At 35.6% G+C, this 506,483-nt stretch overlaps 2 protein-coding genes and 1 pseudogene across 7 annotated transcripts; 2 read left to right on the top strand and 1 right to left on the bottom strand.

Annotated features, from left to right (window-relative positions):
- Positions 1-24,740: 24,740 nt before the first annotated feature.
- On the bottom strand, positions 24,741-34,622 carry FPGT (fucose-1-phosphate guanylyltransferase). 3 transcript variants are annotated; one of them, XM_063624035.1, is made up of 5 exons: positions 34,468-34,617; positions 32,887-33,054; positions 31,314-31,406; positions 27,523-27,588; positions 24,741-26,760 (listed from the first exon to the last, which is right to left on the bottom strand). In XM_063624035.1, the coding sequence occupies exons 1-5, from the start codon at positions 34,547-34,549 to the stop codon at positions 26,147-26,149; spliced, it is 1,023 nt and encodes a 340-aa protein (XP_063480105.1). In that variant the 5' UTR covers positions 34,550-34,617; the 3' UTR covers positions 24,741-26,146. The 3 variants fall into 3 exon arrangements, with proteins under 3 accessions (XP_063480105.1, XP_063480104.1, XP_063480106.1); XM_063624034.1 differs by having other exon boundaries at positions 24,741-27,588; positions 34,468-34,622; XM_063624036.1 differs by lacking the exon at positions 27,523-27,588 and having other exon boundaries at positions 24,741-26,771; positions 34,468-34,600.
- Positions 34,623-34,644: 22 nt separating this feature from the next.
- LRRIQ3 (leucine rich repeats and IQ motif containing 3) lies at positions 34,645-450,932 on the top strand. Of its 4 annotated transcripts, none has more exons than XR_010117296.1 (9): positions 34,677-34,832; positions 49,151-49,399; positions 49,974-50,297; positions 77,348-77,481; positions 124,650-124,806; positions 160,677-160,806; positions 193,417-194,137; positions 194,997-195,112; positions 450,920-450,932. XR_010117296.1 is itself a non-coding variant. In XM_063624032.1 (9 exons), exons 2-9 carry the CDS (start codon positions 49,151-49,153, stop codon positions 261,554-261,556), a joined length of 1,797 nt encoding a protein of 598 aa, XP_063480102.1. In that variant the 5' UTR covers positions 34,677-34,832; the 3' UTR covers positions 261,557-261,571. The 4 variants fall into 4 exon arrangements, 3 of the variants coding, with proteins under 3 accessions (XP_063480101.1, XP_063480102.1, XP_063480103.1); XM_063624032.1 differs by lacking the exons at positions 194,997-195,112; positions 450,920-450,932 and adding exons at positions 240,554-240,586; positions 261,508-261,571; XM_063624031.1 differs by lacking the exons at positions 194,997-195,112; positions 450,920-450,932 and adding an exon at positions 213,346-213,522 and having other exon boundaries at positions 34,645-34,832.
- On the top strand, positions 52,835-52,913 carry LOC134734938 (uncharacterized; annotated as a pseudogene).
- Positions 450,933-506,483: the final 55,551 nt, after the last annotated feature.

Raw genomic sequence — 506,483 nt, 5'->3', positions numbered from 1 at the left:
ACATAGAATCAAAAAATATTTTCCCTAATACTCAGTACATTTCTGTAAAAAGTACTTCTTTCTAATAAAGAGTTGGCCACATACTCTAAGTTGAATCCTGCTCTCCCCAGTCCTGAGACATCCAAAAGTCGAGAAAGCATGTTATATTATACATTATCAAAAACACAACTCGATTACAAAAGTAGTCTGCTTTCAAAGTTTAGTGAGGGTAGGCAACATGAGGAGCTTTGTTTAAAAAAACAGAAACCTGGGCTCCATCCCCAGAAATTCCGATTCAGTAGATCAAGAGTAGAGCCCAGGAATCTGAACTTTAACAAGTAACTCTGATGATTCTAATGTAGACGCTACTTGGAGCATCATTTAAGAAGCACTATTTTAAGGTTGCTTAAAGTGAGATGCCTACTTAGAAATTTTTTTACCTTTGAATTTCATGCAAGAGAAAAGAGATAAGTAGAATAAAAACAAAAGAAAGATTACTTCAGATTATCAAAGAGTTCTATCCTGTGGTAATTCCTGGGGCAATACATGATTTGGCTATGCAAGTATAGTCTCGTATTTTAAAAGTGATTCACAAAAATTGAAACAACCAAGATATTCCTTAATAAGTGAATGGAGAAACAAACAGTGGTATATCCAGAATATGGAAGATTATTCAGCAATGAAAGGAAAGGAGCCATGAAAAGTCATGGAGGAACTTTAAATGTATATCACTAAGTGAAATAAGCCAGTCTGATAAGGCTACATACTGTGTGATTTCAACTATATGACATTTTGGAAAAGGCAAAACTATAGAAACCATAAAAAGATCAGTGGTTACGGGGGTAGAGGAGAGAGAGGAAGAGATGAGTAGGTGGAGCACAGGAAATCTTTAGAGTAGAGAAATATTCTGTATGATACTCTAATGGTGGATACATGATATTATCCATTTGGCAAAACTCATAGAACTACACAACACTAACATAAACTATGGACTTTAGTTAAAAATCATGTATCAATATTGGTTCGTTAATGTTAACAAATATACTATATAAGATGTTAATAAGAAAAATTGTGTGTGTGTAGGGGGAGTATATAGTAACTCTGTACTTTCTGATCCATTGTTTTGTAAACTTAAAACAATTCTAACAAAATATTAATTTAAAAAATTATGGAAAAATATAAAACAAATGATGCAAAAAATAATAATTCCTTAAAAAGAGCATTTGAAGTATTCAAGGAAATTTAATAATTTATAAAGAAAAGCCAACTCAAATACATGATTAATAGTAAGGTTTCTTTTATGCTTGCTCATTTCTTCATTAGAAAATGTCAGAACACATTTAGTAAATATTATTTCTTCAACTACTTTGTTTCAACTAAGTTTGATATTCTACTGAATTGCCTAAATCTAGTTTTAATGCCTCTGTCTTTTCAACTGATTTATCAGACCACTTCCACATACAAATAGTTATATTCTAATACTTCTTCAATAAGCCTACTTACGTTCTTTCTGCATTACTTTATTTGGGGTTCATATGATTTATTTATCCCAATCTACACTTACGCATCTGCTATTTATATTTATTTTATACTGATTTCTTTATAAAGATTTAAAAGGATGCTTTCAAAATGAAAAACGTAAAAATTGACCTTGACACTTCTACCTTTATGGTTCCAACAGAGAAATGATAAAGAAAATGTATCCCATGAAATCAAACTAATGCACTTGGAACAATTGTTATCACATTTAGAAGTTGAATTAATTTATACTTTGATAATTTCTTCATTGTATATGAGTCCCTATTAATATATTTCCATGTTTTGGGGAAGCATAGAGTTTCAATGTGTTGCATCTGGTTGGCGAATTAATCATTGCTTTAAATATAAGAAACTGGAATTACTAGTTAGTTTATATTTTGTTTTTTACCTTTACTTTTAATAAAGATTAAATAATTTGTGTTGAAATAAAATTATTTTAAAAATAAATTGACCATTGCCTAAGATGCATACAACTATTCAAGTGCACACAATTATTTGATTAATTTTCTCTTAAATAATGTGTTTCTGCATTTAAACAGGCATAATTTGTAAGAGTCTTATTTATCAAACAATTTTCTTTCTTTTTCACTAGAATATCTAAGTTTTTAGTATGTTGGATGATTTATAAATCACCATCATCAATCTGAACATGTTGAGTTAATATTCAGATTAATCCTCAAAAATGAGTGAGACTTGAGAATACATTAAAACGAATATATATTTATAATATGAAGAAAACAATGTCACAGTAATTTAAATATGTGTTCTCAGTATCTTTAACTGCCAGAGTATATTTTAAAAAGGAATAAACAATATTGCTATTTCTGTGTCCAATAAAGTATAACAGCAAATGCAAAAATCATAGTTTATCCTGTGACTTCCTTTGTTGGTGGGTAAACATGAAACAAAGTTGATGAAATAATCTAGATTAAATATAGGTAAGAGTCACATTTCTGTAACTGGCTAAAATTTCTTTTCCAAATTTATATGACTTCTTTGAATTGTCAGTCTAGCTCTCTTTACGAATTGATCAGTCCATTTATCCATTCAAAAAATATGTACTGTACCAAGAAATCCGCAGATCTCATGGGGCCAGAGATGCATGAGTAAACAGGTAACTGCAATGCAGTATTTGTTCTATGATGAGATATACATGATTGGCATGAGAAAGTCCATCTATTAAGGCCTAAATTTCAATCAGAAAAAGTTTCTTTGAGGAATTAAAATCATCAGAATAATCTAAACTTCATGACTCAGGCCACTTCCATTCCTTCTTAATTCTTTCTTCACTCCTCCTAAGAGTTAATTAACCAGCTTGAAAATGATAGTGTGTGATAATTATAGTTCAATTAATAACTAATTATTGTTTTGGACAATAACATTTTTAAAAATGTTATTTAGAATCTAATGTAATCAACTTTATGTTTGTTTGTTTTAAGAATTAGAGGTTTCTTTAATTAGAGTTTTCTAAATCGTATAATAGACAAACATAAAAAATTGGGAGGAGGGAAACCAAAATAATAGTTCTACTTATATGAGAGTTTTCTTTTCTTTTCTCAATTTTTCTTTTCTTTTTTTAATCTTTCAATTTTAATTTTTGTGGGTATATAGCAGATATATATATATTTAAGGGCCACATGAGATATATTGATAGAGGCATACAGTGCATAATAATCACATCAGGGCAAATAGGGTATCCATCACATCAAGCATTTATCTGTTTTGTTGCAAACAATCAAATTAGAAACTTTTAGTTATTTTCAAATGTAAAATTAAATTATTTTTGACTATAGTCACCCTGTTGTGCTAACAAACACTAGGTCTTATTCATTCTTTTGAACTATTTTTTGTATCCCTTAACCATCCCCACCCCCCACCACCCACTACCATTCCCAGCTTCTGGTAGCCACTCTTGTATTCTCTATCTCCTTGAGTTCAATTGCTTTTATTTTTAGCTCCCATAAATAAATGAGAATATGCAAAATTTGTCTTTCTGTGTGTGGCTTATTTCACTTCACATAATGATCTCCAGTACCATCTATGTTGTTGCAAATCACAGGATCTCATTCTTTTTTATGGCTGAATAGTACTCCATTGCATATATGTACCACATTTTCTTTATCCATTCATCTGTTGGTGGACACTTACGTTGCTTTCAGATATTAGCTATTGTGAACAATGATGCCACAAACATAGGAGTGAAGTTATCTCTTTGATACACTGATTTCTTTTCTTTAGTATATGTAATTCAGCAGTGGGATTGTAATTCAGCAGTGGGATTACTGGATTATATGACAGCTCAATTTTTAGTTTTTTGAGGAACCTACAAGCTGTTCTCCATAGTGGTTGTATTCATTTTCATTCATACTAACAGTGCACAAGAATTCCCTTTTCTGCACATTCTTGCCAGCATTTGCTATTGCCTTTTTGATATAAGCCATTTTAACTGAGGTGAGAAGATATCTCATTGTAGTATTGATTTGCATTTTCCTGATTATAAATGATGTTGAGCACCTTTTCATATGCCTCCTTGTCATTTGTATGTCTTCTGAGAAATATCTTTTCAAATATTTTGCACATTTTTAAATAAGATTATTAGATGTTTTTCCTATAAACTTGTCTGAGCTCTTTATAAAATTCTGGATATTAATGAATCCCTATCAGATGGGTAGTTGGCAAATATTTTCATCCATTTTGTGTGTTTTCTTCACATTGTTGATTGTTTCTTTTCTGTGCAGAAGCTCTGTAACTTGATGTGATCCCATTTGTCCATTTCTGCTTCGGTTGCCTGTGCTCATTTGCCCAGTTCAATGTCCCGGAGAGTTTCCCCAATGTTTTCTTTTAGTAGTTTCATAGTTTGAGGTCTTGTAGTTAAGTCTTTAATCCATTTGGATGTAATTTTTCTATATGGCAAGAGATAGAGGTCTAGTTTCTTTCTTTTGCATACAGATACTGAGTTTTCCCAGCACCATTTATTGAAGACACTGTCCTTTTCCCAACGTATGTGCTTGGCATCCTTGTCAAAAATGAGTTCGTTGTAGATGTATGAATTTACTCTGGGTTGTCTATTCTGTTCCATTCATCTATGTGTCTGTTTTTATGCCAGTATTATGCCATTTTGGATGCTGTAGCTCTGTAGAATAACTTAAAGTCAAGTAGTGTGATTCCTCCAGTTTTGTTCTTTTTGCGTAGGATAGCTTTGGCTACTCTGGGTCTTTTGTGGTTCCATATATATTTTAAAATTGTTTTTTTCTATTTCACTGAATAATGTCATTGGTATTTTGATAGGGATTGCATTGAGTCTGTAGATTGCTTTGGGTAGTATGAACATTTTAACAATATTAATTTTTCCAATTCACAAACATGGACAATTTTTTCATTTTTGTGTGTCTTCAATTTCCTTCATCAATGTTTTTTAGTTTTTACTGTAGAGGTCTTTCAACTTTTTGGTTAATTCCTAGATATTTAATTTTATTTGTAGCTACTGTAAGAGGGATTAATTTCTTGATTTCTTTTTCAGATTGTTTGCTGTTGGCATATAGAAATGCTACTGATTTTTGTGTATGTTAATTTTGTATCCTGCAACTTTACTAAATTGTTCAATTCAAGTCGTTTTCTTGTGGAGTCTTTAGGTTTTTCCAAATATAAGATCATATCATCTGTAAATAAGGATAATTTGACTTGCTTCTTTTCAATTTCGATGTCCTTTTTTCCCTCTTCTCTGATTGCTCTAGCTAGGAGTTCCAGTGCTATGTTGAATAACAGTGGTGAAAAATGGGCATCCTTGTGTTCCAGATCTTAGAGGAAAGCCTATCATTTAAAATGATACTAGCTATGAGTTTGTCATAGATGGATTTTATTGTGTTCAAGTATGTTTCTTCCATATCCAGTTTTATGATTTTTATCACGAAAAGATGTTGAATTTTAGCAAATGGTTTTTCACCACCAATTGAAATGTCCACGTGATTTTCGTATGTCATTTGGTAGATACAATGTAGTACATTAATTGATTTGCATATGTTGAACCATTCTCGCATCCCTAAGATAAATCCTACTTGGTCATGATGGTGACCTTTTCAATGTGTTGTTGCATTTGGATTGCTCGTATTTTATTGAAGGTTTTTGCATCAATATTCATCAGTGATACTGGCATATAGTTTTCATTTTTTGATGGGTCTTTGGTTTTAGTATCAGGGTACTCTTGGCCTCATGGATTGAGTTTGGAGTATTCCTTCCTTTTCCATTATTCTGAACAGTTAGAGTAAGATTGGTATTATTTCTTTTTTAAAATGTTTGGTAGAATTAAGCAATGAAACCATTGAGTCCAGGCTTTTCTTTGCTGGGAGGTGCTTTTTATTATTGCTTTGGTCTCTTGTTATTCGTCTGTTTAGGTTTTGGATTTCCTCATGGTTAAATTTTGGTAGGTTGTATGTGTCTTGAAATTGATTCACTTCTTCTATATTTTCCAATTTACTGGCATATAGTTGCTCATAGTAGCCAATAATGATCCTCTGAATTTCTGTGGCAACAGTTGTATTGTTTCCTTTTTCATTTTTTATTTGGATCATTTCTCTTTTTTTCTTAGTCTGGCTAAAGGTTTGTACATTTTGTTTATCTTTTCAAGAAAAACGCTTTTTGTTTCATTGACATTTTGTTTTGTTTTATTTCAAATTCATTTTTTTCTGCCCTAGTCTTTATTATTTTTTTTCTACTAATTTTGGGTTTGGCTTGGTTTTGCTTCTCTAGTCCTTTAAGGTATATCATTAGGTTGTGTATTTGAAGTTTTTCTACTTTTCTGATATAGGCACTTATCGCTATAAACTTCCTTCTTGTTCTGCTTTTGCTGTATCCCAAAAATTTTGGTATATTTTGTTTCCACTAACATTTGTTTCAAGAAATCTTTCAATTTCCTTCTTAATTCTACATTGACCCACTGGTCAATTCAGGAGCATATTGTTTAATTTCCTTGTGTTTGTATAGTTTCCAGAATTTCTCATGCTGATTTCTAGTTTTATTCCATTGTGGCCAGAGAAGATCCCTGATATTATTTCAATTTTTGTGAATGTTTCAAGACATGTTTTTTAACCTAACATATGGTCTGTCCTTGAGAATGACCCAAGTGCTGAGGGAAAAAATGGGTATTCCAAAGCCATTTGATGAAATGTTCTGTAAATATCTATTTCGTCTACTTGGTGCATAGTGCAGATAAAGTCCAATATTTCTTTGTTGATTTCCTGTCTAGACAATCTATCTAGTGCTGAAAAGTCGGGCGTTGAAGTCTCCAGCTATTATTGTATTAGGGCCTATCTCTCTCTTTACTTCTAACAAAATTTGTTTTATATATCTGAGTGCTCCAGTGTTGGGTGCATATATATTTAGAATTGTTATATCCTCTTGCTGAATTGACCCCTCTACCATTATGTAATGACTTCTTTGACTCTTTTTTTAGCTGTTGTATTGAAATCTATTTTTTTCTGATATAAGTATAGCTACTCATGCTCTTTTTTGGTTTCCACTGGCATAGAATATCTTTTTTCATCCCTTTATTTTCAGCCTATATGTATCTTTATAGACGAAGTATGTTTCTTGTAGGCAACAGATTATTGAGTCTTTTTTTTTTCCATTCATTCAGCCAGTCTATGTCTTTTAATTTGAAAGTTTACCCCATTTACATTCAATATTATTATTGATAAGTAGGGACTTAGTTCCTGCTATTTTGTTATTTATTTTCTAGTTGTTTTGTGATTTTTCTCTTCCTATTGTCCTTCCTGCCTCCCTTTCAGTGAAGGTGATTTTCTTTGGTGGTATGATTTGTTTTCTTGCTTTTTATTTTTTGTGTATCTGCCACATGTTTTTTGATTTGAGGTTACCATGAGGCTTGCAAATGCTATCTTATAACCCATTATTTTAAGCTGATAACAACTTAACACTGTTTGCATAAACAAATAAGCATAGAGAAAACAAATAAAAACTCTACACCTTAACTTGTGCCCCCACTTTTAAGTTTTTGTTGTTTCCATTTATATCTTAATGCACTATCTATGTCTTAAAAATTTGTTGTTGCAGTTATTTTTGATTGGCTCGTCTTTTAGTCTTTCTACTTAAGAGTGGTTTACATACCACAGTTACAGTGTTATAATATTCTGTGTTTTTACTTACTATTACCAGTGAGTTTTGTACTTTCAGATGATTTCTTACTGCTCATTAACTCCCTTTTATTTCTGATTGAAGTACTTCCTTTAGCAGTTATTATAGAACAGGTCTCGTGTTGATGAAATTCCTCAGCTTTAGTGTGTCTGAGAAAGTATTTCTCCTTCAAGTTTGAAGAATATTTTCACCAGATATACTATGCTAAAGTAACAGTTTTTTTTTTTTTCTTCAGAACTTTAAATATATTATGCCACTCTCTTCTGACCTGTAAGGTTTCCACTGAAAAGTCTTCAGCCAATGCACTGGAGCTCCATTATATGTTATTTATTTCCTCTCTCTTGCTGCTTTTAGGATTTTTTTCCTTATCCTTGACTTTGGGTGTTTGATTGTTAAATGCTTGAGGTAGTCTTCTTTGGGTTAAATCTGCTTGGTGTTCTATAGCCTTCTTGTATTTGGATATCGATGTGTTTCTCTAGATTTGGGAAGTTCTCTGTTATTATCCCTTTGGATAAAGTTTTTATCACTATCTCCTTCTCTACCTCCTCTTTAAGGCCATTAACTCTGAGATTTTTCCTTTTGAGGCTATTTTCTAGATCATGTAGGCATGCTTCATTCTTTTTTATTCTTTTTTCTTTTGTCTCCTCTGTGTATTTTCAAATAGCCTGTCTTCAAGCTCATTAATTCTTTTTTCTGTTTGACCAGTTCTGCTGTTAAGACTCTCATGCATTCTTCAATATGTCAATTGCATTTCTAAACTCCATAATTTCTGCTTGATTTTTAAAAAATTATTTCAATCTCTTTGTTAAATTTATCTGAATGAATTCTGAGTTCTTGAATTTCTTTGAGTTTCCTCAAAACAGCTTCTTTAAATTCTCTGAAAACTTAAATATCTCTGTCTCTGCAGGATTGGTAACTCGTGTCTTATTTAGTTAATTTGGCAACATCATGTTTTCCCAAAAAGCCTTGATGTTTGTGGATATTCATCTTTGGGCATTGAAGAGTTAGGTGTTTATTGTAATCTTTGCTGTCTGGGTTTGTTCGTATTTGTTCTTCTTGGGAAGACTTTCCAGGTATTCCAAAGTACTTGGGTGTTGTTGTCTAAGCCATATCTGCATTCAGGGGCATCCCAAGCCTATTAATGCTATAGCTGTTGCAGACTTGTGGAGGTATTATCTTGATAGTCTTGGATAAGATCTGGAAGAATTCTCTGAATTTTTAGGCAGAGACTCTTGTTCTCTTCCCTTACTTTCTCACAAACTAACAAAATCTTTCTCTCTGTTCTGAGCTGCCTGAAACTGGAAGTGGGATGACACAAGCACCCCTGTGTCCACCACCACTGGGGCTTCACACTGGGTCTCACTCAAGAGCCACTGTAACCTCTACCTGGCTACCGCCTATGTTCACTCAAGGCTCTGGGCTCTATAATCAGCAGGGGGAGGGGAAAGCCAATCAGGTTTGTGTCCTACTTTTCAGGATGGCAAGATTTTCCAGGTCCTAGGCAGGTCCAGAGGTGCCATCTTGGAGCCAGGTACTAAAGTCAAAACCTTGGAAGTCTACCTGGTGTTTTATTGTACTTTGGCTGAGCTGGCACCCAAACAATGAGACAGTCTTTTCCACTCTTCTCTCCCCTTTCCATAGGCAGAGGAACGTCACACAGTGACCACCACCATCACTGGCCCATGGGGAGTACAGCCAGACTACTGCCAATGTTTCTTTAAGATCCAAGGGCTGTTAAGTCAGCTTGTGGTGAATGCCACCTGGCCCAGGATTCAACTTTCAGGGCAATGGTCTCACCTCTAGCCCAGGGCAGGTCTCAAAATGCTGTCCAAGAGCCAAGGCCTGGAATTAGGGACCTTAAGAGCTTGGTGCTCTTCCTGACTGTGGCTGAGCTGATACCTAAGCTGCAAGACAAAGTCCCGTTTATTTTCTCTCTGCTTTTCTCAAGTAGAAGGTGTCTCTCCCTGTAGCTACCACAGCTGGAAAAGTGCTGAGTCTCATCTGAATCCAGCAAGTCTCAGAGTCTCACCCAAAGCGCACAGCATACAACCTAAGTATCACTGCCGGTTATTCAGGGCCCAAAGGCTGTTTAGTCAGCAGGTGATGGGTCCTGCCAAAACTTGGTCCTTCCCTTCAGGGCAGCAGGTTCCTTTCTGGCCCAGGCTACGTTTAGAAATGTTGTCCTGAAGCTAAAGCCTAGAAGGGGTACCTCCTGACTGACTGGTGCCCTATTCTACCATGACTGAGCTGGTATTGAAGATGGAAGACCAAGTCCTCTTTACTCTTTCCTCTTTTTTTTGAGAGTTTTCTTTTCACTTGTCAATTATCTACCTGTGGCTGTTCCTCAAAGTGAAAAGAAATATATTTTGATATAGGCAGGACAAATTATTTAAAGATTTGAAAAGTGGGACTATATAATGTGGTTGTTAGATAATCCATAGATATGTAGCTATTATGTAGCAAAATTAAATAAACAAGTTTGTGTGGTTCCCCCTTGTTGACTCAGTGACTAATTCCCTGTTGCTTACTGCAGCAGACTCCAGTGATAGAGAAAGCAGGAAGCTGCTGTGTCTGCTACACTGTGGCCACTCAAAATTAAAATCGGTCCTGGTAGCTCTTCAACTCTAAGGGAAATGCCATGCCTGGGCCGAGATCGTGCCACTGCACTCCAGCCTGGGCAACAAGAGTGAAACCCTGTCTCAAAAAAAAAGAAAAAAAAAGTTGAAGGCCCTGAGACAGAAGAGCATTATCTAAGGACCATGTCTCTTGGTTTATGTAAGATCTTTGAGTTAGCATGACGAGTGACTCCATAGGACCAGTTCTTTGCTTATTCCCTCCAAGCAGAGAAAGTCTCAGTAAGCTCTCTGTCTGTAGTTACCATTATTTTTGTTACATCTTCTCCTATATCTTCTTAATGCCAGAATGGTGATTGTAGTTATCATGTACTATGTTTTTTAACCCCCTTGTCACCATTCTCTATAACAGTGGCAGAAATAGCATTAGCAATTTGTGTGTACGCAAAGATTCATGATCTTCCTTCATCACATTGGCAAGCTCAGCACTCCACCAATCAGAACTAACTTTGGTTCAATTGTATTTTGTTTCTATACATTGTATATTTAGTTGTGGAGCTAGACTGGCTCTTTTCATAGTTGAAACTTCACATATATAATCTTTAATATCTTGCATAAAATTTAAAGGATTGCTAGGAGTTAGTATAATGCTGTTGGGGTACAAAAAACTCAGCTTTCATTCATAACCCCATCAGTGGATCAACACATTTCATTTGGTGAATTAACAGAAAGTTGCAGTTTGTATGGTCACACAGATTTCTGATTTCTTTTTGCAGAGTCTATTGTCTCTGAAGCCAATTATTTAGGGACTTGTTATAGCAAGTAATATTTGAGTGCATCCTTAATGCCAGGCAGACTTTTAATAATAAACCCAAGTTAAGTGCTTCCAATTCAACATATGTCCTCATAGATTTATATCTCATTTTATTGGCATCCAAATAATATACCCTTCCCAACCAGAGTTCAAGTTTAGTATCTAAGTATATACAAAAAGATTTGCATTTTAATTACAATTTGTGAAAAACTTCATGTTTTCCTTACAACTGTACTCCCCTTCTTCAATATGGATTATCAAGAGTAGACTATACTTATTATGAATTTCAAGACCACTTGTTTTCACGGAAAGCCATTTTTAGGAGTTCCCACTACTAGTAAGCCTAAATTGTACTTCCTTATAATATGGAAAGTGATTGCTCTAGTATTCTTGCCTTTATCTCCAGGAAAGTCGTATTCCTGCTTCAAAATGTCAGCTCTTCTGAGGAGTCTTTACCAACTTCACAAAACATTTTGGCCATGTTGTACTTGTTGCTCCCATTGTATCTCGTACCCTGCTTTGTCTCTTAAACCCATAATTTGGTCACATGAAGTTCACACTAATGGAGAAGAAAAATTGTGAATTAATGGACTTAAGCTCAAGCTAGAAACTTTAAAAATGAAGTTGTCATCAATACTAAGAGGCATGTTCTGAATTACATAAGGAAATTGTACATGCAAAGGTGTTAGAAGCAACTCTGTGTTGTCCGGGGGTCTCATTCTTCCTGTACCAGTAACTTTATAATTTAAGGTCACCCCCTCTGGAGGTCCAAAGCAAATGACGCGAAGACAATTCTAACTGTGGTGTTTCTGAGGCCTAGGTTTATTAAATCGTAATAGAATATACTGGATTTGATTACAAGTCTTGAGTCTATTTGGTTAAGTTGGCTCACCATGTGTTATCATTTCCTAACTGCTGGCCGGAGTTTCCCAGGTTGAGGTCTAAGTCTGATTACACAAATAGTTACCTAAAGTTATCACCCATATTTCTCTAGTTCATATATACAGCCAGAGAATAAATGATAGGGCCTGTGGTAAAGGGTAACAAGGCATTTGGAAATTGTGTAGGCCTTAAGCATATCAGAACGAGAGATAAATGCATATTATCACGTTGGAGTGTTCACAAATTAACTCCATCATTATCTTTCTGAAACTCTCATTGCCCATGATGCTCAGTGCAGCTATATAACAGTTAACCTATTAGTGAACTACAATAGTTATGTTTGGGTCCTCTAAAGACTATATATTCTCTCTTTGACTTATTATATAAAACTCATTTCTTCTATAGAGTATGGACATGTACTAACTTACAAAGTCACCTTGAGATGATCTATCAGGGCTGCACCTTTAATGTTACTAAAGATGGCTGTTAGTAACTATTTCATTTTGAAGACTAAACATATTTATATTTGTTAAGTTTATACTATAATTTTATATGTGTGCATATATATGTAATACACATGTATACATTACATAAATATATATACATATATACAATACATGCATGTAGTTTAAGAGTAGGCAAGAAATTAAACACATTTAAATCCTACTCTAAGTTGCTATCCATGCAGCATCTGCTTCTATTAAGGGATTTATTACAGAATATAGAATTAATGCTTTTATCCCTCCTCCTAGGCAATAAGTAACTTGAATGCAGGCATCTTTGCATTTGAAATAGCCCAACACAGTTTCTTATAAGTATAGACATAAATTTAATTGTTTTGGAATGAATTGAACTGAATAAAATTGAACTGAGCTGAAAGGGATTGAACCAATTGAATTGGATAGAATCCATTCCTTCAGTAAGAGGAATATTGCTAAGGTTGGAAAAGAGGTAAAGTGAAAATAGAGTAGGCCATTGCAATTCTACAGACTAAATACTACAGCCTTTTGAAATTCTATTCAAGGAAAATTCACACAAATATTAGTCTCTTTGTTTTCCTCATCTTCCCGTATACGTAATCCTTAAGAGGTTTTTGCATTAGTTGGAGTTGCTAGCATTAGTAATTTATACAAGGGATTTGATGCTCTAGCAATAACTTACAAACCAGACTTTCAGGGAGATTTTACAAACTACAATTACAAGAACCTACCATAATCAACTAAATCAGAATCTGCTGAGGTTAGGTCCTTGAATTAGAAGTAAAATAAAACTCCAAAAAGTGGTTTGACACAGCTTATCTATAAGGAAGTATAAGGCAGGGCCCTTGCTTACAGAGTTTATAACCTAATTTGACATTCAAAAATCTAACTAACTTATTTTACAAAATAGCTTTTGACGAGTACCAAAAAAAAAAAAAAAACCTCCACATGCTATGAAAGATGAAGAAAGGGTTAATTGGGCTACTACAGAAGGATTTTTGAATCTGGCATGATTTGCAATAAGTCTTGCTACTTGTAGATTTTTAAAAATCTTAGACAGTGGGAAAATAAATAACAATTTAATATGTAAAATATAATAAATCGAGAGTCTGGACACAATTCAGATTATATCACATCAGAGAATTCAGAAAAATTATTAAGATGATGTTCATTAAAATCTCTATTATTGTTTTACACAGTAAACAAATTAAACAAAATTGATGGGACCAAAGTAATTTAAATTTCATCTTGGAGTTTTTTTGGGGACTAAAAATTGATGAGGCTAAATTAGGCAAAGTGATAGATATCAAATGACAGAGAAATTATATAAAGTAGCAGCAATGGTAGAAACTATGAACAGAAAAGATAAAAAGAGTTACAAAAAGAAACACATAATCAAACCAAAAGAACTTAGAAAAGCTAAAAAAAAGAACCCCACAAAAACACAATATAATTATTGGAGGAGAGAAGTACCTGAAGAGTGGTATAAGCCAGTGTTCTGTAAGTGGGAGAAATACACAAATTATATATGAATTCATGGTATGTTGAAGAAAGTGAGTGGTTTAAACAGAGGCATCATTTTATAAAGAATAACATAAAAAATTTGCTTGTTGCAAGTCTGTTGGGATTACATTTGAAATGTAATGTTCAATCCTGTACACATCTACCTCATTATCATGAAAGAAAGATCAAAGAAATAAAACTGCTCTTGGAAATGAAGAAATCGGTTATGAAATATATCTGTCCCATCTAAAGAAAGTAATTGCACATATTCTGTAAGTGCTCCTTTAATAATTCCTTTAAATTTTCTTAGATATCATAACTGAATAGGAGGCATATTTTCACCTGTCGGGAAGGTTTTTTTTTTCTTTTCCTTTAAATTTCAAAACACTTTCTAGCACACCATTTCAGACTCGCAATGCCCAGTGGCCCTTGCTGTTCACATATTTGACTTTTGGTTTAATGAATATCACGGTGAGTTAATAGCAGTGCTAGGAACAAAGCTAAAATGTTGTTTCATTTTTATACATTTCCTTTGTTGAGCTTTATGCTTAACTAGAAAGTTATATTTTGTTTTTATGCAATAAAAATCTTTGAAGACTGTTTTGTTGGTTTAGCTAATGTCTGACTATGGAATATAAAATGTGCATTTGTGTACATATTTTGGTTGTTGCTGTTGTTATTTTTCTACTAAGAGCCATGAAAAAACAGTTTATGCAGTGTAGTTTACTCCATAAACACCTTCTTTTAGCTCTTTAAATCAGACTGATATAATAATATCATATGTGGTGTCATTTCTATACTGTATCAATAAAAAAGCCAGCTGTATACTGAATTCTTAGCTCAGCACAGATAAGGATAAACTTTTATAAAGACAAAAGTACCTACTCATGTCTAAACAAAAACATTTCCAAGAAATATGTGTTTTAATGAGAATATAAAATATAGGATTAAACACTAAGGTTTTGAAATCTAATTTAAGTTTTATCAGGTTCAAAGTAAATAAACTTCTGTACAGTATTTGTACTATGTTAATTCATTTGTGAAGTTTCTCTTTTCCAGTTCTCTCGTTTCAGTTCTACACAGTTCAAAAAGTGCTGCTTATCGTTAAGCAAAGCTATCACATAAATCACCATACCCTTTAATTTACAGTGTTTTATTAGGAAGTGATCTGTGGGAAGACATTAATTATTATTATTATTTGTTTCCCTATTCGTTACTATTCATCAATGTCTAAAGTCAATTTTGTCATCTGGTAGCCAAATGCTGGGACTATCACTCCCATATTACATACACACATAAACATATACAACTTTCTCTCTTCTTTCCTCTTCTTTGAAATAAATTGTTAATCATAATTTGGTCAGAGGTTTAATTTCTAAGGTACCTGCGTATTTATATAAAATACTATAAATGTATCAAGTTTAGACCTTTCCCAAGCCACTCTACACTTCCATGTCATTTCTGAAGTGACACACTACACTTCGACTGGGTTTCTTTCAGACCTTGCTATGCACCGAGCACTCTCGCCTACCAAACTAAGAGATCTTTCCTCATCACGTAGCTTTTGTTAGTTTCTTTGGCTGACTATTCAAAAGCCTTACTTATGGTAGCTCTAGCTAGGAATTACTGCAATTATTTATTTTTCCTATCTTATCCTCAACTAAACTGGAAGAACCCTGAGGCTGAGGCAGGAGAATGGTGTGAACCCAGGAGGCGGAGCTTGCAGTGAGCCAAGATTGCGCCACTGCACTCCAGCCTGGGTGACAGAGCAAGACTCCGTCTCAAAAAAAAAAAAAAATATATATATATATATATATATTCTTAGTGCTGATCAAATATCCTGGCACATAATTAACTTCAAATTGCGATAATTTGAAGTCAAAGAGGGTCTAACACTGGTCTATGTGTTTTATCTACTATAAATGGTAACTTTTTTAAAGGAAATTTTGTAGGCTTATTTCCTGTTTCAAAAAGTATACATTCAACCTACTTTTGTCTACTTATGTTTATTCTGACCTGCTCTGTAAAAGATTTAACATGGTTTATCATCTCATAGCAGGCATCATGCTAGGTGCTGAGCTGTCTACTCCATCATGTGGCTTATGGGATGGGGGATAAAAGGGATAAGGGTATAAATATTTATTTTATTCTCCGTTTTTTCTTCATATGTTTAGCATTTTCATGATCGTTACATTCCATGACTGTAACATTCATTATAAAAATATATCATCTACTAGTACTATCCCCTCCACTAACATACCATACCCTCTACTAACAAATATATCACTAGTGAAAATGTTGGATAATAAGTCAATAAGATAATACAGAATTAGAGTAATGTTTCACATAACTGAGAATAATGGACTGATTTTAAATGCTAAGTATAAAAGTCAAAATCGCAAAAAACAATGGGGAACTAAAAACAATAAAGTTGTATACACAAACCATTTCAGGAAAATGCTTAAACCCAGAAATAGAAGTGGGTATTTCTTTGTATAAGAAATATAGATCATATGGAGTAAGTTTTTGCCCTGAGGAATTCGCCAAAAGCGCACATTTAAACTTAGGTTCTAAGGAACCAGAGGGTAGCCCAGGGTTTCCTCAGGTCGGAAATTCTTAGAGGGTGTCTTTGACACCCTAATAAGCTAAAGCCTCCCAAAAATATGCCTTTGGAGAAGAATCAACTAGAAGTAAATATGTCCTCCTTTATTCCAAACCAAAGAATTGTCAAGCAGCTTGCCTTGCTGTTAAGCAGAGCAGAAGAAATTTAAAAAAAGAAGAAGAAAGGAAAAAAGAGAAGGAAAAGAAAGTAAAATAAGGTTCCTGAGAAATTATTGCTACAAAAATATTCACTTTGGATTTACACAGAGCCTAGTAAGTCAGAGAAGCTCACTCTTGAACTTAATCTGAGGTTGCTCTTAAGTGGCAATGCTTCTCTGGTCTCCTGATAGAAGCAAATGCAAAGCATCTACAGGAGAGTCCATTCATCTTAGGCCATGGGAAACCTCTGCAAATACTTTGCTAAGGACAATGACCAACAAACAAAGTCAATCAGATATACATGAAAGCATAGCAACATAACACCGAACAAGGATCAGAAGCATATCCACTCTGACTTCAGATAGTAGAATTATTAGATATGGTTTACAAAACAACAGTGATTACCACATTTGAAGGAAAAAAACCGAAGATGGAAGGTGGGGACAGCAATGACGATAGATGTCCAGAGAACAGGAAACTTTAAAAAGGGACATAGCAGACAGAAATGAAAGGAAAACTCTCAGAATTAAAAAAGAAAAAAATACTATTTTCATTTATTCTCTCCCCAAACATGTTGGAGAAAAAGCTTTTAATGATTAAGTTATATTTTCACTTCAAATTCACATCTGTGATTTTAACCTGAAAAAAGTACCCCTAAAAACATACTGATAGACTTGACAAAAATGGTTAATACTTTGTGTTGTACATTTGAATATTTTAGAGAACTAAGCAAATTATTAAAAAGTTATGCTAGCCACGTTAAATCCTTTTTTCCAAAATGCTAGTCATTCTTTCTGAACCTTATTTCAGATTCCTGATATTTCAGAGACTAATAGAAAATAACTATATTGAGTCTGCTGTAATTCTCAAATATACATAGAATCATGGTTCAGTGCGAAATACAGTTAGCATTGGACACCTGTTATTCCTTGACTCCTTTTTGAACAAACTTATCAGGAGCCTCTGCTATGATGATGGTATATTTTGTGCACTTCTTGGAATAAATAATGTACAGGAATCATTCAAATGCATATTCAGTGGGAAGCCATCTGGCTTCATGTGAATTTATGAATATTTTAGCTTGCTCAGCTAGTCAAAAGTAAAATCTGGCACTAGGGATTATCATGTAGATTTGTGACAGTATTACAAAAAAAAAGCTTCTGTAAATCAATGATTGACATATCTACTAAAGTATAGTTTCTTCTTGGATTGGGTACACTTAAAATATGTACAATACTGCATGATTAGTTTGGAAGTCATAATTCAACTTGAATTAAAACATAACAATGTTTCATTAAAATAGTTACATATAGAAATCGAATCTTGGTATTGAGTTGGACTTCATAATGTTATCGTGGTGGACACTGTGATGGCACCCATAACACTTCTTCAATGAAGGGCTTGTTACCTCAGCTACTCCAAGTGCTGTCAGTAGACAGCTTTCATCGGTCAGCCCCCTTTCACAGATTGGCTTATTCCTGAAGAGATATCTTGTCCATTGTCTTCCTTAACAATTGGGCACCTGAGAAAAGATAATTGATGTGTGGTATAAATCCTGGCCAATCAGGTTCAACTTGGGAAACACTGAAGTGCTATTCTAGTATCCAGAACTCCTCTTGGGATTAGCCAATTAAGGCTGTCTTTGGGATTGCATCTCAGCTTCACTTCTTCTCTGTTTTGCTCTCTCCCCTTCCTTGTACAAGTATTAATCCCACAGGCCCTCCTTAAAAATATTTTGCATTCTAAAGTACATCTCCGATTCTGGTTTTCAGGAAATCCAACCCACAGTCATTATCTAATCCTGTTACCGGTGGACAGTGACCACGTTCTTGGCATTTTGAACAAAGAATTGGACAAAACACACAAAGCGAAGAAAGAATGAAGAACTTTATTCAAAATGAAAGTACACTCTACAGTGTGGGAGTGGGCCCGAGCATAGAGGCTCAAGGACGCCATTACAGAATTTGTAGAGGTTTAAATACCCTCTAGAGATTTCCACTGGTTACTTGGTGTATGCCATATGTAAATGGAGAGGATGAAGTAAAGTTACAAAGTCGTTTACTCTGCATACGCCCTATGAAAAGGATATTTCCTGTCATAGCTGAAGTGTGAATCGGCCTTATGTTCCCTGCCTCCAGGCCCTATTTTCCTGCCTCAATCCTACCTCTTATCTAAAATAAGAACTTCTTGAGAAAATTCTTGCTAAATTGTCTTTTGGACTTTTTGCTTAAGCCTATTATCCCATAAGAAAATGTACTCTATTATTGGAAAAAATTCTTCATAATGTTATATGTAAATTTTCTTCCTTGTAGCATCTGGAACAATATAAGAATCAACTTCATAATCCTGCTGGCTTCCTCATTAATTAAATTCTGACCCATGTTCACAATTTATGGATTCATATTTTAACAATTTGAGAGTTACATTTTGATAATGAGAAATATGGATTTGAGAATTGATAACACATAGATGCTATGAGAATGGATGGTATTTCAAAGGAGTGAATGCGGATACAGAAATTCAAACACAAATATCTGTGACCTTCTAGTGATATGAGGTGAGGAAGATGAGGAGAAATCAGTTAAAGAGACTTAAAAAGCGTGACCAGTAAGTTAGAAAAAGAACCAGTAATGTGGGGTTCCTTGCATCCAGGTAAAGAATGCAAGTCAAAGAAGTAATCAATTGAGATAAATGCTGTTTAAAGGGCAAGAAGATGAGACCAAGAATGACCCCTGGATTTAGCAAAGTCGAGAGCGCTGGAAATCTTCAGAAGAACAAGTTTAATGGAGTAGTGGTGATGGAGAGGGGTGCTAAAAGCCTGAATTGGGTTCAAGAGTAAATAGGAAGATGGGAACTGAAGAATAGAAGAACAATGTATTCTAAAAATTTTAGTGTAAAAGGAGCAAGCAAATAAAGTAATACCTGATGGAAATGTAGTGAAGGGTTTTTTTTTAATTGGAAAACTCACAGAATATTTGTGTACTGATGAGAATAATCCATTAAAGGAAGAAAACTAATGACACAAGAGAAAGAAGAGATAAATGCTACATGTCTACAATGTAAACAATGTGTGCTCATCTCGTAAGGGGATGGAAGAAGTTGGTCTGAGGAGGAGAAAAAAAGTTAGACATAATTTTGGATTATAAAAAAAATAGCTAGTGAAGAAAGTCCTGGTGATGAAGATGCCAAAGGATTTCTAAGAACAATTATTACTTAATGCTGTGCTCTGATATGTATCCTTCGCTTTCCTTCTAGCACCTTCCTCCCTAGCTCCAATGATTCAGATAAATTTGCTACACATAAAATTTGTGTGAGAAGGCCTTTTTCTGGAGAGGATATGGTGATGCCCTAATTGCGGGAAAGAGGAAAATTTGAGACTCACATCGTGAAAAATAGGCGCTCAGCTCATAGAATTGTGAGAAAATCACATGCAAGCCCAAACAGAACTAACTCACCAGAAACAGAACCTTACAGTCCAAAGTAATTATGGAGATATATGATCTTCAGGAATTTCACAGATATTTGAGAGAAGTTTTTGACATCTCTGGGGTTTAGAATAGAGGTTCAACTAATGTTGCCTACATCTAAAGGGAAAGCAAATTTCCAGCTGACATCTGATTACACATAGCAAATATGAAAAAGGTAAAAAACAACAATGTGGGTGGTAAAGAGATTGCAGACTATCACCAGGCAAAACTTCATGGAGAAAATAAAGTGTAGAATGTTAGAAAGTAGTATGAATCTTTGTCCTAAAAGGTAGTCTTCAGGGGAGCAAAATGGGATACAAAAACAGTACCAAATTAGCGAAGTAAGGTTGAGATGGCCACAGTATTCCTTTTTCTTTCAATGCCTCATACACCCCAATGCCAATCTTTTAAATCTTTCCTTTGCAGGCTTTCTGCAACTTTGCATTCATGTGCAATTATAAGTCAGATCATTGTTATTACTGCATACAAGGCATTGTGGGATGTAAAAAAAAAAAAAAAAAAACTATTGCATTAGTCTAGAAAACAGTGGTAGCTCAACAAGTTGAGAGAGGTGGATGGATTTTGGTTGTGTTTTTCATATATAGACTTCACTTGTTGAAAACAGGATGAAAAGGATGAGGGGAAGTACCTGAAGAGTCATGGAAAATTTCCAGGTTTTTTCCTTGAGCAATTTGGTGAATGGCTGTGTCATTTATCCAGATGAAAAAGATTATCTTAATTGATAGAAGATTAGAGCTCTCCAAATAGAGATGCCTATGTATTTTTTTCCAGTAAGGGAGGGATACGAAGCAGGGAGGTACATATCTGAATCTAGAATTCAGTGTTGGGTATGATGGCTAGTACAACTTCGGTTTCATTGTAGATGAAACTAGGCTGACTATATCCTGATGAAATAATATGGCTAAGAGAAGTATTGTTTTTATTTTTGCTTATTTTTATGTTATGGAAAATTCCAGCACGTTTGTAGTCTAGAGATACATACTCAAAGACACTAGAAACATGGCTAATTTTGTAAATTGCTTCTTCTCACTGAACTCATGGTAAATATTTCTTTTGTATTGAAGAATCAGCTGTTGCAACAAGTAAAAAAGAATTACTCTAAAACTTTTTCCTTCCTTCCTCACAGGCTAGCTTCCATAGACAGCTCTTTATTTGACTGGATAATGCTTCATTAGAAGCTCTATCAACTTTAACCAGTCATAATGAGTGATCTTTCTTATTCAATTTCATTAAAGATTGATCCCAGTGATAAATAATTGGTGCATTTTTAATTTATGACTTTGTCAGTGTGCCTGTACATTTAAAATCTGCTCTTGGGCCACCTGATATAATCACAATTATTTCTTTGTGTAGTCCAAGTTTTCTAGTTCTAGAAATATTTGAAACTTCTCTAAAGTACAGCATATTGATGGGCATAATTTACTTTCTCAAACCCCAAGGCTAAAAATAATAGGAAAGAAACCACTCACGTAAAACTTCATTAAGCAGTGTAACATTTCTAAACCTGCAAATGAAATGAACACTTACTTGATTTCTACATAGTTGTATTTTAAAAGATTTTTTTGCCTCAAGATGTAAATGCTTTAATTCTATTCTGGGCGATGTGACACTCTCCTACAAGGAAGTGGTAAATTAAAACTCACTTGAACCATCTGAATGTGCTGCAGAGAGAAAAGAGTGGATACTGGTAAGAAAAGAAATTTAAAAAAGTCATTCACACGTGCAGATTACTTAGCTACGATGTGTTGGTTGTAACAAAGATTTTAAAAAGCATTTAAGGAGGTTGGAGATTCAACAAGCATATCAGTAACACATCATAAGCCAGTGGCCAAAGAATATAGACATTTTAGTTTAGATTGTTTCAGAAATGCACTGAAGCACAATTGAAGGAGTATAATTCTGGCACAGATAGCTAGGAAACGACACTAGCAGATGGATTGCACTAGTCTACAGCAATCAGAAATGAATTGCTCAGTGTGAATGGTTGAAATTTATATGTGCGATGGCTAAGAGATCCCTGCAGCCAGAGGCTTCAAAAAGATAGACTTTTTGTCCAAGCAGCCCAAAATAAAATGTTAACTCTGTATCAATCAGTTACTTGCATGCACAATAATACTCTTGGGATGAACATCTTTAAACGTAAGTGTCAACAATCAAGCTGATGTGCAGGTAGTTGATAAGTGACTCATTGACAGGCATCTTCCCTCTACACCTCCAATCCTAGAAGTAGCAATACAGTAGGAAAATCAGCAGCTTTTATTATTCCATTTCCCCAAATATTAACCTGACTCAAAGTTGTCATCTACTAAACTACAGCCAAATTGGCAAATTTGAATGATGTGGCAAGTTTGGTTTGTTGTGGCTCATGTAGACAGCTCTTCCAGGGACAGAACTAGTATTCTTCAACCAAACTGGTATGACTAGACTTCCTTTATATATAAAAAAAACCTAAGCAGAAGTTTCTGTATATACAGATAAATGGGAGCATCAAAAATGCTATTATGTTACAGAATTTGGCACACTAGTATTGGAGGAAGGAAAATATGACAAACTTAAATGCAAGGAATGTTAATAATTTTACTAAGTATTAGAATTGTGTTCCTCAACCTCAATAGAAATAGGCTTTGTCTAAACAAAATTTTAGAGGCACAGAAGACTCAAGTTAACTAGATATATGGTTGCTATTATTTTTCTTGCACTAAGCAAATTAAAAAGGTCTTTAACAATTTAGTTCTTGACACAGATGAAGACTTGATTTAGATGAACAAGAAAAAGAGCATCTGAAATCCTTTAGCTTGTTTTGAGCTACTAATGAGTTTTCACTTCTCTCCATTGTAACTCTGCTAGGCTAGACTGAGGTGCCTTAATCCTGAGCCTCCAAGGTGGTCAAGTCCAGACAGCATCATGATGTATGTAAACAGCAACTCTGATTTTGTGTAGTTTACTTAACAGCTATATGTGACAGAAGGCGGTTTTGATTTTGGCTTTATTGCTGAATTTGGTAATCTTAACATTAGGAGTACTATGTAGCTACAGAAGATGACTAGATCATCACAGGTTATGGGAATTAATCCTGGATTCATGCCATCAAACTTTTGACAATTTCAGAGTATCACTTGGATTTTTAAAGCTTTATTTCAATCAGTACACACTGATACATATCCTTTATTTCTGCTTTGCTTAGAGTATAAATGCCTACGGTAAAAGATTATTATCAAATGTTGAATTTTTCCCATGCCCTTGTTGATAGTTATTAAATCATCAGTAAGTTTATGGATTATAGTTACAAATAGCAGGCTTTCACACCTGAGTATATGATGTAAGTGCCATGATTTTATAAAAATAAAAATTATAAAATGAGACAAAATGTTTAATTTCAAACTTATCCATGTACGTCTTATTTTTCTACTGCTGATAAAATTCAGAAAAAAATTATCTTTATTGGGAGACTAAATGAAAAGCCTGAAAAATTAAGATTGTCACAAAATTTAGTCACTTCTTATAAAAAATACACTTCTCCTCTATCATCATGTACACTACATTATTCAGGGATGAAATTTAGGAGTGACTTACTTTTTTTTTTTTTTTTTGCCTAGATCCTTTTATTAAAACACACACTTAGGTTAGAATCATTCCTAATTCATCTTTTTTTCTCCACATTTCGACACCCCGGAAAACAGAATGTGCCTTACAAATGATAGTATAATAGCTATTAGCCAGGCAGCAATAGTCATGGAGTGGTTACTTGCTCACATGTGAACTTGGTCATATCTGCGTATATGACTGTCACTTCAGTTGAATTAGGTACATTATTGGTGGTATGTTTGTGCTACTACACACCAAGCAATACATCTCAAAGCAAGAGACACTGATAAGTCCTTTGAACAGAACCATTTCAAAGCAACTAGAATCCATGCATTGTGCAGGATTATGATTAAAATTCAGATTAGGTAAAATACAGTATTGAGCACTTAATAAACATATAACATCCTCTGAACGCTCTGTAAGTAGATAAATGTTAAACAACAGCTACCACATATTTTCTTTAAAAAGAATCTTGAAAAAGAAAAAATAAACACACAAATACCACAATTGAGGGCTTCAGACAGGTCACTTCTGGTTTACCAAATAATAATTTTCATATTAACATGTTAATATGACATCAATTTGTGAGAAATCTCTTTTTGACTTTGAATAGAATCACAGGTCCAATCTTCTAAGGACCTGTGATTAAACTGAAACAAAGGTGAAACTGAGCTTTGTCAAATAGAAGGGTATCAAAGCTTGCAGGAGTGTGGGTCTGCAGCTGGGTAAAAAAATCCAGACGTAAGTTTGGTAGAGCACTCAGGAAATGCAGCCTTACCAACAACTCTGAAAGCACAGAAGATGGTACTAGGTGGACATATGCATATCAACAGCTCTGAAAGTGCTGAAGAGTTTGAATGTGAAGCTGTAGAAATTTCTTGATGATATCTCAATATTTTACTTTTCTGTTACTTTATATGTATATGCAAGAGGGTTAAATAAAAATCTGTATTTAAAAACATCTAAAAGAGATCTCCAATAAATATGAAAATTTCAATAAAAAAAGCATTGTGTCATGTTTTATTGTGTGTTTCTTAATGGAACATAAAATAATGGTGATTCTTATAACTGATGGCACTTCAGATTTGGTAAAACTACAATTTTGAACATTTAATGAATGACAAACATGTAACATCCTCTGAAAAATCTGCAAGTAAATCAATCATTTTTAAACAATAGCTACCATATATTTGTATCTTCTCCTTGGGAAAAACTTTGGAAAAAAAAAACACGCACACAAGTATCATAACTGAGGGTTGTGGACAAGTTACTTCTAGTTTGCCAATTTTTATATTGACATAAAGTAGCACAGACTAGTTATTTCATCTAAAAAAACAACGCTGACAAATCTTTTCTCTATTACACTTATAAGACTTTTCACTTATATGCTTATACCAATATAGAAACACGTAGCTTGAGATTCTAGCCAATTTTTATTTTCTTGAAACTGTTTATCATGTGTGTATTATCTCAGTTTTTCCATTTTCCTGCCTGCTTCTTGATGTCTGCATTTGGGCCAATTATTGTTTCTCAGCATCACCAGCATATGGACAAAAAATAAGATGAAAAGTAAAGTCAGTTCATTTGGTAATTTAAGTTTTGTTAGAAGGACTGACGGGAGATAATGCAAGTAATGTCTACAGTGAAATTATATGATTATTGATGAATCTCAATTATTACTACCACTTTTCCCACAGATAACTGAGTTTTGTGTGCATATGTGTTTTCCTATGGAATGGAACATAAAGGAAAACTTTAAAGATACACAAACACATGTTCAAGTGTATAATACATATGTACTTTTAGTTTCATTTTGATAAAATTAATGAGATACAAATTTTATCATCAATTTCAGAGGTCTTTGTATCTAGTTCTTTATCAACTAAAATAATCACAATATATTGGGCACTAAGTGAATTTCTCAGCTATGGATTTGTTTCTGAAAAATATTTCTACAGTATTCCTACACTACTCTGAAGACCCTACAGTATGTCATTTTTATTATTCAAAATAGAATTACAGTTGAGGAGAGAAGTGCCAGTGAATACTTAGAACTTCACTGGATCAAAAGCCTCAAAAAAGATGGAAAAATTCCAAAGGTATGCTTAAAAATTACCTTTAAAACTCATTATGTGAAAAAACAATGCTCCACAAATCAATCATTATTAAAAAACAAAAATACTGATATACATCCAAAATAGTATCTCTTTTCTCAACTTAGTCTTGAAATATTTTTCATCAAAATGATTTATACGTACTTTTGCGCTATTAATATTATGCTACAGCAATTATGTTAATACAGTTTTCATTAATTGAGTTCAGTGAAACAGCCTACAGAAAATACCTATCTCTGGAATGTTACTCAAAAAGGCAAAGTGTACAATATTTAAAATATCTCTAAATCAAATTGCTTTTGAAACTGATTTCTAGAAAAATTTGTTCCCTGTAAGCTATCATATCTTCTACATCTTTGTAGATAAGCATTTCTTCAATGGACAGCAACTTATAGCTATTCAGGCTGAATGCTGACTTGTTCTTAACAGCATTTAACATCTTTAGGGATGTTGTAACTGAGTCACTCAAAGAAGAACAAACTGGGAAAATGCGTGCAGTCCACAAACTCAGACACGTGTTGTTACCAGAGAACAGTTCCTCTGTAACTTTAAGATTCCAAACATCTAAGCATGACAGGAAACAGACTCCAAAGAATTGAAGTAACTTTATATCTGACAATGTTTTCACACTCTTTTTCAAGTTGTCTTCCACTCCAAATGCCATAGTTGCATACTTCAAGCATCTATTCATCTTTAAGCTTAAGGAACACACAAAAGAATGTGCAGGGAGGGCAGCTTTTGTTAGGATGTAAGAACCACTAATAATGCAGTTTTCCCCAACTGAAACATCAGGCCCCAATCTGGAATACTCTACAACTGAGCCAGGTGCCACAGAACATCTTGAATCCAGTATGCTTTGAATGATACAGGATGCTTTGCCAGGGCATTCTGGTATGTCTGGAAAGATACTAAAAGTTATGGACTGTAAGCCGAGCTCTGACTTTAAACTGTTATCCGAGGTAAAGTAAAACAAATATTCTTTGGTTGTTCCAATGTGATAAAATTTGGAGTTATTAAGAACAACAATATTTAGTGATGTTCCTTTAAGAAGATGAAATATTCTCTGCCTCATTTCTACCAACTCTGACTCTTCTTTAATGACATTTGATGTGTTTCTGGTGTATTCCACAGTTGCTCCAGGTCCCAAAGCCTGCAGAAAGTCACCATAGGCATCTATTTCACAGCTCAGTGTGCCTATTTTTTCATAAAAAGCAAGTAACATTTTTGCGGATTTATGATCCATATAAAATAGGCTATCTGTGTAGACATAGTCAGAGTCTAATTTAAGATCAGCAATGTCACCCCCAGCAAAGTCCTGTTGACAAAAATTTCCAGGCCTACACACAGCATTAAATTGATACATCTTTTCTATGCTGGGCTTATGAAGGAAACGATGGCAAGACCTGTATTCAAGGTCTCTACGTTTTAAATCATCAAAAGGATCTAAGACAAATACTCCATGTGTGGTACCTATCGTCAAACTGGAAGGATGAGCTAAAGCAGTAAAGCCAGGTTTGTCAAACCTAATAAACTCAAATTCTCCAATACTATAAAGTTCAATATCATCTGCACAGGTAACCAGAATTCCAGGATTCATATTTAAGGGGAAATCAATGTACATGGCTAGTTTTAATTCTAGCATCTGATAAATGGGGTTACCAAGAGGTAAAGCAGTGAAAATTTTTCCCAGAGCACTTGCATTTGGAAGTCGTTGACTGTAGCCACCTATAAAATTAAAACGAAATAACCATTTAAAAATGAAGTATTATTTATAAAATTTTGAAAACCCCGGGGTTTTATAACCCATAAGTTACAAATCAAAATATCTTTAAAGATATTTAATATATACCACTTATTACTGCAAATCAGGAAAGAATAATGAAATCCAGATTAAAAATTCGCAGAGAAATTATCTTGTTGCCATTTGACAGAAGACAATTTTAAAAACTGTAGGTCAGGAAAAAATTTAAATATACTGTAGAATCTGTGAAATGTTTCGAATTACATGTATAACAAATAAGAAGGACCACGGCCCAAAACATGATGTTGCATCTACATTTTTTTTTTTTTTTTTCTGAGATGAAGTCTTACTGTCACCCAGGCTGGAGTGCAGTGGTGCGCGATCTTGGCTCACTGCAACCTCTGTGTCCCAGGTTCAAGCGATTCTCCTGCCTCAGCCTCCCGCGTAGCTGGGATTACAGGTGCCTGCCACCACGCCTGGCTAATTTTTGTATTTTTAGTAGAGATGAAGTTTCACCATGCTGGCCAGGCTGGTCTCAAACTGCTGACCTCAGGTGATTCACCCGCTTCGGCCTCCCAAAGTGCTGGGATTACAGGCCTGAGCCACTGCACCCAGCCTGTATCTACGTTTTAAACAACAAATTTCAACCATGTTTAGACTTCTAATTAAAAATCTACTTCACAGAAGGCCAGGCGCGGTGGCTCAAGCCTGTAATCTCAGCACTTTGGGAGGCTGAGGTGGGCGGATCACGAGGTCAGGAGATCCAGACCATCCTGGCTAACATGGTGAAACCCCATCTCTACTAAAAATACAAAGGTAACAAACCTGCACATTGTGCACATGTACCCTAAAACTTAAAGTACAATAAAAAAAAAAAAGTCAGGAAACAACAGGTGCAGGAGAGGATGTGGAGAAACAGGAACACTTTTACACTATTGGTGGGACTGTATACTAGTTCAACCATTGTGGAAGTCAGTGTGGCGATTCCTCAGGGATCTAGAATTAGAAATACCATTTGACCCAGCCATCTCATTACTGGGTATATACCCAAAGGATTATAAATCATGCTGCTATAAAGACACATGCACACGTATGTTTATTGCGGCACTATTCACAATAGCAAAGACTTGGAACCAACCCAAATGTCCAACAACGATAGACTGGATTAGGAAAATGTGGCACATATACACCATGGAATACTATGCAGCCATAAAAAACGAAAAGTTCATGTCCTTTTTAGGGACATGGATGAAACTGGAAACCATCATTCTCAGTAAACTATCACAAGGACAAAAAACCAAACACCACATGTTCTCACTCATAGGTGGGAATTGAACAATGAGAACTCATGGACACAGGAAGGGGAACATCACACTCCAGGGACTGTTGTGGGGTGGGGGGAGCGGGGAGGGACAGCATTAGGAGATATACCTAATGCTAAATAACGAGTTAATGGGTGTAGCACACCAACATGGCGCATGTATACATATGTAACAAACCTGCACATTGTGCACATGTTCCCTAAAACTTAAAGTATAATAATAAAAAAAAAAAAAAAAATTAGCTGGGCGTGGTGACAGGCCCCTGTGGTCCCAGCTACTCTGGAGGCTGAGGCAGGAAAATGGCGTGAACCTGGGAGGCGAAGCTTGCAGCAGTGAGCGGAGATCACGTCACTGCACTCCAGCCTGGGCGACAGAGCCAGACTCCGTCTCAAAAAAAAAAAAAAAATCTACTTCACAGAAAATAAAAGTTATAGAAAACTAATATACTAATGCTAAAATACTTGCTTCTTTACAACATTTCACTCAATGATGGACAGCATATACACAGGTTGTCCCATAAGATCATAATGGAGCTGAGAAACTCCTATCACCTAGTGATGGTGGAGCCATTGTCAAGTCCTTGCACAACGCACCACTCAAGTGTTCGTGGTGATGCTGGTATAAACAAACCTACTGTGCTGCCAGTTGACTAAACTATAGAACATACAATTACGTATAGTCTATAATAATTGGTAATAAATGACTAGTTTACTGGTTTATGTATTTACTATACTATACTTTGTTATTTTAGAATAAATTCATATTATACATACAAAAAAAAGTTAAGCATAAAACGGCCTCAGGCAGGTCCTTCGGGAGGTATTTCAGAAGGCCGCATTGTTATCATAGGAGATGACAGCTCCTGAACTTCAGCAGGACTACAGAAGTAGAAGACAGTGATACTGATGATCCCGACCCAGTGTAGGCCTAAGCTAATATGTTTGTGTCTTCATTTCTAACCAAAAGATTTAAAAAGTAAAAATAAAAACAACAAAATAAACCCTAACGATATAAAGAAAATATTTTTGTACAGTTGTACAGTGTTTGTGTTTTAAGCTGAGTGTTATTACAAGAGAGTCAAAAAAATTAAGAAGTTTATAAAGTAAAAATGTTACAGTAAGCTAAGGTTAATTTATCACTGAAGATCAATAATACCTGTAAAGCACTTGGCAGCACACAGTACATTGTTTATCAAAAGAGAGCTAATAAATTTCTGTTTTTTTCTTTTTTCAAAGAGCAGCCAATAGTAAAGTTTAGCACTAAGAATTATCTATTTCCAAAAAATAAAAATAAAAAATTATCTAACTATGCATTTCCTGGGATATAATTTAATTTTTACTAAACTGATAATTATTTTCTTAAAATTGTAAATTAGATTTTTTTTACACATTTTTAGGCTTCAAACCAGAACTTGGATGCTTTACTTTGACATCATCTTTACAAAGAATCATTGTTTTGTATGTAAATCATAAGAATGAGAAAGTGCCTTGGAAGCCATGTAGATGAACAATTCTAAAATACCTGTCCCTGGACTAGTGTCAGTTCATGACAGTTTTCATTAGCCCCTTAACATACATAGAAAAACAACAAAGGTTTTCATGTAACCAAAATTTTCGCCCAACTAAATGTATTCAATTTAAAAAGCTATTCTTTATTCTGAGACTATGTGCTTCCTACTTTTCTGTTTTAAAATGTCTTATTTTGTGTGTGTGATTTCTCTTTTATATATTTACTTGTCCACTCTGTGTCTTGTCACATTTTCCTTTTATTTTTAAGCATTGTGGCCTCTGGCTACCAATAATCACACAAAAATGCAAGATAAAAAGTACTGACAAAAGTCTAGTAACGACAGTGTTAAACCAGCCTTCCCTCAAAGCAAGAATCCCCATTAAGGGAGAAAGAGCGTTAGGAAAAATAGCTAATGCATGCTGGCTTAATACCTAGGTGATGGGTTGATTAGGTGCAGCAACCAACCATGGCACACGTTTACCTATGTAACAAACCTGCACATGGACCCTGGAACTTAAAATACAAATTAAGATTAAAAGAAAAATCCCCACTAAAGTATTCCTGAGAACTATTCATATTTGAATGAGTTGTCTTAGGAAAATAATTTTCTATATACATACCCAAAACAAAACAATATTCATAAAAGGTTGACGAGATACATGATCTACAATTTTACGAGTAAAATTTGTGAAAATCACTATACTACTTACAACCTAAAAAAAGTCATGAAAATCATGAAGTATTTGTTTTCAAAGCAGAATAACTTCAAAGATTCTTTTAAAAAAGAAGGAAAATGTTTGCAAGAAAGAAAAAAGTCTCTAAAGTATTAAACGTGGAAGACTAAAAAGAAAATGTAAATTAGTAAAGTATAACGTTACCAGAGTGAATTAATAAGATGGTAAAAGAATTCCATTTATCTCCATAGAGCTTTTCCAAACATTGAAGGGCACAAAGTGTTGATCCTCCATTTCCTTAAAAACAAAGTTAAAAAAGCACAATTTATTTAATAGAAACCTACTAAAACTTTGTCATGACGGTAAATTTAGGTGTTATATAACTTTAAGGATTTGCCTTTCAGGAATAATTAAATAGATGGACATCAAAGGTATTGGCAATAGAACAAAATTAAAAACATCTCATAGCAAACAACCAATCAATAAATTAGCAATGAAACCCAGACAACAACCCTCAGTAATAAATGATGAGGTAATATTCTCCCCAAAATAGTAATTATAAGAAAGAAGAAATAATAAATTACACAATCTGTGACACTAGAAGACTGATAAATATAAACATTCATACAGAGTTACAAATCACAAAGCCCATTTAAATAATTCTCCCAAATGACACAATCAAAAACACAAGTTAGAGTTCCTTTCGAAAAAAGATTTTTAGAACTTTGATTCCCAAAAAAAATCTTAAATATAGCTACCACACTAGTTATCTTGGGCCAGTTACTTAACTCTGAGTACCTCAGATTCTCATCTATGGAAATAATATCACGCCTTTAATCCCAGCACTTTGGGAGGCCGAGGCAGGAGGATCATGAGGTCAGGAGACAGAGCCCATCCTGGCTAACACAGTGAAACCCCGTCTCTACTAAAAAAAATACAAAAAAAAAATTAGCCGGGCGTGGTGGCAGTCACCTGTAGTCCCAGCTACTCGGGAGGCTGAGGCAGGAGAATGGCGTGAACCCGGGAGGCAGAGCTTGCAGTGAGCTAAGATCACACCACTGCACTCCAGCCTGGGCAACAGAGTAAGACTCTGTCTCAAAAAAAAAAAAAAAAGAAACAATAACAGTACTGACGTCATAGTTGTAAGGATTAAAATAACGTTGGCTAATTAGAATAATGCTTATGTTATATTAATGTCATATACAGCTATCCTGTCTCTGGTATCAAGGGGCTTCAACTTTAAGTATCACATAGAAAAGAGCCTTCAGAAAAACAGCTTTTATTTCTATTTGCAATGGAAGGTCAATGGGCAATGTTGACCTAAACTAGGGTTTTCAAATATATGTATTATATTTAAGCCATGTGACAGTGTTCTTTTGCATTCTGCATTATGACCCCAAAAGGCCAAGAGTATTTTTTCCCACTAATTTGCTTTCTTCATGTAAATTGCTGGAGAACTCTGGACTGGAGAGGACCTCAAGGGTTCTACTGATAAGGTCCAAGAGTATTCCTATCTGAATAGTGTGAATTTCATTAAAACTAATAAAATTATCTTTTAAGTAACATTCTGGAAGTTTTTCAAGGTAAGTCATAATGGGTAAGAACAGTTGCTATTCCTTTTATCTTTCTAAAAAAAGTCAATTTGTGTTCAAATTTGAAAGTTTGTAAAGCTGTGGGTAGAGATATGCAGCTTACAAACTGTAAGTCACAGAAACCTTTTCTTCAGTGATTATTCTGCTTAGGACCTATATTATAAACCTGACCATAAAGCGCGTACCAATTTTGGCTCCGGCAGGATCTACAAAAACGTGATATTGAACTCCAAGGGGTAACTCCTTTCTTTTCAGCTTTTCTGACAGCTGTTGGTTGTAAGCAAGTTCCTGTTTTTCATCAGCCGCTGTTATTGCAACTATGTCCCAGAATTCTCCAGGTGCTACAAGTTTGCCTATTTGGAAAAAGCAAGGAAATGACAACAAAAATTATCAGAATTTTCTAGTTGCCACAGGTTTGCCTATTCAGAAAGAAGAAAAAGAAGGTAACATCCATTATCATCTTCCGAAACATATATTCGGCTTTTGAAAGTTAGGGAATAATTAGTGGTGCATTAATATGATTCAAAATAGTTATAATGAGGACTGTTCACAAGTTCCTTTTTTTTCTTTTAGATCACTCCCTCCTTTTACGGTCTGCAAGCCAATTTAATTATAAATTCTGAATGACATAATGTTTCTTAAGAGAGCGACTTTTAACTTGCCAAAGACTATTGCCTCAATTCTTCAATAAGAAGAGACAAACATAAATAAATCTCCAGCTTTGCAAATCAATTCTTACGTATCAGGGACACCTGGTGTTAAGTGACTAAGAAAGACACAACCCAAAGATCCCTTCCCTCAATTTTGCTGTTTATAAATGTGGGTACTTTATTTTCTATTACTTTAAGATGAACCATGCAAACTTACATAGGCTGTTAGAATATAACATAAAATTCTGGATAACAGAAGGTCCCAACTCTCTGATACCATCTTTAAAAGACAGTCTGCACTTTTAGTAGACAGTTGGAATCTCTTTATTGATAAACAAAATGATTTAGCGTTTTAATTAACAAACAACTTGTCAGCTAGACTCTAATAGTCCTGAATGTTTTCTGTTATCCAGGAATTAGTCCTAGTATTTTTTAAGCAGTCACTGCAACACAAATATAACCACTTTTATTTGATGGTTGTACAGGGATTAAGTGGCATAACCAATTTTTTGAGAACAAATTTCTTCCTTTTAATTTTTAATCCATAATTCCTCCATGTTCTGTTACTCCCTCAACAAACGTTTACATTCCAGAAGTAGATGAACGTAATGTAAAGCGTGAAGTAGATAGGGGGCTGGCATCTACTCATAAAGGTCAAAATACTGTGCTTCACATCTTTTAGATTTATTTAATTTTTTTTTTTTTTGAGACAGAGTCTCGCTGTCGCCCAGGCTGGAGTGCAGTGGCGCGATCTCGGCTCACTGCAGACTCCGACCCCTGGAGTTCACGCCATTCTCCTGCCTCAGCCTTAAAGTAACTTTTATTAATGAGCTAATCAATGCATAACTTCACTAGTCAGATTTTCTTTCTTCTTCTTCCTCCGCCCTCATTTTCAATATCTATACTACTAAGAATAAAGTAAGCAACAAGCATGTCAAGCAGGGACAGTGAAAAGAATAAAAAACTCAAAAGGAGTATTAGCTAGCTACTCCTGGGGAGCGCCATAGGCCTGCAGATGAGAAGTAAACGGGAAGTGACAGTCCAGCAAACCTCCTGGCACGCAAAAGCACCCTCCCTCTGCATTGCCCAGGAGAACTCGGGTGCCTTCTCTGGTACCTCTTAGCTCGGAAAACCTCCGCAATTTTCGCTGGGTGGCTTCTCGCAGCGATACTTCCGGAGGGTCCCTAGCAGCTGCCATAGCCCCCACCTTCCCTGAGACCGCGCCGCACAGCACGCATGCGCCCTGGGGTGCGCCTCTGTCCGGTTGTTTCTGACCCGCCCCCTCCGTGCGTCGCTCACGTAACCACGCCCCGGAGCGCCTTGGCTGGCTCCCGGAAAACCATGATGTGGAGAATTTGGATGTTGTCTTGTTTCTCTAGCAACGGTCTCAGGAACAGATGGCCACCCAGCGATTTGTCTGACTGTGTTGGGGCTGGGCCACTTGTCTCCAGTTCATAAGGGCTTGCAGCCCAGTTGACCCGGTGAGTGGTTCAGGTTGGGTGACAAAATTGTCAGAACCGACCCGCTAAGTATAAGGCGAAACTACAATCTGGCTTCCCAGCTTTCACATCAAAGGCGATTCGTCGTAACTGGTGGTTTGTTGCAGCCTGGAGCAGTTCCCCAGGATAGCCTGATAGAAGATCTCCGCCATCTCTCCTTTCTCCCGCCACCCCAGGTCATCTGGAGCCATCTGCCCCCAACCCTGGGTCATGATGCATACACAGTCTGAATATTTAAAATCTCTGTTCTTTTTAGGTACCTTAAGTTTGTGGTTCCTGGAGAGCGAGCCACCCCACCCCTCTGTTTTTTCTTAGTAGGCTACACACGACAGCCTCTCAGATAGTGTCTTTGGAAGTTGTATAAAATTCAGTCCGCAACCAGGCTCCAAATATTTTTGGTATTTTGGTTTCTTCTCTGTCATTCTTTTGTATATGCAGATTAATCTAGAATGTTCAATAACATTCTTAGGAATAAGTCAGCCTTTTTAGGTGTATTTTGGGTAACTATATAGAGGTGTTCCTGTTACAGAACACCAGGTTTCTTAGTTTTACAGACCACACTTCATCTTTACACAGAAGAAAACTGAATCAGATAATAGTGACTTAGTCAAGGTATCACAATTAGTAAGTAATAAAAGATTTAAGAAATATATTTCAATCCCAAACCCAGAACTTGTGCTATTACACCATACCGTTTGATTTTTTGAGAAGATTTCTCTGTATCAACGTCTTCATTAGGTGCGTAGACATTCAGGGCACCATAAACTCTTGTCATAAATTTACTTAGTTTTTCTTCTTAGACTTGTTATACAATCGTGTTCTAATAGTGGAAGCATTTGGATAAAATGGCAGATTAGATTACTCTTTCATAGTTTTATCATTTAAAGCTTTTCATTAATTAAAAAAAACAGTATCTTATTGAAAAACATTTAGAAAATACAGAGACTTGAGTGAAAGTAACCAAAGGAGAAAGTAGCGAGAGAAGGTCAGAGAGGGAAGAAAGGGCCATAGAAAGAATTTTGGTTTTTACTCTTAAGGGAAACAAAGCCATTTGTTTTGAACTGACTTGCTTTGTGTTTAAAGAGATCACTCAGAGATAGGAGGATAGATTATAATGGGGGATGAGGCAATGATAGAAGCAGGGAGACTTCTTTGGAGGCTACTGCAATATTGCAGGTGAGAGTTGGGGAAGGTTTGACCAGGATGGTAGCAGTGGGAATGGTGAGAAGTTGGTCAGATTCTGGATATATTTTTAAGACAAAAACAATAAAATGTGCTGGTGGAATTAATGGGTGTGGACTGTAAGAGAAAAAGAGGAGTCAAAATGACTGCCTTGGGATGGATTGGCCATCAATTAAGATGGGTAAGTTTCTGACTGAGGAAGGTTGTTGGGGTAATAGAGTCTAGAATTTGATTTTGGACATGTGGAATAAAGAGACGTGTATGCAGTGAATATGTAATGGAAGTTTGTGTGTGTATGTGTCTGTATGCATTATACATATGAGTCTAGAATTCAGGAGAGAGGTCTGGGCTAGAAATACAATTTTGGGAATTGTCAGCAAGAAGATAGAATTAATTTTAACTGTGGAACTAGGTGAGGACCCAAGGGAGTGCAGGTCAGCAGAGCCTATATGTTTGGGGTCTGTATATTCTAATAAGGTGAAATAAACAAGGAAGAAGTAACCAAATAAAAAAATCCAGTGGTAACAATTGTAAGGAGACAAACAGAGTGATGTGTTAGATTCTATCATACAGAATATTAAATAGAGTATTTCTTGGATCTGGGATGGTATCATACAGAATATTAGAGTATTTCTTGGATCTGAGAAGGATGGCCATAGAAATGGGATATTATTTTTTCTCAATATGACTATATCATGCAATCAAAATTTGCTGGAAATAAATATACCATATTATCAGCTATGGCTTCTGTTTTCTTTCTTTTCTCAAATTTTCATTAATATTAATTTTTAAGTAAAAAAAATTAAGAAATACTATATATATGAGTAGGAGTAAATTTCCGTGGCAGTTGATTGTTGGGGGCAAAAAAAAGTTTAGGGATTTTATTTAAGTTCATATTCAGTATAATAAAACAGTGTGATATGACTGTTTAACATCTTAAGCTACCAGAGTATTATTTTACTAGAGAATTCACCACAGAGTTTTTCCAGGTATTTATCAGAATATTATTTTACCAGAGTAAAATATATCAATCCAGCCAAGCTGTAAGCCCATTAATTCTGCACAAATCAAACACACAGGAAATAATCTGTTTAGTTTTGGATTCCACATTTTTAAAAAGATGTTGAACATACTAGACTATAATAAATTGAAAAATTATATTCTGTGGAGGCATTTGGGCTTTTTATTTCTAGGAGGAGAGTAGAGACTATCTGAAGAGCTGCCATAAGGAAGAATGAGATAGATATTTTAAAACAACTTTATTGAGGTACAGGTTTAGAACATTTTCATTCCCCCATTAAAATGTCTTCTAACCCATTTACAGTTAATGCCAGTTACGTTGTTTTTTTATTACTACAGGCATAACTATGACTGTTGTGTGGAAATTATAGAGAAGCATGTTTTAATTTTCCCCCCTTCTTTATCTTAGGAAGTTGAAGCCAAATGAATAGGGTCCTGGATTGTATACTGTGGAGCTCATAGTGCATGCTGTGGTCAGGCCAAGCTAGGGCTGTACTTGTTTCCAGTCCTTGTGCTTCATGGCTCTGTTTAACCACTGTTTCCTCCTGTTACCCTTCCTGACATGCAACAAAAGCAAAAATTCTCTTTTTGCAGTTTGTTTTATTTCAATTTATTTACTCAGCTAGCCTGTTCTCAATTTATTTCTTAAATATTTTTTTTCTCACTATGCCCTGTTGGAGGAACCCTCACACCCCTCAACTTTCTGTAGTGCAGAGCAACATTCTCCCACCCCTGAACTTTTATTATACTTCCTCCCTTAGTATTTTGTAGATTTTTTTTCCAAATGGAGTTCCCCAGTAGTGTAATCATAATCTACTTTGTCCAAATACCAGGATGAGGTTTCGGGGAGGGGAAAGGGATAGGGAGAGGGCAAGTGGTTGAGGAATATAAATTAGTAGAGTCAAGAATTAAATTTTAATTAATGTAATACAATATTTATGACACTTAAGAGAAAGGTATTAATGGCTTAATTTTAGGAGATCCAAAATCTGTTCTATGAAAGCTTACCAAGGAGTGTTTTGGGCTAGAAGAAATATTTGTTGTGCTAATTTCTTTATTAAGAGGTTGTGATTTCTGTGCAGATTATTTTCTGTGAATGTTTTTATTAGTTTTGGCTGTTTAATACCCATCTTTTGGCTCACCACCTTTTAGTTTTTTCAGGCTTATGCTTTTGCAGTCTCCAAGTTGGAATAAAAATAAAAATTGAAAAATGATGTCTCACAAAAGCTTTTTTTCTGAACGGAAGTATATAACCTTCTAAAATTTAAAAAGCCAATATATTTAAAGAAAAAAATGTTATAATTACAAATGAATTCTGATTCCTTGTTCTGAATGACTTTTCATGTCATTTGAAAACATATAGAATATGCCATGAAAATATAATGTTTTGTTCTATCAAGGTTATTTATATTAAGTTATAAATGCACTATATTCTGTGTTCATTTTCCAGGACACATGTACTGGTCTGACTGTTCTACTAGACTCTCCCCTTCTTAATTTTTAAAATATATTTTTTCTGTGATATAAAATCATGGCAATTCTTTTATATTTTTCGAGACAGGATTTTTATTTTTAGAGACAGCCTTTCACCTAGGCTGGAGTGCAATGGCAGATCATAGCTCACTCCTGGACTCAAGCATTCTCTTGCCTTGGCCCCTCAAAGTTCTGGGATTATATAGGCATGAGTCAGTGCACCGGCCCATGGCAATTCTTTATTAAAACAGTCGTTACTTAACAAATCTGTTATCCAAATAAAAAGTATTTAAAAAATATAATTTCTTTATTTTGTTAATAGAGATGCACTTAATATGTTGCAGACATTCTAAGCTAAAGTTTGTAATCACAATATGTATAAAATATTACTGATTAGAATCCTTACAATTAGATTTTCTAAAAACTAAAACTTTTTATTCTTTTTTTATGATTTGATTTTATATGCAGATAACAGCTGTTGCGATAATTTTGGAGTCTAGAGTATTCAGATTTCCATCTAATATTATAGTTCATGCTTATAAAATGAATTACTTTCATGTAGACCATCAAATCTAATATTTTAATATATTACTTAAAACATGATGATCTGTCTTCCAAGTATCTAAAAGCTTCAGTGAATAAGTGTTAAGTCTAAAGGTAGTTGGTACACTCAGCAAAGACTTTCTTTGAAAACTTTCTTTCCAATATTTATTACGTATCACATTTGGAAAAGAAATAAATATACAAAATAAATTTTTTTACTTCTTAATATTTAATTTAGATATTCATGAGTTATAACCTTGCATAGTTACACTTAATGTGTCTGCCATCAAAGGTGGGAGTAAAGATGAGATATAACTGATGTGCATTTTATTTTATAGACATGGTTTATATAGTGTGATTAAAATGTATGATAATTTTTAAATTAGTACTTTAGTTGATACAAACTAAGGAAAGGTTTACTGATAATGGTACTGATTTATTTTTAACTGCAGAATTTCTTTGAAACTGTAGTTGGAGCCTTGATACTTTCTGTAATGTGTTGCTATACTTAACTTGCCTTTGAACATTATATTATTATTTGAACTTGATAATTTACAAATGTGTATATACATTTCACAAAATAGTTATAAAATTATCAAAGTCTAAAATGAATGAAAGTGACTAGATTCCTCCTCTATGTGCATATTTTAAATTTGCAACAAGTGGTAAGGGGCTTCTAACTTGGTAGAGGAGGAGATATCAATTGTAGTGGTTTTTAGCTTCCCTTGGTAGGCAATAGAATCATATGGGCCCATAGCTGCAATGATATGATTCAGGGGATATGCTCTGGGGCCTGGTCATTTGAGTTATTCCAGTTTTCAGATGTACAATATAAATAAACAATGAGAAACAAAACTGAAATGCTGCATGCGGTAGTTAAAACAAAATATGAAAAATCCCCACTTTTCCATAATGATTGGAAAGTTGACAGAATATGTAGCTGAATAATATAAATAACTGACACATATGTTATATTCTGAATATAGAATACTAGTTTTTTCTGTAATTTATTAATCATGTTAATCTTTCCTTTTAATAGCAATAACCAGGTATTATTATGTTCTGTTTTGTAATTTTTAAAAATATTAAGGTTGTTTATATACTGGCAAATACATATTGTTGGCAGAGGTGAATATTAATAGAGAAAATGAATGTAAATTAATATAGTGTATGGGGAAGACTGCTTATAAGACTAAATTATATTAGTGTTCATATCACATCAACTAAAAAGAAACCAGTTGAGAAGATTTTAAAATATTGAATACATATAAAACAAAAATCAGTTAAGAGGAACTGAAAAATATGTTTTTAGACACCTGGGATAAGATTTGGTATTTGAGAGGAATACAAGAATTGGGAGAGAGGATGACAGATAAGGGTTGAAAAAAAGCTACCTGTTGGGTGCTATTCTTACTTCTTGGGTGACAAATTCATTCATACTCCAAATGGCAGCATTATGCAATATACTTTTGTAACAAACCTGCACATGTACTCCCTGATTCTAAAATAAAAGTTAGAAAAAAATTAACTCTGAATGTCCTAACAGATAAGGAAAGGATACATTTTGGAGTAAGATTTATTATTGCATGGTAAAAGTAACCACAGAGAGTATATGGGAAGACCTCCCCACTGTTCACTAAAGGTTAATGATTAGATGGTTTATATTATAGAAGAACCTACGTATAATCTGAGTAGAGTATTTATTTTTTATAGAGACTATAGATCTTTATAGAGTCTTCTGGAATGAGATAATGATAAAATATGCCCCTTCTCCCATATAATTAAGAATTAAAATTTTCTTGAAAACGAACTTACTATATTTGTTACTTTTCTTGTATTTACTTTGGATTAAATTTGCTGCCTTTTTTCAAGTTCTAGAAATGGCAGCTTATATGATTCATTTTAGATCTTTGCTCTTTTCTAATATATGTATTCAGTGCTATGAATTTCCTTTTAAGCACTGCTTTTACTATATCCCACAAATTTTGCTAAATTTTACATTTTATTTTCATTAGTTCAAAATATCTTTAAATTTTTATTGATCTATGTGTTACTTAGAAGTGTGTTGTTTATAAATCTCCCAAGTATTTTGGAATTTTCCAGCTGTTTTCCTGTTATTGATATCTAGTTTAATTCCATTGTGGTCTGAGAAGACGTTGCATGGCTTCTGTTCTTTTGAATTTGATAAGGCATGTTTTATGGCCCAGAATGTAGTCTGTCTTGGTGAATGAATGCTCCATGTGAGCTTGAAAATAATGTATATTCTGCTGTTGTTGGATTAATTAAAATAAAACTAGTTGCTATTATTATTTTGGACAAATTATTCAACTAAGAATAAGAAAAATAAGGGATTTTTATTTTATCCTCACTTGTTCCTTTCCCAACATTCTTTCTTAACATAGATATGAGTATCTGACCTATATCATTTTTCTTCTCTCAGAACTTCTTTTAACATTTCTTACAAGGCAGGTCTACCAACAACAAATTACTTCAGTATTTATCTAACAGAATTTATTTCTTTTTCACTTTTAAAGAATAATTTTGCACAATACAGTGTCCTTGATATATTTTTTGAAGCATATATTTTATCTTGAATTGTTAATGGAACTAGGCATTCAATTAATTTTGTAGAGCTTACTGTATTAGTCTGTTTTCATGCTGCTGATAAAGACACACTCAACACTGGGTAATTTATAAAGAAAAAGAGGTTTAGTGGACTCACAGTTCCATGTGGCTGGGGAGACCTCAGAATCATGACAGAAGGTGGAAGGCACATCTTACATGGTGGCAGATGAGAGAATGATAACCAAGTGAAAGGGGTTTCCCCTTATAAGTTCTAGGTCAGTGAGGTTTTTTTCTCTTAACACTTTAAATATTTCACTCCACTATCTTCTGCCTGCATGGTTTCTGATAAGTCAAATGTCGTTATTATCTGTGATCCTTTATAAGTAAGATTTAAAAAAAATTCTTTGGCTTTTTCCAAGATTTTTTTTTTTACCTTTGATTTTCTGAAGTTTGTATATTAAATGTCTAGGTGTGAGGTTTTTTTAAATTTTCTTACATTTATCCTACACGATGTTCTCTGTTTCTTGAATCTGTGGCTTAGTGTCCGATGTTAGAGTAAATTCTCATTCATTATTGTTTTAAATACTGCTTTTATTCCTTTCTATTTTTCCTTTTTTGGCATTTTTATTACACGTACATTACACCTTTAGAAGTCCCACACTTCTGGAATATTATGCTTTTTTTCAGTATTTTTTTTCTCTTTGTTTTTTAGTTTTAAATGTTTTTGTTGACATATCCTCAAAGTCAGAGATTGTTTTATCAGTCATGTCCAGTCTACTAATGAGCCCTTCAAAGGTATTCTTCATTTCTGTTACAATGTTTTTGGTCTCTACCATTTCTTTTTTATTCTTTCTTAGAATATCTGTCTCTCTACCTACATTATCCATCTGTTCTTGTATGTTGCCTACTTTTTCTATCAGAGCCATTAGCGTATTAATCCTAGTTGTTTTCAGTTCCATCTGATATTTCCAACATCCCTGACATCTGTGTGTCTGTTCCTGATGAGTTTCTGTACTGTCTATCTGTTGCTCCAGTTTAGGGGTCAGCAGTTTACCCTATGACCTTACTTTGTGTAGCTGAGAAGAGTTGTTGATTTTTAGTTTGTTGAGCTTTTTAATGTGTTATTAGGATGGAGTGACTACTCCAAGCTCCTTACATGCCATACTGGAAACTGCAGGTCCCTTGATACACTTTTTGAAGCATATATTTTATCTTGAATTGTTAATGGAACTAGGCATTCAATTAATTTTGTAGTGCTTACTGTATTAGTCTGTTTTCATGCTGCTGATAAAGACACAGTCAACACCGGGTAGTTTATAAAGAAAAAGAGGTTTAGTGGACTCACAGTTCCATGTGGCTGGGGAGGCCTCAGAATCATGGTGGAAGGTGGAAGTCACATCTTACATGGCAGCAGACAAGAGAGAATGAGAACCAAGAAAAAGGGGTTTCCCCTTATAAAACCATCAGCTCTCATGAGACTTATTCACTACCACAAGAACGGTATGGAGAAAACTGCCACCATCATTCAATTATCTCCCACTGGGTCTCTCCCACAGCAAGTGGAAATTATGGGAGCTACAATGAAGGTGAGATTTGGGTGGGGACACAGCCCAACCATATCATTAAGTGCCAAACACTGTTCTAAACCCTTCACGTTGACTCATTTCGTCCTCATAACAATTCTATGGGCTGTTATTATCTTCTTTTTACAGATGAGGAAACTGAGGCACAGGATACATAACTTACTTGAGATCACCAATCTCAGAACAACTTATATTTCATTTCTTTTTTCTGTACTTAGTTTATAGGGGGCTTGAAAAATAAAATGAACTTGTCGTATCCAGTAGAATGTGGCTGAGGAGATGCTTCAGTTGAACCTAAGCCTTATGAAGTTTGGACAGGTTCTGCTTTTATGCTTTGGGAACCCTTAAGCATGTAGAAAGTCTGGCTACTCTATTTCAGACACACATGGATAGATAACGTTGAGAGGACAGGTCAAGATAGGGAGGTCCTGAGACAGTATGGAAAGAAAGACTGGTTCATCTCCGCATTCCAGCTGAACCTAACCTTCCAGCAGTTCACTGGAGGAGTGAACTGACTGATGCTTCAGCCACTGTCAGTTGGAGAACTGCTTACTTCAACTGAGTCAACACAGAATCTTCAGAGTAACAAAATGGTGGTTATTTTAAGCCAATAAATTTTGGAGTGATTTGTTACACTACATAAATAATTGAAAAATAAACCTTTTTTGTTATTTTGCAAGAGATTATTGGCTGTGGATAATTAAAAATAAAGGAATTTACAATAGATTTCTACCGAAATGGGAGAGACTTTATCATTTGTACTTAGAAGCCTTTTAAAGATTCCTTCCCCATAGTTTGCTATTTCTCTGAGGAAAGGAAAAGACAGATGCGTATGAAAGAGACATTTATTGAAACCTGGCTCAGTTCTAGTTCAGGTCCTATGCAAAAATTTGAAAAACTACCTACCATAAAACAAGTTTTCTGTTCACAGGGTACATATAATTTAGTGGAAAACAGGGCCATTAAATAATAACATATAAATATGTAATCACTAACTTGGGGATGTGGGGATGGAATCAGAGTCTAAATAATGACTAGACAATAATTTGCCAAAGAAGGTTACACTGAGAGAGAAGTGTGACATCCTACAATAGCAGGTTAGCACATTTCATTAACTAAGAAGCCAGGATTCTTAATAGTTTGGACTTGTTAAATGTTTGCCTTAAGTTCAGGGATAGATGTACAGGTTTGTTACATAGGTAAACTTGTTTCAGGGTAGTTTGTTGTACAATTGATTTAGTCACCCAGGTGTTAAGCTTAGTGCCCATTAGTTATTTTTCTTAATCCTCTCCCTCCTCCCACTCTCCTCCCTCCAGTAGGCCCCAGTGTGTTATTCCCATTTATGTGTCCATGTGTTATCATCATTTAGCTTCCACATATAAGGGAGAAAATGCAGTATTTCGTTTTCTATCCCTGCATTTTTTTTTTTTGCTAAGGATAATGTCCTCCAGCTTCATCCGTGTTCCTGTAAAGGACATGATCTCATTCTTTTTATGGTTGTATAGTATTCCACGGTGTAAATGTACCACATTTTCTTTATCCAGTCTACCATTTATGGGCATTTATGTTGATTTCATGTCTTTGCTGTTGTGAATAGTGGTGCAGTGAACATACGTATGCATGTCTCTTTATAATAGAACAAGTTTTATTGCTTTAGATGTATACCCAGTAATGGGATTGCTGGGTCAAATGTTATTTCTGTTTTTAGGTCTTTGGGAAATTGCCACATTGTTTTCCACAATGGTTGAACTAATTTACACTCCCACCAACAATGTATAAGCGTTCGTTTTTCTCCACAACTTCACCAGCATCTGTTATTTTTTGACTTTTTTTGTTGTTTTTTAATTTTTATTTCAATAGTTGTTGGGGTACAGGTGCTATTTTGTTACATGGATAGGTTATTTAGTGACGATTTCTGAGATTTGAGTGTACTTGTCACCCCAGCAGTGTACACTGTACCCAGTATGTAGTCTTCTATACCTCGTGACCCTCCCAACCTTCACCCTTGAGTCCTCAAAGTACATTATATCATTCTTAGGCCTTTGCATCCTCAAAGCTTAGCTCACACTTACATGTGAGAACTTATGAATTTGGTTTTCCATTTCTGAGTCACTTCACTTTGAATAATAGCCTTCTGGGCTCCATCCAAGTTGCTGCAGAAGACATTGTTTTGTTCCTTTTTGTGGCTGAGTGGTATTCCATGGTTGTGTGTGTGTGTGTGTGTGTGTGTGTGTATAAAAACATATATATATCTATATATATCTCTCACATTTTTTTAATCCACTAATTGGTTGATAGGTACTTAGGTTTGTTCCATATCTTTGCAATTGTGAGTTGTGCTGCTATAAACATGTATGTGCATGTGTCTTTTTTATATAATGAATTCTTTTCCTTTGGATAGATACCCAGTAGTGGGATTGCTGGATCAAATGGTAGTTCTACCTTTAGTTCCTTAAGGAATTTCCATACTGTTTTCCATAGTGGTTATACTAGTTTACATTTCCACCAGCAATATTCCCTTTTCACCACATCCACGACAACATCTATTGTTTTTTGACTTTTTAATTATGGCCATTCTTGCAGGAGTAAGGTTTTAATTTACATTTGCCTGATGATTAGTGATTTTTTTTTTTTTTTGCTTATAATAGTCATTGATTAAAGCTAAAAAGTAGGCAGTTGAACAAAATGGGGGAAAAGACATTGCATTAAGTAATATCAAAAAGATCTCAAATTTAAATTTAATATATCCTTAATTACACTAGTACTTAATTCTTACAATTTTTTTCTAATAGACATGTTTTTGATTGAAACTGAGAAGTAGACTGTTGTACAAAATGGAAAAAAAAAGGCATTGAATTAAGTAATATCATGAGCATTATCCCAAATTTGGATTTGCGTGAACCAATATTTCATTTCTTCCTCAAACTCTATGTCTTATTTACAAGAAGTTTTCAAGTGAGGCAAGAGTGCCAATCAAACCAATTCCCTTATTATATATTACAAATTTTATGTAGAAAAATATTTGAACATATTTAAGAATTTTGGTGGGAGGGGACGATGTTATTTTATCAGGTTCATTACAACAGTATTTGTTAATGTCACAAAGCTACTAACAAAGTTAGTCAACTAATAGCTAAAATTTGAATATTTCACATAAGTGTAGAACCTCTCATTTTGGAAAATTATCTAGTATATCTGAGATCAGTAAGGAAAATAGAAAAAACTCCACTTTGGAATAATACCATTAGTAGTTCATTGGCATGTTCAAATGACATATAGATAGCATTAATGCAGAAGGTTTAAAATAAACAATTATTCCTGGTGGATGAATCTATAGACATTACTAACTATATTTGATTAATAGCACTGTTGAGAATCCCTGAAAATAAATGCCAGGAAGAAGATAATATCTTCATAAGGAAATTTCAAAATAGACTGTTAGAGATGGAATAATCAATGTGAGAAATAAATCCTTTGAAATAAAATACTTATATATATATTTATATACCTATATATTAAATATAATTATATATATAATTTTGTGTACATATATATAATTTGTGTACCAATGCCATGATTAACAGTATAAAGCCACCTTTAGCATTATGTGAAGAAATGAGATCTCTGAGGTTCCATGTTGATGGGTGTTGGTTTTTCAAGGACTTTTTTTTTTTTTTTTTTCAGACGGAGTCTTGCTCTGTCGCCCAGGCTGGAGTGCAGTGGCGCGATCTCCGCTCACTGCAAGTTCCACCTCCTGGGTTCACACCGTTCTCCTGCCTCAGCCACGAGAGTAGCTGGGACCACAGGTGCCCGCCACCACGCCCGGCTAATTTTTTGTGTTTTTAGTAGAGATGGGGTTTCACCGTGTTAGCCAGGATGGTCTTGATCTCCTGATCTGGTGATCCGCCCGCTTCAGCCTCCCAAAGTGCTGGGATTACAGGCGTGAGCCACCGCGCCCGGCCCTTTCAAGGATTTTTTATGCATTTGTGAGCTAAAAAAGAAATGAAAATTAAGAAAATGAAAAGGCAAGCCACAGAATGGGAAAAAAAATCTTTGGAAAACACATATCTGACAAAGGATTGGTATCTGAAATAATACAAAGAACTCAAACTAACAATAACACAATACCACAATCAAAATATAATGGACAAAAGATCTGAACAGATACCTCACCAAGGAAGATATACATGTGGCTAATAAGCATATGGAAGACGCTCAACATCATATATCATTAGGGAATTGCAAATTAAAACAATGAGATACCATTATTCACCTATTAAAATGACCAAAATCAAAACATGGACAACATTATATACTGGTGAGGTTGTGGAGCAATAAAATCTCTCATTCATTGCTGGCGGGAGTCCAAATGGTACAACTGCATTGGAAGACAGTAGCAGTTTTTTACAAAATGAAATATATGATTCAGCAAACGAACTCCTTGGTATTTATCCAAGTAAGTTGAAAACATATCCACACAAAAACCTGCACATAAATTTTTATAGCACTTTTATTCGTAATTGTGTAAAGTTGGAAGCAGCCAAGACATTTTCAGTAGGTGAATGGATAAATAAACCAAATCATAGTTCATCCATGCGATGGAGTGTTATTCAGTACTTTAAAAAATGAGTTATTTTTCTAAAGACTTGGAGGAACCTTAAATTTAAGCTTTCTTTAAATGAGGAAAGGCTTATATCTTTTCTATTTTGGAAGTCCAAATGATGGATGCAATGTGAATATTATCCTACATCCCAGCACCAATAGAGCTTCATGAGCTTAATTTGTAAAGGTTTATTTATATCTGTCTATTCCATATCCGACTCTATATTTTTAAGAATGGTTTACTTGTAGTTGAGGCTAATCTTTCGTAAGGTGTTCGTCGATCACCTGTTAACATTATTCCTATACCCTTAGCCCAGAAATTCTGATATAGTACATATGAGATGGGGCCCATGAATTTGCCTTCTAATTAATTCATTGACACTTAGAGCTGGAGGATTCTACTTTTAGGGCTTGGTTATGATATATAAAGTAACCAGTGTCTTGCAAGAGTACAGGAGTGTATCTGGATTTTCACATTTATTCTCATTTGAATCACACTTATTTAGTTTATCTGCACATTGTAGAAATCAATTCTTCCATGGGGAATGTTGTTGATCTTAAAACATACTTCCAAATAGACCACTTGAGCTCATACATTCTCTTCTCACCTATCACTGACTACCTTTTATGAAAGCTGAAATTACTCTTAATAAGTGAAAATTCACATATATGAGAAATACTGTATAAAATTATATTAAAAACCATTTATCCAAACATTTTAGATAAATTTAAGTAGTCAAAATTTAAAGCTATTAGAATTCTGAGCCTAATTTCCTAATTGAATTGAATGTAAATATTGTGACAACAAATTTTCTCTTTAAGACACGAATATTGTTGATAACATTTGAAGGCCTGTATAGCACCTTAATTTTATCTGGCTGCATTGTTCAGCCTCTTTCACAAAGATTATCACCCTCCTGACTTGTTTATTATTCAGTGTATTTCTTTAACAATATATTGTAACAAAAATGATCATACGAGTTATATAAAGTATGGTTTCATTTGTTTGTTGTTAGTTGCCTAGAAGGGATGATTTTATCTCAGTTTCTTCACTGAATTTTTAAAATATTCTATGAAAATGGAAGTTTGTCTTCCTCTTGCTAATTAGTTCGTTCACTGGTGAGGGCAGTGATAACATTCTGATTAGCTGTTATTGAAATGTTAGGTATTTAAGTTATTTTGGGATAGAAAGTTCTATAAGAATTAGTTTTTTTAAATTTTAACTTTAATAACACTTTCTACTTGCACTGTTTCTTGGCAAAATTTTGTTTGTTTTCAGGTAAATTTTTGAAAGTGGAAAAAAAAATCAAAGCACTTTCTTATCTTTCCTAGATGTTTCATGGAACAATCACAGAAGAGTTAACCAGTCATGAAGAATGGAGTCACTATAATGAAAACATAAGAGAAGATCAAAAAGATTTTGTTTTTGTAAAGTTCAATGGCCTTCATTTAAAGTCTATGGAAAATTTGCAGTCTTGCATCTCTCTTAGAGTATGCATCTTCTCAAACAATTTTATTACAGATATTCATCCACTTCAAAGTTGTATAAAATTAATCAAACTTGATCTCCATGGAAATCAGGTAAGCAATAGCCATTTCAGATATTTGCATATAAATGAAATTTCAATTTTATAATAAGTACTTATGTTACCTATCCACAGTATTTCTTCAAGATGGTCTTTTGTCTAAAATATAAACAAAAATTTAACAATAAATTAAAGGCATGTAAGATGTATATAAATACAGACACTTTGATGTAAATGAAAATACATAAATAGTGTGTAATCTGGTATGTTTCACTTCTTAAATCTATAGCCTGGATTAAGAATGCCTCATGATTCCTTAATTTTCCTTAGGTAAGGAAAGTATTTTAGAAAAGTTTAAAGAGTCAACCTATTACAAAGAAATTTTCATTGAACAAAAAAGTATGGTTATGTATTTTACTATGCTAATAATAATAAATTATCTCAGATGCCTAGTGTATTATGGTTTTCAACTGGCCATCATTGGATAATTATAAATACTCTGTTTGCTTATTAATTAGAAACTTGCTATTTGGGGAATATTGAATTTTATATGTGTAATATTTTACCATTTTCTGTGCTACTCAAAAAAAGTAATTTTGGAATTTAAAATATTTTTAATAATATTTCAGATAAAGAGTCTACCAAATACCAAATTTTGGAATGGATTGAAGAACCTAAAACTCCTCTATCTTCATGACAATGGGTTTGCAAAGTTAAAGAATATATGTGTATTATCTGCCTGTCCAACCCTCATGGCCCTCACTATGTTTGATTGTCCAGTAAGCCTTAAAAGAGGATATAGACATGTTCTTGTTAACAGTATATGGCCTCTCAAAGCACTGGATCATCATGTGATTTCTGATGAAGAAATAATTCAGAACTGGCATCTTCCTGAAAGATTCAAAGCATGTAACCATCGACTTTTCTTTAATTTCTGCCCAGCTTTGAGAAAGGTAATTGGCTTCTTTATGGTTTCATTTTAATTAAATGTATAAAAGGAGAATTTTAGCTTCTGAGTTCTAGATCTAAATTATACAAACTTTTTAATATTTTTGCATCATTTATATAAAATAATATAAACCAGTGAATATATTTTAATGTCTTTCTATCTGAAACTTTATAAAAGTTTGTATGCCAACTACATAAAAAAGCCTGAAATGATCAAATTGTAGAGAAACAAATTTTTGTTTTTTAAAATGAAAGTAAATCTCTAATTTATTCAGGATTTGGTATATGAAAGACTCCATTGGGAAATACTTAATGTTTTTTGAGAGCGTTAAAGGACAACTTAGATTATTATTAGAAGATAAAATATTTAATTCTTACACAATTAATTTGGTTATTTAACAAGATAAAACCATCATTATCTGTTGATTTATAAATTGTTAGAAGAAGTGATTGTGAAAAGTTGATACCTAGTTAATGGATACAGACTACTTAAGTGGATTTACAAAAACATAAGGAAACATTCTTTATAACACATGAATGAGTATTAGAACAAATCATTTAAGAGTTCAAAAGAGGGGGTTAAATTAGGTACAATATATAGTAACAATGTAAGTTGCAGGAAATGTTTATAATATGTTCTAAAGATATGTGAAGTCACATATATGTGTGTAGAAATTTTGAGGAAGAATAGAACATCATTTTGAACAGTGAGTATATCTAAAAGAATATATAAACATCGAACAGTGATTATGCATGGAAAAACTGAAAATTACAAAGTTGGAAGAATTTTATTACTGCATATAATTTTTTTAATTAGGGGTATATTAGTGATTTTGTAATAGTTTTAAAAATTTAGGATTTTGATAATAATTTTGTACTAATAGTTAAAAATATAAAAAACAAGGTAATATTTAAGTCTGATATCTTAACCTGGGCCCTAAATAAAGAATTTCACTTAGGTACTTCAGTTGTGTAGTATGGCATAATCAAAGGTGGCAACATGCATGACCCTTTTAAGGATAATCAAAGTGATTGAGATTCATTTAAGGAAGTAATGGAAAGTTGGGCAGTGGGCATTGAGAAAGAACTTGGATGACCTACTAAAGAGCTTAGACTTGATGAATATAATGAAGATTAATTGAAATTATTTGAGTAGGAAAATTAGGGTAGTCCCTCATAGTAAGTGCTCTATGAATAAATGGTATTGACAAGGTTTTTAAAAGGTGATCAACCCACCATTTTGCTAGCAGGTTAATGGAGGATAGAAGCCAAATGAGGGCAAGGGGATCAATTACTGTAGGTTCAAAATGATGTGATTAGGATTGATATAGGCGGATACCAGTAATAAAGAAGAAAGAACACAGTGTAGAGGACAGACACATATTCAGTGAATGCCATTGTGGTAGGTGCTTTATACATTTTATTTCTTCATTCTTTCACCAAGTATATACTGAGTACCTAATATATGAAAAGGACTGTCTAGGACTTGGAGATTTAGTGGTAAATAATACTGACAAAATTCTTGTCCTCATTAAGTCCAAGGGAAAGGCATAGAGAATAGACAAATCTGGAAACAAAAATGAAACAAAACAACCATAAAATGTCAGCTAGTGTTAATTGCTAAAGAAAAGAAAGTAAGGCATTAACACAGACTGAAAGGGGTAGAGATTTGGGCTACATTAGCTAGGGTGGATGGGGAAGGCCTTTTTGAAAAATATTTATTCCTCATTGTTTCCTTGGATGTGGAAAAGTATTAGTCTTATTTTACGGGAGAAAATGAAGCATAGTGAGGTTTAGGAACTTACCCAATATTGGGCAGAAAATGAGTCAGGAGCTGGGATTTCAACAAGTCTACACAGTCAACATTGCATCACAAATGACAGACAGTGCAGAGATTTGAGTGTACTTTTCACACCGAATGTGGAAAGAGGAGAAGAATAAGTGTAGAAATACTCCTCTACTATTTTGAAGCTGGATAACTGGGACAGAAAAGAACTTATTTAACAGAAATGGCAGCACTTAAAGACTTTTGGTAAACAGATAAGTTTGGTCATACTTATTTGAGGCAGGATATTAAAGAAGAAATATTAACTAGACATTGGAAATGAAAAACAAAAATTCAGAAATAGTGTTCTGGACTTGAGTGTAAATTCAGGAGTATTTGCTTGGGGTCATAGTTAAAGCCTAGTTCTCTCAGGTAAGTACAGGGATCAATAAAGGCTGAAAACTGAGGATACAACCTTGGGGCACTGTCTCATTTTGTGGGTAGAAAGCAGTGTAACCAATGAAAATAAAGGATAGTTGATCTCAGCAGGTAAGAGAAAAAAAAAAGTTAAATAGAAAAGAAAAAAAAGCATATTGGAAGAATTTTTGATGGTAAAGAGCATGTTGCGTCTTCGGAATTTCAATAGCTTGCAGTTGTTGGACATGAAATTGCAATGGGTTATATATAATTGCCAAGTATAGAACCTTTACTGAGAATATTTTGGACAGAAAAAAAAATAAAACTTAAACTATAGGAAATAGAATTTATGAAAGATTTATCGCTTCTCGGCCTTTTGGCTAAGATCAAGTGTAGAATTTATGAAAGATTTATTAAAGTGAAGTGGTACTTACCTCACTTTAACTTACCAAATATATAACTTACCATATTTATAAACTGAGGATAAATGAGTTTTGATTAGAAAGAGAAAGAGACTGAAAATGTCATAAATGAGGAAATAATTGGAGAAAATCATTGTGAAGAAGTATGAATGGACAGCAACACAAATGGAGTAAGACTTAGATATAGGCATACCAAATGCTGACTTGATTTTTATGAGTTGTGAAGATTTAAAGACATCTGTTTGAATAACAATTTTTGAGGCTACCTGTAAATTTGTGTTCATTACTTCCACTAAGCAAGGTTCTTTTGATTATTCTTTGATCATTGAAATGTTTTGTATTTTATTTAATTTACAGCAACAAAAATAACTCTTGAGAAGGAATAAATGTGAACCTATGGAGATAATTATTTAGTAATGTTTGAAATATATGTTTTAGAACATTGCACTTATTAATGAGTATAAGAATATTATGAAAACAGAAAAATAATGAGTGTTGTAAGAGTTCACACAATTATTTTATATAATTGGTATTCTACATTCAAGGAGAGCTTGAATGTAGAAATTAAAGAAGCATATGCTCATTTGAAAAGAGACAAATCTAGTAGTGTAATTAAAGCTTGTGCCTTATAACACAACAAAAATATCCAGAAGGATTTTATCCTTAATTGTGACATAAAATGATTTCTAACCTTTATTTTTTGAGTCAGAAAAAAACGAGGAAGCATGGGTTCTTCTTTGCTATATGAAATCAAAGTAACTTTACAAATTTGAAGTGCTTAGTTATCTAAAATCATATCATAGTAGGATATATATTTATATTTTGATTGTTGTATATATGTAACTTTTTAAAGATCAGAGTGATCTGGGCAAGAAACCAGTGCTATCAGCCAGTATTGCATTTTGTTTATATGTAATAGAAATCCATCTAAACAAGGATTTTATTTTCATCATGTTACAGAAAGTTAGGATACAGGAAGTCCTTCCTTGTAGTTGCTCAAGGAAATCATGAAGGACCAAGTTTATTCTAGCTTCCTGCTCTGCCACCTTTAGCAAGCGGACAGTCCCCCTACCTCTCACAGGCAATGAACTTTTTCACATCCAAGAATGTGCTTAGGGCAGAAAAAAGGGATTGGTGAGAACAAAAATCACATGCCAGTGAAGTCTGTTCATTTTATATTAGGAAATAATAGCTCCTGCAAATGTCTTACTTGATAGGCTTCTACCACTGGAACTGCCTCACATGACTACCACTAGATAGAATGGAATCTGGTTTGATGAGTATTTTTAAGTGGACACATTTACTTCCTAAACAAAACCAATATTCTATTAATAAAAAAGAAGAAAGATTTTTGTAAGGCAGCTAATATTTCTGTCACACAGAGAAAAACAAATTGATAATGCAGTACAAGGTTGATATTTTAAGGTAGAGATTTTTAGCTTGAGCATTTAGCATCCATTTGTTCTTTTAATGTAAATGTCAAACAAAATATAAAAATTGTATGTATAATTACCAAAAACTATTTAAAAGTAAATTTATAATTCACTCAATAGAGTAATATAGATTAAATAATTTTTGTAAAATTTAACGTATTTTTGCTTTCAAAAAATACAAAAGATAAAAAAGAATATACAGTTAAACAGTCTATATGAAAAAAACCATAAAAGTGTCAAAAGTAAGATTATGGCTTATGAAAATTACATGTTTACATTTATGGATGTGACCTGAATGTAAATATAAGTAAATTGCAAGTGTATTATAAATGAATGTAAAAACTGAAGTAAAGTTGTTTATTGGCAAGATTGATTCCAAAAACCAAAGTAATGGTGAACAGATCAACATAAAATGCTAAGCAAATATATACTAAGTAGAACAAAGCAAATACTTAACATTAGTTTCAAACAATGTAGAATTCAGTATATAAAGCATGAAATGGCATAGATAGGAACTCTTTCATTGATATAAAAAGTAACAGCCACAATAATATTTTAGTTCTGACCATTAATATGCACAATAGTATTATGCAAAAACATATACCATAATTACTTTGATAAATATAAGAATAAATCGATAGAAAATATTATAGTGGAAGGAAAACATAACATTTTTATGTCAACAAATTATGTGTGGAAAAATAAGCACATAGGGCTTCCATTTCTAAGAAGATAGAGTAGATATTCCTCTAGCTAAGTACAATTAAATATCCTGGACATTATATAGTAGTAATTACTATGTATTACATAATTAAATTATATGATCTGTAATAAACATATTAATTCCCTAAAACATTAAAATACATGTTCCTTAAAACATATAATGTAAAACATATAATTCCTTAAGATATTATATGTAATAAGCATATTAATATCTTAAAAATTATACACAAAACAAACATCAAGAGACTAAAAAGGTAAAGAGAAGAGGCAGACTGGATAGAACAATTGAAACCCAAGGAATGACACAGTGGTAAGTTCTTCATTTTGCTGATTTGTTTTTCTTCTTCTTTATTAGTCATGGTTCCCCAGAGGGACAGAACTAATAGGATAGATATATAAAGAGGAGTTTATTAAGTATTAACTTACATGATCACAAGGTCCCACAATAGGCTGTCTGCAAGCTTGAGGAGCAAGGAGAGCCAGTCTGAGTCTCAAAACTGAAGAACTTGGAGTCCAATGTTTGAGGGCAGGAAGCATCCAGCACAGGAGAAAGATGTAGGCTGGGAGGCTAAGCCAGTCATTTCCCCAGTGCCAGACTGCATAATTGCATAATACTTAGCAGCTGAAAGAACCCCCTACACTTTCATATATCCAAACCTGAAGCTGACAAAGCCAGCAACACAGAAGGGACAAAGGGTGCAAACAAAAAAATACATATTAAAAAAGTAACAGAAGCTTGCTGTCTCTATCTAAATGAACAGGAAAGGATCAACCTAGCAAGACTGATAACTTTTAGAAAATAACCACTCTACTGCAGTCAAAGTACAGAAAAATCTGTGGTCTCACATTCGCCCGTGCAGCAAAGTCTGGGTGGGGAGTTTAGACCTCTACCTTTTTGAGACTCAAGCAACCCAACACCCTGTAGGGTGATGTCAAAGGAGGCCAAGTAAGGAACAGGGATTTCATTTCTGTTGGCCAGTTATAAGCCCTTACTAACCCATTGTTGTACAACATTCCTGCCCCTCCCTGCTGAGGTGATGTCGGAGGAGAACTAATGGAGATCAAGACTTTTACCACTGCTGGGTGATAACAAGGCTACCCCTGAAGCTGTGCCAATTAAGACCACACAGGAGCTATAACACCTACAATATAAACAACAGAAAAAAAATACTGAAAAATGAACATAGCTTCAGGTGTCCATGGAATTATAATAAAAGATATAACTTTCATGTCATCGGAGTCTCAAGAGAAAACAGAGTGCAGCACTGAAAAGGTGCTTGATTAAGAAATAATGGCTAAAAACTTCCCAAATGTTGCAATAGACATAAATCTGCAGATTTAAGAAGCTGAGAAAACCCCAAATCATCCCAAAGAAATCCAATGCCAAAAAATATGTTAATTAAACTTCTTAAAACTGAAGACAAAGGAAAAAAATGTGGAAAACAAAGAAGAAAGAACACTTTACCTATAGGTGAAAAACAATGAGAATGACAGAAAATTTTGCGCCAAAAACCGTAAAGAATATAAGCAAGTTGCAAAATATTTTTCAAGCTCAGAAAGAAAATAACACTATCAAACCATAATTCTATGGCAATGAAAATATTCCTCAGGAATGAAGAAGGAATTAATATATACTCAGATAGAGGAAAACTAGGAGAATCTATTACTAGCGTACCTCCCCTAAAATAATAGCTAAAGGAAGCTCTCTACGTAGAAAGAAAGTGATAAAAGAAGGCTGTGGAATATCAGGAAGGAAGAAAGAACATGGTAAGCAAAAATATGGGTAAATGAAATACACTTTCTTTCTCTTGAGTATTATAAATACTGTGTAAGCAAAAATTATAACACTGTCTCAGGTTGTTCTAAATAGATATAGAATGTATACTTAAGAATTATAAACAGGAGTGTAAAGGGATGTTAAGAGGGATAAGGTTTCCATACTTCACCTGATCTGGTAAATTGGTGACATTAGATGGTTGTGACATTAGTTGACTGTGGTATGTTAAAGCATCTACTAAGAAAGCTGTACGAAGAGATAGACAAAAACAACATATAGAGAGGAGTGTGATGTCAGCAAGATGGAAGAATAGGAGATTCCCAGTTCTAGCCCTCCCTCAGAAGCACCAATTTAGTAACTATTCATAGATAATAATGCCTTTGTGAGAATTCCGGAACCCGGGGGAGAGGTTACAGCACCCAGTAGAGTGCAAAATCTGGGGAAGAATGTTAAAAGGATAAAAGAAACAATTTTACTTTACTTGTGTCACCCTTTCCCCAAGCTAGCAGAGCATCACAGTGAGAAGGATCTTTTTGGCCTCCCATTTATCCAGTGGGGGAAGGAGAGTCTGAGATGAATGTTCATTTTCCTCAGCATTTCAGGGTGTTGCCTGAGAAGTGCACTTCTATCTTGCCTCAGTCAGAATATGGGAGAATTAGCACAGCTAAATCATCAGGGACAACTAGGAACAACAACAACAAAAAAAAGGGGAAGGGCAGGGCTCTTAGTGGTGGGCAAACAGATGTTGGCAGTAGCCCCATAGCCCCTACCATTGGCCCTGACTGACTGTAGACCTGTCAGCATCTTCACCTAACAACATCTTCTTCCATTTGGCCCCAGCAGACCAGCTGGCCTCGCCTGACATTGGACCCCATTGGCCTCATCTGACTTTAGAGCCAGTATACACTGGTCAGCAGGCTTCACCAACCATAGACACTAGTCAGAGCCCCAGAATCCCAGGGTGCACTGACTGGTGAAGACCTTTAATTCCTAAAGCCAGCCTATGAAGATGAGAAGATTGTTTTAGATGTAACTGCTTCTTCAAATGCACAAGCACCAACATAAGTATATAAAGACAATGAATAATAAGGGAAACATTCTACCATCAAAGGAAACTAAAGTAATAAAGCTCTCTCTAGCAACCAAACCTAAAGAAATGGAAATCTGCAAACTGCCTCACAAAGAATTCAAAATAATATTCTTAAAGAATCTTAGTGAACTACAAAAGAACATTGACAAATAACTAAATGAAATTAGAAAAACAATACATAAAAAATGGGATGTTAAAGAAATAGAAACCATTAACCAACAAGAAATAGAAAACATTAACCAAAATGAAATTATAGGCTGGGCACAGTGGCTCATGCCTGTAATCCCAGCACTTTCAGAGGCCAAGGCAGGTGGATCACCCGAGGTCAGAAGTTCAAGACCAGCCTGGTTAACATGGCAAAACTCTGTCTCTACTAAAAATACAAAAACAAAAAAAAAAATAGCCAGGCGTGTTGGCAGGTGCCTGTAATCCCAGCTACTTGGGAGGCTGAGGCAGGAGAATTGCTTGAACCTGGGAGACAGAGGTTACAGTGAGCTGAGATCACACCATTGCACTGCAGCCTGGGCAACGAGAGTGAAACTCCTGTCAAAAACAGGAAGGAAGGAAGGAAGGAAGGAAGGAAGGAAGGAAGGAAGGAAAGAAGGAAGGAAGGAAGGATGGAAGGAAGGGGGGAAGGGGGATTATAGAGTGCAGTGTTATAATGAATTAACTGAAAAATTCAGTAGAGAGTTTCAACAGTAGACTCAGTCAAGCAGAAGAAAGAATTAGTGAAATTAAAGACAGGTCATTTGAAAGTGTCCAGTCAGAGAGACAAAAAGAAAAAAAAAGTGTGAAGAAACTCTATGGGACTGATGAGACACCATCAAGTAAAACAATATAACACATTGTAGATATCTCACAAAGTTAAGAGAGACAGACAGAGAGACAAGAAGGAAGAAAGTGTATAAAATAATGACTGAACACTTCACAAATCTGGAGAAAGAAACAGATACCTATACTTAGGAAGCCCAAAATCTGCACATAGATAGAAATGAAAGAAATTTACATCAAGACACATCAGAAACCTTGTGGGCTGGAAGAAAATGAGATGGTATATTCAGAATACTAAATAAACAACAACAAAAAACCCAAAATGTGCCAACCAAAAATACTATGCCTAGCAAAATGCTTATTCAAAAAATAAAAGAGAGATAAAGACATTTACAGATAAACAAAAATTGAAGGAGTTCATCACCACTAGGCCTACCTTACAAGAAGTGCTAAAGGAAGTTTTTTGAATTGAAACAAAAATTATTCTATTATTATTATTTTTTATTATTGTTTGAATTGAAACAAAACATTAAGTCTAAACAAAATGTGTTACTGAATATACAATATGAAAAGTGTGATATCAGTGACAAAATATGGGAGGGGACAGTAAAAGTGCAGAAATGTACGTGTGTTTGAGAATAATTTATACCAGCTTAAAATAGACTTTATTAAGAGGTTTGATACAAACCTCATGATAACAAAGAAAAAACCTATGATAGATACACAAAAGATAAAATAGCATCAAAGCATAGCAGTATAAAAATTATCAAGCCACAAAGAAAGACTGCAAGAGAAGAACAAGAGAACTACAAAACAGAAAACAATAAAATGGTAATAATTAGCCTTACTATTAATAATTATTTTAAGTGTAAATGGATTAAGCTCACCAGTTAAAAGATAAGGAGGGATTGAATGGATTTTTTTTTTTTTTTTTGAGGCGGAATCTCGCTCTGTCACCCAGGCTGAAGTGCAATGGCACAATCTTGGCTCACTGCAAGCTCCACCTCCCGGGTTCATGCCATTCTCCTGCCTCAGCCTCTGAAGTAGCTGCAACTGTAGGCACCTGCTACCACGCCTGGCTAATTTTTTGTATTTTTAGTAGAGACGGGGTTTCACCATGTTGGCCAGCATGGTCTCAATCTCTTGACCTCGTGATCCACCTGCCTCGGCCTCCCAAAGTGCTGGGATTACAGGCATGAGCCACCGCACCCGGCCTGAATGGATTTTTAAAAAACTGAGACCCAACTATATGCTGTCTGCAAGAGATTTTCCTTGGATTTAAATCCTCACATATTGGTGAAGGGAAAGAAATGGAAAAACATATTTCTTGCTAATCATAACCAAAGGATACCAGGAGTGTCTACATTTATTTAAAAAGTAGGCTTTAATTAAAAAACTTACAAAAGACAAAGGAGGTCATCAAATAATGATAAAAGGGTTAATCCAACAAGAAGCTATAACAAATATAAATATATTTGCAAATTATGTAATATATGAAGCAACATTAGCAGTTATTAGGAGAAAACAGAAACACAATAATACAATACTTCAATACCCCACTTTCAACAATTGATAGATCATCCAGAAAGTAAATTGATAGGGAACAGCAGGTTTGAATGACACTGGGGGCCAAATATACCTAACAGACATGTACACAGAATCCAGCAGTAATATAATATACATTCCTTTCAAGCACACACAGAACCTTCTTTAGAATAAATTACATGGTCACATATAGGTATTAAGAAATTTAAAATGATTGAATTTATTCCAAGAATATTTTCTAAGCACAATGGAATAAAACTACATATAATTAACAAAAGGAAATTGGGAAAATTCACAAATGCAAGGAAATTAAACAACTATTGACTCAAAAGAGAAATAAAAAGAAATTATAAAACACTGATACAAGTGAAAATGAACTTACTAAAATTTGTGAAAACACAACCTACCAAAACTTACAGGATAAAGTAAAAGCAGTATGATAAGGGAAGTTTATAGTGAAATCTATTTTAAAAAAGAAAAAATGATCTCAACAAACTGTACACCTGAAGGAACTAGAAAATTAACAAACTAAACCTAAAATTGGCAGAAATAAATAAAGATCAGGGCAGAAATAAATGAAATACAGAATAGCAAAGAAATTCAACAAAATTCAGTTGGTTTTTTTAAAAGACAAACAAGATAGACAAACTCAGCAATAATAACACAGAAAAAAAGAAGACTTGAATAAAATCAGAAATGAAAGAAGAGACATTACAATTAATGCCAGAGATATAAAAAAGATTTTGAGACTCATTTAAAACATACTCCAACAAAGTGGACAACTTAGAAGAAATAAATAAATTCCCAGAAACAACCTCCCAAGAATAAATCAAGAAAAAATAGAATGCTTGAACATACCTATAACAAATAAGGAGGTTGATTATGTAATCAAATTCCTCCCTAATGAGAAAAGCCCAGGGTCAGATGGCTTTATATATGAATTTTAAAGCATTAATACCAATTATTTTTAAATTCTGCCCCCCAAAAAGAAGAGCAAACACTTCTAAACTCATGTTACAAGTCCAGCATTACACTGCTACCAAAGCCAGGCAAAAAAACACAAGAAAACTACAGGTCAATATCTGTGATGAACATGGATACAGCAATTTTCACCAAAGTATTAAGAAACTGAATCCAACAGCACATTGAAAGGATCACACACTATGACTGAGAGAGATTTATCTCTGGGAGCCATGGATGGTTCAACCTATGCAAATCATCAATGTGATGCACCACATTAACAGAATGAATAATAAAAATCACACAATTATCTCCATAGATGCAGAAAAACATTTGACAAAAATTCAACACCTTTTATGATGAAAAAGGCTCTCAACAATTATGTATAGAAAGAGTTTCCCTTAATGCAATATAAGGACTATGTATAAAAAGCCCACAGTTAACATCATACTCAACAGTGAAAAACTTTTAAGTTTTTTTTCCTAAGATATGGAACAAGGTAACGATGCCTCTATTCAACATAGTATTGGAAGTCCAAGCCAAAGCAACTGGACTAAACAAATAAATAAATGCCATGAAAGTTAGGATGGAAGAAGTACAATTATCTCTACTTGCAGGTGTCATGGTCTTATATGTTGAAAACCTTAAAACATGCTACAAGAATACTGTTAGAATTAATAAATGAATTTAGTAAAGTTACACATAACTCAGTTACATTTTTATACATTAATAATAAAAAATCTGAAAAGGAAATTAAGAAAGCAATCCCATTTAAAATAGCACCAGAAAGAATAAAATACGTAAGAATAAACCTATCCAAGGAGGTGAAAACGTGTACGCTGAAAACTATAAAACACTAGTGGAAAAACTAAAGTAGACATAAATAAGTTGGAAGGTATCCCAGGTTGATGGACTAAAAAATTAGTATTGTTAAAATGTCTGTCCCACCCAAAGCAATGTACAGATTTGATCAATTCCTATCAAAATACCTAAGTAATTTTTTACAGAAATGGAAAAAATCCTAAAATTAATATGGCACCACAAAAGATCCTGAATAGCCAAAACAATCTTAAGCAAAACAAACAAAAACCAAATAAAGCTGGAGTCATCACACTTACTGGTTTCAAAATACGTTACAAATCTGTAGTAATTAAAACAGTGTAGTACTGGCATACAAATAGACGTATAGAACAACAGAACAGAATACAGAACCTAGAAATAAACCCATGGATATATGTTCAACTAATTTTCAGCAAGGGTGCCAAGAATACACAACAGAGAAAAGATATTCTCTTCAATAGATGATGTTGAGAAAACTGGATATCCACATCAAAAAGAATGAAATTGGAACTTTGTCTTACACTATACTCAAAAAGAATTAAAATCTTAAAGGTAAGATCTGAATCTATACAACTTCTAGAAGGAAACAGGGGAAAACCTTCTTGACATCAGTCTTGGCAATGGTTTCTCCAATATCCCACTAAAAACACAATCAACAAAAGCAAAAACAGTCAATTAAGACTACATCAAACTAAAAAGCTGCTACACAGCAAGGGAAATAACAGAGTGAAATGGCAACCTATAGACTAGGAGAAAATATTGGCAAATCATTTATTTAATGAGGGGTAAATTTCTAAATTATATAAGGAACTCTTATACCTTAATAGCAAAGACAAACAAACAAAAAATAACCCGAATAAGGAATGGTTAACAGACTTGAATAGACATTTCTCCAAAGAATACATAAAAATGAATACATAAAAAAGATATACGAAAAGATACTCAACATTACTAATCATCTGAGAAATGAAAATCAAAGAATGAGGAGATACCATTGCATACTTCCTAGGATGGCTATTATTAAAACACAACAAAGCAGCCGTAATTCCAGTGTTTTGGGAGGCTGAGGCAGAAGGATCACTTGAGGCCAGAAGTTCAAGACTAACCTGGACAACATAACAAGACCCTGTCTCTACAAAAAATTAAGAAATTAACCAGGTGTGGTGGCGTGCACTTGTAGTCTCAGCTATTTGGGAGGCTAAGGTGAGAGGATTGCTTGAGTCCAGGATTTTAAGGCTGCAATGAGCTACAATTGTGCCAATGGCACACCAGCCTGGGTGACAGAGCAAGACCCTGTCTCTTAAAAAAAAAAAGTGTTGGAGAAATTGAAACCTTTGTACACTGTTGGTGGCAATGTAAAATGGTGCAGCTGTTATGGAAACATTATGGAGGTTTCTCAACAAAGTACAAATAGAGCTATCATAAGATCCAGCATTTCTACTTCTGGGTCTATATAAGAAACAATTAAAATCAGGATCTTGAACAGTATTCCATGTTCATTGTAACATTATTCATAATGGCCAAGAGACAGAAACAGCCTGCATGTTCACGGAGAGATGAAAACAGAAATAAACTATACATACACAATTGAATATTGTTTAGCCTTAAAAAAAGAAGGAAATCCTACCATTTGTGACAATATGGATGGACCTGAAAGATGCTATGCAATGTAAAACAGGTCAGTCGTGGAAGGACAAATACTGGATGATTTCTCCTATGTGAAGCATCTAACATAGTCAAATTTACAACAGTAGATAATCAAATCATGTTTACCGGGGATAGAGAGGACACCATGGGAAGTGTTGTTCAAGGTTTAAAAATACCCAGTTATGCAAGATGAGGAAGTTCCTGCAAATTGTGGTACAACATAGAGCCTAAATCTTGCAATAATGTATTGTAAACTTAAAAGTTTATTAAGTGAGTAGATCTCATGTTAAGTGTTCTTACCACAAACAAACAAAAGAAAATAAAAGTGACACAAGAGAACCAAAAGAACTTTTAGAGGTGATGCATATGTTTATTACCTTGATTGTGGACATAGTAACACAAGTAATACATATGTCCACACTCACATTAATTATGTTTAGGCTTTTTGTGTATACTAATTACATGTTAGGAAAGCTGGGGGAGAAAACCTCACTATAGATAAATCTAAATGTAATTCCAAAAATGTTTAAGTAACCCATAGGAAATCAAGAGAAGAAAACAATGAAAGAAAAAAACAGAGGAATCTAACAGAAAACAAAAAATAAAATGGTAGTCTTAAGCATTAACCTGTCTACATTAAAATTTACAGTAAATGGTCTAAATATGCCAATTATAAGAAAGAGATTGGCAAATTGGGCTTCAAGACATATTCAGCTATGTGTTGTTAACAATAAACTAATTTCAAATTGAATGTTATAGGCAGATTGAAAATAAAATGATGGAAAAATATGTATCATACAAAAATTAATTAAAGAAAAGTAGGATTAAGTAGCTGTATGAATATCTGATAAAGGAAATTTCAGCACAAAGGGAATTATCAGAGGTGGAGAGAGATGTTATATCATGATAAAAGGTTCAATCCACTAATAAGGCATAGCCATTCTAAATGGGGATGCATTAAACAATAAAGCAACAAAATATATGGACAGAAAACTGAAATGAGAAATAGGCAAATCTACAAATATAGTTGGAGATGTCAATACTTTATCAACTAGACAGGAAATCAGAACTAGATATGAAATTAGGATATATATAGAAAGTATGAGCATCCTATTAACCAATAGTATGTGATTGACATTTATAGAACACCACCCAACAACAGCAAAATATACATTCTTTTCAAGTGTACATGAAAGTCTATATAGACTATATCCTTAAATCAAATATCAGCAACTATCCCTAAAACAAATATCAATAAATTTAATAGAATTTAAATCATACAGGGTGTGCTATCTGATGACAGAAAGATAAGAGGAAAATCTCCAAACACTTGGAAACTATTACACATTTCTAATAAATCCATTAGTCAAGGAGGAAGTCTTTCGTGTGTGTGTGTTTTTGTATTTTATGTTTTTAATTGTACAATTCAGTGGTTTTTAGTGTATTTTATCATTTCAATAGGTTTTTGTGGAACAGGTGGTGTTTGGTTGCATGAATAAGTTCTTTAGTGGTGATTTCTGAGATTTTGGTGCTACCATCACCAGAGCAATGTACACTATATCCAGTGTGTAGTCTTTTATCCTTCAACCCCTACCACCCCTTTCCCCAAGTCCCCAAAGTCCATTGTATCATTCTTTAAAAAAAATGTGGAAGTTTAGAGTGTCATATTTTTTAATTTTTATTTTTATTTTAAGTTCTGGGGTACATGTACAGAATGTGCAGGTTTGTTACATAGTTAAACATGTGCCACGGTGGTTTGCTGCAGCTATGAACCTATCACCTTCTTATGCCTTTGAGTCCTCATAGCTTAGCTCCCACTGTGAGTGAGAACATACGATATTTGGTTTTCCATTCCTGAGTTACTTCACTTAGAATAATGGTCTCCAATTTCATCCAGGTTGCTGCAAATGCCATTATTTCATTCCTTTTTATGGCTGAGTCGTATTCCATGGTATATGTATACCACATTTTCTTTATCCTCTCGTTGATTGATGGGCATTTGGGCTGGTTCCATATTTTTTCAATTCCAAATTGTGCTGCTACAAACATCTGTGTGCAAGTGCAAGTATCTTTTTTATATAATGACTTCTTTTCCTCTGGGTAGATACCCAGGAGTGGGATGGCTGGATCTAATGGTAGATCTACTTTCAGTTATTTAAATAATCTCTACACTGTTTTCCATGGTGGTTGTAATAGTTTACATTTTCACCAATAGTGTAAAAGTGTTCCCTTTTCACCACATCCATGCCAGCGTCTATTATTATTATTTTTTTATTATGGCCATTCTTGCAGGAGTAAGATGATATCACCTTGTGGTTTTGATTTGTGTTTTCCTGACAATTAGTGATGTTAAGCATTTTTTTCATATGTTTGTTGGCCATTTGTATATCTTCTTTTGAGAATTCTCTATTCATGTCCTTAGCCCAAAAGAGGATGGTGTAAAAGAAGTAAAGAAATGGTTAACTGAATAAAAATAAAAATACAAAGTATTAGGAGTTGTGGGACACAGCTAAGGCAATGCTTAGAGGAAAATTTATAGCACCAAATTGGAAAAGAGGGAAAATATCATATCAGTGATCTATGCTTCCCACTCAAGAACTAGAAAAAGAAGAGCAAAATTAACCCAAAGCCAGCAGAAGGAACAAAATGATAAAGAGTGAATATTAGTGAAACTGAAAAACCAAAGGAGTTGAGAAAATTAGGAAAACAAGCATCTGGTTCTTTGAAAAAGTGAATAAAATTGACAAACCTGTCAAGACTGACAAAGGAAAAGGGAGAAACAAATTATCAACGTCATGCATGAAACCAGGGAGATCACAGGCCTTGCAAATGTTAACAGAATAATAATACTAAATATTCTACACACGTAAACTAGACAGTCTGGATGAAATGAAACACTTCTACAGAAAAAGAACACAAACTACAAAAATTCACCCAACATGAAATAGATAATTTCAATAATTATATAACTACTAAGGAAATTGATTTCATAGTTTTAAAATTCACAAAAGAGAAACATACAAGCCTAGATTTCTTCACTGGAGAATTATCCTGAACATGTAAAAGTAACACCAATTCTGTACAATATATTCCAAAAAATAAAAATAAAAAAGGAACACCTCCTAATTTATATTATGAAGCTAAAATTATCTGGATACCAAAATGAAAGACAGCACAAGAAAGGAAAACCACAGATCAATATTCCTTAAGATTATAAGCATAGAAATCTTTAAAAATATTAGTGAATACAATTCAGCAGTATATAAAAATATATACTATGACCAAGTGGGACCAAGTATAGGGATGTATAGGGATTCAAGGATGGTTCAACATTCTAAACCAATGAACGCCATCCACCTTATTAAAAGACTAAAGAAGAGATGTCATACCAATTCATGCAGAAAAAAACATTTGACAAATTTCAACATCTATTTGTGACAAAAACTCTCAGAAAAATATGTCTAGAAGGCAACTTCCTCAACTTGAGGAAAAACATCAAGAAAATACCTACAACTAACATTATGCTTAATGGTGAAAGAATGCTTTTCCCACATTATTGGGAATAAAGCATGGATGTCCACCATCACTTCTCTTTTCAACATAGTGCCAGAAAATAGCCAGTACAACAAGGTGGTAAAAGGAGACAAAAGGAATAGAAATTGGAAAAGAGGAAATACAACTCTATTTGCAGATCAAATGATCACCTATGTAAAAAATCCTCAAGAATCTACAAAGAATATATTAGAACTAATAAGTAAGGTTAGCATTGTCTCAGTATGCCAGATAAACATTCAAGACTTAATTATATTTCTATATACTAGCAATGAACACATGGAAGTCAAAATTTGAAATACAATTTATCATCATTCAAAGAAATGAAATACTTAATATATAAATCTAACAATACATGTGCAGTACTGCTGTGCTGAAAACTATATAACACTGATTTAAAAAATAAAAATAAAGACCTCAATTCTACTGAAATTTATCTACAGCTTCAATGCAATTCCTATCAAAATTCCATGGGATTGTAGATGTAGTCAAGATTATACTGAATTTTATATGGAAATATAAACAAGCTAGAATTGCTAAAAGAACTTAGAAAAACAAGAAAAAAAGTGGGATGCATCAGTTCCCTTATTTTTAGACACGTGTAGCTATCGTAATCAAGACTGTGGTGGTATTGGCCGGGCGCGGTGGCTCACGCTTGTAATCCCAGCACTTTGGGAGGCCGAGGCGGGCGGATCACGAGGTCAGGAGGTCGAGACCACGGTGAAACCCCGTCTCTACTAAAAATACAAAAAAATTAGCCGGGTGTGGTGGCGGGCGCCTGTAGTCCCAGCTACTCAGAGAGGCTGAGGCAGGAGAATGGCGTGAACCCGGGAGGCGGAGCTTGCAGTGAGCCGAGATTGCGCCACTGCACTCCAGCCTGGGCGACAGAGCGAGACTCCGTCTCAAAAAAAAAAAAAAAAAAAAAAAAAAAAAAAGACTGTGGTGGTATTGATAACACATGGGCACATAGATCAATAGAACAGAAAATAAAACCTAAAAATAGGTTCATGCAATATGTCCAAATGAATTTTGGCAAAGGTACAAATGTAATTTGATGAAGTAAAAAAGTCTTTTCCATAAATGGTCCTGGAGCAATTGGGTATCCATAGCCAAACACCAATAACATCAAAAACCCTCAGTCTAAGTTTCATACTTTATACAAAAATTAACTCAAAATAGGTCAAGCAGTTGTGTAAGATGTAAAGTTACAGAATTTTAGAAAAGTATTACTTTTGGGGATCTAGGACTAGACAGAGTTCTTAGACCTGACATCAAAAGCATACTTTGTAAAAGGAATAAATGATAAAATGCACGTAATCAATTTTTTTTCAAAAATTTTGCTCTATGAAAGACCTTGTTAAGAGAATGAAAAGATAAGCTACAGATTTAGGGCAAGTATTTGCAAACTCTGTGTAATTTGTTTGCTAGGGCTGCCATAACAAAGTACCACTAGGTAGCTTAAAGAGACATGTATTTATTTATTTACAATTCTGGAGGCTAGAAGTCCAAGATTGAGGCATCTGCAAAGTTGATTTCTTCTGAAGACTCTCTCATTGGCTTGTAGATGCTCTTCTTCTCCCTGTCTTTACATGGTGTTTCCTCTGTGAAAGTGTTTGTGTCCAAATTTCTTAACACCAGTCATACTGTATTAGAGCCCATCCATGTGGTCTTATTTTAACTTATTTACCTCTTAGAACCCTATCTCCAAATACAGTCACATTCTGAGTTATTGGGGGTTAGGAATTCAGTATATGAATTTGAGGGGAAACGATTCAGCCTATAACACCATGTATCTGAAAAAGGACTAGTATATAGAAAATGTATACAACTCTCAAGCCTTAACACACACACACACACAGACGCACATACACACACACATCAAAAACATATGAAACAATCTAATTAAAAATTGAACAAAATCCAGGAGAGGAATTTCACCAAAGGGTATATACAGATGGCAAAGTAATTACATGAAAAAATATTCAATATCATTAGCTGTTAGGGAAATGGAAATTAAAACCACAATGAGATATTACTACATAGTATTCAGAATGGCTAAAATTAAAAAAAAGGAGTGACAATAAATTCTAGCGTGTATGCAGAGAAACTGGTAGGAAAATAAAATAGTATGGCCACTCTGGAAAATATTTTGTCATTTTCTGAAAAAACTAAACATGGAATAATCATATGATTCAGCAATTGCAATACTGAGAATTTATTCCAGAGAAATGAAGGCTTATGTTCACATAAAAGCTTGCACATGAGTGTTTAAAGCAGTTTTATTGGTAATGGCCCCAAACTGGAAAATACCTAGATGTCCTTCAGTGAGTGAATGGTTAAATGAATTGACACATCCCTACCAGGATATAGTACTCAACCAGAAATATTAACAAGTTATTGATATACATGCAGCAATCTGTATGAATGTCCATAGAATAATGCTATTTATGTAGAATTATTTCAACAATAGAAAAATTATATTTTCACTGCCTAGCACACTTAGAGTACTCACTTTTATTATATAACTACTATGTACTATGTTACAGTTTTGTTCTATGCCCTGGGTTTACAGTTAACAAAACACAGCCCTCTTGTACCTCAGTGTTTACCAAGTGATCCTTAGAAATACTGATTTAAATAATACAAAAGCTTCCATGCTAGTGTGGGGAGTTTCACACAAATTTTTTACCATTTTGTGGGACTATTAAAGTGAACATAACATTAAAAGAGTAAATAAAAAGGTAAAAATGATATGATTTTTCTTTATTTGAAATAAATACTTATGGGATTGGTATGTTTTACACTTTTCAAATATGCTGAGAAAATGTGTGCCAAATTTGGATTTTTGAAAAATTATTAACTGATATAATTGTATATATTTATGGCATTTATGGTGTTTCAAAATATATAGTGTATAGTGATCCAATCAGCATAGTTAGCATATTCATCATCTCAAACATTTATCATTTCTTTGTGTTGGGAACATTCACTATCTTCCTTCTAGCTATCTAAAACTATATAATATGTTATTATTAACTATAGTCATTCTGCAGTGATACAAACACTAGAACCTATTCCTCCTATCTACATGTAATTTTCTCTTCTGACAAATCTTTTCCTATCTCTTCTTTCCCTCTACCCTTCCCAGCCTCTAGTATCCTCTGTTCTACATTTTACTTCTATGAGATCAAATATTCTTATGGAAAATATTCACAAATAAAATAGAAAAAGATAAACTTTATGGACTAGATTGTAGAACTAAAAACATGGAAGTAGGAAAGATAAAAATTACATAAGTACAATAGGCATTTAGAATGTCAAATTAATTGGGAAATTGTTTTGCATCATTTTATACAGGGTGACTAGAATATAGTTTTAGAATTAGTTTTTAAACAACTCTTACTGTCAACATGCAAAACACTTTCATCCATATGAGTCATAATTATAAAATTCCTTAATATTCTTTTGCATGTCTCACCCTACTTTGTTCCAGGATTAGTAATAGCCCCTGTTTCATTTCAGGCAAGTAGTATAGAATTTCTATTATTCTACCAATCATTTTATTGATTGTTGATAGTTTTTTGCCTAAGCATCTTTTGTTCTTTGCTAAGCCTTTACTATAATTCCTTTGATTGGATTGAAAACATTTGGAGTGATTATCTTTTATAGTTTGTTGATTTCATAATTTTACATTATATTAGTTTGGATAAATTAATTAGTACGTGTCTCTTTTTAGATAAAATTTTGTAAGTATCAAATATAATAATGTATGTGGAAGTCCCTTATAAACCCTAAAACACTATATTATTTTAAATATTGCTATAAAACTGTTGAAAGATAACATTGTTTGCATGCTTAAAACCTCACAACAACCCAGTGAGTTGTACCATCGTTATCTCCATTTTACAAATGATGAAAACATGAGACAGATAGGTTATTTACCCTATAATACACAGCTAGCAAGTGGTAGAACTAGGATTTAAACAAATGTAGTTTTTCTTCAGAGCCATCACTTCTTTAATGGAGGGAATGCATTATTATTATTATTATTTTAGAAAGAGGGTTCCTTCATCTTCAGACATCAAATAGTTTATGGCATTTGTAAAATTTTGCAGGATCTTTATTGCTACTTTTCAAGATCATTGTTTTATGACATCAGAAAGCTTAAATATTGTCTGGAGGTTACTTGTTCTCTGGAAGGGACACTCATACTACCCATAGCTGATGAATATTCTGTTTATTTCTTTAATGAGAAGGAATTGGTCATGACTCAGTAAGAAGCAGGACTCTGATGTAAACTGCAGTATGAGCTTAATGGTTCTCTACTGATGAGAACTGCTTCTGACCAGGGCTTCTTGGCTCTAATCATCTAAATTCTCTCCTGTATTCTTTCTGCTTCTCCAACACTTCTACCCCCATCCCCTTGCCACCACTTATGCACTTTTACGTCATTACACTCAACCCCTTTAATCCTAAGCCACAAGTGGCATCATGAGCACAAATGTAATTAACAAAGAAACATAAAGATTTGTGGAAGTCACATCTATACTAGAAACTAGTAAAAGATAATATTCTTACAAAATATTATTAGCTCTGGATAATTCTAGACATAGCAAAGACTTTTTGTCAGATACAACGAAGATAAGACTGCTATGGTCTAAATGTGGCCAGTCCAAAATTTATATGCTAAAATCTAATCTCCAATGCGATGGTATTTGGAGGTGGAGAATATTGGAGGTGATTAGGTCATGAGGGTAGAACCCTCATAAATAGGATTCGTGTTCTTTGTAAAGAGGCCCCAGAGAGATCCGTCCCCTTCCCATTACGTGAGGACACAGTGGAAAGGTACCATCTATGGACCAGGAAATGGGCCTTAATCCAACACTAAAACTGCCAGTGGCTTTATCTTGAAGTTCCCAGCCTCCAGAACTGATAGAAATAAGTTTCTGTTGTTTATAAGCTACCCAGTCTATGTATTTTGTTATAGCTACCCAGATGGACTAAGACATAACTGAATCAAAAGAAGAAACTAAGATAGCCTGACTTTAAGCTATTCTTCTTGAAAAATATTATAAAATCACAGGAACTAGAAGAAATTCTGCAAAACCCTCTATGTTGCAGGGTGATGATAGAACAAGTGACAGGATCCATTACTACAGAATAGGTTTCATGGAGAGATTCAAATACAGTCAGGGTTACAATAAGTATCAAATGGTATATGACAGGACTCGTCTGAGAGCAGTTAGGAGCTTCAGAAAAGAACTTAGACTCTGCCACATAACTGAAATAGTTGATAAGCTAAATCAAAAATTCAATATGAGAAACTGACCTTTGACAGAATGGCTTCACCAAAATGAGAATAAATATATAAAGTTATGAGAAAAAATGTAGACATTCATGTAATATTTATGAATAGGATGGAATTACAGTACAGAAAATTAAAGCAAATAAAGGAGAAGCAATAATCAAGGAAATAATGGATAAAACATCATGAATCTGAGTACTGGGAAAAATTCTGTGAGCAAAGTACATATATTTTCTTTAAAAATCTTTGAAGTTCAATTCTCTAATCACAGGAAAAAAATGCAGAAGTATTTATATTTCTGATGAATTTTTTTGAATGTAAGAAATCACTAGGCAAATAGAGGTGTTGGCATGAGTGAAGAGCCTGTGAGGCAGAGTGGAAAGCATTTGCAAAGGCACAGAGGTATTGATAGAGCTTGGCACATGCAAGTGACAACAAGTAGTTTCGTGTTCTTGGAGTTTGGAGGATATGTTTGAGCATGTCAAATGATGCTGGAGACAAAAACGGGATTAAAATAGCAAATGGTGTTATATGTAATACTAAGGAGACAGGACTTTATCTTGCAAGATCTTGGGGAAACATTTCAGGCATTTATATGACCTGATTTTTATTCTAGAAAAATCATCCTGTATTCTGTAATTTTGGAGTGGAGGGAAATTGAATATAAGGGAATTAGGAGTCTATTATAATGGCTTAGGTATAGCATATAAGGAACAGATTGAAGGGCTATTTGATAGAATTTAGTGATTTATTGAATGGAAAAGGGTGCGAGAGAAAGAGGAATATGGGTTTATTACTTGGTTGACAAGATGAAGAATCGTTTTTATGACTATATAGATAATACAATGTGAGTGTGGATTGATTCAAGTTAGGGAGATAATTATTTATGGTTTTGACATGAAAGTAAATAAATGGAATTGGAAGTTTATTTTATATGCCTGTAATTTAAGAAAGAATGTCTGACAGGAGATTACAGCTATGTGGATAATCTAGGTATGCGAGGCAGTAAGATATAACAAGGAAGGTGATCACTTGAGAAGAGTTAGCCAAGAATGATGAAAAAGAATGAAAATCTGAGTTAAATCAAATATTTAAATGTTTGCAGAAGAAAATGAACCAGCAAAACAGACTAAGAAAAGTTTAAAAGGGAGAAAAAGAGTGTGATGTCTTTGTAGCCATGCAAAATAATTGAGTTACAAGAATAAATTGATTGACATTGTTAAGTCAATCTTGGAGGCCAACAATGATGATTACTTAGTATTTTAACAGTCAATTGATAATCAAATGCCAGTTATAGACCAGATATCTCAGTTAGTCCAGATATGTAGGATGAAGAGTTGTTAAATTTGGTGAGCTTATATGAAGATATACCAGTGATTGCATTAAAGAATAATTTGTCAGCTAAAAACATCAGGATTAATAAATAGAGACCTTATTCAAAAAGCTGATTGCACGTGGGGGAGAGGAACTATTGCAATAGGCAGAGTGGGATTATTACAATATGGAGAATGTTCTGACCATAAGATCTGCAAAAGTCATAATGGTTAGGCAAAAGAATTTCTCATTTATAAGGAGGAACAAACAAGACTGTAAATAAATGAATGTGGGAAAGTGGAATGAAGAAAAGTGGTATGGTCTGACCTTAGAGCACAGACTGTTTTACCCTGAGACAAACCTATTCTTAGGAGGGGCTGTTAAAGGGAGACTGTGTGCTGGCTAGGGCTGATGGTAGCCCAAAGTTCAGGGGCCCAGAGGAAGGAAATAATCTCAACTAAAGTTTGGCTAACAAATATTTTATTCCAATTGATCGGTAGGGACAAAACCTTTCAGCTAATTGTTAAAGAAGGGAAGAATGGGAATTTGGAAGGTCTGTGGTCAGGTCTTGTTATAAACAAACAAGAAAGGCATCCAAGAGTATTATTTAAGTCAGTCATAAAGAGCAGGGTGCTTCTTTTCAGTAAGCCATTTCCTGAAACAAAGGACTGAGGAGATTTCTTAACTTTCATTGTTTTCCAAGAACACGGGTCAGGTAAAACTCAACATTGTCGAGAGTGGCAAGTGAATTATTTCACAGGACACAGGATAATATTGTATAAAGACACTGAATGCAGATCAACATCAAGAAAGTCTTCTTGGGGGAAGGAACTGAGTCTCCCAAAGACTAAAATTGTGAAACAAATCATTGAAAAAGGCAGTTTAAGAAATACAGATGGCATTTGTAAAAAGCATTTAAGTTTGATTATCAGGTAATTCTATGTAGGATAAATGGAGATGAGATTAAGGAGCTAGGATGGGACTAAATCAAGAAGGACTTTGTGTGGCAAACCAAGACATTTGTAATTTGTCTTTCATTGCTAAGCCAATAAATATATTAATCTAGAATGTCATATGATAAGATTTGCATTTTGGAATGCTCCATCTAGCAATAGTGCATTTTATGGTTTGGAGGAAGTGAGGGAACAGGAATTAATGAAAATATAAGTTAGGAGAATTTTAGTAAGTTAGGGAAGTGGTGTTAAAGACATGGGAAAAGCAATGGCAGAAAATAGAAGAAAAAAAGAGGTAAGACTGATATTTGGGATGTTGAATGTACTGCATCTAGTAACATTTGCATGCCAGGAAGCATAAAAAAAGAGAGAACCTAGGATGGTTCCAGGGTTTCTGGTTTAGGTAACTGTGGGCAGTGGTACCATTTACTAAGGTAGTGTATATGAGAAAGCAGGTTGGGAAAGAAGATTCATATTTGGGAAAGTTGTATTTAGTTAGATATCAGTTTGACTATATTGTTACATAGCTCAGGAGAGAGGTCAGGCCTAAACATAGACATCTGAGAGTCTGTAGCACAAAGGTGAGTGTTCAAGCTATGAACTTAGAAGTGGTCATTTGGAGGATGTGTAGAGATTAAAAAGCGACATAGAGAAAATTCTTTCAATGTAACAATGAAGTGATAAACATGGTATATATAGTTTTTTTTTAAAGTGCAGAAGTAAACAAGATTTAGAGGAAAACTGAAAGGAGTGTAGTACAGAATCTAATTTCAAGGAGGCAATGTCCAATGTTAACTCTAAAAAAGTGCCCTTGGATGATAGGGATAGAAGCCAGTGGAATGAGATACAGAAAAAAAAAAAAGTGGGAGAAACAAATGTGGAATTCTGTTTCTAGATTTTGGACTCTTAATGAAAGTTAGATATAAAGGATTGAGAGTTAGGATTTAAGGATAGGTAAAGTTAGATCATCTTTATATATGAACAGATAGTGCTAGCAGAGGGAGAGCCTTAGAAAATAGATAATGAGACTCATAACAGTGACAGAGTGCCAATCTTAGACAAAAAGAGAGATACTTCTTGTTTTAAGTTTGAGTAGAAGGCACTTCTACTCAGTATAGATAGGAATATAGTTAAATTTACAGAGAATGGAGGGGAGTTAATTAATGGAGTTCAGACTTGATGGCTCTAGTTTCTCTGTGAAAAAAGAAGCAGAGTGTTTAGGAACCTCCAGGGAATGGACTGGAAGAGTATTGAATAGTGTCAAAGGTTTTCAGTAGCTAATGTTGGGAATGGAATAAAGACAGAGCCAAGGAAATAAGTTTATAATTAGCAATGAGTGTTTGAAAGTATAAATTGGAAGCAGCACTAATCTGCAAGGTGTTGTGATTTTTTTTTTGTTTCCTGTAAACTTTTTTATTGAGTTCATATGCAGAAAGGGTGTATGTTTTAAGTGTAATAGGGTTGATATCTTCAGAAGAGGTGCTTCATAAACAATGCAATTGTCAGTATTTTTAATGCATTATCTTACATTCAAAACATAAATAGTGACCTTATTTCTAACCAGTCAAGTTGTCAATGAAATATACTGAGCCTACGATCTCAAATCTAAAAATTTTCAGGAAAGGAGATCTTTCTCAAAGCCAATACAGGATCTTTTCCAAGATAATTTGCTGCGTTCCAATAAAAGTGTCCAACATTCTAGTTAAGCTACAACAAAATTTTTACTATACATTATTTTATGAATCAAAGTATATCAATTTTCTTTATGGGGGCTGACAGAGTATTTGCAGTTTCATTGGACACCTGTTTGTGCCACTACCATTTAGAGAGCAGAATGATTATGGTTAAAATTTTATACGTATATTATCAGATTGGGAAAAGAATCTTTAATGGAAAAAGTTGTCATCATGAATCTTACGTTTTGTGTAGAGAATTGAAATTATCTGATGCTACTAATTACTGTTCTTTTACTCTAATAATAAAAATGTATTTATTATTTTTATTACTCAGTTTCATTGCTATAAAGAAATACCTGAGGCTGGGTAATTTATAAAGAAAAGAGGTTTATTTTGGCCCATGGTTCTATAGGTTATATAGGAAGTACGGTGCTGGCATCTGCTTCTGGTGAGGGCCTCAGGAAGCCTACAATCATGGTAGAAGGTGAATGGGAGGCAGGCAAGTCACATGGTGAGAGAGGGAGCAGGAGACAGAAGGGGTGGTCCCACAACCAGATTGCATGTGAACTATATGAGCAAGAAGTCACTCATCATCAAAAGGATGACACTAAGCCATTCAGGAGGGAACAGCCCCCATGATCCAATACCTCCCATAAGCCCCTATCTCTAGCATTGGGGATTGCATTTCAACATAAGATTTAGAGGGCACAAACATCCAACCATATCATAATTTAACTATAATGCCTGTAAGACCTTGTGAACATTTTGTTAGTTTATTTAAACCAATAGATTACCAAATTTAAAATATCTTTTGGAAATACTTTCATGAAAGATAAAAATTATTAATTATATTTTCTTTATACAGGGAACAACCTATGAAGAGGAAATTAATAATATTAAACATATTACTTCAAAAATTAATGCAATTCTGGCTCATAATTCACCAGTTTTGATTGTTCAAAGATGGATACGTGGTTTCTTAGTTAGAAAAAATTTGAGGTATGTTTTGTTTTACCATTTGAATATTGAAATAAGAATGTGAAGAAATAAATGATAAGGAGTCAATTCTCCAATAATTTGCATTTTTGTATTCTCTATCATCAAAATGGTGTAGTCTGTTTAACCTAACTTTAAGAAAAATACCACAGACTCTATAGTAATATAATATTTGACATAATCAACATTTGATATTTTATTTTTTCTTTTCAATTTACCATACAAATACAAATGTAAGCCATGGATTATATAATGGGATACAATAGAAATATAAAACATGGAACATATACGGAAGATTTTATATTTTGTTTCGATGCAAATACAATTTTGCTGACACATCTGCTACCACATCAATCTATATTGTCCTTTATTTAGTTGTCTTTTCCTCTTTTCTTGTTCCTTGCATTCCTTTGCAGTAGCTAAGCTTTGCAAATAAATGGAAACCTTTTTGCTAGAATTTCTCAACATTGTACTTACAGAGATAAGATAGGATACTCTGTCATAAATTTATAGTATTGGTCATACCAAACGTAAAACATATGAAAAACTAAATGAAAATATTCATATAGCTTATTCTAGTTGGTAAAGTTCAGAAGAGGCCCTGAAATATAGATAGGATTAACGTAGATCTGGAATAAGAAAACAGACATTTGTTGATAAAGCAAGATTAGGAAGTTTCACTGAAATGAGATTCAACATTCTGTGGTAAGATAGATACAATGAGATACAATGCCTTCCAGCACAAGCCAATATATGCTAAATCATAGATGGCAATAGTCCTGATAAAGAGAAACAAGTATGAGGGATAAGTAGTGAAACTGACCATAAATACAGTGCCTCCAACTTCTGAGGAAGTGGTTCCACATAATTTTCCACACTGAGGTCAAAATATGAGAGAACATCATCTCACATTGGAGACAAGTCAAATTATCTGAGTAAAGGAGGTGCAAAAGAATCAATCAGGCAGTTGCTGAAAAGTGCATACTTATTTAAAATATTAATTCTGTCTTTATTTTGCATTTAAATTTAATGTGCTCTTTATATTAAATACAGATCTAATTAAAGGGTCTTGTTTTTAGTTTATTCCCCAGGGATTTTTTTCTCTGGTAGAATGAAGGTTCTTACTGACGCTCATGTAACATGGGATGAAAACTTTGTTCATGGAAACAATCTTTAAAAACTAAGCCTGTATGAATAGAGAGTTTTGCAGGAAGAGATTTCATTAATAATATATGGCAGTGTTCAAGACAAAATGATTTGTATTTTCTCTCTCTTTAAAGCTCTGTTCCATTAGTTACATTACTTACCTATGCTGGGCTTGAATTTCTTTATCTGTAAAGTTGTAAAGAACAGGGGATAATAAAAGTACTTATTTCTATTTGCTTGTGGGAATTGAGATGATCAATATAGTGCTCTTAGCACCTGACAAAAGTAGATACTACATTCTTTTTTTTTTTTGAGACGGAGTCTTGCCCTGTCACCCAGGCTGGAGTGCAGTGGCATGATCTCGGCTCGCTGCAACCTCTGACTTCTGGGTTCATGCCATTCTCCTGTCTCAGCCTCCCCAGTAGCTGGGACTACAGGCTTCCGCCGCCACGACCGGCTAATTTTTTATATTTTTAGTAGAGACGGGGTTTCACCGTGTTAGCCATGATGGTCTCACTCTCCTGACCTTGTGATCCGCCCGCCTCAGCCTCCCAAAGTGCTGGGATTACAGGCGTGAGCCACCGCACCCAGCCAAAAGTAGATATTACATTCTTATTAGCTATTATTTAATTTTTTTCTTTTTTCTTTTTTTTTTTTGAGATGGAGTCTCACTCTGTTGCCCAGGCTGGAGTGCAGTGGTGCGATCTCGGCTCACTGCAAGCTCCGCCTCCTGCGTTCACTCCATTCTCCTGCCTCAGCCTCCTAGGTAGCTGGGATTACAGGCACTGGCCACCATGCCCGGCTAATTTTTTTTGTATTTTTGGTAGAGACGGGATTTCACTGTGTTAGCCAGGATGGTCTCGATCTCCTGACCTCATGATCCGCCCGCCTCAGCCTCCCAAAGTGCTGGGATTACAAGTGTGAACCACCGTGCCCGGCCTTAAAAATTTAATTATTATTGTTGTTGTTATATTTAGTGCTCTCTGTGTTATTTGGCCCCATGGGAAATTTTCCTTGGATTTCTTGCTCCCTTCCAGCATGCAGACAGTAATCTTTCACAAATACAAATTTAATCATTTTATTCACCAAGTTAAAGTCCTCCAGTGACTTTCAATTTGTTTAGGACAAATGTTTGGGATATTGCCTCTTTGATGTGTTTCACATACTTTTATTATCACAAGCTCTTACCATACTGTATTATAGTCATCTCTATAGTTATTTATATCTCCAGATTTACTACAAACTCTATGAGATTGTATCTCTGTTTTCCACTCTGTATCTTTAATATGTAACAGAAGGCCTGACACATGTTAGGTGCTCAAAAATATTTTCTGAATTGATTAATACATCAATAAATGGAGAGACAGTGGGAGGTGAAATCAGATCTGGATTCATTCATGGAAAGGTGAAAGTAAGAATTAGGAAATATGAAGAGCTCCCCTGAGAGGCAACTGTAGATTCCCACAACCTAGGGTCCGAGTGATTAGTCCTCTTGTGTCTCTATTTCTAGGCATGAGAAATGTCTCCTCACGCCCAAATATTTTGCACTTTGAAATTTTTAACTTTAAGTACTTGAAATAGATATGGCCAAAATTTATAAAATTATTATTATTAATGCTTTTGTCTTTTAGAGTGGTAGTATTTCTAGTACGGGTGATAGAATATAAGGAAAGCATACTTTTATTCTTAGAATGAAATGTTGTAATTACATTGATAGCCTCCTAAACCTACGTAAAGGCAGCTATACTGAGATCATGGGGAGGATTATTGGTGGTGTTGATGGGTTGTAAAAAAGGAAAAAGAATGGAAAAGAATATAGGAAACAAACATTTATTGAATGTGCAATATATGTAAAGCACCATGTTAGGTACATTAATCCATTATATTATTTAATAAAACAAAGCTTTTGAGTCTTTCTGTATTTTCTGTTTTACAGATGAAACATTAAGAGTTTAAACTTGGTGGGGAGGCTAAGATATGAATCAATATTAGAAAGCCATTTTGTGCTGGTCATTTGTGGTCAGTTATGAAAAGATGAAACTGCGTGTAAATAAATACCAGGTTCCGGTGTTTAACATATTCCAAATTTCATGCTCCTTCTACTTTTCCAACAACACCCCTGAAGTCAGCTTTTCCAAACAGCTCTAGTCCTTTCAGTAAGGAATGGTATTTGGAAAGTAAGATCTAGAAACTAGATGTATTCATTGCTATTGGGGTGCCATTATTCCTAGCCCATTTCAGCAGACGGAATATGGATTATTCTGTCCATCATAATTTCATGTTAACACCCCAAATGTTAATCCAACACAGAGGGTTCTTCACTCCTTTCATTCAACGTTATACTTCCCTTCGAATTTTGGTTGCCAACATTATTAATTTTACTCATTAGCTTAATCCTACAATATACACAAAATAGTTTCATAATTGCTATTACACGCTACTATCAACAACATATTTAATACAATTCAAGATTTGTTGCAGGATTTTTTTAATCATTAGACTGGAGATATATTGTTGAAATAGTTTGTTGAATAGTTACTCATATTTATTTATCATAGTGATGGTAGTTCTTTTCCTACTGATTTTCTTTTTAATTTTAAAAATATTTCTTATTTTAGTCTATTTCACTTAGGAAATTTTTTGTTGTTTTCATTTAAAATTATAATCCTTCTGGTTTAGTCTTTATATATAGAATGAGTTTTTAAATACTTTTTTTCTCATTTCTATCGCTGCATTTCTAAATTTGCTCTTACATGTCTTATATAATTTTCTTGCTATCTTTTTGTTCACTTTGAAATAATAGGTGTAATTTTATTTTTATTTTTTATAAGCTTCACTTTCTGGCCTGCTTCCATTGTCTACAATGATATTGTTATGCTCTTTATTTTCTTCTTATTGTAATTCTCTAAAGGACGAGATAGTGATTTTTCTGCATTGCTGTTTCCATAAAATTAGTTTTTCTTAACTTTAAGGAGAAGCTTTTCTTATTTCAGTATTTAAAACTACTCCTATTGTGTTTGTGTAGCATCCACAGTATCATGGTTCTCTTTCTGATATCTCTGGCTCTGGTTTCTATTACCTCCTTGTTAATATGGATATTTTTCTCTCTCTTTTCACTGTTTTTCTCTGCTACTCAATTGCTATTCTTTTCCCAGGAAATTCTCCTCACTTTGGGCTTTGACCTGTAAGAGAGTTTTGGCTGGTTAGTTTTGGGGGTTTAGAGTCCCGGAATGCTTCAGATCCTTTAGATCTTACCATAGATTTTTTTATTTATTGTATTCACACACTAATGCCCATCCCCCCCACTCCGGATTTAGCTTCTCTTCTATTTGTTTTGTTTCTGTCCATCAAATGCCTCATTACTTTTGTCTGTTTCCTCCTGAATAATTGCTAACACAGCGGTGGGCTTACAATTGTCAATGATTTTTCCCCATTCATTCACATTTTAGATTTCCCGAGGATACCTTGTCACATAGTACCGTTGTAGATATTTTAAAAAATTTGCCTTCTAGTTGTTATGTTTGTTTCTATGAAGGAATCTGGAGAAATTAGAAAACTATGTCACTGCCATAACTATTATCCCACAGTGCCTTTAAAAAGTAGTGTTTACATGTTAAAAGCATCATTCAGGCTGAGGTGGGCAGGTCACGAGGTCAAGAGATGGAGAGCATTCTGGCCAACATGGTGAAACCCCGTCTTTACTAAAAATACAAAAATTAGCTGAGCGTGGTGGTGCATACCTGTAGTCCCAGCTATTCAGGAGGCTGAGGCAGGAGAATTGCTTGAACCCAGGAGGCGGAGGTTGTAGTGGGCCGAGATCGCGCCACTGCCCTCCAGCCTGGTGACAGAGCAAGCTCCATCTAAAAAGAAAAAAAAACAAAACAAAGTGTCATTCAATAACTATTTCTGGCAAACTAAATTTCTGTGACTTTCACATTTTAGGTGATATTTATTAAATAAATACTTATTTCTTAAAACATAAAGTGGAGAGAAATGAAATATCCTGTAGTCATATCATGAGAGGTATGATTAGGGGAACTTGGATATATAAGTATCACAAGAGTAAATTGAAGGCAATTCAAATAATTGACCTCAAATTGTTGAATATTTTCTGTAAGTCAAATAGATAAAAGAATCAGGTATATTGAGTGAAAGTTTTAGAAAGACAAATTTCAGCTTATTTTCCAAGAAAAATGTTTAACTCTGATTGTCTGATTGTATGGTTGCAAATTTCTTTTTGCAGGTAGTGTTAATGTAGGAACCATCTAAATGCTAGGGCTATAATAAACTAGGTTTTAGTAGAAGCGAGAAAAGTCTAAGATACTTAGACTGCATTTTCCAGTAAATATGATTAAAGTACATTAATATACATATTGGAAAAGAACAGCAAAATAGTATGTTATCTTATCCAATGAGGAGCAAGATAAGGAGGCCCATAATCATCACTATATATTACAATTTCCTGAAAGCTTTAGTAAATTTGATAATTAAAAAAAGAATAAATAATATATTTGTATGTTTTACTAATTCAATTCAGTTCTATGTAAGAGGGATCCCCAATATCTTGGCTTAAACTAGGCAGAAATTTTGTTTTTTATATGAGAAGAGTCTACGGTTCAAGAAGTCCAGGCCTGTGATACTGCACAAAATCAAGGGCCCAACCTTCCTCTAACTTTTCAATCTACGTTTCTAATTTGTGTGTTTTATCTTCAAGGTCATTTATGGTCAACATGGCTGCCAGAGTTCCAATCTTTACATCTGATTTTATGCTGGAAGACAGGCAATACTGAATGGCAGAAAGGGGCACATCTCCCGATTATAACAGCAATTTTAATCACCCTTATTGGATATACTGCATTTCCCTTTTCCTACATTTCGTTGGCCAGAATTCCCCTTTCCTACATTTCTTTGGCCAGAATTTAGTTGTATGGGTACACTGGCAGCTAAGAAATAGGGTCTTTTATCTGATCACTTTGTCACCTGTATGAAATTTTGCTACTGTTATACGGATTAAAAAGAGAATTGGAATTGAGTGGTGTCAGGCAGTTTCTGCCACAGAATATTTGAAAGCAAAAGACAAAATAATAATTATTGCCTAGCAGCTACAAATGCTTGTATGAACAAAGGAGAGAGGCTAGAATATCAAGAATCTAAGCATCTGTCTCATGAAGATAGAAAAAAAGCAGAAGTTATACTCAAACAGAGTAAAGGGGAATAAGAAAAGTAGTATCAGAAATGAATGAAATGGAATACAAATATACAATAAACATGAGAAAATGCACATGAAAAAATTAATATATTTAAGAACTCATTATTTGTGGAGAGAAATTGATAGTACTCCAGCAAGACTGATAAAGCAAAGAGTAATTACCAACGTAAAGAATTTAAAAAGCCACATTGCTGTAGGTCTATAGATATTAAAGTAAGAACAACTTTATACCAAAAATTACAATTTTTTTATGTGATATGAAAAAATTCTGTGAAGAAACAATTTTCAAGCTGACAAAGGAAGAAATAAAAATACTAAATAGTTGTACATACATTAAAAAATTGAACACATTCTTGAAGTCCTTTTCAGAAAGAGACATTGAGCCTGGATGAATTTACTGATGAATGATTCTATACATAAGGAAAATATAATGCCATCTTACATAAATTTCCCAGAGAGTAAAAGAAAACACTTTACATATTATTTTGAGAGATCAACAAAACCTTAATACCAAAATCTTACAAAGACGTTACAAGAAAGAAAATTTCAGGTCAGTGTCATGAATACAGATGTAAAAAATCATGAATACAATATTAGAAAATTAGATCCAATGATATAGAAAAAATAATACCTTATAATCAATATAATTTATTCCAGGAATACAAGGTTAGTTTAACATTAGAAAATCACTTATGTTAACAGAATAAAAGAGGAAAATAACACCATGGGCATTCCTCACTTTTGCCCCAAACCATGTTGACTAAAATGTGTGCCTATTATAAGCCAATTGTGTCCTTACTTTGCATGGTTTCAAGGTAAGTAAGATTTGATCTTATTTAATCTCCTCTCACATGTGGTAGGCAGAATTCCTAGGTGACCTACATGGCTTTTGTTCCCTGGTGTTACTCGCATGATCATGTTATGTTCCAGGACAAATGATATTACGCAGATGTAATTAAGATGACTTACTGATAGTTGACCTTAAGAGAGATTATCTAGATGGATCTAACGTTATCTCATGAGTACTTTAAAAACAGAATTTTCACTGAATAACTGAACAAGTGAAGATTCCTCAAGGAAAGCTCCATGCTTCTTCCCCCACAACACACCCTATGCATCTCTTTATCTGTATCTTTTATAATTACAACATCCTTGAGGCCCAAGGACTGGCCTAACCACAACCATAACTACTGCCACCCATGTAGGCCATGTGGAGGCCTAAGGACCAGCATGTCTAGCCCACCATTGCCACAACTGGTGACTGAGGACTGGCCTGACTGGTGTCTCTGTCACCAGCAAAGTCTTGCTACAGCCTCTACCAACAACTGCAGCCTCAGGCACTGAAGAACTCACAGATACTTCTGATGCTAATTCTGGTCAAATAAATTATGCTGAGACTACTCCACTACATCCACCAGATTCAAAGTCAAAGCATCCTATCCAACCAACACTGTAGATACATCTATAACAAAAAGTACTTCCTTACAAAAAATTGGAAAAAGCAACTGTTAACACCAGATGTACAGATGTCAATGTAAGGACACAAGAAACATGAAAAAGCAGGAAACATAATGCCTCCAAAGAAACACAATAATTCTCTATAAACAGATTCCAGAGGAAAAAGTATATTTGAAATGGCTGGAAAAAATTTTTAATGATTTTAAAGGAACTCAATGAAATATAAAGGAACACAGTTAAACAATACAAAGATATCCGAAAAGCAATTCATGACTTGTTGAATGAGAAATTTAAAGTGACCAAATTCTCACATTTTGAAAGACCCAGAAGGAGAAGAGATGGACAGAGATGTAGAAAACCTATTTAATGAAATAATAGCTGAAAACATCTTAAGTCCTGCAAAACATATAGACCCACATACAGAAAGCTTAAAAGTCCTCAAAAAGATTCAACCCCAAAGGGTCTTCTCAGTGGCACATTATAGTTAAACTGACAAAAGACAAAAGCAGAGAGAATGCTAGAGATAGCAAGAGAAAGGCCTCAAGTCACATATAAGGAAATCCCCCTCAGACTAACAGTTAAAACTGTATCCAAAACATGTTTTTATCAATAATGCATGCCTTTTAAATTTTTAAGATTTCTGACACTTTCACTTTATTTTATGGGCATTGTGTTGATATTGGAAAGTGCTCCTGAAATTATTAGCATTTTGACATAAAATCATTATTCTCTACTATGATTGTCAGGGTAGCAACCTATGTTATCAAATATCAAATTAATTGGGTTTGAAAAATACCTTAAAATGTTTTTATTTATCATGAGTTAGAATCTTTCATGGTTGACCAAAGAAAAAGAGTAGATAAAAAGAGAAAAATTTATTTATTTCATATGGAGTTTTTTTAGAATTTTCTTGCTGCCTAGAAAGTTTTAGAGATTAAGTGTACCAAATTAAATTTGCTTTTTAATTTTTATTGTTCGTAGGCAACTCTTTTCTTTTGATACAGAGTCTCACCTGTAGTCCAGGATGGAGTGCACTGTAGTCCAGGATGGAGTGCAGTGGCGTTATCTAAGCTCACTATAACCTCCACCTTCTTGGGCTCAAGCGATTCTTCTACCTCAGCCTCCCGAGTGGCTGGGACCACAGGCACGCATTGCCATGCCTGGCTCATTTTTGTATTTTTTATAGAGATGGAGTTTTGTAATGTTGCCCAGGCTGGTCTCCAACTCCTGGGCTCAAGCAGTCTGCCTGCCTTGTCCTCCTAAAGTGCTGGGATTACAAATGTGAGCTGCCTTGGCTGACCAATCATAGGGAATTCTTATAAAGACTATTTTATTTATTATAAAACAATATAAACTATTTAGGTCTAATCAACTATCCTACTTACTGTGAATTTTTTGGTGTTATTCAAAGTTGACAGTGGATTAGAATCATCAGATAATTTATTCAAGTTCTGGCTTGGCATTGTATGCCAGACATTTTATGTAATTTACTTCATTTGATCCTATAAACAATCCCAAATAACTTGCCTGAGGTTTCAAAACTTGTAAGTTATAGACACAGGACTCAGGCCCATATTTCATGGGTCGTAACCAAATAAAATAAAATAAAATAACTTGTATTATTCTGCTAGCACTTGCTAGATCTTGGGAAAATATTATTTCTTAATTAAATTTTCATAGCAAAGTTATGAAATTTATACAAATGTGCACTACTTGCCTTATAGGCGTGATATAATTATTAATTTTTATCGATCAGTTCATTCTACAAGTATTTATTGAGTGCCTACCATAAGTTAGGCCCTTTCTAGGTGCTGAAGATACAACAGTGGACAAAACATTTAAATTCACTGCCTTTGTGGAGTTTATATTTTAATAGAATTACTATTTTCACATATATAGTGGCATATCATGGAATATATATAATGGTATACTAACATTGTATATGATTTTGCATTATAAATAGCAATTATTTTATTCCTAATAGATTATTTTTGCTGAAATACAGTCAAGCATTGCTTAATGACAAGGATACATTCTGAGAAATGTGTTGTTAGGTGATTTTGTCATTGTGTGAACCCATAGAGAGTACTTTGACAAACTTAGGTTGTATAGCCTACTACACTTAGACAAACTTAGGTGGTATAGCCTATTTGTAGCCTAGGCCACAAATCTGTACAGCATATTACGATACTAAATTTTATAGGCAATTGTAACATAATGATAAATATTTGTGTATCTAAATATAGAAAAGAGAATAAAAGTATGGTAGTATAATTTCATGGGGACTACCAGTGTATATGCAGTTTGTCATTGACTGGAACATCATTATATGGCATAACTATATACTTTGTGAGAAGTTTTAGATGTACACTTGTCTTTATTAACTCATTTGATCCTCACAGCAGTTCTGTCAGGTAAATATAATTACTTCATAGATATGATAGAGAAAATTGAGGATTTATTTTTAAAAGTAGATAAAAAGAAGAGAAATACTACATTTAAATACTTAATACAAATATAATTAAGAAAAAACTAAGTAATTCCTTATATTTCACATTATATTATTGTGAAATATTTTACAAAACTCTTCAAATTTAGATTGTAGGCCTAGTAAACTTGTGATGTTTTTCTGATTATTTGGTTGATGAGTAGTTAATGAGTTATTTCTTTCATAATTGATTAAAGCAAGTAATTTTTTTAATCCTTCTCACATAAAAGTTTAGAAGATTAGATTATGTAGTATCTAGAGTTCTTACTTGCAAACAGCGGAAGCTAACTGTAAATGACTTAGACAATAATAGAATTTGTTAGAGGTTTTTCAGGAAGCTCACGAAAAATTCAGGAAGACACAGTAACTGGCTTTGGAAAATGAACAGCAGTGAGAAGCATGGCAGAGCCGACTCCACCAGAGAGCGTTCCTAGTTTTCTGTTATTATTGGCTACTTGTCTCCCCATTATTCTGTTGCAGCTGTCATGAATACCCTTTTGTTGTCCTTGTGCTTTTGGATTGTCCCTGACAAGTAAAAATCCAGGGAGAAAGCACTGAATTGGTTAAGCTAAGTCATATGACTGTGGCCTTAGCTCTTAGGAAAATGGAAAATGGAATTTGTTTTCTTAAGTCATTCATACGCTAGTGATAACAACATTAGTAGAGGTACCCAAAATGGAAGGATTTTCAGGTGTTGTATACCACTACTAAATGTACATTAAATTATTTTTGTATGCATAGACCATATTATCATAATAAGCAAGATTGATATGGGGTCTCTATTTCTGTAGGTAAAAATATTTTAAATTTAATTTAAAATTGTGTATGTATATGTATATGTATATGTGTGTGTATGTGCATTTATTTTTTATTTTTCCTCAAAAATTTCTAAGGCAATATGGGAGAAAAATGTGTGTGTGTATGTGTGTGTGTGTGTACACATACATGTATGAATTAGGATAAAATATAGATATAAGGTTGGGAAACTATAGTCCGCAGGAAAAATCTGATATCGCCTGTGCATAAGGAATAATGGTTTTTATAACTTAAAAGGATTGTTAGAAAAAAAGAAAAATATGCACTAGAACATATGTACACTCCAAAGCCTACATATTTACTAATTAGCTTTTTATAGAAAAAGTTTGTTAACCCTGACTGATACATAAGATACAATGGAGATAATTTGGTAAATTGTTTTTTTTGCTGGTTTTTTTTTTTTTTTTTTTTTACGGACTGTTACAGTCCTCTGAATTTAAGGATGGCTTGAAGCTGTGTCCAAGAAAGTGAAAAAAAAACCTTTTTTTTCTAATTTTTAAGTTGATAGAAAAATATTAATCTAGTTTCCTTGAAATATAAAATCTATTGAAAATAAAGGAATGTTTCATGTTAAACTGGACTATAGAAATTTGTTCTAGATTAGGTTTCCATATGATAACTAACTTAGAAATCTGCATTGTTTATTACTTGGGCAGTATTTGATATGTGGAGATCCTGGGATCATGCCAAATATGGTTGCAAAGAAGACTCCTTGTCAAATGAAGGGACACTGATTGTAATCTAGGAAATTAGACCAAAGGTCAGGACTAGGAAGTTAGCTAATTTGTCTGTCAAATTTAAGGGCACATTGTTAAGGAGAAAAGAGAAAATACAAGAGCTACTAACTGAAAGGTGCCCAAATAGGTAAAGAATAAATGGATCATAGTTGATTCTGAGGTCAAAACTTTAAACACCAACATCTATTTATGCATTTTAAATGTACATCGTTAATGCTTCACTGTTCTTAAAGGAATATAAATTATTATAATACTCAAAATAGCATTATCACAACTTATATGAATCAGGAAATGATTAGTCTCATTTAAAATTACTCACTTTAAAGATTTACTTTAAGTATAAAACATTTATAATGTACTTAATATAATTTGTTAATATGAAAGCATTATACGCAACTTTTTAGTAATACATCTAATATACCAAGAGTAGTTACCTTAGCTACCTGAGTTTTGAGACTTCATTTTGGAATTATGAGATAAAAAGTTATATAATACATAATAGATTATTATAACTTTTTATAGTAAATTATGTAATTCTGAATGCTGAGTGTGTTCAACAATGATTATGTTACTTATGTATAATGAAGATTAGGTTAATTCCTACCTTAAAAGTTAGGTATATTGAAGATACCAGTAGCACAAGTTTCTTAAAGAAAATTATATTTTAAATAATAAATTTATGCCAACATTTGCATGAAACATGTTTAATAAAGTGAATTTCCTGGATATATACAATGATTTAAAATATTGTCTAGCTTTGCATATGGTAGGGATTGTTAACCATCTGTTAAGACAAAGTGCAGATTCAAGGCCATACTATCTAAAATTTGCATCTTCAAAATTTACCTTACTTCATTTAATGCTATCTTGGAACACAGATGTGCTTTCTTCTACTACTTGTCAACCAAAAACTATCTTTATTAAAATGCTATTAAAGAATCGATAACATTTTATGACTGGGTAAACAATTTTAATAATTAAATATTATCCATAAAATAGTGTCTCCCATTCATCTTACCCAGTTGAATAATGGCTCTGCTGAAGTTGTCAGAATTGGACTGAATTGTTTCCTTATTTTATTTAAAGTTTACTTCAAATAATTGTAATTGCACTAATACTTTGCAAAATATTTTGACTCCTTTGAAACTCAGAATAAAAAATAGATGTTTATATTAGTCTTATTAGAAAGTAGTTTTCCATTTTTCAGAAGTGGTGCTAGGAGCAGAATATTTTGTGTGTTTGCTTTCTTTCAAAATGAATGGGCTTCTACATAGATACACATGCAAGACAGCTGTATTGCTATCTTCTTGTCCTCATTAGACTTACTGGAAGACTGGTGTCATAAAAAGGTGGGTGGGCTCATTTCAATAATCTGTGGGTCTTCGTGCACTTAAGGCAAGAATAGTACATCCATCAGCAAGTTTCAGGAGCTGCAAAAATAAGGGGCATGGCCTTGATGCATGCCCTGATGATTCAAGCTGTAACAGCACGATTGCCTGTCTGCTTCTTTATGGGTTCAGATGAATATACCCCTGCCTCTTTTAAGCAAGCATTTGTGCCCATTCCAGGAATAAGTACCCTTTAAAAATACAAAATTCTTGTGAAATTGTATATAATACATGACACTGAAATTTAAGCTACTTTAACAGTCAACTTATATCTGTGACCTTTACATAGGCTTTGGCTACCTACTCTAAGAATGGTTTGGGTGCCTAACTTGCAAAGTCAGAAAGTCACATTACAATGCAGTATTTCCTTGGTTGAAGTGGACTGGGTGTGGTGTGATTAATTCCGCTTTGGGAAAATAGGTAAACACTATTAGGAGGAGAATATGCTAAAATTGAAGCTTTAACAATTCCTGAGTAGTATGTGGATTTCATTATCTCATTTGATGGGATAATTAATAATTTGAGAAGCAGTATTTTTAGTAAAGTGGAAGTACTGGCGATACTATCAGTGTGAATAGAAACTGGTACAGCTACTGTGGGAAAAATATGGAGGTTCCTAAAGTAACTTAAAATAGTACTACCATATGATGCAACAATTCAACCCCAGTCTTTCGAACTCAAAGGAAATGAAATCACCAACTTGTAAAGATATCTGCACTCCCACGTTCATTGCAACATTATTCACAATAGCCAAGATACAGAATCAATGCAAATGTCCATCAAGGAATAAACAGATAAAGAAATTGTTATATATGTTTGTGTAATATGTGTTTGTGTATGTGTGTGTGTGTGTGTGTGTATGTGTGTGTGTATAAATGGAACATTATTCAGAATAATATTATTCAGCGCCTTTAAAAAGAATGAGAATTCTGTAGGGGAAGAAGTGGTAACTCTCAGTTTAATGTCTCCAGGATTAAATTATGAAACTGCTTTTCAGTTGATACTCCAGTTATCTTTTAATAGTGGAAAACAAAAGTGGACTAGGAAAATTTTTCATAAAGCAACAAAATGAGTCCAGTATTTTACCAAAATAATATTGTTTGTGTTTTTTTCTTAGTTTTATATAACTCATAATTTTGGATAAAAGTGACATAAAATTGTTGTAAAAATTAGAAGAACATTTTTTATCAAACAAAATATGTATCTAATACATATTTAGAAATTAAAAGTATTGAGTTAAATTATCTGCATCTTAAAAATACCAGATGTTAATAATTATTGAATAAGTTAATGTCTACATTGGTGTGTTCAAAACATTTAGAAATTTTAAAATTTTTAGAAACAATTCAAACAATATATCTGTCCATTCATATTTTCTAGCTACTGTTTTTGTGGCAATACAGGCAAACTGATTTTTTTTTTCTTGAATAAGCCATAGTTATACTTTTGTGTAAAATATTAGCTCAAACTGTGTTTTATAGATGCAACATTGCCATCTAACCATGCTTATTTTTAGAATCATCAGCTTGTTTGTATTTTGAATTGATAATCTGTCATGTACTATTAAGAAACTGAAGTATATTTTTAAAAATTTACTATTGGAGATATAAATTAGAATAGACAACAAGAATTGAGCTACAAATTTAGTTTTGAATATCTTGGCAGCCAAAGAAAACCTAGTTCCATGATGTTAGTATATTAGTTGCCTGCTGTGTCTTAAGTGCTTTAGGTGTTGAGAATACAAAAAGACGCAAATTTGGTTCCTAATCATAAGAAGATAATAGTTCAGTTATACAGACAAACAAACACAGTATTTTATCTACTATGATAAATATTACAGTAGACAAATATTTAGCCAACTTTATGGGTATACAATTAATTCTGATTGGGTGAGGTTGTCAAGAAAGACTTCATAGAGCTTATATTACATGAATTTTTTCAAAAATTTAAAAATTTCAGCAAGTATGGAATATATGTATGTTTTTATATTGGAAGGGATGTGGTGCCAGAAGAGTGGGATTAGTTGTAAAGGGTTTAATTCTAGTCAAACGGTAGGATGTGTAAAGTTATTGAGGTAGGGAAGGACATTTCACATTGATATGATAATAACTTATTTGGTGTGAATATATCTAGTTCAGGGGAAACAAGCTTAATTGCCTTGTAGTAGGAAATCCTGTCCTATATGATTTCAGTCCTTTGACTTTGAATTTCATTGAGATTTGCTTATGGCCCACGCTTTTCATGTGTGCTTAAAAAAAGTGTCCTCTATAGTTATTGGCTAGGATATTTTTTGTATTTCTATTAGGTCACTGGTTAGGTGGTGTTCAACTATTCTATTCCTTATTAATTTTGGGATTACTAGTTTTATCAGTCACTGGGAGAAGTGAACTTACATCTCTCACTGTGATTGTAGATGTATTATTATTATTTCATTATAGTTAGGTCAAATTTTGTTTTACATATTTTGAACTATGTTATTAGTTGCATAAAAATTAAAAATCATTATGTCAATCAGTCAATTGAACCTTTTATCTTTATGAAATGACTCTCAATTCATCTAGTAATCTTTATGGCTTAAAGTTTACTTTATCAGATATATTTATACTGGCTTGTTTTGTATTTAGTTTTTGCATATTTATTTTCTATCCATTTGGTTATAATCTTTCTGCATATTTATCTTTATCTGTCTATCTAGCTCATAAATAACAGAGTTTGGTTTTTTAAACCCCGTCTGACAATTTTCATATTAACTATCATATTTGGACTATTTACATTAAATGTTATTCCTGATGTTTGGGGTATTAAATACATTGTGTTATTTTTGCTTTTTGCTTTTCTCTCCTGTTCTGTAAATTTTCTCTCTCATATTTTCTGCCTTCTTTGGAATTTAGTTTTTATTGTTGTATGTTTTCCCCCTCTACTATTTTGGAAGATACACTCTATATTTCCAATTTTGAAGAATCAGCAATCCTGGTAAATAAAATATGCTTATTTACTTTAATATATCTTCATTTAATTAGTACCTTTACTCTTCTTCTTGACCATATAAAAATTTTAGAACTCTATTTTCATTATATCTCCTTTTCAACTTTCATGCTATTTTGACATGTACTATAATTTTATCTATGGGTTATAATAAGACATTAATATTGTTATTTTTATATAGTTAGTATTTATATCAAGAAATGTTATCCTTTGTTATAAGTAGTGGCAAGCCACTACAAGTGTTTAAGCACAGAAGAGATGTCATGAGATGTTACTCAACAGTTATGTGGAATAAAAGTTTTAATGAGGGAAGACTAAAGCCATCAATCCTAGGTTACTAAAATAGTTTGGGTGAGTCATAAGGGCCTGGAATAAAATATGGATGTAGGGATTGGATAAAGGTATTTATGAGTACAATACAGAGAATTAGAGAATTTGGTGAGCAAATGGGTAGTGGTTGTTATGGTGAGTAAAAGAAGCATATGATGGATGACACTAAAAATTTTGGTGTATGCAATCGCATGGGTAGCGGCCAGTCCTCACTACTTCCCTTCCTAGCCTCTCACTTTTTCCTTCCCTCCCTCCCTCCCTCCCTCCTTCCTTCCTTTCTCCCTTCCTTCTTTCCACTGAAGAGTTTGAAGTCAAATTATACATTTTATTTCCTCAAAGCCATCATATTTTCATCATTTACAGCCTAACATTTTACATTTATGAATGTGTGTGTATATACACACACACACATATATGTATGTATATATATACACATAAATACATTTTTTTGTGTTTGTGTTTTATTTATTTATTTTTTGTACAGACAGGGTCTTGTTATGTTGTTCAGTCTGGTCTCAAACTCCTGGCCTCAAGTGTTGGCCTCCCAAAGTGTCATATTACAGGCATGAGCCACCATGCCCAGCCACTCTCATATTTTCTATGATAAGTGTACTGGGGGCTGTATTGGAGAGGAAGGGAAGGTGCTAGGAGAGGAACAGATATATCATAGATAATTGAATTTCATATGTAACCTAGTTACATCCGGGAGCCCATGTTGTCCTGGGAGTTATGAAATGTGATTTCAGTATAAACATGATCATCTTTAAAATGAAAAATACTCCTATTACAAGTTACAACTGGCAACATGTTCTGAGTCCAAAAATGTAGTTTCTCAGTCCACTTGTTTTGAAACAGTCTTCGCTGGCTGCTTTCAAGAAAGCAGCCATAAGAGAGGATTTTTCTTTAAACAAAGGCCATTTCACTCTCCTGAAGAGTTCCACTTGCAGTTTTTCTACTTTTGTTTCTCATATTGAGACAGCAGACATTCAACTTGACATGCCTAGCTGAACTCTGGGTCAGACCCTGCCCATGGGACACCAAAAAGTAAGTATATAAATCTGGTAATGGATTGAAGGATATTTGGAGACAGTCTGGGCATTTTGGCCCCAGTTTACTGAGAAGGAATAGCTGAAAGTAGACTTTTTGTGAGCTGGCATAATTATGAACTGTGATTTGGCTATAAACATGATCGTCTTTAAAGTGAAAAATGCTAAAGGTCTTTATGCTTATCTGTACTGGCCTCTACCCCTAACTTGTAATCATACATCCAGGTCACATTACCATTAAATAAAGTCAGGGCCTTGTTTTTTTTGTTTTGTTTTGTTTTGTTTTGTTTTTTTAACGGAAGCAAAAGAGCCAGGATATTTATTTCTTTTCTTCTTCCTTTTTTTTTTTTTTTAATTATACTTTAAGCTCTGGGATACATGTGCAGAACATGCAGGTTTGTTATATAGGTATATACGTGCCATGGTGGTTTGCTGCACCCATCAACCCATCATCTACATTAGGTATTTCTCCTGATGCTATCCCTTCCCTACCCTCCCAACCCATGACAGGCCCAGATGTGTGATGTTCCCCTCCCTGTGTCCTGTGTTCTCATTGTTCAACTCCAACATATGAGTGAGAACATGCGGTGTTTTGTTTACTGCTCTTGTGTTAGTTTGCTGAGAATGATAGTTTCCAGCTTCATCCATGTGCCTGCAAAGGACATGAACTCATCCTTTTTTATGGCTGAATAGTATTCCATGTTGTATATGTGCCACATTTTCTTTATCCAGTCTATCACTGATGGACATTTGGGTTGGTTCCAAGTCTTTGCTATTGTGGATAGTGCTGCAATAAACATACCTGTGCATTTGTCTTTACGGTAGAATGATTTCTAATCCTTTGGGTATATACCCAGTAATGGGATTGCTAGGTCAAATGGTATTTCTGGTTCTCAACCCTTGAGGAATTGCCACACTGTCTTCCACAATGGTTGAACTAATTTACAGTCCCAGCAACAGTGTAAAAGTGTTCCTATTTCTCCACAGCCTCACCAGCATCTGTTGCTTCCTGACTTTTTAAAGACTACCATTCTAACTGGCCTGAGATGGTATCTCATTGTGGTTTTGATTTGCATTTATCTAATGACCAGTGATGATGAGCTTTTTTTCATATGTATTTTGGCTGCATAAATGTCTTCTTTTGAGAAGTGTCTGTTCATATCTATTTTTATAGTATATAGAAAGATGTTAGTTATTTAAAATCTGCAGTAGCAATTTAGGTTGATCGTTTAATTTTAAAAAGTGTTGCAAATAAAATGGGAGTGGATTTTAAAAATTTAAAGAGGAGATGCTTTTCCCCCTGTAATTATACTGGATATATTGTCTGTTAGCTATATATGATTTTTATTTAGATCATTGTAAAGGCATGTCTCCTGCCCCTTAGGAACCAAAAGTTGAAAACAAAAGCAATCATGAATGCAAGAAATAGACACAAATATTATACTCGTAAAATACTTAACATGTTTTTAACAAACAGCAGTAAAATAATAAACTTAATTCAGGGCTTGAAGAGATAAATAAAGAACCGTTATGAGGTTCAGCAAATAAGGCTCTGAAAGTTTTCTACTTCAACTGTTTATGGTTTGAGTTGCAGTATAAAATGAATCAAAATGGTTTTCCCTTCAGCCTTAATAATTTCTACTGAATAATAGTGAAGAGAGTGGAAAGAACGAAGGTGGCTAAGGAAATTTTGCATTTACAGTTAGCAAAATAATTACTAAGAACAGGCTTCCCAATTTGCCTCTGAGAGATTGATTGGAATAACCAAAGTAATAGAAAAATTTTGAATGGTGGATAAGAAGGTAGATAAAACTCATTAATGCTCACATTAAGGAATAATTCCAACAACAAAATCAAAGTCTCTGATGATTTTTTGCTATTTCTAATATATATATAATTAGATCTATTTCTTCTTTACGGATTCTTGAACGATACTTTATTCTTGAAATTGCCATTAAGCTGCTCAGTAGGGTTCCAGAGAGGTACCTTGGAATGATGCTCACTGCTGTGCTAAGAAACTTTCTGTGTAGCCACCATCTGGAATGATGGCAAAACACCGTGGCCTTACAGGATTAATTGGGATGTGTTTCCTTCTCTATTTCTGGAGGAGTATGTAAAAGATTGGTATTATTTCTATCTTAAATGTTTAGTAGAATTCACCAGTGAAGCCATCTGTGCCTTGGATTTTATCTATGGGAACGTTTTAAATTGTGAATTCAATTTATTTACTTGTTACAGATCTATCTAGGTTTTCTATTTCTTCTCAAGTTAGTTTTGGTAATCAGTGCCTTTTAAGGAATTCATCCATTTCATCTACATTTTCCAATTTGTTGGCATAATACTATTTCTCATATTTTCTTTTGATATTTTTAATTTCTGTAAGGTCATTAGTAATGCAGTCTCTTTTTTATTTTCGTAATATATGCCTTCTTTTGTTTTACTTAGCTAGCTTACCTAGAGGTTTGCCATTTTATTGATATTTTCAAAGAATCAATGATTTTATTAATTTTCTCTACTATTTTTCTAGTTTTTTATTTCACCGATTTCCTCTCTCATATTTATTCCTTCAATCTTGCTTGCTATGGGATTCCTTTACTCTCCCTCCTTCCACACTCCACCTCAAACTTTTCAAGTGGAAGTTTGGATTTTGATTTGAGACATTTCTTATTTTCTGATATAGGCATTTACAGCTGTGTTTTCATCTAAGCACTGCTTTAGCTACATCTCATAATGTTTCATATGTTGTGTTTTCATTCAGCTCAAATAATTTATAATTGCTTTGGTGATTTATTCCTGTTCCCATGGTTATTGAGAAATAATAAATTTATTTCCAGATATATTTGAATTTCCAAAATTTTCTTCTGTTGTTGATTTCTTATTTAATTTTACCATGATTACTGAACATACTTTGTTGATTTCAATTATTTTAAATTTATTGAGACTTATTTATAGCCTTGTTATGAGATATATCCTGGAGAATGTTTCATATGATTGAGAAGAAATTTCATTCTATTATTGGGTGAATTGTTCCATAAACATCCGTTAAGTAAAGTTGGTTGATAGAGTTCCTATAATTTGCTATATGTTTGTTGATTTATTGTGTTGTCATTCTATTATTTAGAGTGTGGCATTAAAGTCCACAACTCTTAACTGTTGAATTGTGTAATTCTTCCTTCAATTGTGCCACTTTTTACATCATGTATTTTGGTCTCATTTTTGTTGGGTACATACACATTTAGAATTGTTATGTATACCTGATGAATTGACATTTCCAACACTGTAAAATTTTTGTCTTTGTTTCAGTAACATATTTTATCTTTAAGTCTATTTTGTCTAATAGTAGGATAGCCACTCCAGCTTCTTATAGTCACTCTTATTATGGTATTTTTGCATTATTTTACTTTTGGCTGATTCGCATCTCTGAATTTTAAAGTTTCTTTTGTAGACAGATTGTAGTTAGAACTTACGTTTTGCTATTTTTAAGTTAATCTGAAAACATTTGTCTTTTAATTGGAATATTTAATCCATTCTCATTTAAAATTATTATTTATATAGCTGGACTTACATCCACCATTTTTCCTTTGGGTTTTTATATATCACATGTATTTCCCTGTATTTCTCCTTTACCACATTCTTTTATATTAAACAGGTATTTTCTAGTGTATCATTTGATTTCTTTCTTGCTTTTTACTGTATTTTTTGTTATTTTCTCAGTGGTTGCTCTATGTACTACAATATATATCTTATCACATTTTACTTCAAATTAATACTACCTTTATTTCAGTAAAATATAGAACTTTGCTCTAGTATAACTTAAATCCTTCGACCTTCCTTTGCCCTACTGTTGCTCCATATTGCATCTATATATGGTAATTTAAACCAAACATAATAGTGTTATAGTTACTGCTTTTAAAGATATTAAGAGGGAATATATACTTATAGGCTCTTTGAAATTAACGTATATATTTATAATTTCTATTACTCATGTTTATTCCTGTGAATTGAAGTTACTGTCTGATGTCACTTCAATCTGCTCTCAGTCTGCTATGCCATAGTAGTACCTTTGCACCATGTAGGTAGAAGTGGTAGGGGTTATGGGGGGGCTATTGGTAGCAGGAGCAGCACCAGGCTAAAATGCTACAAACTCCCCAGTGTTCTTATTTATATTTGTTATCATTTCATCAATAAATGCTTTTCATTTGGTTGTATGCCTTTAGTCAATTTCTAGTCTTAAAATGGTAATTTTTGGAAATTTTTTTCAGTTTTACAATTACTCTTTGGAGAGAGGAGTTGCCAAGTCCCTCAGTCAGCCATTACAGAAGAACTCTATTTTTTAAGAAATAATTTTTGAAGATCAAATACTCTTAGTCCAATAATGTTAGAAATGAGTAATAAAAATGTCAGAATTTCCTGGGAATCAAAAAATACTCTCATAAATAATACTTGAATCAAATAAAAATTCAAATATAAAGTTAAAAAAAGCATTGAGTGTCATTTCATATAAGACAAATAAAATACAGCTGAAATAATACTTATAAGGAAATTTAGAGATTTTTTTGGGTAGGATTATGTGCTTTGTCTTTTTTTATTATTATACTTTAAATTCTAGGGTACATGGGTACATGTGCACAACGTGCAGTTTTGTTACATATGTATCCATGTGCCATGTTGGTGTGCTGCACCCATTAACTCGTCATTTACATTAGATATATCTCCTAATGCTATCCCTCCCCCCTCCCCCCACCCCAGGACAGGCCCTGGTGTGTGATACTCCCTTCCTGTGTCCAAGTGTTCTCATTGTTCAATTCCTACCTATGATTAAGAATATGCGGTGTTTGGTTTTTTGTCCTTGCGATAGTTTGCTGAGAATGATGGTTTCCAGCTTCATCCTTGTCCCTAAAAAGGACATGAACTCATCATTTTTTACGGCTGCATAGTATTCCATGGTATATATGTGCCACATTTTCTTAATCCAGTCTATCATTGTTGGACATTTGGGTTGGTTCCAAGTCTTTGCTATTGTGAATAGTGCCACAATAAACATACATGTGTATGTGTCTTTATAGCAGCATGATTTATAATCCTTTGGGTATACACCCAGTAATGGGATGGCTGGGTCAAATGGTATTTCTAGTTCTAGATCCTTGAGGAATTGCCACACTGTCTTCCACAATGGATGAACTTGTTTACAGTCCCACCAACAGTATAAAAGTGTTCCTATTTCTCCACATTCTCTCCAGCACCTGTTGTTTCCTGACTTTTTAATGATTGCCATTCTAACTGGTGTGAGATGGTATCTCATTTTGTTTTTGATTTGCATTTCTCTGATGGCCAGTGATGATGAGCATTTTTTCCTGTGTCCCTTGGCTGCATAAATGTCTTCTTTTGAGAAGTGTCTGTTCATATTCTTTGCCCACTTTTTGATGGGGTTGTTCATTTTTTTCTTATAAATTTATTTAAGTTCTTTGTAGATTCTGGATATTAGCCCTTTGTCAGATGAGTAGATTGCAAAATTTTTCTCCCATTCTGTAGGTTGCCTGTTCACTCTGATGGTAGTTTCTTTTGCTGTGCAGAAGTTCTTTAGTTTAATTAGATCCCATTTGTCAATTTTGGCTTTTGTTGCCATTGCTTTTGATGTTTTAAACATGAAGTCCTTGCCTATGTCTATGTCCTGAATGGTATTGCCCAGGTTTTCTTTGAGGGTTTTTATGGTTTTAGGTCTAAAATTTAAGGCTTTAATCCATCTTGAATTAATTTTTATATAAGGTGTCAGGAAGGCATCCAGTTTTAGCTTTCTACATATGGCTAGCCAGTTTCCCCAGCACCATTTATTAAATAGGGAATCTTTTCCCCATTTCTTGTTTTTGTCAGGTTTGTCAAAGATCAGATGGTTGTAGATGTGTGGTATTATTTCTTTTTTTTTTTTTTTTTTTTTGAGACGGAGTCTCGCTCTATCGCCCAGGCTGGAGTGCAGTGGCGCAATCTCGGCTCACTGCAAGCTCTGCCTCCCGGGTTCACGCCATTCTCCTGCCTCAGCCTCTCCGAGTAGCTGGGACTATAGGCGACCGCCACCACGCCTGGCTAATTTTTTTGTATTTTTTAGTAGAGACGGGGTTTCACCGTGGTCTCGATCTCCTGACCTCGTGATCCACCCGCCTCGCTTCTGAGGGCTCTGTTCTGTTACATTGGTCTATATCTCTGTTTTGGTACCAGTACCATGCTCTTTTGGTTACTGTAGCCTTATAGTATAGTTTGAAGTCAGGTAGCATGATGCCTCCAGCTTTGTTCTTTTGGCTTAGGATTGACTTGGCAATGTGAGCTCTGTTTTGGTTCCATATGAACTTTCAAGTAGTTTTTTCCAATTCTGTGAAGAAAGCCATTGGTAGCTTGATGGGGATGGCATTGAATCTATAAATTACCTTGGGCAATATGGCCATTTTCACAATATTGATTCTTCCTATCTATGAGAATGGAATGTTCTTCCATTTGTTTGTGTCCTCTTTTATTTCATTGATCAGTGGTTTGTAGTTCTCCTTGAAGAGGTCCTTCATATCCTTTGTAAGTTGGATTCCTAGGTATTTTATTCTCTTTGGAGCAATTGTGAATGGGAGTTCAGTCATAATTTGGCTCTCTGTTTGTCTGTTATTGGTGCATAAGAACGCTTGTGATTTTTGCACATTGATTTTGTATCCTGAGACTTTGCTGAAGTTGCTTATCAGCTTAAGGAGATTTTGGGCTGAGACGATGGGGTTTTCTAAATATACAACCATGTCATCTGCAAACAGGAACAATTTGACTTCCTTTTTTCCTAATTGAATCCCCTTTATTTCTTTCTCCTGCCTGATTGCCCTGGCCAGAACTTCCAACACTATGTTAAATAGGAGTGGTGAGAGAGGGCGTCCCTGTCTTGTGCCAGTTTTCAAAGGGAATGCTTCCAGTTTGGGCCCATTCAGTATGATATTGGTTGTGGGTTTGCCATAAATAGCTCTTATTATTTTGAGATATGTCCCATTAATATCTAATTTATTGAGAGTTTTTAGCATGAAGGGCTGTTGAATTTTGTCAAAGGCCTTTTCTGCATCTATTGAGATAATCATGTGGTTTTTGTCTTTGGTTCTGTTTATATGCTGGATTACATTTATTGATTTGCATATGTTGGACCAGCCTTGCATCCCAGGGAAGAAGCCCACTTGATCATGGTGGATAAGCTTTTTGATGTGCTGCTGGACTCAGTTTGCCAGTATTTTATTGATGAATTTTGCATCGATGTTCATCAGGGATATTGGTCTAAAATTCTCTTTTTTTGTTGTGGCTCTGCCAGGCTTTGGTATCAGGATGATGCTGGCCTCATAGAATGAGTTAGGGAGGATTCCCTCTTTTTCTATTGATTGGAATAGTTTCAGAGGAATGGTACCAGCTCCTCCTTGTACATGTAGTAGAATTTGACTGTGAATCCATCTGGTCCTGGCCTTTTTTTGGTCTGTAGGCTATTAATTATTACCTCAATTTCAGAGACTGTTATTGGTCTATTCAGGGATTCAGCTTCTTCCTGGTTTAGTCTTGGGAGGGTGTATGTGTCCAGGAATTTATCCATTTCTTCTAGATTTTCTAGTTTATTTGCGTAGAGGTGTTTACAGTATTCTCTGATGGTAGTTTGTATTTCTGTGGTGGTGATATCTCCTTTATCATTTTTTATTGTGTCTGTTTGATTATTCTCCCTTTTCTTTTTTATTAGTCTTGCTAGTGGTCTATCAATTTTGTTGATCTTTTCCAAAAACCAGCTCTTGGATTCATTGATTTTTTGAAGGGTTTTTTGTGTCTCTATCTCCTTCAGTTCTGCTTTGATCTTAGTTATTTCTTGCCTTCTGCTAGCTTTTGAATGTGTTTGCTCTTGCTTGTCTAGTTCTTTTAATTGTGATGTTAGGGTGTCAATCTTAGATCTTTCCTGCTTTCTCTTGTGGGCATTTAGAGATTTTTATTTAAAAACAAACAACAATACTTCTTAAAAGTGGAAATACTGATTGAAAGAGGTAACACACCGTAGCAGAATAGAAACCTCTACTGATCATCCTCCTTGCAGAAGCACCAAATTAAAGAACTAACGGCACAAACAAATCACATTTCTAAGAACAAAAATCAAGTGAGTAATCACTATATTTGGTTTTATCTTCGTATCAATGAAGGAGCCACTCAAGAGGGTAGGAAAGCCAGTCCTTAATTGCCAACGTCACCCATCCCCCACACTCTGGCAGTGGCCACATGGCGTGGAAAGAGAATCTTCACTTGGGAGAGAGTGAGAACGCAGTAATTGTGGAACTTTGCATTGAAATTTAGTGCTGCCCTGTTACAGTGGAAAGTGGCACTGGGTGGAACTCAGCCAGTGCTCATGGAATGTGCATTGAGACCAGCCATAGCCATAGGGAAGTTGCTCATCCCAGTGGTCAGAGCCTGAGTTCTAACAAGCCTCACCACCTTACCCAGGGCTAAAGTGCTCTGGGGAGGCCTACATTAACTTGAAAGGCAGTCTAGATCACAAGGTCTGCAATCTGTGGACAAGTCCTGGTGCTGGGCTGGCTCAGAGTCAGTGGAGTTGACAGGGGAGCATAACCAAATGAGATGCCAGAGAAGCAGCCAAGGGAGGGTTTGCATCACCCCTCACCCAACACTAGACAACATAGCTTGCAACTCCAAGAGAGACTTCTGCCTTCTATTTGAAGGGAAGAGAGAGACAAGTAAGGAGGGCTTATTTTATTTTTTTGGCAACTTTGATGCATGTTTACCCACAGTAGAAGTGGGCATGAGGTAGCGTCCTGAGGCCCCTATTCCAGGACCTAGCTCTTGGACAACATTTCCAGACATACCCTGGGCCAGAAAAGAATCTACTATCTTGAAGAGAAAGACCCAGTCCTGGCAGGATTCATTATCTGCTAGCTAAAGATCCCTTAGGTACTGAATAATCAGCAGTGGTACCCAGGCAGTACTCATGGTGGGCCTTGGTTGAGACTGAGAGACATACTGGCTTCAGATGTGACCCAGCACATTTCCAGCTGTGGTGGCTATGGCTAGGGACTCCTTCTTCTTGAGGAAAAATGGAGGAAGAGAAAAGGTGACTTCATCTTGCGGATTAGGTACCAGCTTGGCCCCAACAGGGTAGAGCACCAAGGATTCTCAGATTCCAGGCTTTGGTCTTGGCTCTGAGATGGCATTAGTGTACCATCCCTGGTCCAGAGGGGAGCTCACTTCACTGAAGGGAGAGTCCTAGGCCTGGCAGCATTTACCACAAGCTAACTAAAGAGCCCTGGGTCCTTGAATAAACATCAGAGGTAACCAGATAATACTCACCACATAACCGGGGTGGTGATAGTTATGGGGAGAGACTTCTCTACTTGTGGGTAGACGAGGGAAGTAGGGAAGGACTTTGTTTTGTGGCTTGAGTGACAGGTAGATTCCTAAAGTAACTGACTCAAGGTGCTGGCTGTTGGATGGCATCTCTTGACCTACCTGGGACCAAGGGGAACTTGCCACACTGAAGAAAAGAAAACAAGCCTGGTTGGCTTCACCACCTGCTGATTTTAAAGCTCTGCAGGCTCCAGTGAACATAGACAATAGCAAGCCAGTGGTTACTGAAAGACTTGGTTGAGATCCAGTTCTGTGCTGGCTTTAGATCTGACCTAGCACAGTTCAAGTGGTGGTGGCCACAGGGATGCTTATGCCACCCTTCCTCAACTATATGTAGCTCATCACAGAGAGAGACTGTGTATCCAGGGGAAAGTAGGAAGAGAACAAGCGCTTTTGCTTTGCAATCCAGATAATTCTTCCAGATCTATCCAAGAAGAATTTTGTGGAAGTACCTGCATGAATCTTAAGAGCCACGGCATTACTGGGCTTGGGTTGCCCCCTAATGTATATATGACTACAGTGATCAAAAACTTAGATCACAACACCCAAATTCCTTTAAGTATCTGAAAAACCTTCCCAAGAAGCACACATACAAACAACCTCAGACTGCAAAGAGTCCAATAAATACCCAATTCTTCAGTGGCCAGACAATGATAAACATTCACAAGCATCAAGACTATCCAGGAAAACATGACCTCACCAAACAAACTAAATAATGAACCAGGGACTAATCCTGTTGAGAGAGACATATGTGAACTTTCAGACAGATTTAAAATAGCTGTCTTGAGGAAACTGAAAGATATTCAAGATAACATAGAGATGGAGTCCAGAATCCTATGAGATCAATTTAGCAAACAGATCGAATAATTAAAAAAAAATGAAGCAAAACTCTGGAGTTGAAAAATACAATTGAGATACTGAAGAGTAAATCGGTCTCTTACCAGCAGCATTAATGAAGTGGAAGTAAGAATTAGTGAGCTTTAAGACATGCCATCACAAAACATACAGAGGAGACAAAAAAAAAGATATAATAACAGAGAACTTCCCAAACCTGGAGAAAGATGTCAATATCTAAGTACAAGAAGGCTATTGTACACCAAAGAGATTTAACCCAAAGAAGACAACTTCAAGGTATTTAATAATCAAACACCTAAAAGTCAAAGATAAAGAAAAATTCTTGAAAGCAGCAAGAGAAAAGAAACAATTAACATACATGGAGCTCCAATATATCTGGCAACAGACTTCGCAGTGGAAAACTTTTAGGCCAGGAGAGAATGGCATGACATATTTAAAGTGCTGAAGGAAAAAAAGCTGTATCCTAGAATAGTATGTCCAGTAAAAATATCCTTCATATAGGAAGAAGATATAATTTCCCATACAAACAAAAACTGAGGGATTTCATCAATACCAGACTTGCCTACCAGAACTGCTAAAAGGAGTACTTCAACCAGAAAGAAAAGGAAGTTAATGAGCAATAAGAAATCATCTGATGATACAAAACTCAGTGGTAATAGTAAATACACAGAAAAACACAGAATATTTTAACACTGTAATTGTGGTGTCTAAACTAGTCATATCTTGAGTAAAAACAACCTAGAAGATAACTATTCAAAAATAATAACTACAACAACTTTTCAAGACATAGACAGCATATTAAGATGTAAACAGAAGCAACAAAAAGCTAAAAAGCAGGAGGATGAAGTTCAATGTCGAATTTTTATTACAATTCTCTTTTTTTGTTTATACAATCATTGTTAAGTCATCAGTTTAAAATAATGAGTTATAGAATATTATTTGCAAAGGTCATGGTATCTTCAAATAAAAAAAAATACAGCAGATACACACACAAAAAGCAAGAAATTAAAACATACCACTAAAAGGAAGACAGGAAAGAAAGAAGAGAAGATCACAAATCAACTAGAAAACAAATAACAAAATGGCAAGAGTAAGATCTTACCTGTCAACAATAACATTAAATGTAAATAGACTAACCTCTCCAATCAAAAGCATAGAGTGGCTGAATGGATGAAAAAACAAGACTCAATGATTGGTTACCAGTAAGAAATACACTTCACCTATAAAGACACACATGGACTGAAAATAAGGAATGGAAAAAGATATTCCATGCCAATGGAAACTAAAAAGGAGCAGGAATACTTATACCAGACATGATACATTTCAATACAAAAACTATAAACGGAGACAAAGAAGGTTATTATATAATGGTACAGAGGTCAATTCAGCAAGGGGATATAACAATTTTAAATATATATGCACCCAACACTGGAGCACCCAAATATATAAAGCAATTATTATTAGAGAAAAAGAGGGAGATAGACCACAAAAAAAAAATAGCTGGAGACCTCAACACCCCACTTTCAGTACTGGAGAGATCACCCAGACAAAAAATCAACAAAGAAACACTGGACTTAGACTGCATTATAGACCAAATAGACCTAATAGATATTTACAGAGCATTTCATCCAATGCTGAATACACATGCTTCTTCTCAGCACATAGGTCATTCTCAGGGATAGACCATATATTAGACAACAAAACAATTCTTAAAATTTTTTTTAATAATTGAAATTATATCAAGTGTCTCCTCTGATGACAATGGAATAAAACTAGAAATCAACAACGAGGAATTTTGGAAACTATACAAACACATGGAAATTAAACAATATGATCCTGAATGACCAGTGGGTCAATGAGCAGATTATGAAGGAAATTTAAAAATTTCTTTAAACTAATGATAATGGAAGCAGAACCTACCAAATATTATAAAATACAGTGAAAGCACTACTAAGAGGTAAATTTATAGCTGTAAGCACCAATATCAGATATATTAAAAAATCTTTAAATAACCTAACAATGCATCTTAAAGAACTAGAAAAGCAAAAGCAAATGGAACCCAAAATTAGTAGAAGACAAGGTCATAATAAAGATCAGAGCAGAAATAAATGAAATTGAAATGTGGTGAATAATACAAAAGACCAATGAAATGAAAAATTGGTGTTTAAAAGATAAATATAGTCAACAAACCTTTAGCCAGATTATCCAAGAAAAAAAGAGAGAAGACCCAAATCAGCAAAATCAGAGATGATAGTAGAGACATCACAAGCAATACCGCAGAAATCCAAAAGATTACTAGATGATACTATGAGAAACTATATGCAAATAAATTGGAAAACCTAGAAGAAATGAATAAATCCTTATACACATACAACCTACTAAGATTGAACCATGAAACGATCCAAAACCTGAACAGAGCAATAACAAGTAATAAGATCGAAGCTGTAATAGGAAGTCTCCTAGCAAAGAAAACATCAGGACCTGATGGCTTCACTGATGAGTTTTACTAAACATTTAAAGAAGAACTAACACCAATTCTATTCAAACTATTCCCAAAAATAGAGGAGTAAGGAATACTTCCAATCTCATTCTACAAGGCCAGTATTATCCTGATAAAAGAATCAGAAAAAAATGGCCGGGCGCGGTGGCTCACGCTTGTAATCCCAGCACTTTGGGAGGCCGAGGCGGGCGGATCACGAGGTCAGGAGATCGAGACCACGGTGAAACCCCGTCTCTACTAAAAATACAAAAAAAAATTAGCCGGGCGTGGTGGCGGGCACCTGTAGTCCCAGCTACTCGGAGAGGCTGAGGCAGGAGAATGGCGTGAACCCGGGAGGCGGAGCTTGCAGTGAGCCGAGACTGCGCCACTGCACTCCAGCCTGGGTGACAGAGCAAGACTCCGTCTCAAAAAAAAAAAAAAAAAAAAAATCAGAAAAAGACAGGTCAAAAAAAGAAAACTATATTCCAGTATCCCTGATAAACATTGATGCAAAAATCCTCAACAGAATAACAGCAAACCGAAATCAAAAACACATTAAAAAGAGCAATCATCACCACCAAGTGGAATTTATCCCAGGAATGCAAAGATGGTTCAGCCTACATAAATCAATCAATGTGGTGCATTATATTAACAGAATTGAAGGACAAAAATTATATAATTATTTTAATTGATACTGAAAAAGCATTTGACACAATCCAATATCCCTTTATGATAAAAACCTAAATAAACTAGGTATAGAATGAACATACCTCAACAAAATAAAAGCTGTGTACTAAAGACCCACAGCTAGATTCAGACTGAATAGGAAAAAACTGTCTTTTCTCTAAGATCTGGAACACGACAAGGATGTCCACTTTCATCACTGTTATTCAACATAGTACTCAAAGTCCTAGCTAGGGCAATCAGGCAGAAGAAAGAAAGGGCATTTAAATTGGAAAGGAATAAGTCAAATTATCTTTGTTTGCAGATGGTATAATCTTATATTTGAAAACACCCAAAAATCCCACCAAAAAAATTGAGAACAGATAAATAAATTCAGTATAGTTGCAGGATACAAAATCAACATAGAAAAACCAGTAGCATTTCTGTATGCCAACAGTGAACAATCTGAAAAATAAATCAAGAAATTAATCCCATTAACAATAGCTAGAAATAAAATTAGATACCTAGGAATTAACTTAACCAAAGAAGTGAACAATCTCTACAATGAAAACTTAAAACATTGATGAAAGAAATTGAAGAAGATACAAAAAAATGGAAATACATATGTTCCTGGATTAGAAGAATTAATATTTTTTAAATGTCCATACTACTCAAAGCAATCTGTAGATTCAATGCAATCCCTACCAAAATATCAATGGCATTCTTCACAGAAATAGAAAAAACAGTCCTAAAATTTTTATGGAACCACAAAAGACCCAGAATAGCCAAAATCAGCTTGAGCAAAAAGAACAAAACAGGAGGAATCATATTACCTGACTTCAAATTATACTACAGAGATATAGTAATCAAAATAACATAGTACTGTCATAAAAACAGACATATAGAACAATGGAATAGAATAGAGAACCCAGAACCAAATCTATATATCTACAGTGAACTCATTTTTGATAAAGGTGCCAAGAATATGCATTGGAGAAAGACAGTCTCTTCAGTAAGTGGTGTTGGGAAAGTTGGGTATCTGCAGTCAGAGCAATGATACTGGACCACCATCTCTCACCATATAGAAAAATCACATCAAAATGGATTTACAGCTTAATGCTAATACCTCAAACTATGAAACTACTATAAGAAAATGTTGGAGAAATTCTCCAGGACATTGGACTGTGAAACAAGTTTTGAGTAATACTCCACAAGCACAGGCAACCAAACAAAATTGGACAAATGGGATCACATCAAGTTAAAGAGCTTCCGCACAGCAAAGGAAACAATCAATAAAGTGAAGAGACAATCTGCAGAAATTGATAATATATTTGCAAAATATCCATGTGACAATGAATTAATAGCTACAATAAATAAAGAGCTCAAACAACTCTATAGGAAAAAACCTAATAATTTGATTAGAAACTGGGTAAAAGTTCTGAATGAACATTTCTCAAAAGAAGACATATACATGGAAAACATATATATGAAAAGGTGCTCAACATAATTTATCATCAGAGAAACGTAAATCAAAACTACATTGAGATACCATCTCACCCTAGTTAAAATGGCTATTATCAAAGAGACAGGCAAAAACAAATGCTGGCACAGATGTAGAGACATCTGTAGATGTCTGTTTTTATGACAGTACTATGTTGTTTTGGTTACTATATCTCTGTAGTATAATTTGACATTGACATTGTTGGTAGGAATGTAGATTAGGACAACCACTATGGACAACAGCTTGGATGTTCCTCAAAAATCTACAAAAACTACCATGTGATCCAGCATTCCTACTGCTAAGGACATACCCAAAGTAAAGGCAATCAGTCTATTGAAGATATATCTGTGCTCCTGTGTTTATTGTGGCAGTATTCACCATAGCCAAGATTTGAAAGTAACTTAAGTGTCCATCAACGAATGAATGAATAAAGAAAATGTGCTACATATACACAATGAAATACTATTCGGCCACAAAAAAAGAATGCGATCCTGTCATTTGCAACAACATGGCTGGAATTGGAAGTCATTATGTTAAGTGAAATAAGGCAGACACAGAAAGACAAACTTTGCTTATTCTCACTGATTTATAGGAGCTGAAAATTAAAACAGTTGAATTCATGGAAGTAGAGATAGAATGATGGTTACCAGAAGCTGGGAAGGGTAGTAGGGTGGGTGGAGTGGGGACAGCTAATGGGCATAAAAATTTAGTTAGATGTAATGAATAAGATCTAGTATTTATAGCACACCAGAGTGACTATAGTTAAGAATAATTTATTGTACATTATAAAATAACTGAAAGAATATGTGTGGATTGTTTGTAAAACAAAGAAACGATAAATGCTTGAGGTGATGGATACCCCATTAATCCTGATGACATTATTATGCATTATAGGCCTGTATCAAAATATCTCATGTACCCCATAACTATATACACCTCCTGTGTACCTACAAAAATGAAAAAATTAAAAATAAGTAAATAAAAATTGGAATGGAAAATTAACACAGAAATTGAACAAAAAAACTAGAGTTAGGAAATAATGCTTTCAATTTTTAGCTCCAACAAATGAGTGAGGACTAAATGTTTATTCTCTCAAAAGACTAATGAAATAGATAGGCCCAGGCCAGGAAAAATATTTTAGAAAAGGAATGAGAAGTTCATTGTAGATTCTGGATATTAGCCCTTTGTCAGATGAGTAGATTGCAAAAATTTTCTCCCATTCTGTAGGTTGCGTGTTCACTCTGATGGTAGTTTCTTTTGCTGTGCAGAAGTTCTTTAGTTTAATTAGATCCCATTTGTCAATTTTGGCTTTTGTTGCCATTGCTTTTGGTGTTTTAGGCATGAAGTCCTTGCCCATGCCTATGTCCTGAATGGTATTGCCTAGGTTTTCTTCTAGGGTTTTTATGGTTTTAGGTCTAACATGTAAGTCTTTAATCCATCTTGAATTAATTTTTGTATAAGGTGTAAGGAAGGGATCCAGTTTCAGCTTTCTACATATGGCTAGCCAGTTTTCCCAGCACCATTTATTAAATAGGGAATCCTTTCCCCATTTCTTGTTTTTGTCAGGTTTGTCAAAGATCAGATGGTTGTAGATGTGTGGTATTATTTCTGAGGGCTCTGTTCTGTTCCATTGGTCCGTATCTCTGTTTTGGTACCAGTACCATGGAACTCCAACAAATTTACAAGAAAAAAACAGACAACCCCATCAACAAGTGGGCGAAGGACATGAACAGACACTTCTCAAAAGAAGACATTTATGCAGCCAAAAGACACATGAAAAAATGTTCATCATCATTGGCCATCAGAGAAACGCAAATCAAAACTACAATGAGATACCATCTCACACCAATTAGAATGGCGATCATTAAAAAGTCAGGAAACAACAGCTGCTGGAGAGGACGTGGAGAAATAGGAACACCTTTACATTGTTGGTGGGACTGTAAACTAGTCCAACCATTGTGGAAGTCAGTGTGGCGATTCCTCAGGGATCTAGAACTAGAAATACCATTTGACCCACCCATCCCATTACTGGGTATATACCCAAAGGATTATAAATCATGCTGCTATAAAGATACATGCACATGTCTGTTTATTGCGGCACTATTCACAACAGCAAATACTTGGAACCAAGCCAAATGTCCAACACTAATAGACTTGTTAAGAAACTGTGGCACATATACACAATGGAATACTATGCAGCTGTAAAAAAGGATGAGTTCATGTCCTTTGTAGGGACATGGATGAAGCTGGGAACCATCATTCTCAGCAAACTATCACAAGGACAAAAAACCAAACACCGCATGTTCTCACTCATAAGTGGGAATTGAACAATGAGAACACATGGACACAGGAAGGGGAACATCACACACCGGGGCCTGTTATGGGGTGGTGGGGAGGGGGAGGGATAGCATTTGGAGATATATGTAATGTTAAATGACGAGTTACTGGGTGCAGCACACCAACATGGCACATGTATACATATGTAACTAACCTGCACGTTGTGCACATGTACCCTAAAACTTAAAGTATAATAAAAAAAGAAAAATAATGAGAAGATCTATAACCAGAATTACTAATAAGATTAAAATTATATAAATGACTAGCATACAAAACTATGAAATATTAAAGTCTAGAGAAAAACTTCTCACCGGCTTACTGTGCCACATAGACATGCCCATAAGGGGTTATGGTTCAGCAATCAGCACAAGCCTAGGGCAGCTATAATCCTCTGCACCTTTTTGGCAGGTCCCTTCCAGCCACAAGTTACTTGGTTTGTTTTCAATAATAAACAAATAATATCATTTTCTTTGTTTGCCATGACATGGAAAAGTTGGATGGCAATTATCTGCCAAAATAATAATGATATCTAGCAAATACGAACCATCAAAATGGACTCAAGGTGAGTATAATATCTCTATAGACCAATAAGCAAACAATAAAATAATGAATGAACATTGACAAAGACACTATTCTCAAGTGGTTTTATTTCTGTGTTCCACATAATCTTTAACGAACAAGACTATAATATTGTTTAAATTATTCTTGCCCATAGGAAAAGTTTTTAAAATACCTGTTCATTTTATAAGGTTGATACAATTTTAATTCTAAGGCATGACAGAGTAATAAAAATGTTACTGCCCAGCATCAGGAACACAGGTAGACACAAATGTTAAATGTTAATCAATCATCATGTTCTACAATATATGGGAGGTTTAATAAATCATGACCAAGTAAAGTTTAGTCCAAGAATCGAGGGATAATAAGTGGGAAACTTATTAATACAATTAATTAATGGAGAAAATGTAATCATGTTATTGAGTGCCCGAAAAGTAACTTAATAAAATTAACACTCTTTCTAATAAAAATAATTTTAAAAGACTGAGCTATTTATTAAATATTATCATATTTATTTTAAAATTTAAAATTTTTAACATTGTTTTGGAGTTTCAAGTTAAGGCCATACATGATAAGATAAATCTGGCCACATGTTTAGAAAATAAGAAAGAAATCACATTATTATATAATGTATTAATATGAATGGTAAATCAAAGAGATTAGTAGAATTTAAAAATTTGGCTGGTGGCTGGATACAAAATATGCATACATAAAAATGGATGTTTTTCTTCATACTAACAAAATTCCAATTGCATATAAATGGAAAATTTTATATTTCACCTTGTTAATAAAACTGGAAAATATTTAAGAAACAACATACAGGCCAGCACTGTGGCTCACGCCTGTAATCTCAGCACTTTGGAAGGCCGAGGAGGGTGGATCACAAGGTCAAGAGATCAAGACCATCCTGGCCAACATAGTGAAATCCTGTCTCTACTAAAAATACAAAAATTAGCTGGGCATGGTTGCATGCACCTGTAATTCCAGCTACTCAGGAGGCTCAGGCAGGAGAATCATTTGAACCCAGGAGGCAGAGGTTGCAGTGAGCTGAGATCACACCACTGTACTCCAGCTTGGCGGCACAGCAGGACTCCATCTCAAAAAAAAAAAAAAAGAAACAACATGCAAAAAATAAAGGTCCTATGTGAAGAAAATAATAATTTTTATCAAACAATAAAACCTGAACGTGTATAAATAAATACCATATTTCTGGGTGAGAATTCAGTATAATACAAATAACCATCCTTTCTAAGTTTATATTTAAACATAAGTGATTTCAATTACAATCTTGTTTTTGTAGAGATACTGGGAAATATGCTTTTAAAGTTCCAGAGAAGGAAAATTAAATGCTTTGTAATATCCAAGAAACATCTGAAGAAGTATGCCTTTCCAAATATTAAAAATCACTTTTAGGCCACTTTATCAATATATGGTTGTATTGGCACATGGATAGAGAAATCAGATGAACAGAATAACAAGGGCCCCTAAAAAGAGCTGTGTATATAAGGGAATCTCAAAGTAGGATAGGAGTATTATTTTAATTTGGTGGGGAAAGGATGATTTATTTAATAATTGATCGTGGTAAAATTGTTTATCTTTCTAAACAAAATATTTGTTTTCTTACTGTACACCCATAAACACAAATATATTTCAGATGAGTTAAAACATTACATATAGGACATTAGAAGATAATTAAGTTGAATATTTTTGTAACCTTGTTGTGGAGGAGACTGTTTGTAAGTGACCTATATATGGAGAAAATGTATTTAACTACTTTCAAAAGAATATGTCTATACAAATCAGGAAATGTTCACATATAAATAGCTTGTATATAAAGTAGTCGAGCAAAGAAAAATGAATCAGAAAAAAATAGACAAAGGATGTGAATAGACAACTTACAGAAGAAGAAATATAAACTACCAACCAACATATCAAAAGATCTTTAACTTCATTAACATTCAAGAGTATGCAAATTATATCAGCAATTAGATATATCTCCTTAATAATTTGAAAAAAAAATTTAAAGTGGGATAATAGTTCTTATAAGGATTTAAGAGAAGGGGAATTATATTACTGGTGACAATTGCTACCACCATTTTAAAAAACAAAATGACAATTTTTACTAAAATTAATTTTTAAAGTGTTATACTATTTGTAATGTTTAATTTTATGTGTCAACATAGCTAGGCTACGGTGCTCAGTTACTTGGTCAAACACCTGTCCAGATGTTGTTATCACGGTAGAATTTTAGATGTGATTAACATTTAAATTTGTAGACTTTGAGTGAAGCATATTACCCTCCATAATGTGGGTGAGCCTCATCTAATCAATTAAAGGTCTCAAATACAAAGACCAAGATTTCTTGAAGAAGCATTTCTTCCTCAAGAGTGCGACATAGAAACCCTGCCTGAATTTTGAGACTGCATAGTTGGACTTGAGATTGCAACATCAACTTTTCTCTGCAGGCCTGCCGTACAGATTACAGAATTGCCAGCTTCCACAATGTGTGAGCCAATTCCTTAAAATAAATCTCTCTCGCTATATATATACAATCTCTCTCGCTATATATATACAATCTCTCTCGCTATATATATATAATATATGTATATATATTATATATATACATATATATATACATATACATATATATATACATATATATTCTACTGGTTCTATTTTTCTAGAGCATCCTGACTAATACACTCATACGCCAGCAATAACAGTTCTTGAAACTTATACTACAAAAATAAAATGTGTGTGTGGGAGGTAGTGGGGTTGGGGAGAAGGCTGGGAAGAGAGAGAGAGAAAGAGCAAGAGAGAGACTGTCTTATTTCTGGTGGCAAAACTCTTGAAAAACTTATGTGTGTCCTTTGTTGAAAACTGGATACAAGGACAGTATAAAATATTATGCAGTTGTTAAAAAGTAATGGGTTAGTTCTGAAATTTAATTTGAGTGATTTCAGAAATGTATTAAGTTCGAAAAGCAAGTTACAAATAAATACATTTAACAAACTTCTTTGTTTGCACAAAACAAGAGCATAAGTTTATGTCCGTTTGAACAAGGGAAAAATGTGGAACTAAATGTATGGGTAGGTGCCTGTGCAATGGTCTGTAAAAGCGAAAGTGTAGTAATGATTGATAATTGTGTGTGTGTGTATACAGTTTTAAAAATGTGTACATATACATGTGAGTGTATTTTTATTTTACAAAACAGGGTATGTTATGCCTACTATTTTCTAATGGGGTTGATTCCATTTTCTATAGTATTAGATATTATTCCATAACAATTTTTAATAGCTAAATGTATTCTTTTAAATGGTTATGTTTTATTTAGGTAAATTCTCCCTTCTTGGTGGACATTATTATGGTTTCTATTTTCTCTAAATTATAAAAAGATAGGGACAAAACCTTGTAAATTTACATGTGTCTATATATCCATTATAATGTCTTTATAAACAGTTTCTAGAATTTGATTTGCCAGGTCAATGGATATATAGAATTCTATTTTTATTATTGTATTACTGATACTAGTAATTGCTAGTTATATGGTGTATTATTACTATTATTTTGAGACAGTCTTGCTCTGTCACCCAGACTGGAGTGCAGTGGTGCGATCTCAGCTCACTGCAACTTCTGCCTCCTGAGTTTAAGTGATTCTCCTGCCTCAGCCTAGGCTGAGTAGCTGGGATTACAGGTGCGCATCACCATGCCTGGCTAATTTTTGTAGTATTACTAGAAACAGGGTTTCACCACGTTGGCCAGGCTGGCCTGGAACTCCTGACCTCAAGTGATTTGCCCACCTTGGCCTCCGAAAGTTCTGGGATTACAGGCATGAGCCACCTCACCCAGCTGGTATATTATTAATATTATCAAGACAGTATTTGTTTTTCTGTTCTTTCTGCTAATAATTGTACTACTGTTAATACAAATAATAAGGCCTTATCTTTTCTTCATACTTTGCTTATCTTTTCTTCATACTTTTTACATGAGACTCTTGTCATTAAGTCAAGTCTTTAATGAAATGAGCCACAGGAATGAAGGTGGTTGGAGGTAGCTCTTAAAGGCTATGTTGATAGTTAATATTTGCAATTGTGATAAAATATACACACCTTTTCCATCTATCTATATTTTTACTTTCAACAATTGCCAAAGTGATCTGGAAAGTCACCTTCTATCATCAGTTCTGGTTAACTTCTATTTAAAATATTTTGATATGCAAATGTTCTGAAGACGATAATGACTTTTCCTTTACTGATTGTGATGATCATTGTGATGATTCTTTTTAAATAATTTAATATACCTTTCTTTGTTTTACAGTAGAAAAGAACTAAAAGGTGGCACTACATTATAACTAATCATTTCCTTTTTAGGACAAATAGAGCTGAAGACTAAGTACATAACAGGGCAGATTTACTCTTTTAAATTAATAATCATTTGAATTATGGGTCTTTATAAGTTTTGCTCTTCATGCTTCTGCAATTTATACCTTATTAATGGTATATTACCTATTATCATAAAATATTAATACTTACATAATGGCTTAAAGTTTTTCATTAATATGTAAATTTAAAGCTCTTTGCAGATAGCATTTTGTAGGTACTTTTAAAGCATTCTGAACATATATATCTTCTTTCTCATTTAAAAATTACTGTGATCAACATTTCCTTTGAATTTTGATGCTCACTACCTTGTATTTTTCTACTGAACCCAGGTAATTAGCAACAAACTTTGAGGAAAACTTAAAAATTATCTAATACTTTTTAGTTAATAATACCTATGTATTGAATTGTAAAATAATAATTAACCCAATTGTTTTTTATTTAATACCATAGAAAGAAATCTCAATTTTTTTTCTGAAATTGCTGAAGTTATTATCTCACCCTTTGACAGGTTCAGTGGGGGTGAGCCTTATATCTGATTGCCTGTATGTTGTCATTTCAGACAACTGTTAATAGACCCTTATATTGGTTTTCTAGCCTTCAAATTTCAAGCCATGATAGTATTCTTTAATACATGACCTCATATTTCCAAAGTTACAAAAGAACATAGTGCAACTGTATTACCTTCATTTCAGTGGGCCAGGGCAAGAGCTCCAGGTATAGGGCAGTGTATGGATTTTTATTTTTTATTTTGGTATTCTCTCTACACCAATACATTTCTCTAATATTGGGTACTCTGCTGTGGAAAAACTTCTATATTGGAGAATTATTCTGTTTTATTGTTTTAAGCTGTGGTGGAGTTTTTTGTTTTTAGGTTTTAAAAATCAATATATTTTGATTTTTAAAAAGAAAGAATGTATATTTTGGACTTATTTTTAATTGAATAATGTCCTGATTTATATTGTTTTAGTTCTTTGTATTGATTTTCTATTTTACATTATGCATTTTAAGCATTTAATATTTGGTTTTTGTCATCAAGTCTTGTTTTTCTTCTCTTTTAGAACATTCTTAGTTGTTTTAACACCTGTTCCAACATTTGACTTTTTTGGTGGGAGGGTTCAGATTCCTTTGGGAATCTGAAGAAAGCTATGGGTATTTTTCTCAGTATAGATTCATGACCCTGAAGCTAAACTGTAATATATACCATAATTTTAAAATTCTCCTGTTTTTTAGCCTTTATTCTTGGAAAACTAGAGTAAATCTGAGTTATTTCATGAAAGATCCAAGACCCCTCTCTTCTGGCTAGGTTACCTTGATCTTGAGATCTAGGCTGTCTCATACTGTCCAGCCAGGATCTTAATGGATTAATGAAGCCACTTACTTATTGAAGGCAAAGCAAAGTTTTACAAACACTCCATTTTATTTTGAACTCTTGAGTTATTTTCTATTTTGTAATGAGAGTTTTAATTGCTAAGGCAACCAGATAATTCCCGAATTCCTCCAGCCAGTAGTTCATTAAGAAGCCACTTCCTGTTAGAATGTCATTTAGGGAGTCTCCAGTAAAAGTAAGATGAGATGGAAATATTAAAGAAATGTTGAGATTAAATAATTGGTGTCTTTAAAAGTTAAATTTAAATGTTTTGTCCTTATAATTCATTATAATAAGAGAAAAATAATCTTCCATTGAGAAGTTTTTCTAATCTAAACATCATTAGACTTTGGATTTTTAATCAATAGGTCCCTAGAGTCTAGAACAGTGCTTTTTGAATGAATGAATGTTTGAGCAATTCATGAAAGTAAATAAATACTTCTGTTGAGATAAAAATTAGGTTTTAACATCTATAGGTTGTGGAAATTATTTGTACCGCTTCAATTCTATGAGTTTACTTTCTATCAGATATTGTAAAAAATAAATCATTAGATAAGATAGTGTATTTTAGAAAGAAAATGAAAATAAAATTAAAGATTATATTTAAAATAGGAGCCATGTAAAATTAATCATATAATTGTATAAAATACTAAGAATAAAAGGGAAATTTATTTTAAAATAAACTTAAATCTTAACATTATTCACAGATATATCTTATATCTTTTTTGTTCCTCTCTTCTTTTACAGCTTTTATTGTTAGTGAATATTTTATAGCTTAACATTTACATTTCTTTATTGATTTTTTAATTGTATGTTTTTAGTGATTTTCTTGGTGCTTTTTTTTTTTTTTTTTTTTTTAAGATGGAGTCTCGCTCTGTTGCCCAGGCTAGAGTTCAGTGGCTCCGTCTCTGCTCACTGAAAGCTCTGCCTCCCGGGTTCATGCCATTCTCCTGCCTCAGCCTCCTGAGTAGCTGGGACTACAGGCGCCTGCCACCACGCCTGGCTAATTTTTTGTATTTTTAGTAGAGATGGGGTTTCACTGTGTTAGCCAGAATGGTCTTGATCTCCTGACCTCATGATCCGCCCACCTCGGCCTCCCAAAGTGCTGGGATTACAGGCGTCATCTTGGTGCTTTTATTAGGCCTTACAATATACACTTTAACTTATCTTGTCTACTTCATATTTACACTAACTTAAGTCTAGTGAGATATGGAAACATTACTTCCATATAGCATTATTCCCTTTCCCCACTTTTTGTACTATTAAATTAGACATATTACATCTATACATGTTACAAATCCAATAGTTTGTGACTATAATTGTTACATTATAAAACTGTAAGCTTTTTAAAGAAACTAAAAGATGAATGGATATATTCATAGAGTTTGTTATATTAATATTTCTATTTATCATTTTTAGTTCTCTTAATTTTTATGGATTTGAGCTACCATTTGGGGTAGTTTCACTATTCCAACTTTGCTCTCACCTGCCTCCTTGTGCTCTTATTGTCAAAATATGTCTATATGTTATAGATCCAACAATACAATTATATATATGTGTATATATATAACAATATACACATAAAATGATACAATTATATATATAATTGTGTGTATATATATATACATAGAGAGAGAGAGAAAGAGAGAGGGGGTTTATATATATATGTTAATATAATTACTTTTTCAATTAGTTAAGAGAAAAAATATGCATTTATACCGATTAATAATTACATAATTAGCTTTGCCAGCACTCTGCTTTTTTTAATCTTAAAAAGCATGGTGGTCTCTTGACTTCAGCCTAAAGAGAACTTCCTTTATTAGCTGGTAAAAAGCATGCTGCTAGAAGTAAATCATTTTAGCTTGTATTCATCTGGAAACATTGTTATTTCACCTTCAGTTTCGAAAGATCATATTTTCTGGATTTAAGATTGTTGATTGAATTTCTTTCTTCTTTTTCTTCTTTCAGAACTTTGACAATGTCATACTACTGCCTTCTGGCTTCCATTGTTTCTCATAAGAGAGCCATAGTTAATTTTACTGGGGTTCCTTTGGACATGACTCATCATTTTTCTTGAGTTCAAGAAGATATTTTCAAGATTATCTTTACAGTTCAGTAGTTTTACTATGATGTGTCTGGATGTGGACCTCTTTACGTTCATTGGATTTCTCGGATGTGTAGATTAATTTTTCAAAATCAAGTTTTAGAATTTTTAGCTATTATTCTAATATTTATTTTATGCCTTTTTCTCTCTGTCTCTCTTATTTTCTTGTACTGCCATTATTTGTACCGGTGGACTTAATTGTATCCCTCAACTTTTTGTGGGTCTGTTCACTTGTCTTCATTTTATTTCTGTTTTTCAGCATAATCTGTTGAGCCACCATAGTAAAATTTTTTTGTTTCAGTTATTGTACTTCTCAGTTGCAATTTTTTTGGTTTTTTTAAATTATTTTTATGCCGTTATTGATAGTCTTTATTTGAAAAGGCATTGTTATCATGCCTTTAACTGTATTTGATTTCTTTTAAGCGTATTTACTTACTTAAGCTTGATTTTCTTTCAACATACTTATAACACGTGCTTTGAAGTCTTTGTTTGGCCTGTGGTCTGGGCCCTTTCTATGTTGGTTTCTGTTGTCTGCCCTATTTTGTATATAATTTACATTTTTGTGTTTCTGTGCCTAATAACATTTTGTTTAAAATTAGACATTTTAGGTAATGTATCATAACAATCCGGGATACTGTAGCCCCACCCACAGTTTCTTGTTGTGATTTATTTGTTTAATAACTTGGCTGGACTATTTTAGTGAAGTCTATTTTCCCTGTATTGTGCAGCCTCTGATATTGCTCCTCAGAGCATGCACCAGCTACAGTCAGCTATTTGGCCAGCTATGTTGCTCTTGGGAGGACAGTGGTATAAGCTTTCTTTGACTGTCTTCTCTGATTTCCCTGTTAAGCTGTCTGAACTTTTTTAGTATCAAACCCAATGTCATCCTCCACTAATTGCTGGTTGATTGCTCTATTATCTTTAACAATGCTCTGGAACATAAATTGCTCCACTGTCTGATTCATTTTATGTTGGGGCCCCTTCCAGGGTAATCTTTGAGGCCAGTTTTTGCTGTTTGCTCTAATCCCAGTACTCTTCTTAGCTCTTTTCCTGTTTCTCTCTGGAAAACTTCAACCTGATCTTCAGTTTACCTTTTTAGTCTCATGGAGCTACCATCCTCCTCTTAATTGCTTAACACCATAACCTCTACTTTTTTTAACAGTGCCTTTAGATTTGAAATTCTCCACACTCTGTTTCATAAAGTCAGTTCACTTTGAGGGGATGAGGGGAGCACTTCAGGGTCTACGTTCATATGGGCTACATTTATCCTTGGGCAAAATCACTGTGCCACTGTCCTAGATCAGAGGGAGGAGGCAGTGGCTCACTTTTTTCAGAGTGGCATTCACAAATAGAGTGCTCAGCTGTGACAGCAGTCTCTAGTCTTCTCAACTTGCCTCACCTGGCACAGAATCACTATCTTACAAGTGATCTGGAGTAAGAGCTACCAGGGCTCCAGTATTCTCTACCTGTTGCACCTTTATTAGAGCTTCTGCCTATCAGTGGGAGCTGGAGGGATGAAGAAAGCCCCAGACCTCTCAGCTATTCTTTCCTGACATAATACCTCTGAAACATGGAGGTAGGATCGGGATGTGAGATAAATTTATGCATTTCTTGCGAAAATACAATAGCCCTCAACTGGGACCCAGTGGTAGAGGGATCCTATGTTCTTGGCTGTACTTATTCAGGGTGGAACTTCTGTCATACTGAACTGGGGTTGAGGGAGGAAGGGAGGAAAGAAGAGAGAAAATTGTGGTTTAAATGGCAAAGATTCACTGTTAACACTGAGATGTAATAGATTTTCTTGAATAGATGTTTATTTTGCTGTATGCCCGTTGGACAATTTCCAGAGATATATAACTTAAAAAAAATTTCTACCAGATATTGTTTCCCTGGGAAGAGATTCCACAGAATTTCTCACATCTCTATTCCAGAAAATCATCTCCCCAACATGATCCTTTTCAAAGCCACTCTTCTGCGCAAAGCTCTGCAATGACTTTCCATCTCAGTGACCTTCTTTCTGTTTTTCAGACATGCCAAATGTGGTCTTGTCTCATGAAGCATACTTCTGCCTGGTTCTTTGCACTTGGTATTTGCTCTGACTAGAATGTTTTTTTCTGTGATACCCACTATATCTTGTCTCTTCTTAGCAATATTATCCCAGACCAGCCTATGTAAAAAGCAATTTACTTATTATATATTTTGTGTTTTATTTCTATACTATCTGTCTCTACATAGTAGAGAACATAACGTTCATCATGTTAGAAACTTTTTTTTTCTCTTCACAGGGCACATATTGAGCATTTGCAGAAAACTACTTTTCCCTTTAACATCCATTCTTTTCTTTTCTTTTGGCAATTAACTGAAAACTAGAGATTGTATTCACACTCTCTCGTGGCTAAGTATATTCATCAGACTACAATTTTTTGTTGTTGTTGTTATATTGGAAAGTGAGCAGAAGTAATGAGTACAACTTCGATTTTATGTGCTTAAATTGTTATTGTTCCCTCTTTGTTTTCACGTTTCCTTATTCTGTGGGCTAGAGTGCATTCATCATGTAGCTGATGGCAGTGATTTTGGATATGGTAAAACAAAATCGAATGACTTTATGGAGCAGAGCTACTCCACTAGGCTAGACTGGTCAGCATGAGAAAGTAAACGGCCTTATTTAAATTATTATAAATTGTTTTATCTTAGTATATTTTACCCTAACTAATTTGTATGTCATTAATACAAATATTTTGAATGAAGGAGTAAATAGGTGGAGTCTATTTAAAACATCTTAGAAGTGAGAAGTTTGCTTTCCTCAGTTAATTTTATTTCTCTTATTGAATAATAATGGTAATAATGGTAACCATCTACCTCATTTATCATTTTACTTCAAACAATTATTTTATCACTCAGAATGGATGTTGCTGATTTTTGGTAAATCACCTCCATGATATTGATGTGGTTTCTTTTGATCCTGTTTTACAAAGATATTTCTATAAAGATAGGCTGCTAAATTTTATCCAATGCCTTTCCTGTATGTACTTACATAATCACACTTTTTTCTTCCACTAATTTGTTGATGTAGTGAGTTTTACAATACATGATCATAGTTATTATTCTTTGCTTACATTACTAGATTCTTTTCACTAATATTTAGAATTTTTGTGCCTGTGTTCAAAGGTGAGATTGGTCTATGGTTTTCTTTTTATTGCCTTATTAGACCAGTAGGCATTGTAGTACAATATAGAGTAGGTTTGATGAAAGATTACATCCTTTCTTTGTTTTTAATCTTAGAGGGAAAACATGTAGTTTTTGACCATTGAGTATGATGTTAGCTTGTAGATGCCATTTATTGGGTAATATTTTTGATCTATTGAGTTAAATAAAGCATAGTATTAAAATTAAGCTCACCTGTTTTTCAAACTTTTTTTTTAGTGTGGCTAATCAAAAACTTAAAATTATTTTTGGCTTGTATTATGTTGGACATACTGCTCTAAAGCATACTTCCTAGTTTGTAATGAAGTACAAATATAATTTTTGTGATATAGTAATAACTGTTACCTCATTTAAAAAGTTCCTTCCTCACTAGGTTTGGAAAAAAAATAACTTCACACTGGTTACCTTATGTTTCTATAGATAATTTAGACATATTCTCCTTCCCATTATTTATTAAAATGCTTAGCCAGATGTAAGTACAGAATTGTTTGTAGATTCATGTCAGCCGAAATTTCTCAGCATTCATTTATCCTCTGATGAATGTTGATGAACAAATCTTAGTTACTAAGTAGCATTATATAACAATGCTATGAAAATAAATATATTATTACATTCAATTTAACACCATGTTTTCTAAGATGTAAGTGAACTCATGACTGATTTTCATGTTTTTTAATGGCAAAAAACTAACAAATAGTTTTCTCCTCCCCTTATATTCAGCCCTGTGTTTTTCCATAAAACACAGCAGGAAAAAATTATTAGAGGATATGAAACAAAATGGATTTATATAACCAAAGGGTATGAAGATAAACTCCTTAAGGATCTCTTCTTCAAACCTGAAACTAATATAAAGGGAAAGCTTGCATATTGGAAACATGTAAGTACAATTAGTTTATTATTTTTCTTTGAAATGTTTTTATTTAAGATATTAAAGTTATAATTTAGGTAGCACTATTATTTCTTCAGTCTCTATTAAATGTCCTTCATTACATTATTAATATCCTGCTTTATATTTTTTGATTGTAAAAAGTCATATGGTAATGTAATACAAATACATTTTTGTGGTGCATTAATAGTATACCACAACCATTTAATAATTTATGCTTTATATATATAATTTTTTATTTCGTTTTTACAAGTAGTAATAGTAACATAAAAACCACTTCTCAGTGGTTGAAAACATAAATATTTAGTTTATTAAAGAGTGGTAACTCTATAATACAACATTCATTCATTGTTTGATGCTATATTATAAATTGCTTTGAGGACACAGTGGAAATAGAAAGAAATTTATTTATGTTGATTGAATGCCTACTATATCCCAGGCACTGTGCTAGACATTTTGCAAGTGGTATGTAACTTATTCTCTGTAGCACCATAGATAGATATTTTTATCTCATTTTGATCAATGTGAAAACTAAGAGACATAGAGGTTAATTAACTTACCAAAAGCTACATAATTAATAGGTAGGATTGGACTCCAGGTCTTCTGACTCCAGAATTTGTGCTTTTTTATCTTTATAATTTTGTTTTGATTTGGACACTAATTAATGGTAGAAATGAATACTTAGCATTATAGTAGAATTAGCTGGAGTGAACATTCTATAATTTCTAAAGCACTTGGTTTGTGATAAGCTCCTTCATATGTGGCTCTCTGCTTGAGTAGCCTGAACTACAAATATTTCTATTGCATTAGCATTGTTAGAAGGCAATACAAAAGGTCCAGATTGTCATTAGTCTTATTTCAAGGCAAATGAACACCTGTGTTCCAGCTATAGCATAGGAATGTTCTCATCTCCTTAAATCGTGTGAAAGTTATTCATTGAATAAAAACATAGGATACAAAAGGCAAATGTATTCTACTCAAAACTTGTCCCTCATCAGCACTCAGTGCGAACAGTATTAATTTGCTCCAGATGATAGTGTGTATTATAAAATTATAAAGTTCATCTGAAGTATGTTTTGACCCTCTGTTAGAATATAAAAGCACTAGATTTCAGAGCATACCACCTGCTTTTTTACATACTTTATACAGAGTATGATTTCAGAGTATGATTAGAGAGTATGATATCAGTATACTGATAACCAATTTGTTGTGTAATTGTAACTAATTTGAATATATTGACAACCAATGTGTGTGTGTATAAATATATATTATATGTACATATTGTGTTGTGGCAAGCAAATATATATGTGCATGAAATCAAATATTCATTTTCCAAAGATTTTTTAGTATGTATAAAGTTATATAAAATGTACCATTGTCAAGGTTTTGCAAGTATTTTGAATATTATGAAGTTTTTTCCAGATAAATTTATTATAAAGAATGTTTGAAATCTCCCTTGTATTTTTAATAATTCTGCTAACTATATCATTATTAATATTACTTTTTAAGAACTATTCTTTCGTAGTTGATAAATACGTACATTGTGTTGTGCATTTTTATTTTTTATAACCACCATTCATAGAATATTATAGAAGTTGTCTTCATCTCAATTTCTTAAAGTAATTAAAATTATTTTTACTTGTAAGTTTTATTTTTTGATGAATACTTTCTTTGTATAAAATTGTCCTTCAATCTTCTGCTGGCTTCATTTGTAGTTTCCTCTTCAGCTCACTCAGTTGATATATTATTCTTTTATTATTATCTTTCATTATTCTTATTTTATTATTTATATAATAATTACATATTATTCTTTTATTCATTATGTATTTTTTTATTCACTTAGTATTCCTTTATCTTTTATTATTTTGAGTGGTAAAAATAATAATATCAACTAAGTGAGCTACCTGATTTCTTGTGCCTTGGAGTTTGGTTTGTAAGAAACTGTAGTGGTAATTGATAAATCTAAAGGAACAGCGAAAGGATTAAGGAGTAGGGAAAGGGGTGGAGGTGAGAAAACATGAACATTTAATACTGAGAGTTCATAAAAAACAAGACAAAACAATAGCAACAACAAAACATGCCATGAGCAAACCAATACAAAGGATTAGCCAAGAATAGAATTCAAGGTTGAGTAATTAGATGAAGTAATCAGTATCTGAATCTTCTCCTGTGTGGGAATAAAACCTGCTTGACTTAAAGGGTTTAATAATTCCCCTAACTATGGAACCTAAAGTGCGAAGAGACAGAGGAGTGAGTTCAGACTACATTCACTTAGGAAATACCACAATGCAAAACTAGATGTTCAAATAAACATCCAGTGTTTATGGAGCAAGAACTAACTGTAAATGAGATAAAGAACCAGAAGTCAGAAGCCATGAGGAATGAATTTGACAAAAGCAGCTGGGTCAGAATAGAAGAAATGGAGGATGTGGAACACTTCCTAGACACTTACTAGGGACGTTATTTTTCCATGGCTTACAGGTATTAAAGTGTAGTTGTGACTGGTACAGATTAGGCTGGCATAAATACAGAACTGTGGGAGTTCAATTAGATCCAATTGAAGGAAAACTTGTATACTATTATGATAGATTTTAGGAAAATCTGAATACTAATATGAAAGATTTTGCTAGGATGCCTAAGGATGTTTAAAATCGGCTTTGGTATCGTTGATCCTTTCCCTTGGAGGTTACTGCTGTTCTAAGCAAAATATATGTTCAGGGAGTAATAGCAAACACACCAATACCCCACCGGGGCTTTGACTTCAAATTCCTTATAAACTTATAGTAAGTAACCTAGGCTGGACTGTGTTGTAATTCCTTTATTACCTATACTTTGTTGGCATAGTCTTCTTTCATCTACTTCCTATATTTCAAACATGAATTTTAGAAGGAATATAGTCTGAGAGATACTCACACCCGTGGGAACCAAAAGGAAATAGATGGGGGCATTTCCCAAAATATTTATGTCAGAGGCAGCCTAGCTCCCCTCCCTTCCTCCCCCCGCCATCCCCACTCCTTGCCACATACATCGGAAGCTTCCTTGTGTTGATTTAGTTCCTGTGTTGTAAGGAAGGAGAGAAAGCATCTGTGAAGTAAGAAAGTGATGGCCAGAAACCTTTACTGCTTCAACCATGTGGAAAGAAAAGAATCAGTCTATATGTTGTGAATTTCTATCTTTTTTGACAGTCCACTTCCTAGGATAATGATCTAATCTTTTTCTTAGAACTTGAGCAATACCCTTTCTCCTTGAGGCATGAAAATTGGAATTTCACACCCTCTGTCTTAATCTTCTGGAGAGGGTGCCTGATTCTCCCTGGTTATCAGCAAAGGAGGAAAGCTATCTATCGGGTAACCATATACAACCTCTCAGAAAGGGCTCTCTTACTCGGAACCACTTCTAACATACTGAATGTTCACATCTTGTACTCTATGGCTTTGTACACCTCCAGAAAACACCTGACATAAAATAACCTGGCATTCGGCTATACTAAAGTAAGATTTGTTTTATAACTGCTGATTTGCTTGAATTCTAGAATATTTTTATTTATTTTTGTTTTGCTTCCAAAGATTAATTTTTCCCATAAATAAGACTCATGGAACTATATACATGCTATGTTGAGTGCCATTTTGTAAGATCAAATAAAATTAAATGTTCTCATATACAATTCTCCCTGTGAAACCTTTCCATTAATTATTATTAGATGTATTATTCTAAAGGCTTAAATATATATTTTTAAATCTGATGAGCTGTTTGTATTTAAATCTATTATAATTTTAATAAGGACTCAAAAATATCAACAAGATAACTTTTTAATTATACCACATAGGCCAGCCATGGTGGCTCTGTAATCTCAGCACTTAGGAAGGCCAAGGCGGATAGATTAATTGAGGCCAGGAGTTCAAGACCAGCCTGGCCAACATTGTGAGACCCCATCTCTACTAAAAATACAAAAATTAGCTGGGCATGATTGTATACTCCTGAAATCCCAGCTACTTGGGAGGCTGAGGCATGAGAATCACTTGAATCCCAGAGGCGGAGGAGGTTGCAGTGAGCAAAGATCACACCACTGCACTCCAGCCTGGGCAAAAGAGCAAGACTGTCTCAAAACACACACACACACACACCACGTAGATGTGAAAAAATACATTAATGTATAGTCAGCAAGATATTAATAGTGTTCATAGTTAATACAATTTTAGATAATTATTGCTTTCTAAAGGTTTATACATCTTGTTAAAAATTCAAATATGTTTTATTTACAAAATAAAAACGTTTTTATTGTGAAAAAAATTTACTTACTTTTTTGATAACATAAATATAGAAATATTGCCTTCAGGTACCTCTGTTTTATATTTTATGCCACATCATCAGTTCTCTTCTTTTTAATTCATAAACTTTATTTGTTAGAGCAGTATTAGTTTCATAACAAAGTTGAGTGGGAAGTACAGAGAGTTTCCCTGTACCCTACAATTGGCATCCTACACCACAGAGGTAAATTTATTAAATAGATGGACCCATACTGACACATCATTATCACCTAAAGTCCGTAGTTTCCATTGCGGTTCGCTGTTGGTGTTGTACACTTTATGGGTTTTGTCAAATGTATAATTGTATGTATTCACTATTGTAGTATACAGAATTGTTTCACTATCCTAAAAATTCTTTGTACTCTGCCTATCCTTCTTACCTTACCCCTGGCAACCACTGATCTTTTCACTGTCTCCACAGTTTTGCCTTTTCTGAAATGTCATATAGTTGAAATCATATAGTATGTAACCTTTTCAGATTGGCTTCTTTCACTTGGTGATATGTGTTTAAGTCTCCTTTATGCCTTTTCATGTGGCTTTGAGCACACATTTTATTTTTAGCACTGAATAATATTCCGTTGTATGAAAGATCATCAGTTCACCTGTTGAAGGACATCTTGTTTGCTTCCAAGTTTTGGCAATTATGAATAAAGCTCCTACAAATATTGTATGCAAGTTTTTGTATGGGCATGTTTTTTATTCATTTGGGTAAATACCAAGGAATACAATTGCTGGATTGTATGACAAGAATGTCATACAAACAGCTGTACCATTTTTCATTCCCATCAGCAATGAATAAGAGTTCCCGTTGCTACACAAGACCTCATCAGCTTTTGGTATTGTCAGTGTTTTGGATTTTGGTCATTCAAATAGGTTGTCAGTAGTACCTCGTTGTTGCTTTAATTTATAATTCCCTTAATTATGTATGATGTTGAACATTTCATATGCTTACTTACCATCTATGTATATTCTTTGGTGAGGTGTAATTTTCCTTTTACTATTAAAAAGATGAGATAATTTGTCACCTGTCCTATATAAGAGAGGAAAGAGAAGAATTCACCTTACTCAGGACTATTGCATTGCGTAGCACAGGAGTGCATTTATATCACAGTCTATGTAGCTGGCTTTAGTGACTAGAGTGTTGCAGAACACAGCTGGCAAGTCAGGGTGAGGTTGCTGTAATTTCATACAATAAGAACTAGTCTTGTTTGATTGCTTTTAGTATTTTATGTCTACTTTAAATTCAGGTAAATATGGTGGGGGGAAGGATAGAGGGAGAATAATTAGTTCCATAATATTACAAGCCAAAATATTGAAGCTACTGCTCATCTTCTTTTTTATCTTGTTCAACAGAAAATGATACTAAGAAAATAGTGAAGGAGTTGATTCTCTATGAGATTTAGGAAATGTGGAACTGGTCACCTTCTTTTATAATATAGAATGTTAAAAAATATGTTTAAATATTTTTATTTTGGGGGTCAATTTATGTCATTGTTTTGTGAAATAGTGTGTTTCCTTATGCTGGAAAGTAAAATGTTATTATTATTCGGTTTCTGGGATTTGTTCTAGCTTAACTAATGCTAAGAAATGAGCTTTGTGATGACAGTCTTACATCTACTCTAAAGGTAGTCCTTTGTTATTGTATAACTCTCATTTTCGGGTTCCACCAGTAATGCAATTTATTTTAAATAGATATTTACTGAGTATTTACAATATTCCAGGCACTGTAGTAAAGCATAAGGCCTAAAAACTTGCAATCAGTCAAGTTCTATGCTAGAACTTGTAGGGGATGGGGAAGAGCTAGAAAAATCTCACTGGGCAGAGGTTGATTTTATAAAGAATGGAAATGAGGGAAATATAAACAATGAAGTACAGTTTAGTCAGTCAGCCACCTGCAACTAATGGGTCTCATAAGAAGCTGGAGTTGTCCTCAGTATTAGGAATTCTGAGAAGTAGTGGTTTTTAGTGTGTACTTAGGTAGAAGTATAAGAATTTATCAGAAGAATCTATAGGGAAGATACTAGAGCTACCAGAGGCTAAAGATAATTTTAGTTCAGCCTTTAAGGTCCAAGGAAGCAATATTGATGGCTTAGAAGGGAGGCTATAGCCCTTTCTGGAGAAACCCATCTTTGATACCATTTATTATACCTAGCTCCATATATGTGGATAAGAAAGGTTTCAAGCCAAGTAATTGCAGAATTGGTTTCGAAAAGCAGCAAGTGGGTGCTAGATCAATACATAATCTGAGGTAAAAAGCTGTGTGAATTGCCAAAGTCAATAGAGATCACTGGGGAAATGAGAGAGTTGAACAGAGGGTTTATCAAATGCCACATCCTAGGAAAGGGAAAGAGTAAGAGAAAGGAACTAGGAAGTGTTCATGTCTTTGAGATCTTGATCTCAGTTCTTTTGGATAAATATCCAGAAGTGGGATGGCTGAATCATATCATAGTTCTAATTTTAATTCTTTAAAGAACCTCCGTCCTGCTTTTCGTAGCTGCTACATCATTTTGCATTTTCAAAAACAGTGCAAAGGAGTTTCAACTTTTTCATATTGTTACCAACACTTGTCTTTTACTATTTTTTATAATAGCCATCTTAACAGATATGAGGTAATATCTTATTGCAGTTTTGATTTGCATTTTTCTGATGATTAGTTTCATTGGGCATTTTTATATACTTTTGAGGCATTTCTGCGTCTTCTTTGAAGAAATGTTTATTCAAGTTCTTAGGCAATTTTTAAATTAGTTCTTAATGAAAACATTCAACATTATACCTTTATTTACCGCTCAGTGAAGATAATACTGTATTGGTATCAAATAATTTGGAGACTAGTAGTTTCATTTTTATTCTTCTCTAAATATTATTTTCCCTCTTGATCTGAGATAAACTATGAAGAATGTTTTTTCTCATCTACTTTGTCCTCTTGATAGTCTCCAAATACATTCTCTTACAAACTTGAGAATTTTCTTTTTTTTTAAAATTATACTTTAAGTTCTAGAGTACATGTGCACAGCGTGCAGGTTTGTTACATACGTATATATGTGCCAGGTTGGTGGGCTGCACCCATTAACTCGTCATTTACATTAGGTATATCTTCTAATGCTATCCCTCCCCGCTCCCCCCACCATATGACAGGCCCCAGTGTGTGATGTTCCCCTTACTGTGTCCAAGTGTTCTCATTGTTCAGTTCCCACCTACGAGTGAGAACATGCGGTGTTTGGTTTTTTGTCCTTGTGATAGTTTGCTGAGAATGATGGTTTCCAGATTCATCCATGTCTCTACAAAGGACATGAACTCATCATTTTTTGTGGCTGCATAGTATTCCATGGTGTGTATGTGCCACATTTTCTTAATCCAGTCTATCATTGCTGGACATTTGGGTTGGTTCCAAGTCTTTGCTATTGTGAATAGTGCCACAATAAACATACATGTGCATGTGTCTTTATAGCAGCATGATTTATAATCCTTTGGATATATACCCAGTAATGGGATGGCTGGATCAAATAATATTTCTAGTTCAAGATCCCTGAGGAATTGCTACACTGTCTTCCACAATGGTTGAACTAGTTTACAGTCCCATCAACAGTATAAAAGTGTTCCTATTTCTCCACATCCTCTCTGGCACCTGTTGTTTCCTGACTTTTTCATGATGGCCATTCTAACTGGTGTGGGATGGTATCTCATTGGGGTTTTGATTTGCATTTCTCTGATGGCCAGTGATGATGAGCATTTTTTCATGTGTCTGTTGGCTGCATAAATGTCTTCTTTTGAGAAGTGTCGGTTCATATCGTTTGCCCACTTTTTGATGGGGTTGTTTGTTTTTTTCTTGTAAGTTTGTTTCAGTGCTTTGTAGATTCTGGATATTAGCCCTTTGTCAGATGAGTAGATTGCAAAAATTTTCTCCTGTTCTGTAGATTGCCTGTTCACTCTGATGGTAGTTTCTTTTGCTGTGCAAAGCTCTTTAGTTTAATTAGATCCCATTTGTCAATTTTGGCTTTTGTTGCCATTGCTTTTGGTATTTTAGACATGAAGTCCTTGCCCATGCCTATGTCCTGAATGGTATTGCCTAGGTTTTCTTCCAGGGTTTTTATGGTTTTAGGTCTAACATGTAAGTCTTTAATCCATCTTGAATTAATTTTTGTGTTAGGTGTAAGGAAGGCATCCAGTTTCAGCTTTCTACATGTGGCTAGCCAGTTTTCCCAGCACCATGTATTAAATAGGGAATCCTTTCCCCATTTCTTGTTTTTGCAGGTTTGTCAAAGATCAGATGGTTGTAGATGTGTGGTATTATTTCTGAGGGCTCTGTTCTATTCCATTGCCTTATAACTCTGTTTTGGTACCAGTACCGCGCTGTTTTGGTTACTGTAGCCTTATAGTATAGCTTGAAGTCAGGTAGCATGATGCCTCCAGCTTTGTTCTTTTGGCTTAGGATTGTCTTGGCAATGCAGGCTATTTTTTGGTTCCATATGAACTTTAAAGTAGTTTTTTCCAATTCCGTGAAGAAAGTCATTGGTAGCTTGATAGGGATGGCATTGAATCTATAAATTACCTTGGGCAATATGGCCATTTTCATGATATTGATTCTTCCTATCCATGAGTATGGAATGTTCTTCCATTTGTTTGTGTCCTCTTTCATTTTGTTGAGCAGTGGTTTGTAGTTCTCCCTGAAGAGGTCCTTCACATCCCTTGTAAGTTGGATTCTTAGGTATTTTACTCTCTTTGAAGCAATTGTGAATGGGAGTTCACTCATGATTTGGCTTTCTGTTTGTCTGTTATTGGTGTATAGGAATGCTTGTGATTTTTGCACATTGATTTTGTATCCTGAGACTTTGCTGAAGTTGCTTATCAGCTTAAGGAGATTTTGGGCTGAGACGATGGGGTTTTCTAGATATACAATCATGTCATCGGCAAACAGGGGCAATTTGACTTCCATTTTTCCTAATTGAATCCTCTTTATTTCTTTCTCTTGCCTGACAGCCCTGGCCAGAAATTCCAACACTATGTTAAATAGGAGTGGTGAGAGAGGGCATCCCTGTCTTGTGCCAGTTTTCAAAGGGAATGCTTCCAGTTTTGGCTTATTCAGTATGGTATTTGTTGTGGGTTTGTCATAAATAGCTCTTATTATTTTGAGATACGTCCCATTAATATCTAATTTATTGAGAGTTTTTAGCATGAAGGGCTGTTGAATTTTGTCAAAGGCCTTTCTGCATCTATTGAGATAATCATGTGGTTTTTGTCTTTGGTTCTGTTTATAAGATGGATTACATTTATTGATTTGAGTATGTTGAACCAGCCCTGCATCCCAGGGATGAAGCACACTTGTTCATGGTGGATAAGCTTTTTGATGTGTTGCTGGATTCAGTTTGCCAGTATTTTATTGAGGATTTTTGCATTGATGTTCATCAGGGATATTGGTCTAAAATTCTCTTTTTTTGTTGTGTCTCTGCTAGTCTTTGGTATCAGGATGTTGCTGGCCTCATAAAATGTGTTAGGGAGGATTCTCTCTCTTTCTATTGAATATAATATTTTCAGAAGTAATGGTACCATCTCCTCCTTGTACCTCTGGTAGAATTCGGCTGTGAATCCGTCTGGTCCTGGACTTTTTTTGGTTGGTAGGCTATTAATTATTGCCTCAATTTCAGAGGCTGTTATTAGTCTATTCAGGGATTCTGCTTCTTCCTGGTTTAGTCTTGGGAGGGTGTATGTGTCCAGGAATTTATCCATTTCTTCTAGATTTTCTAGTTTATTTGCATAGAGGTGTTTATAGTATTCTCTGATGGTAGTTTGTATTTCTGTGGGATTGGTGGTGATATCCCCTTTATCATTTTTTAGTGGGTCTATTTGATTGTTCTCTCTTTTCTTCTTTATTAATCTTGCTAGTGGTCTATCAATTTTGTTGATCTTTTCAAAAAACCAGCTCCTAAATTCATAGATTTTTTTTAAGAGTTTCTTTGTGTCTCAATCTCCTTCAGTTTTTCTCTGATCTTAGTTATTTCTTGCCTTCTGCTAGCTTTTGAATGTGTTCGCTCTGGCGTCTCTAGTTCTTTTAATTGTGATGTTAGTGTGTCAATTTTAGATCTTTCCTGCTTTGTCTTGTGGGCATTTAGTGCTATAAATTTCCCTCTACACACTGCTTTGAATGTGTCCCAGAGATTCTGGTATGTTGTATCTTTTTTCTCATTGGTTTCAAAGAACATCTTTATTTCTGCCTTCATTTTGTTATGTACCCAGTAGTCATTCAGGAGCAAGTTGTTCAGTTTCCATGTAGTTGAGCGGTTTTGAGTGAGTTTCTTAATCCTGAGTTCTAGTTTGATTGCACTGTGGTCTGAAAGACAGTTTGTTATAATTTCTGTTCTTTTACATTTGCTGAGGAGTGCTTTACTTCTAACTATATGGTCAATTTTGGAATAAGTGAGATGTGGTGCTGAGAAGAATGTATATTCTGTTGATTTGGGGTGGAGAGTTCTGTAGATGTCTATTAGGTCCACTTCATGCAGAGCTGAGTTCAATTCCTGGATATCCTTGTTAACTTTCTGTCTCGTCAATCTGCCTAATGTTGACAGTGGGGAGTTAAAGTCTCCCGTTATTTTTGTGTCGGAGTCTAAGTCTCTCTGTAGGTCTCTAAAGACTTGCTTTATGAATCTGGGTGCTTTTGTATTGGGTGCATATATATTTAGGATAGTTAGCTCTTCTTGTTCAATTGATCCCTTTACCATTATGTAATGGCCTTCTTTGTCTCTTTTGATCTTTTGGTTTAAGTCTGTTTTATCAGAGGCTAGGATTGCAACCCCTGCCTTTTTTTGTTTTCTATTTGCTTGGTAAATCTTCCTCCATCCCTTTATTTTGAGCTTATGTGTGTCTCTGCATGTGAGATGGGTCTCCTGAATACAGCACACTGATGGGTCTTGACTCTTTATCCAACTTGCCAGTCTGTGTCTTTTAATTGGAGCATTTATCCCATTTACATTTAAGGTTAATATTGTTATGTGTGAATTTGATCCTGTCATTATGATGTTAGCTGGTTATTTTGCTCATTAGTTGATGCAGTTTCTTCCTAGCATCTATGGTCTTTACAATTTGGCATATTTTTGCAGTGGCTGGTACCAGTTGTTCCTTTCCATGTTTAGTGCTTCCTTCAGGAGCTCTTTTAGGGTGTTGACAAAATCTCTCAACATTTGCTTGTCTGTAAAGGATTTTATTTCTCCTTCACTTATGAAGCTTAGTTTGGCTGGATATGAAATTCTGGGTTGAAAATTCTTTTCTTGAAGAATGTTGAATATTGGCCCCCACTCTCTTCTGGCTTGTAGAGTTTCTGCTGAGAGATCCACTGTTAGTCTGATGGGCTTCCTTTTGTGGGTAACCCAACATTTCTCTCTGGCTGCCCTCAACATTTTTTCCTTCATTTCAACTTTGGTGAATCTGACAATTATGTGTCTTGGAGTTGCTCTTCTCAAGGAGTATCTTTGTGGCGTTCTCTGTATTTCCTGAATTTGAATGTTGGCCTGCCTTGCTAGGCTGGGGAAGTTCTCCTGGGTAATATCCTACAGAGTGTTTTCCAACTTGATTCCATTCTCCCTGTCACTTTCAGGTACACCAATGAGAAGTAGATTTGGTCTTTTCACATAGTCCCATATTTCTTGGAGGCTTTGTTCATTACTTTTTACTCTTTTTTCTCTAAACTTCTCTTCTCACTTCATTTCATTCATTTGATCTTCAATCACTGATACCCTTTCTTCCAGTTGATTGAATCAGCTACTGAAGCTTGTGCATTCGTTATGTAGTTCTCGTGCCATGGTTTTCAGCTCCATCAAGTCATTTAAGGACTTCTCTACACTGGTTATTCTAGTAAGCCATTTGTCTAATATTTTTTCAAGGATTTTAGCTTCTTTGCGATGTGTTCGAACTTCCTCCAAAAGGCAGCAGAAACCTCTGCAGACTTAAATGTCCCTGTCTGGCAGCTTTGAAGAGAGTAGTGGCTCTCCCAGCATGGAGTTTGAGATCTGAGAACAGACAGACTGCCTCCTCAAGTGGATCCCTGACCCCTGAGTAGCCTAACTGGGAGGCATCCCCCAGTAGGGGCAGACTGATGCTCCACATGGCCGGGTACCCCTCTGAGACGAAACTTCCAGAGGAACGATCAGGCAGCAACATTTGCTGTTCAGCAATATTTGCTGTTCTGAAGCCTCCACTGCTGATACCCAGGCAAATAGGGTCTGGAGTGGACCTCCAGCAAACTCCAACAGACCTGCAGTTGAGGGTCCTGACTGTTAGAAGGAAAGCTAACAAACAGAAAGGACATCCACACCAAAACCCCATCTGTGCATCACCATCATCAAAGACCAAAGGTAGATAAAACCACAAAGATGGGGAAAAAACAGAGCAGAAAAGCTGAAAATTCTAAAAATCAGAGCACCTCTCTCCCTCCAAAGGAATGCAGCTCCTCACCAGCAATGGAGCAAAGCTGGACTGAGAATGACTTTAACAAGTTGAGAGGAGGCTTCAGACGATTAAACTTCTCCAAGCCAAAGGAGGAAGTTATAACCTTGAGAATTTTCATTCCTTTTGACTGGCTTTCCTATAATTGGTCCAGTTTTGTAAGATTTATCTTTGTAGTTATTCTGTATAATAGTGGTTCTCAAAGTGTAGTTCAGGGACCACCTTAGGTTCCTGAAATCTTTTTAAAGGATCCACCATACCAATATAGCTTTTATAATAATACTAAAACAGTATTTTCCTTTTTGATTCTTATTCTCCCATTACTGTATCATGGAGTTTTTCCAGAGGCTGCATAACATGATACAATAAGAGATTTAATATATAAACAGATATGAAAATCTCTGGGTTATCTATTAAGCCAGACACAAAATCTATTCTTAAAAATATAGACCAGGCTGGGCGCGGTGGCTCACTCTTGTAATCCCAGCACTTTGGGAGGTTGAGGCGGGTGGATCACGAGGTCAGGAGATCAAGACCATGGTGAAACCCCGTCTCTACTAAAAAAATACAAAAAATTAGCCGGGCGTGGTGGCGGGCGCCTGTAGTCCCAGCTACTCAGAGAGGCTGAGGCAGGAGAATGGCGTGAACCCGGGAGGCGGAGCTTGCAGTGAGCCAAGACTGTGCCACTGCACTCCAGCCTGGGCAACAGAGCGAGACTCCGTCTCAAAAAAAAAAATATATATATATATAGACCAATCCCACTCTTAACAGTTATTTTTTTTGAAATATAGTTCTGTTTTATAATAATGTGTAATTTCATGAAAATAAAGTGGGTTTCTAATTGTTATTTTAAATAAATTAATACATACTTTAAACCTTTTACACTTTGAATTTCTAGTATGGTAAATATTGAAAGAATATAATACACATAAATAAAAGATTTTAGGGACCTCATAATTTTGAAGCAAATAAAGGAGTCCTGTGACCAAAATGTTTGAGACCCTCTGCTAAACATCTCCATCAGATATAACTTTTATCATTTCTTTTTAAATATAACTATATGATAGTAAAGTAACACTTAGATTAGGAATGTTTTGGATAAACTTATAAGTTAGCGGTAATGACCTAAATGTATTTTTACGTTTTTTATTTGCTATCTTCCCATGTGACCATGGTGTAGTTATATATGGCTATGATTTCAGAGTATAAAAGTATCCAATATTGAATATACTGTCTACATAAAAAAGCATTCTTACTCATTAGCTAGAATTCCTGTGCTTAATGTAAGTTGCTTATGAGATTTATTTAGGCATAATATATTTAACAAATTTCCTTCCCAATATCTTAGTTATAATAGTTCACAACACATATGCCTTTAAATAACTTAACTAATGTTACATTTTTAAAGACAAAATTTTGTCATACATGTCATGGATGTGTATATACAGACACGAGTAAAAATTTACCTGAACAGTTCTATGAGAGAAATAATAAAGAAGGAAGAGAATGCAGTAGTTAGAATTGGGAGTAATCATCCCTAATAGCGACTTAAACAAAACAACTGTTCTCTCACATAAAAATCAAGAGATAGTGCATCGCTGGTATAACAACCCTGCATCATAATATTCTCAGAGTTCTTCACTCCTTCCATCCTGTTGCTCCAGCATACATGGCCTCTATTTTGCAGGTCCTCTCGTGGTCCACAATAGTTTCACCAGATCCAGTCATTATGCTTTCATTCTAACCAGCCAGAAAGAAGAGGAAATAAAGAAGAAGAGGGCATAGCTATTGTGTTTACTTTTGGAAAGTTCCTAGAAGCTGCCCTGCAACACTCTGCTTATATCTGGTAGGCCCCACAAATTGGGCCCATAGCTACAAGAGGCTAAGTTATTTCAGACCATCCAAATGCCATCCAAATGCCCAATAAAGGAAACGTGAGTTTCCTTTATTGTAGAATAAGATTGGAATGACTATTGAAGGACAATTTCAAACATTTGCATGTACCCTTTCCAAAAACAGAACACAAAGCCTCTACCAAAGGGAGCAAACCTAAAAGCTTATGTCACTATAATAGTCAGAAAAAATTCCATAATTTCTGGTTGTGGCAGTAAGTGATGTTTGCTCTCTAATATCTATCATATCTCTCTTCCTCTCTAATAGCATCCCCAAATTTTAGCTGTCTGGATTAATTTGCATTTCTCAGCTTCTCTAGCAATTAAGTATTGGCATGTATATTAGTTTTCTATTACTACAAATTTGGTGGCTTAAAACGAGATAAATTTATTCCTTTATGGTTCCAGAAGACTAAAATTGGCTTTACTTGATTAAATCAAAGTATGTACATGGCTGATGTTTTTCGAAGGGCAGACTCTGTTTTCTTGCCTAGTCTAGTTTCTGAAAGCTGCCTATATTCTGTGGCTTGTGACCCCTACCTCACATCACCCTAACCTCTTGCTTCTGTCAACTCATCTCTTACCTACATCCTCTCTAATATCCTGCCTCCCTCTTACAAAGACCCCTATTATTTTATCAGGCACACCACAATAATCAACTCATCTCAATATCCTTAATCAAATCTGCAAATATCCTTTTGCCTATAAAGTGTTATGAGCTGAATGTGTCCCTTCAAAATTCATATGTTGAAATTCTAAACTCGTGTGGCTATATTTGGAGATGGGGACTCTAAAGAAGTAATTAAGGTTAAATGAGGTCATAAGGATGGGGTCCTGACCTGATAGGATTAAGAGTCTCCCCCTCCCCCAACCCCATGTGCACATACTGAGGAAAGACTATATCAGGACATAGTGAGAAGGTTGTCATCTGCAAGCCAGTAACAGCCCTCATCAGAAGCTGAATCAGCTGGAACCTTTACCTTGGACTTCCAACTTTCAGACCTGTGAGAAAAAAAAGACTATGTTTTAAGCCAGTCAGTCTATGGTATTTTATGAAAGCCCCACCCAACTAATATATAAGGTGACATTCACAGGGTTCAGGGGATTAGGACATAGATGATTTGGCAGCCCTTTATTCAGCTCATCAAACCATGTCATGAATGGAAGTATTCGGCAGATTCCGAGAAATGTCCCCAAAAGACAGTTGGCAATTTATTTTGTCTCTTCTTTCTGCCTTCCTTCATCCTGTGGCTTGGAACTTCATTTTGGACCATGAGAGTGAAAGCCATATATGAGTGGAAACTTGGAAGTATCCTGGATAACAGAAAATTGCAGTTTTCATACCAGCCCTGGTCTTCTTACATTCAGATATTCATGTGAGATGGAAGTACTCCTATATTGAATAAGTCACTACTTGCAGCTAAACTTAATTCCAACTATTATATTGGTAGATGTCCAGTCTGCTTCACTTAGACAAGATATAACTCATAGTCTAGCAACCTATAGCTAAATTATAAAATATTCACCTTATACATACCTAGCATATAAAGTGGCATAGAAACAGCATACCTATAATACAACTCTAATTTGGAAAAGGGAAACACAGTTGTTTCTGCCCCCATAGCAGTTATCAAATCAGTCTGATAGGAATAGTAAACACTCTCTTCTTTTGAAATAGAGTAAACACACTTGGAAAATCCCCTATATTTTCCTGTGAAAACATCTTACCTGTTTATTCATATTTATGGCAACATCAGAATTAGGTATTAGAGAATTTATTCCTCCTGAGTGTTGGAGTTTCATAGTCTTAATAGATTTAGGGGCCTGTGGGTTGCTATAGAGATTGAAGAACCACAGGTATTTTTAGGACAGACTTTAATTTTTTTTGGTAACACATTTAATTCAAAAACTTTGTATGCTTCTGATGTATTTGATGTCAGTAGTTTCTATGGTTAAGCAAGTAGAAAGATCTTGTTTAGACATTGTTTATAATCCTGAAGCTTCTGATCTTTCACTTACTGGTTTTTGTTCTCTACTCATTTTCCTCTCTTCCAAGTTAATGATAGTGACCATAGGTGAACTTTCTGAAACAATGAGTGTTGGAGGGAAGACAAAATTCTTAATCTCATCTTTCCTGCAGACATTTACACCTTTGTATATAAGTCTTATTTCTGCTTTGAAGTCCCCTATTGTAACGGCTTCAATTTGAGGAACGAGATGTTGGTTTTTTCATCTACACAAGGCCCTGAATCACTAGAATCTCAGTAAGCTTAACTTGCAGACTTCAAAGAGTACCTGCCTTATCAAAAATGTTATTCTATTTCCATCTCTTATTTCAGCCTGGCTAGATATAACCCAGATTTTTTTTTCTCTCAAAAGACTTAAATAAAAGCTACAAGTAACATCTAAGACACACTCAAATATGGTATTTGTTTGACAATTTCTGTAACAGAACACACTCAGTCAGCATGTAGCCTGCCTTCCAAAGTGAAAATGTTTTGAAGCCATAATAACAAGGGTCACCAGCTCTTCAGCCTGTAATATCTTGAGTCCTTATCACTGGTCACCCAATCTCCTGTACTAAGGTAGTGTCAAATGTTTTATATTTCTTTCATCTGTACCATCCCACTTCCAGCTACCATATTGCTATCAGTTTAAATTAGATTCAGCTATGTATAATAAAGATCTAAAATGATACTAATATGTTTGTTCACCTCTCACGTAAAACTCCAGAGGTATACAGTCTAGGACTGATATTATGGAACTATTTCACTCAGTACTTAGTGACTGACTGTTTTTATTTCCTGCTTTTCTGCACATGACCTCCTGTCAAATAGTACCTCATGACCCAAAATGACTGCACTTACTCCACCCATCACATGCACACTCCAGCCATCAAGAAAGAGGAAGAGATAGAAAATAAAAGTGTGAGGGAACTTGTAGTTGTGTTTTAAGTAAGGTTTCTAAATGATGCCACACAATATATCTTTAGCTAGATTTTGGTTTTATCATTACATTCAGCTGCAAGGAAGGCTGAAATATGTAGGCATTATTTTAAGCAGAAATGTGCCCAGATAAAAATCAGAGATTCTATTATGAAAGTGAAGGAAAACCAATATTAAAGAACAAATATAAGTCTTTGCTGCAGAGTAGGTATGGAAAGCAATTGGCAAAGCAATAGAAAATAAGAAGTAAAGAAAGTATTTAATGGAAGTAGAATGTTATAATAAAATATTATAAAATAACATAGATACTTCCCACTTGAATTATTAAGACATTTATTTACCTGAGACAGTTAAAGAAAAGCTAGGTTGCACTGATGTCAAAAATCTTGCTATAGGATGTTTGTTACTTTTTACTAATAAACTTGTATTCTCTATGGTTCTTGTTTCTCTTCTTTGAATTTCACTTGTTTTTGGTTTCTCCTTGATGCTTTCTGAAATTTTTTTCAACTACTCTTCCAGTTCACTAATTTTCTTGTTAGCTATGTTTAATCAATAAATTTTAATTTTTTGTTCTTTTCCTGCAGATATATCAAAATTGCACATTCTTTATTGAAAAATAATATGCAGAATAACTCTATAGTCTTTGTTCATGTTCATTTGATACCTCAGGTCTTGTGTACTGCTCATTGTATTTGAAATATCAATTGTGAAAATTTGGGGCCTTAGAATGAAGGTACTTTCCTCCAGATAGTGTTTCCATTTTCTACCACTAGAAACTGAATCACCACCAATATTTGACCAAGGTACAATTTAAATCTTGAGATTTTATGGATTATTCAGGTATCATTTTAATTTACAGCCTGTTTTATTCCATGTTTACTTGTATCATGCTGTAGCTGTGTGAGTTTCCAGCTCACTATGGACAGGATCTTCTGCTTTGGTGAACATGGGATTTGATTTTTGATTCCTGATCTCCTTGAGCCACCAAAGTTATTCCTGATCTGCAAATTTTATCAGAACAAAAGCATCTTTGAGGACTTACCTCTGGAGGATCTTGCCTTCTCTTAAATTTTGACCTGATAAGTCCTAGCTTTCTTGGTAGCTCTTTCCTAATTTTCAAAAGACTTTTAATTTTTTTATTTTAATTTACGTATTTACTTGTTCTTTTTGAGATAGTGTCTCACTTTGTTGCCCAGGCTGGAGTGAAGTAGCACATTCATGGCTCACTCCAGTCTTGACCTCCTGGACTCAAGCATTCCTTCCACTTCAACCTCTCTAGTAGTTGGGAATAAGGGCACACACCTCCACACCTAGCTAAGTTAAATTTTATTATTATAATTTTTTTTTTAGAGACAAGGTTGTTGCCCAGGCTGGTCTTGAAATCCTGGGCTCAAACAGTCCTCCTACACTGGCCTTTCAAAGTGCTGAGATTACAGATGTGAGCCACCATGCCCGGCCTAAACAAACCTTTCATAGGGCTTTTTGAAACTTGAGAATTAGTCCGAATTTACCAGTCGTGGTTATGGATGTCTCTACTCTCCAAATTTTATTTCCATTACTAAGTATTTCTGGCACAGTCTTCTTTTGACCTGATAATCATTCTCTCTTTTTAGCTGTATTTTAAATACTAAATCTGATGTACTTTGTGTTGATTTTATAATTTATTTTTAAGTTTTAAAGTTCTCTCATAGTTTTCTCATCTTCCTAGCACTTCCATGAACAGTATACGTTGTACATTACTTCCTAAGATTTGATGGAATATAAGCCTAATAATTGTCAAGACTTTTTCTTTCTACAGGCAAATTCTAAAAGCATTTATATCACTAAAAAAAACTGTTTTGTAGATTTTTTCTTCCATTCTGACTAGTCTATCTTGAATCCTGATTTATTATAATTCTGTAGATGCCACCAAATAATTTATATTTGGATCCCCAAAGAGAGAAAATGCATAAGATCCTATTACCAAGTTTAAATGAAAGTTCTGGAAGTGTTATAGCTAGTAATTAATGATAAATATGTTATTTTCTGCATTTTAGTTATTTTGAGCTTCAGTTTTATCAAACAGTAAAAACATAGTAAAATTCATATTTACTTGGCTTCTTTTTACATTCTTGAGTTACCACTAGAAATAGTAAAAAGTGTTATAGTTTTTGAAAATGTGAATCCTAAATTGCCTGAAAAATTTTAATAATTTTCTCAGGTCTCTTGCTATTATGTTAATTATTTTTGGTATCTCCCATTGTTTACATTTTGTTATAATTTTGAGAAACACTACTGAAGCTACATTGCCAACTTCACAATTTTTAAAAACATCTTTACTGAGATGTAATTCACATACCATTAAAATAAAACATTTTTAAGTGTCCACTCCAGTTGTTTTTAGTATATTCACAAATTTGTGAAACGATCATCACTAATTAAATAAAATTTTCATTACTCCCCAGAAGAAACCCCATACCCATTAGAAATTCTCTCTCCAGCCCCTGGGAACATTAATCTATTTTCTCTCTCCATGAATTTGTCTATTCTTGGCATTTAATATAAGCGGAATCATTCATATATGTTATTTTATGTCTGGCTACTTCCACTTAGTATAATGTTTTCAAGAGTCATCCATGTTGAAACACTTTTTTTCACTTCCCAAATCTCATGTCAAACATGTTGTAACATTTATCAACAATTCATTTATTTTTTTATGGCTCAATAATATTCCATTGTATGGATATGCCACATTTTGTTTTTCCATTCATTCGTTGAGTTCCTTCTAATTTATGGATATTTTTAATAATGCTGCTCTACTGAGAATGATGGTTCTCAGTAAACTATCGCAAAAACAAAACACCAAACACCGCATGTTCTCACTCATAGGTGGGAATTGAACAATGAGAACTCATGGACACAGGAAGGGGAACATCACACTCCGGGGAATGTTGTGGGGTGGGGGCAGGGGGGAGGGACAGCATTAGGAGATATACCTAATGCTAAATGACGAGTTAATGGGTGCAGCACACCAACATGGCACATGGATACATATGTAACTAACCTGCACATTGTGCACATGTACCCTAAAATTTAAAGTATAATAATAAAAAAAATGCTGCTCTAAACATCCATGTACAAATTTCTGAATGAATATATGTTTTTAGTTTTCTTGGGTATACCTAAAAGTGAAATTACTGGATGATATGGTAATTCTACACTTGACTTTTTGAGAAACTGCCAAACAGTTTTCCATAGCAGTTGTACCATTTTGCACTCACATGATAAATACATGAGAGTTATGATTTCTCCAAAACCTAACCAATACTTGTTATTTTATGTCTTTATGATTATAACTGTTCTACGGGATACAAAGTAATCTCATGGTGGTTTTAATTTGTATTCCCCTAGCAATTGATGATGCCAGCATCTTCTCGTGTATTTATTGTCCCTTTGTATATCTTCTATGGAGAACTGTCTATTTAAATCCTTTGATCATTTTATAATAGATTATCTTTTTATTATTGAGTTGTGAGAATTCTTTACATATTCTTGATACAAATCTTCTATCACATATATAATTTGTAAGTTATTTTCTCATTATATGGGCTGTCTTTTCACTTTCTCAATGGTATTCTTTAAATCCCAGATGCTTTTTATTTTGGTAAACTTACATTTATATATTTTCTTGTTGCCTTTATTTTTTGTGTCATATCTAAGAAACCATTCTTTCAGTCGAGGCCTCAAAGATTTTTTTCTATGTTTTCTTCTAAGAGTTTATAGTATTAGCTCTTATATTTAGACCTATAATCTATCATGAGCTAATTTTGATGTTGTGTGAGGTAAAGGTTTGACTTTATTATTTCACATGTAGGTATCCACTTGTCCCACTACCATTAGTTGAGAAAAATTTCTTATCTCTATTGAATTATCTTGGTACTGTTGTCAGAATTCAATTGACTATATTCAAGGATTTATTCCTGGACTCTAAGTTCTATTTTATTGATATGTATGTCTGTATATATAATTTTGGCATTGAATAATTTATATTATTTAAAAGGTATGCTACTACTAAAGGACAAATAATCTTAAGAATCTTCAATGGTATAGTTTGTTATTGTTTTATGCTTAATATTTAAATCTATTATCCTAAAATGTAAGCATTTTATGTCATTATAATAAATTTCAGAAATTAACATGCAAATAATTCCTCCCATGTGTATGAATGTTGTGTTATTTTCTTTGAAAAATCTTATGAAATGTTTGTAATTTTTAGACTCATAATGGATAGAAATCTATGTGGAGAGTTACTTTCTGAGAGTTGACATATGGAAAGAATATTCAAATAACTGAGAGACAATTGATTTTTTTGTTTTTTGTTTTTTGTTTGTTTGTTTGACGGAGTCTCACTCTGTTGCCAAGGCTGGAGTGCAGTGGTGCAATCTCCACTCACTGCAACTTCTGCCTCCTGGGTTCAAGCAGTTCTTCTGCCTCAGCCTCCCGAGTAGCTGGGACTACAGGCGCCATCACACCCCGCTAATGTTTGTATTTTTAGTAGAGACAGGGTTTCACCATATTGGCCAGGCTGGTCTTGAACTCCTGACCTCATGATCCACCTGCCTCAGCCTCCCAAGGTGCTGAGATTACAGCTGTGAGCCACGGCCCCTGGCCTGATGACTTTTTTACCTGTAGAAATACTGATTTATCCCACTGTTAGGCCACATAGTATAATGCAAATACGATGATCTTTATAATTAAAAAATCAGTTTTGCTCATATACTTAAAGGTCAATAGATAGGTACTGACACAAATTTATAGATATAAGTATCAATACAGATATCGACACAGATTGTTTTTACATGAGTACTAAAGATTAGCTAAAAATTTCACATTCTATGCTCTTACGTGCTTTTTTCACCTCAACATGCGATGGGTTAATTAAAAAGGGTAGATTTTTTTTATGAAATAGCATTTTAGATAAGGTAATAGAAGAATACAGATGAAATAGAGACCAATACATTTATATAATTAAACACCAACTCTGTGGTGGATCATTGACAAAAATGAAAGCCAAAAAGTAAAAAAAAAAAAAAAGATAAAATTTTAAATAATAATATTCAGAAGAACAGACAAAGGAAAATGCTAACTAAGGAAACTATATGATCAAAGCTGTGGAAGTGAGAATTAGCTTGGCAAATGTGTTAATGGAAAGGAAATTATCTTAAACCTAGAGATATATGAGACAAAATGTGGAAACAAGTGGATAGGGCTGTTAATGAACATTTTAATTTCACATGAGCACTCAAAATGATTATTTGGCAATAAAAGCTCTCTCTATATATTTTAATACCATATGTGGAGTTGTGGAGTTATATGCATAATATTTATCAAAATACTTGGAGTAAACAAGTAACATTTATTATTTAATCTTCCATATAAGCAACCAAATGTTAGGATTGCTATTTAATTGTAATTAAGATATGAGGCCGGGCGCGGTGGCTCACGCTTGTAATCCCAGCACTTTGGGAGGCCGAGGCGGGCGGATCACGAGGTCAGGAGATCGAGACCACGGTGAAACCCCGTCTCTACTAAAAATACAAAAAAATTAGCCGGGCGTGGTGGCGGGCACCTGTAGTCCCAGCTACTCGGAGAGGCTGAGGCAGGAGAATGGCGTGAACCCGGGAGGCGGAGCTTGCAGTGAGCCGAGATCGCGCCACTGCACTCCAGCCTGGGCAACAGAGCGAGACTCCGTCTCAAAAAAAAAAAAAAAAAAAAAGATATGAAGTAAAGAGTAAAGAGTAAGCTCTTACACCTATCAGCCTAAAGTTTTGTAGGTGGTGAAATGTTACAGACGACAAGAAAGTGTAGAAAACTTCCTAGAGTCTAGATAAAGGAGCATAATAGGATTATAGATTACAGGAGTTTATGGGTGTTTTGGCTTACCGTTTAATTGTTTTTTGTTGTCCACCATTCTCTTTAGTCTTTTGTCCATTATTACCTGTTTGCCTCATGTTTTCCTAATGTAAATTAAGTGTTATTTACTCTTTTACATCTGCCTAACTCATGCTCCCAGTTTCTTTAAGATGTTTTCCAATTAGCTCAATCTTTTGATAACTTGTAGAGCTTTTAGCCTATTACTCATATTAAAACTTAAACATATACTTTATCTTGAGATTCACAGGTGATGGTATATTAATTAAAACACAATAGGTTAAACTAAGGAAGAATTTGGACTGGGCTAGTATGACAGTACAGGAGATAGAATGGTTATAGCACTAGGAATTAGAAAAAGAGAGTCAGTCTGGTATCCAATGAGTACTGTAAGCTCTATTCATTGTCCACACAGCAAGAAACATCATTCTCAGTAAACTATCGCAAGGACAAAAAACCAAACACCGCATGTTCTCACTCATAGGTGGGAATTGAACAATGAGAACTCATGGACACAGGAAGGGGAACATCACGCTCCGGGGACTGTTGTGGGGTGGGGGAGGGGGAAGGGACAGCATTAGGAGATACACCTAATGCTAAATGACGAGTTAATGGGTGCAGGAAATCAACATGGCACATGGATACATATGTAACAAACCTACACATTGTGCACATGTACCCTAAAACCCTAAAGTATAATAAAAAAAAAAAAATTACTCTTTCATAAAAAAAAAAAAAAAAAGAGTTGAGCAACTGGCATGAAACATTTAGCAACATTGAAATTGGACAGGGTTAAGATTAAAAGTCAGTTAATGGAATCTGTCATCAGGTATCAAATCCCAGACACCATGCTGAAGTATTGTCTTAAGAAGAAAATTCGGACTAAAGACTGGATAGGTAGAATAGAGGCTTAGGAAATGGCTCAAGGCAGATGTCAAGTTTGAAGAAACTGGGAAACATTGCAAAGGCAGAAAGGGGTGATGAAGTCTCAAAATGAGGTAAAAACCTAATTACAAGCATTATATGTTAGGCTGTTCACAGAGGTAAATTTATGAAGAGTTCTAAATTTTGGTCTGAAGACACTTAAATAGCTCCTGTCACAGGTACTAGAACTGGAAAGAGAGTGGGGTCTCTGTCTGTTGATTTAGTAGCTCCAAAGGATGGAGAGGGTGATTACAGAGATGGAGCATTATTTCTACCAGCAGCTTTTTTCTCAGAAGCAAACCATGGCTGCATATTGTGAGAGATTCCATTATTAGAATTGTGTGTTAGAATTAACTGTGTTTGATCTTAGTGCCTATGAATCAATCAGTCAGTTATTGAGAGCAAAGTCTTCTTTTTCACAGACAGGTCTGACATAAAAAAGCATCACTATATGTCCTTCTCTACTTCACCTCCATTCCAGCACACTGCCTTCTTTCTACAATTATGCTATCTTAAAGTAGGCACTAAAAAGCCTTTGTTCGTTTGCCTTAAATTAAATTCTGGGCTCCCAGGCTAAAACCTCCTTCCTGGTAACTCCTTCAATTTATTTCAAAATAATTTATTCCAAGATTGTACCTCTTTATCTTTTTCCTCTTCACTTCAACTTGCAATGGTAAATAAAATAATATAGTCTCTGATGTCATCCAGAATGAAGATTCATTCTCTTTTAGTAAAGATCACTTTTAGTATTAGGGGAAATTAGTCTCTCTCTGATTTTTTATTCAGGTTTAATTTGTGTATGTCTTTATTTAAATTTATTTATATTCGACCTCCTTTTAAGGTGACTATTCTATATGAACATTTTTACACTAAAAATATTAGCCATTTTATGGCAGGTTGTGTTTTATTTTTTTTTGCCACCCTGTACTTAGCATAGTGATATGCACATAGGATGCACTCAAAAAATATTTATTTATTTATTTAAAATAGTATCTGTTGCATTTAAAAAGTATAATCCAAATTCTATTTATATTGTTTTGAATTACAACTTATAAATCACATAATCATTTTCAAATATTTTGTGAAAACATTATTCTACTGCCCTAATATAAAATAATAGCTAACAGAATCTGCTTATCATTGTGATATTTGTATGTGGGTGGGAAGATTGAAGGGAATCATTGAAAGAAAATACATTAACATTATAAGATGCAAGTCAAAGAATAAAACATAAAGTTATGAGCTATAGAAATAAAACTGATTTTCTTGACAGTCCTGTTATAGTAGAACTTGGAATACCCTTCAAAGATAGATAAAGTAAGAGGGTTACCAGTACTGTGGTCATTATAATGAAATTCATTATTCTGGAAACTCTATAGGCTGATGATCTTAACCAACCAAAAATAAATCACATAGATAAATTAATGAATAGTAGATTCTTAAGGGTTATTAAAGAAAATTAAAATGTTTTGGTGGATAAACAACTTTTTACAGCATGTTCCTTTTTACTACTATTAGAGGTAAAATACTTGGTATATATGACAATTAGTCTGCCTCAGTATGCCAAATCATTTTCCCCTTAAACTTAGAATTCTGGTATTATCTTGATAATACTACTAGAGAGACAGCATTGGAATTTTACATAAGATCTGCACTTTTTGTCTTTCTGTGGGAAATAAATATATATTCTCAACTGCTAAATATTTATCAGAAATGCATACACTCATTTCACAAGAAAAATATTTGGGGACAGTAGAGATAGAAGAAAATAATTAAAAAGTATGCCTGCTCTTTTGAATTTTAACTTTTGAGCTCATTGAAATGTGAAAATTCACATGTTTAGGTTTCTTGCTATCATTTGGAGACCCATGATTATTAGAATTCATAAGCACCTAAAAGCAAATCTTGAGCTCACTGTCCTCCAGGCAAAATGTAATGTTTGCCGATTATTGTTAACTAATGGTACACCTCAAGAGTTTAACTGTATTTTTTCCATCTTTAAACTTTATTACTGTATTTTTCTTCAGGATAAAAAAAAATTATGGGTCAATTTTCACTGAAGTGGGCTGGATGTGTGTATTCATCTCTCATCAGTGCCAAAAGGAATTATGCACATCATTCATTGGACAACAGGATGAAAACTTGTCTCTGATTGGACACTAGGGATATCAGCTGTACACACAAGATAAGTGTAAAGTTGAAAAGAGAAATACACTTAGTAATTCACTCAAGCTAGCATTTATTAACAATTTAAAACTTGCATTAAAATGTTCATTATATTATTTCCTTCCTCATATAAGAAAGCTAACATTACAATTCTTAAATTGAATGAAACATACCATCATAAAAATTGCTTTGCAGAGACTGCTAATGCAAAATCTTTTAAGCTGTTCATCCTTTTCTAATGAAAAAGATAATAAGATCAATAAAAGCACCATTCTTTACCACTTACTTAGAATGAATTTTTATTTGCTCAATGTAAGAGAGATTGGCTATTTCGATGTATTTCAATATTGGTCTAAGCTTTAAATGACAAAGATTTGTGTTTTATGACTTACCTATACATCAACAGCACTGAATTTTCTCAAAACTTATTTAGGCAGCATGACTTGGAAGGAAAATATTAACTATTGAATCACACTGATGCTCTCTGGTCTACTTAAGATAGTTTTTTAGATACTCCATATAAGCCTGGGTTTTGCTGACAAAATTCACCTACAAAGCCCAGAGAGACTTATAGTCACTTGCAGGCATTTCTTTATATTAAGGCCTTTAAAAAGTAAAATATACAAGATTCTGACAACACTTGCCTTAATTGCTTAAGAACTTAAAATAGGCCTATTGGTAGAAATAGTTTGCCAACTACAATTTTGAGTCACCTTATCCAGTCCCCGGAATATTGGAGTCTTGTAAATAATTAACATTTGGGCAGTGGCTGAAATATTTCTGATCTGAGCAGTAGGCATAAAGTTGTTAAGCAAGCTGTGCTGAATACAATGTGGAGTGGAACAGACTAAGATTTGTACTGAGGCTGTAGAATTTTCAGACTGCCTACCTTGGGTGAGTGATAGCAGTTTACTGAGACTGAGCCTCAGGAGATACATATGTACATAAATATGCACGTGCGTGTGTGTGTGTGTGTGTGTGTGTGTATTTTCTGCCTTGTTACATAATCCATCATTTGATAAAAAGAGTCCCTGAAGTTTTAGAGATACATGTGGCATTTGGCGGAGAAGAAACATAACTATACTGCATTTGAGACAGTCATTTTAGGCTTCAGTATTGTAATAAAAACTTACGTGAAGTAACACTTAAGAAATATTCTGAAATCCTAAAATGAATATATTATTCCAAGTTGCAGGGGGATAAAACCTCAATTTTAGAAAATATTATTCAAGTAATTGTTATTGAGTCAATTTCATAATTTATCAGTATGTGTTTATAAAGTACATGCGAGTAGATTGTAATATGCCTTACTTTAGAAATGTAATTTATGTATATATAGCTACTTTGTTAATAGGAGACATTTTTCTCATGAAAAAATACAAATCCCTCCCCAGATTCAAACTCAAACTTAAAACATATAAATTCTAAATTGCTGGATTACTTAAGGTGTTTAGGTAAAGTAAGAGCTAACTAATCAGTAATAAAATATTGGCAAGTCTCCATTTGTGGCTTTTTTCTAAATCTTTCATAAATATAGACATTGTTCAAATATACTTAGAAATATAGACTCTTGAGCTATGTATTTTATTGTTAAGAAAAAAGGATTTCACTCTTGAAAATTCCATTTTATTGCCCATCATTAAATTTTACATGACCCTATGAACTTTTCAGAATTGCAAATTACTTAAGCAGTGTAAACTCATATTACTCATATACATATGTCTCTTTCATTAAAATGATTAGATTTATAAATTGAAAATATTATCGTAACTAATTGACCTAAAACATGAGGTTTAATAAAATGCAGATTTTTATCAGGAGCTTAAGAATTTAGTCTATGCTTTCTACTATGTTTTTCTCACTTTCAATGCCTTTTTTCTTGCTTTCACATCTACATAGGGAAATAATCAGTAAATTATGAAACATTTTGAAAAAGACATAATTTAAATATTTACTAATAATAACTTTGTGCCTATGTTTAATATTATGCCATGGATATAGCTGCCATTCAATACATAGTTGTTGAATAAACTAATCAAATTTATCATCCTTTTTTGTTATTTGTGACTTGACAATACAACAAATTGAAGAATACAATCAAACTGGTGCGGAAATATCAAGATAAGTAAACCACAACCTCAGTCCTCAGAGAGAGTAATTTTTACTAGGGGTGACCAATGGACATAACTATGTTATAAAGTAGAATGCAACAAATGCTTTGAAGGTTATAAACAATGATATTAATTATTTAAGGGAGAGTTATACTCTGTTTAAAATGAGATCTTTAGATAAAGATATAGAATTATTTTTAATCATTACTAATAATATGTTAGCTACTAGATAATGTAATCCACGTACTAGAAAAATACGGTTGTGAATAGAATTGTATTGAAGTGTAAATAAAAATTAATTAAATATATTTTTGGAGAGATTTTCAAATAAAATGAAAACTATATATTCTGAAATTTCCCCATGTCCTTTATTTTACTTATTCCACCTAGTATCAATTACTACAATACACAAACTAGCATTGTTTTTTTCCTCAATTTGAAACTATAGCCTGCTCTAAAATCTCATGGAAGTTTGCAACATCTCTTTTTCACTGGGTTCTACAAAGGCTACTACCAAGTGTCCACTGTAGTGTAGCTAAGAGTAGGCATCATTAATTTACACATTGGTGCCTCCAATCTTGGTAAAGATAGACCTTAGACTATTAGACCATTCTTGAACTGAGGGAACATAAGCTTTCTATTATCTTTTTCATCATGTGTTCTTAAACTGGACACTTGCAGAATAATATAATATTCAGGTGCCCTCATTTCTCGGCTACTTTGTGTATAGAAGAGAAATGTCACATTTCTTTTATTTATACTATATGTTTCCTGTGTTTATTTATCCAGGCCATTCTTTTTGGATTCTCTCCCACGTATCAAGGGTATTATCACTTCTAGTTCGCTCTCTTAAGATAAAATAAGATTGTTATCAAATGCAGGATAGTAGCAATTTTTCAAACAGTAGTTAAACCTGCCAGTCACTTCAAGGAGTTATCTTTTTTAAGTAACTTTTTAGAGTTACTTTTTAGTATCTATTTCTGGTAAAACTTCATTTTAAACCATTTGAACCATGCCCCTTTCTCCATGGTTTTTCTTGTTAGCCAGTACTTACTATTGAAAGCAGAGTCCAAGTGCTTACTCTATAGTTTACCCACTTTGAGGACAACCCTATTTACTTGCCATACATGGATTGCTGTACACGTTAACCTCTCCCTAAGGTGAAGGCTTTGCTTACTACGCTAATGAGAGGCTGTGCTGCCAAACACTAGAGCTAACGATTTTCATTCAAGCAAATAAGGGCGACTCTTTTTATTTGTGTTTTAGTATAATCTCTGTGAGTATTATCTGGAAAAGGTAAGATCTGGATTAGCACTCTGATTTGTATCATTCAGAATGTGAAAACAAAATTACAATTTTTTAGAGCTCTAACTAGGCTAAGTTGGGAAACTCAAACTAGGAAGGGTTGGAAATGCACCTTGAATTTGAAAGACAGCAGAGTTCAGTATAAAATGTTTACTCTTGATCTAGAAAGAATATAGAGGCAATTGTTACCACTGCTACCACTCCTTAATTTTTAAAGATAAATCATTATCTCTCTTGGGAAAATAAATATCTAGTACAATAATCCATCTGACTTTTACAACCAGGTACTTATTTAATTTGTCAATTGTGGACAGCTCTATAGCTCCTCAGATAATCTATTCCAATTTTCAATAATGCTCTGAGAAATTCTTACTATGATTAGATGAGATTTATTAATATACTTATGTCTCCCCCACTTCTATACCTATTATAGATTATCTTTTCTTAGCTTCTTCACTCTAAATTACATACGGATGGCTCTTTTAATGCTGTTTTGGTTTTTTTGTGATATAGAATCAACAGAACAGGTAGATGTATCCGACTAAAGATATAATTATTTTTACCAGATGTTTATGTTTATGCTTTTTGTGTATGTGACAAATTCAGAAATTGATAAATTGATAGAGACACCAAAAAATTCAGAGAATCTAAGACACCAAAAAATTCAGAGAATCAAAATTCAGAGAATCTAAATTCAGAGAATCATGATAAACAGTATTAAGAGATGCAAGAGCTGTGAAGGGTTGCTGAGTGAGAAGCTTTGGAGTAACAGAAAGATGTGAAAGAATTCAGGAAGAAAAGAAGAGAATGTTGAATGTGTTATTGGGGCAAAGTCCTGTAGAAAATACAAGCTATACGTTTCTTTTAAAATTATTTCTGGTTGTTGGACTGTCTCCAAAGAATGGAGCTTCGTTTTACATCATATTGAACTGAAGTTTCTAAATCTCCACTCATTCCTTCTGCTATTTCTCTTTGGCTATATTCATTCAGCATTTAACAAATAATGATTGAGTATTTATTGAGTGTCAGAGAACATTCTCAGCATTGAGTAAAAAAGGAAAGTCCTTGCCCTTGTGGATTAGATTCTAGGAAAAAAAAATCTTAACCCATGTTAGCAAACAAAATTGTGATAAATGTTATAAATAAAACATGTAAGATGTTGAGATAGAGAATAATAGGAGGGCTATTTGTCATAAGATTGTTATGGATGGTTTTTCTGAGGAGGAATTTTTAAAGTTAAGTCCTGAAGGAAAAGGAGCTAGCCGTGTACTTTATGGGAAGGAGAGTGTTCCAGGCAGAAGAAAGATCTTACACAAGGACCTGAGGCATGCAATAGCTTATTTTGTTTGGGGTTTGTTCAAGGGACTGCGTGAAATTTAGTACAGCAGGACTGTAATAAACCAAGTCAACAGTAGCATGAGATGAGTTGGGCTGTGTGGTCAGGAGCCACATTTTGATGATGTTGTATGCCCCCTAGAAAGGACTTAGCATCTTGAACAGTAGGAGGATTTAAAGCTAAAAGAGAAGCGTGATTGGATTTACATATTGACAAATGTAAATGTATATTATAAAAGCCAGAGTGAACGCAGAGTCCAATAAGAGGTATTTGTGATTGACCAGAAATAGACGATGATAGCTGTAGAATAGAGAAGTAGCTGAAAATTTAGAGAAGGGAGCATATTTAAAATATATTTTGGAAGTAGCCTTGCCAATATTTGCTGACAGCTTAGACATAAGGTTTCAGAAGAAGGGTTAAAGAACAAATTCTAAGTATTTCTGAGTTGAACAAAAATTTATTTTTTTCTGCATTACTTTTCAAAATGAAGAAGATGGATAGTGGAGGAGATAGGGATCATGAATCTCCCTTTATCTTTTCTCTATGCTGGATTTAACTATAGCCTATTTATATAGGGCTTATGTTCACAATAATTCAGTAGGTAGGCTGCTTACTATTCTTGTTCCAGGTTATCTAAAATCATCTGAAAATATGTTTTCCTGATCTGACATAGCTCTTCAGAAGTGAATATAGTAAAACTATTGCTTCTCTCTTTCTCAAAAAAATGCTTAATACAACTTAGGGTCACATCACATAATGAATTCCTAACTAATTTACTTTTAACTAAAACGTATTTTATAAATATAATATAATATGTCTTATCCCTCATGTTTTTAAATCACCATCAAGTATCCTGGGGATTAAGTATATTTTGCCCAACTGCAATATTTATTTCTATTTTACTTCATCTGCTTAATTTACTCCAGGCTGTTGACACTATCTTAGATTTTTGTTTGGTATTAATTGATTTTGTTTTTTTTACTATCCCATTGGAAAAGGTATCAAGCATTTCTTTTATATTTTACTTCTCATTTATATAAAAGTTGACCAGAATGGAGCTGAAAACAGAACCATGTATCATGACATTAGATATCTCCCTTCAGCTTGGCATCAATTTATTAATCTTCAGTCTTTCATGGTCACTCAATATTTCTGATCTCTATCTAAAAGTAATGAAAGATTTTATCAAACATACTGCTGAATACAGGTTTATCATGCCAAGAATATTTGAACCTGAATTAATTTTGACCTTGTTAAAAATGAAATTGTATTCAATATAATTAGTTTATTGTCAACTTATAATATTCCTTGATTATTATTCCTTTACTAAGTGCTGCTACCAAATATCCTTAAAATATTTTCTGCAATTATTGAGGACCAGTGTTAAGTCTAAAGTAGGGTAGTTAATAGAATATATTTCTGTTATTGAAAATAAGATCGTTATTAGATCATTCCCAGTCTTCTGATAACTTTTCCTTCTCTATGATCTCAAAGATCAATCAGTAAGTGCACACATTCTCTTTCCCTTCTTGCATTACACGTAACAGAAAAGCCCATTTCTTTACTTTTGAAGTTTGTGTAAGCCTCAGTTCCTTTAGAGCTTTAAACCTTTTGATCATCTTTCTATAGATTTGTTCCCCTGTCATATATGTACCCTTTGTCATGAATTCTTCTTTTCTAAAAACATGGAAGGAAATATTTTTATAAAACGTGACAATGACAGCCAGATACATGAGAAAGGATAATTAGGAGAAACTAAGAAACTATATTTCTAAAAGGAGCTAACTAGCTGTCTACTTCATTTCTGACCCCATACATTTCATGAGTTTATAAATTAACTGTATTTGTGATAGAGTTTAGATATCTCAAATTTGACAGATTTTTTTGGGGAGAGTTGTTTTTTTCAGGGGCATCTAAAGGTGTAAGTACTAGTGGAAACAGGATCACTGAACATACTTGTTATTTTATCATGGGTAGAATAAAAGTGAGATCTATAGAAGAAAGAAATGACACATTTCTATGGTTCAAATGCAATTTGAGGTGATTTTCAACATGTGATGAATTGCATTGTTAGGAGGGAGAAACAGAGAGAAGTTTCAAATAGAGCAAAATTCTTAGAAGTAGGAAAATACAAGAGTGATGATGTAACTTGAAGAGGACTTGCAGAAGAATTTGAGGTTGAAAAAGTATTGAGAGTTGTTACAGACTGGAATTGCAAAATAGTGCCACACATTGTATTTTGTCATACTTATCTAATAGAAAAACCAGGGCCTAAATGAAAATAGAAGCAGCATTACTTAAAATTGTGTCATATTTTGACAATATGTTTTGCTATTGTGACTTCTTAAATTTTAATTATCCTTGGCAAGATTGAAAAATTTTTAAATGTAAGAGAATGTATGAGCTTAAAAGTACTTATTTGTGTTTCTAGCAAAATGAGGTGATTTTATCACATAAAGAGTGAATAGAAATTGTCTTGTGTAAGAGTTGAGTGAAGAATTTTTAAATGAAAAATGAAAACAGATTTATTCCAGGAACAGATGATACTTAACACCTATAATGAGAATTAAAAAGCCCTTACCCTATGAGTCACTGCTTGGAGACAAATGGTTTTTGATAAGTAAATTAGAGAATATCACATATAAAATTTAAGTAATAGAAACTAAGAAAATTGTAAATACAGGGGACTGAGGCACATATCCAAGTGTCTTTTCTAAATTATCAAATAAAGGAGGTTTGAACAAGTGAACAGGTCGAAGTATTGGGGGAAATGTGAGGATGAATTCTCTATTTCAAAATTCTGTCAGCTGTGACATATCAGAGAGTTTACCTGACTTTCTTCTTCTTAAATGAATGTGGTGCCATTCACTGAAACTAGCACTAGGAACTAATATATTTGGAGGAAAAAAATATGGTTTTGATTCTCTTGAGTATGAGATGTTCATGTGAAAGAGCTCAGTTTATGGTTGTTGTGATTATTAAATGAGTTAATATCCATAAAGAACTTCACAATGGCAAATGATAAGCGCTGTGTAAATGTTCCAGAAACAAATACACAAAAGCAAAGATCTCAGAAAGATCTATGCAAACTAAATATTTGTGAGTCTTCAGAAGTTAGATCAGTGTTTCTTACCAAAGAAAGTATCATATCCCAAGAAAGTTTTTAAATATATAAACACATACCCTCATCTAAGCTTCTGAACTTTTTCTCTATAATAGAGACTATTGGTTGCCTACCAGTATCTACTCTTTTCTTCTATCATGGTAACGGGCCCAAATTTCATTCCAGGCAGCAAAACACCTAGCAAAATATGTTATTCCTTACCCTCCCCTTCATAGCTGGATGTGGGGCCAATGAGATATTAAACAGAAGTTATTTGAAGAATCTCTGGAAAACTCCTTAAGATACATGGCCTGTGTCCTTTTGTCATTTCCCTTTACCTCCAACTTCTGACTAGTAGCTATTTTCACTCAGGCTAAAAGTTTGAGGATAGTACCCATGCAGATACAGTAAGAGATGATAAAGGAATTTTGAAAGAGCCTATGTCCCTGATAACCTGATGAAAGCTCCATAACAGTCCTGGATGAGCTGTGAAGAAGAAAATAGATAACACTGTCACTAAAACATCCCAACCAGTTCACAGATATTATACAGTTTACATTTGACAATGCCTCTGTTCCCCATGAAGCTACTTGCTACTCTTCCCACACATAGCTGATCCATTTGTCCTTTTTCTTTTTTTTTTTTTCTGAGATGGCGTCTCGCTCTGTTGCCCAGGCTGGAGTGCAATGGCACAATCTCGGCTCACTGAAAGCTCCGCCTGCTGGGTTCAAGTAATCCCCCTACTTTGGCCTCCCTAGTAGCTGGGATTACAGGCATGCACCACCACACCTGGCTAATTTTTGTATTTTTAGTAGAGACAGCGTTTCACCATGTTGGCCAGGCTGGGCTCGAACTCCTGATCTCAGGTGATCCACCTGCCTTGGCCTCCCAAAGTGCTAGGGTTACAGGCTTGAGCCCCTGTGCCTGGCCCATTTGTAGTTTTAAAACGTGTGATAATTCTGGTCCCATTTCTCCCTTCCTTTCTTCCTGTTGTTGTCTCTCCTTTTCCTCCCCCATGTTACTGCCTTTTAGTGCTCTGTGAAATAATTTTGTCCTTCCCTTTATTACTCTGAATCTTCCTTCAGGCTTTCTGGGGAGCACTATATTGCTTCTCTTTGTTTATTCCTTATTTTCCCTCTTCCCTTGTTCCTTTTGTCACGGCACTCTCCAGGCAGGTCTCTCTTTCCCTCAATCTCTTTCACAGCATTAGCCAAGGTACAATATTAGTAGAAAGACAGATTGTTAAAATTATACATAATGGAGCTTTTTAAATTTTTTTCTTAACCCTACCTACCTCACAGGTTTTTGTTGTTGTGTTTTAAATGAAAATCAATCATGATAATGTATAATTCATGTGAGAACACTTGAAGAACTCTAAAACACATGAGATATTATCATTGTCATTGCTTTTATTTTATTTTCACAGAATATATATTATCCCGTTGATTTAAAAAATTCCAGTGAACACAGAAAACATGTTTCATCTATTTTATGTGAATTTAAACCAAAAGATCTTGGCATGAAATCAAAAACATCAAGATATCTCATTCAAAAAGGTTAGTTATATGAATTTTTAATTGTATTTAATAAATATATTTTGATGAAGAGTAAATAATGTAATTAGAAATTGGGCATGTTGATTTGCAAGTATAAATCCAAAAGTCTATGAAATATATGTTGAGACTTCTAGATAAAATATCCATATCTCGGAGCAAATGAAGCCAGACACAAAAGAGTACATGTAATCCATGGATAAAGAGCTAAAAAATGATAATTATCTTCATAGGGGAGTAGTGACTGGAAGAAATTACAGACAGGCATCTAGGATTTTGATAATATTATTTCTTGATCTGTGTGCTGGTTACATGCTTTGGAAGAATTCATCCAGCTATACACTTGTGATTTGTGCACTTTTCTCTATGTATTCTCTATTCCCATTAGAAATATTACAGCAATGTTAAAAAATCATATCTTATTCAATATTTTCTAAATATACATATTCAGAAGGTTATTTTATGGATATCTAGAACCTCATTTGGGTTAGAAGTTGGGAATTAGGAGAAATTTTTGTTAGCAAGAATCATTGAACTGATCACTTTGTTACTGTATGGCCATGTCAGCATTGTACCTCCTTCAGGAAATCTGTCAGGTATCAGAATAATTATTATAAATTAGTTAAATTTTATAAATTATTAAATTTCTTTCAGACTTTGGACATAATCATTTTTGTTGAATAAAAATGCATATTATATTATCGCTGATAAAATTTTAGTTTTAAATGTGATCTTGTTTTTGTTTTACAAAATTTATTCTGATAAAATTAATTTGTCATGATTAGATAAACTTTTCTTTATCTTTCACAGAAGAATCATAAAATCACTTTTGTAAAATCATTTGAAGGTCTTATTTTTCTCAAGGGCTTCTCCTAATTCTTAAACATTCAAATCTTTCTTTTTTAATCCCATGATGGTGTCTTTATCCCATTTGATTTTCTCTTCTTTGCACATGAATTGGTCAAACTCTGTTAGATCCTCATCGCCAGTGGCTTTATTTCATCAGTTCTCCATTTTACACATGTACTAATTTAATAAAACTTTTTTTTTAAAAAAAAGGACAATTCAACTGTATTGAAGGCCAGCTGAAAAGCCTTTGTGTGTGTGGTCTTTTTATTTTTTTGTTTGTTTGTTTGTTTTAAGACAGTCTCACTCTGTCACCTAAGTTTGAGTGCAGTGGAGTAATTATGGCTCAGTGCACCCTCGAACCCCCGGGATCAAGCGATCCTCCATCTCAGCCTCCTAAGTAGCTGAGACTACGGGCATAAGCCATCATGCACAGCCATCTTTTGGATTTTTTGTAGAGATGGAGTTTCACCATGTTGCCCAGGCTGGTCTTGAACTCCAGAGCTCAGGCAATCGCCTGCCTCGGCCTCCCAAAGTGCTGGGATTATAAGTGTGAGACACCTTCCCTGGCCAAAAGTCTTGGAACATGAAAACTAAATAGTATTTATTGAATCTGGAACATCGATATCAACGGTGGCCTTGACAAAAGCAAATTCAGCGAAGTAGCAGAGATAGGAACCATGTTGGAGAAGGTTAAGAGTGAATGGAAGTAAAGGAGTAAAAACATTGACAATATTTAACACTTTTGATGTATTTTAAACTTTACAATTTTTATGCTCTCAATAATCTCAAGGCATTGAAAGAAAGAAATCAACCTTCTGAGTATCAAAAATTCTAAATTATGAGCCAAAAGCATTTTTAGTGTTATCAATATTTTGTTATATTTATACTTTGAAAATTTATTATATTTATATGAATTATAAAAGAACATTATGGTCAGAATATTTGAATAATCAAAACTTCATACCCAAAGTTAATTCTGGATATAATAAATTCTAGATATTACTCCTTCCTTCTAAGGTAAAGGGAATTTGAGTGAATGACTGTGGATTAAATTCTTTTTCAAAATGGTACAGTCTGCTAATAGGTACCTACTTCCAACTAGGCTAGAGATCTCTTCATAATCAGAGCATAAATGTGAGCATAAATTGTCCCACAATATGGATCATCTCTCAGTAGACCTGTTTCCTAGATACTGTTACTCCTGAGCACTGATTATTTTTTCTTCTTTGTCCACAAGCCCAAATATGAAGAAATTTAAGAACATGATAAAAAAATTAATCTCTCAATTTAAAAAAATATATATATGATCACAAAAGAATTTTATTTATAATTTTAGGAGGTTCATGGGCTCACCAAAGCCCATCTGTGGTCCTTAAATTAGTTGATAAGAACAAGAATCACGTACTTCAGCTAATATACGAGATTTTATACTACCTCTAAAATCTCCAAGAGAAGCTCACCTCAGTAAGTGAGGTTCTGGTATTATCAATTACATATCTTGCACACTTTTGTATCTTCATTCCTTGAGCTATTCCTAAACATTAGACATTATATAAGACTTACTTGAGATATATGTGATGCTTAATGTTTCTGACGGAGTATAGATTAATTTGAGTGCTATTCATATCACCTAGTACCATAATTCCAACTTTTAGATACCATTCTTAAACACTGATATTTGTGTGGCTAAATATAATGGTGATAATTGAACTACCCTTAAGAGTAATATATGATTTGTTAATTTTTAACTGGAAAAACATGTTATTCTATGTATTTTCTAACCCTTATATTGTTAATATAAGATCAGCCTGAATAATTAATATATTGCTGAGTATTACAAATCCCATATGGCACCATATTATTCCATTTTCTCACCTAGACTTTCAAAGTTGGCAAAACTTTTAAAATATTTATTAGATAAATACACTAATGAAAGGGACCCATGCTATTTGTACTATAACTACATGTCCCAGTTTGGCCCCAGACAGTCTCAGTTAGTGCCTGTTGTCCTGGTGTATAACAGTGCCTTTCAGTCTTGAACATGCTCCAGTCTAAATGATATTTTATTGTTATACAAAACATATGTGCCTTTTTCTTCTTCATAAATCAGTTTAACATGATTGGCTTATCAAATTAGAATGACACAAATCAAAGATCTTATCTCAGTATGAAATTGTACTAATAACATCAAGGATACAATCAAGAGACTCAAATGAAACAAGGAGACATCTGGGACATCAAGGGTAGCTTTCTAGGTCCTCTCTTCCCTTGGAGAACATGCACTTCTGACCCGGAAAGACGAAGTCTCTAGTGAGGATTATGAATTTACTTCCAACAGAGGCAAGTGTTTACATTACAAAATATTTTCATTTTATTTTCCAGAGGGTTGTGTAGTTTATTGACATTTTCCAGGGAACACACCTTACAGACTCTTTGTTTATTTAACAGAAGCAATCCTGGCAGGGCACAGTGGCTCATGCCTGTAATCTCAGAGTTTTGGGAGGCCAAGGTAGGAGGAACACTTGAGGTCTGCAGGTTGCAGTGAGCTATGATCATGCTATTGCACTTTAGCCTGAGTGATACAGCGAGACCCTGTCTCTAAAAAATTATATAACTATATATAACTAGATAGATAGATGACAGATGATAGATATATATACATACAAGCAATTTACCTAACAACCTATATATAACTATAAAATTTTTATAGTTTTATATATAATGTATATATGTATTATATATAACTATAAAATTTTATAGTTATATATATATAATGTGTGTATGTATATATATACACACACATATAATGCGTGTGTGTGTGTGTGTGTGTATATATATATATATAGCAAAGACAAGGAATCAATTATATATATATATTGATATATATAAACAATCTTTAGCCAGGGACCATCGTGCTAAAGGCATGCAATAGCTAAGGTGTCTTTCTCCTGAAAAATATAATTTCTCTATTTTTTCTGGAGTTCCAGTTGGTATGGCGATTAGATTACATCACAGTCTTCTTTTCTTCCTACATGCCCTCATTTTATAAACAAAATGAGTGGATTACTGGACAGATACTTTAACTCTTTCCTCCTGCCCCATCAACAGATTTTGAAATTGAGAGGTATTTTATTATGCTTAGATTTCTTTTTACTAAATCATAAGTTACTACTAACACACACACACACACACACACATATACACACAATTATATATACACACAATTATATATACACACAATTATATATATACACAATTATATATACACACAATTATATATATACACACAATTATATATACACCCAATTATATATACACATATATATATCATTTTAAGTTCAGGGGTACATATGCAGGTTTATTACATGGGTAAATTATATGTCACAGGGGTTTGGTATACAGATTATTTCCTTACCCAGGTAGTAAGCATAGTGGCCAATACATGTTTTTTTGATCCTCTCCCTCTTGTCTCCCTCCACTCTCCAGTAGGGCCCAGTGTCTGTTGCTCCCTTCTTTGTGTCCATATGTACTTGATGTTTAGCTCCCACTTATAAGTGAGATCCTGTGGTATTTTCTGTTCCTGTGTTAGTTCACTTAGGATAATGGCCTCCAGCTCCATCCATCTTGCTGCAAAGAACATTATCTCATTATTTTGGGGGCTGCATAGTATTCCATCTTGTGTATGTACCACATTTTTTTAATACAGTCTACCATTGATGGGCGTCTAGGTTGATTACATGTCTTTGCTATGGAGAATAGTGCTGCAATGAAGATGTGTGCATGTGTCTTTATGATAGAACAATTTATATTCCTTTGGGTATATGTCCAATAATGGGATTGCTAGGCCAAATAGTAATTCTGTTTTATTTCAGAAGTCACCAAACTGCTTCCCATAATGGGTGAACTAATTTACGTTCCCATCAGCAGTGTATAAACCTTTTCTTTTCTCCACAACCTTGTCAGTATCTGTTGTTTTTTGACTTTTTATAATAACCATTCTGACTGATGTGAGATGGCATTTCATTGTGGTTCTGATTTGCATTTCTTTAATGATTAGTGATACTACATAAATATTTTTATCAGCCCTAGGCATTCAAAATTCAACTAGGGCATATGAGATCCTACTGTCATGGAGCTTGCATATTACTGTAAAGATGATATTACCATTTTCATGGAAATTTTGGAAGATTATGAAGTTCAAAGTTTCCATGCACCTACTTGTAATTTGTGACTAAGGATAGATACTATATCGTCTCATTTATATTATCAAATAAGTGGTAATTTACTTGTATGTGACATTTTAACTGCTGATTTTGTTATAATTATTATCCAAAATTCTTGTTTTATTAATTAGCTAGTTTGTAATAATAGGTGCTTTTATCTTCTTTAACTTAAATTAAAGCTGTTATTTCTCCTAGCTTCATTTTACAATGCTTATCCAAATTTTTTTATTTTTCTCTACAAAAATGATATAACACTATAGGTCAGGCATTTTTAAATAATGCTATACTTCATGAATACCTATTTCATCAGCTGCTGTAACAGGCATTTTCAGTATTAGAAATTAACATACAAATTTCTTGATTTATACGGAAAAGATGTGGCATACAAGACTGAAATTGAAACCTTAAAAGTGTGTGTTCTGTTAGTGATTTTTAACCCTTTATAGTAAGTATAGCTGGACAATGGGCCAATCTTCTATAGCCATTTCAAGGACCATTTATTTTTCAGATACAGTTACAAAGAAGTAAATTCCAATACTTTCCAGAAAGTGCCAGCTGCTACATAAAAGATATTTCTGAGAACAAAACTGCTACTTCCTATTCAGCAAAAAAGGTCAAAAGTTTAATTATTTGAGGGTCATTGTATCAACCTGCCTGTGATCAGATTTATGCAGTCTTTACTTATTTTACCTTCATTATATACTTTGTCTTGCTCCAAATCCACTTATATCTGAAATGAAGACTCTAAAGGTGATTTTATGGTTTCCATTGAAACACATTACATTTTCTGCCTCCAACATTTTTCTTCCAAATTCATCCAATTTATCACATCTTTCTGATTTCAATTCGCTTGTGCTTTATGCAATTTTAACAGTGCTTTTTTTTTTACCATTCTCCTAAATTGTTTGCTGGAATGACTGAATTTTAGTCTAGGATATAAAATAATATCAACTAAATTACTTCAGATGAGCAATTAGAGCATACTCATGCATATAAGACTAGAAATCTTTGCCACCAGATGTTAAATTAAAAGCAAACAAGCAAACAAACCAAAAATGTATTTTGTTTTTGTATCTATGTAATATTTCAAATTGCTTTTAAAATGTTTTAAATACTTTTACTACTGAGAACAGAGAGGAAGAAGGTGAAATTTGAATCAGATATGTTTGAATTTATTTTGTAATTATAAGCACCAGTGCCATATATTCCATGTGCTCCCCTGCATTGCCCAGCTTCCCATGCAGTTATATAAAAATTATGTGATCAGTCTCTCCACTTGACTGTGAGCAAAAGTAAAAGTGATCACTTCAGAGTAAAGGCAATTAAGAGAATCATTCTATTTCCCTGCTATGCAGATCTTAGAGGCCATATGTTCCATTAATATAGCTGCAAGGTCCTCCTGACCCACATTGGTTCTTAGATGAGAAATAAAGAAATCTTCACTGTGCTAAACTGTTGAGATTACAGGGTTTATCTGTGAGGGAAATTAGGATTAATTATGCTATTAAATACAGAAATTAGTACCATAACAAAAAACCTAAAATATGGCCTTATCTTTGTGATTAGTTATAGGAGATGAAAAAATTGATATCAGGGGCTGAAAAGATGGCAATCCAAGTTGTTTAGTAGCAAAGAATTTCCCCATGATAACTTGGAAGACAAACTATGTGCCTACTAATTTATGTCTCTAAGGCAAGAAGCTGGAAGATGGAATATTGATTCGGTGTGTTGGTTGTACTCGACTATGTTTGGCAAGTTACCTTATAGCAAAAAGAGAGCTCAGAAAAGTAGCTGGTTTGCAAGACAAAATAAAAGAAAATGAAGAGCTCTAAAATTAGGGCCTTGCACATTTGGAAAGCTGTCTGCTTCTAAATCACAAATAGTAAAACAATAAATTTAACAAGTCTTTTAGACAAGGGCCCAAACTTCTTAAGTGAAAATTATGACTCACAGCACAGTTTAGATTAAGCGTATGGGCTTCTCATATATTATTCCAGATTTATAGTAACTTCCATTAAATTGCTAGAGAGTGAGTTGTGGGAAGAAATTAAGACAAAAAAAGCAGATATGAAAACTACATATGACTCCAAAAGAATTTTGACTGTGATCAACCACATGTGGAACTCACAGAAGAAAATAGATCAGATATCTACAGTTTTAACGGAAAGGTATTACCAGAGAATTTTAGCCTAAAATACATTTGAGCATTCAAGACTTAAATATACACTTGATTTCCTTGTCTTCAGCACTAAAAAGTGCACTGAAAAAGCTTTTGTAGCCTCTGAGGTAGGCAATTCCCTAATTCTCCACACCTTCAGAAGGCAGGAGAACTCCACACAGAAAGCAGAATCAGGGACTAATTCAGGAACCACCTGTACCTGAAGGTAGGAGAAGTTCACAGAGTGTGTACTTCCACTTGTGGTTAGTCTTTCCCTGTTCCACTTTTGTATATTTAACGTGTATATGAATGGGTGGTGCAGAAGGCAGATGATTTGTCTTTTAATTCATAAGTCTCTGGACTAAAAACTTATCCAGACCTGATTGAGAGATACTGCACACACAGAGATTCTGGACTTGATGGGATTTCAGCTGTCATTTTTTAGGAGTGTGTTCAATGTTTGCGGAAAAGGGATCAAAGGATCTTTGGTGACTTGTGGCAATAATTTTGTTCTTACAAAGTATTCTATTTGTTTCTCTACATTTTCTAGCTTTCCTTAAATTGGGGTGACATAATTTATTACTGGTTAATAAATTCTGACTCAAAGTAAGTGTGTCACTTCTGGGCTAAGCACATCATTCTCTTTATTTCGTTGCTTTAGCATCCCTAGAGCTAGCTTATGTTTCAGATGGTCTAGCTATATTACATACAAAGAATGCCCCATCCAGTTTAGGTTTGAATGAGCAAGAAATCAACTTTTGTTTTGTTAACCATTATGATTTTAGGTTTTGTCCGCCATGGCATCTAGTGTTAATTATCTTAAGTAATATACTAACCATGGTGATGGACTTTTCTTATAATCAAATAGCTATAATAAAAACACGTGTTTCATAAGTAGGCTATGAAAATTAAGGGAGAGAATTCATGGATAGCACTTGACATAAAGTCTAGCACATGTGTATACTCAATATTCCAGTAAAATATCTAGCACAGAATAATCGTTAATAAATGTTAGCTGCTGCTGCTGCTGTTATTGTTGTTATTAGAACTCATATACCCATAGAACTGAAATGTCTTGTGAAAAGTAGCTGTGGTTCTACCAAAAAATGTGTCTATTGTATAATATTTTTTGAGAATTTAGAAAAAAAAGAGATAAGAAATGGAAGCCCATAGGGGATTATTAAGTACACATTATGTCAAATAAATCTAATTTTCATTATTATTGGTGTTAAAATAATAATTTATGTAATATTTATACGGGCTATCTTGATTTTTAGAGATCTTTGAATTTAAGAGATTTTCTTAATAGTCTGAGGACAAAATAGAAAATATTTAGGTATGGGTAGATTTTTACTTTTTTTTTTTTCGAGACGGAGTTTCACTCTTCTTGCCCAGGCTGGAGTGCAATGGCATGATCTTGACTCACTGTTACCTCTGCCTCCCGGGTTCAAGTGATTCTCCAGCCTCAGCATACAAAGTAGCTGGGATTACAGGCATGCACTACCACGCCCAGCTAATTTTGTATTTTTAGTAGAGATGGGGTTTCACTGTGTTGGTCAGGCTGGTCTCAAACTCCTCACCTCAGGTGATCCACCCACCTTGGCCTCCCAAAGTGCTGGGATTACAGGCATGAGCCATTGCGCCCTGCCTCAGTTTTTATGTAGTTGAATAATCTTACTTAACAACAATTATAAATGCTTCAATGTTAACCTGAAGTTAGCTTTTTAAGGGGCTATCTCAGCATCATTCTGTTTATTACCATATTAGAATTAGGTACAAACAACATGATTATACATTTTATGAGGCCAGAAGAGTGAGCTAATATTTAATAAAAAATGAAATTACAAATATTTAGACTGAAACAAAGAGCTAAACCCAGGAATATAAAATTTTTAACAAATATAAGTCTGCCATTTAAAAAATTCTATTCAAACACAGATTAAATGATATATGATTTAAAGCAAATTCATGTGAAGACATTCAACTTTTAATTGACCTCAAGTTAACTATGGAGGAACACTGTATTTTGTACCTCTTCAATAGCTGGTGTATCTTCAGCTTTATGAATTGACGCATCTACAGTGAGATAAAAATCTATTATTTTACTCTGATGTCAGCTCTCCTAGGATTATGATTCACCTTTGAAAATGATTATAACTAACAGAAGCTTTTATACAGAAGGGTAATTATGATGCTAAGGGGACTTGGAATCAAAACAAGGGGAGACTGTTCCTTAACATAAAACTTTCTTAAAATTAGACCAGCATAAAATCAAAATGAAATACTTAAGAATTAGTCACTTCCTTCACTGAAGATATGCAAACATAAGCTGGGATAAGCATTTGTTGAGCTTTTTGAATAAGGAAGGCAATAAAAATAATTGGTTTGGTTGTACTAGAAGTCTTCTGTAGTGCCAGCTATCGTGTAATAGTCTGCAGTTCTTTGATTGTAAGTACAGTGAACAAAGCCTTGGAGAAATAAATGAGAATATTAAGTAGCCAAATGTAACAGGAGAACTAGGTGGAGAAAAGAGACAAAAGGGACAGAAAAATTATTCAAAAAATAATTACTTTCCAAATTTGATGAAAAACTGTATTCTACACATTTAAGGATATCAACAAACTCCAAATAAGATAAACACAAAAATATTTCCATCCAGACACATTATAATCAAAATATTAAGAACAAAATATAAAGATAGAATTTTGAAAGTAGTAAGAGAAAAACAAATCATTACATGCAAGGAACTCCAATGAGAATAATAACTTACTGCTCATCAGATATAATGAGGCCAGAGGCAGTGAGATAACATCAAAATGCTGAAAGAAAAGAAAACTATCAACCAAGATTCTTAAATCCAGAAAAAGTGTCTTTCAAAACTAAAGGTGAAATAAAGACTTTCCAGATGAATGAAGGTGAAATAAAACCATTCCCAGATATATGAAAGCTGAGAGATATCATTGCTAAAAGGTGTGCCTTAGGAGTGTGAAAGAAAGTTCCACAAGTTGAAAGCAAGTGGCACCAAACAGTATTTCAAATCCGCATGAAAAAACAGAGTGTTAATAAAGTTCATAAAGTCAGTAATTATAAAACACAATGTAATTGCACCTTTCTTCTCCTTTTCTCTTTTAACTTACTTTAGAAACAACTAAATAAAACAATATGTATACATAATTATATTGTTGGCCATATAACATATAGTAATGTAATATATTTGGTAATAACAGCATAAAGGAGGCAGGTGTAACAAAGCTATACTGGAGTAATGAAATGATGTGAGATAACAAGCCTACAGAAAGAAATAGGATAAAAATTGGTAAATAAAAAAGCTAATAGCAAGCTCTATGACTATATATACTTGCTCTCCACTTTCCTTCAGCTTCCTAAATATATATACAGTATAATTACAACAATATTTTACCACATATAGACATTGTACATTATATATAGTATCTAAATATGCACAAAAGTGGGGAATGACATTTGCAAGGGTAAAGTTTTCATATTTTACTGGAATTTACTGCAAATCTAGTGTCATTTTGATAACTTAAGATATATATCTATTGCAAGCCCTAGAGTGACCCCTGAGAATATGGCTCAAAAATAAAATTAAACAATCATTAAAATAATTAAAATGGTGCCATAGAAAATATTCACACACAATATCAAGATAAAATTAAATGTGAATTGGTAAAGATCCAATCAAAAGACAGATTGCCAGATTTAATTTAAAAACAATCCACCTACACACTTTTTAAAGCAAACACACTTTAAAGTTTCATGTAATTTGAAACTAAAATGATGGAAAATGATATCATGCAAACAGCAATCATCAGAGAACTGGAGGGACTGTATTAATATGAGTCAAAAAAGTTAAAATGAAAAAACAGTGTTGCTAGAAATAAAGAGAGGCATGTCACAATAATGAAAGAATCAACACTTTAGGAATATATAACAAATATAAAAATATATGCACATAACAATAGAAACCTGAAATTGACAGAAAGCAAAATCTGACAGAATTGAAGAGAGAAATAGACAATGCAACAGTAAGAATTGGAGACATTTATATGCCACTTTGAATAAAGGATTCAATAAATGGGTAGAAGATCCAAATGGACCTAGAAGATTTGACCAACAATTTAAAGCAGCCACATTGAACAAACCACTCATCAATAGCAGAATACATATTCTTCTCAAGTGTGCATGGAATATTTTCCAGTTTAAACCATATACAAGTATACCAGGTTATGAAAAGAATCAAAGAATTTTAAAACATGGAAATGATACAAAACATGTTCTTTATTCATTATGAGATTACATTAGAAATCAATGATAGAAGAAAATTTTGAAATCTCACAAATATACAAATATGTGTAAATTAGGAAACACCCTTCCTCGTTTTGTTGTTGTTGTTGTTGTTGTTGTTGTTGTTGTTGTTTGGTTTTGGGGTTTTTTGTTTTGTTTTGTTTTGTTTTTATTTCGTTTTGTTTTGCTTTGGTAGTGGTTGTCATTTTAGGACTACTTGAGTGTCTATTTTATTTAATTGTTTTTACTTTCTATTTTTAACTTCTATTTTAGTTTCAGGGGAACATATGAATGTTTACTACATATATACATTGTATGTTATATGGGTTTGGTGTACAGATTATTTCCTCACCCAGGTAATAGGCATAGTACCCAATAGGTAGTTTTTCACTCCTCACCCTCCTCACACCCACCACCTTCAAGTAGGCCCCAATGTCTGCTGTTCCCTTCATTGTATCCATATATACTTGATGTTTAGCTCCCATAAGTGAGATCATGTGGTATTTGGTTTTCTGTTTCTGTGTTAATTTGCTGAGGATAATGGCCTACAGCTCCGTCCATGTTACTGCAAAGGACATGATCTCATTCTTTTTCATGGCTGCATGATATTCCATGTTGTGTATATACCACATTTTCTTTATCTAGTCTACTGTTGATGGACATTAAGGTTGATTCTGTGTCTTTGCTACTGTGAATAGTGCTGTGATTTCTATTCGTCTGAGTACTCATTCTGTTTTAAGTCCTTTCAGAAATTGTCAAACTGCTTTCTACAATGAGTGAACTAATTTACATTTCCATCAGCAGTGTATAAGCCTTCCCTTTCCTCCGCAAACTTGCCAGCATCTGTTGTTTTTTGACTTTTTAGTAATAGCCATTCTGACTGGTGTGAGATGGTATCTCACTGTGGTTTTTATTTGTATTACTCTAATGGTTAGTGATATTGAGCATTGTTTCATATGCTTGTTGGTCATATATATGTCTTCTTTTGAAAAGTGTCTTTTCATGCCTTTTGCCCAATTTTTAATGGGGTTATTTTTCACTTGTATATTTGTTTAAGTTCCCCATAGGATTTTGGATACTAGACCTTTGTTGGATTCACAGTTTGCAAATATTTTCTCCCATTCTGTAGGTTGTCTGTTTACTTCGTTGATAACTTATTTTGCCGTGCAGCAGAAACTTTTTAATTTAATTAGGTCCCATTGGTCAATTTTGTTTTCTTTTGAGAAAAACTCTCACTCTGTCTCCCAGGCTGGAGTGCAGTGGTATGATCTCAGCTCCCTGCAACTTTCACCTCCCAGGCTCAAGGAATCCTGCCACCTCAGCCTCCCTAGTAGCTGTGACTACAGGCATGTGCCACCAAGCTTGGCTATATTTGTATTATTTATAGAGAGAGGATCTCACTAAGTTGTGCAGCCTAGTCTGCAGTTCCTGAGCTCAAGCAATTCACTGGACTAGGCCTCCCAAAGTGCTGAGACTACTGGTGTAAGCCACCATGCCCAACCTCATTTGTCAAGTTTTGTTTTTGTTGCAATTGCTTTTGCCATCTTGATCATGAAATCTTTGCCTGGTCCCGTGTCCAGAATGGTATTTCCCAGGTTACCTTCAGGGTTTTCATGGTTTTAGGTTTTACATTTAAGTCTTTAATATATCTTGAGTTGATTTTTGTATATGGTATAAGGAAGTGGTCGAGTTTTCATTTTCTGCAAATGTAGTTTAGTTTGAAGTCAGGTAATGTGATGCCTCCATCTCTGTTCTTTCTGTTTAGGATTGTCTTGGCTATTCAGTCTGTATTTTGGTTCCATATGAATTTTAAAATATTCTAATTCAATGAAGAATGTCATTGGTAATTTGATAGGAATAACATTGAATCTGTTAATTGCTTTGGCCAATATGACCATTTTAACAATATTGATTAACAGTATTGATTCTTCCTATCAATGATGGAATGTTTTTCCATTTGTTTGTGTCACTTCTGATTTCTTTGAGCAGTGTTTTATAATTCTCATTAGAGAGATCTTTCACCACCCCAGTTAGCTGTATTGCTAGGTATTTCATTCTTTTTGTGGCTATTGTGAATGGAATTGGATTCTGGATTTGACTCTCAGCATGGATGTTGTTGGATGTTATTAATTTTTGTACATGGATTTCATATCCTGAAACTTTGCTGAGGTCATATATCAGATCAAGTCCTGCCCCTCCAACTCTCTAAGCAGCTTTCCCTGCCAGCTCAAGTGTCCTTGAAAGTTGTGACATCTCCTGCTGCCAGAATTCCAGAGGTCTGTGGTGAGAGTGGGATGCTTCTCGCCTGCTAAACTCACCCCTTCCCCAGAAGTCATTGGGGGTCAAAATGAGTCCTGATGTGTGGTAGCTACATGCAGAAGTCCCAGATTCCTGCCCCTTCAACCTAGCATGTGTTTCCTCTCTGTCCACTCTCAATGCCTTCCTTCTGAAGATCTGCTTGGAGTGCACCAGTCTTCTTGATGTCCTGGTCCCTTGGTGGCAGATGTTCCTCCTACCTTTTTTGTGTGTGCGTGTGACAGGGTCATGCTATGTTGCCCACTGTGAACTCAAACTCCTGGGCTCAAGTAATCTCTATTAGCTGGGACTACAGTCATGCACCATCACACCCAGTTACACTCTCTCCAATAACCAATGGATCAGAGAAAAAATTACAAATGACATTAGAAAATATAGATAGGTAAGTGAAAACAAAAATAACTTATGAGGTTCAGCTAAAGCAGTGCTGAGAATGAAATTTATATCTGTAAGCACCTGTATTAAAAATGCAAAAATACTTCAAATATATAACCTAACTTTCCACCTTAAGAAAAAAAGAGGTAGAAAAGAAGAGGAGGAGGAGGAGGAAGAAGAAGAGGAAGGAGAAGAAGAAGCAGAAGTAGAAGGAGAAGGAGAAGGAGAAGGAGGAGACAACTCAGGTTACTAGAATCAGAAATGAAACAGGGGATATTACCACAAAATTTCCAGAAATAAAAAGGATGATAAAGGAATACAATGAATAATATGCAAGGAAATTTTATGTTAGATGAAACGAACACTTTCCTAGAAGTATAAACATATACAAATATTTGAAAATCAATTATATAGCAAATAATTCGAAAATAATTTAAGAATATAATTTTATTTATAATAGCAACAAAAAAGAATAAAATACCTAGGAATAAATTTAACAAAGGAAGTACAGGACTTCTATACTGAAGAATTAAAGTAGATCTAAATAAATGTAAAGACACTCATTTTCTTAAAATGGGTGACTTAAAATTGTTAAGATGATATTACTACTGAAAGCAATCTAGAGATACAAGCAATCCCTATCGAAATTTCAGTGCTTTTTCTTTTCAGAAATGGAAAGGGTGATCCTAAAGTCCACATAGAATGTAGGGGATTTCCAATAACGAAATGATCTTTAAAAATAAAAACAAATTTGAAGAACTCACAGTTCCTGATTTGAAACTTACTGCAAAGCTACAGTAATTAAGACAATGTGAAACTGGCATAATGAAAGACATTTAGATCACGGCAATACAATTTTTTGACAAGAGTGCCAAGATAATTTATTGAGGAAAGAATAGTCTTTTCAAAAAATGGTGCTGGGACAGCTATATATCTACATTCAAAAATTGACGTTGGATCCCTACATCACATCATGTACAAAAATTAACTTTAAATGGATCATAGATCTAAACATAGGCATTAAAATTATGAATGTCTTAAAAGAAAAGATGGGAGTAAACCTTTATAACCTTAACTTGGGCAACGACTTTTTAGATATGCCACTAGGAGCATAAGCCAAAAATAATAAGAAAAGAAAATAAAGGAAGCAAATAAATACAGATATAAAATGAAAGATTGAACCACATCAAAGTTGAAAAAATAAACCACTTTGTGCTTCAAAATATACCATCAAGAAAGTGAAAAGACACTCACTGAGTAAGATAAAATATTTGCAAATAACATATCTGCTATGGGCTTGTGCCCAGAAATATTAAAAATCTCTTACCACATCTTTGGCCACCAGGGCAATACAAACAATAATGAGATTCTATTTCATACCCATTCAGATGGCTATAATAAAAAACACAGACAGTGCAAAGGGTTGGCAAAGACAAGGAGAAATTGGAAACTTTGTGGATTGCAGATGGATTTCCATACATTGCTGGCTGTAAAATGATACATCAATTTACTTTCTATTTTGTTCATAATTAATACATAATAATTATACATATTTATGGGGTACAGTATGATGTTTCAATACATGTATACATTGCACAATGATCAATAGCATAATTAGAATATTCATCACCTCAAACATTTACCATTTCCTTGTGTTAGATATATTCAAAGTCCACTCTTCTAGCTATTTGAAAACACGCAACAAATTGTTGTTGATTATAGTCACTCCCCAGTGCTACAAAACACTAGAACTTATTCCTCCTATCTATTTGTGTATCTGTTAACCAACCTCTGACTGTTTCCTTTCTCCAACACTCCCCAGCCTCTGGAAACCACTGTTTTATTCTTTACTTCTATGAGATAAATTTTTTTAGCTTCCATATATGCAAGATAACATGTAATATTTGTCTTTCTGCACCTGGCTTATATCACTTAATATAACATTCTCCAAGCTAATCCATGTTGTAGTGAATGGCAGGATTTCATCCCATTTTATTTCTGCATAATATTCCATTGTGTATATATACCACATTTTCATTATCCATTCATCTATTGATGAACAAAGGTTTATTCCATTTCTTGGCTATTGTGAATAGTGCTGCAACAAACATGGGAGTTCAGATGTCTCTGAATACTAATTTCATTTCCTTTGGATGAATACCCGGTAGTGGAGCTGCTGGATCATATGATACTTCTATTTTTAGTTTTTTGAGGAACCTCCATACTATTTTCCATAGTCATTGTACTAATGTGTGCTCCTACCAACAGTGTATAAGAGTTCTCCATTATCTGCATTCTCACTAGTATTTATTTTTTGTTTTATTGATAATAGCCATTCTAAGAGGGGTGAGGCAATATCTCACTGTGGTTTTGATTTGCATTTTCCTGATGATTGGTGATATTAAGCATTTTGCCATATACTTGTTGGCAAGTTTTATATCTTCTTTTGATAAATGTCTAGTCAGGGATTTTGACTGTTTTTTAGTTGGGATGCTTGTTTTTTAGCTATTGAGTTTGAGTTCCCTATGTAATTTTTATATTAACCCCTTATCAGATGTATAGTTTGTGAATATGTTCTCCCATTCTGATGATTGGTTCCTTTGCTGTGCAGCAGCTTTTCAGTTTGGTGTAATCCCATTTGTCTATTTTTGCTTTTGTTACCTGTGCCTTTGAAGTCTATTTCAAAAATTCCTTACCGAGTCCTATGTCATTCAGCATTTCTCTTTTGTTTTCTAGTAGTTTCAAAGTTTCAAGTCTTACATATAAGTCTTTAATGCATTTTAAGTAGATTTTTTTATATGGTGAGACCCATTTTTTATATGGGTCTAGTTTCATTCTTCTGCATGTGAATATTTAGTGTTTGCAGCACCACTTATTAAAAAGACTGTCCTTGTTGAATGAGTATTCTTGCCACCTATGTCTAAAATCAGTTGGCTGTGAATGTATGAATTTATTTATGGGCTCTCTATTATGTTCCACTGATCTATGTGTCTCCATTTATGCCAGTACCATTCTGCTTTGGTTACTATAGCTTTTTAGTATATTTTAATGGCAGGTAGTATGCTTCCACTACCTGCCATTAAAATATACTAAAAAGCTATAGTAACTTGTATTCTTTTGGCTCAAAATTGCTTTGGATATTCAGGATCTTATATAATTTGGGGAATTTTTTTCTATTTCTGTGAAGAATGTCGTTAGTATTTTGATAGGAATAGCAATGAATCTGTAGATCACTTTGGGTAGTATATTAGACCATTCTTACACTGCTATAAAGATATTACCTGAAACTGGGTAATCTATAAACAAAAGAGGTTTAATTGACTCACAGTTCTGCATGGCTGGGGAGGCCACAGGAAACTTACAATCATAGCGAAAGCAAAGGGGAAGCAAGGTGCATCTTACATGGTGGCAGGAGAGAGAGAGTGAGTGCAGGGGAAACTGCCACTTTTAAACCATCAGATCTTGAGAGAACTTCCTCATTATCATGAGACCAGCATGGGAGAAACAATCTCCATGATCCAATTACATCCAACCAGGTCCCTCCCTCAACATATGGGGGTTACAACTCAAGTTGAGATTTGGGTGGGGACACATATCGGGTAGTATGGACATTTTAACAATACTAATTCTGACAATCCATGAACACAGGATAGTTTTCCATTTATTTTTGTGTTCCTGAAACTATTTCATCAGTATTTTGTATTTTATATTATAGAAATATTTTCTTTTCATGGTTAAATTTATTTCTAGTTATTTTATTTTTGTAGTTATTGTAAATGGGATTGCATTCTTGATTTATTATTCAGAGAGTTCACTATTGGTGTATTAAAACACTACTGATTTTTGTATGTTGATTTTGTGTCTGCAACTTTACTGAATTCATTTATTAGTTCTAAGAGTTTTTTGGTGGAGTCTTCATAGTTTTTTATATTATGATCATGTCATCTGCAAGGAGGGACAGTTTGACTTTCTCTATTCCAATTTGGATCACTATTTTCCCTCTTGCCTAATTGCTCTGGCTGCGACTTCTAGTACTATGTTGAATACAAGTGGTGAAAGTGGGCATCCTTATCTTTTTCCAGATCTTAGAGAAAAAGCTTTAAAATTTTTCCTATTGTGTATGATATGAGCTATGGTTTTGTCATATATGGTCTTTACTGTGTTGAAGTATGTTCTTGCTATATCTAATTTGTTGAGTTTTATTTATTTATTTATGTATTTATTTATTTATTTTTGAGACAGGTCTCACTCTGTCACCCAGGCTGGAGTGCAGTGGCACGATCTCGGCTCACTGCAACCTCCACCTCCCGAGTTGGAGCGATTCTCCTGCCTCACCCTCCTGAGTAGCTGGGACTACAGGCACCCACCACCACACTTGGCTAATTTTTTTTGTATTTTTAGTAGAGACGGGGTTTCACCGTGTTAGCCAGTATGGTCTTGATCTCCTGACCTCGTGATCTGCCCACCTTGGCCTCCCAAAGTGCTGGGATTACAGGCGTGAGCCACCGCGCCAGGACTTTGTTCAGTTTTTATCAAGAAAGGGTGTTTAATTTCATGAGTGCTTTTCCTGCATCTGACACAGCCACTTTTGAAAAACAGATTGGCAGTCTTCAAACATTAAACAGTTGCCATATGAACCCCTAATTTTATTTCTAGCTGTATACCCAAGAGAATCATAAACATATGTCCACATAAAAATTGTATATGAAAGAAGCAATACTTATAGCATTTCAAAGGTGGTAACAAATCAAATATCCATCAACTAGTAAGTAAAAAATGCATTGCCCAGTCCTGAGCATATAATGAATATGTATAATAAATGATATTCAATTACAAAGAGGAATGAAATACTGATATATGTTACAACATGGATGATTCTTGCAAGCATGTTAAATAAGAGAGAAGACGCAAAAGGCACATATTTTATGACTCCGTGTATATGAATTGCCCAGAAAACACAAACCTATAGAGATATAAAATAGGTTTGTAGTTGTCAGGGGCAGAAAAGAGGGGGGAACAAGAAATGACTGCTAATAGATACCTGCTTTCTTTCTAGGGTGATGAAAATGTTCTTGAATTAGATAGTCATGACAGTTGCATTATTCTGTGACAAAGTGGCAGAAAAACACTGAATCGTACCCTTTTTATGTATGTGTGTATATATATATATAAAGTGTGTATGTATGCATGTGTATGTATGTGCATACGTGTCATGATGGTTGCATTATTCTGTGATAAAAAGTGGGCAAAGACCCACTGAATTATACACTTTATATGTATGTGGGTATTTATATAAATTATATTTATATTTACATATTTAAAATATATTTTTAAATTTTATATAATTATATATGTATAATATTTTATATAATTATATAATTCATAATATGTAATATAATTATATATTTTATATAATTTATAGTTGTAATTCGTAATTGTATTTTAAATTATATTTACAATTGCACATAAATATATACACATATAAACATATTAAAAATGTGTTTTATGTGTGTATATGTATGTATATATGTATGTACGTGTGTATTTATATGTATGTGTATGTAGGTATATATATATATATTTGTGTTTTCTTCCTTTTTGTAATTAATAAACTTCTAGGACAGTTTTTGTTCATAGCAAAATTGAGCAGAAAGTACAGAGAGTTTTCCGTAACAGTCTGTTTCAATATACACACAACCTCTTTCATTATCCACATCCACCACCACATATAATATAGTGGTACAATTGTTACAATAGATGAACTTAAACTGACACATTATTATCTGCAAAAGATCATAATTTACCTTAGGGTTTATTCTTGGTGTACATTCTATGAGTTTTGACAAATGTACAATGACATTTATCCAACATTACAGTGTCATTTAGAATCATTTCACTGCCCTAAAAATCCTTTGTGCACTCCTTATTCATCCTGTCCTCCCCACCTTATCCCTGGCTACCACTGATGTTTTTACTATTATTTACAGGTTTACCTTTTCACACATGTTGTATACCAGTATCTGGAATCATACAGTATGTAGCCTTTTTAGATTGGCTTCTTTCACTCAATAATATGCATTTATTTTTGTGGTTTTTTTATGGCTTGATAGCACAAGTCTTTAGCACTGAATAATATTCCATTGTCTGGATATACCAAGGTTTATTTATCCATTCACCTACTAAAGAATATTTGGTCGTTTCCATATTTTGCCAATTATGAATAAAGCTGCTATTAAATATAAATACCCATGTGCAGGTTTTTGTACAGACACAAGTTTTCAAAGTTTTCAATTCATTTTGATGGGTACCAAGGAACATGACAGCTGGACTTTACGGTGAGAATATCTTTAGTTTTGTAAACACTGCCAGTCTTCCAAAGTGGTGGTACAATTTTGCATCCTACCAGCAATGAATGAGAGGTCCTGTTGTTCCATAATCTCATCAGTATTTGGTGTTGTCAGTGTTTTGAATTTTGGCCATTCTAGTAGGTGTGCAGTGATATGAAGTTGTAATTCTCTAATAACATATGATGTGGAGCATCATTTTATATACTTTCTTGCTATCTGTATATTTTCTTTAAGGAGGTCTCTTGTCCATTTATTTATTTATTTGCTTTTAGAGACAAGGTCTGGCTCTGTTGCTCGGGCTGGAGTGCAGTGGTGCCATCATATCCTGTTGCAACCTGAAACTCTTTGGCTCAAGCAATCCTCCTGCCTTAGCCCCCCAAAGTACTGAGATTACAGGGGTGAGTCAGTGCACCCAGCCCCTTGCTCATTTTTTCATCTGGTTGTTTATTTTATTATTGTTGAGTTTTAATAACGTTCTTTATCAACTGTGTGTTTTGAAATAGTTTTCTAAGTCTGTGGCTGCTCTCTCATTCTCTGGATAGTCTCTTTTGCAGGGCAGAAATTTTAATTTTAATGAAATACAGATTAACAGTTATTTCTTTCATGGATCTTTGGTGTTTTTTTAAGAAGTTATTGTCATACTCAAAATTATACAGGATTTCTTCCATTTTCTTCTCTGAGTTTATAGTTTTGCATTTTATATTTAAATCTATGAGCCATTTCAAACTGGTTTTTGTCATGGGTGTAAGGTCTATGTCTAGATTAATTTGTTTTTTTGGCATGTGGAGGACTGATTATTTCATCACCATTTGTTGAAAAGACTGTCTCGCTTCATTGTTTTGCCTTTGCTCTTTTGTTAAAAGATAAGTTGACTATATTTATCACGGGACAGATCTATTTCTGGGCTCTCTACTTTGTTCCATTGATCTATTTGTCAATACTCTTGCCAATACCAAGCTGTTTTGATTATTGTAATTGTACACTTTAAAAAGATACATTCTTTGGCATATGAATTGTATCTCAAAGAAGATGTTGTTTTTAAAAACCAGAAAGCATAGTGAACAAGGAAATTGTTAAATCAAAATTAATTGAAGACTTGAATTAAGATCAAGTGTAAGATTCCTACAATCTAGAATTTATTTTGTTTTAAAGAAGTCAGATATAATACACATTATGAAACAAAAAGGAAATGCAGATTGAATATATTCCACAGAGAGAAGAGCTCAGAGAGGGATTTGTAATTGTTAGATAATAAGAGATTAAGCAAAATTTATTATATCAGATAAAGATAGTCAATCTTTATTGGCTTATAATCTACTCCAATGAATAACTGCTGTCTGCCCAGAGTGTGAGAAAAGCAGTGTGAGAAAGGCTTTTGAGTATCTTAGAGATGTCTACCGTTATCGAGGACATAAGAAGTTGTAGATCAAAAAATGAAATTGAGAGCTGATATAAGAAGAACAGCTAAATTTTAAAATTTCTTCCTCAGTGCCAAGCAGATTTCACTCAACTGTCACAGCAAATCTGTAAGGTGGGCACTTTCATTCTCCCATTTTATAGGTGAAGAAACTATGGCATCGTGAATTTAAGTAACTTTCATGAAGTTACTTTCTGAAATGATAGGATGTGGCATTTCAGACATGCAAGTGATTGTGCTCCTGGTTTTTCACCCTAACTACTATCCAACAGTGGCTGTAGCTGTCCAATGGCTCAAAAAAAGAGAAAGTTAGATCCAAAGCATTGTTTCAGTGGACATCGGACTAGTAAGACTTACGTAGTCAGCGCAGTCCTGGTGGAACTCACAGATTTGGACCTCAGATATCAGGTAGAGAAATTTAGATCTTCAAATTAAGATCCTGATCTTAGAGGAAAAAAAGATTGAAGCATCATGATCCTTAGAAGATGAAAAAAATGGTAAGCTTGGGAAAAGGGAAATAATATAGTTATTAAGGGACAGATTCATAGTTATTCAGGAACCTGTAGAAAGTTTGACCTTAATCCTAAGCCAAACTTGCCAGTCTATTTTTTTTCCCCTATTTATGGCCAGGTATGAAATTGGTTTAAATATTTTGTTCTACATAAAATTACCAGACAGGTAGAACGCAGGGTGGAGTGGCGAAGGCAAACTGTATAAAAGGCAAATTTTAAAAGGGAACAAATCATAAAGCTATAATTTACTGCCTTAGAATAATGAAACCGCTTATAAAAGACCACATATTGTACGATTGCATTTATAAGAAATGTCCAGAATAGGAAAATCTGGCAGACAGAAAATAGATTAGTGGTTGCTTAAGGTGGGGGAGATGGTAGAAGACAGGGGATGGTGAATGACTCTAATGGGTATGGGGTTTCTGTTTGGGGTGATGAAAATGCTCTAAACCTAGACTGTGGTGATACTTATGGTTGCACAACTCTATAAATGTATTAAAACAATTACATTGTACACTTTAATCATTTAATATACCACTAATATGGGATATTAAGTATATCTCAATACGGATGTTTTTAAAATCATATGTAGGCACTTTTAAAGCACGCCAAATGTCAACAATAGGTATGGCTATTTGAGACGTTGTCACTAACAGCCACATCATTGCAATGGATACTATTTGTAAGCAGCCTTAATAACTGATAATCAAAAAGCAATGTTTTAAGTAAATTTTACATTAGTATGAACGGTACTTATAAATTCATGTTTTAGTGTGTTTTCCTGCTTTAATGTTTATAATGCTCTATTTTCATTTTTAGAAATCAAATAAGGGTTGGTGGTTAACATTTAATGTGCTACAATTTTCCCATGTAGAATATAGAGAAATAGGCTCCAGGATAGCACTTCTTTACAGAATGTCTAATTTTCAGAAATGGATTAAAGATGTAAAGTGAGAGGGGTAACTCCTGTGCATCTCTGTAACTTTCTATCCTATTACAATAAATCCCCAGTAGAGCTTTATTACATGTGAGATGTAAGATGTTTCATAAACTATATTCTTTATTATGGTGATCTCGTACCATATCTTAGATAAGTCATTTATACCAGAGTATATGTGTATGTGTAATGGGAGACTTCATTGAAAACATTTGCTACTAAGAAAATAGGGAGAAATTGCAACCATTGGGATAAGTTAAGTGAAATTTTTGCATCTAGCAAATCAGGAAAAATTCAGTACATGACAGAAGTTTATGCCACTGCTTTCTTCCTTATATTCGTTTCATTTTCCTTATTTTCCTGTTCTTTGCTTCACCTAAACTTAAAGCTTATGTATCACATAAGGCTATAAGCTTGTGCGAAGGTGTCAGGCCAGTTTGCTGAGGAAAGCAACTGCTTCAGACCCACTTGTAAGCATTCAAATCACAGCTATGCTGATTTTAAATAGGTTTGGACCATTTGTTTCTTCACAGATGGTTCATAAATCTGCAATACATTCAGAAGAATCAAACAAGCTCTGTTGACCACAAATGGTACTGGTTTCTGTGTTCCTCTGAGTCCCAGAAGATCCAACTATCTGTTCAGAAAACTGAAAGCAAATTGGCTGATATGATCCAGTTGTTTTGCTCTTAAGTTGAGAGTTACATATAGGGTACAAATATAAGAATAATTGCTTTTTAGCAAGCTTTTCTTTAATACTATATCTAAAACAAGCCATTTGGTTACCTTTGTGCCAAAAAATTCAGTTTGTGGAAGTTATGGCTGGAGAAAGGAGAACCTGTACTTCATGTATTATCTGGTATTATTATTTAAAAAGTATGCAAGGTGGGTATGATGGCTCACTCCTGTAGTCCCAGCACTTTGGGAATCTAGGGTGGGCGGATCATGAGGTCAGGAGTTTGAGGGCAGCCTGATCAACATGGTGAAACCCCATCTCTACTAAAAATACAAAAATTAGCCAGGTATGGTGGTGTGTGCCTGTAATCCCAGCTACTCAGGAGGCTGAGGCAGGAGAATTGCTTGAATCCGGGAGGTGGAGGCTGCAGTGAGCTGAGATCATGCCATTGCACTCTAGCCTGGGCAACAGAGCGAGACTCTGTCTCAAAAAGAAAGAAAGAAAAAAAAAGATGCAAAGGTGTCATTTTCCTCAGTTTTAACCTCAGTATTACTAGGAATCATGTAAATGGAAATAAATGGTATTTGTTCAAAATGATTTTATTTTAAGAATAAAATACTTTAAAATGATATTGTATTGGTGAAAGTTTTAAATGATTTTTTAACTTAATTTGAATATGACGTTGAATTAGGAAAATGTTAGTTATGTGTTTAAATATGAAAAGTATGAACTGCAAAACAGTAATACATATAAAAATATTTCTTCTAGCTCACCAAATCTGCTTTTCCTCCAGTTTTTCCCATGTCAACAAATGGCATCACCATTTACCTGGTTTCTCAAGCCAAAATGCTACCATTCATCTTTGATTTTTTTCTTTCTCACTTCTGCCATCTAAGTTATCAGCACTCCCTTCTGACTATACTTGTAAAACATATGCCAAATCTTTCTACTTCTCTGTGAATTTATTGCTTTCATCTAGGCTAGGCCCTTCCTATCAGAAAGTCTTACCTGGGCCACTAGAGTAGCCTCTTAACCAGTCCCCTACTGAGACTTTTATGGTCCACATTCAAATCCATTGCCTTCATGGTAAAACACGTACCATATCAGTCCCCTACTTCAACGGCTTCAAATCTCAGAATGAAATCCAAAGCTTTTATTCTGTGACCTGCAATGCCGCATAGAATCTGGCCCCTGCCTTACCTCTGTGAGCATCTCTAGCACCACTCTCCTCTTACTTAGTGGACTTCAGGTGGCTTTCTCTCTGTATCCCTAACAGGCTAAATGTGCTTCTGTCTACTGCCTTTACATTAGCTTCCCTTTTCTTCTGGAATGTTCATTCCCCCAGATTTTCTCCTTGCTTGTTCTTACTTATCTTTTCTCCTCTAGTGTTAAATCAGATATCCTCTAAAAACCCATTCCTATCCACCCAATCTAATTACTAGACCCTCTCACTGCCAATTAATTTTTATCAGAGCATTTATTTCTATTTGGTATTTTCTTATTTATAAATTTGTTATCGGGCTTCTCCACTAGAATAGAAATTTCATGAGCCCTGGGATAGTGCATTTCTTAGTAAATACCTCATGTATTTTGTTTAGAAAAGTGTCTTATACACAACAAACATTCAATTTTATGTATACACTGTTCACGCATTATATTATTATTGGACTTCTATATTTAACAAAGAAAACATTTACGAATAAAGACAGACTGCTAATATTCATGGAAAACAACTCTCAAACACAAAGGAAAACAAAATTTACAGAAAAAATTAAGAACTAAAGAAAGTTTGAATAATAACTTTTATATTTGTGATCCCTGAATTTCCATAGAATTTGCAAGCTACTAAAATATGAATGAATGGATGGAAGGATAGATAGATGAATTAATAGGTGAATGAATCAAAGTGATTCTAGGAAGCCAGAAGCTACTTAATCCTTCACTGAGATCATATGTAATTTTAAGTAGCTGCTGGGAGGTTATGGGGGAAATTGATATCTGTTACATTAATAACACAATGAAATTGAGATATGAGACCCAAGACTGGACAAATGGTCACATTTTGGACATTCTAGGAACATTATCCTCCCCTCTCCAAATTAGAAGAATTATTGACATGCTAGGATGAATTAAAATTGAAATAAAATGGAAATAAATGACCATCCCAGGGTGATCAATGTCTCTGAGCACTCCTATTATCCATTAATAACACACTAGTTTGCCGCAGCATACCAGTTGGGCAACTTTACTTAAAAATTCAGGAGAGGGAACTTCCTTTGTGTTAGTCTGTTCAAGCTGTCATAACAAAATTCCAGACTGGGTGACTTAAAGAACAGAAATTTGTTCTCTTACAATTCTGGAGTCTGAGTCTGAGATCAGGATGCCAACATGGTAAGTTTCTAGTGAGGGCTCTCTGCCTTTTAGAAAACCACCATCTTGCTGTGTCCATGTGGCCTTTCTTTGATATGTGTGCATAGTGTGAAGGGAAAGTGAGCTATCTGATATTTCTTCTTATAAGAACACTAACCTGATTCAATCAGGGTTTCACCTTTATGACCGAATTTAACCTTAATCAGTTTCTGAGGGGCCCCACTACCAAATAAAGCCACACCGGGGGTTGGGGCTCTATTTGGGCTGTTATAACAAAATACCATAAACTGGGTAGCTTATAAACAACAGATTTTTTTAAATCATTCTGGAGGCTAGGAAGTCCAAGAACAAGACACCAACAAATTTGGTGTCTGTTGAAAACCCACTTTCTGGTTTATACATGGTGCCTTCTGGCTGTGTGCTCACATGATGGTAGAGGGTGAAGGACCTCTATCAGGCCTCTTTTTTTTTATATATACTTTAAGTTCTGGGGTACATGTGCAGAACGTGCAGGTTTGTTCCATAGGTATACATATGCCATGGTGGTATGCTGCACCCATCAACCCATCATCTACATTAGGTATTTCTCCTAATGCTATCCCTCCCCTAACCATCACACCCCAACAGGTCCCAGTATGTGATGTTCCTCTCCCTGTGCCCATGTGATCTCATTGTTCAACTCCCACTTATGAGTGAGAACATGTGGTGTTTGGTTATCTATTCTCGTGTTAGTTTGCTGAGAATGATGGTTTCCAGTGTCATCCATGTCCCCACAAAGAACATGAACTCATCCTTTTTTATGGCTGCATAGTATTCTGTGGTGTATATGTGCCACATTTTCTTTATCCAGTTTATCAGTGATGGGCATTTGGGTTGGTTCCAAGTCTTTCCTATAGTGAACAGTGCCACAATAAACATACATGTGCATGTGTCTTTGTAGTAGAATGATTTATAATCCTTTGGGCATATGCCTAGTAATGGGATTGCTGGGTCAAATGGTATTTCTGGTTCTATATCCTTGAGGAATCGCCACACTGTCTTCTACAATGGTCGAACTAATTTACACTTCCCATCAACTGTGTAAAAGCATTCCTATTTCCCCACATCCTCTCCAGCATCTGTTGTTTCCTGACTTTTTAGTGATTGCCATTCTTACTGGTGTGAGACGGTATCTCATTGTGGTTTTGTGCTGCATTTCTATAATGACCAGAGATGATGAGCTTTTTTTCATATGTTTGTTGGCCACATAAATGTCTTCTTTTGAGAAATGTCTGTTCATATCCTTTGCCCACTTTTTGATGGGATTGTTTGTTTTTTTCTTGTAAATCTATTTAAGTTCTTTGTAGATTCTGGATATTAGCCCTATGTTAGATGGATAGATTGCAAAATTTTTCTCCCATTCTGTAGGTTGCCTGTTCAATCTGATGATAGTTTCTTTTGCTGTGCAGAAGCTCTTTAGTTTAATCAGATCCCATTTGTCTATTTTGGCTTTTGTTACCATTGCTTTTGGTGTTTTAGTCATGAAGTCTTCGCCCATTCCAGTGTCCTCAATGGTATTGCCTAGGTTTTCTTCTAGGGTTTTTATGGCTTTAGGTTTAAGTCTTTAATCCATCTTGAGTTAATTTTTGTATAAGGTGTAAGGTAGGGATCCAGTTTCAGCTAGCATATGTCTAGCCAGTTTTCCCAGCACCATTTATTAATTAGGATATCCTTTCCCCATTTCTTGTTTTTGTCAGGTTTGTTGAAGATCAGATGGTTGTGGATATGTGGCATGATTTCTGAGGCCTCTGTTCTGTTCCATTGGTCTATATATCTGTTTTGGTACCAGTACCATGCTGTTTGTCTTACTGTAGCCTTGTAGTATAGTTTGAAGTCAGGTAGCATGATGCCTCCAGCTTTGCTCTTTTTGCTTAGGATTGTCTTGGCTATGTGGGCTCTTTTTTGGTTCCATATGAACTTTAAAGTAGTTTTTTCCAATTCTGTGAAGAAAGTCAATGGTAGCTTGATCGGGTTAGCATTAAATCTGTAAATTGCTTTGGGCAGTGTGGCCATTTTAATGATATTGATTCTTCCTATCCATGAGGATGGAATGTTTTTCCATTTGTTTGTGTCCTCTCTTATTTCCTTGAGCAGTGGTTTGTAGTTCTCCTTGAAGAGGTCCTTCACATCCCTTGTTAGCTGTATTCCTACGTATTTTATTCTCTTTGTAGCGGTTGTGAATGGGAGCTCACTCATGAATTGGCTGTTTGTCTTTTATTGGTGTATAGGAATGCTTGTGTATTTTGCACATTGATTTTGTACCCTGAGACTTTGCTGAAGTTGCTTATCAGTTTAAGGAGATTTGGGGCTGAGACGATGGGTTTTCCTAAATATACAATCATGTCATCTGCAAACAGAGACAATTTGACTTCCTCTTTTCCTACTTGAAATCCGTTTATTTCTTTCTCTTGCCTGATTGCCCTGGCCAGAACTTCCAATACTATGTTGAATAGGAGTGGTGAGAGAGGGCAACCTTATCTCGTGACGATTTTCAAAGGGAATGCTTCCGGTTTTTGCCCATTCAGTATGATATTGGCTGTGGGTTTGTCATAAATAGCTCTTATTATTTTGAGATATGTTCCATCAATGCCTAGTTTATTGAGCATTTTTAGCATGAAGCCTGCTGAATTTTGTCGAAGGCCTTTTCTGCAACTATTGAGATAATATGTGGCTTTTATAATTGGTTCTGTTTATGTGCTAGGTTATGTTTATTGATTTGCATATGTTGAACCAGCCTTGCATCCCAAGGGTGAAGCTGACTTGATAGTGGTGGATAAGCTTTTTGATGTGCTGCTGGATTCAGTTTGCCAGTATTTTATTGAGGATTTTCAGATCAATGTTCATCAGGGATATTGGCCTGAAATTTTGTTTTTTTGTTGTGTCTCTGCCAGGTCTTGGTATCAGGATGATGCTTGCCTCATAAAATGAGTTAAGGAGGATTCCCTCTTTTTCTACTGTTTGAAATAGTTTCAGAAGGAATGGTACCAGCTCCTCTTTGTACCTCTGGTAGAATTCGGCTGTGAATCCATCTGGTCCTGGAATTTTTCTGGTTGGTAGGCTGTTAATTACTGCCTTAATTTCAGAACTAGTTGTTGGTCTATTCAGGGATTCAAATTATTCATGGTTTAGTCTTGGAAGAGTGTATGTGTCCAGGAATTTATCCATTTCTTATAGATTTTCTAGTTTATTTGCACAGAGGTGTTTATAGTATTCTCTGATGGTAGTTTGTATTTTCTGTGGGATCGGTGGTGATATCCCCTTTATCATTTTTGATTGCATCTATTTGATTCTCCTCTTTTTTCTTCTTATTAGTCTAGCTAGTGCTATCTATTTTGTTGATGTTTTCAAAAATCCAGCTCCTGGATTCATTGATTTTTTGAAGGGTTTTTTGTTTCTCTGTCTCCTTCAGTTCTGCTCTTAGTTATTTCTTGTCTTCTGCTAGCTTTTGAATTTGTTTGCTCTTCCTTCTCTAGTTCTTTTAATTGTGATATTAGGGTGTCAATTTTAGATCTTTTTGCTTTCTCCTGTGGGCATTTAGTGCTATAAATTTCCCTTAATATTATGGCAGAAGGTGATGTGGGAGCTGGCATATCACATGAAGACGGAGGTGCCAGGCTTTTTTAAACAACTAGCTCTCATAGGAACTACCATAACAGGAACTCTCTCATTATCATGAGAGGGCACCAAGCCATTCATGAGGGGTCTACCCCACGACCCAAACACCTCTCACTAGGCCCAATATCCAAAATTTGGGATTGCATTTCAACATGAGATTTGGAGGGGACACACATCTAAACTACATTGCTGCACAAACCAAACTGCAAAATAGTAGGCTAGGGGCTGGGAATGTAGCATCAAAGACCAAAGGAGTAGATCCTTACTCATAAGAAGGTTATATCAAGTTCAATCCTATAGCTAAAAACTACTACATAGAGCTTTAATGTAAGTGGAATATGATTAATTCTATCAGGAAAAACATATGTGATAGTTTAAAACATATCAATTCTTTTTTAAGCAATAAGGAAAATATGACATGTGAAAAGACATGGAAGAATGCATAAAATATGAACAGATATAGATAAGAAAAACAGCATACTGAGCAAAACATAAAATAATAGAAGTAAAGGCCCAATGATGATAAGATATGATGCATGTGTTGGGGAAAAATATGTCGCTCTTTTCTGGTATTATATAATCCTAGGCCAAATGTGGAAACTATTCTTCAGCCTGTGGGTGGAAAGCCATAAAGATTTTGTCTTCCTTTGTTTGTGTGTAAGGTACAATGTTGTTAGAACCCTATTTAAGAAAGATAAATATTATAGCAGTGAGTGATTTCTTGAAACAGAGATTCTGAAAACAGAGAAAGAAATTAGGAGACTTTTAAAAGTGTTAATGGGACTATGTTCAACCAACTAATGAGAGACTCTGACTTTTGACTCTTTGGCTCTCCAGTCTCTTGCTTTGGACACACATACTTAGTGTTTATTTCTGGACACTTTGGCTTTGTATCCTGATGGACTGCCTTTTCTATTTGCTAGACTTGATTTCCTACTTTGCTGTAGAATTTACTTACTTTTCCAATGCTGATACTCCTGTAGCCTTTCATGAAAATCTTGCCTATTCAATTATTTTCTACTGTCCGTCTAGACCATAAGCCCTACCCTTCTTCATAGTTCTCTTAACTTCCATAAAACCACCAGCATCATATTTGACATTTTTACACATAAAGACAAGGTAATTTTCTAGGGAAGATCAAACCCTTGTAGACTAGAGTTAGCAGGAATGTAATTTTAATAAGTGGAAGAAATCAGGAAACATCTTTTTCTCCTAAATTAACAAGCATAACTTTTATACTTGTATTTGTCACCTGATTCTGAATTCATTAATAGGTTTGTCAAAAAGTAAATATGCAAACAACAATGTGATTCAATTTATTGTATTAATTAGGTTGGGTATAGTGACAAATAGACCCAGACTGAAACATAGTTACTTTTGATTTCTGGCTTCATGAGTGACCCAACTTGGATGATTCTGGTCCGTGAGTAGGTTTTTCAACAAGTGATTCAGGCAGGCAGGCAGCTTCTATCTTATGGTTCTACCATCTTTTGGGGTTTCATTCTCATCTCTGCGTAGTGGAAAGAAGGTGCACGTTGCTTCTTAAAACAATCCCTTGGACAAGGAATGACACATAGCAATTGTGTTCACACTCTATTAAAAAGGACTTAGCCCATGGTCACACAAAGGAAAGCAAAGGAAGCTAAGAGTTTTAGTATTTTTCTCTGTCCAAAAAAGGGAAAAACAATTCATGGCTGCTATTATTTTCCACCAGAGTTAAGAAAAATGAGGTAAAATGGATTACAATGCCCTTTGCAAATATGACATAATAATAACTTGTTAAATGTGGCCTAAGGCTGCCTCTGTTCCTTGAGTCCTTACATAATGAATTGCAACCTAACTTAGTATGTAAACAAACTGAAAGCTTAACTTAGGGGTATATTTTTGTAAAAGATAACTAAGTCATAGCCAATCACAGCAGCCAAGCTTCAGCCAATCACAGGCCACCAACTGATACGATTACGTCCAAATAAGGCAAAATTGAACCATAACCAATCAAGCTGTTTCTATATTTCTTCCATTTTCTATCTATAAATACTCCCTGCTCATTTATTACATAGAGTTTTCTAAACTTTCACTGGTTCTCGGTGCTACCCAGTTCATGAATTATTCTTTGCTTAATTAAACTTTGTTTCTTTTAGCAAACTATATGAAAAAATAGTATGTGTGGTTAAGTAGTACTAAGTATGTGATCAGATGCTGCTATTGAGTCAGTGCAAGTTAAGTAATTGTGGAAGATAATACAGAAAATATAAGAGTTAGATTCAGTGCATTTCTATGTGAAAATGTTTTAATAGTGATTTTCTTCTCCAAAATTACTATTAAATCACAAGTTGAAAAGTACTTTGAAAAAGTTCTTCTTGGTAAAGTAAATAACAGGTTCTTATCAACTTTATTGACATATTTGTACAGAAAATAAAATGTGCTTAGCTCTTGTATAATGTGTAATATTTGTCTTCTGTTTGATGTAGGTCAGGAATCTAAAGATGAAATTGTGGATGAAAAATTGGATACCAGTTTTAGGATATCAGTTTTCAAACTACCCATATATACTTCAGGTTCATTGAAGAATAATGCAGTATTGAAAGAGAAAAAACAAGATTTTTTTCCTGCGTATCCTCAGCCAATCTTTACTACTCATCCAAAGCCAATCATTAAAAAAGACATACGATTGGAGAGGAGTATGAAAGAGTTTTTTGCAACACAAGGAGCTGGTATGAAACTCCGAACATTTAGTGATATTGACAAATATTACACAGAACAAAAGAAGCAGGAATGCCATAAAGAAAAAGTAAGAGTTGTAGCCATGGCACAAGTTGCTCGAGAAAGAGTAAGAGTAACCGTTAATGAACATTTGAATCAGAAAAAATATGCTACGCAAAAACTAATCGAAGAAAATAAAGAGACAATTCAGAACGGTTTACGACAAGTTTGGCAAAACAGATTCAACTACCTTGAAAAAGCTAGAGAGAGAAGAGCTCTGTTTCTAAAAGAAAAATCCCAAAAGGCTGCAGAGCGTTTATTAGTTCAAAACTTAAATAATGAGCGCACTCTTTTGACCAGAGGACTACTTAAAATTGACAGACTGAAGAAGAATGAGGCCGTCCTAAAAGAGAAAAGCCTGATTGTTAAGCAAAAACTAAAAGCAGAAAAATATGGAAGGAATTTACTTAAAGAAATGAAAAAAGTTAGGTAAGTACAATTTAGATATAATAGAAGCATTTAAATCAATTACATGTGAATGTTGCATACTAAATTTTAAGATCTAATAATTAGTATTCTGTTTATAACATAGTACATTCTACTTTGAAAAATTAAAACAAAGAACAAATAATGTACTAATATATTACCAAAGATAAGGCAATAAAATAACTCTGTCTTTCCCCATCTCTCCACCTGTGCAACAAAACCTATCTACCTCTTAGTTACGAGTTGTTCTTATTATCACAAATGGCATCATCATCAGCCTCTTGACCAGTGCTATCAAGCTCAGCCTTTTGCAAGAAAGTCTTCATTGCCAATAACTAATGTTTTTCTACTCACTTTACTTCTAAAAGGAGTCTTAAAAGGATCCTTCCTTGTCAATATGACTCCTCCTATTCTAACTTAGGCTCTCATAATCTCTCTACGAATTCACATTATTCTTCCAACTGAGATCTTCATTCCTATTCTTCATCTTTTCTTCAACCCAAGTCTTTTCTCTGGCCTACAAACCTCAACTGTCTTTAAAATAAAGTTCTGATCACATCACTTCCTATTTAAATATATTAATAGATTGCAGATGTTCACAGAATAGAACTGAATTTGCTCTAAATGGCATTTCAGACAATGTGCTCTGTTCTTTCTAGTCTAGACTTACCTCACACTAAATTTTCTGCTATAACTTCCTGCCTCCTCCCTCTAGCCGCACTCTGCTCTAAAGAGACTATTCTCTACTCCCTACCCAACTTTATACTCTCTTATTCCTATGACTTTACTGATACTATCCCCTTTTTTCTCAAATATGTACTCCTCAAAAGCACTACAAGCTCACAATGTTAATGTTATCTAGATATTATTATGCAACACAAGCCTCTATGTTATTGTGCAAATCAGAATGCTTTGCTGTATTCTAATTGGTGAGAAGGTGGTGCCTATGTGTGAAGAAAAAGACACTCTTTTATCCAGGTAAGTGCCTCACAAGTGGCTGCTTCTTGACTGTGTGTGACCTTGTTTCGCACCTACTTGCTCTCATCATACAATGCATGAACTGCACGACCACTGGTAAAATTTATCCTTTTATTACCCTTCCTTTAGCAACCAACTCAATGGCATTTTCACTTTTAATCTGTTATCAACTGCTCCTCCAGTCTGAATTAGTCTCTTTAATTTTGTGGTGATTTTATATACTTTATTGGAATCTCAATGTTACCAGTTATAACCAGAGAGCTTTTATCATAGTTGCATGGTTGGGTTGTGAAGTCTTTTTTTTAATTCTTAATTTTTTTTTTATTTTACTTTAAGTTCCAGTATATAAGTGTAGAACGTGTAGGTTTGTTACATAGATACACGTGTGCCATGGTGGTTTGCTGCACCTATCAACCCATCATCTAGGTTTTAATCTCTGCACGCATTAGCTATTTGTGTTAATACCCTCTCCCCGCTCACCCCCAACCTCTAAACTGGCTCCAGTGTGTGTTGTTTCCCTCCCTATATACATGTTTTCTTATTGTTCAACTCCCACTTATGAGTGAGAACATGCAGTGTTTGGTCTTCTTTTCCTGTGTTAGTTTGCTGAGGTTGATGGTTTCCAGCTTCATCCATGTCCCTGCAAAGGACATGATCTTATTCCTTTTTATGGCTGCATAGTATTCCATGGCGTATATGTACCACATTTTCTTTATCCAGTCTATCACTGATGGGAATTTGGGTTGGTTCCATGTCTTTGCTATTGTAAATAGTGCTGCAATAAACATACGTGTGCATGTGTTTTTATAGTAGAATGATCTATATTCCTTTGTGTATATACCCAGTAATGGGATTGCTGGGTCAAATGGTATTTCTGGGTCTAGATACTTGAGGAATCACCACACTGTCTTCCACAATGGTTTAACTAATTTACATTCCCATCAACAGTGTAAAAGCATTCCTATTTCTCCACAGCCTCACTGACATCTATTGTTTCTTGACTTTTTAATAATCGCCATTCTGACTGGTGTGAGATGCTATCTCATTGTGGATTTGATTTGCATTTCTCTAATCATCAGTGATGTTGAGCTTTTTTCATACATTTGTTTGCCACATAAATGTGTGCTTTTGAGAAGTGTCTGTTCATATCCTTTGCCCACTTTTTGATGGGGTTTTTTGATGGGGTAGGAATGCTCTGGTATAGGGTGTCTGACAATCCCTGTTTAAGAGTCTCACCCAGTCGAGTGACACAGGGAGCAGGACCTGTTTAACGAAGCACTTTGACCATCCCTTGGTGAAAAGTATGTTTTGCTGGGGGGAAACCCACTTGTCTGGGCTGCCCAGATTCCTCAGAACTAGCAGGAGGAAAGACTAAGTCTGCTGGTCTGCAGAGACTGTGGCCACCCCTCACCCTAGGGGCTCAGGCCCAGGGAGATCAGACTTCTGTCCCTGAGACCCTGGCTAGAGTTGTCGGAGTTCCTGCAGGGAGGCCCCACCCAGTGAGGAGGGATGGGCCAGGGTCAGGCCTAAAGAGGTATTCTGGCTGCAGTCTGCCACAGCTGGTGTGTTGGGCTGTTAGGGATACCTCTTGGGACCAAGCCATACAGCCTCCCTGGCTCCATCAGGGGAAAAGCATATCCTGGAGCTATAGAGATGGCTGCTGCCCTATACCCGGCCTGGGAGCTTAATGTGTTAGGCAGCTATCAGTGCCAGTGTTGGCTAGTGCTCCTCCCCTAAGGACCTCAGGCAGCTTAGACAGTAGGCAGCAGCAGCTGTGGTGCTGGTTGCCCCTCCCCTAGGAGGCTTAAGCAGATTCTAGTTGAGTGGCTGTTGAGAATCTGCACGGCTTCCTGGTGGCATGGGTTCATGAGTGGGATCCTCCAATCTTTGGGTTGCACAGTTCCGTGGAGAAAGCATGGTTTCCTAGGCTGGGTAGCACACTCACCACCTCCCTTGACTGGGGTGTGGGGGCTCCCTGCCCCGTGTGGCTCTTAGGTGGGCCACCACAGCACACTGCTCTTCCTTCCTCTCCATGGGTCACACCAGCTACCTAGTCAGTTCTTGTTTTTTGTTGTTGTTGTTGTTTGTTTGTTTTTGTTTTGTTTTGTTTTGTTTTGTTTTTGAGACATAGTTTCACTCTTGTTGCCCAAGCTGGAGTGCAACAGCACGATCTTGGCTCACTGCACCTTCCACCTCCCAAATGATTCTCCTGCCTCAGCCTCCTGAGTAGCTGGGATTACAGGCATCCGCCACCACACTCAGCGATTTTTTCTATTTTTAGTAGAGACAGGGTTTCACCATGTTGGCCAGGCTGGTGTCCAACTCCTGACCTCAGGTGATCCGCCCCCCTCAGCCTCCCAAATTGCTGGGATTACAGGTGTGAGCCACCTCGCCTGGCCCTAGTCAGTTTTGATGAAGACCCTGCATACCTCAGTTGCCAGTGCAGGATTCCCAGGCGGTTATGGTTCTTTTTGATGACAGCCTCCAATCATCGCTGCTTCTAGTCAGACATTTTGGCCCCACCCCCTCAAGAAAATAATCAAGTCTTTGTATGATTTGCTCCATCTTTCTATTTCAATGCCCAGTATAGTACCTAGTTAACAAATTTATTCAACACATATTTCTTGAGGAAAATAGGTGAGAACCCCAATTAGTAAAGGTTGTATATAAACTCATTTAAGTCATATAACAACCACTGAGAAGAGAGTGCTTTTTATGTATTTGTACTTAATACTTAAGTCATTTAGAATAAGAAGCAATGTATGTTTTTTCTAAATGCTTTTACAATGAAGATAAATAATCAGAATAATATTAAACATAGAGTAAAAATGTAATTAACCAAGTTACGAAAGTAGCTTCACTAATCATTAGACTAAGTAAACTTCTTAGTACAAGTGCTTAATTCATGGCAGTAAATTTGTCCTGCACATTTTTTTTTCTGTCCATCTGTGATCATTGGTGCTTCTACTAAGTAGTACCTACCTTCAATTCAAATAATTCAAGTAGTAATTCATTTCTAGCTCTTGAAGAGTTATCTTACAGGTGATGTAGGCACATAAAGATCATTTGGCCCAAGAAACTGAAAATTGAGGTGGGAAATATGGCAAAAAGCAATGAGATTAGCAGAGTTATATAATAATACCAGCAATAACACAAACACTACGAATAGACAATTAAAATTTCGGTTACGTTAATAGGTTTATGGCTGACACTTCTATAACAAAGACAGATTAGCAAGAAAAAGGCATAACAAATTTATTTCATCAAAATGCTATGTGACCTAGAAGCTTTCTAAAATGAAGACTCAGGGACAACTATTTTTATGCTTAGATTTGATGAAGAATAGACAATTTTGTAGAAGTATGATTGGAACAAAAAGAAAAGGGTATGACCTAATGGTAATGAACTGGGGATGAGGGGTACCAAGCAAGGCCTGTTTGTTCAGATTCTTCTTGGCCTTTCTATGTAATATTCCTTCCCTCCTGGTTTAAAGCATGACACTTGTCATAGTATTTAAAAGAGAGGAGGCAGAAGTTTAGAGCAATCTTTCTGCTTCTTCAAGTTTCTCAGTTTCTTTCGGCTTAAAATACATAGTGTACCAATTTGCCATATTTGGGGGCAGCATTTTTTGCTACTCCAAAATCAAAACTTTCAAAGAGAAGGTTTAACTAAACCGGAGTGTTACTTCACTTAAATTCTCCCTTGCCCTGCCATACAAAGATGAATAAGATATTCTTGATCCTCTAAGAACTCACAGTCCAGTGGCAAACATAAGCATACATTTCAATTGTTACAAAAATAGAAGTAGGAGAAGTACAATTGTTGATTCACATTGGAAAAGCACAGAGGTGAGGGGAGACCATTATAGTAGAGAGGTGAGGCAAGGAGAAGAGGATAAGCAAAACTGGAAAGTTCAAAATAGGAAAAGCTAGGGGAGATCAAGGAGATTGTGAATATTCCTGTACCTATAGCAGAAGGTTTATGAAGAGTAGTTGAAGGTGCGATTGCTTGAGAAACATCAACTTGATTAAAAAGAGCCTCTAAGTCTCAGTAGACAGTTGTGAAGTAAAGACCATTAGGATTCCTACCAGAAAGATATATTGCATTTTCCACATGTATTTTATCATAAAACTTTCCTTTCAAGAAATATCTCAGAAAATAATTCTTAGGACACACTTTGGACAAAGTTTTCTGAAACAGTTGCAAAAAATAGAAATTGTTTTATGGTGAAGATTTTAAAATTTTAAACCAAATTTGGTAAAGTAGGAGTTTTGATGACTCAAAATATTTTAACTTAGTTAGTAAATTTAAATTTTATTAATTACCAAGGAACATTTTTAAGAACATATAACCATGACCCATATAAATATAAAATGAGCACATGCCAAAGATATCATTTAACTCATTAAAGAATAAATCAGTTATGAGAATTCAAAGAGCATCTATCTATCTATCTATCTATCTATCTATCTATCTATCTATATCTTTGTCTATGTTTATGTCTACTTCTGTGTCTATATCGATATTGGCAATCAAAAATGCTAAACTAAATTCACAGATAGGTGCAAAACTAGTCAATATTCACTGGGCAATAATCAAACATAGCTTAGCTGAATGCAATTGTTCATATCTCTATAAACAAGAATCATTTGGATTGCTCATAGTTTTTCTTAATTTAGAGTTGTAAAATTGTTCAAGGAGATTGAAAGGCACAGACAGTTCTGAAGGGTGTAATAGCCAGGACTCCTAGTAATTTTATTTTATCCTTTCAAAGTCTTTCACACATTTTTTTCTGATATTAGATTGAAGCTGATCAGCCATAGTTTTATCCTAGTGGTATTTCAAATAGCCAAATTGTGTATATACGTATTTAAGGCTTGTATAGAAACACTTAGAGATCTTCAGAACTGCTTATTTTATTTAAATTTTTAAATAGCATCATTTTTAAAAGCCTGTGCTAGAAAGGAGTTTTAAATAAGAAAAAGGATTCGCCTTTTCCTACTTATAAGCAATTTAAGCTATTTACTGATGTGTTTTATGTAATACTTTATTACATATGAAAAATATTATATATTTCCCCCTCCAAATTTAAAATCATTTTCTTTAGTGTATACTTTGTGATGTGTGTGTGTGTGTGTGTGTGTGTCTGTGTGTGCTTTGGAAATATTTTCTATAACTTATTTTAATTTAAAAAAGTATTTTGGAAAAGAAAATGAAAGCTAGTATGATGTATTGAAATACAAATCTAGTGCAAATCAATCTAATTTAATCAGCTTAGTTTTTTCACAGTAAATTGAATGTCTGGCCATAATTAATTTTTAAAGAATACAGACTCAAACAAGCATCCTAATGTATGTTAACTGAATTATCTTCTCTCATAAGCTACTGCAAAAGTATTAACCTGTAGAGCACATAAGAATATGGCAATGTTTTGGTTATGTGAGTAGTATGTCCCAACAGGCATCTTTGAGTTTTACTCTAAATATTTTCAAATAAAGATTAGGAATCAATATACAGAAAGAATCTGTGATCAAAAAGTGAAATCTAACTGGAGACTTCTGAAATTTTTCAATTCTGATACTTTTTCTGCTGATGATTCTTTATTCTCTTGACCTAAAAGCATTCTGATTAATTTCAATAACTAGTGAAGTCATTATTGAGAATGTAGCTCCCTAATCCTGCTATGTGGAATGAGAAAGAGTAAAAGAAAAAAGGGGAACCATAAAGCTCTAATTTAGAAAGTTAATAAAATACCCACAGGAGTATTTAAGCATTAATTAAAGATAGACTTTGAAAAGAAAGAATCTCTTCTGGCTTGTAGAGTTTCTGCTGAGAGATCAGCTGTTAGTCTGATGGGCTTCCCTTTGTGGGTAACCCGACCTTTCTCTCTGGCTGCCCTTAACATTTTTTCCTTCATTTCAACTTTGGTGAATCTGACAATTATGTGTCTTGGAGTTGCCCTTCTCGAGGAGTATCTTTGTGGTGTTCTCTGTATTTCCTGAATCTGAATGCTGGCCTGCCTTGCTAGATTGGGGAAGTTCTCCTGGATAATATCTTGCAGAGTGTTTTCCAACTTGGTTCCATTCTCCCCATCATTTTCAGGTACACCAATCAGACGTAGGTTTGGTCTTTTCACATAGTCCCAAATTTCTTGGAGGCTTTGTTCATTTCTTTTTATTCTTTTTTCTCTAAACTTCCCTTCTCTCTTCATTTCATTCATTTCATCTTCTATCAGCGATACCCTTTCTTCCAGTTGACCGCATCTGCTACTGAGGCTTCTGCATTCTTCGCGTAGTTCTCGAAACTTGGCTTTCAGCTCCATCATCTCCTTTAAGCCCTTCTCTCCATTGGTTATTCTAGTTATCCATTCTTCTAATTTTTTTTCAAAGTTTTTAACTTCTTTGCTATTGTTTTGAATTTCCTCTCGTAGCTCAGAGTAGTTTGATCGTCTGAAGCCTTCTTCTCTCAACTCATCAAAGTCATCCTCCATCCAGCTTTGTTCCATTGCTGGTGAGGAACTGCGTTCCTTTGGAGGAGGAGAGGTGCTCTGTTTTTTAGAGTTTCCAGTTTTTTTGGTCTGTTTTTTCCCCATCTTTGTGGTTTTGTCTACTTTTTGTCTTCGATGATGGTGATGTACAGATGGGTTTTTGGTGTGGATGTCCTTTCTGTTTGTTAATTTTCCTTCTACCAGACAAGACCCTCAGCTGCAGGTCTGTTGGAGTTTACTAGAGGTCCACTCCAGACCCTGTTTGGCTGGGTGTCAGCACCGGTGGCTGCAGAACAGCGGATTTTCGATATTCAACATTCTTAAAGAAAAGAATTTTCAACCCAGAATTTCCTATCCCGCCAAACTAAGCTTCATAAGTGAAGGAGAAATAAAATACTTTACAGACAAGCAAACGCTGAGTGATTTTGTCACCACCAGGCCTGCCCTAAAAGAGCTCCTGAAGGAAGCACTAAACATGGAAAGGAACAACCGGTACCAGCCCCTGCAAAAACATGCCAAATTGTAAAGACCATCGAGGCTAGGAAGAAACTATAGCAACTAACGAGCAAAATAACCAACTAACATCATAATGACAGGATCAGATTCACACATAACAATATTCACGTTAAATGTAAATGGGCTAAATGCTCCAATCAAAAGACACAGACTGGCAAACTGGATAAGGAGTCAGGACCCATCAGTGTGCTGTATTCAGGAAACCCATCTCATGTGCAGAGACACACATAGACTCAAAATAAAGGGATGGAGGAAGATCTATCAAGCAACTGGAAAACAAAAAAAGGCAGGGGTTGCAATCCTAGTCTCTGATAAAATAGACTTTAAACCAACAAAGATCAAAAGAGACAAAGAAGGCCATTACATAATGGTAAAGGGATCAATTCAACAAGAAGAGCTAACTATCCTAAATATATATGCACCCAACACAGGAGCACCCAGATTCATAAAGCAAGTCCTCAGTGACCTACAAAGGGACTTAAACTCCCACACAATAATAATGGGAGATTTTAACACCCCACTGTCAGCATTAGACAGATCAACGAGACAGAAAGTTAACAAGGATATCCAGGAATTGAACTCAGCTCTACATAAAGTGGACCTAATAGACATCTACAGAACTCTCCACCCCAAATCAACAGAATATACATTTTTTTCAGCACCACACCACACCTATTCCAAAATTGACCACATAGTTGGAAGTAAAGCTCTTCTCAGCAAATGTAAAAGAACAGAGATTATAACAAACTGTCTCTCAGACCACAGTGCAATCAAACTAGAACTCAGGATTAAGAAACTCAGTCAAAACCGCTCAACTACATGGAAACTGAACAACCTGCTCCTGAATGACTATTGGGTACATAATGAAATGAAGGCAGAAATAAAGATGTTCTTTGAAACCAACGAGAACAAAGACACGACATACCAGAATCTCTGGGACACGTTCAAAGCAGTGTGTAGAGGGAAATTTATAGCACTAAATGCCCACAAGAGAAAGCAGGAAAGATCCAAAATTGACAGCCTAACATCACAATTAAAAGAACTAGAAAAGCAAGAGCAAACACATTCAAAAGCTAGCAGAAGGCTAGAAATAACTAAAATCAGAGCAGAACTGAAGGAAATAGAGACACAAAAAACCCTTCAAAAAATTAATGAATCCAGGAGCTGGTTTTTTGAAAAGATCAACAAAATTGATGGACCGCTAGCAAGACTAATAAAGAAGAAAAGAGAGAAGAATCAAATAGATGCAATAAAAAACGAAAAAGGGGATATCACCACCAATCCCACAGAAATACAATCTATCATCAGAGAATACTACAAACACCTCTATGCAAATAAACTAGAAAATCTAGAAGAAATGGATAAATTCCTCGACAAATACACCCTCCCAAGACTAAACCAGGAAGAAGTTGAATCTCTGAATAGACCAATAACAGGTTCTGAAATTGTGGCAATAATCAATAGCTTACCAACCAAAAAGAGTCCAGGACCTGATGGATTCACAGCTGAATTCTACCAGAGGTACAAGGAGGAACTGGTACCATTCCTTCTGAAACTATTCCAATCGATAGAAAAAGAGGGAATCCTCCCTAACACATTTTACGAAGCCAGCATCGTCCTGATACCAAAACCTGGCAGAGACATAACCAAAAAAGAGAATTTCAGACCAATATCCTTGATGAACATTGATGCAAAAATCCTCAATAAAATACTGGCAAACCGAATCCAGCAGCACATCAAAAAGCTTATCCACCATGATCAAGTGGGCTTCATCCCTGGGATGCAAGGCTGGTTCAACATACGCAAATCAATAAATGTAATCCAGCATATAAACAGAACCAAAGACAAAAACCACATGATTATCTCAATAGATGCAGAAAAGGCCTTTGACAAAATTCAACAATGCTTCATGCTAAAAAACTCTCAATAAATTAGGTATTGATGGGACGTATCTCAAAATAATAAGAGCTATCTACAACAAACCCACAGCCAATATCATACTGAATGGGCAAAAACTGGAAGCATTCCCTCTGAAAACTGGCACAAGACAGGGATGCCCTCTCTCACCGCTCCTATTCAACATAGTGCTGGAAGTTCTGGCCAGAGCAATCAGGCAGGAGAAGGAAATAAAGGGTATTCAATTAGGAAAAGAGGAAGTCAAATTGTCCCTGTTTGCACATGACATGATTGTAGATCTAGAAAACCCCATTGTCTCAGCCCAAAATCTCCTTAAGCTGATTAGCAACTTCAGCAAAGTCTCAGGATACAAAATTAATGTACAAAAATCACAAGCATTCTTGTACACCAATAACAGACAAACAGAGAGCCAAATCATGAGTGAACTCCCATTCACAATTGCTTCAAAGAGAATAAAATACCTAGGAATCCAACTTACAAGGGATGTGAAGGACCTCTTCAAGGAGAACTACAAACCACTGCTCAATGAAATAAAAGAGGATACAAACAAATGGAAGAACATTCCATGCTCATGGGTTGGAAGAATCAATATCGTGAAAATGGCCATACTGCCCAAGGTAATTTATAGATTCAATGCCATCCCCATCAAGCTACCAATGACTTTCCTCACAGAATTGGAAAAAACTACTTTAAAGTTCATATGGAACCAAAAAAGAGCCCGCATCACCAAGTCAATCCTAAGCCAAAAGAACAAAGCTGGAGGCATCACGCTACCTGACTTTAAACTATACTACAAGGCTACAGTAACCAAAACAGCATGGTACTGGTACCACAACAGAGACATAGATCAATGGAACAGAACAGAGCCCTCAGAAATGATGCCGCATAGCTACAACTATCTGATCTTTGACAAACCTGACAAAAACAAGAAATGGGGAAAGGATTCCCTATTTAATAAATGGTGCTGGGAAAACTGGCTAGCCATATGTAGAAAGCTGCAACTGGATCCCTTCCTTACACCTTATACAAAAATTAATTCAAGATGGATTAAAGACTTATATGTTAGACCTAAAACCATTAAAATCCTACAAGAAAACCTAGGCAATACCATTCAGGACATAGGCGTGGGCAAGGACTTCATGTCTAAAACACCAAAAGCAATGGCAACAAAAGCCAAAATCGACAAATGGGATCTCATTAAACTAAAGAGCTTCTGCACAGCAAAAGAAACTATCATCAGAGTGAACAGGCAACCTACACAATGGGAGAAAATTTTTGCAACCTACTCATCTGACAAAGGGCTAATATCCAGAATCTACAATGAACTCAAACAAATTTACAAGAAAAAAACAAACAACCCCATCAAAAAGTGGGCAGAGGACATGAACAGACACTTCTCAAAAGAAGACATTTATGCAGCCAAAAAACACATGAAGAAATGCTCATCATCACTGGCCATCAGAGAAATGCAAATCAAAACCACAGTGAGATACCATCTCACACCAGTTAGAATGGCCATCATTAAAAAATCAGGAAACAACAGGTGCTGGAGAGGATGTGGAGAAATAGGAACACTTTTACACTGTTGGTGGGACTGTAAACTAGTTCAACCATTGTGGAAGTCAGTGTGGCGATTCCTCAGGGATCTCGAACTAGAAATACCATTTGACCCAGCCATCCCATTACTGGGTATATACCCAAAGGACTATAAATCATGCTGCTATAAAGACACATGCACACGTATGTTTATTGCGGCACTATTCACAATAGCAAAGAGTTGGAACCAACCCAAATGTCCAACAACGATAGACTGGATTAAGAAAATGTGGCACATATACACCATGGAATACTATGCAGCCATAAAAAATGATGAGTTCGTGTCCTTTGTAGGGACATGGATGAAACTGGAAAACATCATTCTCAGTAAACTATCGCAAGGACAAAAAACCAAACACCGCATGTTCTCACTCATAGGTGGGAATTGAACAATGAGAACTCATGGACACAGGAAGGGGAACATCACGCTCCGGGGACTGTTGTGGGGTGGGGGGAGGGGGGAGGGACAGCATTAGGAGATACACCTAATGCTAAATGACGAGTTAATGGGTGCAGGAAATCAACATGGCACATGGATACATATGTAACAAACCTGCACATTGTGCACATGTACCCTAAAACCCTAAAGTATAATTAAAAAAATAAATAAATAAATAAATAAATAAATAAAATGGTAAAAAAAAAAAAAAGAAAAGAAAGAATCTATATATCAGATAAAAGCTAGTCATGCATTTTTCTAAGATATTCATGTCTGTACTGTGAGAAAGTGATGATACTGATCAAGCCACGGCAGCACGGTGTCCATTTTGAAGTAGGGTATCACTTAGCATGGAACAGCTAGAAAATAAAGTGGTTATTCAATTGCATTATTTTCAACTTGTCCTTATTTGGTCATCAATTGACCTCCCATACTACCGTCTTAATTTACTGTGGCCTTTACATCATTTTGATTTATGAAGCTTTTTCTCTCCATCCAATTTCTGCCATAATCATTGTTAACTTCCAAATTCATAAGAACAACACTCCCAACTACCTAATATCGACATTTTTGGACACCAACAATCTTTATCCTACTTGACGTTAATAAACTGATTTCCATAGACACATATAAAGACCCTCTTATCACTTGGAACTGCCCCACCTCTTAAATCTTCAACTCCTATATATTTATTTATAACCAAAATCTATCTTTTCAACTCCTTTCTTCCTCAACTCCTTTCTTCCTTTACTTCCACCACACATATCCTCCAAATATATGGTGACACCCGTCCTTCAAATAACCTCTTTTATACACTTTTATTTTCATTTCTAGTATAGGCTCCAGGGTTCTTTAATTCAATTATTATTTTGTCCATTCTCTCCAGTGTCTCTAAAGTTCTTTCATTTCATTGCCTTGATTATGCTAAAATGTTCCTTACAACCCTTATCTTGCAACAATTCAACTATCTATCTTCATTTCCTGTATTCAGATAAAAATGTCTAGAAGAAATCAATGCCCCATAGATTTATGCCAATATTAATTTTATGGTCTCCAACTTGAGCTGCTCCCACAGTTGCTTGCTTTTTCTCCTGCTACCTACAAGAGCCATTGAAAATCTTCAACAGTACAGCTTTCTATTCAAACACCACTTATGGCCTCTCCTTCTCAACAAGATACTTTATCTATTTCCCAAAGAAATTATAGGACTTTAAGCTTTAATTCATTCAACTTCCTATATCCATATTTATAAAATTCTATATATTTTATATTTACCACAGTTTCCTTTTCTGCTGTCTCATGATTAGGTTTCCATTTTCCTGTTAAAAGCTAATAATCTCTCCTCTTATAATTCTCATAATCTTTAAAATCAAGTAATGTAAGGCTGCTGTGTTAGAATTATGGCTACCAAGAAGATAGATACCATGCCCTCCTTGATTCCCAGGACTATGAATATGATGAGATAGCACACCTGTGAATGTGCTGGTAAAGAGACTTTAAGTATGTAATTAAGGATATTGCTTAATTAACCTTAACATAAGGAAATTATTCTGGATTATCCAGATGGGCCCAATGTATCACATGAGCCTTTCAAATACAGAGACAAGAGAGAACATCAGATTCAAAGTATGAGAACGCTTTTACATGATATTGCTGACTTAAAAATAGAGGGAAGCACAGGGAAAGAGTGATGATAAAATGAATTCTGACAACAACCACTGATCCTGGATGAAGACCCAAGACCTAAATGAGAACCACTGCTCTGACTGACACCTTGATTTCAGCCTTGTGAGACCTAAGCAGAAAACTCAACTAGCCACAGTGTGCCTGGACTTCTGACCCAACGAAACTATGAGCTATTATAAGGTGGTTGTTGTAAGCCAATACATTTATGGATAAATTGTTATGCGGGATGAAAAATAGAGATTCCAACTTTGTTCTGTTTTCCCAAGATTATATTGGTTGTTCTAGGACCTTTGCATTTTCATATAAATTTAAATTTTAATAAATTCAAAACATTTAAATTTAACACATTTAAAATAAATCTGAATTAAATTAATATATATTTAAAACAAATGTAAATGTTAATTTCTAATTTCTATCATAGAGGATCTTGGCATATTAATTGTAATTTTATTAATCCATAGATCTATTTGAGAAAAATTGACATCATAATAATATTATCTTATAATCTTTGAGATGATATAACTACCCATTAATTTAGATCTTTTTAAATTTCTTTTAGCAATATTTTATCATTTTTAGGTATAGACCTTGCCTATCTTTTATTACATTTATGTCTAAATATTTTATGCTTTTCTGGTCACAATGTAAGTGGAATCACTTTCTTGATTTTATTTTCCAATTGTTTGACACTGGTATACATGGATATAATAATATAATTGATTATTTCATATTTCTCATTCTCTAAGACTTTTTTATATACATACATTTTTTATTATACTTTAAGTTCTAGGGTACATGTGCACAACGTGCAGGTATGTTACATATGTATACATTTGCCTTGTTGGTGTGCAGCACCCATTAACTCCTCATTTACATTAGGTATATCTCCTCATGCTATCCTTCCCCCCTCCCCTCACCCCACAACAGGCCCAGGTGTGTGATGTTCCCCTTCCTGTGTCCAAGTGTTCTCATTGTTCAATTCCCACCTATGAGTGAGAACATGCGGTGTTTGGTTTTTTGGCCTTGCAATAGTTTGCTGAGAATGATGGTTTCCAGCTTCATCCATGTCCCTACGAAGGACATGAACTCATCATTTTTTATGGCTGCATAGTATTCCATGGTGTATATGTGCCACATTTTCTTAATCCAGTCTATCATTGTTGGACATTTGGGTCGGTTCCAAGTCTTTGCTATTGTGAATAGTGCCGCAATAAACATACGTGTGCATGTGTCTTTATAGCAGCATGATTTATAATCCTTTGGGTATATACCCAGTAATGGGATAGCTGGGTCAAATGGTATTTCTAGTTCTAGATCCCTGAGGAATTGCCACACTGTCTTCCACAATGGTTGAACTAGTCTACAGTCCCATCAACAGTGTAAAAGTGTTCCTATTTCTCCACTTCCTCTCCAGCACCTGTTGTTTCCTGACTTTTTAATGATCGCCAATCTAACTGGTGTGAGATGATATCTCATTGTGGTTTCGATTTGCATTTCTCTGATGGCCAGTGATGATGAGCATTATTTCATGTGTCTGTTGGCTGCATAAATGTCTTCTTTTGAGGAGTGTCTGTTCATATCCTTCGCCCACTTTTTGATGGGGTTGTTTTTTTCTTGTAATTTTGTTTGAGTTCTCTGTAGATTCTGGATATTAGCCCTTTGTCAGATAAGTAGATTGCAAAAATTTTCTCCCATTCTGTAGGTTGCCTGTTCATTCTCATGGTAGTTTCTTTCGCTGTGCAGAAGCTCTTTAGTTTAATTAGATCCCGTTTGTCAATTTTGGCTTTTGTTGCCATTGCGTTTGGTGTTTTAGACATGAAGTCCTTGCCCGTGCCTATGTCCTGAATGATATTGCCTAGGTTTTCTTCTAGGGTTTTTATGGTTTTAGGTCCAACATTTAAGTCTTTAATCCATCTTGAATTAATTTTTGTATAAGGTGTAAGGAAGGGATCCAGTTTCACTTTCTACACATGGCTAACCGATTTTCCCAGCACCATAGGGAATCCTTTCCCCATTTCTTGTTTTTGTCAGGTTTGTCAAAGATCAGATAGTTGTAGATGTGTGGTATTACTTCTGAGGGCTCTGTTCTATTCCATTGGTCTATATCTCTGTTTTGGTACCAGTACCATGCTGTTTTGGTTACTGTAGCCTTGTAGTATAGTTTGAAGTCAGGTAGCATGATGCCTCCAGCTTTGTTCTTTTGGCTTAGGATTGACTTGGCAATGCGGGCTATTTTTTGGTTCCATATGAACTTTAAAATAGTTTTTTCCAATTCTGTGAAGAAAGTCATTGGTAGCTTGATGTGGATGGCACTGAATCAATAAATTACCTTGGGCAGTATGGCCATTTTCATGATATTGATTCTTCCTATCCATGAGCATGGAATGTTCTTCCATTTGTTTGTGTCCTCTTTTATTTCATTGAGCAGTGGTTTGTAGTTCTTCTTGAAGAGGTCCTTCACATACCTTGTAAGTTGGATTCCTACGTATTTTATTCTCTTTGAAACAATTGCAAATGGGAGTTCACTCATGATTTGGCTCTCTGTGCAAATAAACTAGAAAATCTAGAAGTGGATAAATTCCTTGACACATACACCCTCCCAAGACTAAACTAGGAAGAAGTTGAATCTCTTAATAGACCATTAACAGGCTCTGAAATTGAGGCAATAATTTATAGCTTACCAACCAAAACAATTCCAGGACCAGACGGATTCACAGCCGAATTCTACCAGAAGTATAAGGAGGAGCTGGTACCATTCCTTCTGAAACTATTCCAATCAATAGAAAAAGAAGGAATCCTCCCTAACTCATTTTATGAGACCAGCATCATCCTGATACCAAAGCCTGGCAGAGACACAACAAAAAAAGAAAATTTTAGACCAATATCCCTGATGAACATCAATGCAAAAATCCTCAATAAAATACTGGCAAACCAAGTCCAGCAGCACATCGAAAAGCTTATCCACCATGATCAAGTGGGCTTCATCCCTGGGATGCAAGGCTGGTTCAACATACTCAAATCAATAAACGTAATCCAGCATATAAACAGAACCAAAGACAAAAACCACCTGATTATCTCAATAGATGCAGAAAAGGCCTTTGACAAAATTCAAGAGCCGTTCATGCTAAAAACTCTCAATAAATTACCTCAAAATAATAAGAGCTATTCATCACAAACCCACAGCCAATATCATACTGAATGGGCAAAAACTGGAAGCATTCCCTCTGAAAACTGGCACAAGACAGGGATGCCCTTTCTCACCACTCCTATTCAACATAGTGTTGGAAGTTCTGGCCAGGGCAATCAGGCAGGAGAAAGAAATAAAGGGTGTTCAATTAGGAAAAAAGGAAGTCAAATTGTCCCTGTTTGCACATGACATGATTGTATATCTAAAAAACTCCGTCTCAGCCCAAAATCTCCTTAAGCTGATAGGCAACTTCAGCAAAGTCTCAGGATACAAAATCAATGTGCAAAAATATTTAAGACTTTTAAATAGTTATCTTACTTACATTTTCTTCACAGCTTATAATGTTTATCTGTAGGAGGGCTATTTTAGTACATTTATTGACTTAATTAGTATGCTTAATTACATGTGCAAGATTCCTTTGCTATGACTTCTACTCTGCTACATGTCTAGACCTGACTACTCTCCTGATTTCTCGGCTTATAGTACTAGTAGCTAACTTTTAGCTACTACGAAAATGATTATTAAATGCCAGGCACTCCTTTAAGGATTTTAAATGTGTTAGTTTATTTACTTCCTACTAAACCCTGTGAGTTGAAATGTCCTCTTTATAAAGATGAAAAAAATGTTACAGAAAGAACTTAAATAACCTATCTAAAATCACAGCAACAATACATTTCAGAGCCAAGCAGAATGGCTTGACTACCTGTACTCTTAACTCTAAGCCTTCACTTCTCTATATACAACACCCTGGCCATCACCACATGAATAAGTAGGCTCTTAACACTAAGCATTTCCAGTCAGAACTCTAATCTTTCTTCCCATCTTGTTGCTCTACCTACATTTCTTTCTGTTGAACGCCACTATTATCCATCCAGTAAAATGAATGATTTAATGTTAGGCATTCACCTAAGAATTTTTAATGTATCAACCCACTTAGTCCTTTACTAACCCTATGAGTTAGATTATCTCCTTAACAATGAAGAAAATGAGACAGAAAGAACATGAATATCTTGTCTAAAGTCACACCATCAATAAGCTGCAGGCTTTTTAGACTTAACCCTCTCTTTCTCTCCTCAAGTTCAGATTTCTGAGTATACCTACACATAAATAAAGTATTGTATGATCTGGCCTAAATTTGTTTCTCCAGCCTTGCCTGCTCCCTTGTTCTCCTTCCCAGACTGTAAGACCCAGACAATTAGATTGATGTCAGTTCTTGGAGCATCCCAAGCTGTGCTACCCTCTCTACCTTTGTTTTGACTGTGTTCATGCTATAAAAATAGTTTGAACAAGATTCTCTTTCACTTTCTGACTGGAAAATACACGTCTTTCAAGATTCAGTTCGAAGGTTATTTTAACTCTAAACTTTTTCTGTCTTCCCCTCCTTGCTCTTTAGTTTATATTTACCAAGTTTTTACTCAAGGTTTTCCTCACTCTGACTTGTTACATAATGTTTTCATGATGAACCATAATATCTCATTTGTATATTTATATACATTTATTTCTCTTAATTTTTGATAAGCTTCACGTAGTTACATCATGTCATATTTATGTCTCCAGCATCTAAGCTTAGTGCCATGCATCACAATACATAATTCTTGAATAAATAAGGATGAATGAATGAAATCTCCCAAGACCTGTGACATTTCCCCAGTTTGGCAGAGTATTAGTGTACCAGGACTCCCATAACAAAATATCACAGGCTGGGTGGCTTAAACAGTAATTTATTTTCTCCCTGTTCTGGAGGCTGGAAGTCCAAGAACAAAGTGTCAGCAGGTGTGGTTTCTGTTGGGCCCTCTCTCCTTGGCTTGCAGATGGCCACCTTTGCCTTGTGTTCTCCCATGGCCTTTCTTCTGTACACTCACATCTCTGCTCTTGCTTCCTCTTCTTGTAAGTACACAAATTATATTGGATTAGGACCTACCCATATAATGTCATTTAGCCTTAACTACTTCTTAAAGGCCTTATCTCCAAATAGTCACATTCAAAGACACTGGGAGTTAGGACTTTGACGTATGAATATGGCGGAATGCATTCAGTCCATAACAGAGTCGAAGAAGTAGCTTGGGTTTAGTGAGGCTTAAGTAGATGTATTTTAAGTGATGACATAGGGTAGTTTAGATGCCTCTTTGGAAATCTAAGCCATAGTTTGTGAGAATTTTTAATTATAGCTTATAGATATCTCATAAATACTTGTCTAATATGAATATTGTTTAATGATATAACCAAGTTATATAAATGGAATTCTGTCTTTCTCACTTGTATATGCCTATTTCGAAGGCATAAACATATACAATTCTGTCTTTCTCACTTGTATATGCCTAATGTCATCATTAACAGTCTAATAGATTGCCATGGTTTCAGTATTTAAAATTATCTCATTCTATTACCTTTCTTTCTCCTCTTAGTTCTCAAGAAATATATAAAAGACATTGTGAAGAAAAATTTGTTATGGATATGATTGCCTTTGAAAAAGCCTGTGAAAGACTTCAAGATGCTAAAACAAAAGTGGCAATTGTGAGAACAAATTTAGACTTTAAAGTTCCCAATGGACTGATAAAATAAATCAATGCCAGATCACATCCTATGATCATCTTAAATTATGGTCATTATTTTTAGTTGAAGGAATTTGAAATAATACTCTAAAGCAAGAAATACTCTACATCACAAGATGGATTTATATATAAATCTTCTAAAAAATATAAAGAATAGTTAAAATGTTTCTCTTATTGGTCATAATTTAACTTAAAGATGACTTAGCACCTCTGAAAAGTTTCTTAGATCAGATGCCCAAGGAACAATTAAACTGATTTTATTTATTGCAGACAATGTTGCAATGACATTGCTGATATTCTGTTTCATATTCTTTCTAAATATAGCAATTCATAAGCTAATTTAGGTTTCTCTGGAAACCTTAGAATAGTAATTTCTACTCCAACTGCTGACTTTTATTAAGACACTGTGTACATTAATGACTTTTATTACCTGCTTTTATATATTTAATTATATTTCCTGCTTATTTTGTTAAAACAATTTCTGAATTTCTTTTTTAAAATACGGTTTCACTATTTTGTCAGTGATTTATGCTGTTATAAAAATTCAGAAAATATGAACTATGAAAAGTAAATTAAACATTCTTATCACCTTCCTTGAAGACTGTAAGATTTTTGTATATTTACTTTTGGTGGGTTTGCCCTATTTGGTATATATATGAAGACAGGGAAAAGACAGAGGAGAGAAGCAAGAGAGAATCCATGTAATTATATATTGGAATCATAAAATATACAGAAATGGTATATATTAACCATAAGTCATTTAATACATACCAATGGTAGAAAATTTGAAAAATAAACTGTTAAAAAAGACATAAAAATCCTTTGCAAAATTTGCATCCATTTTCAATAGTGATTCCATGTATCTATAAAGATGGTTGTCTCACTATAATTATGACATTGTTCAGTAAATACGATGTAGCTAACGCTATTCAAAATTTCTCTTTAATACTCATTGATTATATGTGTAAGCTTTTAAAACGTTGCTTAAAAAATTCCCTAGATCGAAATAACCTGGCCTCCTAAATCCCTGTTTGGAGTATGACAGAGGACACCTGTTTTGTGCTTTACATCATCCAAAAGAAAATTCAGTTATATTAAGGGCTTTGCAACCACATCAATTACATTAGGCCAGCATCTATGAGTGATTTAATCAGTAGAGAACTTGTTACCAAAATAAGAGTGCTACTATCACAAAAATCCAATATATCTGGTATTGGCTTTGTGGGGTAGTAAGAAAACCAATACTGAAGACAGAAATATGGACATCCAGGTCTACTGATACTATAGCCCATGTGAAGTTTTAAATGTTATGGGTTCTGGGTGTTAGTCTCCTATACTGCCTTTAACTTCATTATTCAGATCACTTATGTCTAAAAAAATTTTTTTAGTTAAATCTAGAAAGCAATATGTATATTGTTGGTTAATTTGTTTTCCTACTCCTACCCTTTCAGCCAGCAGTTTTTTAAAGATTTCTTAGAATTCTGTTGCACTCTTTCATAGAGTAACTCTTGCCTTCAGTGCAAAATATAGACTTAAGCAGAATGATTTTTTTTTAATTTCACACACCCACACAGACACAGATCACACATATGTACAGACACATACATAATAAAAGAAAGTCTAAAGAACAATATATTATTTCTACCTCAAATACTGTCTTTAGAAGCGCTACCATATTTCTTGATTTGTTTCTGGTATTTATCTTCTACAGATTGAGCATCCCTTATCCAAATTGCTTGGGACCAGAATTGTTTCAGATTTCAGACTTTTTTTTTAAATTTTGGAATATTTGCATATACATAATGAGGTATGTTATGGATAGGACCAAAATTTAAACACGAAATTCATTTATGTCTTATATACATTTGTACACATAGCTTGAATATAATTTTATAAAACATTTTCAATAATTTGGTGCATGAAACAAAGTTTTGACCACATTTTTACTGTGACCCATCACATGAGGTCAGGTGTGGAATTTCCCACTTGTGTCATGTCAGGTATCAAAAAGTTTTGGACTTCAGAACTTTTTCATTTCAGATTTTCAGATTAGGGATGCTTGACCTATAATAGCACGTCCCATCCCATTCAAATTAGAACATTAATGGTTCTTGAAAACCATGATTATATGCCTTCTTCCTTTACTCAAGTTATTTTTCACTCCTGGCCAATATGCTCCATATCACAAATGTCACCTGCATTATTTTTAACGAAATCTAATACCCCAACACTGTGATCCATAGAAATTTGGCTAATCCTTCCAATTAGATGTATTCTACACTTTCTTCTGAGTCGCTATAACAATTTAAAATATTGTATTTCAATTATAATAGCAGCATTATTTTTGAAAAGTAGAAAATGTGTTTAAATTATAAAATGAAAGTAATAGCCTATGACCCACAGATAACCACTGTTAATATTTTGGGTTCTTTTTCTAGGTTTAGGGGTATATGTATGTATGTGTGTTGTTCTGTTTACTGATCTCTTTTTCTTGCTTCTCACCCAACTCCTCCACCCTACCCTGTCACTTTCTGGGTCACTGACACTTAAACAATTGTTGGCTGAGCTCTTCCTGTCTTTGTCTTCATCCATAATCCTATGGTAACTCTCACACTTAAAACAAATGAGACATACGAGCACCACCCTATACATTCAAATGTATACATTTTCTGACCAACTGTTTTATTGTAATGAATATATCATAATGGATGAGTCTATACAGAGTGATTCAGCAGACTTCTATCTAGCATAAGTAGCAGCAAACACATTCATACTGGGGAAGAGATCCTGTTTTTATACTGGTACAGATACAGGGTTTGAACTAAGATGCAGTAGTGGAAAGGGAGTAACCTATCTCTCTACCTTATTTTAGGCAAGTGAGGCTTCTCGGTTTTATGAGGCAAAGTATTAGTAGGCTTTGTGGGTTTTTAAGGAAGAAACTTGCTTGTCATTCACAATGGAGGCTAAAGGTATCAGACATTCCCGGACATTCCCTCCCCGTACACTCGGCTACAGTGAGGGTACCTGATTGATTATTTATTCTTGCCCATGATTCTGGATCTTGAAGTATTGCTAAGACAGAGGTAATTTATAAATTATTCACTCTCATTGCAGCTCAACATTCCAGGAGAAGCAGCTACTAGTTTCCTATGGCAGTGGTACCAGAAGTTCTTCCAGATTCTTTCTGTATTCTAACATCACTTTGTTTTATGCCACTGGATTTGCTAAGTTCCTGCCCGTACTTTAACCAGGGAATTTCTAGGCTTACTTTTCCCAGTAAGTGTCTGATTATCAATGGGAAACAGAGAGTTTACACACAATAAAACTATGAAGGAGTACAGATAGAGCTCCAGCCATCCCTTGGAACATCTCCATATACTTCCATGTCTAGGGCTAAAGTAATGGAAGGCTGCCTCAACACTTTACAAGCAAGGGCTTATATTTCTCAGGAAAGAGTATTTGGGTAAGCCTACCAGGTAAAGCCTGTTACAGTGAATTGTTGGCTGAAGGCAAAAGGTACCTTGAAGAGATGGTGGAGTTGGAAAGTAATACATTTTAACTATGGCTTCATAAATATATACAGAAATAAAGATCACAACCTCTACTCATATTGCCTTCATGTTTTATCACGAATGCATTTGTATACTTTATATTTTTTCTTTCTCTCCATTTCCTCTATTCCATATAATATTAATGTTGTATCGTAATAGAACTGGAGCATAACAGACATTGCACAGTGACCCTGGGCTCCAAGGTGAATGTAGGAACTAATGAGACTTTGAGTTATTTTCCTTAGGGAAGTGGATATATGCTTTTTTGGTTGTATAAAGAATACTTATATTAGGATTGAGCCACCTTATGGGAGTAGTGAGAGGTGTTAGTATCATAAGAAAAATGGAGGTGTACATTTGTCAGATTCTTTTGTTTATTTTTGTCTATAAATCATCTAAATGTTCCTTTTCTGGGGAAAAACCCTTTGGCCTGTTTTGAGTTATTAACCATGTCTTAATACAAATTTAGAGGGATCAAAAAGTTTTCACTTCAACTCCTGGGATACAGAGCCAGTCGTTTAATGCTCATGCTAGCACTTCTAAAGTGATACCAGGACGAAAGACAGGAAGTCATTCCCAGTGGTGTTGAGTCCAAGAGTGGCAGCAGAAAATTTCCAGTGATAGCAATGTCAAAGATGGCCATATATGTGGCATTGTCTACTGAGCTTCTGCTACCTAGCCTGCTTTGATATCTACCCATTTTCTGAGCTTGGTCCCAGATTTCTTCATTTAGATGAATGAGTTACCAACAATCCTTCCAGTGAGTATCTTTGTTGCTCTATCAATGGTCTCAGTCGTACACCAGAATAAGAAGAATTCCAATACATTTATTTTGTCTCAGTAAATCTCACTTTACAAATGTAAGAGTCTCACACTGTTACCCAGGCTGGAGTGCAATGGTACAGTCTTGGTTCACTGCAACCTCCAACTTCTGCCTCCCAGATTCAAGCTATTTTCTGTCAGCATCCCAAGTAGCTGGGACTACAGGCACACACCACTACGCCCAGCTAATTTCTGGCATTTTTAGGAGAGACAGGTTTTCACTATATTGGCCAGGCTGGTCTCAAACTCCTGACCTCATGATCCACCCACATCGGCCTCCCAAAGTGCTGGGATTACAGGCATGCGCCACCACGCCCGGCTGTAAGAGATCTTTTTAAAGCTCAAAAAGTAGGCTTTTTGTCTTAATCATCTGTCAAATGGATATAATATTTATCTATCATGAAAGTTTTAAACATAAGTGAATGTGATATACCCAGAACAGTGCCTGGGCCATAGTAAGTGTTAGATAAGTGTTTGTTGTTATTATTCATTATTTTCATGCTGGGGATTTTCTGCTTTGGGGAAAACTGGAAGGGAATGCTTCAGAGGCTGCTAATCAGAAGGCACAATAAATTGAAGTTCAGGCATGATACTTTGCCTGTACAGCCCTATGGCACTCATCTTACCCTATCTTTTGTTTTGGTCATTTGCCTATTTGTTTAATTGCCTCACTTAGGTTATAAAGTCTTTACAGTCAGAAAATGCATGTTACCATCTTTCTATTGACAGCCTTCTCTAGCAGTGTCTTACACATCGCAGTGGTCCTTAATAATAATTCACAGATATCTTCCTTGGCTATGATTTAGTGTGTAACAAAGTTGGAAGATATTTTAGAGCCTACATTCAAAAAGAACAAAGAATCTCTTTATATATATTTTTACTTTTATTAAAAATATGTATATCGAAATGATTAAACAACTATTTGCTCTTTTCTGTAGTTTCCTATCTGCCCCATTTGTCACCTTTATTGATTCCTTCTCTGCTAAATATACACTTTCTCAGGCCATTTAAATTTTACCTAAATACATAAACATCCTGTCTTGTGTTTTACATATCAATTCTATAAAATCAGATTTCCATTTCATCTTATGACCTGTAATGAAAACACCAACAAAATCACTAATAACCTCCTTCTTGCTAAGTCAAATCAATATATTTTAGCCTGTATTTTGCTAGAATTTTCAGAAGCATTCACTACTATTAATTTTGCCCTCTTTGACACATCTTTTTCCATCTCAATTTCCATGACACCACATGCTGCTCTTTATATCCTTTCTTACCCTTCTGACTTTTTTTCCTCCTGTTATTTTTTCCTTAAATGTTGGTGCTATCACATTTGTAAACTGAATGTTTGTGTCTCCCTAAAAGTTACGTGTTAAAACCTAATCCCTCAAGTGATCATATTTAAAGGTGGGTCCTTTAGGAGATGATTAGGTCATAAGGGCAGAGCCCTAATGAATGGGATTAATGCTCAAAAAAGAGGCCCAAGAGAGTTCCCTCACCGCTTCTGCCATGTGAAGACACAGCAAGAAGACAGCCATCTATGAACCAGGAAGCAGGTCCTCACAGACAGTGAATCTGCCAGTTTCTTAATATTGGACTCCCAAGCCTCTAGGGATATGAGAAGTAAATTTCTGTTACTCATATGCCACCAAGTCTATGGTATTTATAGCATCCTGAACAGACTACTGCATCATTCTCCCATATATAGCTTTCTTCTCAATTTGTGTGTTTCCTGGTTCACAGCATGTAAGGCCATGTTTTTTGACATTGCCCATAATCGCATTGCCTGTGTTCTAACAGGTCCTAACAGCATCTCTGCTGACTTCCAGACATATTTCTAATCATCCACTGAACATGTTCACTTGGATGACCCACATGGCACTCAAACCCAACATGCTACAGACTAAAATCATAGATCTTCCCTTTCAGAACCTATCCTGCAGGTCATCCTTAACATAATTCTCCACCGTATGTCTTATATAACCAAATCTTTTGCATCCTCTTGTCTCATTGCTCTTAAAACTCTCCTCTGAATCTCCAATGACAATGTTTAGTTCTTGCTATTTCTTTCTTCAAATCTATTCTGCATATCCTGAAATGGAAATCAACTCTTTGGTCATGTCCCCACTGCAATAGGATAAAGTTAAAAAACAAACAAACAAAAAACCCTTTCCAAGTAGCAGGAAAGAAAAAAAATCTGAATGGCCTTGACAGTTCCTACCTTTCCAGATCATCCTGCCATCAGAAGTCTCAAGCCCCGTGTTCCAACTATCAGATTATTCAGTTCTCTAGTTCCTCTACCTCAAGGGCCCTTATGCTTTTGTCTGCTTAGAGAACTTCTGATTGACCTTCTAGAGCCAAGGGGCATGCTCTGAAAGTCTTTTATCCAGTGCTTCTGTGCATGCCTTTATTATATTATTGTATTATTCATATTACTTATTACATGGCAGTACAACAAATTGATTATATGCTGTTCCACACATTTGACTGTGGATTCCCTGTATCTTAATTTGTTTATCCCCAGTGCTTAATAAAACAAGAAAGAGGGATATCTTTTAATTTCCTGTGTGTACTATTTAGCCCTTGGAATGACATCAAGAACAAATAATGCCCTTTAAATATTTTAATTGTTTTTACTAAAATTTTCTGTCCTATGTAGAGGTCAAAGATTGATAAATATATTATATAGACTGACAAAATTGAGATACGAGCATTCAGTACCACTAATATTTCAAGAAAAAAAAATCTAATCTGCTTCATTATTTGCATTAACTATCTAAACTATTCTGCTGAGGAATCAACTTTTAGGTTAAAAGCCCTATTTATAGTAATTTCAAAAACCTCCTATTTTCCCTTCTTTCCTACATTTAGAGAAAAAAAATAAAGTTGAAAGCTGACTTTTTTTAGAATTTTACTTCTAAAAATGTGGCTCTTCAGATAAAGAAGAAGAGTGATTATGAGAGTTAAATAAAGAATGGAGTACTTTATCATCGCTTTAGAAAGAGAGTTTCTAACACGCTACCTGCATGTGTAATTGTTAACCACACTTTTCCTGGCCACCCCTTTTGCCTCTCCTGTCATCCTTCTAGCCAGAATGGATCCATATAAAAATGCCAGCCACTCTCATGATTTACACAATAAAGTACTTTTGAGAAGAAGAAAGTCACCTAGTAATCATACAGATGTTTTTTCATTTTTGTTTTTGTTTGTTCATTTGATAGGCCAGCTCCAAAAACTCAGGTATTATGCCTAGTACCCATTAGTCATTTTTCCTGATCCTCTCCGTACTTCCACCCTTCACCCTCTGATAGGTTCCAGTGTCTGTAGTTCCCTTCTTTGTGTCCATGAATTCTTATTTTTTAGCTTCTACTTATTAGTGAGAACATGCAGTATTTGGTTTTCTGTTCCTACATTAGTTTGCTAAGAATAATGGCTTTTAATATATTTTAAAATCAACTAAAGCAGTGAATATATCTGTATACCACCCAAACAAATATACTTAATAAAATAATTATGGAAACTTACTCATTAGAATTATATAATTCCCTTTTCTGAAGAAAACTTTAGGTGGTTGCAGCCAAGAAAATATAAATACTAATTTTTTAGTTTCTGTTTGCTTAGCTCTCCTTCTCAGCTTCTGTTGAGTCACGTGCCATGTAGATCTGTAGTTCATCTCAATTTCTCCCTTGGCCTAACATTATTTTTTTTTTACATTTAACTTCTCAAGGTCAATTCTTTTGTTTGTTTAAAAATAACAGTCCTAGTAAGAATCCTGAGTTCAAATTATTTGCTAAATTTGGCTCACTTGACAGAATATAATACATTTGAAATGTAAGTAATTTTATTTAGTTACAGCCACAAGCAGGCCAGACCTGAAAAGAGATATGGGGAAAAAAGACAGAATTATATTATAGTACTGGGGCTTTCTTGCTGGAACTTTAGGAACACATGCCTTCTTTTTTCATACCTGAGTGATGAAATAATCTGTACAACAAACTCCCATGACGTGAGTTTACCTATATAACAAACTTGCACACGTACCCCTGAACTTAAAAGTTAAAATAAATAAATAAATAACATTTTTCTCATTGTGTATTTTTTTCATTTGTAATGTTATCAACACCATTTCTTTGTCATGCAAATGTATGTTATCAACATTTAAAATGAATTTATTTCTACTAGAATACACTTCATAATGGTGAGTTGTATAATGTAGCTGTTTGAGGAATTTTTATCTTTTATCTCTCACTAGCTGACGTCTGGCACTGTCCTAAACTGTTGCGCATGAGTTTTTTCCCCTCCATTTTCACTACTGCTTTCCAAAGAATTGCAAGATCCAGCAGAGTTCTCCTGATTTTGCCTTTCTTTTACTCCTATAAATTACAGGCAATATCTTTGTTCTTAAGTACTGGCTTTCCTTTGAAAAGACTAGCTTGCACCCTTATTTCACAGTATGTGAGCCTATCACCACATAAGAGCCATGAGGAACCATTTCCACTAATAGACTTTGTACTCCCCAGTGCAGTTAATTTCACCCTCGTGGTCAGAAAGAGTTAATTTCGTTTACCACCAGGGTGTTAACACAGACACTAGGGAGAAGATGATACCCTGTGTTCCGGAATGGATTTCTTACAAGTCATTAACAATTTTATCTCCCAGAAATTTTCTTAGGTTTTTTTTTTTTTTTTTTTTGTCTCTAGAAACTTTAAACATATACAACATGCAACCATTGCTCTTTAAAGGGCATCTCAACAGATTTGATTTTCTTATATATTTTTTGTCTTTCGAACAACTTGATGAGTTGCTTCATTAATCTCTTGGTCTTCCTGCCTCTCCTCCATCTGGCATCACTAGCAGATGGAGGCAGAGTTGCTCAGATATAAAGGGACAGACTCCAACTACAAATATATCATAAAGATAACAAACAAAGATACTTTGTGATTATTGGACAGTAAAAATTACATAAATTCCCCCTATTATTTTCATATAGCTATTATTAAATATGGAATTTTACAATGTAATTTGGTATATAAACTGTGAACTAGTGATTGATTCTGGTTCATGCATTTATTTAACACATATTTGTTGAATACCTACTATGTGCCATGAAAGTAGCTTGGGATAAAATGAGGGTAAAATAAGACATAATCTTTGTTCTCAAAATGTATGTAAGTAATAGTTTCTAAGATACAGAGTATTGAGGGTACACATTAAAAAACATATGGCAGAAAGATTTTCATAAGTGCACCATGCTTCTGTCCTTCTACCCTTCACACAGAAATCCTTTGTAAAGCCCTTTCAAGTAAACTGTATCCAACTTAACTTAGTATCAGAGTCATTCTATTGCAATTAAACAATGCATTTATCGAGAAACAAATCCTTACTGAGCAACCACTGTAAGCACTAGATTGTGCTTGGCCTGTGATGAATGCAAAGGACTGTAAGGCAATTCTCCTTCTTTCAAGGAATTAAGAAAGAAAAAAAAAACTTCATTAGATTAAAAACATGCATAAAATAGTAAATTACAGTTAACGAGAATATGTGGTAGATCTCAACTAACTCAGGGAGAAATATCTTCTGGGTATCTCCATTTGAAAGGTTGGTAGGCACCTTAAGCTATAACCAAATGCGCCCTCACCTTCTCCTTCACCCCACTGGGACTGCTTTCCTCTAGGGTCCCATCATCCAAGGCAGATACCAAGGCATCATCCTAGATCCCACTGTTCCACTATCCTGGTCATCTAAACAATCTATAGCCCATTTCCAGTTAAAATATTTAAAATCAATTTCTTTGGTACTTCTCTCCATCCCAAGTTCAGACCTTCATCATCTTTCACCTGGATGTACTGCAATGCAGCCCATTAACCCTTCTCCTTCCAGCTTTTCTGGCCCCACACCTCAGATTCATCATCTTTCTAAAATACAAATCTGTACCTACACTCCTTAGCTAAAAAATAAACCCTTAATGCCTCCCCCATTGCTTTCAGGTTAAAAACCCAAGCAACGTAGCGTCTGAGAGAAAGCCTTTTAAAATTTAGTTTCTTCATCTGCCTTCAGTCTCATCTCCACCAGGCATTTACTTTGTGTTCTGGTCACATACAGCCACTCTGAACATGGTGCTCCATTAGCCTGCAGTGTTCTGCACCCACAAGCTACTGGTCTTGGCGTACCCATATTCATAATTAAGAGGCTGCCTCCATATAACAAACTTGGAAATTTTTCTGTCTCACTCCACCTTCCTACTTCCATTTGAGCCTGGTGTCCCTCCCACATATGCATAGGGCCCTCTACATCTCTGTCATTATTTTTTGTCATATAGTAACATATTTTCCCATTGACTTTCTTTTCATAGACTTTAAGGTTCTTGAGAGTACAGACCTGCCTTCTTATCGTTTTCTCATCAGTAAGCAACACAGTACTTGATATATAATGAGAACTTGGTAAACATTTGTTGAATTGAATCAGTAAATACCAGTGATGCTCAGGAGAGTGAGAAGTGACTTTAGATATAAAGACTTACTGGATATAAAATCAGGTATGATGCAAACAACTTAGCACACATCGTCAGACACAGAAGCTGCTCAGTAAATGCTAGTTCTCTTTCCCTTGAATGGCCTTCTAAAAATTCGTTGCAATTACATAGATGAAAGTGAGAAAGGAGGACTTTATAGATTGAAGAGAGTGTGTCTCTTAGCTTGGTAAGGTATTTTGGGAATAAAGGTTGCTTATTAGAAGATTTAGGGTTTAAAGAATGTGTGAGGAGTTGAAAGGGAAATGCCTGAGAGCACAGCTGGAGGACTGAACGACCATCACTCCCTACTGCAGCCTGAAGCACAGGTGGAGACACTGCAGCACAGCACTCCAGGAAGCCTGAGCACCCTGCACAGGAGAACAACGGAGTTTCAGTTTCATTCTCACCTTCCAGATGGTGTTAATGTTCCCCCAAAGGCCAACTGTACCAGCACTCCTGGAAAAGCGCATCCAGGAAAATGTAGTTCACAGCGCTCAGGAAGTTGTGCTCTGCCACTGGTGATGGTGGTGCCACTGGTGATACTTGTGTTGCCCAGTTGATAATAGCCTAAAACAGGGAGAAAGGTGCAAAAGAAAAGGATAATAGTGTGCTGAGGTCAGAGGGTAAATATAGGCAGTAAAACAGAAAAAAAGTAATTATTCAGAATAGATTAGACAAGTGAAGCAATTCCAGAGCTTGTGTGGGAAAATGGGAAAAGCTTGGACTTTGGACTTGGAATAATTTGTTCTTAATCCATACTCTGCCATTATCAGCTATATACCCTGACTAAACACTGAATTTGTCTAAGCCTGAGTTACCTCATGTGGAAAACAGGGCCAAACCCTGCATGCAGGGTTGTCAGGAGGAATAAGTGAGACTGCGTGTAAAACTCCAGGGCTTGGCATGCATTAGGCATTCTGTAAAATTAACTACCATGTTATTGTTATAGCTGCTTGGGTCTTTCATGACCCTTTTGAAATTTATTGTGCCTAATATTATTAGCAATGGAATCCTAATGAATGTTTTTTGAACAAAGAAATGAACACATTTCTCTATAATGAATTTGGTCCTTGAGCTTGTTAAATATGCAGAGTGTTTCTCTAGTGTACCATATGTTTCCATGGGTGTGTATTATATAAATCTCATTAGATTGTGTGTGCATTGAAGGCAGAAGCAAATGTCCCTCTTCTTATATCCTTCTAGAGTGTCTAATGCAATCTGATACTGTGTACACAGTTGATAATTGATGAGTGTTGTTAACAGCACCAACTGTATCAATTTCTGTCTCATATCAGCTGTAGTAAGTTTCCCAAGCTGGAAATGAGAAAAAAATGGAGAAAGAATAACATCTTCTGTATTTGAAATGAATTGGCCTACTATGAAAAATGGCTGAAACAAGACTGGCGCGGCGGCTCACGCTTGTAATCCCAGAACTTTGTGAGGCCGAGGCAGGTGGATCACAAGGTCAGGAGATCGAGACCATCCTAGCCAACATGGTGAAACCCCATCTCTACTAATACAAAATTTTGCTAAATACAAAAATTTGCCGGGCATGGTGGTGGGCACCTGTAGTCCCAGCTACTCAGGAGGCTGAGGATGGAGAATCGCTTGAACTTGGAAGGTGGAGGTTGCAGTGGGCCGAGATTGCACCACTGCATTCCAGGCCACGTGACAGAGTGAGACACCTTCAAAAAAAAAAAAAAAAAAAAAAAAGGAAAGAAAGAAAGAAAGAAAGAAAAATAGCTAAAACAGGTACAGGTAAGTACAAGTAAAAAAATATGAAATGAATTGAAAACTCTAGTAAACATAAAAATAACTTGTATTCTTTGCTTTTAACCTTAGCTAAATGGGTAGGCTAAAAATTATCACAAGCACATTATTTCAGCTGACCTTGCCATACTGGAAATTGTAAAAGTGTCTATAAAAATTTTCATTTTTAGGTCACAGCAGTATATTTTTCATACGATTAAAAAAATCTATAGTCTTCTTCTTCTTCTTTTTTTTTTTTTTTTTGTTTCTTGCTCTTGTCACCCAGGCTAAAGTGCAATGGCAAGATCTCGGCTCACTGCACATCTGCCTCCTGGGTTCAAGCAATTCTACTGCCTCAGCCTCCTGAGTAGCTGGAATTACATAATTACAGGCACCAGCCACCATGCCCAGCTAATTTTTTGCATCTTTAGTAGAGACAGGGGTTACACCATGTTGGCCAGGCTGTTCTCGAACTCCTGACCTCAGGTGCTCCGCCTGCCTCAGCCTCCCAAAGTGCTGGGATTACAGGCGTGAGCCCCCAAGCCTGGCCAAAAATCAACAATTTTATTGTTAAAAGTAAATCCGTAAGACTCAGATAATGATCTGTTTTATGATCAATTGTTTTCTCTCTATTGTCTACAAAACTAGATCATTCAAAGGGGTCATATTTGTCTTGACTGTTTGGCATAATTGACCAAATATCCACAGAGACATTTGCTCAGCATTCTAAGTAATTTTCTAATAAAAATATGAAGGCATATTTAAAATGGAAAAACCAACAACATCATGATATACAGGTTTAAGACTTTTAATTTTAGTTGATACAAAAAAAGCTTTTTATGAATAAGGAATTGATTTGTTTGAAAATTGTGCAAAAATGGAGACAGGAAAAGATGGGAATCTGGAGCTGCCAATCCTAAGAGTGACGAAATCTAAGATTAGTCACTACTACAGTGCACTGCATTAGCCATGGAATACTTTTTTATTCCTTCATTAAGTGTGTAAAGGTGGATATATGCCAAAGATTCTGCTTCATTCATGTCCAGTATCTTGAGCCATAGTTGATTTACTTTAATCTTGGCACATCATCATCGAACCAGTAGACTCATAGCTCTTATGGATTTAATTGACTTATTTAGGTGATAGGTCCATCTATATCAGAGCTACGGAAATAAAGAAGGCATAGGATTACTTCTCAGCAAAGCAGAAAAGAGGAGATACAACATAAAAACATATATTTTAAAAATGTCCACTGAATCAGATGCATGGGCTAAAAAACCTTAAAAATACTTCTTAATTTTACTTTTAATATTTAGTCACTTTAAAAATCCTGTGTGAATTTAAAAAAAACAATACATGCAGATCATAGCTTTCGTGGAATCTGCTCTGCACAGCAGGTGATGGATAGAGGGGCCCACTGAGGCAGGTGAGGCTCTCTGCAGTTATAAGAAATGTAATTTGGAAAGCAACAAACATATTCCTCCTCAATAGATCTATTTTCTCCCTTGATCTGTGAAGTTTGCAACTCATTGATTACAAATAAAATTTCCATTAAGCTTTGAAGATTGACGTTCATTAACTGCTGAAGAAAATAACATGGTAGATGCAATTATGGGTTCAACTCCTAGTCACTCGTTGAGTGTAGCTCCCAGCACTTTTCAATAACCTTTCTAGGCTGCATACTCAGAGTATGGAAAATATGCCTGGTATAAAACATGCTTTTTGAATGACAATAAATGAAGAAGCTCCTCATGTGCAAGTTGACTATTGCATTCCTCATGGATTTATTGAGGGAGTTAAAGGAGGTCACGTTTACTCTATGTTTTAATCACGGTGTGCCACATACTTAGCACTTAGTAAACAGTGGTTATTTTCATGATTAGGGTGGTGATCTTCTTCATCCAGGAATTCTCTCAAATTTTTCTTTAGAAAAACAGGATCAAACTAATGTGTCCATTGAATTCATTTGACAAATTACAAATACTGTTTTACACTGATACCCATTACCAATTCAGCCATCATCTAAGTACTTACTCTTACATGTGATATTGTCAGATTTATGGAGCACAGGATTTCTGTTGATATAAAGGCTAATAAAAAGCCTAACAGGTTTCTACCATTTTTCCTAAATGAAAAATTGACCTAAGGGTGTTACTAATTCACCCTATCACAAAAAATAATAAGAGAAATAAAATGGAAGCTTTCGGAACCAGTGGAACTTGAGCTTCATGTTCCCAAATTAACAACCCAATAACTATGTACGGCTTACTAGAAAGTCCAGCTCCAAAGAATCCTTGAGACCATTGTTTTCATTTTATTTTAGGATTTGATACTGAAAGATGTGTCGTGAGGACTCTCTCTCTCTCTGATATTATCATGTCCAGCACGCAAGCTGTTCATTCAGCGTTTGTCACACCTGCCTGGTCTTTGGAAGCCATTGAGAAGTGTGTCTTTTGCCGTTGTTTCTCAAATAATCTGATCGGTGTCTTCTTTCAATTTAATTTAACTAATCTTATCAAGAAAATGAAGCAGTAGAAATTTTTTCTTCTCTGATATTCCAATAACTTATTAAGACAAGTTTTGGTTGCGATACGTTCTGCTTCCTATTATAGTTATTTGTGAATGACTTAACATTCCTTCATTGTACAAGCACATCTTATTATCAAAAAGTGTAGTTCTATACGCATTCAAAAATATGTGCAGAGTGTGGTATAGTTTGCTGTATATATGTGGTATATATACAGCAAAGGCTCAATAAGGTTTTTCAATTGAATTACCACCTGATGATCTTCAGATTGCACTTCCCCAGAGGATATTTCCCTCTCAGACTCAGTCAGTTCCTTGTTTTATTTCAAAACACCCTTTATTTCCTCATAGGTTTTACATAATGTTAACTAACAATTAATTAATTATAATAATTCACTTAATAACTGTTTAAATAAATTCTTGAAAGAAATACCTGTACCTGTCTTAATGATCACTATTCCTACAGCTAACATAGTACCTGTAAGGCACTTAGGGGATATTTTATAAATGGCTAAGAATGCTTAACCAATTACCTCCTTGTTTCACAGTTACAGAGACTAAATTTTTACTCTACTACACCATAACATCTGCTCGTTTATTCTCTCATATCCCATAACATATTAGAGAATATATCTCATAATATATGACCTTTGTAGATATGTTTGGCTTACATCCAAAAATAACAAACTTTGGCCTGCATTTTATTCAGTGAAATAATCCTCCTCCACTTCCCTGCTGCCTCATAAAGGAGTATTTTAGAGTCAATAAAGCAGCTGACAAATTTCCCAGCGTCCTTGTTTCTGTTTCTTTTCTGTTTTGCTACTCACTCTCCGGTTTCCTCCTTATTAACATACCGACTTGAGATGAAGTTGTTCTGTTAAATTTGTTAGAAGAAGTTTAGACAAGGAAGGGATTTGTAGATTTAGTTATCTTTGCTATTTCCTATGCTCTGCTCTCTTAGATCATCAAGAATTGAGTATTCATTTGGGAGAACAATTCCAGACAAATCTCATGAAATTTTCTAATGACAAACTTAGTTTAAATAAAAAAGCTGGTAAATGCAACCATAAGAGATATTTGATTTATTTCATTAGATCAATATTTTTCTGGTTGTTACTGTCCTATATCACAGTTGGAAACCAAAATGTAAAAAACTCTATTTTCTGATAGGCCAATATTTTACTATAGTAGTGTATAAAGTGGAGATAGTAGGCCGGGCGCGGTGGCTCACGCCTGTAATCGCAGCACTTTGGAAAGCCGAGGTGGGCGGATCGCGAGGTCAGGAGATCAAGACCTTCCTGGCTAACACGGTGAAACCCCGTCTCTACTAAAAAATACAAAAAATTAGCCGGGCACGGTGACGGGCGCCTGTAGTCCCAGCTACTAGGGAGGCTGAGGCAGGAGAATGGTGTGAACCCAGGAGGCAGAGCTTGCAGTGAGCCCAGATCCCGCCACTGCACTCCAGCCTGGGAGACAGCGAGACTCTATCTCAAAAAGAAAATAAAAATAAAAATAAAGAAGGAAATAGTAAATAATACATTACTCAGAATGCTACCACAATGTACATACAGCTTATTTATAGAATACAAATGTGCTCTGTTAATTATGTTACCTTAAATGAAATCTTCCCTCCATCCACATGATAGAACAGGATTTTTTCTCATTTACTGAGGAGAGTGAGAAAGAGAAACGGATCCCCTTGGAGCTGAGTTCCTCCAAAGTGGAGTGTCTTTATCTTTGTTATCTTTCTACATGATGCAAACAATTGGCTTGTCCCTAAGCAGTCATGCTGTAATTAGTCAATAAGGACAGTAAACAGGGGTCCCACTCTCTCTCCAATAGTTCACTCCTCCAACAAAATGATTTGCAGAGTTAGTTTAATGGAGTACTGTCACCAGATTAATGGCCTCACTTTGAAACAATGTCAGCCTCTTGACTGGACATGTTTTTGATAGGTGTCCTGGCACATAGCTACAAGTAAGAAACTATTAGCTTGTAACAATGTTTTATTTCTCTGAAGCCTTCAGATTGTGTACTTTGTTTGCAGAAATACACCAAATCATCATATTTATGTTTCTTTATTTTACAAAAATAAAAAAATGTGCTAACGTTTTGTTTTGTTTTCATTTTTGAAAGGTGACATAAAAGTGTTCTGAAGCGCTACATAGTTTCATGTTCCAGTTGTGAAAGGCAGGGAGAAAACATCCTATAAAATACTGTATTTATTTCTCTCCAAAAACACACACACACACACACACACACACACACTTCTCTATCCAGTAAGTAGAGGATAGTTGTGTCTGTGAACACAAGTTGGTTTACAAAACAAAACAGCTTCTGTTCAAAGACTCACTTCTATACCTTTTTTTTAAAAAAAAAGATCTCAAAATACCTGTTGTATTTCACACATTTTTCTTGCATGTCATGCATTTCTGTGTTCTGAAGCAAAGCACAGTAGAATTGATTGTGCTGGAAAAGCTTACTTTCTGAGAGAGACATCTGTTTTAGTTATGCATTTTTGGTGTCTAAGCTTTTTTAAGTCTGGCCAACTTATACTGAAGTGCTCTGGGGACATTAGCAACTAACCCTATTTGGATGGAATCAAATATGAGATTATTCTACATAAAATATTACTTCTTTGTATCTGATAACTTTAGAGCAATATTCCATTGTAGTAAAATTAGTGAAACTGATCATCTAAAAATGAATTTGGGGGCACTTTTATTCACATAAAGAAATATTGGCAGCAAAAAATATATTTTTTCCTGAATAATCTGATTATTTTACTATTTTATTAAATTGGTAAAATTGAAATAAATTAGTAAAATTAGATACATTAGACAGCTTTACTGAGTACTTACTATGTGGAGGAGGCACTGCTGGGTGCTAAGAAGAGAAGGATGAACAAGATAACATAAGATGCTGACCTTGAAGGAATTTTGGCAATAGTTGGGGAAACAGAGAGGTGCTCAGGTAATTATCACAATAGACAGTGATAAAAGCTGTAATAAGATTCAAGTACTGGTACTGAGTGCTTAGTGGCAGTACTTAATGGTAGTGGAAGGTAACACCTAATCTATCCTTTGGAGATGCAGGAAAGATTTATGCAAGGATGAAAGGCTCAAATGAGTTAGCTGCTTGCAATGAGCGACAGTGATGAAAGAGAATTCCAGGCAGAAACAACAGCAAGAGCAATTTCCTAAGAGACAGAGAGTATAAGGTGAATTTAAAGAATTGAACTTCATTTAAATAAGGGCCTGAAAAAGCATTATAAGAATTTGGTATGTTATCGTGAGAGCAGTTTTGAGCTAAGATAGGATTTTAAGGAGGGGAGTGGGTGACTTAAAAAGATCATTCTGGGTCTAATGTGGAGAATGGATTAGAGGTGAACAAGATTGGAGATAGGAAGCCCATTAGGAGGTTATTAAAATAATCCAGGCAGAAGATGGTAAGGCTTGAATTTACGTAATGGAACTGGGGATAAAGGAGGTCAACAGTTCAAAAGATGTTAGCATTTCCATTTCTCCCTCTCCACCTCCATTTGTGTAATGTGCATTAACCAGAGGTTTTGCCTATATCTGCACTATGACAGAATGCCTAGAGATCTAGATTCCTTAAGATCTTTGATATTACAAAGTGATAATTTGATAGGAATTTTATGAGTAATTGCTGAAACAACTGCTAGGTACTTGAAGAGGAGAATGGACAGGTCATGTATTTGTAGATATGAATGATGCACTCACAATCTGTCCACAAAAGATAGCACAAAGTGTCAGGCTTCTGAGCCCAAGCTAAGCCATCATATCCCCTGTGACCTGAAGGTATACATCCAGATGGCCTGAAGTAACTGAAGAATCACAAAAGAAGTGAAAATGGCTGGTTCCTGCCTTAACTGATGACATTACCTTGTGAAATTCCTTTTCCTGGCTCAGAAGCTCCCCCACTGAGCACCTTGTGACCTCCGCCTCTGCCCACCAGAGAGCAACCCCCGTTTGACTGTAATTTTCCACTATCTACCCAAATCCTATAACACAGCCGCACCCCTATCTCCCTTCATTGACTCTCTTTTTGGACTCAGCCTGCCTGCACCCAGGTGATTAAAAAGCTTTATTGCTCACACAAAGCCTGTTTGGTGGTCTCTTCACACGGACACATGTGACACAAAGGAGATTCTAGGAAGGCGAACTTGGTCTTGGCCACTTAATTAAGGTAAAAGTTCAAGGACATTGCAGTGTCAGTATTAAGACAGAGGACTAGTGTTATGTGTTGAATTGTATCCCCAAAAAGATGCTGAAGTCTTTACTCCCAATACCTGTTAAGTGTGACCTTATTTGGAAAAAGGGTCTTTGATGATTACCAATTTAAGACTAGGTTATTAGGGTAGACTCTGGTCCATTATGTCTGTGTCCACATAGAAAGGAAAAATGTGGATACTGAAACAAATGTGCACAGGAAAAAATACCATGTGAATATTGGAATTATGTTGCCCCAAGCCAGGAAACTACCAGAAACTAGGAGAGAGGTCTCAATCAGAGTTTTCCCCAGTGCTTTCAGAGAGAGCATGGCCCTGCTGACACCTGATTTTCAATTTCTGACCTCCACAACTGTGATACAACGCATTTCTGTTGTTTAAGTGACTTTGTGATATTTTGCTGTGGCAGCCCTAGAAACCTAATACAACTGGAGAAAGGAAGACTTCAACTGGACACATGAGAGAATTTGCTAGATTCAGGAGAAGGAGGACGTGTTGATATGCCAGTCAACTATTTCCCTACTGGACCATACTACCATGTGAGATGCATCCAAATTTTCAGTGGTGTATCTGTCAGTGTTCAGTGTGACCTTCTCACATTACTTCACTGACTTGTGGGAATAACAACTATACTAGTTATCTAGCTAGGCCCGTGATTCTGAAGCAGAACATTGATTCCAAAGCCCTCCTAACTTTCTAGCCAGTACTCCTGTATTCAACCTATCTCCTTCTTTTATGCCTTATCCTTTTTCTTATCCCTCTTTCTCAACCTAAGCACTGAGATGTCTCTGTTCAACTATATTAACTTTGGGTAATAATATCAATATCCTTCCTCTGTTCTGGGTTCATTCCCTATTTCCCCACATTCTCCAATACCCTGTCTAGTAGGCAGTATTACTTCTATCAGTGAATTGAAACCAGCTGCAAGCAGATTTTGATGAGTGAAACTAGAATATGAGGCTGTCCTGAAAGCAAATATCTTTTTTTATTCATGTTTTTAAAATTATTTTATTGAGATATAACATATACAGAAATGCATATATCTTAAATGTATGGCTTGATAATTTCTACTTATATACATGTTACAGGTGAATTTATATTCCCATGTTACCACAGCTTAGAAGAAGATTATGATTACTAGTTTTTTAAAGTTTGCCTCTTCTGGTGAGTGCGTAGTGGTGTTTCACTGTGGTTTTAATTTGCACTTATTTGATGACGTGTCCGTATCATTTATGTTTGGCTCTTGTAAATAACATGGCTCTTATTTTATTCCAATAAGACAAATTTTAATAATAAGTTTCATAGATTTATATTTACCGTGATTACAGAAATATTTGGATTTTTTTTACTATTTATTTTATACTTTGTGGGCCATTCATAATAAAAAGAAAGCTAGGGTGGCAATATTAGTACTTGTGTAGTGAAGAACTAACTTTACCAAAAGAGAAGTCTGGCCTTTGTCTTGGCTCCAGGAGGTAGCCTCCAAGTAATTGGAGTGTCTTTGTTATGGTGGGCCTGTTAGAACCCACTTGATAGAGAGCTATGCTGATTAGGTGACTGATGGTTAGCTCCTAGATAGTTTATGCTAAGGAGTTGACTAGGTTGGATTTGGCCATACTGGAAAGATCAACCCTATATTTTTATATTACCCTAACCCCAGTGGAAGCAAGAACTAACTGGAGATTGAGTCAGTGGACAATGATTCCATCAACTGTGTCTACACAGTTAGAGTCCGATTTAAAAAAAAAAAAAAAAAACAAGACTCTTGACACTGAAGCTCAGTGAGCTTTCCCTGGTTGGCAATACTCTTGAGTATCGTCACCCTTTGACACTGAGAAGATGATGAAAACTGTGTTTGGAGCTCTCTGAGTCTTCACCCTATGCATCTCTTCTAATTTGGGTATATATATATATATATATATATATATATATAATTTATGTATATATATATTATGTTATATATATATTATATGTTATATATATTATATGTTATGTTATATATATAATATGTTATATAATATATATATATTAAAACTATAACTTTAAGTATTAGACTTTCTTTTAGTGAGTCCTATGAATTTTTCTCTTGAATTATTAAACCTGAGAGTGGCTGTTGAAACACTCTAATTTGTCACCAACTGGTCAAAAGTAAAAGTGGCCCTGGGGACTCCTGACTCTTAACCTGTGAAGTTTAGCCTACATCGGGTCATATTAAATTATACAGAATTTAAGATGAAGAATGTTATTAAGAATAAAGAGGGACACGATATATTATAAAATAATAAATTTCTTAGGAAAATATAAACAGTCTAGTTAAACAGTCATAAAACATGGAAAGCAAAATCTGCTGGAACAAAAAAAATAATTTATCACTATAATGGGAGATATTAATGTACTTTTATTAATCAGTCAGTTAGGCAGTGAAATAAATTAATAATGATATAGACAATATGGACAGCATAATTAACAATTAATGAGTTTCATTTATCTATCTATTTAGCACCTGAGAAGTAGAAAATGTACATTTTCAAGCTCACATGAAACATTTTTTAAAAAATGACTGTGTGCTAATCATAATGAAAGTCTCAATAAATTCAAAGACAATGATAATATATACAACTTATATTAAAAAAAAAAAAGAAAACTGTGCCCTTTTACTGAATGTACACTTTTACCTGTGTTTCTTTTTCAAGTAAGAGGCCTCTGGTACACCAAATAAGATCACTTGAGCAATGGAGTCTCTTTCTAATAAAAGTGATTGCAGGATCTGTGGAGAGCCAGGAAGCCTTTAAATTTTGGCTCCTGTGGTCTGCCAACTTGATATTGGGAGATCACTCTCAGTGTGTGTGTGTGTGTGTGTGTGTGTGTGTGTGTGTGTGTGTGTATGCCTGTGCATGAAGCTTAGCACCCCTCATTGACTTTACTCCAACTCCTTACTTCGTATCTTTTCCTCGACTATTTCTTGACTTTCTTGGGAGGCTGCTGGCATAGCTGTCTCAGTAATTAATGTTATGGAAAGTCTCATCAATGATGCCGAACAGAAAAATGAATTCCAATATGCACAAATGTATAATATTAACATTTAGCTCTAGGGTATTGTTCTTAATTGTCTTTCATTATAATTTGTTTCATAACTGCTTCAATTGATCTTACAGCGATTCGAAATATTGTAATTGCAGGATGAAGTCCATTTAAAGATTGAAAAATAAAAAATGATTCCAGGACCATGAGTTCCTTTGTTCTTTGTTTTTGATTTGTAATATTGCAGACCAGTGATTTTGCCTATGCAGTGCTATACTTTACTTTGTGCCGGGGCTCCCCAAACTCTAATGTGAAAACCAATCGCCTAATCATCTCGTTAAAGTGCAGATTCTAAGAGGGTCCGGGAAGAGGACTGAGATTCTGAATTCCTAACGAGCTCCCAGATGTTTCTTGTACCTAAAGTGTGGTCAGCAGACTGCACCTTTGCACATCAAAGCACTGTATTGTTCTGAACTGTACTATCTTATTCAACATAATACAATAATTGGACTCGTTCAGATATTTAACCCTGAATCAGTTAAAAATATTTTAGAAACCAAAAAACGTTTTTAAGAAAATATAAGATAAAACAGTATTTAAACATGGTGAGTTAATAAATAAATTATGTATATAGAACATAAACATTTGTTGTTAGGTCTGTTGAGAGGACCTTTTTTTCAACAAATGTGTTCACATACTTATTGCAAGAAAGAAATACCATTTGTTTTAATTTGATTTTGTAGTATTTACCAGTAGATGGCAGTACATATTCAAGCTTATGGCAAGACAGTTCCTGTAACTAAAACAGTGTCCCCTAACATTCAAGAAGGCAGTCTTTCTGTAAGTCCTCCTCAAGCCCCAAGACAGAGTCATGGAACTCTTATTTGCAATGCATTTTTATTTGATATAGGCTCTAAACATCCTTTTTTATTCAACTTGAATGTTAATAAATATTTTCACTTTAGAAAATCAGAAAAACACTCCAAGAGGTCAAATGAGAAAAAATGAAGTTAGGACTATAGCAGATGGAGATTTAGTTTACATTTGCACATTGGGTGTGTGTGGGGGGGGGAAATAATCCTCTTTCAAAGCAGGTATCAAATAAAACACAAATCTGGAATTGGGGTAAAGAAAATATTTAAAAAGATTATTGCAAGAAGGAAAGAGAATAGAAGGAGGGGAATTGTAATAGAAGGAGGGGGACTACTGTAATAGATCATGAGACCTGCCAGTATTCAAAGGTTAAACAAAAAGAGTTTTCCTTTTATAATAAGAAGTAAACAAGGCTAGAAAAAAATTAGGTGTGGAGAAATGGGATGAAGGGGTGGACAGCAGATTGGACAGTAAATAAGAAAGTGTGTTACTGAGATTATTCTCAGGAGTTGCTGTTAAGGGGATGTCTGCTGGTTTAGTCTGAAGGTGGTTCAAAGTTCAGGGACCTAGGGGAAGCAAAGATGCTTTAACAAAGTTTGCTTAACAAGCATTTTGTTCTCATTGATCAGTGGGGACCAGCAGTTCAGTTAACTATTAATGAAGCAAAGAATGGGAGTTTGGAGGGTTTTGTCTAGATTGGTCATAGGTAAACGAAGGAAAGCATCCCTAAATAAGTCATAGGGAAGGCTGTTTCTTTGTAGTAAAGGATCTTCAGGGACACAAAAGGATGGGGATATTTCTTTAACACCTTTGTTTTCCAAGATCCCTGGGTTCTAGTAAAATTCTACATTGTCATAGCTAAAAAGTCTAAATAAGAGATTTAAATGTATTTTTATAGTGATTATTGCATTTATTCCATACGTGTTTATTGGAATTCAAGCAATGTGTAGGAATGGGCTCTGGTCATTTAATGGTCCAAATGTTATGGTTAAAAATGCTCCCCAAGGATCTTACTACATATCCAGTCCAGGGCATTCTACAGTTATGTAGGTAATTTGAAAAACATGGTTTGATTTTTTCTAAATAATGTAAGTTAATAAGCCAAAGTAAATGCTTAATAAATGTTTGTTTGATAAATGAATGATAGAGCAAGTAGATGGAGAATACATGTTCTGCATTAAACATATTGTTACATGTTTATATATTTGACTGAACTGAATAAGACCTAAAAGTTAAATTTCTCAAAATATTTCATTGCTGCTCATGGACAAAATCTTCCCAGGTATTTCCTATGAAGCCTAAGTGCTGCTTTTCAGGGTGCACTTATGTCTTTACTTGTCAGTTTACAAAATCTAATTTTTCTGTCTTTCTAGAAGTAGTATGGTGACTTATACCTTTCTGACTAAAACAGCAGCAACAACAACAAAAACAAGGTTTATGGACATAAACTGAGGGAATGAGGGCATATTTCAATTCCTATACCTAACATTAGGATTTCAAAAATAGGCCTTCTCTGCATCTCCTACTTTTGAAGGGGCTGTGGTTTCAGGTGGAGAGTGAGGGTCTGCGAAACATCATTTATATTTAAACACTTAATATATGTTTCTCATCTAATGCCCTCAATAGCATTGCAGAGTACATGTTTTAATAATGTTCTTGTAGATTGAAATATTTTCCCAAATATGCAGAAATAAAACACGAAAGTGAGAGAGAGGGCTGTGAGTAAATTCATATACATATATGAAAATATTTTAATTATATTTATATATATTATATATTATATATATTATATATATTATATATATATATTAGATATATATATTTTATATATATATATTTTAACAAAATAATTGCTCTATCCTCAAACAGGGCAACATGCTGGAAGATACAAGGCTAAAATAAAAATTGTCTCTGCAGTTAAATTTTTCTACCTAAAGAAACCAACTAATGTAGATGTCAGGATAGCATTCTGTCTGAGTATAGGGGAAGCAACAGAGAGAAGTGATAAATTCTTCAATGGACGGAGGTGACGATCAAGAAACACTTGAGAATATGTGTCATGGGTTAGATGTTCTCCAAAAATTTGAGTCTCTACTTCCACAGTGTGAAGCTGGTGCTGGGAGCGGAATCTCCAGACAGGAACTACGTTTCTCCAGCCTCCTTTGTGTACGGTTGCAGTGATGTGCTCTCATCTATGAGAAATTCTCCCCAAAAAAAGCTAAGCAGAAATGATGTGTGCCACTTACGGTCTAGGTTTCTCCACTCTCCTTCCTTTTTTTCACTAGAAGCAGAGGACTCTGAGGCTCCAGTGAATGAATGATAGAGCAAATAGATGGAGAAGCCTGTGAATGAATCACCATGTGGAAAACAGAAACATTGTTATGTGGATGAAAAATAGAATTATATTAATTTAAGGGATTGAAATTTTGAGGAGTAGTTACTACAGCAGTTACTGCCACTATAACTATTATCGAAGTTACCCCTCATCTGAGTTATGACAAGTTAACTCACGTAGCTCACATAATTTTAAATTGTGAGGAATCTTATACATTATTCCAGATTTTCATTTTATACAAAAGACATATGCCTACAGGAGAGTGGAGGTTACATTGCTAATAGGTAATTAATTTAGGTCTAGAATTTTGGGCTTTCCTGCCCCAAAGCCCTTTCTAGGGGAGGAAGGTGTCATGCTGCTTTTATATGGCACTTATGAAAATTACCCCATTTAACTTTTTATTGACCTTTAAGTTTATTTCTCTGTATTCAACAATCTGCAAACAATTAGTCATGGTTTTTCTTATTATCACCTACTGTGTAGCTAAAGACAGCTATTTTCCATAAAAAATAATCACAATTATTTCTTGGTCTTAAGCTAAGATGTATAATTCCTTGAACAGTTTCACATTTATTTTATCTGAATTATCTTAAAATAAAAATGCCCACATCCTTGGTATTTTTCTTAAATAAGTGTATCTCACAACTGCCTAGTAGAAAGAATACTGGGCTAGAAATAAAAATTATATTCAACTTAGCAAATATCTCTGACATACTTATTATATGTAAGTCTCTGTACTAGTCTTGACCAACTTGCATTTTTAAGGAAAATGGTTGCTAACCAAATATCATCTCCAGTTCGAACATGGTAGAATTATACTTTCCAGTCTTTTTGTTGTTGGCTGGGAATCCTGTGATGAGTAATGGGTGGAAGTAACATCTTCCGGACCAGAGAAGTTAATTGCTCGTGGACACTCTTCAGAATATTTTTTTCCCTGTGGCATAAATGCAATCAGTGTTCAAGTCTGTGGCTGCTCCATCAGCCTGTGTCTCTCAATGGCAGCATCGATATCTTCTTCTTACCTATGATGGACCTGTAGCAGAGCAATCAGCAAACCTCCATTGTTTCAGTATGTAGGAATTTGGAGAGTATTACTGCAGCAGAACCTAATCTATGCTGACTGAAATAATGATGTTTCTGACATTATAAATGTGATCTTGAAAAATTCATTAAACTTCTTGGATGTCTAGCCTGCAATTTGGGAATTAACTGCTGTTTAGAGACCAAGTTATATAATTATGGAAAATACTAGACTAGGAGTCATAAATCCTTAGTTTTGTTGTCTACCTGGTCACTAATCTGTATAACTTTGGGAATGTATTCCTTCTCTAATTTATTCCCAAATATCTATTGAACACTTATTGTGACTAAGTACTAGAAGACACAGATGAATAAAATCTTATTTCTTGCCCCCATAGGAGCTCACAGGTGACACAGAGAGACAGAGAGATGTAAGTAAATATGATGAGACGTGGTGAGTTATAGTAAAGGTAAGTGCAGATTTTTATGAGAAGTGTAGAAGGGACAATCAGGTAAAGGCACAGGGGAGTAAGGGCGGGATCACAGAAAAGTCATTTCAACTTGAAACTTTTTATTAGAAGAAGTAGCATATTTAGCAAGAGAAAGAATATACGAAAAGATCTAAAACTGTATATTTTAAAAGAATTATCTCCTTTCTTCTCTAAAACTCATATGTCCAATTATTTGAGTGGGTTTTTATTTTCTGGACAGGAGCAAGATGTAGATGGTTCTGATGTTTGTCAAGGTATTTTAATGGACAACTTTTAAAAAAATCCAATAATCTTTTGTGTATTTTCTGGAACCTACAAAAATAAAGTAAATTTTCTCTTCATTAGAATATTCAGCTGTACATACATTGTGGCCAGGGATAACAGTACAAGCATTTTTGCATATAGAAAGAAGATTTCTTAAGGTGTTTCAGATTATTAATTTTTAATGTCCTCATAAATGGCTTGTGTATTTGTATATGTGCATGTGTGTGTTTTAATAGTTATTCATTCCAAAACTACAGGAAAAACTGAGGTACATTGGTACCTCACCTTGTCATGGCAATCTTGAAGAATATACATGATGTCCCAAAGCATTTCTTAGAGTTTTCTATTATTAAGACTAAGAAAAAGGGCATTAATTATTATTTATTTTTTCTTTGAATACTAGGAACAATCATAGTAGCATCTAAAGTTGTTTGTTTTATATTTATTTTAATTTCTTTAGTTCTCAACAGTGTAATCAAATGTGTTACATACATAAAATCTTATTATTTTTAATGATTTTTATGGAGAATTAAGGGATGGGTCCAAAAAGGAAAAAGTGATTCTCCTCGTATCACCTTTCACTGTAGCTAGTACTGCTGCCGCAGTGCTATACTGAAGAAGCAAGCACCCGGGAGTATCAGGTAGTGCCCAGCTGTAGGGTAAATAATGACCAGAGTTAGAGCTGAAAGCAGGAGAGAAAACATATCTCATGTGGTAGCAACAGCGAAGGAGATGACTCACAATCAGACATGTGACATGCTCACTTTCCCCCAAATAAGCTAGAGAAAGGGAGGCTAACATTCTATGTTTACAGTATGAATGTGCCTGTCATAGTTCGATAAAAGTTAGTACCTCTCTGTGGCACATGGGTCTGTAGAATGGTAGACCCAAAGCTTGAACATGAGCAAGAAAAGATCCCCAAATAAAGGGAAGGATCACTCTGGGAAAGACCAATGGGCTTGATGTTAATCTCACATGATAACAGAAAGCTATTAAAGAATTTTGAATAAGGGAAATAATAATAAGATTTGTGTTCTGTAAAACACTCTCCAATAGATGTGTTGAAGATCAATCAAAATTAGGAGGAAGTGGGAACCCAAGGCAGCCACAAACAGACTATTACTGTCATATTTTCAGTATTTGGTGCAATATGTGGCTGGCAGAAGATGCACAAGAATATTTGGGGTATGAAATAGTGGAGGCAATGATGAGGACCTGAACTACCTTAGTGTCTCTGGGTTAGCGAGATATGTAGGATATAAAACTAAACAGCATGCGGATCGCTGATTGGATATGAGATAAAAAGAATAATTTCAAAATGACTCAGATTTTTAGCTTGAATGAGTTCTGATGGCTTCACCTGAGGAAGGGAAATCAGAGGGAGAATAATTTCACATAATTAACGATCAATTTAGCCTACCTGGAGCTTAACTTCTTTATTTTTTAAATGAGGAAGGCAAACTAGGAAATCTCTAAATTGTCAGCCAGCTCCAACAATGTATGATTTGACAATTCTAAATATGTGATAAAAGAAAATACACTGCCATAAAAAAAAGTTGGTGCAAAAGTAATTATGCTTTCAGGCTGTTAATTTTAAATCATTATAACTAGGCTCAAACACATCTTTGTTAATCAAAATAGAAGCCATTACAATCAACATATTTTTGCCAATGAAAAATAAGTTTGTTTATTCCTGTAGCGTAAAAATCCATGCTTCAAGATTCGACAAACTCTTAGACAGCATTTTTTGCATCTTGCTCATTGTAGAAACATTTTCCCTGCAAAAAGTTGTTGAGATGCTTGAAGAAGTGGTAGTTGGTTGGCAAGAGGTCAGGGGAATATGGCAGATGAGGCAAAACCTTGTAGCCCAATTTGTTCACCTTTTGAAGTGTTGATTGTGTGACATGTGGTTGGGCATTGTCGTGGAGAAGAATTGGGCCTTTTCTGTTGACCAATGCCAGCTGCAAGTATTGCAGTTTTCGATGCATCTCATGGACTTGCTGAGCAAACTTCTTAGATGTAATGATTTCATCAGGATTCACAAAGCTGTAGTGGATCTGACCGGCAGCAGACCACCAAACAGTGACCATGCCCATTTTTGGTGCAAGTGTGGCTTTGGGAACTGCTTTGGAGCTTCTTCTTGGTCCAACCACTGAGCTGGTTGTCGATGGTTGTCATATAAAATCCACTTTTTGTTGTACATCACAATCTGATTGAGAAATGGTTCATCGTTATTGCATAGAATAAGAGAAGACGACACTTCAAAATGATGATTTTTTTAAATTTTTGCTCACCTCATGAGGTGCCCAGTTATCAAGCTTTTCCACCTTTCCAATTTGCTTCAAATGCCGAACGACCATAGAATGATCGACTTTGAGTTCTTCGGCAACTTCTCATGTAGTTGTAAGAGGATCAGCTTCGATGATTGCTCTCAATTGGTCATTGGCAACTTCTGCTGGCCAGCCACTATGCTCCTCATCTTCAAAGTTCTCGTCGCCTTCGCAAAACTTCTTGAACGACCACTACACTGTAGGTTTGTTAGCAGTTCCTGGGCCAAACGCATTGTTGATGGTGTGAGTTGTCTCTGCTACTTTACGACGCATTTTGAACTCAAATAAGAAGATGGCTTGAATTTGCTTTTTGTCCAACATAATTTCCATAGTCCAAAATAAACATAAAATAAATGGGAAGTAATAAGTCATTAACAAAAAAAAAAACACAAAGTGAGAAGTGTTCATTAAAGTGATTTATAACATAACCACATTTATTTAAGAATGTATTCCAGTATCGGCCGGGCGCGGTGGCTCACGCTTGTAATCCCAGCACTTTGGGAGGCCGAGGCGGGCGGATCACCAGGTCAGGAGATCGAGACCACGGTGAAACCCCGTCTCTACTAAAAATACAAAAAAATTAGCCGGGCGTGGTGGCGGGCGCCTGTAGTCCCAGCTACTCGGAGAGGCTGAGGCAGGAGAATGGCGTGAACCCGGGAGGCGGAGCTTGCAGTGAGCCAAGATTGCGCCACTGCACTCCAGCCTGGGCGACAGAGCGAGACTCTGTCTCAAAAAAAAAAAAAAAAAAAAAAAAAAAAAATGTATTCCAGTATCAAATGGCAAACTTCAGCAATGCAAGAACTTTTGCACAAACCTAATATTAATTATTATTGGTAGAAACATTGGCTTCCAACAATGCAGTACTATTACAAGGGCCCAGTTAGCACTGAGTAAAGAAAGACAATTATTCACAGACTCTTCCTTGTCTTTTTTTTTTTTAACGTCATCTAGTATCTTACGCATTGTTTTCTTCTCAGACAGCTTTATATAGCTTACGCATCTGCTTAGTTTGTGAAATATAGATGCTCCTTGACTTAAAATGCCATTACATCCAGATAAACCCATTGTAAGTTGGAAATAACATAAATCGAAGATGCATTTAATACACCTAAACTACCGAACATCATAGCTTAGTCTAGCCTACATGGAATGTGCTTAGAATACTTATATTAGCCTCCAACTGGGTGAAGTTATCTGGCAACACAGTCCACTATAGAATCTCTGTGTTTACCCTCACGATCCTGTGGCTGACTGGGGGCTGCGGCTCACTGCTACTGCCCAGCAGTACCAGAGAGTATTATACAATATATTGCTAGCCTGGGGGAAAAAAATCACCATTCAAAATTCAAAGTATAGTTTCTACTTAATGCATCTAGGTTTTGTACCATCATAAACTCAGAAAATCATAACTTGAACCATCGTTAAGTTGGGAAGCATCTGTACTATGATCTCAGTTTATTTAATTTTTTATTCCTCATAGTGTGTTTTCTAATATACTCCCATTTTTTTTCATCGTTAGGTGCCTGCTTGTGTTTTGATCTCAATTTTATTTCCATTCACTTTTTGTTAATTTTGAATTACTTATTCTTAAGGTGTTAACAATTCTAATTTTCTTGGCATTATTTGAAAGACAATGTTTTTACTCTTAATCATACTCTTGAGGGAGGGAGAGCACCAGGATAAATAGCTAATGTATGGAGGGCTTAATACCTAGGTGATGAATTGATAGGTGCAGCAAACCACTTTGGCACATGTTTATGTAACAAACCTGCACATCCTGCACATATACCCTGGAACTTAAAATAAAATTAAATTAAAAAATAAAAAATATACTCTTGAAATTATTTATAAAGATAAATAATCAGAAAGTAAAACGATAATAAAAAATACTTTCACATTAACAACCAATGTAAACCAGGAATAATTTTAATAAGAAATGCATGTGATATTTTAGGGACATATCAGAATGCTTGAGTAAATGAAGCAATGCACCATATTTCTGGATGAGAAGACTGAATATTGTTAAAATGTCAGTTTGTCTAAACTTACATTGTAGGTTTATTATAATTAAAATAAAATTCCCATTAAAATATTTTTACGTGATAAAATTATGTTAACATTCTTCAGAACAATGCTCTGAAACAAGCAATTAAAAGGAAAAAGTGATTTATTAAGAGTGCTCTCAGAAGAAACCTATGAGGGAGGGAGGTAAGCAAGCAGCATAAGGAAACAAAACAAATTAAACAACGATATAATTCAGATCATATACTTTCAGTGGAGCAATCTCACTCCCAAGGGAGTGAAAATTGGTTGTTGGGAGGTGAAAGATGTTATAATGTTGTGTAGCCCTCCAAAACACCACAATACACAAATAAATACACAGATGGTCTCTCATGGCATGAAAATTTCATGGCAGTGGATGATTAGGGAAAAAAACTGTCTATGAAGTTTCTTTAGGGGACAATAGTGGAAAAAAGGGGGCTGAGAAACACAATTTTATGTGAAATGTAGCCTCAGAATGATCTTAAGAAGGTTTCTGGAGTATAAATTGCCCAAAGTTTATTCTGTCTTTAGGTAAGCGAGACTCATATCATCAGTCATGAGATATGCACCATCCTGGAGTGAGGGGGCGTAATTTCCAGGCATGTCCTTGTGCAGCAGCTCTAATCACTGAAGAGCCATTCTATGGAGGAGGTTGCCTGTGTGAGCCATTAGCAGTGACATTCATAGCAACTGGGGGATGGCCACACTGAGCAGTGTATACTGTGGAAGGAAGAGATTTAGTCGTCATTGTTTTCACACTCTATAATGTTTTGCATAGAAACCTATGAAATTCAACAAACTATTAGAACTAAAAGGAGAGTACTCAAGGTTGCTGGCTATAAGATTAACACATAGAAACAACTGTTCCTCTATACTGGTATGAAACTACTAGAAAACAAACAGAAATTAAGATATTATTTTCAAAGAACAATAGAATTCTGAAGTATTTAAAAAGAAACCTAACAAATACTCACTATTTGGGGATAAACACTATCAAAGAACATTAAAAAGACATAGATAAAAGATATTTATGGATAGTATGAGTTAACTACTCAACCAATCAAAATTATGGAGGGTTTTAAGAAAATAATTAACAAATTTCCAAATGCCAATTGTAGCACTATTTGAAATAGTGAAAAGGTAAGAAATACTTAAGTGTCCGTAAATAACAAAGACACAGCCACATAATGGAATATAAAAAATAGTGATCCAGACCTATGTTACTGCTATGGTGAGATGTCTAATGTATATTAAGGGGAAAAAGCCAGTTGTAGAACCCACTTGTGTGTGGAAGTGTCTTTGAAATTAAGTAATGAGTAGAGGCTAGAGGAATTTTGAGAAGTAAGCTAGAAAAAACCTAGATTGCCTCAAATAGACTTTTTGTAGAAATATGGATGTTAAATTCCACTGGCAAGGTCTCAGAAAGACACGAGGAACATATGTAACATAGTTTTTCCGCTTTCTTTTCTGTGTTTATCCAGAGTTTAAGTTTTATTTTTAATTTACAAACAATAATCACATATATTTGTGGGGTATAAAGTGATATTTTATATGTATCCACTGTGGAACAATGCCCTGGCTAGAGGCTGGATAGTTCCCCTTCTTGAGCAGCTGCCTAAGTCCACACTGTAACCACATCCCTTATCAAGCTCTCATATTATGGGCCATTATGCATCAACTTTAATCACCCCAGAGCCAGGTACCAGGCAACTAGAGAAATTATTCAAATTAGCCATTCAACAAGGAGCCCTTGAAATCTAGCACACTTCATTCCATTTGAGGTACAGAAACTTTCCCCTAAAGCTCCAGCTTGCTATTACCCTGTCTCCAGTTGCAACTCCCCATGTGGCTCTGCCTGCAGCCTTCTCTCATTTCAAGCCATAAATAATAAAAAGTTATGCCTTTTATCTGAGTATTCCTGTATTGCATCTTGCCATCAAAAGAATCTTTAAATTTTACAAAACAACATACTCTTGGAAACAGAAGTAAAGATAATCTTTTTTTATATATGCAGAAAGCTTACCTTCATTGTGTCCTACACTTGTAAGGGACGAACTTGGATATATAGCTGAGATTTCCAAGCAAAGTGTTGAAGCCAAGGCTTAGTTTCTTTTTTGCTACTTATGGTAAAATGTGAGAGGAAGAGATAAATTGAGGAAACAAGTATTAAGCAAAGAGGAATCAGAAATTGATGATTTTGGACATTCTCAGTTTATCTAGACTTTAAAAGATGCTATAATGAGGAGATTCACTGTCAGAAAAGCTTGCTCTGAGGAAAAGCCAAGAATTTAGCTGGACAACCTTTTGCTAATTTCTTAGAAGTAACAAAAGCTCACAGTCAGTATTCAGTCACACAGAGGACTCTTTGAGGAGCTTAGTTGTCTGACTCATGGATCCTCTCAGCTATCTCTGGAAAAGCCAAAATTAGAGAAAGAATAATCCAGAAAAACCTGTGGAGGACCCACTTGTCTAATGGAGTGAATTCCTGTGACATACACAAAAGACTCACTCACTGATATTTGAGAGTGTTATATCAGAAGAAACATGGCTAATTTTGCTCTAAAAGGACAGAGGAGATGAAATGAAATAAAGCTGTTGGACTTCCAAAATTCTATAGGCAGGAAGCAGGCTGATAAAACCATTTAGTTGCAAACACATGCTATCCTGTAACATAAAGGAAAAATGACTCTGAGGGTGGAACCGCTGGCATAGAGGGATGAGCGTAAAGTCACAGAAGATTATTCCAGGCCTTAAAACATAATGGAGTTGGCCTTGCTGGATTTTAAAATTGCTTGAGAGAACCAACTCTTTTTTTCTTTTTCTTGATTTCTGAATGGAATTGTCCATAATTCTTCTACTATGGCTATCCTACCATTATATTTTGGAAGCAGTGAAATTGTTTTCTAGGATTTTGCTAAGAGAGTAACTTGGATATTTAGCTAAGGAACTTTCTGAGCAAAGTTTTAAAGGTATGGCTTGATTTCTGTTTGCTGCTTGCAGTAAAATGCAAAAGGAGGCAATTATGATAGGAGTAAAGAGAAATTTGAAGACGTACATTTTGAAGACAGAGAAAATTGCCACAAGCCAAAAAATAAGGACAGCACATAGAAACTGAAAAAGGCAAGGAAACAGATTCTCTCTCAGAACCTCCACGAGGAACCAGTCCTGACAACACTTTGACTTTAGCTTACTGTGACTACTTGTGGACTTCTGACCACCAGAAATGATAAAGAGTAAACTTGTACTGTTAAAGAAGATAAATTTGTGGTAATTTGTTATTGTACCAATAAGAAATGTGTGTGTGTATCTATGGGAATACTATTTAAGTAAAAACACATTTATATGATGCTTATTATAGCCCACACATTTTACTAAATGTTTTGTACAAATATTCTTATTTGATTCTAGAAAGAATCTTATTTACTTTGCATTTCTATATGTCTATATATGGATGTATTATGTATGTGTGTGGATATATATATATTTCATACATAAAAAACCTAAAACTTAGGTTAAGTAACTGGAAAAAGGTCAAATAGCCAGGAAACTTTGTATCCAGAAACTTTACTGAATTCATTTATCAGTTCTAGGAGCTTCTTTAGTTCTGTGCTTTTAACCATAAGGTAAAATTGTGATCTGGATAATCTTTTAAATACAAGAAGAAAAAAAGAAACCTGGAAATAAATATTACAAAATGTTAAGCAGTATTACTTTGCAGGTTGAACATTATGAACATGTTTTTCCTTCTTTTTACCTTTCTGTATTTCTTTTGTATCAGGTGTATATTATTTTCATCATGTGAAAATCAAACAAACATAATACAAAACTTTACTTCTGTGTAGAATTGGATTTTCTAGATATTAATGATTTGTACTCTTCTTCAGACAATCACTTGATACTAGCTCTATTTTTTTTTTTTGAGACAGAGTCTCACTATGTTGCCCAGGCTGGAGTGCAGTGGTACAATCTCGGCTCACTGCAGCCTCTGCCTCCTAGGTTCAAGCAATTCTCCTGCTGTAGTTTCCCGAGTAGCTGGGATTACAGGCATGTGCCACCACACATGGCTAATTTTTATATTTTTAGTAGAGATGGGGTTTTGCCATGTTGGCCAGGCTGGTCTCAAACGCCTGACCTCAGGTGATCCACCTGCCTCAGCCTCCCAAAGTGCTGAGATGACAGCTGTGAAACATATCACCTGGCCTATGCTAGCTCTCTAAAGTAATTTTTCACATAACTACATGGTCTGGCTAGTGATCGTTTTTCAGAATAACAAATGATTAGAAATTGATGTCTAAGATTCTTTGAATCAGATTGTGAAAGATAATACACATAGAAGAATATAGCAACAACTGATTTGTTGAATAAAAAAATATCACTTTTTTTGACATGGAAAAGCAGATTATTTTGGTTCAAAATGAGTTTCTAGAGTACAATAGACAGAATTCTGAGATGGTCCCCAGACTTCTACTTTCTGGTACAGATTCCCTGTATAAACCCCTCCTCTTGAATGTGGGCAGGACCTGAGAATATAATGGGGGAGTTATTCTCTTAATTAGGTTATTTTATATACAACTACATGCTTTGAAGAAGTAAGGGGAAATGCTAACAAAAAAAGTCCAGGACCAGATGGATTCACAGTTGAATTCTGTCAGACATTCAAAGAAGAATTGGTACCACTTCTATTCACAAGTTAGAGAAAGAGATGGAATCCTCCCTATATAATTCTATGAAGCCAGTAGCACCCTAATACCAAAACCAGAAAAGGACACAACAACAACAAAAAAAGAAAACTATAGACCACTATCCCTGATGAACATAGATGTAAAAATCCTCAACAAAATACTAGCTAACCGAATCCAATGGCATACCAAAAAGATAATCCACCATTATCAAGTGGGTTTCATTCCAGGGAGGCAGGGATGGTTTACCATCTGTAACTCAATAAATGTTATACACCACATAAACAGAATTAAAAAGGAAAATCACATGATCATCTCAATAGATGCAGAAAAAACACTTGACAGAATCCAACATCTCTTTATGATTAAAACTCTCAGCAAAATGTGCATAGAAGGGACATACCTCAATGTAATAAAAGCCATTTATGACAAACCCACAATCAACATTACACTGAATGGGGAAAAGATGAAAGAATTCCCCCTGAGAACTGGAACAGATAAGGATGCTCACTTTCACCACTTCTATTCAGCCTAGTACTGGAAGTTCCAGACAGAGCACTCAGACAAGAGAAAGAAATAAAGGGCATCCAAATCAGTAAAGAAGAAGTCAAACTGTCACTGTTTGTTGATGATATGATCATGTACCTAGAAAACCCTAAAGACTCATTTAAAAGCTCCCAAAACTGATAAATGAATTCAGCAAAGTTCCTGGATACAAAATTAATGTACACAAATCAACAGCACAGCCACACATCCACAATGACAAGATGAGAATCAAATCAATAACTCAAACGCTTTTACAATAGCTGGAAAAAAAAAAAAAACCATAGGAATGAAAGACCTCTCTGAGGAAAACTACAAAACACTGCTGAAAGAAATCATAGATGACACAAACAAATGGAAACACATCCCATGCTCATTGATGGGTAGAATCAATATTATGAAAATTACCATACCACCTGATATGGTTTGAATGTGTTCCCACCCAAATCTCATCTTGAATTGCAGCTTCCATAATTCCCATGTGTTGTGGGAGGAACCCAGTGGGAAATAACAGAAGCATGGGTGCAAATTCCCCCATACTGTTCTCATGGTGGTGAATACGTCTCATGAGATCTAATGGTTTTGTAAGGGCAAACCCCTTTTGCTTGGCTCTCATTCTTGCTTTGCTTTTTCTTCATCTTCTACCATGATTATGAGGCCTCTTCAGCCATGTGGAACTGTGAGTCCATTAAACCTCTTTCCTTTATAAATTACCCAGTCTCAGGTATGTCTTTATCAGCAGTGTAGAAACAGGCAAATACAGTAAACCGGTACTGGTAGAGTGGGGCACTGCTGTAAAGATACCCAAAAATATGGAAGTGACTTTAGAACTGGGTAATAGACAGAGGTTAGAATAGTTTGGAGGGCTCAGAAGAAAACAAGAAAACATGGGAAAGTTTAGAACTTCCTGGAGACTTGTTGAATGGTTTTAACCAAAATGCTGATAGTGTTATGGACAATGAAATCCAGGCTGAAGTGGTCTCAGATGGAAATGAAGAGCTTGTTGGGAACTGGAGTAAAGGTAGCTCTTGCTATGTTTTCACAAAGAGACTAGCAGCATTTTGCCACTGCCCTAGAGATTTGTGTAACTTTGATCTTCAGGGAAATGATTCAGGGTACCTGGCAGAAGAAATTTCTAAGCAGCAAAGCATTCAAGATGTGACTTGGGTGCTGTTAAAAGCATTCCATTTTAAAAGGGAAACAGAACATAAAAATTCAAACAATTTACAGCCTGATGATGTGATAGAAAAGAAAAACCCATTTTCTGAGAAGAAATTCATGCCTGCTGCAGAAATTTGCATAAGTAATAAGGAGTCAAATGTTAATCACCAAGACAATGGGGAAAATGTCTCTAGGGCATGTCAGAGACCTTTGCAGTAGCCCTTCCCATCACAGGCCTGAAGGCCTAGGAGGAAATTGCTGGGCCCAGGACATCCCTGCTCTGTGCAGCCTAGGGACCTAGTGCCCTGTGTCCCAGCTGCTCTAGCCAAAGGGGCCAAGGTACAGCTCAAGTTGGGGCCTCAGAGGGTACTTCAGAGGGCAGCTTCCACACAGTGTTGAGCCTGCAGGTACACAGAAGTCAATAATTGAGGTTTAGGAACCTCAATTATTTCAAACCACGTACGTAGATTTCAAACCATGTATGTAGATGCCTAGACGTCCAGGCAGAAACTTGCTGCCGGTACAAGGCCCTCATAGAGAATCTCTGCTAGGTCAGTGCAGAAGGGAAATTGGGGGTTGAATTCCCTACACAGTCCCCACTGGGGCACTGCCTAGTGGAGAAGTGAGAAGAGGCCACCGTTTTCCAGACCCCAGAATGGCAGATTCCCCAAGAGGCTACACTGTGCACCTGGAAAAGCCACAGACATTCAATGCCAGCAAGTGAAAGCAGCTGGGAGTGAGGCTGTACCCTGCAAAGCCACAGGGGTGGAGCTGTTCAAGACTATGGGAATCCAACTCTTGGATCAGTGTGACCTGGATGTGAGGCATGGAGTCAAAGGAGATAATTTTGGAGCTTTAAGATTTGACTGCCCCAGTGGTTTTCAGGCTTGCATGGGGCCTTTAGCCCCTTTGTTTTGGCCAATTTCTCTCATTTGGGATGGGTATAACATTCAATGCCTGTGCCACCATTGTATCTGGGAAGTAACTAACTTGCTTTTGATTTTACGGGCTCATAGGTGGAAGGAACTTGGCTTGTCTCAGATGAGACTTTGGGCTGTGGACTTTTGAGTTAATGCTGAAATGAGTTAAGACTTTAGGCGACTGTTTGGAAGGCACGATTGGTATTGAAATGTGAGGATCTGAGATTGGTATTGAAATGTGAGGTCAGGAGTGGAATGATATGGTTTGGCTGTGTCCCCACTGAAATTTCATCTCGAATTGTAGCTCCCATAATTCGCATGTGTGGTGGAAGGGACGTGATGGGAGGTAATTGAATCACGGGGGTGGTTTTACCCATACTGTTCTCATGGTAGTAAATAACTCTCATGAAATCTGATGATTTTATAAGGGTAAACCCCTTTTGCTTGGCTCCCATTGTCTCTTTGCTGGCTGCCAATGTAAGATATGCCTTTTTCCCTCCACCATGACTGTGAGGCCTCTCCAGCGATGTGGAACTGTGAGTCCATTAAACCTCTTTTTCTTTATAATTTATCCCAGTCTCAGGTATGCCTTTACCAGCAACATGAAAATGGACTAATACACTTCCTAAAGCAATCTACAAATTCATGCAATTCCCGTCAAAATACCACCATAATTCTTCACAGAACTAGAAAAAAAATCCTAAAATTCTCATGGAACCAAGAAAGGGCCCACATAGCTAAAGCAAGACTAAGCAAAAAGAACAAACCTGGAGGCATCACGCCTCCTGACGTCAAACCACACTATAAGACCATAGTCACCAAAAAATCATGGTACTGGTTTACAAAAATAGGCACATAGACCAATGGAATAAATAGTGAACCAAGAAGTAAAGCCAAATACGTACAGCCAACTGATCTTTGGCAAAGCATACAAAAACATGAAGTGGGGAAAAGACACCCTATTCAACAAATGGTTCTGGGATAATGGTCAAGCCATATGTAGAAGAATGAAACTGTATCTTCATATATCATATTAAACAAAAATCAACTGAAGTTGGATCAAAGACTTAATCTAAGACCTGAAGACATAAAAATTTTGGAATATAACATTGGAGAAACCCTTCTAGACACTGGCTTAGGAAAGTCTTCATAACCAAGAACCTAAAAGCAAATGCAACAAAAACAAAGATAAATACATGAGACTTAATTAAACTAAAAATCTTCTGCACAGAAAAAGAAACAATCAGCAGAGAAACAGACAACTCATAGAGTGGGAGAAAATCTTCACAATAGATACATTTGACAAAGGACTAATATCTAGACTCTACAAGCAACTCAAACCAATCAGCAAGAGTAAAACAATCTCATGAAAAAGTAGGTGAAGATTACGAATATACAATTCTCAGTGAAGATATACAAATTGCCAAAAAATATAAAAATTCTCAGCATCACTAATTATCAGGGAAATGCAAATCAAAACCACAATGCAATACCACCTTACTCCTGTAAGAATAGCCATAATCAAAAAAATCAAAAAATAATAGATGTTAGTGTGGATGTAGTGAAAAGAGAACACTTTTACACTGCTAGTGGGAATGTAAACTGGTACAAGCACAATGGAAAATGTTGTGGGGATTCCTTAAAGAACTAAAGGTACATTCACCATTTGATCCACCAATCCCACAACTGGCCGTCTACCCAGAGGAAAAGGCGTCATTGTACAAAAAAGATACTTGCACACACATGTTTCTAGCAGCACAATTCACAATTGCAAAAATATGGAACCTGCCCAAATGGCCATCAGTCAACAAGTAGATAAAGAAATTGTGGAATATATATGCCATGTGATAATACTCAGCCATAAAAAGGAATGAAATAACGGCATTTGTAGCAACCTGGGTGGAATTGGAGACCATTATTCTAAGTGAAGTAACACAGGAATGGAAAAACCAAACATCGAATGTTCTCACTCATAAGTGGGAGCTAAGCTACGAGGATGCAAAGGCATAAAAATGATACGATGGACTTTGGGGAATTGAAGGAGAGTTGGAGGGCGGTGAGGGATAAAAGACTATACATTGAGTACAGTGTACACTGCTCAGGTGATGAGTGCACCAAAATCTCAGAAATCACCACTAAAAATCTTACTCATGTAAACAAATAGCACCTGTTCCCTATAACCCTATTGAAATAAAAAATAAAAATAAATAAAATAGTGAGAGATATTTAAACAAAGAAGTAAGGGGCAATGTTGTGGCAGATTGGATAGGACCTAATGGTGGCCTCTAGTCACTGAGTGACCCCCACTGAAAAGCCAACAAGAAATAGGGGTCCTAGTGCTACAACTGCAGGAAACGAAATTATTCCAACAACCTGCAAGAGAACCATGAGCTACAGATGAGAATACAGCCTGAGCTGGAACCTTGATTTTAACCTGGTAAGACCCTGAGCAGAAAACCCATTTAAGCTAGACTTTGACCTCTGACCCACAGAAACTAAAAGGTAACAAATTTGTGTTATTTTAAACCACTAAATTTGTGGTTATTTGATATACAGCGAACTAACATATGTAAACTAACATGTAACTAACATATGTAAACTTAGGTATAATATATATGAGCTCTATTCCACCCTCTGAAGTTTCAGATAGTTAAGGCTGATGATGAATTTGTACCCAGGGAATGTCTCATTCTCTAAATATTTTCCTTCCAAGTTTCTCTTAACTTATAAAGGCTAAGATAAGAATGTATAGAGGGAGTAAGAGGAAACCATAATTGGGTACCCACTAGGTTACTAGAACCATGGTATATGTTTACTACCTTTTTCTCATTATATTCTCAAAAATCCATGGAGAGGTACATACTGGAATCCTCACATCTTAGATGAGAAAACAGGGTCAGAGATATTAAATAACTTTTTCAAATGCAATATAGGTAGCCAAAGGCTCATCTTCCAGGGAGCTATTGACTTTTACTGTCTGTTCTCTGCTTGTTAATGTTATTTCTACCCCTCCTAGGCATCTTCTTTTAATTCCTTGTTTTAATTCCTTTTGCTCAGCCATCCCTAGAACAAATAACAAATATAACAAATATCTAGCCGTGGTAGATAAATTCACAACCCAGTTTATTCACAATCATTTTCTATGTTTCGAGAATAAGGTGAAAAAGTAGCACCTTTATTAATATATAGAAGAAGATTGTGTAGTTATACACTTTGAAATACCTGAGAGAAATTCATTATTTATTGATCTTTGCAGGAGGAGGGTTATATTGTTAGTCGTACTGTGGGTTCAAAGTCCTTCCAACTATGCAAGTAAAACCTGATATGAAACTCTGCCTCACAGCACAGTGCAAGATGGTTTATCAGCCATCATTTGCATTCCCAGTTGCCCTCGGATATTGTACTATTCAAATGGTCTTGGACTGCACTCTATGAATGCATGTTTTTTCTAAGGGTTACTTTGTTAAGTAATGTTTTAAATTTTTAAAAAAACGCCTAAAATTGTGTCAGTTAACTGTTTCAAAGAGGCTCAGAACCATAGAAACAATTGAAGTTAAGACAAAAGTTATCAGCCAGCATGAAAAAGGCTAAGAGGTCACAGACATTGGCTGCATTCTTTCCTGAGAGGATTTCATCAGAACAATGCCCACATTGCTGCCAAGATTAATGAAACTGCTAAATCTGGAACAAGACAAAGACTTTGAATGCCATTTAGTGAAGGGGATGGAGAAAAATATAGCTGTTAGAATGGGCAAATGCTATTTATTGCTTGATTTGGTATTGTCAGTAACTTACTGTTTTATGAATGCACACTTTAGATATACAATTTTTCAATAAATTATTTAGTTACTCTTCATATTTATGTTGTATGTGAAATGAACAAGACTGAATTTTTTTTGGATTCTACTGGAACATGACTTGCTTTTTCTTTATCATGATACATTTCATTTTGTGTTAGAATTATCCACCACTTTTCAGGAATTTGTGTACATAATGATACACATTTTTTTAACCCCAGATTTTTTATACAAAAAGACTTAAAGTGTTACATAAGTCAGCCTCATGCACCACCGTTAAGTCCCTCACCTTCATTATTATCAGCCTTAACTATGCCTTTTCACCCTCCAACCAGGCTTGCTATGTCTCCCTAATCTCAGCCTCTTACAGAACTTTTGAAGAACACAGGAGAAGAATAATGAACCAGATACCAGAGGATATTAGACCTACTGAATGAGAAGGAACCTGGAACAATAGGCGCCATGATTAGTGGCAGTGTTTGAAACTAAAGACACACGTGAATAAGGAGAGACAAAAGGCAACAAGAAGTGCTGCACTGGGAATGAATGGGCCTGGATTTTAGTTCCGATTCTACAGGAGCATTACCAAGCTCTGCTGCCATAACGAATAAACCATAAAATATAGTGGCTTGAATAAGATATAATTGTTTTCCTCTTTTACTTAATAGGTCAGAAACGAATGGTTTAGGTTTGGGACAGTGGCGTTGTCATTTTCAATACATGGCTTCCTAGATTGTTCATATTACTGCTATTTAATTTAAAGTTAATTTAAAGGGAGAAAGGAAAGAAACATGGCAAGAGACTTTGGGTTTAATAAAATCATCTAAAATGTACACATTATTTCCATTTACCTCCTATTGGCTAAAACCTAGCTGTATAGTACAGTTCTCTCACACTACACACCTCCAAGGGATGTAATTTAATTATAGTTTCAGGTTCATGATACTCTGTGGCTTGTGCCAGAGAATGGTGGCCCTAGCATAGCTGCTTCTTGCACAAGAGAGAGTGGTAGGCAGCATGTTGCCCCCATGAACTTTCCCCAGTGTTATGCCAATGAGTATGTTTCATTATATGGCAAAAGGGATATAATTAATGTTACTAATCCACTCACTGTAAAATTACCTTAGATTATCTGGTTGGTCCTAATGTAACCACAGGAGCCCTTAATAGCAGAGTTCTTTCTCCGGTGGTAGCAGAAGTCAGGGTTTCAAAACATGAAAAGGATTCATCATGCCATTGTCAGATTGAAAGTGAAGGGTCCACATATCAAGATAACAGAAACCTCAGTTTTAACAGCCAAAAGGAGCTAAATTCTGCCCAAAATCTGAACAAGACTGGAAACAGTTTCTTCCTCAGAGGCTTTCAGTAAGATCCCAGCTCACCCACCAGTTTAATTTTGGCATTTTGAGGCCCTGAGTCAATATACAAACAAATGAAATGACATCTCATGCTCATGGACTGGAAGAATTAATATTTTTAATGACCATACATACTACACAAAGCAATCTATAGAATCAGTGCAGTCTCTATCCTAATACCGACAACATTCTTCACAGAAATAAAAAAAAAATTAAAATTTATATGGAATCACAAAAGATCCCAAATAGCCAAAACAATTCTGAGCAAAAATGACAGAACTATCGATATCACATTACCTAACATCAAAATACACTACAAAGCTATAGTAACTAAAATAGCATGAAAACAGACATACAGAACAAGGGAACAGAATAGAGAACCCAGAAATGAATCCATATATCTACAGCCAATTGATTTTTGACAAAGATGCCAAGAACACTCACTGGGGAAATTACAGACTTTTCAATAAGGAGTGCTGGGAAAACTGGATATCTATCTGCAAAAGAATGAAATTAGACCCCGTCCTCACCTCTCACTCTTTATAAAAACAATCACCTCAAAATGATCAAAGCTCTAAATGTAAGGCCTGAAGCTATAAAATGACTAGAAAAAAACATAGGAAAAATGCTTCAGGACATTGTTCTGGATAAAGATTTTATGAATAGGATCTCAAAAGCAGAAACAACAAAAGCAAAAATAAATAAATGGGATCATATTAAATAGAAAAGCTTCTGCAAAGCTCAGAGTGAAACAATCAACAGAGTGAAAAGGCGACCTACAGAATAGGAGAAAATATTTGTAAACTATTCATCTAACAGGGAATTCATATCCAGAAAAAATAGGCAAATGATCTGAATGGACATTTCTCAAAAGAAAACATAAAAATTGGCAACAAATAAATAAAAAATGCTCAACATCACTAATCACCACGGAAACGCAAAAAAAAAACCCACAATGAGCAATTATCTCACAGCAATTAGGATGGCCATTATCAAAAAGACAAAAAATAGCAAATGCTGACCAGGAACTACAGAAAAGTGAATTCTTATACACTGTTGTGGAAATGTAAAGTAGTGCAACCACTATGGAGTACAGTATGGAGATTCCTCAAAAACTACCAGTAGAATAACATATGATCCAACAATCTCACTACTGAGCATTTATCCAAAAAAAAAGGAAATCAGTGTATTGAAAAGACGTCTGCACTCCCATGTTTACTGAAGTACTAGTCATAAAAGCCAAGATATGGAATCGCCCTAAGTGTCCAACAACAAATGAATGGATCAAGACAATGTGGTATATACACACAATGGAATAGTATTCAGCAATAAAAGAGAATGAAATGCTGTCGTTTGCAGTAGCATGGATGGAACCAGAGAATATTATGTTAAGTGAAATAAGCCAGGAACAGAAAGTTAAACACGACATGTTCTGATTTATATGTGGGAGCTAAAGAAAGTTAGTCTCATAGAAGTAAAATGTAGAATAGAGAATACAAGAGGCTGGGAAGGGTAGGGAGAAGTCAGAAATAGAGAGAGATTTGTTAAATGATTACAGCTAGATAAGAATAAGTTATAATGTTCTATAGCACGGTAGGATGACTATCGTTAACAATGACATAATTTCAAATAGCAACAAGGAGGATATTGAATGTTCTCAACACAAAGAAATGATAAATGCTTAAGTGATGGATATGCTAATTACCTTGATCTGATCACTATACATTACATGTATGAAAATAATCAGTATGTGACACCATAAATATGTACAATTATTATATGTTAATTATAAAAATTTAAAAATCCAGCTGAGTCCTCCTGGACTTCTTATCTATAGAAATATGAGACAATACATGGGTGTTATTTTAAGCCAATATATTTGTGATAATTTGTTATGACAAAAATAGAAAGCTAATTAAAGAAGTTTTGAAATGTAGACTGTAGCTGTGAAGTCAAATGCCAAGCCAAAATTTGGAAGCTTCTGTTACTAAAAGGTAGTAGGAGAGAATGTGTACTGGAGGTAATCAGTGGACCCTCAACAGCCACTGTTGGCAAGATTGTGACCACAGGTTACTCACCTGTGGAGCTTTGACCTAAACAGAGGATCTCTAGATTTCCTTTTCTTGTGATCTGATGTTATGTTTACACTAAGGCTATTCTAACGTTATACTAGGACTATTTTTCTATGCAACTGCCCTACAAAGAGTATCTGAGCAGTCATGCCACCTTCTACTTGCTTCATAGAGAAACCTCCTCACTTTGGCTGGCTTGATTATCTTTCTCCCTTTGCTTTAACACTCCACAAACATGCTTAAGGAAAAGAATAAAAAAAATTTAACAAAGATAAAAATAGCAGACTTTACAGTAATAACTAAAACAATAGGATGTCTTTCCTAAGCTGAGTGAGTTGGCATAATTTCTGTAGACTTAAGGGTGTTCTGTTTTCAAAGATGAAGGTGGAATCCAGCATGATATTTTTAATATGGAAGTGATTCCAGTAAGGCTACCCTTTATGGCTGATTGTAGCTCCTGTGGCGAGGTCATTAGATACAATAGTGGAAGAGGGAGGGAAAGCCAGAGGGAGAATGCAAGAGAGGAAAGGAGAGAGAGAGAAGTTGTTTTAGGCTTTCAGCCAATCAGTCTTTTCACAAAAACAGAGAAAAGCTAAAATGTTTTGCCTGCATACAGGAGAAAAGAGTAGAATTACAGTTACTAAGAAGACAAATGAACTTTGGATCAAGTTCATTCCTTCTTTCTTCTCTTTTCCTCAAGCCTAGATTACAATGTTCATCTCTCAAAGGCAGCTCCACTGCCCCACTCCACAAAAAAAAAAAAAAAAATGAAAAGAAAAGAAAGAAACAAGAAAAAAGAGATAAAAAGTTTAAATTAAGAGCAGCAGAATGAAAAAGAAGATAAAGGACAATATATTTCTCATTAGATTGTATATAGATTAATATTTTATTCCAAGGCATTGTAAGTGATTATTTTTAGAAGTAGGTGAGTCTGTTCTCAAAAGCTGCAACCAGAGGTATAATGGATCTCCAGCATATGGTAAGAAATGATTAAGTGATAATGTTTAAGGCTGTGAACTTTACCAACACTAGCTTTTGATTTTGTTTTTGTTCCATTTAAAATCTTGTAAGATGTTAATTTCCTCTGATAAAGGTTTACTTAAGAAATAAAACTCATTAAGCTCTAAAAGACTCATAAAAATTCATGTTTACCTTCCCCCTGAAATGCTAACTAAATTTCAAGTAATGCAATAAAGTAAAATTAAGCTTTTTTATTTTCAAGTATCTTGGCAATTGACAGGTTTGGAGTTAATTTTGTCTGTTTAATTTTTCTCCCCAAGAATTCGATGAGTCAGAAATTTATTTAAGAAAACATGACCCTCTATAATTTTATGTTGAACCTACCATTTAAGAATTGTGAAGAGCCTCAGACTTATGAAAGTTTAACTTTTTATCATTTTAGATATCTTTTTAAAACAAATCACATGGGTCTTTTAGTTACAAGGTGGTAGAGTTAGAAAAGGTTTTAAAAAATAACTTTCCATGTTTTTATTAGAATTAGGACTGGATATTTGTGTAAAATCCACTGAGGAGACCTGTTGTGGGTTGAATTGTGTGCCCCCAAAGATGCTGAAGTCTTAATCTGTAGTACCCATAAAGGTAGTCTTTGGAAACTGGGTCTTCGCACATGATCAAGTTAAGATAAGGTCATTAGGATGTGCTCTATCCAATACGTCTGTGTTCTTATATAAAAGAATAAATTTGGACCCAGAAACAGACATGCATGGAGAGAAAATCATGTGAAGGCATGGGGAGAATGCCATCCATAGCTGAAAAAATCCTGAGACTACCAGGAGGTAGGAGAGAGGCATGAAACGGCTGTACCCTCACAGCGCTCAGAAGAAACCAACCCTGCTGCACCCTGCATTTAGACTTCTAGACTCCAGGTGTGTAAGACAATAACTTTCTGTTGTTTAACCCATCCATTAGAAAGCTCTTGGAGACAGTGACAAGGCCCGAGGCAACGAGCATACAGTAAGGTGGTCTGTCACTCTTTACACATGCTTTTGGAAAGTGTGGCAATGGCCTTTCTCTGTGCCCCAGAGAGTCTCCTGAATTTGAGAACACCAGTGGAGTTCCTCCCAAAACATGTGTAGCTGGATTGGCTCCATTACAGATATTCAAAAGGAACCTCCTGTGAAAGAACTGAAATCTTCACCCTTCTTTCCACTATTCTTCCCTCCTCCCTTCCTTTTTCCTTCATTTTTTTTCCTCTTTCATATGCACACACAAAACATCCTCACAAGACATGATCCACATTTCATTGGAAGAAGATGGTACTTTGACCTATCTCCTTGTGTAGAGTTGAAAACTCAACTATCTCCTGGAAAGAAACTTACGTTAAATAATTGGGAATCCACCTTACCTCACAGATATTTTCCTCTGTTCAGTAAAAGTAGATGTAAAAAATAGGCAGAATTAATATGTTCTTAAATTAGAAATGCTCAAAATGAGAAAGACATCAGTTGTTCCTAATTAAAAATATATCACAAGTTTCATTTTTCTGGAACTATAAAAATTGATTCTAAAAAGCTTATTGAAAAAATCTAAGCAAGTAAGAATATCCAGGGAAATGGAAAAAGAGGAGCCATATATTCAAATTACCACAAACTTAACGGCTTAAGGCAACACAAGTTCATTATCTCACAGTTGCGATAGGACAGAATTCCAGGCATAACTAGGTTTTCTGCTCATGTGTCATAGGTTGAAATCAATGTGTTGGCTGGGCTGTGTCATCTGGAGCTTGGGGTCTTCATCAAAGCACCTTTAGGATGTTGGCAGAATTCACTTTTTTGCAGTTGTAGGACTGAGGTCTCCATTTTCTTGGGAGTTGTGATTGTCTACTTTCCTTGTCATGTGTCCTTCTATCTTTAAAACCAGCCATGGAGAATCTCCTTTTTCAAGGGCTTACCTGGTTAGATCAGGCCTACCTAGGATAATTCTTAAGGCAAATGTGCCTTATAATGTAACCTAATCAGAAGAGTGATATTCTATCACAATCACCAGTTCTTCCCACACTCAAAGGCTAAGGAATTATAAAAAGGCATGGGTCATTGGTGGTCATCTTAGAATTCTGCTGACCACAAAGCAAAAGGTTATTGATTACAAGACAGTTTATGATGGCAGAAATATAGCCACAAAAAATACCATGCAGCTACAACAGAATACAAAGATGTTCGCAATGTATTGATACAGAAAGACACATTATTAAATGAAAAAACTGTCAAGAGCAAAACAGCATATCGGCTGTTTATTTTTGTGTAAGACTTGAATAAAAGAGTTTAAGGTTATTTATTTTAATTTGGATACATTTGCATGAAGAAACACTTAAAATATATCCAAGAAAGTCATTAACTACTGGGCATAGTTGGGGGGATAAGTGGACATTGAGGAGATAGAGTCAGAGATGGGAGTAAGGGCTTTCAATGTGTACTTTTTAAAATTTTAGTTATTGAGCAATTTAAGTGTATTGTCTATTAAAGCTTGAATTTAAGGAACAAGGCAAATATTTATTTATACTTAATATGCTGGGTGAGAAGTAAAACAATTAGAGCTCAGCTCCCATTCTAAAGTAGCAGACAGTGCGGTATGGTCAAAAGTCAAATCCAAAATTGACTACCATTCAAACAAGAGAAATGTCATAACAGAAAGAAAGCAAACCACTTAGTGGATTTTAAAAGAGAAAGCAGTTCTACCAAGTGCCTGTAAACCCGGTTCTTTAGCTGGATATATTCTTCTGCGCAGTCAGGCTGCCTGCCAGAAAGGGCAGTTTGGATCATTGTCTATTGATCCATGTAATTCAAGCTTTCTCATTTAAAGAACTAAGAGAAGCATTACATCCCTCAAATTTCATTAGACATCATTGGGGCATTGATTTCCACATATCGATTAGAAGGCAATAGATAGTCTGCATGATTTAAAAAAAACTTCTTGTAAACCATTAGTCTGTGCGAAAGTCAAAAAATTGAATGCATGTTCTTTATTCTTGTTCTGATTGCTACACAAAGAAGGGTTGCTGATAAAATGTAAACAAGGCATGCTTATCAGACAATTAGACTACCCAAACTCTTTTCTACTTTTTCAACTATCATTACTATAGCTTGAAATTCTTCTTTTGTTATTTTAAAGTCTGTGTATTCATTTCTATTTTGATAAAAAAGCAAAGTAAGTCCACTGGATTTTTATGTGGCTTGCCTCCACATTTCACTGGAAACTCTGCTCAAATATCAGTTCCACAGTGAGGGCTTCTCTAAAATAACTCCATCCCCCATCCCAACAGCCTACCCCGTTACCCTGTTTTGTTGTGTTGTGTTTTGTTTTCTTCCTTTTTTTTTTCCTTTATAGCAACCACCTTTAAAACCATGACATTTATGTGCTCCCACCTTATTGTCCATCTCCTCCACAACGTACAGTACACTCCCTGAACAGAACAGGGACTTTCTTCTGCTTTCTGTTGTGTCCAACATGACTAGAAGAGGTTTGGCTTAATAGGCATTATATATATATTTACATATATTATTAATTATATATAATTAATAACCAATTTATTGAAGAATAAACTCTCTTCACTGCCATCAAATGAGCTCTTATTAATTCCTATTTTCCCTTTCCTCAGGGAAGGGAACAAAAGCTCAGTGCTTCCTCTCTGTCTTACCAGAAGTGCTCCTTTCTGGAAGTGTCATGAAGGCAAGTCATCAGGTCACTGCCTGGCAAATGTCCAAAGCAAAATAAAATGCCAGTTTTCTTTTCTTGCAGAGTGATATATTAATATATATATATTTATATATATTTTATATATATAAATATATATATATTTATATATATTTTATATATATAAATATATATATATATACATATTTGGTCTGTGTCCCCAGTTCCTGGCACAAAACACTTTAAAACCTTACAGCTTACTGTTTTTGTATAGTAATGAAACAACTCTTGAGGGCCCTAGATAGCTTCAGAACAGGGGCTGCTCTCCAGAAAAACCAACCATGTGATTAGGGGGTTAGAACTTTCAGGCCTATTCTTAACCTCCAGGGATGAGAGAGGGATGGCGATTGAGTGCAATTGCCATTGACCGATGATTTAATTAATCATGGCTCAGTAATGAGACCTTTATTTATTCTTGACAATGGCAGGAATAGAGAGCTTCCAGGTTGGTGAACATAGCAATGTGCTTGGAGAGTGGTGTGCCTGGAGAAGCATGGAAACTCTGTACCCCTTTCCCAATACCTTGCCCTACACAGCTCTTCCATTTGGCTGTTCCTGAGTTGTATCCTTTATAATAAACTAGTAATCATAGATAAAGTGCTTTCCTGAGTTCTGTAAGTTGTTCTAGTGAATTGTTGATCCTGAGGAGAGCATTGGGGGAACCCCCAAATATGTAGTTGGTGGATGTACTGTGGATAGCCTGAGCAACTCCTTTGCAGCTGGCATCTGAAGAGGGGGTAGTTCTCTGGAACCGACCCCTTAACCTGTGTGGTCTGCTCTAGTTCTGGGTAGATAGTGTCAGAATTGAATTGAGCTGTGGAATGCTCAGTTGGTATTGGAAGATTGGAGAATTGGTTGTTTTTGGAAACACACAGCATTTGGTGTCACAAAAAGTGTACTTATAAGCAACCCAGTCTCTGTGAGCAGTTTTTCCTGGAGGGGCTCATTACCTGCCTGTGGAAGTACCCCCTTCCCATTACATTCTTTCTCTAATTAGGTAACTCTTACTTGTAGAAATTCCTCAAAATTCTCCCTAGGCTTCTACTTGAATAGGTCAGACAGGGTGGTTGTGTAAGGATATTGGTTAGGTAGTCCTGGAGGTATATATTTGACTAGTTTCTTTTGAGTGAACTTTAAGGTTTTTTAGCTGCAATTCCAAGTTAACATAAAAGGTTCCAATCTCCAATCCGAAATGAGCAAGCAAATGTTGAGACTTCTTATTGTGTATATATCGGTCAAAGTTGGTTGACCAACTTTGTAAGGTCCTGAAAGATGTTTACTCAGGAGAAGGTCAAGATTCATTCTAGGATCCACTAGACTTCTGACTGACATATGAAAGATCATCTCTTCCATTCTCTAATTTTCATCTTTGGAATCTTGGAACTAAATATAAATTTTAATTAACCCACAATAAAAGACAAATATTATTTTGTTTATAAAAACAGTTACGAAAGTAAAACCCATTGACAGGGTAGAGATTTAAACCAAAAGTTGGGATTATATATTAATTCTAACTGAATATTAAATTATCACTTTGGAAGCAAATGTAAAATAGGTACAGATACTGTTACTTCAGTCTTTTTGTCTTAATAAGAGGAGACCTGCCCTGTTTCAACAGAATTGATAAATACCTTAAAGGAGTTTGTAGTCTGATTTCTTTTATAAGAGACACTAAAGATAAGGATGAGAAGATTATAAGGGATACAACTCAGTTTTAATAGCAGTTTCACAGAGGGTAAAAAGGAGAATGTTAAAACAGGGCACAAGGCCATGACAGGCAAGGGTTAATTTGCATACCACTTCACTTAAAGAATAAGCTGTGTTCTAGCTACAAGAAGATTTTTTTTTCCTCCGGCAGTGAGATAAACAACATTAAAACAATTGCAGCTCACCAAATGTGACACTGACTAACTGAAAAGCCATAACTAGTTCCGCAAGCCATAATTACAGCTTTGATTGGACAAGAAACTGATTTCAGTAACTTTCTCCTGATAAACCACTGGCCATGGACTGGTTCTGGCCGGTTTACAGAGGCTGTGCACTTGGGTGCCTTCATGTTCCTGCTTCATCTTCTGATATATAGGGCCTGATTGTAATGCTTTAAATTGTTAGGTCTCCACCCTGAAGTGAGCATGAGACATATGTAACATGCATGTATGCTTACTACACCTGTGCACATCCCCCCTCTTTCTGAATACTCATAGCTTCTACTATAATCTGCTGAATATTTATACTTGGCCAACTCATTCAACATAAATTATTTTTCCACTTCCCATCCTCAAAGTGCTCACTTTTGGTCTCTGCCACTTCCCAGCTTGTCAAGATGGCCAACTTACAGGCTGGAACACTTCATAAGAATTAAAGTCTCCTCTCCAAATGTATGAACCTCATGATTTTAAGTCAATCATCATAACAAATGATATCATAAAAGAGTGTTTGATATACTCCAGGCATTATATGAGGCACTTCACATATGTGATCAAATTTGATATTCATAGAATGTTGTGTGGTAGTAGTTATCAATGTATAGATGAGATAACTTATTGAAATGTATGGATACGATACCTCATTTTGCAGACGTTCACAAAAATTATGCAATTTCCCCAAGATCACATAGCTGATAGCTGTCAGAACCAGGACCTAGGCTTACGTCTTTCTGATTCCGTATCCATAGTGTACACTAGTGATTGCCAAGTAATTGTCAGTGACATTGTACTGGTCCATGAATAATTTCTACTCATCAATAATAAAATAAGAACAATATTTTGAGTGTTCTAGAAAACTAAATTTATTTAATTAATTTTAATTTGAAAGGCTGCTTTTTATCCTGAAGTTGTGTCCTCCCTACTCTTTGGTCTTTATTTTGAAATATGAAATGATCTTGATGATAATAAATTGAGTTTTTTGTTTTTTTAGAGGATCTCAGGGAGAAAAAACAGAACCTTTTGTGAGTTTCCAATATGAAAAATAAAGTTACTTGTAAAATCTAAATATTTGAAATTAAAGCTGTATATACTCCCTTGTTAATGGAAAGTCTTTATATCTTCTATTCACCCCCCAAATATGACACTACCTTATGAGCATCTTTAATCCTCCTACTTGTCCCTCTTATACTTGGCCAGCAAATCCCAGTCCTGGTTAAAACATCTGTCTATATAGTGCCTGCTCCAGAGGCACTGAAATTTGCTCAAAAAAGATTTAAAAATCCCACAAGTATTACACTTTAAATTCATATTCACAGAATTCAAATAGACTCCCAGTACTGCTTGGCAGCCATTACGCATTCCCTTTCCCTCTCTCCAAGTGAAGGTTTCATAGCATCAGCTCTTCCCTAAAACATCTCACACCCTTCCCCCACTCTCAGTTTTAAGGAATGACTCCTCCTCCTAATTTCTGGAGAAAAATATCAGAAAGAAACACCCTCTCAGTACAAATCTTTTTTAAATAATATTTTGCTTTAAGTTCCAGGATACATGAGCAAAATGTGCAGGTTTGTTACGTATGTATACATGTGCCATGGTGGTTTGCTGCACCTATCAATCCATCATCTAGGTATTAATTGCCACATGCATTAGGTATTCATCCTAAAGCTCTCCCTCCCCTTGCCCCCCACCCCCTGCCAGGAACCAGTGTGTGTTGTTCCCCTCCCTGTGTCCACATGTTCTCATTGTTCAGCTCTCACTTAGGAGTGAGAACATGTGGTGTTTGGTTTTCTGTTCCTGTGTTAGTTTGCTGAAAATGATGGCTTCCAGCTTCATCCATGTCCCTGCAAAGGACAGGATTTTATTATTTTTTATGGCTTCGTAGTATTCCATGGTGTATATGTACCGTGTTTTCTTTATCCAGTCTATTATTGCTGGGCATTTGGGTTGGTTCCAAGTCTTTGCTATTGTGAACAGTTCCACAATAAACATACATGTGCATGTGTCTTTATAGTGGAATGATTTATAATCCTTTGTGTATATACTCAGTAATGGGATTACTGGGTCAAATGGTATTTCTGATTCTAGATCCTTGAGGAATTGCCACACTGTCTTCCACAATAGTTGAACTAATTTACACTCCCACCAACAGTGTAAAAGTGTTCCTATTTCTCCACAGCCTCGCCAGCACCTATCGTTTCCTGACATTTTAATAATTGCCATTCTGACTGGCGTGAGATGGTATCTCATAGTGGTTTTGATTTGCATTTCTTTAATGATCAGTGATGATGAGTTTTTTTGCATATGTTTTTTTGGCTGCATAAATGTCTTTTTTTGAGAAGTGTCTGTTCATATCCTTTGCCCACTTTTGGATGAGGTTGTTTGTTTCTTTCTTGTAAATTTGTTTAAGTTTCTTGTAGATTCCGGATATTAGACTTCTGTCACCTGGGTAGATTGCAAAAGTTTTCTCCCATTGTGTAGGTTGCCTGTTCACTCTAATGATAATTTCTTCTGCTGTGCAGAAGCTCTTTAGTTTACTTAGATTCCATTTGTCAATTTTGGCTTTTGTTGCAAAGGCTTTTGCTGTTTTAGTCATAAAATCTTTGCCCATGATGATGTCCTGAATGGTATTGCCTAGGTTTTCTTCTAGAGTTTTTATGGTTTGGGGTTTACATTTAAGCCTTTAATCCATCTTGAGTTAATTTTTGTATAAGGTGTAAGGAAGAGGTCCAGTTTCAGTTTGTGGCATATGGCTAGCCAGTTTTCCCAGCACCATTTATTATAGGAAATCCTTTCCCCATTGCTTGTTTTTGTCAGACTTGTCAAAGATTAGATGGTGGTTTTTTGAAAAAATTAACAAAATATATAGACCGCTAGCTAGATTAATAAAGAAGGGAAGAGAGAAGAATCAAATAGACAAAATAAAAAATGATAAAGAGGATAGCACCACTGATTCCACAGAAATGCCAACTACCATCAGAGAATACTATAAACACCTCTATGCAAATAAACTAGAAAATTTAGAAGAAATGGATAAATTCCTGGACACATGCATGCTCCCAAGACTAAACCAGGAAGAAGTCGAATCCCTGAATAGACCAATAACAAGTTCTGAAATAGAAGTAGTAATTAATAGCCTACCAACCAAAATAAAAAGCACAGGACCAGATGGTGCCATTCCTTCTGAAACTATTCCAAACAATTGAAAAAGAGGGACTCCTCCTTAACTCATTTTATGAGGACAGCATCATCCTGATTCCAAAACCTGGAAAAAGAAGAAAACTTCAGACCAATATCCCTGATGAACATCACTGTGAAAATCCTCAATAAAATATTGGCAAACTGAATCCAGCAGCACATCAAACAGCTTATCCACCACGGTCAAATCCACTTCATCCCTGGGAGTCAAAGCTGGTTCAGCATACACAAGTCAATTAATGTAATCCATCACGTAAACAGAACCAATGACAAAAACCACATGATGATCTCAATAGATGCAGAAAAGGCCTTCAATAAAATTCAACATCCCTTCATGCTAAAAACACTCAATAAACTAGGTTTGATGGAACATATCTCAAAATAATTAGAGCTATTTATGACAAACCCATAGCCAATATCATACTGAATGGGCAAAAGCTGGAAGCATTCCCTTTGAAAACCAGCACAAGACAAGGATGCCCTCTCTCACCACACCACTCCTTTTCAACATAGTATTGTAAGTTCTGGCCAGGGCAATCAGGCGAAATAAAGAAATAAACAGTATTCAAATAGGAAAAGAGGAAGTCAGATTGTCTCTGTTTACAGTTGACATGATGGTATACTTAGAAAACCCCATAGTTTGAGCTCAAAAACTCCTTAAGTTGATAAGCAACTTCAGCAAACTCTCAAGATCCAAAATCAATATGTAAAAATCTCAAGCATTCCTAAACACCAATAATAGGGAGGCAGAGAGCCAAATCATTAGTGAACTCCCATTCAAAATTGCTACAAAGAGAATTAAATACCTAGGAATACAACTTACAAAGGATGTTAAGGATCTCTTCAAGGAGAACTACAAACCACTGCTCAAGGAAATAAGAGAGGGCACAAACAAATGGAAAAACATTCCATGCTCATGGATAGAAAGAATTAATATCATGAAAATGGCCATACTTCCTGAAGTAATTTATAGATTCAATGCTATTCCTGTCAAGCTTCCATTGACTTTCTTTGCAGAATTAGAAAAAACTACTTTATATTTCATATGGAACCCCAAAGGATTCCATATGGCCAAGACAATCCTAAGCAGAAAGAACAAAGCTGGACGCATCATGCTATCTGACTTTTCAAACTATACTACAAGGCTACAGGAACCAAAACAGCAGAGTACTGATACCAAAACAGATGTATAGACCAATGGAATAGAACAGAGACCTCAGAAGTAATACCACACATCAGTGCCAATCTTACCAGCTCATCTGTCTGCTTCATACTCTTTGTTTTCCTTTTGTTACAATGGATGACATAGCCCTGCTCCAATCACAGTTCACCCCTTCCAAAAACACCCTGGATCATTTTGCCTTTCACTTTCTCAAAAGTTCTAGTCTTTAAATTATATATTTCTCTCATATTACCAACATCAGTATATAAATGCAACATTATCACTGGCATTCAAATATGCCTTAATATCATGAATCTTGATGTGATCTTTCTTTGAGGTCATGTCCCACTTCAGCTGTATCCTCCTTTTGCTGCTCGTCTTTCATAGCAAAAATTTTTGAAAGAGTTACCTGTGTAAGTGCTCTCTATTCTACCATTTTTTAATCTTCGCCTCACCTCACTTTAATCAAATTTCTTTGGTGACTACTCTACTAAAACTGTTCATACCATGGTCTCTAATAATCACTAGTTTGCCAAAGTCTGAGGTTTATTTTTCTCTTTTATTTTACTAGATTTCAGCAACTTTGACAGAGTAAATGACTCCCTTGCCCTTGAAACCTTATCTTATGTTTTCTATAATACTAAGTTCTTTTGGCTTTATTTTCCCTAACCAGTTACTTCTGCTTCTATTTTTGTTATCTTCAGTACCTTTTCTTAATCTCTAAATATTGATGTTATGACAATCTTGTTTCTGGAAATTTTTTTTAATTGCTACTCTTTTCTTAGATAATTTTATCCAGATTTATGCCTTGAAATTTAGTCTCTGTGGGGGCACATTAAACCCATTAGTTTCATCTCGATTTTTACTCTGAACTCCAGCCTTTTGGACCCAACACTATGTGACTTATCCATTTGAAAGAAGTATCTCAATTATTAAGTGTTTAAAACAGAGTTCTTGATCCTCCAATCCAACATTAATGTTTCCCTGTCTTTTCCATCTAAGCGAATGTCATTACAATTTAGTAGCTCAACCTCAAAACATGACAGTTAATCTTTATTCCTCTTTCTTCTACCTCCAATATGACATATAGAATGTCACTATGTTCTGTAGACCTAAAATTGTGCACTCTTTTCCTCTTTAATCCTACCATCTAGTCTTCTGTTGACAACTGAAATGACTTTTAAGTGGCTTTAGCATTTTCGTTCTGTTCCTATTCTCCCAGCCTGTGCCCAGTCTCTATATGATATGCACAGGAACTTCTGAAATCACATTCTATTTCTCACCTGCTTGAAAATCTTCAATTATACACAATAACCCTCAGAATAAAATCCTTACTCTTATTTACAAAGGCCTGTCTGATCAAATTCCTGCTGATCTCTCTGACCTCATCTCATTTTATGATCCACTGTGCTCACTAAGTAGGATCTTGGACTATTTTTTCTGAAATACTTTTCCTGGATTTTCAAGAAGTTGACTCAAACTCAGTCTTGGTTCAAATGCCTCTTCCTTAGAATTTTTTTTTCTGATTATACAACCTGAAATAACTCCATAATGCATCACACTATTTTATTTCTATCATAGCACTTGTCATTTCCTCATTTACTCTGTTCATTTGTTTATTTTTGTTTCTACAGTGGAATGTAAGCTCCATGAAAAAAAAATTGATCATGTCTGTCTTTTGCTATATTCATAACGCTCAAAACACATGGACACGTAGAGGGGAACAACAGACACTGGGGTCTGTGGGATTATAGAAGGTGGGAGGAGGAATAGGATCAGGAAAAACAAATGGTGACTACTAAGTTTAATAGCTGGGTGAAGAAATAATCTATTTATTAATAATCTGTTTATTTGTTAATATATCTATTAACAAACCCCCATGACACAAGTTTACCTATATAACAAGCCTGCACATGTACTTCTGAACTTAAAAGGTTTTTTTTGTTTGGTTGGTTTTGTTTTTAAGGGGCAGGACTTGAAAATCAGTAGGCTTTCTATAAATTCTCATGGAGTAAATAAGTGAATGATCAGATGAATGATTATCATTCACGTATGTTACAGTAAAAATATTGAGAACACCTTGAAATAAATGGAAGTGTAATGTCAATTATAAGCATACCTCGGAGATACTATAGGCTTGGTTCCAGACCACCATAATTAAGTAAAAATCTCAACAAAGTGAGTCGCACCCATTTTTTTGTTTCTATGAGCATATAAAATGTGTGTTTACACTATAGTGTAGTCTATTAAGTGTGCAATAGCATTATTTCTAAAACTATAATGTACAAACCTTAATTTAAAAAATGGATTGCTAAAATGCTAATGATCACTGAACCTTCAGTCAGTTATCATCCTTTTGCTGGTGGGGGTCTTGCCTCACTGTTTCTGATTGCTGACTGATCAGAGGGATGGTTGCTGAAGGTTGGGGTAGCTGTGGCAATTTCTTAAAATAAGACAATAATAAAGGTAACCACATTAATTGACTTTTCTTTTCATGAAAGATTTATCCATAGCATGCAGTGCTGTTTGATACCATTTTATCAACAGTAGAAGTGTTTTCAAAAGTTGAAGGCAATTATCTGAAACCCTGCCTCTGCTTTATCAACTAAGATTATATAATATTCTAAATCCCTTGTTGTCATTTCAACAATGTGCATAGCATCCTCACAAAGAGTGGATTCCATCTCAAGAAACAACTGTTTTTGCTCGACTATAAGAACTCTTCATCCTTTCAAGTTTGATCATGACATTGCAGCGATTCAGGAGCATCTTCGTGCTCCACTTCTAATTCTGGTTTTCTTCTTGTTTTCATAAATCTGAAGTTACTTTATACAAAGAAGTCTTGATTTCCTGAAAGTCATCCATGAGGATAGGAATCACTTTCTTCCAAACTCCTGTTAATGTTGATATTTTGCTTTCCTCTCATGAATCACAAATGTTCTTAATGACATCTAGAGTGATAAATCCTTTCCAGAAGATTTTCAATTTACCTTGCCCAGATCCATAAGAGAAATTACTATCTATGGCAGGTACAGCTTAGGATGTGAAAGAAAATTACTCCTTGATCCATGGATGGGCTACAGAATAGATGTTGTTAGCAGACATCAAAACAACATTTATATCCCTGTACATCTTCATAGAGCTCTTAGGTGACAAGGTGAATTGTCAATGAGCAGTAATATTTTGAATGCAGTGTTTTTTCTTAGCAGTAGGTCTTAACGGTGGGCTTAAAATATTCAGTAAACTGTACTCTAAACAGATGGGCTGTCATCCAGGCTTTGTTTTTCCATTGTTAGAGTACTGGCAGAGTAGATTTAGCATAATTCTCAAGAGCCCTAGGATTTTCAAAATAACGAAGTGAGCATTGGCTTTAACTTAAAGTCACCATCTGCTTTAGTCCCTAACAAGAGTCAGCCTGTCCTTTGAAGCTTTGAAGCTTGGCGTTCACTTCTCCTCTGTAGCTATGAATGTCCTAGATGGCATCTTCTTCCAATAGAAGACTATTTTTCTACATTGTTGTCTACATTTGTTTTTTAGTATAACCCTTTTCATCAATTATCTTAGCTATATGTTCTGGAAAACTTACTGCAACTTCTACATCAGTACTTGCTGCTTCACCTTGCACTTTTATGTCATGGAGATGGCTTCTTTCCTTAAACTTCATGAACCAAACTCTGGTAGCGTCCAACTTTTCTTCTGCAAATTTCTGATCTCTCTCAGCCTTCATAGAATTGAAGAGAGTTAGGGCTTTGTTTTGGTTTTGGATTAAGAAAATGTTGTGACTAGTTTCATCTTCTATCCAGTCCACTAAAAGTTTCTCCATATTGGCAATAAGGCTGTTTCCCTTTTCTATGATTTGTTTTTTTTTTGTTTGTTTGTTTGTTTTTATTATTATTATTATACTTTAGGTTTTAGGGTAGGTGTGCGCAATGTGCAGGTTTGTTACATATGTATCCATGTGCCATGCTGTTTTGCTGTACCCATTAACTCGTCATTTAGCATTAGGTATATCTCCTAATGCTGTCCCTCCCCCCTGCCCCCACCCCACAACAGTCCCCGGAGTGTGATGTTCCCCTTCCTGTGTCCATGAGTTCTCATTGTTCAATTCCCACCTATGAGTGAGAACATGCGGTGTTTGGTTTTTTGTCCTTGCGATAGTTTACTGAGAATGATGTTTTCCAGTTTCATCCATGTCCCTACAAAGGACATGAACTCACCATTTTTTATGGCTGCATAGTATTCCATGGTGTATATGTGCCACATTTTCTTAATCCAATCTATCGTTGTTGGACATTTGGGTTGGTTCCAAGTCTTTGCTATTGTGAATAGTGCCGCAATAAACATACGTGTGCGTGTGTCTTTATAGTAGCATGATTTATAGTCCTTTGGGTATATACCCAGTAATGGGATGGCTGGGTCAAACAGTATTTCTAGCTCTACATCCCTGAGGAATCACCACACTGACTTCCACAATGGTTGAACTAGTTTACAGTCCCACCAACAGTGTAAAAGTGTTCCTATTTCTCCACATCCTCTCCAGCACCTGTTGTTTCCTGACTTTTTAATGATGGCCATTCTAACTGGTGTGAGATTTATTTGTTCACTAGAGTAGCAATTTTAGCTTTTTTCAAGAACTTTTTATTTGCATTCACAACTTGGCTATTTGACACAAGCTTTTGGCCTGTCTCAGCTTTCAACATACCTTCATCGCTAAGCCTAATCATTTCTAGCTTTTGATTTAAAGTGAGAGGTGTGCAACTCTTCCTAAAACTTGAACACTTAGAGGTCATTATAGCATTATTAATTGGCTTAATGTCAATTTTGTTGTGTCTCAGGGAATAAGGCCAGAGTAGAAGAAGAGAAACAGGAGAGTTGCCCATCCTCAGTGGATTAGTCAGAACACATACAACATTCATTAAGTTACCATTGTGGGTGTGGTTTTTGCTCCTTGAAACACTTAACAATAGTAACACCAAAGTTCACTGATCACAGATCACCATAACAAATATAATAATAATGGAAACGCTTGAAATGTGAGAATTACCAAAATATGACAGAGACATGAAGTGATTACATGCTGCTGGGAAAAATAGTTCCTATAGACTTGCTCACCACAGGGTTGCCACAAACCCTCAGTTTGTAAAAAACAAACAAACAAACAACAGACACACCCTACCTGTAAAACTCCATAAAGTTAAGCACAAGCAAACAAAATATGTCTCTAATTAAAAGTTAAAATTATATGTTTAAAAATGTACTTTATTGTCTTCAGGTAAACTAACTCAGGTTAACCAAAAAAAAAAAAAAAAAAAAAATTACATAGAAAACCTGTTAAGAAGCCTGCTTTAAGAAACCGAAGACAGTAAAATTACAATTATAGTATTGATTACTTTGAGGTAGAAACATTTTTCTAAGAGCTTTAAGTAATTATATTAAATCAGATAAATATTTCCTCTGCAATGCCTTTTAATACTCTTCTATACCTTTAAAAGCTTGATTTTTCTTTGAAATTCACAAGGTAAATTTCACCCTAGTCTATGACTGAATAATTATACATTTTTAATGAGTGGAGCCTGAAATAATGTGACTCATGCAGTGAAACTAAATTTTTAAAATACTTGGTATATAAAAATTTCTCTAAGAAAGTTCTAGCTCATTTTCCAGCATGTTTCTCTTAAAATTTTAAATGTATTAATTATGGGATGATAAAAATAGATTTTCAACTGATCTTGAAATAGGGCAAGTCTTTAAGATCCAGGTCATGAATATATATTTGGTACCATCATGGCATTCTTTTAGTTATAATCTGTTGGCGACACAATAATTCTCCTATTTCTAGAAAAGATTAATTAAAATCCTCTGAATGTCTTCATTTCTGATTTTCTTTCCTAAATATATATTGAGGACAAATTATGTGCCAGACACTATGTTTGATGCTGTATATGTGATGATGAGCTCTATAGTTCCTGAGCTTAAAGAATACCTGCTTGAGTTGAGACAGGAGGATAAATAAACAGACAATAACTAGTATCATGAAAGGTATAAAAGGCCAGTTTGAAGGTGCTATTAAAGGGGCTTCTAATCTGAGTGGGAGGGAAGTCATAAGGCACAGACATCTTCCCAAGAACAAATGATGCCTGTTTTGAAACTTGAAGTCCATAGAATACATGTTTGCCAGGTAATATGGAAGGGAAAGGGAAGGATATTTTTGATAGGTTCAAATTCAGAGACTTCGAAGTTCGGAAAGAGTGAGAGAACGTCGAACATATGAGAAACTCAAGGCAGTTTATCATACAGTTTAGAATATCAGTGAGGTTTTGGCAATAAATGAGACCATAGTTCTGAGCAGAGGCCAAATCATTGAGACCTTAAGATGTATCTCAGGGCTGGATATACCATGGATTAATGTAGGGACCAAGGTTATGAAAGGTTCTGTCATCTGTTGGCTATTACTTTTTGCAGTTTATATAATATGCTGGTGCATTTTCATCATCTTTATAATGTTTAAAAGCACAGTAAAAGCTCTTTTAAAAAGTATGTCAAAGTGGGTAATCATAAAAAGTGATGTACATATCTTAAACATGTGATTGTAACTTAAAGATATAAGCATTTGCCAATATTTTGATGAAGAGTAAAAAACATTTCTTTTAGTATTAGTCTGCTGATTGGACTTCCTTGTTGTATTCCATAAACCCCATCCATTATGTATCATCTGTGATTTTTCATATTAGTTTCTTTAAAATGAATGAGAATTTAAATACTTGTGAAGCAATCTGTCTACACAATCTTCCTTAATTTATCTATGGTTCCCAACACTTTATAGTGCCTACACAAACTTGTGATACAAGATAAATTCTTTTTATTGACCCATCTTTATTAGACTCCAAAAATGATTTACTTAATGTTTATAAAAAATATTATTTAGAAATTTCCAATTATTGGTTTATAAGTTATTTTTAAAAATCACAAATTTTAAAGCAGTCACACCTGAATTTGATAGGTTTGGGATCTAACTCAACTCATTCTTGGTAGCATTAAAGTGAAACTTTGAATGGAGAAATTAACACTCTTCGGCACTCTTCAGTGTTAAAGATTAATTTCATGATTTTAAGTGTTCAGTGCTCATTATGTTTCACTGAAGAGGGTAGAGAATGTCTTTAATCTACAGAGTCTTTTAGATAAAAGATGTTTAAGGGGGTTCTTTGTAATAGTATCTATCTTATAAAGTTTATGGATAAGTTTAATGAGATTGCATTAAGTCTGATGCATAGTACATTTTAAAGACATATTATTTTCAGTTCATATCTAACATCGTTTACCCTTAACAGCAGAGTCTAAATAATTGTCTTTGGTGTTTACTTCTAGGTCAACACTAGCCCATACTGTGCTGTTGTGGGAATTAGTAAAACACCTTATTGAAAGAGGCGGAGTCTTTAGAACCCATGACTTATGAGACAACTAAGCTTGCATATGAGCTAGAAAAAAAGTGTTCCTTATTCCAAAAGCAGGGGCTGAATGTCATTCCCCTCTCGTCCTCTTAGCTGAGTGCCTTTGTTTGAAGAACAATCAGAAAAACCATACACTGCAGGTCTGGATCACAACCAAGTCTTGCTGAAATGACAACGTTCATGTTTCAGTGCATCTCAGAGTTGAGAACTGACCTGTTGTGGTCAGGGTTCTGACCTCTCCTGTTTCCAGAAAGAAAAAGTCTGCTTCCTTTAGGTGATCAAATCATTTTTCTGTTTTCATTTCTGTGTAACTAGTTTGTGGATTTCCATCAGTATATCCACTAGAAGTGTACATTGTTGAGCGAGGCTCTTTTATATTTTTGCCTGAGATGAAAGAGATAGGGATTGAGTGTTTATGAGGGAAGACTTTCTAGTTAACAAAAAAGTACATCCATATGCATGATATTTCTCCTTCAAACAGGATGACAGAAGAAAAAAATTGTGGACTAAATATAATTTTCCCATATTTCTTTTACTTGGATAGAGAATTGAATCACTTAATCCTACACTCTCTTTTGCAATGAGTTTACATATAGACCAAGGCAGAATTTTCTTCAGCTTAGAGGGAACTACCCTTTCTTTTGGTCTTTCTCAAATGTCACAGATTTTATGAGGCAAAAAGCATATAATTTTACATAACTTAAACTTGGAGATTCAGCCGTCTTCCTTCTTGGATTTCCTGCTGATACTGAATGCAAACTTGTAAAATAACAAGTGGCGTATTTTTATCACTTGGAAACAATATACACATGAAATGACAGTTTAGTTGAATTCTTACTTGTGGTTAATTTTATTTCTGATACTTTGAGTATAAACAAACGTCCTTCAATAGAAGACATTCTTTGTTTTTTTCTTGAGCCCATCTTCTGCAGAATACATTTTGATTCATAATAGGGGTCTATTTATTGGGGCTTATTCATGATCAGATTATATGAAGAAGAGGCAGTTGTTTACTTTGCAGAATTATCAAGAAATTGGAAGATCTAGCAACAGGTCCTATAAGCCTGGGAAAAAGAATGAGATATGTTGACTCTTCACTGACTGTGAAAAGATTTTTGATCAGATTAGGGAAGCCTATAAAAAAGGGTAAATAAAATAACATAGGATTTGCTAATAAGTGTTGGATTACTGTAAGAATGGAAGCAAGCAGTAAAAACAAAAGTGATGTATATTTTAGCTGAGGTTAAAAGAAAATATTTGTTATTTTAATTTTTAAAGTACCAAGAAAATAAATAATCTGCACACTATTTTTCAGTTTTTACCTTTGTATTAGTCCATTTTCATACTGCTATAAAGAAATACCCAAGTCTGGGTAATTTATAAAGAAAAAGAGGTTTAATGGACTCACATTTCCACATGGCTGGGGAAACCTCACAATCAAGGTAGAAGGCAAAGGGGGGCAAAGGCACGTCTTACATGGTGGCAGGCAAGAGAGCGTGTGCAGGGCAACTGCCCTTGATAAAACCATCAGATCTCATGAGACTTATTCACTATCATGAGAAAGCATGGGAAAACCCACCCCCATTATTCAATTACTTCCCTCTTGTTCCCTCCCACAACACATGGGGATTATGGGAACTATAATTCAAGATGAGATTTTGGTGGGGACACAGGGAAACCATATCAACCTTTATCATGATTCCAATTTTATTATTTCTCAAAACATTTCCTAGTCTGCTTATCCAGAAGCAAAACTATCTTGATCCTTTGGATGCTCTCTTAAAGTACTTATGTTTTCTAGCTTAATTTGATTCATTTATATACATGGCTTTCCTGAGTTGTAAGATTCTTGAAACCCAGGACAATGCCTCTCAAAAGTCTTGCCTTCAGATGATTTTCCACAAAAGTTTAAAGTATAAATGAATCAACGAATATGTGCTGTGGAACAAGATCTCAGCATTTTAGACATTAGCTCCTGAGTGCTGTGAAGATAAAACACTCCAGGGTAAGTGTGTCACATCTGCCATAAAATTTTAGGAAACCTTAAAAATGTCACCGAAAAAAACAACGATAAATAGAACATAGATTTATGTTTTAAAACGTGATGACAGCTGAAACTCATTAAGTTCAATGTCAGTGTAAAATGACAAAACTTGGGATAGTTCTTTGTTAAAGCCTTCAAGGTATTATAGCCTCTGGCAGGAAGTAGAGCCAAGTGGTTAGACTGTAGTAAAAAAACATAAAACACATATCTCAGACACATACGAAGGAATTTTACTTGCAGTGCACTGAAATAAAGTGGTGACAAAGTTATTAACATTTTCTTCCAAGGAGTATATATTTTCTTTAAAAATGAAGAGAAGACAGAGTGCCTAAGTCAGTTTGACCGTTTATGACAATAAATAGTCTTATTCCTCATAAGGTTAAAATATTATAGTTCAGTAACTTACATATCACCATTGTTCATCAGATAAGTTTTACAGGAAGTCAAATAAATTCTCTCCTGCTAGCCTTATGGCAGTAGCTCAACTGTCTCACCCTGGGTACTAACAAATGGTGGAAAGGTCTAACTGAGTTTTATCTCAGTGAAGGCTAGTTAGTGGTAAAAGTAAAAATAAATAAAAATAATATAAAAAGACGTGGGATACCTGTTAACCTACACAGGTATGTCCCATGGAACCCAATGGCAAAAAGCACGCTTGAGACTCCAGAAAGAAGGCGATATGAATTGGCAGGTTCCCAGGTAGCCACTGTCTGTGTGTGTCTGTGTGTGTGTGTGTGTGTGTGTGTGTGTGTGTGTGTGTGTGTGTGTTTAAGTCATGGTCTCTCATCTTGGCATCTCCCTTCAGCTCTGCTTGATTTTGCTCTTTCTGTTTCTCTGGGCATATGATGGAAGATGGGTTTCTTGCAGCTACCAAATTAAGATGTTCTCAATTCAACTTAAACAGCTGAAACCAGCATCTATCTCCCATTCATCCAAACTTCTGGAAGAGAGAATATTCATGATCTAGCTTGGTGCATACCTTGTCCAATCAAATTCAGTTAGAGGATTGGTGTCAGATATTTTAATAGAATATTTAATATAAATTTGATAGAATATTCCTCAATTTGCAAGATCTTCAGTCTCACTAGCCTCTCATCACTCAGGTGAAAACTGTGCCAAAGGAAGTTGTCAGAGATATTGAGAATCAAAGTATGAATGTGGCCTTCTCAGGAGCATAAAATGATACAGTAGGTGATGATTTTCCTTTTACACCCTCTCAACTGTCACCATCCAATCATCCAATCTTAAAATTGTCTGTTCTCTTTATTTCCTCAGGTGCTTATTGAGTCAGCATCAACAAATCAGCTTCCTTACTACAGTGTCTCCCAAGGAACACCTTGGACACTTGCCATAGCCCCACTTAGATAAATCAATGCCTGATTATCAACTATGGAATAATCAGTATTTAAATTTTATACACTTTAGTCAATGAAAAGCCAAACTTCTTGACTACTCTTGAAACATCTGGATGAAAATAGGAAAAATAATGTTGAATATGATGATGTAATGTAAGTGATCTTCTTAAATTGTTAAAGAATACTCTTCCTTTTGATTACCTTGCATTTTGATTAATTTATTATCTTCTCAATATTTTTAGGCAAACACTAGCCAAAACGCATATGCATATGAAGAGACACACATGCATGTATACATACACACAAATGCACTTACAGGTGCATATTCGTGCTAACATTATTACTAAATTTCTAACATTTCTTACTGCAGCTCTAGGAAACTAATATAATCTGAAATAAAAAAGACTATAGTCTCAGAGACATTGCTGGCTCTGTATAATCATTTGCTAGATATATATCTAACACTATTAGCATGAATATACACCTGTAAGTGCATTTGTGTGTATGTATATGTGCATTACATTATTAATGGCACCATTTATTAGGCTGTAACTAAATGCCAGGTATAGTCTAAGTGGCTCATATATATTATCTATTGTGATCCTCAAAGCTGGTTTTGAAGATTGAACAATTTAGGAAGATTGAACAATTTTCCAAGAGTCACATTGCAGAGTTGTGATTACAACTGTAATAGAAAGAGAAAAGGTGCTGGCTTGGTGCCCTGACTCAAGCCTGTAATCTCAGCACTTCAGGAGGCCAAGGTGGGCAGATTGCTTGAGGCCAGGAGTTCGAGACCAGCCTGGCCAACATGGCAAAACCCTGTCTCTACTAAAAATGCCAAAATTAACTGCTGTGGTGATGGTGCACACCTGTAATCCTAGCTACTCAGGAGGCTGAGGCATGAGAATTGCTTGAACCCGGGAGGCAGAGATTGTAGTGAGCCGAGATCGCACCACTGCACCAGCCTGGCAACAGAGTGAGACTGTTGAAAGAGAGAAATAGAGAAAGGAAGGAAGGAAGGAAGGAAGGATGGATGGATGGATGGGAGAGAGAGAAAGGAAGGAAGGAAGAAAGGAAGGATGGATGGATGGGAGAGAGAGGAAGGAAGGAAGGAAGGACGGACGGATGGATGGGAGAGAGAGAAAGGAAGGAAGGAAGGAAGGAAGAAAGGAAGGAGAAAGAAAGAGAGGGAGAAAGAAAGAAAGAAGGAAGGAAGAGGAGAGAAAGAAAAAGAAAGAAAGAAAGAAAAAGAAAGAAAGAAAGAAAGAAAGAAAGAAAGAAAGAAAGGAAGAAAGAGAAAGAAAGAAAGAAAAGAAAAATGGTGCTATTGAAAACCACACCTGCTACTTTGTACTACTACTGCTGCTGTTATTGCAGCTACTATAATATGTGCTATGGAATGAATTGTGGTCCCAAAAATATATATTGAAGTCCTAACCCCTAGTACATCAGCATGTTCCCTTATTTGGAAACATGGTTGTTGCAGATATAATTAGTTAAGATGAGGCCACACTTAGTAGGTTAGGCCCTTAATCCAATATAACTGGTGTCCTTAAAAGAAATGAAGGGACACAAAGGTACAGATACACAGGAGGAAAATGCCACGCGGCAATGTAGGCAGAGACTGCAATGCTGTGCCTGCATGCCAAGGAACAAGGATTGCCAGAAAACCACCAGAAATTAGGAAGACACAAGGAAAGATTCTCCTCTACAGGTTTGAGAAGGAGCATGAGAGTGACAACACCTTGATTTTGGACTTGGAGCCTCTAGCCATATAACACAATGAATTTGTATTGCTCTGAGCCAAAAAGTTTGCTGTACTTTCTTACTGCAGCTCTAGGAAACTAACATAATCTGAAATAAAAAAGACCATAATCACAGAGACATTGCTGGCTCTGTATAATTATTTGCTAGATATATATCTTTAATGGTGGCTTTGAACATATTACTTCTCATAGTAGAAAGATAAGAATTTGGATCAGAGATGGCAATCTGGAAAAATGATATAATAAAATAAGATGGGAAATTGAAGGGAATAAATAAACCAGTAGATGGTAAGAGGTTGAGGCAGTTGGGGATGGGGTTGGGGGAAAGCCAGCAAGAGGGTGCTGTTGGCAATCTTAGTAAAAGAGTGTCTAATACTGTTGATCATTTAGTAAGGTGCATTCTGCATTTAAAAACTTGCCCACTTACTAAAATGTATGTGTAACCCCAAAATCAACATGAGTGGTACTTTTTCAGTCATTCATAGATATGTGCAAAATGGCAAACAAAAAAAATTTGAGTCATTGGATGGGCACAGCTTGAGGTCAATGAACAAAGCAAGGCTCTGTCGTCCTGTTTCAGCCTTTATATGGTGAAAAAGTATTCCTTTTGCAGTATACTTAGTGACACTTTTAGACATGGTTTTTTTGTGTCCTTTTTGTTTGTAATTTGTCTGTTTAAAACAGCCCCCAAGCATAGTGCTGAAGTGCTGTGTACTGTTTTTAAGTGAAAGAAGGCTGTGGTATGCCTTACAGAAAAAAAAAAAAAAAGTCTTAGATAAATTTAAATCAGTCATGAATTACAGTGCTGTTGGTTGTGAGTTTCATGTTCGTGAATCACCAATATATATTTTTAAAAGGTGTTTTTAAACAGAAACACACATAAAACAAATTTATATATTAATTTGTTGATGGAATGTTGTCACCAGAGGTTCACAGGAGACTAACCTTTCTTCCCCCAGGACCAATGTTTCAGTATTGCTAATTCAGGGTTTGTACAGACTTTATTGAACAAAGCTATAACAAGAATCCACTGTATATGATTTACATTTATATTCTTTGTGTTTCAGTGGTGTAACCTCTTCACCATGATCCACAAATCTCTAGTAAAATTTCTGCTGCAGACTTTTATCTGTGGTTTACTTTCTGTTGATGGGTGAAAGAGGAGGCTAGGGACAAGGCAAAGAGTCCCAGGTTTTGTCAGATGTCAGAACTGCACTAAGATAAGGAAATAGTCTCAAGAAAAAAAGCAGAGAATTAAGGAAAGCAGGAATTCTAAGCTGGAGGTTGACCATGCAAGGGTCCCAGTAGTTCACAGCTATTTTGAAGAGCATACAGTCTTTTACAAGACATTGAATGAGGATTTAAGATATTTGCCCTTAGATGTTATATGGCTGGTATTTGGGTAACATAGTCCAGATATGTCTTATTCCTTTTGCCTTGGCTTTTAACCAAGAAGAAATTGGTTCAAGTTTTAAGATGGATTTATCTTGAATGTTTAGCACAGACATTAATTATACCAAAAATCTTACTTTGACCTGGACTACTCTAATTTGGACGATACACACCTCACCAGTATTATAACATGTACACACTGTATAATACTTATTTTGTGTAGGTCTAATTCCTTTTTTAAACCATGAGGTACTTGAGGCAAGAACTGTGACAGTTCATCTTTTTATCTGTTTCACCTAGCCCAGTAGTAGACACAAAGGAACCCAGCTCAATAAAATCTTATTTTTGTTCTTTTTGGTGTCAAGTCCTTATACAAAGGATCCCTTAAGACTGTATTTATAATTGTGAAGGAAATGAGTGTAGCAATTAAGAGCTCAGATTCTGGAGTCAAGAAGACCTGGATTTCATTTCTAAATTATACAACCTCAGACAGAAAAGTCTAAGTTTCGGGCCGGGCGCGGTGGCTCACGCTTGTAATCCCAGCACTTTGGGAGGCCGAGGCGGGCGGATCACGAGGTCAGGAGATCGAGACCATGGTGAAACCCCGTCTCTACTAAAAATACAAAAAAATTAGCCGGATGTGGTGGCGGGCGCCTGTAGTCCCAGCTACTCAGGAGGCTGAGGCAGGAGAATGGCGTGAACCCGGGAGATGGAGCTTGCAGTGAGCTGAGATCGCGCCACTGCACTCCAGCCTGGGTGACAGAGCGAGACTCCTTCTCAAAAAAAAAAAAAAGGAAAGTCTAAGTTTCAGTTTCCTCATCTTTAGAAACATGAACAACAATGATACCTATCTTGTAAGGTTGTGAATATTAAATAAAACATATACATGATTCCCCTGGCATGGTGTACCACGTGTAGTATCATATTAGTCAAAAAACAATGACAATAGTAGTGGTATTATTTGCACAAATGCTGAGAGATCGGTATTAGTTGGGGTTGTATTGAGTTATGCCATCTGCAAAGTGGAGCTTTAAATAAGATTCAGAATAATAGAGCAAGCCTTACAGAGAATGTAAATTTATATATAATCCAAAGCATCTGCGGGAACTCTACCTTTAGTAACTACTCCTTTTGCCCCCAGAAATAGCCACTTCACTTGACATTCTAGAGCATATTGTTGACACACAGGCTTCCATGGAGCCTTTTAATACAACTGAGCATCCTGCCACTCATGCACAACGGGGAGACAAGGAGAGAGACTGACGCAATAGTCCTATTAGAAGGTCCTGGCTAGTTTGGACTACCTGCTGTTGGAAGATTTGACCAAAACAAGTTTCAGTACAAATGACATTTTTTTTTTCATTTGTTCATCTAAGAAACATTTTATGAGTGCCTACTTTGTATCAATCACTTTTCTGGGCACTGAAAACACATTTAGTGAATAAGATGACAAGGTTCCTGCACTCTTGGAGCTTACATTACAATTGAGTAGTCTGATTTAAAAAAACACACATAAACAAGATAGATAAGGTAACAGTGATGGTGAGGGATGGGTGTGGTGATGATCGGAGAAGGCTTCTTTGAGATGAGTTTTGAACTAGGATCTGAAAGATGAGCTAGCACCTATAAGGAGACCTACACATAAAAGCAGTCTAGGTAGTGAGATCAATAAGGATCATTCTTTGAAGAAGAGTCAACTTGGTATGTTCCAGAGACAAAGTGAAGGCCAATGTGGCTAGACTTTAATAATGAACAAGCAGCATAGTGTAGGAGTTGAATTCAAAGAAATAGGCAGAAGCCAGATAATATAAGACAATCTAGGCTATGACGAAGAGTTTTATTTTGCTATAATCACAATAGGAAGACATTGAAATAAAGTGTGAAGAGATCTGAGTTGATATAAAAAACTTAATTTGGTTTTGTTTTATAGAGAATGGATTATGGTGATAAGAGTGTTGAGAAAACATGGAATGAGAGAAATTATTGGGAAGTTATTGCAGAAACCCAGACTATACATGCTGGTGACTTGGATTAGATATATAGCAACAAGAAACGGGAGGGGGTAATCATGGTATAATATATTTTAAACATAGAATTAATATACATTTCTAATGGATTGAATCAAGAGTTGAGAGAAATTATGGGTGTAGTAAAAGATCATGGTCACGAAAAAGACATTTTTGTAGGTGCTGTCAGAATGAGCATGTAGACATGGAGGAATCTAACAGATTGTCTGGGAAACTCCCAGTCAGCCCAAAATGGCTAGAGTCAGGGTCCCTGAATGAAAGGAGCACAATGTAAGTCACAAGAGAAAATATTTCTTAGGTCATATGGTGTTTTATTTGACTCCAAATACATCCTTTTATCTGATTACCACAGTGAACATGGGCTGTAGTAGTAGGCAGGATTTATTTGACACTAAGTGATTCAGAGTAACTATATAAATTTCTGGTGTTATTCCGCTATATGGGAGACATCTAACCCTGTAGATGGTCAATCCACAGAAGTCTGTATGTTGCATGTTAGAGATGTGTAACTCTAAGATCCTTTCTTCACACTATCCTTGTTAGTCTGCTCCCACTTGTAACTTAACCTTTGTACTGGATAATTATCACTACAGGGTAGAAGTATTTTCTTCAGCCTCAGTAGCGTTCCAAAACCTCAATAGTGTTAATGAACTTCAGGACTGAGCTCTCCCAGGGTGAAAGGACCCATAACATTCCTGAAATAAAAACTTTTTTTTTTCCAATGTTCCAAATGCTCAATTACCAAAACATCTACACTTACTTCTAAATTGAAACTATAAAAGTTTTCACAGTAGGCTTGCTTTGAGTTATCGTTTTCTTTTTGTCAGCTACTTCCTTGTCTCCTCCTCAACCCCTTATCCTGTATTTTCCTCCTCCTTCTTTTCCTCCACCTTTTATCTTCTTTTAGTGTCATCGTCTCTATTAATGTGCTAAATGACTCCAGCTGTGGGGTCCAACTGTGGGAGCCAGTACTTCAATTAATCACACATTCTTTCGTTCTCTTACTTTCCCATGAGCAAATCACGCATTTCTGTTTTCTAATGGAGCTGCTGCAGCATGTACATTCTATATTTCTCAGGTTCTAAGGCAGACTTTGAAACTGACTTGATGAATTTGCTTGTTTCTGAGTTATGATATGCTAGTGGGTCTGGTGGGATGGCTGCTGTTTGTACAGGAAGTCACCTAGAAGGCATTAACCATAAAAGGTATCTCACTGATTATCAGACACCCAATAGCTTTGAGGAAGAGCACCATCTGCTCTCCTAATTCTTCATGGTAACATTTTCCAAAGCATGTTCTGCAAGATATATTCCATGAGGAGGGATTGCATGGTCAATGTGTTTGGGAGATCTTGTGTTAAATGAGCTTCTTTACTGTATCAAAGAATTATCAAAGCTTTTAAGAGACTAACACATTTCTACAATTTCCACGTTTTTAGAATCCCCATATTATAAGGAAGATGACCATGAAACTCCTTTAAGAAATACCTCCTGGGGCAAATATTCTATTCCCTGCTGTTTCACAATTATTGAGCTGCCTGTGCCTTATGGGAGAGCTAACTTTGAGGATACTCAAAGGAGCAGTAGTCAGGTCAATGGAAGCAACTTAGCTCACTGATTGCTGTCTCCACTGTGGATAAGCAAGATGTGTTCAAAATGAAAGTCTCTCCCTAGAATTACATTCTGTTACTTAAGTCAATTTTTGAAAGAAGTTTAATAAGAAGAAGTTCCCAATGGAAAACTTTGACCTTGAGTGAGGACAAGGTTTATGGGCAGTTGATAATTGTCCAAGGTTTGAGCTCTGACTATGGTTCTCTTTGATTTCAGCCTGCTATTCTCATATTGCAAGGAAAATGGCTTAATTTCTTTAAGCTCTTCGGATCCTTAATAAATTTACAGTGAGAATAGTGAAAATTGTTCTCTCTTTAAGACGTGTTGAGAATTAAATTGTGGCATCAAAAAAGACTGTCCAGAAGCAACAAACTCAACGTTTATTAAGTTGCTACTGCTAGTGTCCCACAGGCCCTGGCTTATTCTGGTCACTATTTATTGTACTATGCTACAAAATTCTTGTGCCTGAGGGCCAAGGGCTGATAAATTATGGGAATAAAGCCAAACATGTGCTATGGCTGTGTAAAGGAAATAAAAAGAAGCAATAATCTTATTGGATTTTCAAAAAGAATTCTTTCCTGAATAAAGCCTTAGGCAAAGGGAAATATAATAATAAGGGATAAAACTGTCATGCAATTGGCTTTACAATGATTGCTTGCTTTACAGATCCCTGTCTTAGCCTATGACTTAAGACTCCTGTTGGATCTTGGAAGATACTCTGACTTCCCCTTAGTTGATATGCTTTCTCATCCAGGAGCACTTAGATTCCTGTATGTAATTACAAGCTTTATTTGATTTTATGCCAGCCATTACAAGGTTGTCTCAAGAGAGTTGTATTTACTATCTACAATGTCCAGTCAGAAAGACTGCTGTGTTTTAGATATCACTGGAAGTTGCGAGTTACCAGAGAAAACATGTATTCATTTTTAAAATTATCCAACAACCATTTAGTAAGTCCTCTGTGGGTAGCATTTTTCTAGGTGTTTGGAACCCATAGAAGCCAGGTATCTTCTTAATGCCATTTTCTGACCTCATAATGCTACTACACAAATAGCTTAAACTTGTGCCATAGACTAGCTTTATTCAGAAATTCATTAAAGCAAACGCTGACCTCAAAAAGACGAAGAGATAAGGGAAATCTACTGGTTTAATTTCAGTTATCCAGTAGGTTTTGTGCTGATATAATAGCCATTTTGCTTAGTTTTGTACTTGGATGTGGCTGTAGCCTACAACCAAATGTTACTCTCACATCTGTATTTAACCACTAACTGCGAGAAAATATAGAAACCATCTCTCGGATGATTTAGCTCACACTGATTTTCCTTCTTCTGGATTACATGACCTGGGCTTACTGACCATAGTTTATTGACACAGGGGAAGACACTTGACCCTGGAGCTGTGTCTACACTAAAGGTCTATGAATCCTTGCCACAGTGGTCTTTGGGCCTGTCTGCTGCCTTTTTATCTCAAGTCATAGTTATTCCTTTGATTATATTAGCTACTTTGGTATTCTTTTAATAAATTCTTTTTTCTTTTTATACCAGAGGTTTTTCCTTTTTACAACAAAAGGAGTATATACTAGATCAATAAATGTTTAGAAGTTATGCACTTCTAAACATTTACTGTGTGTAGCGTTAAATATACTCTAAGAGTATGCATGATGTTAATGTCATTACAATTCCACTTAAGAAGTCCAGAATGTTTCCTGTGCTGCTTCTAACCTCTCTTGTTTCTCATCACTGCTGGCAAACTTACTGCTGTTTCAGTCTTCTTGTTTGGACGCTGAAACTGACCTTTGGACTTGTTGACCGATCCTGTGTTTCTGGGCTTAGGCCTCATACTCTGGGACTTTAGTTCAGACTCACTACTATGATTCTACCCACTAGAATTTTGACCATCCCACATAAGGCTAATTTCTCCAGCTTCGATCTTGCTCTGATTGGGGCAATAAATAGATCCATTCTGTTTCTCCATAGCTGGATCTGGATAAATAGTTCTGGTAGTAGTAAAGTATCAATAACTAAATACAATATTTGTGATTTACAATCTTGATATCACTTTTCTGCTTCTTCCAATATACTCAAATCAGTTTAAAATATTAATCAATGTGTTTAATTGTATGTTCAAATTTTTGAACACAGCAAAGCAATTAGACTTGAAATGTGGAGCAGTGAAATATCCAAGAATAGAGATCCTTGTGGGATTCCATTTTAATTATAGAAGGCAAATGTAAACAAGTACCTTTGTGGAACAGGATGATTAATATTTAGTCCTATTTCTGCTAGAGTTTAAAGTTTTCAAAGAACGAACATCTGTTCTTCTTCTTTTTTTAAAATATTCTTTTTTTTTTTTTTTTTTGGGATAGGGTCTACTCTGTTGCTCAGGCTGGAGTGCAGTGGTGCTATCACGGCTGACTGCACTGAAGCCTCGAACTCCTGGGGTCAGGTGATTCTTCCACCTTAGCGTCCTGAGTAGGTGCACTCATGCCCTGCTAATTTTTTGCATTTTTTGTAGAGATGGGATATTGCAATGTTGCCCTGGCTAGCCTCAAACTCCTAAACTCAAGGGATCTGTCTGTCTTGGCCTCCCAAAGTACTGAGATTACAGGCATGAGCCACTGCGTCCCATCTGTTCATTTTGAAAAACTCTTCTTATGTCATCTTCTGTGAAGCTTTTTCTGACCACTTAGGTAGAATTGACCATTCCATTTGTGGCCCCACTGTGCTTAGAGCCCAGACTCTGCCACACAACTGAATAGAATTATTAACACATTGGCCATTCATCCCACCTAGGGAACATATTCCCTGAAGCAGAGGCCATATCATGTGTTTCTCTATGCAAAGGGTCTGATACAAAAGAAATCACTTAATAAATTTTGAAAAATAAATTTTTGAGTATGTTGGAAGACAAGTCAGAAAAATATTTTCAGATTAAATCAGCTTTTTACTGACCAACAATAACATCCGGTTAACCATTAATTTAGTTCACCATTATAAAATTTCTGATTTTACTGTTGTTCTTCCACTTTTATCTGTTCTATAACTATGCTCCTTTTGGTCTGATAAGATTTAGAATCTATATTGAATCTCTTAATTATCTAAATGTAACCTAGGAATTAGGCTCAAGTCTTATTTGTATACTTAGCATTTTCAAGAAACTTGTGAGACTAATCATGAAAAAGATGTTTCTAGAGCTTAGAACTGAGATTGAAGTGGTTGAAATATTTACTTTAACGCTTGAAAGAACTTTAAACTAATTTGGTTCAGAAGAATAATTTCCTTTCTATCAAGTTTTTAAAAATGTACTCCACATATACCAACAAATACTATTAAGAACATGCCCCAAAGCTGGAAATATAGTTTATATAATATATGTTTCATACACTTAAATCACTAACGCAAAAAAGATCAAGAAAAGACCTTTTAGGAATAAATATAGCCCTACGGTTTTCACAAGTGCAGTTTGAGGAATAAATTATTTCACAGTAGTCTGTTAAAATAACTAAGAATCTGTGTTAACACATATTTGTGAGAAGATAAAAAAATATGTGATATAACCCTAAGCTCGAATTAGATAATAAAATGTAGTCTCATTTGACAACCAAGCATTTAGTTGCCAACAGAGATCTCCCATAACTCTGTCTTCTACAATGATAATTCACGTCTCAAATAGTGGTTGCTCCATTAGCCTGAGTCTCACAGTGAGGGTGATGTGGAGGCAGAACTGCAGCTTGTCGTTTATATACATGATGTATGAGTGAAAAACTAACATTTGTTGCTTTAGTCACTGAAATGTAGGAGTTGTTTGTTACTACAACATGGCCTATTCTGACTAATACTAGAAGACTGTGTTAGAGGAAGCTTTTCTGATAGAAATGAGGGGTTTTGTTCTGAATAATTTAAGTCAAAATTATTGATATATGGTGGCTTCATCAAGTTATAATCTTCAGTAAAACTGGCACCAATTGTAAATGTAATGGGATCCATTCATTTTTCATTTTAGATGCTTGAACTAAACCTGGTTACTAGGAAGAATCTGAAGTTGCTTGTCGATGTAAATGTAAGGTGGGAAGACACTCAGAAACTATTTGATATTGATTATGAGCATTCCAATTTTACAATTTAGCTGCATGCCTCCATTCTATAATTTCATCATGTACATTATTCACATGTGTAAAAACATACTGTCCTCATGGAAAATTTCTAAGGAATCCTTTAATGACTTTTAGGCAGTTGGCTTTTGGAAAACGTGTTCAACTTCAGTTCTTTAATATTCTCTTCACAAGTAATTTTTTGGTTGATACTTACTTGTTTTGTTGGGTGACAGAGCATAAAGAGAACCTTTTCTTGAGCTCAATGGCAATTTGATCAAAGTAATATCTAAGTTGGGTTCCATGGCTCTGAACATTTTCTAGGAGACGGAGAAGTGCCAAACATCCCTAGAGCTGCTCAGATGTAAAGTTTGATAAAAGGGATTTAATGTGAAAAGACTGGTCTCTAGAATTCAAATATTCAGACTGAAGTATTATCATTTTGCTGGTCTGACTGGCAAGTGCACATAAAATCATATTAGGAGCCTCTAATCCTGCCCTAATGTATCAAACTTTTCACTCTATTCCCCTCTTGCATCCACTGTCTTAGTGTTTCTCTTCTTCATCCTCCCGCTGTACTATCCACTCATACTTCTATCCCTTTGCTTATGCTGTTATCTTAATGAATGTGGTTGTTTCCTCTGTGCTTTCTCCTCTTCTCAAGCTCTTATTCATCTTTCAGACTCTGCTAAAAAATTCTCCTTCTCCCTGCTTATGCTAATGTCTTAGAGAATTTCCAGTTGTGCAGTGTTTCTTTCTTTTAGTTTTTAATTTTTCTTTGTATACAAGAGGCCCAACTAATTACCTATACATCCCTGTTTCTGATAGCACTCCTTTACAACTCTCAAAAGCATTGTCCTATTTCTTCTGCAACTCACAGAGATCTTCAGAGAAATCCCTCTGACTTCACCCTCTTGCTCCATCTGAAATCTACCTCTCACATGAGGACACTGGTTCCCTTGAAGCCATTTCATGTGGTGGCTGTTTTCTTTCCCACTCATCTTGTACCACATATGCTGAAGGAAGGCAAAGAGTGTGGTTGTCCATTTTCTCTTAGTTGCTTCCATTTTATTCTTCCTCCCTCTTACCTAAGCCTCCCACTTTTGACTCTCATGCATAAAACTATATCAACTATAATAACTCCTTGGTATAGTCAACTTCTAATCCTCTTTCTTGAAGATATTATTCACAGGCAAAGAGTTACTTTCTTCTACACCACCTCTGTCATAATTTAGGGTATATCATTATCTTTGTAGATTATCCTAATAGTATTTTGGGCCTGCATTTCATTGAACTTTCATCCTCTAAATTGTCTTAATTTCTGCCTACCTCAGCTACTTTCTCTAATGGGCAGAAGCTAAACATTGTTGAAACATAACCTTAATTTCAAGCATTTGACTCTCTCTTCATCATTTCCAATCTTTTCCACTTAATTACTTTAGGACCCTAACTCCAGCAATCATTTTATATCACTAGGACCTACAATTCATTGATTTTTATGATCTTTTCTGTCTCTTATCCCCTCATTTCTTGACTACCCTCTGTTTCAAGTTTCAATATTATGAACAATTACTATAATCATTCTCTTGCATATATTCCTAAAGCTCTTGCCCCTTTCTTACTTCATTGTATTCACTTACCAAAATTATAACCTTCCTTAATTGCAAATTGCTACTCTGTAACTGAATGTTACTAGAGAAAAACACACAGCCATGCTGAATGGTTTCACTTTAAATTCAGGATCACTAACCTAAAATGAGCCCTTAATGCTGCCTAACAATTATACTAGATTTTTCTTATTCATTTATCCTTCAGCTCTCATATAATTATTTTATATCATTTCCTCTTTTCTAAAACTGTTAACATACTCCTTTATCTACAATATCAGATTAAGGTCTTGTTTTCTATTTAAAAATAATTTCAACAAACTCCTACCATCACATCTAACCTTCCATCTGTAATAAACTTCTATTACTATAGTTGAACTGTCTGTGATCTGAAGAAAGGCCAATCCTTTCCCCTATTGAGTAGGCTTCCTCTTAACCCCTTTTGTCTCATTAGGATTGCTCCAGCATTTTTTCTCTCACCTGAATATTTCTTTCTTCTCATCTCCTTTGCTCCCCTTTACTGGATTTTTCTTATGTGTACAAAGAATCTGTTCTTTCTCTAATCTTAAACCTCTCTTTTCTAACCCTATTTTAATCTGCAGCAATTTTCCTATTCCTCACCTTTCCTTTATAGTACAAGAGTTGTGTGTACTCACTCTCCTGTGTTACTTTCCAGCAATTATCCCTTCAACTCCTTTAACAAAGCTTTTACTCATGTTCCACCACTGAAACTCTCTTGTCAAGGTCAACGGTGATCCCCAGATTGCTAAACCCAGTGGTTAGTTGTCAGTCTTCATCTCACTTGATGCATTAGCAGCATCTGGCACCACTGACATACTCCCTTCTCCATTAAACACATGATTTCCAGGGTCACAAACACCACCAGTTTTCCTTCTACTGCATTAGTTGTTTCTTAGTCTTCTTTGTTGTCTACTTTTCATTTTCTGGTCTTTACACCGTAATGTTCAGCCCTTCAATATTTTTATTAAAATCAATATATACTCTCTTTGGTGATATCATTGCTCTAAGTGTTAATGTACTGTAAGGTATTATATTTATAGGGCATCCTAAGTTCCTGCCCCAGTTAATCACATTCAGAGGAGCCAGAGCGGTCCTATTAAACTGTAAAATTGTATTATCTTTCTACTCGAAACACTCCAGTGGGCCTCTGTCTTAGTTTTGTGCTATTGTAACAGAATACCACAGACTAAGGAATTTATAATGAACAGAAATTTGTTGGCTCACAATTCTAGATGCTGAGAAGTCTAAAATCAATGGACCTTCTTGCTACATCATAATGTGGTGAAAGGCATCACATGATGGAAGGAGGAAAGAGCAAAGGGAGAGACAGCATGAGGCAGTAAATACACTTCTGCAATAATGAACCAACTCCCTTGAAAGCAGAATTTGTCCATTCATGAGGTCAGAAGCTCATGACCTAAAGACCTCATAAAGGTCTCACCTCTTAATGCTGTTTTAATGACAGTTAAATGTCAACGCAAGTTTTGGAGGGTATAAACATTCAATCCATGTATGTTAGCCCATTCTCAGGCTGTTACGAAGAAATATCTGAGACTGGGTAATTTATAAAGGGAAGAGGTTGAATTGACTCACAGTTCTGCATGGCTGGGAAGCCTCAGGAAACTTAGAATCATTGTAGAAGAAGAAACAAACACACCCGTCTTCGCATGGCGGCTAGAGAGAGAAGTGCAGACCAAAGCGGGGAAAAGCCCGTTATAAAACCATCAGATCTCATGAGAACTCACTCACTATCATGAAAACAGCATGGGGGACCCATCCCATGATCTAATCACTTCCCACAAGGTCCCTCCCTCAAAACGTAGGGATTATAATTTGGATTACAATTCAAAATGAGATTTGGGTGGTGACACAGAGCCAAACCATATCACCCAGAATCTTCCCATTTCCCTCAGACTAAACTTTTCTACGGAAACTTCTGCACTCTTATTATTTGTCTAATCTTCATTTCCTACTCTTCCATCCCTCCTTCAGTCTTCTTTTTGCATTTATTGTTCCCTCTACTAGAAAACGCTTCTTCCAGATAGCCATATGATTTGCTATTTATGTCCTTCCAGTCTTTACTCAAATGTCACCTGTATAATGAGGCAACTCCATCAACACTTCTTATTCTCCTTCCTATTAACATCTTATGTATTTTACATATATTATTCATTATAATTTTTTTCCTCCACTGGAACATAAAGTTGATACATTACAAGACCATTCAAAAGTTTACCTAAAAGAACACAAGAATCAAGAGGGCAGGAGTATCTATTTTCTGACAGTTGTATGCCCAGTACTCATATACATTTTTGATGAACAGATGAACAAATGGACTACATATAAACCAGAGACTAGTGGTTTTAAATGAGATTATTCTCGAGTTGCTTTTAGTCTTAACTGTTTTGATTCAAGCTAGATAAGAGAATCACTTGTGGTCCTTTTATATTGAGACAAACTTGTTTTAGGTTTACAGAGTACCTTGTGATTGTACAGAGTGATGGAAATTGTGCAAGGTGCTAACATTACAAAATATTGTCATTGGAGTAGCTGGGGAATTCAGAGTAGAGGGATTTAAGAAGCAATTTGGATGTTTCTGTGAACGTCAAGGAAGCAAAAAAATTTAAACGCTCTTTATAACTGGAAGTATGAATGGCTGTAAGAAATATTTGGAGACAGTTCCACGGGCCTGTTCTGATCACAGCCTTTCCAAGACTATCCGGAGAAAGTTTGGTGTGTAATTTAATTTTGATTCGGGTGTACATAATCTATGGTTACAAAGCCTATGTAAAAATAATATATGCTCTGAATCCCGCGGATTTCTATTTCAGCTGAATAGCAGTATAACTGATTTTAACTTTAAATGTTTTAGTCTAGTTTGTGTGTGTGTGTGTGTCTGTGTATGTGCATGTGTGTAGCATGGGTAAAAATTAGGCGGTCATTTGGTTTTCAGTGTATACTTTTTTAAAAGCAAGAGCGATAGAGTGATAGTTAAAGACTAAACTTCTAGGCTGTAAGTAGTGACTTCTAACAGAAAATGTGCTCTTCAGATTGGATCCAAATGACTAGTAAGAAAATGGATATACTTTATAAAACATAAGGTGAATTTCTTCAATATTGTCTAAGCCACTGTAAAACTTGAATGAAAAATAAATACCTATTAATAAAATGTATGACACTGATGGAAGATAGATGAAGCATAAGTAGACACGAGAGCAAAGTTGATACATTAAAAGACCATTCAAAAGTTTACCTAAAAGATGAGTGGGGGCTGGGCATGGTGGCTCACTCCTGTAATCCCAGCACTTCGGGAGGCCGAGGCTGCTAAATCACAAGGTCAGGAGATTGAGACCATCCTGGCTAACACAGTGAAAACCCGTCTCTACTAAAAATACAAAAAATTAGCTAGATGTGGTGGTGCACACCTGCAGTCCCAGCTACTCAGGAGGCTGAGGCAGGAGAATCGCTTGAACTTGGGAGGTGGAGGTTGCAGTGAGCTGAGATTGTGCTGGCTGCACTCCAGCCTGGGTGACAGAGTGAGACTCCGTCTAAAAAAAAAAAAAAAAAAAAAAAATGGGTTCAAGGTTACCAAGAACTTATGAGCAGATTAAATGTAATGCCTTTTAACAGAATAATAGGCACCACAAAAACTTCATGATGATGAGTTATATTTTAGATTCTGTGAATGTTTAAAGGCATGTTTTATAGCTGCTAACAGTTTTGTTTAAAATTTGTCATAATTTACTAATTGATAATATAATTAATAATATTTTCATCATCATTGTGTGGATACAATGTATATAATGATATATTATATGTAAGAATAATAAAATAACTATCCCTCCCTTTATATGACAATCTTAGGAATGTTTGTGTCTACTTCAGGAAGGAAGGCAAGGTCTGTTCTCTATTCTGGAAGAGAGGGCTATGCAGGGATGTCAGCTAACACCCAGGCTGTGGTTTGCCAAGGGCTAATGAATAAACCGGGATCTTTAGGGCACACTAGATCACGTGTGTTCCTTTCTCTCTTTTACTTTTAGCTTCCTGTGAACAGTCTAACCAAATCCTCCTACATTTCAGGCATCTGCTTAGATAACCTCTGTTGCTTTCCTCTTCTTTTCTGGTCAAAAGTTTTCCCCCTTTCCATGATTGCACAGCAACCGGCTTATCCTCCATCACTTTTCACACTCCAAATGTATTTTCTTTCTTTTCTGTATCTCCGCAGATGATTAACTTTTTGAAGTAACAACTTGTTCATGTTTGGATTCCTAGAGAGAATCGTGGTATCTAAATATTTATTTATTTATTCATTTATTTAATTTTGTGTGTGTGTGTGGGGGGGGGGGCAACATGGCTGTTTATTTCACCCGGGTGCAGGCGGGCTGAGTCCAAAAAGAGAGTCAGGGAAGGGAGATACCACCCCGGCCGTTTTATAAGATTTGGGCAGGTAAAGGAAAATTACAGTCAAAGGGGGTTTGTTCTCTGGTGGGCAGGAGTGGGGGTCGCAAGGTGCTCAGTGGGGGTCCAAGGGGGTTTGTTCTCTGGTGGGCAGGAGTGGGGGTCACAAGGTGCTCAGTGGGGGAGATTTTTGAGCCAGGATGAGCCAGGAAAAGGACTTTCACAAGGTAATGTCATCACTTAAGGCAAGGACCGGCCATTTACACTTCTTTTATGGTGGAATGTCATCAGTTAAGGTGGGGCAGGGCATATTCACTTATTTTGTGATTCTTCAGTTACTTCAGGCCATCTGGGCACATTACGTGCAAGTCACAGGGGATGCGATGGCTTGGCTTGGACTCAGAGACCTGACATTCCTGCCTTCTTATATTAATAAGAAAAATAAAACAAAATAGTGTTGAAGTGTTGGGGCAGCGAAAATTTTTAGAGGGTGGTATGGAGACAGGGAATGGGCGATGTTTCTCAGGGCTGCTTCGAGCGGGATTAGGGGGGTGTGGGAACCTAGAGTGGGAGAGATTGAGCTGAAGGAAGATTTTGTGGTAAGGGGTGATACTGTGGGGTTGTTAGAAGAAACATTTGTCGTGTAGAATTATTGGTGATGGCCTGGATACGGTTTTGTATGAATTGAAAAACTAAATGGAATAAGAGAAGGAGAAAAACAGGTATAAAAGGTCTAAGAATTGGGAGAACCCAGGACATCTGATTAGAGAGTGCCTAAGGAGATTCAGCATAGTCCTGCCAGCAACGATTATTTATTTACTTCAAGAGTTTAGAGTGGCGGTTTGGGGATAGCACCAGGAGATATCAGCTGTGATGGCTTGGAGAAACAGTGTAAACAGGCAGTGTAAACAAGAGCAAGGTATGTATGAGTAGTTGAGAACAGTGAATAGGAGTATGACTAGACAGAAGACAGTAGGGATGACAAGTTTTTTGGGGCACAGTCTAAGTTGGTCTGGTGTCTGGAATGAGACTGGGGCCTAATAAAAAGGAGTGTCTATACAGGAGCTTAAATGGGCTATACCTTGTAGCATCCTGAGGACAGGCCTAAATTCTGAGAAGCGAAAGTGGTAAAAGTATTTGTCGAGTCCTTTTTAAGTTGGTGGCTGAGCTTGGTGAGGTGTGTTTTTAATAGACCATTAGTCTGTCACTGAATACTAAGAGCCTGAAAAAATGCTTGGCTGATTTGACTAATAAAGGTTGGTCTGTTATCGGACTGTATAGAGGTGGGAAGGCTAAACTGAGGAATTATGTCTGACAGAAGGGAAGAAATGACTGCGGTGGCCTTCTCAGACCCTGTAGGAAAGGCCTGTACCTATCCAGTGAAGTGTCTACCTAGACTAAGAGGTATTTTAGTTATCTTACTCAGGGCATGTTGAGTAAAGCTAATTTGCCAAGTAAAGCTAATTGTGGGAGGAAATTTGCCAAGTAAAGCTAATTGTGGGAGACTCAACAAAGAGTGAGTACAGCTGAAGGAGCCCGGGAGCAGAAAGTATATGTGTCAGGTGTGAGAAAGAAAATAGATTTTGGAAATTATGAGAGCTGTAGAGAGTGAGTTGAGCATAGTTTGTGATTTTTAGGGCCTCTAAAAGTATTAAAGCAGCGGCAGCTGCTGCACGCAGACATAAGGGCTAGGCTAAAACAGTAAGGTCAAGTTGTTTGGACAGAAAGGCTACAGGGTGCTGTCCTGGCTCTTGTGTAAGAATTCTGACCACGCTAACCATGCCTAGGAAGGAAAGGAGTTGTTGTTTTGTAGAAGGTGCTGGAGTTTGAGAGATCAGTGGGACACGATCAGCAGGGAGAGCACATGTGTTTTTATGAGAATTATGCCGAGATCGGTAACAGGTGAGGAAGAAATTTGGGCTTGACTGAAGTAATGGGGGCTGTCTGTGAAGCTTCGCAGCAGTAGAGCCCAGGTAATTTGCTGAGCTTGATGGGTGTCAGGGTCAGTCCACGTGAACGCGAAGAGAGGCTGGGATTAAGGGTGCAAAGGAACAGTAAAGAAAGCATGTTTGAGATCCAGAACAGAATAATGGGTTGTAGAGGGAGGTATTGAGGATAGGAGAGTGTATGGGTTTGGCACCACAGGGTGGATAGGCAAAACAATTTGGTTGGTAAGGCGCAGATCCTGAACTAACTTGTAAGGCTTGTCTGGTTTTAGGACAGGTAAAATGGGGGAATTGTAAGGAGAGTTTACAGGCTTTAAAAGGCCATGCTGTAGCAGGTGAGTGATAACAGGCTTTAATCTTTTTAAACCATGCTGTGGGATGGGATATTGGCGTTGAGTGGGGTAAGGGTGATTAGGTTTTAATGAGATGGTAAGGGGTGCATGATCGGTCGCCAAGGAGGGAGTAGAGGTACCTTATACTTGTGGGTTAAGGTGGGGGATACAAGAGGAGGATGTGAAGGAGGCTTTGAACTGGGGGAAAAGGTGGCAATGCGGTGTGGCTGTAGCCCAGGAATAGTCAGGGAAGCAGATAATTTAGTTAAAGTGTCTTGGCCTAATAAGGGAACTGGGCAGGTGGGGATAACTAAAAAGGAGTGCTTAAAAGAGTATTGTCTAAGTTGGCACCAGAGTTGGGGAGTTTTAGGAGGTTTAGAAGCCTGGCTGTCAACACCCACAACAGTTATGGAGGCAAAGGAAACAGGCCTTTGAAAAGAAGGTAATGTGGAGTGGGTAGCCTCCGTATTGATGAAGAAGGGGATGGACTTACCTTCCACTGTGAGAGTTACCCAGAGTGTCTGTGATGGTCCCGTAGGCTTCCGAGGTGATTGGGCGGTGTCAGTCTTCAGCCGCTAAGCCGAGAAGATCCGGGAAGGAGTCCATCAGAGAGCCTTGGGCCAGAGTCCCAGGGGCTCTGGGAGTGGCTGCCAGGTGAGTTGAACCGTCCGATTTTCAGTGGGGTCCTACACAGACGGGACACGGCTTAGGAGGAATCCCGGGCTGCGGGCATTCCTTGGCCCAGTGGCCAGATTTCTGGCACTTGTAGCAAGCTCCTGGGGGAGGAGGTTCTGGAGGAACGCCTGGCCGCTGCAGTTCAGGCATTTGGAAGTTCTTGTGTGCTGGAGATGTGGCTGGGGTTTGTCTCACAGTGGAGGCAAGGAATTGCAACTTTTTTCTATTATTGTACACCTTGAAGGTGAGGTTAATTAAGTCCTGTTGTGGGGTTTGAGGGCCAGATTCTAATTTTTGGAGTTTTATTTAATGTCGGGAGCAGATTGGATAATAAAATGTATATTGAGAATAAGACGGCCTTTTGACCTTTTAGGGTCCAGGGCTGTAAAGCGTCTCAGGGTTGCTGCCAAAGGAGTCATGAACTGGGCTGGATTTTTTATATTTGATGAAAAAGAGTCTGAATGCTGACTGATTTGGGAGAGGTCAGATAAAGAAAAAGGAGTATTAACCTTGGCTATGCCTTTAGCTCCAGCCACCTTTTTAAGAGGAAATTGCTGGACAGGTGGGTGAGGGCTAGTCGTGGAACGAAACTGTAAGCTGGACCAGGTGTGAGGAGGGGAGGTGATAAAAGGATTATAGGGCAGAGGAGCAGAGGCTGAGGAAGAATTGCGACCTAGCTAGATGTCAGATGGGTCTGTAGAAAAAGGAAGATTAGAAAGACTCAGCGACGCTTGGGGTTGGGACTGAGAGGACAGGCGGGAGGGAAAGGAGGAAGATTTGGGACAAGTTGCATTAGGCACAGAGACCAGGAAGGGACTGATGTGTAAAAGAATGCCTGGATGTCAGGCACCTCAGACCATTTGCCCATTTTACGACAAGAATTATTTAGATCTTGTAGGATGGAAAAATTGAAAGTGCCGTTTTCCTGCTATTTTGAACTACTGTCGAGTTTGTATTGGGGTCAAGCAGCATTGCAGAAGAAAATAAGATGCTTAGATTTTAGGTCAGGTGAGAGTTGAAGAGGTTTTAAGTTCTTAAGAACACAGTCTAAGGGAGAAGAAGGAGGAATGGAAAAGCGGGACTTGCCGCTCAGGGTGAAGGAGAAGGGGTTGAGGGGTACTTGCCCCTGCCCCAGGAAAGCAGAGAAGGGGTAGAGACAAGGAGAGAAGGGGCTGGGATACTTGCCCCTCCCCCAGAAAAGCGAGACTTGCCACTAAGGGTGAAGGACCAAGGCAGGCGTCCCTGCGTGGTCTGACACCTCTGAAACATGGGTGAATAATCAGAGAGGCGTCGCTGCAATGATTAAACACCAAGGGAAGGCTGCCTTCCCAGTCCGTGACCGGCGCCGGAGTTTTGGGTCCACGGATAAAACGTGTCTCCTTTGTCTCTACCAGAAAATGAAAGGAATGGAAATTAAGAGAAGGGAGAGATTGAAGAGTGGAAAGGAGAACGTGGTTGAGGGATAGTGAGAGAGGTTGGAGAAGAGAGTAAGAAGAGGCCACTTACCGGATTTAAAATTGGTGAGATGTTCCTTGGGCTGGTGGGTCTGAGGACCTGAGGTCGTAGGTGGATCTTTTTCATGGAGCAAAGAACAGGAGGACAGGGGATTGATCTCCCAAGGGAGGTCCCCCCCGATCCGAGTCACGGCACCAAATTTCATGCGCGTCTGTGTGAAGAGACCCCCAAACACGCTTTGTGTGAGCAACATGGCTGTTTATTTCACCTGGGTGCAGGCAGGCTGAGTCTGAGAAGAGAGTCAGCCAAATTATTTAAACAGGTAACTTTCTTCTACTCTGTTTCTGGCATGGCACTAGAATCAGAGTTTTACATGCAGTGTTTCATTTTCTCACTGTGTAAATTATTAGTATGTCCTTTTTTTTTTTTCCATTTTAAACATAAGAAAATTGAGGAGTAAAGAGTTTGAATGACTGGCCAATGTCACTCAAAACCAGCACTAGAGCTGAAGTATATCAAAAAGTCTGAGGAAATTCTTAATCACTTTGCTATATCAAAAGGCTTATTGAATGAGGGTTTCTATTCTAAGATAAGAGTGAGTTGGGACCCATGAACTATAGATCTTATTCCCACGTATCTCTAAACCAAAGTCACCACTACCCAAGAATATATTAATGTTATGCATTTCATGGGTATGGTTGGGCGGGCTCTTAATAAGGAAAAAAAGTCATTAAATAGGCTCTCTTCTCACTCTATAACCTGGAGTGTGGAGTGAGGGAGAGAAGAGTCCCAGTAAAGTTACTTACTCCAGAGTATTCAGAAGAAAAATGTTTTCCCTTTTGAATTGAAGGCATCAGTTCCAAAGCAAGAGGGAACAAGAACTTGTATCTACACAAGTTTGAACTTCAGCTTTCTAACTACTTTTCTGGTGGATTAAAAAAACATGAAAGATAAAGCTATATCTCATGTTTTCAAGTCTTATGTTTAATAAAAATCACATGAAACTCTGCCAAATGGGTGAGTGGGAGTCAGATGTATAATTAAATCTCCTTCTGGAATATATGCCACTCAGAGATCAAATGTTAGCATCAAATTAGTCTTTCCAAATATGATCTATTGTCTCATGGAAAGCTGTCAATAGTTTTTGCCATGGAAATTTAAAAGGAATAGATTTTTTAAAGGAAGGGTTCTGACTCATTTAAGAATCTAAGCACAAATTTAGAGAAAGAGAAAATGACTAAAAATGTAAATCATGCTTAGAACAAGTTATGTCTCTCTATGTAGATTGCATGTTAGATTTCTTTTAGATTTAAGGCCACAAATGAGTTATCTCTAGGTTTTCCTTCTAAGACCTCTCCCAATAATGATTTTCATAAATGGATGGCTATAGCCATGTGATGAATGACATTTTATATGAAAACACTGGATATTTGAGTTTGCCCTTTCATGACATCTAAGAAAAAAGAGGGAGGCATCTGGAGATATTCACAGCCAGAATAGAACAGATGAAAATCCAGCATTACCTTTAAATACCACTCTATACAGACGGCTCGCTCTGTTAGGAAGAGGTAAATAACATTTCAATTACAGAAAAAAAAAATGTTTGTATAAGCAAACACTCCCTTTTACTCCAAAGCCTAAATAAATGCTATTTATGAGATTATGTCTATAGTAATCATTGCAATTCATTAAATATCATTAAATAACTATTCTCAAAATCGATGTACTAAGAATACAATATTTTAAATGCCATATATGTCTGTGGCATTTCCTATTCAAAATGTTTTTTAAAAAGAAGACTTGCTTGAGTGCAATGAACAGTTACTTCTATCAAAGCGACAGGTTGCAATTGATCTTTCTCAGCGTGGTTAATGAGCAAAAGCAGTTCCCATGGGTGCAATGAGGGGAGAAGAAGCAGTTCCATTGTTTGAAATCATCTTTGGATGCTTGAAATTTTCTGTTTCTCTTCATACTTAACAAAGCACATAGACACTACTTTATTCTGAATCTGGTTACTGATCTTTGTTGTTTGCTCTTTTTCTAGAAAGTGAAATCTCACTGTAACCTTGTACCCTGCATACAAATAGCCTGGCTCAATAGGTGGTACTAATCTACAGAAATGGCAAACGAATCCCCTATCCTAAAGGAACAACTCTTAAGTTCATTGTTCCTTAGGAGTGAGAATGAACCTCGCTCCTGTGTTTCTGGGGTCATGAAAACTTTATCCCCTTTTTCAGTGAGTGGTGCTACCCTGTACTAGCATGCTCTCTGTACTAAGGTAACAAGAGCTTGGCCTCCCTTTGAGCTTTCAACTGGGAGAAGGATTATATCTCCTCCTTCATGGCCAATACAGAATTACCACATGCTGGGCACATTTGCTATAGTTTTCTCCTTGAGGTCAATTGTGGTTGAAGAGATGTAAGGGCAGAACTTAAACCTCAGTTTGGGTATGGAGGTCTTTGGGTGTCTTCAGGTTAATGGGTTTTGTATTAGAGAAAGCTTATTACCTCTACGGAGCAACGGTCATTAGGGGTGTCATGGGGAGGAGAGGTCATGTGTCTCTGCTCCCTGAATCTTGCCTGTGGATAAAGGAAAGATACAGAGTGCATTTAAATGATCAGAGTACGGGGCTGGGAATTAATATACTTCATTTCCACCATTACCATGATTAGGCCAGTCACTAAACTTTTCTTAATTAGAATGTAAATATTCAGAGTCTTTTCTTAAAGAACATATTGTTTAATTTTCTTTCTTTAGTGTTCGTGTCTTTATAGTCACGAGCTTTGGATTTTCTGCGATAATGTTAACATTCGTTTGGAAGCAAGTGTAGGATTATTGAAGAAGTCATTGTTGCAATGCTAGTTTTATGTAAAGCCACCAGCATGGTTTGAAAAGTATAGTTTATATTTTGTAATTAAAGGGGCATATATTTGGTTCACATTTAAAAACAATAAGAAAAATAACTACCTAAATAATAAAAGCAACAACCGTCATTGTCAGGAGTTCAACACACACATCAACAACAAATGGATGTTTCTACCCAGTCAATTTTTAAAAACTGGGATGTTTGGCACAATGTTTGGAGTTGTGACACAGTTGCAAAAAAGTTAATTCCTTTTGACTTCTGCCAGTTAGTGTTAAACTTATGAGGCATGAAATCATCTAACTCTCAATAATAGGTGTTCTATAGAGTTCCCAGTAGAAAACATTTATGCTTGAAACATATGTGCCTAGATCTCACAAACCACAGGCACATTTATTTACAAAAATGCAGTCTTCCCTTTTCAGTTTTCAGAAACAAAATAATTCTTTAGAAAGACAGGAAAAAAATGGGCCACAAATTTGCCCGTATCTTTTGTGAAGGCCCAACAAATCAACTGAGTTAAAGCCTAGGATATATTACATTTGCATATTTATATATCCAAACTTTCAGCAATTGCTACTTTTCCTCCATCTCCATTTTATTTCAGTTTTCTTCATTTTTTTTTTCCATCGGAGTGGTATGTTTTATTTTTTGTCATCAAGTGGAGAGGTACAGGATGCCTGATAAGATCAAACTGAGATGAAAAATTATCCCATTTCATGGTATGAAAGGATCAATTTTAACCTATCAAGTTTCATGAAAGGCAGAGAAGAAAAATGCATATTGGACACTGAACTGTCACTAACTTATTTTCAATCTTATTTTCACCTGATATTTCAGAGTATAGTCAGACCCTTATGACAAAATTCTGGGTTGAAATAGTTTAGATTCAAATAAAAGTATATCTCTACATTTTAGCCCTCATCATGATCTTTTAGAACATGCTGACCACTTATAGGAAATAGTTGGCTCTCAGTTTTTTCTTTTCCTTCAGATTTTCAATAATTTTCACATCTTCATTCCGGAAGACTATTCTCTGTTTTTGTGAATTATTAATATCTTGCAGTTTTGACCCTGGGCATCTAATTTAGTCTGAATTTTTACTTATTAATGTTGATTTATTATCTCAGAGTTTAGAAGTCATATACTTCATTGCAGAAAATCTAAAAATGTAAAAAATTATAAATAATAAAATCATAACGATTTTCAAACCCATCATTCAGAGGTAGACATGTTTGTATCTCCCTTTTCCCTTGTAACATGTATGTATACATATACATATTTGCATATATATTATATATACATGTAATACCACATGCACATGCATATACATAAAATTAAAACTATGCTATAATGTGACTATTTTTTTAACATCCCTTGCAAAGTGGAGACTGTTTACTTCTTTAAATCATTCCTGCATATTAGAGTCCCTTGAGGAAGTGTAAAAATTTTTTTAAAAAAAGTTTGCTTTTCAGCCTCAGTACATTTGATTTAATTGATCTGGTTTCATGCATAGGTATTTTTACAAATCTCCTCAGGTATTTGTATTTCTCTATAAAATAGAGGAGAGAATATATGCTACAAGAAATTCTCATTTCCCCTAAATCTTTATACTTGAAAATGAGTGAGTAATTACAAAAACCGTAGACTCTGCTCTATCTGGCTCTTCCCTTAGTTGATCCTTGACAGTTGACCACATTCTTCTGTTACAGATTGGATTGGATTACAGCTTTTATTTCTTCACTCTGCCCATGTTATAGAATTATAAACCCGTGCTCTTTTCCAGATGACTTTGCAAAGCCTCTATTACTAGTGTATGTGGAGTATACACTGCTGATCCTTTGACATGTGATTTGCTTGGACCCATAGACTATTAATGGATATGACATGAGCTAGGGCTCTAATATGCTTGGCTTCTCATGCTCTTTCCATGTCGCTTGAGAACATTTCCAGCTAGCGGTGGTCTGGAGAGAACAAGGAGACACATGGTGGACACCTGAACTCAACCTATAACTGTAGCCAGGCCTGGCACTGCCCAAAACATGAAGCAGAGCTGCTCTTGCTGACTCACGGATCAATATGCCAGAAAATTAATGCTTTGTTGCAAGCACTGATATCTTGTGGGTTTTTTCCTACAGCATCAATGCAGAAAAAGAGAAACCCTGGGTGATTTAATCTTCTTGTGATATATATATTTTGCAGGATGGGGAGGAAGTTTCCATGATATCACTTTCTGCTTCTTTTTGTACTTCTGACCATTGCCACTTAAGATATTTTGCTGGCCTCTTTCCTTCTTTTCATCATTTAAACATAAATGTTGCCCCAGAACTTCATTCTCAGCCTTATCTATTCTTAATATATTCTCCCTGGCCAACCTTTTTGATTCCCCTCAATGGTATTAACTGTTTCATAATCAATATCTCTAGAACTTAGCAAGTTCTTATACTACATATCTGAAGTGCCATCAAGACTCAAATTTGATCACATAGAAATTGAATTAATTACTTTCTCTTCCCAAGCTTCTACTTCTCATGAATTGCCCATATTAGGCACAGTACCATCAATGATATCAATTCAATTTTTAAAAAAGAAAAAAAAAGAAAAATTCTAGACTCTTTTTTTCTCACAAATTCCCATAGCCAATTGGTCATCTGGTAAACTTCTTGAAATACATTCTTGTGATCCATTTTATAGTTTCCAGGCAACTCCTATTCTCTTGGTAGTTTGGTGATTTTGAACTTTACTTTGCAACATGCATTTATAATTTTCTCTCACTTCTTTCTCTCAACTCATTTATGTCACAGCCTATGTTGTCTTCATGGTGGATAATGGCCAATACAGTGTTGATACATGGTAGGTATCCAGTAAATGTTTGTTGAATTAATTGTGTCTGAAGTTACCAGAGGCTACATAAATAACATAGCCTTTTTAGAAATTGCCACGGATAAATTACTTGGCATTTATTTTCAGTTTCCATGTCTATCAATTGGGAATGTGTTGTATTATTCATCTTCATGAAAGAGATGTAGAAAGATTAACAAATAGAGTCATTTAAAACAAAACTGAAGTGCTAGAGAAATTATAATGAATTATATCAGATAATGAAATTTGGCTCATTGTATTATTAGTATTCTTTTTGTCTATTGAAATCACATTACCAAATGATGACCTAATTATAACTCATTTGCCAGATGGTTAATTGTGGTGGAAAAAAAAAAAGATTTGCCATTATTGTAAAAGTTGTCTTTTATAGTAAAACATTTTTCAGAATTACTAATTTATCTTTTAGTATGATAATTTTCATCTTGCAAATTTAAAGGCCTATTTCTGACCTTAATAAAATTATTCTAAAAATACAGAAAGACGATCATGATTCAAAAAGGCCTAGGCTCTAAAATAACCAGTGCAATGTAATTTAAAACAATGTGTTTTTCTTTAAAATTTTGGTTAAATTTTGTTCCAAGAAACAGGACAACGTCATATGAGCCATCAGGTATCTTCTAAACTGTGCCTTCTGTTCTCTACTCTTAAAGCCTCAGTCTCTAAAACAGGGGCAGTATATGTCCAAACCCCAATAAACACTTTTGTCAACCTTGTGAAAAAATGACGATGTCATTCAGGTACTATTTCTTCACCCTCATGTGTGGAGTTTAATTTATTCTTCAGAGTCTAAGGCAGCTTTTTATATTTATCTAAAGGCTGGGCCTTATTAAGACTTTTATATCACCCTATAATTTATGTTACCTTCCAGCCTCCACTCAGCTTAATGTAATTCAATGCAAAATAATACAAAATCATCAAATAAATTTAGGACAGTACAACACAGTCTTAACAGTCCTTGTTATAATTAGTACTGTTCATTTTATTTTTAAAACTTTCCAAAAACGATTTTTGTGGTTGTCTTTGCTCATTCCTTCAGCAAATATTTGGCCTGCCTGTTGGGCAATCCAGATGTCATACAAAGACTTCTTGATTTATTATTATCCATGTGTTTCATTCTTGGACCTGCTGTTGATTATTACTTGGGTCAAATGTAAAAATAAAAGACCTTAGATTTTTGCATATCTGACAAAATTTGTTTTAAAGGGACTATTTATTTATTATTTATTGCTACAAGGAATGTTAAGAAAGGAACAAACAAAAGAACAAAAACAACTTAATAACATATATTCATTGGATCCACACCATGTGCAATGTATTGGGTTTTAATATAAGTTTACTTTCTGAAAATGTTGGCTATATTTCATTTTATTATTTATTTATTAGTGTCAGGCAAATGAATTGGCAATCAAGTCACAGCTTACAAATACTAATGCTCCACGACGTTCATTTCTTGTTCCTCTCAGAGATCAATAAATTAAAAAAAAAAAAGCATTTACTATTTTATACTCATTACGGCCCAACATTGATCTCATCTGTGCCATATTACAGTGTTTGCTACCAATCATTTTCATTGTCAGATGAATTGCTTAGTCACATATTTAATAATGAGTAGAATTGGCCTTCATAACCACTTCTTTATTGTTATCAATCAGCTATTTACATAGTCACAGGGGAAACCATATCATTATTCACTGTGAGACACAGTAACAAACATCAAATTTAATTGCCCTACTAGGCACTGGAGTCATAATCTTTACACAACACTTAATGTTTTCATTACTTATCAATTCACTTATAATTATGCTACACTCACAAAAGTTAAGTAGCTAGCAAACAGTAGATCTTTCACTTCTGCTTGTGCAGCAATAAACAAATAGATGCAAAATAGATTAGAGTGAATATATTAACTGAAATGATTATGTAGAATGTCAGTTGTTCCAGTCTAGCTTTACTAACATTGCTGAAACAGATCATGTCAGAAGTGCTTGCCTTTTGTAGGTAAAGGTTTTATCTCTTTTCATTTACTTTAATTTTTGAATGGCCTTTCCTGAGAATTGTTCATGGTTTGTGCTGCCACCTATTAACTCCTTTTTTTCTAAAGAAGTGATTCTCAAAGGCATAAAATGACTACAATACATAATATAATTCATGTATTCATCCACTTATTTATTCAGTTCTTATTTTTTTCACTGTGCCAGGCTTGGAGAACATAAAGATGATTAAAAGCAAAAGTTATGCCATCCCAATGTCTAAAATCTTGTAGATATACAAGTAGATTCTGAATTAAAGTGCACACAGCATTTCTGAAATTTCCCTAATGAAGAGAGATTGGGGACCAGGGAAGATAGCCTGAATGCTTGGCATTTGTAACTTTTCTCTTTAAAGAATGCTGTTTGGAGTTTTTTTCAAATAGCTTTCAGACCGCTTTTATTTACTATTTATATTTTCGATAGAAAATTCAATCCTAAGTAGACAGAAAAACATATAAAATACATGGGAATACACACCCCACACACTCTTTACAGAGATGGCTCTGCTGCGGACTGAGGTTTCTTTGAACCATCTTGAAAACCATGGCTCTGTTCCACCTGTGTTTGTTATGTGTACAAATATTTCAAGTGTGTAAATTGCTTAACTTTATTATAAAACTATTTACCCAAATGCCTCTGAAGCCTGGGCCACAGTTATTTCATGTCTTTGTTCACCCAGATGGCATAGCTGAATACACCCACAGGTGACTGCCTTGCCTGAGAAGCACTGTGCTTTCAATGCAATAGGAACCATAATGTGTTTAAGGACAGAATACTGAGAGGCACAAGGGGCAGATGTTGAAATCAGAATAGAAAAGAGTAAGGAAGGACATATCAAGAGGGCCTCCCAGAATTGTTGATAAATCAACATGTATTTATCGAACACTGTTTGCTGGAATATAACAGCAACTAAAATAACAGATATAAAAATCCCATTTTTATAAAGTTTATAGTCTATCAAAGGAAACAGGGGAAATGGCTAATAACATTTTTTAAAGATGAAAAACATCAATTTACTCACTGGAGCAGCTCTATGAACTCCAGGAAAAATAAATCCTCACTTGGATAAACCATAGTAAATCAACTATAAGCAAAAAAATTAAGAGAAAATTATGAAAAGGGAGAAGAAAAAGAAGACATATTATCATTATAGTATCATTATAGAGGTGATAATTAGAATAAGAACTGATATAATAAGTACAAGAGAAAGTGGAAAATGAAGACATAAAAAATTATAGATTTCTGAAAGACAATATTTGCTAAACCAAAATTCTAAACCTAAACTCACAGTTAAGAAAATAATAGAGAATGTTCTCCGGGAAAGAAATCATTCTAGATGTGTATTAGTAAGCTTGGGCTGCTATAACAAGACCACAATCTGCATGTCAAACAATAGAAATTTATTTCTCACAGTTCTGCAGGCTGACTCTGAGATCAAGCTGTCAATCAATTCAGTTTCTGGTGAGGGGCTGTTTTCGTGGCTCACAGATGACTTCCTTCTTGCTCTGTGCTCATGTGACTTTCCCTGGGGTAGAGGAAGCTGGAGAGAGAGAGAGAGAGAGAGCTCCTCTATGGTGTCTCTTCTGATAAGGACAGCAGTTCTCTCATGAGGGCCCTACCCTTATGAGCTTATCTAACCCTAATTACTTCCAAAAGGTTCCACACCCAAATGCCCAAATGCTATCACATTGATGAGTAGGCCTTCAACATGTGAATTTTGTGGGGGACACGATCATTCATTACAAGATGGAAGATCAGAAATATAGGCAAGAATAAAAAGTTGTGAAAACGTTAAATATCTAAGTATTGCCCTTGTCCTTATGGTATGATAATAATAATTTGAGCATTCTAAAATTTATGTAGAATTAAAATATATGACATGCATGGCATAAATGTCAGGAAAGAAGTAAAGTGTTTAAAAGTCTGTGCATTGTCTGGATAAAATGTAAAAATATCGGTTAATATTAGACATTGGTGAAAAAAATATGTTCTAATCTCTAGGGTAATTATTAAGGGCATAGTAAAGGAATGTATAACTTGCAAGAGGTAGAAGAGGGGAATGGAATAGCAAGTAATGCTGAATCAAGGAAAACAAGAAAGAAGAGACAAAAATATAGAACAGGTATGGCAAATAGAAAGCACTTACTAGGATGATAGATTTAAATACAAATATAACAGTAGTTACATTAAATGTAAACTGATTAAATTCCATTTAAAATACAAAGTTCAGACCAAATAAAAACAAATCCTAACAACATGTTATTTTTAGAAGGTTCATGTAAAACATAAAGATTCAGAAAAATGCAACTAAAATGTGAGAAAAAAACAGTATCATCAACATTCAAACATTATTCAAGTGAAAAAGTGTAGCTACATTAATAGCAGACCAAATAAGCAAGATGCCTAAGTAGGGCCAAAGAGGGAAACAATAATAATAAAGGAACTAAGATATCTATATCTGTATCCAGTGGCATAGCTTTAAAACATAGAGTACATAGACCCACGATAAAAAATAGGCAAATCTGCAATTTTTAGTGGCATATTTTAATACTTCCAATTTGTAACTAATAGAAGAATCAATGATGATATGGAATATTTGAACAACACAAATACCAAACTTGATTTAATGAACATATTTAGTATAGAGTACACAAGAAATGAAGAATACACATTCTTTTCAAATGAATATAAAACCTTTGTAAAAATTAACCATTGAGTCTCCATACATTTCAAAAGATCAAAATTTTTCAGTACATATTCTCTGTTAAAAAATACATTTATCTAGAAATCAAAAAATTTACACCATGAATATTTTTATTGCCAGAGAAGAAATAATACTATAATAAAATAATAATAAAATAAGAAATTATTTTCAGAAGAATGATGATAAAATTAAAATACATAAAAACCTGGGAAATTAGAATTGATCAGTACTTGAGGTAGTTAAGAATCAATGACCTAATAATAAAATTTTAGAAAAAGAACAAAAATAATATTAACAAAACATAAAAAGAAGGAAATAAGAAAGGTGAGCACAAAATTAACCTAGAAAATAAACATATAATAGAGGAGATCAAAACACAGAATAGAAGGGATCAATAACATTTAATAACATGTATTACAATTAATAAATGACATCTACATAAACCATTTTTACTTACATAAAAGGTATCACAAAAACCCTACAGTAAACATTATACCTTGTTTTGAAATGTTGAAAGTTTTCCCTTTGAGACAGGAACAAGATGTAAGTGTTCATTTCTTTTTTATGTATGTTATATCGTATTAAATGCTCTAACCATAGCAGTAAGTTAGGAACATAAAAGTAGAAACTGTAAGTATGTATCGAAAGTATGAAATAAAACTGTCATTATGCACAGGTAACATTATTGTGTATGCAGAAAATCCAAAATGATCCACAAAAATGATTAAATATAATAACTGAATTTATTATAGAAATGATCCTAGATACAAGGAAGTGAACAAAATTAATTGTATTTTTATATTCTAAAAACCAATAGAAAATGACATTTAAAAACTGATACAATTTATAATAGAATTAAAAAACCCACCTAGAAATAAATCCAACTAAAAATGTGCAAGTTGTCTCTACTGGAGACTGTAAGACAATGTAGAGATCAATTAAATGAGAGTTACACCAATGGAGGACTATATAGTGTACATAAATTGGAAAATTATTTTTGTCAATATATCTCTTTTTTATGTTTATCAACAGATTTGATGAAATTCCAATAAGGCATTTTCATTTTTGTTTTGGAGAAAATTGAAAATTTGATTCAAAAATTTATTTTGAAATGCTAACAACCAAAAATTATGTAGGCAGTTTTGAGAACAAATAATAAAGCTGAAAGACCTACATTATCAACAATCAAAACAAAGAATAGTTAGTTTTTTATTTCGTTTCTATCATGCTCAAAAGAAGAAAATGCGAACAAATCCATGCTTTTTGTGTTTGGGATATATGCTTAGATAGTAAAATTCTTCAGGTTTTCAATAGACAAGTCATAACAATGCTTCCGTTTGGAGGAGTGTTGAGTGTGCATTCATTGAGTATAGGCGTGAGTTGGGCATGGATAATGCATGCAACATTCTACCTCCTGTGTGGTGGGTACATGATTTATTTCTTAATGATAAATCATTGAGCAGGTCTTTTTTGCTTTGTGCACTTTTCTGTATTCTATATTTTTTGTGAAAAACATTTTAAAACTTAGAATTAAACACATATAAATATATTCTGACATGGATACATTGGAATAAAGCAATACCGATCTGTGACAGAATTTAAAAACTAAACAAAGTAAAGCTTGAACTGTTTTAAATGGGAGAGTAGGAAGTAAGCTGATGGAGAGTGGGGAGAATGGAAAAAGCATTCTAGACTAAGAAAGAGCCTGTGCAAAGGCTTGAGGGCAAGCAGGAGATGCAAAAATTGAATAAAACCTAGAGTGCCTGCAGCATGGAGAAGTGTAAGTTATACAAAACATATAGGCAGATTTATAGATAGATCAGGTTAATCTTATAACCAATGGGTAGCTATTAGCAGGTTTTGAGTGGAGTATTTTGCTGTGTGACACAAACAGATTTGCCTTAGAAAAAGTTAACTCTGGTTGCAGTGTGGAGAATGGATAGAAAGGCCATATAAAATATTGTAGGGGCCCAGTTACCGAGAAGGTCTGCGTGAACATTGACAGGATATTCATCTATGATGGAAACAGTGGAGATGGTGAAAATAGATAGATACGTGGCATTTCTAAACTTGGAGACAAACAAAAAGCTATTGAAACTTGGTTGTTTTATTCGCAAATTAAGTCTGGTATAATACCAACTGCTAAATCCATTTTGTTTCAGAGGATCACAAGCATCAATTAAGGAAATAATAATAATACTTCTAATAGCCAGTTGCATTTCTATCATGAAGAGAAACCAGAACTGTATATACGTATCTCTGCTGCCTGGTACAAATTGGAACATAGAGTCTCTACTTCTTAGATGGTATCAAGCAAATCAATTTCTTGCCAGTAAATGCAGTGCGGTCACTATTTCTTCAACATGATTGTATCTAAGTAGGCATTTTTTGGTATGTGACTTACAACAGTTAAAAATGCATATAACCCCGTACACTGTACTGACTCCACCTTTTTTCACATTTTCTTCCTAAGTCACTTAACATAAAGCTTCCCGGCACTTAATACCAAAGGGTCTACTTAATCAATTGTTCATTGTATTGTGCAATGAGTGATCCCAACTACATCGGTTAGTGAAATTTCATTTTAAAAATTAGAACCTTTGAGTAAAAACTGGCTCAGCAATTGTCTTGGTATCAAATATTTTGTGTTCTACTTTCAATAACATAGTTCCCCTACTGAGAATTGGGATTATTCATTTCACTCCTTTTTGACTTCATTTTACTCCTTTCATCATTTATATTGTACAGTGATCAGCTTCTCAGAAAGGACTATAAAATGAGATATATTATGCAATGTCAATGCTTCCTGATCATAATATTTGATAACTAGAAATCCAAGATCTCTGTAATAGCATGCCATCGAGGTACAAGTATTAAGGTAATTTAGCACTGCAAAATACTCCTCAAACCAGGAACAAAATCTTTCTGGTTTGATACCCACGTCTCACACTATTTTTTTGAACCGCAGTTAGCTATTTCTTCTTAAGATGTATGTTAATATATGAAGCACCAAACAATTTATTGAACTCTAACTCTTTGGTGTAAGTTATTGCCTAATCATTATTCACTAGATGAACAAATAAGGAAAGGTTAAATAATTCATAAGTATTGCTTTTAGAAATGCATTGTTCAAGAAGAGCAGAACTACTTTTCTCATTTCATGTAAGGGATTTCTGAAGTATATTTTTTAGGGAAAATAAAATACTAACAAGAAATATTGTAGGTTACTGGACACTTTTATTCTATTTCTGCTGATATTTCTCTCCAGAGCAATTTAAGAGTTACTTTTAACACTTTGATACCTCTGTTCTTTTAGTTTTCTTAACCATTCTCTATGAGCAGATTTCTCTGGTCAAAATGAAAAATATCTTCCTCTCCTACTTTTACTTGTGCAGCTAGTTCATATAGATGCTTTGATTTTCCCCTTTTCTTCTATATTTGAGTTGTTATAAATGGATTTTGAGAATTTTTGTGTGTGTGTGTTAGTTTAGTGAATGTAGTAAGCCTGATCAAGGCAAAAACTTGCTTCCAGTAAGAGGCATGGAGCATAGCCCATTTTTTTCCTCTCCTATAACACATGCAATCAGAGAAATACACGTCAATAAATTGTCCATTATTGGCTGCACAGTGTTATGCAACCTTTTGTAATCTGGGTACTTCTTCTCACGGGATAGTTTAAAATCCACAATGTATTTATAGAGGTGATCCATGTCTATATTTCAATTCAAATCTATATTTCATCACAAGTCTTTTATTATTTTTGATGCACATTTACTGATCTATCATTATTTTAGTAGTCTTTTGTGCCTACTATTCCTTTAGCAAAACCATTCTTCAAAGATAAATTTATATGCAAGCGTGTTTAAACACTATTTGTTTAGACTTTAATTGTAGCTACATATTTTTAATACAAGGCATAACATCAAATTGTCTTTATACTTATGATGCTATAAAACCATAACAAATTATCAACCTCATTTACTTTGTGACATTGTTTAATTTGTAATTATAGAATGATGGCAGAGGGTGGCTTATGGGTAACCCATTTCCATCCTGGGAATTTTAAGCATCATTCAATTGAAATTTAAAATTCAGTCATTTATAAAAAACGTGAAGTGTGATTTTATCTTTTCTTTAAACTCTCTATTGTATGGCAATTGTTACATTGTTCTGTTTTCTTTTTCTTCTCATTTCTTCTCTATAACTACCTAATTTTATACCAATACCATTATATTAATACCTCTATATGAATACCTTATATGAATAATTTGCAAAGAGGTCCAGTTCCCTCTCAGTTCACAATTACCATTTCCATAGCTGGGGCAATTGTACTTGTGTGTATTGTGTATTTATGAGTATGACTTTATTTGAAAAATTATAATTTTAAATACAATTACAATACCAATTGTAATTGTGTGTATTGTGTATTTATGACTTTATTTGAAAAATATAAATTTATATAAAGCATATAGTTCTCCCACTTCCAACTTTGTGCATAATTTGTAAACAACAATGCACAATGAGCCAAAAGAACTTCAGGAAACGCTGTTATGAAGCTTCAGATTTTCCCATAGCATTGTTTCTTTAAAATTTCAGCCTTAAATTTAGACAGAATTTAGGGCTATTAAGTACAAATTTTGGTTAAACAGAAGAAGTATACAAAGGATGAAAGCTCATTATGATTACCACTTTAATAACTTTGATTTAAACAATTCATTTTCAAATAAGAGTAACAGTGATAATTTTGAATCTCAAAATTAGAATTCTAAAGTTAGTCCCTTAGGCTTCTGTTTCAATGGGACAAACACAATCCCCACTAATCATTTTGTTCATTTATTTAACACTGATTTTCTTACTTAACATTTGAATGTGAGTAAGAGCAATGACTCTTCTTCTTTTCTTGACTATCCACGGAAGCAAAAGAAATCTGGGGCATGAGGCAAGAGTGATTTCAGCGGTGTAGCCATAGGACATGCACTTTCTTTAAAGATGAATTTCAGCCAGGAAGTTAGATTTGTGCTTTTATGCTCCAATTTCAGTTTTCTTATTGGAGTCAGTCACTGCCTTAAACTCTCAGCAGTATTTCTATTTTTGCCTTCTTTAAATGGAAGGTTCATGGAAAAAGACACTACATATGGATGATTTATTATGGTCTGGGAAAGGTCACTTTGGGAATAAATTACTAAAACTTGTTATTCCTGAGCATGCACCATTTAAGCTGTTTCAACTAATGTTCAGATAGCCACTTACGAATCTGATTTTGTCAGCCTTTTAAGGAGTACTTATTTCAAGAAGAATGTTCTTTAACTTCTACTGATTTGCATACAAATCTTTTGTATTCAAGAATTCTCATTTTGTTTCCTAGTTTTGAATCATATTTTTGTTCTTTCAAAACACTACTTTCTTGTTTCCTGACTAATTGGACTTGAACTTTTCACAAGCAAGGTGCATGCTTCTGCTGGTTTCTGTGATTTTTATTTTATACCTCCCACCATTTTGTTCTGCTGGAGACATCTGGATCAAGCCATACCCATTCATAGAATTTCTGTAATAAGGATTTACTCACCCTCCTTGAAGAGGAGAAGCTAATTTAAATAGATGCTTTTGTTTATTGTTATCTCCATTTGAGACAATATCCCTTATATGAATAATTTGCAAAGAGGTCCAGTTGCCTCTCAGTTCACAATTATCATTTCCATAGCTGAGGCAATTGTACTTTTTCCATCAAATTCACTTGAATTATCTTCATTATTAACTATTCTTTTACTATCCTATTGCCAATGATTTAATAATCGTCGAAAAAATTAAACATAAGAATAATTTATTATTATTATTAAACACTATGTGTTTAGGCTTCAATGTATCTTCATATTTTTAATACAAGGCATTAAATTGATATCAATGCATTTTGGCTACAAAATGCATTAGTATCAATTAGGCAGACAAGGCCACAAACACACATAATAGGACAAAAATTTTCAAGGAAAATTGAGTGGCAAGTAGTAATTTAATTCTTCCTTTGCCTTTGTGTTGTAAAGCATTTATGTGTGAACTCAAAAATGGCAGAGAAAAGAGTTTTATAATATTTAAACAGCATTATCCAGTCAAGATTCTTATTAACGTGTTAAAAAAATCACACATTCTAGATGTTAAAAGTTCTTTTGAGTTCTTTCTGTTCAGCAGTTGTTCAAATGGGTTGCCTTGTTCCCCAAATCTTGACCTCTGAACAAGGGATAGTAAAGTTCATCTCTCACTCATATTAGACTCACCCAAGTGTTACTTTTTTGATTTTTGACCACAAATCATCATTCTTGGTACTGTCAGTTCTGTGCTTGCATAAGTCTGACCTAATAAGAGAAAAGGCTTTCAATGTGTCCCAGATAATATGTCTTAAATTTGGTTTCAGGTGACTGGAGAAACATTGAACAAATTTCCCCCACTTTGCAAATAACAATTTGTGGTTACTGTGCTCTAATGCATTGGAGGAGAGAGCCCCTTATTCAGACCTAAATCACAGACAAGATGGTCCTGTGCTTCTGCAGTCAAGTAAAAGTGGAATCTCTGTCAATGTGAATCAGAATCACTTCTCAGCAATACAGCAGCCTTCAGTCCTTGCTGACAGATTCCTTCTAAGCTGCACGGGGGCAACCATGCAGAAAAAGCAAAATCCTACCTTCAGCCAGGGAGTTTGTGAATATAACACGGCCAATCTCTGTGCGTTCATATGGGTGATACAACCCAGGAAAGAGTGCTTGCTGTTGATGGGCATTCTCTTTTAGGGGCCTTGCTTTTCCTGTGCTTATAATCTTTGCAGAGTATGAATCCAGGCGTCCTCTGGATGCAAATGATTTATGAAGGTTAATTCTTTGGAGGAGGGCTGATTTTACAATGTGTTTTGTGCGAGGTCACCCAATATCCTTTGAATTCTATGTGTGTGTTAATTGCAGCAATTTGAATTATTTTATTTAAATTGCCAGTGAAATTGTAGCAATTATAACAGCATGAACTGTTTCTGTTTCCTTTTTTTTCTCTGCTGCATATGCCATTTTGGACTCTACCAGGTTAACTTTATTAGTGCTATAATTTACTCCTCAACTCTTATATCTGCAGGTTTTTACAGAGGATTGTTGTCAGCAACATGAGATTGACTTCTTTTGCACATAATTTAGGCGATGCTACATAAAGACACAGCTATCTTCAAATGGCACAGACAGTTTTCTTTCAGTGGTCATGTGTTAAAATTTCTATGTATTGTATTATAAATGTTAATGCCTGGCAAGAGACTCAAGTGGTTAATCCACGGATTCCAAATCTGAGTCTTCTTGATAAACAGGTACTCCCACTTTAAGTTCTGTGTACAAAGATAAATGGAAAGAGCTCTTCAGAGGTTCACAATTTGATTTTTGTTGTTACAGTGTTTGAGATAGGGTCTCATCCTGTCAGCTAGGCTGGAGTGCAGTGGTGCAATCACAGCTCACTGCAGCCTTGACCTCCTGAGCTCAAACAATCCTCCTGCTTGGCCTCCAGAATAGCAGGGGCCACAGGTGTGTACCATCATGACCAGCTGATTTTTGTATTTTTTGTAGAGACAGGGCCTTGCCATGTCACCCAGGCTCATTTTAACTCCTGGGCTCAAGCAATCCTGCTGCCTGAGCCTCCCAAAGTGCTGGTATCACAGGTATGAGCCACTGTGTCCAGCTGGGAGTTCACAATCTGTAACACAAAATTATCATAGGCAATTTTTACAGGTAGGCGTCATCCTGGTAACACACATTTTACTGTGTCTCTCCTTCACCCTTCCTGTGCACATTAAACCTCATTACCCTAACCATGGACTTGAGAATAAACTACCTCAAGCTATGTATACCTATCTGAGGAGACAGGAAGTAAGAAAGATCTCTTTCAAGTGTTTCTCCCTCTTTACTTGAAGGTCTCATTTTTTTTTTTTCAAATGTAGAAGTTATTTTTTGGGTCTGATGATCAAAAGTTGATGACTAAAGGAAGCTCAGAGACAATTTTGTCTTTAATATGTTCTTGTTCATACTAGCAGAGAAAAATCTAAATACACTTCCACTAAATTATAGAAAGACACATACACAGTCAATAACAGAAACTGAATTCTTAAGAGATGCAAAAGCATTTATAATGTCACTTACCTTGGCTTACATATGTATCCTGATATGGTTTGGCTATCTCCCCATCCAAAATCTCATCTTGAATTGTAATCCAAATTATAATCCCCACATGTTGGGGCAGGAACAGGTGATTAGATCATGGGACGGTTCCCCCATGTGGTTCTCGTGATAGTGAGTGAGTTCTCATGAGATCTGATGGTTTTATCCATCCTTGGCTCTGCACTATTCTCTCCTGCCACCACGTGAAGAAGGATGTATTTGCTTCCCCTTCCACCGTGATTACAAACTTCCTGAGGCATCCTAAGCCATGCAGAATTGTGAGTCAATTAAACCTTCTTGCTTGATAAATTACCCAGTCTCAGGCAGTTCTTTACAGCATCATGAAAATGGACCAATACAGTAAATCAGTACCAGGAGTGGGGTGCTACTGTAAAGATACCGCAACATGTGGAAATGACTTTGGAACTGGGTAACAGGCAGAAGCTGGAACAGTTTGGAGGGCTCAGAAGAAGACAGGAAAATGTGGGAAAGTTTGGAACTTCCTAGAGACTTGGAAGGCTCAGAAAACAGGAATATTTGGAAAAATGTGGGACTTCCTAGAGACTTGTTAAATGGTTTTGACCAAAATGCCGGTAGTGATATGGACAATGAAGTCCAGGCTGAGGTGGTCTCAGATGGAGAAGAGGAACTTCTTTGGAACTAGAGCAAAGGTGACTCTTGCTATGTTTTAGCAAAGAGACTTGTGGTATTTTGCCCCTGTCCTAGAGATCTGTGGAACTTTGAACTTGAGAGAGATGATTTAGGATATCTGGTGGAAGAAATTTCTAAGCAGCGGCCGGGCGCGGTGGCTCACGCTTGTAATCCCAGCACTTTGGGAGGCCGAGGCGGGTGGATCATGAGGTCAGGAGATCGAGACCACGGTGAAACCCCGTCTCTACTGAAAAATAGAAAAAATTAGCCGGGCTTGGTGGCGGGCGCCTGTAGTCCCAGCTACTCGGAGAAGCTGAGGCAGGAGAATGGCGTGAACCCGGGAGGCGGAGCTTGCAGTGAGCCGAGATTGTGCCACTGCACTGCAGCCTGGGCAACAGAGCGAGACTCCATCTCAAAAAAAAAAAAAAAAAAAAAAGAAATTTCTAAGCAGCAAAATATTCAAGAGAAAGCAGAGCATAAATGTTTGAATAATTTGTAGCTTAGCAATGCAATAGAAAAGAAAAACCCATTTTCTCGGAAGAAATTCAAGCCTGCTGCAGAAAATTGCATAAGTAATGAGCTGAATGCCAATCACCAAGACAATGGGGAAAATGTCTACAAGGCGTGTCAAAGACCTTTGCTGCAGCCCCTCTCATCACAGGCCCAGAGACCTAGGAAGAAAAAATAGTTTCCTTGGTCAGGTCCAAGGTTCCCCTGCTGTGTGCAGCCTTGGGACTTGGTGCACTGTATCCAAGCCACTCCAGCCATGGCTAAAAAGGGTCAAGGTACAACTCAGGCCATGGCTTCAGAGGGTGCAAGCCCCAAGCCTTGGCAGCTTCCATGTGATGTTTATCCTGCTGGTGTGCAGAAGACAAGAATTGAGGTTTGGGAACCTTCACTTAGATTTCGAGGGTGTATGGAAATGCCTGGATGTCCAGGCAGAGGTATGCTGCAGAAGCAAAGCCTTCATGGAAAACCTCTGCTAGGGCAGTGCAGAAGGGAATTCTGGGGTTGGAACCACCACACAGAGTCCCCCACAGTACACTGCCTAGTAGAGCTGTGAGAAGAGGGCAACCCTACTCCAGACCCCGGAGTGTTAGATCCACTGACAGCTTGCATCATGTCCCTGGAAAAGTGTCAGACACTTACTATCAGCCTGTGTAGCCAGGAGGGGGGCTTTACCCTACAGAAGCACAGAGATGAAGCTGCTCAAGGCCATGGGAGCCTACCTCTTGCATCAGTGTGACCTGGATGTGATACATGGAGTCAAAACTGATCATTTTGAAACTTTAGGGTTTAATGATTGCCCTATTGGATTTCAGACTTGCATGGGGCCTGTAGTCTCTTTGTTTTGGCCAATTTCTCCCATTTGAAACAGATGTATTTACCCAATGCCTGTACCTCCATTGTATCTAGGAAGTAATTAACTTGCTTTTGAATTTACAGACTCATAGGTGGAAGAGACTTGCCTTGTCTCAGATGAGACTTTAGACTTGGACTTTGGGGTTAATGCTGGTGAGTTAAGACTTTAGGTGACCGGAAGACATGATTGTGTTTTGAAATGTGAGGACATGAGATTTGGGAGGGGCCAGAGGGGAATTATATGGTTTGGGTGTGTTCTCACCCAAAATCACATCTTGAATTGTAATTTGAATTATAATCCCCACATGTTGGGGGAGGAGCCTCATAGGAAGTTATTATATCATGGGGGTCGTTCCCCCACACTGTTCTCACTGTTCTCATGGTAGTGAGTGAGTTCTTGTGAGATCTGACGGTTTTATAAGGGGCTTTTCTACCCTTCACTCTGCCCTTCTCTCCCCTGCCACCATGTGAAGATGAATGTGTTCATTTCCCCTTCTACCATGATTGTGAGTTTCCTGAGTCCTCCTAAGCCATGCAGAACTGTGAGTCAATTAAACCTCTTTCCTTTGTAAATTACTCAGTCATAGGCAGTTCTTTATAGCACTGTGAGAACGGACTAATACATATTCTTTCTGATGTCTCAAATCTTCCAAATTCTTTCTCAAATCTTCTTTTATCTGTTACACTTTGTGGTAAATGATATCCTTAGAAAATGTGTTGCCATTTTTAAAGTTGAGAATGTTTTAAGAATATTCAGAGCATTTTGATATTTAAACCTAATAGGATAGGAACCTCTTCTTACATTGTGAGTTTTCAAACACTTTTCTAAACTGTAAATGTCATTAATTGACAAACATGCAAATATAAGTTAACCTGTTGGGCAGACAGTTTCACCTCCTCCTCCTCTCATGCCTATTGGTCCAATTTATTACAATGTATTTAATCATATAATGTTGTTAAGAGTGATTTGGCTATAATCTTAGTGCAATTTTGTTTTGTAAGGACAATCAAGATTATTAACACTAAGATCTCTACTAAACTTTATATAGCAACATGGTAGGCACAGTTCTGAGGACCCAGTCTGTAAAACGTGTCACTGTTACTAATCACTGTCTGACACTATAAAGACTAGTTTCCTATAAAAATGACTCTCAGGAGACTAGACAAAACAGCGAATGATTCATGGTTGCAAAATGAAATGCTACATTGTTTCAAGGATTAAAATTAACTTTTCTGTGGTGCCAACTAGCTACAGCATTTGAGGTCACATGGTAGTGGCTATCTCCTTCATTCATCAATTACAGTTAGAGGAGAAGAGACTCACTAGTTTCTCATAGATCACACATATGACTAATTCAGGGAATTTGGAGATAACTTCTTGTGAATGTGGAAGTTTGAAACTGGATTTTCTGAAAGATTAGTTTTGTTTTGTTTTGTTTTTCCAAATTCATGGCTTTCAGCCATAGAAATGATCACCTTTGTTTCTTGTTAGTGACTTTTGTTTACAGCTCTGCTCATTTGTTTTCTAAGGGAAACCTGGTTGCACACATAATTGCAAAGCAGAAATAATAACAGACCCATGTGAGATGCTTTTGCTGCTGCAGATCTCTGAGTAATTAACGAAGGTAATTAAGTATGCTGTGGCCATTTTTCATGTGGTGCTAGATTTGATCCAGTGTCAGCACAGAAGACCAGCAGAGACATTGCCTGAAAAAAATTATAATAAAGGAAACCGGTGGTTTCTATACTTCAATTTATGATATCCTACTTATTTTAACTGGGTCATTCCAATGATATTTTCTTCTTTCTACTTGTCTCCTAGCTGAAAATTTTTTCCTTAAAATGAGAAATTACAGTGCATCCCAGGAAAAAATAACTTTTCACAGTACACATATACAGACAATTAAATCTAACAGGGATGCTGTATCTCTTTACCTTTATAATGATAAAATTTATTCCTTAATCTGTCCTCTAAATTCTGAAAGGTTTTATAATCCATGTCACACACATTACCACTTGATTACATACTGCATGCTTTCGTAGTTTATATGCTGATGCATAAAACGGGGACTGGGCCAGAAGATTCTTTTCAATGCTCTGAAGCATGTGGACTTCTTCCTGGCCCCCTGGTATGTTCTTAAATAATACTTTGATTTTCAACCCAAATTCTACTTGTTATTTCTCTGGTTGAAACACAGATCAGAAAATAATAACATTTATTATTTATATTACAGGAACACTTAAAAGTATAATTAAAAGAATAAAAAACATTTTTATTTTACATAAGTATTTATAAGATATATAAGTATCTGATAATTATGTATTATTAGATAAACTGCATAGCCTATTACATGAGAAAAGAAAATAATGATGCCACTTTTCATTTGGAAGGAGCTTCTCACAGCAGTTCCAGTTTCCACTACATAAAGATACTATTTTCATTACTACTTGAAAAACCATTCAACCAAAAGGCAAATCCCTTAAGTAACAGGTTTTGAAGTTCGGCAGAACTGAGCTTAAGTCCCTGGTCAGTTGCTCCCTATGTTTGTGACTTTGGCTAAGTTGCTTCTTTATTCTTTGGTTGAGCCTCACTCTCTTTCTGTGTAAAGAGGAGAAAGTGCTCCTCGTTGTGGTTGCTAAGAAGGTTCAGTGACGTATGTGAAAATGTCTCACGCAGTACGTGGCTTCTGACAGGAGCTCAGCTAGCTTCCTTTTTAAGTAGAAAACCTCAGGGACACAGAGAAAGAGGACATTGTTTCATACATTTCATCAGCTTATATACTATAAAGAGAGTTTGCAATTTTGACGTTGTTAAATTTTTATTTGCACTGTGATAATCGCTTATTTCTTAATTTTCTTCACACATGCGGAGTGCAGCAAGCCAAGACTGTGTATAAAGTTTTGCATAAAAAAATTTCCAAGACAACTTTCAATTAAACAGAAGACTGCAGTATTAAACAGTGACCTTTCTGGGGGAAAAAGAAAAAAAGAAAAACCCAGAAAAAAAGAAACATTAATTACCCTGTCACCTCCTGTTTTAATTGTAAACTCATATGAATTTAATACATTAAAGTTACAGTGCTTAATTATATTAAAAATTGGGTAAATTCCTGGCATCTCATGAACAAATGTTATGTAATGACTAGTCACAAGGGTTCATACTCCATAATCTATTGAATTTCTTAGCATAATAACTATACTCTATCATAAAATAAATTTTATAAAATTATTTTTCATTAGAAGCTCTTTGACTTCATTCTTGTTTTAATGTATTTATTTTTTTCTCTCTTTACTGAGACACAGTGGAGAGATGCCATATCAATGTCTTTGACCGTATGTTTTATAGGGAGATGTGACAAACAAATGATTTAATAACAGTCATCTTCCCTCATTCCCTAGACTCAGAAACTATAAGGGGGAAAAATATGGTAGAATTATGGTTTAGTTACATAATTCTTCATGCTGAAAAGGTCTTAAATCAGTATCTTCCACTTCTTCTACATTTTTCCCAGAAATCCTCAGTACTGTAGTCATCGCAATGATCTAGCCTCATGTCAGACTCACAACAACTACAAGGAAGGAAGTTGTATTTTGCTGCAAATAAATGACCAAAGAATACAATTTTATACATGCATATAAGCAGAAAGATATAAACTTAGATTTAAATAAATACATTTTATTGTTTAATTTATTTTCACATTTTATCAATATGTTTTTAGCTGTTTTGTTGAAATACTGCTGACATCTGCCCAAATTGAGGTCATTCTCATTGTTTTGCTATAAAGAAGAGGTTCCAAACTGGCATGATTTCATCACAAAATGGCATGATTCTATCACTAAAATGTGGTTGGTTTGAAGAGATCAAAGAGACCTGCAAACAAATAAATTCTAGTAATAAAATTTTAGTAAATGGAATTGAACAATGTGTTTCTTAAATTTTGAATTTTCTATATGCTTTATTTTGTGTGGATCATATTTGCAAAGTGAATGGCTAATCTCCTACCAAAAGTTAACTTTTGTTAACCTGTACCTTTTCTCAATAATTGATCTAGCACTATTTTTTATATAAGAAGTGTAATAATAATTAAAACACTCTTGTATATTTTCCAAATTCAAAATGAAAAGAAAGAAAAATAAAAGAAAAATTTAGGTAGCTTCATAGTAAAAAATCACTAATGGCATTTTTTGTATTCCATAGCAATATATTTATGTCCCTGAACACTTTTATTTCAAATTTTGAAAAGTTAAGATAGTGTTTAATAGATTGTTGCTGCTACATGAATCTTTCAATAATATCATATTTCTGTGTGTTTATCTACATTTTCTCCCCAGATATTCATTTAAGAATTTTTCTTGAATACTTTCCTGGATATTAAATACAAAAATCATATTAAGACACAATCCCTGACTTGGAATTATTTGCAGTCAACTGGGAGAAACAGAGAGGAAAACAAAGACAATAAGGAGAATATTTTTTGTTTCGCATGACCACATTCTAACTCAAATAGGCTTTAAAATCAAAGAAAGTGTGTTGTTCCATAAAACTAATAGTCCAGGTCCATCTTCAGAAAAGGCTGATGCACACTCATATAGTCAGGCACTCATCTTTCCGCAAGTCTCAGCTCGAGTTACCTTTGTGTTGACTTGTTTATCTGATTCAGGAGGATTCTAACTTCATAGGGGCAAGATGGCCTCCAGAAGCTGTAGACTTCACAAGAAAAAGAGAATTCCTCTTTCCACGTAACTCTAAGAAAAATCCCAGCAAGTACTATCACTGTCCTAGCGAATGAGATGCTGTCAGTGGGAAGCCTTGACAGGACTCATATACATGTCCAGAGCACGAGGGACTTCACATTGCTACAACACATGTGCAAAGACATGCAGAGAGCATTCTTCAGAGCAAAATCAGAGTGCTGTTTTACACTGGAGAGGAACCTGAGTGCCAGGAAGGGCAGATAAAGATTGTAGACTGAAATACTCTAGTAACAACCATGCAGATGGCATGTCTATCTCGTCACTGAAAATGGTCTCTATGTCACTATGGAAATGGTCCTGGGTCTCAATAAGAAAAAAAAAAATTATGGCCGGGTATGGTGGCTCACCCCTGCAATCCCAGCACTTTGGGAGGCCGAGGTGGGTGGATCATTTGAGGTCAGGAGTTCAAGACCAGCCTGGCCAACATGGTGAAAACCCCATCTCTACTAAAAATACAAAAGTTAGCTGGGCATAGTGGCGCACTCCGGTAATCCCAGCTACTCGGGAGGCCAAGGCAGGAGAATTGCTTGAACCCAGGATGCGGAGATTGCAGTGAGCCAAGATTGTGCCACTGTACTCCAGCCTGGGTGACAGAGTGAGACTCTGTCAAAAAAAAATCAAACAAACAAAAAAAGGAAGAAGAAAGAAAGAAAGAGAAAGAAAAGAAAATGATTTTAGCTTCAGATAAAGGGCAGCTATATAATTTTACTCCTGTTCACCCTGTTCTGCCTCATGCCCACTTGCTGGGCAAACTGAAGTTGCAATTTCAAGTGGCCAATTCCAGGATAATCTTGTTGTCTGAAGACTGAATGCAATTTCCTGCATTCAGTTAGTAAAATGAGCACAGTACATGTGTGAGTAGAATCATAGTCATAGTATTTCTCTTCCAATCAACCAGGCTGGCTACCTCATATTCATCTTGATAAAGATGTCTCCAAGAGCATTTGTAACAAGATTCGAGTCCTGACCCTTCTTTACACAGGTAGAATAAATATTCCTTCCCCTGGAAGTTTGTGTGGAGAGAGGAAGAGAGAAGAGGGAGGGAAAGGGGAGGAGAAGACAAGATTATCTGCTCTAGAGGAATTGAAAAGGAATTATGGAGATGTTGATATTATATGGAATAGAGCAATGAGTGGGGGAAGACAGGAACAAAATTATAATGACTATTTGAAATTATCATTTCACAGTAGCATTAATATTCTTTGTTTCTTCATTATATATTATATTATCATAAGATAGCAGAAATACATGTAAGATAGTTGTCACAAATATATGTATAGGTAATATAAAATTGTTTGATTACTCACTATGGAACTACTAGAGATACAGTCTCTCTATAAATTGAATATAATGAGTACTAACCCTACAGAAAACAATCGTGGCAGTCAGGCATTTTATATTATTGCACCCACCTGAATAAATATGTTTTCCTCTTCCTGACATTAGTAATAGAGATGTTTTATTTTTAATCCCTGTAAGCATCAAAACATTTATTTGACACTTTATAAAATCAAAACTTTCCAAAATCAGTGTAATTATACAGTTGACCCTTGAACAACGTGGGTTTGAACTTCAGGTCCATTTATACATGGATTTTCTTCAGCCTCTGTCACCCCTGAGACAGCAAGACCAACCCTTCCTCTTTCTCCTCCTCTTCAGTGTACATAACATGATGATGATGAAGACCTTTATGATGATCCATTTCTATACTTAATAAATAGTACATACACTTTCTCTTCTCTATGATTTTCTTAATAATATTTTGTCTTCTCTGGCTTACTTTCCTATAAGAATACAGTGTATAATACATATAACATATAAAATGTGCTGATTGACTGCTTATGTTATCGGCAAGGATTCCAGTCAACAGTAGGCTATAAGTAGTTAAGATCTGGGAGAGTCAAAAGTTATACATGGATTTTCTACTGTGCAGGGGGTTGCCTCTGTTAATCCTTCAAGGGTGAATTGTACTTTCTACCTTCTTAAGCAAATATATTGAAGATTAGAAAGGAAACAACAAAAAAAAAACTTTGCTCTTTTTCCAAGGTCATATACATCTTTTAATATTTTTTATTTTATTTTTAATTTTTGTTGGTACATAGTAGGGATATATATTTATAGGGTACATGAAATGTTTTGATTCAGGAATTCAGTGCATAATAATCACAGAAAGAAGAATGGGATATCCATCCCTCAAACATTTATCCTTTGTATTACAAACAATCCAATTACACTTTTAGAGATTTTAAAATGCACAGTTCGGTTATTATTGACTATAGTCGCCCTGCTGTGCCATCAAATATTAGGTCTTATTCATTCCGTCTATTTTTTGTGCCCATTAATCATCCCCACCTTCCTCTCCTGCTCCCCACTACCCTTCTCAGCCTTTGGTAACCATCCTTCTACTCTCTAAATCTGTGAGTTCAACTGATTTGATTTTTAGACCCTACAAATAAGTGAGAACATTTAATGTTTGCCTTTCTTTGCCTGCTTACTTCACTTCACATAATGATCTCCAAATCCAGCCATGTTGTTGCAGATGACTGGATCTCATTCTTTTTCATGGGTAAATAGCTCTTCGTTGTATGTATGTACCACATTTTCTTTATCCATTCATCTGTTGATGGATACTTAGGTTGTTTTTAAATCTTAGCTACTGTGAACAATGCTGCAACAAACACAGTGCAGATATCTCCTTGATATACTGATTTCTTTCCTTTTGGATATGTAATCCAGCAATGGGATTGCTGGACCACACGATAGCTCAATTATTAGTTTTTTAAGGAACCTCCAAACTGTTCTCCATAGTGGTTGTACTAATTTACAATCCTACCAATGGAGTACAAGGGTTCCCTTTTCCATACATCCTTGCCAGCATTTGTTATTACCTGCCTTTTGGATATAAGCCATTTTAACTGGAGGTGAGATAATACCTCATTGTAGTTTCGATTTGCATTTCTCTGATGATCAATGATGTTGAGCACCTTTTCATATGCCAGTTTGCATTTTGTATGTCTTTTGAGAAACGTCTACTCAAATCTTTTGCACATTTTTTGTATAGGATTCTTAGAATTGTTGCCTATAGAGTTGTTTGAGGGCCTTACATATTCTAATTATTAATTCCTTGACAGATGGGGAATTTGTAAATATTTTCACAAATTTTGTGGGTTGTCTCTTCAGTTCGTTGATCTTGTCCTTTGCTGTGCAGAAGCTTTTTAACTTGAGATGATCCCATTTGTCCATTTTTGCTTTGGTTTCCTGTGCTTATGGGGTCCCGCTCAAGAAATTTTTGACCAGATCAATGTCCTAGAGATTTCCCCCAAAGTTTACTTTTAGTAGTTTTATAGTTTGACATCTTAGATTTAAGTTTTTAATTTATTTTAATTTTATTTTTGTACATTGTGAAGGATAGAGATCTTGTTTCATTCTTCTGTGTATGGATATCCTGTTCTCCTAGCACCATTTATTGAGGAATTGTTTTTTCTCCAGTGTATGTTCTTGGCAACTTTGTCAAAATGAGTTTATTGTAGGGGTGTGATAGGTGATCACTGGCAGAGCTGAAACTGAAACCTGTCTTCTTATTCCAAATCTGTTTTTACTTTCATTACCAGCTACTGTGGCCAGTCTTGTGGGGATCTGAAATACCACACTGTATGGATTCTAGCTAGATGAACTGTGTTTTACTCAAATATGCAAAGGCCAAATGGCAATCTGCTAGTCAATCTGAGGACGGTTTCACTAAACTTTCGCCTCTATTCCTATTCCACTTGTTAAGATGGTTATGATATTCTCTCTCGGGACAAAATAATGTGTTTGCTTCATTGCCATCCTTTGTCATTCTTTGTTATTGACAACACATTAGCTCACTCTGTGGGAACTCAAAGGAGAAACTGAGGCAATAGTCTCCCAGAGGAAACTCTACTTATAATGGCAACAAGCCTTCAATCTTTCAGTAAACCAATGGAGTAATCTGGGCCCTTTTCCAACCCCCACTCCTCTTTAGACTAGCGGTATCTAAGACAACATACAGGGCTTAGATTTTTTTAAATAGGAAACTGAGAAGCCAGCTATAATTTCTGGTTTTCTTCCACTGTATTGGAAGTAATATGACTCTCGAGATAAATTTTAAAGTAGTGGTCACTGTGTAAAGTTGAGATGAACCCTCTACCCAAAATATGGTGAAGTGTTGAGACTGATGACATATATGCAACATGGTACAAACACATTTTCTACTTAAATAATGAAACTTTCTGGGAAGAATTGGAAAGGCCCATTAAGCAGTCCAAAATGGCCTTGATGAGCAGGGGATAGCAACCAGCTTGGAGTTTTATGGAAGTTAGAAGGTGGGCCTGGGATGAGGGTCACTCTTATCAGCTGAGCATTGTGTAATTTTAACTTCCCACTAGTCCCAAAGGAAGGAACACTAGACTTCTTATTAGCTTTCCCAAATGTGGGACATAAGGGAAAGGGAGAGTTATGGGGCTTGAAATCTGTCAGTAATCAAACACCAAAAATGGAGTCAGTCTGTTTATTATACCTAATAAATATTTAAGCAGTTGCTAGAAAGAAACACTTACTCTTTTCATCAAGCTTTATTTGTAAGTCCTGTCTTTACAATATGCCCACTCCTTTAAGGATGATCAGTTCAGATTCTTGGGGTATTGGTGATCTTCAAATGGGAATACTCGCTTTCCCAAGATGTCTTTATGCGCAAAATAAAACTAACAAACAAACAGAACAAATGGTTAGGCAAATATGAACCTACCTCTCGGGAAGGGCTCCACCATCATGATCACATATCTCTTTTGCATATCAGCTCTTTACAAAGGCTCTGACTGCCCACAGGGACTTGTACGCTACACTGCTGCTGTCCATACTTCCTAAAAATTAAACAATAGTGGTAAACTGGCAACCTATAGGCAACGCACATAGCAGAGCAATCTGGCTGCTCCTGAATGACCATCAACAGGATTTGTTTCCTTTCATCTCATTCAGCTATGTAACAGAGTGCTTGAAGTACCCCCAGGAAGTTCCTTTATCCTTGGCAGAAGGGGTTTGTGAGTCTTGATTTCAATGCCCTTTTATGCTACTGACTGTCAAAGGGGTTGCTGTGCAAGTAGTGAATCTGTAACAGAAATGACAGCCATGACAGCCTCATAGAGCCAGCGTCAAAAATATTAGTGAGCAATTTAGTAGGCCATCAAGCACATGAATAGACTGGGCCTTTTGCCATGTATGATCCATCTAGGTGGGAAAATATTGCAGCAGGATCAGAGGAAAGAGGTGAGTGAAAATGGCACACTCTCTGATGTTGGAGGGACCTTTTGGTTTTCTCAAAACGCTGATTACCATCAGGCCTGACCCATTATCATTTTTTTCTAAGAACCTGCTAGGGGATCTGTAGGGGGCTCTGTAGGGAGCGCGAAGGAATTATTCCTCTGGGCTCTATTGCAGCTTTCACCATGAGTTTTACTAAAGCTTTCTCAATTAAATGCATCACCTAATCTTAGAGGCACAATCTCAGCCCATTTTAACTCTGAAAGTCCATTCTAATTCCCCCTTTTAACATTAAGCTTGCCTATTTATAATGATATTTGTTCACAATTATTATTGCTGATCTAGTGGAGTAATAGTTATAAAATGTTTTACATTACCAAAGTTCAGTTCTGTTTTCTAGCTGCTGCATCTCTTTTAAAGTTAGATCAGTTTATTTATTTTGACTTAATGTACATTGTTATTTTTGCTTGGCAGCTTAGGTCTTTGAAAGAACATGGACCACAGAGTAAATTAACATTTCCACTCTGCATGTTTCCGTGTGTGTGTGTGTCCACGCACTATATTATATTTTCTTTAACTACAGCTATTTTCTAATTCTTGGATGATGAAAGAAGATTGCCGGAAACATTCTGTAAAGTGTCTGACTAGACCATAGGCTCCGTGAGAGCAAGAGCTTCTGTTTTCCTTATCAGGCCTCAGTGCTTAGCATACTACTGAGTTTAGCATAGTTCTCAGCTAATAGTTATTGAATGAATAAATAAGTGAACGCTGGAGAATAACTTTTTCTTGTACTCATTTACCAGAGTTGTCTGAACGGCCTGTCATTCTTGTGCTTTTTAACCTTTCCTTTTACCTCTATTTTTGGACAATATTTTAACTAACTGGTACTTATAAATCATGGGCAGTGTAGATTGGTGGATGACATGATATGCCCTGACATTTCTTCAGGTGCTAACCTTATCTCCATTGCCGCTCTTCTGTCTTCCATGCTTACGTTACGAAACATTGATCAATATTCACATCGGACCTGGAAATTATCTGGCAATGGCAACTGAGTGCTCCTGCCTGTTCTTTCTAGGAATATCTTTCCATCATGGTGCTTTTCCCCTTATTTCTTGGTATATAATGTGTCCTGGGACTAATAGTTACAAGTTATTTTACACAGGAAAACCATATCTCTGCCTTTTAAGCTAGAAGTCCTTTATTTAACCGCATGATTATTTAGCCTGTTGCTTCGTGACCTCTCAGTTTATAGATGGCATACTAGTTAATATCTAATTTGCCCTAAACCTAGAGTACTACTTGACCTTAGTTTATTTTTCACTGACACAGAAGTCCCTACCAATCCTACCACTATGCTCAAGCTTTATTGTCCAGCAAAAACTACATTTGGAACTTCCTAGAGTACTGAGAATGAACGCAGACACCAAAATTTCCATGTTTTCTTTCTGGAAAAAAAATCTGGAGCAGATGTTAACTATTCAAATACCTATAGGGGGAACCATGTAATGTGCATATGGAAATTAAGTCAGTTGTAAGAAAATAGAAAGTAGTCAGTGCTATTGATAAAACAAAACATGCATTCCCTGACTAAAGATTATCAAATTCAATTTTTGTAAAAAGTGGTCTAATAAAACCATAATAAAAAAGATCTGATAAAACAAAATACGTCTTTGAGCCATATTTAGATTGCAGTTTACACCCACCGATCTCAACACTCCTTGGCAGCTTACTTCTTCCACAAATTTAGTAAGTGATATTTGACTTTGCATAGAAAAAGATGGATGAGAGAAACATTCAGGCTTCCTGGTCTTTTGGCTCCAATGTTAAGTTTGAATATCTGTTTTCTTCTTTGTTAAGAGTGAATATGGACCATTGCTTCCACATGTGGGCATTTAATCCTTCTACAATCTGTTAGAGTACGCAGATAGCTGGACATGAGCAGGAGGGCAAGCCCTTGAGAAAGGAAGCTCTGGAAAATTTCCTATTCCAGAGACTACCTGAAACATGCACGAAACATACATGCTAAGAGCAGAAGGGAGGGGAAACACCTATGCAGAAAGGAACGCCTGAAAACACCCCTTACGATGCCCAGTAACTGCTGACTTTGCAGTTTACCTATCAGACTGTAGTGAGCTACCTGATGATAAGAAGAGAAAAGGGACAAAGGGGAAATTCCTAAGAGATGTGCAGGCACTGTAAGTACAGATTTGACCACTCTATGACCTTCCTAGGCTGGCAGTAATGAGCAACGCTGCTATCAGGCAGAATTTGTATTGACCGACCACCTGGCCCACAGGTGATCATCAACTGAGTGTAAGGAAGAATCCCACAAACTTAGGGCAGTAACTTGCTGAGGGATAAGACAGAGACTTAAGAGAGAGGCAGGAACTTAAAAAATGAGTCTGAGATAATAAAAACCGCAATGCAGAACTCTCAGGGCTGCTGGCTTATTCTCTTTTGAGGAGTCCACTCTGTCTCATCTTTCAGAGCATACTGTCTCTTTAAATAAACTCTGCTACTACTTAACCCTTGCTGCTACTGCTGCTGTTTTCCAGCCAGACCATCCTGCTCCTCTCTTAGAGTGTACGCTATTTCCTTAGTAAAACTCTCTGCTCTCTTTATTAAATTATCTCTTGGCCGAATTCTTTCTCCCAAGAAAGGCAAGAACTGAGAACCCCCACGCTTCCCAGTAACAAATCTATCTTTCTGTTTCACTGTCGATGCTGACTACCTGATTATTCCACTTTACTCATGGAAGCTTTTGATACCCAGTTAAAATGTTTACTTTCCACCGAAATACCTTATGATCATCTTGAGTGTCTTCCACAAATGGGAAAAGCCAGCTTTTGAACTCTGGGCTCTTGGCTGCTGACTTCCTCATTTTTAGGCATCATTACTTCCACACCATTTCATCTGCTCATTCATATGACCACACTCTGAAACGTCTTCTCATCTGGAAATGTTACCCTTTTAAAATCCTGAACTCAAACTTGCCATTCGCTTCCCTAAACTCCTAACTTTAAAGTAGTCTAATAAGTTACTGCTGATCATTCCCCTCATTTTGTTATTCGATCCTTTGGTCTACCTACTTTTTCTCTATCAGCCTCCTCATCCAATCCCTATCCTTATTTCATTTCTCATTCATACTGGACTTCACGTTACCATTACTTTCATGACTTTCTTAGCAATATTTTCAACTCCATCACCTATTTTTGCTGTTGAGCTTGCACCGGGAACACGTGTTGATTAATTTAATACCCTTGCCTTTACATCTGAGGTGCTTAACACAACTGAAGAATTCACAGAATGGTGCAGTTTGGTTCACTGTGCATTTGAAACTGCTTCTCAGTCTTCTCACGTTTTTATAACCATGTCTTTCTAATCTTTCTTTCCAATTTTACACCTCTCAGAAGGCACAATTTACTGATTTTCTTTCCTCTCTCACATAGTTTCACCTCTGCTTCTCTGCTGATTCCACAAGCAATTGAACATTCTCTTATTGCTACACAAGAAAACACACACACACACACACACACACACACACACATACACACACCCCGCTTCTCCATCTCATATCCCTTCTAGACGCAGTAGTGTCTTTCTCCATTCACAAAGTTCTTGATATAGGTACTGTACTTTTTCTGCTTCATTGTCACTCGTTCTTCTCCCAGCTCTTGATTCTTACTCATTTTGCCAAGGTTATCCTTGTTGATAAATATCAGTTTCAGTCTATGTCTTCCCAGATCTTTTAGCCATATTTGGCACCATTGACCTTCCTGTTTCATGAAGGGTATTTCTTTTGCTCTTTTTTAGACACCAACTCTCTTGGGTTTTCTCTTACTGTTGTGGCTGCTGCTTCTCAGTTCCATTTATTTTCCTATACCTAGCCCTTAAATTCTAGTTTCAGTGTTACACTCTCCTCTCTTCTTCCTCTACACAAACTACTTTGGAGATCTCAATCAATTTATTTATCATCTATAGAATGAACACTCTGAAATCTGTACCAATCTATATTTTACATTTTTGCTTCCCACTTTGTATGCCACTGTGAGGTGTACATCTCATATGGAGGTCCTTGAGACACTAAAGCCTAAACATGCCTAAAATTGAACTTATTACTTCTCGTAGTCTTAATTTTGTTTCTGTCATACTCTTCCTTTTCCCCATGAATGGCACCTTCCTTCATCCAGTTGTTTAATCCAAAAGTTGAACATGTTCTTCCTCTACCATTTTTCACGGTGAACTATTAATGCTCCCAATTTTACTACTAAACATCTAATCATTAAATCTATTCACAATTTTATAAAAAGTTTCAAAAAGAAGCAGGGTATAATAAGAGTGTATTAAAGGGAAATCTAATTTATATTATAAAGTTTATAAAGAAAAATGACATACAAATTGATATCTAAAGAGGGACTGGAATTATGCAGATGTGGAGAATGAGAGTGGCAATGGGATGGAGAGCCCTCTAGGAGAAAGGAATCGCATGTACAAAGAAGGACTAAGGCACAGTTACGGAACAGAAGACCAAGTACATAAAAAGTACCAAAGTAAAGGAGAGAATACAGGAAGATGAGCGGGTAGGAAAACCATGGCTAATTCACCCAGGGCTTTGTGTCTTCTATTAAGAATTTTAAACTCTATCTTGAGAAAAAAAGAACGCTATCAATGGGTTGTAAGTGGGAGACATTGCCTGATAATTTGTCATATAGTATCTATATAATTAGAAGTGACTAATTTCATGGTGTTATTTTCATATGTATGTGTGTGTGTCCATATATATATGGACACAAACACAAAATAATTCAAGAACTTGAATTCCCTCTTACTTTCTTCTTATATTGTTCCTCTATATTTCACTATGTTGACCCAAATAACCAGCCTGCTTAACCAAAGAGTAGAACCTTGATGAAAGGAATATTTCTAATAACCCAATCACTTCTTTCTTAGAAAGATAATTTTGATGTATTCTGTAAAACACATTATTCAGGAGGTTATTAACTATCTCTTAATATTTCACATAGATTTGGTAGATGTCTTCCAAAGGACTGTTTTTTCCAACCCACAATATGTGGCACAAGTAGGTGGCTATTTTATGAACTGATCACCTTTATTTCAAAAGTTCTAAGAAAAATCCTATTCGTGGTTTGGGGATTTTATTCTGATTTGACGAACAATGAATAGCTTTTTCTGATAGCACTTTTAGAATGCAGCTGGGTGAAAAAATCAACCACAAAGGCAGCTCTATTTTATTTATCATTAGTTTTGACATGCTTCCACAGATGTTTTCTGGGAACCATGTAACCTGCTTAATTTGTCTCTGTAGATAGCCTCAATTAATGTACTGATTAGTAAATTCTTTAATGAGTTTCAGTAGTTTTACTCGTTATTGCTGATATAGTACACTGAATCCTGGAAGCTGGGATTTGAGCATTATTAGAACATAAAACCTGAACCGTTGCAGAACTGCTTTTCTGTGGCATGTTTGTCGTTTACTGGTGACTTCTCTCTTGTGTGTATGTGTAAGTAGGGAAGACGTTGAGACACAGGAAAATGAATTCATAGACTTGTGGAGTTTGCAAATTTGATGAGTCCATGAAAGCCACATATAATAAGAAACTGGCTGTGGCAACACCTTGGCGACTAGGAATACGATTATTCCTATGAATGTGTCTGATACCAGGAACTAAAGCAGAGTGCAGCCTCATTATGTGGTTTTGATGCATACATCAAGAAATATATTTATTATGTATATTACATATTATAAATATATGTAAGGAGAGTTCATTTGGTGCTACTTCCTATAAGTAGGAAATAAAATATCTATCCCTGGGAACAGGATTAACTCTTTCAAAAGGTAGCTTAACCATAGCAGCAGGATTTATGGAAAAGCATTAGAAAGTTACATTTGCCCTGAAAAGGGAGTAGTAAACATCTACTATTTATGCATTACTAAAATAATAGATGAATCCTCTTCTCTGGCTTAGTATCTTAGTCTTCTAAACAAGAGAATTTAAGACCTGTGGGATCTTCGAAACAGCATAGGTACTTGGATAGTATTGGCATTTTTTGTTAGAACAGGAATATAGAAACTGTGGTCAAAGCATCAGGCTTTCTCCTATGAAAGTTTATGGTCAATTTTTCTTCTGCTTCTATTAGGGGCATTTATTCTTATAGCTGCAATGTGCCAGATCAAGCAAGGACCAGAGTATCCTGCAAAGGCCTGTTCGAGAACTTCTCTTCCACAGAAAGGTTCTCCCTTGTTGTCATATTTTGTGATAACATAAAGTTTCATGACATTTATGGAAGTGTATGTCACAAAGCAGATGGCTCGTTAGCCCGTTTTATTAAGCTCACTCATATACATACAATATTAAAACTTTTCCAAGTTCATGAATTATAAAAGAACACTAGATGCTGTGTAGTCCAAAGAGTCCTTTAATTATTAAAATTAGATATGCCAAAGAATTCAAACCTGAGTGGAAATTAAAGATGGGCTTTGAATCACGATAAGGATGCTGAATTTGTTTCTTGCAAAATTACTTCTCTTCAGGAGGTAGTGAATTTCTACTAGTATTACAAGTACTAATTCAGCTTTATCTCTTATTACTTCCTGACATAAAGCCTTTGTTAGAGTTAAACTTATATTACAAGGACTGTTCACTTCTCTAAGAGGGTGAAACTTGCTCTCTTAACTGGGTGTTTTTGTACATCCTGTCCTCATGTCTTAAAGCCTCACCTGAACTCCCATGTGTCCAAATTTCATAAACCTACTTAAATGTCAAGGCCTATCTCAAACAAAATTTATTTTAAGAATACTTTCATGATCTTTGCAATCATGTGTGATTTCCTTCGCCTCTGAATCACATCATACTTCTTAAGGATATATTCCACCTTGCCCTGCGTTATTTTCACGTATGTGTTTGTTTTGTGTCATCCATTAGATAGCCCTTTGTAAGGCTGATGACTCTATTTTCTTTATCTCTGTACAGCCCCACATTGCCTAATGAAGTGTCTTCAAAATATTAGATGCTTAGCGCATATTTATTGAATTTTATTTTTTAAAGTTTCTTATAAACTTAAAATATGATTTTAATATATATTTTTCCACCAATTTAAATGTTGAAACATTTAACATTGTTGAATGTTGAAATGTTGAAATATTAACCTTTTAAGCAATTCTTTTCGCTTTGGCTCTTGAGAAGTTCTGAGTTGTTTTCTGCTCATTTGTAATACCTTCTCTTAGCCTTTGCTTCTGATATAATTTTTCTTTCCTCTTCTTTAACATCTGGATCAATATTTTTTACTCTTATTTGCATGGTTATAGATTTTATTGTTACTGCTAGCTACCTCAGATTCTTACTCATTCACCTATCCAATATTTATTGTCTTTTAGGTTGTAGGCATTATGCTGAACAATAATGATATAAAGATTAATAAAAATATAGCTGACACTCTCAAGCAACTCACAGCCTAATAAAACTGAAGTTGGAGTACTTAAACAATTACAACAAGGAAAATAAAAACAAAATCATAGCTTTCAGTTCTTTACCCTTTTGTAGAGGTGGAAAATCATTTATGCCCCAAGGCAAATAGTGCTTTTTAGTGGATTATTTTCCAGATTTCTGTGAAAAACTAGATAGCCTTTTCTTTTCATTTATCAATCATCTTTTTTTTTTTTTTGAAGCAGATATATCTTCATGCAGATAGGATGCCAGGGAAAATACCTGGTAGTAGGAATACCTATTAACCTTTCTGGTACTGCAAATGTTTTGCTTACTTTGGTGGAAATGATTAATATTTTAACCTATTTCCTTTTTTTTTTTTTTTTGAAATGGAGTCTCGCTCTGTTGCCCAGGCTGGAGTGTAATGGTGCAGTCTTGACTGACTGCAACCTCCACCTCCTGGGTTCAAGTGATTCTCCTGCTTCAGCCTCCTGAGTGGCTGGGATTACAGGCGTGTGCCACCACATCTGGCTAATTTTTGTATTTATTTATTTATTTATTTTTAGCAGAGATGGGGGTTTCACTATGTTGGCCAGCCTGGTCTTGAACTCCTGACCTCGTGATCCATCAGTCTCTGCCTCCCAAAGTGCTGGGATTACAGGCATGAGCCACCACGGCCAGCCTATTTTAACCTATTTCTAAGGTAATGTTGAATCACATTACCAGAAAAATGTTGTTTTAGTGTCAAACTCAAAAGAAAGCCATTAGATTTGACAATGAGTATCCTAATCTGACACTTTCTTTCTTGAAGTGTATCTACAGAAGATTCATAGCATGATGTTTATAAGTGAAGGGCAAAGGTTGGATATAATATGAAAATGTTATTTTTCACCATATCTTGTTACATGTTCTTATTTTTCAAGGTGAGATAGGTTTAAGTCATGTTTCTGAAATAATTTAACATATAATTTTATTTCCCTAGTTACTATTGTGAAAAGAATATTAACACATGAGACACTGGGGTTCAAATTCTAAAAAGTCAAAATACAGTCATGCACTGCATAATGATGTTTTGGTCAATGACAAATCAGATATATGAGGTGGTCCCATAAGATTATAAGGAAGCTGAAAAATTTCTATCCCCCAAGTAATGTCATAGCCATCACAATGGCAGACTGCAATTACTTTTTTTTTATAAATTTAGTGTAGCCTAAGTGGATAGTGTTTATAAAGTCTGCAGTATTGTTCAGTAATGTCCTAGGCATTCATGCTCACTCACCACTCACTCACTGACTCACCCAGAGAAATTTCCAGTTCTACAAGCCCCATCATGGTAGGTGTCCTATGTAAGTGTGTACCGTTTTTAATTTTTTATTCCGCATTTTTACTATACCTTTCCTATGTGTAGATATGTTTAGGTACACAAATACTTACCATTATGTTACAATGGCCTACAGTATTTAGCACAGTAACATGCTATACAGGTTTGTAACCTAGAAGCAATAGTCTATACCATATAGTTTAGGTGTGTAGTAGGCTTTAACATCTAGGTTTGTGTAAGTACACTCTACAATGTTAACACAATGATAAAATTGTCTAACGATTCATTTCTCAGAATATATCCCTGTTAAAAGTACATGACTGCACATAAAAACAGAGAATAAAAGGATGGTTACGAGGAGCTGGGGTGTAGGGAGGGGAAATATAGGTCAAAGGGTAAAACTTTTCAGATGTCTAGGATGAATGTTTAGAGATATAAGGTACACCGTGGAAGCTATAGTTTTAATATTGTATACCAGACATTTGCTTAAAGAGTTCATTTCAGGTGATCTTTCCACACACACAAAGAAGCAAATACTGTGTGAAACGATGGATATGTTAACTTAATTGAACATAGTAAATATTTCACTATGTATATGAAAACATCACGCTGTACACCTTAAATATACACAATCATAAATAAATAAATAAATAACTCTGAGTACTTAGCTCCAAAAAAAATTGATCATGGAAAGAAACCTCTCATAAAACCTTCAGCCTCGATTATCTCATCTACAAAATTAAGAGACTGAACTAGTGAAGTCACTAAGGTTCTTTTCAATGCTAACATTATATACTGTTACTGGTTTGATTCAAGGGGTCCTGCAAAACAAAAATTAATATACTTTTATTTATTCAGGTAACTTCTTTTATGTTCTTTTGCTTCTCTTGGTTAAAATGAGAACTTTATTTCATTAAGTTTACTGCATTAAAAACGTTATTCTGAGTATAAATGCTCTGCTCCTACAAACCTTAGGACTATGAAGAAGAGAAAACCGCGTTTGATCTCTGCATCTTGGCAGACAGTAATTGGACTGATCACTTTGAAAATTCACTGTTGGTCAATTAGCTATAGCTAGTCCTTTTAAAATATGCATTCAGGGTGACTAATTTTACGTAAAATTATGTACAAAGAGTCACATAATTAAAGTGAGATCCCCATTTGTTTGTAAAAGGATGATATTTTCCCCAATTAAAAGCAAGCAAAATGAAGCATGAGGTTTTTTCTCTCTTAAATCATTTCTGAAACCAGTATCTGATTATATATCAACAAAGTAGGTAGTTTAAAAACAGACAACTAAAGCAGGGTTATACATGCATGTATAGTATTTAGGGACTGTCATGGGTCCCTCTCATTTCCATTATAACAAAACTCCCATATCTACCTGTCAAAATTGTAGCCTACTCCTAGGTGAGCTCGCTTAATTAGCAGTCATGAAGATTATCATGGCACATTTATGAAAATTTTTAAAATGTCCTTCAGAAACTTGACTGGGATGACTACATTGTTCTTTACTATAAAATCAAAAGGTTATGCAGTCCCCTTCACATCCTGACCTCTCTGAGTCAAACCAATTACGGGCCAATTTTTGATAATGAGCAATCATATAACCATAAGATTGGAAGAGACCTTGAGAGGGCATCTGGTTCACTCTCCCCTACCAATGTGGGGTGGGCTGCACTAAAATCATCTTGGAAAGAAATCCCTACCCTCTTCTTTGACATTTTTAAAGCAAAGGATCCACTGTCTCCGAACTCTGGCTGCCCACAGTAGTAACTCCCTTGATCCTGCACCCTGTGTTGGCTTTCTCCTCTTCCCTGTCTTCTCTCCCACTCCCATGTTCGTGTTTCCTCGGCTCAGGTCACAGAGAAACTGCTTTTCCCCTAATCCTCATCTCAGGGTCCACTTTGGGGGAACTCATTTAAGACACACTGCATATGTTAATGAAGCAGAAGCTATCAATTAAAGAAAGAAAGCATTAGGTTGGTTACATTAATATTAACCCAAACAGAATCTTCTGATTGGTGTATTGTTACAAAAAAACAGGTTGCAAAATATCCTTTGCAAAAAATAGCTCTTTCCTGTATGACTTACTACAGCTGTTTCCAAATCTTAATCTGCTTTTTGCTTAACTTTCATGATGATAATAGAGATATCCAAATCAATAATTATGCACTTTAACCATTTTCCACAATGCAGCTATTTCATCCAGGAATAGGTGGAACCCAATCCTTGTAATATTTCTGGGATGTTGAAAAGCTTTTAAGGGAACATTTGAGGACATCTGTCAATAAAGATTTGAGAGTCTCATCCTACCCTTATTTTTCACAGATGTAGGTAAACATGGGTTTGAAAAAAAATCATCTCAACTAAATCTGTTAGAGCTATATTTTGTTTAAGTAATGTGTGCAGGGGCCTAAAATGTCAGTTTTTCAGTTTAGTTCATTAAAGTTAACATAGATCTGGATCTATTGATAGCTTAAAATGCCATTTAGAGATAGAGCATGTTGAATAAACTTGTCCATAGCATAGCTAGGGAGCCACACATACTCAGCCTCCAGTCCTGCTCTCCATTCTGTGTCATGTGGGAGATTTTAAAGGGTAAATGAAGGTCATCCAATTGATCGCCATAAATAGTATTCTGTCACCACCTCCCTAAGAGCAAGAGGGTGAATCTTTGTGGAAGGCAAATGACAATGATCAAATTCTAAATTTTCTCTCTTTAATTCATTTTTCCTTTTCATCATTTTATAGAAATAGTGAATGGGAAATAAAATGATTTTTTTCTCTCTTTTTTGAGGGATAAAATGCATCTTGGTATACCACTAGCTTTGGGGTATCCCTGAGCTCTGACAGCTTAATTTCAGTTGGGGTAAGTACAAACCCAGGACTTGAGGGCTGCTGTCTCTGGTCCCATTCTAGTAGAATATCAGAAGGAAGGCTGGGCATGGTGGCTCACCCCTGTAATCTCAGCACTTTGGGAGGCTGCGGTGGGCAGATGACCTGAGGTCAGGAGTTTGAGACCAGCCTGGCCAACGTGGTGAAACCCCGTCTCTACTAAAAATACAAAAATTAGCTGGGCGTGGTGGCAGGTGCCTGTAATCCTAGCTATTTGGGAGGCTGAGGCAGGAGAATTGCTTGAACCTGGGAGGCGGAGTTTGCAGTGAGCTGACAGCGTGCCATTGCACTCCAGCCCGGGTTACAAGAGCAAAACTCCATCTCAAAACAAAAAACAAACAAAAAACAAGAAGGATTCAGATTTGCAGAAAAGCCTCCCTGCTTCTTGTCTTTGTTATCTCAAGCCTACTGCATATGGCACCTTTCCTTTCAAACCCTCACTGGGAATGACAAGTCAATTGGACTTCATTACCTGATTACGTGCTCATTCTCTAGCAGGAGAGTAAACCTATGTTGTATTCAATCTGCTGGACTCTGGCAAGTATTTTTTCTATCTCCTCTTCATCCCACTGTTGAGGGAGATTTCCCCCAACTAAGATTATGAGGATGGCTGAGCCCACAGCACCCAGCATTGGACACATAAGGCTGAAAAAGTTTCTAAGTCATGGGTGGTCACAGACACGGGGAGTAAGACACTACACAATGCAGGGCCGCACAGGGCTTGTATGTGAGAGCAGAGTGAATTAGCGTGGGCTGTGAGAGATAGGATCTACAGTAACAAGAGGATGCTGTGATTCCTGGTTCCTGTGGGAGTATGGTATTAATTTTGTTGAATACCTTAATGTGATGATAAGGAGGTGAATCCTGTTAGATTCACTTCTGACAGAACGGGGTGGAGTGTAGCTGCTCTAGCTGACAAGGGAAGCAGCTGGGTGGTGAGCCTTCCCATTTCTGTGAGGGCCACATCTGATGAGCAAGGAAACTCATAGTTCGTTCTTTGGGGTCCTGTGAGGTTTGAAGATGGCAAGGCAGCTCATGAAATGTTAGGCCTTATAATATAGTAGGTTAGGTTTTATTCTGGGAATTGGAGACCAATTAGGTGTATCCCTATTATCCTAGTCACTGTCTGTGGTTCTGAGTAGAATTATCCTTGCTATTTGGAGAGCTTTCTATCTATTTCAAGTTCATCCAGTTTGGGCTAAACTTGGGATATTAATTTAATCTAGTTGATTATTATATAGAATCAGTTTAGATTAAATCTAGGCTCTATACATTTCATGTAAACTTGTGGATTTCATAATTTGTTTTTAGGCACAATAAGCCTCCAAACCTACTTTTCTTTAACCTTATCCCTGTATGTTCCTGTTTTGCTGAAGCCTCATTATACATTATGACTGGTTTTTAAATCTCCTATGCCAGGTGTATCAGTGATCTCTAAGAATAATTTTACAATCAGAGCCTTCACATCAACCTTACTCCAATTTCTATTCACTTATTTATTAGAGACAGAGTCTCACTCTGTCACCCAAGCTGGAGTGCAGTGATGTGAGTATATCTCATTGCAGCCTTAAACTCCTGAGCTCAAGTGATCTACTTGCCTCGGCAGCTGGGGCTACAGGCATGCACCACTATGCTCAGCTATTTTTTTTTTTTTTTTTTTTTTTTTTGTAAAAATGAGATCTCACTATATTGCCCAGGCTGATCTTGAACTGGGTTCAAGGGATCCTTTCCCTTCAGCCTCCCAAAGTGCTGGGATTATACGCGTGAGCCACTGCACCCAGTCTTCAACTTCTAATAGCAAATAATAATAATGAAAAATATTAATAGATACGGTTATTTGTTTATTATGATGTGCTGGCTGCTTGGCTGAGTTCTTTATATACGTGTTCTCAGTGAATCCTCACAATCCTAACTTCGGAAGTGAGGAAAGTTAGGCTCAGTGATCCAAGGTAACTTTTTCATAATCAGGCAGCTAGGTAATGGCAAAGTCAGATTTAAATCTGAGTCTACCTTGACTCTAGGGATTTGCTACACCTATTATAAAACTCATAAACATTTAAGTGATGTGATTAAGCATTTCAGAATTTCCAAATGAAGATTATGAGTGCATGGAGATTTGGGAGAGCTTGACACATTTAGAAACCCCTGAGCCTGACCAGGACAAGTGCCCAGTGCACTGTCCCTGGATGTCCTGCCAGCACTAGACCTCTGTTGCCAGTCATTATCTCACCGGATAACACCTACGATGCAAGGCAGAGGGCAGAGATCCTTTGGGAGTCACAATTTATTGTGGGAAGGTAGCTTTTAATGCAAGAATAACATCTTTGTATGAGAGGGCAGCAGACATTAAAATGAGGCTATTAGAGCTGGACATTTTGGGAACAATGCCATGGGTCGGAGAGTAGAAGGGAATGTGCCTATAGTGGCAGTGAAATATTTCAAGTCCTTTGGGAAATTATACCAATAATTTTTAGTGTTCAGTGAGACTATCTTCCTGCATTCCCATTTACTATTGTGGCTAACACAATTGTATAAAGAGAAGTTTGATATTCCTTAAAATTATAATTTTTATCTCGCCTTTTTGCTGGATGTCAACTTCAAGGGAAGAAAAAGAAGACAGACTGATTTTCTGAAGGATGTATAGCTTTGGCGTCACCATCTGGGTGGGACCTTGGTACCCTATAGGCAACAGAGTAATGGAAATTTTCCATGCTCAGGGTTGATTTGAGTTTGCCTATCTGGTCAGTGCCAACTTATTCTGTGGGCAGCATGTGTGAATCCCAAGATATTTTAGTTTTGTTAATCTGATCAGTGCCAGTCCATTTCTGGCTTTCCTGTCCACCTGCTGACTCCCTGGTGCTGGCTTCCTGCTGGTTTGTCCATCTGTTAAGAATTTATTTACAAAATACACTAAAATGCAAACTGCACCAGCGTGGGACTTAGCTTCCCCTTGCAGAGAAAATGGCGTCATGCCAGAGAATAATTTTCAATTGTTACTAAGCTTGAGTACAAGAAATTGGAAGATTCAAGGAACTCTTACTTCCACTTGAAATCCCTCAGGCAAAACGTTAATGAAAATCATCTTTATTTCCATCCAGGGTAGGCAATGATTATACTACATAAAGGTATACAGTCTAATTTCAGAGTGGTTTGTAGAAAGAGCATTATATTGGTAATCAAAAATTCATAATTATAATCCAGGATCTCTCATTACCAGTTCATATGATTTTAGTCAGAGTTTCAACTTTGAAAAAGGTTGCATCCATCAATGTCCAAAATTCATTCCAGCAGAAAATCAGGATGTTTTTCATTTGCATGTAGATATTCACATGCATGCACATTAAGCACATGGATGCAACACATATGGAAGTCAATATAAAACACCTGGAGATTATTCTGGCTTGATTGTTGCCCCACACTGAGGGGAGGATGCTGTCATGATTTATAGGTTGCCATGGTGGCAGGGGAGGCACAAGATTTTGATAGATGAAATAATAAAATCCTTCAAGGGAACAAAAAAATAAAAATAAAACAAATTCAAATAATTCAAGAACTATTAAAGGAAAAAGTAGAATATTTATGGAGGTGAAAAGAAAACAAAAAAGAGAGAAATGATCTCTAGTTTTTCAATCATTTTTCTTTAAGGTTATGTGTATGAGTGGCAGAAATGAGAAATTATTCACAGCTGGGCACAGAGTTGGTGATTAGATCAAGATGATAAAACAAAGATTTAGAGGAAATTTTCACAGATACGGTTTTGGGGCCACTAAGGGAATTCTGTTAGAAGGCTCCACGTCACTCACACCCATTAAAAATAAGATTCTCAAAACTGGAGCTCAGTAACTTGTGAAATTTTCAGCTTTCATATGCCATTATACACTGACTTAATGGTCATTACATACAACCTTTTGTTAAATATCTTCATTGATTACCTTGAGGTAAGACGTAGAAGTAGTTTGGCAAGATTACATTTTTCTGTGTGTCAGGTATTCCCAGAAATACTCAAAAATGATAAAGGTGAGAGCATCCCAGTTGCCTTTGTTCAAGTTGCTATAACAAAACACTGTAGACTGGGTAATTTATAAACAACAGAAATTTATTCCTCACAGTTCTAAAGGCCGGGAATCTAAGATTAAGGTGTCAGGAGATTCAGAATCTGGAGAAGGCTCACTCTGCTTCAGTGATGACCCCTTCTTATGGAGTCTTCACATGGCAGAAGGACAAACAAATTTTCCCCAGGACTATTTTGTAAGAGCACTAATTCTAGTTATGAGGGTGTAGCCTTCATGACCTAATCGCCTCCCAAATGCCCTACTTCTTAATTTAGTTGCCTTGGGGATTAGGTATCAATCAACGTATTAATTTGGGGGGAGCAAAAATATTCAGATCATAGCACCAGAAAAGGTAATATTTCATGAACTCTTTTTTGGGGTTCCACAGATAGGCTAGATTATATTGATATTACATGTTGAATTTTAATTAATTTATTTAACAAATATTTATCTAGAAACTACTGGCCGGGCATGGTGGCTCACGCCTGTAATCCCAGCATTTTGCGGGGCCGATGTGGGCAGATCACTTCAGGTCAGGAGTTCGAGACCAGTCTGGTCAACATGGTGAAACCCCATCTCTACCAAAACTACAAAAATTAGCCAGTCGTGGTGGCTGGGGCCTGTAATCCCAGCTACTCAGGAAGCTCAGGCAGGAGAATTGCTTGAACCTGGGAAGCAGATGTTGCAGTGAGCCCGGATCGCGCCACTGCACTCCAGCCTGGGTGACAAGAGTGAGACTCCGTCTCAAAAAATAAAGAAACTACTGAGTTCTGATTCTTAGAAAGTTTACAGCATAGAACGGAGAAGAGAGAGACATTAAACAAATAATGTTAACACATATTTTGTTATAATTTAAGAATATATTTTATTTTTGCAACAATTTTAAGTTTAAATAAAAATTGTGCAGAAAGTAGAGAGAGTTCCCATATACTTCTTCTTTCTCCTCCTCTGCCCCCCAAATTTCCCCTATTACTAACACCTCGCATTAATGTGTATTTATTGCAATTAATGAGCTAATATTAATACATTAACTAAAGTCTATAGTTTACATTAGAGTTAATTCTTTATGTTGTACACTTCTGTGGGTTTTGAAAAACATATAATGTCATGTTTCCAACACTGTAGTGTCTTACAGAATAATTTCACTCTCCTAAAGATGTCCTGTGCTTTGCCTATTCATCACTTCTCTTCCCACTCTCAAACCCTGAAAGCCATCAATATTTTTACTGTGTTTATGCTTTTACTTTTTCTGGAATGTCATGCAGTTGAAATTATGCGGTATGTAGCCTTTTCAGTCTGGCTTCTTTCAGTAAGCAATATGCATTTAAGCTTCCTTCGTGTCTTTTAACGGTTTGATAACTTATTTCTTTTTAGTGCTGAATAATAGTCCATTGCCTAGATGTTGATCATATAAAATTCTCATACATATAAACAGTTTATCCATTCACCTGTTAAAGAATACCTTAGTTGCTTTCATTTTTGACAATTATAAACAAAACTAATAAAAACTTTTGTGTGCAGGTTTTTGTGTGGTCATAAATTTTGAAATGATTCGGATACATACCTAGCAGCACTAAAGCTGATTCATTTACCAAGCCTGTGTTTGACTTTGTACAAAACTGCAAAACTATCTTCCAAAGTGGTTGTATTCTCACCAGTCATGAATGAGAATTCCTGTTGGTGCATATCCTGGCCAGCATGTGGCATTGTCAGTATTTTGGATTTTGCCACTCAAATAGGAGTTTAGTCATATCCCACTGTCGTTGTTGTTTTGCAACCCCCTAATAATATGTGGTGTTGAACATGTTTTCATATGTTATTTGTCATTGATGTGTTTTCTTTGGAGAAGTGTTGGTTCAGAGCTTTAGCCCATTTTTTATTAAGTTGTATGTTTTCTCATTGTTGAGATTTTGTGTTTGTGGAAAACGGTTTTTTCTTTTTTTCAACAATTGCACCAAAGTAAAGCAAAGCTCTAGTTAATGTCATTAGCAGTGTTACTCTCACTGTGATTTCACTGGACAGTAGCGTAATCCCAAGAAAAATATGTTTCTTTGTCAAGTTTTAGGAATGCTTTGTACAATTCGGATATGAGTCTATTAGATACATGCTTGTGAAGTGGTTTTTTTGTGGAAAACATACTATCAGGTCTTGCTTTTTTTTAATCCAGTTTGATAGTCTCTTTTAACTGATATATTTAGACCATTTACATTTAAAGTGATATTGATATTACTGATTGGATAGCTACCTTAATTGTAACAGCTTTTTATTTGTCATGGGTTTTTTCTTTTTTTTGTCTTCTACTATTTTTCTGACTTCTCTGGTTTTAATTGAGCATTTTGTATAACTCCATTTTGTCTCCTTTCTTAGTATATTAATTATACTTATTTTAAAAATATTTTTAGCCACATCCCTAAAGTTTGCAATATGTATTTACAAGTAATCTAAGTCCACCTTAAAGTAACACTCTATACCTTCATGGGTAATATAGGTACCTTATATTTAATTATGATTTTGTTAAGTGGTAAATTAGAACACACATATATTGGTTGAACTCTAAAACTAGCACAATATATAATCCCTCACATATTTTAATATTATGGATTACTCATAATGATTTAAATCTAATGGAAATATTAGGACGAGTATGGTATATTGAATTATTCATCTCAATGTTTTACTCTTTTGTAATACTATTATTACACCTCATGACTCTGTGGTGAATGGTGTTGAAAGATAATTCTGTATGGATTTTTTTTTTACATTTCTTTATAGTATGGATCGTCTTAGCTGTTTAAGTAGAAAACAACTTAGGATGGTAAAGATAACGTATCCCTGCAGAGAGATTTAGAGTCTTACCTTCTTCTAGCTGGATCCTATCTCCCTATGATCCCCCAGTTCATGGCTACTGTCCCACTTTGAATGGGCTGAGAATTTGAAATCTATCCAGAGTCATACCTCCTCCCAGATATTCCAAGAGAGTAACCATAAACCCTAAAAGCAGCATATATAATAACTTAGAGTCAATAATTTCGAATTCTTTTAATTTATATATATTTATATAAATATATATAAATTCTTTTAATTTATATTTAATAAAATGTATTGTTCTTTTAATTTATATTTATTTATATATAACATTAAATATATATATATATATATAGCAAAATGAATCTCTAGTTTATGGAATTTCAAGCACTGTGGAAAAGGAGATGAAAAACATTTAGGCAAACAGTGTCCAAGGCCTCTGCTAGCACATAAAGGATCTTTGGACATCAGAAGTACCCATTCCTTAAGACACCTTACTTTCATATGTTGGAAAATTGTGATATGCTGACTTTGCTGCAACAGAACGCTGCCATCTGCCAGGAAATTGTTCTTCTAAATAAACAAATTGATGAGGTCTACAATGTGAATGGTCCCTTTTCAGATGTGTTATTGTCTTCAGGGTACAAACTGTACAAACTGTAGAACCCTACAGGGCATCCCTGAATGGGAGAAAACTTTTCTCAAAATTTTCACCCTTTAGAAAGAGATCCTAGCCTGGAAGTCTGCACCAAACTTCAGGTCTCTTAGAACTTCTCTGCTTTCTACAGACTGCTGACGCCTCAAGTAATTTTCATGAGAAGGAGATTAGCAAGGAAAAGGAAGTCGTGTTTATCGAATGTCTACCTACTAGTTACCATATATAGCCCTAGACACTTTATAATGTCTCATTTAATCCTCCTCCTAACACTTCGAGTTAGGTTAAATTATATGTGTTACAAGGAGGAGGAAACTAAGGCTGGTGAGTGCAAATGATGTTCCCTGCTACCAAATCATCGACCCAGGATATATGCCCAATGTTGGCTCTTCCAAAGCTGAAGACTTTCAGTGACAAAATTCTACCATGACACATGAATTCTTGACAGTATAGGTGGGAGAAGACTGAACAGAAAGAGTTCTATACAAGTATGTATCCTATGCCCATGTCTCATCACCTTGGGAGTACAAATTATTACCTTTCCAGGAAACTAAAAATCTTGCATTGACTACTAGACCAATGTTTTTCTGACTTTACTTTCACCACTACCACACCCCGGGACCCCCTGGGAGAAGGTGTCATTAACCAGGGCCCACAATGTGGTGAGGTCTATAGGACATTCCAGTTTCATACGCTGTCACCTCTGGGGATTTGGGATTTGCAACAGTGGTAGAAATCACAACTGTAGCTGCTTTCACTGTTCTGTATGTGTGGCTTTCACATTGTTTTCTATTTATTGTTTATTATCTTAAGTAGTAGTTTTTTAGGGTGCCTTTCATAAGTTAGGGTACCTGATGTTACTTCACGGCTCTGCTGTGGGATATTTAAAAAGTCACAAAAATTTTCCATCCATAGATTTTCTCAAGTGAAAAACAAAGGTAATAAACATGGTATGCATATAGCAAGATTAAATATATTGATAGATGTTAAGAGAATTTTAGATTCATGGTCTTCGTTGTTTTGAAGGCAGTAGCAGCAGAGGCTGTATTTTTTTAAATGCTTGTCTTAAGCTGAACTAATTATTATAATCTATAAACTTCGTATGATGATTTCACTTGCCAATCAGCCCCTGCCTTGTTTCAGCCATTCTCTGCTGGTGCTGCTAATGCCTTCCACCTGTACATTGAAGTTCACTCAGTTTCTGAACAACATTGATCTTGGTAAGCTACCTATTAAGGTCATTGGCACCTCAGCCTATGGGACATGGAGCTAGTTTTGCTGCCTTTGACTGGATTCTGTCCTAGGCACCTATAGGCTCTTCAAATTGCAGCCTGCCCTTTGTCTCTTTCTGCACCTGGGAAAAGTCTGCTTTGCCAAAGTCATTTAACCTCACATCTCTTCGCTTACTGATCAATTTGCTTAATGAACACTTTATTTAAAATTTAACCCACTTTGCCAATTCTCTCTTGCCCTTTCTTGTCTTGCTTCTCTTCTTTGTCGAGGTGTCATCGTTGGGCTTTTGGCTTGATTTGGAATGTGGTGCCTAAGCTTTCCTCTAGTACTAGAGCTTTTTTCTTGTATGCAGTACAAGTGCTGCAGTTAGACACCCTCCATAACTTCTTCTAGCTGGATCCCATCTCTCTATGATCCCTTCAGTTCGTGGCTACTGTCTCACTTTGAATGGGCTGAGAATCTGAAATCTGTCCAGAGCTGCACATCTGATGCTAATGTTACCTACTACTTGGACTTTCCTTGGTGCAGCTCACCTAATGCAATAAATCTTCTGAGTTTTCCAAACTAGGCTGTATTGACCACCTCTTATGACTGCACCCAGTATTTTAAGCTTCTACTTTTCATCCAGAGGCAAACTTTTAGGAAGTTGTCTTTCTTAGCCTGTACCCTTTCTTCCTAAGTTGCTAAAGCTCTATTATAACTCATGCTATTATAACTCAAGTGTCCATACTAATGAATTTCGTCCCCAAAAACTATGTTTGCCTATGTTAGCTCATACCTTGCATCCTGCCTTTTACTATTTTCTGTCTTTCATAACAAAACAGAGTGAGTAGAGACGCTTTGTAATCATGTTTGAGTAGGGAGCCAAGAGCCTATGATTCCTAGAGGCGAGCTTGCCCCCCCTAGCACAGACTGTTAAATAATGCTAGGCAGTCATGCATTTCTGCCAGACTTCAACAAAGCAAATTTTCAGAAGTCCCTGTCAGTAAAGAGCAAGCAAGCACACAAATAGAAGTGGACTTATGGCAAAGCAGTGCTGTTGTAAAGAGAAAGTGGTAAATTTAACTACGGGCCTTTTGACTCCACAATGTACGCAGCTATCTCTGCAGACAGGAAAAAAAAGCCTCTAAGCATGTTCCACTGAATTTTATTAAACATTGTATTTGAAATCAGCTCTGACTGAATCACACTTTAGGGTTTGTTCAATGCGATCTGTAGAGACACGTTATTAAAGTGCCCTGTTCCAGGATAAAAAGTCAGATCCTCATTAGCTGGGACAAAGAATGTTAGCATCCAAGCTGAAGAACGAAAGGAAAATCCCTATCTCTGAGTGACAGATGTGGGTGTTAGTGGTATTGTCGCAGAACCCTGGGAATTCAATAAAAGTCTCAGGCTGTGTCACAGGGGCATGTTGCATTGACAGCCCCAGTGGAAAAAAAAACAGTGATAATTGCTTTCATTCCATGCTTACCTTTTACCTTAGCAAGGAAATACATTGTAAATAACCTGATGCTGACACATTGCAAACTTCTGAGCAGAAAACTGCTTTGTGAAATGTACATCTCAGGACTGCAGGGCACTTTTCATAAGAGAACTAATAGAATTTATCCAGCTTCTTTTACTTATGTGTACACTAAATCCCCTTACTCTTAACTAAAGCCAGGTTATGCAGTAACTCTTGACTTCTTGAGACAAAAGACAGAGTAATCAATTGTGAACAGCAAAATATAGTAAAAATAAAGAAAGAAAGAAGCATAGAGAGAAGAAAGATAGAATCATATGTTTTAGAGGCAGACATGCACGTATTGAAAATCTACTAAAGTTCTTACCGGTGGGAGAGAGTAGTTATACTTCTTACTATTTGACACTCTTGTCGTTAGCTGGCAAAGCACACAAAAAATCCGGAAGAATGAACACAATAGTCCTTTGTCTGATGTGAGGTGTATCTTTCTATTTATAAGAGGTCCTCAGCGAGCTTGCACTTCTGAAATGGCCTTTCTAATCTATTCAGCTTTTCATCTTTACTCCTCAGAAGTCTTTCAGTCTCCAAGATTAGTACACACCCATCACCACACCCTAGAGCAGTTCAATCCATTTGATCTCTTCTTGTGTTTCCTTTATTTCCTCTGTTCTACTTTTCTAGGGTATCTCTGTTATTTGCTTCGACCTCCAGCTCCAGTTTATTTCCAGCTATTTCCAATCTGTGTGGGCCCTAAACTGAAGGTAAAGTTGAGAATATTTAGGACACCTTCAGTTTTTGTAGATAGCTCATCCATAAGCTAACTTTATCTTTAATCCTGCCAAGATGCATCTTCTTTAACCTGTTGCTGTGCACTATTATGCTAAATAGTTTTAAGGCAATGTAATCATCCAACAGGTTCTTCCTGCCCACTGCACAGGCAAAACCAATTTACTGAGACCATGGTGTTGCAGTAAAGAAAATGTTTAATTAACTCAAGGCTGGCCATGTGACAGAACTGGAGTTATCACTCAAATCAGCCTCCCTGAAAATTCAAAGCCTAGGGTTTTTGTGAATAATCTGATAGGCAGGGGCCTAGCGAATGGGTACTCTTGCTTGGTTGAGGATGAAATCATGGGGGTGAGGAAAATGGTACACATGTGCTGAGTCTGCCACTGGCTGGGCAGCTACGGGACCTGCTGAGTCATGAGTCATGGGTCTGGGTGAAGTCAGTAGGTTGACAGAATGCAAAATTCTAAAAAAAATCTCAGAAGACCAATCTTAGGTTCTACAATAGTGATATTGTCTATAGGATCAATTGGGAAGTCACAAATCTTGTGATTTCTGGTCACCTGAGCTGTAAGGGATTATAGGAACTACACCTGCATTTTAGCAGAATTCAGGCCCCTGCCATAACCCTCATCTCATGGCCTTTCATTAGTTTTTGGTCCCTGAGCAAAGAGGGATTTAGTTTTGGAGAGGGCCTAGTATCCTCCTTGTTTCCAAGTTAAACTGACAACTAAATTCCTTCCATAGTCAGCTTTGCCTACACCCAGGAATGAGTGAAGATAGCCAGAATGTGAGGTTAGAAGCAAGACAGAGTCAGCCAGGTTAGATTTCTCTTGCTGTTGTCATATCTTTGCAAATGTGGTTCCAGTGATATACTGGAAGTGACTCGGTCTTTTCCCCTAATGAATCTTAGAGCCAACTGACTCTTTGTTAATCTTAGCCTTGTTATGAACTAGCTCTTTGTAAGAGAGAATGTGTTTATATTAACATCAAGTTTTAAAAAGAAGTGGTGCTAGAAAAAAAAAAAAACCCTTAGTTCTTTCAATTTGATAAAAAGTATATATTAATGCCTATTTTTATAAAATAAAATAAAGTAGAAAATGCTCTAAAATGTTTAAAAGTTAATGCACATTTAATAAACAGTGACTTCTAGTACTCAGGACTAAACTGCTGAAGAGGATCTGATAATTGACAGGGATACATTGGACCCTGTCAAATGTATACTTCTTTGTCATTATTATTAAATGTTATACTTAAGGAAGTGGACATTTGCACAAATGAGATTTTGTAGCAAGCGATTTCTAGAAAAAAACAATTTATTTGAGGGGACATTTTTGCATCTGGTACCCAATGCAACTTTAGAGTCACGTAAACAGCATTCAGAACTGGATTTTCATCTTGAACTTCTGACTACAAGCTATACACAATGAACCAGGCAATTAAGAATGTGATTTTATTCAGGTTGGTACAATAAGGCTAACTTTCACAACGAGAAAGATTACAAGGAAAAGAAAGGACTGAGGTCTTATAGGGGCCAGTTAACAAAGGAATTTTGAAGAAACATGGAGATAGGTCTTGTCTGAGTCATTGAGAAAGGGTGGAGGTGGGTCTTATCTAGGACTATTCCAGGTCAATGTAATCTTTTGCAGTTAGCTGGTTAGGTGGTGAGCCTTTCTGGAATACAGAAAGGTTGGGGGATGGGGGACTTGGTTCCAACAGTCCCTAATTTCTTGGAGTGTAGAGTCAGGTAAAGTTCAAAGTTGACAGTCTCTTCTTTAAGGCAAATATTGCTCATTAATTTTGTGGTGATATTTTTTATATATATAACAAATATATACATATATGAGTGGGTTCTGAGTGGGTTATAACAAGGTCAAAAAATAGGCCTCTGGAGGCCTTTTCTAGGACTTGATCCTGCAAAACCAGTTGAACCATTTATAGAGAGGTAGTGAAAAAAGTCATTTGTTTTGGCGAGTTCAGTCATTTTTAGAAGAGGGATACCTAAAATGAAAAAGAGAAACATTAATGTTAGAGATTATATTGAAAAGCCAATAGCTTAACTCTGAAGTTAACCAGTCCAGTGAATTTCAAGACATTGAAGGAGGAAAATCTGTCAGTTATGCAGCATGGATCGTTGAGTTTTTTCCAGTACTCTAGGTACTATGTCAATGCTTTCATTGAAATTGTCCAGTCTTAAACCTCTTATATAATGACATGGATGATCTGAGCATTTCATTCAAGCTTTCTTAGTGAATCAAATAATAATTTGTCTAGAGAGAAATCCAGTCCATATATGGCCCAGTCCACATATGAGGTCTTCCATAGCACTGAGCTTTGGTTCTCAAGGCTTCTTAAGATCCGGAGGAAAAGGTCAAGCTGGAAGGGAACAGAGTCTGGATGGGGATCTGGGTTTTAAGGTTTTAGCTGTCAGTGACCTCAGGTCAGGTGGGAGGGAGAAAAATTGGAAAAGTTAGTTTGGAGGATTGTAGCCAAATACTAAAAGAAATGGAAAGAATTAAAAGTTTAGCAAAGATGAACAATTTGCAGGTAGGTAAGCAAATTGTCTTTTTAAAGGGTGGAGGAAATAAATGAAATCTCTACCAGATAAGAGAAGATGATTCATTGAAACAAAGAATTCCTCAATAGCTTTACCTTGAAAATAAAATGAAATACCTAGAAATATATAATTAATACTTTTATTTTTTTGGAAACTGTTTACTAGTGTTACATCACTTATATTGCATGAAAATATTTAAACCAAATCAAGCACAATATATTGTTATTGTATAATAATAGTTGGATGAGTAAATTCAATTTTTTAGGATATCATTACAAGCACCAAATATTGCTAGAGAAAATTAATACATTTACCTAATTCTCTCTTTGGAAGTTATAAAAGTGAAATTTTGAGAAGAGAGAAAACATCACACACAGCTTAAACTAACTTTTGCCACTTACATACACACATATACAGACATTTACAGACACATGTGCATAGGTGGGTTACATTTATACACTAATAAGTTACTATGATTTTTTTCTGGGTGTTAGTGCTATCAGTGAATTAGGATTTTTATCTTTGCTCTATTGTATTTCCTACAAAAGAACATGTATTAGTTAAATTTAAAAAGTAATTAAATACCTGGAGCAAAATAGATAACATTAGTAATGGCGCTTAGCAACACCTGAGGAGTCAGACGAAGATTGTAACAACAAAGAGAAATGAATCAAATCTTAAAAAATAAAATGTGGCCTCACAGTAAGTCCTTCAGACTGCTATTTAGTTAATAATAAGTGAGAACGGCATTTAATTTATATTCAGAATAAAAACCATCAGTGGAGAATTTCCTAAATTTCCTAGAAAATAAATATTAAAAGATGTAGTATAATTTTTTATTCTTATAGTCAAATGAATATAAGTTGGTTTTCAGAGTTCAGTTTTTATTATTAAAATACTCCTATGATAATCTATCAGCAAATTGTCACAGGCTTTGATATTGAATTTTGATTGCTAAAATAATCTTTGTAATTTATTTTTTTACTCTTTGGATCAAATATAGGTCTCTATATTCTTTTAAAGATTGAAAAGTGGCAGAATATACCACCCCAAAATATGCCACCGTGGCATAAAGATTATTTTGAGCTGAAGGCAGCTGAGGAACAGCAGATACAAACAGAGCTCTCTGTCTTCCCCCATTTACCTGAAAAGCAGGACAAATATTTAAAAAAGCACCTCTCCTCCTCTCTCTTACCAGAAGCACAAAGGTTGATCACGGAAGATGACATCAGTCTGGAGTCAGCACCAGAGCAGCCTGTGTCACAAGCTTTACTAGCTGGAATTTATTTAGTTCCCCGTATATTTGCCTTCCCACAGTTTGCTGCTCCTGGAGACTCTAGGCCCTTTTTCCTTTGTCCTGTCATTTCTTTCCACATTTATTGTTCTTCATTGAAGATGCTGCTTAAACAAGAGTTGTAAACCACTTCGTTGAGAGTTACATTTTCCCTGACTTTTCTCCCATACGTAGGAGGTATACGTGTTAATAAACTTGTTTGTTTTTCTCTTGTTAATCAGCTTTAGTTACATGCGTCCCAACTGAGAACTTAGAAGGGCAGAGGGAAAATTATTCTTCCTTTCTACGAGATGGACATGTGATTAAAATGGCTATTAGTATATCAGTAAATTTCATGTTCTTATAAAGCAAAATTTATCAGGGGATAATGAAACCTCTCTTAATAGAAGGAGACTAATGCAAATTTTCTAGAATTAAAATAAACTCTTCCCAGAAACAACATAGTAACTAATAGAATATATATTTAATATTAAAATGTCAGGATAAAGCAAAATTAGATTGAATGTGTAATGAGAATTATCTTAAAAACCATCAGAAACTTCTAAAAGCATTGACAGTTTTGCATAAGACACAAAATACTTGTCTTAAAAATAAAAAGCATATTTAAATGAGTTATTTTGCACTGGGGGAGGTTTTTGTGTGAAAAGTCTAGCAATACACTTCTGTCTCTGGAATAGGGAATGGAAGGCAAATCCAACACAATATAAGGACTATTATGTTATTTTGAGGAACACAATAGTAAAAATGTAATATGGTTTCAAGGGTGACAGTGGCGGCAACTAGAATACCACTGGGCAGAATCACAGGGCTCTTGGGGGCTGTCTCTGTCCCATGCTGCCTTGACTGTGAGTCTCAATTCTCTCATCCTCAATTTTGGGGTTCTTGGAGAAGTTTTGAACCACCACACTGGGCGGTATTTAGTTGAGGCTTAGTTCATCAGTTGAGGCACAGCAAATTTTGGGCCCAGCCACTGTCATCTCTCCTAAATGATCATAGAAAACACTAGACAGCTATTGACAGTTGCACTCTCAGACAATAGCATAGCAAGAATGACAGGCTTTTGACTAATACAAGAGTGGTTGGAAATTTGGTGTGATTTCTAATCTAATCTATTGTTGCTACAACATAAACTTTTTTTTTTTTCTTAAAGACAGAGTCTCACACTGTTGCCCAGGCTGGAGAACAACAGCATGATTATAGCTCACTGCAGCCTAGAATTCCTGGGCTCAAGCAGTCTTCCCACCTCAGCCTCCTGAGTAACTGGGAGTTTAGGCATGTGCCATCACGCGCAGCTAATTTTTTGAAACAGTTGCTTGTAGAGATGGGGATCATGCTATGTTGCTTAGGCTGATCTTGAACTCCTGGCCTCAAGCGATCTCTATGCCTCGGCCTCCTGAAGTTCTAGGATTACAGGCTTGAGCCACCATGCCAGCCAAATTCCATTCTTGACTTCCTACTTGGCCATTCCTATCGGATTCCAAGGCCTTATTTGGAAATTAAAAAAAAAGACTTCCTTCCTTCTTTCCTTCCTTCCTTCCTTCCTTCTTTCCTTCCTTCCTTCCTTCCTTCCTTCCTTCCTTCCTTCCTTCCTTCCTTCCTTCCTTCTTTGCTTCCTTCCTTCCTTCTTTTCTCTCTGTCTGTCTTTATCTCCCTCTCTCTCTTTTTTTTTTTCCAATATCAATCCTTCTTATTTCCTAGGTAATGTGAATAGATTCCTGACTAGAAAAAGGGTCAGAGTTAAGAAAGGACAAAACATTTAAAGATTTCTGCTTTAAGAGATTATTTTGCCATATGGATGATATTTTGCCATTTGTTGAATGCCTAGTATATACTAGGTATTTGGATGCATTTCACATAAACCTTCAAAGCAAAGCTTCAAGATCAGTGATTTATAGATGAGGAAAAGATTAAGGGGGCAGCCCTGCTGTAAATTCTTAAAAAGGATCTCTGGATTTTAGAGAACACCCTCTTCAGCGAGCAGTAGCAAAGGGGCAAAAGAGAAAGATGATGCTCAAATATGAAGTCGACAAAATATAGTATTTTCCGTGTTCTACCAACGGATACATTTTACCTTCAACCCAGTTCCACGCTTTCAAGCCTTTTCTTCAGGTTGGTAAAGATCACTAACCCCCAATTTTATCTGAGCTTTCCTTTTCAGTGCAGTGCAATTTACCAGAATGCTCTGAAAGATATAGATATATTTAAAGCTAGATAAGGGAGTACATTATATAACTCTCTACTATTTCACTACGGAAAACATGGCTGCTTTGATAACCTCAATGAAAATAAGATACTTTCAGAGCTTCCTCCAATGACTGAGAAATATCTAATCTCATAGGCATGACAAGGTCTTATACTTTATACAATTTGATGATGAATCGTATAAAAAAAACTATCAGTGACCTCAGGCAACATGTGAATATATTTCAAAACAGTTCTTCAATATCACTAACAACTGGTCAACCAGATTTTGCACAAACGCATTCAAACAGAAATCCTCCACACTAGTCATATGGATTTGAGTTCAAATAAGGAGGTTCAACTCTCAGCACTGTCACTGACTAAATATATGAATTTTCAGCAAGACCTTTCTGAACCTCAATTTCTTTGTAAAAGAAAGAGCCTAATACTTTCCTTGTGGAATTGTTATGAAGATTAAATTAATTAAAGAAAAAAGTAAACTTTAAACATTTCAACTGAGTTCTACTTTGTAGATGGCATATGTAAAATCATGCAGTATATAATAGTTGCTATCAAAGGCTGGGTTTCTTTAAAAGGTGTGAGTACAGGTAGTTTATTTGTGGGGTCATCCAGGAAACACTGGTAAGAAAGTAAGGAAGTAAAGAATGGAGAGAAATTTAATCAAGTGTGTTATTGAGCAGGTTTGTACAGCGGGCAACCTATGTTCGATTATGCTGGAGAACTCCGGGAAGCAATATAGAATACTCCTCAGCAATGTTGCATTCAAAAAGTAGAAAAAATTGGCGCTTATCTTTAATTGCCTGAGGCATAGCCCTAGGAAATTTAACTCCGTGGCACTCCTACTCCTGGCTCCCCTATGCAGAAAAAGTAACAGGTGATTGCAGTTAAAAGGTGTTGGTGTGTTTCCACAGCATTTACTATAGATGATTAATAACAGTAAGTTGAATTCATATGTAGAAACACATCTGATGTTGAATTTCAAAACCCAAAAGTACACAAAAACTGGTAATTAATAATAATTTAGATATCAATGCTATGATAGTTTTAGATTTTCTAAATCTTTTGCAAAGGTAACAATATGGCTTGGTCTTCCTACAATCTTTTTTTTTTTTTTTTTTTTAGAATGAATGTTGCTCTTGCTGGGATGTTCACTAGTGGTTCCATGAAACTGAAGTCTGTATTACGATTTGGTCTTGAGCAATAATTATTTTTACTCCAAAAGAAATTATTTTCTAATTGCCATTACTTTTAATTATTAATAATAACTGAGAGTAACTGAAAGAGCTGCATTAAAATATAAACTATGCTTTATAAGGATTTACATATATGTGATTTACAAAATATAGAAATTACAGAAAGATGTATATGCTATATCTTTGGGAATGCAATATGACATCTCATTTTGTTAATGAGTGTACCACTTTGTGTTGTTATACAAGGTTAAAGGTTGCCACTTCGGTTTGAACATGATTGAGGTAATGAAAAGAAACTTCATTTGTACAACCTTCTTCCCATGTGAATTATACTATTTTCTTAGAATTACATAAAATTTTAATGGGTACTATGTATGAAATTTTTTTCTGAAAGCAACATCTTGATCATTTCTGCAAAATACTATTCGAATGATCTCACAAATAAAATTTTGTAGATTGTTTTTGCATGAATATTTGTACTATATGAAGGAGAAGATACATAATTACTGTAATTAGAGAAATACTGCTTTTTATGGTTTCTTTTAAGAAGTCAGGCCAAATGCAATGGCTAACGCCTGTAATCTCAACACTTTGGGAAGCTGAGGCAGGAGGGTTGCTTGAGGCCAGGAGTTCAAGGCCAGACTGTGCAACATAGCAAGAGTCCGTGTCTCCAAAAAAAAAAAAAGAAAAAAAATAGCTGGCCATGTTGATACACCTGTAGCCCTAGCTACTTGGAAGGCTATGGCCGGGGGATCCCTTGAGCCTAGGAATTTGAGGCTGCAGTGAGCTATGATAGCCTTACTGCACTCCATCCTGGGCAAAAGAGAAAGACCTTGTCACACACTCACGAAAGTGAGACAATTACATTTCTTTGTTACTTTACTTGCTTGCTAAATTCTCTCTCAGAATAGTCGAGACTTGTCTCATATTTATATATAGTGATAAACACATGATAGGAGGTGTTTAAAAATAACTGTTAATTTTGACAGGTTTACAGGTGTCATAGTAATAAATATTAAACTATTTTTCTCTCAGTTTTTTGGTCGAAACTTTAAAATGTTGAGGACTGATAGTAGCAAGTTGTATTTCTACATTCCTTAGAACTTACATGGTGAAACCCCTAAAGCGTTGTGGATTATCTTCTTTTAGTTGGGTGTAGTGGTTAAGAATATTTCTTTTTTTGGTGGCATCCTTCAAGTCTCACTATGTGCTCCTTATACTTATGGTATGAAATCCCTCTCATATCAAAGTCAGGGAGAAATGAACAGATTGGTACAAGTAGCCAACAACGGATACCAGTCTCTAAGGTGCCAAGAACTTCTTCCTCTTACTTGCTCTTGGCCAGGTAGTGAAATGGGTGTGTAAGTTTTCTGTCCTAGTAAGGAGGCTTGAAACCATATTTGGGACTCACTGACAATTCTGTTTGTTAACGAGGCAACAGATCTAAGAATGCAGGGAAATGTGTGCATCTAGGCCAGCTACCACCTCTCCACCCCACTGCCATCAAGTTTTGCTGTTTGGTATTATTCCTCAGAGTTGTCAGAACAATCATAATGAACAAATAAATTATAGCCACAATAGGTACATTTAGAATCTCCTTCCAGACACTGGGCTCTGTGCCTGACAAACATCATTCGAAGGAACTTCCTTTTCATTTCTTGTTTCCTGTGAAGAAAGCTTCATTAGAATATTTTGTTTGTCCCTTGCTATACCCCTATAGTCAGTACTCCCTTGAGAAGAGGCAGGCAAAGAGGATCTGCTCTTCCTGCTCTTGACCGGGTAGTAAATTGGGTGTGGAAGGTTTGGTCCCAGTAAGTAGGCTATTGTACAATGCTGTTAACAATTCAGAGGATCAGTTTAGGTTTGGGATAGAGTTTAATCAGCAAGCCACGGTCATCACTATAGATTTATCAGAAATATAGGTAATCTTTTTACTTTTATTTGCCTGAATTTTAATTTGTCCTCAATTTAGGGTTGAAAAACAAAAGAGAGTTTATTTTTTAACAAATACCTTCAAACATTAACACACAGCATTTTATTTAATCTCGCCCGACTCCCCATCAACATTCCTAGTGCTTACATGTTACCACTTTTGATCTGACAGATGTGAAAACTAAGGGATTAAAAAGTTAACTTGCAAATTTCCAATATAAGAATCATAAATATAAGAGCAATAAGGCTTTTCTGTGCATATTACTAAAGAAGAATTACACCATTTTTATAATCTAGTTCTAACTTGTTTCATTCTTATAATACATTTGTTTAAAAAGATAAATATTTTTAAAAATGTATAGTAATGGAATAATTCTACTGTAACCCAAGAGTGAAAGCTAAGTTTTTTTTGTGCTGTACCCACTGTACCTGGATGTAAGTGCCCTGAGAATAGGTAAAAAGAGGTTTGCATTGCATATAGATAACATACAGAGGACACATGTACTGCTGATAATAAATTTGTGAAATTTATCACAGGGACACCCTAGCCTGTTAAGACCTACTAAATGTAACTTTAAAGTAATGCTAATTCAGAGAGGGAAAAAAATTATGCATCATCTGTCGACAATTTGATAGCCTGTGATATGTGTAACCAATTGTTCTTATTTACATTAATTTGCATTGTGAAAAGCAATTTTACAGTTTCAGTCAGACTTAATAGGCAATTTGCAGCGAGTGCCTAATGGCATAGTTACTTAAGCCTGCCCCAGGGGGGCTTTCTAGAACCGATATGAGACTAAACCTTTTAAATGTTCAATTGAACATCTTAAAAAGCCAAAAATTCTTTAGCTATTAGACCCAGTTTGCATTTGCTTTGTCATATTGAGTGCCACTGCTGAAGACTCCCTTGCATTCAAAGACCATTTCTGAAGGCGAGAGATTAGATTCTACAAAATATTGTAGCATACACCAGATGACTTTTTCTCCCAGACAATATTTAAAACAATACAGACTCCAGGTAGGTCATAAGTGTTTGATAAGATGCCTTTGGTTCCTAAGACTTGAAATATTTTCTTTTTCTAGAATAAAGCGTATGTTAATATGCCTAACATTATATTCCTTTTCAGACTTAAGAAAATAAAGTTTTTACAGAAATAGCTTATGTTTCCATACCTTTCTCATTTACAGTCTTTTCACATACTCCATCTGATTTAGTCATTTTTATGTCTTTTATGATTATTGCCTCTTTTCTTCTTCCTGGGCCTAGCACATTTTCTGACACATAATAGGCATTTAATAAATATTTATTGAAATTTGGAATTACTGAGAATTAGAACAGGTATTATACCTAGCTAATGTCTTGAAGAGTGGAAAATTCAGTTCAATATTGACTGTGTTTACATTCCATGATATTAAATCAATTTAACTGGTGCTTTACCCTCAATGGGGAAAGTCCATTTTATGGAGGAGAGTACACTCCACTCCCATTGCAGCTGATTGTGCCAAGGAGATGCAAACAGTGAAGGTCACTAAGGGCTTTCTGTGCTTAGCTCTTCTGTGGGAAGCGGAAGGTGGAGCATTAGATAGGTACAGCTAGCACTGTATTTTTAAAAGCTACAGAAAGCGACATCATATTTTCAGAAAATTCTTATAAATGGACTTATAAAAGGCAACTTGTATTGGTTCGCTAAACTTTGCACTATTTAATACAGAACACCCATGAGAGAGAGGAGCAAATGACACTTCTGAGTGGGATTTACTAGCAAAGATCTTCATATGCTCCAAAGAGCGGGTGGATCTTGTCTGTAATGTATTCCTCTATGTTGTATTATTATTATTTATTTAATTATTTTTTTGAGATGGACTCTTGCTCTGTGGCCCAGGCTGGAGTGCAATGGCACAATCTCGGCTCACTGCAAACTCCCCCTCCTGGTTTCAAGTGATTCTCCTTCTTCAGCCTCCTAAGTAGCTGGGATTACAGGTGTGTGCCAACACCCCCGGCTAATTTTTGTATTTTTTGTAGAGATGGGGTTTCACCATGTTGGCCAGGCTGGTCTTGAATTGCTGACCTCAGGTGATCCGCCCACCTCAGCCTCCCAAAGTGCTGGGATTACAGGCGTGAGCCACCACGCCCAGCCATATTCCTCTGTTAAATGCCAAATGCAGAGAATGCAGAGTCCCTGGATTTGTGTTTGGCTGCACAGCTCCAAGAAAAAGTGGACTGTTTCAGACTGCTAGTAGCACATGCTGCTTGGAGTTCTCAGACACTTTCCTGCATACCTATAGAAGTAACAGAGAAAAATCTTTTCGGCAAAAGTTGTCATAGATGCCATAATTGTACCAAATCCTAAAATTGAGTGTGTGAAATGGAAAGTGTATATGGCTTAAGAACAAATACCTGGTTTAGAAGATTCGGGTAGGATTTCACACTCTGCTACTATGCAGACATTGACTTTTTAAAATTTGAGACCAGGTCTAGCTCTACGGCCCAGGCTGGAATGTCGTGGTGCGATCGTGGCTCACTGCAGCCTTGATCTCATGGGCTCCAGGGATCCTCCTACCTCAGCTTCCCAAGTAGCTGGAGCTACAGGCTCACACCTATGTCCAGCTAATTTTTAAAATGTTTTTGTACAGATATTGAAATATTGTCCTGCTTTTTTGCCTAGACTGGTCTCGAACTCTTGGCCTTAATTAATCATCCCATCTCGGTTTCTCAAAGTCCTGGGGTTGCAGGTGTGAGCCACCATACCCGGCTGAGAAATTGATCTTCAGAAAGTCACTTTCCTTGATAAACTTGCACCTCATCTGCCACATGAGGATATTCACTTCTATACCATGATGATATATGAGGATTAAATGAGATGTATATCCTAGCACATAGTGAATAATGAAAAAAAATACATGTTTTCTAGTGCCTAGCACATTGTCTTCTGTATAATCTATGCTCAGAAAGAATTTGTTAAAAAGGACAGGAAAAGAAAGTTTTCTCCTTCTGTGCTTTACACGAATACACACAGGTTACTGTGGTCTCAGGAGTTTGTAAGAGGTCAATTTAGATAAAGCTGATAGCAATAGCATTAGAATTATAACTCAAAGAGCAGGTAGGAGTTACTTCAGGAATAGTGTTGGAATAATACTAAAGTTATGTGTTGAATGGCAGTTTTACACTGAAAAACATTTTTTTTTTTTTTTAAGACAAGTTTTGCTCTGTCACCCAGGCTGTAGTGCGGTGGTGCAATCTCACCTCACTGCAACCTCTGCCTCCCAGGTTCAAGCAATTCTCCTGCCTCAGCCTCCTGAGTAGCTGGGATTACAGGCACGTGCCACCATGCCCAGTTAATTTTTGTATTTTTAGTAGAGACGGGGTTTCACCGTGTTGACTAGGCTGGTCTTGAACTCCTGACCTCAGGTGATCCACCCACCTAGGCCTCCCAAAGTGCTGGGGTTATAGGCATGAGCCACCGCGCCCTGCCTAAAAAAGACTTTTATAAATAATTATATGCTTTTATAACTGCACTTTAGCTAGAAGAAATGTGGAAAACTATCATCTATATAATTGTAAAATGGTGACTCTTAATTTATCACGAGAGCTATTAATAATTTGATGTCTTTCCTAAATAATATTTATGGGAATAAGCTTTTGTTGGGACATAGAAGTGGTTGGGTAAGAGTTAAATGTGTATGACCTGGAGACTTGGCTTTGAGTCTTCTGCTAGAATGGCCTCTAGAACATCTTCCATTGTTCACAGGAGTCTGGGGGGCCTGCATCTGTAATTACCACCATTACTTCCGGGGAGGGCATTTTTTTCTAAGTCCGGAATGTCCATAGCCCACCAGGACATTTCTGCTTCCTTGTGTTTCCTTCTACATGTGTTTTAAAAACCTTTGTTTCTGAGTGAGATGGCTGTTCTAGGTCTTCAAAACATAGCGATGATACAACTGAGGTGTGGATGACAGCAATATTGTTGGAGTCCCCTAGTTCATTCTTTTAGGCAGAAGTCCTGAGAGATACCACTATTAGAAGACTTGGGTCTGAATCCAGATTTGTCATAAGATTGCTCTGCTACCAATTTCATCATCTGTCAATATATACTAAAAGTACACACATGGCAAGTGATATTCAATACATATCAGTTTTGTTCTTTATCGAGGGCAAAGGCGTTTTAGAAAGAGGGAGAAATTGTTTGACACTGAGGACAATTAAATGTCACAAAGAATACAATAATTTTAAAGTGAATTATTTCCCCCAATAGTAATATTGGAAAAAGTTCTCCTATTTATTTACATGTCATCTTTAAATTAGATGGTGTAATGAAATCAACAATTTTTTTAATGATTCTCTCTAAGTATTCAAATGTGCTTCCCAAATCAGCAACATCACCATCACCCCCAAAAGACTGTTAAAAGTGCAGAATCCTAAAGCTGTCCTCATCCCAGATCTATTGAATCAGAAACTGCATTTTAACAAGATTCCTAGAGAATTATACACACGTCAAAGTTAACTGACTCCTACTGCAGGCCAACCCTCTTAATTTATAGGCAAGGAAACTGAGACCTAGAGAACTTCAACCATAGCCTGAAGATCATGGCCAGCTGGCACCAGCAGTAGAACCAGCTGGGGCCCGGATGTTTTTTCCTTTAGACTCAGCAATCTAGTGGATGTTCACCATTTCTCTGTTGTGCTGCATAGGCCTGCGTCAGAAATCATTGTATAGGGCAGTGACTGGAGTGACAACGCAGAAATTAATTAATTCTTTTTAAAAATATCTAATCTAATTTATTAATTCGTTATATTTACATATTATAAATTATATATTATTTATAAAAATATATCAACTTAGAAGTATGCCTTTTCTTCCTTTTCATATATTACAAAACAACCTTGCTCAAACTCTCCAAAAGTATCTTTGACATCAGTCTCTTTGTTTATACCGGAACTATTTTTAACTTTTTAAAATTAAAAAAATAGTCTTCTTTTAGGTTCAGAGGTATATTTATGGGTTTGTTACATGAGTAAATTGCATGTTGCTGGGGTTGGTGTACAAAGGATTTCATCACCCAGGTAGTAACATAGCACCTGCTAGGTAGCTTGTCACCCTCCTGTCACCCTCCAGCCTCGAGTAAGCCCTGGTGTCTATTGTTCCCTGCTTTGTGTTTATGTGTACTCAATGTTTAGCTCCCAATAAATGAGATCATTCAGTATTTGGTTTTCTGTTCCTGTGTTAATTCACTTAGGATAATGGTCTCCAGCTGCATTCATGTTGCTGCAAAGGACATAATTTGATTCATTTTTATGGCTGCATAGTATTCCATGGTATATATGTACCACACTGTCTTTATCTAGTTCAACACTAATGGATATCTAGGTCAATCCCATGTCTTTGCTATTGAGAAGAGTACTGTGATGAACATACTTGTGCATGTGCAGTGACAATTTAATTCCTGAAAACAGAAGAGAGGGTTTTTCTTTTCTTTTTTTTTTTTTTGAGACGGAGTCTCGCTCTGTCGCCCAGGCTGGAGTGCAGTGGTGCGATCTCAGCTCACTGCAAGCTCCGCCTCCCAGGTTCACACCATTCTCCTGCCTCAGCCTCCTGAGTAGCTGGGACTACAGGCACCCACCACCACGCCTGGCTAATTTTTTGTATTTTTTTTTTTTTTTTTTTTTTACTAGAGACGGGGTTTCACTGTGTTAGCCAGGATGATCTCAATCTCCTGCCCTCGTGATCCGCCCGCCTCGGCCTCCCAAAGTGCTGGGATAACAGGCCTGAGCCACCATGCCCTGCCAGAAGAGAGGGTTTTTCTATTCCGATCAGCCAAGACACATTGCTTCATAGAAAATCAGTAGCAAGTACAAACAATATGCAACAGAAAGATTTAAGGAAAGTGTGGGTGGTTGCCAGGTAAAACACCATGAATATGAAGTTCAAGGCAGAGCTTCCTTATTTGGATGAAGAAATAGCAAATCTCTTGAAGAGGCTTGCCTTGGTTGGCAATGCTTGGTCTGTCCAGTGTTTCTATTTGCAGTGAATTACAGTAGGAGAAACAAGGGATTTCAGTCTGTGCCTGCATAGCTAAACCCTCTTCTCTGTTGAGTGATTAGAGAGCAGTGTGGGATTGCTTACTTTAAATGCCTTAATAGAATGAAATCAGGGATGTCATTCCTCTTTTCAAAATGCTGATATCCACAGAGAGATGTAAATCTAATATTTTGACATATTGAAATTAACAGCTACAATGGTTATTTGCATATGACTATTTCATGTCCTGGGACCTTTTTAAAAGCTTAGAATAGTTTCTGATTAAAACTGGAAACCAGAGGAAATAGGATTTGGGAAATAGATGAGTTTGTCCCTGTGCTTTGGTTATTTTCACTACAGAATGAGAGCATTTACTTATTGAAAATTATTTTGCATTTATAATTGATTAATTAATTAATAGACTTATTAATTTAAAAAATTTTGTAGTTTTTCTCCAAATAATTTTCCAGGGATACATTTATTAGGAGATAAAAAAATTGACAACGAGTTGGGGTTGCAAAGAAAAATGAAGGTCGCAATATAAAGCTGACGAGTCAATATTCAAAACATTTACTATAAAATATTACAAATTTAATAGATTTGAGAAGCAATTGTGTCTTTCAGATCCTTATAATTGGAGAAAAAGAAATGAATGTAAAAGAATTTATGATGTCTGTAGCAAAGAAGTTGCTCTAAACTCAAAACAACTTTTACTGATCCTGCAGCTAGAATGGTCTGTTTTTTTTAAAATTTTTTCTATAAAGGAAACATTTTGAGATCAAGTGCTTTGTCTATTTCATAGAACTCTGAATAGATAGATTTCACATAATCTTCATTTTAAAATTCACCATAAAACAAAATTTAAACATGAGAAAGATGCACAAAATAAATGTTATATGTAAGAAGATGTTATAATAATTATTGAAGTGCTAGGAATTTTAATTGGTATAGGTAAGATTCTTACTACTAAACATAAAAAAAAAAACAATGTTAATTTACAAAGTAACTATGAGGAGCTACTGACACATAGTTAGCAATCTATATAATAGGAACAGATATGCAGAAGACACACAGCAAGGAACAAAACACTGTGAACAAATGCATGAGTCCTCACTACCTGAGCGCTGTGGACACACATTCTTCAGGGCACTTAGGTGACATGCAGCCATTAGCTAGTTGGCCTTCACATGCTGTCAATTAATCTTTAAAACCATTAAGGCCTGGCGTGGCACTGGAGGAAAGCAATCACTGTAATCTTTCAAACTGGGAAACAAAGATTATTCTACTAATTAGTTTCCTCTCTTTGCTGAAAGCAATTGAAGTCAATGTTGGCATAAGCATACAACTTTTAGCAATTCTCCAAAGGCCTCCCTTTTATTTTTTTTATTCCCCTTTCTCTTTTACATTCTCCTGTTCTTTGATCTTTTTGTAAATCTTTTTTTAAAGTTTCCAGTGCAAAATATAGTCATTTTTTTCATTTGAAAAGGAATTTAATGATTAGCAGAGATGCTTATTGAAAAGTATCTAGGTACTAGGAATTGTAAACCTCCTGTAATTTTAATAAAATTATTTAGTGTATGTACATTTACTACTTTATTCTATAAACATTTATTGCATGACTACTATGTGCAAAGCATGAAGGTAAATAGAAACAGACACGTTTGATGCCCTCAGCTTAATTTCTAGCTGAGGAGATTAACATGAAACTAGTGATTATTTAACTATAAGCATAGTAGTGTAGTGAGGGCAACATTCTTTGGGTCTGTGTCCTTGCCCAAATCTCATGTAAATTTCATTGTAATCCTTAATGTTGGAGGAGGGACCTGGTGGGAGGTGATTGGATCATGGGGGCCAATTTCCATTTTGGTGCTATTCTCATGATAGTGAGTGAGTTATCACAAGATCTAGTTGTTTGAAAGTGTGTAGCACCACCCCCTTTTCTCTGTTCCTCCTGCTGTGGCCATGTAAGTTGTGCTTGCTTTCTCTTCACATTCTGCCATCACTGCACGTTTCCTGAGGCCTCCCTAGCCATGCTTCCTGTACAGCCTGTGGAACCATGAGCCAATTAAACTTCTTTTCTTTATAAATTACCCAGCCTCAGGTAGTTCTTTATAGCAGTGCAAGAATTAACTAATACAGAGGGTAAAGGGTAAGGTACTATGCGAGCATCTAGCTTCGGCAGGTAGGGAAATGATGAGGAAATAGTTTTGCACTGAGTTGTGATGCATGAGTAGGAATTAACTGTGACAGGGAGGGACTGTGTGAGGGGCTAGGGGAGAGAAGAGTTTGGGGACAGCATCAGTTAGATGAAGCAGCATCTCTGGAAGCTCGGAGCATTTCATGTCAAGGAACTGAAGGAAGGCCAATTAGGCTCAAGCCACAGTGTCTCTAAAAAACGTAAAAAGACTCAGACTGAATTACACCAGTGGCTTTCCTGGTTCTCCAGCTTGCAGATGGCATACGGTGTCATATGGAGACTTTTGGCCTCCGCAATCACATGAGCCATTTTCCATAATAAATCTCCTCATATACATATATACATACATATATCCTATTTATTAGGTTTCTTTTTCTGGAGAACCCTCGTTAATACAGCTGTGTACTGCTCCATTTTATACAGTCTGCTTATAGCTGCTCTTTGAATTTCCCAAACCTCTTTTTTTTTCCCCTCACCATACACAGAACATTAGTTATTGCAAAATTATAATTAGAGAAATAGTACCTGCCTCAAGGAACATGAAACACACTTGGCTCCGTAAAAAGTCTGTGAAGAGAGAAGTGCTCCACTTCATGCAGCATGTTCTGTTTCTGTCAATATAGTGACGGTGGGGGAGGGGCAGAAAAAGGAACAAAGAACCAAAACCTCTGTCCTGTTTTCAATAATGATAGCTAATATGATAGCCTGTAAAACCTCAACAAGATGAGGCAGAGAGAAAGCTAATCAATTTTATCAGTGGGCCTAATGGGACCTTGTTGTGTATCCAAGATCAGCAAGATTAACTCTTCAATAGTAGAGATCTGGAATCCTGTGTATTCAAGCCACTAAGTCACACTGGCCACTGGCACATAAGATATTCTGGAACTGGTCCTGAACTGGCAGAGGGTTAGTGCAGCTCTTTAATGCCTGTCATTTCTGAAACAGCAATGCATAGGTGTATACTTATAAGTACAGTGTTTACAAACGATAGGGCTTTCATTGAGGAGAACCCATTAAAAGATATACCCAGCTATTTAAGTCTGAAGCCACATATCAGGAAATAGAGATTGCAAAAGTAACTCCTTTTTCTAACAAAAGACAATCTAATGTTAAAAATCGCTGAAGAGTTTAGAAATTGATTTGTTTTCCCCTTATTGTTGTTGTTACTTTCAATGAAAGAGAGACACCATGAATGCCTTCATTCCACCTTAGCTTTTGTGGGAATATTTTTATGGATAGTGAAAATGTGAGTCTTGCTCACATAACTGTTGAGAGAATCAGGTACTACCTCATTAAAAGACCTTATTCAAGGATGTGTTTCACATTGAAATATTGAAGTTACTAAGGGTGATTTACAGATCTTAATGAAAATTTTAGGGGAACCGTGTCAAAAAATAAATAGTAAAGTGAAATGGAGTCACACATTGGAATATTATATAGCAGTTGCAATGAATGGATTACAGGGATGTATAGTTACATATAGACAAATACTAGTAGGAAAATAATGGGAAAAGTTCTGAAAGATTGAAAACCACGTGGTAAACCTGCAAAAATTAAAAACAACCAAAAAGTAACTTTTATATATGCAATACAAATATGTAAAAATAAATGCAAGTGAATGATGATCATGTGATTCAGATGATGATTTGAGTTGGGAAGAATGGCAGTGATACGATGAGGGAAGTGATGAGGGAAGTATATTATTACACTTAAGTGTTGCCAAAGTTCTAGTTGTTCCTTTAGGTGGTGGATTCTCACGTATTTATTTTCTTTTTAAAAATGATTAAGTAACTCTAATAAATCGACTGTCAAAATGGCCTCAATTTATTCTCTCTTTGTATTCATGCCCCTTGCAGTGTGACTTTGAAGTTCCTCCCATGAGAAGGTGGAGTCTGTCTATCTATGCCTTGTATCTGGACAGGCCTTGAGACTTGCATTGTATGATAAAAGTGGAGAAGTGATGGTATGTCAGTTCTGTTACAGGCCATAAGATGACTGACATTATTCATTATTCTACTTTCCTTTTAAATCCTTGCTACAACCATGAAAGCAAGTCCAAACTGGCCCCAAAATGTTATTAGAGCCCAGATAAACATAATAAAGCCACCTACCAGCTTTCAGCTGACTCATGAGTCAGCCTGAACAAGACCAGAAAAATTGTGAAGCCAATCTGTAGGCTACTGAGTAAAATTAAATGATTATTGCTGAAAGCCACAGAGTGTGAGCTAGTTTGTTATATAGCAATAGGTAGCAGATACAATAACTAACAAGAGTATCATGTATGGACATCCAATACACAGCAAGAACAAGAAAGGAAGGAAGGAGGGAGGGAAGGAAGAAAGGAAGAATAAAGACATCTAAAAAGATAAATTTTTAAATTGGGCTGTAACATCTCCACCAGAGGCTGGGCACGGTGGCTCACGCCTGTAATCCCAGCATTTGGGAGGCCGAGGCGGGCGGATCACGAGGTCAGGAGATGGAGACCATCCTGGCTAACACGGTGAAACCCCGTCTCACTAAAAATGCAAAAAATTAGCCGGGCATGGTGGCAGGCACCTGTAGTCCCAGCTATTCGGGAGGCTGAGGCAGGAGAATGGCGTGAACCCGGGAGGCAGAGCTTGCAGTGAGCCGAGATCTCGCCACTGCACTCCAGCCTGGGTGACTGAGCAAGACTCCGTCTCAAAAAGAAAAAAAAAAAAAATCTCCACCAGAATAATAGTAAAAATATAATTAATAATATTCCATAATGCTCAATGCAAGTTAACATCCAAGGATTTATTCTTCTAGCAGCAAATTTGTCTCTTCAAAGACAACCACCAGTGCTTGACCCATTTCGGTGCACTTCCTCTGGCTTCAGCTTGCCAAAATGAATCTTGAAAACATACAACATAGGTATGGCATGGCCAGAGATTCAGTAGAATTTTGAAACAAAATATTTGGGAAATTAATAGAGTTGTTTGAGATCATTAAGTCTATGACTCTTACAGATGTGGAAACTGAGTTGTAGAAAATATAAGCAATTTGTTCAAAGTCAATCCACTTGGTAGCTTCTAAACTCAAGAAAGCATAAACTTAAGATTTCTGTAGGTATTTTTTTCTCAGGGAAAAGATAGAAACTTACAGCCCGTAGATATGAAACTGGACACGTTCCAATAGAAAGTTCTTATATTCTCTTCCAACTCCCTACTTCTTATCTATTTAAAGAAGTCTGGAGAGAAAAGGAAGGAAGAAAATTGAAGAGTTTGTGGGTAAGAACAATCTTTACTCCTGCCTTCTTGCTTGGGTGACGCCTGGATAAAGAGAAGAAAAAGAGGATCCATTTAGGAGTTTGGGGGTAAGTCTGAATGTTGGTGGTGGCACTCATCATCTGGAATATACTAAGCAGCAGAATGTTTAGACTTCTCATACTCTGCAAAGGCAAGGGAGAAAGATCCTAGAGATCACAGAATGACATTCTTGATCCTAACCGGTTATTTTAATCGTGCCTTTGGAGGCAGAGGAGGTAAACAAGCATGGTCTCTTCCCTTCAAGGGTAACATCTATCATTTCGGGAGAGCTATACAGCCTCAGCGCTACTTAATTTCAAGTGAAGAAAAGTCACTGTGGGAATAAAGAGAACATAGTATCTCCAAATTATGAAGTTTTCTTGAATTACTTGCTTTGTCTTCCAAAGCTGTGTGGCACTTTAAATAATTAGGATTTATTAGGTGAGAATGATAGACGGTATTAGAAGAGGCTTCTTAACAGAGGCATGATTTTAATTTGTGTGCATGTGTATCATTTCCTAGGTTATCGATCAGTTGATCGTGATAGCTCAGTTGATATTGATTTTTTTTTTCATCGTAGCTAACCCTGACTATATAGTTAACTGGGGAACTTTTCTGGGAGGGGTGGGGGAAATGACATATGGTGAATATCCAAGATCTAATAAATAATAATACAAGATGGGGTTGAGTTTGGTTATTTGTGTTTTTGAAAAGCTCTCTGGACCCCATATATATGTATGTATATATGTATACATATATATGTATATATATATACACATATATACGTATATATATGTATACATATATATGTATATATGTATATATATATCCAGTTAGAGCTAGTTCAAGATCTTCTCACATAACATCAGTCACTGCTTTTACCATTAGTACCTTCTTTAGCAATGATCATACAATTTTGAGGCATGAAGACCCTTAGCTTAAAACAGTGTCATTCCTAGGAATATGTATATCTTACAAAAACCTTAAACAATTTCCCCTGTCAATATACCTTTTAATAATGAAATATCAGAGATATTGGTAGGTATGAGAGGCGATAGTTTGAACAAAAGTATCTACCTGGTATTCTTGACTTACACTGAATGTGAAAGTATACACTGTTTATCTTTGAGGTCAACCTATAAACTGGCTTGGCATGTAATGTTCCAGTTGGAGTGCTTGAAAGTCATATGGTTGCTATTATTATTAAAACAGTATGAAGAAGTCTCTTCTGAAATGATCTGTGGAATTTGTATTTTGTTATCCAAAACGGCCTTGGAGCTGCATTGTTCAATAGGGAGGCAGGGGATCAGTTCATTGTTTTGGCAAGTATGGGAGAGATAGATGATAATTCATTCTGTTAGGTCCCTGCTTCTGGTTCAGCTAAACAGGAAGTCAGCCCGATTATCTATGCCGATGAAAGGAAACAGTGACCTAAGTGATTGAAACATGAAAAAAGAAAAAAAAAATGAATGGCTTGTCTTGATCACACAATTAACAAAAAAATTTAAAATTACCCTACTCAATTCTTCCAGAATTAAACTCTGTTTTCATCTCCCTTTTAGCCAGTTGGATGGGGAATCAAGCATTACTTTATATAATGCAAAATGTATAATAATATTAATGGTGAAGACACAACTATTATTTAGCAGCTATTGAACACCTACTTTGTGTCAGATATAGCTAGAAAGATCTGGTTATTTTTACTTTATTTCTTTAATGTTTACGTGGATTTCTTGTTAGTTCTTACTCCAGTAAGGACTAAAAAAATTTATCAAAATCAAGAGTTTAAACACAGTCATTTCATGGAATAACTACATTTTCTGTAGTAAATAAACATCTATGTACTATTAAATCACACATCTAGTATTCATTAAAATGAACATTAAAAAATTATAGTAGTAGTTTATAAAAAAGAATTCTAACAAAAAATTATAGCCATCTGCTCCTTCTGTCCGCAGATGTAGAATCTCCCTCTACAGATAACACTTTGTTATCTTTTAGATATTTCCTTTGATATTTACACTAACAAAATTTTTAAAATCAAAAAATAAAGCTTATACTGCTCTTTTTGACTATTATAGAACACTGAGATGTTGCACTGTTACTTTTTGTATTAGTCATCTATTACTTAGTAACAAATTATGCCAAAATGTACTGGCTTCACACAACACACATTTATTATCTCTCTGTTTCGGAGGGTCAGTAATCTGGGACCCACATCATTGGCTGGTTTTGTCTCAGGGTGTCTCAGGAAGTTGCACTTGAACTGGAATTGTATCATTTGAAGCTCTGACTGGGGCTGCATAACCTGATTCCAAGAGAGGCTGTTGACACATGGACCACTCCAGGGGAGACTCTGAGTGTTTTCAAGGCATGGCAGCTGGCTTCCCCAGGGCGTGCACATACTGATGTTGGGTAATAAAAGATACCATGACTTTATATCACCTGATCTTGGGTGTGACTTGTTATCTTCCCTATCATACTCTGTTGGTCATCCAGATAAACTCTAATGCAATGCCAGAGGAGGATACACGCAGGAGTTAATACAAGGAGGCAGGGACAGTAGGTTCCCTCATAGGAGTTAATACCACATTTTCCAGCACTGTCTCTGAGCTTCCTGCCACCTTGCGTTTCTCTAACTTACTTCAGTCTAGCCAAGTGGTTGTATTATAATTTTATTTCAGTCAATGCCCAATTTATACCACTATGGCTACTGGAGTAAATGTTTTGAGACATCACATGTCTGAGAATATCCAAACTAACTCAATTTGTCTGGGTATAGAATTCTAAGATGAAATTTGTACCCCCAGAATTTTAAAGGCATTGCTCAATTTTTGTGTATCTTTTTTGTAGTTGCTTTTGGAAAGCCAGATGCCATTCCTATATCTGATTCTTTTAATTTTTTTATGTAAGATTTTGAGATCTCTTTATCTTGAGTATTTTGAAATTTTTTTCAATGATGTACCTCACAGAGTTCCATATACAATATGCAACACAATTAACTCTGTGTTCTCTTTTTTTTTTAATTTTGGAGACAGGATCTTGCTCTGTTGCTCAGGCTGGAGTGCAGTGGCATGTTCATAGCTCACTGTAACCTCGAATTTGGGGGCTCAAGTGATTCTCCTGCCTCAGCCTCCAGAGTAGCTGGTACTATAGGGATATACCATCATGCTGGGCTTAAATTTGAATTTTAGGTAAATAACAAATATATTCTTACTTGAAGTATGTTCTAAATATTGCATGGAACATATATATGAAAAGATTGTTTGTTGTTTATTTGAAATTCAAATTTTACTGGGTATCCTGTATTTTATTTGCTAAATCTGCCAATCCTAGTGCCTCAGAGTGCTTTTTTTTCCTTCCTTCCTTCCTTCCTTCCTTCCTTCCTTCCTTCCTTCCTTCCTTCCTTCCTCCCTTCCTTCCTTCTTTGCTTCCTTCCTCCCTCTCTCCCTCCCTCCCCCTCTCACTCTGCCTCTATCTCTCTTATCTAGAAAGTCTTTTTCTTAGTCAGTTTGGGCTGCTATAATGGAAGACCAAAGATTGTGTGGGTTGAGCCACAGAAATTTATTTCTTACAGTTCTGGAGGCTTGGAAATCCAAGATCAAGGTGCAGGCAGATTCAGTGCCTGGTTGGGCTTCTTCCCAGTTTGCTGATGACTGTCTTGTCCTGTATCCTCAGGTGATGGTGGGCGGGGTGGTGAGCAAGCACTAGCTCTCAGATCTCTCTTATAAGGGTTCCACCTCATGATCTAATTCCCTCCCCAAAGCTCCACTTGCTAGTACCATTACATTGGTAATTAGGATTTCAGTGTATGAATTTTTGGATGGGGGGACCAGGTCATAAACACTCAGTCCATAACAATCTTGTCATTCAGTGTGGGGAGATTAAATAAAGATATTTCTAAAATATCTTTACCCTTTCTTTACCCTCCTCTCCCCAGAGGAGAGCCACACCCACATGCTCTCCTCTAGGGAGAGGAAGGGCTGTCTTCTGGCTGTAAGAAGTGGAGGTGAACCTGGTTGTTCAGTTTCCTTATTTAGACTTCCAATCAGTGTTCCTGCATCAGACATATCCAAAACACCATCTTCTGTAATACTTCATGCTTCTAATTTATGCACATTTCTATGGTTTTTGTGCTGTGAACCTGTTTATTTCTTTTTGTCATTCCTATGCAGGCTTTTGGGTTTTAACTTTTTTTAAAAAAACTTTGCTAAGTATGTTAACACTCTGTATCCTTTCCCTTTTCCAAAAATTTCTGAACTTTCTTACTGCTTGTGCTAGTTTGAGGTCATCTGAGCAGAAGACACCAAGATAGATTTAGACATATCAGAAACATTATTTCTTATAGGAAATGCCTGTGAGGAAAAATTAGGAGGAAACTGAAGGAAGCAGGGAGGGCTGTTAGACCATGATGCTGGTCTGATACTTTTGAAGGAGAGAGGAAAAGCAAGGAAGAAAGAAGGGTTAAGTGCAAGAGTCTTAAACAGCAATGCATTTTTTTAAGAGTTCAGCAAACTTGATGGGATGGATCTAGCCAAAGTCAACCCTCAGGGGAGGACCACATCTCCCAGGACCTGACCTTAGCATTCCGATAGAGATCGCTCTTTGACCAGGAGCAGCTTAGCTGCTTATGGGAAATGTGGCCTCTGGATGAATGCAGTGATGGATTTCAGAATGAAGCAGCTGAGCTGTTCATCATTTATGCCTCCCACAGTAGGAGATCAGAGAGGTACATTTTCATGGCCACTATACTGCTACTTTCCCATTCTATCTATCCTTGTGAGGTATGTATATATAATGTCATTTCAATGGAACTTCAGTAAAGGGTGTAAACAGATGCATGTGTTCTATCAATGATGTTTAGACAGGAATCCTGTGTTAATTGCTTTGTCGTCCAGGCTGGCGTGTTGTGGAGCGATTATGGTTCACTGCCTCCTTGAACTCCTGTGCTCAAGTGATTCTTCTACCTCAGCCTCCCTAGTAGCTGGGACTACAGGCACACGCCACCATGCCCAGCTAATTTTTAAAATATTTTTATGTAGAGATGGGGTCTCATCGTGTTGCTCAGACTGGTCTTAAGGGTAGAAAAATCTGCCCCCTCTTAATCGAGATATGTCAACATTGAATTGTAGGAAGAGCATATTGGATGGGCTATCTCTATCTATCTATCTATCTATCTATCTATCTATCTATCTATCTTTGTATGGTAATCCTTGAAAAATAAATTCTGATATATATCCTCAAATGAAAACTGGATGAGATATTATTTGTACTTGCTAGAGGGTGCAATGTAAATTTCTTAATCTACTCATCACTTTTAGTTACATTTTATACATCACCCTAAAAGTATTGCTGCTTTAAAATAGAAAAGACATCAAGGAAAAATAATAGTCTGTTAAGACTTCACTACTCGGAGGCAGTTTCTCTTGATTTAAAGTAGCTCTGTCTTGTCTTACAAGATGCCATCTCGATAGTATATAGTGTGATGGTAAGAGCATAGGTTTTAGAGCCATACGCCATGGGTTTTTGGGCTCAAATCATTACACTGACTAGCTTTTAAGCTTGGGCAAGTTATTTAATTCAGTTCTCTTCTTTGTGGAAAGGATAATAATAGCTAACTTATAAACAGATTGTATGGGTTAAATAAAATAAGACATGTTGAATACATAACACAGAATTAGTCATTGTATTTCCCTCCTTCATTCGGAAGCAGGTCTTTGGAAGAAGATTCCTTTTTTAATCCATCCATGAAATAAGCAAGTCTCTTCAAACTAAAATTCTTTTGTCATATAGATTGCAAGTAGGTTATGCTTAAAAATCTAATTTGAAAGACATAAATATATATTGGCTTGCATTGCATTTATATAACTTGAGATATAAAAATTTGAGAACAGCCCAGAAATAATACCCAGAACACTGGATTGTGGAACATTCACTCATTCATTAAAATATCTTCATTAAGTCCCCATTATATGCCTGGCATCAGGCTAGGATCTGGGCACAAAATATTGAACAAAGTAGATAAGTCCTAATAAACAAACACATAACAAAATAATGTTTACAGAATATTTTGTTGTATTCAATGTTATTTCTCATGCCCTCCTTTTCAAAATTTATAGGATATTTTCTACAGACACCACTTCTTCTTTTCATCGCTTTATTACTTCACATATTCATGCCACATAATGATCATCTAGGCCTTGTTTTTTCTTTATTGTAGAACTCTGGAGGGAATGGATTTTGAGCTCTATAGACCTGTGTCATTTGCCGAGTTATCTATTCATTAGCTATGTGACACTGGGTAGGTTACTTAACCTCTCTTTTGATTTTTTTTTTAATTTGTAAAACAAAGGTTGTTATGAGTAAAATGTAGAATAATACGCCTGGCATAGAGTAAGTGCTCAAATAAGCTTCGTCATTCTTCCTTGCATCACATCACTTTGGTAATTACACACTGATGAAATTCAACACATACGAAAAGGCCAAAATATGGTACATTGAACTAATTGGTTTTGGTACAACTAGTTTTCATTAAGTTTACTGATAGATTTGATGTACACATAAAAAATTCAGCATATTTATTTTAAAACATTTATTGAGAATTATGGCATTCAAAACACCACAGGGAGGAGAGGTTAAAGAAATGGATAAGAAACAAAGAAATAAGGTCAACTAGAAAGTGACCACAGGGGAACAAATAGGCATAATGTAAATCAGGATCAATTATTGTGCTTCTTTCTAATAGCACTTGTTCTTGGGGTTTCGTGAAAGGACAGAATATGTTAAATTAGGTGGGAATAAATTTCAAGTTGCATTTGATTCCGGTATTAATGATTTAAATTGGTGGAAATGGCAGCATCCAAGGCAGTGAAGACAGCATGAACAATATACAGCTAATAACTATGGGAAAGGCTTATGCAGCAGTGGATAGTTTTATGTGAGATTTTTGAAACATCAGCTCTCAAACTAGTGTTCCATTCTTTTTGCTTACATTGAATTTCAGCATTTGAAATTAAACTGTAATCTATAGGGAGATAGTGAGGATTTCTGAGCGAGGAAGAATGAACATCTCTTGAAGGCAAAAAACTGCAACTGCTTCATCTTTGAGTCTGTTATTGAATGGCTTTTCAGAATTTTGCATTAATTTACTTAAGACTGTAAACTACTTGAAAACAGGGGCTATTTTGGTCCATTGTTCTTTTCCGTATTATCAAAATATCTAATGGGCTTTAAGTACCTCATATGTTCCCGGCAATGTTCTAAGACTTTATAGATGTAAACTGCATCACAACCCTGTGAGATGGGGACTTCTACTTTTTCCATAGTAAAGATGAGAAGAAAACAGAAGCAGACAGTGGTTCAGGACCTTTCTGTACATCATATAATTGGTAAATTTTGAGGCTTTAATTTAAGCCTGTGTGGTTCAGCTTGCTTTTAATGTCCCATATTTGGCATTTCAATGAATTCCATTTACAATATCATAAAAAAACTTAGAAATGAACTTAACAAAGGGAGTGAAAAACTTTTACAATGAAAACATAAACACATTGCAGAAATAAATTTAAAAACACAGAAATAAATGGAACTACCACTCATGTTCATTGATTGGAAGGCAATATTGTTAGGATGCCAGTATTACCCAAAGCAATCTATAGCTTCAATGCAATCCCTATTAAAACCCCAATAATATTTTTTGCAGAAATAGAGAAGCCCATTCCAAAATTCATATGGACTCTCAGGAGATCCTAAATGGCCAAAACAGCCTTGAAAAAGAATAAAGTTGGAGGACTCACACTTTCTGATTTCAAACTTACTACAATGCTAAAGTAGTCAAACAGTGTGGTATTGGCGTAATGACAGATGTAGAGAACAATGGAATAGAATAGATAGCACAGAAATAAACCTTCACATACATGAAAATGATTTTTGAGAGGGATACCAAGACCACTCATTGGTAAAGAACAGTCTTATCAACAAATGGTACTGGGAATAACAGATATCTGCATGAAAAATAATGAAGTTGGATTCTTAAGACCATATATAAAAATTAATGGATCAAAGGCCTAAATGTAAGACTTAAAGCTATAAAACTCTTAGAAGAAGACATAGAACAAGAGCTTCAGAACACTGGATTTGGCATTAATTTCTTACATATGACACAAAGCATAGGCAACCAAATAAAAAAACAGATGAATTTGACTTAATGGAAATTAAAAAAAATATGCAGCAAGAGACACTATTAACACAGTTAAAAGGCACCTCACAGAATGGGAGAAAATATTTGCAAATTATATTTGTGATGAAGGACTAATATTCAAAATATATTACGAATTTCTAAAACTCAATGACAGGAAAACAACAAACAACTAAATTAAGAAATGGGCAAGGAACTTGAATAGACATTTCTCCGAAGAAAATATATGAATAGCAAATAAGCACCTGAAAGGATGCTCAACATCACTAATCAACTGGGAAATGCAAATCAAACCTAAAACGAGATACCACGCGACATCTCAGGATGGCCATTAAAAACAAAACAAAACAAAAACAAAACCAAAAAGAAACAAACAAACAAAAAGTGTTGATGATGATATAGAGAAATTGGAACCCTTTTTCACCATTAGTGAGAATGTAAAATGGTACAGCTGCTGTGGAAAACAGTATGACCATTTCTTAAAAAATTAAAAATAGAATTACCATATGATCCAACAATTCCACTTTTGGGTATATACCCAAAATAACTAAAAGCAGAATCTCAAAGAGATATTTGTATACATGTTTATGGCAGCATTATTCACAATAACTAAAAAGTGTGAGCAGCACAAGTATCAATTCACAGATAAAATGTGGATATGTAGTCATTCCCTGCATCACGACGTTTCAGTCAACGATGGACCATATGTACGACAGTGGTCCTATAAAACTATAATGGATTTGAAAGATTTCTATCACACAGGTACTTACCATTATGTTCTTACTTCTTTACCCTATTCAGTACAGTAACATGCTGTACGGATTTGTAGCCTAGGAGCAATAGGTCTTACAACGTAGCCTATGTGTGTAGTAGGCTATACCATTGTGAATACACATATCAGGGGTCCCCAACCCCTGAGCCACGAACCAGTACTGGTCCCTGGCCTGTTAGGATTCAGACCACACAGCAGGAAGTGAGTGGTGGGCTATCCAGAATTACTGCCTGAGCTCCGCCCCCCGTCAGGTCAGGGGAGGCATTAGATTCTCATAGGAGCACGAGCCCTATTATGAACTGCGCATGTGAGGGATCTAGGTTGCGCCCCGCTTATGAGAATTTAACTAACACCTGATGATCAGATGTGGAGCAGTTTCACCCTGGAACTATCTCCCCTAATCCTCAATCCATGGAAAAATTGTCTTCCATGAAACTGATCCTTAGTGCCAAAAGTGCTGGGTACCGCTGCACTAAAGGATGTTCGCCTAATAATGGAAACTCCTGACCAGCCATTTCTCAGAATGCATCTCTGTTGTTAAGCAAGGCATGACACACGTTCACACACACACACACACACATGCACATATACAATGGAATATTATGCAGCCTCAAAAAGAAAGGAAATTCAGACATATGCTATAATATGGATTAAGCTTGAGGAAATTAACCAGAAACGAAAGACAAACACTCTATGATTCCACTTATATGAAGCAATTAGAGTAATTAAAATCATAGAAACTGAAACAGTGGTTGCCAGGGGCTGGAAGGAGGGAGGCATGGGAAATAATTGTTTAACGAGGAGAGTTTCAGTTTTACAAGATGAAAAGAGTTATGGAGATGAATGGTAGTGTTGGTTGCAAATTATGAATGTACCTAATACCGCTGAACTGTACACCACAAAAGGGGTAAGATGGTAAGTTTTATGTTATATGTATTTTACAACAATTTAAAAAAGATTTTAAAAACTGGCAGTGAACCCAAAAGACAAAGTAATAAGCAATCCAGAATATGTTTTTTAAAATTATTGGGGTATAGAAATAAAATGAGTATAAGTTTGTTGTTATTGAGTTTTTTGTTTGTGTTTGATGTTGAGGGAAGAGGAAGAATGAGTAGGGGGAGCAAAGTACTTGCTTAATTCATCTTGTGATTCTTAATTCCTCCTTGCATTCAGTGCCAACTATTGTGTTGCTTGAAAATTGGCTAAAACCAGTGCTGAAACGTAACATGTGACTACATAAGTAGAACCACAGTGATTGCTTAGGATTCAGTAGGTGTTTTTGACAGATTTGATAAATTAATGAATAATAAGACGTTATAATAATATGGGAAAAAGAAGAAACCCCTCACTAACATTATTTTAATGCTGTAACTGTAGACGTAGACATTCCACAAAAGAGATTCAGAATCATGCTGTATATTACTTAAAGGTCTATAAAGAGTTCTTGTTTTTCCAGACCAGAGGTTTATGAAAATGATTCACACAAGGATTAAGCAGCAGCTCAAGTAATTGGATCCAATGAAGGAATAGAACTGTTTAGTGGTTAAGAACTTAAATCATGCTTGATAATTAGATAATGTGGGTTTCATTTCAGGGATGTGAATTGTGAGACTGCCCCATGTAAAGGGCATAATGATTTAGCAAAACCAAGAGAGGAACCTGTTTATCTCTTACTCTGGTAAGAAAAGTAGGCTTAGCCGAGTATGATGATGTGTCTGTAGTCCCAGCTACTTGGGAGGCTGAGGCAGGAGAATCACTTGAGCCCAGGAGTTGGAAGCTGCATGAGCTAACACCCTACCACTGCACTCCAGCCTAGGTGGCAGAATTAGACCCTATCTCAAAAAAAAGTTTAAAAAGGAAAGAAAAATAGCCTTGGATGTCTACAACAACCAATACATCTAACCTAAATCTCTGTTGACATGCAGCCTCAGCTAGTTGAGAAGCAAACCCCAAAATTGTTCGAGTAAAAAACTCCAAATCGCATTGGATGATAAACCTGAATTATCAGGTTTTGAATTACTGAAAAACACATAATTGCGTCTTTTGTGAATGACTATGCTTAATCTTGGGCAGATTAACAATTAAATTTTAAATGATGAGAAAAATCCATAGTATGCGTAGTTTTGTGTTATATTTGGAAATAATCTGTGCATATTTAGTATTTTGAGTATTTGTAACATTAAAGAGGATTTGGCATTTTAGGAGTACAATTTGGCAATTTAAAGTTTTTAGCAGATTAGACTTGTAATTTTAATTTAAAAGTTGTCACTAATGATGATTTTTTATACCAAGATTTTCTTAAATTTGTGAAAAATTAGTATTTTAAAGAGACATTAAAATTATTAGTTTAATTTTTAACTTATAAGAACCACATAAGAACTTATTAGACAATCAATGTACTTGAAAAATAAGATCGAAATACTAAATTTATGTGTAGATTAAAATGTTTAAAAATTTTAAATAAATACAACTTCTCTTAAAAGTAATTATTGACATGCTGGATTTATCAACAGAATGACACGATGTATTTAAGTTAGAAGTATAGTTAAAATTAGGTTTTTAAATTTTTCCATTAATAAAATATTAATAATATAGATATTGAATAGCATTTATTTTGTATGAAAGTTACCTTTAAAGCCACCAAAAATCTCATATTGATACTCTTTTTGACTCAATTAAATTACATGAGGAGGTATAGGGTAAAAGAATAATTGTTGACACATAATTTTAGTTATTTCAACGGGTTGTTACTTATTTAAATGTGTTATTTATGTAATAAAAATAAATATATATCTTTTTTTTTTTCTGAGGCAGGGTCTCACTCTGTCACCCAGGCTGGAGTGCAGTGGGCTGATCTCAGCTCACTGCAACCTCTGCCTCCTGGGCTCAAGCCATCCTCCTAGCTCAGTCTCCTGAGTAGTTGGGACTACAGGCACCCACCAGCACACCAGACATTTTTTTTTTTTTTTGTATTTTTCATACAGACAGGTTTTCACCATGTTGCCCAGCTGATCTTGAACTCTTGAGTTCAAGCGATCCACCAGCCTCAGCCTCCCAAAGTGTTGGGATTAGAGGAAATATACATTTTTTTTTTTTTTTTTTTTTGAGATGGAGACTCCCTCTGTCACCCAGGCTGGAGTACAGTGGCATGATCTCGGCTCACTGCAACCTCCACCTCCTGGGTTCAAGCAATTCTCCTGCCTCAGCCTCCCGAGTAACTGGGACTGCAGGTGCCCACCACCACACCCGGTGAATTTTTGTATTTTTAGTAGAGATGGAGTTTCACCATGTTGGCCAGGCTGGTCTTGAACTCCTGACCTTAGGTGATCCGCCCACCTCGGCCTCCCAAAGTGTGGGGATTACAGGCATGAGCCACCGTGCCTGGCTGGAAATATGTATCTTTTTAATGAAGAGCTTTTCTCACCTGCTTCTAAGAAGTAATAAGCCCAATTTCACATAGATTTTCATATTTTTTGTTTGATTTCTCAATGTGTTTTCATTCCATTCACAGAAACTCTTTTCGATGTTTAATTAGATACATTAACTGAGTTTAGACTCAGAAACTATACATCTGAGTAAATAGTTTTTCAATAGTAGTTTCTGAATTCTATTGTGGTTTTATTTTTCTTGAAATTTTTATGTGCCTCTCTTTTTCTCCAAACACCCTTCAATTAATATTATGAATACATATTCAGCTAAGAGAATTTGAAGGTAAGACAAAAGGTAATTCAACAAATACAAAACATTGTGTTATGAAGGGACATCTATGGAAGCTCTTGGAGGTAATGCCCCAGACCTCTAGCTCATAACTAGTAGTGAAGATATGTTCGAAAACAAAAGTGTTCCATCCATAAATTGATCTGTAATTCAAACATTGATTCTTAGACATTTTGTTAAATTATCCAGTGCAATTTTCAAACAGACTGTGATGGTTAATATTGAGATGGTTAATATTGAGATTAACATTTCAGTCAATGGGCTGGGGAAGGCAGATCCACCCTTAATCTGGTGGGCACAATCTAAACAGCTGCCAGTGAACATAAAGCAGGCAGAAAAACATGAGAGGGAGAGATGGGCCTAGCCTCCCAGCCTGCATCTTTCTCCTGTGCTGGGTGCTTCCTGCCCTGGAAAATCTGACTTGGACTGGCTCTCCTTGCTCCTCAGCTTGCAAACAGCCTGTTGTGGGACCTAGTGATTGTGTAAGTTAATACTAAATAAACTCCCCTTTATTGTTGCTTGTTGATTGTTGAAAAAGCCCGCCATAGGGATACTGTTCTGAACACACTGAAAATGTCAAATTCCCAGTTCTGAAGGCACCTCCTCATTGATCTTAGTTATCCCTGTGGTTTTGACTATTAAAGTGCTGGAAGATAATCTTGCTATTGCATATATTTCCTTGAGACAATAACAAATTTGGTTTTTCAAAGCATAATATACTTATTGAGATATAATTTATATGACATACAATTCACTCATTTTAAGATTACAATTCAATGGTTTTTAGTATATTTACATATTGTATAACAATCACCACAATCAAATTTAGGATGTTTTAAATCACCCAAAAAAGAAATCCAGCATCTGTTAGCAATCGCTCACCATTTTTTTCCCAGTTCCCTGCCTCTATCAATATTACGAAGCAACCACTAATCTACTTCCTGTCTAGAGACATTTGCCTATTCTGGATATTTCATGTAAATGCAATCATACAAAATGTGCACCTTTATGACTGACTTCTTTCAATTAGCATAATGTTTTTAGGTTCATCCATGTTATAGAATGTATCAGGACTTCATTCCTTTGTTTATTTGCTTATGGTTTTTTTCTTGCTGACTTGAACAGTTTGAAAATTGATTTTTAAAGATTAAGATATTACACACACAAAAATGCTCAGATCTTAAGTGGAGAGTTTAGTGAGTTTTGACAAAGTATATGCCCATGTAACCAACACATAAACTGAAATACAGAGCACTGTTATCACCTTAAAATACCCCCATATGTCCCTTTTCATTCTTTGCCTCTCCCTATAAAAAGTAAACATTATTCTAATTTAAATTTCATAGATTAGTTTTGGCCACTGTTGGACTTTATAAAAATAAAACCACACAGTGCATACTCTTTTGTTCTGGATTCTTTTCCTAAACATAGTGCTTTTGAGATTCATTTATGTGGTAGGATGTATCAGAAGTTTGTTCCTCCTTATTGCTGAGTAGTATTCCATTGTACAGATAATACCAAAATTTGTTTATTCTTGTGTTGTCGGACACTCGGTTTGTTTCTGTTTTTCTCCCAGATTTATGAAGGAATAATTGACAAATAAAAATTGTACATATTTATGGAGTACAGTGTGATGTTTTAACATATGTATATATTGTGAAATATATCAAACTAATTAACATATCCATCATATATACTTTTTTGTGGTGAGAATATTTAAGATTTAATCTCTTTTTTGAGTATGTAATACATTATTATTCTTAACTATAGTGACGACGCTGTGCAGTACGTCTTCAGAATCTATTCATTCTAACTGAGACTTTGTGCACTTTAACCAACATCTCCCCAAGCCTTCTCTGTTACACTCTCCACCCATTTCAGTCCCCCCCAGCAAACACTATTCTAGTCTTTATGAATTTAACTTTCTTATATTCCACATATAAGTGAGAATATATGGTATTTGACTTATCTCACTTAGCATAATGTCTTTCAGGTTCTCCATGTTGTCCCAAGACAAGATTTCCTTCTTATTTTTAAGGCTGAATAGAATTCAGTTTTGTGTCTGTCTGCCTGTCTATCCATCCATCATCTATCTATCTATCTATCTATCTATCTATCTATCTATCTAGCATCTAATCTATCTATCTATCTATCTATCTATCTATCTATCTATCTATCTATCTATCTTTTATCTATAGCACATTTTCTTTTTTCAATTTTTTTGTTGATAGACATGTAAGTTGATTTCATATTTTGGATATTGTGAATAATGCTGCAATGGATATGAAAGTACATATATCACTTTGACATATGTAGTGATTAAGTTTTTTTTGAATATGTACCCAGAAGTGGGGTTACTAGATCATATGGTAGTTCTGTTTTTAATTTTTTTGAGGAAACTTCATGCTATTGTTCATAATGGCTGCACTAATTTACATCCCCATTAACTTTATACAAGGGTTCTCTTTTTTTCCACATCCTTGCCAATGTTTGTTTTCATTTGTCTTTTTGATGATAGCCATTCTAACAGGTGTGAGATGATATTTCATTGTGTTTTTTATTGGCATTTCTCTGATGGCAAGTGACATTGAATACTTTTTCTTATACCTGTTTGCCATTTGTGTCTTCCTTTGATAAATATCAATTCAGGTCTTTTGCCCAATTTTTAATCAGAATGTTGTTTTCTTGCTATTGAATTGAATTCATTATATATTTTGAATATTAACTTCTTATTGTATGTATGGCTTGCATTCCATAATTTTTGGAATTTTGTGTCTTCATTTTCATTCTTCTCAAATTATTTTCTAATTTATCTTGTGATACCTTCTCTGACTCATTGGTTTTAGGAGTGTCTTAATTTTGACATATTCATGAATTTTCATTTTTTAATTATTGATTTCTAATTTCATTTAATTATAGTAAGAAATCACACTGTATGGTTTCAATTCTATCTTTTTTCTATTATTTTTGAGTGGAGTATTTCATATGTGTTGGTTAGGTCTAGTTGGCTTATAAAATTGTTTAAATTTTAAATTTCATTTTATCTTCCACATAGTTGATCTAATTTTTATTACAATTATGTATGGTAATTTCCAGTTTTTATTATGAGTTGTCTCTTTACCTTTCAATTTTGTAAGTTTCTTCTTCACGTGCTTTAGGGTTCTGGTAAGTGGATATATTTTTATAATTATTATACTTCCTGATGAATTATTACATCATCGTTAATATGCCATCCATTATCTCTAGTAACTTTCTTTAGTCTATTTTATATTACATTAGTTAGTTCAGCCACACCAGTTTTCTTACGGTTGCTCTTTGGATGATATATATTTTCATTCCTCTACTTTTAACCTATTTCTATGTTTAAATCTAAAGTATGTCCCCTGTGGACCATATGTAGGTGGATTAAAAAAAAAATCAAATTTGACAATCTCTGTCATTTGACTAACTTTTAAAATCTATTTACATTTAATACTATTATTGATATAGTTGGATTTATATCTGCGATTTTACTTTTGTTTTCAATATGTTTCATGTCTTTTTTATTCTTCTTTAGTGCTTTCTTCAGGATCAACTGAATATTTTCTAGTGTGTAAAATTTTGATTTCATTGAAATGTTTCCTAATATTTCTTTAATGTTACAGTATAATGTTACCAGTTCTATAGGAGTTTATCTTCTAGTGGATGCTTTAGGACTTACTATATACTGCTTTCTTATGAGTGTCTACTTCTGGTTTATACTAATTCCAGTGATACACAGAAACTCATTCCTATATTGCTCTATTCTGTTTCCCATTTTTGAGCTATTACTGCTGTATATTTTACATATATACATTTTAACAACCCAACAGTCTATTGATATAATTATTACTATATATAATTTAATTTTTAAAGAAACTAGGAGAAAAAAAGAGTAAGTATATATTTCTAGAGATCCTTATTTTAGTCTTTTTATTTATTGCTTCTGGTTCTCTTTATTTGTTCCTGTGCATTCAAGTTATTATCTCACAGCATTCTCCTACCACTTTGCTCTCTCTTATCCCCATTTCATTACTGTTATCAAGTATATTCTATATTTCTATATGCTTTAATCCCAATGAGCAGTTATATGTAAGTATATTGTTTGTAAAATTACTTTTAAAGTAACTTATGAAGGAAAATGAAGAAATATGCACATATGTTGTATTTAATAATTGCATAATTATCTTTACCTATGTCTGTGTTTGCACGTGTATTCTAATTCCTGTCTGTGCCACTTGCTTTTGGCCTTAAACTTTCTTTGGTATTTATTGTAAGGCAAATTTGTTATAGATGAATTATCTTAGTTTTCATTTATTTGGGAAAGATGTTGTCTTCATCTTGAAACATACCTTAGCTGAATACAAGATTTTTTTTTAATTTTATTATTATTATACTTTAAGTTTTAGGGTACATGTGCACAATGTGCATGATTTTTACATATGTATACATGTGCCATGTTGGTGTGCTGCACCCATTAACTCATCATTTAGCATTAGGTATATCTTGATTAACTTTTTAAAAATTTATTTCAACCCTTTGAACATGCCATCCCACTGCCATCTGGCAGCCAGTGTTTCTGATGAGAAATTAGCTGTTAGCTCTATTAAAGTTCCCTTGTATATTACAATACTTTTTTCTTGCTGATTTCAAGATTTTCGTCTTGTCTTTGGCTTTCTGTGTTTTTAATATGATGTGTCATCTGTGAATCTTTTTGTATTTACCTTTTTTGGTTACTCTCTTTGCTGACGCGATTTGCTTATTTACTCAGAGACTTGGCTGAACTATTTTACTGAAGTTCATTTTTCCCACAGTGAAGTGAAGCCTCTGATGTCACTTCTTAGAGGAGAAAGCCTTGCACATGCCAACAGTCACATTGGAATAATGTTTTTTTTTTGAATTTTATTATTATTATTATACTTTAAGTTTTAGGGTACATGTGCACAACGTGCAGGTTTCTTAGTTCTTTAGCAGGGCTCTCTTTGTCTCTTTCCCTGATCACTGTTACGCTAGCTGCCTCTCTTAGTGTCATACTCAGCATTGGGCCTTCCTAATTGCTATCTGATTGTGTTGTTGTTTGCAGCAATGTCATGGGGCATACATTTTTTTTACACTCTGATCCAATTAAATTCAAGTTCCTTTGCAGGTCTAGTTTTTAAAGGCAGTATCTGAGGTTGGTTATGACTCAAGAAGACTCTTCTTAGCTGTCTGTTTTCCTGCTTCTCTCTGGTAAACTAGCTGCCCTATGTTTTAGGAGGAGCTAACAGCCTTTTCATAATTGCTTAACACCAGAATCTACATTGTTTTCCCAAACACTCTTAGGCTTAAAAATTTCCACACTCTGTTCCAAATAAAGTCAGTTCCTTTGGGGAGAACATCAGAATTCTCTCTTATTATGGCCTGCCTCTTTCTCCAGGCTAAATGTCTGAATCGGTACTCCAGAACCGAGGGAGGTGATAGTGTCCTACCTTTCCCAGAGTGACAACACTGCTTTATCAGCAGCACCCTGGAAAAATGTGGTAGCTTTAGGTTTTCTTGGCTTGCCTTTCCTGGCATTGAACGTCTGCCCTACTAGCAACTAAGGTAAGGGTAATTGAGGCCCCTGTATTCTCTGTGTGCCACACATGGAGTACAGACTTTACCCTCTGAGAACTGACTGGGTGGAGAAGGGAAATGCTCAAATTCTTGTTGGCACTTGCCTGGAATTGAACATCAGTAACACAAGGCTGGGGATTGTGAAAAATACTGACAGCCTGACCATACCATGAAGTTACTTTAGCCTTTCACTGTGAGCTTGGGGAAAAGGGAGCGCCGTCTTCTTAGCCACAACTTCCTGGAAGAGAGTGTCCATCACATTGGAACAGGAGAAGGAGGAAACTCGTAACGGCTCAAGTACAACGGACTCTCACCGTTCTGACAGAACTTTAGCAGATTTTCTTGAACACATTTCTTAATTGTTATATGCCTTTGGTAAAATTTTCAGAGACCTTAAATGGTTATTTTTTAAATATATAATCTTCACTGATTATGGTTGTTTTACCGGATAACTGGTCCATTGGGTGCCTCATACAACCCTTATGAAAGTGAACAATAACAGTGATTTTAAATTTCCCTGAAGAATTAATGCTAAACCAGAGCCACAAAATATAGAAAGACCCAAAAAGTTCTTTCTTTAGTATGGATGCTTCTATAATTTTAGCAAGTGCCCAAATGCCTATCTATTTTGGCTCCATCTGTGACCCCTCCAGAGTGGTCTGTCTCTCGTCAATACTGGATGACAAATTTGCTACATTACCAGACACAAAGATCATTTAATCAACTAAATTGTCTAACAGAGTATAATACTGATAGATCTCAGGATATATCCAAATTTTCTTTTTGAATGGAAGTATTCATTAATTTTATAACCTAATCCGAGTGTTGGTGGTTGAGTAGAAATTATTCAGGGAAGTTTGGGTTAAGCGTGGGGGAGATGAAGAGAAGCAAGTCATCGTAACTGCTACCTGGGAGGCATAAGAATCACTTGAACCCGCGAGGTGGAGGTTGCAGTGAACTGAGATCGTGCCACTGCATTTCAGTTTGGGGGACAGAGGGAGACTCTGTCTCAAAAAAAAAAAAAAAAAAAAAAAGAAAGCAGAAGGAGTAACAGTGTGTCTAAGAGAACATGTGAACTTGAGGAATTAAAAGAAACTTTATGTGGCTGGGGTGAAAGATAGGAGGTAAAATCTGGCAAGATATTTGATTTTGTACTTAGAAAGGGCTATAGCAAAAGGTCCTTTATGTCAGGCTCAGCAGTTTTGATTAAACAGGAAAGCGGCATTGTACCTCAGTTACTAGAAGAGTTAGATTGGAGTACATTTTTAAAATCTTTCTTTTGTGAGCCACTCTTTAGTTTTATTTGAATTGAACTTTCTCAGTTCTTCAAGAAACATTCCTAGAACTTGGATGAAGTAGAATGTCGTGTTCCTCAGAGTGATAAAGAGTTTATAAAGTAGAGCTAGTGGGCATAAATGGATTGCAAGGCATCTTTTATTTCCCTGGAATCATAAAAACAGAGAAAATTATTACCAAACCATGGAGAACTCTGCATATAAATCATAGATGGACCTGAATAACTGGAACCTATCAGAGAAATGACATTGTCGAAACAGCTACAGCTCTATTACGCTGTCCACTTTAGCCAGGTCACGCACTCAATTGGATTAGTAACAGCGCTAGGTTAGCTGAGTTAAAATTGGATAGCACCAAAACAGATTCATAAGGCTTTGGGTCTTTGGTTATGACAGAAAGCCACCCTGGGGACATCATAATATCCACAGTTTATATTCCATTGGGCTGTTTACTATCAGACCAAAGGGGTTTCAGAAAATTGCTTATTCATGTTTAATTTTGTGAATTGTTCCCTTAGCCTTTAACTCTTGCATTTATATAATTATAATTACAACATAGTTGTTTCTAATTATTTTAAGAAAATTGAAGATGTTTCCCCCTGTGTCCAGGCCAAACACCACACAGGATTGTGACGCAGTAGAGTCCTTTTTTTTTTTTTTTTTTTTTTTGAGACAGCGTCTCTCTCTTGTTGCCCCGCTGGAGTGCAGTGGCACCATCTGGGCTCACCACAACTTCCTCCTCCCGGGTTCAACCAATTTTCCTGCCTCAGCCTCCCGTGTTGCTGGGATTATAGGCATGCGCCACCACACCCGGCTAATTTTGTGTTTTTAGTAGAGACGGGGCTTCTCCATGTTGGTCAGGCTGGTCTCGAATTCCCGACCTCAGGTGATCCGCCTGCCTTAGTCGCCCAAAGTGCTGGGATTACAGGGCTGAGCCACTGCGCCCAAACATTTTTTTTTTTTTTAATTGAGATGGAGTCTCACTGTCGACCAGGCTGGAGTGCAACGGTGCAATCTCGGCTCACTGCAAGCTCCGCCTTCCAGGTTGCAGCGATTCTCCCACCTCAGCCTCCCAGTAGCTGGGATTACAGGCGCATGCCACCAAGCCCGGCTACTTTTTTAAAAAAATTATTACTTATTTTTAGTAAACACGGGGTTTCACCATGTTGGCCAGGCTGGTCTGGAATCCTGACCTCCATTATCCGCTTGTCTCGGCCCCCCAAAGTGCTGGGATCACAGGCTTGAGCCACCCGCGTCCGGCAGCATCAGAGGTCTTCTTAGGATGTCTCCTTTAAATGATGAAGTCTGGCACAGATTTTGCCACATAATAAGACTCAACGATGCGTATTTTAAATTGCTTTGAAAGTAGGTGACTTTTAGTGCTGGGTGCTGTGGCTCACATCTGTAATCCCAGCACTTTGGGGGGCCGAGTCAGTCACATTGCCTGAGGTCAGGAGTTCGATACCAGCCTGGCCAACATGGTGAAACCCCGTCTCTACTAAAAATACAAAAATTAGCTGGGTGTGGTGGCAGGTGCCTGTAATCCCAGCTACCTGGGAGGCTGAGGTGGGACAATTGCTTGAACCTGGAAGGCGGAGGTTGCAGTGAGCCAAGATCGGGCCACTGCACTCCAGCCTGGGCCACAGAGTGGGACTCCGTCTCAAAAAAAAAAAAAAAAAAAAAAAAAAGACTTTTGTCCCTATTCTGTAGCTAACATGTTTTATGAAGAACACAACTCCAAAGAATACAGAATTTCCCATTTCCTTCTCTCTTCTTCTCCTTAGAGTCAGTAGTTCACTCCGTCTTCTAAGGATAGTGTCCTTAATTCCACTCTGCTCCTGGGTGAATTTATGCTTCTTAAAAACTGGAAAGCTGAATTGATTACTTATGAAATAACTGGGAAATAAATACAAGAAACTCTGGAATTTCTTTTCCCAGAGAAGTAGATCTGAGGACTAGTCTGGCTATACTCAGATTAGAGAATATTAGATAAAATGGTGCTTCTATTTGGGAAGAAAGCAATTCCTATCTTAGGAAGATTTTAAACTTTAAAAATGTGTCTTTTATTACAAATAGTTTTGAAGCATTTGTAAAGTATGGAAAGGTACAAAGAACAAAATTAAATTACTTATATTCTCATTATTCAATCCTAACTTCTGTGAAGTTGAAGTAGCTCTTAACAACCTTTCCTCTATATAATTTTAAAACAATTAGATCATAGTTTTTTCTTTTAACATTATTATTTGTACCTTTTCCTATTATTAAATAATCTTTAAAATAATTGTATTTGTTCTCAGTCTGTTAGACATTTAGATTGTTTCTACTTTTCTACTTGAATAGTGGCATGGTAATGATGTTTATGTATCCATATTTGTTTGCCCTGTTATTATTATTTCCTATAACATTATTAGAAAGTAATTAATAACAAGATCTGAAGTAAACTAAGGGTGCTAAATAATCAGCAGTCAAATGACTGTATATTATTAGTTGATCATGACCTTTGTATTTTCTACTGAGCCTGGTCAAGACTTCAAAATACTTTTTTTCATATATATATCGTATATATAATATATATAGATTTTATTATAAATATACATGTGTTTAAGATATTCCTTCAGTTTGAACCTTTTCATCTAAAAATTTATCCCTGTATTTAACCAATTCAATTTCTACTTTTGAATTCTTGACTTCTAAAATTACTATATAGGTAGCTTAATTTATTAGTATGATTTTTGTACACTCTTTTTTTTTTTACCCAATCTCCTTAACTCCTGCAGATTTTCTTCACTCTCTGAATGTCTTGCTCCACTTCCAGACTAGCCCTTTTTTTTTTTTTTACATCCTTTCTTGCTCATGAACTTTAGTAGAGGAAGAAAAATATATTTTGTTTTCTACTCTTTTAGGTTATCAGCTGATACTCTGTAACGAAAGAAAGATTAACAAAAGGAAATAATACAAATGTATTTAATGTGTTTAACATGGCATGGGAGCCTTCCTAAGGAAATAAAGTTCCCAGGATATAGTTAATCGAGCATTTTTATACAAAGACTGAAGAATAGCAAGTTATAGAAAAATATGATAGGAGAAGAGGGTATGAGCTAGGGGTAGTGAGCTAGGGGTAGTATGCTAAGGGAAATCTTAGCAAAGCCTGTTAGTTCAGAGTTTTACTGGCTTCCCTCTGTCTTTGGAGATAGAGATGCTCTTTTCCTCTGGATGAGAAGAGCACCTCTCACATGAGGGTCTGATAAACTAATTTAGGAGAAGTTCAGAGAATCCTTCCTATACCTGCCATTTCTCAAATTTCTTTTTTTTTTTTTTTTTTTGTAGTTTATGTAAAAATTTACTTGACCAAAATGTAGAAAAAGTGATACTATTACACACGATACAGTTGCAAGAATCTAAAGAAAAGTGTGGATTTTATTCCATTGCACAATTTGCTAGTGTATTTCCTGGGTAGTGTGGTGCTGAATAAATAGGAGTTGGGTAGTGGGGTGGGGTGGGTAAGGGATTCAGATAAGCCAGAAGCAGGGTGATTTTTAGTTGGAATTGTAAACTTTAGTCGGCCCCCACACGCTGCTGGGGAATGTGGAAGGTTCCAGCTCTGAGATGTTAACTGAGAAAACAGAAGTCAAACAAAGCCGATACATGCAGCCCTGTCTACAGAATCCTTCATTATCCAGTTTAATCAGGAGTTTCTTGGTCTTTTATTAACTTGGTCCCAAAGAAGGAATTCAAGTCCTAGATAAGTAAATCTTCAAATTGCTATTCCCTGAAGTATGGAAATGAAGTTGGGCCAATTTTTAATCTGTGCTGCCAGAGAGGCCCTTTCTGCTAATAGATAAAAACTCTTTTGCTCAACTTAGTAATGACTTGTAGTCTTTTAGATATGGCTGATCTGAATTGGACTGAACTCCACCATATTCCTGCTGAGTGGGTCATTAATGGAATGAGACATTTGCTCTTCAGAGAACAACTTTATTTTTATATTTTCTTGAGACGGAATCTCACTCTGTCAACTAGGCTGGAGTGCAGTGGTGCGATTTCAGCTCACTGCAATCTCCACTTCCTGGGTTCAAGTGATCCTCCTGCCTCAGCCTCCCGAGTAGCTGGGACTACAGGCCGTCATCACCATGATTTTTGTATTTTTAGTAGAGACATGGTTTTGCCATGTTGGCTGGGCTGGTCCTGAACTCCTAACCTCAGTGATCTGTCCTGGCCTCCCAAGTGTTGGGATTACAGGTGAAAGCCACTGTGCCTGGCCAGAGAACAACTTTAGAATGAAGGAAATAAGCAAAAGAACATCACATCAAGGATCTATTAATTACTGTCTATTAATTACTGTATGTGGGTAATTGTGACTATTTCCCAAGCGTTCTACGTTGACTGCTTGAGAGGATGTTTGTTCTGCATGGTGGAGAGTGGAGAAGGGCCAGGATTCTTAGGTTAATCTATCTGTGGGTTATGACTTCCCACAATAGCCACCCCCGACCCCCACCAGCCCTTTTATTGGCTCTGGATGGAAAATCCCTACCTATGTGATGGTCCCTGGTCTCTCCTATAGTTTGACCAACAGTTAACCCAAAAGGTTATGATCTTCAGCGTTCAACAGTTCAACAGTTGACCCAAAAGGGTATGGTCTTCACAACTAGATACTGGGGTCTGTGTTCTTCAAAGTGTGGGGCTGCCTATTCTCCCAGGAACCAAATGGCCTCCGTCTTAAGAAAGTAAGCTTACTAGTAAATACCCTGCCTACCTTAGGAATAAATACAACTTAAGGGAAAAATAAGAGAGCTGAAAAAGCTGGTGCCATTTGAAAAAAAAAAAAGGAAGGAATGAGATTTAACTGGTGCTCAAAGCTTCTCTGATACAAAATATTTGGTCATGTATTCATAATTTGCTTGACATTTCCAGCAAAGTGAAGATGGCAATAACAAAAGGAACTTTAAAAATATTCAATATGTCATGGAGCCATATTTTGGGGTTGCATGTCCTCAATCCTGTCACTTTCAATATACCTCCTTGCTGATAAAATTAAATATCAACTCTTAATTCCAGCAATTGAGGCTTTTTTCCCCATTGCACACTCCACCCCATCTAGTCTGATGTCCTTAACGTTATATCACTTATATGAAACTCCAATAAAACCAGGCTACTTGCTCATCATGGCCCTTCCTTGCATCTTACCCATGGCCTTCCCATGACTACCTACCAAATCCTTCTTATTCAGGTTCCATCCTCTACCTAATGACACTTTACATTCACTATCCATATATTATTTTTGCTCATTTGAAATCACATAACAATTTTATCTTAATAATGGCAACTATTATATTATCACATTGTATTATAGGTGGTTACATATTTTCCTTGAACTTCTTCTGTCAGAGGACACGTTGAAGCAAAGGTGTCCTTAAATCCTTAGAACCCCTTCACTCTGATTCAGTGACTTGCATAGGACTCAAACACATTAACTGAATAAACTCACTCAATAGAGATCAGTGATTTTTACAACTATAAAATAGCATTTTTATGACCCTTCTCCAATGACAGATTTTTGAAGCTAATGTAACCAAATTTTGAGTGCTTTGAATTTTTAGTGATTAAAGAGGATACATATCCCCAATGATAGGGAAAGTAGGTTTTAAAATTATAATTTTATAGGAAAATTGAACAAAGAAATAAATGCAAGTCTATTACAGTGAAATGATTTTGGCAATGATGGCTTAGCTTTCTTTCTCTACCACAAAATAAAAAACACTTCCTATTCAAGAAAATATTTAATTATCTTTGATTAGCTGGAGAAAGAGAAAAGTCTAACCAGTAAGAAATCCAATGACATATCAGAAGTTTGGATTTCATATCAGTATAGACATTGTATGTTTATTTTGTACAGTTTGCATTAAAGTCACTGCTTTGATTTCAGTTTTAATTTCCTGGACCTTATTTGTTAGTGTCTCAACTTCATCAATATTGGCATGTAGTGCTTTAGTAACGTATATTTAGTAGCATCTCTTAAAGGAAATCAGTGATTAGTTACAGTGTTTTTAATTTTACTTCACATGTAACATTGATGTTTGATGGTACTGCACGTACTTATTACCAGCATTTTCATGGAGATCAGTACTATAACTAAAACATAACTTTTAATGATAGTGTTATCAGTCTGAATTGGAGAATGCTAGTATAACTAGGCTTACTAGAGTATAATAGGAAGTAGTGACATTTCTATAGTAATCAAATGTGCAATGCCAGGAAATTAAGAAAATATGTGTTTCCGCAGAAAAATGGAAGAAGACCCCTTGAATTTACCATATATTATGAGAAGCTTGAAAGCAGAGTTCCCTTACGGAAGACCTTTGTCTGCACATCAAAATGCAGCTGTTTTCATTTGCAATGTTTTATGGTCTTCGAACTATACTGCATTCTTTTAATGCCCTCATTATTAGCTCATGTAATCTTAGAATCTTCCATTAAAAGTTCTCCAGTAGCCTTAGCTGTTCAATTAGTCGGTGCCATACTCTAATGTTCACATGTTGTATTTATGGAGGATAATTAGATCAGCTTTCTGAGGTTATTTTTAGTCTTTTTAAAAGTTGAGAATGCAATAGATTTGCTTCATGCTGTATTTATGAGAAAAATGACTTGTATTTGATGATCGTTTACTCTGCTGGTATTTGGAGAAAATTGGCAAAGTTTTGCCTTTTTTTTTTTTTTTTCCATCAATGGCTTCTGTTTCTGGCGCTTGCTTTTAAAAAGTGCCATGCCTGCTGCTGTACATAATAAATTCATCACACCATGATCCAGTGCCAAGTCAACTTGGGAAAAAATAGCCTGGGCTCTGTGTCTGGGCTATGCATTCTGGAAATGATGGACTTAGGAATCTTAAACCTAAAGTCTCATTATAGGACTGGTGAGAGCCATATGGCCTAAAAGCCTGAGGAAAATGAATAGAGAAATACATCTGGCTCTTTTGGCATATACCACCACATTCTGGTTTGAGTCACTGTGGAAATGTGAATAGGTCTTCGGGAGTGAGAGAGTGATCTGGTATTTCAAGCTAGGTTAATAAGCTGTCATTTCAGTTTGGGATGATGTTTGCTATCAGCAAGAAGGGTTGTTTCTGTTTAGTTCAACCATCACATGGTTAGAGCTTATTAGGTATCACAGTGGCATATAGGTGCTGTGGAATGTGATTCCCTGCCCCATTGAAGCCTGCAGGGTAGTGGGCAAAACAGTTATATAAATGAGTAAGTACAATATCATGTGATAAATGCTATCTATGAGATAAATAGACCATGCAAGCTGGAAGAAATGTATATTTGAAAACCATACCCTCACCTAGGTTGAATCCATCAGCTGTTTCTGTGCTGGGGTGAGAATGGGGGCTCTGTACTGCTAACTAGAGCCTCTCAAACTCATCCATGGCACCCAGGGTCTCTTACTAGGAAACATGTTTCAAAAGCGTGGTTATACCTACTCCAGAAATTTCCGTACCTTTCCAAAACAACAAGTACCTTGTTAAAAAGGTTATAGTTATGTGACAAGCATATACTTCATTTTTACGTTGACATTTAAGTGGTTAAACAATTCATCTTGAAGATGAATCACCAGGATTAATGCACGGAAAGAATTCTGTCTGATATGTAAGAGACATTATATATTATATCACATTTTTTTGTGTGCTCTTTAATCTATCTGTCAAACTTGTTTAAACTTCAGATGACATCTGCTCAGGTGTCAACTTTTTTTTGTTGTTTTTTGAGTTTTCCTTAACCCTTGCTTTAAATAAGAGATATACATGTCTGACTCTATTTCTTCTATCTGGACATGCATCACATTATATCCAGGCTTTACAATTTATTTGCTGTGTGATTATGGACAAGTGATTTAACTTCTCTTTCCTCAGTTTACTTATTTATAAAACAGACATAATGACCTTTAATTTGAACCTTCTCTGAGGGTTAATTGGACTTTGTATATAAAGAGTCAGGCACAGTATCTGGCACACAGCGATTTATGATCACTGTATTTGGCTTCTCTATGAGACTATGCACTTCTTAATGCCAGGGACGGCTCCTTGCATATGGTCATATCTCTATAAACCTTGGCTTTACCTAATCATGTCCCAGTCCTTCTAGGTTGTAATATCTTTTAGGTAAAAATGGTTGTAAAATGTTTTATTGTTGAAACTAACCTGTCAGAGGAAGCATCTCATTTTAAGTCATGGAAATCCCTTAACTTGGAAGATCCTTCAGGCATGATATTCAAGTAGGGTTGTATAATCTTTGTTCCAGGGCAGTGGAGGTCTTGGGAACTTGGGGTGTTACATAACTCTAAACTTACATCATGCCCTCAACTACATATTCACTTGTAATTCTGGAGGCAGAATTATTAGCAAAATGGATTGAAGATATTCTGTAAGGCCCTTTTTGGAGACAAAATCCGAAAGAACAATTTTATAAATTATATATCCTGTACCAGGACAGAAAGATGGCACAGAAAACAGTATGTATTATAGGCCACATTAAATGAGAACAAGTTCAACTTTATGTGAGGAGTCAGGTTGAATCTAAATTCCACTTACCAGCTGGTCTGGGCAAGTTATTGACTCTGAGGTTCAAGTTTACTGTCAATAAAATAAGGTTAATACTTTTTGTCCTAGGGAATTTGCATTAAAATTAAATGTATTGCAGATGAAAGTACAGTACACAATGTTTTCTTGATGTTGGAGACTTCGATGATTGCTAACAAGTTTTTGGTGTTGGATCCTTCTAAAATTCTGGCTTTATGACATATATATTCGTGATGAAGACTGTTTCTTGTGGCCTTTGCCTCTGTCCTTGCGATGGTTGCTCCTGTGAACTCGCTAGCCAGATAGTCTGTCAATTTTCATGCCAAAGTTAGGCATGCATGAAGTTCTGCGCTTTGTTTTACTCGATGCTAATCATGAAGTTCTGTGCCTTGTGTTAGTCCACCCAGGAACCAGGAAAACTGAGCTCAGACCCTCAGACTGCCTAACCACAGTGCTCTTTGCTTAGGTATATCCTCTTGTAGGCTTCGGTAGAGGCACTGTCCTCTGGAGTTCTCAATGGCAACCACAGCAAAAGCCCTCCCTTGGCATTTACCAGGTCAGGGCAATAGCCTGGCTATCTACTTCCCTTCCCCTCTCTCCTTTTTCTGCCTCTAGTCATTCAGTTCTATCTGTAAGATGTGAGCAAGCTTTTATAAAAGTCTATGATCAGTTGAGCCTGCCTCCTTGACATGCTAAAGGAAGTGACAGAGTAATTTTGAAACCTCCCTTTTTTTAATCAACAAATATGGTTTTTAAACTTACTGTTAAAATTTATTTTGGATTCGGATGATAAGCTTTTACATTTCTGCTCTGACAGACAACCATAAAGTACATGGCTTAATATGTTTAAGAATACTGTTGCCAGGCTGGGCAATAGAGCTACCACTTGAGCATGGACACGCCTACATCCCAGGCAAGAGAAACTACACCAATTATCAGCTTACCCCAACCCTCACTATATTTGGGACAAAACAACATTCAAAAGCTTGTAGGAAAGAAATATCCACTTATCTCAGCCTCAACTGAGAATAGCCCTTCCAATTATTACATAATGCTATCTTTTTATCTTTATTTTACTATTCATTTTAAGCCAAATATGATCAAACTAAGGTACTATTAGAAGTTTTATTTATCTATTCCTAGTTTAGTACTTGTATCTATTTATCGTTGAAGACTTTTATAATGCTAATACCTACGGACAAGAGCATCCAAGCTCCTTATAACGGGAGCAGTCCTTTCACACTACTATATACACAGGATAGTCCATCATCTGTTGCATAACTAAATCTGTCATTAAAGAAGTTCTTTATAGCAAAGTCTTATGGCTACATTTTTATGTTACTTGTAACTTGCTCTTTTAACCCATTTATGACTGAGGTTGCAATATTTTGAATTTTTGCATTCAGACCTTGGTGACGACCTTGAGGAGTAGGATATAAATAACCCCCACATGCTTAGTGTTCCAATAATGGAACACTAGGCACAACAAACGACTCCCAAACATTAAAAAAACTTTATGGCAGATAAGTCTGTTGAAGGTAAAATGAGTAGACTTCCTTATATAGTTTGACATTTTCTCTAATTTCCATCCCAGTCATAACAAAGTAGGATTTGGGAATCTAGGAGGAGGAAACTGTGGCTCTCTGGAAAGGCACTGTATCACAACGACTGGGCCATATTCCATTTCATCATCTCAGTGGTCACCGATGGCTGTGCTCTCCTCTTCCTGGACTCACAAATTAGCTCCATTGTCCCACCTCCCTGTAGTTAAATGTAGCCATAGAACTGAGGTGTGGACAAGTAAATGTGAACCAGTTCTAGGTATGGCCCATAGTGTATCACTCCCATTCTTTTTCAATGCTGGTGGAAGACAGAGGATTTTGAGGACCTGGAGGGAGCAAACCATAGCATGGAAACTTACAGTTCCTTTCATTTTTTAAGCCAAGAATATTAGGAGGTAGGGAGTAAAATAACTGGAAAAATATTTTTGTAGTAAAATAACTATGAGAATGTTCTTGAAAAGGGGAAATACATACACCTTTCAGCATCTTGACTCCACTGTTTTATGATCCTATGAGAACAGCTCTATAGTGCCTGATTTTTAGTCTATGCTCTTTCTTAAATTTCTTACAGTGCATCTCTATATACTAATTATGTTTCTTTCTCTTCAGTGTTTTTAATGGCATTAAAGAGGTGTACCAGTGGATTTAATTGGGGTCTTAAAAGTCACCATATTGGCTGGGTGTAGTGGCTCACACCTGTAATCCCAGCACTTTGGGAGGCCTAGGTGGGTGGATCACCTAAGGTCAGGAGTTCAAGACCAGCCGGGCCAACATGGTGAAACCCCATCTCTATGAAAAATACAAAAGTTAGCCGGGTGTGGTCGCGTGCACCTGTAATTCCAGCTACTCGGGAGGCTGAAGTGGGAGAATTGCTTAAATCCAGGAGGCAAGGTTGCAGTGAGCCAAGATTGCACAACTGCACTCCAGCCTGAGTGACAGAGCGAGACTCTGTCTCAAAAAAAAAAAAAAAACAAAGTCACCATATCAGAAATCATTTAGTCATTTTCTGTTCCCATTTTAAATTTCTTAGGAATGTTTGTCTGTCATTGTTTGTGTCTATATTGGGTATTCCAAATTGCATTCCCTTTTTTCCTTCCATATATGAAACATAACTTTTTAAATTTGATTTAAGCTCATTTAAAAGAAGTATAAAATTTTCCAAATGTATTATAAAAGTGTATTTAAACAATATAAAACATATATAAAAAGTATATAATCATGTAAATATAAAAAGTGTATTTGGAAAGTGAAAACAGCAACCCCTGGCCCTTTTCCACTCTCATTCTTTCATGTTGGGCATGTATTACTCCAAATGTTTTCCATTCACATAAATGTAAGTGCTCAATTTTAAGAGTAAAGGTTGAAATTCCCACAATATAAAGTGCAATTTTAAAAACTTACAACTATAATATTAGCCAAAGTTTATTTTAAATAAGCCCTAATGTTTTTGATATATCTTGAAATTAATTATAAATTTGCAAAACAATGTGAATTTCATAAGCAGGGGTTATGAAAAATGTATATGACTCTATGTGTAATTTCTGATGGCCCCAGGTGACTCAGAGGAATCAGTGAAATCTGAATTAGATTCATAAACTTGACCATGTCATGATACTGAAAAAGAAAACAATTCCAATTTTTATTGTTAAATTGATGGTATTTCAATTAGTAAAATATTTGTTTAATCTTTAATGTGGTTTTTCCTTTTTTTTTTTTGCTGTCTCTACTAATCATTATTAAATCAATGATCCCTCTTGATCTTGGCCTCAGGAAATTAAGGGATTATGCACATAAAATTTAAAGTTGTTTAAATTGAATTACGTCATCACTAAAAATATTTTATTATGCATATTATCAATTTTGTCTTTTTGTTTGTTTATTTATTTTGAGACAGAGTCTCACTCTGTTGCCCAGGCTGGAGTGCAGTGGCACGATCTTGGCTCACTGCAACCTCTGCCTCCCATGTTCAAGCAATTCTCCTGCCTCAGCCTCCCGAGTAGCTGGGACTACAGGAGTATGCCACCATACCAGGCTAATTTTTGTATTTTTAATAGAGACAGGGTTTTGCCATGTTAGCCAGCCTGGTTTCAAACTCCTGAGCTCAGGTGATCCACCTGCCTCAGCCTCCCAAAGTCCTGGGATTACAGGCGTGAGCCACCGTGCCCAGCCAGTTTCTTTTTTATACTCGGAAACACAGGCATCTTTTTATGTAGTACAGATCTTTCTCAAGACATTTCTAATAGATGAACATGTACACGTTCCTTTCCTTTCCCCTTCCCTCTCCTCCCCTTCCCTTCCTTTCTTCCCTTCCTCCCTCCCCCATTCCTTTTCCCTTCCCTTCTGTTTCCCTCCCTTCCCCTACCCTTCCTTCTTCCCCTCCCCCTACCCACTCCCTTTTCCCTCCCCTTTGGTGTCCCTCTTCTCCCCTCCCTATTATTTGTTTTAAGCCCAAATTCAAGAGGTGGAGAAATAGATCCCAATTCTTGATGAGAGGTATTTCAAAAAATTGAAGCCAATTTCAGTATACTACAAAATCCATCTGTATCACAACTTCCAGAGAGTTCTCAGTGATCCACTCTATCCTATGCTGCAATGTGTGTGTGTGTGTGTGTGTGTGTGTGTGTGTGTGTATGTGAGAGAGTGATAGCAAGAGAGAGACCCAAATTCACTGAAGGTTTGGATTTAGAGATAGAAGAGAAAAATGTAATTATTCATTCATAGGGTGTTCCAGTTAGCTATTTTTGAAAAAATAAACTTTAATTTTATTAATGAAAGGACTAAGTACAAATAATTTGTATAAAATAATTTTTTAAATCAGTTCTTTAAAAAGCTTACAACAAAAAAAATTTCATGATCCCTCAATCCTGACTTCATTATTTATATATTGTCCTAGCATATTTATATCTTAAATTTCATTAAAAGCATAATCAGCATTTTTATTATTGAGATTATGCAAATGTTGTTCACTACCAAGTAAAGATATATTCTCTGATTACATTTCTGCCACAAAATTTTGCTTCTCAAGGTTTAATTATTGCTTCTTTTTTATTTGCTTATTATTCTTAAAACATCTGATCAACACTTCCCATATTTATTCAAAGTTCTACAAATTACCTCCCACTATTTGGTCAAAACATTAACATAGTTAATGAGTACATTTTGTTGCCTTGGACACATTCTTTTGGAGACCTTTGGCCTAGAACTTCCATCAGAAGACGTTCTTCAGCCCTACTCTTGTTTGAGAATTCTCTCAGCTAGCATCCTGGGAAATTTCTTCTCCTCTGTTGCTTCCTGTATTTCCTTTAAACAAAACAAAACAAAACAAAAAAAGAGACAAAGTTGTGTTCTGTTGCTCAGGCTAGAGTGCAGTAGTGTTATCAAAGCTCACTGCAGCCTGGCTCAAGCAATCTTCCTGCCTCAGCCTCCCAAGTGGTAGAACTAGAGATGTGAGCCACCATGCCCAGTCAATTTTTAATTTTTTTTGCTAGAGACGGAGTCTCACTAAGTTGCCCAGGATGGTCTTGAACTCCTGGCCTCAAGTGATCCTCCCATCTCCCAAAATGCTTTGAATAAAGGCATGAACCACCGCACCACAGTATTTCCCCTTTTCCTCTTTCTTGAATTTCTTTCTCATCATCTAGTAGCTTCCTGATAAAGGCTAAATGGAGTTTAGCCTTTATCTCAAGTTTTTGAGACATTGAAGGTTGAAAATTGTTTTTATTATATTCTTACACTTCATTGCTCACCTTATAATGCTATTAATATTTTCAGAATAAACTTCCTAGTTTTCAACATTGCTGTTGGGAATCTTAAGTTATTGTAATTCTTCTTTATGTAACTATTTTTTCTCTCTTAGAAAGTTATATATTCTCTTTTTCTCTGGTCTCAGGCAATTTATGGTAGTTTGCCTTTCTATAGGTCTTTTAAAACTTGTTGTTTTGGCTGTTGATGGGTATTTTCAATATGGAGTCTCATATCTTCATGAGAGCTGAAGCCAGCTGGACTTCCTGGGATGAGTGGGGACTTGGATAACTTTTCTGTCTTAAAAGAGGATTGTAAAATGCACCAGTCAGCACTCTGCAGCTAGGATTGTAAAACACACTAATCAGTGTTCTGTAAAATGACCAATAAGTGCTCTGTAGCTAGCAAGAGGATTGTAAAATGCACCAATCAGCAGGATCCTAAAAGTAACCAATTGCAGGGAGGATTAAAAAAAGGCACTCTGATAGGACAGAAACAGAACGTGGGAGGGGACAATAAAGGAATAAAGGCTGGCCACCCCAGCCAGCAGCGGCAACCCACTGGGGTCCCCTTCCAAGCTCTGGAGGCTTTGTCCTTTTGCTCCTCACAATAAACCTTGTTACAGCTCAATCTTTGGGTCCGTGCCATCTTTAGGAGCTGTAACACTCACCACAAAGGTCCGCAGCTCCATTCTTGAAGTCAGCAAGACCACGAACCCACTGGCAGGAGCCAACTCTGGACACATTAACGGTCTAGGAAACGTTTTGTTTTTGTTTTTGTTTTTTGACAATTTTTTCTCATTGTTGTGGTGATATTTTATACTGACGCTCATATTAATCAAATGTTGAAACTCCTGGATTCTTTCTCTATGTGTTTTTCTTTCCTTTTCTTCGTCCATCTTTTTGTCTCATGTTTAACTCAATTTTATTTTCTAATTATTTTGTTTCAGTTTAAAAATTAACTAGTGCATTTTTACAAACATTACAAAAGCTCTTTATTCTTTTCGAACCCTTGTTTATATAATTAGTTTTATGGGTACATTATATTCTTATTTCTGAATGACAATAATTAATTTAGCAGTCTCTTACTTTTTCGTTTCCTGTGAGTTCTTTTACCATATGTACTAAAATTGACTTCATTCTTTTATATTTTAGGTGTCTTCAAACAAGAGATATGTTATAATCGTTGGTTCCATTCCTTCATATTTTAGAATGAGACATTGAAATGCTTATTGAAATCTCTGTGCTTGGTTAAGATTGGTGGCTGGGTGGAAATCACTATATTTAGTGATAATTAGTAATCCCTTGGATTTTGAATAGGAATCGTTAAATGTCAGTATCTATATGTCATTGCTCAAGGCATTCAGCTTTCTAGAGAAAACCTTCTAATATTCTATCTGGGGATTATAGACCTGGTTGTTGGCATTTCTGGAGATGGCAGGAAAGGGAAATATTTTAATACATACAGCAGAGTTAGTGTAACAATAGGCTGCTATAACAAAGAGCTCCCCAAATAACAGATGTTTATTTCAGTCTTATAATTTTCTAAGTAGAACATCATTCATAGTCATAGGCTCCTACTGTCTTGTTTCTTTGTTGTCCTGAAGGTTATTAGTCTTATTTCTAGTTTTAGTTGGGTCTAAGCAATGTCCATGAGTATGTAACAATTTAATGAAGAATATTATAGGACTGGACTACATGTTCACACATCATTTCTGTTCATATTCCTTTGCGTAGAACTTTGTCTCATGCCTTGATTAAATTGTAAGAGAGGCTGTGGAATATAGAGATTAATGGGCAACCATGTCCTAGCAGTAATTTTCTTACTCAGGGAGGAAAAGTGTATCAATTATTATTGCTTCATGATAAAACACTCCAAACTTTGTGCCATAAAGCCACAACAATTTTTGTATCTTCACAGGATCTGTAGGTTGTTAAACTGGAGAAGATTTGTCAGGAAAAGATATCCTCTGCTCCACAGTATCTGGGACCTCAGTCTGGGGTGAGCAGAGTAGGGGGCTAAAACAGCTGAGACTAGAAGATCTATTTCTAAAATGACCGTTTCAGTTACATGGCTGGTACCTGGTCTGGGTTGATTCATGCTGGGATCATACTGTTGCCTGGAAGACTTACAGTGTGGCCTGTCCACGCTGTCTGGGTTTCTTATGGCATATCAGCTGGATTCCAAGAGGAAGTATTCTGAGAGGGATTATTGTCAAGAGAACCAGGCAGAAGCTGCATGGCCTTTTCTGACTTAATGTCAGAAGTCCTGTGGCATCACTTTCACCACATTCTTTTGGTTACAATCAAGTCATAAGGCTATATTGGGGAAAACAGGAGAGAAATTACTCTCTACCACTCTTTTGAAATGTGTCAATGTCACACTGTAGAAGAAAGTGTAGAATTGAGTGTATTGTGTGACCATCACTAGAAAAAAAAGCATTGCCACTGCAAGAGAATACATTTGGGCAAATAACAAGTAAGCTCAACCACAACATACATTTAAAACATGTAAGCAGAATACATAACGTACAGCCAATCGAAAATAACCAGCCAATACATCAGAAGCTCAAGCAAGTTAAAACATATTATTCTTCCTTGTAATCTGCATTTTGTTTGCAAAACTAACTCCTCCTCCTGGCTTTCCAAAAATAACGTGCACTTTCAAGCTTCCTTACCTTTACTCATGCTGTCTCTCTCAGCTTGAAATCATCTTCCCTACATTATTTATTGAAATCCTTCAAAAGAGACTTAAATACCATCTCCTCAGAGAGGCTGTCACTGACACTGATCTTCCAAATTACAATTAATCATTCCCTCTCTGATTGCTACAGTACAGTATTTCTGCTTCTACTTAGCACTTACTCTATTCTGCTTTTATTATGATTAGATATTTATAGATGCACTTTCTTTACTAGTCTGTATGCCCCTCCAGAGACAGATAACTTACCTGGGTTCATTTTTGTTTCCTCACAAGACTTTAATAATGACAGACTACTTTATTGATCATCATATAGTTAATTAAGATACAAATGATTCTATGTTTAAAGTGTATGTATTTTACACATTAGTCCACTAATATTTCTAGCTCTCATTTATGCATTATCTATATGAACGGAGCAGGTTAGAGGTGAAAAGAATAAAGCAAACAGGGAAATTTTGGAAAATGGAGGGGATTTGGGTCTAGATATTATAAAATATTCTAAGGAGAGGAAGTATGTTTTCCCTCTAGACCCAGTCAGTTCCAGTATGAGTAAGAACAGTATTCTATAAAAGCATCTGTATTAGCTCTGTTCAATTATGGCTTCTTAGTTATTAGCAATTTAGAATCTTAGATATATCTAGAAATTCAAAATGAATTAAATCTTCATCCCCATCAGATTCTTATGCTTCCAGATGCTACAGTGTTTCCCGATAGTTTTGCTTCTGGATTGAAATATTTTTAACAGTCCACCCTCTGCTAGTATCCCTTCCCTCTGGAACCCCCACTGAGGATTTTCTTGCTTTGTGAATCATAACTCAAATGTTCATTCTTTGCTTCAGGTTGATTTAACACATCTTCCTCAACTATTAGCTATTGGGCTGTGGCTGCAGTTGGCTACAATGGAGCTTTAGAAACTTCTGGTTAATGCCACCCTGAATCAGGATGAACCAAACTCATATAAGCTACAAGCTTCTTTTTCATTTTTGTCTACTTTTGTCTCTACCAACCTCTATCTGTGGTCCCTGAAGATAGCTCATTACCGAATCCCTTTTTCCTGCATAAGCTAGAGATAAATGCATCGATTCATCTTTCAGCGTGTTGAATGGTTTAACTAGGACTATGAAGGCTATAAAAATGTAATTCGATGCTGTATCAGGTGCTATTAGCAACACATTACTAATTCCATGAGTCATCATATTCCTCCAGACATCTTAAATATTCTTTGCCTTAATATTTTTTCATACCCATATAAAGTTCAATTTTAGAATTTTCATGCCTATTCACCACTACTGAGCAAATGTGATCATGTATCATGTTTTGTTTTAATTTTAAAGAAATAGGTGATTTCTTTAAAAAAAATCATTTAAAAATTATTTATCCCAGCTATGGTGTAAGATGCAGTTTTTCAATGAAATTTTTGACAGAAGAAAACTACTTATCTTAAAGAAAATATATAAAAAATTTCTGCCCATGTAGAGTTCAATTTTAGAATTTTCATGCCTATTCACTACTACTGTTATTATTTTTAAAATAATGATATTTCTCTGGTAACATATAAGTTATAAGCATAGAAAAAAATAGCTAAATATTGGAAATATGTTCTGAGTTCTGATAAACACTTATAGATGTCATTACTTTCTGTTTGTTAAAAACAAACATTCTCCATAGAAAATTCTGTGTTTGGTTCTTTTTTTCTTTAATTTCTGTTCTTTTCACTTGCCCACAGATTGATTTGGTACATCAATAAATGTGATCATGTTTTATTGGTTCCAAGAAGCACATCTATTAATAAAATTGGGATGCATCCTAAAATATTTGCCATACCACAATTGCTGTTGATCAAGCAACAGCTTTGCCATGGTGTGTGAACTTCATCATATTTGTTCATACTGCCATTACGTAAGTTGAGTTTGTACATTTTTAACACTAAAGAATTTAGAATTTAATAGCCATTTAAAATAATCTGAAGAAATTTACACTATGATTCAGCATTTAAGAAAAAAGTTGCTGTGTATACTGAAAGTTCCAGGAAAAGTGCAGCGATATTAATTTGACATGAAGAAGAAAATATTTGTCTTGAGAGAAATGAACCACATTCTTGCAAAGCAACATGTAAGAAAAGGAAAGTACTCAAAAAAAGAACCTTATAAAGAGGTGAGGCTAAATGTTGTTACTGAGGTACATGCATAAGGCTTGTCTAACAAATATTAAAGCAACAGAAAGGCAGGTAAACTGACAATGACAAGTAAAGAATTTCAAAGCAGCAAGAGCCTCCTATGATCCATTTATGCATTGTACAGAACTATCTTTATAGGGTATCAAAAATCAATTTGTCAGAAACTTTGTGCTTAAACAGAAGCTACTTCCAGTGACATTCAGTTCAAATGAGAAAAAAAAAGAAAAATATTGCTGTGTCATAGTTTAATGGAATGTTTTTGTGTCTTAGAGGTATATAAAAATTACAAAATATCTTACATTAGTTGCCATCTATATTTAATGAACTATGGTAATAAAATCACAGTTAAATACAGAAAAAATAGATTAAAGCAAGATTTTATAAGACATTTATTAAGCTGCTACTTATATTTTCTTCTTTTCTAGTTTCCATAATGTTATAAGCCCACCATTATTGTTACGATCAGTTGAGGCATTGTAGTAATCTCTTTATATTCATTACCTCTTTTATTATTTGTACCTGTTCGGTAAGGCAAATGTTATTAACCACAATTTACAGATTAAAAATTTAAGACTGGGAGAAGGTCTATTATAGCTTGGAAGTGACAGAGCCAGGGTGGAAACCTAAAACCTGTGCTGTTGCTATATTGCCTCTCAATTAAATCATTAATGGTTTTAAGGAAGCATTCCCTGTACCCTCCTGCTTAGAAGCCTACCAGTAGTAGGCATATTTAGAACAAGCTAGCTTCTAGGCTTTAATGCATTTGTTGCTTTATATCTTTAATCATTACAGGCTAACTAGATTACTATGCTGATCAACTCCCTGTTTGCTCTCAGATCCATGACCCATCCTTCCACTGCTTTTCTTTAGATTGCAAGAGGCTACATTTGCCATTCTCATGTTCCCTTTGATTTTCAGGGAGGCTATGGCAGAGAATTGAGGGAGGAGGCAGGAAAAACGCCTGAGAAAGCTTCATCAGAGATCCTGCTCCACCACAAACAATGCTCTTGCTCAATTTTTCCGTGAATTTTTCAAAGTCTCCTCACATAACTTAGCTTCTCCCCTACCAAATGCATTCACTAATTTCAATCTATTGTAGGAAGATATTCAATTATAATTAGTACTCATTTCATTTTTTCCTACTTATTATACCTTTGCATTATCTTTATCTCATTTGATTCTCAAAATATATTTGCCTTACAGTTGAGGAAGTTGAGGCTTATAGGGTCACAGTGACGTTCCTATACAAATGTTGACAGGAGACGGCAGAATGAAGGCTCACTTCTTCTGTCAACTTACTTTGAATGTTATCATTTTTCAATCCTATCCTTTTGAATCCTACATACAGGTCAGTAGATCTCTTATACCAAAGTACCTGGAGTGTTTGATAAAAACTTTCCTGGACGCTACCCTAGAAACTATTAAACAAAACTTCCAGGATGAAGCGCTAGAAACTACACTTCTAACAGTCCTTGAGTGAGTCTGACCAATTTGAAAACCGCAACTAAACCTGTCTGCCCTCAGAGTCCTAAAAGGACTCTGTCTTTTTCTTGTAAATCAGACAGAAAACTGGTGTTCTTAACACCTTAAAGTATTTTATGCTTTAGACCAGTATTCTATAAAAGAGAAACATTTTGTTCTAAAGTTCACTTGAAAAAATAATTGATAAAAACACTTTCAACAAAACTCCACACTTAGTTTAGTTATTTTGTGTACCAATTTTTATACAGTTTTATGAAGTTATATTATGTAGACAAAAACACGTGAGTACTTTCCTTAGACACATTCTTATCATGGTAATAGATTCTTTCCCATACATTTATTGGTGTTATGGTCAGGAAGAGTGTTATGTTTGCAGATGTGAAAATTATCTTAAATTTTCTTCATTCAGACTTAAGGATGTTTGCCAGTTGGCTTTTCTCTCCTAGAATGTATGTAGTGTTTTTTTAATTTTTCACAAAGGAGAACTTTTGGAATGTAACACATTAAAAATGATATCAAGTTGCTCTCCTTGAAAAACTGTCCCGCTTTTTATTGTATTTATTTTATGATATTAAAATGTCACTACAGTTTCAATATTTCAAATGCATCTATTGTTAGTATAATTCTAAAACATTAAAAGGCATTAGTGTAGTCATTTTTCTAGAAAACAGAAGTGAGACTATTCATATAATTATTTGGTGAGGACAGTTTCTTAAAATACCTTCAGGAAACAGTAGTTAGCAAGTATTTAAGTTTATATGATCTTCAAGCTCTTAACATTAGAATGATGTAAGTGAAGAAATAATGAAGATCAGAAAGAATGTAATTTTCTAAGTGAAATAAGATATATATATATATATATATACACACACATTAGAGAAATGTGTCCCAACATATCATACCATAAATACATATACATTAAAATTTTAAAATATTAATTACCAGAAAGACACATTAAAGATTCAATACACAGTCTATGTGCTAATATTAGGACTTGGGTACAAGGTATGTATTTATAGACTTTGAAAAAAAATCGGAAGCCCCATAATGAATTCATTACTCTGGTCAATATTGCATGTGCTATGGCAGGAAAGAACATTTTAACAAAGGCTTTTAAGATTTAAAATTACATATAAATGATAATTATTTTCATGGTCACACTAATCAAGACTAGATTCGCGTGATCATTAGAGTAAAATCTGTCCTGGCCAGATCAGAAAATTATTCTGAAAGTCATCATTTGAATCTGGGTACTTTTTTCTTTTCTCTTAGTTCTTGCTGTCTCCCAGGTGAAGGATTGTGCCAATGTCATCCTGGAGATCATTTATTCCTGAAGTCCGAGCATTACTAGTCGGTATTTTTTCTCTTGACCCCAAGTACTTCATTTTCAGCAGAACTGGAAGGATAATAGGAAGGCTTTCCCAAGGTTAGAATCAATAATAGATAGAGTAAGAAAGCTGACTTCTGGAGAGGCGGCTGTATCACATATGAAGACCATTTTGCTACTTTTGTGACAGTTCTTCGGTCGTTTTAAAGAACTCTGTAAATACAAAAATATATAACATATTAACTCAGGGATGAAAAACTCTTTCATGATCTGTGACCTTGTACAAAATGCTGAGATTGGAATAGATAGTTTTGAAGGTTCTTTCTGGCTCTGGAAAGCTAAGATTCTGTAACTTACTCTCAAAGTGTGCAAGTAACCCCAGAAAGCATCTCACAGGAAAACTTCGAGAGTAAGACTGACCTGTTAGGATCTTCCAAAAGTGATTGGAATATTTAAAATGAAAAGCTTCTTGGGCTCTTATTGACTTCTCAAAAAATTGAAGACTCCCTTTGGGGCTGCATATCTGCTTCATGAGACATAGAACCACATGTTTCCCACTGGCTCTTGTAGTTATAGATTCATCAACTGCTCTTTTCCTCCTTCCTTTCATCCTTTTGTTTCTCTCTTTAATTCCATCAATAGCTGTCATTTTTTTAAAGTAACATGTTAGAAAAACCTATCTGAGGATTTCCAGTGTATTTTCAAAGCTAATTCTTTATTGCAGAAGAACATGAATTCTTTCTTTGATGCAGACTTAATTTACATCTTTCTTGTCTCCAGATGCTTAGGGTGTTGCCCCTAGTACATGGTAAGTTACTCTCATGTAGCATTCAACTAAGAAGGTACAAAACACTTGCCAGTAAAACACAGTGTCATTTGTTGTGAGGTTGGCTGACAATGTGAAACTGCCTCAGTCACTTACATACACTGTGCACCTTGTTTTGGCCATGATTTGGTTCCAATGCCAGATTTCTGACAAAGACCAGACCTATATGCTTATACTTACCTGGCAATTGGTCTATTGTTTTCCTTAAAAATTGTAGATTTTCCAGTCATACTATGCTTGTGGGAACTTTGAAAACCTTCTTGGCAGCACTGCCTGACTCATATTTTGACTTATTTCATGTTGTTAGATATTCTCGATCCAAACTTGGGATTTATCAGTTTAATTTATCTAATCTTGACAATAGCATCCATGCTAACTGAAATGATTTCTAACAATGTTTTGCTGATCTCTGTAATTGCTGAATGAGAATAAAGATGCTGTAGTACATAGCAGCATTCCTTATCTGTGAGGCTTACATTTTGAGTTTGAGATCCCCCCATACCCCCTCACCAGTGCAATTTTTATTGCAGCTATATTTTGCTTTTCTCATAAGGTCAGTTTTCCATGTTCATTTCTTGACATGACCATGTTTAAGAGATTCAGAGAAATCATTCTTTGTCATTATAGAGTGCTATAGAATACAGCTTTGCATTTTAAAACTAATTATGAGACTCATAATACTTGAACATGATAGGCTGTGGTTGATCTTGATCCAAGGGAATCTCCTTAGTTAGTTCAGATGATCTTGTAGTTAAGGTCTAGAGGCTCGAAGCCCAGTGGTGATAAATCCATTTTTCACAGAACACTAGGCTAAAATCATGTAGTGCTGAAGCTCAGGAAACAAGCATCATAGTCCCCTTATAAGCCTTCTGTCTTGTTTTCTTTGCAGGACTTCCAATTATCTAGACAAGAAAATGAATTTCTCCATGGTGTTTTTCCCTCTTTTCAATAAAAAAGCGACATTCCTTTCGTGTGACCTGTTTGATGTTACTGCATTGCTACAAAATATCACTACTTTCTGTCCAGAGAAAATGTCAATTACTCAAAAACATCCCTCTTTCTTTAAAATGTCTTTCAGACTTTGTTTATACAGCACAAAGTCAAGTGGTGATTCAGTTTACATGTTCTATTGAATTGATATTTAGACAGCCAAATAAGATAATTCATGGCCTAAATTTGCTAATTGAATTAACTTTGTTTGTTAACTGTCATTTATTTATTTATTATTTTACCATTCACATGAATTTTAGGAATTCTGCTCACAAATTATCTTGAAGTTTTTTTTGCCCTTTTCCAATTCATTTGTCAGGTTTTCATGTGTGGGTCTGTTTCTGCATGTGATCTTTCAGTCTGGGAGTCTATTTGTGATTATGGTGCTGATACCACAATTTGTAATAGATTTATAAAAGGTCTTTATACCTTATGTATAAAGATCCTCTACACTGCCCTTCTTTAGCAATGCATTGGCTTTCTTGAACCTTTGCTTTTCATATAAATATTGAAATCAATATGTCAAGTTCCCCAAACCTTCTGCTGAGATATTTATTGATATTATATTTACTTTGAAGGGTATTATATTTTGGAATAATTGAGATATTCATAATATTGAGTGTTTTAATAAGTAAGCATGTCATAGCTATTCATCTATTTAGATCTTCTAAAATTTTCATCTAATTTGGATATCTTTTTTCTATAATGGTCTTATGTATTGTTTATTTTTCTCTGTTACTGTCTTTGTTTGTGGTTGAGGGATTTTTTTTCCTAGCAGTATATTTTGATTTTGTGCTATAAATTTTTGTGTACCTATTACAGGTTTTTGCTTTTTGGTTACCATGAGGCTTACAAAAAATATCTTATAGTTACAACAGGCTATTTTATACTGATAACAACTTAGCATTGATTGCAAAGAAAGCATCAAAAACAAACTCGACACTTTAACACCATCCCTCCCTACACTTGGACTTTTGATGTTTCAGATTGGAAATATCTCAATCAATTATTATAGTTTTGTTGTTTTTAATAGTTTTGTCTTGTAGTCCTTTTTTTTAAGACGGGGTTCCTGTCTGTTGCACATGCTGGAGTATAGTGGTGCCATGACAGCTCACTGCAGCCTTGAACTCCTGGGCTCAAAAAACCCTCCCACAACCTTCCAAGTAGATAAGAGTACAGATGCATGGCAGCATGCCTTGCTACTTATTTTATTTTTTTATAGAGGTGGTGTCTTACTATGCTGCCCAGACTGGTCACCAACTCCTAGACTCAAGCAATCCTCCTGTCTTGGCCTACCAAATCATTGGGATAACAGGTGTGAGCCATCATGCCTGGTGTCTTTTAGTTTTAATATTTAAAATAAAAGTGGTTTATTTATCATAATTACATTATTAGAGTATTCTGAACTTGTCTGTTTTCTTTCATCAGTGAGGTTTTTACCATTAGATTTTTTGTTTGTTTGTTATGTGTCAGCATCCATTTATTTCTGATTGAAAAAACTCTATTTAGTATTTCCTCTAAGACAGGTCTGCTGTTGATGAATTATCTCAGCTTTTGTTTGTCTGGGAAAGTCTTTATCTCTTTGTGTTTAAATAATTGTTTTTTTGGGTAGAGTATTCTTTGTTGTCAGTTTTTTGTTTTGTTTTGTTTTCCCTTTCAGCAATTTAAATGTAGCATCTCTCACTCTCTTGGCCTACAGGGTTTCTACTGAGAGATTTACTGAAAGCTGTATTGGGACTCTGTTGAATGTGATATGTTCATTTTGTCTTGCTTCTTTGAGTATTCTTTCTTGGTCTTTGATTTTTGCTAATTTGATTATGATGTGTCTTAGGAAGTTCCTTTTGTGTTGAGTTTCATTGGAGACCTCTGAACTTTCTGTGCTTGGATGGTGCTGTCTATCTCAAAATCTGGCCAATTTTTAGCCATTTTTATTAAATATGTTTTGTAGGCCGATTTTACCCCTTCTCTACTTTGGGAATTTCAATTATGTAGAGATTAATGTGCTTGATGGTGTTCCATGATTCTTGTAGGTCTTCTTACTCTTTTTTTATGCTTTTTTTCTTTTTGATCTTCTGTTTTGTAATTTCATATGTTTTGTTTTCAATCTCATTAATTATTTTCTCTGTTTGATCAGATTTCCTTTTGAAGGTCTCTAATGAGTTTTTTAGTTCAGGTTCTAGGCTTTTTATGTTTTAAATTGTTGTCAATGTTTTTAATTGGTTGTTAAATTTCTCATTTTGTTTCTGAATTGTGTTCCAAATTTTATTTAGTTTTCTACCCCTATTTTTCTGTTATCCCCTGAACTTCTCTAAGAAAATTATTCTGAATTCTTCAACAGATATTCCAGAGATATGCAATTATTTTGGATCCATTGCTGGAGGTTCACTGGCTTCTTTTGGTGGTATCATGTTTCTCTGAGTTCTAAAATTCTTGCGTCTTTACATTGATGCCTGTACATTTAAAAACACAGCCACCTCTTCCAGCTTTTGCAAGTGTTCTTTAATGGTGTTAGACCGTTACTTCTTAGTGTCAGAACCTGAACACTGTCCTGTTGTTGCTTCTCATTCTGGAATGGACTTATAGTGAGCACAAGAATTAATGCACTACACTAGAGATAACTTGTTGCCCTGCCATTGTTTCATGGTGTGGGGAAACTTACAGTGAACCCTAGAGCTTAAATACTGTCCTGAAATGATATTGCTGCCCTGCTGTTGTTTCCCAATGGCCATCTTCTGGGAAAGTAGGCACTGGAACATAATATCAACCTTTTAGTTGTTTACAGGCCGAAAGAAGGCTTCACCTAAGCTCCTGGGCATTGTGAAAAAACTTGCTAGGGATTCAAGTCTTGTCATGACCTGTGTCCTCTTTTATGATTATGGCACAGAACATTCTCTTCAGCATGGTGTTCCCACTAGTCTGAGCACTTAATAGCCACTGAGATCTGCACACTGGTCACTAAGATCAGCACCTACTTTTTGTCCCCAGTTTAACTCAGGTGGTTAAAGTCCTCCTGGCACTCCCAATATTTCCCATGGGACAGGACTAGAGTCAGATTCCCATGAAGATTCCCAAACCAGTGGGGACATCAGATGTGTACCTCCAATTCTCTCCTACCCCACTGGCAACCATGGGTTTAGAGAAATTCTTTGTGAGTGGCACTATGCCAGCTTGCAGGGGGGTGTCATCTAATGTGAATATTTCTTTTACTCGTTGCAGCTTCTCTGAATTCTGTGGGTCTAGGAATTTCCTCCACTTCTCTTTCAAGTTCTGGTGTTTCCAGGGTGGTGTTCTTATCTTTTAATACTTTCTGGTTTTATTTTTGTAGAGGAAGTGATGCCTGGGGATCTTCTATTTTGCTATTTTGCTCATGCCACTCTCTCATTTAATATTTATAACGTCTATTAAATAGGTACTATTACCCTCTGATTTTACAGAAAACTGATAAATGGAAAAGAAGTGTTTTGTTCTAGGTCACTCAGCTGCTATATGATGGAGCCAAGACTTTCACCAAAGAAATATGACTTCAGTCTTAGGTCTTAGGTTACACAAGAACTATTATAACATGGCTGATAAAGATAAATTCCTCTTCTGTAATTCACAGGTCATTCAGTTAAACTTAGCTTCCTGAAAAAACAATTTCTAATTAAGATGCCAAATCTCATGATGACAAATATCAGTCACACCAATCTTCAATCACACTTAGGTAAAATAGTTAATTCAAGGACATATAATTACATGAAAATAAAATTCCTATTTTGTTCTGGAAATAGAAACATTTACAAACAAAATATGTAAATAAAATTGATTTTAAATGAGATAAACTTAATTTATAGTGAAGTGTTTTGTTTCCTGAATGTTGAATAATTCCTCAGTCTTTTCTTTAAAGCCAACCATAAGACTCATTTTCCAATGCTGACGTGACTGATCTATTCTCTAAAATCCATCTATTTTTTGCAAATTGGTGTTAAAAGCCACTAGTGAGCAAGTTTTCAATACCTCTCTCTGGAAATCAAGGCCATTCAACCCAGACAAACTGCATCTAGAGAAAGGGACCATTGCTAGAGCTAATAGACTAATTGTAACTTGACTGTCGGAACTAACATTCTATGTATTCACATTGAAGCTCTGTAATGCTTGATAGAAAAACACAGGAACCGGTGGCTCACGCTTGTAAACCCAGCACTTTGGGAGGCCAAGGCGGGTGGATCATGAGGTCAGGAGATCGAGACCATCCTAACATGGTGAAACCCCATCTCTACTAAAAGTACAAAAAATTAGCCGGGCGTTGTGGCGGGTGCCTGTAGTCCCAGCTACTCGGGAGGCTGGGGCAGGAGAATGGCACAAACCTGAGAGGTGGAGCTTGCAGTGAGCCGAGATTGCACCACTGCACTCCAGCCTGGGCAACAGAGCGAGACTCCATCTCAAAAAAAAAAAAAAAAAAAGAAAAACACAGGAACAGCCATCCCCTCACTTAGGAACAGCCATCCCCTCACTTGGTGCTGGATATAAAATATTTTCTATCTTAGAGAATATTGACAGTGTAATTTTTATTTGTTTGATGAATTAATTACTTTGTTAACATATTCTTGTTAGAGGGTGTGATGGCACAAACTTGTAGTCCCAGCTACTTGGGAAGCTGAGACAAGAGGATTGCTTGAGCCCATGATTTGGAAGCTGCAGTGAGCTATGATTGTGTCACTGCACTTCAGCATGGGCAACAGAGCGAGACCTTTCCCTAAAAGCAAAAGAAAATAAAATACCTATTTGTAAAGGTTTCCCTTTTTTAAGGTACATATCTGGACACAATATCTGAAAGCGATTCTGCTATTTTAGTGGTTTCTGAGTTCCCAGTGCCTCCTTCAAAACATATATAGCTCTACCTTTATTTCATATATTTATTTTTCTAAACTTGGAAAAGTTAAAGGAAAAAAGGCCAACTGCAGTTTAAGTACACATGGCACAGACACTTGTAGAAAATCTGTGGTTGCTTGGCAACCAAAGGATGCCTTATTTGGAGAGCTCAGAGAGGTGCACAATGTGACTTCAGGATGGATGAAGGGCAGCAGGAGGCGCTGAGTTGACTGAAATAACTCAGAACATGGAAGCGATATTCAAATAATATACATCTGTATGTGATTATTCCCAAAGGATAATAACTGTTGCTGCTAAGCTCCCCTCTGCAGATATAATAAGGAGAGGGTTTCAGAGGCAATATAATATTAGTTTTGGAATTTTACTTCTACAAGCATGCCTTGTGCAGTTAGGGTGCTGTGGTAACTGCTGAAAAAGCATGTTAATAACCGGAGTACCTATCAGCACCTCCTTGGTCAATTGACATGTCAGTGAAAGAGATTTGATTTTTAAAATCTTGCCATCCCTAATAAAGATCAGCAATCATTAAAATTAACCACATGCTGATTCAATCAGCATATAGCTTTGTTAATTACTAGTTCTTTCTTCATGTCCATCTGTTTTTAAGATTTTAGTGAACCTGCACCAGATGTTCATGTAAATATAATAAGCTGGTTGCCATGTAAATATAACATTTTCAAGTTTGTTGTGTAACAGTCTTTCAATTTATGCATACTGTTGTCTGTGGTTTTTTTTTAGCGGCTTAAATACAAAACTGATAACTTTATTAAACGCCCCAATAGGGACTGTTTCTATTTACTTCTTTGTGTGTGTGTGTATGGAGGGGGAGGTTGGTTGCTATTTATTTATCATATATTGTGCTAAGTGTTCAAATCCATAAGATGTAGCAAAGCATCTCAGGGTTTTCTAGGAATGGCAACAGAGAAATTAGATAAAACGATTCCATTTTCCTTAGTTCAATAGTATAAAAAAACCATCAAATTCACAGTAAATATGATCTATTCAAAAGGAATGATAAAACAGTAATGTGATTCTTGCACATAAGTGCTTCAGTTTTGTGACTGTCACTACCATCCCAGACTTGAGTCTATCTGGGAAATTCACTTGACTAATTGGAGGGCTGACGCATGGCATTTTCACATATTTTACATAAGGGATTGCTGAAATTGATCAAACTGAAGGATTATGGTATTGGTCAGAAGAAAGGTCGTAAGAATCAAATTAGGTCAAATTTGGGCTTTTTGAAGAAGAAAGTGCATTTTAAAATGCTGCCCTGTACAATAGGCTTAAAAGAGTGTTTCAGTAACAGTTTTATACCAACTAAAATGTTTGAACCCAGCTGGTTATGGATATAGCAATCAAGTAGAATCTAAGTCACAATGTAATATTGAAAAGATATCAATAGAAAGAGCTGAGATCTAAGAGAAATTGTAAAATGAGTATTAATTTCTAAGACTGATCACATTTTACCTAAACTTAAGGGTTTAGTAAATTGAATTCACCAACAAAGTTTAGAGGCGGAATATTTTCTGGATAATCAAAGAAAATAGGCCTGTGAAAATTGAAAAAAAAAAGGTTTGAATAAAATAAAAACATAATTTAAAAGTAAATAAGATATATTGTGTGAAAAGAGGGAGAGTGTCCCTTTGTGACGTTATAGAAAGAAAGAATTCCCATCACTTTCTGTTTCTTGCCAGCGACTCTAAAGCAAACAATATATCAGAACACTCAGAATCATAGGCCTAGAATGAGAATTTGATTACACAGACTTAGGGAGAGAGGGTGAAAACTCTTTAATGAATGTGTGTTTACATAGTTTTGACTATTTTATTAGGCATTCATTTACTTTTTATTTAATTTTAAAGTAAGAACATTCACATGGTTTCAAAAATCTGTAAAAATATACATAGTGTAAATTATCCCATCCCGTTTTTATTTTCATCTCATTTGCCTAGTTCCCAGAAACTCCTCTTTACATGTCATCACAGTCCTTATTTTCTTAAGTATCTTTCCAGAGTATTATTGTGCTTATAACAAAAAAATTGAATTATTTTTTCTTTCATTATGTCATTTAATTTTTTTAATTATTAGATTTTATTCTTTTTTAAATTTAAGTTTATTTCAAGTTCTGGGATACATGTGCAGGACATGCAGGTTTGCTTCACAGGTAAACGTGTGCCATGGTGGTCTTCTGCGCCTATCAATGCATTACCTAGGTTTTAAGCTCAGCAAGCATTAGCTGTTTATCCTGATGCTCTCCCTCCCCCTGCTCCCCGGACAGGCCCCACCTTGTGTTGTTCTCCTCCTTGTGTCCATGTGTTCTCGTTGTTCAGCTCCCACTTATAACTGAGAACATGTGGTGTTTAGTTTTCTGTTCCTGTGTTAGTTTGCTTTTGATAATGGCTTCCAGCTTCATCCATGTCCCTGCAATGGACATGATCTCATTCCTTTTATGGCTGCGTAGTATTCTGTGGTGTATATGTACCACATTTTCTTTTTCCAGTCTGTCATTGATGGGCATTTGGGTTGATTCTGTATCTTTGGTGTTGTGACTAGTGCTGCAGTGAACACAAGAGTGCATGTATCTTCATAATAGAATGATTTATACTCTTCTGTGTATATACCCAGTAATGAGATTGCTGGGTCAAATTGCATTTCTGGTTCTATGTCTTTGAGGAATCGCCACACTGACTTCCACAATGGTTGAACTAATTTACATTCCCACCAACAGTGTAAAGCATTTCTATTTCTCCACAGCCTCATCAACATCTGTTGTTTCTTGACTTTTTTAATAATAGCCATTCTGACTGGCATGAGGTGGTATCTCATTGTGGTTTTGATTTGCATTTCTCTAATGATCAGTGATGTTGAGCTTTTATTCATGTTTGTTGGCTGCATAAGTGACTTCTTTTGAGAAGTGTCTGTTCAGGTCCTTTGCCCACTTTTTGATGGGGTTGTTTGTTTTTTTCTTGTAAATTTGTTTAAGTTCTTTGTAGATTCTGGATATTAGCCCTTTGTCAGATGGATAAATTGCAAATTGTGTCTCCCATTCTGTAGGTTGCCTGTTCACTCTGATGATAGTTTATTTTGCTGTGCAAAAGCTCTTTAGTTTAATTAGATATCATTTGTCAATTTTGGCTTTTGTTGCAATTGCTTTTGGTGTTTTCTTCATGAAATCTTTGCCCATGCCTATGTCCTGAATGGCATTGCCTAGATCTTCTTCCAGGGATTTTATAGTTTTGAGTTTTACATTTAAGTCTTTAATCTATCTTGAGTTAATTTTTGCATAAAGTGTAAAGAAGGGATCCAGTTTCAATTTTCTGCATATTAGACAGATCATGGAGACAGAAAATTAGCAAGAATATTCAGGACCTAAACTCAGCTCAGGATCAAGTGGACCTGATAAATATCTACAGAACTCTGCACCCAAAAAGCTAGAATATACATTCTTCTTGGCACCACATGGCACTTACTCTAAAGTAGATCACATAATTGAAGTAAAAAACTCCTCAGTAAATGCAAAATAACTGAAATAATAATAACAGTCTCTCAGTCCACAGCACAATCAAATTCGAACTCAACATTAAGAAACTCACTGAAAACCACACACAACTACTTGGAAATTGAGCAACCTTCTTTTGAATAACTCTTGGGTAAATAATGAAATTAAGGCAGAAATCAAGAAGTTTTTTGAAGCCAATGAGAACAAAGAAACAACAGACGAGAATGTCTAGGATGCAGCTAAAGCAGTATAAAGAGGGAAATTTATAGCACTAAGTGCTCACATCAAAAAGCTAGAAAGATCTCAAACTGACACCCTAATATCACAACAAAAAGAACTACAGAACCAAGAGCAAACAAACCCCAAATGGTAGCAGAAGACAAGAAATAGCCAAGATCAGAGTGGAACTGAAGAAGACAGAGACATGAAAAACCCTTCAAAAAATCAATGAATCCAGGAGCTGGTTTTTTGAAAAACAATTGATAAAATAGATTACTAGCTAGACTACTAAAGAGGAAAAGAGAGAATAATCAAACAGATACAATAAAAAATGACAAAGGGGCTATCACCACTGACCCCATAGAAATATAAGCAATCATCAGAACATACTATTTAATACTTCTATGCAACCACACTAGAAAATCTAGAAGAAATGGACAAATTCCTGGACACATACATCCTTTCAAGGCTGAACTAGGAAGAAGTTGAATCCCTGAATAGACCAATAATAAGTTCTGAAATTGAGGCAGTAATAAATAGACTACCAACCAAAAAAAAGCCCAGGACTAGAGGGATTTACAGCTGAATTCTACCAGAGGTACAAAAAGGATCTGGTACCATTTTTTCAGAAGTTATTCCAAACAACTGAAAAGGAGGGACTTCTCCATAACTCATGAGGCCAATATCACCCTGATACCAAAAGCTGGCAGAGATACAACAAAAAAGGAAAACTTTAGGCCAATATCTCTGATGAGCATCAATGAAAACATCCTCAATAATATACTGGCAAAGCAAATCCAGAAGCACATCAAAAAGCTTACCCACCATGATCTAGTCGCCTTCATCTCTGGTCTGCAGGGTTGGTTCAACATATGCAAATCAATAAGTGTAATTCATCACATAAACAGAACTAAAGACAAAAACCACATGATTATCCCAATGATGCAGAAAAGGGCATCAGTAAAAGTCAACATCCTTTCATGTTAAAAACTCTCAATAAATTAGGCATTGATGGAACATATCTCAAAATAATAAGAGCCATTTATGGCAAACCCACAGCCAATATCATACTGAATGGGCAAAAGCTGGAAGCATTCCCCATGAAAACCGGCACAAGACAAGGATGTCCTTTCTCACCACTCCTATTCAACATAGTATTGGAAGTTCTGGCCAGGGCACTCAGACAAGAGAAAGAAATAAAGTGTATTCAAATAGGAAGTGAGGAAGTCAAATTGTCTTTGTTTGCAGATGACATGTATTTTTCAATATTTACAACTTTCACATCTTGGTACAAAATCTACAAATTCAATAAATTTATGTATAATTAAAATACTCTATGGTTTCTCCCTTTTTTTCCTGTCTCTTCAGCCACTTTTACTTGATCTATTCAAGAAGCCACAGGGATATAATCTCCAGGATAGACTTTAAAAACTATATTGTTTTACTTGTGTTTATATATAAAAATGACTTTCAGTTTTGGTTTATAAGAGCATACTCTTCTTTCCAAAGTTCCTAATAATATTTCTGCAGAAAGCTGAACCTGTATTAGTCCTTGCATTACTGTTCAGCTATGGATAGTGCTTTTAACCTAGTGGGCATTTAAAATTTGTTTCTGAATAATGTGTGATGTTGTTAATTAACCAGTCCTTTTCAGAGAAATGTAGTAAATAAAAATGGTGTATTATCCAATTCACATTCTTGGACTACAGAGACTTAGATTACTAGAGCCAAGTGAAAAAGTAGCATCCTAGGAGTTTGAATGAGCTGAATGCTACCCTTAATGGGTTTTGGAGATGGAGACAATAAAGTACAATACAGTCTTGTGTGAGATGTTTGGAATAAAGAGTGGGGAGATGAGTTAAAGTGGCTCATCTTCTGATTTTTGGTGTCAAAATTCATAAGTCTACACCAAGAAATTTGGTTATACTCTACCATGTGTATAAAGTACTTGCCCTCTCACTCGATTAAACTCTAGACAAATTTTAAATGACTTTCCCTTTTATTTTGATGACTATATTTACAACCTTTTTAATTTATTCCTGATAATTACCCTCTAAGCAATTGGATGGCTTAATTATTAAAACAATAAAAACATGAGCAATGATAACAAAAATAACAAGAAGAGCAAAAATAACAATATTACAACGTGTAAAAAAGAGACCAGGATTAAAAACAAACTACAATAAGACAAGTCAAACTGGCTTATTTTTCCTTTTGTAATCACAAAATATTAGAGTAAAATAATTTCACAAGTATGCTTTTACTGAAGAACTGGATTAGGAAGCTATGCCAAACCAATCTGGTGGTAAAGTCAACATAGCTGAGACAGTCAGGATGAAAGAGGGCTTTGCTTCCAATAAGAAGTTTATTTTATGGAAGCAAGCAAAAGGGATCAGTGAGACCTCTGGAACTTACAGTCTTCTTATATCATCTTCAATGAAAAAAGACAGAATACTAAAAATTGAAACATTTTACTGACTTTATCTTAGTTCTTTTAAAATGCTTGATTTGAGATGATTTCAGGCAACTTTAATTGAATCATTTGGATAACAGCAAGTCTATTTCCCTGTCTTCTTGTCATATTTAGGATCTTAGAGTTTTTTTTTTTTTTTTTCCTGGATGTTTTGCTCCAGGGGAGAAAGGTATACATCATTAACTCTTTTTATTATTATTATTATACTTTAAGTTTTAGGGTACATGTGCACAACGTGCAGGTTAGTTACATATGTATACATGTGCCACGTTGGTGTGCTGCACCCATTAACTCATCATTTAGCATTAGGTATATCTCCCAATGCTATCCCTCCCCTCTGCCCCCACCCCACAAGAGGCCCCGGAGTGTGATGTTCCCCTTCCTGTGTCCATGTGTTCTCATTGTTCAATTCCCACCTATGAGTGAGAACATGCGGTGTTTGGTTTTTTTGTCCTTGTGATAGTTTGCTGAGAATGATGGTTTCCAGCTTCATCCATGTCCCTACAAAGGACATGAACTCATCATTTTTTATGGCCGCATAGTATTCCATGGTGTATATGTGCCACATTTTCTTAATCTAGTCTACCATTGTTGGACATTTGGGTTGGTTCCAAGTCTTTGCTATTGTGAATAGTGCTGCAATAAGCATACGTGTGCATGTGTCTTCATAGCAGCATGATTTATAATCCTTTGGGTATATACCCAGTAATGGGATTGGCTGGGTCAAATGGTATTTCTAGTTCTAGATCCCTGAGGAATCGCCACACTGACTTCCACAATGGTTGAACTAGTTTACAGTCCCACCAACAGTGTAAAAGTGTTCCTATTTCTCCACATCCTCTCCAGCACCTGTTGTTTCCTGACTTTTTAATGATGGCCATTCTAACTGGTGTGAGATGGTATCTAGTTGTTTCCGTAGTGTAGTGGTTATCACGTTCGCCTCATATCGTTACCTGTTATCTAAACTCTTAGAGCATATAAGTTTTGTTTTTTTTTTCCAATATATTTATTCTGTTCCACTTCTTTTTTTTTCTTTGAGACAGAGTCTCGCTCTGTCACCCACACTGGAGTGCAGTGGTGTGATCTCTGCTCACTGCAACCTCCGCCTCCTGGGTTTAAGCAATTCTCCTGTCTCAGCCTCCCGAGTAGCTGGGACTACAGGCATGTGCCACCATGCCTGGCTAATTTTTTGTATTTTTAGTAGAAACGGGGTTTCACTGTGTTAGCCAAGATGGTCTCGATCTCCTGACCTCATGATCCGCCCGCCTCGGCCTCCCAAAGTGCTGGGATTACAGCCATGAGCCACTGCGCCTGGCCTGTTTCACTTCATTTTATGTTGAGTTGAGCTGGCCAGAGATGAAGAAGCAATCTAGTAAACACGTGGATGTTAATTTCTTGTCATGTTCAGAGTAAAAGATGATTGATTTTTTTTTAATTTTCAAAATTTACGTTTTAAGAATGGAGTATTTTGGGTGCAATTTGTGCATCTGTAGAGCCTGGAAGTAATCCTAAATTAGTTAAATCTCCATGTGTAACTATTGAGCATGATAAGCTCACAGGGAGGAGGCAGCTATTTACCTGATAAGACAACAGAAAAAATAAATCAAATCCTAAGCAAGAATTATTATTTTAAAATTCAGTTTATCATATTGAAATCTTTGAGAAAGAATTAATTCTTTAACCTTTTCTAACCAGTAATAAGAACATAACTTGCTATGCCAAAATTTATAGCCTCTTCTCCAGCTGTTTGATAATTAATGAACAAGCATAATAAGGAAACTTACTCAAATCAATGAACAAGTTAGACAGATTTTGACGTCCTAGAAGGGAACCTGGAGTATATGAGTTGACATTATGCTGAGCATTCACTTTAAAACAATGAAAGTCATGAATTTTGCGTGCACAAGAAATGTTAAGGCAGGTCTGCCTGAACTGTTTCCTGGGTAAACAATAGTTTTAATACCTGAATATCCAAATAGAGTACACTGTGTTTATCCACCATAGGTTAAGCTAGGATTTGTTGAGTAGTTCTGAAAGGCTAGGGATATTCCTGGAGCAACAATCTTAAAGAAGCTGTGAACTTTAGGACTTCCTGAGGCCACAGAAATAATCTGCCGCAAGTCAGTAACCATCAGGAAAATGTGACCGACACACGTATTCTTCAGAGGCCATCATTCTATTTAAGTTGAGGAGTACCTTAGGTCTTCATTGATCTGTGTATTACCATTTAGCAACTCTGCCTTTGCTTATGCTTCTTAAGACTTACTCAGCTGCAAGAAATATCAGTAGAAAATCCCAACAGCGATAGCTGACTTTTTATGCTCTTTGTCACTTATAATTGCTCTTGAATGCATGCTCATTCTGTAATTTCATGTTAGGGAATAAAGCTAGATAATGTAGACCGGGGTCAAAAATTAGTGACTACAGGAGATTTATCCTTTGGAGTGTTTAATATGTTTTTTAATTTGAATACTTTTACAGAGGGCATGTCCTCTCCTCTTCAAAACAGGGCCCACTTTTCTGGATTCTGTATTTGCATTTTCCGTCAGGCACCTGAAGTAATTTGAATTTGCTATCTCTTCATTAGACAAATGGAATCGGAAACTTATATGTGATGTTTGTAATAATCATCAATTAAAATAATAGATGCACAGCATTCAGGATCTCTCCCGCCTAATATAGAAAAGAGTTTATTTTGGGCACATTTGCACTTACAGTTCTATGCATTGGCAAATCCTTAGAAAGTGTGACAGATGTCAAAGGGAGTGACATGTGGGTTCTGTGTCTTGTAATTGTTTTCATACATAAGGGTCTTTATTTGGGCTAGAGGAAAAAGATGTATCAGTGAAAGCTGAATTTAAATTAGTATTCCGAATTTTATTTTGTATTTCCTAGCTTTCACTCCCTTATTTACCATAGGTACTATGAGTACAGATTGGATATGCTAATTTTTTTAAAGAGTAGTATTATTCACTGAAAGTTATCCACTAACTTTCAACTTCTATGGATAGGATTATAAGTATTTGGTATTTTAAATTATATATTTACTTGTGCTCTTAGATGAGTAAGAGTGACACTCAGGTCAGCTTCAATCATAACCATTTTAGTAACGGTAAATTATCTGGAATTGAAAAATTAAATAGTAATCATAAATAATATAGGATTTTCTCTGAAGCAGTCTTCTTTGATTGTCTATATATAGCTGTGTCTTAACATTATCTAGCAATCTGTGCTTGCATTTTATTAACATTTATTCTGAACAAGTTCTTCCCTCACATATGAATTCATTGAGCACCAGCAAAGGTTCCATTTTTTTTGGCTGTCACGTTCAGATGAAGCCTACTGTGATGAATTATTAGGACAATGAAAATTAAGCAAGAGCGAAGGCTGTAATTTGAAAAGGAAATAAATCTGCAACTTGCAGAAAGGGTAGTAGCTTAGAAGATTTATTCTCTCTTTTAAAGTTGCCTGTCACAATATGGTAACACTAGACATCAGGATTTGAAAGACGGCTTCAAAAGTTTCTCATTGACAACATTTCTAAGTGGCCAACTGTTAAAGCGTCACTGCAGGGGGCCTTTGTGCCTATCTTTTATCTTTGCCATGATTAGAAGGTGCCACTTGAGATAATTACAACTGGGAAGGTACAAATAGGCTATTTTGCAAGCCACATGACCATACAGTCAGGTAAGAAAGGTAAAACAAGCAACAGACACACACTATTGTGAGCTGGTGTTGACATATAGAGCAATGATGGGCCATGATAGGAAGAAATTCCAGGCTCCCCATAATGGGACACTGTGCATTCTTCTGACCTACTTTGTCCTACCAAAATTAACTAATTTATAGTTTATGCTTATGTCTCAGATTAGGATTAAGAGAGTAATGCCCAATAATATTTAATATTTCAAAGTGAAATGAACAGAAATGTGCATGTTTCAGTAAATCTCTCCTTGCTTATTCTTTGTTTTCTGATGTATTAACTCACAGTTATGGAATTTCTGCCATGTTTTTCTCCCTGGGCAATGCAAAGAATATGTGACCAAGACTCAATGTCTTTGTAAGTAGAAGAGAAGAGCATTAAAATTTATAGGGTGCCTACTTAGTGCTCAATAATGGCCTAACAATTAATTGTAACACAACTATTATTATCCTCATTTTACAAAATATAGGCCTTGAGAACTTCGAGACTATGACGAAGGTCAGGCAACTGGTGCAAGGTGGTGTCGTGATTTGAACCCAACCTTGTCTAACTAGTTTTTCTTCAAATGTTACTTATCATTTTGCCACCCAGAAAACAATGTTTACTTTGGGAATTTATGAGTATCAGAATGCCTAAGTTCTTATGTTCAAAGGATAGACCCTCACATGAACACGTCCTTAAGCCTTTCTGAGCCATATTTTTCTTGTGTAAATAGGCCATAGACAGCTATACAGACAGCATAATGGGGGACATGCGGAGGGTCAGGTTATACGTGTGAGTTATTTGGTAAATCTGAGGGGAGCAAGTACAAAATCTTTGTGAAATCTGAAGCCAAATTATCGGTTAAGAGTAAGAGAGCTACAGTGAGCCAAGATTGTGCCACTGCACTCCAGCTTGGGCAAGACCCTGTCTCAAAAAAAAAAAAAAAATTCTACTGTGGCCAAATATACTTAGGTACATTGTAGGCATTCAACAAATATTTAATTAATAAATATGTATGCATATGGGGACAAAAAAAAAATAATAGAGCCAGACTGCTCAGTATAGCACTTCGGCTCCACTAGTGATTCAAGGATATAGCTCAGAACAGAGAGTGTTTCTCTGCAGCCACTTTCACCTGCTGAGGCAGGAGTAGAATGTGAGGAGAGTTGGGTTTAACGAGGGTTGGATTTTAGCCCGGTTTGTAACGTGGAGTGAGTTGAGGATGTATGCAAAGCAGAAATATAATGATGAATCATAGATGCCAGGCTCAGCGAGGAAGAGAATGAGAGTGTGGAGAGTTGGTGGGTGGTGGAGGGGAACAGTGAACAAGTGATGGTGCAATTCAATGTTTCATTGAGATCTAAAGAATGCTGGAGTAGGGCACTAGCGGGAGTGTTCTAGAAGAACACCAATGAGCTGAGCACTGTTTTATGTGCTGAGGATATGGCAGCAGACAAAACAGTGTTAGAGATTCCTGATATTATTGATACTGAAAAGAGATTCTTATTTGCCAAAAAAGTTGATAACCACTGGTCTAGACAGGGTTAGAAAAAGCTTAATTAAGAATTTAATTGAGGAGTAGTAAAGAAAACAACCTACTGTGGCTTTCTAGTTAGGCTCCAGAAAAGAAAAAATAAATGTTTCCAGAGCTTTTGTGTTCCTTGTAAGAAACTTCAAATAAAGAACATCTCATCGGAAAATATCCATTAAGGGCCTATATTCATGAACAATATCTCAGAGTTCATTTACTACTGGGAATAATTGTGAAGTTGGGGAGAAACATATTTCAACAATAACAGCCAAACATGTATTTTCATTTTTTTTCTATCCATTTTGAGCAAACATTTGCAATTAAATTAAATTCACCCAATGTTTACTAAGGTGTCATCTCTGGCTTAAATGTTTTTACAATCTAGTTGGGAAGAAAAATGTGTTTCAAAATTACCATAACAAAGAGCATGAAGTGACGAGTGTCAAAAGTTAAGTATAAACACATTACTAGGGAGCCCAGAAGAAGATGTGATTCATTCCTGCTTGTGGTGACTGAAGACTTCAGAGTGGAAGTGTCGTTTTAGCTGTATTTAGAAGAATGAGTAACATTTATAAAGGCCTGATGGAGATGCAGGAAAAGAAGAGTTTTTGGAAAATATTCCAGGCTTAGGAAAAGCAGGAATAGAAGCCAGAGGCAGGCAAGGACATAATATGTTCAGAGACTCACAAATAGGTTGTGCAATTGTCCCAACATTATCCTCGAAGAGGAGTAAGAGTGTAAAGCAGTGACCTGGATTTAGATTACTGTTTAATGTACACATCGCTGGAAGAGGAGAGATACAGTGAGCATAAAAGTATAAGCTTTTTTGCACCATTGAAGGAATGTGATAATGTTATTTTCTTAATAAACACATTTTCTGGGTATTTTGAGTCTGACATTGGAAACCCTGGCTTTGATATAAACATGGGTTTAACTCAGTAACAGAATGGCTTTTTTTTTTTTTTTTTGGTATAAGCCCCTCACTACATCTTACTCTTGATTGATTCTTCTGGAGGATGTTGTGAGACTTACATTTGAGAAAAACTCAAGATGCCTACTAAAAATATAGGTCACTTTAAAAAACTATTATCAATTGTTCTTCAATATTCATTACAGTTCTTATGAATTTTCTATGGTGAAATAAGCTTTGAGTCTTTTTTTGGTACACATGAATGATATAAATTAATTATACATGCATACATATTAATTTCAGAATACTTTAGCATTTGTCCTAAGTAGCTAATATTTTAATATATTTAATATTTTTCTATGCTATGAAAGATAAAAAATTCTTAATTTCATTCTGAAGTTCATATATATAGTGATGTTTATTATGCTTATCAAATCTTAGAAGTTTTGTCTAATGGATTGTTAGTTTTAATTATGAGCTATATAGAAATGAATGGCTTTATCATTATAATTGTAGGAATATAACTAGAAGTGGGAACTTCAAGTTTACTCAAAAAAATGAATATACCATTGAATCCTTTGATCTGTATTTTGAATTTTGCATACTCACTAATCTCATTAACTTTCAAAAAAGTGGAAAAATATTTTGTGTTAAATTTTCATTTAAAAATATGCAAAATATCGGACCCTTAGTAATCTCAGTAAAAGAAGCAATCAAGAATATTTTCCTTGTTTTCATAGTGGGACTGAGGCCTGAAAGATTTGGAATATTAACACCTGCATTGGTGTTAGTTTGAGAGCAGTTTTATATAGCCCAATCATATTTTCCTTTTCTGGTATAAAATTAAATATCAGATCTTTTCTGAATGTGCAACTTTCAGAAGTAGTAAGGATGCACAAAAGAAACAGTGCCTGGACCATAACTCCCTCTGCTCCCAGAGACTGTTTCCCTTGGTGGAGGTGTTCAGTGTGTATTTAGAGCAGAAAACTCATGACACAGAAGTGGAAGGTTCTGTGCTTTCATAATGTGTTATTCCATGTTACCAACCCAAGCGAGTCAGACCAAACCAAACCAAACCAAACCAAAGTGTTTTATATAAACATAAAGCACTGGCTGAGATTGTAGTATATTAAATTCTTATTTCCATTCTCTTGCATAGCTATTAAGAAAAAGATTTTTCCTTGAGTCAGAGCTTTGTTATTTTTACCACCATGCCCTCTGTATTGTGCAATCACAGCTGATGAGAAATTGTGATGTTATTAGTCCCACTTGGAGAAATTTTCTCCAGGGAATAGCCTGTTCTTTATGACATTTACTATTGTAAAGTAATCCTCTTTTGACTTTTATTGATAATGAGTCCTCACTCTAGTGGTTAAAACCCAGCCGTTCTTGAACTAATCAAATGGAAACAGATATGAAGAACCGAAAAAAGATACAAACAGTAAAATCAAAGTATTTATACAGCTTCGCTCTCCTTTGATTAAAGTTCCCCAGAAATATATGAGAGAGACTAAATTACTATAATTAGTGCTAAGATCTGCTAAGAAATTTTACCTGACTGAACTAAGAACTTTAAGCCTTTAAGTGACTGTAATGTTTTTCTTACTTATGGAAAAAGATATTTACTGGCTACACAATTTCCTTTTTCTATCTGTGACCAATTCTTCTGTGGGTTAGAAATGGATGGGATTAAACTCAAAATATATGTTTGAATCTATGCAGTCTGCATAGACTTGCTCTGTTCGATGGCCCAAATCTTACCTCTAACTCAAGTTGCCTCTTGCCCATGTGATCAGTAAAATCATTGGCCTGAATGATAGAACGTAGACAGTGGGTCTCAGTGGTCACCACAAGGACCAGAAAGACAACAGCATCTTCTTTGAAAGTAAATCTGCGGAGTATGTTCTGGCGTTCATAGCCCAAAACAACAGGCCAAGTTTCAACTGACAATGGAGCTCCTATTTACTGAATGCTTATTATGTACCATGCATTTTAGATTTATTGTTTCTAATCCTTATGCCAAACCTGCAAGGTAGTTAAGAGTACTGCCATTTTTATACATGAGAAAACTGATGCTCGGTAAAATTAAGGAACTTGCCCAAAATGGAATAGGTAGTACTGATGAATCTAGGCTCTCACTGTGGGTGTATCTGGCTCTATCCTGTCAGCTCAGGGAAAATTTATTAGATTTACCAGGCTAAACTGCAGTAGACCAGAGCAATATTAGTTTTCTATTACTGTGTAACAAATTATCACCAACTTAGTGACTTAAAACAAGACATTATTATTATTCTAGGGTTTCCATGATATAATAAATATAAGTATAATTTATATATAAATTATTTGTATTGTATTTATACATGTTATAATTATACATATTTATATGTATAAATAAAACATAATGTAAGGATGGGAGTGACACTTCATCAACTTTATCGATTTCATTGTTTAGAATTGAGTCACGTTCAATGGGAGGGGATTATATGAAGACATGGACAATTGGGGGTCACTCTAGGAGTGTCTGGTCTACTATAGTGCCTATAATCAGAGTAGAACACAGCTATTAGGATATTTTTCCATGAATTCATTACTTCGTCCTGTTCAGTTTATTTTAAAGACAGTTTATTATTCCTCATTTGCCTGAATGTTCTTGAAGGCCTTGCTGCTTATACAGACACTTAGGAGAAGTAAAAGCAACATTAGTGTTCTTGTGTTTATTTCAATGTTCTGAATGACATTTCCAAAAAGTACGTTATTTATGCTTGTTTGTATATTTCTATTTACGTAAAATATTGAGAAAAATGCTATTCCAGTCCCAATCATTCAAAAACATTAAAATAAAAGCCGAAGAGGGACAGAAAATCATGAGTGTTCTGACCATGGAAATTTCAGTTTGTTCTCTGTCTTAGTAAGACATGTGGGAAAAGTTTTATTCCAAATGTTTGGCCAGAATTTCGTTTATTTTCTTCCTTCCCCTTCCCTTTCTTGCCTTTCCTTTTTTCTTTTCATTTATCTCTTCTTTCTTTCCCTCTCACCTTTGTCCCCTCTCCCTCCATTTTTATCTTTCTGCCAATTATACAATGTTATGTTTGAAAATTACAAGCCTGGAAGACCTCTGCTTTATTGCAACTCTGCTGCTAATTGTCTTTACACGTTAGCTTTATTTCCTTTTTCCATAAAATGAGGAAGCTAGTTGAAGTAACATACTGCTGCAAAGAAACATATACAGAGAGGGGTAACCCAGTTGCTGCAGGCAGCATCTCACAGGTGTGAGCGGTTTGTTAGAATCACAATAAAACATCATGCGATTCCATCCTCAAAGAGTTCATCTATCCCTAATAAACTGACTAGAGGTACTGACACGCACATATGCCATGAAAATCAGGATGCCAACAGACTCACCTGACATTTAAGCAATATTTGACTAATCCAAAGTCTGCTGGTCTCCTCTGGTGGGTAAATACATTCAGTTAGTATTAAAGAGCCCTAATTAAGAGAGAAGGAGATACTACAAAGGGCTCTTTTCATCAGCATAGGGAAGTTTGATGCCATGACTGCCCACAAGCCAGAAACACAGTCACGATATATTAGTATTCGATTGACACCAAGTGCTCCTTATCCTTTGGCATCCACTTTCAATCCTTCATATAGACCGCAGACCTTCTGTCAGGTTGGCATATTTACTGAATGTTAAGTTGTTATATTGTACAGCTTGTTGTTTTGTTTTGAGAGACATCCATTCTTGTTTGGATTCAGAAGACATTCTATTTACATAATTATGATATATATCATAACATTGTAATACATAATGTATTTAGCACATATACAATCTCATGGCTTCAGACTTCTCTAAAACAAAAGGCTGATTTGATTTTTTATCATTTTATTTGTTTTGGAAAATGGGCTTGTCTTAGACCATTTGTGCTTCTATAAGAAAATACCACAAACTGGGTAATTCATAAGAAAGAGAAGTTTATTGCCTCACAGTTCTGGAAGCTGGAAGGTCCAAAATCAAGGTGTTAGCATCTAACCAGGGCCTTCTTGCTGCATCATCACATGACGGAAGGTAGAAGAGTAAGAATTTGAGACAAGAAACTCACTCCCATGAGCCCTTTTCAAGATGGCATTAATCTATTTCTGTGAGCTCTGCCCTCATGACCAAAATACCTCCCACTAGAACTCACCTCCCAGAACCGTCCCACTGGGGATTACGTTTCTAGCACTTGATTCTGGGTGATGCATTCAAACCATAGCAAGGCTTTTACCTGAGTTTGCTACCAAATGCTGTAGATACACCAGTATTGCTATAGCAGCCTTTTACTTCTTATTCTGGAAACAGTATGATTCATTTTAAGGCTTACACTAGTCTGTTTTTGTAAGAGTTCGTACTTAGTAGGCAGTAGGTTCAGAGAATCCTACCTTATGCTATTTTGTGGCATATATTCCTTCTTCATTCTTAACTGTAATTTTTTTGTCTCTGTTATATAGGAGGTAATTTAGTTTACACCAGGGATAAGTCTCTTTGTTTACTTTTAGTACTTCACTATTATAATCACAAAATACTTTTTAAAAATGATATTTCATATTTTACAGAGTTTTTTTATATATATAATCTCATTTGACCCTAACTGCACTTTAGCAACGGAAACATAGATTATTTGTAACTGATAGATAAAATAATTATCCTGGGACAGGTTCAGCAGTTTATAAAATAATAGCCAATATCTTGTGAATGCTTAATATGTTTCAGACACTGACCTAAGCATTTTATATGCATAAATTTTATTACACACGCGCACACACACACACACACACACACACACTCACACCCCTATTGTTCCCATTTTGTAGAAAAGGAACCTGAGGCTTAGGAAAATTAAGTGACAGGTCTGGAGACACAGTGGGCATAAGTGCAGAACCGGGATGCAGGCCCATCCATCCGACTCCAAAGATCATACTCTTCTTCAATATTGTGTTTCCCGAGATGAAAATATGGTTTAGCACTAATAACATTCTGCTAAATTGGAGGAGTAAAGTGTTGGTCTCTGGGAACTGTAATAACTATAGTGTTGCTTAGTGTATTCAAAAAAAACTTCACATTTTAAATACAAGAGGAAAAATAGTGTGTTTTGTAGAAAACTAAAATTAGCTGTACACTTGGAAAGCAATTTAATATGATCAACTTACCCTTCTAACAATACTTTCTAAGATACAACATCTCACTGTACAATTAACAGGCAGTTAGCAGAATGCTGTTGCTTGGATTCAAATAGCAAACCGAGTGGCTGTGCTGGGATTCTACTTTGGGTTTCCTACTCTGGTTATCAAGCAGGTCCTCGAATTGTTTATTCCTTTTACCAGTGGAAATTGCTCATGGAATTCCTTCACTGGAGTTTATTCTATGGTCATACAACTTTTTTCTTTCTAAGTACTTGAAGAGACCTTTTTCTTTTACTGGAGCAATTGGACTTGGAAGCAGAAAACTTTAGAGTTCACACCCTATTTCTGCCAATACGAGTGAAGTAATAGGAGAACTCTCTCATCTTTCTTTAGGTCACAGTTTCTGCCATGATCACAACTGAACAAACCACAGGTAGCTCAACCAGGCAGAAAAAAGTCAAGCCACAGCAAGATGCTATTAGTGATCTTGTTTACCTGGTTTATCTGTGTTGGGCATCAGAATTTTGATTGTAGTAGGTAGTGTGGTATATACCAAATCCAGATTTTTTTTTTTTTTTTTTTTTTTTTTTTTTTTGGTGGAGTCTTGCTCTGTCACCAGTCTGGAGTGCAGTGGCTCAATCTCAGCTCACTGCAACCTCCGCCTCCTGGGTTCAGGCGATTCCCCTGCCTTAGGCCCCCGAGTAGCTGGGACTACAGGTGCCTGCCACCACGCCCGGTTAATTTTTTGTATTTTTAGTAGAGACGAAGTTTCTCCATGTTAGCCAGGATGGTCTCGATCTCCTGACCTCGTGATCCACCCACCTCGGCCTCTCAAAGTGCTGGGATTACAGGCGTGGGCCACCGCACCTGACCCAGAAATATTTTTTAAAATGCTTGGAGAAGACCCTTTGCCATGTGACATTATGAAGTTAATACAGATTGTTCCAGAATGAATTTCTAACTTGTTCTCACCAGTTAGTAAAATTATTTTCCCCTTTTTATTTTTCTTGCCAACAGAATAATTCTGTTCTACTTTAGACATCTTAAATTATCCAAGTTTTGCTGATTTTGTTCCTGTCTAAGCCTGTTCTGTAGTATGTTGTGGACTTTGGTTGGTTTGCATTTCCGACATCTCTTCCTCTTTCTGTTGATAGCATGGAGGTGATTTTGCTTTAAGGAGCCTATCCCACTGGATATGAGGCAAAGTAACCATTCATCAAGGGCCCTGCCCTTCTCAAGGCAAAGGGCCAATGATCCAAGTTAAGCCAGCTAGATTTTCTCATCTTAGAATTGGATTCCTAAGCTGAGAACCAAAAGAATAAACATGGTGAGAGCTGACTGCTTCTGTTTTTAAAGAGACTGCTCAACAGTTTCCGATTCCAGATTCCCATAGCTGATTTTCCAAAACTGTTTGAGATGATTTTTAAAAATTATTTTATTTAATTGTATGTTCTATCCTGTATTCATCTTTCAAATGCCTTTATCCAGCTCTGGCTTCAGTTGCCTGCCAAAGATTCTAACTGATATAAGAACGTAATTGAATTAATTGTTCATCCATATTTTATCTACACTTGTGCAGGTCCTAAATGTAGCTAACAAGAGTGTTCTTTCCATATGTATATCTACCCGTTCCTCTTTCTGTGTTCTGTGTTTTGTTCTGTCCCTACTGCTACTTTTAGAAAGAAAAGTATGTATATTAAATTGTTGCTGGATGCGTATTGAAAACTAATTCTTCCACTGGACAGAAATAACAGATGTGGTTTATTTTCTTTTAATAACCTCGCCTTAAACTCATTCAGGTTGATTGTCTTTTTGTTTCCGTCTTATAGCTATATAGGCTTCAAAATGCTTAACACAGTACTAGTCAAATTATCTTAAATGTACATTAACTCTGTCACATTGAGAGTTCTAATAAATTGTTAAGGTATTTAAGCAAAGCCTAAAAGACGACAAAGAGTTCCCTAAAGAAAGAGGTAGCAAATTTGACAGTGTGACCTTAAACTGTTAAAACTTTGAGCACCTTTGAGGCCATATTATCTTTGTTGTTAATGGATAAATAGTATCAGATGGAAGGATGGACGCCTGGAGCAAGGCTGTGCACAGGCTGTGCAAGCAGGGGACACTGAATGAGGAGATTCTGTTCAGAAAAAAAAATGAGATGGTTATGTACTGAGGAGCAACCTTAATCTGAAAAATAACAGTAGGAAGCAGATCTCTGAGAAAAATATATGTCAGAGGTCATTATTACATCAGAGATAAAGAGAGATCTCCAATTCCAAACAGAATGTTAAAACATGCATGAAAAAGGGGTGGAAATGACTATCATTAAAACACTTTTCTTTTAGCTATACTTACCCAGAAAACCTCAGTAGTCTTGGGCTAACACTTGAGCAAGAATAATATGAATTTCAGCACTCGTATATATCCAACACCTTCTAAGAATATGCTTAGTTATTATTTAAATGGTCTAATGTTAATCTGCCATATCTTTCCCACTAACTCCAAAATGCATTTTATCATTGGCATATTAGGTAATAAATGTAATGGCATTACTTACTTCTTGGCATGCTTCAGACATTAGGAGGCTTAAGACAGAAAATCATGTTTTAGAAATACAAATTTCTTTACTACAGAACATCTTTTGTTCTGAAATGAGATGCTTAGGCTTTCTTTGTGTTTTCCTATTTTAAATTTTCATGATGTTCTCTGGAAAGGTGAATAGTAGATAATCTCTAATTGGTTGAATTTCTGAATCCCTCCAGGAGCTTGCAGAAACATTCTCTTGTATTTAGAATTACATGTAACAAGTTATTAGGGAGATAAAGACAAGACTACAACTAGAATTCTTACCATAGATATCATGATACATACGTACATACATACACACAAGGTCCTTGTTGTACAAGTAACTTAGCATAAAATAATAGACATAAGAAAATCTCCTAAAAAGAGGTCAAAATTTCATACCAAATGCTGGGAGATGTGGGGGTTGATTGAGGCTTTATTTTGAAAAATTAATAATGAAAGTAACTTTATCTTATGCTTTAAAAATCTGGGCTACAGGCCAGGTGTGGTGGCTCAGGCCTGTAATCCCAGCACTTTGCCAGGCCAAGGTGGGTGGATCACCTGAGGTCAGGAGTTCAAGACCAGTCTGGTCAATATGGTGAAACCCCGTCTCTATTAAAAATACAAAAATTAGCAGGGCGTGGTGGTGGGCACCTGTAATCCCAGCTACTCAGGAGGCTGAGGCAGGAGAATCTCTTGAACCTGGGAGGCGGAGGTTGCAGTGAGCCGAAATTGCGCCATTTCATGCTAGCCTAGACAACAGAGCAACACTCCATCTCAAAAAAAAAAAAAAAAAATCTGTGCTACAATCATAATTTGTTATTAATTTTTAAAACAGACTGACTTAAGCATTTTATATATATATATATATATATACGTATACATGTATATATAGTATTTTTACATTTAGACAAAATAGTAGTATGATAGCACCACATTATATTCTAAATACAATTTTGACTTATGCAGCAAAATCACAAAAAGAATCAATTTTACAAAATATACTAGAACTTCATCAATTTTTCCAAGAGCCATTTTTTACACTTTAAAACTCAAAGCATTATCATTTGAAGCACCTTGTTGATTTTCTCTTCTTCAATTAACAGCTTTAAATCAGCCTAATCGTCACATACCAGTGGCTTTGCCTATGATTCTAGCAGTTGTTCAAGATCACTTATTCCCATGCCATGAAATGTTATTTTTGCAACATTTAACATTTTGCATGTATATTTAGATGTTTTCAGTCTTTTATGAGGCAGGAAGTGATCGTGTCAACATTAAGAAAGACCTGTGCTAATAATTAGAAGGATAGATGCTTGAATGCTGTTTCTTCCTGTGCGTACTGGAAACTATACAGACTAAGTAAAAACAGACAATACTTTGCCTAACACACTGAAAACACATTTAGGATTTAATATGAAATTACCCTGAATTATCAAGTAGTGTCTGAAATTTGTCAAAATCGTTAGGAGAACCTGGGCTTAAGCTTCCAGTCATTCTTTGCTTTCACTGATAAATCTGGGTATTAGTGAAAGCACAAATATCTAGAACACCTTTATCACACTATAGAACTAAAAAATGATATCCAAACCCTTCCTAATTTCTGCTTCCAACTTCCAGTAGAATATTTATTTTACTGCATGATTTTTCTTTGGATGCCTTAGCTGTCACTGAAGACCTCTAGCTATGTAACCTTATGTTCCAGCTTTTCCCCCATGGACTTTGATGGTGCGGATTGATTTATAACCAACATATTATATAGAATGAAAGAGGAAATAAATGAGCCATCTCTCAAAATATGTGATATACCTCAGAAACAATAGCTTTTCTTTATATTGATTGTTGGCAAATCCTATGCCTAGTAATCACCATTAAATTGTCCACTCGACGGCTGGGGAAAAGAATAATGTATCTTATATTTTGAGTGTTAGTGGTTAGTTACACAATAAATTGTGTTATGCATTTAGTCTAATAACAATATTGAATTTTGGCTCAATTAGAGCATTGTGTCTAAAATGCTAGGTAGTCAGAATCTGTTTATGTAAATTCCAATGGAGAGCCGGATGAGTGTAATATGTCAGTGATATTGCCATCATTTTTCTTTACATCCTCAAAGGAACATTATCTTTTTTTCTCTGTATATTTTAGCTACTTTAACCTAAATTTCACCTTCTGTCTTTTCTCCTTTCTGCATTTTCTCTCTTTCTTTTTCATTGTCTCCTCTACATTTGAATTCCCATTTCGTCAGTTGTTATTGTTACCTTAATGATTATCAATATTCTCTCCAGAGTGGGGCCATGTACAATTCTGTCATTTGTAGTAAGGCCTGGCACTGCCAAGCACTCTGCTAATTATTTTTCATCCATTCCTTCTAAGAACCTGCAGGACAGTTTTCTGGTTGGCCTGCTCCCTTTTCTCCTTGTAGTTCTCAAGAATAGCTGTAGATCGTGCTGTGTAGCATATTGTGCTGGGAATGCAACAACCTGAGGTGAAGAGGTACTGACAGGAACAGACTGGATCAGTTCTAATCCTCCTCTAAAAACAGATGTCCATCAGCATTTCTTTCCAACGGGTCCGTGACCCCAGGGAGTATAAATCCCAGGCGCGCCTGCTTTCCAGGGTTCCTGGGCTGTGGTGCAAGTGAGGCACACACAGATGAGACTTCATCTGCCCCCAGCAGCTTACTTGAGCTTGGGGGACATACCTCGCTTTGAAAAATTCTAGGCTTCTGTTTTCCCTTGATGCCTATCTACAAGTAGTAAGCCTGCTTCATGTAACTTGTTGTGTGTGCAGATGTTCTGTCTTACCAAACATAGACATGTTGGTAACCAGTGCACAGTGAACCTGCTTTACAAAATTGGCTCAGCAAGCAAGGTCCAGTCTGACAGAACCATGGGTTATTGGCAAATCAGGAGGAGTGATACCTCCCAGTACCCAGCCTAGGACAGAAACATCAGCCTGGGGATGCAGGAGCTGGACATGCAGCCAGATGTTTTATGGTGAAGAATGGTAGTAAGGGGAATATAAGATAAGTCACCCTTCCCCCCACAGACATGAATGAGCTGGCTGCAAAGATCAAGGCACAAAAAGAATTGTGGAAACAGGAGAGCAGCGCACCATCTCCTGTTTTTTGGGGGCACGTAAGTGATTGTTCATTTCCAGGGCTGGGGAGCTCTAGAAATGAGTGCTCAGGTAGATTCTGAGGCACCTGAGCAGAATTTTTTTTTTTTTTTTTTTTTTTTTTTTTGAGACGGAGTCTTGCTCTGTCGCCCAGGCTGGAGTGCAGTGGCGCAATCTCGGCTCACTGCAAGCTCCGCCTCCCGGCTTCACGCCATTCTCCTGCCTCAGCCTCTCCGAGTAGCTGGGACTACAGGCGCCCGCCACCATGCCCGGCTAATTTTTTGTATTTTTAGTAGAGACGGGGTTTCACCGTGGTCTCGATCTCCTGACCTCGTGATCCACCCGCCTCGGCCTCCCAAAGTGCTGGGATTACAAGCGTGAGCCACCGCGCCCGGCCCACCTGAGCAGAAATTAACACTTGGTTTACAGGTCTTCAAAGAAAGGGAGCACTATAAAACAGATAAAAAGAAAATCCAGGGAAACCTTCTGCAGTCTAGCTGATGTGTTTGTCTGATAAAGTGACATTGCAGAGCCAAGTGCCTCAGACCCAGTGGTGCAGTTAAGAATGGGGCCAGGCCGGGCGCGGTGGCTCACGCTTGTAATCCCAGCACTCTGGGAGGCCGAGGCGGGCGGATCACGAGGTCAGGAGATCGAGACCACGGTGAAACCCCGTCTCTGCTAAAAATACAAAAAATTAGCCGGGCGTGGTGGCGGGCGCCTGTAGTCCCAGCTACTCGGAGAGGCTGAGGCAGGAGAATGGCGTGAACCCGGGAGGCTGAGCTTGCAGTGAGCCGAGATTGTGCCACTGCACTCCAGCCTGGGTGACAGAGCGAGACTCCGTCTCAAAAAAAAAAAAAAAGAATGGGGCCAAAGTCTCCAGTTCCCCATCAGAGGCCAGTGACCCTATACTCCTGTGAAGATGAAAAAAGAAAGAAAGGACTTTTCTGGGGTTTTTGGATACTTGAGCCCACATGACAATGTTTCTAGGGCTTCTTAGGGGAAAAATTAAACTGAAGACATTGGGAGGTTTTTGAGACAAATGTGATGATTCATTGTGCTTACTTGCTTATGATGGTTATCTGTTTGTGGGTGGGACTCTGTGGGCCATTTTGGGTGCCAATGACCATGGTTCCCACTGCTGAATGATTTTAAGCATTGTTATTTTGGCTGCTTGTGACATAGAACATCACCACCACCTTAGGGGCTGTGTCCCCTCACAGCTATGAATTTGAGCCTTGGCTATTCAATAAAAGCTGTGATGCTTACTAAGTGGAGGAGAGGATACTACTTGGTTAATTCAAAACTTGCTACAGGTAAAAATGTTACAACCCACCTTGTCACAGTGTAATACCTCAGTTTGGCTCATCAAAAAGGTCTTCGGAGGAATGGAGACTAACAATGAACTATTGCAGGCTGAATGCCAAAGCTACTTGGGTGAGCAGCGAAAGAAGTATCCCAGATATAGTCAGGTGATAATTTTGACCTTGGCAGTATCCATCCAGGAAAAGGAGGCCCAACAGCCAGTAGGTGTCTTTTGTACTGGTGGCAGCATGTCACTCACCTGCGTATTCTTTTGGGCCCCCTTAGATAAGTTGACCAGCAAAGCTGCCAAGTTTAAATGAGGCCCTTTGCAGCAGCAGATCTTGGAAGCCATTCAACAAGTCAAGACCCAGACACCACCTCGAAAACCTTGAGTGCTACCCCGATAGAATTACTGGTGTGTGCAATGTTTATGCATGCTGACTGAAGTCTGTGACAACAGAAAACTGCTACCAGGGTATACCAGTCTCTCAAATTGGGGACTTATAAGTTGCCTGAGGCAGATATATCCCCTTTCGAATAGCAACTCCTTGTTTGCTATTGGGCACTGGTAGAGACTGAGCATCTTACAGGTGGAGTGCCACATGGGATGCTGTGACATGAACTTCTCATTCTCTCTCTTGGGCCTCACAAACTGAACCAATAATGTTAGATAAGCTCAACAAAGCTCAATTATCAAATGGAAATGGTACATTTAATATCAGGCCCAGCCAGGACTCTAAGTTATTAGTAGATTCCATGAGCAAATGGCTAGCTTATCAGAAGGGACCAAATGACCCATAAGGGATCCTTGGGTTCCTTCTATAGATACTTGCAACCCAAGATTCAGAAATATGCATGCCAACAGCATAGCATGGTTTACTGATGGCTCTGTGAAATAAGCAGACAGGGTCCACAGGGGTATGGCCACCATCCAGCCAGTGGATGGCCTTGTTTTGACTGAGACTGGACATGAATATTCTAGCCAATGTTAGAAGGGTGGTGCCGCCATCTAACAAGGTAGTACGTACACTAAAAACTGTACTCAATGCAAGGGAAAAATGGCACATACTGCATGTTAGAAAACACTGAGCACGGTGGGAGTGAATGTCAACCAGGCAGCCCTCCTGATGAAGCTGTGCCTGCAAAATATCAATTTCAGTGTTCCCAACATTTTTTCCCCTTTTCCCATTACAGTGCACATCCTGGGGGTGGTATGCATTTCAGATTGTCATAGTACCCCAGACAAGGACCCCTGACTCTAATCTGGAGACAATTCTTCCCCCAGGTGCCTCCCTTTTATGAGCTCCCACAGTGGTGAGGAACAGAACCAAGGAATACCAAGGTGCTAAGGTCCCTCTAGTAGCTTCTGGGGCATGTAATCCTTCCATTTGGGTGAACGAGTATGGGACATGACCTCTTCTTAACCTGAAGGTTGAAAGTTATTGGCCGAACAACATAAGGCAATGGGTGCCTTATACAGGCGGTAGTCTGGAGACTGAAACAGGACTGGGTCACTACACCAACTCAGCCCAATCCCCATGTGATAGGGGATTGGGGAACATCTGGGACCCCAGGAGGGAAGTGGGGTGAGGTACTAACTGTCAGTCTGCTTTTTTTACAAGGATGTGACAGCGGAGGCCTGGAAGAAAAATGCCTTGATTTGGCTGTGTAAGCTGTGGCCACTGCAGGTAACCTGAAGAAATGCTGAATCTGCTGTCCTGGACATCATTCTGTCCCAGATGACAGACACCTTTTCATCCTGCCGGTGGTGAACTACACCAGCATTCCCAATACTACAGTGCACGTCTATAGAAGCTGAGCCCTGGATTATCAAGTGAAGACCTGATACTTGCCACATGGGAGAGAGCCAGAGGGACCCTGTTTTAATTTAGCTGGTCTAAGGTGGCACAATGTCACAACCACAACTAACAAAACCTTGGCGGGATGGTATTTGGACACAGCCAGTCTTCTTTTGTCCCTTGCTGTCTATCTGTAGGCAATAAAACCATTTCATGTAACGTTGTGTGTACGGGTATACTGTCTCACCAGATTCAGACAGGTCAGTAACCAGCGCACAGTGAACCTGCTTCACACAGCCCTAAGACAGCGGGTACTATGATCAGCATTACCATTTTATAGATGAGAAACTGAGGCACAGAGAACTAAATCATATAGCTAGTAAGTGGCAGAATCAGAATGTGATCCCAGGCAATCTGGCCTGTAGAGTCTGTAATATTAACGACTATGGTATGGAGTCTTTGATGGATTAGGGAAAAAAATTACCGTTGCTCTTCCCAAAAATCTTATAATTAAATGACTATAATGATGTGAGCACAACCTTGGAAAATATAATTTTCCATAAATTTTAGATCATTAGGAAATATTGTCCATTTTCTTTCTTGGCTAACTTTGATCATTGAGAACAGCAGCATAGGAGTTTAATATTTATTTATTTACCCGATAGTAAGCATTTATCTAAACCCTATGGAAATCTTCAAATCAGTCATTTCATTTACGTAGACAAAAATGCAGCTGAAAAATCTAAGTATGTATTTAAATTTACTGAAAATCATATTTTTTCCTTAAGTAAGCCTTTCATTATTCCTCTGGAATTTCTCTTTTCCATGTAATGGCTCTTTTGTTGGTAAGATTTTTCTGTGTTATTCATTGACAGCTGCAAAACTGCTTTGCCAAGTTAAAAATGAAATCTGTATTTTGAAAGATACTTGTTTGTTAAACATAAAATGATTTATTTAGTTGCCTGTTTATAATAGTTTTAGAGAAATATTACTCTAGGAATATATTTTTATCTGAAATGACTATTAAGAGTTCATTGTATTTTTCCATGTTTAGGATTCTATTCTCTCATTTCTTTAATATACGCTGCAATTAAACACTGACAAAAATGGACTCACTTCTACTTTTTTGGTGTTATTTTTCTCATATCGTTCTTTGTGAATATCCTTGCATAACTTTCCACTGTCTACTAGATAGATAATCAAATGAAAATTACCTATTTAACCCCAATTAAGAGCTCAACACAACTGTTCAACCCCTCAACCTGGCATTCATCAAGCCCTTAGCCTTGCACTATCTTGCCTCATTCAACCCATTTTCTATTTCTTCTCAAATGAATTAATGAAATACTCAGCTACTGACCTCACTACTTTCTAAAAAGGCCTTTGTCCCTTGGAAAGCCTTTTGGATTTGGTTTTATTTAAGCTACTTTCTATACCAGGAGTCTCTTTCCAATTCTCTCTCTCGCTTTCATCCTTCAAAATGTAACTTGAATAATCTTTATACAGTATAAAATCTGTACATCGAGCATTTTTAATAGTTGTCACTAATATATTAGCACATTTCGTTCAATTTTTTGTAGTCTTAGAAACTTCAAATACAACATCAAATCGATACAATGACAGCATTCTCGAAAGAGCAATGTATATTTGCCACAGATAAAGGCAGGTTAGAGGATGTTTTAGAGAATCTGGTTCAACATTTGTTTCCATGGCAGGATCAGAGGTGTGCACAACCTTAAGTAGGGAAGGAAATCGCAAAAATAGTTTCTACCTTCTTGCCACATGTCCCTGTCAGGATGTAGTGCAGTTCTCACAGATGTTTTGTGTTTTTAGCTGGATGTGTTTACGGGAAAACCACACCAAACTGAAATGTAGCAAAAGTTCAGCCTTGAACTAGAATCACTGAGTAGTCTCAGCCTTCTCTGCCCTTTATATATAATCCAAGGCAGCCAAGGTAGTGAGGGCAGATGTTTTCCTGGGTGCCAAGGGGAGGGTCGGGGAAAGGTCAAATATGGTGGTATACTGTGTTTTCTGTCTGCCTTAGCTCACTGATTTTAGACGGTCAGAGGATTTGAGGTGATCAGTGACTCTAAACGGCCTTAATTGTGTGTGTTAAGGTTGTTGAGACACTGTTCTGGAGCACCCCGAGTCTCTAGGCCGTCCTCGTAAACAGAATGGCTGGTCTCTTAGAGTCTTCAATACATCTGAGAAGGTCCAGGCTATGTGCCCGGTCCCACAGTCTGATTAGATTTGCTTAGTCTATCTGTAAAGGTTGTTAGTCTGGCCAGTCTTTCTGGATTGATTGATGTATTTATCATACCGAGATTTTTCTTACAGTCTTCTTGATACTTGACTGAAACTTTGCTGTTCTGGTTAGCTGGAAAGTTTAGGATAGTCATGGCCTGGGCGGAGGTAGAGGTTGAGGTTATGTAGGGCAGGATACCCAGTCTGGCTTCCAGTTGGATCAAGGCATCTGGGTTTCTTGACCCATCCCACTTGACTCTTTCATTTAGCCCTTCCATCAGTGCAATAGAGGGAAATCTGACACCCGTCTATTTGACCCCTTCACATGAAGTTGGGGATATGAAACAGGTCCAAGCAAAAGGCAACCACAGCCATGCTCTGGTTATCCATGTAGTAGGACCTCATTCACCATTTTTTTCTTTTTTTTGAGACAGAGTCTCACTCTGTAACCAGGCAGGAGTGCAATGGCACGATCTCAGCTCACTGCAACCTCTGCCTCCCAGGTGCAAGGGATTTTCCTGCCTCAGCCTCCCAAGTAGCTGGGACTACAGGCGTGCACCACCACACCCAGCTAATTTTTGCATTTTTATTAGAGACTGGGTTTCAGCCAGGCTGTTCTTGCACTCCTTACCTCAAGTGATCCTCCTGCCTTGGCCTCCCAAAGAGCTGGGACTACAGGCATGAACCACTGCTCCTGGCTCATTCACCCTTCTTAAGCACTCCTCCCCCATCTCAGATCCTATGGCAATCATATATAGAGATGTGATCAACTTGCTTTTGTGACTCCAACATCTGTCTTTCTCCTCTGTCCTGCTCTTGACACTGAAGCTGATGTGACTCAGTAGAACCTGTTAGATACAGGTAGCTTAGAAGCTGTAGTCAGCTAACCTGGGTTCTGTTCCCTGTTCTACATTTTACAGCCTAATTAATGTAGTACAAATAAAATGCATTAAGCCGAGTTTTCTGTAAAGGATGGAGAGAAATCATGATAAATAAGAGTTTGGATGCTTCCTAGATGTACTGTATTCCTGTTTATCTTTAGGTTGCTGAGCAGCTGTCCAAGAGGAGGTAATGCAAATGAGACCAGTCTCTGTCTTTTCCTGATAGAAAGAGCTCATTCAGTCATTTGTAGCTCCAGGGAAGAAGAGCCTGGGGGACAGCACTTAAGAGCCCTGGGAGTGAGCATTGGAACATAGATTATAAAGATAACCTAGCCAGAGAGATCTCAAATTATCTAAGGTGGTTGACATTAATGTGTGTTTATAGTCTCTATGGTTCATGAAGAACTAAAGAGAAACTTAAAAGACGGGCTGAGCTTAATCTTCTTCTAAAGCACTGGGGCTGGGAGGAACTGAGGGCTTTCTGCTAGGTGACAACCAGAGACTGACCTCTTTAATGGCTAATACCTGCTGGTTCACAAGAGCAAAGACACAGGCACTTGCATAACTCATTGGCGGCCCCATACGTAAGCTGTCCCGGAAGCTGGACCTGAGCCCCAATAAGCAGATAAATGACAATAACAGGCCATCCAATAGGGATCTAATAGCCAGTGAGAGAAAAAAAATGCACAAGAACCCCGAAACAGGTGATCCCTGAAGAATCTGAGCTGCTATAGGAGAAATATGAAAACTTGAACCAAATAAAATATAATTATAGAAGCATTTAGGAAGATTGAAGCAGAGCTCACTAAATATTTATGCTTTTCACTATTTAACTGGTTCTGTCTGGTGGTTCATAAACAGGTGTAATATTTGTCCTTTATAGGCTAAGGCAATGAAGAGCTAGTGAGCCCTTTTCTTTTTTTTCCTGCCACAGTGACATTGGGGGCCACTTGTTCCAGATGGTAAAGCTATAACATGCAGAAGATCACCTGACCTATATTGAGTTACAACATGTGTGAGGGAAAACAAAAATCTAAAACCAAAACCTTCTATTGTATTGTGAGATTCCTGAGTTGCCTATTTCCATAACATATGGTAGTGCTTTGCTGGCAAATGCTAATATTCTGTGTTTGGATTCAGGCAGTCTTAGCACATAGTCTATGCTCTTACTCCAAGTCCTGGGAGCTGTAGGCAATAATAACCATAAGTGCTTGAAGGACAGTAATATTTAGGATGATATGCAGGTTCTCTCACTCTGGAAGGCAGAATTTAGGGCATTGATTCTCAGACCTTAATGTGCATATGACTAAACTAGGGATTTTGTTAGAATTCAGATTCTGATTCAATACATTTTGGGTAATCTTAGACATTTGCTGCATTTCTAGCAATCTTCCAGCAATGCTAATGCTGTTGGATAAAGGGCGACACTTTCAGCAGCAAAGTTTCAGGAGGTATGTAGAAAGGTACTCTCTCCTGGCCTTTCAAGAGCTTGACAAGTAGTGGAGACTTTGAACTGTTATAATAACACCTCAGGTGGCAAGGCTTGGTCTTGTACCACTGAAATTGACCTATCTGTGTGTGTGATTGCCCTCATTATGGAGGCAATCAATTACTTCTTCCTCTTCTCTGCTTTGTGTATGTGTAAACAGCTTTAGTGGTTGGAAGGAGTCAGGATCAGGCCGTTAGTGCTGCCTGCTGTCTGAGCTTGGAAGCAGAGCACGCCACTTAACTCGCCCTGCCTACATACTGACCGCAATGTAGTAAAGGCAAACTTCCTGAGTCTGACTTTCTCCAGAGCAACACCCAGTGAGTCCAATATTTGATATAAAGTATGACTTACTTGAAATTCCAGGAACATATTCCAATATTCTCAGCTGTTTTGTCAATGACGAATTGTTAAGTCAGTGAATGTAAATGGCGACAAAGTATGGGAAAACACGAAATTCTATCAACTGTGGCTCTATCCTAGCCTAGAGAATCGCCATTGCTACAGCACTACGATTGCATGTCTTATTTAATAGTCAATGTACTCTTCTTCTTTGAGAGCCATTTTATTCCTAAAACACATCCTTATTTGGGAGTAATTACTTTTCTTAAATAGGCAAAACAATTTTTTTTTACCACCTATCCAAACTATGGTGATAAGTACAGCATGAGGGAAACAAGGGCATTCTTTAAACTGGAATGAGTCACAACTAAGTATTTTGTGCCTCTAAGGATGCTTCAAGATGTTTAGATCCATAGTCTGAAACATGAAGGTGAAAGATCACTTTAAATCTCCTTGCTTTATAGGGAATTGTGCAGATATTAATCTTGTCAAAAAATTCTAGCAAGGAAACAATTCACACCCTTCTCCTTTTTGAAAGTTCTTTTCCCTTGTCACCCTGTGTCTTCTCAAGGGTTTTAAAGCATTTTGACATAATTTGCAAACTCAGACTCCTAACAGTCTACTCATATTCGCAAAGTCACTAGTAACTTTTGAGAGTTCACAGTTACTTTTATGCACTAGATTTATCCCAGATCGTGGCTGTTTTTAAAGTTAGCTCCAATTCTAGAGTTTTTATTCTGTCTGAGGTGTCATTATCTGATGCATACAAATTTTTAATAATCTTGGAAATTTTTTCATGTATGTACCAAGTATGAATTTTCAGTCACTACATCTGAGTTCAGAACTGTCACATTGGCTTATTATTTCTAAATCAAATAAAATGTGACTATGAAATTATATTTATCAATATGGGAAGAACTTCAAACTTGATCTTGAAGTGATCTCTCCTGCTTAGAATTATATAAGGATCAGAAGACTACTAAAGTGATGAGAAAAGTCAGAGAAGAATAATTACTTTTCTGTTTCTCATGGTTACTACTGAGATACTTATTTTCTAAGATTGCAATGGTACAATCTGATTACAGAGAAAACTTGAAAATGTTCATGTCAGTTTTGAGCATGGATATTCTTGAGTAACTTTAAAGCCCTGATACCACCACTCCACAGAAATTTTGATCTGAAGTTAACTCTCCAAAGTTCTATAAAAAATGATGATAGTACACTTTATTTAGGAAATCTAAACCTCAAAAAACATATGCTCTTTTCAGTCTTGGGGAATTTTTTTTCTTTAAGGATAAGCAGCCTCTGCCTTTATCTCTTTAAAAAGTTCTCTTTATCTTTGTTCTCACTCAGAAAAAAGAGAAGTTAAGGGAAGTAATAGCTGATGGGATTGATGCAAAAAACAAAGAATGGACTGGCTATTTTAGGAGTCTGGCCCTATACGTGATCTCAGGTGAAGAGGCAGCATATATGGGTAAGAATTCTGGTAGGTAGGTGATGTGATAATGGGCACCTGAAGAAGTTCTTCAGAGAAATTTATTAGTGAAATTGCTTCCAAAAGTCTTACCTGAGAGTTGGGATGGGAGAAAAATGTTAAAATGTGAGGAAAGAAAAAAGATTGTAAATATTCACTTAGAAGAGTTCTAGAGCAAATGAATTAGAAATGTATAGAATGTTTTTTCTTACAGCACTGATGTTTGTGATTGCTACCCAACATGACACTGATTACTGTTTTCGTATCCTTTTTTCTTCTACATTCATCTTCAAAGAAGAGGTTCTGAGAAGGCAGAGAGATAGAGAGAGTATTCAGAGTATAATGAAGAGAGAAGCAAGAGACTTTAGCCTAATTATAATAATTGACTATATCAAGGCTTTTCAGAGTAACAAAATGAATAAGATAGATTGACTGACACTCAAATGTACAGAGAGAGAGAGAGGGAGAGATTGGGACTTACTATAAGGAACTGACTCATATGATTATGGAGGCCAGGAAGTCCAAAGACCTGCAGAGTGAGTCAACAAGTTGGAGACCAAGGAAAGCCAATGTTTCAGTTTGAGTCTACAGGAAGGAAAAATGCTGATGTCTCAGTCCAAAGTTTGTCAGGCAGGAAGGATTCTCTCTACCCATGGGTTGAACTGATAGGATGAGAGTTACCCACATGAAAGAGGACAATCTGCTTCAATCAGTCAACAAATTTAAATGTTAATTTCATTCAAAATCACTCTCATAGAAACTGAGCACTGCATGAACCAGTAAAATTGACACATAAAATTAACCACTACATTATGGAATGTAAGATGGATTCTGTGAAAAGGTGTTAGGATTAATAAATTCAAAGGGGTAAAGGATAGTTTGGATCATGGCACTGAAAGAAATGACCTGGATAAAAAGAGATGATGGTCAAACTGGGTGCATAGCATTATCGGTGATGGTAAGATTCAGCAATGAAAATGGTTTTTATCTAAAGAAAACTATAGATATAATGGATGATCTAGCACTACATTGTCTAATATGATAGTCATTACTCACATGTAGCTGTTTTAATTGAATGTGCAATTAAAGAGCTTTTTGAACTAAACCTGGACTAAATCTACTAAAGCCTAATCCTAGTTCTATGTGAGTCTCCTAGTTCACAGTCTTTAGAATCTTGACCCCATGTTGATTATGCTTTTGAATGGCTTTTTCACTTGATTTGACTTTCATTTGCAATACCAGTACCTAAAGTCCACGTATCTCTTAGTATATAAAACAAAGAAAAACTAATACATTATTACTTTTCTTAAACCTCCTAAATGTTTTAAATTGTACACTGTGTTAATTTAGAATGGCATTATAATGGAAGAATCAATTTATTTTCCCTAAATCAAAGAGCTTTTTCTCTGGCTACTGTTCAGAAAGATCTTTTCCTGACAAAATAACACTAACAGGTCCTCGCAGATTTCCAGGATCTCTAATAGGCTGTCACAAGAATAGAGCTTAGAAAAGTGCATACACCAGGTAAAGACTCCACTGCTACATTAAATTAAAAATACCAACTTTTTCTTATCGCTCATTTAGAAAAATAACAACTAGATTTTTAGCTGTTCTAAGAAAAAACATATTCACTTTTTTATATTCCAACAAAATGATTCATATTATTTACATCTTCATCAAAATAACTTATTTTATTTTGTCTATTTCTAGAAAATTAACGCAGAAATGTTAATCATCTCAACTCTTCTTGTCATTCTTCCTAATTTATCAACTATTTTGTCCATAAATTTTAAGCTGTATTTCACTCTAAATGATTGGTTTGAAAATTGTTGAGGGTAAATAGCTAAGACCTGTATTAATTCCATATTAATGATGACAGAATAAATGCTTTGAAGATGGTAAACACCTGACCTAGAAATGGATGTAGAATGCTGAAAGAGGCGGAAGAGTTAAGTATATTAAAATGTTATGAGAGAACATTCAATTTATAGGAAGACAACAGTTGATTTTTAAAGAGGCAATTAAATCATATTCTGCTAGGAAAACTAAGATATATTTTACATTTTTATAATATATGCATTTAAAATGTAGTCTCTCTTCCCAACCTCAAAGTATTTCCTTTTGTTATTTACATGACTTTAGTTTTAGAAAACAGTATTATGTTCAAACATAAATATATCCCTCTGATAGATAATTTAAATTTTAAAATGCTGGTATTCACATACATGATGTAAGCTATATATTATTTTGCTTCTGTATATTACTGATATATAGTCAGTCATGCTGAAGAAACTATTTTGTTTTATATGTTAATCTCTCAATACATTTTTCTGTCATATTAGACTTGAACAACAGTCTGAAAAAATGAAAAACTACTCTTCAATTTGGAAAATCTTTGTTCTGCCTTGTTCTACAGACTCATTGTCAGATGTATAAACTGGTTTCTGTAAGTGTACCTGTGATATCCTCAATACCCAATCTCCGTATTGATTACTGTTCCAGGGGCAGTGATTCCTGCAACTGTGGCTACCCACATGGGTCATGAGATTGAATAAGACTCAGAACTAGACTGGTCAAATTTCAGAGAGTTATGATGGCTTTCCACTTGAACCATCAGTTCTTAGAGAAAGAAGGTGCATTTAATCTAGGTGGCACATGCCGAGGGAAATGTGTAAACTTCTCCAAGTTTGGGAGGCAGATAGATGTAGAGAAGGCAGGGCTTCTAATTGTCTTTTAACTAGTATACTTCCTCATGCATACAAGCATTTTTGTGTGATTTAGTTTAACTGAGATTAAAATGTCTATTATTGGCCATTCTTGGAGACTTGGTTTTAATTTTTGTACAATCCAACATTTCTCAGCCCAGTGCTCTGGTTCTTCTCCTTGGTACTCAGAGTACGAAGTACAAATTCGTACTGAACCTCTTTCCTTGTCCTTCCATTTCCCATTCTTCCAAGTGCCCTTTCAATAGTATAAGTGTCTCCTGTCAACTCATGAATTTCTGTCATTGTCAAAGGCCAGATTAGAGTCTTCTTTAATATTGATAAGAAATGGGTCGGATTTTCCATGGATTTAAACAGGAATCTAGTTATTATAATCAACTTTCTGCTTTATCCTTTCTAGACAAGGGTTAAGTACTGGTCTGATTAATTCCATTTCTTTGCAAATTTGGATTTCTGTCTTAAATGTGCGCACAATAGCTTGGACTCTGATATCTGTTTCCCTTATGTTGACCATATGTTTTGCTACACAATTTTTCCATCCTGGCTTCCATATCCTCACACTCTGTTGTCCTGTAGAGAAATCTGTTACTTTCTGTCCTTGGAAATAACTGATTTCCCACGTAACCACTTGGCATATGTCAACATTTTCCTTTTGATGAACTATCTGCGTTCACACTAAACTTTCCCAGCTGCTGGCTTGCTCTGTTCCCCAGGATCTGTCGTCTCCTGAGGGATTCTAATTCATCCTACTAAGTGAAAAAGTTGTCAGAACATTCTCTAATTCCATATGGAAACAAGACAGTATCTTTAGAAGAATGCAGTATTTTGAAATTACAGTCTTGACATTACTTTTTTGTCAAAACCCTGAAAAATCAGGTACATTACAACCTGGTCATTAATGTGTTCTACAAAATACTGGAAACTGACCTTTCTGTCTCTGTCTTTATTTTCCACTATAATTCTGTATGTCCCCTAAACTCCATATGCTCTACTGACTTTGTATACTGTAGTCTTTCTTTATGTACATTTTCTAATCAATACTTATCCAAAAACAAGTGATCACTCAAGGTCCAATTCAAATGACAATTCTTACTTAAAACTTTCCTTGATCCAATGTTTGAAAAGAGAAGATATTTTCTCTTCTATAAATTCTAGTAACACTTTAAACCCTTCCTGTAGGAAACATAACTCTTTCTATTGAATCATTATTATTTATACATATATTTGTAGCTCTTGCTAGAAAATAATCTATACCTAATTCCTTAATGTATCCTCCAGCTAGTGGTACAGAGTAGATATTTGATAAATATTTGCTGATGATATATGTTTTTCTAATTCGTTTTCAAACTGAGTAAATAAGAGGACTGAAAAAATATAGCAGAATACTTTCACTATTAGATTGATAGAGTCTGTTAGGCTCAATCTAGTAATTTTCCCTGAACCACTTAAATTAAAATAGGTTTATGCATGAAATAATGTATATAAAATCTTTTAATTTTGTATTAATTTTAATTCACAAAGTTGCAAATGTTTTACAGATAATTTCTGTATACTCAAACCAAATTTCAGTTTATATTACTGTGCTATATTTGTCAAAACTAAGAGCCCAACATTGATATATAAATATAAACTAAGCTTCAACTTTTTTTTTTTTTTTTTTTTTGAGATGGAGTCTTGCTGTGTCACCAGGCTGGAGTGCAGTGGGTGCAATCTCGGCTCACTGCAACCTCCGCCTCCCGGGTTCAGGCGATTCTCCTGCCTCAGCCTCCCGAGTAGCTGGGATTATAGGTGTGTACCACCACATCCTGCTAATTTATTTGTATTTTTAGTAGAGGTGGGATTTCACCACGCTGGTCAGGCTGGTCTCTAACTAAGCTTCAACTTTTATTCGGATTTCATCAATTCTTTCACTAACGTCCTATTTCTGTTCCAGGGTTACATGCACAGTGATTTTGAATTTGGAATTTCCATTTAAACAGGAGGAAACATAGCAAGCCTATCAGGAATATTATGGTTTCAGAATCACTCAAGACTGGCAAACATGTGGAAGAGAGATTGGGTTGCCAGTATTTACTATTTAGACTTGGTTTCTATAGCTAGATTATTTGTGAAATAGAGTACTGAAACTCTAACCATGTTCTGTTATATATGAAACTGAGAACATTTGGGGTTTTCCTGTACCGAGGAGTAGCATAGCTTCTTTTATTTTTTAAATTTTAACTCCAAATAATAATAATAGTATTTACTGTGTACTTACTAAATTTTATAATCTCATATAAACACACATATATACATTTATATGTATTTCTACAGTGTTTATATGTATATGTTTGTATATATGTATATGTGTTTCTACAGAGTGAAAGTTCTTATCTAATTCTTTTCAACCTATTCTTTCAAAAAATGTATATAAGTATATATACATATATATGTAGATATACATATATGCATGTATACATATAAATGTGTATGTATATATGTATGTATGTATATATATGTGTGGCTATATAAGAATATAAAATTTTTACGTGTCCTTCCAAAAATAGTCTTCTCTTAATATATGTATCTGTGCTTATCTCTTTCTTGGACAAATGATAACAATGCTTTATATAATGTTCAATACCTTTTTGCATTTATTTGTTAAGAGACCCTTCCATCTCAATTTGCTCAGTTCCAGGTTTTGCTATTACAGACAAGCCTGCTATCTGCATACATATCTATTTACAGCGCATACACGTATATTTATAGTTGACCATTAAACAACATAGGGGTTAGGAGTACTGACCCCGTGGCATCAAAAAAATCCACATCTAACTTTTGACTCCCCTCAAACTTAACTACTAGTAGCCTACTGTTAACCAGAAAAGTTACTGATAACATAGTCTATTAACACATATTTTGTATATGATATGCGTTACATGCAATATTCTTAAAATACACTAAGTTGGAAAGAAAGTTGAGAAAATCATAAGAAAGAGGAAATGCCTTTACCCTACTGTATTGTATTTATCAATACTGTAGATTTCCATCATCTGTTTACAGGATGGACCACCTGTCTGAAACGGCAGGGAACCATAGCAGCAGACCTCAATCTACAGTACATATCAAGCAATTCAGCTTTTTCTTGTAATATCATGACTTTCTCTGCTTCTTGGGAGCACTTCTAGCATCACCAGTGCCATTTCATATGTGTTTCATGGTGTTATCCAAGGTTTATGGTATTGCCCTAAACATGAGAAAAAACATGCTGGAACATGAAGGAATAGCTGTTTTCTGTGCTAAAGCAATTTCCTGGAAAGACAAACTCCTCACACACAGTAAGCATTACACGGGATCCTGGAAACACACGAACTCACCTCAATAGCAACAGGAGGTGGCTACAAAATTATGACAGTGATACAGTGAAGATTGAATACCGCATCTTTACATTTGTTTACATCTGTCTTGACTTTGAATGGTGCAAGGTACAATCTGTAAGCATTTGTGTGCATAGGTTTTGATAAATTTTAGCTTTTGATACTTGATTTGTGTGTATTTTATGGCAATAAATGATAAAATAGACTAATATATACATGTATTTTATGTATTCATGACATACTTTTTTGATATTTCTAGGATATATGGTTCATATTGTCATGAATCCCTAAAAATTTTTAAAAATATATTCTTTGAAAAAAAATCCATGTGTAAATGGACCCATGCAGTTCAATATCATATTGTTTCAAGTGTCAGCTGTATGTGGTTACATGTGGAGGATGAGTTATAAATGAAATTAGAAAATACTTTTAATTTTCATCTGGTTTTCTACTTTTATGCTTTCTTTTTGTCTCATACAAGTTTACTTTTGAAGTAAAATATTAATTTAAATTTTTAGAAAGTGTAAATAATACATTGTATTTAAAATTACATATAACTACACAAAAATTATATATGACAATATATATACACACATTAAAGAAAGAAACTGGATTATATGTCCATATATATTGGGAAGCATTCTACCAGATATTGGTGTAGTTACAGCAAGATGACTTCTTAGAACATTTCAATCTCAAATCATAAGTATTATAAACATAAATGTGAAAATTAAGCCAGGCGTAGTGGCTCATGTCTGTAATCTTAACACATTGGGCGGCCAAGGCAGGCATATCACTTGAGGTCAAGAGTTCATGACCAGCCTGGCCAACATGGTGAAACCTCATCTCTGCTAAAAATACAAAAATTAGCCCGGCGTGGTGGTGGGTGCCTGTAATCCTGGCTACTGGGGAGGCTGAGGCAGGAGAATTGCTTGAACCGGGGAGGCAGAGGTTGCAGTGAGCTGAGATCACGCCACTGCACTCCAGCCTGGGCAACAAAGCAAGACTCCATCTCTAAATAAATAAATAAATAAATATATAAATAAAATAACTGTGAAAATTAGGAAGGCAGTGATCTTGGCTGGGTAGCCAAACCCCACGTAAATAAGGTAAGAGTAATATAGCTAGAATTTTCTCAGATTGGAAGGAGACTTTGCTGTGGAAGTGTTCCAGATCCAAGGCAGCTCTAGCAATTTAGATCTGTGTGGTTCGCTCAACAGCTGTAGTGTAATAACTTCTATTGGCCACTCTTGAGATTTATCTACTTTCTCCCTATGGTCGTTTTGGGTAATTATGCTATTAGAGACCACTTCATAGACCTCTCTGTATAACATGTAATTTGACATACACTCCCATCCCCGACTCCGGCCCACAACTCCTGTGGCCAGAGAATTGACCCAGAGTGGGAGATCACATGAAAACAAACTAGATTCTATGACTTGACTGTCCATGGAGTATAATCGTGAAAAAATAAAAATTTTCCAATCTTGAAAACTCCTCAATGAGTGCAAACCTACCAGTTCTTACTATACCATTTGTTGACTATTTGTTCTGTGAATTTCGAATACTGAGTTAATTTTTTATCATATTCAGAACACACATAAGTAATTCATTTAAATAAGCTATCATATTCTTTTTAAAAAACAATACATGATAATAATGTATTATTTGATATATACATATAGCTATGTATTTATGACATACATACATAAAACTCTAAAGTAATTATACAAAAACTTATATATACAAAATCTTTATATATGAGTTTCGAAGTATAATAATGAAAACAAATAGATATGGTTGTAACGTTCTACTTAAGGAATAGATCAAAACAATATTGTTACCAGTACACCCCTTTCTTAATGCATCTTCATTCCTCACAGAAATAACCTTTATTCTGAATTTTTAGTGTATCATATCCTTGCTTGTAGATTTTAATCTCATGCATCGAATTTCACTAGATAATATATTTTTCAGTATTGGCTGCATGTATTTTTCTTTCAGCAATACTGAACTATATTTTTCAGTATTGCTTTGAACTTCATTAAAATGTTATCATAATAACAACAGCATTTTGTGACTTATTTTTTATTAACTCAATATTATCTACCCTTCAAAATTCATCTATATTGGTTCATAAACTATAGCTCATTAATTTTTCATTCTTATGGACTATTTTATTGTATGACACTATCCCAATTTATCTATCCAATTTCCTTTTTTTTCTTTTTTGAGTCTTGCTCTGTTGCCCAGGCTAGAGTGCAGTGGCACGATCTCGGCTCACTGCAAACTCTGCCTCCCAGGTTCAAGTGAGTCTCCTGCTTCAGCCCCCCGAGTAGCTTGGATTACAGGCACGCACCACCTCGCCTGGCTAAATTTTATACTTTTAATGGAGATGGAGTTTCACCATGTTGGCCAGGTTGGTCTTGAACTCCTGACCTCAAGTGATCCACTTGCCTTGGCCTATCAAAACGCTGGGATTACAGGCGTGAGGCATCGTGTCCAGCCCCAATTTCCTTTTGACAGATATGTGTGTTGATTCTAAGATTTTGCTATTTTGAATAATGCTATTACAAACATTCTGCTAATTACCTAGTAATTCAAAATTCAAAAATTTCTCTAGAGTATATGCCAAGGAGTGTAATCACTGGTTACAGCATATGTCATAGTAACAAATTGTGCCAAACTGTTTTCAAACTGTTTTCAAAAGTTGTAGATATGCCGCATATCTACAACTATCTGATCTTTGACAAACCTGACAAAAACAAGAAATGGGGAAAGGATTCCCTACTTAATAAATGGTGCTGGGAAAACTGGCTAGCCATATGTAGAAAGCTGAAACTGGATCCCTTCCTTACACCTTATACAAAAATTAATTCAAGATGGATTAAAGACTTACATGTTAGACTTAAAACCATAAAAACCTTAGAAGAAAACCTAGGCAATACCATTCAGGACATAGGCATGGGCAAGGACCTCATGCCTAAAACACCAAAAGCAATGGCAACAAAAGCCAAAATTGACAAATGGGATCTAATTAAACTAAAGAGCTTCTGCACAGCAAAAGAAACTACCATCAGAGTGAACAGGCAACCTACAGAATGGGAGAAAATTTTGCAACCTACTCATCTGACAAAGGGCTAATATCCAGAATCTACAATGAACTCAAACAAATTTACAAGAAAAAAACAAACAACCCCATCAAAAAGTGGGCAAAGGACATGAACAGACACTTCTCAAAAGAAGACATTTATGAAGTCAAAAAACACATGAAAAAATGCTCATCATCACTGGCCATCAGAGAAATGCAAATCAAAACCACAGTGAGATACCATCTCACACCAGTTAGAATGGCCATCACTAAAAAGTCAGGAAACAACAGGTGCTGGAGAGGATGTGGAGAAATAGGAACACTTTTACACTGTTGGTGGGACTGTAAACTAGTTCAACCATTGTGGAAGTCAGTGTGGCAATTCCTCAGGGATCTAGAACTAGAAATACCATTTGACCCAGCCATCCCATTACTGGGTATATACCCAAAGGACTATAAATCATGCTGCTATAAAGACACATGCACACGTATGTTTATTGTGGCACTATTCACAATAGCAAAGAGTTGGAACCTACCCAAATGTCCAACAACGATAGACTGGATTAAGAAAATGTGGCACATATACACCACAGAATATTATGCAGCCACAAAAAATGAGTTCATGTCCTTTGTAGGGACATGGATGAAACTGGAAAACATCATTCTCAGTAAACTATCGCCAGGACAAAAAACCAGACACCGCATGTTCTCACTCATAGGTGGGAATTGAACAATGAGAACTCATGGACACAGGAAGGGGAACATCATGCACCGGGGCCCGTTGTGGGGTGGGGGGAGGGGGGAGGGACAGCATTAGGAGATACACCTAATGCTAAATGACGAGTTAATGGGTGCAGCAAACCAACATGGCACATGGATACATATGTAACAAACCTGCACATCGTGCACATGTACCCTAAAACCTAAAGTATAATAATAAAATAATAAAAAAAAAGTTGTTTAAACAAATTATACTTCTACCAGCAGTGTTCCCCTTCCTCCAGTCTTACAAATACTTGATTTTGTGGAAAATTTTCACCAATCTAGTAAGTATAAAAGCTGTCTAATTGCAATCTTAACTATTGATTTTGTGACCTTAAAACCTTTACCTTAAAGGTGTAGAGCCTGTTTTGAAGTTTCAATGTTTCCTTTTATATTTTCTATTTAGGTATTTTACCTACTTTTACTGTATTATTTATCATTTTCTTAAGAGTTGTTAAGTACAATGGATACTAATACTTTATCAAGTTTTACATGCTGCAAATATCTCTTCCCAATATGTGGCTTATCTTTTTATGAATAAAAGTTAATGAAAAGCTGTTGAAAAAATAAATGCTATTCCAATGAAATATGTCAATCTCTATGAAGTTGCAATATACATCATTATTTGATATGTGCTATTATGTTTTGTCTTTTAAGTTCTAATTATTGTGCTATCTGTATTTGGAGTCATTTGTGTATAACACAAGAATAACATGCCATTAAAAATTAGATATTTATATAAGTTTTGAAAATAAAAGATATTCACCAAAGTGGATTTAGGCTTGTTTTTTCGTGTGTTTTGTTTTTATTTGTTTGTTGCTTTAGGATCATGAGTAAATTTTGGGGGTTATAGTGGCTTAAAAGAAATATATTTTTGTTTATAGCTCCTTTAAAAATAAATTAAACATGATTATCATTAGCTTGTTTAGATGTGCTTTATTACATCTATCAAACCATTTCCACGCATTATTTGTAAAAATAAAAATAATGTCTGTTATCGGCAGGAGTCTACATGTCTCTCATTGCTATTTCAAGGGAGCACAAAAGTAACAATAATGTATCAGTTCATCAATTTATGTGAATAAATTTTTAAAAACCCCTGTGAACATATCTCATAAACGGACCAAAATATATGTTTACAAAAAGTGTAAAAGTTAATTTCTCACAATTACATAAAGTAGAGCAAGAAATATTTTTTAAGGACACCCTTAAAAGATAATGTCAAGAATATATATGTCTCTTTCTTTATGGAAAGTACAGTAAATTATGGTGGGGAAGAGTAGAAAACTGCTATAAAAATCAATTTATGATTTTACCCCAGAATTGGAGGGCTGAGAACGAGCAAGGAGACTAGGATGGTTGAAAGATCATGTATGCACTCCTTAAGGCTGTATTCATTCCCTTTACTGCTGATAAATAGCACCTTCATGGCTAGAACTAGAAGAGAAGTCCAGCAGAGCCACTGTTTTCTTAAGCCTGTGGCAAGGTGCCGTTATGGGATCTTTGGGGTGTTGTTTTTCTGTCTAGAAATCTTTGGCTGGTGATACCTTTGTCCACTGGGCTTGTTCCACTCATTCGGCCTGGCAGACCACACTCAGCTCATGCTACCAGCCTGGATTCCATGCATCCAAGGGAGACCGGAGCCAGGCATGGAGCAGCAAGAGTTGTGTGTGAGCGAGCGTGGGGTCCAGCCACTGCATAGTCAGACATGCCGGCTGCTGACATGGGGCAGGCAGCTCCAGGTGCTGGCATGGGTGCCAGCTCTCTGTGAGGCTGCAGCTGAACCAGGCACACTGCAAGCAGCTTCTCTGGCTGGCACCGGGGAATGCAGTGGTGGCTGGAACCTCGGAGATGCCAGGAACCACAGGGCCCCAAAGAGGGAGTCACAGTCCTGGCTTGGGGAGCTCCCAGGTCTAGGATTCCCAAAGGGCCACAGCTCTTCTCTCCTTATCTTCACCTGCAACATGGTGAGCAAGGGGCATGTTTCAGCCCTGTTTGTGTTACAGCGACTCTTTTACCCTCATCTTTCAGTGGGTACCAAGTTCTTGTCCTGCGACCAGGAAGAATGAGGTAGACAGACAAGTGGAGGGTGAGCAAGATAAAGAGGAGTTTTATTGAACAATAGAACAGCTCAGAGAAAACCCTCAGTGGGCAGCACCTCTCCATAGCCAGGGTGCCCCAACAGGTATTCAGCTCCTAGCAGAGAGGGTAGCTCCTCTCTGTAGCTGGTCATTCTAACAATTGTTCAGCTGTCAGGATAGAGGGCAACTCCTCTCTGCAGCTGGTTAACCCGTTGTCTGCAGCCCTCAGCAGAGAGTGTAACTGCTCTCTGCAGCTGGTCCTCCTATCATCTCTCCATCCTCTACTATTCTCTTGCTGAGCCCAGGGCTTTTATGGGCCTCGGAGGGAAGGAAGTGTGAACCAATTGGTTCATGGGCAGCCATGGGTGGGCCTGGAAAAGGAACCACAAGTCCCCACGCAGGTCAGCAAGACTGGCAGCCTGGGTCCCAGCCTTCAGGCCCTCCCTGGCTTGAAGGTGGGGCCTAACACAAGACCCACTCCCTTCCACCCAAGATCCTGTCTGCCTCCCATTGCTGTTCACGGTGCCCAGGCTGTTCATGCAGAGGGGCACCTGCAGGCCAGTGCCAAGACACCCTCAGCCCACCCTTGGCTTGTCCACCCGCACTCACTGGCACCTAAAGTCCAAAGGGTGTTTAGGCAGCAGGCGACTGGCATGTCAGCACTACCTCAAGTGTGTGTACCCCTGGCTTGGCTGTGACAGCACCAGGGCTGGGCCCCACAGTGCTCTGAGATTGGAATGGGCATGACAACCCTGAGTCAGATAGCTGTAGCCACACCTGGGAGGGCGGGGCTGCCACATGCTCCCAGTTCCTGCCAGCTCTGTGGAGCATGCAGCCCCAGCAGTGCCCCCTCGCAGCCTGGGCTGGTGTCTGGGGCAGGGGTGACATTGTTAAGAGCTTCCCCATTACTCCAGTGCTCAGGGGCAACCCAGGACAGAGCAGATCACCCCTGGGCCCAGCCATAGGGAGTGTCAGGCTTGGCAGTCACCTCCGACGTGGGTTGACCCCAGGGGTATGGCTCCTGGTGGCTCCATGCAGAGCCTCCTCCCAAGGCAGAGGATCCCCACAGCCTTGGCTGGGTGGGCACAGTGGCTGTACTACTGGCCGGGTCCCCAAAGCATCGCAGCTCCCACTTTCCACCCCAGGCCAGAAGCATGGCCCCAGCTCCACCTTCCCTGGGCAGTACCAGATCGCTGTGTACAAGCACAGCACTGCCAGGGCCCAGCTCTACCTCAGAGCTCCTCTCTGTCTGATGGTGCTGCTTCCCTGACAGAGGGTGACCTGACCTAGCCCTGTCTTGGCAGTCAGCAGGGTGGCGGGCTGCAGGGGGCTTTGCTTCCTCCGCACACCCTCCCTGCAGTGGCTTGGTGATGGCAGTGGCTGCTCCAGACAGTCTGCTGCTGCCATCAGTACTAGAGACAGGACAAATCTCTTCAGAGCAATTTTCTTGGCCAAAAGTGACAGTGGCAAATGAAAAAGGCAGCTAGATGGGAATACAAAAACGTAGGAACTTAGTGTAACAGTAAAATCCAAGAATCATGAGAACATGTAACTAAAATGGCAGACTTGCTTCCAAACAAGTAGAACAAACCAATACTAAAAGAACATACCTTTGGGGGTATAGCCATTCTTTTTCTTTCATAACTGAGCAGACCTGGATGCTGTGCAAGTGTTTCAACAGATGTATGTAGAAAGAGATCAAAGCCTTCTCTACTACCCTCAGGTAATTGATGGTCAGGGATTTTTGCATGGGTAAAAGTAAACAGCAGCAGGTCAAAAGTGTGAACAGGAGGGAAGCCTGAGTGGTACAGTATGAAGTTACGTTTTAATGGGTTCTCTACTGACTTTTCAGGGAAGACTTTTAATTCTAGATCATTTGGGAACAGCATCATGCTCTTGTGAATGCTGTTTTTTAAGAACTTGATCCATTTTGTGTGTTCCCAGCCACGAAGTAAAATTCTTATTGAAACTGGACGTGTATCCCCTCTAATCATTTATACCAATTCTCAAATTAAGATTTGTGAGAAAACTGCCTCATTGACAGTCATACAGTTTCTGGTGGATTCTTAAACCTGAGACACCAATACCTTTGGTAATCCATATACATTTTCTCACTCTCTTTAGAAAGTGTTTATTGTCTAAACCTAACTCAGCAGCTTTAAGAGCCAGTTTGTTTTCCAACTTAATTGGCCCTAACTTCTACCTTCTCTGTAAATAACTCACAATTATAGCTAAAATTTAGAACACTTACAAATTTCTAGATGCTTTTATAAGCATGGTACATATATTAGCTAATTTAATCTTACCAAAAACCTTCTGACAGTCTTCATTGGTAGTTATTTCAAAATAATCAATGTTTGTTCCTTCCTTCACTTACTGATTACATTCTCTTTTTACTCATTCATTTAATAAGCATTTACTGCACATCTTTTTACATGCCTGGCATGTGAGTGGTACTAGCATTTATCAGTAACCAAAAAGGACATAACCTCTCTTCGGGAATTTTAATTTAGCTGAAGTCCTGGCATGTCTTACTTGAATGTATTTCTAGTTCATCAAGTCACTTATGATGGCGTGGTGCTATTTTAATCTGTTAGTCATACATAGTAAAGAATTGTGTGCATATAAGTTCGGGGAAAACACTGTACAAACATAACTCAGTCTCCCAAGTACAGAACTTTGTGAAGTCTTCAATATTGATTATACTGAATGAATCCCAAATCTTGAGCACTCACTCCACATTAATGACAACTCAAATGCGTCAGCACATTCTTGGTTAAAACAGAACTAAACAAAATAGGACTCATTTAAATATTTTATCCTCTCTCTGTCATGCTTAATATGGCTTTTTCTCTTGTGCACCGTTTTAGGGTCTTTCTTATATTGCTGTTGTTCTGCTTAAAAGCAGTTCTCAAATGGTTTTATCTGCTTTTGGTTCAAGTTCCTATCTTTGGGGAGAACCGTTTGACCTAACAGCCATGCCCTTTACTACTCGCCATTGTTTACATACTGATTCTAAAATTATTAGGGTTTTCGCTTGATTGCAGTTTTTAAATTTCAAATTCAGTGACCTTGGAAAAACCCTGATAGTTTCTCTTTCTCAGAAGTTTGTAATGTAATTGAACTAAAAAATTCATCATGTCAATGAAAAGTAATACATGCCACTGACATACATGTAAAATATAAATTATTTTATATTTTAAATAATTTATACATATATGTAAAGTATCAATTAAAATATCTAAAGAAAGCTTACAGTGCATGCATAGACATTGGTGAAATAGGAATAAAGGAAGATATGCACAGACTTGCAAATTTCTTATACATAAAAGAATAATTACTATACTTTTATCTCTCCAGATAAGAACGAGTAAGGATTAAACTCCATCAGCATTTTAGAAAAAGTGTTTGTCTTTGTTTTTATCCTTAAGTCCTCTTTAATAAAATAGTGTGCATTTTTATCACTTGTGGTTTTTACAAACCTTTCCTGAGTGCCAAAAATTATAGGTTAAATTGCAACATAATAAATCATAATTGATCCACATGGAATCTTTGTTCCTCAACACTGTGTCTATAAGAAGAAAATGCCCTCTGCCAAGATGAGAATATGTCCAGAATTGCAGCTGTGCAGCTCAGCATTGGACTGCTCTTTGTGTACTAGTTCTTTTGTAGTAAGGCTCATGTGTCCTTTGCTTCTAAGTCTCATCACCCTTTATGGATGATCTCATGCTAATTGAAGTGTAAGCGAACTGGAAATCTATGTATTTAATTCATCTTTTAAAAATGAACAATTTCTAAAACTTAGAAAAATTGGGGTATAAAAGGTTACACTTAGAAACTAAAGTCAAAGTCCACAACAAAACGAGTCATAGAGCTTTTTGCGCCAATTCATAATAATTACAATACCATAAGCTCATAGAATGCTTTTGTCTGGAGACTCAAAGTTTCCTACATCTATTCAGTCATTTCTGTACAAATAGTTGTTTCATTTATTTAGTGGTATTTTCACAGCAATAAGGAAAAGGCAAAAAGGTATATTGAGAGGAAGTGGTTAGAAATTATTAAATAAGAGATTTTGACTTATTTATCTTTCTGTTCACAATACTTAGGAAAGTGTTTAGCATATAGTAAGTGCTTAAAAAGCTTAGGCTGTTAAAGAAGATATTTTGGAAAAGAGTTATTAAAAACCTAATGTGGTTTACTATTAAGCAGCATGTATTCTGATGCTAGAGAGTAGTGGGTTTGAACCATAATCCGACTGCTTACTGTCTTGATGGTCTTTAACTTGGTTGTCTTTAACAAGTAAAATGAGAGAGTAATTTGTATACATATTTGTAAAATAAATATACAAATTACTTATTTTTAAAATGAAGGACTACTCTCTAAGGATATTTGTGAAGATTATATGAAATAATACATAGAAAAATCTCAAGCTTATTTCCTGTGACACCAAAATCACCATTAATCATTACTGTGAAAATACCACATGAGTATAAAGGTAAGAGTCAACTTTCTTCGTCAAAATATGCTTTGCTCAATTCCACTTCATGTTACCCTCATTTTGAGATTATCTCTTTCTCTACAATATTAGCAATTTGAATGGGCATCATAACTTCCATAGTGTTGAATCAGTTGAGAATTAAGACAAAATGTGAGGCTGATACTAATACAGAATAAATTGGAGTACGTAGTCTACTGTGAGAAATTAGAGAATTTCACCAGTCAAAGGCTTATGTAATGTGGTGAGAGAGAGAAAGAGAGAAAGAGTATGTGTGTGTGTTTTCACAGAATAAAAGACCGGAAGAAATGATTATATCAGGTTATTGTTCGATGGGAAAACTACTTTTGAAACCTGAAAACCATAAAGCAATTCTCACTGTTAAAAGAATGAATGCATTATTATCAAAATGTGGAATATGCTGAGCTGCAGGCTGCAGTTAGCACTGTGCCAAATGGACTGGGGTAAGCATTGACATGTTTTCTGTCTTTGAGCAGCCACTCTAGCTAAGAGAGAAGAATAAGTGCATTTAAAACTACTAAACCAATTCAAACCATTGTCAAATATGAGGGAATGGTATGTGCTACCTAAACTCACAGGACAGATGACTGTTGATTTTCAGGTGGAATGCTCAAGATTAGTTTATTCATGTCATTGAAAAATGCTGAGCTCCCAGTCTCTATTAGTTGTTGGTAAGTCCTGGAAATATGAAATGTAAAATAGAGTTCCTGACCTCAAGGATCTCTAAAGGAAGATAGATGAGTATACAAAGAAGGACTATACATCAAAACACACGCAATAATATAAGTAAGCTCTAGAGCAACTTATCTGATTGGATGCATTATGCAGTGAGAATGCTCAGCTCAGCACATCCCTTTAACTTTTTGGGAACAGACTGTTTACCGTCTCACTGATAAGGCCCTGTACACAGACACACACACACACACACACACACGTGTATAATGCAATTGGATTGAAAATTTATCATGTCAGCAATAAGTAATACATGCCAATGACATACATGTAAAATACAAATTATTTTATATTTTAAATAATTTATACATACATGTAAAATATCAATGAAAATATCTAAAGAAAGCTTACAGTGCATGCATAGACATTGATGAAATGGAAAAAAAATGGAAGACATGCACAGGCTTGGCAATTTCTTATATATAAAGGAGTAATTAATATATTTTTACCTCTATATACTTTAATCTCTACGTGTGTGTGTGTGTGTGTGCACATGCACAAACAACTATTACAAAAAAAGGAATAATTCAATGCAGAGACTTTTGAAACTCATGTTTTCTATTTATAATGAATCACTGACATCTATTCATACCAATATATATAGTTAATATGATTTCCAATGGCCGCAGAGAGTATTACAGCATGGACACTAGCAATTTCTAATTATGATGTCTTGTAGGTAAACCATGTTTCACTGATATTTAAAATTTTATTTTTCTATTTATTGGACATGTTTTTTTGTGAATTGGCAATTTATATCATTTGCTCATTTTTAGAAATCATTTTTATAGATGTATAAGAACGTTTAATGTGCTTTTTATATAGAGATAAGCCTGTATCTTTAACACATATTCCATATATTTCCCCAGGTCTCATTTGTCTTTACAAAATATAGCTCTTATTATGTCAACCTCCCAAAATACAATTTTCAGTAGCTTCTCATTGCTCTACGGATGCAAAATTATACTCTTAAAATATGCCCATTTCCTTGCCCCTACTTACCATTGCAAATATTTCAGCCTTTTGTATTCCCATATATACTTTTTTTGGTTTTGCCTAATCAGTCACCAACGCTCCGTCTGATTTTTGTCTGCTTTTATCTTCTTTGCCATTCTCTTTGTTGTTGTGCATTTATATTTTTATTATTCCTTTACTGTCATCTGAAGAATTGTCATGAATCAGAGATATCATTCTGCTCTTCAGAGTCAGAAGCCCATCTTATATTAGAAAAGTGTTTTAATAGATATATGATAAGGGAACTGTATTCAAGACTATGTGAGACCTTAGAAAATCTCCTTTTCTTTATTTATTAGAATAGGGATAAAATAATTTATCGTATCTAGAGTCTTTTTGAACATCTAGTATTTGACAAGGAACTAAATAACAAAATGATATAATCCTTGTTCTCAAAATCCTTGTTCAGTGTCAAGAGAGAAAAGAAGTTACCTCCACTTGGATAAAACAAGAAACTTCATGGAAAAGATAGCATTTGGTAGATGTTTACATATGAATAAGATTTGAATATTTGAAATAGGAGAGAAAGAGCATTCCAAGCTTCACAGTGTCAGCAAGTGCACAAAGAAGGGGAAGGAAATGGTCTGTTGCCACCTACAAAAGGATATAATCTATCTATCTATCTCTCTATCATCTATCTGTCTATTATCTATCTATCTCTCTATCATCTATCTATCTATCATCTATCTACCTATAATCTATCTTTCTTATATCTATTTTTTATTCTACATAGCACTGATGAATTTGGACTAACTTATATGGCATACATTTTTATTCTTTTTTTTTTATGGATAGGGTCTCCCTCTGTCATCCAGGCTGGAGTGCGGTGGTGCAATGAAGCTCATTTTAGCCTCAAACTCCTGCCCTCAGGTGATCCTCCCACCTCAGCCTCCCAAACAGCCACCACACCTGGCAATATATTAATTCTTTATAGGAGCAATAACAATATTTATGTTTTGTAAATATGGTTACAAATATATACACATTTCAAGGTACAGAACATAGTCTACTGGTTCAAATGTGGTCCATACTTAGTGCTATGGCTAGTGATTTGTGTCTTATTAACTCCATAAACGTACCACGTGAACTAGCTGTAATAAGAAGGTTGCATCACTTAGAAAGCTGTTAAAGTGAAGATGCTTTATAAATGCTGATTTTGTTATTCATTATATGCATGGAAAAAAACAAAAAAAATTCTACTTAAAAACAAAAATCTTCGAATACCTAAAAATGACTTTGACTAGGGTATTGTTAGAGGAAAGAAATGAATACTATAATCCCCTGTAGATCCTAACACAGAATTGTAGAAAAGATATATTTAAACTACCATTTCTGCCCCCCTGGGAATTGTCTCATCAGTTCTTTTATTTCTCTAATATAATTGCCTGACAGAACAAACACAAATTAATGCTACCAGACCCCATGGAATCCATTTTGCAGTGTTTATATGCACTACTGGACAACAAAAAGAGTAGCAGATGCCTCTATCAAAGAAGAAGTGGTGATACACTGTTCTCTTTCTGTGAGCACAACACACAGCAAAAGTGCTTGCCAGTCATGAGAAGGCTTGGACTTCATTGAGATGGCTATAAGCTGCTTCTGAAACTACAGAACCAACAAGTACAGCTGGAGAACAAGTATTCGATGCTTAAAAATATTGTGCCTCTAGGACTAATTATGCTTTTGCAAACTTAGTAAAACATTGCTGTTTATTTAAACTTCGGCTGTACAAGATCTCCCTCAAATGAATGGTAGCTATTCTGAAGCCTGCACATAAACATCTATTTTGTAGAGAAACTGGCAATTAAGAACTTGTAATGAATTCTAGTCTTTTTCAATCTCTTTAAAAGAACACCATGGAATCAGAGAAAACAAGATATGAGGATTCTTTAAAAATCTGCCCTGTCTTTTTCTGATGACGTTAAATATCAAAAAACCTATTTTTCTATGTGTTATATATTTATATATTCATTTCCTATTACAAATCTTATATAAGTTATAATTCATGATTCTCTAGAAGAACTCCACATATAGTTAAACATTTTTAAATATCTATGAGACTATTTTGGGTAGGTGTAATTCTAGAGATATTTGTTTGTTGACACTAATTATATGATAGAGATTTTCTTTATAGGGAATTGGTTTTAAATTTACTTTAAACCCTGTAAAATATTCAGGGCATATAATAGTACCATGTGAAGACATTTTATAAATACTGGATTTGTTTTATTGCATGTAAGTGTATACTCAAAGTATAAACTCCTATATATTTAAGGCTTTTGAGAAGCATAACAAATGATTAAACCCTGTTGAGATTACAGGCATGTTATTCTCCTGCAAGCTAGTCAGGCAAATACAAAGGATATATATCTACCTGGATTTCAAGATTCATATTTTATAAGCAACAAAATTCACAGCCAAATACAAAGTAAAAAGCGAAATATTTTAGATAGATATTTGATAATTGCATCAAAAGTTTAACCTTGAGAGGGCCAGATATTTAAGAGAAGAGGTGCTTTGTGATGATACTGAAACCACTACTATGAAATCCTTACTTCCTGCAAGGAGTAAATATTCTGGGAAAGGTCAGACTGCTCCTTTGGTCTCCAATGGCGTTCTCCCCATGGATTGCACATGGTGGAGAGTCTTTTATCTACTGCAACTGTTGGTGCATTTTTGATATCCTGAGTCATAAAGTATTCATAGAGCAAAGAAAAGCAAACAATTACAAAACTAGAGAGGGCTAAAGCCTAAGTATTGCCTCACGCTAGATCCTTCTGCTTTAAATTTCATGAGCATTTAAGGTTGAATTGGAATGCCATGCAAGTTTCAAGGCAATTATTTGGACTTCACCTGCATCAGCCCGTGCCCATAGTGCTTCTCTTTCTATAAATACAGAACAATTGAACAAAAACAACAATAAAAGGAAAATACTTATCATCTTTTTAGAAAGCAACGTTAACAACAACAAACACATGCTGTCCCTGTAGAATCAACCATGGAATTATTCTTCAGAGACAGTAATGCTATTATTAGTGAATATGTATGGCTTTCTATGCTTGGCTAAGATAACAATGAATTAATGACATTATACTCTGTCATCTGTTACACAGACAGGACGCTGGCATTTGTGTTATTTTCCCAATTGTCATGGTCAAGCTCTAAGGAGCTGTGGGATTAATTTATAAGATAAGTTCTCTCACCCATAAAAGAGAAGGTTGCGGGAAGGATTAAATGTCATTTTGAAAATCTCTAGCCTAGTACCTGTCACAGAGCAAATGTTCCATAAATGTTCGTTAAATTAAAATATGATTCCCTTTAGGATACTTTCAATCCAAATCGGGTCTCCTACCCCAACTCTGCTCTTGGTACTTGGAGATAATACCATTGATGCATTAATAAATGAAGTAAAGTGGCTAGGAAAGCACTTGCCTTTTCTCTTTCAATGACAAAATTAAGGTTCTATTCTATTTTAGCTGATGTTAAGATTGATCCTAACTACTTAGGATCAGACTAGGTGGCCACAATGTGAGATTTGAGGATCAGTAAAAACAAACACATTCACTCCCTTTTCAAAACAATTTCCTTTGTCCCCAATACTTTGCATTTCCAAAAATTATCCTTTATATCAAGGTGTACTTTCTGGTTATATTTAGCTCCGTATTGTTAGCACACATCTTGGTGCTTAGCACATAAGGAGTAATCCATATATTTTTCTTGAAAGGTATTACTGTTGATTATAGTGTAGGAATGAGCAAAATGTTGTCCGAGGGAAGAGATGTAGTTGGTTGATACTAACTCAGATGGTGGCTGAAGGAGAAAGTTTAATGGAATACGTTCATTTGAGCTGGGCCTTGAGGATCTACTTATAGGGAAGGATAGTAAAGAGTGAGAAAATTAAATGAAAAAGAGGAGTCAGGTGACTTAAGAATACATAAAAGGAGAGTAATAAAAAGAGGATAAAGAAGTGTGAAACATAAGTTTCACCTTCTTCACAGCTTTGCCAGCAGCAAACACTGCTGAGGCTGTTGGTCAGTGTGCCACTGGTACTTTGGGGTTAGTCCTCAGGTCCAAAGAGTTCCATGCTCTAACTTCATTTTGTCAGTGCTGTCTCAAAGGGCACCTGTTTTCTGTAAAGTCACGTGGAAATCTGGCAGCTGAAGAATAAAACTGTGTTGGAAACAGCACAACAAAGCCAGAAGAACAGGTCAAACTGAGAAGAGGTCTCCAAAGAAAGGTAGTTGACAGGGTCGAAACTGAGGAGGCAAATTCTCAGGCCAACTGTGGAAGTGGGCAGTAGGTCATGAGTTGAGAATGAATGAGTTAAGGATATTTTTGTGCCAGAAAATTATAGTTACAGTAAGTGCTGGGTCCTGAGCAGTATATTACCAGGGAAATCACAAGTGGAGAGAAAGACACCGAAGAAGTCTGGGTTAAATGTGAGTAGCTTGTGCCAACAGGGAACTCTTTCTTTGAACTTCCGAGACATCTCTGTAGCCATATTTTTTAAAGTATCTTTCTTAAATATAACTGTTACTGCTACATATTCCAGTCCTTAGTAGCAGTGTGACTTCGAGGTAGTAACTAACCTAATGGTAAGCTGGAGATAACTAGTACTAGATTGCAAGTGTCTATTTTTTAATTTTCAGGAAAATTGCAAGCCAATCATGAAATACAGCCTTCATTAAAAATTAAGTTACATAAACATAAAATACAATACCCAGTGTTAAACAAAGGTAATTATTATTTTTATATTATGTGTGCAATACATACTTTATTTCAGTAATATATTAAAATAAAATTTTATAAATACATACTTTTTTTTTTCAGAGAGCTGCTTGCTGGTTGTTAAATACTTACCAGCATGATACCAAAATAACTACTGTAAAATTTAGTTTTCTCATTTGATAAACATAAAAAGTAATGCTGCATATACATACCTCTTAGGTAGAAAAAAATTAGATAATACAATAATTAACAAATTAGAGATGTTACCATTATCACCTATTACTTCGTAAAATAAAAACTAAGATTTTGATAAATATTTGTAGCTAACTCTCAAATGTGTAATAAAACATTTTAAATATTTAAGCTACAAGATTAGTTTTCCAGTCAGACATGATGTTTTTGCATATTTATTAAAAAGAGCTATTGGTTCCATTAGAAAGCCTGTCTGAAGACTCTCTCCAGAAAAAGCAAGTTTTGAGAGTTGCAGCCTATTAAAGAGTTGCTAAGGCAACCATTGCTTGCTACTAATGTAGTGATTAGAAAAGAAAAGGCAATTTGAGGAACAATGCTTCTCAAAATCCAGAGGAGAAATATGGCTGAACAAACCTCCAATTGAAAAAACAATGGCCATGGGCAGCTTTGTTACTCGAAATAGCAGAGAGAGAGAGAGAGAGAGGGATGGCATTCAGCACGATGGAGAGCAATAGAGGCCAGCACATGTTTGACCTCTTTTTAATTCCATTGCATTGATTTTTCATCATTAGTTTCTCATGATTTTAAAAGAAAAGAACTTAGAGACCCACCACAATAACCTTAACACTAGAGTCTTGCATTTTGGTAATGATATCAAAGTATCTATTGCCATATGGTTGTAGTATACCCCAATGATCAGTTTATTTCTTTTAATGAATCAATAAATACTTAGAGGTTGGATTTAAAAACCGAAACTTGTACCCTGACAATAGCAAATGTTACATGTTCGTGTAATACTACACCTTCAGAGGCATAGCAGTTTTTTCAGTTTATTGCCTTTTGAATTTTGTCAATATAACAAGAGTTGATTAATTAATTTGAATACTAAATTGAAGAATTTATTAAGTGAAATGTAATAAATACATTGACACTTTTCAAATCCTATAGTTACTTTAAATTCTTCATTAATTTTGTGATTTAGGTGATATTACCACTTTCTTAACAATACAATTGAAATTTCTTGAGATTAAGTGCTGCAAATTGGTAAATGCCAACAGCTGGATTTTAATCTAAGCCAATCCTAATCTTAGATTTTTTTCCTCACTGTCCTTAATAATAATAACGGTTATTCATAGATATATTTAAAACAATTTTGTCATATTCTCCTTGAACCAGTTTTACGTTATTTTACTATGCTAGATTCCTCAGATTTTTAGGTATCTTTTTTCCATGTATTGTTTTTCTGATAAAAAATACCTCATTATCCCAGTTGGATCTGGTTAAAAGAGTCATTTTCCTTAAACACAATTATTTTAATTTTGGCTGTTGACCTGCTACAAATCACCTTGCAAATAAGTAGGAAACACAAAATCACGTGCAGATATTAGGATTTAGATCAAACAGGTATGTTCTTTGTGAATTCCTTAATTCTCAGGCTTGCATCTGGAAATCCTGGACACAAAAGTAAACAAAAGGCTCCCATTTATGAATTTGACTGTACCACGTTACTATCTGACATGGACACATAGTGAGGCTGCAAACAGCTGAAGCAGCAGCAGTAGCAGCAGCAATAATTAAAACATCTTTAAATCAAATCTAGAAAATGATCACCCCAAAGAAAGAAACTTAATATATTCAAGTAATAGATTGGCAATTTAAGACTTCATTCTACGCAGCCTTTTTTTTCTTTTTATCCTGTTGGCTATTTATTCTACATTTAATCTTCTCTGACTCATAATCTCCACATGTTATATTTACACGTTTACAATTGCCAAGTTATGCATTTTTTACAATAATAAATATATTTCAAAACATATACACACATAAATCGTCAATGCAAAAAATCCATGCTTCTTGCCATTTCATCAAAAACAAGAAGAAATTAATGGGTACTGTGATATCAGTGTTCTTTAGGGCTGTTTAAATTGGAAAGATGCTTAAAGGGCAAAAGCAAAAAAAATTGATTAAAAAAATCCTAATTCCCAGAGACTTCACTGAATAATGAGCTCTAACTAGGCATGGAAATTTGCTCAGATATTATGCAGCTAATTTAGGAGAGAATGAAGAATGGACTGTTGTAAAGGACACACATTATTTCCTCTGGAAAAGCTTTAAACAGTTTGCTAAGTCAAATTTAAAATGCTTTTAATTGCAGTTCTTTATTGTTGCCATGTAAGGACGTGGTTGAAGCCTGTTGAACAGATTAGATCTTAGAGAGGATGAATACCAGTTAATACAAAAAGAGGCCTTGGAACTTACATTTTTAATGCATACGTTTTCTCAGTAAATCTTTTGTCTACAGTTGTGAGACAACCACTTATAAATGAATTTCTGCATCTCCTTTGCCTGTCTTATTACATATCAAATAGACATAGACAATTAGTTCTAATGGGGAGTCACCCATCATAGCATTGCTACCTATTTTTTTTTTGATTTCTGGATATTTACTACTGTGTCTCAAAATTACCATCCTGTTCACTCATGTAAAACATTACTAGTCACATTTTCTCTGTTTCACATAATAATAATTAAATTTTATGTTTCTTCAGGAAACAAGCTTTTTCAACAGTTTTACTAAGTCAGCATTTTGTTTGTGTTCAATTTATTTGAAAACAGAAAGAAGGATGGATCCGTTATTTAACCAGCCTCTTTGGTTTACATAGTGCAATTTGAAAGCTCTGAACTCTTTCATTTGTAGTATACAGGACTCTCAATCTATGTCAAATTCCTGCAAACCATCTCTGCATTTCTTAGGGATAATTTCCTTTTGAGAAATAAAACATACAGACCTAATCCATATCACTCAAAAATGCATACACACTACACCATAAGGTAGAATATAGCTTTCTATCACCAAAATTTGCTAAATTTTGAAGCTGCAATTTAAAAGTTATTTGATATTTTATTAATTTTTGCAATATATATTTGGAATTTAAACAATTTAGGCAAAGTCATGAGATCAAGCCTTGCCATTAAGAATTTGTTTTCCCCACTTATGTAAGTTTGCCAAAGTTACACTTTACATGTTTGTTTGTTTATTTAACCACATGACCTGTGTGAGATTAGGAAATACATTTGGTCTTTGTCCCAGGTTCCTGACATAAAGCTCCTAAAACACTTGGAATCCCTAATGATTAGTGTATTTTGCATGTTTATATCTAATGAGATGACTGCTGGCTGGGGCCCCTTGATAGCTTTAGGATAAGGGCTGGTCACCAAAAAGACCAAAGCATGATTTTTTTTTTTTTTTGGCATTATTGATTGGAACAAAGCCAATCAACTTAATGTTGGCATGATTGGACTAAAGCCACCCCAACCTCCAGGTGGGGAAAGAGGCTGAATGTTGAGGTGCTCACCACTGGCGAATGATTTAATCAACCATACCTACGTAATGAAGCTTCCACAAAACCCCAAAAGAATTGGTTTCAGAGAGCTTCTAGATAGCTGATGATGTGAAGGTTCCTGGAGAGTGACATGCCTGGGGAAGGCATGGAAGCTCCGTGCCCCTTCTCCCATACCTTGCCCTATGCATCTCTTCCATATGACTGTTCATCTGTATCTTTTGGAGTATTTTTTGTAAGAAATGAGTAATGTTAAGTAAAGTGTTTCCTTAAGCTCTGTAAGATGCTCTAGCAAATTAATAAACCCGAGAAGAGGTTCATGGGAGCACCCAGTTTATAGCCAGGGGGGTCAGAGGTACTGTATAAGTGACAACCAACCACTTGCAAGTGGCATCTGAAGTGGAGAGCAGTCTTGTGGGACTGAACCTTCAACCTGTGGCACTGATGCTGTCTCCAGGTAGACAGTGTCAGAATTGAATTGAATAAGAGGGCATCCAGCTGGGGCCAGCTGGAGAATTGCATGGTTAGTGCGTGGGGAAACTCCCCAACATCTAATGTCAGAAGTGTTGTGTTGAATGGACAGTGGTGTAGCAAAGAGCACTTTTTTCTCCCTATATCTTTAGAGAACCTGTTTTACCAAATGTGACACAAAGAGTCACATCTCTCCCCCTTCTCCAGCAACCCATCTCCGGTAAGAAACTTGTAGTGCATGCCCTTATTATTATAGTGTTTTCCTTTTGAAGTCCCTCCACTTCAACCTTAAAACTAATTGATGGCAAATCTAAACTCATATCCAAATTTTGTTACTTCAGGTCTTGTTTTCTTCCTTTCACAAGAGTTTTAATTTGTTGGAAATTAGAATCAAGATTTTTTTATTCAAAGTACATGAAAGTGGAGAGGCAGCCACATACTCACTCATACAACACTAGGACTTCATATATCTCCTCTTTCTAGAGGTCCCACTTATTTTCTGAGCCCCAGTTCCAACTTAATTATCTACTAAGCGTCTCTACCAGAATATTCCCAAGTGAGTTCTGAGTCAGTAAATACAGCACAAGCCACACTTAAAATCTTCACTCCTAATGAGTCTTTTTTCCCAAATTCCCTAGCTGGTTAAACACTATTGCCATTTAACCAGCCATTCAAATAATATATTTTACTGATCTTTTCAAGTATTCCCTGTCCCTAGATTAACATATTTATTGACTTTCCAAGTCTGTACTTTAATTAAAAATTAAAGGGATGTCACTAATATACATCTATCCTACTCCTATTTCCTATTGCCAGAGTTGGAGCACTAGTTCATCTTCCACCTCAACTTTCACCATCACGCTTCACTCTCCACATAATACAGCTGAACTTCCATGCTGTTGTTATAATTACTTTACAAGACACCTGTGGTCATCATGCACTTTCCTTTACTCAGAAAAACCTTACTCATTCCTTGTAACATATAAAGTTCCAACTCTTTTGCATAATACACAAGATTGTATCAGATGCTGTAAGTCCTTTGCCATATTAATCTGATTTTAACTATTTCAGGATACTCTTCCTGATAATATTGATTTCTCCTCAATTTGCTGATGCATACAGGCAGTTGATATAGCTGGAGAATTAACACTCTCCAGGAACGGCTCTCAAATAATGCCACTTGGTTGCTGATAAGTTCATACCTCAAATCTCATGCACACTTTGGGAAGCACAATCCTAGAGTGAGTGTTTTACACCATTTCTTAGGTTTCTCATGAGATTAAGCTCTAGACACCCAGTTACTCTTGCTGTGGTAATTAGCTTGATAATGCAAACCCACTGGCTGCATTCTCTTATTTGATCACTTCTCCACTCCCCTACTTGGGCCCACCCTTCCAAGTAACTACTTGTATTCAAATTCTTGTCTCATCATCTGATTCTGGGAACACAAACTAAGAAAAAAGATCTTTCCCAGTGAGCATTCTAACTTCATCTAGGACACTTAAAGCCATATACCTATAATCTAGTTCAATCAAAGCTATCTATCTTTCTTAAAGTAAACAAATTGCCAATCTGTGTACATTTATTTATACATTCCTCTTTATTTCTAATGTCTTACTTCTCTCCTTTTGGGGGAAAACATTCATATTTCAAGACCTATTAATAATGTGTCTCTTCTTTGAAATATTTTCTAAATCCCAACTCAAAACTATAGTTTCTTCCCTCCTTCCATAGTAGAGTATTAGAACTTCATTATTCATCACATTATGTCACAGTTAATTGGTGTCGGCATGTTGCCCCTCCTGAACTCTTTATGAGCTCTTTGATGGAGGTGTCAAATTAAAATTATGAGCTGATTTTCCCACAAAGCATTACAAGAAATGATGGTTATATTCTGAAGCAGAAATTTACAAGAAAATATGATACGCTTGTTACCACCTTCTACTTTCAGCTCGTATGTATTAGTCTGCCCAGGCTGCCATAACAAAACACCATTGACTGGGTGATGTAACAGTAGAATTTTATTCACATTTCTGGAGGTTGGAAGTCTGAGATCAGGGTGCCAGAATGGTTAGGTTCTGGAAACAACATCTCTCTTCCTGGCTGGCAGACAGCCACTTTGTTGGTCTGTCCTCACATGGCAGAGAAAACAAGCTAGATCTCCAGAGCTTCTTCTTATAAGTGCAATGATCCCATCTGGAGGGCTCCACTCTCTTGATCTAATTACCTCCCAAGGGCCCCGTCTTCAAATACCATCAGTTCTGAGGTTAGGGCATTTTAGGGGAACACAAACATTTAGTCCATAAGAACATGGCAGACCATTGGATGACCTCAGCATCTGTTATTGTTAAACTCAAATGAGGTTCATAGTTTTTCTCTAAACAGAACTTGGATCAATGCGTAGCTGCCATATACAACTGTGCAAACTGCGCTATTTATAAACCCAAGGGTGCTATTTATATTAACTTAGGATATGAACGAAGGCTTCTGGAGTTGGAGGAGCCTTGAGCTTTTCCATCTCTCCATGTGTTTCTTTTTTCTCTGTCCTTACAAACAGTCTATATTCTCCTTTTGCACACTCCTTAGAACTCATAATAGTATAGGAGCCCGTATTTTCAAACATATAAATATGGTTTTTAAAAGTAGGTTTCACTTACCCAATTATAATCATACAATTTATCCTTTCTGAATTTTGTTTTTTCCTCCTCAAAACTACGTAACGGAAATAAGAACTAATATTCTATGTAGCTCTAATCATGCTTAATAGCTCCATAATAGTTCATATGTGTCTGTGCCATATTTTATTCAGAAATTAATGGCCATTTATTTGCTTCCTGGGTTTTGCCTCCACAAACATTTGCCCCCACAAGATTTCCTCCCCCACAAACAACAGATATATTTCTACCTATATCTTTATATGCATTTTTATTTGTATGGGGTATATTTCCAGAAATAGAATTGCTAGATCGACTAGTATATCAGGTTTTAACTCAAGGGGCTAAAAGTCTGCTTCGCCCAAGTGGTAAACAGTTCACTTTTCTACCATTAATGTATGAGGGAATCCCTTTCACCACATACCTGTCAACAATACATTTTAAAACAATTTTCAAATATTTTGCCAGTCTAATGGGAGTAAAATAATTTCTCATTGGTAATTTTCTTTTGCGTGCCTGCTACTGAATTTTAGTATTTCTTCAGATTTCTGTTGGCCATTACATTTACTCTGCTAACAAAACTTCTGTTAATATCTTTTGCTCATTGTTTTTTCTTAGGTGATTTTATTTCAGATCACTTAGTTCCATATAGATATTAACTCCTTCATTTATCATCTGAATTACAAATTTTTTAGACTCATTTTAGTTTCACTGAAGTTTTTGGTATGTTTAATCACGTAAAGTTTTAAAACTGTTACGTCATAGTGTCTATAATTTATGGCTTCTTTGTTTTCAGTCTTGACTGAGCAAAATATCATATTGTTTATACATGCAACTTTCTATTTTATTTGCGAGATTTTCATTTCTTCTCTACTTTTCATTAATTCAATTGAAATTATTTCTTTATTGAATTATTTTACTTTTTCTTCCAGATGGAAGTCTATTGTCACAGTACTGTTCAAACTCTTTCATGCTTTTCCCAATGTATTGAATTAGCTCTGTCAATATTATATTCTCATACATGTCTTAATCTTTTTTCTATTTAATTAACTTTTGTATTTTATTAATTCATTTTTTATTATTTTCTTTGGTTTATTTAGTCTTTTCTCCATTCCCTGAGAAGGATACTGAGTTTATTATTTTGTTCTTTTTTGATAAGCATGACAATTAAAATTATAGTTTTATCCTCTAAATAAAGGTCTTGCTTATTCTTTAGATTTCTTGCAAATAATTCTCCTTTCACTTCTTACTAGATAGTTTAGAATTTTTATTTTTTGTGTGTATCTTTTACCTAAGTATTATCCAGGAGCTGTTCATTAATTTTATGGAATATTTTGGTAATTAAAAAATAATTCCCATTTTATTGACAACATTAGAGAAAGTGGCCTTTCAAATCTCTATATTTTTCACTAACATTAGAGCTTCTTAAATTGTGTCTTCATCATTAGTTCACTATTTCCTATTTATTGTTTTCAAACTTAAATATCACCATGTCTGATATTAATATTGCCATTCTGTTATTTTTAGATAGTAACTGTGTTTTATCTTTTTACTTTTCTTTATTTTCAATATGTACCAATTAGCCATTGATACAAAATAATCCAATCTATCCCCAAAATTAGTGGCTTAAAATAACAATTGTATATTCTTAAAGAGGCAGCTGGCGGTTGTCTTACTTTCGCTGTTCTACTCATGGATCAGTTGTCAACTGCAGTCTCAGTAGGTGGTTCTGCTGATCTATGACCAGTTTTCTGAAATGTTTGACAATTGGCTATAGGCTTATCTAGGATGGTCTCAGATGGGAAAACTGGACTTTCATTCCATGTGCATTTTTACCCTCCAGCAGGCTAGCATAGGCTTTTCCATGATGGTGGTAAGGTTTCAATATAGGTCAGAAACATGCAAGATTGTCGCTTTTATCAAAACCATTTGGCCAGAGCAAGTCCCAGGAAGAGCTCACCCCTTGATTCTGAGTCCCAGGAACAGCTCAGAATCAAGGAGTGAGGTGATAGACTCCACATCTAGTTCAGAGGAGTTACATAGGAAAAGGATACGGAAATAACATGGTTGGAAAATTGGAGTTATTTTTGCAGTGATCTCTCAATAGATCTCACTTTACTGATTTGTTTTCTAAGTGTCCTTATTATAAACAGCATTTGTATAGGTTTTAGTTTTTAATTCAATTTGATAGCCTCTGTATTTGTAAACAAATTTAGATTATTGATTCCTTTTTTTCAATTCCCCATTTTTGATGGCTGGATCTAATTGGTTTGTTCTTTCTTTCGCTTGCTTTTTTGAAGTTCTCTGACACTTTTTCTTGCTAATGACTGCTTTCGCTTTCTTTATTTTAATGGAACACATAGCATTCTACTATATTTTTAAAGATAGTATCAGTCATTTCCTCTTCGAGATGCATTGTTTTTCTTACTACAATGTTATAGTCCTAAACACTACTCTCAATTAAGAGAAGATAATTAGAATAATTTTACTCCTTCCCTTCTTCCCTTTTATGTCCAGTGAGCTGATTGGCTTGCTTTCCTTCTTTCCATAATTTAGAAATGGTTAGGATTTTTCTGGTAGTAATATTTCCATTTTCTTTTCATATTTTGGTTCACATGAAAAAATGATCACTTCAGATTGGTTAGGTTCAAGATGCTACTTGTGATTGTGCAACTTACGTTTTGCACAACTCTAGAGAACACTTTCACCTCACATTCATGCTAGATTTGTACAGTTATAACAGTAAAATTTGGGCAGATGTTATTAAAGTGTCTTGAGACAGTGGCATCTTTTTTACTATTTTATTCTACATTACCATATGGACTAGGGCTGTGCTGGCACAACAGGATAAGGCAGTCAGTACAACCAGCCTTAGGTGATCTGATTACTACAGGACTTTTGGCCACTCCAACTACCGAGATGAGTTGGAAGTATAATGAGAGAGAAGAATGTGTAAAATCATTCTTTAGGATAGTGGAAGACTGAATGGATAGCTATGTAGAAGAGATAACCCAACTGAGATTAGGAGTTGTAAATTTAAAATTTAATCAGTCAGCATGGGTGTGAGTTTTTCTTCTTCTTTTTTTTAATCCTCCAGCTATTTTTAGCTGCAGAAGAGCACACCAGAAGTGAGAAGAGAATTAGATTTAATCAGGGTTGGAATTTTCCAGGGGAGGACAAAGAATTAAAGAGAGGCAAGGCAGCTGAAGATATATGCAAATGAATGATTGTAATGAAGTCGCATGCTAAATTTATATTAAAACGGATATGGGCATAATTGACAGTAGAAGCCAAATGTTGCATAAATTTTTAAATAAAATACAAACTTCAAGAGAAAATTTTTCTTTTGGACTTGCTTAGCCTATTATATTGCCGAACTAACAGAGAGCTATTCACCGTAATGGGATCAAAAGGATTATGGAACGTTTGAGAATTGTATGAGAAAATCTGTTCAGTCTATGGCCATGCCACCCTGAAATGCTCTAGATCTCATCTGATCTCAGAAGCTAAGCAGGGTTGGCCTAGTTAATACTTGGATGGGAGAAAATATGTTCAAATTAAAATTATTAATATAAATTCAATATATTACTGTTATCTGTGATTTTAATAATAATCCAGATAATATTATTTTAAATTTGATCAATTTGAGTGGGTGCGTGAAAATATTTTGACCAACTGAAAACTGTGAAACATTTTTACAGCTATAAACTTTCATTGCAGAACATATATTAGTCAAAATGCTTAGCTGTTACTAATAAAAAAGATGCTTATAATAAATAACAACTAAAATAGTTCTACATTTGAAAGTCATGATTATACAGATAAAGGAAAAGAAAAATTCAGCTACAACTTTTTTAATAAGTTGAAAACATACTAAATTTTTTTCCTTTGAAGATTTATAGTTTTTTTACATAGATTTATTTTTAAATTTAGAAATGACTTTATAAAGCAAAATTTAAAATATGGCATGCATAATTCTTATATAGTAAGTGATTTTTTTAAACGCACTCTGAATTTGTTTCAATCTAATGAAGTTTTACAGTGCAGACTCGTTCTATGACTATTTAACTTAGACTTATGTCCTTTTTCATCATCTAACATTTATAAAGACAGAGCCTGCCTGAAAAAAAAAATTTAGTCTTCATAGTACTAGAAAGGTATTTTAAAATATATACTCAAACATTTAGTGTATTCACTAGAGCTGATTGCTATAAATATTTTACAGATGTAAAATACAGAATTTACAGAAATAATTTTGAATCTTGGAGAAATTATTAGGAAGTACTACCAATTTATGGTCATTAAATAATTTGTTTGAGTAACCATCAGTAATGGACTATGGATAAAAATGCAGAATGATGGGCACAGAGTAGAAAAACACATGCCAAAGAAGTTCTGAGGGAGCTAGAGAACTTGTTAAAAAATTTTATTTTCAAGCAATAAAGGCTTATGTTGCTTCTAATGGATTTGAAAATATAATAATCTTGAGAAATGCTGACCCCAAGGGAAGCTTAGACAGTTCAACTTCTTTTATCTGATAGGTGAGAGTCATACTTCCTGTCAAATGGGTTTCTTGTAGAATAAATAGAGCCACTTCTCATGGTACATTTCAAATCTCAGTAACAAAAACATGTCAACTAAATTAGGCTACTCTTTATGTCACATTATTGCTATATCACTTTTTGTCTTAAATAATGCTCATACTTAACATTGTATTTTCCTGTTTATTGTGAATTATATTAAATGTATAAATAGGTCAGTTGTGGTGGCTCATGACTGTAATCCAAGCACTTTGGGAGGCCAAGGCGGGTGGATCATTTGAGGTCAGGAGTTCAAGACAAGCCTGGCCAACACGCTGAAACCTCGTCTTTCCTAAAAATACAAAACTTAGCCGGACGTGGTGGCAAGCACCTGTAATGCCAGCTACTTGGGAAGCTGAGGCAGGAAAATCACCTTAACCTGGGAGGCAGAGGTTTTTGTGAGCCAAGATCATGCCACTGCACTCCAGCCTGGGAGACAGAGCAAGACTCTGTCTAAAACAAAACAAAACAAAACAAAACAAAACAAAACAAAACAAAATAAAACAAATAAAATATAAAATAAAATAAAATGTGTACAATGTATATAAACATATCTTTACAATCTAAGTAATAATATAACAATGATTGTTTGCATCGAGGTAGGCAAATTAAACTTCATTCTTAAATTGTTTTATATCAATGGTTACTTCCCCATGTAATTAAAAAAAATTTTTTTACAATATCTTTATAATCATCAATGTATTTTCTTATTTTGTATGCTTTTATCTCAGTTTTTCATTTAAAACAACTAGCAGTTTGTCTATTTTGTTGAAATTGTTAAGGTACAGGATTTTGATTTATTAATTTAATCTATTATTTTTATTTTCTCTATCTTATTTTATAGTTTTATCTTTATTATATTATTCTATGTACTTACTTTGGGCTTACAGTAGTCTTTACTGTCAAGCACTTTGACTTAGAAATATAAGCATTTATGTATAATTATTTACTTTATCTTGATTTAGATGTTTAGAGCTAGAAAATTTCCAATTATTGTTAAATGCACTTGTTAAATTCTAATAGGTAGTACTTTATTTGTTATTATTTTCAGATACTCTATAATTTCTGTCTGCATTTCTCCTTTCAGCAAAGAGTTGTTTAATAGAATATAATCTAAGTTTCCAGTTGGAAGGGATTTTTTTCACGTGGGGACAAGGAATAGGAACAGGTATTCTTAATTTTCAGTTTTATGAATGGCAGTCATACAGAATGGTTAAAATATTTTTATTTTATGGATGGTCAGTTTTGTGGATCCTCCATGTAAACTTGAGGATATGTATTCTTTACTATCTGAATATAATATATGTTTGGATCTACCTACTTAATTTTTGTCCACTTGATATATCACATATTGAGAGTGGTGTATTAAAGGCTACATTGTTATTCTGTTTCTATCTATTTCTCTTTACTATTTTTAAAGTTTTGTTTTATATAAATCATTATTGTGTCATTTGGTGCATATATATTCATATTTTTACCATGGGTGATATAGTTTAGACATTTGTCCCCATTCAAATATCATGTTGAAATGTAATCCCCAACGTTGGAGCTGAGGCCCAGTGGGAGGTGTTTGAATCATGGGGGCGGATTCCTCATGAATGACTTAGGCTATCCCCTTGATGATAAGTGAGCTCTCTTTCTGAGCTTCCAGGAGATCTGGTCATTTAAAAGTGTGTGGCACCTTACCCTGCCCCACCCACTCTCTCTCTCTTTCTCTTACTCTGCCATGTGAGATGCCTGGTCTCTCTTCACCTTTCGCCATGAGTAAAAGCTCCCTGAGACCTCCCCAGAAGCTGAGCAGATGAAGGTGTCATGTTTCCCTTACAGCCTGCAGAACCATGAACCTATTAAACTTATTTTCTTTATAAATTACCCAGTCTCTGGTATTTCTTTGTAGCCATGCAAAAACAAGCTAATACAGTGGGACATGGCTTTTAACTTTAGAGTGTTCTTTGGTTCATTTAATGCTTTTGGTTAGATTGTGCTTTGTTATGTATCAGGATTTCAGCCCTTCCTTTCTTGTTCTTCCCATTCACCTGGCAAATCTTTGTCCCTCGCTATTAGGTCATTTGTTTAGATTATAAAATAGGTTTTGCTTTACTCAGCAAATTGCAATTATATTTGGTCTCAATTCTGTCATATTATCTCATTTGTATATATTCTGTGTGATTTATATTTGTGTTTATTTCTGTATTTTATATGTCTATTTTGTTTTTAAATGTATTTCTACTATTTAGGAAGGTTTTTAAAAATATACTAGTAGTTACTTTTGTGTAAATACTACTTTTAGTACCCTTAATTCCCTCTATCTAACCTAACTGTAACCTTAACCATTTGATATGCCAGTTATAAATGGCACTCTTTTGACTCCAACCTAGTTCCTATTAAAAAACTATGATGTTATCCTACTTCTTTTTTTCTTCTCTTTTTAAATAATTCTGAATCATTTCTACTTTTTTCAAAACATGTGGTGTTTACATACATATATATTAATGACACTAACATTGTTTTAGTCTTAGCCATCTAAATAAATGTTTTAAATAAGAAAAGTAGTCATTATTAGTAACTTTAAGAAAGCTTTTCCAGTCACTGTTTGGTTGGATAAAGCTTATCCTTTAGTACAGGTTGACAAACTAAGGCTAACAGGTCAAATGAAGCTTGCTTCTTGTTTTCATAATTAAAAAGTTTTATTGTAATGCATTAATGATTTCATTATGTAATATGTATGTACTATCTGTGTCTGCTTTTGTACTGCAATACCATAGTTGAGTGGTTTTGATAGAGACCAAATGATCCCCAAAGCCTAAAATATTTACTGTCAAACATGTCATAGAATAGTGTGCTAATCTCTGCTTTAATAGATTCTTCAGGAAGGACACATGTCTACAGTATTCACTGAGTTCTGGCTCCCCTTAGTACTGTTTTTCCTATTGTCTTGCACTTGCTAACAGCCTAGGTGGTTTGTACTGATTTGCTTAAGGTTCTTGAAATTACATTTCCATTGTTGCCTTGTACATTGCTTGTGAGAAATCTAATGCCAGTATAATTATGTTGCTTTGAAAGTTTCATCTCTTGCTTGTTGAATTTTTTTAAATCTTTAAATTCTAGTCATTTTACTGCAATATATATTAGAGATTATTATTCTGGGTCAACATTTGTCAATACCCAGTTGAACTAGTGGGATCTTTCAATGTATAAATTCAGATCTTATTCTTGGAAGTTTTCTTTAAAAGTTTTAGTTATTACCTCTGTTATGTTGTTTTGATTTTGTTCTTTAGGGATATCAATTATACATATGATTTACCTTCTTTGCTGGCCTTCCATTTCAGCTATTTTCTTTCTAATGCTTTTTATTTCCTCATTATAATCCTTTTGGGTTTTTTTCTTCTTTTCTATCTTGGCCTTAAATTTTTTTTAATCTTTTCTCCCTATGGTGCCTTATAAGTTAGTTTGTGTTTCTAATTAATTACTTAATATATCTCATACTGAGAGTGATGATCAATATGTTATCCTTCTTTTCTATTTATTTGCTAAATTTAATTCTTGTTTTATTCCTTCCAGCTTTTTCTGTTATTTTGTTGTTGTTGTTGCTGTTGTTGTTGTTCTTTGTTTTTGATTTTCAGATTCAAAATATTTCTTCACATACCTAAAGCCTTGTTTGAGGATATTTAATTCAGTTGGGGTATTGTTTTTCAGTTTTCTTCAATTTTGTGTTTTTTGGGGTAATGAGACTTTGTTAATAGGAAAGCTTTTCCATGTATTTTCTAATTTTTTGTATTACTTTTGTATGGATGTGGTCTACTTTCCCTTTTCCAATTAATTTCCCATAATGAATTCTTAGTTTGAGAGCCCCACTCAGTACAGTTTCTATTACAGATAGTGACAGTGCTTGGGATGTGGTTGAAGTGAAGTACTAATGATTCTTGTTTCACTCTTTTTTTGTCTCTCAGTTTCTTTGTTCCATTAATTTCCATACATTTTTCTTCCATATATATTCCTCTATTTCATAATTAGCATTTCTTGAGCTGCCACTTCTTGTTCTATATACTTTCAAGTCCTTTTTCTAAAAGGAAATTTCATCTATGTTTAGTACTTTGGGATTATTTCAATTAATCTTATGGGGAAAACTTAATATGTCTTTTGTTTAATCCATTCCTCTTGCTCTTTACACGGAATCTCTTAAGCACCTCCCACCCAACCCAACATATCCTACATTCTCAGAGATAGTAGGGAACTTATTTATAGGCGATTTGAAAGTTGATATGTACTCTGTTAGTAATGCTAAAATTCTGAGACCTTTCCAGTTCAATTTGCTTTCATTGTTCCCATTCCTTAGGAAACATTAGGGCATTTGTTAAAAAGGCAGATCAACTGAATCAGATGGGTTGCATAATTCTGAATTTTAATAAACTCTCCAATAATTGCACTGAAGTTTTAGATTCATTTATACTTGAACTTCCTTGTATCATAATACTATAACATACTGATATGTTTTGGCTGTGTCTTCACCCAAATCTCATCTTGAATTTTAGCTCCCATAATCCCCTGTGTCATAGGAGGGAACAGAGGAATGTAATTGAATCATAGGAGTGAGTTTTTCCCATGCTGTTCTTGTGATAGTGAATAAGTTTCTTGAAGTCTTATGATTTTATAAAAGGCAGTTCCTCTGCACATGCTGCCTTGCCTGCTGCCATGTAAGATGTGCCTTTGCTCCTCTTTCTTCTTGGTCCATGATTGTGAGGCCTCCCTAGCCATGTGAAACTGTGAATGCGTTAAACCTATTTTCTTTATAAATTACCCTGTCTTAGGTATTTCTTCATAGCAGTATGAAAATTGACTAAAACACATACTCTGTGTAGCAATGCACCACTATGAAGGTGATTATGGATGAATAATAAATTTCAACTAACAAAACTTTTCTATTTGAGGTTACACATTTCCTCTCATAAATCTGAGATCTAAAATACAAAACATCCACTTTAAGTCGAGGGTACAAATTATTTTCACTGTGGTCACTACTGGAATCAAGTCAATTTAAGGAAACTAAAGAAGAGGAATACATGAATAATGCCTTCAGAACACTGCCAGTGGTCATAAAGTGTTTTTTCTCCGTATGTTACTTTGCTTAATAAATAAATCCCTAAAAAGAGAATTTGAATAGTGTATCTTGATTTGTGTGCCTGTCCTTGAAAAAGTGAAGGTAATTGGAATAGATGAATAAAATTTGACAATCCCAGTAGAACCAAAGAAATAGTAAAGCAGAGTTCTCCAGTGAGAAAGCAGAATGTTGCCACTGAAAAAGGAGAAGAGATGTTGGCTAGACATAAATGATGTATGTCTATTATACTGATTTACTATTCAGTACAATCAACACTTCAGGAATATATGGTTTAACATTTAGTTATCTTGGCAACTATGAACATATATCACACTGTATATCATCTTTAGCTTATCCAAATGATTGGATTCTGAAGTCAAATTCTCAAGATTCACACTTAGTAAGATTTTTACTCCGTGAGGAGTTTCAAAGATTTTTATCTAGTAAAAATATTATTAGGTATTACATATAAACTTATTTTTACTTTTAAATTTTATTTCATATATGGTCTTACTATGTTGCCCAGGCTGATCTTGAACCTCTCGTGTCAAGCATTCCTCCTGTCTCACTCTCCCAAATTGTTGGAATTACAGGCATAAGCCACTGCGCTTGGCAGTATCAAATTCTAAGAGTAATTGCAAGGATACGAGGATTCAAGAGGCTAGAAGAAGCATGGAATCTTTCTGGAGACAGAGGGCTATTCTGAATATTTCTTTTCTGCATGGAGGCAACCTGTTGTCTCAGAGAAGATAAGGTCTCCAAATGAGGTACTAATTTTATTACCTCACATAGCAAGAAGTGTTTACTCTTTTTATAACAGAGAAGTGATGAAATTTTCTAGAGATCCACACCTTATTATGCATAAATTCTAAGTGTATTAATCCATCCTTGCATTGATATACAAAAATAACGGAGACTGGGTAATTTATAGAGAAAAGAGATTTAATTGGCTCCCACTTCCACAAGCTGTATAGGAAGCATGGTTGGGAGACCTCAGGAAATGTACAGTCATGGCAGAAGGGGAAGGATAAGCAGGCATGTCTTACATGGCCCAAGAAGGAGGAAGACAATGAAGGGGGAGGTGCTACACACTTTTGAACAATCAGATCTTGTGAGAACTCACTCACTCTCAGGAGATCAGCAAGGAGGATGTCCGTCCCCATGATTCAATTACCTCCCACCAGGCCCCTCCTCCATATTTGGGGATTACAATTAAACATGAGATTTGGGCAAGGACACAGGTCCAAACCTTTAGTTTATCACGAAACTTTTTCTATAAGCAATTGCCAACCAGGCATGTTATGTCAGGAACATTTCTGAAATATACCTCCAAGTAAATCCCCCTACTACTAAATATAGCTATTCTATATATTCGGAGGTCTAATAATTATGTTAACAAGAAGATAAATTAGAGCATCTGCCTTCTTTTCTTTGTCTCAGGGATGTTCCTCTGATAAGAAGGAAACAACAGCCTAAAAATCCGATCCTTTAAATTCTTTTTTTTGTAAATGGACAATTTGTAATTGTATAAAGTTATGGGGTACAAAGTAGTGTCATGTTTATGAATACAGTGTAAGTAATTAAATCAAGCTAAGGAAGATATCTATCACCTTAAATATTTAAAAATTTTGTTCTGAGAACATGTGAAATTTATTCTCTTAGCAATTTTGAAATGTACAATTGTCTATTATTAACTATATTCACCATGCTGTGCAATGGATCCCAAAACAAACATATTGCTTTTCTCTGAGATTTTGTACCCCTTGATTATCATCTCCCAAATCCTTTAAATTATTTTCTGCATATTTTAAATAGCTTCTGAAAATGACTGAGTTAGAAATGTAGAGATACACATTTCTATAACGATGCTTTGAACTCTTGGAAGACATTTCTGCTTGGACTGCCCTGTCTCCAAATGGCCACTTGGCATTTTCACTCATTTATTCTAATTATTCAAATGCTACCTTCTTAGTGAGGTCCCCAATACTACCCTATTTAAAATTATAAACCCCAAAGATATTCATTTCCTCCTTTCCTGTTTTATTTTTCTCCGAAGTACTCACATCATTATTTAACATACTACATATTTTACTAGTTTATTTTGGTTTTCCTTATTTCTCATTCTTAACCCCACCATTAGCTTGTAAGTTACATGAGAATAGGTTTTTTGTTTTGTTTTTTGAAATCTGCTATAAAACTAGTGCATGGGCTGTAGTTGGAACGCAAAAAAACATTTGTTGATTATAATGAATTGAATAAATTTTTCTAAAATCTATTTACTCTTCAATTTATTAGAAAGTAGGTGTAAAATGAGCTCTCCATTATATATTAAATTTTAGTGTTTGGCACCATTTTAGAGGAATTTACTTCCATCTATTATTTTATAATAAGTGGAACATACTTCCTTTTAAGATAATCATTCTTTATTATAAAGGCAACTAAAACTTCAATGACTTTGTTTACATATTTGGAACATGTAGATTACATAGCGTTTCTTTAGTCTAATATGTTTTTGAGATTCATCCATGTTGTTGAATGTAGCAGCAGTCTGTTCCTTGTTTTTATTGTGTAGTGGTGTTCAATTGTATATATAAACCATAATTAGGTTATCTGTTCACTTGTTGAGAAGCATTTTTATTGTTTCCAATTTGGGGCTTTCATGAACATTGACTTAGAAATTTTTGTGTGAACATATATTGTTGTGTCTGTCAAGTAAATGAATTTCTGGGCTATTTAAGTATTAAATGCTTAAATGTATAATAAATTGCCAAAAAATTTTCCAAAGTGCTTATGCCATTTTATGTTTCCACCACTAAATATTGAGCATTCCAGCTGCTCCGTATGCTTACCAACACTTTGTATTTCTAGTTGTTTAAGTTTTCCTTATTTAGTGGGTGTGTATTGCTATCTTATTGTTAATTTAATTTGCATTTCCATGAATACTAGAGATGTTAAGCACTTATTCATATCCTCATTGGTAATATGTATTTTTTACTAAGCATTCGTTCATATTAATACCCTGTTTTTATTTAATTCTAATTTTTTTCTGAGATACATTCTCATGCTGTTGCCCTGGCTGGAATGCACTGATGCAATGATGGCTCACAGCAGCCTTGAACTGCCATACTCAGGTGATTCTCCCACTTCACCCTCTCAAGTAACTGGGACCATAAGAACATGCCACCATGCCCTGCTAATTTTTAATATTTTATTGTACACACAGGATTCTCTCATGTTGCCTAGGCTGGTCTCAAACTCCTGGACTCAAGCAACATGCCCGCCTCAGCCTCCCAAAGTGCTCTTATTATGGGACTGAGCCACCATGACAGTCCTAGCTTATTTTTAAATTGTTATCCTATTAATGAAAATTCTTTATATATTCTATTTACAAATCCTTTGTTATGTTGTGAATATTTTCTCCCAGTGTGTGACTTGATTTTTAATTTTTAGAAGTGTCCTTGGAAGTTCAGAAGTTTCACATTTTGATGAGGTCCAATTTATCATTTTTCTCTTGTATTAATTTTGGTGACTTACCAGAATGGGTTTTGCCTAGCACAAGACCCTAAGGATTTTTTCCCATCTTACCACTAAAAGTTTTATAGTTTTATTGTTTATGCTTAGGTATATAATCCACTCTGAGTTTTGTTTTGTGTGTGTTTTTTTTTAAGGTGTGAGATTACACTAAAGATTTAATTTGTTTCCAAATGTAACGGTGGTTTTTCCTGTATGATTTGAATTAATTGACTATAAATTTGTAAATTAATTTGGAAAGTTAATTGACCATAAATTTGTACATTTATTTCTGGATTCTAGCCTTTTCCACTGATCTATGTATATCTTTATGCCAACACTTCACTGCCTTAATTACTATGGACTTAAAATTGTGAAATTGCATAGTGCTTTTTATCCTTTTCTTTCTTACTTTAAAGATTGACTCTGCTATTCTGTTTATATTCCCATATAAATTGTAGAATAAATTAATCAATTTTAACAAAAATTCTGCAGAGATCTTGATTGAAATCACATTATATTTATGTATCTATTTAGAAAAAAAGTCAGGTATTAAAAATACTGAGTCTTCCAAATCATGAACATGACTTAATTCTTCATTTATAAGATTTTCTTGAGTTACTCTCATTAATATTTTGTTTTTATTGTACAGATTTTGTACATTTTTAAATTTATGACTAAGTATTTTATTGTTGATGTCACTTTAAATGACATTGTTTAATTTTCAAATTATTTATTGCTAATATATACAAATACTGTCTATGTTCGTATATTGAACTTATATACTAGTAAATAACTACATTTACTTTGTTTCAGCAATTTTGTTTTGTAGATTCATAGTTTTTATGCACATGATCATGTTTTTTGAGGTGAGTGATGGTTTTTCTTATTTTGCCATCTATATGATTTTTATTTATTTTTAATGCTTTATTAATCTGGTTAGATCTTCCAGTATAATTTTGAGTAGATATCTTAAGATTGGAAGTCCTTGCCTTATTACTGATCTTAAGAAGATTTGAACAATACTATTAACATATTTGGAACAATTTGCATTTATAGAATACTGCATTTAATGTCAGAATTCATATTATTTTAATTGCACATGAAAATATATATGCCAAAAGCATAAATCTCAATCTCAATATATTTCACAATATTGAAACCATACAGGATATATTTTCTCACCACAATGTAATCAAAGAGAAATAAAAATCTCCAAAATTAGGTCATAACCAAATATTTATTTTAATAAGTATAGAAAAAAAATTTGACAAACAAAACCTGTCCATAATAAAACTCTCAGCAACATCAAAACAAACCCAAAGAGCCTATTAAGAAAGTGAAAGCACATGCTACAGATTGGGAGAAAATTACTTGCAATACATATATCCAAAAGGGGACTAATATCAGAATATAAACAATCTACACAAATCAATAAATAAAATTAGGCATTAATTAAATAAGAGAGAAAACGATCATGAAAAGTACACTTCACGATCAAGATATGCTAAACATAGGGTGCTAACCATGGAGAGATGCTCGGCATCATTAATTCTCAGGAAAATGGATAAAAATGAGAAGAATGACAATATGGCATAATGGGGAGGATGCAGAGCAACTGGAACCTTCATACATTGTTGGCAGAACCGCAAAATGCTAAACCTTTTGAATAATTTCCAATATAGTTAAACTCTAGGTCCTAGTATTCCTACTCCTAAGTGTTTACCCAAGAGAAAGACATCCAATTAAAGACTTGTGAACAAGAACGTTGGCAGCCTCCAAATGTTTATCAATAGTACAAAAGATAAGCAAACTCTGTACATTTATACAATGGATTACTATCAGCAATAAAAGAAAATGAGCGACTAATGTAATCATACCTATCCCTCACATTTTACGTAAAGCTAAAGAAGCTAGACAGCAGAAAGTACATACTTTATGAACACATGTACAGAATGTTCAAGAACATAAATAACTAATCTGTGGTGACAGAAATTATAGTATTGGTTGCCTGGCTGGGGGGAATTGAGTCAAAAGAGGCACAAGAAACTTTCTGGGATGAGAGGCAAGTTCTTAAACTTGATCTGGCTCATGGTTACAAAGGACTATCCATTTGTCAACATTCATTGAGCTGTATACTTAAAGTTTGTGTATTTTATTGAATGTGAAAAAGCCAAAGTCTTCACAATGACTTACATGGTCCTTTCAAGTCTTGCCTCACTCTATTCGTTTGCACTTCTTCTAATACTTGCCTGCACATGCAATTGCATCCAAGACACACAACCGACCGTCCATGCTTTTATTAAATGTTAAAGTATGCTTTGTGAAAAGACCAAATCTACGTCTGATTGGTGTACCTGAAAATGACGGGGAGAATGGAACCAAGTTGGAAAACACTCTGCAAGATATTATGTAGGTGAACGTCCCCAATCTAGCAAGGCAGGCCAACATTCAGATTCAGGAAATACAGAGAATGCCACAAAGATACTCCTGGAGAAGAGCAACTCCAAGACACATAATTGTCAGATTCACCAAAGTTGAAATGAAGGAAAAAATGTTAAGGGTGGCCAGAGAGAAAGGTCAGGTTACCCACAAATGGAAGCCCATCAGACTAACAGGTGATATCTCGGCAGAAACTCCACAAGCCAGAAGAGAGTGGGGGCCGATATTCAACATTCTTAAAGAAAAGAATTTTCAACCCAGAATTGCATATCCAGCCAAACTAAGCTTCATAAGTGAAGGAGAAATAAAATACTTTACAGACAAGCAAACGCCGAGTGATTTTGTCACCACCAGGCCTGCCCTAAAAGAGCTCCTGAAGGAAGCACTAAACATGGAAAGGAACAACCGGTACCAGCCACTGCAAAAACATGCCAAATTGTAAAGACCATTGAGGCTAGGAAGAAACTGCATCAACTAACGAGCAAAATAACCAACTAACATCATAATGACAGGATCAGATACACACATAACAATATTAACTTTAAATGTAAATGGGCTAAATCCTCCAATTAAAAGACACAGACTGGCAAACTGGATAAGGAGTCAAGACCCATCAGTGTGCTGTATTCAGGAAACCCATCTCACGTGCAGAGACACACATAGACTCAAAATAAAGGGATGGAGGAAGATCTATCAAGCAAATGGAAAACAAAAAAAGGCAGGGGTTGCAATCTTAGTCTCTGATAAAATAGACTTCAAACCAACAAAGATCAAAAGAGACAAAGAAGGCCATTACATAATGGTAAAGGGATCAATTCAACAAGAAGAGCTAACTATCCTAAATATATATGCACCCAACACAGGAGCACCCAGATTCATAAAGCAAGTCCTGAGTGACCTACAAAGGGACTTAAACTCCCACACAATAATAATGGGAGATTTTAACACCCCACTGTCAACATTAGACAGATCAACAAGACAGAAAGTTAACAAGGATATCCAGGAATTGAACTCAGCTCTGCACAAAGTGGACCTAATAGACATCTACAGAACTCTCCACCCCAAATCAACAGAATATACATTTTTTTCAGCACCACACCACACCTATTCCAAAATTGACCACACAGTTGGAAGTAAAGCTCTCCTCAGCAAATGTAAAAGAACAGAAATTATAACAAACTGTCTCTCAGACCACAGTGCAATCAAACTAGAACTCAGGATTAAGAAACTCACTCAAAACCGCTCAACTACATGGAAACTGAACAACCTGCTCCTGAATGACTATTGGGTACATAATGAAATGAAGGCAGAAATAAAGATGTTCTTTGAAACCATCTAGAACAAAGACACAACATACCAGAATCTCTGGGACACATTCAAAGCAGTGTGTAGAGGGAAATTTATAGCACTAAATGCCCACAAGAGAAAGCAGGAAAGATCCAAAATTGACACCCTAACATCACAATTAAAAGAACTAGAAAAGCAAGAGCAAACACATTCAAAAGCTAGCAGAAGGCTAGAAATAACTAAAATCAGAGCAGAACTGAAGGAAATAGAGACACAAAAAACCCTTCAAAAAATTAATGAATCCAGGAGCTGGTTTTTTGAAAAGATCAACAAAACTGATAGACCGCTGGGTAGACTCATAAAGAAGAAAAGAGAGAAGAATCAAATAGATGCAATAAAAAATGAAAAAGGGGTTATCACCACCGATCCCACAGAAATACAATCTACCATCAGAGAATACTACAAACACCTCTATGCAAATAAACTAGAAAATCTAGAAGAAATGGATAAATTCCTCAACAAATACACCCTCCCAAGACTAAACCAAGAAGAAGTTGAATCTCTGAAGAGACCAATAACAGGCTCTGAAATTGTGGCAATAATCAATAGCTTACCAACCAAAAAGAGTCCACGACCTGATGGATTCACAGCTGAATTCTACCAGAGGTACAAGGAGGAACTGGTACCATTCCTTCTGAAACTATTCCAATCGATAGAAAAAGAGGGAATCCTCCCTAACACATTTTATGAGGCCAGCATCATCCTGATACCAAAGCCTGGCAGAGACATAACCAAAAAAGAGAATTTCAGACCAATATCCTTGATGAACATTGATGCAAAAATCCTCCATAAAATACTGGCAAACCGAATCCAGCAGTACATTGAAAAGCTTATACACCATGATTGAGTGGGCTTCATCCCTGGGATGCAAGGCTGGTTCAACATACGTAAATCAATAAATGTAATCCAGCATATAAACAGAACCAAAGACAAAAACCACATGATTATCTCAATAGATGCAGAAAAGGCCTTTGACAAAATTCAACAACCCTTCATGCTAAAAACTCTCAATAAATTAGGTATTCATGGGACATATCTCAAAATAATAAGAGCTATCAATGACAAACCCACAGCCAATATCATACTGAATAGGCAAATACTGGAAGCATTCCCTTTGAAAACTGGCACAAGACAGGGATGCCCTCTCTCACCACTCCTATTCAACATAGTGCTGGAAGTTCTGGCCAGGGCAATCAGGCAGGAGAAGGAAATAAAGGGTATTCAATTAGGAAAAGAGGAAGTCAAATTGTCCCTGTTTGCAGATGACATGATTGTATATCTAGAAAACCCCATTGTCTCAGCCCAAAATCTCCTTAAGCTGATTAGCAACTTCAGCAAAGTCTCAGGATACAAAATCAATGTACAAAAATCACAAGCATTCTTGTACACCAATCACAGACAAACAGAGAAACAAATCATGGGTGAACTCCCATTCACAATTGCTTCAAAGAGAATAAAACACCTAGGAATCCTACTTACAAGGGATGTGAAGGACCTCTTCAAGGAGAACTACAAACCACTGCTCAATGAAATAAAAGAGGATACAAACAAATGGAAGAACATTCCATGCTCATGGGTTGGAAGAATCAGTATCATGAAAATGGCCATACTGCCCAAGGTAATTTACAGATTCAATGCCATCCCCATCAAGCTACCAATGACTTTCTTCACAGAATTGGAAAAAAACTACTTTAAAGTTCATATGGAACCAAAAAAGAGCCCGCATCACCAAGTCAATCCTAAGCCAAAAGAGCAAAGCTGGAGGCATCACACTACCTGACTTCAAACTATACTACAAGGCTACAGTAACCAAAACAGCATGGTACTGGTACCACAACAGAGACATAGATCCATGGAACAGAACAGAGCCCTCAGAAATGATGCCGCATATCTACAACTATCTGATCTTTGACAAACCTGACAAAAACAAGAAATGGGGAAAGGATTCCCTATTTAATAAATGGTGCTGGGACAACTGGCTAGCCATATGTAGAAAGCTGAAACTGGGTCCCTTCCTTACATCTTATACAAAAATTAATTCAAGATGGATTAAAGACTTACATGTTAGACCCAAAACCAGAAAAACCCTAGAAGAAAGCCTAGGCAATACCATTCAGGACATAGGCGTGGGCAAGGACTTCATGTCTAAAACACCAAAAGCAACGGCAACAAAAGCCAAAATTGACAAATGGGATCTAATTAAACTCAAGAGCTTCTGCACAGCAAAAGAAACTACCATCAGAGTGAACAGGCAACCTACAGAATGGGAGAAAATTTTTGCAACCTACTCATCTGACAAAGGGCTAATATCCAGAATCT

This window comes from Symphalangus syndactylus, chromosome 12 (genome assembly GCF_028878055.3).
Source record: "Symphalangus syndactylus isolate Jambi chromosome 12, NHGRI_mSymSyn1-v2.1_pri, whole genome shotgun sequence".
NCBI lineage: Eukaryota > Metazoa > Chordata > Mammalia > Primates > Hylobatidae > Symphalangus > Symphalangus syndactylus.
This window is presented reverse-complemented; position numbering and strand designations above follow the sequence as displayed.

Excerpts from the sequence above, each read along its gene's own strand:
- FPGT (XM_063624034.1), bottom strand. The coding sequence starts at position 34,549 with ATGGCAGCTGCTAGGGACCCTCCGGAAGTATCGCTGCGAGAAGCCACC. Across the intron at positions 33,055-34,467 it reads GAGGTTTTCCGAGCTAAGAG|GCAAACTTGTAGCACCTGGA; the intron begins GTACCAGAGAAG and ends TTTTCCAAATAG. Across the intron at positions 27,589-31,313 it reads CATCTTATTAATTCACTCTG|GTGGCTACAGTCAACGACTT; the intron begins GTAACGTTATAC and ends TTAATTTTATAG.
- LRRIQ3 (XM_063624031.1), top strand. The coding sequence starts at position 49,151 with ATGTTTCATGGAACAATCACAGAAGAGTTAACCAGTCATGAAGAATGG. Across the intron at positions 49,400-49,973 it reads TTGATCTCCATGGAAATCAG|ATAAAGAGTCTACCAAATAC; the intron begins GTAAGCAATAGC and ends ATAATATTTCAG. Across the intron at positions 160,807-193,416 it reads AAGATATCTCATTCAAAAAG|GTCAGGAATCTAAAGATGAA; the intron begins GTTAGTTATATG and ends TGTTTGATGTAG.